Raw genomic sequence first — 451860 nt, forward strand, 5'->3', positions numbered from 1 at the left:
TGAATTTTAAGCTTCCAATATTTTACCTAGCTCTCTATAAACAGTACAAAAGGAAATAAACTGAAGCTTATTTAAACACCTGATGTTATTAAATATGTGTTTTAAAGCAACATTATCTGAACTGATATAATGGGCTGGATCTTTGCTACTGAGTTGGTTAGTTTGAGTTGGGAAATTTCCTGATTTGGTAGATCTGCCTGGGTTTATAGGGCCCTATTAGGCCTAATTTTTGCTCCGGGGAGATGGGGGTGGGATACAGTTGGGCCCGCTGGCCCTGGAAGCAGATCCTAGGTGGCCACAGGGGAAAGAGAGTGCCGAGGAAGGCTGGCTTAAAGCCTGCCTCGGTCCTGTGGAACTTTGTCCCAGTTGCTTTGAAGCTGCTGGGACCTCTAGTCCTCACTCTTTACACTCCTCCATGCCAACCCAATCCTCCCATACCACCTTATAGCTACACACTCATTATCCACCACGGGCAGACCACAGGAGCCATGTGAAGATGAAAAGAAAACTTTTAACAATCTAATGCAGCTCTCACTCTTGACAGTGAAAAAAATCTCCCATTCAAAGCTTTTACATCTGCTCTAATGGTTAATCTCTTATAAAACAAACTCCTATTCAGACCCCACATCAAAAACAGCTAATCTTTCAATGGCCTCTTTAAACTCTCAATCAAACTATAAACTCAAAACTCCCTGCTAAGATAACTATAGCTTTTGAAACTCAGCTAAGTGCTCATAATGACATAATAATAGCCCTTGGGAAATATCAACAAAGACCTCTATTGAAACTGCACAATCAGATTTTGTTTTCTAACCTATACCAAATGACCCATCAATCTAAGCAGTCAAGCAGAGGGTTTTTTAAAATCTCAGTCACCGATAAAGACTTTTTTAATGTTTAAAGAGTGGGGGATTTTAAAAACTTCAGATCATGACACTTATACAGACTTTATCTGAACTTCAAGAGCATTTACATCTACTCCTTCAATTTGTGACTCCCACACTGTTGGTTAAAGTCCTTGGACCAGCCAAAATGGGGCCTGTTTGAACTCAGCATGATGTTCAATTGGCCCTGCTGAGTTTGGGTTTTCCACCTGTGTGAATGACACCTCTTTCTCTTGCCTCCTGCCGGCAAAAATTGGATCTGTCAGAAATGGAGGCGGGATTTCTTCATTCACCCACCATTTTTAAAGTTTTGCAACTCTGCGAAAATCCAGCTATTATCATTTGTGAAAAAGTTCTTTCTGTTGAAGTTGCATGAAGAGTAAATTTCCTGATAGAGCATGTTGGAAAATCTGAGCAACAGTGCTGCAGGCTAGTCTCTGATCCACACTCCTTCTGAGTATGACTTTCTGCTAAGAGTGCCAGATTAGGGATTTTACTCAATACAAGCAGCATGCTGAGTGATTTCACCACATGATGTGGTTATATCAGCCTGCAGTTGTTTTGTTTCTTTATTTCAAAGCCTGTATATATGGGGGTCAGTTAGTTCAGTTGGCTGGATGGCTAGCATGTGAATCACATTAATGCCAACAGCATCGGTTTCAATCCCTGTTCTGGCTGAGGTAGACTCAGGGCCTGCCTCCTGTAGTAAAATCACCACCATAGACCTGCCTTTGGGCAGAGAGCTGAAGAAGAAAATTACTATGTATACTATCTGAACATCAAGTCAGCTTGTAGTGCAATCTTATTAGCTGTCTTTTTTGTTATTTTGAATATTCATAATTTTTCACATATAAAATCAAAGAAAAGAGAGGATTATCACCTTTCAAAACTTCAGGACAATTCAAAGCTTAACAGTTAACAGTTAACTAAGTACATTTAAAATGTATTCATTATTGTAGGCAAAAGCAGTAGGCAATTTGTGCACAGTAAGGTCCCATTGACAGCAATGAGATAACTGACTAGACATGTGTCCATGTTTTAGTTATGTTAACTGAGGAATAAATATTGATCAGGGCAAAACCATTGCTGTTCTTCAAACAATGCAATTGGATCCTTTATATACCCCAAGAGGGTGGACAGAGCCTTGGTTTAATGTCTCATTCAAAATTGTCACTTCCAACAAAGCAGCACTCCCTCAATACTACAGCACAGTCTCAGTTTAAATTATGTCTTTTCTGGAGTGGGGCTCAACCCCATGACCATCTGCCTCAGAGGTTGGAGTGCTACCAATGAGCCACGGCTGAGAATGACGAGATAAACAGATTTTTCCAAAGTATGTAGAAATGATTATTGATGATAGTGCCAGTGTGATTTGTATCTATCTACAATGTGCAAACTGATGAGAATCAAGTGACACAGTGTGGCTTGAACTGCATGGAGCCCTTCAGGCAAGACTATGTTCTATGTTTTAGTTTTTAGTGTGAAGCAGCGTGTGTTTGCAATGAAAAAAAATTGGTGGTAAGTGACATTTACAGACAAGCCTTATGTTTGAAAGATTTACTTTTGACTGTTTTCCTTCATTATTTTTACCTGATAGAAGTTACATGCCTAAGAAGGATGTAGCCATCTGTGAGCAAAGCTATCGAGTCAGACTGTCTGCATACACTGAGCTTGGTCTTGAAAATTGCACAGCACCTGGATTATGAAACTAACTTGCAGATACAGGATAACTAAATTTGTGCAGCAAACTTGCAGGAGGCTGTTCAGTAAGTAAGTTTGCAGCTGCCTTGCAGAAGTTGACATTAATTAATGTTTTTGCCTAATACTCACTGACTTCACACTTGGAAAACACCTGCAATTTTCCAGCACACTCCCTAATGAATTACTATATTTACAGCAAGATGCCAGCACTAGGAGCCTGCCAAAAAGGAAATGAAAAATTGTATGTGGAACAGTCTTTACAGGTCGCAGCTAACTTTTAAAGGGATGTGGCTACTCAATAGTTGCAATCCTTACAAAGGCTTTAAGTATATTTTCTTTTAAAAGCTATAGGAGCAAAAAATGTAGATTAAATAAATTGGGGAGATGAGAAGCAAAGTCTATGGGCAAATGATAAAACTCCTTGTTTGATGTGTTGGTAAAGTAGGGATTCTGCTATCTGAGGTGAGTTGTCGTGTATGCCCACAACAGTGCAGCATGTCTGAAAGGAGATGGCAGCTAAGTCAATACTGTGTACCATGCCAACACAACCTGGAAACGGACATGGAATATAACACACCTTGAAGAAGCTGCCAAGGTAAGGCTACTCAACAGACTATCATGTAGATAACTGAAGTATCCATGGAAGAAAGTGATGCCTGCCGATCTGTTCCACATTTAGTGTGAGCTTCAAATCAAATCCATCATAATTGTAAAGCTCTTTCATTGTTCATCACAGAATCACAGTGCAGAAGAGGCCCTTTGGGCCATCGAGTCTGTACTGACACTTGAGAAACACCTGACCTACCTAATCCCATTTACCAGCACTTGGCCCATAGCCTTGACGTGCCAAGTGCTCATCCAGGTACTTTTTAAAGGATGTGAGGCAACCTGTCTCCACCACCCTCCCTGGCCATCACCACCCTCTGGGCAAAAAAAGTTTTTCCTTACATCCCCGCCTCTTGCCTCCTCAGCTTGAACTTGTGTCCCCTCATAACTGACCCTTCAACTAAGGGGAACAGCTGCTCCCTGTCCACCCTGTCTGTACCCCTCATAATCTTGTACACCTCGATCAGATCACCCCCTCAGTCATCTCTGCTCCAACGAAAACAGCCCAAGTCTATCCAACCTCTCTTCATAACTTCATCATGCATGTTCACCCTTCATCAAGGTGTACATTCAAGCTGCAAATTACAATTGACATCCTTGACACACACTCACCTTCACATATATTGTTGTAAATATAACCTACTTGCATGATGCATGGCAACCTGCTGACACAGGAAATGGGTTGCAGAATGCCATCAATGTTTTCTCTATTTTGGGAAATGTAGTGCAGTGCTATGTGAGATTGGGTAGCCATGTCACGCTGTTGCTGCTTTCAGTCGGAAAGGTTTGAATTCTGGCCACATTTGCCTCATGTATTAGTCTATGTTTAATACATGTGCAGGCAGCATATTGCCTAATTAGGCGAGTCATCCATCTTGTTAGCCTGGATGAAGGTGGAGACAAGAAAAAAGTTCAGGCAGGAAGTGAGTGACTGGAATAGGCAATGTGTTCATTCAGCAGGTGGCACAGATCTCCAGCTAGCTCCACCCTGACCTGGAACCAATTACAGAACTATTGCTAAAGGTCATTCCCACGAAGGGTGCCAGGGTCTGATATACGGTTGGTGATACAATGTGTGTGGACAATCCAGCTTTGTTGCCTGTTGATCTCCTTAGCAAATCCTCTTTCATTTTATAGCAACTTGCTAATCACCACTGCACTCTTTGTTAGATGGCTTGCTGTGCCTTTTCTCGGCTGTACCTGCTCTGCTGAAGTCTTGGCAATGCTTTCAATTACAGTTGGCTTTCCTGTGAATCAGCAGGCAAGAAGCAGTTCTTTTAGGTTTCACATATACATTACATATTTTTACTTTCTCTTAAGAGTATTCAATTTTTTTAAGGTGGGGAAGTCCCTCAATCAAAGGCACTTGTGTCTGATTGAGGTACTGGACTTGGGAACAGGGGGGCCCCGCTCAGAGTCACCCTCCTGCCTTTGCTGCCGACCCCCTGCATCCCTCTTGCCTTGACTGCCATCCCACAAAACCTGTCCCCACCAACTTTACATACCAGTGGCCTGGGTCTTTCCACAATCCTGGGACTCCCGTGCATGTCCTTCTGGTAACAACCACAGCCTCCCCAATGGTGCTGCTGAGCACAAAAGCTGCCAGCCTTTGATTGGCTGGCTGCTCTCAGTAGGCAGGATTCCATCCCTAAGGTCTTGATTCCTGGACAAGACACGCCACTGATTTCGCCATGGGCATGTATTTTGATGGGTCTTCCTGAAATGAGGCAGCACAGGTCACTCACTGCTCTCCAGCTGGCAGACGAGACCCCTAGTGCCTCAACAAGATTCTGCCCATTGTCTTTTGGAAAAGTTACCTACAGATAATTAAGATGACCTATTTCCATCATTTAGCGATTTAGCGACTAGAGGGCACAAATTTCAGACCATCAGTAAAAGCATGATCTTCAGCAGAGTAGGACACGGAAGGATGAATTTTAACCCCCAAAAACCAGTGGATTGAGGTCAGATGAAATGTTAACATTTTTAAAATCTTAAACCGACTTCAACCCATTCACTTCCAGGTCTCATGGACATGGGAGAAAGGGAGGGCAGTCAATCCTAGGAGGTAGGTTAGTTATTTAAATATTTCAATGAGGCTTCCAGTCTCTGATTTAACCTGCTTTGCAATTTAACTCTGTACAGCTGAGTTTCCCAATCCTTAGGAAGCCTGGCAGCTGAAGGGAAGTAAGGATAGTTTCAGTGAGGAGGTAAGTATCTTTGCAGCAACTGCTTGTCAGCAAGGAGGAGCAGGATTGGTTCCTCCCAACCACTCAGCTCCACCAGCATCAGATTCCCCCCACCACCCCAATAAAGACCCCTGGGATTGAAGATCAGGCTGCTCCTGGGATGGGAGAGAGAGAGGAATTTGCAATGCTCTCGCATCCCAGATCTTCACCTATGTATTTGCTCTTGATCTGTTGCACAGATGCAATTTCCAGCTCTGATACCAAATTCCAGCTCTTGCTCCATTCATTCTGGTAGAGGTGATAGGCATGTTTTCTGTGTTTTTTTATTACTCAGGGTCATCCTAGCACTTCGCCCAAGGTTAACAAATCACTGCTCCTTAACAAGGAATCGAACCCAGGCCCCGACAATGAAAGCGCAGAATCCTAGCTACTGGGCCATCAGGGAAGGTGCGCCCTGGGATGGAAGACCCGAACCTCATCCCCTGGATTAGGAATTGGACGCGCACCCCTACTCCCCCACCTCTATGCTTCCAATAGAAGCTGAAACACCTGCACTGGGGTCCTCTCCCTCTGACTGGAAGGGATGCCTACCAATCAGGTTCTCCATTCAAAAATCAGCCTATCAGGGAGAAAACTTACACACTTAAATGTGGAAACCCATCCAAAACTCCATTTCCCCAGCCACATTCCCCTCTCCTCCGGCCCACACAAGTTGTCCCCTGTTAACGTTCAGGCCAGAATGTCCCACCAGAAACAGCAACAGATAGACAATCTAAGATTTTAAAAGAAGTGGACAATTATGTGAAGTAAATATATTTTAAAGGGACTGTGGAATGGAAGAATGCGATTGGGTAGATAACTTGCAGAGAACCAGTGAGTAGATGGGTCAAGTGGCTACATTCAATGCTGTAAAACTCTATTTAAAAAAAGATAAGAACCAGCTAAGTTAAATTTGCTCTCTCATTCTTTCTATTCCAACCTGAAATATCACTGGTTTTGCAAAGCTTAAAACTTTCACGAGCCAATAACTAGTTTGCTGCACAGACCTTTTCATGAGCAAAAAGATATAGGGAAAATTTTTGTGACTCCTGAATGTTTGAAGTAAGGCCTGTGATCTATCTTTGTTGGGGGAATGGAGGGGACCTCTTACAGACATGAGAAGCAGCTTTCTCTGTTTTGCCATAATGCCACAAACATCATAGTGGAAACATGAAGAAACTTTAATAATTCTCCTGTATTTTTCATATACATATTTCTAATACTGACATCTCTAGAGATTTCCTGCAAACAGCTTAGTGGAAGATCAAAAAAATTGCCTCACTTGAAGATTTGTCAAGATGAGGTGCCAAACTTGTAAGGGGTGTACATCAGAAGATGTAATAAAGCTAAGCAGTAGGATCCAAGTCCTGTAGATGATTCAGTAGTTTAATTTTTTTGGTTTATGGGGATTTTTGTGAAGTGTAACCCTTCACTTTGACTTACTTTGGAGTTTCAGGAACTCCATCTAAACAGCCTGTATGTATGAAATTCCATTTGATAGCAGAGTGCAAAGGTCAAGCAGCCATTTTTAAATGGTACTTGAGCCTACAAATTACTTCTGGCTGTATTAGTGGATGAGTTCTTTGGTTTGATAGATTGTATGCAGACAAATAGTGCAAAAAAGGATGCTAGAAGCAAGGCATAAACGTTTCTCTCATTGGAGGCAAAGGTAGGATGTTTTTAAAAATATATAATAAATTATGTTGCTACTTTGTTGGGATATCGCCTCAAAACAAACTGATTTTTAAAGAGAATAGGCTTATCCACAAGGGAAATCCATTCACAATTACATCATCTTACTCTCACTCTTAACCAAGAAGTTAATTGTGACAACTTAGAAATAAATTGCAGAGCACTCCGACCACAGGGCTGGTCAACAGACAAAAGTGAACGATGTAAGGACAGCCTCCACATTAGGTTTCGATTCTCATCAATTGTGTCTTTGATTTTTGAAGTAACATCATGTTTTATGTGCTGCATAAATGCTGCTGTGATGTGTAAAATTGGAAATCAAATTATTATACCAGAATGTTTGCTGGGCTGAACCAATCATTTAACTTTTCTCTTTAAATATAATGCAACATTTTTGAGACTGATGTGATATGCAATAGCATGGTTAAGATTAGAGAAAGCTCCTATTGAGGTTTGCCTATTCAGATACATTACCTTGTTACCTTTTGCAATTATCATAAATATAGATTAATACATCTAATACACATTTTCTTTCATGGCGTTGGACAAGTGCTTCCCTGGGGCCATTCTAGAACGTTTCAATGGGGAATTGTGAAAGCTCATACATTCTGAACAAGAACCATCACTTTTAAAATAATAACTGATTTGTAATTTGATAATCCAAACACCCTTCCCTTGTTTGTAAGTTGTATAAAATTGTGAAATGGATCTTTAATTATTTGAAGTGTTTGATCCGTTTCACCACCCCACGCCCATACAGAACAATGACTTTTATACACTTTTTTAAAAAATCTGAATTGGTTCAACCTTTATTTGTAACAGAAGCCAAATGAATGCGTGAGTGGGATGTGACTTGCCTGAAAAGTAGTTAAGTTTATTGGGTTTTTTTTTTGCCGAGAATGTATGCCAATCTCTGGCTATAGGAATGTTTTTCAGTATAGATATTTAAAGGAGGGGAAAGGTGTCTAATGATACAGTACCTTCGTATGACTGTAGTAATAGATATTTTTTGCTACTGAGCATGAGGCATTAATTAAAATGATACTGCCTTCTACCGTGGGTGATGAATTTGAGTATTATTTTAGGAATGCTGAATGATTAGAGTTAGCACATTGATTGTATCACTGGATTCCCAAATTTAAAATTATGCTTTGGATTTTTAAAAATGTTTCTGGTTTTTACAAAATGATTTTGAAAGCACTGTTCTTATTACACTGCTATTTGCATGTACTGATGCAAAGACATCTTTGAGCTTGGAAACTGGTCTGATATTGCAAAAACAATTTAAATGTATTTCTATTTAGCCTCAGTACCTAGGAGTTCCAGGCATTTTGTCCTGTAAAACATCTAGGCTACAATAAATGGCTGGAGGCCAAAGGATTTGTTCTTGGTTTCAATTTTGCATGACTTTTAATGCATGAAAGATATGTGTCTGATAATGTATCAATAAAAAATAATTTGCTTGGAGTTGGTATTCAGTGTGTTATGTTGTCAAGGTAACTGGATGAATTACAAGAAGTTGTGGTCCCAGCATCACTGCTTTGTTTAGCTTTTCAAAAGATCAATACACACAAGTGCATACACGCCAACTTACAAAATGCAGAAAAGCTGACTAACTGCTTCAGAAATCTCTTAAAGTGCTGACAACTCAAAAATCAATGCAAAACTGAAAAACAACCCAGTATAAAGGCCTAAAACCAAAGCTATTGTTTCAAGATTATTAAGTTAAATTCCTTATTATTACATTGTGCTGCAGGGTTTTTATTAGTGTTTTGGGATCACATTCTGCAATTCAGGTTTCAGTGAAAACTGAAACCAAACTGCCTCCCCATGACATACAGAAGCAGTTATAATAGGAATATAGTCAGACGAGACTTGTCGTGACATAAGGTCAGCTATATCCAATATTTTATTAATTATGTAATACCGAAAAGTGAAATACACAAAATAGCATCTTTGGAAAGTTGGAAGAAAGGTATGATTCTGTGAATATTACTATATTGCTTGACTAGATTGTGGGACAGCCTCCTAATTTTGACAGAAGTCCCAGATAATAGTGAGGAAGGTTTTGCATGTTTGATATGGCTGAGTAAGCTTTTGTCGTGTCTGAATCTAATGCAGAGGTTGGTAATCCATTTGCTTTTTTCTTATCATAATTTTAGTGGTTTGATCCAATTGATTGGCTTGCTAAGTCATTTCAGAGAGCAGTTAAGAGCCAATCACATTGCGGTGTATCTCTGTCAAATGTTCTTCTACACTCCTCATTGGAGCACTCCTTGGTGCTAACAAGCAGCACTTACTAAGCAATAACATGCTCAATGACGCTTAGTTTGGGTTCCGCCAGTTTGGGCCATTCAGCTCCTGACCTCATTGCAGCCTTGATCCAAACATGGACAAAACAGCTGAACCTGAAGAGATGAGGTGAGAGCGTCTGCCTTTGATATCAAGCATTTGACCGAGTGTGGCACCAACCAAAACTGAAGTCAATGGGAATCGGGGAAAACACTCCACTGGCCAATCACAGGCCAATCATTTCAGTCCTAGGATATTGTTGCAAGAGTTCCTCAGGGTAGTGTCCTAGGCCCAACCGCCTTCAGCTGTTGACTCAAAGACCTTCCCTCCATTGGAAGGTCAGACGTGGGATATTTGCTGATGTTTGCACGAGGTTCAGCACCATTCACAACTCCTCAGATAATGAAGCAGTATGTGTCCATAATCAGCAAAACAATATTCAGGCACCACACATGTGCCAGGCAATGACCATCTCCAACAAGAGATGGTCTAATCATCTCTCCTTGACATTCAATGACATTACTATCGCTGAATCCTGCACTATCAAACATCCTGGGGGTTACCATTGAGCAGAAACTGAACTGGACCAGTCATATAAAAGCTGTGGCTACAAGAGCAAGTCAGAGGCTGGGAATTCGGAGCAGAGTAACTCATCTCCTGATTCCTCAAAGCCTTTGCACCATCTACAAGGCACAATTCAAGAGTGTGTTGGAATATTGTCCACTTGCTTGGATGACTGCAACTCCAACAACACTCAAGAAGCTCAGCACCATCCAGGATGAGTAGTTCTCTTGGCACCCCATCCACTACCTTAAACATTCACTGCCTCCACCACCAACGTACAGTGGTGGCAATGTGTATCATCTACAAAATGCACTGCAACAACTCACCAAGGCTCCTTTGACAGCACTTTCTGAACCTGCAACATCTACAACCTAGAAGAACAAGGGCTTCAAATGCATGGGAGCACTGTTATTCGCCTGTTAATTATATTGTTTATGTTGGTAAGATACACAGATGAAGGGCATTGTTTAATTACGTACTTTGACTACATATAAATAGGGAACAGCTTGGACACTGGGGAAAGAGAGGTATGAGACTGAGCAAAGTCAATAAACTCTCTTAGTAAAGAAAAGCTTTGTGGCTTTGTTTTGACTTCACCATCCAGCTTGGATTCTCTTAACATTGGTAGCAGAGAATGTTTGGCCTAAAGGTGAGGATTGGAAATTAAGACTTATTTTCAGACAGAAGAGATTGTAATTAGAGTTATTTTGAAGAAGGATGGCTGAAACCAAGTGTAAAGTATCAGGGTGTGATTTCCCACCTTGTTGTTCTGTGAAGCTGAACCTTATGGCCAAAGGAAGAACGAAATGGATATGTGGTCACAGGTTACATCCATACCAAAGAAAAAGTAAGGTATGGCCTTGGTACTTTTGCTTCCCAAGAAAGGTAGGATCAGGTGCAAAGTATTTTTGGAGCTAGAGGTTCATGATTTGGACACAGAGGACAGTTTGGATAAACTCTTAAATTTTACGGACAAAATTTCTAAGCAAGATAATCTGTTACAAACATACGAACAAGGAACAGGAGTAGGCCATTTGGCCCTCCAGCCTGGTCAGCCATTTAATAAGATCATGGCTGATCTGATAGTAACTTCAAATCTGGATCCTGTCTACCCCCGATACCTATCATCCCCTTGCTTATCAAGAATCTATCCACCTCTGCCTTAAAAATATTCAAAGACTCCGCTTCCATCGCCTTTTCAGGAAGAGAGTTCCAAAGACTCATGACCCTCAGAGCAAAAATTTCACCTCATCTCTGTTTTAAATCAGTGACCCCTTAATTCTAAACAGTGAGCCACATCATATGAGGCATCGCCAGATTTTGATAAATTTAGAAGGCTGGACAGTAATTCCATAGTATTCATGGAATTTAACAGGTTATATACAAGATTGTGGAAATTCTGTTTGGAGATCTCTAAATCAGTGCTTGCTTTCAAATTGTTGGATTGTGCTGAAGTATCAAACTTCAGGCTCCTGATCTTGATGAGTTAGATTCTCAGGAGATATGTTTTTGGAACAGATGTCTGAAGCTTTAAAAATTTCTGGGGAAACATTTATTTCTAGCCACTTTCTTGGCACCAATGGAACATTCAGTGGTAACACAAAAGATGAGGATTCACTGCTGTCAGTGTTTAGATATGGGGTGCAAGCATCAATACAAAAGAGGAACCACAAACAAAAGAAGTAAGAATAGAGACCCTTTTGGTAGCTCTAACAGACAACAGGAATTAGATAACTATGACAGAAGAATGAACCCCAGGAATAACTGAGGAATGGTAAAAAGATGTTTCAGATGTGACTCAAAACGTCATTTGTTTGAAATGGAATGACAGGATTTTTGAAATGACAAATGACAAGGAAGGTTTGGAAGGGGAAGATGATACAGTTCAGTCAGAAAGAAACTTTAGCCTGGTAATGGGTATTCTAGTTGTGGACTTATTCAATTGTGCTGTATTAGACAGTGAGTACACATCCACAGTATGTGAGGTGGATTGGTTAAAGTGTTACCTGGATTCTCTAAATAGTAAAGACCAAAGTAAGGTTAAGGAATATGAAAGTTCTACTTACTTCAGGTTCAGGGTCAATATCAAGAGGCATCATGCACTTCACATTCACATATGTTGGAGAACAGGAACAGATTATGGCAGATAAAGAGCTGACTGAATATGGACAAAGTGATACTGAAGCACAGGATAAGGCTATTTATCCCAAAAGACAGCTACCAAAAGTTGGCATCAGAGAAACATATGTGCCTGTAGGGGCCAGTGAATGGAGGGATGCTACCATTATAGGGAGAACAGGAAAAACTATTGGCAAATACAAACATTGACTGCATATGCAAGATGAGGGACAGGAGGTAAGAACCACAGATTGGCAAAATGAGCTAAATATGTGGAAGGCAAAAAAACACAGTGCAAGTTCTGAAAGTGGACCAGGAAATGATCACAGCCCAAGGAAAAGATCACGGACTTGCGAAAAGGGCTCTGATTGTATGAAGGAGTGTTTGTGTCGCAGTAGTCCAAAAAGAGAGCAAGTAGAGGTCGTAGTTTGACAAAACAAGAATTGTTGAACAGACTAGGAATGTCACTAGAAGACCTTATGATCAAAAAGTTTTAGCGGCTACTAAAAAATTAGAAGATAAGTTGCTAAAGGATGCCAAATAAAAAGAGTTGGAAAGAATTTGGTGTATACACTGAAATGCCAGACAGGGGAAGGAAAGAAAGTCACCATAGTCCCAGAGGGCCATAGGCTGCTCTCTCATTAAAGAGATGACTGTAGTGAGTTTAACCTGAGGGTCACCACACCTCAGGCAAGGTTGAGAAAGCAAGGCCTTCAAGGATGACCTCAGCTGGTACAGGAATTGAACCTGCGCCGTTGGCATCACTCACCAACCATTCAGCCAACCCCTACCAGACATGGGGCAGCCAGCCTAATCACACAGTGGATATGAACAGAAAAGATAGTTTCTGGTAGCACACACCAGACTAAAGCCAGACTAGTAGCTCAAGGTTTTGGAGAGAGACTTTGTGATCAAGATGTCAGGTAGACTCACATCCCCCTGCAGGAAAAGTGAGCTTGAAGATTTTCTTAGCAACATATTCTTGGCAATTTAAATTGCTTGGAATAAAAGTTGCGTTTTTGCAGGGTGAGAAATTTCAAAGGGAAGTGTTTTTGAAATCACCTAAAGAAGCCGGCAGTATAGAAGGAAACTGGAAATTATATAAGTGTGTTTATGGGTTGAGTGATGCCTCAAGGGTATGGTATTTCTCAGTTAGGTCTGTCCTGTTGAAAGCAGGTTGTATTCAGCTAAAAGCAGACCCAGCCATGTTCTACTGATTTCGCAAGGAGAAATTAGCAGGCACCTTTATGAAGCATGTTGATGTTATTCTGTGGGGAGGTTCTGCACAATTTGAGCAGTGGGTGATAGATAAAATAAGGAAGGAGTTTAAGATTGGAAGTCAGGCTTCAGGGGCTTTTAAATATATAGGGCTAGACATTAAACAGAATAAGTTGAATCTGACCTCGAATCAACAGCTCACCACCACCTTCTCAAGGGCAATTAGGGATGGGCAATAAATGCTGGCCTAGCCAGTGACATCCACATCCTGTAAATTAATTTTTAAAAAACAGTTTTATTTAGAAAATGTCAATCGCATCCCAATAAATTGGACTAGATCCTCAAAAAAGAATGATCCTGCATCCAAGGAAGAAATAGACCAATTAAGAAGTTTGACTGGATAGTTGGACTGGTTGCGCACTCAGAATAGACCTCAGACTAGTTTTGACGTATTGGAACTGAGTACTATGATGAAACATGCAACAGTTGAGCAAGTTCTGAGAGCAAATAAAACATTAAGGGCAGCATTTAGCCGTCAGCGAGCCCACTCACCGACGCGTAAAATGATATGCAGTGAGGTCGGGAGGGCGGGCGTCCCGACATCACCGCTTGTCATTTAGATTTTCAGTTCGATGGGCACATAGCCAACTCAGCTGCACACTCGCCAAACTGTCAAAAGGCCTATTAAGGCCATTTAAAACCTAATTAACTCAATTTAATGATCTGCCCGTCCAACCTTAAGGTTGGCAGGCAGGCGAAGAGGCAAATAGTATGTTAATCATATTGGTTATACTGTTAAGATATACAGGTGAAGGGCATTGCGTAATTAAGTACTTCGATCACATATAAATAGGGACAGTTGGGATACTGGGGAGAGAGGAGAGGTATGACACTGAACAAAGTCCATAAACTCTCTTAGCAAAGAAAAGCTCTGTGTCTTGGTTTTGACTTCACTAACCAGCTTGGATTTTATTAACAAACACCACCACCTACAAGTTCCCTTCCAAGCCTTACACCATCCTGACTTGGAAATATATCACCATTTCTTCACTTTCACTGGGTCAAAGTGCTGGAACTCCTTTCCTAACAATACTGTGGGTGTCCCTATGGACTGTAGCGCGAATAAAAAAATAGATAAACCAGATTAGGTAGGACAGCAGGTTTCCTTTACTAAAGATCATTAGTGAACCATTTTTTTCCCCACAGCAATCCAATAGCTTAATGATCACCAATGAATTAGCTTTTTATTGCAGATTTGTTTAATTAATTAAATCCTAATTCATAAACCGCCACATTGCATTTGAATTTAGTCTCTAATTACGATCCTTAGCCAGGCCCAAGGTTAGGGATCAATAATGTTCTGTTTAAAGTAGACAAAGTTTGAGACGCTTACTGAGCAAATAAAGCCACAAGATTCCACAGGCCTGGAACAAACAAAAATAAACTTTATATAAGTTCAAAAAGATAAAACAATTTATAATATCTATCTTATACCCTAACATTCAGGTGAAGTATGAGGGTACATGTGAATTAACAGGTGAACTGTGGTTGACCACACCACACACTAGATGACAGATGTGACCAAAACAGATTCCATGGATTTCTCAACAACTCACCCAGATGTTTGTCACATTGTGAGCCAACCAATCTTACTGAAACATTGTCTTTATCACGAGGGTTTCCAATCCCCACATTGGAAGATTTCTCCTTGGAATTCTTTCCAAACGTCTGCTCCCACTTGAGTTTCAACAATGGCCCACCTTGCAGGGTTTCAGTCTTGCCTTCCGAGATTCCTTTCCCCTGGATCTCTAAGTGCATTTAAGCTTCGCCTTCCACTTCACTTTCAAATCAATGGCCGTGCCAAGCAGAACACCACTGCTCCAATGGTGTTTTCCCCAATGGCCCTCCTTACTTAAAGTTTGCTCCCTGCAGCTCTTTTCATGTGTTTTAACTTAACTGGGACCTCTGACTGTCCCTGTGACACTTGCAGGCTGACTCCCTGAAACTGACTGTGGCCGAACTGTTATTCACTTACCCTTGAACTGATTTGGTGACCTATCACAATACTCCAAGTGGGTCCCAGCCTTGTTACTAGACAGGAACCAATGTAACAAGCATTGGAACACCTTGTACCTTAAAATTTACAATCTTCATAGACTACTAATTTAGCACCCAAGGACACAGAATGAATTGATTTCATAACACTCTGGGTTATTACTCCATGCATCTGAACTATAATTCCAGAAACATAACCACTTTGCAACCTGCTGTCTCTGCTATGGTGCCTCATGTCCCTGGAGTCTCTGTTGTGGCCCCTCATATTCCTGGAGTCTGTTCCGTGTGTTACTAGTGTCTATGCTGTGTTCTCATTGCCCTGATGTTTGTAACTTGTGTTCTTCTGTTTTTGGGAGTCTGCAATGTGTGCTGTCATGTTCCTAGCGTCTTGTGTAGTGTGCTCTGATGTCCCTGGAGTCTGTGCTTTGTGGCCTCATGGAGTCTAGGTTGTACATCAATTAAATATATCTGACAAGGAAACTTACTGCTGATTATCACCTACTGCCCTATCCTCAACTGATGAATCAGTTCTCTTCCATGTTGAACAGCAAGGGCAAGGGCACAGAATGTACGTTGGTGGGGGTCTTCAATGTCTATCACGAAATGTGTCTTGACAGATAGCTCCTTTTCCAATAAAAAATTGATTTCTATTCAATTAGTTATATTTTCTTTTAGTGCTTTCATGAGCAATAATCCTGCTTCTTTTGACTTTGTGAGTTCTTAAACTCTATGGAATTCACCATGGAAGTAAAATTTACCTCCTCCTCCTTTAGGCACCATGCCCTAAGAGGGCGTTGACGACCATGGACTTTCATTGGATTGGTCCATGATTATGCTTGGCAAAGCAATGCAGTGATTTGTCATTGCTTTCTGCAGTATGGCTGACCAGGAAACTCTCTTGCTCTTACCGCTTGCCATCAGGCATATTGAAAGGATTTACAGGCTGATAATCAACCTGTTTGGCCACATTATGATTGCATTTTCCATGGCCATCAGGTCCTGAAGTGGGACTTGAACCCAGAGAATCTGGCCCAGAAGTAGAGATGCTACACACAAGATCTCCCATAAGATTTACTGACATTAAAGTTAAAAGTAGTGCTGAAAATATTGCCAATCTTGTGTTATCTGTGATCTTGTTGCCTTCACTTGTCTCAAGCAGCTTCAAAAGTCATTTCATTACGTAGCAGCTGCAAAGTTAAACAGCACCCTGGAGGAACTGTGGCAAAGGCAGACTCTAATTTACTGACAGGGCTCTATGGAATTAATAGATGTGGTGCTGGTAAGGTCAGCTGATCCTATTAAATCTACAGGGTAACCACAACTACAACAAAAGCCAAATGACCAGTGTGCCTGGCCAGGTGTTTCTACCACATTAAGCCTTGCCTCTTCTCCCAGCATGAATTCAATTTGACCCATTTTGGATAGCCAACTAATGGTGATTATAATTTAAGAAATATGAAAGCATATCAGGATTAAGGGGTCACTTAACGGTAGCTGCCCGTAACATGAGCATCCAGTTGCCAATGTAATAAGTAAAATGTGGTGAGAGACTTGAAAATAATACACAAATGTTCTGCATGGAATGCTGACTGTACATACGGGGGAAAATTAACCTGGATGCTATTGTAGATAAACCAGACTCTGCCTAATAACCATGCTTAGAGGATAATGCTATCTTCAGACTCCCGCTAAACTGCACTCTCTTGCCGTTGATTCCAACCCCTTCACAGGCACTAGGTCAAGCTGAACCAGACTGTGTAAAACCATGACCCAAAATTCCATATTATTTCTATTCTTGATACCAACTCTGATATGTTACTCATCTCTTGCGCGACCTCAGCCTCCCTACTCCAAAACTCTCATACATCCTTTTTCCTATCCAGACTCAACTACTCCAATACTTTCTCACACTCTACATGGTGGCCTATTTTCCACCCTCCATAAACTCAAACTTGTCCAAAGCTCTGCTATATGTATCTTGCCCCATATTAAGTTCCACTAGCCATCAGCTCCCCATTGTCACTGACCTAATTTGGCTCCCTCTCCCCCAATACCTTAAAGTTAAAATCATTGGGGATGAAATTTGTCTACACCAGCAGTGTAAAATGGGCTCATAATGAATCAGCAGGTGGATTTTTAGCCATGCCTGAACTTCCTCCCACTGAAGTTCACAGAATGCTAGTTCAAGGTGGGAATTCCAGAGAATAGGATCATGACCTGAAAAACTCAACCACCAATAGTGGGATGAAGAGAGGAAAGAAGCACAAAAGACTGGAGTTAGAGCAGCAAAGTGTGCAGTAGGAGGAGAGCAAAAAACTGGAGCCAGGCCATGGAACGATTTAAAGACAAAAACAGTGGGACACTTGTTTCCTAGTCTTACTGTTGCTTTTACTTAGTTTAAATTTTGAAATCTTGGCAATATTTTCCAAGTTAATGGAAACTAAAATCTGGCGTGCAAAAGAGATTAGGCTGCTGATTGGCTACAATCCAATTTCCTGATGCTGACACAGACTAATTTCATCCCTACTGTCTTTGTCTTTAAATCGTTCCATGGTCTGGCTCCGGTCTTTTGCTCTCCTACTGCACACTTTGCTACTCTAACTCCAGTCTTTTGTGCTTCTTGCCCTCTCTTCATCCCACTATTAGTGGCAGAGTTTTCCTGGTCATGATCCTATTCTCTGGAACTCCCATCTTGAACCTTTCTGCCCCTTCATTTCTCTATTTTCCTAAAACATCCTTAAAACTCATCTGTTTGAAGAAGCTTTGAGTCACACTTCCTATTTTATTTTCCTAACCTGGGGCTGGATTTTGTCTCCTGATGGAGGAGGGAATGGTGACAGGAAATCTGAAATCTTGAGATTTTTGACAGCAAAAACAAATTTCCTCTCCCTTCCCAACACCATGCTATTTTAGTGTGGCCTTCTTGCAGGTTGGGAAGGTCTTGGGTCACATCCCCACATGCACTCTTCTGTTGTTGAGGTCACAATTGATCATAAGAAATAGGGGCAGGAGTAGGCCATTAAGCCCTTGGAGCCTGCTCCGCCAATCATTCAGATTGTGGTTGATCTGACAGTGGCCTTAACTCCACTTTCCTGCCTGCTCCTCATAACTCCTAACTCCTTTGTTGATCAAAAATGTTGTTCTCGGTGGAAGAGAATTCCAAAGACTAATGACCTTCTGAGAAGAAATTCCTCCTCATCTCCATCTCAAATGGACCCTTTATTTTTAAACTGAACCCCTAGTTCTAGATTCCCCCACAAGAGGATACATCCTCCCAGCATCTACCCTGTCAAGCCCCCTCAGGACCTTAAATGTTTCAATAAGATCAGCTTTCATTCTTCTAAACTTCAATAAGTATAGACCCAATCTGCTCAACCTTTCCTCATAAAATAACCTTTTCATCTTAGGAATGAGCTTAGTGAATCTTCTCTGAATTACTTCCAATACAATTATATTCCTCCTTAAGTGACCAAAACTGTTCAAAAGACGCCAGGTGCAGTCTCACCAATGTTCTGTACAGTTGTAGCTAGATTTCCCTACTTTTACATTCCATCCCCCTTTCAACAAAGGCCAACATGCCATTTGCCTTCCTAATTATTTACTGTACCTGCATGCCAACTTTTTGTGATTCATGAAGGACCACCAGGTCCTTTTGTACTGCAGAATTCTGCAGTCTCTCTCCATTTAAATAACAGTGTGTTTTTCTATTCTTCCTGCCAAAGTGGACAAACTCACATTTTCTCACAATATACTCCATCAGCTAATTTTTGTCCACTCACTAAACCTATCAATTTGCATTCTCCTCACAGGTTGCCTTCCTACCTATCTTTGTATCATCAGCAAATTTGGCTACAATGCACTCTGTCCATTCATCCAATATAGATCGCAAATAGTTGAGCCCCCAGCACTGATCCCTGTGTCACTCCTAGTTATAGTATGCCAACCTGAAAATGACCCATTTATCTTGACTCCGTTGTGAGCCCTGTAGGAAATATTAATTTCCAAATCCACCCCCGCGCTCCGGCTATTTTCCTGTACTGCTGTCAGTTTTGGAAGCCATAGAAAAACCCGCCTCATTGGAGAGTGTTTGACCACTGTGGGAAGCCTGCTCACCAATGTCCTATACAGTTGTAGCAAGACTTCCCTGCTTTAATACTCCATCTCCCTTGCAATAAAGGCCAACATTCCATTTGCCTTCCTAATTATTTGCTGTACCTGCATGCTACGTTTTTGCGAATCATGTGCAAGGACACCCAGATCCCTCTGTAGGAAGAGTCAAGAACATTCTGACAGGTAAGTGTTAAATGTTTTGACAACTTCAAATGTCACTATTAGATGCTGTATCACAATATAGATGTGTTTTAACTGCAGTGGTTCATCAAAGGGCTCTGTCCTGAAAAGGTAAGTTGACCATTATGTTGACCAGCATAGTTTAAGTGTTGAGATGCATTAGAGTACTTTTCCCTTTTGCAATCTGTTCTTATGTATTCAAAACTGAAGAAAACACTGCATGGGATCTCAGTGTAATAATCTGAAATGATTTAAATGTCCAGAGTCCTTATTTTAAATTGAAAAACCTTTAGCAGGGTTAGAGAAAAAATGTAGCCATCTGCTATGTACTGCTTTGATTGACAGTTCATCTGGTGTAACTTAAAGGGCCATTTTTTCCCAGATAAATGGACGACATTGTTTACATTTGTTATTACTGCACTGCAAATTATGAATGCTTGGCTGAGATTCAAAATCTAATTGAACTACAGGGGGCTGTGTCCACATTATGATTGACAGGTTTAAGAGAGAATTAAAGGATTATCTGTCATTGATGTAGTAAGTGAATAACTGTTTTTATAACATTTAAGAGGATTGACCATTTAAGGGTTTTTTTTATTTGTTTGAATGGCTTTTATGACAGAGCTTTTTTCAGTATGAAGTGAGGTTGAATTACTCTATTAGATTGTTAATTTTTTTTTAATGTACATTTCAAAGACATCCTGAGGTCTTCCCATACTGGGTGAATGGCTATGGAGGAGGCATGTGTATGAGGAGGGCATACAAGTGGATGGAGGTGAGGGGTGAGGTTTAAGAGGGATAAGAACAACATTGGGAGTTGGTCTGCTGTCCCTGAGAACTGAGATGGACCTTCATTCAGTTCGTAATACTCAACCGCTCCCCACCCATATCTCTCAGAGACAAAAGTATGATGAGTTTGGGTGGCCTTTGGAGGTGGGTTCACATTTCGGTAGGCACAAAGAGGCCTGATTAACATTTACTCATCCCTACACGAAATCCACCCCTGGTGTCCGTTTTCCTTTTTGTCTACCTGTGAGTTGCCTTGCTGTGAACAAGTGGATATACCCTATATGATCGTTAGCACGAGGAAAGCACTGTCATGCGATCCTAAAATGCTCGTCATGACATACTCATCAATTTAAACAAATACATCAGTGCACTTTGGTTCATCAGTAATAGTTTGTAAATTAATTCTTTTGCTTCTTCTAGGCCATGTTAATCTGCATCAACAAAGCCAGATATAATATTGGTTGCCAAGAAAGCTATGCTGCCCCATAATTCTCAATTAATAAAGTTGTTTGGGTATGCATCCCTTCTGGGAGCAAATTCCCCCAAGATAAGTAGCTGGCAAACCAAGTAACACAATAAGTATGCAGTAAAATCAAGTGAAGAGGCGACTCATTGGAGTGCATATCCCCGCCACACTGTGTTAACTCAATATTTTACAATTACACTGTTCTCCCTTGAGACTTTTCCCTGTCTGGTTGATGCTCTGTAACTTCATTCATTCATGTATGCTCTGCTCGATGGTAGGTCCTTGGCTCATTGTCTGCTTATGCTTCATCCTGAGCCATTTTTTTGTCAATGGTGGTTTGCCATTGCATTCCACTCTCTGGGGCAGGGCAAGAAGACAGATCCCAAGTTTACCTCAGCTGGAACAGGAATCAAACCTCCAATGTTGGGGTTAATCTGATTCACACGCTAGCCGTCTAGCCAATTGAGCTAACCAGCTCTTTGCTTTGTAATGACAAAGCTTCAATTTCACGGAGGAGGCTTCAGGCCAATCCACATCAATCAAACTGCTCTGAAAACTCTGCTCACATTTTGATAGCTGTGACAAATTCCAACACCGCAGCTGAGACAATCCACAAAAACAACCCAAATATTATTTTTAAAAAGTCAATTCGCCCTATCTCCCAATGTTAAAGGATCCTTAAAAAAATTCCAGGATCTGGATCCACACCTTTGCCAAAAATTAATCGGCTCACCCGATCTGTATACCAAGTTTTGTTAAAATCGGTCCATTCGTTTTTGAGGTATATTGTTTATAAACTAACAAACAGGGGTGAAAACAATCTGTCCACATTCAGTGACAGTGGTAATTATATCATGTAGCAGTAAATAGATTCAGAAAACCATGTATTTCCTTGACAAAATGTTAATATTGTGATTGTTATTAGTAATAATGCCATCTGTGTTATTTTCACAGTTGAAAGGTTCAGAAGTCCAAGCGAGGCACCTTGTTGAATCAAGATGCATCTGAGCCAATACTCAGGAACATTTTAGTCAACTTCCTTGCTGGTTAGATTTATATAGCAGGAGTCACCTGGTGCAGGTATCAGTACTACTGTGAGATCATTGCTAAGATTTTAGAGTCCATTATTAAGGATGAGATTTCAGAATACTTGGAAGTGCATGGTAAAATTGGGCAAAGTCAGCATGGTTTCATTAAGGGGAGGTCATGCCTGACAAATCTGTTAGAATACTTTGAGGAGGTAACGAGTAGGTTAGATAAAGGAGAGCCAATGGATGTTATCTACTTGGACTTCCAGAAGGCCTTTGACAAGGTGCCGCACAGGAGGCTGCTCAGTAAGATAAGAGCCCATAGTGTTAGAGGCAAGGTACTAACATGGATAGAAGATTGGCTGTCTGGCAGGAGGCAGAGAGTGGGGATAAGGGGGTCCTTCTCAGGATGGCGGCCGGTGACCAGTGGAGTTCCGCAGGGGTCAGTGTTGGGACCACAACTTTTCACTTTATACATTAATGATCTAGATGAAGGAACTGAGGGCATCCTGGCTAAGTTTGCAGATGATACAAAGATAGGTGGAGGGACAGGTAGTATTGAGGAGGCGGCAAGGCTGCAGAAGGATTTGGACAGGTTAGGAGAATGGGCAAAGAAGTGGCAGATGGAATACAACGTGGGGAAGTGTGAGGTCATGCACTTTGATAGGAAGAATAGAGGCATAGACTATTTTCTAAATGGGGACAGAATTCAGAAATCTGGAGTGCAAAGGGACTTGGGAGTCCTAGTCCAAGATTCTCTTAAGGTTAACTTGCAGATTGAGTCAGTAGTTAGGAAGGCAAATATGCAATGTTGGCATTTATTTTGCGAGGACTAGAATATAAAAGCAGGATGTGCTGCTGATGCTTTGTAAGGCTCTGGTCAGACCATATTTAGAATATTGTGAGCAATTTTGGGCCCTGTATCTCAGGAAGGATGTGCTGGCCCTGGAGAGGGTCCAGAGGAGGTTCACAAGAACGATTCCAGGAATGAAAGGCTTAACATATGAGGAACGTTTGAGGACTCTGGGTCTATACTCGATGGAGTTTAGAAGGATGAGGGGGGATCTGATTGAAACTTACAGAATACTGAAAGGCCTGGATAGAGTGGAGGTGGGGAAGATGTTTCCATTAGTAGGAGAGACTAGGATCCGAGGGCACAGCCTCAGAATAAAGGGAAGATCTTTTAGAACAGAAATGAGGAGAAACTTCTTTAGCCAGAGTGGTGAATCTATGGATTGCCACAGAAGGCTGTGGAGGCCAGGTCATTGAGTGCATTTAAGACCGAGATAGATAGGTTCTTGATTGGTAAGGGGATCAAAGGTTACGGGGAGAAGGCGGGAGAATGGGTTTGAGAAACTTATCAGTCATAATTGAATGGTGGAGCAGACTCAATGGGCCGAATGGCCTAATTTCTGCTCCTATGTCTTATGGTCTTATTTTGTCACCAGAGAATTCTTCAGAGATGCTGAGTAATGGCACAGCTACTCAAAAGGCTTGTCTGATGTTTTGGAGGAAGTAGACCTCTCTGTAGGTGCTCAGAGCAGAGGATACCGCCTGTACATAATGCGTCTATCTCCAATGAAAAATTGTAAGAACTCTAGACCTTCTGCAAGTGTCCATGTCCCAAATTTTGAGTAGCGTGACTAACTTGGGGAAGGTATCTCTACGCTGGGGTCTGAATACTACAAGCTGTTGCACATGATAAAGCAGCCGCAAGGAGCATTTTATGTGCATTTCTTGAATGTTCATTGCAGCAATGAAAGCCTTGGGAGATAACTGTCCAGGATGCAATAAAAGGAGCTTAAATCAGTGAATTATTCTATGCTGTAGGAAACCTTGTGAATCCAAGACATCTGCATCTCCAGAAGAGGGGAATTTCACAGCCACCAGGAATACAGGTTAGGGAATAGACTTTAAGAAGGAGCACACTACAGTAATATGCACAAACATTAAGGTAATTTCACTCATACTGCATGGCACTTATTTCCACAATCTATCACAAAACTTATTTTCACATCAATATCTTTTTATGCCAAAGCCCTCTATCAATTTTAGCTTGCTACCATGGAAGCTCATACTGCTGCCATCTTTGCTCTGAGAACGGCTGTTGAAAGGGCCTTCCAGGATGTCACAGCAGTCCAACAATCTGCTCTTGAACAGATTCCTTGGATTGTTGAAGCACTACCCAAGGAGAATGGCTAGGATGGCCACTGCTGGAGATCACTGACACCAGACACCGTTGCGATGTGCAGGAGTGATGTCATTACATCCAGGGTGACATAATCTGTACAGATTCATTGTAGTTTAAGAGATAAAGGATGGGGGAGGGGTTGGAGAATGTGAACCAACTTGCTTTCTGTGTCCCAGTTGCTTTGAAGCTGTTGCAGAAGATGGGGAAAGAAATTAACACAGGCCCCCTGCTGTTGTTGCACTGACGTAAGTGTACTAAGGCACAAAATACCAGACATAAAGCCATCTGGTACCAGACAGTGACCAGACTGGTTAAACAGTGGACTGTCCAGTACAAAACCAGATGTCTGGTTCCATGATGTAAGAATCTGTAGTTTTCTCTCTGAATGACCATCTGCACTCCCACTCCTGCCAATCTGGCAGTGCCTTTGAAGTTGCTTGTCAGTCAACCAGTCCAGGCCAAGAAAGTACAGGTTGCAGCCCGGCCTTGTAGACACAAAACTGTCCAAACTTTCCCTCCAAGACCATTTGCAGTCCTCTTCATTGAAAGTGAGCAGCCTTCCACTAACCATGTTGTATCCACTCAGGAAGTACTTCATAGGAGCACTAGGACAGCTAAAGGTACATGGAAGAAGCACTAGGGGAATCCACAAGGATGATTTCTTGAATTTGTATGTAATATGGTATGATTTAATTTATAAATTTAGTTTGTAATGTGTACTTTGTGTTGGCTTTTATTTTTACATTGTGGAGAAGAGGGTGAAGTGATGGTCAGAGACAAAGAAAAGGTGAGTGTGGGACTGCTAGTGAATGGGGAATTCAGGTTGAAGTTACTGGTATCACTCAGGAATTATTTGTTCATGTTGAGCCTGGGCAGAGAAGAGCTGCCTGAATTTCAGGCTCCCTTCGTCTTCCTCCTGCTCTTCAGCAAAGACTGTTCCCTCATAATGGCAAGGTTGCACAGCATAGAGCATATCACAAGAAATCTTGAGACTAGCTCAACTGAGTACTACAGGGCTCCTCCAGAGAGGTCCAGGCAGTGGAATCATCATTTTGGGACACAGCAGCAGAGTTGTGTTCATCAAAATATGTAACCTTATGGCTTGGTATATCTCTCAAGCCAGATGACCAACCTCAGGTTCAATGAGGAGTTAGAAGAGCATGCCAGGAACAGCAGCAGGCAAACATAAAAATTCAGTGCCAACCTGGTGGAGCTACAACACAGGACATTAAGCATGCTAAACAATCTAACAACATGTGATACACATACAAAGGCGAACCCACAACCAAAGGATTAGGTCAAAATTCTGCAGTCGTGCCACATCCAATCATAAGGATGGTGGACAATTAAGCAACTAATAGGAAAAGTTTCCAAGTGAAAACCCCCATCCTCAACGAGGGTGGATCCTGACATAGGAGTACAAAAGACAAGGCTGAAACATTCACAACGATCTTCAGCCAGAAGTAGAGTGGACAAATCCATCTTGGCCTCCTCCTGAGATTCCCCACCACTACAGAAGCCAGACTTTAGGCAATTCAATTCACTCCCATTTGATATCAAATGGCTGAATGCACTGGTTACAGCAAAGGCTATGGGCTCTAACAAAATCCTGGATATAGTGAAGATGTGCTCCAGAACTAGCTCTGCCCCTAGCCAAGCTGTTCTAGCACAGCACAACACTGGCATCCATCCAGAAAAGTTGAAAATTGCTCAGGTTATGTCCTGTATGCAAAAAGCAGAACAAATCCAATCTGACCAATGACCACCACATCAGTGTACACTTGATCATCAGGAAGGTGTCGTTGATAGTGCAATCAAGGGCACTTACTCAGCAATAACTTGGTCACCAATGTTCAAATTTGGCTTCTGCCAGGACTACTTGGCTCCAGACCTCATTACATCCTTGGTCTAAACATGGACAAAAGAGTTGAATTCCAAATGACTTGAGAATGACTACCTGTGACACCGAGACAGCATCAAGGAGCCTGAGTAAAATTGAAGTCAATGGTTAGTAGCTCTCCCCTACTCCTTGACCTGTAAATTTTTGTTTGAAACATTTATCCAATCCCCTATCAAAAGTTATTGCAGTAAGTACTTGCTTTAATTCACCCCATTTTATGTTATTTGGTTTTATCATTTATTCTTTAGGTCTGTTTTCCGATTTGCATCGCCATTTTTGTTTTCACATCATTTGTGTGCATTGTTGGCATTGAAGTTGTCATCGTGCCTGTTGTGCATCACCATCGTTGTCAGCAGAGCAGTACTACAGTGCTCTCAGGAGGCTTGTCTGCAACTTCAGGAGCTGGCTTGGGGGATTCCCAGGTCTACTTTGCCAACCATCTTGCTCCCACCTCAATCCAAATGGCTGTTTCCATATCCAGATAACAAAGACAGGGGAAGAGACTCATTGGGGAGAAGCTCAGTGGGGTGCAGGGGCAGGGGGGGAAACTCACTTGGGGGGGGTGCAAGTCGCTGGGGAGTGGGGGGGGGTGAAGGGGACAAACCCGCTGGAGATTGGGGAGAGAAACTTACTGGGGTGTGGGGAGGGAGGGGAGAAGCTTGATGGGGTGCTGGGGCAAGGGGAGGAGAGGTTCACTGAAAAGCAGAGAGGAGACACTCTCTGGAAAGCAGAGAGGCTCGCTGGGGGGGGGGGGGTGGATGGGGAGACATATGCTGCTGGGAGGCAGGGGGAGAAACAAGCTGGGGAGTAACACGCCGGAGGAGTTGGGGGGGGGGGGGGGGGGGGGGGGGGGGGGGGGGGGGGGGGGGGGGGGGGGGGGGGGGGGGAGGGAGGGAACACGCTCGGGGAGGAAGAAACTTGCTGGGGGGAGCGAGAAAATCGGTGGGAGGTGGGCCAGAAACACATGGCGGGGAGGGAACTTTCTGGGGTGGGAGAAACACACTTTGGGGGGGCGGGGGGGGGAGGTGAGAAAGAAAGACAGGGGGGTGGGTGGTGTGGAGATGGGAGAAGAGAGAGAAAGTCGCGGGGGGGGGGGGGGGAGGGAAAGATGCCCGGGGGGCGGGGGGGGAAGAGAAGAGAGAGAAGATCGCTGGGGGAGGATATGTGTGGGTGGGAGAAGAGGGAAAAAGTCAGGGAGGGGGGAGGAACATGCTTGGCGGGGGGACATGTTGGGAGAGGGTGCGGGCAGAAACATGCCGGGGGGAGGGTGGGGGAAGAAGAAACATGCCGGGGGGGGGAGGGTGGGGGAAGAAGAAACATGCCGGGGGGGGAGGGTGGGGGAAGAAGAAACATGCCGGAGGGAGGGTGGGGGGACAGAAACACGCCGGGGGGGGGGGGGGGGGGGGAAGAAGAAGAAACATGCCGGGGGGAGGGGGGGGAAAGAAGAAACATGCCGGGGGGTGGGGGGGAAAGAAGAAACATGCCGGGGGGTGGAAAGAAGAAACATGCCGGGGGGTGGGGGAGAAGAAACATGCCGGGGGGTGGGGGGGGGGGGGGGGAAAGAAGAAACATGCCGGGGGGAGGGTGGGGGAAGAAGAAACATGCCGGGGGGGGAGGGTGGGGGAAGAAGAAACATGCCGGGGGGGGAGGGTGGGGGAAGAAGAAACATGCCGGGGGGTGGGGGGAAAGAAGAAACATGCCGGGGGAAGGGTGGGGGAAGAAGAAACATGCCGGGGGGTGGGGGGAAAGAAGAAACATGCCGGGGGGAGGGTGGGGGAAGAAGAAACATGCCGGGGGGGGAGGGTGGGGGAAGAAGAAACATGCCGGGGGGGGAGGGTGGGGGAAGAAGAAACATGCCGGGGGGTGGGGGGAAAGAAGAAACATGCCGGGGGAAGGGTGGGGGAAGAAGAAACATGCCGGGGGGGGAGGGTGGGGGAAGAAGAAACATGCCGGGGGGTGGGGGGAAAGAAGAAACATGCCGGGGGAAGGGTGGGGGAAGAAGAAACATGCCGGGGGGTGGGGGGAAAGAAGAAACATGCCGGAGGGAGGGTGGGGGGACAGAAACACGCCGGGGGGGGGGGGGGGGAAAGAAGAAACATGCCGGGGGGGGGGGGGGAGGGTGGGGGAAGAAGAAACATGCCGGGGGGTGGGGGAGAAGAAACATGCCGGGGGGGTGGGGAGAAGAAACATGCCGGGGGGTGGGGGGGGTGGAAAGAAGAAACATGCCGGGGGGTGGGGGGGGAAAGAAGAAACATGCCGGGGGTGGGAAAGAAGAAACATGCCGGGGGGTGGGGGGGGGGGAAGAAGAAACATGCCGGGGGGAGGGTGGGGGAAGAAGAAACATGCCGGGGGGGGAGGGTGGGGGAAGAAGAAACATGCCGGGGTGGGAGGGTGGGGGAAGAAGAAACATGCCGGGGGGTGGGGGGGAAAGAAGAAACATGCCGGGGGGTGGGGGAAAGAAGAAACATGCCGGGGGGTGGGGGTAAGAAGAAACATGCTGGGGGGTGGGGGTGGGGGAAGAAGAAACATGCCGGGGGGTGGGGGGAAAAGAAGAAACATGCCGGGGGGTGGGGGAAGAAGAAACATGCCGGGGGGTGGGGGAAGAAGAAACATGCCGGGGGGTGGGGGAAGAAGAAACATGCCGGGGGGTGGGGGAAGAAGAAACATGCCGGGGGGTGGGGGTGGGGGGAAGAAGAAACATGCCGGGGGGTGGGGGGGAAAGAAGAAACATGCCGGGGGGTGGGGGGGGGGGAAGAAGAAACATGCCGGGGGGGGGAGGGTGGGGGAAGAAGAAACATGCCGGGGGGTGGGGGGGAAAGAAGAAACATGCCGGGGGGTGGGGGGGGGGGGGAAGAAGAAACATGCTGGGGGGTGGGGGTGGGGGGAAGAAGAAACATGCCGGGGGGGGAGGGTGGGGGAAGAAGAAACATGCCGGGGGGTGGGGGGAAGAACATGCCGGGGGGCTGGGAAAGTAACTCTCTGCGGAACCTAACTCCAGTTTATACACTAAGTCGTTTGAAAAAAAAATCAGATTTGCTTAACGTTATTTTTCGCCAAGTCGCAGTTTGAAAGAAGGCGCCTGGGACGTTAAGCGAGGAATTATTGTATTGAATCGGTTCCACGATCTTTTTCAGGCAAGTGTATTCTGCGCCATAACAAGCTGTTCCCAAAAAATATGATTTCTTTCCCTCCCCCGTATCTCCCATAAAATCTATTCTGATCCCAAGGAAGATTATCTTCCCAGATGGATTCCAGCCGGATACCCCCCTCACAGTCCGGGAGCGGACAACCGCCACTCGTCACCTGACAGCGGCAGGCGGTTTGAAAGAAAACGGTCGCGCCACGCGCCGCCATTGGGAGCGGAGCGGAGGCTCGGGGGAGGGGGGGGGGGCGAGGAGGGGGAATAAATTACCTCCTCCTCTCAATCCAGCCACTGATTGGGAGCGGAGGCCCGGCGGGCAGGAGTAAATCTACCTCAACATCCTCCCACCCCACAGCCTCAGTCCAACCACCTCCAACGCTTTCTCCAGCCTCTCTTACCCGCCAATTACCGGCGTCTCGACGCCTGTTTCCGGCATATTTTATTTTGCGGGGCGGTGTCACCTTGCTTGAGTGTGCGCACGCGTGCGCAAAGGAGGTCGCGAGGGACGTGCGCGGGCATGGAGGAGGGTGGGCGGGCAGGCAGGCAGGCAGGCGTGCGTATCAGCTGCCTGCCGGGGAGGGGTGGAGGTGGGGCGCGCGCGCGTAACGCTGGCCTGATGGTGATGATGATGATGGTGGTGGTGGGAAAGAGCGCGCGCATGTATTAGGATGGGAGCGCGCGCGTGCGCGCGCGCCTGGAAGTGAGGGGAGCGAGCGACAGAGACGGACGGAGATTTGTTAGCTCGGGTTGATTGCCGCTCGGGTATTTTTTTTATTACACCCGCAGATATATTTATATACGCGAGAGGGTCACTTACCGTGCGGGGAATAGGATCCCAGCCGCTTCGGGGAAGGAGGCGCTGCTCCGGTGAGTGGGTTTTCTTTTTTATTTTGGAAGATGGTGCTTCCCCCCCCCCCCCCTCCATCTCCCTCCTTTTGAGGTTGGGAGTGAGTTCTGGAAGTGAAGTGGTGCCGGGCTGGAGAGGAGAGGAATGGAGATGGTGGTGGGGAAAGCAGGGGGGGGGGGTGGGGGGTAAGTGAGCCGCCTGTCTCCGGCCTGGAGGGAATGTGGGGAGCAGGGCAAAGAATGGGGCAACTTCCAACCATCGGGGAATCTGTCTGCAACACAACAAAATAAATTCCAAACCCCCCCCCCCAAAAAAAAACTAAAATATGCGCACGTTTTTTCTTTTTTTTAAAAAAAAATATATATAGCTGCGGGAGGTGGAGGGCAAAACAAAAAGCAACTTAACTTCCCAGAGTTTTCTAAGGTCTCGGTTCAACTTTGTTTCCTTTCTCGTTTTTTTTTCCCAAAAGCATTAATTTGTGTTTGAAATTCAACCCGTCCCTCTATTTCGTGATCCCAGTTCGATGCAGTTTGGGACAGATGTGTGTGTGTGTGTTTTTTATTTGAATCTGTAGTTTTCAGTGTGTTGTGTGCGTGAACCTTTGTCTAATTTTGTTTCTTTTTCCTTGTGTTTAAATTAGAAGCTGAAGCAAAAAGTTTGATCTCAGTTCAGCAGTGCTGTCTGTATGTGTGATAGGACATGTGTTGTGAATGTAATGCCCGGGGTTTGCCAATAAAGATGTTTTTTGTCTGCTTGTTTTAAATTCTGGTTGTTTGAGTTGAGATCAAATTTGCAAATTGAAGTCACCCATTTAAAGGGGGCAAAATGTTTGGGTATTGTTTTAAGTGTAACAACAGGGTTTGGGTCAAATCATGCCACTTGCACCCATGTTGTCATGACAAACATCATGTTATGGTTATGGCCACTTGTTCCATCGTACTAGCTGAAATGTTTAGCACAGTTTGGTGAGAGTTTCTTGGTTTTCCTTGGAGAGCAAATTATGCCAGACTTGACCAGGCTGTCTGTTGACAGAAAATTGACGGACTCCGTTATGGCTCCTGGTGGGTTTACCATGAGGAAGCACAGTTTGTGGCAAATATGCCTGAATGTCGCTGGCATGATAAGTTAGGGTAATGTATTTAAAGGTCAGAAAATTTGGTGGTACTGGAGAGATTGTGAAATTAATTCACCAGAGTTCTATTTGTGCAGTTTTGTAGAACAGTAGGTCAAACAGAAACGGGTCTAGAATAGAGCCCATGTAGATATCTGTATCAAGAAAATAATAAAATGGGGAAGAAGGTTTGCTCTGGACAACTCTTGCACAACTTGATGGTGATCAGAAATTGTTCCAGGTACCTCTGCAGGTTATCAATCTGCTCTTCTAGTTGGAGAGTGGGAGATTGTTTGGGAAGGAAATACATCTGAAAAATACAAGTTAATCTTATGAATTTTAATTTGTCAATTTCTTTTGTACTTGCCTTCTATGCTTTGGAAGAGAAATATTGATAAATTTCGATATTGCATCACAGTGATGTGTTATGTGGGATATTACACCAGTGTGAAGGACCCATGAGTCATTCTTGTGACTTTAGAATTGTCTTTTAGAATGAGCGATGTCCACAGGCGCAGGGTCAAAGCCTTGTTTACTTGTATAGGCTATCTTTTCAAATTGTTTTGGGATGAAGTTTGCTATTTTGTTAGTTTCTTCTGCTTACAATCAATGTCATTTTTTTGTTAACATCTTTTGGAAGTGAAAATATCTCAAAAGGATTTGCTATTAATTTATTGAGGAGGAAAGAATAACATTTCACTGAGAAATGTGCTGAATTTGGCAGACATCCTCATTAAACACATAAATAAGTAGTATTAAAGCACACTTTTTTATTCCATCATATTAGGTAAATATCTTGCCCCTATTTTAATGTCTCTATTCAGTTGGATCACTTAATGCTAAATAAACTGACTGCTTTACTGAGAGAACAATTTGAAGTTAGCTAGGTTTAATTAGTTGTGCTGAGTGAAGAATATTAATTCAAATATTCAGCGGTCTCCCGTTTGTGTGAGGTCACAGCATATAAATAAGCAAACAAAAGGCAGTATTGTAACATGAGTACGCATGTTCAACATTTTAAAACCCTTTCCAAATACTGTACTGTACAGTGATTTTGAACACTTTTAAGACCTTTTTCCTTGTTCATTGTATTCTTGCCCCTCTCTCCCCAAAGTATTTCCAAGTGGCAGAGTTATTACCTATACTTTCCATTCTTCAAATAGCTCATTGCACGATTTTAATGGAGCAGTAAGCTGGATAGGCCATTGATTTAATTTCTGGAAAACAAAACAACTGCAATTGTGAAATAAAAACAAGAAATGCTGCAAATATAGAGCAGAGCATGTCAACATCTGAAAACAGCAAAAGCACAATGAAGGTCATACGTCTAAAATGTCATAACTTGTATTTTTGCCTTACAGATGCTGGTTCACCTGCTGTATATTTCCAGTATAGTATTTTATTTTGATGTAGAGTCATACAGACTCAACATTAACTCTTTCTTCCTTTCCACGGATGCTGTCAGACCTGAGATTTTCCAGCAATTTTTGTTTTTGTTTCAGATTTCCAGCATCCGCAGCATTTTGCTTTTATTTGTTTTGATTTCTGGTATGTTCTCACACATGGTGAATGGCCACTGGGGTGTGATATCAGTTGGTTGCCAGTACCTGCTGATCTTTACCTTAGCAGAGAGCAAGGGAGGAGACCAAATATAGGTGGTCCTTGTGGTTAAAATGCATCCCTTTGTGTGGATTATCCTGTGCTTACTGTTATATACTAAGAAAAAGCAAACTGAAGGTTACAAAAGACACTCAATCTGACTTCGAGAAACTGCTATGCTATGTTGAATCCACAAGTTAGTTTTGTCTCCATTATAGCTCTGGAAACATCATAAATTGCTATCCAATAATTTTTCTTTACAATCGTTTCAAAATAATAAATAATTTGTTACTTAACTGTCAGATTAAGTTATAGTATTTTTCTTTTGTGCTTTGTTTGGACCACCTTCAGGCCAGGTATTTGTAAACAAAAGATTTGTACTACTTGGGTCCCTATGTCCATTGTGAGAATGGCTGGTGTTCAGAAAGATCAATGTTGTTCAATAATGTGGAAACAAGTATCATAGATTTAAGTTTCAAATGTTTTAAAGTGAATCACTGATGAGGACCCCTTTTAAAAGCTGGTTAATATGAATTATCGTTAACATCTTTTTGTCTCCTAATTGTTTCTCTTGAATATTCAGTTTAATCAAAGGGTGCTGATTATCTCATTGGAGACTGAGTGAGGGAGGGGAATTAACATCTGTAGAGAGGTATCCACTAAACAGTAGCCCTTCTGGTGTCATCTGTGATTTTAATTCATTCTCAAACTTTATGTCTACTGACCCCCCCACCCACTATCTGATCATGCCATCACGCTTATGCTTCAAGTTAAAACTTATATTTTTAAAAAGATGAAACAAAGCAAAATGTTACTTAATTGAAACAGATATGGTCTTCAACAATTCCAGCCCTGTATCAAAAATGGAAAGAAAATTATTTGTAAGAGCTGAGAGAGAGAGAGAGAGAAGCCTCTCAAGGTTGGTTAGCATTCTGATTGTTAATCCATGTCACAATGGAGTTATCATCTGAGTGTCATCTGCCAGCGAGTATTGCAGAAGAGATTTGTCCAGCAGCAGCCTTTGCTGGTTTGGCTTGTCATAGGTTCTTTTGGCAATCTCCACCTATCACTGGCCCTCTATCCAGCTCTACCTGTCCCACCCTCCTTAAACGACCTTATATTTCACCTCTTTCCTATTTTTCCTTAGTTCTGATGAAGAGTCATTCGGACTCAAAACATTAACATATTCCTCTCCACAGATGCTGTCAGACCTGCTGAGTTTTTGTTCTAGATTTCCAGCATCTGCGGTACTTTGCTTTTATCATAGGTTCACTTGATTGTGACTGGTCGTTACTAGGGTTCTGGCACTTGAATAAAATAGTTACTTTCAAAATGGAAGCTAATTTTTCAAATAAATTCCACTTTGAAAGTAAATGGAGAGATCTAGAAGGGGCAAAGCGTAATGTTTAATTCAATAACTGATTTGCTTTTAGTTAGAGTAAGGTATATTAGAAATAGTTTAAAAGCAGTTGAGAAAATGGAAAGAGTGGATGAATAGAAGTGAGGTGGCTTTTTTAAAATTTAAAGTTATTTTGATGGATTTTGTTGCCTAGAGTTGATATTAAAGTAACACAGCCTCATATGATAGCTGAAGCATTTACTTTAATATCAACTCTCATAAACTGAACCAGCTCAGTCTCTGTAATTGTGTTTCTTTCGGCATCATGGAAATAAATGGAAATCTTGTAGATAGTAATCATTAAAACCATTTTCTACTAATTTCTGCCAGTGACTTCCCTAATTTCTTTCAGGTGATAAATTGATTTAAAAATAATTTCTTCCAAATTGAAAAGAAATTCTTGAAATTTGCTCCATTTTTAACCAAAGATCAGGACCAGGGATGTTAAATTGCAATGGTGATGTCAGCATGCACATTACATGCAGCATGTGTCATGCTGATATCTTAGATGTGATGCATGTACATCTTTGGATCCAGCCAGTGTCTGGCAGGAAAAGAAATGAAGGCTGTGCAATTACATTTTTTTAAGTGAATCGAGTTCACTCTTTGGTACTGTAGCAGAGACTATTCATTAAGCTTCAATTAAATGTCAGATTTGTTTCAGATGGGTATGGAGCAAGGGCAGCATTGCACTGACAGCTACCACATGACAATATTCTGCATGTTGTCAATGAAAGGCGGCCTTGGGTCATACACCAAGGTATTATTTACTAAAGTAAGATCGCAACTGTTCTACATAATCCCCAACAATTTTAACTATCCCACCATCATATGGCTCAATAATAAATGTAGGTTCTTCAATTTTACTTTCAACTGAAACACTATTTAATGTTTAAGTAGAGTCTGATGGTGAGCCCTATCAAAGTAGTGAACTAATTAATTCTTGGTTTTCTTTTGGTTTAACTGTATTTTTATTGTCTTGTTTTGAGTTCTAGTGATGTTCAAAATATAAACTTTTTTCAGGTTTTCTCCGAATTTACTCAGATTTCTTAAGTTTCACATTTTTACCTCAAACATCTGTGTTTTTATTCACTAAAAATGAAAAAGCTTAGAAATAAAACAAGCTTTTAAGTTGGTGAGGAGAAGCTGATTTTTAAAGTTTAGAGTGTCTTATAAGGTGAAAAAGGGAAACTGGAATTGCTGTGAATCTTGGCATTAAGTGAAGATGAAACTTCCTGAAAAACTAGTTAACACCATTCATGTGGCAAATTCTCAGAATCATAGCAATTTGTTGTTATCCTGCTATTCTGGCAGAACAAAAATAGAACATGGCATGCTATCCATCTATTTTTGAAAAATAGTTTGGTTCAAGTAGCTCCAAGAGAGAATCCACTTCCTTGGACTCAGTGTCCAGTTGTAATGACAGTGTTTCTGAAAGCATGTAAGAAGCAGTTGGAAGAATTTCAGAGAAGAGTAACAAAGGTGATTCCAGATTTTGTCTGATGTAAGACATGGAAATTATCCTCTTTTCAGAGTAGCAGCGTAAGTTGGAAATTCAAAAGACTACATCACACTTACTGGTGTTTTATGTGAAAAATAGCGGTTCCTCATTGCATTGAGACTGCAGAAATACCAGAACATTAAGGAAGAATAATATGGTGCAATGTTTCATATCCAGTTTAAGTCTTAAATTCTCTCCAGTAATCTAGTAGTTTTACATGATATTGTATTCAATATGGGTGCAGATTTATTACTGAGGTCAGCAGAAACTTTTAAGCTGTAGAATCAAATACCTACCGGGAAAGAACCCAGTAATGTTTCTCCCTCTCTAAAAATTACTGTGTGATCATTGCACCTAACACTTGGTTCACAGATTGGATGCCTTTGATAATTAAGAATGAAGTGTATGCTTCCAAGTTGTTAGAGTAACTTGGGCTTCCCTTGTGTTCAGTGCACATCTTGCTGCCACTCTATACACAGGCTCACTAATACTAGTTACCTATTTTGGACTTTCCCAGTTTTCATGTTATTCCTCCCCTCACCTGGCTATGTCAGGTTTCATCTCCTCCTTTGTTGTCAAGTTACCTTCAAGTTTGCTCCTGTCTTATCTTCACCCTTCAGTTTTTTTTTTCTCTCCTTCCTTCTCAGGCACCAATCTTTCATGATTAAGCCCATGGCTTCCCTTGACATTCTCCAGTGGGCTTGTCATAGTAACCATCACTGCTATTTGGAACTACTGCAATTGTCCTATTCTGCACTTTAGTTTGTTGACCATATTGCCCAGTGGGCTCATCACGAGCCTGCTGACCTCTTCCGCCATTGCATCAAACCTTGTTGACAGTTGAACTTTCACCATTCCTCTTTCTATTTCCTTCAAATGTCTGCTCACTTGCAAATAAAGCCCTTGCGGTTATGACCTCATCTTAGGTGATGGTATTCACATCATGACATTGACAGAAGTATAGTATACATATAACAACTCTACTCCCACTCTACAAAACCCTTCCCACCTGGCTTTGTTTATCACTACCTGCCCTGCCTATAATTGCTGTCGTGGAGACATCCTCCTCTCCAATCCACACTGTGGTGTCTCAGCATACTGTCCTGGCACCTTCTCCTCCAAGCATCTTTTTCTTTTTCACTCATCATGTGTTCATTTTAAATTCTTGTGAATTATTTCTTCCCTAAGTTCCAAGCCAGAGTTCATGACAAAATGTTATTTGTCTTTTCCCTTAGCTGTACACTGACAAATTCCTTTATCCTCAATTTCAGTTTTCACCTCAGTTTTCCTAACCTTTTCCTAACCTTTCCACTAAGATCAGCACCTTTTCTGTCCTTTCTCACCTCAACTCCTTTACTTGACTTTCCATTTTTCATATCTTCTATGCATTAACAGCAACAACTTAGTATTTATAAAGCACAAACACAAAAATTGCTGGAAAAACTCTGCAGGCCTGACAGCATCTGTGGAGAGAAAGACAGCAACGTTTCGAGTATTTATATAGCACCTTTTAATGTAATGAAATGTCCCAAGGCGCTTCACAGGAGCATTATAAAACAAAGTATGACACTAAGCCAAATAAGGAGATATTAGAGAAGTGCAGATATCTTGGAGAGTTGTAGGGCTGGAGGAGATCTTAAAGTTGGGGAGAAGCAAGGCCATGGAGGGAATTGAAAATGAAGATGAGAATTTAAAATCAACGTGTTGCTTGACCAAGGTCACTGACGTTCAGCAGGCATGGGGTGTGATAGAGGAGTGGGACTTGCTTGTTAAGATACAGGCAACAGAATTTTGGAGGACCTCAGTTTTACAAAGGATAGAGTGTGGGAGACCAGCCAGGAGTGTTTTGGAGGATGGAGAGCATTAGATTAGATGTTTGGGGTAAATTGAATGTCTGGAAGTTTATTATCAAAGAAAAATTAGCAAAAGGCATTGCTTTTTGAAATAAAAACAGAAAATATGTTTGGCTAGTGGAAGAGAGTGATGGGGAAAAGACGGCTGATCAGATTGTCTCCACCTTAGTGACAAAGAAGTCCATGAACTTCTCGCGCTTAATGTTGTGCTTGATTTCTAACATGACTATCTATTTCCTTGTTTCCCTTGTTACCCACAGCCTTGAATATTCTTACACTTTTTCCATCTGTCTGTGGGTTGGGGGAGAGAATCATTTGCGATTCACCATTACCTCTGGTAACCCCCAGTGTTCTATCCTTGGCCCTCTTCTATTGTTCAAATACATGCTGCCCCTCGGAGACAACATTCAAAGGCACAGTGTTAGTTTCAGATTCTAGGAGAATCAAGAAGCTCCTCTAGATTCATTCAAACCTTAACTCAAACTCCTTACTTTTTTGACCTCCAGTAATTACATTAACATCTCTGCAGTCAATTTTTAAAAATTCATTCATGAGATGTGGGCTTCACTGGTTGGGTGAGCATTTATGGCCCACCCTTAGTTGCCCTTGAGAAGATGGTGGTGAGCTGCCTTCTTGAACCGCTGCAGTCCATGTGGTATACACCCAGGTGCTGTAAGGAAGGGAGTTCCAGGATTTTGACCCAGCGACAGTGAAGGAATGGCGATATATTTCCAAGTTAGGATGGTGAGTGACTTGGAGGGAAACTTCCAGGTAGTGGTGTTCCCATGTATCTGCTGCCCTTGTCCTTCTAGTTGGTAGTGGTTGTGGGTTTGAAAAGTGTTGTCTAAGGAGCCTTGGTGAATTCCTGCAATGCGTCTTGTAGATGGTACACACTGCTGCTACTGTGCATCAGTGATGGAGGGAGTGAATGGGGTGCCAATCGAGCAGACTGCTTTGCCCTGGATGGTGGTTAAGCTTCTTGAGTGTTGTGGAAGCTGCACTCATCCAGGCAAGTGGGGAGTATTCCGACACACTCCTAACTTGTGCCTTGTAGATTGCGGACAGGCTTTGGGGAGTCAGGAGGTGAGTTACTCATCGCAGGATTCCTAGCCTCTGACCTGCTCTTTTAGCCACAGTATTTATATGGCTAGTCCAGTTCAGTCTCTGGTCAGTGGTGACCCCCCCCAGGATGTTGATAGTGGGGGATTCAGTGATGGCAATGCCATTGAACATCAAGGTGCGATGGTTGGATTCTCTCTTGTTGGAGATGGTCATTGTCTGGCACTTGTTTGGCGTGAATGTTACTTGCCACTTGTCAGCCCAAGCCTGGAAATCATCCAGGCCATGCTGCATTTGAACATGGACTGTTGATCCTTTCCTTCATCTTCATTTAAAATACGCATTTATCCACCAAAATAATCACTGTCTCTCACCCCTGTAGAACAAAATTGGGTACTGTTGTGGTGTGCTTTTGATTCTTCATATTATCTACTGTGAGAAGAATGATACAAGTGGATCAATATCTGTGTCGTTTGAGTTGAATTGGTTGTTACAGGATCTGATTCCTTACACAGTAAGTTCTAGAAAATGTTTTTGTGTCTCATAGTCTGCAGAACAGGAATATGCGTAAGATCTTGAGTTGCTTACAACCTTTTTAGAACTAAATAATCATCATTTTACAGTGTGCTTGGAGTCCTGGAGAAAAACTTGGGATACAGCAATTCCAGTGAGAGGCTATGATTTCAAACAAAAAGGCCTAGTGAGCAACTAAGTGTTATTTACTGGTGAAAAATGACATGACATTTTCCTACTGTGTAGAAGCATACTTTAGAGAGGGGGTAGATTGAATGTCTGGGAGTATATTACCAAAGAAAAATGAGCAAAAAGCATTATTTTTTGAAATAAAAACAGAAAATGTGGATATACTCAGAATGCCTTGCAACAGCTGTAGAGAAGGAATCAGTTAAAGTTTCAGGTGTTGATATTCTGCAGTATTTTGCTTTTTATAAGTGTTGTTTTTCATTGTTTTAAGATGTTCCTTCCTCAGATAAATTAGCATTGTGCTGTTTTTAATATATGAATGGATATGTGGTTTTGATTTTGAAAGAATTTCTTCAGCAAAATCTCAGACAAAAAGATCTGAAGAAAATCAAATGAGAAAAGCAGAAGTAATCATCTTTGAGAGGATTCTTATACTCCAGCAAAATGATGTTTTAAATATATGAAATGATGTGTTTTTGTTTATTTGTTCATGGCATGTGGGCATCACTGGCTGGGCCAAAATTTATTGCCCATCCCTAATTGCTATTGAGAAGGTGGTGGTGTGCTGCCGCCTTGAACCGCTGCAGTCCATATTTTGTAGGAACACCCAGTGTTGTTAGGAAGGGAGCTCCAAGATTTTGACTCAGTGACAGTGAAGGAACAGTGGTGATATGGTTCCAAGTCAGGATGGTATGGTACATAGAGGGGACCATGCACGTGGCGGTGTCCCATGCATCTGCTGCCCATGTCCTAGGTGGTAGAGGTCGCTGGTTTGGAAGGTACTGTCTAAAGAGCCTTGGTGAGTTGCTGCAGGGCATCTTGTAGATTGTATACACTGCTGGCATTGTGCATTATCGATGGAGCGAGTGAATGTTGAAGATGGTAGATTGGGTGCCAACCAAGTGGGCTGCTTTGTCCTGGATGGTGTCAAGCTTCTTGAGTGTTGGTGGACCCACGTTTGTCCAGGCAAGTGAGGAGTATTCCATCACACTCCAGACTTGGACTTTGTAGATAGTGGACAGGCTTTGCGGAGTCAGGATGTGATATTTGTCACAGGATTCCTAGCCTCTGGCCTGCTGTTGTAGCTACAGTATTTACATGGCTGGTCCAGTTCAGTTTCTGGTCAATGATAATCCCCAGGATGTTGTTAGTGGAGGATGCAGCGATGGTAATGTCATTGAATGTTACGTGGTTTGATTCTCTCTTGGTGGAGATGATCATTGCTCAGCACTTGTGTGGCGCAAATGTTACTTGCCAGTTATCAACCCGAGCCTGAATATTTTCCAGGTCTTGCTGCGTATCGACACAGACTGCTTCAGCATCTGAAGAATTGCGAATGGTATTGAACAATGTGCAATCAACCAATGAGCATCCCCACTCCTGACCTGAGGAACGAGTGACCTCCAACAATCACAACCACCTTTCTTTGTGCCAAGTATTATTCCAACCAGTGGAGAGTTTTCCCTCTGATTCTCATTGACTCTAGTTTTGCTGGGGCTCCTTGATGACATGCTCCAAATACTGCCTTGATGTCAAGGGCAATCACTTACTTCGCCTCACCTGAGTTCAGCTCTTTTGTCCATGTTTGGACCAAGTCTATAAATGAGGTCAGGAGCTGAGTAGCCCTGGCAGAACCCAAATTGAGCATCAGTGAGCAGGTTATTGTTGAGTAAGCGCCACTTGATAGCACTGTTGATGGCCCGTTCCATCACTTTGATGATCGAGAGTAGACTGATGGAATGGTAATTGGCTGGATTGGATTTATCCTGCTTTTTGTGGACAAGACATACCTGGACAATTTTCCACATTGTGGGTAGATGCCAGTGTTGTAGCTATGCTGGAACAGCTTGGCTAGAGGTGCAGCAAGTTCTGGAGCACAAATATTCAGTACTGTTGCTGGAATATTGTCAGGACCCATAGCCTTTTCAGTATCCAGTGCCTTCAGCTGTCTCTTGGTATTACATGGAGTGAATTGAATTGGCTGGAGACTGGCATCTGTGATGCTGGGGACCTTAGGAGGAACACTTCTGGCTGGCTTGTTGCAAATGCTTCAACATTACCTTTTGCACTGATGTGCTGGGCTCCCACATCACTGAGGATGTGGATATTTGTGGAGTCTCCTCCACCTGTTAGTTGCTTAATTGTCCACCAGCATTCACGACTAAATGTGGCAGGACTGCAGAGTTTAGATCTGATCTGTTGGTTGTGGGATTATTTAGCTCTGTCGCTTTCCAGTCCAGCAGCTGGGTCCTTTAAGTCTCAACCAACTTGCTCAGAAGTGGTGCTACTGAGCCATTCTTGATGATGGGCATTCTGTACTCTTGCCACTCTCAGTGCTTCTTCCACTTGGTGTTTGACATGGAGAAGTGCTGATTCATCAGCTGAGAGGGGACAGTAGGTGGTAACCAGCAGGAGGTTTCCTTGCCCATGTTTGACCTGATGCCATGACACTTCATGGGGTCCAGACTCTATGTTGACTTCTGACTATATATGACTGTGCCATCACCTCTGGTGGGTCTTCATAACCAAGGATGGTGATGGTGGTGTCTGGGGCATTGTAAGGCATGATCCCATCAGTATGGCTATGTCAGGTTGTTGCTTGACTAGTTTGTGGGCCAACCTTCCTAATTTTGGCATAAGCCCCCAGATGCTTGTCAGGAGGACTTTGCAGGGTTGACAGGGCTGGGTGTGTTGTTGTCGGTTCCGGTGCCTAGGTCAATGCCGGGTGGTCCGTCTGGTTTTATTTCTTTTAGTCTTTGTAGCAGTTTGATACAACTGAGTGGCTTGCTAGGCCATTTCAGAGGGCAGTTAAGAGTCAACCGCATTGCAAATTTCCATCCTTAAAGGGCATTTCTTTTTCTGTTCACAAAAGCTTTATTGTGGCTGATTTACTTTCCAGAAATTTGGAATACGATTGTAACTAGATGTATCTTTTACTACAATTGGCAATAGTTTTGTGGTCACGGTTAGACCTATTCAGATGTATTAATTGAATTTGAATCCAACCAGCAGCTGTGGCCTGGGCCTCTGGATTACTAGTGCAGTGACATTACCACTATGCCCCCCTATCTCTCTGTCAGGGGACTGTATGGTATAATTGCCATTCAGAATAAAAACTCATTTAATTTTATACACTTTGCCTTCCACATCCTCAGTGTTCCAAAGCACTTTATTGCTGAAGATTTGAGTGTAATCACTTATGTTGATAAACATGGCAGCTATTTTGTGCACAGCCAAGTCCCACCGCTGAGATAAATGACCAATTAATCTGTTTTGGTAATGTTGGTTGAGGAATTAATGTTGGCCTGGATTGTCATATATCTCTTATACCACCCCCCCAAAAAAAAACAGGTAGCTGATATTTTGGTTCAGTATCTCATTTTTTAAAAATGGCATCTCCAACAATGCAGCATTTTCTCAGTACTGCACTGAAGTGTTATCTTAGATTATGTTCTCAAGTCCTGGAGTGGGATTTGAACTAACAGCCTCCTGATTCAGTAGAGTGCTATCATTCAGCTAAACTGACTGGTTAATCTAGAAGTGTGTTTAGTTCTGAACAACATCAAGAAACACACACTCAGCTTTGAGAATTTCTTAGTCTAAACAATGGATCCTAAGTGATACTTTTAAATTAATTATGCAGTGGTAATCTAAGAATAATGAATGTTTGTTCTTATTTACATAAAGCACTTGGAATACTTTCTCAGTCCATAAGATTCTCCAGCTGGGTCTGAGCAAGGTTATTTTTATATACTGTGTAACCTTGTTTATAAAACACAGAATTTCCCAGGAGTATGAAGATGATACAAAACAGAAACAGGGCATTTGGCCCAGCCAGTTGGTGTCAGCATTTACTGTCCATGGAAGCAAACAATGTTAATTGTATGTACCTGTCCTGTTGCCCTATCCCTTTATTCTCTTTGCCTTCATCCATCTATCCAATAATTTCTGCCTCAACCTTTCAATCCTGGAAGTGAATTTTAAAGGCTGTGTAAAGAAGTTTCTCTTGCTTTCTGTTCTAAATCTTGGTATTTATGGAGCCTTGTTCGAGACCCCTCAGCTACCAGCAACAGTCTGCTTCTATTTTACCTGTTCCATCCTTTCATAATTTTTATCATTTTGTCCTAAAGTTTATACTGTTCTAATTTTCAAAAAATCAAGCCTGTTTTTATTTTGGGTTTAATTGGACACTTTTTTTATTGGTGGAGGGGGGGGTGATACTGGGCACTACCGTACTACTTTCCATTGAGAGGTGACACCTGATATTTTTTTCAAAATTGGAAGTGCCACATTTCAGATGAAATGTTGGTTAGCATGCAGGTGCAGCAAGCAATTAGGAAGGCTAATGGTATGTTAGCCTTTATCGCAAGAGGATTTGAGTAAAGGAGTAGCAAAGTCTTGTTTTAATTGTATAGAACCTTGGTTAGACTGCACCTGGAGTACTGTGTGCAGTTTTGGTCCCCTTAACTTAGGAAGGATATTATTGCCATAGAGGGAGTGCAACAAAGGTTCACCAGACTTGTTCCCGGGATGGTGGGACTGTCATATGAAGAGCGGTTGGGTAAACTGGGCCTGTGTTCCCTAGAATTTTGAAGAGTGAGAGGTGATCTCATTGAAACGTGCAAATACTTGAAGGAATAGACAGGGTAGATGCAGGTAAGATGTTTCCCTTGATTGGGGAGTCTGTGCCTCCTGGTTCTAATTTCAAAATAAGGGGAAGCCACTTAGGACCAAGATGAGGAGAATTTTTTTTTTACTCGGAGGGGTGTGAATCTTTGGGATTATACTCCAGAGGGCTGTGGAAGCTCAGTCATTGAGTATGTTTAGAGCAGCGATTGGTATTTAGAAATCTGTCAATGACAAAGGGATGTGGGGATACTGTGGGGGGGACAAAGGCATTGAAGTGGATGATCAGCCATGATCGTATTGAATGGCGGAGCAGGCTTGATGTGCTGAATGGCCTACTCCTGCTCCTATGTTATATCAAAGTGCTATCTTCCCTTTTGGGTGAACGCAAGATATTCCATGGTACTACTTCAAAGAGCAGAGGAGTTCTCCTTGGTCCCTTGGTCAATAATTATCCCTCACTAAAGAAAAGAAAGACTTGCATTTATATAGTGCTTTGCATGACCACCAGATATCTTAAAGCACTTTTGAAGTGTAGTCACTATTGTAATGTAGGAAAACAGATTATTTGATCGTTAGAAAAACTCAGCAGGTCTGACAGTATCTGCGGAGAGGAACACAGTTAACATTTCGAGTCTGTATAACTCTTCATCAGAACTAAAGAAATATAGAAATGTGGTGAAATATAAGCTGGTTGAGGGGGGTGGGACAGATAGAGCTGGATAGAGGGCCAGTGATAGGTGGAGGCAAAGAAGAGATTGCCAAAGATGTCATAGACAAAAGGACAAAGGGGTGTTGACGGTGGTGATATTATCTAAGGAATGAGCTAATGGTGACATTAAGGGTAGAAAGGACAAGCAAGTGACAGATGGCCCTAGTGGGGGTGGGTTGGGGGGGAAGGGATCGAAATGGGCTAAAAGATGGAGATAAAGCAATAGATCGAAATACATTTAAAAATAGGTGGGAAAGGAAAATATATGTTAAAAATTATAAACTATTGAAAAAAGGGGGATCGGAAAGGGGGTGGGGATGGAGGAGAGGGTTCATGATCTGAAGTTGTTGAACTCAATGTTAAGTCCGGAAGGCTGTGGGGTGCCTAGTTGGAAGATGAGGTGTTGTTCCTCCAGTTTGTGTTGAGCTTCACTGGAATATTGCAGCAGGCCAAGGACGGACATGTGGGCTTGAGAGCAGGGTAGTTTGTTGTGCCATTTCAACACACCACCCTGTTCTCAAGCCCACATGTCCGTCCTTGGCCTGCTGCAATATTCCAGTGAAGCTCAACGCAAACTGGAGGAACAGCACCTCATCTTCCAACTAGGCATCCTACAGCCTTCCAGACTTAACATTGAGTTCAACAACTTCAGATCATGAACCCTCTCCTCCATCCCCACCCCCTTTCCGATCCCCCTTTTTTCAACAGTTTATGCTTTTTAACATATATTTTCCTTTCCCACCTATTTTTAAATGTATTTCGACCTATTGCTTTATCTCTACCCTTTAGCCCATTTCGATCCCTTCCTCCCACCCCACCCCCACCGGGGCCATCTGTCACTTGTCCTGCTTTCTACCCTTAATGTCACCATTAGCTCATTCCTTAGATAATATCAACCACCGTCAACACCCTTTTGTCTATGACATCTTTGGCAATCTCTTCTTTGCCGCCATCTATCACTGGCCCTCTATTCAGCTCTACCTTCCCCCCCCACCCCCCCCCCCAAAACCAGCTTATTTTTTACCACATTTCTATATTTCTTTAGTTCTGATGAAGAGTTATACGGACTCAATATTAACTGTGTTCCTCTCCACAGATGCTGTCAGACCTGCCCAGTTTTTTTAGCTATTTTTGTTTTTTGTTCAGATTTCCAGCATCCGCAGTATTTTGCTTTTATCTGATTGTTATCCCATTTCTGTTTGTGGGAACATGCTGTGTGCAAATTGATTACTGCTTTTTGCATTATAGCAGTGACTACCTTTCAAAAGTACTTCACAAGCATTTCATTGGCTGCAAAGTGTTTTGGGAAGCCCTGATGACATGAGAGGCACTATGTTAATTCAGGGTTTTTTCATCTTACCTTTTTCATTTGTGTCACTTTGTTATCCCTCTTGTTTAACCATCACCACCTATCCAAGGCAGTGTACAAACATGGCATCATACTGTTTCCAAACTCAGCTCAGGAGTGATATTCAAAGATTAGAATTGTATATCTATATAAATATTAAAATATTTCTGTATGCATCTACTGGTGGCTGAACAATGCATTGTGCCTGTTTTTACCCACTAAGCTGCATTGATGAGGTAAGTTCTGTGTTTGGTCCTTGTTCTTTAGCTTATTAATTTGAGAAAATAGTGGTGACAAGTATTCCTAGAGCAAGCAGGGAAAAATACATTCCCACTATATCTGTTATTTGCTGACTTATTTTGGAAAATTTGCATGTCTAGATGACAAACAAACATGAAATGTTGGATGAAGTACTGGCTGTGAAACAGTATACCTATGAGTCACTGCCTTAAAAATTATATACAATTATGGGCAGCTGGTGTGTGTGGGGAAAATAATAAATTGTGTTTGTCAGTGATTTCTTGAGTGACTTTAAGGCTGTGATATAAGTCATTCAGAAGGCTCTGAAGCGTTTTCAGGTTAGTTGTAGATTTGACGTCTTGAACCCCACAATTAGAAGACAGCCTTGCAATGACTTCAAGAAATCCATTGCTTTGTATTAAGACGATTATTTGGTTAAGTCATTCTCATTTTAGAAATCAGATTTTTTTTAAACCTCCCTTATGCTTCATACTGCCAAATGATTGAAAAATATCTTGGAGCAAGGTAGTTGAACCTAATCTAGTTGAGAAGAAATCAGCACTGTAGTGATGAGAAATGGGCTAGCATCATGAATGATTACAATGTATAATCTGTATAATGTTCAGCAATAATAGATAATGAATTGAAAATGTGTAATTCGTTGAATAAATTTCTAAAATATGTTAAACTAACTTGGTTCATTTGTATATTAATAATCTGGAATGTACTATCTGGAAGTGTGGTAGAGGCAGATTCAATCATTGCATTCAAACAGGAGTAGGGTCATTATCTGAAAAGGAAAAAAAAATGGAGGGCTGTGGGGAAAAGGTGGGGTGAGGGCGTATGGCACTGAGTGAATTGCTCTTGCGATTGCCAGCAGACATGATGGGCTGAATGGCTTCTTGTGCTTAAACCATTCTATGATTCTATAATTTGCTGTTTGATGTTTTTCTGTTTGTGTTTCTACAGCATACCAGTTTGGCAGTTCAGGTGTATTGCTTTCCATAAATTATATGTTGTTTTCCCAGAAAATATTCTCAACAATGTTTTCAATATGGTTTTGTTCAACATCTCAGACAATAAATTTCACTCTGCTTATTATGGGTTCCTAAGGAGCCATGTGTGTTGGTTTTCTAATGAGGTGCGTCTTGCTGTAATTGTGTGAGAGTCAAGAACCAAGACTCAGTATGCTAACAGACTAAATTTTATTACTGGCAGTTTACAGAGGATAGGGTATACCTGTAAACTTCTGAGGTACACAGTTTCTGTTCATTTTCTTCAGTTCCTTATTTTTGTTCTGCATACTGCATCGTTGCCAGAATCAGGAAATTTGATTTGTTTTCAGTTCTCTGCTTGTGAGTGATGATGCTGAACTAGTTTCATTCCTAAGAGTGAGAGGCCAGCTTCAGCATCACTTATTGATGAATGTCTGTCTACTTTTTGTGTCTCTAAACTGACAGGCTCAAGTCTGAGCTTTCTCAGTGTTTGTTTTTAACAGCAGAATTGCTAAAGTGATCAGATTGGGGGGGGAGTGGGGAGAGAGAAAATCAGTTCTCTTTCAGAGTATCTCATTTAAACAAAAGGAAGCTCAACTCCATAACCCTGTACAGCAGCTTCCTGTTGCCACCAGCGTTGGTGGGACTTGTGGGCCTTGGTCTTTGGTTGCCACTCGTTTCTGTGTTGAACTACATCCCCTGCTTGCTCCTGGGTTGCTCCACCTTAGCTCATGGATAACAAATGCAGTATACTATTGTAACTATATTTTCAAATTTAAATTCAATTTTTCCCTCTCCTCCCTCTGGCTCTGTTGAAAAAAAGAAAGTTGTGTATGTGTAGGGGAAGAACCTACTTTCAAGGACTCCTTGGTGTATTATATTATTGGCACTTTTAATGTACTGTTCATATTGTCTTGGCATTTGTTAATGATTACAGTCTGATGGTCTGTGTTTTGCTATGATTTAATTGTTGCAGTTTCTTTACAAAGAATAAATTCTATTTCTTGGTAAGGGGAATCCAGGAATGTTTCCTTCGCAGTATGCTGTCAAACACCTGTCTTGTGAGAATGTTGTATAAATGTTTTTTCTGTAAAACAAGCTGCACAGTAATCACACATGAAGTTGGATGCAAATTATTTTGTGAAAATTTGGTTGTGTCATGCACTAGAATTGTTTAATTGACTGTTAAGTGTGTAATTGTTTATGAATTACTGTGTAAATATATGTAAAATGGAATGTTAATGTGTTTGGGAGGGAAGTCAGTTTGGCTCAGCAATTTTTAAAAACATTATAAAATCGTGGGAAGGTACAGTATATTATATGTTAGGCCAAAAGCAGCTGCTGAATCAAAATACAAATGCCATGTCCCGTATAATTCCATAAGTGTATTGGGGGAGAGCAAGAATGGTTGTTCTGTTTAGACAGCTGAATGTTCGGCTATGTTCAGAGATTAATGAAAATGTAAATGATGTTGATGACACCTGTGTGCCTAATGTTCATCACAAGGTTTTCCCCCTCGATATATTTTATTTAATTGAGCCATTTGGTGACCACCTGATAGTTAAAATCCTTTCTAGGAACTAGATGGATAATGAAAACTAATTGGGGACATGGAGAAGGGTGAAAATTAGTTTGATAGATATTTGGCTGTGTGCCACAAGTTCTTGTCACCATTTTTTAAATCACTTGGCATTAATTACTTTGTTAGTGTCCTCTCTGCTATATTAAGTGATGAATCCTCAAGAGGGAGATTCGTTTCCTTTTTTAAAAGTCTGAGGTTTTATCCAAGTGACTTAGGGTATTACATGCTGAACGGAGACTCTGTGGTTTGAGTGATCAGTTTATAAGACGCACAGAACATTACAGTATAGAAAAGGAGCTAAATCTCCCTCTTCAGGATCTATCACCTGATTTAGTGGAGCAACACTAACAAAAATTAATCAATGCCAGAGTAGTAAAATAGCAAGAGGAACTCTAGATCTTCTACACTCCCAGTTATTTAGCAATTCTCCTTTAATTTTTTTTTCCATGTTATGAACTTCTAGTACCTCCTTGGGCAGTCCATTCCAAGCTATCATAATCCCCTATAAAATTGTTAAGTTTAACCTGTAAAGTTGCCCTGAAAAGATGGATTAATTGGTTTCTATTGTAAAGAGAAAAAAATCTCTTGTTGACTTTTTTAAATGGAAAACCAGGAAGACACATGCAACAATCGGAGGTATACGATTTGTGGCTCTCCACTTGTGAATGTTTCCAAAAGAGTTGGTGCAGTTGTAAATCATTATTATTGGTTATTGTCAAACTTTTTTTGATAACTGGAGGAAATATATCTCTGTTTTGTTTGAAAAATGTGAAATAAATTCCATTTTAGCATAATGGAATTTGCAGTTTTTCAGATTTAGTCCATATTTTACCAGCATGCTGGTAAGGTAAGCTCTGTTGCCACATTTCAAAATGAGGCTGATTCCAAGAGAGTCACTGTCGGCTAGAATGGAACAGTGGAAACATATCCTTCTTTTGAGTAGTTGACTGGTTTTGCCCAATTTGTTTTTGATGTGCTCTTTAAAGCATGCACACACAATCATTTTTCAATATCTCCTTTAGTGTGGTGGTTCTCTGAAGTGTAGAGGCGGAGGAGCAAACAAGCTTGACATGTCATTCCATAGAACCATCGAAAAGTTACAGCACAAAAGAAGGCCACTCGGCCCATCTTGCCATCTTGTCCATGCCAGCCCAAGGAAACCCAGGTGCCCTTTCTAACTGGATGCCGTGAGGCACCCATCCCCTCCTTCAGTTTTTATGACTTCAAAGACAGATGGTGCTGCGTAAGTTGTTTTGGGCGTGTTTGGAGGCCACAGGGACAAAAATAATGTTGACAACACTGAATTTGTTGTTTCAGGCAGGCAAAGACTCAATAGCAGATGAAAGTTATGAGTTGATCATTGTCCTCAACAGAAGCTGGCGATCACGGGGTTTTTATTTTTTGGGGGGATTATTCCTTCAATCACGGGTTTTCTACCATTGATACTGTCTTCAGATAAATTTGGATTTCCTAGGACTCTGCCAGTGGCTGCCTTATCTCATTGTTAAAGATTAAAATTCTCCCATTTTCCTAGCTATCATTCCTCACCAATCAATACTTGGTTGTTCATGTTTGTGAGATCTTTTTAACTGTATGTTAACTGGCCAATTTGCCTTTGTAATGGTCACTATTGCAAAACAGTTTATTTCAAATGAAATGGAGACATTTCTAAGATTTGAAAAGGTCCAATGTTAGTCTTTTTTATATTAGACTTTTGACTAGGAGTAGGCTTACATTTTATTCCAAGGCGACTTTACTGTTGGATGAGCTGCTTGCTCATGAGAGTGTGGGGGCAAATCTGTTATGTTCTTACTTCATCCGCACTCGCACACTCTCTTTCTCTACCCTACCCCCCCTCAGGAATTAGCTGGGAATTTGTCACTCTCTTAAGATGGTTTTCTGGAAATCAGGGCCCTATATGTGTGGAATAAACCCTTTATCTAATTTTAAAATCTGAATTAGGGCTAGCACATTGATATCTATTTATCAGTTCACCCAAAAATGGAGAACAGTGAGGTCCCTTAATTAGATAGAACAAGTCCTACTTTAGGGTGATGAGGGGTTGTAAGAAATGATCTAAAGCCATAGTGATTGCAATTCATTTACAGTAAAGAAGTAACCAATGAAGATGATTCTTAATCCACATAACCTTTCAATTTCCAGTTCACTTTAGGCCCAACAAACAGCCGCATAAGAGGACAGTGAAATGATGTGTGATCACCATATTACTCCAGCAGCTCTATAAGTTTACTGGTACATAGCACCTTTAACAAAGGAGGAATCTTAAGGCATTTCACAAGAACATAATTGGACAAAATTGACAGCCACAGAAGCCACTTTAGGGCAGATGATCAATAGCTTGGTCATAGAGGTAGGAATTGAAGAATATCTGAAAGGATGAGAGAGATGGAGGAATGTAGAATTCTTGGAGGGTTGTGGAGCAGGAAAGAGGTATGCAAGGGTAAGGCCATGAAGGCATTTGAAATAGGAGGATGAGAATTTTAAATTCAAAGCATTGGAGTACTTGGAGTCAGTGCAAGTCAGGGAGCAGAGAAATGATGGGAGATTTGCGCAAGTTAGGTTTCTGGTAGCTTAATCTTAACAAACATTAGTTACCGTCACTTCCTGGAGATCAACATCAGATTTCAAAGATGGTCTTTGAAGTTTTTTTTTATTGTTTCACGGGATGTGGGCATCTCTGGCTAGGCCACCATTTATTACCCATCCCTAATTGCCCTTGAGAAGGTGGTGGTGAGTTGCCTTCTTGAACCACTGCAGCCATGTAATGTAGGTACACCCAGAGTGCCGTTAAGAGGGAGTTCCAGGATTTTGACCCAGTGACAGTGAAGGAACGGTGGTATAGTTCCAAGTCAGGATGGTGAGTAGCTTGCAGGGCATTGTCCAGGTGGTGGTGTTCTCATGCATCTGCTGTCCTTGTAGCTCTAGGTGGTAACACTCATGGGTTTGGAAGGTGCTAAGGAGACTGGGTGAGTTGCTGCAGTGCATCTTGTCAATGATACGCACTGCTGCCATTGTGCACCGGTGGTGGAGGGAGTGGATGTTGAAGGTGTTGGAAGGGGTGCCAATCAAGTGGGCTGCTTTGTCCTGGATGGTGTCAAGCTTCTTGAGTGTTGTTGGAGTTGCACTCATCCAGGCAAGTGGAGAGCATTCCATCACACTCCTGATTTGCGTCACTCTCACCTCACCTCTGGAATTCAGCTCTTTTGTCCATCCTTGGAACAAGACTGCAGTGAGGTCTGGAGCCAAGTATTCCTCGCGGAAGGCAACCTAAGCACTGATGAACAGGTTATTGCTGAATAGGTGCCGTTTGATGACACTGTTAATGATTGCTTCCATCGTTTTGTTGATGATTGAGAGCAGACTAATGGGGAGATAACTTGTCCTGCTTTTTGTGGATAGGAAATACCTGAGCAATTTTCCCAAATTGCCGGGTAGATGTCACTGTTATAGCTGTACTGTAACACCTTTGTTACCGGCATGGCTAGTTCTGGAGCACGTCTTCAACACTGCAGCTGGGATTTGTCAGGGCCCAAGACCTTTGGTTTATCCAGTGCGTTAAGCCATTCTTGACATCACGTGGAGTGATTCAGATTAGCTGAAGAGTGGCGTATTTTGGAGTGTGCATGCAATTTGTTTTTTTTTAAGTGCCCAGTCCTTTTACATTTTTTTTTGCACTGCTACGTTGGTGGTAATTTAAAGGAACAGACTTGTGCATGACCTGGGCAGGAACTCTCCAGTTGCAGCTTAGAGGAAACATTGTTGGGGACCTCAGGAGGCCAAGATGGTTCATCCTGTTGGCACTTCTGGCTGAAGATAAGAACATAAGAAATAGGAGCAAGAGTAGGCCGTTCAGCCCCTTGATCCTGCTCTGCCATTCAACAAGGTCATGGCTGATCTACCTCAATTTCACCTTCCCACAATATCCCCATACCCCTTGATTCCCTTAGCATCCTAAAGTCTATCATTCTTAGTCTTGAATATACTTGACAACTAAACGTCTGCAGCGGTTTTGTATGGAGAATTCCAAAGATTCACAACCCTTTGAGTGAAGAAATTACTTTTATCTCAGTTCTAATTGGCTAACCCTTTATTCTGAGACTGTGACTCTGTTCCAAAACTCTAGCCTTGCTTTTGTACTCAGGCTGAGCTCCGCCATCATTTGAGGATGGGGATATGTTAGTTGTTCAATTGTCCACCACCTACTAGATATGGTAGGATTGCAGAGTTTTGATCTGATCTGTTGGATTATTTCTGTTGTTTAGCATACATGCATTCCTGTATTATAGTATCACCAGGTTGGCACCTTATTTTTAGGTATGCCTCGTGCTGCCGTTGTCATACTCTTCTACCTCATTGAACCAGAGTTGATCCCCTGGCTTGATAGCCACGAATCTCTCTACCAGTACTATGAGTAGTGTTGGAATACAATTCTGCTGCTGAAGACCCATAGTGCCTTATGGATGCCCAGTTTTGACCTACTTGATGATGATAGTACTACAACATGATTGAAGGTGGCTTCAGCATGAAGATGGGATTTCATCTCCACAAGGGTTGTGCAGTGGTCGCTCTTGCAATAGGCAGATTGGTGAGGGCATGGTCAAGTAGGTTTTTCCCTTGGCGTGCTCAGCTCCTGTCACAGGCCAAATTTGACAATTATACCCTAGTCTGTAGTGGAGCTATTAAGCCATTCTTGGTGATGGACAATTAAGTGCCCCACCCAGAGTACATTCTGTGCCCTAGTTGCCCTTGGTGCTTCTTCCAAGTGGTGTTCACTAGAGAGAAATACTGATTCATCAGCTGAGAGAGTGCAATAGATGGTAATCAGAATGTTTCCTTGCTTATTTTTCACCTGCTGTCATGAGACTTTGTGAGGTCTGAGTTCGGCACCACTCTTTCCTCACTGTTACACATGTAGGGTGTCTGTTTAAATAGGATGGCAAAGGAGAAGCCTGCAGCATTGGCTGAAAGTTATGATTTCATGAGTATGACTGTCAGGTTGCTTGACAACTACCCATGGTGGTTGACAGGGCCCTCAGCCGTGTCCGGCCCATCTCCCGCATATCCACCCTCACATCTTCCTCTCCCTCCCAGAACCATGATAGGGTCTCCCTTGTCTTCACTTATCACCCCATCAGCCTCCTCCGCCATTTCCGCCAACTCCAGCATGATGCCATTACCAAACACACACACACCCCCCCCCCCCCCCCCCCCCCCCCCAGTCCTCTGGGACACCCTGGTTCACTCCTCCATCACCTCCTACACCTCAACCCCCTCCCACTGCACCTTCCCATGCAACCGCAGAAGGTGCAACACCTGCCCCTTCACTTCCCCCCTCCTCACTGTCCAAGGGCCCAAACACTCCTTTCAAGTGAAGCAGCACTTCACTTGCGCTTCCCTCGATTTAGTCTACTGCATTCGCTGCTCCCAATGTGGTTTCCTCTACATTGGAGGGACCGAACGCAAACTGGGTGACCGCTTTGCAGAACACCTTTGGTCTGTCCACATGCATGACCCAGACCTCCCTGTCACTTGCCATTTCAACACACCACCTTGCTCTCATGCCCACATGTCCATTCTTGGTCTGCTGCAATGTTCCAGTGAAGCTCAACACAAACTGAAGGAACAGCACCTCATCTTCCGACTAGGCACTCTACAGCCTTCCGGACTTAATATTGTGTTCAGCAATTTCAGATCATGAGCTCTCTCTCCCATCCCCAACCCCTTTCCGATCCCTCTTTTTCCAATAATTTATAATTATTTTTACAATTTTCTTTTCTCTTCCCTCCTATTTTTAAATTTATTTCGATCCATTATTTCATCTCCACCTTTCAGCCCATTTCGATCCCGTCCCCCCACCCCACCAGCAGTGAGGCTATATGCCACTAGCTTGCTTCCTTTAATGTCTCCATTAGCACATCTTTTAGATAATATAATCATCCCTTTGTCCTTTCATCTATGACATCTTTGACAGTCTCTTCTTCGCCTCCACCTATCACTGGCCCCCTATCGAGCTCTTCTGTCCACCCCCCTCTACTAGCTTATATTTCATCTCATTTCTATATGTCTTAGTTCTGATGAAGGGTCATACAGACTCGAAACATCAACTGTATCTCTCTCCACAGATGCTGTCAGACCTGCTGAGTTTTTCCAGGTATTTTTGTTTTTGTGCTTGACTAGTCTGTTGGATTGCTATTCCCAATTTGGGCAAAAGTCCACAGGCATTAGTGAGGAGGACTTCACAGGATCACCAGACTGGGTGTGCCTTTGTTGTGTCTGAATTCATTGCCAGGTAATCCATTCAGCTCTTTCGTTGTCTTAGCATTTTGGTATAACTGAATGAATGGTTTGCTAGGCCATTTCAGAGACGAACTGAATCAACCACATTGCTGTGGATCTAGTGTCACATATTGACCAGACAGGGCAAGGACAGCAGATTTCTTTCCCTAAAGATCATTACTGAACAAAGTGAGTTTTTACCCTAGTCTGGTAGTTATGTAATTATTTCACCCCTTTCTTGGACTCACTCAAGTTCTGTCAAAGGGTCATGAGGACTCGAAACGTCAACTCTTTTCTTCTCCGCCGATGCTGCCAGACCTGCTGAGTTTTTCCAGGTAATTCTATTTTTGTTATGTAATTGGCATTACCGATATTCACTTTTTTTCTTTTCCAGAATTGAATTAAGTGAATTTAAATCCTCGGCTGCTGGTGGGATATGAATTCAGACCTTTGGATTATTAGCCCAGGCCTCAGGATTATTAATCCTTAAAAGCAGCGGACAGTTTTTAAAAACAACTTTAGGGACAATAAAAGGGATTTTGGAATTTATAACAACCAGGATGAAAAATGCTCAAGTGATGGTTAGCCGACCGCCCTTCATCTGTCAAAGGGTCATCAACCTGAAACATTAACCTAGTTTCTCTCTACGGATGCTGCGCGACCTAAGTATTTCCAGCATTTTCTGTTTTTTATTTCAGATTTCCTGCATCTACAGTATTTTGCTTTTAGCTTAATGGTTAGGTCAAATTGAAAACAATCTGCACAGATTTGGATTCCTTTCTGTGGGTGCAGCTTTGCAAATCAGGTTTACCAGAATGATACCAGTAATGAGGGGTCTGAGTAACAGGAGAAACTGAAGTAACTCAGTCTAGATTCTCTCAAATTAAGAACATTTGAGAATTGGGGGAGATTAGTTAGAAAATTAATGGATTGAGTAAACATAGATAATTTCCCAATCAACGGCATTGGCCACAATTGCAAGATGATCACTGGATATTTAAAGGAAAAGGTTAAAAGAAGCTCAAATGCTTCACTGCAATTGGGAATTGATTCAAAAAGGTGCTGCATAATTACTTATGGGGGAAAAGCAGGAAGTAGCACTGTGTAAACCCAATCCCCAAGAGAGACTTAAATTCAATCTGGTAAGAAAGGCAAAATGGACATCTGTGCTAAAGTTTCTATGGTTAACAGTAACTTCATAATGCAATGTATATTTTAAGTACTGCAGATGGACAACACAGATGATTATCTTTATCCTTATTTTGCACTTAATTATGGCTGGGAGCACTTGAATTCTCAAAATACAATTTTTAGAAACCCAATTAATAACAAAGATCTTGGACCCAAGCCAAGTGTAGTATTGCAGATTTCTGAAGAACAAGTCAATATTGACTGAATAGTTAACTGTTCCATATTGTGACTGTATTTTTATTTATAAAAGAATCCATATGCACTGAATAAGATTAGGATAAAAACAAAAAAACTGCGGATGCTGGAAATCCAAAACAAAAACAGAATTACCTGGAAAAACTCAGCAGGTCTGGCAGCATCGGCGGAGGGTCATGAGGACTCGAAACGTCAACTCTTTTCTTCTCCGCCGATGCTGCCAGACCTGCTGAGTTTTTCCAGGTAATTCTGTTTTTGAATAAGATTAGGAGCCTGCCAAGTCCAGTTGATTGTTTATGTAATTGAACATTTACCAAAGGATGAGGGTGCTGCCATGTCATGCCCAGAAGCTTCCTACCTGTAGCTTAGTAACAGGTACCTCGAAGGCTTGTCAGTACATCCTCACTTTTGGTTGCGTTCCTCAAAATCACGGTTTTAAGTGAAACATTGGTTCCTATGGGAGCCAATGTTAAAACTGTAGTTAGGTCCTGTAGGACCATTCTAATCAGAAAAAAAATTAAAACATTATACCCTCTAAGTTGCAATATTTTACATTTCTAAATTCCTACATTAGTAATAAAATTACTATTATATTTTTAAATTTATTTTAGTATATTAAAAGAAAAATGTAACTTTCTACTTGTGGTATCTCCTGTTCACTGCCGATCCTGCTTTCTGAACCTCCTGCTGCTCCCTGATCCTCCTGGTTGCTGCAGATACTCCCCAACCCTCCAAGTTGAGGCCTCTCCCCACTGCCTGACCTCCAGGTTGTGGCCTTGCCTCTCCCCAACCTGTTTTAAAATTTGGAGGTATTTGAGAAATAAATGCCTTATTTTATTAGATACTCATGGCACTTAAATTTTAGGAAAGGAAACTTCGATGCCTTTTAAGTTCTGAGCGGTAGCTCGCTGAAACACACTGTAAATCATTTTAGCTTGTCAGCTTTACTATTGTGTAAAGGAATTTATTGGAATAGGGTGTCTGGATATTAATACAGAACAGAAACAGCAGCAGTATCCCCTTCACCAACATATTGTATTTATAGAAAAGTTATTTATGTGGCACTGTGTTCTGGCTGCTGTGATGTCATATTGTTCATTTTTAATTGTTTAATGCTTTCCCACTCGGTGACCTTTCAAATCCAGCGCAAAGGCAGACTTGGGCCCAAATTTAAATCAGACCTAGCTTCTGCCCTCTTTCCCTCAGTCCAGCACTGCAACACCGCCACCCCCCCCCCCCCCCCCCCCCCCCCCCCCCCCAAATCCCAGCAACCCCCACCAAAAGTTATAACCTTCAGTGGGGCACAATGTTTGACTCTGATCTTATTTTCTGGTTTATGGTGTACATTCATATTTACTTCATGCTGGGCAATTGTTTTTCAAATTTAATTTCTATTGCTGAGCATCATACTATACTATATCGTTGTGCATTGATAGTGAGTCAGCATCCCAGAACTTATGAATTAATATCTCATCTTGGCAAGTTGTGAACTTGTAAAAAACCTAGCTGGTTTCTTTATGGAAGGAAAACTCCATCCTTACTTGTGACTTCAGTCTCACACAAAATCTTGACTTGGAATTTTCCCACAATTACTGGGCACTGCAAGACTTTACCTGCCTTATTAAGGATCAGCATCAAATCATCTTTTAGCACCACACACTGGCTCACCTAATTTAATTAGGTTGGTTGTTATACATTATTGATGCTCACCCTCTGGTGGGGGAGAGAGGGGTGGTTTGTGAAGAATACTTCTTGCATTTGTCATGGTGGGATTAACATTTAACATCTTAGAACCAAACGTTTCACTTATGTTGATATTAATTCTGATTACTGTATAAATTTAGCTATGTTGGGTTCACTTTTGCTTTTTAAAGAAATAGTTATGACACTCCAGAATTGGAGTAAAATTGAGTCCTCAATTGTGGTATTGCATTAAGGGAGGTGCTCTCCATCAGTTGGGGAGGCCTAGTGATTTAGGAGGAAGTTAAAGATCCTCCGGCACGACTTAAGGACAGAAATTCTGAAATCTTGATGACATGCCTTCCTCCATCATAACCAAAAATTGATTAACAAGTCATTCTACTTGCTGTTTTGCAATCTCATGTGCAGATTCACTGTAGAGTTTTTCACAAGTTAGTTCAAAGTGGGCCATAAGTAGAGCATTTTGAGGTGTTTCTAAGATGTGATAAAGTACTGTAAACACACTGGTCTTTCTTGTATTGTCTTTTTTGCAGTTCATGCTGAATATGACTTGGGCATCAATGTACAAAATAACCATTGGAAATTTACAATTTTACCTAAAAGCGAAAAACCATTAAGATTGTTTGCCATTTTTGTTTATAATATAGTTATAAAACTTTTGAATGGGAGAGCAGACTTTGTACTAAAAGTACATTTTGTTTTAAGGCCCTTTTGCAGCATGATTAATTGCAGCCTGGGTCCTGAAAGGGCAATGTTGAAGTTTCCATCCCTGTATCACGTTCACATTTCTGACTTCAAAGTCTTTCACTTATTGGAGGCCTATTGGATGCACTGAGGTTATATTTCTGACTGGTTTGAAAAAGTGGATCTCTGCTCCTTGTGGAACTAGTTAGGTTGGGGGATTTGCACCTGTAAGTACCATGAGAATTATGTTGGCAGCGGGCAGTACTCTAGTAAGGTATGAATCCTGTATAAATTTAACTGTTGGGTTCACTTTTACTTTTAAACAAATGGTTATTACACTCCAGAATTGGAATGCAAATCCAGTCCTGGACTGTGGTACTGCATCAACAGAGGTGCCTTTTATCATTTGGGGAGGCCCAATGATTTAGGAAGAAGTTAAAGTTCCCCTGTCTTCCTTCCATAGTAATTAGTGATATTTGCCCAACGACTATGCATATCTGCTCCAAAATAACCTGGTGTTCTTACATTTTGTAAGTTATTTTGCCATAATTTTGTAGACCTGATTTAGCTCTTCGCACCAGACATAATTAAATTTTAGCCATTTCAAATTAATTAGCTAAATTTTTATGTAAGTTTAATTGTTAGGCTGGTTTATTTTATATTTTGTGTTAATTTTCTGGAGTTAGAGTCCGTGGATCATATCTTTCATGCAATGTGGTGACCAGAACTGAATACAGTGCTTTGGTTGTGGCCAAGCTGATGTTTTATATGGATCTAGTATATCCTCCTGCTCTTCTATTCTATGCTTGGGCTATTATGTCTTCTTAACCATATGTTTATCTATATGTTTGGCTACCTTCAGGGATCTGTAGGTATCTACTCCAAGGTCCCCTGTTCCTCTGTACTTAGTATCCTATGATTTATTGTATGTTTCCTTGTCTTGTTTACCTTCTCCAAATGCATTACCACACAATCATTCAAAACCAGCTGCACTGGGCAGGACATGTCATTCATAAGCCTGACACTAAACTCCCAAAGCAACTGCCCTACTCTGAACTCCATTGCAGCAGGAGACTCCCAAGAGGACAGTGGTAATGCTTTAGGGATGTCCTCAAAGCATCTCTGAAGAGGTCAACCATCACTTTTAACTCGTGGAAGTCTTTGCCATTTTGGTTGGTCACAGGCCAAAGGTTCATTCGGGAAAGTTCCAAACACAGAAAAACTTCATCAGGAACACACAGAGGCATAGTCCAGCCATTGAAGAGAGAGCACAAAACTTCCAAACAATTCATCTACCTGACCATTCAAGCACCCCTTGCCCACACGTGGCAAGATAATGCATTGGACTTATCGGCCAATTCGGAACCCATTGGCGAACTCCAAACCCATCACACCAGAGTAGAAGTAAGCCATCCTTGATCCTGAGGGACTGCCGAAGAAGATGACCCCCCAGTTCTCTGGGTTGAATTCCATTTGCCACTTTTCTGCTAACCCGGCCTGTCCATTGATACCTTCCTGCAATCTACATCTTTCTTCCTTTCTATCAACCACATGGTCAGTTTTGTTTCACTTGCAAACTTCTTAATCATGTCCTGTAAGTTTAAATCATTGACACATACCATGAATAGCAAGGCATCTAGTACTGAACCTTGTGGAACCTCACTGAAAGCCACCTTTCAGTCACAGAACACCTGTCGCCTATTACTTTTGCTTCCTGCCACTGAGCCAATTAGAATCCAACTTGCTGCTTTTCCTTGGATCCATTGAGCATTCATTTTTCTGGCATGTGAGACCTTGTGAAAAGCTTTGATAAAATCATGCACACTACATAAAATGTCCTACCTTCATTGATCCTCCTTGTTACCTCCTCAGGAAAGTTCAGCCAAGGTGGTCAGACACAACCTTCCCTTAACAAATCCATGCCGACTGTCCCTAATACATACATGCCTTTCTAAATGATGATTTATACTATCCCTCAGACTTTTTTCTAATTTGTCCACCACTGAAGTTAGGCACACTGGCCTGTAATTACTCAATCTATCCCTTCCTCTCATTTTTAACAACAGTACAATGTTAGCAAACCTCCAGTCCTATAGCCCAGGAGGATTGGAAAACGATGGGCAAAGCCCCTTCTATCCCCCTCCCCACCTTCTTCCCTTGGCAGCCTGGGATACATTTCATCCAGGCCTGGCAATTTTCTGCTCTCAAAGATGCTAAACCTTTAATACATCCTTGCTCACTATGTTTTCCCCATCCTATATTTCTCACTTCTCCTCAACTACAATGGTCTTTGTGAAGACAGATGCAAAGTATTCATTGAGAGTCATGTGCACATCTTCTACCTCCACACATGTTATCATTTTGCAATATCCTACCCTGTACGCTGTTTGACATTCGAGAGGGCTCTAGATTTGGGAGTCTCGCCCTTTTCCTGAAACTGGCACTGGAAGTGCACTATTGAAGCACTAGAACCTTCCTAAATTAATTGCTAGTGCATCATTTCCAGGCAGTAGTCTCGTAATGGTTTTATGTTGTCCAAATCCATGCTACTTTCTGTACAGAAATCTGAGTGCAGATAAACTACTTAGAAATCAAATCCTTTGGAAACCTTGAGCAGGTTGTTCCAATGCATGTTAAATTTGAATTAAGGGAACAAACTAAGAATTTAGGTTTTATTAATCTGTAGGAGACCCTTTCTTACTGATGGAACATGGGGAAGACACAGGAATTTGGCTTTTCTGTTAGCTGCAATAATTACATTTCAAGTTTACTAATTGGTCAATTGGACAGACAGTTGCAACAGACAGGTTTGTCATATGTTACTAACAGTCTGTGCATTATTCATTGAGGCCAGCAAAAGGCATGGAAGTCTTCTGGATGGTTTCTTTAAAAGTGTTTGCATTTCTTGGTCTCTTGGCTCAATTCTGTGCAGACAAATACCGACCCAAGATTAATTCTGCTATGTTTTCCAAATTCTTTTGCTCTCTTTGCGTTACTTAAGTTTTTGACTTGCTTCATACTGTTGGAGGAAATATTTGTTCCTTTCACAACTTACAGTGAACTTTTTAAAGCACTTGTTGGGTCACTTTGTTTCAGTTCTAAGGCATAAAGCACATGTGGCCAATGTGTAACTCATGACTAAGTCAAAACATGTGGAGTTGGGCCAAATTGCAGAATGAATAGCAAACTGGCCACTTAAAAAATAAAAGCAGAGAATATGGATGACAGGTAGTTACTTAAATTGGCAAAAAAATAGGATATGGATTATCGCTGGGATTACGGCTCACTATTTACATAAATGATGTGGATTTGAGAATTAGAAGTACAATATTAAAATTTGCAGATGGCACCAATTTTTTTGGGGGGTGCTGAAGGGTGTGTATAGTATATACTGAGGAGAACTCTGACTAAATACAGGAAGACATTAACAAAGTTTACATGTATTTTAATATAGGTAAGTGAAGGTGTTGCATTTTGGTAGAAAGAATAAGGAGGCCAGCAACTCCTTGGAAAATGAGTCTGCAATAGAGGTACAAAGGTATCTCGGCACGGATACACGAATCTTTAAAAGTAGCAATGCAGGTTAACAAAGTTGTTAAAAAGTGCAATTTCTAAAGGAGTAGAGTTCAAAAGCAGAGAAGTTATGATGAACTTAAATGTGCTTTGCACAGTTCTGCTCTTTGTATTACAAAAAGGACATAGAAGCACTAGAACATTTTCAAAAATGTTTTATAAGGATGATGCTCGAGTCGAGAGGGTACAACTATCAGGAAAGATTAAACAGGCTCAAAAAAAAGATTGCGACCTGACTGAGGTCTTAATTATGAAGTGTTTGGGCAGGTTAGACATGGAGATGATGTTTCTACTTGTGAGGAGCCCAAAACCTGGAACTATAAATAAAGAGAGTCAGTAAAAAATCCTGTAAGGACTTCAGGAGAAACTTTGTTGCCCAGAAGGTGGCGAGAATGTAGACTTTGCTAGCATGTGGAACAGTTGAGGTGAAGCATAAATGCATATAAGGTTAAGTTGGCTAGATAAGTACATGAGGGAGAAAAGAATAGAAGGATATACTGAAGGTGAGATTAAGCATTGCAGGAGGTGGCTTATGTGGAGCATAAGCACTGGTGTAAGCGTTTTGGGCCGAATGGTTCCCTTTTGCGCTGCGGTGCATTCTACGTAATGCTTATAGAATCGTAGAATGATTATAGCACAAAGGGAGGCCATTCAGCCTGTTGGACTTGCTTTGACTCTGCAAATTCCATTCAGTTAGTCCCACTCTCCCGCCCTTTCCCTGTAGCCTTGCCAGTTTTTTTCCCTTCAGGTGCTTATCCAGTTCTCTTTTGAATTTGCCTCCATCACCCTTTTTCAAGCAGTGCATTTCAGATCATAATGAATTGCTACATAAAAAACATTTCCCTTAAATCACTTTTTAAAATCAATTTTACTCGTGTTCTCTGGTTCTTGACCGTCCTGCCAATGGCAAGTTTCTGTCTTCGCTACTCTACCTAGAAAACCCTCATGATTTTGAACCCCTCTGTCAAATCTTCTTTCGCCCTTCTCTTTAAGGAGAACAACCTTATCTCCGATATGTCTGCATTACTGAAGCCCATCATCCCTGGCACTATATTTTCATGAACCTATTTTGCACCCTGTCTAAAACCTTCACACCTTTCCTCAAGTTTGGTGCCCAGAATTGGACACACTGTTACAGATGAGGCTGAACCCATGTTTTGTAAATATTCTTCCTAACTTTCTTGCTTTAGCACTCCATATCTCAAATTCTAAAGCCCATATGACCTTATAATTTTCTCAACCTGCCCTGCCACCTTCAGTTTGTGCACATATGCCCTTGGGTGCCTGTTCCTGCACACTCTTTAGAATTGAACCCTTTGGTTTATATAGCCTCTTGTTCTTGGTACCAAAATGATTCACTTCACACATCTGTTATATTTCATCTACCACATGTTATTAATATATACAAACATAACACCTTTATTCAAGAAAGGTGAGAGACAGAAAGCAGGAAACTTTAGGCCAGTTAGCCTAATGTCTGTCATTGGGAAATTGCTAGAATTAATTATTAAGGAGGTTATAGCAGGATACTTAGAAAATCATAATGTGATCAGGCAGAGTCAGCATGGCTTTGTGAAACGGAAATTGTGTTTGACTAATTTATTAGAGTTTTTTGATGAAGTAGCAAGCAAAGTGGATGAAGGGGAATCTATAGAGGTGGCTTACTTGGATTTCCAAAAGGCATTTGATAAGGTGCCACGTCAAAGCTTACTACAAAAGAGCATGTGGTGCAGGAGGTAACATATTAATTTGGATAAATGTTAGCTAATGGGAAGTAGAGAGCAGGGAAAAAGTAGTCTTTTTTAGATTGGCAAGCTGTAACTAGTGGCATGCTATAGGGATCAGTGCTAGGGCCTCGACTATTCACAATCTATATCAATGACTTGGATGAAGGAACTAAATGTATGGTAGCTGAATTTGCCAATGACACCAAGGTAGTTAGGAAAGTAAATTGTCAAGAGGAGCTAAGAGAATCTGCAAAGGAATATAGATAGGTTAAGTGAGTGGGCAAAAATTTAGCAAATGGAGGATAATGTGGGAAAATTTGAACTTGTCCACTTTGGCAGGGGAATAGAAAAGCAGTGTACTGTATAAATGGAGAGAGATCGCAGTACTCTGGCACCGAAGCACTTGGGTGTCCTGGTACTAAGTCAGAAAAAGTTTGTCTGCTGGTACAGCAAGTGATTAGGAAGGCAAATGGAATGTTGGTGTTTATAGAATCATGGAAAAGTTATGGCATAGAAAGAGGCCATTCAGCCCATTGTATCTGCACTGGCTAAAAAGGAGAGGGAAAAAAAGAAACTAGCCATTCATTTTAATCCAGCTTTCCAGCACCGGGCCATAACCTTGCAGGTTACGGCACTTCAGGTGCAGATCCAGGTACCTTTTAAATGAGTTGAGCATTTCAGCCTCAACGTGCAATTCGGGCAGTGAATTCCAGATGCCCATCATCCTCCTAGATGAAAAACTTTTTCCTCGTCCTCTCTAATCCTTCTACCAGTCACCTTAGATCTATGCCCCCTGGTAATTGACACCTCAGCTAGGGGAAATAGGTCTTTCCAGTCTACCCTATCCAGGCCCCTCATAATTTTGTACACCTCAATTAGGTCACTTCTTAGCCACCTCCAAAGGAAAACAACCCAAGCCTATCCAATCTTTAAAGCTGCAATTTTCAAGCCCTGGCAACGTTCTTGTGAATCTCTTCTGCACCCTCTCGAGAATAATTATGTCCTTCCTGTAATGTGACCAGAACTGTACAAAAATTTCCAGTTGTGGCCTAATCAGTGTTTTATACAGTTCCAGTGTTTTATACAGTTCCAGCATCACACCTCTGCTTTTGTATTCAATACCTCATACAATAAAGGAAAGCATTCCATATGCTATCTTTATCAGTTTGTTCACCTGTCCTGCCACCTTCAAGGACCTGTGGACAGGCATTCCAAGGTGTCTCACTTCCTCTACCCCCCTCAATATACTTCCCTTTGACTATACCCTTGCTTTGTTTGCCCTCCCTAAATGCATTATCTCACACTTTTCCAGATTGAATTCCATTTGCCTTTTTCCAGCCACTCAGCCAAGCTATTGATGACAGCTGTCCTCTTCACTATCAAACACAAGACCAATTTTTGTGTCATCTGCAAATTTCCCAAACGTGCTTCCTACATTGAAGTCCAAATCATTAATATATACAACAAACCGAAAGGGCCCCAACACTTGAGCCTTGTGGAACGCCACTGGAAACTGCTTTCCATTTGCAAAAACATCGATCGACCTGTTTCCTGTTGCTGAGCCAATTGTGCATCTTATGGGATTTCACTTTTTTGATCAGACTACCATGTGGGACCTCATCAAATGCCTTACTAAACTCCACATAAACAACATCCACTGTACTACCCTCATCCACCTTCCTTGTTACTTCCTCAAAAAATTCTTTTTAGTTAGTAAGACAAGATCTTCCCCTAACAAAACCATGTCAACTATCCCTGATCAGTCTATGCCTTTCTAAGTGACAGTTTATCCTGTGTCTCAGAATTGATTCCAATAATTTGCCCACCACCGAAGTCGGACTGACCACCCTATAATTATCTGGCCTATCCCTCACACCCTTTTAAAATAATGGTACAATGCTCATTGACCTCCAATCCTCTGGTACCTTGCCTGTATCTAGTGAGGATTGGAAAATGACCCTCAGAGTATCCACTGTTTCCTCCCTGGCTCCCTTTAACAGCTGGGATACAATCCATTCAGCCCTGGTGATTAATCCACCTTCAAGGATGTCAGTCCCTCCAGTACTATTTCTGTCATTATGCTTATTGTATCTAAAATTTTGCATTCCTCCTCTTTAAATAGAATGCCTGCGTCATCTCTATCCTTAGTGAAGGCAGGCAAGGTACTCATTGAGAACCCTGCCCACATCTGCATCAACGCATAAGATACCATGTGCATCTCTGATAGGCTGTACCCTTTTCTTAGTTGTTCTCTTGTTGTTAATGTACTGGTAAAACATTTCTGGGTTTTCCTCTATTTTACTGCCAATATTTTCTCGTATCGTATTTAAGCTTGTTATGGACAAAGAAGTAGACAAGTTGCAAAAAATGTTTTGGATTGTGGGAGAGCGGATTTTAGTAAAATAAGGCAGGACCTGGCCAAGGTAGACTGGGAACAGCTACTTGTGGGAAAATCTACAGAAGAGCAGTGGGGGCTGTTCAAAAAGAAAATGGGGAGGGTACAGGCTCAACATTTTCCCTCTAGGGTGATGGGTGATAGGAAGGAGTAACAAGCCCAGAGAACCATGGATGACCAGAGATATTCAGGATACGATGAGAAGGAAAAGAGAGGCTTTTAGCAGGTACAAGAGGAGCAAATCAGTGGAGGCATTAGTGGAGTACATAAAGTCTAGGGTGGAGCTTAAGAGAGCAAAGAGGGGATATGAGAAAGCTCTGGCTGGTAAAAGTCAGGAAACCCCCAAGATATTCTATAAGCATATCAATGGGAAGAGGATAACCAGGGAAAGGGTAGGGCCCATTAGGGACCAAGGGGGCAATCTATGGGTGGTGCCAGAGGACATCGATAGAGTGCTGAGCGAATACATCACATCCGTTTTCAACCAGGAGAATGAGGATGAAGGTTTGGCACTCAGGGAGAGAGACTGTGAGGCTCTTGAACAAATTGATATAGGAAGTGACAAGGTATTGGAGGTGTTGGCAGGCTTAAAAGTGGATAAATCTCCAGGTCCGGATGATTTGTTTCCCAGACTGCTGAGGGAGGCAAGGGAGAATATCGCAGGGGCTCTGACCCAAATTTTTTAATTCCTCTCTGGCCACGGGGGAGGTGCCAGAGGACTGGAGAACAGCTAATGTGGTTCTGCTAATTAAGAAAGGTTGTAGAGATAAGCCAGGGAACTACAGACCAGTGAGTCTTATGTCAGTGGTAGGGAAACTATTGGAGAAAATTCTGAAGGAGAGAATCTGTCTCCACTTGGAGAGGCAAGGTTTGATCAGGGATAGTCAGCATGCCTTTGTCAGAGGGAGGTCATACTTAACAAATTTGATTGAATTTTTTGAGGAGGTGACCAGGTGTGTAGATGAGGGTAGTGCAGCTGATGTCATTTATATGGATTTCAGCAAAGCCTTTGACAAGGTCCCACATGGGATACTTATAAAGAAGGCAAATGCACATGGGATACAGGGTAATTTGGGGCTTAATAGCTAAGTAGCCAAGTGGTTATGGCACTGGGTTTATAACCCCCAGATCAAGAGTTCATTTTCCTAACGATCTCGTGGAGGTAATTGTGGATTCAGTTGGTTTCCTGGTACTGAGGAGAGAAGGTGTGTGGTGTTGGTGTTGCTGCTCCTCAGTGTTTCAACTGTTTCTGCTGCTGCCTTTGGGGTTGTTGCTTCTGCTGTGTGCTTCTGCTGCTGCTCCTCCAGTGCTGCTGCTGCTGCCTTGCCCCTGTGCTGCTAAAGGAGAGAGAGGGAGAGAAGAGAACAGTTGCTACTGTTGCTACAGGACAGGAAGGCCAGGAGGCCAGGACTGAGTTGGAAAACAACATCCTAGGTGGGTGTCTGAACTGTGTATTTTTGTTTAAGGTGGGGGCAATTAAGGACTGTGTTTTTGTAGGGGGAGGCAAGAAGACTGCCAGAGGAGTTGGGGAAGGAAGAGCGGGAGGGTGTGTGTGTGTGCTGAAACCATCTTTCTGCCACCCCTCCCCCCAACCCAGCCCTTTTCCCAGTAAGGCCAGCAATAGCTGGTGAAGACATCGCCTCCCCCTGCCTGAAGAACATCAGGCCCCCACCCACCGTCCATCCACCATCGAGGACACCCACCAGGACATTTACCTCTTTCCCTCCTGTGCCTCCCTGTCTTTTACTCCTCTCCCTCCTCTCCTCTCCTGCCTAAAAGAGGGGAGGTTGTTTCTACCTCTCTCCCCCACCCCCTTTCCTCCCTATATTTCTAAAAAAAAATAAAAAGAAAAAAACAAAATGGCCAATCCTTCCCGGGGTGGGCGTGGCTCTGGCCCTAAGGCCAATTCACCATCACCTGTGGCCGGGCCCTCGAGGGCTAATGTGGAGGCGGTTTTGTCACCGGTGGCAGGGCCTCAAAAAAAGAAAACTTATGCGGGGGTGGTTGCTTCTGCGGCTCCAGCTGCTCCCGCTGCCCTGTCACCTTTCCGCCTCCTGACCAGGGCCCTTGGGGTAAAGAGCTATGCTCACCCTGAAATGACAATAGAGGCCTGCGTAAAGGCTATGGCTGGGGTCGTCGGCCCCTCAGCCATTGTCGCGGCCTCTAAAATGTATGGGAAGGCCATATTCTTCTTGAGGTCCGAGCGGGCGGTGCACCTCGCCCTGCAAAAAGGACTCACTGTGGGCGGGACTTTTCTGGCGGTGGACCCCCTTGAGGCCACCGCCCAGAGAATTATTATTTCGAACATCCCGCCTTTTCTATCCAGTGAGCTCCTCCTCCCCCACCTTAATAAATTGGGGGAGGTCAGGTCGGGGGTTGCACCAATCCCGCTCGGCCTCAAAGACTCGGCCCTCCGCCATGTGTACTCCTTCCGGCGCCAGGTATTTGTCCGCTTGGCCCAGGAGGAGTGCCTGGAGGGGGCCTTCGTTATCAATTTTGAGGGGACCGCCTATCGGGTCTTCTGGACCGTGGAGGGCGTGCGGTGCCATGCTTGTAAGGAGGCAGGGCACGTGAGGAAGAACTGCCCCGCCTCCAAGGCTACGAGCCCCACCCAAGTGGCCACGGCTGGCACCGCCCCTCCTCCCCCCGCCACCACTCCATCTCCCTCCCCGCAAGGGGAAGCGACGCCGGCGGCCACTGCCATCTCGGCTGCCGGTGAGGCGGGGGGAGAGCCCCCACGCCGTAAGAAGGCGCAGAGGAAGACCCGCAACCTGGAGGCGGCCCCTGAAACGCCCCAAAACCCCCAAACACCTGCAAGCACCGGCTCGGGGGAAAAGACAACATCCGGCCCCGGCGTCGTGTCCGCGTGTGCTCCCGGGCCCGTGGGTGCTAAGGCGCCGAGTGCTGGGCCCGGCGTCGTCCCTGCGCGTGCTCCCGGGGCCGGCGGGGAAGGGACGCGGGACCCCGAGCCGGGGTATCTAACACCCAAAACCCAGAGGGTGGAGTGTCCGGGAGGGCTGGACAAGGAGGAGGGGGCCTCGGAAATGGAGGTTTCCCTAGCCCCCAGCCTGACCCGGAAGAGACGTCACGCTTCGGAGGAGGAGGTGGGTGATGCCCAAACTGAAGAAGTTGGGTGTGTCCCTTCCCCCGATGAAGAGGTGGTGGCGTCTCCACCAAGTAAAATCTCGCCCTGTCCTCTGGGGGAACTCAAAACCCCTGCACCGACTCCCACCACTATTACCCCTGTCAACCTGCTGCAGTCCCCTGAACAGGGCCCCTCGGGGGTGACTGAAGGCACCTCCCTTGAGGTGGTGCCCGACTCAGAGACCCTCGATACCCCCGAGGTACCTTCTGGCTCATCGGGGGACTGCAACTTTCAAAATTTAAAAAATGTCAACGGGTCATTGGGTGGCGGCGAAAAGGAAGGCCTTCCCGCTCCCTCCCAAACCTTAGCACCGGGCGTCCTAGTTTTAGGTCAGGAGCTTGTCCTGAGCTCCCCGGACGACCCGGTGCCGGGAGGAGAGCGGGCATCAGAACTGCCGCTGCCCTCTGACCCAAAACGTTTAGAGGAGACCAGAGAGGACCCCTCTGGCCTTGATCCTGGGGGTGGGATCGAGGTACAGGTGGGGCCAGCTGGCAGCTCCGAATCAGCCCCCGTACTCAATGCGGGGGAGGGGTCGGAAGCTGGAGGCGACGACCTGGAGGAGGACGGGGTGTCCGTGGTGAGCGCTGGAGATTACGCTGAGTCGCTCTCAAGCGAGGCGGTGGATCCCCTGGTGCCCTCCACTGACTCCCCCCTCATCCCCCCAAGGGAACTCCGGGACTTTTTGGCGAGTCATCGCGGTCGCCGAGACAGGGTTCAGTTGGCCTTGGACCGGTGGCATTCTTTTCCGCTGGTGTTCTGGTCCACTCGCGAGGCTCTCAAGTCTCCTGAGTTGGATAGGAACGCGCGGCGGAGGGTCCAAACGTTTCTCGCTGGGCTCCTGAAGGAGAGGAAGGACTAAAAAGTCCTCTTCTTTTTAATGACTTAAGGTGAAGGTTTGATGTACCTTTGACAATGAAGACGACTATAGCCAGCCTCAACATCCGCGGCAGCAGGGCCGCACAGCGCAGGTTCCAGAACTTCTCGGTCCTCAGGGACGGGAAGTACGCGTTGTGCTTCCTGCAAGAAACCCATACCGTTCCGGGAGACGAAGCCACGTGGCTCCTGGAGTGGCGAGGGGGGGTCTACATGAGTCACCTAGCCTCCAATTCTGGCGGGGTGGCTATCTTGTTGGCCCCGCATTTTCAGCCGGAGATCTTGGGGGTCAAGGAGCCAGTGCCAGGCCGGTTGCTGCACCTGACTGTGCGTCTGGGGGGGGCGGTGCTTCACTTTGTGAATGTGTATGCTCCTCTGGGCACGCAGCAGCAAGCGAGCTTCTTTGAAGAAGTGTCCACTCATCTCGGCTCCATCGACGCTGGCGAGTGCATCGTCCTCGGGGGGGATTTCAATTGCACCCTCGGGGTCCGGGACCGTCACGGTACCCCGCACTGCACGCGAGGTGTGAGTAAGTTGCGGGACCTGGTCAGGTCCTTCGACTTAGTGGACGTCTGGCGAAATCTCCATCCTGACTCCAGCGTGTTCACCTTTGTGTCACCTGGAGTCGGAGCGTCCAGACTCGACCGCCTTTACGTTTCGAAGGCGTACGTGTCCTGCGTTCCGGCTGCTTCTATACAGCAGGTTCCGTGCACGGACCACCGTCTGGTGTGGGCGGAGCTCACTTCGTTCTGCGCTCGGACGGGGTCCGCGTACTGGCATTTTAATAACCTGTTGTTGGAAGACCAGCGGTTCCTGGACTCGTTCCGTCGCTTCTGGACCGGCTGGAGAAGGAAGCGGGGAGGCTTCCCCTCCTTGAGGCTATGGTGGGACGTGGGCAAGACTCACGTCCGAGTTTTCTGTCAAGAGTACGCGAAGGGGTCGACAAAGAGACGCAAATCCAGGGTCGAGGAGTTGGAGAAGGAGGTGCTCGACCTGGAGGCACGTCTCCGTCAGCCCGACGCGGACCCGGCCCTGCGGTCGGTGTACGATGAGAAGAAGGGCGCGCTGCGGGACCTGCAACTGGTCGGGTCTCGGGGCGCGTTCGTGAGGTCGCGGATCTGTTTCCTTAAGGAGATGGACCGTGGCTCTCCCTTCTTCTACTCACTGGAAAAAAGGCACGGGGTCCGTAAGCAGCTCTTTACGCTGCTGGCCGACGACGGATCACTTGTCTCGGATCCGGAGGGCATCAGGGCCATTGCCCGAGATTACTACACTGCCCTGTTCTCTCCGGATCCGTCCAGTGAGGAAGCTTGCAGAGTTTTGTGGGAGGACCTGCCGCAGGTCGGCCCGGAGTGCGCCGGAAAGCTCGACTCCCCTATAAGTCTGGGGGAGCTGACCGGCGCACTCGACGGTCTTTCTAGGGGCAAAACCCCGGGACTAGACGGGCTGACCGTGGAGTTCTTCAGGGCGTTCTGGGACGTCTTGGGGAGCGACTTCGCGGGGGTCCTGGGGGAGAGCATTGCTACCGGGGAGATGCCCCTTTCGTGGCGCAGGGCCGTGATTGCCCTGCTACCGAAGAAGGGGGATCTCCGCCTTCTTAAAAACTGGCGCCCGGTCTCCCTCCTCAGCACGGACTACAAAATCTTCGCCCGAGCCATGTCTTCTCGGCTCGGCACCGTGCTGGACCACATGATCCACCCTGACCAGTCCTACACCGTCCCGGACCGAACCATTTATGATAACATCCATCTGGTCCGGGACATCATCCACCATTCCCAGAGGGCTGGTCTGTCGAGCGCCTTCCTGTCTCTCGATCAGGAGAAGGCGTTCGACAGGGTGGATCACGAATACTTACTCGGAACTCTGCGAGCTTTCGGGTTCGGGACGCATTTTGTCGCCCGGATCCGACTTCTGTACACTGCCGCGGAGTGTCTAGTGAAGGTTAACGGGTCCCTGACGGCGCCCCTTCGCTTTGGGAGAGGGGTACGTCAGGGCTGCCCCCTGTCTGGCCAGTTGTATTCTATTTGCGTGGAGCCTTTCCTGCGCCTCTTGCGGAGGAGGTTGTCGGGATTGGTTCTGCGCGGGCCGGGCATCGGGGTGGTCCTTTCGGCTTACGCCGATGACGTGCTCCTTATGTTTAGTGACCCGGCTGACCTGCGGAGGATGCGCGAGTGCCAGGAGGTCTACTCTGCCGCTTCTTCTGCCAGGATCAACTGGGGTAAGTGTTCTGGACTCCTGGTCGGTCAGTGGCAGATGGATCCCCTACCCGAGGAGCTCAGGCCTTTCACCTGGAGCAGGACCAGCCTCCTCTACCTGGGTGTCCATCTCTGCCCCGCTGAGGAATCCTGGCCGGCAAACTGGCAGGAACTGGAGACGAAAGTCACCGCTCGCCTGCGGCACTGGACAGGACTGCTCCGAGTGCTATCTTACCGGGGTCGAGTTCTGGTCATAAACCAGCTGATCGCCGGCATGTTGTGGTATCGGCTGGTCACTTTGACCCCTCCCCCGGACTTTGTCACAAGAATCCAGAGATTGTTAGTCGACTTCTTCTGGGACAAAAGATTGCACTGGGTCGCTGCCGAGGTTCTGAGTCTCCCGCTTAGGGAGGGTGGTCAGGCGCTAGTGTGCCTACGCACACAGGTGGCGACTTTCCGCCTTCAGACCCTGCAGCGATACCTCTACGTTGAGCCTCCTCCTAGATGGTGTGCCCTGATGACGTATTTCTTCCGTCAGGTGCACGGCCTGAATTATGATGTGCAGCTCCTGTTTATAGAACAGCTGGGCCTCGGTGGCTCCTTGCAGGCGTTGCCCGTCTTTTACCAGGACCTGATCAAAGTCTGGAAAGTGGTCGCCTCGCGACGCAGCTCTCCCCCGTCAGGAGTAGCGGCTATCGTCAGAGAGCCGCTGCTCAGGAATCCGCCCCTCCGTCCTTTTCAGTGGTTGGCGGAGAGGAGGGCTGTGGCCGCAGGGGTGACCAGGATCGGGGACGTGCTGGGTGGCGGAGGACTGGGCTGGATGCTCCCGCAGGAGTTGGCGCGACGCGCGTCTGTGAGTGTCCAGGTCGCAGCCGATGCCATCCAAGACCTGAGAACGGTCGTGCTCGGACCCGACGTTATTTTGGGTCTTGAGGTGGCCCAGGTGCGCGGTGGTCTTCCGTCTGAGCGTTCCCCTGTTCGGACGGAATTCCACATTGGCCCCAAGCCCCGAACCCTCCCTCGGGTGCTGGTGCCCCGCAATATGAGCCGCCTCGGGGACATGCCCTCTGTGCCTTTTGGCACAGCAAAGAGGGGCTTTTTGTATGGACTGCTGCTGCACACCTTCCATTTTCTCGCCCTTGTCCGTCGACCGGACACGCCCTGGCGTGCCTTGTTGCCGTCCGGCGGCGGAGGCCCTCGATGGGAGGCCCTCTACGGAGGTGTCCTCCCCCTTTCTATCGGGGACCTGGGTTGGAGGGTGTTGCATGCAGCAGTCCCTTATAATAAGAGGATGCATAGGTTCACGGACTCTCAGGACACATGCCCTTTTTGCGGTCTTGTGGAGTCCGTGGACCATGTATACATAGGGTGTTGTAGGCTGCACTCCCTTTTTAGTTATTTGAAAAACCTTTTATTGATGTTTTGTTTGCACTTCAGCCCCACGCTCCTGATCTATGGGCACCCGGTGCGGAAGGGGGTCGGGAAGGAGGAGGACCTCCTCGTGAACCTGCTCCTGGGCCTGGCCAAGTTGGCCATTAACAGGTCCAGGCAGCGGGCGATCGACGGGGGAGTCCCGCCCGATTGTTTGTCCCTCTTCCGCGGCTACGTTCGCTGCCGGATGTCCCTGGAGAAGGAGCACGCGGTGTCTGCTGGCACTCTCGAGGCCTTCCGTGCTCGGTGGGCACCGCGGGGACTGGGGTGTTTTGTTGACCCCTTTAATCACATTTTGATTTAAAGTTTGTAAGTTTCCTTTAAAACTTTGTTCTTGGTTTTACAGCTGACCTGAATTAGGGGCTGTGCCTGATTTTTCCCAATTTTGTTGATTTGGTTTTCATTTAAAAGATTATCAAGAGTTCATTTTTTTAACGATCTCGTGGAGGTAATTGTGGATTCAGTTGGTTTCCTGATACTGAGGAGAGAAGGTGTGTGGTGTTGGTGTTGCTGCTCCTCAGTGTTTCAACTGTTTCTGCTGCTGCCTTTGGGGTTGTTGCTTCTGCTGTGTGCTGCTGCTGCCCCTGCACTTGAGGGTGTTTGCTGCTGCTGCTGCCCCTGCACTTGAGGGTGTTTGCTGCTGCTGCTGGACCTGCACTTGAAGGTGTTTGCTGCTGCTGCTGGACCTGCCCGTGTGGAGCAAAAGGAGAGAGAGGGAGAGAAGAAGAACAGCTTCTGTTGCTACAGGACAGGAAGGCCAGGAGGCCAGGACTGTGTCTGAAAACAACATCCTAGGTGGGTGTCCAACATTATTGTTTGTGTAAGGTGGGGGCAATAAAGGACTGTGTTTTGTAGGGGGAGGAAAGAAGACTGCAGGAAGGTTTGGGGAAGGAAGAGAGGGGGGTGTGTGGTTAAAACCACCATTCTGCTACCCCCCCCGCCCCACCCAGCCCTTTCCCAGTAAGGCCAGCGGTGGCTGGTGAAGACATCGCCTCCCCCTGCAAGAAGATCATCACACCCCACCCAACATCCACCTTTCACTGGAGACACCCACCTGGACTCTTCCCTTTTCCCTCCTGTGCCTCCCTGTCCTTCACTCCTCTCCCTCCTCTCCTCTCCTGTACAAAAGGGGGAGGTTATTACTACCTCCCTCCCTAGGGAGGAACATTGTATATTTAATTAAAAAAAAAATATATATATTAAAAAATATATATAATTTAAAAAAAAAAATGGCCAATCCTTCCCAGGGTGGGCGTGGCTCTGGCCTTAAAGCCAGTTCAACATCTCCTGTGGCCGGGCCCTCGAGGGCTAATGTGGAGGCGGCTTTGTCACCGGTGGCAGGGCCTACAAAAAAGACTTATGCGGGGGTGGTTGCTTCTGCAGCTCCTGCTGCTCCCGCTGCCCTGTCGCCATTCCGTCTCCTCACCAGGGCCCTCGGGGTAAAATGCTACGCTCACCCTGAGATGACTATTGAGGCCTGCGTTAAGGCTATGGCTGGGGTTGTCGGCCCCTCAGCCATTGTCGCGGCCTCAAAGATGTATGGGAGGGCCATCTTTTTCTTGAGGTCCGAGCGGGCGGTGCAACTCGCCCTGCAGAAGGGGCTCACTGTGGGCGGGACTTTTCTGGCGGTGGATCCCCTTGAGGCCACCGCCCAGAAGATTGTTATTTCAAATGTCCCGCCATTTATACCATGTGGGCTCCTCCTCCCCCACCTTAATAAGCTGGGGGAGGTCAGGTCAGGGGTTGCACCAGTCCCGCTCGGCCTCAAAGACTCGGCCCTCCGCCACGTGTACTCCTTCCGGCGCCAAGTTTTCGTCCGCTTGGCCCGGGAGGAGTGCCTGGAGGGGGCCTTCTCAGTTAATTTTGAGGGGACCGCCTATCGGGTCTTCTGGACCGCGGAGGGTGTGCGGTGCCATGCCTGTAAGGAGGTGGGGCACGTAAGAAAGAACTGCCCCGCCTCCAAGGCCACGAGCCCCACCCAAGCGGCCGCGGCTGGCACCGCCCCTCCTCCCCCCGCCACCACTCCATCTCCCTCCCCGCAAGGAGAAGCGACCCCGGCAGCAGCTGCCATCTCGGCTGCCGGTGTGGCGGGGGGAGAGCCCCCGCGCCGTAAGAAGGCGCGGAGGAAGACCCGAAATTTGGAGGCGGCCCCTGAAACGCCCCAAACCCCCCAAACACATGGAAAAACCGGCTCGGGGGAAAAAACATCATCCGGCCCCGGCGTCATGTCCGCGTGTGCTCCCGGGTCCGTGGGCGCTAAGGCGCCAAGTGCTGGGCCCGGCGTCGTCCCTGCGCGTGCTCCCGGGGCCGGCGGGGAAAAGACGCGGGACCCCGAGCCGGGGAAACAAACATCAAAAACCCAGAGGGTGGAGTGTCCGGGAGGGCTGGACAAGGAGGAGGGGGCCTCGGAAATGGAGGTCTCCCTAGCCCCCAGCCTGACCCGGAAGAGACGTCACGCTTCGGAGGAGGAAGTGGGCGACGCCCAAACTGAAGAAGTTGGGCGTGTCCCTTCCCCTGATGAAGAGGTGGTGGCGTCTCCACCCAGTAAAACCTCGCCCTGCCCTCTGGGGGAACCCGAAACTCCTACCCCTACCACTGTTCCCCCTACCAGTCTGCTGCAGTCCCCTGAACAGGACCCCTCGGGGGTCACTGAGGGCACCTCCCTTGAGGTGGTGTCCATCTCCAGTGCACTTAACACCCCTGAGGTACCTTCTGGCTCGTCGGGGGACTGCAACTTTGAAAATTTAAAAAATATAAATGCGTCATTGGGTGGCGGCGAAAAGGAGGGCCTTCCCGCTCCCTCCCAAACCTTGACACCGGGCGTCCTATGTTTAGGTCAGGAGCTTGTCCTGAGCTCCCCGGACGACCCGGTGCCGGGAGGAGAGCGGGCATCAGAACTGCCGCTGCCCTCTGGCCCAAAAAGTTTAGAGGAGACCAGAGAGGACTCCTCTGGCCTTGATCCTGGGGGTGGGATCGAGGCACAGATAGAGCCAGCTGGCAGCTCCGACTCAGCCCCTATACTCAATGTGGGGGAGGGGTCGGAAGCTGGAGGCGACGACCCGGAGGAGGACGAGGTGTCGGTGGTGAGCGTTGGGGATTACGCGGAGTCGCTCTCAAGCGAGGCGGTGGATCCCCTGGTGCCCTCTACTGACTCCCCCCTCATCCCCCCAAGGGAACTCCGGGACTTTTTGTCGGGGCACCGCGGTCGCCGAGACAGGGTTCAGTTGGCCTTGGACCGGTGGCATTCGTTTCCGCTGGTGTTCTGGTCCACTCGCGAGGCTCTCAAGTCTCCCGAGTTGGATAGGAACGCGCGGCGGAGGGTCCAAACGTTTCTCGCTGGGCTCCTGAAGGAGAGGAAGGACTAAAAAGTCCTCTTCTTTTTAAATGACTTAAGGTGAAGGTTTGATGTACCTTTGACAATGAAGACCACTATAGCCAGCCTCAACATCCGCGGCAGCAGGGGCGCACAGCGCAGGTTCCAGAACCTCTCGGTCCTCAGGGACGGGAAGTATGCGCTGTGCTTCCTGCAAGAAACCCATACCGTTCCGGGAGACGAAGCCACGTGGCTCCTGGAATGGCGAGGGGGGGTCTACATGAGTCACATAGCCTCCAATTCTGGCGGGGTGGCTATCTTGTTGGCCCCGCATTTTCAGCCGGAGATCTTGGGGGTCAAGGAGCCGGTGCCAGGCCGGTTGCTGCACCTGACTGTGCGTCTGGGGGGGGCGGTGCTTCACTTTGTGAATGTGTACGCTCCCCTGGGCACGCAGCAGCAAGCGAGCTTCTTTGAAGAAGTGTCCACTCATCTTGGCTCCATCGACGCTGGCGAGTGCATCGTCCTCGGGGGGGATTTCAATTGCACCCTCGGGGTCCGGGACCGTCACGGTACCCCGCACTGCACGCGAGGTGTGAGTAAGTTGCGGGACCTGGTCAGGTCCTTCGACTTAGTGGACGTCTGGCGAAATCTCCATCCTGACTCCAGCGTGTTCACCTTTGTGTCACCTGGAGTCGGAGCGTCCAGACTCGACCGCCTTTACATTTCGAAGGCGTACGTGTCCTGCGTTCCGGCTGCTTCTATACAGCAGGTTCCGTGCACGGACCACCGTCTGGTGTGGGCGGAGCTCACTTCGTTCTGCGCTCGGACGGGGTCCGCGTACTGGCATTTTAATAACCTGTTGTTGGAAGACCAGCGGTTCCTGGACTCGTTCCGTCGCTTCTGGGCCGGCTGGAGAAGGAAGCGGGGAGGCTTCCCCTCCTTGAGGCTATGGTGGGACGTGGGCAAGACTCACGTCCGCGTTTTCTGTCAAGAGTACGCGAAGGGGTCGACAAAGAGACGCAAATCCAGGGTCGAGGAGTTGGAGAAGGAGGTGCTCGACCTGGAGGCACGTCTCCGTCAGCCCGACGCGGACCCGGCCCTGCGGTCGGTGTACGATGAGAGGAAGGGCGCGCTGCGGGACCTGCAACTGGTCGGGTCTCGGGGCGCGTTCGTGAGGTCGCGGATCTGTTTCCTTAAGGAGATGGACCGTGGCTCTCCCTTCTTCTACTCACTGGAAAAAAGGCACGGGGTCCATAAGCAGCTCTTTACGCTGCTGGCCGACGACGGATCCCTTGTCTCGGATCCGGAGGGCATCAGGGCCATTGCCCGAGATTACTACACTGCCCTGTTCTCTCCGGATCCGTCCAGTGAGGAAGCTTGCAGAGTTTTGTGGGAGGACCTGCCGCAGGTCGGCCCGGAGTGCGCCGGAAAGCTCGACTCCCCTATAAGTCTGGGGGAGCTGACCGGCGCACTCGACGGTCTTTCTAGGGGCAAAACCCCGGGACTAGACGGGCTGACCGTGGAGTTCTTCAGGGCGTTCTGGGACGTCTTGGGGAGCGACTTCGCGGGGGTCCTGGGGGAGAGCATTGCTACCGGGGAGATGCCCCTTTCGTGGCGCAGGGCCGTGATTGCCCTGCTGCCGAAGAAGGGGGATCTCCGCCTTCTTAAAAACTGGCGCCCGGTCTCCCTCCTCAGCACGGACTACAAAATCTTCGCCCGAGCCATGTCTTCTCGGCTCGGCACCGTGCTGGACCACATGATCCACCCTGACCAGTCCTACACCGTCCCGGACCGAACCATTTATGATAACATCCATCTGGTCCGGGACATCATCCACCATTCCCAGAGGGCTGGTCTGTCGAGCGCCTTCCTGTCTCTCGATCAGGAGAAGGCGTTCGACAGGGTGGATCACGAATACTTACTCGGAACTCTGCGAGCTTTCGGGTTCGGGACGCATTTTGTCGCCCGGATCCGACTTCTGTACACCGCCGCGGAGTGTCTAGTGAAGGTTAACGGGTCCCTGACGGCGCCCCTTCGCTTTGGGAGAGGGGTACGTCAGGGCTGCCCCCTGTCTGGCCAGTTGTATTCTATCTGCGTGGAGCCTTTCCTGCGCCTCTTGCGGAGGAGGTTGTCGGGATTGGTTCTGCGCGGGCCGGGCATCGGGGTGGTCCTTTCGGCTTACGCCGATGACGTGCTCCTTATGTTTAGTGACCCGGCTGACCTGCGGAGGATGCGCGAGTGCCAGGAGGTCTACTCTGCCGCTTCTTCTGCCAGGATCAACTGGGGTAAATGTTCTGGACTCCTGGTCGGTCAGTGGCAGATGGATCCCCTACCCGAGGAGCTCAGGCCTTTCACCTGGAGCAGGACCAGCCTCCTCTACCTGGGGGTCCATCTCTGCCCCGCTGAGGAATCCTGGCCGGCAAACTGGCAGGAACTGGAGACGAAAGTCACCGCTCGCCTGCGGCGCTGGACAGGACTGCTCCGAGTGCTATCTTACCGAGGTCGAGTTCTGGTCATAAACCAGCTGATCGCCGCCATGTTGTGGTATCGGCTGGTCACTTTGACCCCTCCCCCGGACTTTGTCACAAGAATCCAGAGATTGTTAGTCGACTTCTTCTGGGACAAAAGATTGCACTGGGTCGCTGCCGAGGTTCTGAGTCTCCCGCTTAGGGAGGGTGGTCAGGCGCTAGTGTGCCTACGCACACAGGTGGCGACTTTCCGCCTTCAGACCCTGCAGCGATACCTCTACGTCGAGCCTCCTCCTAGATGGTGTGCCCTGATGACGTATTTCCTCCGTCAGGTGCACGGCCTGAATTATGACGTGTAGCTCCTGTTTATAGAACAGCTGGGCCTCGGTGGCTCCTTGCAGGCGTTGCCTGTCTTTTACCAGGACCTGATCAAAGTCTGGAAAGTGGTCACCTCGCAACGCAGCTCTCCCCCGTCAGGAGTAGCGGCTATCGTCAGAGAGCCGCTGCTCAGGAATCCGCCCCTCCGTCCTTTTCAGTGGTTGGCGGAGAGGAGGGCTGTGGCCGCAGGGGTGACCAGAATCGGGGACGTGCTGGGTGGCGGAGGACTGGGCTGGATGCTCCCGCAGGAGTTGGCGCGACGCGCGTCTGTGAGTGTCCAGGTCGCAGCCGATGCCATCCAAGACCTGAGAACGGTCGTGCTCGGACCCGACGTTATTTTGGGTCTTGAGGCGGCCCAGGTGCGCGGTGGTCTTCCGTCTGAGCGTTCCCCTGTTCGGACGGAATTCCACATTGGCCCCAAGCCCCGAACCCTCCCTCGGGTGCTGGTGCCCCGCAATATGAGCCGCCTCGGGGACATGCCCTCTGTGCCTTTTGGCACGGCAAAGAGGAGCTTTTTGTACGGACTGCTGCTGCACACCTTCCATTTTCTCGCCCTTGTCCGTCGACCGGACACGCCCTGGCGTGCCTTGTTGCCGTCCGGCGGCGGAAGCCCCCGATGGGAGGCCCTCTACGGAGGTGTCCTCCCCCTTTCTATCGGAGACCTGGGTTGGAGGGTGTTGCATGCAGCAGTCCCTTATAATAAGAGGATGCATTGGTTCGCGGACTCTCAGGACACGTGCCCTTTTTACGGTCTTGTGGAGTCCGTGGACCATGTATACATAGGGTGTTGTAGGCTGCACTCCCTTTTTAGTTATTTGAAAAACCTTTTATTGATGTTTTGTTTGCACTTCAGCCCCACGCTCCTGATCTATGGGCACCCGGTGCGGAAGGGGGTCGGGAAGGAGGAGGACCTCCTCGTGAACCTGCTCCTGGGCCTGGCCAAGTTGGCCATTAACAGGTCCAGGCAGCGGGCGATCGACGGGGGAGTCCCGCCCGATTGTTTGTCCCTCTTCCGCGGCTACGTTCGCTGCCGGATGTCCCTGGAGAAGGAGCACGCGGTGTCTGCTGGCACTCTCGAGGCCTTCCGTGCTCGGTGGGCACCGCGGGGACTGGGGTGTTTTGTTGACCCCTTTAATCACATTTTGATTTAAAGTTTGTAAGTTTCCTTTAAAACTTTGTTCTTGCTTTTACAGCTGACCTGAATTAGGGGCTGTGCCTGATTTATCCCAATTTTGTTGATTTGGTTTTCATTTAAAAGATTATCAAGAGTTCATTTTTTTAACGATCTCGTGGAGGTAATTGTGGATTCAGTTGGTTTCCTGATACTGAGGAGAGAAGGTGTGTGGTGTTGGTGTTGCTGCTCCTCAGTGTTTCAACTGTTTCTTCTGCTGCCTTTGGGGTTGTTGCTTCTGCTGTGTGCTGCTGCTGCCCCTGCACTTGAGGGTGTTTGCTGCTGCTGCTGGACCTGCACTTGAGGGTGTTTGCTGCTGCTGCTGGACCTGCCCGTGTGGAGCAAAAGGAGAGAGAGGGAGAGAAGAAAAACAGCTTCTGTTGCTACAGGACAGGAAGGCCAGGAGGCCAGGACTGTGTCTAAAAACATCCTAGGTGGGTGTCCAACATTATTGTTTGTGTAAGGTGGGGGCAAGAAAGGACTGTGTTTTGTAGGGGGAGGAAAGAAGACTGCAGGAAGGTTTGGGGAAGGAAGAGAGGGGGGTGTGTGGTTAAAACCACCATTCTGCTATCCCCCCCACCCCACCCAGCCCTTTCCCAGTAAGGCCAGCGGTGGCTGGTGAAGACATCGCCTCCCCCTGCAAGAAGATCATCACACCCCACCCAACATCCACCTTTCACTGGAGACACCCACCTGGACTCTTCCCTTTTCCCTCCTGTGCCTCCCTGTCCTTCACTCCTCTCCCTCCTCTCCTCTCCTGTACAAAAGGGGGAGGTTATTACTACCTCCCTCCCTAGGGAGGAACATTGTATATTTAAAAAAAATATATATATATTAAAAAATATATATAATTTAAAAAAAAAATGGCCAATCCTTCCCAGGGTGGGCGTGGCTCTGGCCTTAAAGCCAGTTCAACATCTCCTGTGGCCGGGCCCTCGAGGGCTAATGTGGAGGCGGCTTTGTCACCGGTGGCAGGGCCTATAAAAAAGACTTATGCGGGGGTGGTTGCTTCTGCAGCTCCTGCTGCTCCCGCTGCCCTGTCGCCATTCCGTCTCCTCACCAGGGCCCTCGGGGTAAAATGCTACGCTCACCCTGAGATGACTATTGAGGCCTGCGTTAAGGCTATGGCTGGGGTTGTCGGCCCCTCAGCCATTGTCGCGGCCTCAAAGATGTATGGGAGGGCCATCTTTTTCTTGAGGTCCGAGCGGGCGGTGCAACTCGCCCTGCAGAAGGGGCTCACTGTGGGCGGGACTTTTCTGGCGGTGGATCCCCTTGAGGCCACCGCCCAGAAGATTGTTATTTCAAATGTCCCGCCATTTATACCATGTGGGCTCCTCCTCCCCCACCTTAATAAGCTGGGGGAGGTCAGGTCAGGGGTTGCACCAGTCCCGCTCGGCCTCAAAGACTCGGCCCTCCGCCACGTGTACTCCTTCCGGCGCCAAGTTTTCGTCCGCTTGGCCCGGGAGGAGTGCCTGGAGGGGGCCTTCTCAGTTAATTTTGAGGGGACCGCCTATCGGGTCTTCTGGACCGCGGAGGGTGTGCGGTGCCATGCCTGTAAGGAGGTGGGGCACGTAAGAAAGAACTGCCCCGCCTCCAAGGCCACGAGCCCCACCCAAGCGGCCGCGGCTGGCACCGCCCCTCCTCCCCCCGCCGCCACTCCATCTCCCTCCCCGCAAGGGGAAGCGACCCCGGCAGCAGCTGCCATCTCGGCTGCCGGTGAGGCGGGGGGAGAGCCCCCGCGCCGTAAGAAGGCGCGGAGGAAGACCCGAAATTTGGAGGCGGCCCCTGAAACGCCCCAAACCCCCCAAACACATGGAAAAACCGGCTCGGGGGAAAAAACATCATCCGGCCCCGGCGTCATGTCCGCGTGTGCTCCCGGGTCCGTGGGCGCTAAGGCGCCAAGTGCTGGGCCCGGCGTCGTCCCTGCGCGTGCTCCCGGGGCCGGTGGGGAAAAGACGCGGGACCCCGAGCCGGGGAAACAAACATCAAAAACCCAGAGGGTGGAGTGTCCGGGAGGGCTGGACAAGGAGGAGGGGGCCTCGGAAATGGAGGTCTCCCTAGCCCCCAGCCTGACCCGGAAGAGACGTCACGCTTCGGAGGAGGAAGTGGGCGACGCCCAAACTGAAGAAGTTGGGCGTGTCCCTTCCCCTGATGAAGAGGTGGTGGCGTCTCCACCCAGTAAAACCTCGCCCTGCCCTCTGGGGGAACCCGAAACTCCTACCCCTACCACTGTTCCCCCTACCAGTCTGCTGCAGTCCCCTGAACAGGACCCCTCGGGGGTCACTGAGGGCACCTCCCTTGAGGTGGTGTCCATCTCCAGTGCACTTAACACCCCTGAGGTACCTTCTGGCTCGTCGGGGGACTGCAACTTTGAAAATTTAAAAAATATAAATGCGTCATTGGGTGGCGGCAAAAAGGAGGGCCTTCCCGCTCCCTCCCAAACCTTGACACCGGGCGTCCTATGTTTAGGTCAGGAGCTTGTCCTGAGCTCCCCGGACGACCCGGTGCCGGGAGGAGAGCGGGCATCAGAACTGCCGCTGCCCTCTGGCCCAAAAAGTTTAGAGGAGACCAGAGAGGACTCCTCTGGCCTTGATCCTGGGGGTGGGATCGAGGCACAGATAGAGCCAGCTGGCAGCTCCGACTCAGCCCCTGTACTCAATGTGGGGGAGGGGTCGGAAGCTGGAGGCGACGACCCGGAGGAGGACGAGGTGTCGGTGGTGAGCGTTGGGGATTACGCGGAGTCGCTCTCAAGCGAGGCGGTGGATCCCCTGGTGCCCTCTACTGACTCCCCCCTCATCCCCCCAAGGGAACTCCGGGACTTTTTGTCGGGGCACCGCGGTCGCCGAGACAGGGTTCAGTTGGCCTTGGACCGGTGGCATTCGTTTCCGCTGGTGTTCTGGTCCACTCGCGAGGCTCAAGTCTCCCGAGTTGGATAGGAACGCGCGGCGGAGGGTCCAAACGTTTCTCGCTGGGCTCCTGAAGGAGAGGAAGGACTAAAAAGTCCTCTTCTTTTTAATGACTTAAGGTGAAGGTTTGATGTACCTTTGACAATGAAGACGACTATAGCCAGCCTCAACATCCGCGGCAGCAGGGCCGCACAGCGCAGGTTCCAGAACTTCTCTGTCCCCAGGGACGGGAAGTATGCGTTGTGCTTCCTGCAAGAAACCCATACCGTTCCGGGAGACGAAGCCACGTGGCTCCTGGAGTGGCGAGGGGGGGTCTACATGAGTCACCTAGCCTCCAATTCTGGCGGGGTGGCTATCTTGTTGGCCCCGCATTTTCAGCCGGAGATCTTGGGGGTCAAGGAGCCGGTGCCAGGCCGGTTGCTGCACCTGACTGTGCGTCTGGGGGGGGCGGTGCTTCACTTTGTGAATGTGTACGCTCCCCTGGGCACGCAGCAGCAAGCGAGCTTCTTTGAAGAAGTGTCCACTCATCTCGGCTCCATCGACGCTGGCGAGTGCATCGTCCTCGGGGGGGATTTCAGTTGCACCCTCGGGGTCCGGGACCGTCACGGTACCCCGCACTGCACGCGAGGTGTGAGTAAGTTGCGGGACCTGGTCAGGTCCTTCGACTTAGTGGACGTCTGGCGAAATCTCCATCCTGACTCCAGCGTGTTCACCTTTGTGTCACCTGGAGTCGGAGCGTCCAGACTCGACCGCCTTTACATTTCGAAGGCGTACGTGTCCTGCGTTCCGGCTGCTTCTATACAGCAGGTTCCGTGCACGGACCACCGTCTGGTGTGGGCGGAGCTCACTTCGTTCTGCGCTCGGACGGGGTCCGCGTACTGGCATTTTAATAACCTGTTGTTGGAAGACCAGCGGTTCCTGGACTCGTTCCGTCGCTTCTGGGCCGGCTGGAGAAGGAAGCGGGGAGGCTTCCCCTCCTTGAGGCTATGGTGGGACGTGGGCAAGACTCACGTCCGAGTTTTCTGTCAAGAGTACGCGAAGGGGTCGACAAAGAGACGCAAATCCAGGGTCGAGGAGTTGGAGAAGGAGGTGCTCGACCTGGAGGCACGTCTCCGTCAGCCCGACGCGGACCCGGCCCTGCGGTCGGTGTACGATGAGAGGAAGGGCGCGCTGCGGGACCTGCAACTGGTCGGGTCTCGGGGCGCGTTCGTGAGGTCGCGGATCTGTTTCCTTAAGGAGATGGACCGTGGCTCTCCCTTCTTCTACTCACTGGAAAAAAGGCACGGGGTCCGTAAGCAGCTCTTTACGCTGCTGGCCGACGACGGATCCCTTGTCTCGGATCCGGAGGGCATCAGGGCCATTGCCCGAGATTACTACACTGCCCTGTTCTCTCCGGATCCGTCCAGTGAGGAAGCTTGCAGAGTTTTGTGGGAGGACCTGCCGCAGGTCGGCCCGGAGTGCGCCGGAAAGCTCGACTCCCCTATAAGTCTGGGGGAGCTGACCGGCGCACTCGACGGTCTTTCTAGGGGCAAAACCCCGGGACTAGACGGGCTGACCGTGGAGTTCTTCAGGGCGTTCTGGGACGTCTTGGGGAGCGACTTCGCGGGGGTCCTGGGGGAGAGCATTGCTACCGGGGAGATGCCCCTTTCGTGGCGCAGGGCCGTGATTGCCCTGCTGCCGAAGAAGGGGGATCTCCGCCTTCTTAAAAACTGGCGCCCGGTCTCCCTCCTCAGCACGGACTACAAAATCTTCGCCCGAGCCATGTCTTCTCGGCTCGGCACCGTGCTGGACCACATGATCCACCCTGACCAGTCCTACACCGTCCCGGACCGAACCATTTATGATAACATCCATCTGGTCCGGGACATCATCCACCATTCCCAGAGGGCTGGTCTGTCGAGCGCCTTCCTGTCTCTCGATCAGGAGAAGGCGTTCGACAGGGTGGATCACGAATACTTACTCGGAACTCTGCGAGCTTTCGGGTTCGGGACGCATTTTGTCGCCCGGATCCGACTTCTGTACACCGCCGCGGAGTGTCTAGTGAAGGTTAACGGGTCCCTGACGGCGCCCCTTCGCTTTGGGAGAGGGGTACGTCAGGGCTGCCCCCTGTCTGGCCAGTTGTATTCTATCTGCGTGGAGCCTTTCCTGCGCCTCTTGCGGAGGAGGTTGTCGGGATTGGTTCTGCGCGGGCCGGGCATCGGGGTGGTCCTTTCGGCTTACGCCGATGACGTGCTCCTTATGTTTAGTGACCCGGCTGACCTGCGGAGGATGCGCGAGTGCCAGGAGGTCTACTCTGCTGCTTCTTCTGCCAGGATCAACTGGGGTAAATGTTCTGGACTCCTGGTCGGTCAGTGGCAGATGGATCCCCTACCTGAGGAGCTCAGGCCTTTCACCTGGAGCAGGACCAGCCTCCTCTACCTGGGGGTCCATCTCTGCCCCGCTGAGGAATCCTGGCCGGCAAACTGGCAGGAACTGGAGACGAAAGTCACCGCTCGCCTGCGGCGCTGGACAGGACTGCTCCGAGTGCTATCTTACCGAGGTCGAGTTCTGGTCATAAACCAGCTGATCGCCGCCATGTTGTGGTATCGGCTGGTCACTTTGACCCCTCCCCCGGACTTTGTCACAAGAATCCAGAGATTGTTAGTCGACTTCTTCTGGGACAAAAGATTGCACTGGGTCGCTGCCGAGGTTCTGAGTCTCCCGCTTAGGGAGGGTGGTCAGGCGCTAGTGTGCCTACGCACACAGGTGGCGACTTTCCGCCTTCAGACCCTGCAGCGATACCTCTACGTCGAGCCTCCTCCTAGATGGTGTGCCCTGATGACGTATTTCCTCCGTCAGGTGCACGGCCTGAATTATGACGTGCAGCTCCTGTTTATAGAACAGCTGGGCCTCGGTGGCTCCTTGCAGGCGTTGCCCGTCTTTTACCAGGACCTGATCAAAGTCTGGAAAGTGGTCACCTCGCAACCCAGCTCTCCCCCGTCAGGAGTAGCGGCTATCGTCAGAGAGCCGCTGCTCAGGAATCCGCCCCTCCGTCCTTTTCAGTGGTTGGCGGAGAGGAGGGCTGTGGCCGCAGGGGTGACCAGAATCGGGGACGTGCTGGGTGGCGGAGGACTGGGCTGGATGCTCCCGCAGGAGTTGGCGCGACGCGCGTCTGTGAGTGTCCAGGTCGCAGCCGATGCCATCCAAGACCTGAGAACGGTCGTGCTCGGACCCGACGTTATTTTGGGTCTTGAGGCAGCCCAGGTGCGCGGTGGTCTTCCGTCTGAGCGTTCCCCTGTTCGGACGGAATTCCACATTGGCCCCAAGCCCCGAACCCTCCCTCGGGTGCTGGTGCCCCGCAATATGAGCCGCCTCGGGGACATGCCCTCTGTGCCTTTTGGCACGGCAAAGAGGAGCTTTTTGTACGGACTGCTGCTGCACACCTTCCATTTTCTCGCCCTTGTCCGTCGACCGGACACGCCCTGGCGTGCCTTGTTGCCGTCCGGCGGCGGAAGCCCCCGATGGGAGGCCCTCTACGGAGGTGTCCTCCCCCTTTCTATCGGAGACCTGGGTTGGAGGGTGTTGCATGCAGCAGTCCCTTATAATAAGAGGATGCATTGGTTCGCGGACTCTCAGGACACGTGCCCTTTTTGCGGTCTTGTGGAGTCCGTGGACCATGTATACATAGGGTGTTGTAGGCTGCACTCCCTTTTTAGTTATTTGAAAAACCTTTTATTGATGTTTTGTTTGCACTTCAGCCCCACGCTCCTGATCTATGGGCACCCGGTGCGGAAGGGGGTCGGGAAGGAGGAGGACCTCCTCGTGAACCTGCTCCTGGGCCTGGCCAAGTTGGCCATTAACAGGTCCAGGCAGCGGGCGATCGACGGGGGAGTCCCGCCCGATTGTTTGTCCCTCTTCCGCGGCTACGTTCGCTGCCGGATGTCCCTGGAGAAGGAGCACGCGGTGTCTGCTGGCACTCTCGAGGCCTTCCGTGCTCGGTGGGCACCGCGGGGACTGGGGTGTTTTGTTGACCCCTTTAATCACATTTTGATTTAAAGTTTGTAAGTTTCCTTTAAAACTTTGTTCTTGGTTTTACAGCTGACCTGAATTAGGGGCTGTGCCTGATTTTTCCCAATTTTGTTGATTTGGTTTTCATTTAAAAGATTATCAAGAGTTCAAATCTCACAATGGGAAACAATGTGACTTCATCTGAAACAGATGGGAACGGGTTTGTACTCGAAAGAGTTACGAAACCAATTTTAGCAGCTTGGCCTAAATAGCCAAGTGGTTATGGTACTGGGTTTGTAACCCCCAGATCAAGAGTTCAAATCTCACAATGGCAAACTATGAAACAATGTAACTTCATCTGAAACAGATGGAAACAGGTTTACTCAAAAAGAGTATCAAGAGTTCAAATCTCACAATGGCAAACTATGAAACAATGTAACTTCATCTGAAACAGATGGAAACAGGTTTACTCAAAAAGAGTATCAAGAGTTCAAATCTCACAATGGCAAACTATGAAACAATGTAACTTCATCTGAAGCAGATGGAAACGGGTTTGTACTCAAGAGTTACAATCAGGAGGGGTTTAAAATAGGTTGGTGATTTGGTGGCGTACTATCACCTGCTTTGTGCTACTGACTAAAGCCAACTTCATCAAGAGTTCAAATCTCACAATGGCAAACTATGAAACAATGTAACTTCATCTGAAACAGATGGAAACGGGTTTGTACTCGAAAGAGCTACAGGGTAATTTGTTAAGGTAGATTCAAAATTGGCTTAGTTGTAGGCGACAGAGGGTGATGACAGAAGGCTACTTTAGTGACTGGAAGCCAGCGTCCAGTGGCATACCACAGGGATTGGTGCTGGGTCCCCTATTATTCGTCATTTATTTAAACGACATAGATGACTATGTGGGAGGTAGGATTAGTAAGTTTACGGATGACATAAAGATGACAATTAACAGTGAAGTTAAGTGTCTTGGGCTACAGGAAGATATAGACGGGATGGTCAAATGGGCAGATAAGTGGCAGATGGAATTTAACCCTGAAAAGTGTGAGGTGATACACTTTGGAAGGAGTAATTTGACAAGAAAGTATTCAATGAACGGCATGACACGAAGAAGTTCTGAGGAACAAAGGGACCTTGGCGTGTGTGTCCATAGATCTCTGAAGGCAGAGGGGCATGTTAGTGGAGTGGTGAAAAAGGCATTTGGGGCACTTGCCTTTATCAATCAAGGCATAGATTACAAAAGTAGGGAGATCATGTTGGAGTTGTATAGAACCTTGGTGAGGCCACAGCTGGAGTACTGTGTGCAGTTCTGGTCGCCACATTATAGGAAGGATATGATTGCACTGGAGGGGGCACAGAGGAGGTTCACCAGGATGTTGCCTGGGATGAAACATTTAAGTTATGAAGAGAGGTTGGATAGACTTGGGTTGTTTTCTAGGAGCAGAGAAGACTGAGGGGTGACCTGATCAAGGTGTACAAGATCATGAGGGGCATGGACAGGGTGAATAAGGAGCAGCTGTTCCCCTTAGTTGAAGGGCCAGTCACGAGGGGACAAAAGTTCAAGGTGGGGGGCAGGAGGTTATGGGGAGATGTGAGAAAAAACTTTTTTACCGAGTGTGGTGACGGTCTGGAATGTGCTGCCTGGGAGGGTGATGGAGGCGGGTTGCCTAGACCTTTAAAAAGTACCTGGGTGAGCACTTGGCACATCATAACATTCAAGGCTATAGTCCAAGTGCTGGTAAATGGGATTAGGTAGGTGGGTCAGGTGTTTCTCACGTGTCGGTGCAGACTCGATGGGCCGAAGTGCCTCTTCTGCCCTGTGTGATTCAGTGATCCTCTAATTTCCTTTTTTATCTTGCCCCTGTACTTTCTAAACTCCTCTAGGCTTTCTACAGTATTAAGCTTTTTGTGACTGACATAAGCTTTCGTTTTCTGCTTTCCCATACTCTGTGTGCTTCTGGATAACCAGGGGGTTGTAGATTTGGCAGCACCACCTTTTTTCTTTGTGGGAGCTTGTCTACACTGTGCCCATAGAATCTTGCTTTTGAATGCCTCCCACTGATTTGACACTGTTTTCCTGTCTAGCAGCTGTGTTCAGTCCACTTTCGCCAGTTCACTTCTCAGCTTTGTAAAATTTGTCTTCCCCCAATCTAGAACTTTTACTCCTGTTCTATATTTATTCTTTTCCATAATGATTCTAAATCTAACTGTATTAGGTTAACTATCTCCAAATGGTCCCCACTGCTACTTCCTCCACTTGCCCAGCTTCATTTTCCAAGACTGAATCTATAATTGCGCCCCTCTCATTTGGGTTGTTATGTGCTGGCTAAAAAAGTTCTCTTGAATGCAGTTCAAGAATTTTGTACCCTCCACACTTTTCATATCTGAGTTGATATTAGTGTAGTTGAAGTCTCCAACGATTACTGGCCTATTGTTTCTGTACTCAAATTTGCCTACATATTTGTTCTCTAACTCCTTTCCAATATTTGGGGGTCTATAGTACACTCCTAGTTGTGTGGCTGCCCCCTTTTTATTTCTGAGCTCATATGGCCTCATTTGATGCTTCATTTAGCACATCATCATTCCTTATGGCTATAATTGATTCTTCAACCGATAGTGCTACACCCCCACCTTTTTTATCCCCCTCTCTATCCTGCCTAAAAACTCTATATTCAGGGATGTTGAGCTGCCATTTTTGCCTCTCTTTAAGCCAAGTTTCCATTATAGCAATGATATCATGCTGCCATGTGTCTATCAGGGCCCTCAGCTCATCGGTTTTATTTGCTATTCTCCTTGCATTTACATATATATATTTTAACATTGCCAAATTCCCGTGCTGTGCATTTTTTAACTTGCGCTGCTTCTGTCTTTCAGAGTCACTCACAAATTTTCCATCTTTGTTCCCTGCTCTGAATTTGTCCTCAGGTTCCCAGCCCCCTGCCAATCTAGTTCAAATTCCCCACAACATGAGAAAATCTCCCTGCAAGGATATTCATCCCTGTCCTATTCAGGTGTAGACGCTTTGGCTGGTACAGGTCCCACCTTCCCAGAACCTTAGAGATCTGATGGCCTCCCTCATACGCCAGCTTTCCAGCCACCTGTTCAATCTCTCAATTCTCCCATTTCTATGCTCACTAGCATGTGGGACTGAAAGTAATCCTGACTTTTACTGCTTTAGAGGTCCTGCTTTTCAACCTCCTTCCTCGCTCCCTGAAATCTGCTTTCAGGACTTTATCCCCTTTCCTACCTAAGTCATTGGTACCAATGTGGACCATGACCTCTGACTGATGACCCTCCCCCAGAAGAATGTTCTGCAGCTGCTCTGACATCCTGGACCCTGGCACCACAGGGAGGCAACATACCGTCCTGGAGTCACGTCCATGGTCACAGAAACACCTGCCTGTTCCTCTAACTAACAAATCCCTGTCACTGCTGTTCTTTTCTCCCCCCCGGCCGCCCCCCTGTACAACAGAGCCACCTGTGGTGCCACAAACTTGGCTTTGACTGCATTCCTCCGAGGAACCAACATGGAAAATCGATTTGCAAGCAGGACCCCAGGGGACTTCTCCACTACTCTTGGTCTGCCTGGCGGTCACCCATTCCCTTTCTGTCTCCAGGCTCCTAAGCTGCAGTGTGACCATCTCTCTGAACATGCTATCCATGTAGCTCTCAGCTTCACGGATGTGCCACGCTGACTCCAGCTGCTGCTCAAGCTCTGAAACCCAGAGCACAAGTTTCTGCAGCTGGCGACACTTGCTGCGCATGTGGGTCACCAGTAGTGCTCACAACTTCCCACAGATTACAGAGATATTTGCACATTTGAAAATACTTCAATATGGCATATTCATTGCAAGGGGAATAGAATGTAAAAGTAGGCAAATTTTAATGCAGCGGTGCATGACCTTGGTGAAATCGCATCTTGAGCACTGTGTACAGTTTTGGTCGCCTTATCTCAAAAAGGATATAATTGTGTTAGAAGCAGTATTGAGACGGTTCACTTGACTCATTCCTGGGATGAAGAGCTTATTTTATGAGGAAAGGTTGAACAATTTGAGCCTATACCTATTGGGGTTTAGAAGAATGAGAGTTGTGATCTTGTTGAAATATATTAGATCTTGAGAGGTCTTGAAAGGGTGGATACTGGGAGGATGTATCCTCTTGAGGGGGAGACTAGAACTAGGGGACGTTGTTTAAGAATGAAGTCTCCCTTTTAAGATGGAGATGAGGAGAATTTTTTTCTGTATACTATATTCACTGCTTACAATGTGGCCTGGCTTTTACACTGGATCAAACAACCACACATTGGGTGACTACTTTGTGAAAGACTTCAATTTAATCTGCAAGCATGACCCCAAGCTACCAGTCACCTGTCATTTTAATTCTCCACCTTGCTGTCATGCTGACCCCTCTGCCCTTAGCTTACTTAAGTGTTCCAAATGAAGCTCAATGTAAGTTTGAGGAACAACAACTCACTTTGCAACATTCCAGACTCAACATTGAGTTTAACAATTTCAGAGCATAATCTCTGCCTCCATTTTGTTTACTTTTCTTTGTATGTTTCAATCTTGCCCTTATTCTTGCTTTAGCTTTTGGTTGGCAGTTCATTATTCTGCCATTCGCACTTGCTCTAAGAGCATCTTTTGTTTCTTTGTTTCCTTTTCTTGCCCTGTTATGATTCATTTTGGGCTTGCATGACTAACTCTTTTGTTATTTAATCTCTCCTGTCATCCACCCTATCGCAGTCCTTCCCTTTTGATACCTGCACCCCACCCCCCCAAGCTCTGATGTAGGGTCATCGACCTGAAACTTGACTCTGTTTCTCTCCACAGACGCTGCCAGACCTGATGAGTATTTTTAGCATTTTCTGTCTTTATTTCATTCATCACTGCTCCGTTTCCTGTCACTTAACCAATTTCATATCCATGCTACCATTGTTTCTTCTATTCCATGGAAGTCAACTTTGCTGGCAGCCCTATAGCATGGCACTTTGTATCAGGTGCTTTTTAACTTGATTTAGCGAATTTCAGCACTCAGAGCACTGCAATTGGTCTAAGTTAGCAGGAAGAGGTATCAACCTGCTGGCAGTTATGGGCATCACGCAAAGGCAGGTTCAGTCTTGCCTATGATACATGATTTCCCCCAGCACCATCTCTTCGGCACCCTTACATCACCGCCCCCCCCACCGCTCCCTGAAGCCTGCTGATGCATGGTGTGAATGCCACTGCCATCCATGTGCTATCACACCCTTCAGGATAGGAGGAAAGAAAATATGAAAGTTATTGATTCCAGTATCTTGCCCAAATAGCTATTCTTCTAACATAAAATTGCCTTTGTTTTGCTCTCTGGCTAATAATATTAGCCCTACATTACAGCAGTGACTATACTTCTGAAATGCCTCATTGGCTGTAAAGCATTTTAAGAGGTCCTGAAAGATGCCATATAAATGTAAGTCTTCCTTTCTAATGGGAAAGTGTGACTTGGATATCTCTGGGATGATGCGGACATGAAATAACCATCTGCAAGGCTGTTATTTCCCGACACCTGACTAATGCTTCAAAAGTGCTTTCTTTAACACTGATTTTGGCAAAATAAACTGATTAATTTAATGCTTGTAAGATTTGATTTGAGAAAAGTAAGCAAATTTTTTGGATACATTTGTATTCAGTCACACTAAATTTAGTTTTGATACTTTAGCTTTGCATGCAAAATAGAACTAATTGGAGGTCTTTTTTTTGCATTACGAATCCAAAGCACAATAGAATGTGTGTTTGTTATGTTTCCTTGAAAAGGAATAAAGTTTTTTTGAACAAGAAGTTTGACTGTATTGTGCTTTCAGTTCTTAATGCTGGTTTCTTGTGGAAACTACAGCATGCAGTGCTAAAATCCTATGGTGTTGTTTTCAGGCATAGGATTACTTTACAAACTCTGTTTAGGGAAGGGGGGCAGTGGAAGAGAGTCTGCGAGCTCAGGTTACGCTCTGCATTCCACAGTCTACTTCACTGTGTGTCTGGAGACTTGCTGGCTGTGCTTTAAACGTGTTGTTAATTTGACACTGCCCTGGTCTAACCCCTGTCTGAAGGGTGGGCAGGCAGTGAGGAAGGAACTGAAATATTTTATGCATTTTTTAAAAAAAGGACCTCTAACTCAAGGCTATTAGTATTTCTTATAGTTTTAATTTTATCTCAATGTTAAACATTTTGAATAGTTTTTAAAAAAAATTGGCTTTTTTGAATGTAAGAGGAGCTAGTATTGCTTAGTTTTATTTTGAAAAACTGAAGTATCAGCGTTTGCCTGTGATGTCCTTTACTCTGCCATCCTCCAGATACAGCCTGTTATCATAATTTATTAACTTTATCATGCACAATTTCAGTTCAGAAATTTTTAAAACTCGGAATATTGCACGAAATCCTACTTGACGTGCCTTTGAACTGTATTAAGTCTGACGGTCAAATATATTTTTTATTTATCAGATGTTTGCTTATTCAAACATACGAAAACGATGCACAAAAATTTATATATGGTGACAGAAGGGGTGTCTTGTGTTTGAATCAGATTTAAAATGTTGACGATGAATGAGAAACTGATGCAGCTAATGGCTGAATTTTTTCATTCTTTCCATTGAAACATACCTACCCCTATTCACAGAATCTAATCCTTTTTAGAAATATTTTATTCCATATTAGTTAAGATCCTAAAATCACAAGAATTGCTATTCCGTTTATTTATTAACCCCTTCCCCACTCCCACCACCCAGTCTAGTCTTGTGTTGGGTTCTGGGACTTTACCAGTAGGAAGCTGTGATTGCAAGCATTTTGACCTGAGAATGTTAATATTGGTGGTAAATGATAATATGTCTGTGTGGTATCATTGTTATCATTAGCCTAAAATTCATTTCCCTAGCCACGAGCAATTTTTGAAACTTGATTGAATTCGTAAGACTTGCTGCTGATTCATTAGTCCTAAAAAGAAGTTAGAAAAAAAAATTAACTTGGAAAATGTATGAAAAGCTCATGGGTCAACAATTCTACTGCTGGAGTAAGAGCAACAGATTTAGTAGTGGAATGTTGGGGAGCTGGTACATGGATGCTGGAAACAATCAACAGGCCAGACAGCATCTGTGGAGGGAACAAATGAGTCGACATTTTGGATATTTGCCCTTTGGTAGATCGTAAATTTAATGACGATGATCCAAATTAAACGGGAACCAGTATATAAGGGCCTTTCCCTTTTTCCTTACCCTAATGCTGCAGCAGATGACCTAGCCTTCATCAGTTTTTAAAAATATTCAATGAACTGCTTTTATACCAATGGAACCTACTTGATTAAAAGCAGAATGCTCATGCCTGTACTTGCGTAGAGTAGATGCTTATTTTATATTCTTTGCAACAAGTAATGATATCAATTGCACCTAGGTATGTTACAACACAGGTTTATTCTGCGTTTGCAATTTGCTACCTGTCGATTCCAGTTTGTACTTTTTTCCTCTTGCAAATGGCTGTCTTTTGGCTTCAGTCAAGAGGACAAGTCTGCTGAAACCTTGCACATTTCTTGTGTAGTTGCCTACATCAGTAAGATACAGTTGTTTAATGTTCAAAGTCTTGTATTCAGCAGTCATTGAAACATCAATAACTATTAGACCCTTTTTGAGCTGAATATATTATTGCCTGATTATGCTGCTTTTTTTTTGTGTGGCTGGACATTGACGCATTGCCATTGATTAATGCACATGGCACCTTGCAGATTTTCTGCAGCATATAAATTGAGTCTCAAAATTTGAATTTTTACCAGAATAGAATTAGGACACAATATTGAGGTATACTTTATACATAAACTGCACTTTTGCATATTGGGAAATTAGTGAATGTAGCAGCCAAACATATGTGCAATTAAAATAAACAGAAATATTTAGCTTTATTGATGAATCCGCTGTCATGTTCTTGCTAACTTTATTATTAAGCTTATATTTGCAAATCAATTGTCCTAACCCAAGGTGGAAATTTTAGTCCAGAGGAGATGTACATTCGTACAACTTAGTTTGTGCTGTACTGTGAGCTTTTTAAAATCAGAATGCTGACAGACAATAACCTTGAAAAATGAGCTTTCGCCTTTTTTTGTGGACTACAACCAGAAATATTTCCTATATTTGTGTAGCGATGACATCAGCTGGTGTTTTGAATGATGCACATTGCTCCAGAAATTCTATTAATGTTTCAAAAGAAAAGTTTGAAACCAGATTAAACTTTTGTTTGCTAAGAGAAGAATACACAGTGGCATCCATGAAGTTAATAGATTTTATTTCCACCGTTTCATCAAATGAGATTTAATTTTATTATCCAGGCAACTTCAAACTCTGGAGTTTAAAAATGTCACTTCAAACAGACTACTGAATGTTCTTGTTTATTTAAATTGAGAAACACCAATGCTCATAGTGCAGGACAAATTAAGATTAAAAAGAATAGAATTGAAAATAACTTCCTGAAATGGTGATTAAATGACAGTAAACTTGTGTTTTAATTACTTATAAAATGTAGATGGAAGGAATGATTAAAAGAAGTATTGCATTGCACAATTTTCTGTTCCTGGAAAAGAATGAGTTTAAACGACTATACAGTGAACTTTCATCTCAACAGTGCTGGCAGTATTTCAAACGAACAATTGCTGCAACAAAATGCAGAATAACTATATGTTGTTGAAATAAAAAGAAATGCGCAAAATTGGGGAGACCGAGTGTGGAATCATCAAAGTTAAGAAGGCTTTTGGCTGATTGAGAGACTGCCTTTTAGCACAAGACTCAGTGATTCAAAAATTGAACTGGGGGTATTTAGGTTGTATGCACTCAGATCCTGTAATCTGAAGGAAAGAGAGAGAACTTGTTTTTTTTCTTATCAAAGGGGTATTTAAGAATGGAGATTGGAATCATCAGTAAAAGTAGGACCTTGTAACATTCACCAAGAAGGCAGCTCACCACCACCTTCTCAAGGGTAATTAGGGATGGGCAATAAATGCTGGTCCAGCCAGTGAAGTCCACATCCCATGAATTAATTTTAAAAAGCCCTTCTCATCAAACATCCCTGTTCTTGCTGACCTACGTTGGGTTCCGACATGCCTTAAATTTAAAATTCTCAGCCTCGTGTTTAAAGCCCTTGATTTTGTCCCTCCTTATGACTGGAAGCAGCTATCCTTTATCCCTTCAAAACTTACAGTTTCCCAGAAGCAGGCCTCTTGGGGCCCTCACCACACTGGTGCCTTCAACTGTCTAGCTCCTGTATTTTTAAATTCCTTCCCTTAGCTCATCTGGCTCTCCCCCTCCCTGCCTTTTTAAAACCCCTCTTAAAATCCACCTTTTTGACTAAGCATATAGACACCTTTTTTTTTTATTCATTTGATGGAATGTGGGCATTTCTGGCTAGGCCAGCATTGATTGCCCATCCCTAATTGCCCTCGGGAAGGTGGTAGTGAGCTGCTGCCTTGAACTGCTGCAGTCCATGTGGTGTAGGTACACCCACAGTGCTGTTAGGGAGGGAGTTCCAGGATTTTGACCCAGCGACAGTGAAGGAACAGTGATCTGTTTCCAAGTCAGGATAGTGAATGGCCTGGAGGGGAACTTGTAGCTGGTGGTGTTCCCGGGTGTTTGCTGCCCTTGACCTTCCAGATGATAGCAGTCATGGGTTTGGAAAGTACTAAGGAGCATTAGGGAGTTGCTGCAGTGCACCTTGTAGATGGTGTACACTGCTGCTACTGTGTGTCCATGGCGAAGGGAATGAATGTGTAAGGTGGTGGTTGGCATGCCAATCAAGCGGGTGGCTTTGTCCTGGCTGGTGTCAAGTTGCTTGATTGTTGTTGGTGCTGCACTCATCCAGGCAAGTGGAGAGTATTCCATCACACTCCTGACTTGTGCCTTGTAGATGGTGAACAGGCTTCAGGGAGTAAGGAAGTGAATTACTCTCCGCAGGATTCCCAGCTTCTGACCTGTTGTAACCACAGTATTTATATGGATAGTCCAGTTCAGTTTCTGGTCAATGGTAACCCGCAGGATGTTGATAGAGGGGGATTCAGTAATGATAATGCCATTGAATGTGAAGAGGCGATGGTTAGATTCTCTCTTGTTGGAGATGGTCATTGCCTTCCACTTGTGTGACGTGAATGTTACTTGCCACTTATCAGCCCAAGTAATGGAATACACTCCACTTGCCTGGATGAATGCAACTCCAATAACTCTCGATGCTTGATAACATTCAAGACAAAGCAGTTCACTTGATCTGCACCCCATTCTTCAATATTCACTCTCTTCACTACTAATGCTCATTAGCAGGAATATCTACCATCTACAAGACACACTAGAAACTTGCCAAGGCCCCTTCGACAGCACCTTCCAAATCCGTGATCTCTACCACCTAGAAGGACAAGGGCAGCAGATGCATGGGAACACCACCACCTACAAGTTCACCTTGGACTTGCAACTATACCGCCATTCCCCCTTCACTATCGCTGGGTCAATACCCTAGAATTCCTTCCCTAACAGCAGTATGGGTGTACCTACACCACATGAACTGCAGCAGTTCAAGATGCCAACCCATCACATTTTCTGCAGGAGAACTGGGGTGGGAAATAAATACCGGCCTTGCCAGCAGTGTTCGCGTGCCAAGAATGAATATTTAAAAAAAAGCCTTGTTCTCACCTGACATCCAAAAACTTGCCAAGGAGAGTTGCACTTAACTGGACTATGGCGGCTCCTGTACCTGCCCTTTCAGTGGCATCAGGTGTCAGGCCAGTTGGACAAGCAGGAAGGATACGCAAATACCTGCATTGGAAAAAATTGGAGTTTTGATTTGCAGTGAAGACTAGATATGTAGTATTGTATAATTGTGCTTTTCACTCAGGTGGTGAGTAGATAGGATGTAATTTGAATTTGACAATAGCAGTATGCATTGGGAGCCATGAATAAATGATTTAGTCTTAAATGGACTGCATCTTAATTGATGAGACACCTTCTATGCAGAGCATTGTTCAAATGAAATCTGTAGCTACTTTTACAAGAAATTTTATTCATCCAGCATGAACTCAATGGGCCAGACACATTCTGTGGCTCTGTGACTGTTTTGAATGTTAAAAAAAAGTTATACAGTACCTAAACCATTTTGTTATTCACACATCAAAATCTGGATGCTTATTTTTCTGTGCTGAGGTGAGGAATATTAATACCAGAAGCTGGAACACTTTTCACCACTATTTTCAATTTCTTGCTGCCAATATTCCTCACCTTAACATTAGCATTAGGAGCTTTCAGTTCAGAGTGTAGTGTGGGTTGAAAGCAAGATAAAACTTCCAATACTGATCCAACATTGTACCTTAAGAAAAAACCTGAGAAAGTACTAGGAACAAAGTACTCCGCCGCAGGCTTCCCTTTAATCTGATCCTTGGAATATTTTGATTGTACCAGCGTGAATTTTGCCATGTCATACACAAGTGACTGAAATTCAATGCTGTTATGTAAGGTCTTATGCTTTGGATTTGTGCCCATTTGTTGATATTGGCCAAACTTTATTTGTTTGGACTTTTGTACTGCCATTATATTCAAAGCACTGGAACTGAAAATGTAAGTGGAGGGTGGAATAGGCCATTTATATTGGCTACTTCTATCAGGAGCACAGGGTTTCATGCTAAAAATCTTGGTAAGTTGCTTTCCAAGTGTTCAGACTACTATGTCAGTATATTCCCCAAAAGCAGATCTTTTCCTTGATCTGTACATTAAGTTCTGTGCTTTTCTATCACACTTGATAAAGGGGATCTTGTTTTCTGTCAAATGTTCATTTGATATGTGCAAAAAATACTTTGTTTAATTTTTTAGATGTTGAGTATCACTGAAGAAAGAGACATGCTGTTGAAGCTTTTTGTCTTGCACTCATCAGGACAGATTCGCAAGAATACCAATTGTAAAGGCAACAACAATTTATACTGCATGAGGGGAGAGTGCTGATTGCCATAGCAGAGTCCACTTGCCAACCAGTCAGCACTTTCCTCTCATGCAGTATAAATTGCTGTTTCCTTTACAATTGGTATTCTTATGGGTAGATGAGTTGTTTGGAGATTTGTGTGCTCCCTCCAATACCTCACCTTCGCCTCTGTGTATTCAGGCTGGCGACAAGAAGTTGAATGCTTAAGTGTTGAGTGGTCCACAACATTGCTCAGATATGAAAATTTGGCTGTAAGAAAACGGGAGTTCATTTTAAGTTATGCTACAAATGTGGCAGCCTTTTCTCTCGTAAGACAGTGGTTTGCACTGTGGTTGTTAACATACATAAGAATTGGGAGCAGAAGCAAGCCATTCAGCTGCTCGAGCCTACTCTGCCATTCAATAAAATCATGGCTGATCTGATTGTGGCTTCATCTCCACATCCCTGATTACCTTTGATTCCCTTATTCATTAATAATCTACCTACCTCTGCCTTAAAAATATTCATTGACCCTGCCTCTGCCACTGTCTGGGGAAGACAGTTTCAAAGATTCATAATCCTATGAGAGAGAGTTTCTTCTCATCTTTGTCTTAAATGGGAGACCGGTTATTTTTAAACTGTGTCCCCTAGTTCTAGTCCCTCCCAAAAGGAGAAACATCCTTTCAGCATCCACCCTGTCAAGGCCCCTCAGGATCTTATGTTTCATTATAATCACTTCTCATTCTTCTAAACTCCAATGGATGCAAGCCCAACCTTTCCTTGTAAGATTACCCCTCCCCCCAATCCCAGGTATTAGTCGAGTGAACCTTCTCTGAACTGCTTCAAATGCATTCATATCTTTTCTTAAATAAGGAGACCAAAACTCTGCACAGTACTCAGTGAGATGTGATCTCACCAACACCCTGTACAATTGTAGCAAAACATCCCTACTTTTATATTCCATTCCCCTTACAATGAATGACAACACCATTTGCCTTCCTAACCCTGTTTAGCATCACCTAGTGTGACTTGCTTAGGAGCTGCATTCTGGCATTGCAGTCTCTGCTACATTTGCTGCAGAGGAAGACCTGAGTAGGTGCACGATTCTCTGGCCTTTTCTTTGGGCCGCCTTCTCAGCCAGCTGAACTTTTCATTTCTGCCCACCTCTTTCAATGCCCTTCCAAACAGCCAGCCTCCAGAGGTCACAGCTGTCAGCGAGTTTCAGTTGCCTGTAACGATGTCCACCAGCGTCTTATCTCGCTTGCAGGTATCCCAGTAGAGGAGGTATGGACGCCCAGGAGGTTTGACCTAGTGGCCAGTTCAATATACAGAAGGTCTTTGGCTACTCGGCTGTCATTCATCCAATGAATGTCGCCAAGCCAGCGCAGACATGCCAGCTTAACAATGAGGTGTATGCTGATAGAATTAGCATGCTCCAGGACTCCTGAATTGATTACCTTGTCCTGCCAGGTGTTGCTGAGGAGGCTATATCTAAGATGGTGAAGATGAAATTCCTGCCAAGCATATGTTGTCCAGGTCTCACCACTGTTGCGAAGTTCACTGAGGACAAAGCTTGGTATCCTCGCAGTTTAGTGTTCCGTAGTCAGGTTGCTGTTGTTCCACACTTTCTTACTCGGCTAGGACATAACAGCTGCAGCTTTTGTGATGCGTGTGTTGATTTGAGCATCAAGTTACAGATTGTGGTGATAGTGCAGCCGAGTTATGTGAAGTTATCAACAACCTCCAGCGTCATATTGTCAGTGCTGATAGATGGTGGTATGGCAACATCCTGGACCATGACATTTGTTTTCCTGATGCTGCTGGTCCAACCAAGCTCTTTACTGGCGTGAAAGAGTCTGTCCGTTTACAACTGAAGCTGTTCCTTGGTATGGAATGCTAGTGTGGCATTGTCAGCTTAGAGTAACCCCCTGAGGACTTGGCACATCTTTGTTTTGGATCTCGGACGATCAGGGCTGAACAGCTTTCTGTCAATTCTGGTATGTAAGTAGACATTCTCTGTAGAAGCTTGAAGGTGCATGATAGCAGCAAAGTGAAGAATATGTCAAAGAGTCTGGGTGCCAGGACACAACCTTGTTTGAACCCACTGTAAATCTCAGTTCCGTTGTCCCACCATATCCATCGTATTGTCATAGAAAGAGATCACATTGAGCAGCTTACTGGGCAGCCAATTTTCTCCAGCAGCTTAATTCGACTGCTTCTGCTCACATGGTTGAATGCCTGAAAGCAATGTATAGAGGTCTCCTTTGTTTAATACATTTCTCTTGCAGCTGCCAAACTGAAAGATCATATTAATTGTAAATCTTCCAGTTCTGAAACTACAGTGAGATTCGGGGTAAATGGATCAGCCAGGATTTGCAGTCTGACAAGGGCAACATGGGCAAATACTTTTCCCATGAGTGAGGTGCCTTGACAGTTGTTATAATTGCTGAGGTCGCCCTTATTCTTGTACAGGATCACGATCTTTGCATTGCATGCATTCTGGGGCACCACCCCCCTCCCTGCAGCACAGACAGTGGAGTTCATGCAGATTCTCAGGAGTGCTGGTTTGCCTTGCTTATGAGTTCAGGTGGTTTAGCATTAGCACCTGGAGCTTTGCCCATGCAAGTCAATAGCTTTGCTAAGCTCTTCCACTGTGAGTTTAGTATGCAGCACTGCCATGAAAGGCAGGCTTTTTATGGTGTCGAGGGCTTTCTCAGTGAGTGTCCTCTGGAGTACAACTCAAGGTAGTGTCCAACCCATCTCTCCAATTGTTAATTGCAGTCAGTGATTACCTCCTCTGCATTTGTTTTCAATGAAGCTATTTTCTTTGCTGATGGACTTGTTGTCTTTGTCCCTTCGTACATGCCCCTAGCATTCACTTTGTTGAAGAACATCTGCATACTCTGGCAAAGTTGTAACCAGTCATTTTTGGCGCATTGCCTAACAATCTGTTGGACCTTACTTCAAGTTGCTCTCAGTGCATTCAGAGTCTTCTCACTTGCAACAAATGAGAGCGGACTGCTTGGCTACAATGGTAGGTTTCATCATAGTGATGTTAGCCTCAAACCAGACAAGCATTTTTCTACTTTTGCTTCCCATATGTTGAGTGCAGTATTGTAGATGGTGTCTCAAAGTATTTTGCATTTCACTTCTGCACTCTTAAGTGAGAATGCCAGAGAACACCTCAATCAAGTTGAGGAACTGTTGTTTATCTGGGTAGGCAGTATATCTACTGTTGATATGAGGGCGGCTAACGTTGATACGAGGGCAGCATTTCTGCTTTGAATGAATAAATTTCAAGGGTTGCATCCTAACCCTGGTGCATACCAGGCAGTGGTCTGTTTCACAGTCAGTGCTGCAGTAGCTGTGTATGTTGAGAATTTGCATTCATCTTTCCCAGGCCACGATGTCCAAGATAGGGGCACTGTGCTTCATGGTCCGCACCCACTCTTTCTTTGAAATCTCTCCCCCTGTAGGTAAAGCTGTTCTGACTGAGGGATTCTGCTGATAGCAGGGTTAAGCTCCTCATTGAGCTGGTCTTTCACCTCTAGTGGAGCACAATGTTAGAGCACAAATACTCATATGAGGTTAATTGGTCTGTTTGAGTTAAGAGGCAGATGGACAGAACTCATTCTGAACCATTTATGTGGGGTCCATCATTAAGAGTAGTGACTTCCTTACAGTGAAGTCAACAGCCTATTTACACATTTCCTTCTGAACTCCTTCCCTGCCAGATGACTATATAATGTTTTTTTTTTCAGTGATCCACTTTCCACGAGCCTCTTGTACTTCTCTTGGAGGGAAGCATTGTCGATGCTCAGCCTTTTAAGTTCCATATCAATCACAGCTGTCTTGTGTGTGTTATCAATCAGCAGCAAGTCATATCGTCCTGATGTTCCAGGTTGCCAGTAGAAGAATTTGTGTCTTCTTTCTTGTCTTTTGGTTTGTCCACTTGTTGAATGGAGACTTTAGGCTCCAAGCACCCATTAAAGCAGATGGACCGTGATGTGCCAGGACTTTATCAATCTGAGACTTGAGGTGGGCAGTGGCTGGTCAATGGGGCTTGTTGGTCCCTCACGCAGTTGGAGACAGCCCAAAGCACCTATTCTCTATGCCAATCAAGTTGGACTTATCTCTCATGACTGCCATTTTCCATGCCTGACAATGCAGCAAAACTAGAGTGCCTCTCCAGGGCGCAAGCCTGTGAAAAATTTATGAAGATTTTGGGCTGCCCAGAAGTTATAGTGCCCCTCTCAACCTCCCCAGTTGAGTCCAAAAAAATGCCAAATACTATTTGCCACCAACCTGGCTGCAGGAGTTCCAGGAAATATAATATATTTAAACATGAGCCTGCCTTTAGGATCCACTCCAGATATTTTGTCAGGGCTTACTCCCTTAGCCTTCAACTTCCTGAGGTATCCCTAAGATAGTGGAGCAATTTGCCCACAGCTGGGAGTTTGGTTCATGAGCGTCAGTGTGTGCACATGCTGGTGGGCCGGCACACTTCATGTCTAGGGGCCAAACCTCCTCAGAGTTCCTCTGAAGTTTCAGCCTAGGCTGCAAGGGACTCAGTTTTTGTGTGTCACCACGAGGAGGTACAGCTAAGGATGTGTTGATGGAGAGAGAGGCTGTGTACTGACAGGGAAAGACATACATATTTGGCTTCGCTTTTCACGCTGTTGTTAGCCAGTAGTGCAAGCTGAAAATGAGAAGCAAGCTAGCACACAGCAAAAATTGTGATAATTCTCTGCGCCCACACACTAGACACACCGCATCGACCTGTTGGACACATGATGCTACAGATATAATGCAAATTAGTAGGACAAGAAGAATTACTATTGAGAGACCTTGAGCTAGAAATGAAGCTGAATATAATGAGGCAATAACACATAATTTAGAAAATGGGAGAAAAGCTTGCTGGGTTATTATTGGGATGAGTCGACAATAGATTGAAAGACAGGAAAAAAGACAAGATGATGCAATGGAATGGGAGAGAAAAGTTAACAATCCCATTAATCTAAAACTATTGTTTTGGCTCACTTTTTGCTTTCAGGCTTTGGGTTTGAATCAAAGGAAAGAAAATTGCTTTCAGCTATGACATACCAAGTACATATTCTTCCTATTGAAGAACTGCCAATTTTATGCCAAGTTGGTGATCAGTTTGTAATCTAAGTCCATTTATTCGATGGAAATTGTCAGTTTAGAAATTGGCCTCAAAAAGGTACCTTTTAATTTTCAACTGTTTTGTTATTAGGCTTCCCACAGCTGCATCCAGCATCTTAACCTCCCCAGGCTAGCTGTGCGGGTTGACTTTGTCTCTTTAAGATGAAATCTCAACCAATAAGGATGCTTGGTGGGGAACCACTGCTGCAGATAGTACTGTATTATACTATTGATCTTTGGAACTACATGCCCAAACATGTGTCTGGAATATATTATTTAGCAGTGTTGATGAATTTGCAGGTTAAAAACATCATGGGATAAGTTGTTTCTTTTGAGTTCTGTGTACTGTACAATATATGTTTGTGGGAGTGGAATGCGGAAGGAAATTTACTTTTCGGGTAGCCATAAAAAATGCATTGTGTAGTGAATTTATTTGAATTAAATTTTACTGTGCCTCAGAGATTGGGCTATAAAGATGTAATGATTATAGTGTGCTGCTTCTGTCCAGCCCCTTGAATTATCATTTCAATCAAATTAACCAGGCAAGTAAAAACATTAAAGTATGAAATTTCACAGTTTTACAAATTAAAACAAGAATACTAAGGATATTATCTAGCTGAGTTCTAGGGAAATAATTCAGTTGAGAGAACTGAGCAGATCATAAGAGTTTTAAAATTACGGATATTCCAGTAATAATCTCGAAACCTAATGTTGAAACTAACTTTTCAGGTTAAGATAGCAATAAATAATCCAGCCTTGGATGATCCTTCACCAAAACCCGTTCTGCATGACCTGAATATTTCCAACATTTTCAGTTCTTATTTCAGATTTCCAGCGTCTGCAGTATTTTGCTTCTGTAAAACATATAGTCTGATATTTAAACCCAAAATTAGTATTTTTAAAATTCATTCACAGGCTATGGGTGTCTCTGACAAGGCCAGCATTTATTGCCCATCCTGATTGCCCCTGAAAAGGTGGCGATGAGCTACTTTCTTGAACCTCTGCAGTCGATGTGGTGAAGGTAATCCAAAAGTGCTGTTGGGTGGGGAGTTCCAGGATTTTGGTCCAGCAACAATAAAAGAACCATGATCAATTTCCAAGTCTGGATGTTGTGTGACTTGGAGGGGAACTTGCAGGCAATGGTGTTCTTGTTCCCATATGCTTTCTAGGGTGTAAGAGGTTGTGGATTTGGAAGATGATGCCAAAAAAGCCTTGGCAACTTTCTGCAGTGCATCTTGTAGATGGTACATACTTTAATCACAATGGTGGATGGGGTGCTTAATTGGTTGAATGTTTTTGAGCTTCTTGAGTTTTGTCGGAGTACTAATCTTACAGGCAAGAGGAGAGTATGTAACTACATTCCTGACTTGTATCTTGTCGATGTGGAGAGGCTTTGGGCATTTAGTTGGTAAGTCACTTGCATACCTAGCTTCTGACTTGCTCTTATGACCACAGTATTATGTAGCTAGTCTAGTTAAGTTTCTCGTCAATGGTGAAGACCAGGATGTTGATGGTGGGGATTCAGCAATGTGAATGCTGTTGAATATTAAATAGATCTGGTTGGACTCAGTCTTATTGGAGATGATCATTGCCTGGCACCTGTGTGGCATGAATGTTACTTGTTACTTATCAGCCCAAGCCTGAACATTGTCCAGGTCTTGCTGCATATGGACATGGACCACTTCAGTATCTGAGGTACTGTGAATGGTACTGAACATTGTGTAATCATCTGCGAGCATCCCCACTTCTGACCTTATGATGGAGTGAATGTCATTGATGAAACGGCTGAAGATGGTTGTTCCCAGGACACTGCCCTGAGGAACTCCTGCAGCGAGGTCCTGGGACTGAGGTTCATCATAACTTACTTGTTTTGCTTCTTTAGGCCTCTTTACAAAGCCCAGGAACCTATATGCATTTGAACCATTTTCTCAACCTATCCTTCCACCTTCAATGTTTTGTGCACATGTATCCCCTTGTTTCTTTGGTTCTGTACCGACTTTAGTATTGTACCCTTTGTTTATGTTGGCACTCTTCATTCTTCGTACCAAAATGTATCATTTCACACCACTGCATTAAATTTAATTTGCATGTGTTTGCCTCTGTCCTATTGGGGTCTATCCGTATCCTCCTCACCTTTTAAAATACTTCCAAGTTTTGTGTCATCTGCAGATTTTGAAATTGTGCCCTTACACCCAACTCTAAGTCATTAATATATTTCAAGAAAGGCAGTGATCCCTGAACTGACCCTGGGAAGCCCTTCTGTGTTGTTTCCTCCTATCCTAAAACCAATTGTTCGCCTATACTCTCTGTTTTTCTGTTACTCAACCAACTTTGTATCCATGCTGCTGCTGTCCTTATACCAGCCAATTTATTACATGGCCTTTTAGTTGCCCATGTATACTACATCAACCACATTACCTTCATCAACTCTCTCTGTTACTGCATCAAATAAATTAATCAAGTTAATTAAAAACAATTTGCTTTGAACAAACCTGTGTTGGCATTCCTGAATTAATCTTAACTTGCCCAAGTGATAATCTTTCTGCAGATTATCGTTTCTAAGCTTTTCCATCACAGAGTTTAAACAGACCAGCTTATAGTTGCTGGTTTTAACCTTTGACCCTTGTTCTAAAAAAGAGCATAATATTCACAATTCTCCAGTCCTCTTGCTCCACCCCTATATCTAAGGAAGATTGGCCAGTACCTCTGGAATTTCTTCCCTTCCGCCCCTCAGCAAATCTCATATGTCAGTCCCGCCATCCCAGGAATTAGTCAGGTAAACCTTCGTGCATCCAAAAAAAAACAGAAAATGCTGAAAAAATTCAGCAGGTCTAACAGCATCTTTGAAGAGAGAAACAGTAAAAGTTTTGAGTCCGTATGATTCTCCTTCAGAGTATAAGAGTGCATCCAATGCTGTCCCAGTGACTTATGAGCATTAAGTACAACCAGCCTTTCTAATCTCTCTCTATCAAATTTTATACCATTCAGTGCCTCAACTATCACTTCCTTCACTGACTTGGCAGCATTTTCTTCCTTGGTAAAGACGGATGCAAAGCACTCATTTAGTACCTCAATCATGCCCTCGGCTACCATGTATAGATCCTCATTTTGGTCCTATAAGTCCCTCCCTTCCTCTTACCACCCTTTTATTATTTATATGCCTGTAGATTCCTTTTTATGTTAGCTGCCTATCTTATCTCATACTCTGTCTTTGCCTCTCATATTTCCTTTTGCAATTGCCTTCAGACTTTCTATGTTCCTTCTTGTTCTCACTTGCATTATCAAGTTGACACCTGTTGCATGCGTCCTTTTTTTTTTGCTTCCTTTACATCATCCAGGGAGCTTTGGCTTTGCTTGTCCTACCTCTCCCCCTCATGGGAAATTACCTCAACTTTTTTTTTTAATTCACTGATGGGATGTGGGCATTGCTGGCTAGGCCAGCATTTATTGCCCATCCCCAATTGCCCTTGAGAAGGTGGTGGTGAGCTGCCTTCTTGAACCGCTGCAGTCCATGTGGTGTAGGTACACCCAAAGTGCTGTTAGGGAGGGAGTTCCAGGATTTTGACCCAGTGACAGTGAAGGAATGGTGATATATTTCCAAGTCTGGATGGTGAGTGGCTTGGAGGGGATCTTCTAGGTGGTGGTGTTGCCATATGTCTGCTGCTAGATGGTAGCGGTGGTGGGTTTGGAATGTTCTGTCCAAGGAGCAATGGTGAATTCCTGCAGTGCATCTTGTAGATGATATACGCTGTTGCCTCTGTGCATTGGTGCTGGAGGAAGTGAATGTTTGTGTATGGGGTGCCAGTCAGATAGGCTGCTTTGTTGAAACATAGAAACTAGGAGCAGGAATAGGCTATTCGGCCCTTCGAGCCTGCTCCGCCATTCATTATGATCATGGCTGATCATCCAACTCAATAGCCTGCTCCCACTTTCTCCCCATATCCTTTGATCCCTTTCACCCCAAGAGCTTTATCTAACTCCTTTTTGAAAGCATACAGTGTTTTGGTCTCAACTACTTTCTGTGGTAACGAATTCCACAGGCTCACCACTCTCTGGGTGAAGAAATTTTTCCTCATCTCAGTCCTAAATGGTCAACCCCATATCCTCAGACTGTGACCCGTGGTTCTGAACTCCCCCACCATCGGGAACATCCTTCCTGTATCTACCCTGTCTAGTCCTGTTAGAATTTTATAGGTTTCTATGAGACCCCCCCTCATTCTTCTGAACTCCAGTGAATATAATCCTAATCAACTCAATCTCTCCTCAGATGCCAGTCCCGCCATCCCATGAATCAGTCAGGTAAACCTTCGCTGCACTCCCTCTGTAGCAAATACATCCTTCCTCAGATAAGGAGACCAAAACTGCAGACAGTATTCCAGGTGTGGTCTCACCAAGGCCCTGTGCAATTGAAGCAAGACATCCCTGTTCCTGTACTCGAATCCTCTGACTATGAAGGCCAACATACCATTTACCTTCTTTACTGCCTGCTGCACCTGCATGCTTACCTTCAGCGACTGGTGTACAAGGACATCCAGGTCTCGTTGCACATTCCCCTCTCTCAATTTATAGCCATTCAGATAATCTGCCTTCCTGTTTTTGCTAGCAAAATGGATAACCTCACATTTATCCACATTATACTGCATCTGCCATGCATTTGCCCACTCATTCAGCTTGTCCAAATCACACTGAAGCATCTCTGCATCCTCCTCACGGCTCACCTTCCCACCCAGCTTTGTGAATAACTGGGGTCCCAGCAGTTGATCCCTGGGGCACCCCACTAGTCACTGCCTGCCATTCAGAAAAAGACCCATTTATTCCTACACTTTGTTTCCTGTCTGGCAACCAGTTTTCTATCCATTTTAGTACACTATCCCCAATCCCATGCACTTTAATTTTACACGCCAATCTCTTATGTGGGACTTTGTCGAAAGCCTTCTGAAAGTCCAAATAAGCCACATCCACTGGCTCCCCCTCATCAACTCTACTAGTTACATCCTTGAAAAATTCCAGTAGATTTGTCAAGCATGATTTCCCTTTCATAAATCCATGCTGACTCTGTCTGATTCTGCCACAGTTTTCCAAGCGCTCAGCTATTAAATCATTTTATAATGGACTCTAGAATTTTCCCCACTACCGGCGTCAGGCTGACTGGTCTATAATTCCCTGTTTTCTCTCTGCCTCCCTTTTTAAATAGTGGGGTTACATTAGCTACCCTCCAATCTGTAGGAACTGTTTCAGAGTCTATAGAATCTCAGAAGATGACCACCAATGCATCCACTATTTCTAGGGCCACTTCCTTAAGTACTCTGGGATGTAGATTATCAGACCACGGGGATTTATCGGCCTTCAATCCCATCAATATCCCCAACACCATTTCCCTACTAATGCTGATTTCTTTCAGTTCTTCCCTCTCACTAAACCCTGTGTTCCCCAACATTTCTGGTATGTTATTTGTGTCCTCCTTTGTGAAGACAGAAACAAAGTATATATTTAGTTGGTCAGCCATTTCTTTGTTCCCCATTATAAATTCCCCTGTTTCTGAGTGTAAGGGACCTACATTTGTCTTCACCAATCTTTTTCTATTCACATACCTATTGAAACTTTTACAGTAAGTATTTATGTTCCCTGCAAGCTTACTCTCGTACTCTACTTTCTCCTCCTTAATCAATCCCTTGGTCCTCCTTTTCTGAATTCTAAACTGCTCCCAATCCTCAGGTCTGTTTTTTTCTGGCCAATTTGTATGCCTCTTCCTTGCATCTAATATTATCTCTAATTTCCCTTGTAAGCCATGGTTTGGCCACCTTTCCTGTTTTACTTTTGCGCCAGATAGGAATAAACAATTGTTGCAGTTCACCCATGTGCTCTTTGAATGTTTGTCATTGCCTATCCACCGTCATCCCTTTAAGTAACATTTCCCAATCCATCATAGCCAATTCACAACTCATACCATCGTAGTTTCCTTTATTAAAATTCAGGACCCAAGTCTCAGAATCAACTCCATCTTGATGAAGAATTCTATCATATTATGGTCGCTCATCCCCAAGAGGCCTTGCACAACTAGATTGCCAATTATTTCTTTCTCATTACACAATACCCAGTCAAGGATGTTCTCTTGTTGGTTCCTCAATGTATTGGTCCAGAAAAACATCCCGTAAACACTCCAGGAAATCCTCCTCTATGGTATTGTTACTAGTTTGATTTGTCCTGGATAGTGTTGTTTGAGCTGCACTCACCCAGGAAGTGGGGAATATTCTGTCCCACTTCTCACTTGTGCCTTGTAGATGACAGACAGGCTTTGGGGAGTCAGGAGGTGAGTTACTCGCCGCAGGATTCCTAGCCTCTGACCTGCTCATGTAGCCACGGTATTTATGCGGATGACACAAAAATAGGTGGGAAGGCAAGTGGTGAGGATGACGCAAGGAGTCTACAGAGGGATTTAGACAGGTTAAGTGAGTGGGCAAAAACTTGGCAGATAGAATATAATGTGGGAAAATGTGAGGTTATGCACTTTGTCAAGAAAAATAGATGAGCTGAATATTATTTAAATGGAGAAAGACTGCAGAAGGCTGCAGCACAGAGGGATTTGGGAGTCCTTGTGCATGAATCCCAAAAAGCTAACATACGAGTTCTACAGGTAATGGAGAAGGCAAATGGAATGTTGGCCTTTATTTCAAAGAGAATGGAGTGTTAAAATAGGGAAGTCTTGCTAAAACTATACAAGGCACTAGTTAGACCACACCTAGAATACTGTGAACAGTTTTGGTCCCCTTATCTAAGGAAAGATATACTGGCGTTGGAGGCAGTCCAGAGAAGGTTTACTAGGTTGATCCTGGGTACGGAGGGATTTTCTTATGAGGAGAGGTTGAGTAGGTTGGGCCAGTACTCATTAGAGTTTAGAAGAATGAGAGGCGACCTTATTAAAACATATAAGATTCTTAGGGGGCTTGGCAGGGCAGATGCTGAGAGGTTGTTTCCCCTTGTGGGAGAGTCTAGGACCAGAAGCCATAATCTCAGAGTAAGGGGCCACCCATTTAAGACAGAGATAAGGAGGAATTTCTTCTCTCAGAGGGTAGTCAATCTCTGGAATTCTTTACCGCAGAGGGCTGTAGAGGCTGGGTCATTAAGTATATTCAAGGCTGAGATAGCTAGATTTTTAATAAGTAAGGGAATCAAGGCAGGAAAGTGGAGTTGAGGATTATCAGATCAGCTATGATCTCATTGAATGGCAGAGCAGACTCGATCGGCCGAATGGCCTACTTCTGCTTCTATGTCTTAGCATCTTATATGGTTAGTCCATTTCAGTTTCTGGTCAGTGATAACCTCCAGCATGTTGATAATGAGGGATTCAACGATGGTAATGCTATTGAATGTCAAGGGGTGACGGTTAGATTCTCTCTTATTGGAAATGATCATTGCCTGGTGTAAATGTTACTTGCCACTTTTCAGCCTCAGCCTGAATATTGTCCAGGTCTTGTTGCAATTGGACATGAATTTGTTCAGTACCTGAGGAGTCGCAAATGGTGCTAAACATTGTGCAATCATCAACGAACATCCCCACTTTTGACCTTAAGATGGAAGGGAAGGTCATTGATGAAGCAGCTGAAGATGGTTGGGTCTAGGACACTACCTTGAGGAACATAAAGTACATAAGAACTAGGAACAGGAGTAGGCAGTTCAGCCCTTCGAGCCTGCCCTGCCATTCATTTCGATCATGGCTGATCTAATTTTGGCCTCAACTCCAATTTCCCACCCTCTCCCCATAACCTTTCAACCCATTACTAATTAAAAATCTGCCCATCTCCTAAAATTTATTCAGCATCCTGGCATCCACTGCACTCTAAGGTAGTGAATTCCACAGATTCACGACCCTTTGAGAAAAGTACTTCCACCGTGTCTCTGATTTAAATCTGCCACTCCTTATCCTAAAACTTTGGCCTCTTGTTCTAGAATGCCCCAGAAGGGGAAACATCCCTCAATTAGATCTCCTCTCATCCTTCTAGCAAGTATAGGCCTGCAGCGATGTCCTGAGACTGAGATGATTGACCTCCAACAACCACAAGCATCTTCCTAGATATGACTCCAACCAGCGGAGAGTTTTCTCCCTGATTCCCATTGACTCCAGTTTTGCTAGGGCTCCTTGATGCCACACTTGGTCAAATGCTGTCTTGATGTCAAGGGCAGTCACTCTTGCCTCACACCTGGAGTTCAGCTCTTTTGTCCATGTTTGAGGCAAAGCTGTAATGAGGTCAGGAGCCGAGACCTTGGCGGAACCCAAACTGAGCGTCAGTGAGCTGATTATTGCTATGCAAGTGTTGTTTTATAGCACTGTTGATGACCCCTTCCATCACTTTACTGATGATGGAGAGCAGGTTGATGGGGCAGTACTTGGCAGGGTTGGATTTGTCTTGCTTTCTGTGTACAGGACATACCTGGGCAATTTTCCACATTGCCAGGTAGATGCCAGTGTTGTAGCTGTACTGGAACAGCTTGGCTAGGGGCATGGCAATTTCTGGAGTACAAGTCTTCACTACTATTGCCAGAATGTTGCCAGGGCCCATAGCCTTTGCAGTATCCAGTGTCTTCAACCGTTTCTTGATATCATGTGCAGCGATTCAAATTGGCTGAAGAATAGCATCTGTGATGCTGGGGACCTCCAAAGGAGGCCCAGATGGATCATCCACTCTGCACTTTTGGCTGAAGATGGTTGCAAATGCTTCAGCCTTGTCTTTTGCACTGATGTGCTGGGCTCCCCCTTCATTGAGGATTGGGACAGTTGTGGAGCTGCTTCCTGCAGTGAGTTGTTTAATTGTCCACCACCATTCACGACTGGATGTTGCAGGACTACAGAGCTTAGTTCTGATCCACTGGCTGTGAAATCGCTTAGCCTGTCTATCACTCACTGCTTATGCTGTTTGGCATGCAAGTAGTCCTGTGTTGTAGCTTCACCAGGTTGACATCTCATTTTTTGATATGCCTGGTGCTGCTCCTGGTATGCCCTCCTGCATGCTTTATTGAACCAGTGTTGATCCCCTGGCTCAATGGTAATGGTAGAGTGGGGGATATGTTGGACCTTGAGGTTACAGATTGTGATTGAGTACAATTTTGCTGCCAATGGACCACAGCGCCTTATTCTGAGTTGCTAGATCGCAATCTATCTCATTTAGCATGGTGATAGTGCCACACAACACGATGGGAGTGTTTCCTCGTGTGAAGACGGGACTTCGTCTCCACAAGGACTGTGTGGTGGTCACTTCTACGGATACTGTCATGGACAGATGTATCTGCAGCGGGCAGGTTGGTGAGGTTGTGGTCAAGTATGTCTTTCCCTCTTGTTGGTTCCATCGCCACCTGCCGCAGACCCAGTTTAGCAGCTATGTCCTTTAAGACTCAGCCAGCTCAGTCAGTAGCGGTGCTACCAAGCCACACTTTGTGATGGACATTGAAGTCCCCCATCCAGAGTACATTCTTCGCCCTTGCCACCCCCAGTGCTTCGTCCAAGTGATGTTCAACATGGAGAAGTACCGATTCATCAGCTGAGGGGGGCAGTGCGTGATAATCAGCAGAAAGTTTCCTTGCCATGAGGCTTCATGATGTTGAGGACTCCCAGGGCAACTCCCTCCTGACAGTAATGCACAGTGTTGCCATCTCTGCTGGGGCTGTCCTGTCAGTGGAACAGGACATACCCAGGGATGGTGCAGATGGTGCCTGGTACATTATCTGTAAGATATGATTCTGTGAGAATGACCATGTAAGGCTGTTGCTTGACTAGCCTGTGAGACTGCTCTCCCAATTTTGGCACTAACCCCCAGATGTTAGTCGACAGGATTGAGTCTGCTGTTGTCGTTTCTGGTGCCTGGGTTGATGTCCTGCGTCCGTTTCCATTCCTTTTGGACTTTTTAGCGGATTGATACAACTGAGTGGCTTGCTCTGCCATTTCAGAGGGCAGTTAAGAGTCAGCCACATTAATATCGATCTGAATATCGACTTGATAGAAGTTTACAAAATTATGAGTGGCATGGACAGAGTAGATAGTCAGAAGCTTTTTCCCAGGGTGGAAGAGTCAATTACTAGGGGACATAGATTTAAGGTGAGAGGAAAAAACTATAGAGGAGATGTGCGGGGCAAAATTTTTACACAGAGGATAGTGAGTGTCTGGAATGTGCTGCCAGAGGAGGTGGTGGAAGCAGGTACGATTGTGGTGTTTAAGAGGAAGCTTGACAAATACATGAATAGGATGGGAATAGAGGGATACGGACCCCGGAAGTGCAAAATGTTTTAGTTGACGGGCAATATGATCGACGCAGGCTTGGAGGGCCGAAGGGCCTGTTCCTGTGCTGTACTTTTCTTTGTTCTTTCTTTGTTCTTTGAAGTCAATGTAGACCAGACCCGGTAAGGACAGCAGATTTCCTTGCTTAAGGGGCATGAACCAGATGGGCTTTTACAACAATCGACAATGGTTTCATGGTCATCACGTTTTAACTCCAGATTTTTAATGAATAAAAATTTTACCATCTGCTGTGGTGGGATTCGTACCCGGGTCCCCCAGAGTATTACCCTGGCTCTCTGGAATACTAGTCCATCCACACTACCACTATGCCACCACCTCCCCTAACTGTACCCAAATCATCTCTTGTTTAAAGGCGACCATACCCCTACTGACACTTAATTCACTTGACCCACTTATAGAACAAGATCCAGCAATGTCTCCTTACTCGTTGGGCTGGAAATACACCAATCAAGAAAATTCTCCTGAACACACTTTAGAAGCTGTACCTACTTTTTGCCCTTTACATTATTATCCCAGTCTGTATAAGGATAAATTAAATCTCCCATTATCAGTAGTCTCTAGTTTTTGCACCCCTCTAATTTCCTTGCAAATTTCCTCCTGTGTTTCTTTCCCACTAATTTCTAAACCAGCGACCTCTACTGCCTTAAAGGAGAAGGGCATCAGATGCACGGGAACACCACCGCCTGCAAATTCCCCTCCCAGTTGCACAGCATCCTGGCTTGGAACTATCCTTCACTCTCGCTGGGTCAGAATCCTGGAACCCCCTTCCCGACAGTATTCTGAATGTTTCTACAACACGTGGACTGCAGCGGTTCAAAAGGCTGCACCCAGTAGTATAATGGTACACCTATTGTTTCTTTAAATGTGGTCATTAAGGAGGCCAGAAAAATATCAGATCCAAAGCCCAACAGAAATTGTTTGAAGGATGCCAGCAACTATTCAATTTGGGGCAAAGAAAAATGAGCTTGTGCACTCTCGCAAGAATACTTGAATATTTGATCAGAAGTGTGGAGACGCTTTCTAAATTGCTTTGAGGGTTGCTACTTTCGCATGTATTATTGGGTGTAGTTCAAGGTAAAGAATGGAAATTGGTGCCAGTCAGTTCACCGTATCTATTTGGAAATGTATAAAATCCCTTAGCGATTGTATGAAAGGATCAACAAATTTTCCATTCCTACCCCTACCCTTTGAATATGGTGAGACTGTTTGAATTTGTCATTCTTTTAATTTGCAAGTTTAAAATAAATTGTTAGACTGGTGGATGTGAAATGTGTGTTTCATCACTGGTAGCTTTACAATTTATCAGGCAAAAATCCAGTGGTTATTTAAGGGATGGGGAGGTGGTGCGTGGTCAGACAACAGTGCGATTGTGGATTTGATGACCAACTCTAGATTACACAGCATTTTTCCCCTTCATGAAGTAGTAGCTTGTACTTGGTTGCAGACCCATGGGTATTAACATCCCTCTGGTTCTTTTGTAGTTATTATTGTAAACCCAGCAAATTCTGGGATCAGCTAGGATGTGAGAGGCATAAGAGATCCTTTCTTATGTTGATTGTTATCTTATTTTCTCTTCAATGTCAGCCTTGGCACTGATGTTCACTGATGCCATCAAGTTTACTGTATTTTTAGAAGATTGTTAATTCAGTTTTAAATTTCCTTTTGTGTTCCATTTTAACTGATTTACAAAACATTAACTGTTATTGAAGACACCAAGAAAGAACTTCCACAATTGTAAATAAAGGACAACTCAATGCACGTTTTAAAGTGAAGTAACACTTGGTGCTGGTTTGGAGCTAATCCATATCTTAATTTCTTTCACCTTGTTCAGCTAAAATTTATGTTTTGTGACTAAAATGCTTTCATTATCTAAGCCAACAAGTTGTGAATTCAAGCTCCAGTAGACCTGTGGTTCTCAAACTGGTCTGCAAACCCCTAGGGTTTGTGGAGATTTTCCAAGGGGTCTACAGAATAAGATTTTTGAAGCACCTTGTGTGCAGATTGGCTGGCTTGTTAATGCAACAATCAAAAGTGTTTTATTAACTATAAAGTACTTTGGAAAATCATGAGGATATGAAAGGTGGAGAGTACTTTTTCTTCTTCCTTTACCTTCCAAGTTTTCCTCTTCACTTCTTTTTCCCTTCATGTTGTTTTGATTTTCCATGGCTGATAATATGTTTGGATGTATATTGGGTTAAAAGGGGAGAAGTATTTGTATTATGTAGGCCTCATTGGCCTGTTCTGTTTCATGTCCTGATTATAAGCTGTACAACTCCTGTTTTGATTGGCCTGTGTCCCATGGCTGTTTTAGTCATATATGCGACCATGCTGGTGTGTACTTTGGCACATTTTCCTGCAAGCAGGGAGAGCTGTGCAAACCTGAAAACTGCTGAAGTGCTAGTTGTCTAGGAATAGTAGATGTGATGGTATTAACAGGTCCAAAAGTGTTTTCTAGGTGACGAGGTCAGAAAATTGATTGTCAGGAAACTGGAGTTACAGTTGACAGGGTCTGTTTTATAACAGGGTTGAAGGACTGCTATTATGTTATTTTTAGATGGTTTAATTGCAAGTTTGTTGGTAAATTTGATGTGTGTATACCAACAGCAATTCAAAATGTTTTCACTGTCCTGTAAAACATGATGTTCATTGGATGGCATCAAATTTACTGTATTTTTAAAAGATTATGTAAATTCTGTTTTACATTTCCTTTTGTGTTCCATTTTAACTGATTTACAAAACATTAAATGTTATTGAAGTTTTGACACCAAGAAAGAATTTCCACAATTGTAAATAATGGGCAACTCAAGGCACATTTTAAAGTGAAGTAACACTTGGTGCTGGTTTAGGGCTAATCCATATCTTAATTTCTTTCTCCATGTTCTGATAAAATTTATGTTTTGTGACTAAAATTGCTAAACGTTTTCTGTAAAGATAGCCATATGCCGTTTCTGTCCAAGTTTGCATCAGGACTGTTCGAAATTAACATTGACAAGTATCCATGTGCAGAATTTGGAAAATGGTGCATTTTACCATTCATTTCTTTAAAAAAAATTCAATCATCTCACCATGATCAGAATTAGTTACTTATGTTAAAAGCCTGCAGGCTGTGAGAAAGGTATGTGTATCTTTCATTGAGTTGACTGGAAGGAACTGTCACTCTTTTAAAAAAAAAAAAATTGTGAAATTGATATACATCAGCTATATATCCTAACTGTATCTTAGTCACTATAAATTTTAACCGTTGCTGCTAAACAGACTGTTGACTAACAAGATTAAGTTGATTAACAATTGCTGAATTGAATTAAAGCTAAGACTCAAGGAAATCGTGTGCCTTTTCCTTAAGAAATTTACTGAAATTGGTTCCATTCAATTGAAGGAAACATTTTTGGCCAGCCATTGTAGAAAGGTTTTGCCTATCCTACTAAAGGTGTGCTTTTGGATGATGTTACCTGGGTACCTGAAGTATTTTAAAACTTTAATCTGTGGCCTTTTTCAGAAGCAAGGCTGAAAGGTATATCTGATTCTTGCAATCTCCTTTTTTCAGTTTATTTTTAGAACAGCATGCTTTATTGGTAAAAGAAAAGCCCTGTATTGGTCCAGTCTTCTGCCTGTCCTTGCATTGCTTTGTTTTAATTACTAGTGTTTTTTTTCACATTTCAAATGGCAATCACCTACACCAACACTGGTGGTACGCATTTTATACTCTGCATATAGGTCGACCCCCATTTTTAGAAGAATTTTGAGGTGTAAATGGTCAATGTCTACACTGCAATCTATGTATTTCCATGCCTGTGGGTAATTTGTAGGTGGCCTTAGTAGTGGATAGAATGTAGGATTAGAGGATCGGATTGGGGTTAAATAGGATGCCAAGATTCCAAGCATTGTAGTTCAGCCCAAGACAGTGGCCAGGGAGAGGGTTAGACTTACTCATAAGAGTATTGAGTTTGTGAGAAGTTCAAAAATCCATTTGTAACTTGGCGAATGCAGAGAAGAAATGAGTTTGGAAGGAGGAGGTCAGAGTTGGTTGTATTATTGATCATGACTGAGACAGTGGAGGGACCGTGGGTGATGTCAAAGCTGAGAGAACTGAGAATATAGATAGAAAAGTTTATGCGAAAGAAGAGGTTTGTGAAGACAGGAGGGATAGTGAAATCAGAAAAGAACGGAAAAGAAGAACTTAGATTTAGATGAAATCATCAAAGGTGAAGAGTTACAGTATAGAGGCCAAGAAGGAAAACAGGGGAGGATACCTTGTGGAGAAACTTAGGGTAGGGTTTTTATGCTCAATACACAGCCAGTAAAGAAGAGGTGGGACATGGTGAGGTGCTCAAAGGAGGAGTTGCCAGAGGAGTAGGGTGAAAGATCAAGTTGTGAATTGGTGATGAGGTCTGCACTGTCACAGTGCAGGTTTGCCTGGGGTGCACGGTGGAAATTACACTCGAGTGTAAAGGCTGCAAGTAAGGGGCAAATCTCATTACCCTCTGGCCAGGTTTCATTAAAAAGCCAGGTTGCAAATGCAGTCATCCACAATAAGATTATCCACTCACAAACAAGGCCCTTGTCACCTACAGACATTCTGGAAGGAAATGTAGAGCAGAGCACATTTGCGAGCAGTTCAGAGGGGCATGTTGGGTGGTCTGAGTGGACAGGTGGTCAATCTGGTTAGTTTTCAACGGGAAGATCAGTGAGAGAAATAATTTGAGCATTTGGGGTTTCTGCTTGTTAGCAATGGGTATCTTGAAGTGCCATTTGGAGAATGCCATGTTAGGCCCGGAGGGTACCTGTAGCTTATTTGACAGAAACTAACATTGCAAGCAATTGAAAATCCTAGACCTTCAGTTCTCATCAGTGTCCACTTCATCCCCCACCCCCCTTTCATGTAAGGAAATGTTATTAAGTACTATGTCAGTCATTAAGTACTATGGTGCAGCAAATCCTAGCCATAATATTGAACCATATGTTAATATAAGATGAGCCCTCCACTTTGACCAATAAGCTGGGCATAAACTCCTCTTGTATACAAGTAAGTGGCTTGATAAAACAAAATTGATTTTTGTAGCTGCAGAACACTGGTATGTTTTTACTGAATAATGGCTTACTCACAACACCAACAGTCAGGTTGCTTTCTGCCAAGAAATCAAGAGAGCTCTGCTTCTTTGCCAGTTAAACCTCACAGCAGGAAGAGAACTGAGGAGCTAGTTGATGCTCCATTACTAACATCAAAAATTGACTCTTGAAGGTTCCCAGATGGCCTGATGTGGCATAGATAGAAAATGAGAGAATAGATTTGAGAGAAGAAGAAAGATGGAGGAGCAAAGCATTTGTCATGAGTGTGGTTAAATTTCCCCAACTATAGTACTCAAAGACTGCTCTAACAATTTTTTTATGCAGAGAAGTTAAAGATTCAGCTACTGTAATGCAACAGTGTTCTGAGTTCTGTAATTATTTTCTGCTCTAAGGATGAGGGTGTGAGATGGTGTATTCGTAGCTTTAAATTAGCATGCTTTTCAGTATCATGTTAAGGCAGCTAAATGTGGTTGAGCATTGTATCCTCGACTTTACAAGTGAACAGCACTCATAATTAATTAAAATCAAGAATATACTCAACCAGCATCTATTCTTGTGGCTATGGTATATTTGGAGATAACTTAAGAAATAAGAGCAGGTGTAGGCCACTTGGGTCTGCTCTGCCATTCAGTAAGATCATGGCTGATCTGATTGTGGCCTAACTCCCCTTTCCTACCTGCATCTCCCATTACCCTTGACTCCTTGTAGATCAAAAATCAGCCTTGAATATATTCAATGACCCACTCTCCACTGACCTTTGGGGTAGAGATTCCAAAGATTAATGCCTCTTGAGAGAAGAAATTCCTTCTTATCTCTGTCTTAGGGGAGACCACTTATTTTGAAATTGTGTCCTAATTCTGTATTCCCCATAAAAGGAAACATCCTTTCAATATCTACCCTGTCAATCCCCTCAATCATGTATGTTTCAATAAGGTCACCTCTCTTTCAAACTGCAATGAGTATAGGACCAACTTGCTCAACCTTTCATCATAAGACAACCCTTCATCCCAGGAATCAACCTTAGGAACCTTCTCTGAACTGCTTCCAATGCAAGTATGTCACCCCTTAATTAAGGAGACCAAAACTATATGCAGTAGCCTAGGTGTGGTCTCACCAATGCCCTGTTCAATTGTAGCTTTGTAACTTTATATTTCATCACCCCTGCAATAAAGGTCAATATTCCATTTCCCTTCCTAATTACTTGCTGTATGTACATGCTAACATTTTGTGATTTGCTTGAGGATGTCCAGATCCCTATATACTGCAGCATTCTGTAGTTTCTCTCGATATAAATAATGTTTTTCTTTCCTTCCTATCAAAATGGATAACCTCATATTTTTGCACAATATATGCAATCTGACAAATTTTTGACCACCCACTTAACCTGTCTATATCCTCCCAACTCTTCACATTAGCTTTGCTACCCATCTTTATGTCATCAGCAAATTTGGCTACAACACTGTCCCTTCATTCAAATAATTAATATAGTTTGCCAGTAGTTAAGGCCCTTGGCATCTCACTAGTTACACAGTTAGCTAATTTGAAAATGACCCATTTATCCCAACTGTTTTTTGTTGGTTAGCCCAATCGTCTATCTAGGTTAATATGTTACCCAACAGTATGAACTCTTACACAAACAGAAAATGCTGGAAAAACTCAGCAGGTCTAACAGCATCCGTAGAGAGAGAAAAAAGAGTTAAAGTTTTGAGTCCTTATGACTATTCTTCAGAGCTCTGAAGCCTTTTGGAAATCCAAATACACTATATCTGCTGGTTCCCTTTTATCCAATCTGCTTGTTACACCCTAAAAGAACTCTAGTAAATTTGTCAAACATGATTTCCCTTTCACACAACCATGTTGACTCTGCTTGATTATGGTCTTCTAACTGTCCTGCTATTTTCTTAATCCACTTAATAGTGGATTCTAGCATTTTCTCAGTGACAGATGTTAGGCTAAGTGGCCAATAGGTTCCTGCTTTCTGTCCTTCCTTTCTTGAACAAGGGCATTACATTTCATTGGGACCTTTCCAGAATCTAGGAAATTTTGGAAGATTGCAACCCATGCATCCATCTGCAGCCACTTCTTTTAAGACCCTAGGATCCAGGCCATCAGGTCCAGGGGACTTGTCAAGCCTTCGTCCCATTAGTTTTCCCAGTACTTTTCTCTAGTGATCATGATTATTTTAAGTTCATCCCTCCCTTTTGCCCCTTGACGATTTTCTACAATTCTTTGAATGCTTTTTGTGTTTTCTAGGGTGAAGACATACAAAATACTTATTCAACGTCTCTGCCATTTCCTTGTTTTCCCATTGTTAATTCCCCAGTTTCATCCTCTAAGGAACTAACATTGACTTAGCTGCTCTCTTCCTTTTTACATACTTGTAGAAATTCTTATTGTCTGTTTTTATATTTGATGCTAGTTTAGTCTCTAATTTCTCCCACTTTTTAGTAATCCTTTGCTAGTTTCTAAAATTTTCCCAAAATCTTCTGCCTTCCACTAATCTTTGCAACATTATATGTCTTTTTCCAATTTGATACCATCCTTAACTTCCTCAGTTAGCCATGATGGTGCATTCTTCTCATAGAGTCTTTCTTTATCAATGGATATCTCTCCTTAAATGTCTGGCACTGCTTATTCACTGTCTTATTCACTGCCTCTTGAACCTTCAGCATCTGCTGAATAGGTTATCAAAGAAAATGACACCATTTACAGAGTATTTATATTGTAAATTTTTTGAGGCTAAATTGAAGAGATTAAGATTTATTTCATACAGAAATTAATTTGAACTGACCCCCTGATGAAAGCGTTTTGCTGTGTTTTCCAAACTCAGCAGTTTGAGCAAATTTTAATCTGGAAGTCTGCTAGTTAAATATGAATGGTTCATTTCTAAAGACAGCAGCAAGCTTTGCAGTTAACTTGTTTTTCATTTTGAGCCTGGCCATTTTATTTGCAGTTGAAATGTGCAGTTTTTGCCTGAGCTGCTGTAGTCAGCATGAGCCATGATCTCCTGGGTTTTGTGAATTTGATGGGGCCTGCACTTCTGGAATGTTCTCTTTCTGTTGCGATTAAGTCATGGCCCAAGTTCAAATAAGCATTGCAATTCTGATTTCAATAGAATCATAAGAGAGAATGAGAAGTTGCCTTTCCTCTCGTCAGAGCACCACAGATGGTCCCTTTTTTCACTCTTAGGGATGTGTGTGTGCGAGTAAGTGTGTTTGTGTGAAATTACTTGACGAAATAGTATGCATTGAAATGGGGCTATTCAGATATTTGGACTTCCTAATTAAAAAAAAACAAGTTTGGCCTAGGATTAGATGCTGTGTTGCAGATGGAAGCTCATGTAGAATATATGTATTGTACATTGGATCTTTCTGCAAATAACTTTTTCCCATCATTTTACTTTTCTAACACTGCATGTGCAATAAATTACTATTTATAATACATTAAAAATATGGTCCCTATTTTTATTTGTTATGGGAACTGGGGCATCCAGCATTTGTTGCCCATCCCTGATTGCTCTTGAGAAGGTGATGGTCAGCTACCACCATGAACCGATGCATCCCATTGGCGTAGGTGCACCCACAGTGCCATCCTGAAGGGAGTTCCAGGCTTTTGACCAAGCAACAGCGATTATAGTTCCGAGTCAGAATCGTGTGTAGCTTGGAGTGGAATTTGCAGCTGGTGAAATTACCATGTGTCTATTGCCCTTGTCCTCCCAGTTGATAGCAATTGCAGGTTTGGAAAGTACTGGCAAGTTGCTGCAGAGTACCTTTTACTGGCATTTGGTGCACACTACTGTTACCGTGTGCTGGTGATGGACGGAGTGAATGTTTAAGGTGGAGATTGGAGTGTCGATTAAGAGAGTTGCTTTGTCCAGGATGGTGTCAAACTTCCAAATGTTGCTGCTGCACTCATCCAGTGGAGAGTATTCCATCACACTTGTAGATGGTGAAAATGCTTTGGGGAGTCTGGAAGTAAGTACTCGCTATAAAATTCTCAGCCCCTGACCCTCTTGTGTAGGCACAGTATTTATATGGCTGGTGCAGTAAAGTTTCTAGTCAATGGTAACCCTCAGGATGTTGACGGTGGGGCAATGAGTGATAGTAATGGTGTTGAACATCAAGGTCAGATATTTAAATTTCTCTATTAGAAATGGTCATTGCCTAGCACTTGTAGGCCGCGAATGTCACTCAGCCTGAGCCTGAATGCTGTCAAGGTCTTAGTAAATGCAGATATGGACTGCTTCAATATCTGATGTGTTGCAAATGGTAGTGAATGTGCAAATATCAGCGAAAATCCTCAGTTCTGACCTTATGTTGACAGGAAGGTCATTGATGCAGCAGCTGAACATGTTTGGGCTGAGGACACTATCTTAGAAAATTCCTGCGGCAATATCCTGGGGCTGAGATGATCAGCTGGCAACAACCACAACAATTTGCTTCCACTGTTTCCACTTTCCATCTGAAAAGCCTTACTTCCTATTGTCCTTTTCTTTTGACCAACTTTTTTTTAATAAATTTACTATGTCACACTTCAAGTTACTGTCTCACTAATGATGACACTGTGGCACCTCCAGGTTTGCTGTTCAGTTTATATAGCAGAAAAACTTCTATGTTGCAACCAAGTCTACTTCCATGCTTCCCAAATCACTGTATTTTTTTCTATTTACTTTAATTTGATATTATAATTATCATAAAATGAGTAATAAATGTACAAATTTAAAGTGAGAACTGTGCCTTGGTCCAGTTAGTTTCTGACCATTTCATTTGATTTTTTGATTTGATATTTGGTCTTGACTTGCAGTGTGCAACACTATGGGAGATTCACTAATAACTGAGCTTCTGGTTAGAGTGCTTTGTCATATTAGAATGCAGAGCATAGTTATGTAACTTGGGTTGTAAATATAAAAAGTACAAGGAAATGATCTCGCAGAAGTTATCACAAGTCTTGTCCCGTAGACATTGGGTGCATGTTAGATTTGAACGTCATTGTTAAAATTTGAATTATATAATTAAATAGCAGTGGGGATCCTTGATGTACCTCCACAGAACTAAAAGTTCAGCATTCATTCATTATGTTGGGGTTTCAAAAGCATCACACCTGAAAGTGGGACCTCAGAGGCATCACAGCTCAACAATATTGCATCATAAGATGTCATATCCTAGGATGTATCACCACAAAACATTACACATTTGTAGGGCAAAAATTGGTGAGCACTTATTAAAGTTAGCACTCAAATTTTTGATCAATTGTGAATGAATCCAAAGCAGTTTGAATGTTTGTAAATGCAAACAGACAATAAATAAACAATAGAAAACTGAGCAGTTAAAATGTTGATTGTTATTTCCCCAAAGCTACCAATCCAAAACTGTTAATCGCATAAGGTTACATATCAGGAGGCAATTTGGCCATTGTGTCGTTGCAAGTTCTCGGCAAGAGCTACTCAGCTAGTCGCATTCCTCCACCCTTTCGATGTAGCCTTCCTAATATTTTGTCTTCAGGTGCTTATCCAATTCTCTTTGAAAGCCATGTTTGAATCTGCCTTCACCATGCTTTTGGGCATTCCAGAGCCTAACCTTTCACTTTGTCAAAACAAAGCAAATTTCCTCACGTTGCCATTGTATCTTTAGCCATTCACTTTATACAGGTATTGCTGAAAAAAGAGACATGTCTAAGCTTTTTCATCTTGCACTCATCAGGACACTCACAAGAATACCATTATAAGGGGAAAACAACAGTTTATGCTGTTTGTGAAGAGAGTGCAGGTTGGTTGGCAAGTGACATTGCCATGGCGAACGCACCAGTGATGGTGACTGGCAGTTAACTGCCAAACATTGTTTGAAATTTAAAACCAGGCAGCTTGATCCTGATTGTTCAAGGCATTGCCCTGAGGAATGAACCAGCGAATGGCTGTCACTTATTTTGTTTAGCTGAAACAGACGCAATGTATGTACGTGTTCTTTCTGTCTGCAAAGAACAGGGCCCTGTGTATTAATATGTGTAAATTCCAGTACATGCCACAAATATGCCACGCTGTGAGCCGGAATGACAATCTTAAATTGGTTGTCGGTATAATTCTTGGCACATTGAGGATTATTTAGTAAGTGTTGTCCAATTGCAGAATCACATCTAATGTTGGACACTGTTTTGAGTTTTGCAAGCACTGGTTGGTTAGGTACAGCTATAAAAAAAAAAACCCCACTAGAGCTATACCTTGAGTGCCCTACCATCCATTCTTAATTAGCACATTCGTTTAGATAATATCACCAACTTTAATTTTAACACCTATGTGTTCTATTGTACTATTGTCGTTGACATCTTTTGATGAGCTGCTTCTATCACTGCTTGTTTGTCCCTACAACCACACCCCCGCCCCCGCCCCCCCGCTCCACCTCTTTGTCTCTCTATCTCTCCGTCCCCCACACACACACCTTAAACCAGCTTATATTTCAACTCTTTCTTGGACTCGAACGCAAGTTCTGTCGAAGGGTCATGAGGACTCGAAACGTCAACTCTTTTCTTCTCCGCCGATGCTGCCAGACCTGCTGAGTTTTTCCAGGTAATTCTGTTTTTGTTTTACAGCCTATACCCTGCCCGTTGCAAACAGTGACTGGGACATGCTGTTGGATATGATCCACCAGTTTTTGGGATGTACGGCTTACATACCTAGCATCACACCGGCACTGAAATTCATATGCCATATTATTCATTTGTGTGATAGGCAGAACATCTATATGGCTTCATGACAGCATCCTGTTAGCGGTGCATACCACTCGTGTTGCTACTGCATAGTAGTAGCTTGAAACAGCTAGCTTTGCCTGTTGCTCAAATTTTTGAGATATCTTGCCTTCCAGGGTAATCTGAGGTAGATTGGGCACTTTCAGAGCCAAAAGCAACAGCCTTAGGCCCATTGATGAGTTTGCATGATATGACTAAATGATTTGAACAGGGTAGCCATTTTCCTGAAGGATGGCCTTTGATGCGCCCTATTTCAGCATCAAGCTTGAACAAATGGCTTGGGCCCTATTTACAAGGTTGCCAATAAGATTAATCTTAGTGTGGGGAACTGTAAGAATCCCAACATGTATAGTGACCAGTGAAAGTAGGCTTCCGGTAGACCAGCTTGATGCCGAAATAGGGCGCATCATAGAAATTCTGCAGGATAACTGCTACCCTGATCAGATCTTTGCAGACAGAAAGAAGATATATGTACGTTGCGCCTGTTTCAGCTAAATAAAATAAGTGATAACCATTTGCTGAGCCATTCCTCAGGGCAATACCTTGACCAATCCAGGTCAAGCTGGTTTAAATTTCAAACAATGCTTGGCAGTTAACTGTCAGCCACTATCACTGGTGCATTCTCCCTGGCAACACCACTTGCCAACCAATCTCTTCACATACAGTATAAATTGTTGTTTTCCCCTAATATTGGTATTCTTGTGAGTGTCCTGGTGAGTGCAAGATCAAAATCTTAGACATCTTTTTTTCAGCAATACTCCAGTTCTGTACTGCCAAACAACTGTTTACATACGTATGTTCTGGTTCTCGACTGTTCTGTCAATGGGAACAATTTCTCTCTATCTATATCTAGACGTCAAATGATTTTGAACACTATCAAATCTTCTCTCAACCTTCTCCTCTAAGGAGAATAACCCCAGCTTCTCCACATATTCAAAATCTTTCTTTTCCTCTTATATTTCCTTTTTCAATTTCCTTCTGAGCTTTTAATATTCACCCTGATTCTCAGTTGTTATCAAGCTGCCATCTATCATTGTAGACACCCTTTTCCTGCTTCATCCTATCCATCCTCTTAATTTTTTCATCTAGAGTTTTGGTTCTGTTTACCCGACCTTACCTTCTCGCAGATTTTACCTCGAATCTACCTGAGCCATCTCTTATTTTTTAAAGACAGCCCATTGTTCCTTTACAGTTTTGCCTGCCAATCTTTGATTCCAGTTTACCTGAGCCAAATCTGCTAAATTGGCCTTCCTCCAATTATGTATTTTTACTTTAGATTTCTCCTTGTCCTTTTCCATTGCTAACCTAAACCTTATGATACAATGCTGACCTACTGACACTTGATCCACTTGACCCACTTCATTTTCCAGAACCAGGTCCGGCAGTGTCTCCTTCCTCATTTGGACTGAAAGATATTGATCAAGAAAATTCCCCTGAACACACTTCTAGACACTTCCTTGTGCTTTACACTTTTACTATTGTAATTAATATTCAGATGATTGAAGTTGCCCTTTATTACTACTCAATAGTTTTTGCATCTCTGTAATTTCCCTGCAAATTTGCTTCTCTACATCTTTCCCACTAGTAGGTGGCCTATAGAATGTACCCAGTAGTAAAGGTACCTCTGGTTCTTAACTCTAACCCAATAGTTGTCCTTGATGCCTCTAGGTTGCTCTCTTTCTCTAGAACTGTAATATTCTCAGACATTGGGTGACGGGTTGCTCCTCTGCAGAGCATTAGTGAACCAGTTGGGATTTTGCAGCAATCTAGCAAATTTCATGCTCTCATTTTTGTGCTAACTTGTAAACTACCAGATTGATTGAACTTAGTTTCATAGTTTGATATGATGGGATTTGAACTCGACCTCTCAGTTGCTCATCCAATACTGAAACCACAAGGCCACTTTACCCATTTATTCCGCGTCAGAGAAGCATTGTTGTTGAACTGAGAAAATAGCAGGATAAGCTAGAGATTTGCACCACAGTTTATATCACAGTTCATTTCTAAGCAAAATAATTGGGCTTTATTTGATCGCTGATCATTCATCATCACTGAACTAACAATGACAAAATATACTGGAGCGCATGAATGTCTGGATTGCTGAAGGTTTAATCGCAACCGTGACAGTAAAGGGTGTGGTTCAAAGATGTATATAAAAAATTAACCAGAAAATTATTACTTTGCCGCTCGTGTGCATTTTATAGCATTTGGTTTAGAATGGTGGTACTTGAGGCCTATTGCTAATTTCTGTCCTTCCCCCTCTACCTTGGGGATCCAATTCAAGGAGACCAATGCAATGAGGAGAAAGTAGGATTTTTATTCCGTACATTAATGGAAGAAAATAATGCATGGTTTGATCACAGAAAGTGCTTTGCAGCTTGTTACCATTATTGGTTTGTAAATTTAAAAAATCTTCCTCTAACCATTTTAAGACCCAGGAGCATTTGCTGTTCCTTGAGCTTGTTTGTCTCCTGGCTTTGAAACAACAGTGTATTCCTAACAGAGCTGCAAAGTCATGAATAATTGCTCAAGCCATTTGCCCATACTTAATTTATATATACGTACAATGTACTAAATACAGCAGTTTGCAGAATCTCATTAGGGCTGCCACTGTAAAATTTATCCCACAGCACAAATATATTGGGGATCTGTAGTCCATGAGAACCTCCTCCCACTCTAATTGCCTTTTATAGTGTGCCCCCATGGCCCTCTACACAGCATTTCTTTGTGCCTTATGTATGCATTGAGTCTCCCCTTAAATGTGTCAGTGTTATTGGCTTCAGCCATTCATTTTTTTTTTATTCATTCATGGGATGTGGGCTTTGCTGGCTGGTCCAGAATTTATTGCCCCATCCCTAGTTGCCCTTGAGAAGGTGGTGGTGAGCTACCTTCTTGAACCGCTGCAGTCCGTGTGGTGTAGGCACAGCCACAGTGCTGTTAGGGGAAGGGAGTTCCAGGATTTTGACCCAACGACAGCGAACAAACATGGGTTACATTGATGTAAACATTTAGCCTGTGACAGATATGATTGGTGTTCCTTCAGCAACATTGGAGATTTCCCTGATGCATAAATCAGGCCTTTTCTTTGTAGAGGTAAAGCACATGGTTCAGTAACCTATATGTAGCAAAGGTTTGTAATGGACAGTAAGGATGCGTGATACTGTTTTTCTATCCCTGTAAGTTGCCACTTTGCTTTTGAGCAAAGGGATTTATGCATCTCATGAGATATGATGGTGCAGTTTGAAAAAATTCTGAAAAGTCACTTGCGAAACATTGGCTGGGAGGAAATTTACTGCTTGAAGCTGCAATGAAATTTAAGGGCGGTGAAATTTAATGCATATTACCTAACATGATGGACTTTGGATATGAAAGAGTGTAGCTTTGGTCTTTAGTATTTCATCTGAGAGAAACATAAGATCATAACATAAGATCATAAGAAACAGCCTACTGCAGTAAACCCTGTCTTTTGGGAGCTGTGGGGAGGCCAGGCTACAATGTTGGAGACTTATTAAATCACGCATGTGGCTCTCTGTAATGTCTGCATAAGTTCCCTATTGTCTGCACCACTGAGTAATCTACCTCAGAGTGATGGTAATGGGTTGTTGCAGATTTTGCTACCATGGGATTTTCCTCAGTTGTTAGTAAATATTTAACCTCTTAGTACAATTGCTTACTTTTGATATACCGCGTTTGAAAATGAGAGGAGTTGTTGGATTTTTTCTTTAAACAACAGCCGTTCAAAATTTGACATGAAATTGTGGAAGTATAGCAATGCAAGCGTTCTTATTGACTAACCTTTGATAAATCTAAAATCAATGTCCCTTTTAAAAATCAATTCTATATTTTACAGTGAAAGCTTTTTTAAAAAGGCTCTGTTTTACATCCTTTTCCCCTTCCATTGCACTACATTATTAAAATGTTAATTTGTTGATTGCTTCTTTTTTCCTGACATGCGTACCTTGTAATTACAGAACTCTCCAATGCTTCAGCAATTTTAGGGGGATAAGTTGTCTCCCCATTTCTGCTTGGTTATCCTTTGGCTGCCCGATGCTGTGAGCAACAAGAAAATGACATGGGAGCAATTGCCTCCATATGAAGGGCTTCAACTTTGCAGCACCCACAACAGAGTGACTCTGTTCAAAAGAAATCGAATGGGAAGGAAAATCAAATCTGCGTCCCATTATTCCGTGGCATCACTACTGTGACGTGTGCCACGATTGTAACTTTTTCAAATAAAAATCTATTATGCCCATTTGAGTATAAATGTGCCTTCCGTCCCTCCTTCCTTATTTCCAGACAAAAACAGGCCCAAAATTCACTGAGCTAAAAGATCATTTAATGGACTGCAGATGTTTCCTCCTGCATAGAGGTATAGAAGGAAAGGAATTGATCCTGCATGTAAAATTATTCAGTTCTCAAGCTAGCATAGAGTAATTTACTAGGGAGCTACAATTATACCAGCCAAAAAATTTTTAAAATGGATATTACTTTTCATTTTTTTATATATCTATCACAAGCTATTTAGCTTGGTAAGAAATTGCATGTCATATTCCAATTATGTGAATGGTACTCGCACAGGTTCTCATAGGTGGGATCTATCTTAAGTACCCATATCCATCAGTCGAAAGCAAATTGCTTAACCTTTTTGAACTCTATGTAAGTCTACTTGGGCTGATTATGGAAAGTTTGGAATTTTTGGTGGTATGCCCCCTGTGTCAGCTCGTATCGCTGAGGATAGCATTTTGGTCACCTCATTGTCAGACAAAGCCACACCAGGAACAATGGCCTTGGAAGAGTTTGATTGGGAGCCCTCTCCTAAACCATTAGCAAAGCATTCAGACAATCACCTGGGTACTCAACTGTGTGGAGACAAATCATTAGACGGAATCACTTAGACAGTTAGCTGAGAGAGGAGTTCCCAGCCGTGATCTAATCAAGTTACAACTGGAATACACTATCTGTGACTATATTTAGGTCACTGGGCGGTTGGAGAGGGAGGGAATTCCAGATTTTGGGGGCTAGGCAATTGAAGGCATAGCCCCCAATAGTGGAGCAATTATTATTGGGAATGTGCAAGAGGTCAGAATTAGAGGAGTGCAGATATCAGAGTGTTGTGGGACTGGAGGAGATAACAGATAAGGAGGGGCAAGCGTGTGAGAATTTTAAAGTTAAGACATTGCTTAACCTAGAGCCAATATAGGTCAGTGAGTACAGAGTGATGGGGGAATGGCACTCACTGGAAGTTGAGACACAGGCAGCAGTGTTGGATGACCTGAATTCTATGGAGCGTAGAATGTGGGAGGCTAGGCAGGAGTGTGTTGGAATAGTCAAGTCTAGAGGTAATAAAAATATGAATGAATGAATGAAAGCTAGCCCTCCTCACTAACATCTGGGGCTTTGTGCCAAAATTGGGAAAGCTGTCCCGTAAACTAGTCAAGCAACAGCCTGACATAATCATACTCACAAATCATACCTTGCAAACTATATCCCAGATACCACCATCATCCCTGGGTATGTCCTGTCCCACTGACTGGACAGGCACGCCAGAGGTGGTGGCAGTAATTATACAGTCAGGAAGGATTGTCCTGGGAGTCCTCAACATCAACTCTGGAGCCCATGAAGTCTCAGGAGATCAGGTCAAACATGGGCAAGGAAACTGCCTGCTGGCTACCACCCACCCTCAGCTGGTGGCTCAGTTCACCTCCATGTTGAACACCACTTGGAGGAAGCATTGGGGGTGGCAAGGGCACAGAACGTACTCTGGCTGTGGGACTTCAATGTCCAACACCAAGAGTGTCTTGGTAGCACCACTGCTGACGGAGCTGGCTGAGCCCTGAAGGACATAGCTGCCACACTGGGTCTGCAGCAAATGATGAAGAAACCAACATGAGGAAAAACCCTACTTCACCTAGTCTTCACCAATCTACCTGTCGCAGATATACCTGTCTATGGCAGTATTGGTAGGAGTGACTACCTCAGTTCTTATGGAGACAAAGTCCCGTCGTGACACTGAGGATACCCTCCATCGTGTTGTGTGGCACTACCACCATGCTAATTAGATAATTTTTAAATAGATCTAGCACCTCAACTGGGCATCCATGAGGCACTGTGGGCCATTAGCAACAACAGAATTGTATACAACCACAATCTGTAACCTCATGGCCTGGCTCACTCTACCATTACCATCAAGCCAGGACATCAACCTTGGTTCAATGATGAGTGCCGGAGGGCATGCCAGGACCAGCATCAGGCATACCTAAAAACGACGTGTGGAGCTGGGATCCCACAACCCACGGATCAGATCTAAGCTCTGCATTCCAGCCATATCCAGTCATGAATGGTGGTGGACAATTAAACAACTAACAGGAGGAGAGGAGACTCCACAAATAGCCCCATCCTGAATGATGGAGCCAGGACATCAGTGCTAAAAACAAGGCTGAAGCATTTGCAGCCATCTTCAGCCATAAATGCAGAGTGGATGATCCATCTCTGCCTCCTCATGATGTCCCCAACATCTTAGATTCCAGTCTTCAGCCAATTCAATTCACTCCACATGATATCAAGAAACGGCTGAAAGGACAGGTTAGTGCAAAGGTTAAGGGCCCTGAAAACATTCCAGCAATAGTACTGAAAACCTGTGCTCCAGAACTAGCCGCACCTGTGGCCAAGCTGTTCCAGTACAGCTACAACACTGGCATCTAACTAGCAATGTGGAAAATTGCCCAGGTCTGTCCTGTCCACAAAAAAACAGGACAAATCCAACACAACCAATTACTGTGCTATCAGTCTACTCTCGATCATCATTAGCAAAGTGATGAAAAGTGTCATTGCCAGCACTATCAAGCGGCACTTAGCAATAAGCTGCTCACAGACACTCAATTTGTTTTCAGACAAGGCACTCGGCTCCTGACCTCATTACACCCTTGGTCCAAACATGGGCGCAAAAAAGCTGAACTTGAGGTGAGGTGAGAATGACTGCCTTAGACATCAAGGCAGCATTTTAATCAAGTGTGGCATCGAAGAGCGCTAGCAAAACTGGAGTCAATGGGAATTGGGGAAAATTCTCCACTGCCACAAAGGAAGATTGTTGTGGTTGTTGGAGGTCAATCATCTAGGTCCTGGATATCACTGCAGGAGTTCCTCAGGGTAGTGTCCTAGGTCCAACCATCTTCAGCTACTTATTCAATGACCTTCCTTCCATCATAAGGTCAGAAGTGGGGATGTTTGCGCACAATGTTCAGTACCATTCGCAACTCCTCAGATACTGAAACAGTCCATGTCCATATGCAGCAATGCCTAAGCAATATTCAGGCTTGGGCTGATAAGTAGCAAGTAACATTCGCACCACACAAGTGCCAGGCAATGACTCTCTCCAACAAGGGAGAATCTAACCATCTCCCTTTGACATTAAATTGCATTTCCATCCTTAGATCCCCCACTATCAACATCCTGGGGGTTGTCATTAACCAGAAACTGAACTGAACCAGCTACATAAATACTATGCCTACAATAGCAGGTCAGAGGCTGGGAATTCTGGTAATTCACCACCTGACTCCCCAAAGCTTGTCCACTGTCAGTCAGGAGTGTGATGGAATACTCTCCAATAACCCGGATGGGTGCACCTCCAACAACACTCAAGAAACTTGGCACCATCCAGTACAAAGCACTCCACTTGTTTGGCACCCTATCCACCACCTTCAATATTCACTTCCTCCACCACCAATGCACAGTGGTAGCCAGATGTACTGTCTACGAGGTGCACCACAGCAACTCAGCACGACTCTTTTGACAGCACCTTCCAAACCTGTGACCTCTACCACCCAGAAGGACAAGGGCAGCGGATGCATGGGAACACCACCACCAAGCATGTTTCCTTCCAGGTCTCTCACCATTCTGATTTGGAATTATATCGCCGCCGTTCCTTCACTATCGCTGGGTTAAAATCCTGGAACTCCCTTCCTAACAGCACTGCGGGTGTTCCTACATATAACAGACTGCAGCGGTTCAAAAAGGCAGCTCGCCACCACCTTCTCGAGGGCAATTAGGGATGCGTAAAAGTGCTTGGCTTTCCAGAGACACCCACGTCCCAGGAACGAATAAAAGAAAGTTTCAGCAGTGAGAGATGGGAGAAGTTGGGTGATGTTACAGGAAATAGGCAACCTTGGTGATGGCACGAACATGTGGTCAGAAGTTCATCTTGGGCTCAAATGTGACAGGTTGCGAATAGACTGGCCTAACCTCAAACTGTTACCAGGTTGAAGGATGGAGCCGGTAGTTGGCCAATGGAGTTTGGAGCAGGGATAGAAAACAATGGCATCTAAATGGCAACCATAAACAATGTGGTCTAATTTACAAATAGTAAATGAAAATTGGCCTTCAGCCCTGGACCTTGCTTGTTGACTGCTGCAAGTCAATTTCTTGCTACAGTCTTCTCATTAAGCAGTGAGGCAGGCCTGCAATGCCAGGATAGCATGTGCATTGGATAGTAATCTAGATCTCTTGGAATATTACTAAATTGGTTTGGAAGTGTTCCTGAATTCTATTGTAGTGGATGTGCTGGTGAGAACGTGTGGTTAGGCAACACAGGTGATGTGCTGCATCAGAATTAGTTCTGCTCACTATGTCAAGGTATGATCCTGCTATATACTAGTTTCTAGATCAAAAAGTTATTGTCACAGCTTATCATTTATTTAATTAACAACATGGTAATCAATGCTGTCTGTTGTTCCATCATCCATCCACCCTCATAAATGGATTGTCTGTTCAGATATTGTTCAGAAAACTTCCAGGAATCAGAGATGGACTTGTTTGTCTAATATGATAAGCATCTAATCCTCTGTTTCTCTCTGAGGACTGAGGCTTTTTGTATTTAGTGGAATTACGTTAGCGGGTCTCCTTTTCCTGAAGTTTTTTGTATATGCTTCTGTTGATGTTACCAAAAGAGATGAGAAGTTTGAGTGAATGTTGGAATGGAATTGCCTTATTGGTCCTGAAAACCTTATGACATTGAGTAGTGGCTGATCAAGTTGGTCCTCCTAACTTGATGTTCTCTACATTCTAGAGTATTTCCAGCATTGTTCAACATTAGTTTAAAGCCTTGATCCATTAGAGTCCATGTTGCGACTAAATTAGCATTGCAGAGACCATTTGTTTTTTTGGATCATCAGGGAATCTTTCCATTGGTGTTCCATTTTCTGGAAGCTTTTTTCAAATGTGGCATTCATGTATAATGCACCATCATTTGAATCCTTTTAAATATGATTAAGACTGAAAGCTTTACTTCATTCAGTTGGTGAACTGCAAGCTTTAGTGTACTTGATTTTGAATTATGTCAGAGGTTTTTTGGAGACACCAGGAATCTTTTTAACTATGGTTACTTGCCAATTTGATCAGAGTCAAGAAATTGCTGCATCATTTATCCACCATACAAGTCAGAACTGGAATTGCATAGACAGTTACAGACAGGTTGAGTTCTCGGCACAACATCAGGAAATGTCAACAGTTACTTGCTATCTTTGTAAAGACTTTAGACAAATGTGAATAAACAGTGGATGGTTGACTGAATTCTATGCCGCTACCATCTTGTGGAGGTAAGCTTTAGACAGATTTAGGGTCATTCCATACTTTCGGTAGCTGCTTCCCTGATATCTTTCAATTAGTTGTGACTTGATAGCATACAGTAATCCTCACTTGCTCACTACACATTATTCTTGTTTAGATTTAGCTATAGCGCAGAATGACATTTTTGGCTGCACAGTCCTAGACAAGAGGCCTCCTCAGCCTAATTTTGTACTGTCATGGTATTGCCCTGTGGTATTAAGAATATGCATGGGGGTTGGGGGTGGGGGGGGTGGGTGGGGCAGGGTGGGTGTTGTGGTGGTGGTGATGAAGTCTATCTGTTAGGGCCTTTATCTTTCTTCCAAAGGCGTGCATTCTTTCACATGTCACAATCTTGCCTAACTGTCCCTCCAGAGGCAATTTTTTTTAGTGGGCTAATTGCTTTTTAGTTCACATCAAACAAGTAGTGCACTAGCATAGGTCTCAGAGGTAGGGTATAATTTGCTGCACTTCTTTTCTGCAACATTTTGATGGCATTTTCATGTATGATTAATGTGTTGTTTCTCTACAGCCTATTAAACTAGGCACTACTTATAGGGTGTGTAGAAGATAAGGATAAAGACCATATCCAATATTTAATATATTTTTGGAAATATCATTCACCTAACCAATACAATCATGATTACCAGGTAGTGGACCTAAGTACTCCTACCACTGCTCTGTAGCATGCTGGAGATCATTTCTCTGCTTCATGAACCTCAGAAAATCATATTGAATATTAGAACAAATGATTGTTAGTTGATTGATTTGCCAGTGACCTTCCCTCTCTCATAAGATCAAGTTTCATTCTGTTTACTTCACATCCCAGAACATAAAAAGTACTACTGTATTTTTTCACTTAAATCTAAATTTCCTAGAAACAGGGATGAAAGAATGATCCTTTAGTCTATTTTAGGTGATGTTGATGGAGGGATAATGTTGACCAACTCGTAAGGTAAACCTCAGTGCTCCTCTTCAGATTGAAAAATCTATGTGTGGGCTTTATTTTATGCCTATTTGACCAAGCAAATAAATCCTTATTATAATGTCTCATTCAAAAAATAGCACTTCCAACAATTCAACACTCAAATGGAACTGTACTGAAGCATCAGCCTGCTCTGTACTCTATTCTTGGATTGGGGCTCGAATCCATAACCTTCCGGTATGGAAGCAAAGGTCCTCTCACTGCACCAAACTAAAATTTATTTTAGAAATGCTTATAAAAAGTTTTTTGACAATGTCTGCCCTCTTTATGGCACCTGAAGCTTGGTTAGGAATTTTTACCTCGATCTTGGGTGATTTCTATTTGCTCTGAACAAATCCTGTGTCAGTGAAGAAGATGCAAACAGGAAGTTATTTTATCGGAGCAACATAAAAACTGCAGCAACCTAAGTTATGTAACAACCAAATAGAAAAGAACTGGAGAGTTGTCTTCATTTTGGTCCTATAAATCTACAATACCCAAAGTAAGCTATCCTCCCTGACAGCTGGGCAGGAAATTTATAAGTGGCAACTCTTTATAAAAAAATTTAAATTGTTAAATTAATTGAGTATTTTCTTTGGGGTGAATGGTTTGTGCTATGCAGAAGATGACTCATGTTTGTGTGAGGGCTTGAGGGGAATCTGAATAGTTTGTTGCTAAGTTTGCAACCCACAACGGAAGGAGTGAAAATATCCTTTTATAATAAGTAACTGAGAAAAAGAAGAAAGGCGTTTGGGGAAGCAGGCAGAATACTTTATCTTAAGCACTTACCTTGCCTCCAAGTGGAGCATAGCTATTACCTTTTCAGAATGTAATTACTTGGCAATAAGAGGTGCTAGGAAAAGAAAATTACATCTATTTCCATCTTAAGCAAGTGCTGTAAAGTATGAGGTAAATACTATTCCACATATTACATATGTGAGGCCCTGTGTGTTACAGTGTCAGTCAGTGTAATGCCAGTCATTAATTTAAGAATACCACCAAAAGATCAAAGTGAAAGTTTAGGAGATTTTTTAATGGGTATTCTGACAGAAGCAGTGATGGAAGAATACTTGATACCTTTTACAAGAGAAGAAAACTTAAAGGATTTGGGGTAAGAATAGATGGAGAGAGTTTGGTACCCTATTTCAGAGAGCTGGAGCAGGCATGTTGAACCAATAAGTGCTGGCCTTGCCAGTGACACTCCCGTTCCATTAACGATTTAAAAAAACAGCAGTGACTAAACTTCAAAAGTACTTCATTGGCTGTAAAGCCCTTTGTTTCAGGTCTAGTCTGTGAAAGGTGCTATATAAATATTTGTTCTTTCTCTCTTTACCTTTATCTATTTGGCTTTCTCTTTCTCACTTTTTATTTAGTTTAACATTTTTACAAGCAACATTTCTCTGCTGCACACTTGTTACACCTTTTCCATTCCTGCCAGTGGAATCTACAGTGATTTTTGAGTCAATTGGGTTGGCTGCTCTGTAACTGCCTGTTCCCGTCCTGGAAAGTAGTAGAGACAGGAATGTTACTATTGGCTGATGCTTCCTAGATGTATTACTCAGTTAAGGAAGTGTTAAACACTAAATGGTCAGGTGCAACAGTCAAGTAAAATAAACTAAAACATCGTGAAATGACCTCTGTGGTAAGAGTCTGTTTACAATTTACAAGTCATAATGGGACTTCAAAGCCTATGGAGACGGAAAAGAAGTATTCAGCAAACTAGATCTATATCAGCAATTAATGACAAGCTCAAACAAGATGAGTGATCTGGTGCTATTGTCAGTTCCTGTTTTGCTTGTTATGGCATTACAGCAGTAGTAAAATATGAATCTTTGCTTGCCAGTTCTTGAACGCTACACTTGTGCTCGTTTATGCATTGTGATAAAATAGCGAGTATCATGATGGTAACCTGATGAGTGGATTTTGTTTTGTCTGACTCACTGAAGAAGTCGAGAAGAACTTACACATGTAGTCATCGAGCGCCGTACAACAGCCATTAACTTAACTTACACAAAATAGTCATAGCTGCAACAAGATTTTCATTATATCACTTTCCATTTAGTGAACTTAGTCTAAATTGATTTTGTTTTTACACAAAATCACTGTAAGTTGGTGTATCATATCTTGAGAAACACATACCCTGCCTTGTTTATATTTCAGTTCTGACATATACTGTAATATAAACAGAGTATTAACATGAGAGGTCATCGACCAAAATGTTACCTCTGTTTCTCTTTCCACAGATGCTTCTAGACTTGATGAGTATTTCCAGCACTTTCTGTTTTTATTATTGTTAGAGTCCACACCACTACAGAAAAAAGCTTCTTTGGGGACTTATTACCTACTTTGTGATGGTGAATTGTGAATTCAGAAGAACATAAGAGATAGAGCAGGAGTAGGCCATTCAAGCTTGCTCCATGATTCAGTAAGGTCATGGCTAATCTTTTTCTCTCACTTTCACCTTGCTGCACTGTCCCCATATTCCTTAATTTGTCATGGTTTAAGACCAGTTTCAGTGACTTGGTTTTTCAGATGCAAATGAACTATACCTAAGATCTTTCTATAGATATTCCAGTGGATTTAAACATTGTAGTTTTCTTTTATAGTTTGAGAAGTATAATTCAGGATGCAGGAGTACACCCAGTTCTCTAATGTAAAGCAATTGCTGTCCATTTTCAAAGTTTAGCTAATTTTTTTTAAGCTAAGTCCAAAGTTTCCTCATGTTTCTTATAATTGTATCAAGAGTCCCCCACACACTCCGGTTCTTCTCAGGAAGTTTTGGAAATGTATTGCAACAGTTTTACATTTTTTACTTAAGTTATTCATTGTTGTGCAAAACCCTAATATTATAGAAGCTTACAGCACAGTGGGGAGACCTTTTTGGTCCATGTTTTATGATGATTCTTTGAAGCACTAATCTTACAGATCTGTTTTCTCTCCCTGTAACCCTTTATCCCAATATCCTTCATACATTTATTTGGTTATTTAAAAAATGCAATAGTCTCTACCTCAATGACTTGTGGTAAAGAATTCTAACTTTCTTTGCAAATAAGGTTTTTTTCTAACCTTTCCCCTCATTTGCAATTAAAATTTTAAATAGATATCTTGGGAACTTTTGACAGGAGGAGAAACAAAATACCTACCAACAGAAGTTTACATTTTAGCTTTCCAAATTGGAACTTGTGCCTGGTGGGAGCATTTTGAGCTGTGCAACACCAGAGTAGTTGCAGGTCCACCCAAATATAGTACTAAATCTCATGTTTATATAAAAAAAAAGTCGTCTTAACTTGACTGGATTTCAAGTGCAAGCATTTGGTTTTAACCTGTATGAATTCTCTGTGTTGTTTCTGCTAATGCAGTTCAATGTGCTGATCTACCTGGCTGACTTAAAGGTCACAGTTGTCTTGTATGTTGTGTGAACATTTTAAAATCATGCCAGTGAATTAATTTAATGACTTATTTGTTACTCTTCCTCTAAAAGCATAAAATGTAGCAGAGATGATCCATATTTATTAATTTCTTTATAGCTAATTGCTGAAGGAGGAGACCAGAAGTCAATCTTTACACAGTTTTAAGGTTTATTCACAAAGTGAGACATTACAAATGTATAGCGCCTAACTGTACAACCTACCACCAGTATCAATAAATATATCCTTTACTCTTTTGAGCAAATAATAATCAAATAAACAAATTACGTAAAGAACAACCCTTTAAAGGGATACTGTAATTAAAGCAAAAATCTACAACTAAAACTTGTGTGGCAACTTATTCAATTAAAATTTCGTTATGGGGACTGTTGACATACTCCAGCCCCTGCAGCACCCACTGGTTACGGAAGGCCTCAAACTTACTGGTAGGTACTGTGTGCCCTCTCTCCAGGGACACGGGGGCATGGGCACAACCACAGAAGAGAGGTAGACAGTCGGGTTGAATGATCTCCCTCACCTCCCACTGGCTGGTCCTGTTTATGGTCCCCTTGGCCAGGCCCAGAAGCAGGCCAACAAGGAAGTCCTCCAATCTGCCTGCCACGCTCTGCATTGGGTGGCCCAAAGATCAGAAGTGTGGGACTGAAGTACAGTCAAAACATGAGCAGCCTCCTAAAATATTGGAATAGGGGCTGCAACCATGTGCATTCAACATAAATGTGGATTCCTCAAGGCCACAGAAATTATAGTCTGTGAACCAACTTAAACTTCTTTTGCATGGGGCTGCTACACACAACAGCCTCCACACCAGGTCTCTGATGTAAGAAGGAGGACTCCCACTTAGAGAGCCCTTCACTGGGGGCCCCCCTGGCCACTTCCTGACAGCAGGACAGAATACCACGCTGTCTCTGGACGACTGACAAGGGTAAGGAAACGGAGGGTGTGCAGCAGCATCCTGTACAGGAAACCTCTTTCCCAGAGAGTGGAATGGCACGTAGGGGATTTCCCCGAGATGGCTCAGACTGTGGGACTGAAGTTCTTGAGGCAGGTTTTGGATCCCCAGGCTGATGGGAAGTTCTGTCCAAGTGTTGGTCATGCATTTCTGAGCTGCCTCCACACCATGAGTGCAGTTGGGGCCAAGCACCACATTTTTGAGACTCTGAATGGTTATGTGCACAAGCCATTATCCAATGAGTACCCCCCCACCTGCAGACACTAAACCTTAATTTATACAATTAACACATGAACATGTCTACCACTTTAAAGGTTACATTAGCTCCTTCAGTGGAGGAGACGACAAAGAAATTGAGGAGGAAGATCTAATTCTGACACCATGTTTACCGGAAATTTTATTGCTTTTTCTCAATAAAAGCACACAGTTAAATTTTTGATATAATATATTTGAGGCTAAAATTAGAGCTTAGTTTTAGCATAGGGTTGAAATTAGTCAGTTTTGCATCCATTTCCATTCATTCTAGCAGAACTTGGGTGCAACTACCTTTGCATAACTGCAGTTAAGCTTGGAACAAAAGAGTTTGCAATTCAGTATTGCTATATGTTGTTAATTTTTATGAACACCAGAGTCCAATTCTCAAGCCTCCTGTTTTGCTTTGTGTGATTTGTTGTGAGCTGATCTTGTAGCTCCAAGTTTATTTATGCGCATCCCTTTGAGAAATGCTATGTTGTATTTTATGTATCATAGCTAAAAATAGTTTACATTTTTCATTTCCTTAGTGTGCTATAAATATAGATCTGTTGCATAATTTCAAGGATAGAAATAACTAGTTTTGACTGGGGACAGGCAATGATGCATGGCAACAAGTACGTAGCTGTTATCTGTCCCTAGGAAGCATAGTCTGTCATTTAACTTGAGGTCATTACAAATCCATTGCAGCAATGCAGTGTTTACCATTCTGGACTGGCAAACCAAAGGTTAAGAGTTCAGGCACGTTGAATTTGATAAATTTTTCTTTTTTTTTTCATTCTTGGAGTTTGAGTGTCATTGGCAAGGCCAGCATTTATTGCCTATCCCCAATTGCTGTTGAGCAGGTTAGGTGAAGGTGAGCTGCCTTCTTGAACTACTGCAGTCATAAAACCAAACTGGTTTACTGATGTTCTTCAAAGGCGGGAACCTGTCACTTAAACCTTCAGACCCAATTAATGGAGTTGACGTTTAATGCTCTCCAAAGTGGCCTCATAAACCATACGGTGGCAAAAATAATTCTCAGGACAGTTAGTGATGGACAATAAATGCAGCCTTGCCCATATTGCCCACAGTCCAAGAACAAAATTTTAAAAACACAGGCTGCTGAAATAGTGCACCATTTCTAGCAGTGGTGGCTTTGTGGCTTCTAAATTACTGTGCATGAATTTTAACAGTCAATGTTGCAGTTGCCCAATAGGTCTTATCAGTATTTGAGAACATAATATTTCAGATATAAATCATTTTTTAAAAATCCAAATAGACCAATTTTTTCTGCCTTTCAGATTTCCAGCACTTGCAATATTTTTTCTGTCTTTAAATTATACTGATGCTGATCTTTCTGGGCTAGTTTCACTTGATTTTGTCAAGATTGCTGGTTGAAGTATTTCATGGTTCCAGAAACTGCTCCACCTCAATAGAAGGAAGAGGAATAGGCGAATTGACTCTTTACTCTTCCTACAATTATCGTACTCACTTAAACTAAAAGGCTCTTCTGTCTTGAGAGAAAGCATGGCAATAGAGATAACGTGACAAATAGAGATAACAGATATGGAGTTTAAGCATGATTCTTTGTTGGAGAGGGTGGGTATACAAAATGTTATCTTACATTTCCTGTAATTAAGGCAAATACTTGAACCTATAAAGCACTTTATAATTGCTTGTTTACTCCTGCCATCTGCCTCAATGTGTTGAGATGTTGACACCTTGCTAAGATGCAGTTCTACTGGTGTTGAATGTTCTCTGATACACCCACCTGTGGCTACTCATATACAAATTTCGGTAATGTTTCTTTGATTATGGTGACCTTTATGACTGAACTTGATTTCAGCTTATATTAACACTTCCAGCAGAAGTCGAGAAATGATCATCAGGAGTGGGAATATATTAAGTCTATTGTTGCCACTCCATATTCCCCTCCTCTAGCCCACCCCCCACTCCTGTACAAGGTAATTGAAGCCAATTGTAGTGTTTTGGATTTCCAGCATCCGCAGTTTTTTGTTTTTATCTTATGTAGTGTCCCTGCAGCTGTCCAAACTAGCATTAGCACAGACCTCTGACCTCAAGGCAGAAAGGGCAGAGGAAATGAAATCAAATTAGACAGTTCTAATTGGAGAACTAACAGCAACAATAGAGTCATCATCGCACAGAAGGAGGCCATTCGACCTAACAAATCTATGCCAGAGCAATCAAGTCAGTCTCATTTCCCCGCTCTATCCCTGGAGCCCTGCAAGTTTATTTACTTTAAGTGCCCACCCATTTCTTTTTCAAAACATCGATCGTCTCTGCTTCCACACACACAGGCAATGAATTCCAGGTCATTACCACACACTTATGTTTAAAAAAATTCTTCCTCTTATCTCCTTGCATCTCTTGACTAAAACCTTAAAATTATGTCCGTAGTCCTTGTACATCAGCTAATGGAAATGGTTTTCCCTCATCTACCTTATCTAAACCTGCCATAACATACATATTTATCAACTCTCCCCTCAATCTCCTTTGTTCCAAGGAGAACAACCCCAGCTTCTCCAACCTAATCTTACAGCTAAAATCCCTCACCCTGGAACCATTCTGATAAATCTCCTCTTCATCCTCTCCAAGACCCTTGCATCCATCCTAAAAGTGTAGTGACAAGAACTGGACGCAGTACTCCAGTTGTGGCTTAACCAGAGTTTTAAAGGTTTAGCATAATTTCCCTGCTTTTGTACTCAGTACCTCTATGAAGCCCAAGAGCCCATATGCTTTGCTAGCCATACTCAATAGTTTGCGATACATTCAAAGATCTATGTACATGTACCCATGCGCGTGCGCACACACACACACACACACACACACACACATGCACCGCCCCCCCCCCCCCCCCCGGTCCCTTTGTCCCTGCACACTCTTCAGAACTGCCACTAAGTCTATATTGATACCCACTATCCCTTAATCCCTTATCTGTATCAAATTTCATTTGCCACTTATCTGTCCACATTCTGCTAGCCTGTGTCCTGTTGCAGTCAATTTATATCATCCTGTTTGCACTCCTCCAAGTTTGATAGCATCGGCAAATTTTGAAATTTTACCTCGTACGCCAATATCCAAGTCATTGATTGATATAAAAAAAAAGGGGTCCTAGCACTGACTCTTGAGGAACACCCTACTATCCTCCTATCTGAAACATAACCAGTTGCCACGATTTGCTGTTTTCTTTCCTTGAGCCAATTTTTTATCCAAGCTGGCACCAACTCCACTCTTCCACGAGCCTCAATTTAATTAACTAGCCTTTTATGTGGTACTTTGTTAAATGCTTTCTTAAAATCCAAAATCCACTGCATTCCCTTCATCAGCCTTCTCTGTTACTTCATCAAAAAATTCACTTAATCATGCGCAATCTAACTTTTACAAATCCGTGCTGGCTCTCCCTAAGTAACTCGAACCACTCCAAGTGGCTGATGATTTTGTTTTACTTGGTTATTGTTTCTAAAACTTTACTCACCACTGATAGTTATTAAGACTGTTCCTACACCGTTTCTTGAATTAAGATGGCCACTTTGTCACTCTTCAATCCTCAGATAGCTCCCTTCACCCCTCTCCCCCCCCCTCATATTGAGGGAAGATTATGACAAGCCCTTGTGCTACCTCCATCTCCATTTCCTTTAATAAACTGGAATGCAAGCCATCTGGACCAGGTGACTTATCCACTCTAATAGGCAGCCTTTCCAATATGCCTGCCTTTCATTTTTCACCCCATCTGTTACTTCTACCAATATTTTCTGCACATACTCTTCGTTAGTAAACACTGAAAATACTCATTAAGTATTATAGCCTTGCCCTGCCCATCTAAAATTCTGTCACCTTCTTTGTCCCTATTAGAACCCACTCTGTCTCTTGCTACCTGCTTACTATCTACATGCCAGAAGAAGATTTTTGGATTCACTTTTGACTGCCATTTTATTCTCATTCTCTCTTTGCCTGTCATGTTTTCCTCTTCAGCTTATTGGTTCTCGCTTCAAAGATTCACCTGACATGCATCATACACTTTTTTTTTGTTTCATATTGTCTATTTCTCGTCATCCAAGGAGCCCTGGCTTTGGTTTCCCTACCTTTCACCCTTGTAATTCCAGAGCATGAAAACTAGGTGACTGAAGGTATGACCACCAGTGGTAGAGAATGTTGTGTTGTGGTGTAAATTCTATGATTCCTGCTATGTTGCTCAGTTTTCACTGAACGAATGTGCTAAGCTGCCAAGGAAGTGTGTGTGAATGGCTTATGCCTGAGGGACAAGATAATTGAATGCTTAATGGTACCTATTCTATAAATATTGATGACTTTTTAAAATTAGTCATTAAATTTGCAGTTTCGGGAACCTTCTGATCTCTTCATGAAGGTGAAAATGTATCTCCTTGGCCAAGTTCCACCATGTAGAAACAGACATCTGTAACTTCTTTTCTGCTGTTTACGCTTCTTTCCTATCTGCTTGACTGCCACTTAAGCAAAAAAGAATCCTTTATGTGCCAATAAAAATGAAAAGTATAATTCTCATCCAATTTGACCTTGTCCTGAATCTTAACTGAGATAATTTGAGTGTTAAGATTGTTGAAGGAAATAATCTAGTATTGAACAGTTAAAAATGCTCCTTTATTGTGCAAAAGAAATAGAACAAATTATTAACTTGGTGATCTTGCATCTGAAGTCTGGAGGTAGCACTCCTGCTACGGACCAGATTCAGACATTGCTGGCATCCCACTGGTTCCTGTGAGATAGCTGCCAGCTGCATAGATAGCTCTGTACTGAGTAATGGGTCTGGTGGGGTGTGCAAAAGGAGAGCAACTGGCAGAAAGATCAAGTGTTAATGTAAAATCTTTCAGAACCTCAGGATGTTCCAAAGTACTTCACAATCAAAACTGTTGTAATGTATGAAGCTCTCACTGTACACATAGCAAGATTCCAGCAACAATAGCAAGTTGATGACCAGATAATCTGTATTTTTATAGTGATGATGTTTGGGGAGATAGATATTGGTCAAGGTACTGGATAGAACTGCTCTGCTACTTCGAAATAGTAACATGAAAAATTTTACTTCAATCTGAGAAGGAAGATGGGTCTCTGTTTATTGTTCTGGTGAAGAGTCATACGGACTCGAAATGTTAACTGTATTCCTCTGCGAAGATGCTGTCAGACCTGCTGAGTTTTTCCAGGTATTTTTGTTTTTTTTTTGGATTTCCAGCATCCGCAGTTTTTTGCTTTTATCTCTGTTTATTGTCTTATCCGAAAGGTGACACCTTAAACGCTGCAACACACCATTGTTCCTGTAGTTGAGTGTCAGCCTAGGTTATCTGCTCAAGTCCCTGGAGTGAGCTTCAGTGAGAGCATCACATGCTACCTGAAACAGGCCTGTTAAAATGATAGCAGGCAGTGATGCGGGCTGGACCTGAAGGAAAACTCACTGCCTTTATTTTGTCCCATACTGTGCACTGATCTCACTAGGGGGTTAAAATTGTTCCTCTTGTGATTGGTAGGGATTAACATTACTGTGTGAACTGAAAACTGCCAAATTCACAACCATGCCTTTGCTGAGATTACTCCAGAGACCTGATAGTCTGTTACTGAGCAGTCCATTTGATCACATGCTTAACAACAGGCTAATAACATTGCTAGAAGGCATGGCAACATAGTTGTTATGTCATTGGATTAGTAATCTAGAGGCCTGGACTAATGATTCAGAGACTGGAGTTTAAATCCCACCACAGCAGCTGGTAAATTTAAATTGTTAACTTAATCAATCTGGAATAGAATGTCAGTAACAGTAATGGTGGCCATGAAACTACCAGTTTGTGGTTCACTGATGTCCTTTAGGGAAGGAAATCTGTTGTCCTTACTCGGTGTGGGCATATGTGACTCTGGACCCACAGCAATATGGCTGCCTTTTAATTGCTCTCTGCAATGGCCTAGCAAGACCCTTAGTTGTATTTAAGAAGGCAGCTCACCACCACCTTCTCAAGGACAATTTAGGATGGGAATCAAATGCTGACCTAGCTCTGACAACATCCCATGAATGGAATGCCAGCTGTGGCTTAGTGGGTGGCTCCCATGCCTCTGAGTCACAAGGTTTTGAGTTCAAGACCCACTCTGGGGCTGCACTTTGGAGGTGTCATTTTTTGGATCAGACATTAACCTGAATCACCATCTGCTTGCTTGGATTGATGTAAAAGATCCTGTTGGCACTATTTTGAAGAAGAGCATGGGTGTTATCCCCGTGTCCTGGCTAATATTAATCCCTCAATCAACGTCACAAAAACAAAATTATCTAGTCGTTTTCACATTGCTGTTTGCTGTGTGCAACTTGGCTGCTGTATTTCCTAATTACAACAGTGACTACACTTAAAAGTACTTCATTGGCTGTAAAGCACTTTGAGATGCTTTAGTCATGAAAAGCACCAAATAAATGCAAGTTTTTAAATAAATAAAAAATAACAAACAGAAGTAATTTCTAGAAAACAATACATGGACTGTTTGTGAAACATTGGACTAAGAATTTGAGCCTACAGATTTACTTCATATAGTTTTTGTTGGGTCTGTTTGAAAAGTTGGAAATCTAGAATGGTGAGAGGGTTTCTTGCAGCACTTAATGTCATTAATAGCTGGGATCCAGGCAGAGCACAGAGAATTCTGTGGCCAGGTACCAGAGAACCAAGCTGCATGTTGAACTGCAGTGGAGAACTGGAGCTGGCATAGTGGAGGTCAACAGTAAGAGCAGCAAGGTTGTCAGTGAAGCTGGACTGCAAAATGCTACCAAAAAATCATTTTGGTTTAATTGTAGGAAATTGATTGTGTATATTCTCAACAATTCATTACGTGCTCAAGAATTTAAGATCTCTAATTCACTCTCTAAAAGCTCTCCTACATTATCACTGATGACAGCTCTGATATGATGTAAGTGAAGCAGCACTGATGTCTCTGGAGAGCCACTTCCCAGGCTCCTTTGGAGCACTTGGAGCTGCCAGTTGAAATACTGTACAAATCTGACAGAAGGTTGACCTCAAAGGTAGTAATCTCTGGATTACTTCCGGTACCACGCACTAGTGAGTTTAGAAATTAGAGGTTGCAGATGAATGCGTGGCTGGAGAGGTGGTGCAAGAGGAAGGGCTTTAGATTTCTGGGACATTGGGACCATTTCCGGAGGCGGTGGGACCTGTACAAGGTGGACGGGTTGCACCTGAACCGGAATGGGACCACTAGCAAGGAGGTTTGCTAGTGCTGTTGGGGAGGGTTTAAACTAACTTGGCAAGGGGATGGGATCCTGAGATGAGGTTCAGCAGGGGGAGATGCACAGCCAAAATTAGAAGAGAGCAAGTAAGTCTGGAAGGCATAGAAATTATAGGCCAGTTAAGGCACAAGGGAGTTTGGTAAGGTTGGATCGTATTTATTTTAATGCAAGGAGTCTGACGAATAAGGTAGATGAGTTGAGAGCACAAATTAACTCATGGAAGTATGATGTCATTGCTGTCACAGGGACACGGTTGAGAGAGGGGCAGGATTGGCAGCTCAGTATTCCAGGATATAGGGTCTTCAGGCGAGACAAGGAAGGAGGTAAGAGAGAAGGGGGTATTGCAATATTGATCAACGAATCAATTACAGCAGTAAGGAGGGATGACATTGAGGCTCCTCAAATGAAGCCATATGGGTAGAACTTAAAAACAAAAAAGGAGCAATCACATTGCTGGAAGTGTACTATAGGCCCCCAAACAGTCAGAGAGAAATAGAAGAGCAGATGTGTAGGCAAATTTCAGAGAAGTATAAAAATAATAGGGTAGTAATAGTGGGGGATTTCAACTTCTCCAACATTAACTGGATTAGTCATAGTGTGATAGGTTTAGAGGGAATGGAATTCTTAAAATGCATCCTGGAGAGCTTCTTAAGCCAGTACATAGAAGGTCCTACAAGAGAGGAGACGGTCCAGGACTTAATTTTAGGGAATGAAGCCAGGCAAGTGGTAGAGGTATCAGTGGGAGAGCATTTTGCAGATAGTGATCATAACTCCCATTAGATTCAAGGTTGTTATGGAAAGGGACAAGGATGGCCCAGAAAACAGAGTTCTAAATTGGGGGAAGACTGATTTTAATAAGATCAGATATGATTTGGCCAGAATGGACTGGGAGCAGCTACTTTTGGATAAATCTGTGTCAGAGCAGTGGGATTTATTCAAGAAGAAAATAGGGAGAGTACAGGGCCATCATATTCCAGTAAAGACAAAGGGTGGGACCGACAAGTCCAGGGAATGCTAGATGTTGAGGGATATACAGGATTGAATAAAGAGAAAAAGGGAGGCTTATGACAGATACCAAGGGCTCAAAACAGCGGAAGCCCTAGAGGAGTATAGAATGTGTAGGGGGGAACTTAAAACAGGAAATTAGGAGAGCAAAAAGGGGGCATGAGAAAACATTGGCAGGTAAAATAAAGGAAAATGCACAGTTATTTTACAAGTACATTAAGAGGAAGAGGATAACTAGGGAAAGAGTAGGGCCCATTAAGGACCATAGTGGTAATTTGTGTGCGGAGCTGGAAGACATAGGGTTCTAAATGAATACTTTGTGTCAGTGTTCATAAGTGAGACGGGTGACGTGGGTATGGAAATCAGGCAGAAGGACTGTGATATAATTAAAGAAATTAGCATTGAAAGGTAGGAGGTTCTAAGTGGTCTGGCAAGCTTAAAAGTAGATAAATCTCCAGGCCCGGATGAAATGTATCCCAGGCTGTTGAGTGAGACAAGAGAGGAGATAGCAGGGGCGCTGGTAATAATTTTCAATACTTCCCTGGCTACAGGAGAGGTGCCAGAGGACTGGAGGACAGCCAATGTGGTACCGTTATTGAGGAAGGGATAAATCAGGGGACTACAGACCAGTCAGTCTAACCTCAGCGGTGGGGAAAACATGGGAAGCAATTCTGAGGGACAGAATTAATCTACACTTGGCGAGGCAGGGAATAATCAAGGACAGTCAATCAGCATGGTTTTGTTAAGGGGAGGTCATATCTGACCAATCTGATTTTCAAAGAGGTGACCAGGTGTGTAGATGAGAGCAATGCATTTGATGTAGTCTACTTGGACTTCAGCAAGGCTTTTGATAAGGCCCTGCATAGGAGACTGATAACAAATGTAAGAGCTCATGGGATCTAAGGCAAGTTGGCAAATTGGATCCAGAATTGGCTGAGTGGCAGGAAGCAGAGGGTGATGGTCGAGGGGTGTTTTTATGACTGGATGCCTGTGTCCAGTGGGGTTCCACAGGGATTGGTGTTGGTTCCCTTGCTGTTTGTGGTCAATATAAACAACTTAGACTTGAATGTAGGAGGGTTTATCAATAAGTTCGTGGATAACACGAAAATTGGTGGGGTGGTAAATAATGATGAGGATAGCCTTAGATTACAGGAGGATGTTGACGAGCTGGTCAGATGGGCTGATCAGTGGCAAATGGAATTTAATCCGGACAAGTGTGAAGTGATGCACTGGGGCAGGACAAACAAGGCACGGGAATACACGATGAATGGTAGGACCCTAGGAAGTATCGAGGATCAGAGGGACCTTGGTGTGCATATCCACTGGTCCCTTAAGGTAGCAGGACAGGTAAATAAGGTGGTAACGCATGCATATGGGATACTTGCCTTTATTAGTTGAGGTATAGAATATAAGAGTAGGGAGGTTATGCTGGAACTGTATAAAATGCAGGTTAGGCCACCGCTTGCGTGCAGTTCTGGAATCCGCATTATAGGAAGGATGTGATTGCACTAGAAAGAGTGCAGAGGAGTTTTACCAGGATGTTGCCTGGACTGGAGAGTTTTAGTTATGAGGAAAGATTGGATAGACTGGGGTTACTTTCCCTGGAGCAGAGGAGATTGATGGGGCACATGATTGAGGTATATAAAATTATGAAGGGCATAGATAGGGTAGATAGGAAGGAACTTTTCCCTTTTGTGGAGGGATCAATAACCAGGGGGCATAGATTTAAGGTAAGGGGCAGGAGGTTTAGAGGGGATGTGAGAAAGAATTTTTTCACTGAGTGTGGTGGGAATCTGGAACTCACTGCCTGAAAGGGTGGTAGAGGCAGAAACCCTCATAACATTTAAGGAGTATTTGGATGTGCGCTTGCGATGCCATGGCATACAAGGCAATGGGCCTAGTGCTGGAAAATGGGATTAGAATAGTTAGGTACTTGTTTGACCGGTGCAGACTCGATGGGCCGAAGGCCTCTATGACTCTAGGTTTACCACTGGTAGTGAGTGACCTACAGAAGCCATTGGGTTTCAGGTAGTTATGGGTCAATAATCTTGTTCTTCGTGGCATAAGCCACACAACTACAACTTATCATAATTTGTCATTAAGCTGGCAATCAGAGAGATCACAGGATGGCTGGTATAGGAATTGAAAAATATCACTTCTGCATTGTTAGAGCTTGTTGCATTAAAGTCAAGTGCTTTACTTCTGAATTCCCCATTGGATTTATTAGTGACTATTTCTATTTATGGTCCTTAGTCCTGGTCGCCCCCAAGTAGAAACATCTTTGTCTACCTATCAAGTGTTTCATAACCTTCGAGTTCCATTAGGTCACTCTTTTCAAGAGCCCCAGCCTGCCCAATCTTTCCTGACAGCATGATACAGAATTGAGGGGATCTCCCTAATAGTTTTTTGCACCTTCATCAGTGCTTCTATATCTGTTTTAGAATATGGAAACCAAAACTGTTCACAGTACACATGGCATGTTTAGACCTTGTGAGCATCTAAAAGCTATATAAAATGACCTATGAATGCTCGTGAAGTAGCAAATTTGAATCTGTTTAAAAGTTATTGATCTAATCTATAAATGATTTATGGGTTTCTTTGAAGTTTTTTTTCTCTGGTCTGATGACATTCTGTCTGCCATGGGGAGGGAATGGCCATCAGCGATTGTTGTCATTTGATATTGTCTTCAGTTTCAGGTTGCCACAGTTTCCCAAGATTTAGTATTTGTTGAAGTTTTATCCTTGTGAATGTGGTGGAAATTTACTGTTTGGAAATGAAGTGTAGGCAACGAGAAGGTGACCTTCAATTCACAATGGATTTCCTACTGCAAGTTTAGTGTTTCTAAAGCAGTGGTGTCTTTCTGTAGTTGATCACTGCAGCAATGTGCACTTGCCTTTCAAGGAAAGAAAACTCACTAGTGCTGTAATGTTCACATAGCTGTTATTCAGATTTATTTTGATTATAATAGGTAGCCGCATATATTGGACAGTTATGTAACACTAAATTTCAGTAGATTTTTTTTTGTTAGGTTACCTCCATCAGTTATTGCAATCAAACCTCAATCCATTCTGGCCCAGTGTTAATTGTATCAGGACTGAATAAATTGGTCCTATATTCTCTGGAGTTTAGAAGAATGAGAGGTGATCTTATTGAAACATTCAAGATTCTAAAGGGGCTTGATAGGGTAGGTGCCAAGGGATTGTTTCTGCTGGTCAGGGCATCTAATATACAGGCAGGATCTTGGCTAAGGGGCAAATCGTTTGGGACTGAGATGAGGAGAAATTACTTTATCCGACAGGTTATGAATCTTTGGAATTCTTTACCCCAACAGGTTGTGGATGCTCCATCGTTGAATGCATTTATGGCTGAGATAGACGGATTTTTAGTGTCTTTAGGAATCTGGAGAGGGTGGGTAAGCGGAGTTGAAGCCCAAGGTCAGCCATGATCGTATTGAATGGCGGAACAGGCTTGACGGGTTGTATGCTTTCCTCCTATTTCTTGTGCTGTTGTGTTGCTTAAAGGTCATTTTTATGGTTTAATCTGAAAAAAACATTAGGGGCAGGACTTTTAGGTCAGTGGGCGGGGGCAATCAGTAGGCCCGGGAGGGGGTCAGGAAAAGGACCACTGACTGTGATCGGCCCCCGAACACAATTTCACGCTGGCTGGCCAATTAACGGTGCAGGAGGGGCGCAGGAGGAGGGCAGGTGCTGATGTAAGCATGGCACAAGTGAGTACTGAATGAAAGCTCCCTGAAGGCAGGGAGCTGAAAACTTTAAAAACAATAAATAAAGTTTGTAAAATCAGGAAAAAAAAGTCCATGCATCACAATTAGTCACCTGAATGTATACATGATAAAAATGCTGTCCATAGATTTTTAATTCTTTAATATAATAACAGAAACCTCATCCCGCTCTTGGATGAGTTTTCATGAAAAATGCAAATTCCGTCTGGTCAATTCACCATTCGCCAACTGTAAGACTGAATGCATCATGAAAAATTAGAGATAATTATAACTTTAATTACCTTAATAGGCCTCTTAATTGTCGGCGGGCGCACTTCCAACTTTTACGCGTGCACGCTGACCAAAATAGCACGGGATGAAGTTGGGATGTTCACCCAACGTCATCCCACGCGATTTCGCATCCGATCGGATCGGGCACGCACCTGCATGTCCACCTAAAAATTTTGCCCTAGGAGCTAGTCTCTCCAACTTCTCCAATATTTTAAAAAATTTTAACCGAGGTGAAATCGTTGTTCGAAAGCAAGACTTTCTTTAAAAATGGAGGCACAGCCTATGAATTAGTGAAGTACCAATCTTGGCTGAGCTACTGGGAACACGACTTATAGAAGAAATATTTCCCAAAGGGAAAAGAATCCAGGCTGCACCTAGCCACCACCTGATTATCTGTTATTTCTGTTCTTACTGTCTCTATCCACCCAAGTTCTGTCTCTTTTCACACTTTCTCCTACTTAGGGATACATTAGAGACCCGCTCTTATTCATCTGAGCAACATTGCAGTATATCCAGCTAAAGAGGAAATGGAGGAGGAGGAAGTGGTGTCTCTTTTTTTTAAATATTTAAAGTTTAAGTTATTTTTCCTGTCTCCCTTTTTTGAAGTGGGACATCTGTTTCATGCAAAGCCCTTTCCACCTGTATGAAATCACTTACGTTTTGGAGTGAAAATCATTTTAGATTATTATGTGCACTCCTTTCAAACCTTTGTGCTGCATTAAGATTTCCATAATTCAATGAAGCAGGTACTCCAAAAATTTCATGGTGTACAATTCCTCTGCACCTAGAGAGATCACTTGCAGATGATTAATTGTATTCCAGGACTGATTTACAGTAAGGAAAGATGCAAATCATTTTTATTCTTTGTACGGAATATTGTAGTGTTTTGATAAATCCTCAACTTCATTCTTTTTTGTGATCATCTGTATCAAGGTTATGGAAAGCATTGGCAGCTGCAAGAACCTATTTCAAAGGGATGATTTGGAAAGGCAGCCTGATCAGGAATACACCTTCTGTTTAAATAGAAGTGGTATTTTAATGGGAGATCCCTAAAATTAGAACATGCTAAAGAAATTCTCTTGTCTGAATTAAGACAAGAAGAAACAAAAAGAGCAGTGCCTAAGAGTTGATTCTGTGATAGTTTGTGTGCTGACAATATCTTTATTTGATTATATACAGTAAGTAAAGGATAATTTGTGACAAGATGGTGTTGTGTTAATTTTTACTGGATTGATGTTGGACCCAAGTGTTATCTGCAACTTATTTGACCACAGCTTGTCAAAGCTTCTCAGAAAAATAAATATATAATCAAAAATTTAATAGGAATATTTAGCAACTGTTATCTTCAACCCATGCTGCTTTAAATTGCATCTTGGGAGTAGCTACAATTACTTTTAACAGTGTATGTTACATTGATATTTTCATTCAACACTGCACCTTCTGTTCCTCATTTTCAACAGTAGGAGACTAAGGGAGTGAATATTGGCCTATGAAATTAATGCCACAAAAAGATAGCTTGCAAATTTCTTTATATTTTGTTAGTATTTCTGAAGCAACAGAATTTTCATGTAACAGAAAGATGGAAACTTTATAAACAATTTATTTGCACGTTTGTGTACACATTCTTTGTAGTGTTTCTCAGTGAGTTGGAAATGTACTGTTTTATGACAATAAGTGAAGTATGTCCTGGAGACCTTGGTGTTTGCCTGGCGCCGTCTCAGATTGAGCAGCTTCTTGTCCATACGATATCTGATTTTGATGCCAGGTTCATCATCGTGGAAGGCTTCAGAGACCATGGCAGAAAAAAACATGCTGAAGAGGGTTGGCACTAGCATGCAGTCCTGCTTAATTCCATTAGCATCTTGCAATGGGTCAGTAGATTCACCATTGTCCAGGACACACGCGAGCATGCCTTCATGGAACTGTCAAAACATTGTAATGAATTTCTCAGGGCAACTGAATTCTCCATTACCTCCGAAAGGCCCTCACAGCTGACCCTGTCAAAGGCCCTCGTCCGGTCAGCAAACATGGTGTAGTGGTCCATGTTCTGTAATTGGCATTTCTCCTGGAGCTGTCTAACTACAAACATCATATCAATGATTCCTCGACCTTTTCTGAAGCCACACTGACTCTCTGGCAGCAAATCCTAGTTGAGATGTTGCTCTAAGCAATTCAGAAGGATTCTTGTGAAGATTTTGTCAGTGGTGGAGAGAAGTGAAATTTCTGATTGTTGCGAGGTTGGCGAGTTGCTTTCCACTTGTACAGGTGGACAGTGGAGGCATCTTTGTATTCTTGCAGGATGGTTCCTTGTTCCCACGTAGACTGAAGGAGTTCAGTGGGCTTCTTAACCAGGCATTGCCCTCTGGCCATATAGACCTCAGCTGGCATAGCATCCAGTCCCTGGAGATATGCTGTTAGCAGGAGTTTGATAACTTTCATCGTTTCTAAAAAAGTGGGAGGGTCAAGAGAATAGTCGATGGCTACACCATAGAAAGGAGGCCATTCAACCTGTCATGTCTTTACCGGCTCTCAGTGGTAGTAACTCACCTAGTCCGCTCCCTTGCCTTTTCCCTTGTGACCCTGCAAATTTTCTCTTCAGATAATACAATTCTCTTTTGAAGGCTTTATTGAATCTGCCTCTACCATACTCTCAGGTAGTGCATGCATTAAAGTTTTTCCTCATGTCACCGTTGCTTCTTTCTGCCTTTAAATCTGTGTTTTCTGGTTCCTGATGCTTACGCCAACAGGACTAGTTTCTCCCTTTGTGCTCTTCCAGAGCCCTCATGATTTTGAACACCTCTGTCAAATCTCCTTTTAATCTTCTCTTCTCCTGGGAGAAATGCCCAGCTTTTTCAATCTGTCAACATAACTGGTGTTCCTCATCCCTGAATCTTTCCTGCATTCTCTGTATTGCTTTCACATCCTTCCTAAAGTATGGTGCCAGAACCGGACACACTACTCCTGTTGAGGCCAAACCAGTGTTTTATACCAGTTCATTTCTAGCATTTTACTCTTATGCCCCTATTTATAAAACCTGTATGCTTTATTAATTGCTTTCTCAACCTCTCCTGCTATCTTCAATGATTTGTGCATATATACTTCCAGGTCCTCCTTCTCTTTCACTGCCTCACCTCATTCTTCCTACCAAAATGAATTGCTTCACACTTCACTGCATTAAATTTCATCTACCACTTGACTGCCCATTCCACCAGCCTGTCTGTCTTAAGTTTATTACTATCCTCCTCACCAGTTCAAAATAGTTCCAAGTTTTGTGTCATCTGCAAATTTTGAAATTGTGCCCTGTATACTCAGGTCAAGGTCATTAATATAGATCAAGAGCAGCCAGCACCCTAACACTGACCCCTAAGGAACTCCAGTATGTACCTTCCACCAGTCAGAGAAACAACCGTTCACAGCTACTCTCTTGTTTCCAGTCACTCAGCCAATTGCGTTTATATGCTGCTTCTATTCTTTTTATTCCATGAGCTCTAAATTTGCCACCAAGCCTATTATGTGGAGCTTTAAAGCCTTAAATAAAGAGTACTACAGTTGTCAATTTATTTAATGAAGTGCATGCCTTGTGTACTTAATATGTAGTCAATAAAATGTGCATTCTGAAACAGCTGTACAAGAAAGTGGGTACAGGCTAATGACTATCTCATTCCCCTAATACCACTCCCCTGCTTTCTCCCCTTAGCCCTGCACCTTCCTCCTTTTGGGATGATAATCCAATTCCCCCTCGAATACCTCAGTTGAAACCTGCCTTCACCACGCTCTCATACAGTGCATTCCAGATCATAAGCCCTCGCTGTGTGAAAATGTTTTTCATGTCACCATTGCTCCTTTTGCCAATTACTTTTTTAAAAAAAACCCCAATAAGATTTGAACACTCAGCCTCTGGTTTACAAAACGAATCATGTAAGCATGTAATATCATGTAAACATACCCCATTTATTGACATGATGATATGCTGGACATAGATGCATTTCACGTTATACTCCCTTGTCATATCTACTGTGTCAGAACCTGTACAAAAGGACTGTTTTGTTTTCTTCAGGTTTGGTAAAGATTCTTTTCTCCATGTGTTGCTTTTCCCATCTTCCAGAGCTAGACTGTGGAGCTTCTAATATTGTTGGATGGAGAAATATAGCTTAATGGTAATTTCTGGATTTTCTTTTTCGCTGGTTGAATTGGTCGTCACATAGGTAAACCTGTCTTTGGGCTAGATTGAATCGGGAAAATTGCTTGACATCAGAAAATCTTTTACAAATGGGTAATGTGCATATTGACTGAAACATTTGAGCCAGTACCAATTGTGCAAAGTAGTGATGTTATGACCTTGTGTCAAGAATCCCTACCAAAAGATGCCACAATTGGAACAGCATATTTACTGATCCCAGGAAGACCAGTCATAAAGTCGCAGTTTTAAAAAATCAGAAGCCAATACCTGAAAGTCAGTATAAAAGGCAGCAACTTGGCTCTCTCAGTAAAGCATTGAATGAACAATAGACATGCCAGATAGCAATAAAACCATGAAGGCAGGTAAACAGCAGTAGAACTGCAAAGCTGTTCTCAAAAAAAGGCACATGGCTTCTTTAGTTTCTGAATAGGTTCATTGAACAGAAGGAATAGGAGCAGGAATAGGTCATTTGGTTCCTCGAGCCTGTTCTGCTGAGTGGTCCCTTAACACTAACTGATTCCAGCTGAAAACAAAGAGGGTACTAAGTGGGTGCAATTTCTGTTAACTTTTTAAAGTGATCCAGCTCCACAAGGTGAGATAAACAACAGAAGTTTAACCTCCCTGGTTATTGGGTGCTGCCTTTGACTGGGGTCAGTCTTCCCTGTATTTTGTAGAGCCAGGGCAAAAGCGTATGTGGATCTACATTTACAACAAACCCTGTTTACATGGCTGTTTACACAACAGACTCCCTGCATGGAAGTTCAGCATGGAGCAATTTCATTTCAGTTTTTTTAATAAAAACCACAACAAGTGCTGAGCGCTTTCGCAGGTGTGCGCACAGCAGATTTCAGACGTCTAAACATTTGAAATACTCAACTGGTGAGGATTCCTCTTTTTTTCCAAGAGATGTTTATATTAGTAGTGGTTCCATTAAGGAAAATTGAGGGTATTTCTTTACCTAAGTACAGCCCTTGGACACTAGCTTAAAATAAAAATGTTCATGATATCCTGGCGGAGTCCTTGGATCCTTACACTAGCAAAAAGAGCAAAGATATAACAAGAATTTAAAAGCACAATCTGGTATATCTTGACATATGCACTGAAGAAACAGAAATAACCTGCAGAGAGAGAGAAAAACACTCCATTCTCATAGCTGTCTTTGGTTTTCAGGTGGGTATTAGAAATGTTGCATTCACCAGAGTGTCTTTGTCAGCCAGCTGGGCATGCTTTTGTTGGGAGAAAGAGAGTTGGCTAGATTTGATCTCCAGTATTGAGGGCCAAACCAGACAAAAGCAGTGCACAGACCTGTAATTACAGAAAATTAAGTTAACAAGAAGATGGCAGAAGACAAAGACATACTTGATATACTGCAATCCATTCTCTTGCAGATGGAAATGGAAATTGTTCAATTAACATTTCTCCAGTACAAGATGCTGCTACTTGCCAAATTTGCCTTGGGCTCGTGGCAGGTTAGGGCTTAAAAAAATGGCAGATATGAAACAAAAACACTCTCCAGAAAGCACCCGGAAAGGAAAAAGAAAATCACTTTGTCTGCAGGATTCCACTGACCATGATGGTTCTGGGTTCTACTACCTCCCCAGGAAAATTTTATAGTTTATACAGTAACATGTCTAGCGCCTCCTACAAGGAGGATCAGCAATACCACTTCAGAGATTGCTATAAGCATGCATATGCGGGCAACAGAAATTAGTCTTGGGGTGAAGTTACTCAGTAGCTAAGTCTTGCCTACAGGGCAGAATCAATGAAGCTGTCAGCCATTCCCAGCAACTTTAGAGTTCCAAAATTCCAATCAGCCTTAGCACTGCATTTATAGCTATCAAGAGTTGGCAGAAAAAATGTAGGCAAAGTGATAGTGGCATGCTGAAGTCAGGAAGGAAATTGAAACCTTAAAAGGACCCATATGGAATTGAAAAATGTGCATAAAGAGATGGGTATTAGATGACCAAGATTCTGGTTTTTCACTAAATGTCCTGACAGTTTTCTCCAAATTGTTCAAATGTCCTAGTTTTCAGCACCGCTGAGTTCCCTCCCCTGAACCTGCCCCTTGCGTTCCATTTATTGTCAAAAACCCCCCAAAAAGACCTTTTGCGCTGCTCCCTAGGAATTGAAATAGTGTCCATTCGTTGACCATTGTGCGGCTGTGCCAAGCGGTCCCAAATGCCCAGTAATCCTCCTCACCAGCATCCAGAGCCAGGAGGGAATCAGCTTCTGGATGAAAACAGAAGATTAATGATGGTGTCTGCCAACCACAAGCCACACTTGTAGAGGTAGTCAGATAGCGGCATGACTGAAGTAAACTACCAGTCAGTGCTGAGGAAGCTGGCAGGCAAGTTCGATTGAGTGGTGGCATGTTCAACCACACTTCACTGAAAGAACGTATGCTTTCCAGCTTATGGTTCTAGGTGCAAACAAAATCTTCCATACTTGAGATATGTTTGCTAGTTTAAAATGCAGCTTCTGGCTGAAGACCACTATTGTTAAAACCCAGTCTGCAAATGAAAATAAACTAAGCTTTTAAATGGAGATTGCACAGTAAAGCTAGAGTGGAATAGAGCATTCTAGCTGGGATCATGTGACAAATGAAGCCTTGGTTCAGTTTCTTTGGGGAAAAAAAACTAGGCAGAAATGTCACTGAAGCAAAAATCTGTGGTTTGCAACTGTAATTGGGTGCCTGAATAGGGTTGCCAACTCTGGCTGGATGTATTCCAGGAGATGTAATCACATGATCTACCTCCAACTGCCCCTCCCCCAGACTCTAGCCATTGGCTACCCAATGTGTCCATCATTGCAGAGCCTCGCCTTCCCAAGGCTATTCAGTGTGTACCAGTTTTGACTTTGAAAATCTGGTCACCTTAACATGCCAGAGGACTAATTGTTGAATATTTTACTAGGATAGATATTAACAATATCTCATTAAGTATAAAAGTATGTGTGCAGTGAGATTTTGATATTGAAGGAAAGATTCTGATGGAATTGAAAAACAATTTCCTCCCTAAAGCAAGTAAACCATACCCAGGGTACTTAAGAGACCAAGAAAGAGTTTTGGTGAAGTACTATTTGAGAGTCGACAGATTCTGAAGAGGTTTCAAAAATTGCAACAATGTCATACCATACAGTCTCATTCACCTGATCTCCATCATCAGGCATAACAGAAGAACGTCTATATGAAAATAGATGGTGGCCAGCACAGCTTTTCCTGATCAACTTCAACGTTGTTTAAGGGACTGGCATGTTAAGAGTGACTGGACAAAGCCATATGTATAAGAATTTCCAAAGGCTTTTGATATATTCAATGGAAGATTTATTTTTCAAAATAATGTCCATGGATATAAAGGATAAGACCTGGAGATGGGATTAGTAACATGAAGGCAAGAGAGTTGTCCCATTGGTTTATCTTAGCACCTTTCTTGTTTTTAATATACAATTATGTTGAACTGCATCCTGTATGACCAATGTGACATCATGATGAAAACATGATTGGGTTTGTTTTAGCTTCATTTCCTCAAAACTAATTGCACTTGACACTTCTTGCAATTATAAAATTTGCTCAATTTTCAAGGAAAAAAGGATACCCAGCAAGTTGGTTAATCTCTCCGAAACATGAGTCAAAATTTGAATAAGGTTGGATGTATGCGATTTATGAATCAAAAACTTAAAACTAAAACAGTCAAGTACCAGTTGAAAATATTGTACATTTGAAGTAGGACTGCTGTTGACATCTGATGAAGAGACAGGTTAATGTTTCCAGTAGAGATCCATTTGTGATGTGTTTGTAAAATGGTACAGTTTCCTCTAAATTTGAAGAATGGAATTCAGACCAGTGATCCCTAAAGCTGCACTGGTGATTATGGGAGGAAGAGAACGGTATGAGCAAACTAAGAACATTTTTATCCAGTCTTGCATCTCTTCAACATTAATTGATACAGACATTTGTATATGTACATAATACAACTTCTGCCCATAATTTCGCAGAGAGGGTTGTGAATCTTTGCAATTCTTTAACCCAGAGGGTTGTGGATGCTCCACAGTTGAGTATATGGATAGATGGATTTTTGATCTCTCAAGGTATCGAGAGATATGGGAGGTGGGCAGGAAAGTGGAGTTAAGGCAGAAGATCAACCGTGATTATTAATGAATGGCGGACCAGGCTTGAGGGACCATATGATCTACGCTTATTTCTTGTGTTAATTTTAACAAGTCATAGGAACATTGGAGCAGGAGTAGGAGCCTAGCAAGCCTCATCAGCCGTTCAATACAATTCATCCACTTCAATTCCTTTTTCCCCTACACTAACCCCATATCCCTTTATGTCAATGGTATATAGAAGTCTGTCAATCTCTGCTTTAAACATACTCAATGACTGAGCTTCCACAGCCCTCTGGGGTAGAGAATCCCAAAGATTCACAATCCTCTGAGTAAAAAAAATTCTCCTCATCTCAGTTCTAAGTGCCTTACCCCTTATTTTGAAATGGTGTGCCCTATTTCTAGACTCCCCAACCAGGAGAAACATCTTGCCTACATCTGCCCTGTCTATCTCTTTAAGTATATTGCAGGTTTCAATGAGATCACCTCTCATTCTTCAAAACTCTAGAGAACACAGGCCCAGTTTCCCCAGTCTCTCTTCATAGGACTGTCCTGCCATCCTAGGAACAAGTCTGGTGAACCTTTGTTGCACTCCTCCTATGGCAATTACATCCTTCTTAAGGTAAGGGGACCAAAACTGCACACAGTACTCCAAGGTTCTATACAATTGAAGCAAGACGTTGCTACTCCTGTACTCAAATCCTCTTATGATAAAGGCTAACATACCATTAGCCTTCCCAACTGCTCGCTGCACCTGTATGTTAGCTTTCAGTGACTTATTTACGAGGACACCCAGGTCCCTTTGCACATCTACACTTTCTAATCTCCTACGTATTTAAGAAATACGTTACATATCTGTTCCTCTGACCAAAGTGGAAAACCTCACTCTTTTCCACATTATATTCCACCTGCCATGTTCTTGCCTACTTGTCCAAATTCTCTTGAAGCCGCTTTGCATCTTCCTCTCAACACACATTCCCATCCAGCTTTGTGTCATCCATGTACTTGGAAATATTACATTTGGTCCCCACATCTAAATCATTGATATATATGCTGAACAGCTGGGACCCAAGTACTGATCTTTGCAGTACCCCACTAGTCACAGCCTTCCAACATGAGAATGACCTGCTTATTCCTAGTGTTTTCTGCCTGTTGCCAATGCTTAATCCATGCTAGTAAATTACGTCCTATCCCATGTGCTTTAATTTTTCTGACCAACCTCCTGCGGGAGAGTTCATGAAAAGCCTTCTGAAAATCAATGTCCATCAACTCCCCTTTATCAATATGATAAAAGCAAACTACTACGGATGCTGTAAATCTAAAACAAAAATAGCTGGAAAAACTCAACAGGTCTGACAGCATCTGCGGAGAGGAACACAGTTAACGTTTCGAGTCCAAATGGCTTCTGATGAAGAGACATTCGGACTCGAAACGTTAACTGTGTTCCTCTCCACAGATGCTGTCAGACCTGCTGAGTTTTTCCAGCTATTTTTGTTTTTGTCCCCTTTATCAATTCTGTTAGTTACATCCTCAAAAAACCCCAACAGGCTTGCCAAACATGATTTCCCATTCATAACTCCATGTTGATTATGCCCAAACAGATCATCATTATGAGTATCCCATTTATCACATTCTTTATAATAGATTCTGGCATTTTCCTACTACTGCTCCATGACATCTTGACTCTGACACCAGGGAGGCATCACACCATCTTGGAGTCACATTTACTGCCACAGAAAGGCCTGTTTGATCCCCTATCAAATCCCCTGTCACTATTGCTCTTCCACTCTTCTTCCTTCCTTCCTGTGCAGCTGAACTACCCAACCTGCCAAGGCCACCCATTCCCTCACTTTCCTAACCTGCAATGTGACCACCTCCCTAACAGTGCTATCCACACAGTTCTCAGCCTCGTGAATACACAATAATGACTCCAGCTGCTGCTTGAGTTCCGAAACCCAGAGCTCGGGCTTCTACAGCTGTTGACACTTCCTGCCTATATGTTCGTCCAGAACATATGACTTCCCATATACCGCAGAATGTACATTCCACTCAGCCAAGCTGTCCTGCCGTACCATAATTTTAAAAAAACTATTTATTACAATTAGAATAATTTACCAGTTATTCACCAGTCAGCTTCTTGCCCTACACTAAAGTAACAACCAGCTACTGGAGGATGAAAAGTAGAAAAAGGAGCACCTTCCTTCCCAAACTCACTCTCACACATATGCGCACACCCTGTGCACCCAAAGCAGCACTGAGAAAGGTCTGTGTTTATGCTTCCTGAAAAACAACTGATTCAAGCTTCTGAAAACTAGTTTAAGCTAGCTACCTAATTAACTAGCTGCAGCTGCTGTCACAGCTTGTATACCACTGCTTTAAGTCTGGAATAAAACTTGACTTCTCTTAAGAATTATTTTTAAACAATTGTTAAATTGAAGAAAAAACTAGACTTTAGATAGAAATTAACCCTTAAACTCTCTCACTTACCAGATCTCAGTGCAGTCACTTAATCAAAATGCCTATTTATAACAAAAAACTCTTTCTTTCTGCAGGTTTTATGAATTTTCTTCAGTTCATTTGGTTCTTAGGACTTCAGGCGTAGAAGATTACTTATGTTTGTGCTTCAAAGTCCAGTGTGGAATGTGCAAATCGCTCAATTTTTTTCTCACGTCAGGTAAGACTGACTGACTGTATCACATTTCGTAAGATCGTAAGAAATAGGAGGAGTAGGCCATTCAGCCCATTGAACCTGCTGCACTATTCAATAAGGTCATGGCTGATCTGATTGTGGCCTTATCTCCACTATCCTGCAACCCCCCCCCCCCCCCCCCGCCACCGCCAATAACCCTTAACTCCCTTGTCAATCAAAAATCTGTCTAATTGAGCCTTAAATATATTCAATGACCCAGCCTCCACTGTCTCTGGGGAAGAGAATTCCAAAGACTAACGACCCTCTGAGATAAATTCCTCTTCACCTGTGTCTTAAATGGGAGACCCCTTATATTTGAACTGTACCCGTTAGTTCTATATTCCCCCACGGGAAGAAACATCATCTCAACATCTACCCGTCTAAGCACCCCCCTCAGAATCCTATGTTTCAATAAGATCAGCTCTCATTCTTTAAACATCCACGAATATAGGCTCAATCTTTCCTCATAAGGTAAACCTCTCATCCCTGGAATCAGCCTAATGAACCTTCTCTGAACTCCTCCTGAAGCAAGCATATCCTTCCTTAAGTAAGGAGACCAAAACTGTACACAGTACTTTATGTACAGTCTCACCAATGCCCTGAATGATTGTAATAAGACTTCCCTACTTTTATACTTCATCCCCTTGGAATAAAGGTCGTTCCATTTGCCTTCCTAATTACTTGCTGTATCTGCATGCTAACTTTTTGTGATTCATGTACAAGGACACCCAGGTCCCTCTGTACTGTATTCTGCTGTCTTTCTCCTTTTTAAATAATACTTTGCTTTTTTATTCTTCCTGCCAAAGTGGAGAACCTCACATTTTCCCACATTATACTCTCATCTGCCACATTTCTGCCCACTCTCATTACCTATTTATATCCTTTTGTCGTCTCCTCACAACTTGCTTCCCTACCTATCTTTGTATCATCAGCAAATTTGGCTACAATACAATCTGTCCCTTCATCCAAGTCATCAATATAGATCGTAAATTGTTGAGGCCCCAGTACTGATCCCTGTGGCACTCCACTAATTAGTTTCCCAATCTGAAAATGACCCATTTATCCCGACAGTTGGTTTCCTGTTAATTAGCAAATCCTCCTGCCATGCTTATATATCACCCTCAACATCATATGCCTTTACCTTGTGCAGTAACCTTTGATGTGGCACTTTATCGAATGCCTTTTGGAAATCCCAATGCACTACATATAGTTCCCCTTTATCCACCTTGGTTGCTGCCAATTTTACTTGTAGTGGTTTGGAAAATGTTTAATACCAGCTGTTTTATTGTAGCATTTAATGCCTTTTGTACAATAAAGCGAAAGTGCTCTGCAATTTTTGGTTGATGTCTGCAATCCCAAGAAGTGACTTGCTTGACGGCCACTTTATGGACTCACACTATACTTATTTTCATGAATAGCTAATATACTATATAAGCACATAGAACTACTAATGAAAAGACAAAAATCTTAAACCACATGGTTTTTACTTGGCATTGATCAGGTGTTATGAATCTATTTTCTCAACTAGATTTGTCAAGAGCTATATTATCCAAGTGTTTGCACATACAAATAATTTAGAGTTTGGTTGTAGATCAGATATTGAAAATCATGTCATCACAAAGGATCCCTTTGATCTAACTTTGTTGCGCATGGCCTGTTTATTTCAATGCACAGTACCTTGATTTTTTTTTTGGACTGATGTGCCCCTTGGTATATTAAAAGGGATAACTTGGGCCTGCATGGTACCTGCATGATTGTTGCCTGGTTGCACACATGCACAGCTTATAGGGTCCATTGGTGAAAACTGAGCCATAACATCTTCTCCCCCCAAAAAGCAGAGGAGATGGTGGACATTTGCTTTCACAGAGCTGTAGCTCAGCTGTGTATTTCCAGCAATAATATTTTGTATGCAGCTTGACATCCAGTCTTTATCAGGAGTATTGAAACAGGACCATTCAGTAACAGCACTGAATTTTTTGCTTTGGAACAGAATGAAAAACCAAAAAGACACAGTCTGCTCTTATGGATCTATGTGGAACCTCTTTCTACTGAAAATGGCTGCATGAAGTTGGTATTTCAGACCTTCCACACAGATAGAAAAATTGTACAATATAAGGAAATTACAAGGTGAAAGTTTGGGACATGTAATGCCCATTCCAATATCAAATGCAAAAGTACACCTTAAAAAAATGTCTTTTCTCGATACTTGAACTTTGGGTGTGCTTTGTGTAGTGTAATCGGTAGAGTTGTTTTGTCTCAGCTACGAGAACTGGTAACGTGCAGGTGTTTCATTCAATAAGGTCATTCAGGTTTTTAAAAACTATTCTGTTGACAGCTCTCAAGGGATGATAGGTCAACAGAACGAAGAATCTATCCTATTGGATTGTTATGACACAGCCAGTGGTAAATCCTGAGCTGCTCAAATCCCAAAGGGAAACTTGAAACAACTGCCACAACTTGTTTTGCAATTTGTATAAATTTCGAGATGCCAGCCTTGAATTCAGTAGTAATAAGACCATCGAGTCTTATAGGTTTCTTACCAAACGAAATTAAATCTTTATTAATAGAAAAAATGATTTTAAATACATACATAGACCTACAAATTGCTACTATGATAACTTCTAAATCCCCTAATTAATCTAACTCCCAGTTACGCTTTCATTAAGGCAACAGTAAGACACAGATTTTAAAAGACCCAGGCAAAGAAACATGATAGCCTAAACAATCCAATTTGAAGTGAGTTTCCTTAACTTCAGTTGATTGTAGACAGTAGCTCGAGGCGCAGATGCTGAAGGCTTTTCACACTTGTTAGATCTTAAAATGCTTGCCTTTACACACAGCCTTCTCTCTTTATACATGTTTTTCCCTTTGAATTCAAATTTCCATTGTTTCATTATGTCTTTGGACTTTACCTCCCTGATAATAAAAAGTTATCATAGTACCAATTTTACCAGTAATCTTTGGGAAAAATAAACAAATTGTTTCTGAACTTCACCTGGCTAGGTGACACATTTCACCCCTCCTTTGAAAACAATCTAGCCTGGTTTATTTGAAAATGCAAATGTTCTTTTACACGTTACATTCTAAACTTCTACATATTAAGGCAACATATTTGAACTTTCCGATAACATTATTATATCATCCTGACATGGATACTGATGCATGCAGTAATAAAAATGTATCTGATGTCTTCTGCAATATTTTAAAGTCTCCAACCCATTAATATCAATTGAATGACGTGCATGTTAGAATCTAGGACCAACAACATCTTATAGCGCATTTTACAAAGTGTTTAAGGAGCATCATCATTAACAGCATTTTTGACATTCACACTGAACCACAGAAGTAGAAATTGGAACAGATGACCAAAAGCTTGGTCAAATTGATATCTTTTAACCTACTCCTTAAAACCTGAGAGAGAGAGAGAGGCTGAGGTTTGACGAGGGAATTCCAGAGTTTAGGGCCAAAGTAGCTGAAAACACGGCTGCCAATGTTAGAGTGATTAGAATCAAGGATGTTCTAGAGGCCAGAATTGGAGGAGTGCAGAAATCTTGAAGGTTTGTGGAGCAAGAGAAGGCGACACAGGTAGGAAGGAGCAAGATCATGCAGGGATTTGAAACCAAGGGATTGAGCTCAAGACAGAAAGCCACAAAAGCAGTTAATGGGTCCCGAAACTTAGTTTTAGAGGAGGGATAATTTACTCCTCAAATTAATAGGTTTCATAATATTAAATGTCAGAGGTTGAAGATTTATTAAGCATACAATAATTAAACTTACACTTAACAGCCAGTACTTATGACACAGACCTTCATCAAACTCTAAAGTCCTAACATCCACTTTTTAAATCTTTGAGTGGCAATTCGGATTTTTCTGCATTACCTAAAACAATTCCATAATGTTAATGAGCTTGTCCCTTAAAAAGTCTTTTCCTTTTAATTTTTTACCTTATCAATTGTTTCACTCCTGTTGCTATTCTATTAATGAAAATTTCCAATTAGAAATCTGCACCATTCCATTCCAATCTCCTTTGGAAAATTATGTTGTAATCCCTTCTGCAGAATTTATCAAATTAAAGATCTCAGAAATACATGCATTGGAATACTATTATGTTTATTGGCTAAACTTACTGCTGCCTTAATCTTCATATTAATTCAACACTTCAGTGACTATTGCATCTAAATTGACTTCTACGTCCTCGGTCAACAGGGTAAACAATAGGTTACTGGTACAACAATATGAAGAGAAATAAGTAGCAGTTTCACTGCAGAATTCAAGACTGTCTGATTAACCCTTTCCTGACTGAAGGAATGGACTGAATGTTGCAATAGGCTTCATAAGGACCATAGTCAGCTGAGATTATATGATAAGCACCATTAAAGTGCAGGCTTGCCTGTGACTGCAAGAATACTATAGCAGATGATCATATTGCAAAAATGATCCATGTTATTAGAAGCACTGAATTCAGTTTGAGTGAAGATGTTACTTGTCACCTTTTGTTGAAATGCATCCGAGAACAAAGCAATTTGCACTGCTTGAGGCTAATGAACGTCTTGACTCTGGTTATGAGCTCTCAGCCAGTCTGTCCAGATGTTGGACAAGGTCCTTTGTGTGTGTGCAGTTCTACCATTGCTTAATCTATCCCGAGTATAATCAGATATAGCAGATAGAGCAAAAACAGAAATTGGCATAATTGCATTGAATGGGATTCTGTAATAGAAATGAATCATAAAATTAAGGATATTGCACTGAAGATATTGGAAAATGCAATAAAGTGGACAGCAGTGAACAGCTATTTGGCTTATTTTTTTTTACTATTCAGGAATACAGTTCTGGTCCCAATTAATATTCATCAGTAGTGATTATTTTCAAAACTATCAATACAAAGAAAATCAGGGATGCTGTGTGCAATTTTGAATTGTTATGTGACTTTTGTTTGCAGGATGTGGCCGATGCTGCCAAGGCTACATTTATTGTCCACCCCTAATTGTTCATAGGATAAATTGAGCTGCTGCAGTCCTTGTGCTAATGGTGCTTCTACAGTGGTGTTAGGTAGGGAATTCCAGAATATTGACCCAGTCACAATGAAGGAACGGACAAACATGTCCAACCCAGGCCGGTGTATGACTTAGAGGAAAACTTGGAGATGGTGTTCTCACAACATTGCTGTTTCTTTCTTGTCCACGGTGATGGAGATTACAGGGGAGGAATGCTATAATGTTGGTGAATTGCTGGAGTGCAGCCTGTAGACCGTACACTGATTATGTGTGGATATTGATTTCAGAGAGACACATTATATACAATGTTTCATTGTACATTTGGATATCCTATTTTATGTTTAATTGGAACCGATAATCTATCAAATAATTGAATATCCCTAAATTAGACTGGTAATTGCTGTTCTGAATTTTGAATGTGCTGCTTTTCTGCCCCAATTCTTTTTTGCAACAGTCCTATCCACTGCTCTGCTCCTGGTGCTAAGGTTAGCTACCACAGACAAACTCCTGGCCCTATAATGGACAACCAAAAATGCTTCTTCTGACAATAACTTGAGCGTTCTATAGGTTGTCAGAGGATCACTTTAAGCAGTCCTTGCAAAGTTGTAGCTTCTAGTACATATATTAATACACAGAGCCCTGTTCTTTTCAGACAGAAGATCATGTACACACATTGCGCCTGTTGCAGCTAAACAAAGTAAGTGACAGCCATTCACTGGTTCATTCCTCAGGGCAGTGCCTTGACCAATCCAGAGTCAAGCTGCCTGGTTTAAAGATTAAACAATGCTTGTCAGTCACCGTTAACTGGTGCATTCTCCATGGCAATGCCTCTACCATTCAGACTCTATTTGCCAACCAACCAGCACTCTTTTCTCATACAATATAAAGTTATTGCTTCCCCTGACATTGGCTTTCTTGTGATTGTCCCAATGAGTACAAGATGAAAAGCTTTGACAAAATGTCTTTCTTCAGCAGTACTCAAGTTCTGTACTACCAAATGACCATTAGTTAACACATGGGTAGCAATTAATATTTTTAAGCTGTGAGAATTTAACTTTAACTTCACTAAAGGGGTTCAACATATTTTTGATCGTTAAATAATAGCAGTAATTTGCATCCGTTGCGGGTTTAGCTTTCAACCCAGTCCATTATTTCTTGAAATGTGCCTAATATACACATAACAAGTCCATGCAAAGGATTCTATTAAGTTTAAAAATTCAAAGTACTTTAAGAGCTGTTCAAACATCTCTCGAGGCTATCTTAGTAGTTTTCAGATGATGCTGAAAAGTGAGAGTAGGAAGTAATGCAAGCTTTTAGGAGATGACTGATGGTGATGTCAGGAAGGATTGCACGGACCATTTGAAGTGCAGTAGAGAATGGACTGGTGACTGAGAGTCTGGACAACTGAGTTTTGATTCAGAGGAAAATATTAAACTATAGAGTCGAGATAATTAGAAATGTTTGGAAGTGGTAGTATACTAGTTTAAAATGCATTAGTTTTTTAAAAAAAGAATGATGGATCTTTTAAAGTTCATGAACAATATGGAGACTAATGCATGTTTAGTTCTACTACCCAGTAGTATGCATGCAAATTGTCATGTATGTCACAGTTTGTTTTCTTCATGCAATGCCTCTTTGTAATGCAAATTACAGCCCAATGGATGCCAGATTTGGTTATTAGAAGCCAGTTGAATTTATCCATTCTTCCAGAAAGACATATAGTTGATACCTTGGTAATTATGGAACAGTTATTTTTAAATACTTATTGTTGAGATTACAAGCTGGTTGAAAACTGAAGGAGGCAAATATTTGCATTGAAAGTGGGTCCTGTTTCATATATTATACTTGTAGATAAAACTGGCCTTTTTAAACACATGTTCATACAAACAAAATAAATTCATTTTGGAGTCTTGTAGCAAATAGTTTTAATTTTTCTAAAGCTTCTTGGGAGTAAAACTAATGTATTGTGGAAACTGAGTTGTTTAAAATAAGCTACTTTGCCATAGTTATGTGCTGATCTATCCTGCAGTATTATTACATTAAGCTGTGCATTCTAATCAAAGTCCTTTGAATCCTTGCTGTTTGTCCACATCTAAACGTGCCTGAGTTGAAGCTACCAGGAAGTGAATGCTGTTGTGGAACCCCTATCTTGTTTGTCTGGAACTAAAAGACAGTGTTACAATTACCAGATTCTATTTGCTTGATGTTTGATGTTTTAGATTGCATCATGATCAGAATCTTGATTTGACCCTCTGTGTATAAAATTTGAATGTAGCAGCTTGAAATGTGACACATTTCGACGGAATGCAGGAAAGCTTGAAGGACTAGCACTTAAGGCATGTGAAGTATTTACTGAAAGGAATCCCTATAAATAAAGGTGTGGTGGGAAATGTTTAACTTGCACTATGTTTCATTGATAGATGATCAAATAATTTGAAATAAGAAACTTTGAATGAAATCCAGAATATTGCACCTTTTCAATTTATTGAGTATATTGTAAATGCAATTTATTGTATCCAAGCATTCAACAAATGCAGCCACTACAAAAAAAATCTGAGATATTAGACATTCTTGGTATTTCAAATGTGATTAGTTTGAGTTATGTGGTTGATGGGATTTTCTTTGAACAGGATAGAACTCTATTGAAGATGTCCTGTGCACAAGTGCTTCAGTTTTTAACTTAAGGTATGGACCCAACTATTAGAGAACATTCAGTTATTTACATAGCTTAAAACAGTCAGGGAAAACTGAAAGTTTCATCTTGAGATATGCAAATTAATGGGAATACTGATTGCATCTCACAAACAGCATACAAGACCTAAATGTTATGTGCCTAAGTGATCCTCAGGGAGTAAAAACCTGGAACTGCCTGTTCCCTGAAGAGGCATCTTATTGCAGTGTTGCCAACAGGGACTTCGAGCTCAACAAACTGGTGGTGATCGGGTCTTCATATTTGCCAGATAATACAAAATATTTGCAATATTAATGGAAGAAATGCACAATCTTTTGAAAATAGGTTTGAGGTTTTAAACAGTCAGACTGATATACTCACTGTCAAGGTTAGGAGAAGAGCTTCAAAAGGATTTTGCAATTCAACTGTTTCACAAAGAAAGTCTGCTGTATACACTCTCAGTGGTGACAAACTGTTAATTGAAGTAACAAAAACAGAAACAAAAATACCTGGAAAAACTTAGGTCTGGCAGCATCGGCGAAGAAGAGCACAGTTGACGTTTCGAGTCCTCATGACCCTTCGACAGAACTTCTCCGCCGATGCTGCCAGACCTGACTTTTTCCAGGTATTTCTGTTTCTGTTTTTGTTTTGGATTTCCAGCATCCGCAGTTCTTTGCTTTTATCTCTGTTAATTGAAGTATTGCGGTCTGACAGTGTGCTCCAGTTTATTTCAAAAAAACAAGTTTCTTCAAGATCAAACTGCCTACATTTTTTTGGAATTTATATATTAGGAAACACGGCGAGAAAGAATCGACAAATTTCTACATATTTGCTTCTACACTACAAATTTCTACATTTGCTTCTATTGCCTGCCATTTCCAAACAGTGTGTCCGCACATTTAATAGACCTTTTGCTTGTGGCTAACCTTCTCTAACCTTTCCTTTTACACCAGTAGCTCCCTATTCCTTTCAATTACCTGTTTCAACAGATCAATTAAGGTGAAGGCTGAATATATTTGAATGTGGCTGCAATGCCCCATCTTGCCAAAATTGTACATTTCATTCCTCATTGGCAGCCATGCAGCGCTGTTCCATACTCTTGCACCTCAACTGTTTTGCGAAAAAATGCCACCACCTTCCAGCTAAACAAAACCAAGATCTTAATTTAGCATCCCGTGTCACTAGATTCCCCAAGAAAATCTCAAGAACAATTGGCCTGCTGTCCATCCAAAGGCCAGCCCTGTCTCCACAGCGTTGCACAGAGTGGGTCTCGCAAATCAAAATATATTCTTCTTTAGAGGCATTCAGAGAACAGGGACAAAAAGTAACAACAGCGGATTATTTTTCTTGGTTCATTGAGCAGGTGGCCCTTCAGTTTCCAGGTCACAAGATACCCAACAACTGAATTATATTCTGCTAAACATAGTCACCTTATGACCAATACGTGACGCCTGTCTAACAGCAACATGGTTGATTCTTCCTTGCATAATTGGGGACAGATGACAAAGAACTTGCAAGTGACACCCATGCACATTCCCACCGCTGCAACCTTAACACAACTAGGTATTGTGTAGCTGTAAAAGTGAAGAGCGTCAATTTGCCACATATCTGTGGCTGACTCGTCATGTGTGGCGAGTGTATTAGACATAGGTTTTTTTTTCGTATTTGGGATAAACATAGGCTTTGGCAATGACATTTCCATTTCCCATCAGCAGCCATTGTTTTAGTTTCAGTGAATGAGATTTTAGAATTGTGGGATTTTTTGTGCTGTTGGCCTGAAGTTGTATTTTAGTCTCAATTTGCTTACCTGGACCACTCCTATTTCTATATGAACTAAAATTGTGCAAAAAAAAAAAAATAGTAGTCAGTTGGGTCTTTAAAAACAAATATCTGAAGTCATGCCTTACTGCTGATGTTGAAAAAATATTTTCCTTTTCAGAAAGTTATTTTGCTCTCGCCTGTCCCTTTTCAGAAAGTTATTTTGCTCTCTCCTGTCCCTTGTCAATCCAAGATAATGTTGCATAATTTTGAAGCTATCGCTGTATAAAACTCTAACTTTCACTTCAGGTATCTCCTCCTTGTCTTAGATTTTGTGTTTTCATGGAGAAGTTGATACTGCTGAGTTTTTCTTTTGAAGCAATGCATTGGCACTTGGATACTTCAGTACAAATGAAAACGATTCGGCACATTGGACAGAATTTTCTGCCTGTTGGGCAGGCAGGCCCGACCCAATCTCTGGCGGGCAGGGAGCCGATCCCCGCCAGCGAAGCGGGCCGCACAGCCATTTTACATGGGCGGGCCAATTAAGGCCCACCCAGCGTGACGTCCGGCAGAGGGCGAGGGGCATTCCCTAAAAACGAGAGTGCGCTCTTTTGCGCCTGCATATGAAAGAGCGCACATCTCCCTGAGGCTAAGTGCAGCCTCGGAGATCGCTTCCACTTTGAAAAATATTAGAAATAGGGGATAAAAAAAATTCCCTAACGTGTCCCCCTCGTGACAATGCCACATGAGACAGGACATGTTCATAATTTACAGAATAACTTTATTAAAATTTTTCAAAACCCTGCATGAAAGCTCATCCCGCCGCTGTTTTCTCTATTTGCTGTCAGGGCTCCTGGCCTGCCCGCCAACCTTAAGGTTGGATGGGCAGGTCCTTTAGTTGTTTAAATGATCTTGTCAATGACCTCAATTGGCCATTGACAGGTTGGTGGGCCCACAGCTGATTTTGCTGCGCCCCCACCTTCCTGAAAATTTAAATGGGGCGAGATGACGTCGGGGGTTCCACCCAACGTCATCCCGTATCATTTTACATGTCGGCAAGCGGACCCTGCCCCCTGCTCGCCGCGGCAAAATTCTGCCCATTATGTCTGTACCGGTGTGAGTTCCTCCTTGGAGTTTATCTAATAATACGAACATACGAATTAGGAGCAGGAGTAGACCACTTGGCCCCTTGAGCCTACTGCACCATTCAATAAGATCATGGCTGATCTGAGTGTAACCTCAACCCCATATTCCTGCCTACTCCCGATAACCTTTCAGCCCCTTGTTAACCAAGAATCTATCTAGCTCTGTCCTAAAAGCTTTCAAAGACTCCGCTCCAACCAACTTTTGAGGAAGAAAGTTCCAAAGACTCTCAACCCTCACCAGAGAAAAAATTTATCCTTATCTCTGTCTTAAATGAGTGACCCCCTAGTTCTAGATTCTCCCACAAGAGGAAACATCCTCTCCACATCCACCCTGTCAAGACCCCTCAGGGTCTTAAAGATGTCAATTAAGCCGCCTCTTACTCTAAATTTTAGTGGACACAAGCCTAACCTGTCCAGCCTTTCCTCATAAGACAACCCACCCACTCCTGGTATTACTCTAGTAAACCTTCTCTGAACTGCTTCTAACATATTTACATATTTTTAAAATAAGGAGACCAGTACAGTACACTACTTAAGATGTGGTCTCACCAATGCCTTGTACAATTGAAGCATAACATCCCTACTCCTGTAATCAATTACCCTCACAAATTATAACATTCTATTAGCTTTCCTAATAACTCTGTCCTACTGTGTAGTTACAATTAGGGGGCCTGTATACCACTCCCACAAGTGACTTCTTCCCTTTATCTTTCCTCATCTCAACCCAAACCGCTTCTACATTCTGGTTTCCTGAACTTAGGTCATCCCTCTCTCATGCCAATACCATCATTAATTAACAGAACCACCCCTCCACCTTTTCCTAACTTCTTGTCCTTCCTAATGTCACATACCCTTCAATATTTAGGTCCCAATCTTTGTCATTCTGTAGCCATGTCTCTGTAATGGCTATCAGATCGTACTTGTTTATTTCTATTTGAGCTATCAGTTCATCTGTTTGGTTTTGAATGCTACGTTCGTTTAGATACAGAGCCTTTAGTTTATCCTTTTATTATTTTTGTAGCATCTAGCCTTATCTGTGGATTTACTCTTAGATTTGTACTTTCTATCCCTTCCTGTCACAGTCTGTTAATCATTTCCCGTATTAATACCGGTCTCTCTTGCCTTGTCTCTGCTCTTTAATTTACCTCATCTAACCGGATTTGATCCCTAGGCCCCACCTCTTCTCCCACAGTTTAAAACCCTTTACTTCCCTGGTTAGGCAGCTCGTGAGGACACCAGCCCCAGCACAGTTCAGGTGTAGACCATCCCAACAGTACAGATCCCACTTTGCCCAATACTGGTGCTGGTACCCCACAAACCAGAACCCACTTCTCCCACACCAGTCTTTGAGCCATGCATTCATTTCTCCGATCTTATTTGTCATGTCATTTTGCATGTGGCTCGGGTAATAATCCAAAGATTATTACCTTTGAGGTTCTACTTCTTAATTTGGTGCTTAGCTCTTCATACTGACTGTGCATTGCCTCCTTCCTCAGCCTGCCTATGTCATTGGTACCTACAGGGGCCATGACCACTGCAAGCTCCCCCTCTCTTCCCTGCAAGCTGCTTCCCCGCCCTGAGCAGATGTCCCGAACCCTGGCACCGGGCAAGCAACAAAGCCACCTTGCTGTAGAGAACAGTGTCAATGCCCCTTACTATCCTGTCCCCTACTACCACTATATTCTTTTTTGCTCCCCCCACTTGGATGGCTTCCTATACCACATTGCCATGGTCAGTTTGCTCATCCACCCTACAGCCTCCACTCTCATCCAAACAAGCCAGGAGAATGTCAAATCTGTTGGACAATTGCAGAGGCTCACACTCCTACCCTTTCGGTCCCCTTATCTGCTTCATTTGCAGGCACACCCTCCTGTTCTTAGCCACTGACCAAACCAGAAGACCCTATCCTAAGTAGTGTGACTGTCTCCTGGTATAAAGCATCTAGATAATTTCCCCTCCCTGATCTGTCAGAGTCTGCAGCTCAGCTTCCAGCTTAGTGACTCTGAGCCGAAGTTCCTCAAGCCACAAACACTTACTGCAGACGGGTTTGCCCTGGATCAATTACAATGTTATCTTGGAGCTCCCACATGCTGCAGCCTTGACACATCACCTGTCCTGCCATCCGTAGTGTGTTTTAAGTAAATACTTAATTATTTTAATCATTTATTTATGTTGTTTTCTTATATATTTTATTAACTTTACCACCAAATTGTGTATTATTTTAGACCTTAGGGATAGAATAGAACTTGCCCACTAACCAGATAGTCACCAAACAGCTAGCTCCTTTCCCTGTAGTAGAGCAAGAACCAATTTCTATGGGGTGAGAAAGATAGAAAGAGGAAACAAACAACTCCTCCTCCCAACTCCCCTCTCGCCAAACTCCCAAGTCTTTACTCAATTAGTCAGCTGCACCCCCAATTGCCTTGGCTGCATTAAAGAATCCTGAATTTATGGTAAACTGAAGTGGGGCTACAGTAGCCAGATTCAACCAGCTAATTAACTATTCAGCTCCTACAGCTGAGAGTGAGTTTACCCTGTCTACACTGCAAGAAAGAACTTAGCCTGTTTACACAGTGCTTTCCAGTTACTGTGAATTACAGACTAGATTAGATTTTAAGAGCAAAATTCAAGAACAAAATTAGCACTTAAAACTCCCCTCTCACCAAATTCCAATCCTTCACTCAGTTCTTATGCCATACTCTAATATTTTCCTTAAATGTTTATCCAATTTCCTCTTAAATATCTTGATCAGTATAGCTTTGATGGCCACTTGTGGTCATGCATTCCATATTCTAATAACCCAATGCATAAAAAGGATTCTGCTGTCCTCTTCCTTTGATTTCAGTGCTGAACTTAAATTTGTATCCAATTCATGGTCTAGTAGAAATCTTTCTCTCTTTATTTTCTAACACTTTCGCTACATTTCCCTTTTAACCTTCTCTGCTGTAGTCAATATATCTTGATTTTTCAAATTTCTCCTCAATCTTCTCCTTTCATCACTGGTGGTATCTTAATTAATTTAAACTGCACTTTTCCCCAAGACTCCGATATTGTTTCTCTAATGGGGAACCCAGATCTGCACGTGTTTCTCTGAGGCCTAGGCAATGCCTTCTACAGGCTCATAACCCTGCTCTTATATTCACTTGGTTTAGAAAATCAAGAATATAATTTATTCTTTTATGGCCTTTTTCTCCTGTGGTTTTGTTTGTATTTGTACTTTGGCTCTCTCTTCTTGTACTTCCACTGTTTAGTGGATATTTCCATTCTATGTTCTTCTCCCAAAATGTACTATACTACAAAATGTATTAATCTGCTGATTTGCCTTTGTCACGCGTTTGCCATCCACCTAATATTTGTGTGGTCCCACGTTCTTCATTTTTGTCCTGTTTCCTAAATTTGGGAATTGTTGGTAAATTTGAGTATCTCACTGTGCCTGGACTGAAATTTCAACACAAATTCCTAGGGCACACCATTGGCAACATCTCGTTAATTTGAAAAATGGCCATTACTCTTGACTATTGCCTTTAGCTATACTTCTATTGAAGCTACCGCTTTACCTTTAATGCTATGGCCTTCATCTTTGCAACAAGTTTATTACTGTTATAGTTAATTATATACTTTTGAAAGTCCAGCTATACTTCATCCACTGTATTATTTATAGAACAAAGAACATAAGAACCGGAGTAAGCCATTCAACTCCTATAGTCTGTTTGCCATTGATCTGTACTGCAACTCCCTAATTCTTGATACACTTGTCCAACAAAAATGTATTGATCTCCATATTGGCAACTTTATATGGGATAGATTTCCAGGTTTTCACTATCCTGTATCCTATGAAAAAGCTATTCCTGATTTTACTCCTTCGTGTTTAGGTGGGAATCCTGACACCTAATGCACGAATGTCCGAAAATCATTCCTCTTCGAGTCTCTGAGCTATAATTTGTAAAATAGCAATCGCATAAGACAGAAAGGTGTCCAATTTCCCTTAGGTTTTTTATTGTGGGTAAAATTGGCAGCTGCTGTATACTAAAAATGATGTATTGGTGCAAGTCTGTATTTTTAAATTCTATAGATGCTGTTCATGTTCACACACTGCATTTTGATATGCAAATTAAGTGCAGTAAACCCCTCTGTTCAATATGCTTTAGGAGGGTTTTTAAAATTTTGCAACATTTCAACAGTTATGAGTTATGGGGTCTCAGCAGTCTGGGGAAAAGAAACAATGGTAATATGGCTTAAATCAACCAGCGGAAATGATGTATAATGTGGACTTTTGGACTATTGAGATGTATTTATTTGATGGGCACAGCTAGAGGGAAAGAGCAATAAGCTTCTTTCCGTTGAAGTCTAAAAAATATAAACTTATTTTTCCTGATGAGCATTTTTGAGCAGATTGGGTTCAGTAAGGTGAAGAGTCCTATTATTAGGAAGTTAGATCACTTGGCACTCAGGGCTAGATTTTCAACTTGCTGCCTACGCATAAAACTGGTGGTGGAGATTTTTTTCACCCCTGCTCCCACCTATTATTGAACCTAGTTTTATACCTTCCAGTAAAACCTATTCCATTGCCTACATTGGACAGTTCCACACCATGTCTACAACAACCAGTTGGAGAGCAAAACCAACTTTACTTTGCCAACTACTCTGCTTTAGCCCTATCCTCAAACAGCGTTTATTATGACAGTGATTTTTTTCTTCTTTCCACAATGCTAACATGAAGATGTTTTGGGCTGAGATTGTCAGTTTTATGTGGAATAAAGAATGTTTTATTCTGTGGTCTGATAACCACCCAAACTGCCTCTGTCACCTAAGCATTTTTGTGTTACATGTTATCTTTTGGCAAGAGCAGCAGTGACCTGTATGGCAAAGAATCCACATACCAATGTCCATTTAAGTTGTGCAGAGAGCTGCCAATTCTTGCCATTGTACAATAATCTTTGAGTAGCTTTTTTGTTCACCACAAGATTTCAGCAGCTAATGATTTGCTCAACTGCACCCTCACCTCCACCTTTGATGCCCCAGCCCACAATAAAACCATTTTATCTATCTCACACCTAGACATTTCCCCAGTATGGCCCTCACCTCCGCTCTCTCAAGTCCTAGGCACACCGACTTGAAAGGATATGGAGGACAATTGGTTTAGCTATCGACTGCCAAATCTGGCAGGACTACACAAAGCACTAGCTGGTCGTACTCTCATCTGCTAAAACTGCTCACTATTCCAGGATCATTCTGGAATGCAAAGATAATCCCTGGCTTCTATTCTCTACTGTAAGCCATCTTCTTAAATCTGTCCCCCCGCCGTCTCCTCCACCCTAACCTCCAACAATAAGTGTGAGGAGTTCATGGACTTCTTTGTAACTAAGTTCAAGACCATTGATCAGCTGCATCTTCCTTGTCCCTCCCTTCCACATTGTCCAATGGGCACACTTCCTCTAAAGATCTCTGAACTCTCATTTTTCTCCTATCTCCTCCTTGCCCGCTCTGAGCTCATCTTGTCCATGAGACCAACCTCCTACTCCCTTGTCCCAATTCTCATTAAACTGCTGACCATATGGCATCCCTTCCTGGTCACCCTAATAGCCGATATTGTAACAATTCTCTCTTTTCAGGTGTTCTCCCTCTGTCCTTTTAAATCTGTCATTAACACCCCTCCTCAAAAAAACCATTCCTTGACCTCCACCATTCTTGCAAATTAGCATCCCATCTCCAATCTTCCTCTCAGTCCTTGAAAGCGTTGTCACCTCCCAAATCCATTCCCATCTTTCCTGGAGCTCCACATTTAATTCCCTCCCATCAGGCTTTGCCCCGGCCACAGAACCAGAATATTTATGATCAAGGTCAGAAATGATATTCCATGTGACTATGACAAAGGTAAACTTTCCTTGTCCTTCTCGGCCTATCTGCAGCCTTTGATGGTTGACCACAACCACCTTCCTTCAATGCCTCTTCACTGTTGTCCATCTGGATGGGACTGTTCTCAACTGGTTCCATTCTTTTATGTTCATTTGTAGTAAGAGAACCACTTGCAATGTCTTCTCTTCTTGCTCCCGCACCATTGCCTCTACTGTCCCCCAAGGATCTATTCTTGGCCTACTCCAATTTCTTAACTACATTCTGCCCTTCATCATTCAAAAGCACTGCATTAGTTTTCACATGTAGGCTGATGACCTCAGCCGTTTCTCTCAGCAGCTCCACTGTTGCTAAATTATCAGACTACTTATTGGATGTACAGTACTGAATGAGCAGAAATTTCCTCCAGTTAAATATTGAGAACATTAAGCCATTGTTTTCAGTCCCACGCCAAACTCTGGTGCCTAGCTGTTGACTCCATCCCTCCCTCTGTCAACAGCCTGAGACTAAACAAGTTTGTTTGCAACCTTGGTGTTATATTTGACCCCAAGCTGAGCCTCTGACCCCACATTTGCGCCATCACCAAGACCACCTATTTCCACCTCTGTAATATCATCCGACTTCACCCTTGTCTCAGCTCATGTGCACTGAAACACTCACTTATGCCTTTGTTGCATCAAGACTTGACAATTCCAGCACACTCCTGCCTGTGCTCTCACATTCTACCTTCTACCTGTAAACTTGAGGTCGTCCAAAACTCTGACCATATCTTAACTCGTGCCAAGCCCTGTTCACTTAGCACGCCTGCGCTCACTGACCTACATTTGCTCCCAGTTAGGCAACACCGTGACTTTGAAATTCTCATCTTTGCTTTCAAGTGCCTCAATGACTTTGCCCTCTCTCTATTTCTGTAATCTCCTCCAGCCCCACAGCCCTGTGAAATATTTGCGGTCATCTAATTCTGCTTTCTTGAGCACGCCTGATTTTAATGGCTTCTTCATTGCTGGCTGAGCCTTCAATTGTCTGGACCCTAAGCTTTAGAGTTCCCTTCCTAAAGCTCTCCCCATTTCTACTTCACTTTCTTCCTTTAAGGCACTGCTTAAAGCCAATCTTATTGTTTAAGATGGGAGTTTTGGCCACCTGAATGTAGGTCTAGCCAAAAATTGGGATGAACTGGAACTCAGAAGTAAGCCCCTGTGACGAGCCAGTGCATGATTTGGCCCTGTTACCACCCCATTTTTAAAAGCAATGGGGCAACAGTGACCTACAATCCGCCTTCTGCCAAATTTTGAAAACTAAAAATATTTAATAGTTTTAAAGTGCTCTCTTTCATTGTTAGCAATATTTAAATCTTATTACTTTATAAAGTAATTGAAGAAAATAATTGGTCTCTAATTTCTATTCTGTTTTTGCAGGGTTAGTCCCCTTTGATCTCTCATTTCTCTACTAGTACCATATTAACTCTGAACAAAGTGCAGTCTGCTAAATCATTTGGTCAATGTAATTTGTAATGTGTACTTTCTTTACATTCAATTTAGTTTGAAAGTGAGTGTGTATTTTATAACCTATTCTGTTTTTGCTTGGTGACCCCTTTGATCTGCAATTTCTAGTGCTGTATTAACTTTGAACAGTGGGCTCTGCTCCATCAATAGTTTTTCAACTTGTTAACCCTTTACTGGCATTAACTTATTTATTTTATTTGGGAAAGCCTGACCTTGACACACACAGTTCTGTGTGATTTGTTTTTTTGTACAGCTTTTCTCAGAAAACTGGACTTTATATTTCCCTATATTGATAAATTAATTCTTGTTTCTTGATCTGAGTGTATTCCCAGACTCATATATGTGCAGCTTCATGCCCTTTCCATGTGTACATTTGGTTTCTACATGGAGTGGTAGCCTGCTTCGTCAGAGTGCGCAAGGATGTGGGGATTGCTTTAATAATTCCCAAAAAAAGACACAGTTCGTTTAGGGGAGCAAATACTGCTGAATGGAGGCCATGGTGATGTTATGGAAGGAGCAAAAATAAGGAGTCTCCCAAAACACTTTAAAGAGCTGCAGGATCCAGGGTCCTGGTTGATTGCTGCAGAATTGTATCTGTTGTGGAGAGTGAAATCCGAAAGGTTGGGAAATCTTAATCTGAAGGAGAAATTTTATATTAATGGGCACAATTGTAGTGGAGGTCTGCTTGTTAATCTCCTCTGTAACCCACTAAGTTGGCCGCATTTTCTAAGCTATGCTTGAGAAAACAATGATATCAATAGGAATTATGGCCTCCTGATTCAATCACTTTGTGAGTCAGCTGCTTGTTGTTTGTTCCAGCACTACCTTTTTAATTCCTTCACATAGACACTTAGGAGATTACGGTCGAGTTATCATTTGTCTTTGCTAGTTTATAACTGTAATAGAATGGAGTAATCACTGATAGGAATGTGTTCTACTCCCCCACATTGTGATGCTTAAACAATGATTATCCATCCCAATTCATCACTTCAGGTCTAGCTCCTGCGACTGATGTGTAATCATCCATCTCTGTCTCCCTGTCTCCCTCTCTCTCTCTCTCTCTCTCTCTCTGTGTGTGTGTCTCTCTTTTTCTCTCTCTCTCTCTCTCTGTCTCTGTCTCTCAATCCTGCTAAACTGTCTTCAGCAAGCTTAGGAGTTTGGTCTGAAGTCAAGAGAGCGTTACTATTTAAATATTGCTCTGTTGGAGGGGTACAGCACATTCATATTGGTTGTTAAGCTCTCGAGTGGACATTGGATATGAATAGGACCTGATTCTGCCACTCTCAAAGAGCCTCTTGATGTTGTTCAGGTTCATAGATACTTGGGATGCTGAATTTTGCCCAAGTGGGGTCACCATCTTCAGAAAAGGAGAGTGATGGGAGGCAAAATTATTTTGTGTGTATAAATGTATATATCATTCAGTTTCTTTCTGCACATTTGATTTCTTTGTAAAACTATTAATTTTATGTTTTCACCTTCCCATAGCACTCTTCATGAGGGTAGACTAAACTAATTCCACCTACTTATCAGTATTATAGGCAGCAGAAAAGAAACTGAATTTTTTAAAAGAAAGAATGTTTCACCAATACTGTTTTCATTAGGAATAATACTTCAGTTTATAACTGGCTTTTCTTTCCTTTCCGGCAGAGCTACCAGAAATTCTTATCGCTCATCTTTTAAAAAGCATACACATTAGTTTCTTTCTTTGATTCCTGTGGCAAAGATCCACCCAAAAATGTATATCCTACCTACAATTTTTTTAAATTTCGTGTGTACTTGTAATGGACTTTTTCATAGGACAAATGGAATTCCATGTGGGGAAGCGTGAAATCATCCTTAGATCTGAGAAAGAGAAATCGGAGTACTTTCGTAATGGACAGAGTTCTAGGAGCTGTGGAGAACCCAAGGGATTTTGGTGTCCATGTGCACAAGTCATTAAAAGATAATGTACAGGTACAAAAAGGGGATTGGAAATTAAAACTAATGCTTCAGTTCTGTGCAGGGCCTTAGTGAGGCTCAATTTGGAATGTAGAGTTTTGTTTTGGTCACCAAACCTTAGAAAAAGTTATATTGGCTCTGGAAGGGATCCTATACAGATTCACCTAAATGATGCCAAAGCTTCAAAGGTTAAAATATAAGGATAGGTTTCATAGGTGGCTTGTATTCTAATGTGTTTAAAGTTAAGGTGTAATCTAACTGATGTATTTAAAAAGCTGAAGCAATTTGATAGGGTAGATTGAAACCATTTCCTCTGGTGGAGGAATCCAGCAGAAGAGGAGACGATAAAACCAATGGAAGACCATTCAAGATTGGAACCAGGAAGCACCTTTTTATACAAATGGTAGTGGAAATCTGAAACATGATGCCCCAAAATACTGGATGCTGGATCAATTAAACAGCTCCTAGTCTCTGTTCATTACGAAAGTATTCTGATTTCACTTTCTAAGGTGGATGATTTCACACTTCCCCACATGGAATTCTATTTGTCCTGTGAAAAATTCCATTACAATTTTTTTTTTAAATTGTAGGTAGGATATACATTTTTGGGTGGATCTCTGCCACAGGAATCAAAGAAAGAAATAATGTGTATGCTTTTTAAAAGATGAGTGATAAGAATTTCTGGTAGCTCTGCCGGAAAGGAAAGAGAAGCCATTTATAAACTGAAGTATTATTCCTAATGAAAACAGTATTGGTGAAACATTCTTTTAAAAAAATCAGTTTCTTTTCTGCTGCATATAATACTGATAATTAGGTGGAATTGGTTTAGTCTACCCTCATGAAGAGTGCTATGAAAAAATATAAAATTAATAGTTTTACAAAGAAATCAAATGTGCAAAAAGAAACTGAATGATGTACACATTTATACACACAATAATTTTGCCTCCCATCCCTCCTTTTCTGAAGATGGTGACCCCACTTGGGCAAAATTCAGCATCCCAAGTATCTATGACCCTGAACAACAACGTCAAGGGGCAGAATCAGGTCCTGTTCGTATCCAATGTCCACACAAGAGCTTAACAGCAGCTGCTAGCAACAGCCAATAGGAATGTGCTGTACCCCTCCAGCATAGCAATATTTAAACAGTAACATTCCCTCTTGACTTCAGACCAGACTCCTAAGCTTGCTGAAGACAGTTTAGCAGAAATGAAAGAGCCACAAGGCTCTATGACATGCACATCAGTCGCCCCTAAAGCCAAAAATGTTGGACATTTCTATGCTAAGTGTTTAATATTTTGACACTGTCAAATCCAAAACTGGTCTGTTTTCAAAGCCTGTACTAATGCATGATCTTTGTATCTGAATGGATGAAATTAAAATTGCTTCAGTGAAGATCTTTACCTAAGCATCTATATTCCTAGAATTGGAATGATGCTAATGTCTGAAAATGATGTAAATAGGCAGGAAATGACATCATTTCAGGGGGGTGGGGAGGGATGGCAGTCGCAGAGTCATTGTGGCCGCCTGACTTAAACAAAAGCAGGCTTCATCCAGGAAATAATCACGTAAAAATGAAAGCCATCTGGAAAAGATTTTCAATGCAGACAGATGTGGGCAGCAGCATTGTGTATATTCCTGGCTCACACGTGCCTCAAAGACAGTAAATATCAACTTTTCAGGGACGGAGCTGAATTGTTTCCTCACTAGTCATATAGTTACCCAGTGAGAGAAGCTTTCAGAATTACATAATATCCATCTCTTGCCCTTATAAAACATCATTAGATCATGAGCAATACCACAGGGAATTGCTGGTAATACATTAAGCATAGTATGCCAGCACACATTTCACGTCAATTGTGTCACACTTCAATCATCACTTTTGAGGCACATATTCGGATTGGCTCCAGTAAGGAAAAGGTAACAAAAATCTGAAATTGAACCGAATTCAAAACCTTTTTGTCTGCAATTTTACCTTCTCACAAGCTCACCTGTAGCTTAAAATTAGGTGTCTACCAAAATAACACAATATTTCGTGACACCTGATTAAACTTAACCACAATTTTTTTGTCTTCGAGGCTTCAGCCTCTTTCAAAACCCTGGCATTGCACAATTCAGCTTTGTACTAGATTGACTGTCTTATTCAGTACCACCAAATATTCCTGTAAGCAGACCCATGACCTCTACTGCTCAGTATCTAGTCATGTGATACTGACTTGGGGGTTAAAACAGTGAAATCCATGCTGTGTGCTGTACACTGCAAGCTTACACACAGCTCTGCAGGCATTTTTCTTATTTTCCAGACAGCAGACTGATGAGTATTGTAGTTAGAGGAGGTCTTTTTTTCTTTACACACAATATGTGAATAAACAGAATTATGTTTACAATGAATTTCAGTCCATTTGACAACACGCTTACCACACTATTCCAGAAGGCAGACTACATTCTTCACTGGCTAGAAAATACCTGAAATAAATTGGTGCTAACATTAATGTGAGAATTTTTTCCTCCTGTCCCTGCCTTCCCCCGAGACTTGTCCAATTAGAAGCCAGGAAATGTGTACAAGAGACCAGAAACTTGTTGATTAAACTGGCTACATACTGCCCTCCTAGGTGTGGAGCCCTGACAGCTGCCAATCCCCTGCGTTCACATGAATGTTCCAATGTGTGAATGCTTAGTGGAATGTCTTAACAAACCACTATTGTCTCAAGCTTACATAATATGCAAGAAATATCATCTGGAGAGGCACTTCAACTGGATGTACTGGGTTTCAACTCTTGTGAGCTGATTTTAATTTAACAGCACCACTTTAACATAAATTACCTGAAATGCTTCCAGGTCAAATGGTTAAATATCCTGAAATTTGAAACCTGAGCTTGTCCATGATATTTTTTCTAAAGGTATTGCTCTCATTATATGAAGGGTGTTGCCAGCTCCATTTGTGCCTACAGTTACCAGGTTGCTGCAGTCTGAACACGTGCAGTGTCCCACATTTCCTATACATATTCATATTACAAGCTAACCTGGGAAAGTATTTCTTTTAGAATAAAATAGCCCTGCATGTATAAAACATTATAAGTTAGGAGGTTTCGAATTGTTCCTTAAGTGAAGATTCATTAAATTGATCCCGGGGGTGAGGGGGTTGCCCTTTGTGTTGAGATGCTGAGTAATTGGGCTTATATTCACTAGAGTTTAGAAGAATGAAAGGCAATCTCATTGAAACCTACAAAATTCTGAAGGGGCTTGATAGGCTAGACGCTGAGAGATTGTTTCTGCTGGTTGGGGAATCTGAAACATGAGGCCACCGTCTCAGGAGAAGGGGCCAATTGCTTAGGACTGAGATGAGGAGAAATTACTTCACTCAAAGGGTTGTGAATCTTTGGAATTCTCTACCTTAGAGGTTGTGGATGCTCCATCGTTGAATATGTTTAAGGCTGGGATAGACAGATTTTTGGGATCTCAGGGAATTTGGCCCATCATGTCTGCACCAGTTCTCCGAATGAGCAACTCACCTAGTACCATTCCCCTGTCTTCTCGCTGTAACCTTGCACATTCTTCCTTTTCAGATAACTGTCTAATTCCCTTCTGAATGCTTCAATTGAACCTGTCTCTACCACACTCTCAGGGAGAGCATTCCAAACTCCTGTGTGAAAAAGTCTCTCCTCATTATTATTTTTGCTTTTACTAATTACCTTAAATCTGTGCCCTCTTGTTCTTAATCCTTTCACAAGTGGGAACAGTTTCTCTTTATCTACTCTGTCCAGACACCTCATGATTTTGAATACCTCTATCAAATCTCCTTTTAACCTTCTTTTCTCCAAGGAAAACACTCCTAACTTCTCCAATCTTTCCACATAACTGAAGTTCCTCATCCCTGGAATTATTCTTGTGAATCTCTTCTGCACCCTCTCTAATGCCTTCACACCATTTCTAATGTGCAGCACCCAGGACTGGATGCAGTACTCCAACTGAGGCCAAACTAGTGATTTATACAAATTTAACATAACCTCCTTGCTCTTGTACTCTATGCTATATTAGTAAAGCACAGGATATCATACTTTCTATTAACTACTCCCTCAACCAAGTCACTTTCAGTGACTTATGCACATACACCCAGGTCCCTCTGCTCCTCCACCCCCTTTAAAGTTGTACCCTTTAATTTATATTGTCTCTCCATGTTCTTCCTACCAAAACGAATCATTTCACACTTCTCTGTATTGAACTTTATCTGCCACCCATCTGCCCGTTCCATTATCATGTCTATGTCCTTTTGAAGTTCTGCACTCTCCTCCTCACAGTTCACAATGCTCCCAAGTTTTGTATCATCTGCAGACTTTGAAATTGCACCCTGTACACCCAAGATCTATGTCATTAATATATATCAGGATAAAGGGCCCCAACACTGACTCCTGGGGAACTCCACTACAAACGTTCCTCCAGTCGGAAAAACATCCATAAACACTACCCTCTGTTTCCTGTTACTCAGCCAATTCCATATCCATGTTGCCACTGTCCCTTTTATTCCATGACCTATAACTTTGTTAACGTGTCTGTTGTGCGGTACTGTATCAAACTCCTTCTGGAAGTTCATGTATACCACATAAACAGCATTATCCTCATCACAACCCTCTGTGTTGCCTCCTCAAAAAAAAAACTCCAGCAAGGTAGTCAAACATGATTTTCCCTTAAATCCATGCTGGCTTTCGTTAACCCACATTTGTCCATGTGACTATTAATTTTTGTCCTGAATTATTGTTTCTAGAAGTTTCTCCACCACCGAAGTTAAACTAACTGGTTTATATTTGCTAGGCTTATCCTTACACCCACTTTTGAACAAGGGTGTAACATTTGCAATTCTGCAGTCCTCTGAAACCACCACTGCGTCTAAGGAAGACTGAAAAAATTATGACCAGTGTCTCTGCAATTTCCTGTCTTACTTCCCTCAGTCTCCTTGGATGCATTTCAATCTGTCCTGGTATCTTATCAACTTCAACTACAGATAACCTATCCGATGCCTCCACCTTTTCAATTTTAAACCCATCTAATGTCTGAATTAACCTCAATTTTTACCATGGTCTGGGTAGCATCTTCTTCCTTGGTAAAGACACATGCAAAGTATTTATTTAGTACTTCAGCTATGCCTTTCGCCTCCAAGCATAAATGCCCTTTTTGGTCCCTAGTTGGTCCTCCTTTTACCACCCTTTTGCTATATATGTGTATATATATATATATATATATATACACACACCTAAAAAAGACTTTGGGATTCCCTTTTTTATGATCTGTCAGTATCTTTTCATATTCCCTCTTTGCTTCTCTTTGAAGTCCAAGATCAGTTGTGATCATATTGAATGGCGGACCAGGCTCAATGGGCCGTGTGGTCTACTCCTGCTCTTATTTCTTGTGTTCTTGTGTTGTGTTCTTCAATTATAAAAATTATCAGAAGGCCACCTCTAAAACTGGATATCTCACCTTGCATCCTCCATGCTGTTGAGGTCATCTAAAACTCTGCCGTCCTTCTCCGGACTCATAGCATGTCCTGTGCTGGCCTACCTACACTAGCTCCCTGTCTGGTAATAACTCAATTTTAAAATTCTCATCTTTGTTTTCCAATCCCTGCATTGGCTCATCTCCCTCTATCTTTGTAAACTTCTACAACCCTCATCTCTATACTACCCCCAATTCTGCCTTTTTGCACCTCATTCCACTGGTGGTGGCTGTGCCTTCAGCTGTCTATGCCCTAAACTCTGGAATTCCCTCCCTAAATCTCTCTGCTTCTTGACCTCCATGAAATTATCACAGCCAGGTCCAATCCTGTTTGTGCCTGCTGTTCCCACAAACACTGTCTAATAGGGGTTACTAGATAACTGTCCTGGCTACAATCTGCAAATTCAGCAGAGGTTGGAAACTGAACCTGTGACTACTTTGGTGCAGTACTAAGCCAGGCGTACACATTGTGCATTTACCCATTCAACCATAGAAGCTCAAAATAAACGTTTTAATCACTGAGCAATGATGTTGGCAGTTGTATTTGCGTCAGATTTTGGCCACTTTCCCCATTGGCTGGGAGGAGAATAATGAGTGGAAAAATAAGCAGGGAAAGAATTTACAAATGACGCATTATGTGAGCAAAGGAATGTAATTGTTTTTTATTTAACAGTAGATATAGCCAGTGTACAAAACAAAAAAAACTTTTGTTTCCATTTAAAAACTTAATTTGTTGGAATTGGTAAATTCTAATCCTTTAACTTTTACATTCCTGAATAAATGATTTCAAAAGTTTTTTTATATACCATTTGATCTATTTGACCATTTTTTTTTTGTTAACGGAATGGCTGCTGTTTTTATTTGGGAGGGTGGAGAGAAGTGAAGACCTTTGCGAATCAAAAGCTCAAGAAGTTATAGCTTATTTCCAGCTACTGCCTTGACATTGACTGCAGAGTTTACTCAAAGACCATCTATAAATAGACTAGACCCTACAGTGTGTACCCATAACTGCAGTGATCAGTAATCATTCCAGATGTAGTATAAGTTTGTGGTTTGCTCCTTGTATCTGCCTGCCTGTCAGTGTCATAAATGGCATGTCTTGCAGTGGCATAATATGTTTAGTGATTGTTAACCTTTGGGGACAGTTTACAAATTGATGCTGTGAACTTGCTTGATTGTGTGATCTTCAAGTATTAACAGGGAAAGTGTTGAAATGTAAAACTCTGGCCATCTATGTACATGGACACTGTAGAATGTCAACACAGTAGTAGTGTTCACTTGAAGCATCCCTGAAGTTACAATATAATAGCTAAGCTCTCTATTTAATAATGTAAACTCAGCATTAATCTGATGGATCTGAAGGAGACTGCAATTGTAGCGTTAAAGTAGGGGAAGAGCAAACAGCCCAGTATGGTTTTCACACAAAAGTAGCATTAAATTGATATCGGGACAGCATGTTGAATTAATTGGTGTTTTCCAGCCATCCAGTAAGATCTGGCAGGTCTGATCTGGGCCTCAACTCCATTTTCCTGTCTGTTCCTCATAACCCTTGTTTCCCTTATGGTTCAAGAATCTGTCTATCTTAGCCTTGAATATATTCAATGACTCAGCCTCCACAGCTCTCTGGGATAGAAATTATTTGCTTTACCAAAGAGCTGAAAGTCTGCACAGCAGACTGAAATTTGTTGGGGAGACAAGTTCAAATGGCAGGTAAGGGGACCAGAGTTCCCAAGTACTAGTGCATCAGTTAGACTGTGGGTCAGTTTCTTGATGGATTTAATTACAGGGAAGTCTTGATTTTGCTGAACAACATTCTGAAATGCTTGTAATGATTAAGAAAGCTTGAAATGGAGAGGTATTGAGAAGGTTAAACATTACTTCTGGCCTTTGGAATTAAATTACTCTCTGGCTACAAACCCCATCTTGATGAAGAATCTGCATTAACCACATTTACCCTTAACAAAAGTCAGCATTGAACTAAAGCTGCACTCACTGCTGTACAATTTGATGTTTGCATTCACCAGGTTTTACCAAAAGGTGCTTCCCGTGAGACTAGTGCAATAATATGAGACATGGCTGCTTTGATATGTATGGCTTATTCAGGAGACGTTTCTGACCTTTAGTAGAAATATGTTTAAAAATTCTCAGTGCGATGTCATGCCATACATTTTAACTATAATTAGCAATCTTCCTAGTGACTAGATGTGAAACCTAATGTCCCATTTCTCTGGATGGTGGCAGTTAAAGGAGGGAGAGAGATTCTTTTTGCAGATTTTTTTAAATTTAAGTCAATTAACAGGTTTCATCTTTGTTGCAGCACCATATTCAATCCAGATTATAGCTGTTAAAATTGAATTTGGTTCCTCTGAGGTACTTTCCCATTTGTTAATGGCACTGTCAGTCAGTGATCACTTAAGTCATTCATTGTATACTTTGACAACTGTGACAAGCTTAATACTGCCCACATACATGGACCCAGGTACCATATCCTTCGCCCCCTCCTGTTTATCATCTATATGCTACCTCTCAGTGACATCATCCAAAAACACTATCACCACTTTCATCCCCTTCACTGTCTCTAAATTGTAAAACTGCTTGTCTGGCATCTGATACTGGATGAGCAGAAAATTCCTCCAAACAAATGAACCACTGTCTTCAGTCCCCACCACAATCTCCATTCCACAGCCACTGACTCCATCCCTCTCCCTAGCAACTGTATGAGGCTTAACCAGACTCTTTACAACCTTGATGTTATATTTGACCCCGAGATGAGCTTTCAGCCACATATCACTAAGAGTGCTTAGTTCCACCTCCGTAACATTGCCCACCACCAATTCTGCCTCAGCTCATTTGTTGCTGAAACCCACATCCGAGCTTTTGTTGCAACAACTTTATTGATAACACCTTTAACTAAAACGTCCCAAGATGTTTAGCAGGAATTTGATACCAAACCACATAAGATGGCATTGGGGTGGTTGACCAAAAGCTTTAACAAAGAGGTATGTTTTCAGGGACATCTTTAAAGAGCAAAGAGAGGAAGAGAGATGGAGAGGTTCAGGGAGGGAATTCTAAAATTTAGGGCCTTGATAGATAAAGACACTCCCACCAATGGTGGAGTGATTAAAATTGAGAATGCTCAAGAAGCCAAAATTGGAGGAGCGCAGATATCTTGGAGGATTGTCGGGATGGAGAAGATAGGGAGGGGCAAAACCATGGGAAGATTTGAAAACAAGGGTGGGAATTTTAAAATTGGCTCCTGAATAGGCAATTGCTCAATGTAGGTCAGCGAGCACAGGAGTGATGGATGAATGGGACTTGGTGCAAATTAGGATTTTTTTTTGAGTAGGGGTGATGGTGGCAGATTTGAAGAAGGGGAGGGGGGCAGCACCTGAGGAGAGAGACTATTAACTTCTCTTCCTAACTCCCATGTTACTGATATTGTTGAGTGGTCAGCAATGTTCCCTTTATTTTTTTCCATCCATGTGCAGAATGAGTTTTGTTATGTACACTTATATATCAAGGTAATGTATGGGTGTGCAATCAGCAGAAACAAAAAGCCTGTATATAATATCTATTTTTTAAAAGTTGCCATAGGCATGGAAGAAGAATATAATAATAAAACAAGGGATAATTAAAAGATGCACTCTGAAGAAGTTGATTTAATATGAAATCAGATTAAAACATTAACACTGCAAAATTTGCAGTAGCCTTTTTAAAATTCATTCATGGGATTTGGGTATTACTGGCTGGGACAGTATTTATTGCCCATGCCTAATTGCCCTTGAGAAGGTGGTGGTGAGCTGCCTTCTTGAACTGCTGCAACCCATGTGGTTTAGATACACCCATAATGCTGTTAGGGAGGGAGTTCCAGGATTTTGACCCAGTGACAGCGAAGGAACAGTGATATATTTCCAAGTCATGACGATGAGTGGCTTGGAAGGGATCTTCTAGGTGGTGCCTTTTAGAATTTTACATCTATCTATTCCTTTGAGACCGCAACACAGATCCTCGTGAGACACCACTAGTCACATCCAACCAATTAGAATACTTGCCGTTGACTACATTTAAGGCTGGATAGACAGATTTTTGGTTTCTCAGAAAATTAAGGGATATGGGGAGCAGGCAGGGAAATTGGAGTTCAAGTCCAAGATCACCCATGATTGCTTTGAATGGTGGAGCAGGCTCGATGCCCATGTGCTCTATACTCGTACTTATTTCTTACATTCCGACCATTATCCTTACTCTCTGTGCCTCTTTTCTGATTTCCCAATTAGGTCAATAATTTGTCTTTAATTCCATGAGCTACTTTGGCTAGCAGTCTCTTATGGCTATGCTTCATATTTTTGATCAATAATCAAAACTGCATCCTAAATCTGCCCATCGGAAAGTATTAGCTGCTTAATGAGACAAAAATAAATTGATCAACATCATCTCAGGCTGTGTTTTTATCTGGTCATGACTCATGATGAGCTGTGCCCACTGGCTTCATTTCTTGTGAGTTGCTTTGAGCCTTTCTGGTCTATTTGACTCCAGGTTGAGTTTTAGGCCATTGAGAGCTGCTGAATGGTGAGCATTCCTGAACCTTGCTCTTAATCTATAGCTGGCAGCTAGATGCTCCATGGTTCCCATCACTTTTGTTCGATTCAAGTCTGCCCTCCCCTCTCCTCACAGGCTAACTGACTACCAGGATATTTTCCCTGGTTTATCCACCCTCCCACAATTCTTGACCTGTGAATCTGGATAGGTCTCAGCCTCTGCAGCTCAGTCTATTGAGAGGTTCTGAGACCTTGTCTGGCACTCACTTTCTAGCCTTCTCACCTCAGGACATACCTGCTCCTCACTCCAGTTCAATCTTGCTGCTTGTCCAATCAAAGCTACATTTTTTTGCACTCTTGCTTCTCCTTCATTCAAATTCCCTCCACATGCAATGCTCCTCCAATCACAGCTTCATTTTTCCTGCTCTAGCTGCATGAGTTTTTGCAGATGGAGTTTAACACTCAGCCATGTCTCTCCCTGCTCGAGTCACTGTCGCACGCTGCTGTTTATTACAGTGCGCGGGACATTCCAAATAGCTGTGCAGTCGCATACACGCACAGCTTAGAGGGAACATTGGTGATCAGCAGCTTAATGGAAATAGGGTTGAGGGAGCAGAGGGTGGTTCACATGAACAAGCTGCATTCTGAGAGGACATGATGGGAAATGGGGGAGAAAATAGGGAAATATGCAAATTCAGAGGTAGGGCAGTTTGGCTCAGTGGGTTAGGGGAAATTAGACACTAGACTTGACTATTCCAAAGCACACCTGGCTGGCCTCCCACGTTTTCCCTTCCATAATCTTAAGGGCATCAATTACTCTGCTGCCCATGTCCTAACTCGCACCAATTTTAATTGATCCACCATTGGTGGCCATGTCTACAGCTGCCAAGACTGTGGAATTCCTAGAATCGGAGAAACGTAGAAGCACAAATAAAGGCCATTAGGTTCATCGAGTTCTTGCTAGCTCTCTATAAGAGCAATTCAGCCAGTCCTGCTCCCCTGTCCTTCCCCCATAACCCTGCAATTTTTATTTGTCTTCAGGTGCTTATCTAATTCTCTTTTGAAATCACAATTGAATCTGCTTCCACCATTCTCTCACAGTGTTCCTAACCACTAGGTGCATTAAAAAATGTTTTCTCGTCACCTTTTGGAGACTGCTTCTCTGTCCTCCTTTAAGACACTCATTAAAATCTACTTCTTTGACCAAACATTTGGTCACCTGTCCTAACATTTCCTTGTTTGTCTGTGTCGAATTTTGTTTAATAACACTCCTGTGATGCCCTGGGACATTTTACTGTGTTAAAGATGCTATATAAACTCAAGTTGTTGCATTACCTTAGATCCAGGACTTTGCTTGATTGTAATAGTCACTTCTTATTTTTTGCTTTGAAGGTATTCAGCACCTGTGATTAAACAGATTTCACAATTTTACAGCATTAAAGGACATCAGTCAACACATCAGCTTGTGTTGGTTGGCTGAAATAGCTATCGATTTAATTCAAATTCCCTGCTCTTTCCCTAAGTATAATTTAAAACTTTTATTTTTCAAATATTCATTTACTTCAGGTTTTATAGCTTTTATTATGAATTCTGCAATCATTGTTCCTTCTAAAGCAGCCCATGTACCCAATTTCCATACAAAGTTATTCAACCCTTTTCCTTTGTTCTCCTGGTGATTTCTAGAATCCCTCTAAACCAGCCAATGGAAATAATTTTCCCTCGTTAACTTATCAGAAGTCTTCGTTGTTTTGAATACCTCTTAGATATCCTCTTAAGCTTCTCTGTTACAATGAAAAGATTCCTATTTTCTCTTGTCCCTCCTCATAACCAAAGCCAATTTCAATGAGGTAAAGAAGGAACTATCCCTGATTTCATTTTGTGATTCTCTTCTGTAGTCTTTCTATGACCTTGGCATCTTTCCAAAAGTAAGGCACTCAGACTGGACACAACATTTAACTGTGGCCTAACCAATTATTCATATAAATTTAGCATAATGTATTTACACCTCTAACTAGCTCTATCTTTTCTTTATTCCTCTATTACTTTTATGTGTTTATATAAAATATTTGACTTTTTCCTATTTCTTACCGACCAGTCTGTCTTCTCACTCTTTCTAGCTTCTCCTCTGTATTGTTTATACTCTTGGTTTTCTTCTGTTATTATGCCTAGATTTATCATAGGCTTCCCTTTTCAAGTCTCATTTTGATTAGAATTTTTCTACTTCAAGGAACTCCATCCCTTTTATTTCTTGGAGAAATGTGCCCAGGTTTTACCCTAAATATCAACAGCTTGAATATTTCCTATTTGTCTTCTGACAATTAACTGTCATTTTCTTCTCATTTTATGATGGCTAATTTCCTTATTATTTCATTGAAATTGCCATGTATTAAATCTAATTCTGTTAATCACTTTCTTTCATGTTCTGCTATCTTGCATTACCTACTACCCATTTTTTCAGTGAAAAGCCTGCTGAACACATGTAAACCACATACACCATAAGTATGCACGGGACTATACTTATATATATATATATATATATATATATATATAAATGTATGAAAATGGAATATGTAGAGATCATTTGCAATCCTTCTGCAGAATTCCAGGGATATTTGAGGCCTTGACAAGACCACTGCATTCCAGTTGTGTAATAGTGATTCCAGTTAAAACAAGTTTTCAATACCTACTATTGATACTTACATAAAACTGGTATGGAGAGAATCCTTCAAAGTTCAGCAACACCATCTGTACAATCTTTTTCATCAGTGTACATGAACTGGCCAGTTTATGGACATTCTGTCTTAATCATGACAACTTCCTGCACTCACCAGAACTGTGCATGTGTTCCTGTTTTTCACATGCCCTAAGTTTCACCAGTAATTTTTATAACTTTTGAAATTCCTATTGCTTGACCCATTGCCATGTTGACTTTCTTCATCAGCTCTCAGTCACCCACCTCCATGGAACTGCTCAAATGATTATTCTTATCTATCTGAATGCAGCCAGAGCATGTCCAGCAATGGCTTATCTTCTCACTTTTATGCATTATCTCCATAGTCTCCCTGCTGTAAACACCTTGGGATGTTTTCTATATCAAAAAAAAATGCATGTTGTTATCTTTGTAGTATGAGCCATATATGCCGGGCAGGTACCAGGATCAATCCCTGGTGCATGCCCAGTTAGCTGCTCTCATTGGAGTGATACGTGACTGCTGCAACTGAAGTCAATATTCATGGATTGAATAAGGAAATTTAATAAAACAGCCAGGGTTCCTAGTTGTGACTGCTATCCTATAACCCTTGCTGTGAAGTACACAAATGGGTATGTGAGAACAGATTCACACTTCACATAAATCTCCCGGCCCTACAGTGAAGTAGCTTGTCAGCATGTCTAAAGAGGCCATCAATATAAGATGGTCACAGGAGAAGTGATATTTATGGGGAGGTGGTGGCGTAGTGGTAATGTCACTGGACTAGTAATCCAGAAGGCCCAGCTAATACACTAGGGATAAGGGTTCAAATCCCACCATGGCAGTTGGTGAAATTTAAATTCAATTCATAAAATCTAGAATTAAAAGCTAGTCTCCTTAATAGCGATCATGAAATCATGGTTGATTATTGTGAGAACCCCTCTTTAGGGAACAAAACCTGCATCCTTACCCTGGTCTGCTGACAAAACTCCAGATCCACAGCAATGTTGTTGATTCTTAACTGTCATACGGAGAGTCATACGGCCTCAAAACATTAACTGTGTTCCTCTCTGCAGATGCTGTCAGACGTGCTGAGTTTTTCCAGCTATTTTTGTTTTTGTTTCGGATTTCCAGCATCTGCAGTATTTTGCTTTTATCTTGGACTCTTAACTGTCCTCTGAAATGGCCTAGCAAGCCATTCAGCTGTAACAAACCGCTACAATGCCGACAGAAAGGAATGAAAGTGGACCGACTCTCCGGCATCAACCAAGGACCGGAAATGACAACGACAAACCCAGTCCTGTAAATCCTGCAAAGTCCTCCTTACTAACATCTGGGGGCTTGTGCCAAATTTTGGAGAGCCACAGCCTGATAGAGTCATACTCACTGAATCATATCTGACAGACAATGTCCCAGACACCATCATCAACATCCCTGGGTATGTCCTGTCCCACCAACAGAACAGATCCACAGGAGGTAGTGGCATAGTAGGAGGGAGTTGCCCTGGGAGTCCTCAACATTGACTCCAGACCCCATGGAGTGTCATGGCATCAAGTTAACCATGAGCAAAGAAACCTGCTCCTAATTAACACCTACCACACCCTTCCCTCAGCTGATGAATCAGCACTTCTCCATGTTGAACACCAATTGGAAGAAGCACTGAGGGTGACAAGGGCACAGAATGTACTCTGGCTGGGGGACTTCAATATCCATCACCAAGATTGACTAGGTAGCACCACTACTAGCTGAGCTGGCTGAGTCCTAAAGGACATAGCTGCTACACTGGGTCTGGCAAGAGGGGAAAAATCTACTTGACCTCATGCTCACTAATCTACCTATTGCAGATACATCTGTCCATTATAGCATTGGATCACCGCACAGTCCTAATAAAGGTCGATAGATTTTGAACATATCTAGCAACTCAAAACTGAGCAGCCATGGGATCTTGTCGGTCAGCAGCAGCAGAACTGTGTTCAACCACAATCTGTAACCTCATGGCCCAGAATTTCCCCTAGTCTACCATTACCATCAAGCCAGGGGATCAACCCTGGCTCAATGAAGAGGGCAGGCAGGCATACCCCACATTGAGGTGTTAACATGGTGAAGCCGCAACACCTGACGACTTGCGTGACAAACATCAGAAGTAGCATGCAATAGACAGAGCTAAACAAGTCCACAACGAATGGATCAGATCTCAGCTCTGCAGTCCTGCCACACCCAGTTGTGAATGGTGGCGGGCAATTAAACCACTAACAAGAGGAGAAGGCTCACAAATATCCCGACCCTCAAAATGATGGGAGAGCCCCGCATGTTAGTGCACAGGACCAAGATCGAAGCATTTGCAACCATCTTCAGCCTGAAGTGCTGAGTGGATGGTCCATTTCGGCCTCCTCCTGAGGTCCCCAGCATCGCACATGCCCGTCTTCAGCCAATTCGATTCACTCCCTGAGATATCAAGAACCAGCTGAATGCACTGGATACTGCAAAGGCTGTGGGCCCTGACAACATTCCGGCAATAGTACTGAAGAATTGTGTTCCAGCACTAGCCACGCCCTGAGCCAAGCTGTTCGAGTATAATTCCAACACTGGCATCTACCTGGAAATGTGGAAATTTGCCCTGGCATGTGTTGTCCACAAGAAGCAGGACAAATCCAACCTGACCAATCACCCCTTCAGCCTACTCTCAATCATCAGAAAAGGGGTGGAAAGTTGTCGACATTGCTATCAAGCAGCACTTACACAGCAATAATCTGCTCACTGATGCTCAGTTTGAGTTCCAACAAGGCTACTCAGCTTCCAACCTCAATATCATCTTAATCCAAACATGGACAAAGAAGTTAACTTGAGAGGTGAGTTGACATTAAGGCAGCATTTTCCTAAGTGTAACATCAAGGAGCCCTAGCAAAACTGAAGTCAATGGGAATCTGAGGAAAACTCTCCACTGGTTGGATTCATACCTAGCACAAAGGAACATTGCTGGAGTTCCTCAGGTAGTGCCCTAGGCCCTGTTATCTTCAGCTGCTTCATCAATGACCTTCCCTCCATGATGTCAGAAGTGGGGATGTTCACTGATGATTGCACAATGTTCAGCACCATTCACGATGACTCATACTGAAGCAGCAAGACCTGGACAGTGTTCAGGCTTGGGCTGATAAGTGGCAAGTAACATTCATGCCATACTACTGCCAGGCAATGACCATCTTCAACTAGAGGGAATTAAGCTATCTCCTCTTGACATTCACTGGTATTACCATCGCTGAATCCCCCACTATCAACATCCTAGGGGTCACCATTGACCAGAAACTGAACTGGACTAGCCATATAAATACTGTGGCTACAAGAGCTGGGAATTTGTGGAGAGAACTCAGCTCCTGACTCCCCAAAACCTGTCCACCATCTACAAGGCACAAGTCAAAAGTGTGTTGGAATATTGTCCACTTGCCTGGATGAGTGCAACTCCAACAACACTCAAGAAGCTTGACACCATCCAGGAGAAAGTATCCCACTTGATTGGCATCCCGTCCACCATCTTAAGCATTCACTCCCTCCACCACCAACACATAGTTGCAGCAGTGTGTAACATCTACAAAATGTACTGCAGCAACTCAGCAAAACTCTTTTGACAGCAGCTTCCAAACCCATGGCCTCTGCCACCTAGAAGGGCAAGGGCAGCAGATGCATTGAACCACCAGCACTTGCAAGCTCCCCTCCAAGCCACACACCATCCTGACTTGGAACTATATTGCTATTTCTTCACTCTTACTGGGTCAAAGTCCTGGAACTCCCATCCTAACAGCACTGTGGGTGTACCTATACCACATGGACTGCAGTGTTTCAAGAAGACAGCTCACCACCACCTTCTTAAGGGCAATTATGGGTGGGCAATAAATGCTGGCCTGCCAGCGACACCCACATCCCATATTTTTTTAATAAGATCCTGTAAGGAATTCAGAAGAAACTACTTTACCTAAGGAGTGCTGAGAATGTGGAACTCACTACCATAGGGAGTGGTGGAATAATACAGATGCATTTACGGAGAAGCTAGACAAGCTTTTGAAGAAGAAGGGAATAAAGCGTTGTCATGGTAGATATAGATGAGGAAAAATGGGAGGAGGTTGGAGTGGAGCACAAATGTCGGCATAAACTTGTTTGACCGAACTACCTGCTTCTGTGCCATATACCTTATGTAATCCTAGTAAGGATGTTTTCAGATTAATTTTAGAGGAGTGCTTGTGTCCTAAGTTCTTTGTATATAGGTCTAATGCAATGGGTCTAACTGCGTTATAAACTTGTTAGGACTCTGTATGAGTGGCTGCCAGGAAAATACAATAAACCATGCTGTTCTTAACAAATGCAATGCATTTGCAGCTCATTGCTCAATACCCCTGTGCCTGAACTCCATTGCACAAGTATACTTCAAAATGCAATATAAAAGCAGCTAAGCTCATGCATGTTGAGCAGCCATTTAGCAAAGTACTGTAGGGCTGCTGGCACCTGGGGAAAAATAAATAAGAATTTCATTGTCTCATCCGTCTTGTTTACAGTTGTTAATTTTCAGTTTATTGTGACTTGCACTGCAGAGAAGGGAGGAGAAAGCTGGCACCAATACTTGAATACCACAATTAATTTTGTCATCTTAACAGTTCCTTTTAAATGTGTTCTAATAACTAGTTAAAAATTATAAGCATGATCTCAGTTTGAGGCTGTTTTCTTCAAATTGTCTTTGGTATACAGGAGTGATGCTTGATTAATTAAGAAATATTGGTTAGATTGAACATTGTTCTCCTCATATACAATTTAAAGAAACAGACTTCATCACTGTTCCTGACTCACTCCAAAATTTCTGCTTTCTGAGCCAGGAACTCTATTGATGAGGCACATGACCTGTATCTGGCAAAAAACCTATTAATTCTTCAGGTTATAAACCTAATTTGTAAAGTTGATGTAAATTTTAATAGCATTCTGTTAGTCTTGTTTTATACTGAATGTTTGGCTCATTATAATTTATGCCTCTGTATTGTTAATTTTGTTATACTTTTTTGATATCCGTACACAAGGGTTATTCTGCTGGAGTTCATGCCCATGTGTTTCAAGTAACTCAGTACAGTAAATTCATAAGGTTAGCTCCAATTATCAGCAGCATGTATATAATGCCTTTATGTAGAAAACCACCCAAGAAAATGGGGAGAAAATGGAGGAATTGGAGTGAGGAGTTTGGAGTAACATTTTGGTGGGAAAGATGGAAGGATTTAGATAGGTAATTCCATTGTCTGGTGGAGATGGCTGAATTCTGTGCTGTTGATGGTGGGGGAGGTGGAGGGGTACACAAAAGTCTCGATTCAGAGGATCAGAATGTGAGGAGTCAACAGAGTTAGAGTGGATGATCAGGTCTGTAAAGCTAGAGAGTTTTTTGAAGTCAAACTAAATTCAACCTGTTGACTGACAGGGAACAAGTATAGGCCAGCAAAGGCTAAGGTAAGGAGTAGGTGGTACTTAGCACAAGACAGGATGTGGGCATTAGTATCTTGAACAAGTTAATGTTTCTGGAGAGGGAAGGATGGGAGGCAGTGAAGGAAGAACAGTGTACTTAGAACCATCTCACCTTCAGAACCATCTCACCTTCAAGACTTCTTAATTCACCACTGCATCCAAAAACGGTTTTCTGTGCTTTGAAAGCAGTGGTGTATTGTAAACAACAGCCTGCTTGTCCTTGGACTCCTGTATATTCAACCAAGCTTTCAGTCGCCTTTCCTACCTCTTGCACTATTGCTCAGCATCTGCTTTAATGTTCCCTTTCTTTTTTCTTCTATCTACGTAAAGTACATTGGGACATTTCCTACATTGAGGGCTTGATATATATATTCTATGCTTCAGATGCATAGCTCAGCACTGCACCTTGAACATTGCTGGCATGTATAGGCAAAAAATGTCTGTGACTAGAATGAGAATGTTGCAAACATGCCATTGTAACCGTTCTGCATGCACAGAGTTCAAGTTTCCTTAAGGTGAATTCGATATGATGGAAACAAAATTGTTTTACAAAATGGCTTCCATCAGAAGCGATTCCAAGATAAAGGAAAGGCATAAAATGAGAGATGGGTGCATCAACAATATCCTCTAACTGCATTCTAAAAATGCCTCGTACTATTAACCATGCCTCGTACAATAAACATGCTATCTGAACCATTCCTAACCAGATGGCTTGGTGCTGATATTCATTCAGCCATAGGTTCTTAAACAGTCAGTAAATTTACAAAAATATAGATTTTACTGACTGTTTCATCAAGATTAGAAAAATCAGGTGACCAGATTGCCATGGTGCTGCATCACTGTTGATCAACATTTTACAGCTCAGAGAAGGTTTACTAGACTAATACCTGGAAAGGGGTGGATTTTCTGATGAGGAAAGGTCGGACAGGCTAGGCTTGTATCCACTGCGTTTAGATGAGTAAGAGGCAACTTGATTGAAACATATAAGATCCTGAGGGGCCTTGACAGGGTGGATGTGGAGAGGATAAAAACAAAAAACTGCGGATGCTGGAAATCCAAAACAAAAACAGAATTACCTGGAAAAACTCAGTAGATCTGGCAGCATCAGCGGAGAAAAGAGTTAACGTTTCGAGTCCTCATGATGCTGTTGAAGGGTCATGAGGACTCAAAATGTCAACTCTTTTCTTCTCCGCCGATGCTGCCAGACCTGCTGAGTTTTTTCAGGTAATTCTGTTTTTGTTTTGGATGTGGAGAGGATGTTTCCTCTTGGGAGAATCTAGAACTAGGGGTCACTGTTTAAAAATAAGGGGTCACCCATTTAAGACAAAGATGAGGAGAAATTGTTTTCTCTAAGGTTCGTGAGTCTTTGGAACTCTTCCTCAAAAGGCAGTGGAAGTAGGGTCTGAATATTTTTAAGGCAGAGCTAGATAGATTCTTGATAAGCAAGGGGGTGAAAGGTTATTGGAGGCAGGTGAGAATGCGGAGTTGAGGTTACAATCAGTCAGCCATGACCTTATTGAATGGCAGAGCAGGCTCGAGGGGCTGAGTGGCCTACTCCATTCTTAATTCATATGTTCGTATGTATGTTATTCATCTGATTAAACAGCACAGCACATAACTGGAGGTCTACAACCCCCAAACATTGCTTTCTGATCTTTTAATAACATTAGGTGCCAGTGGTACCTTTTTGGAGGGCCAGTAGAAAAGAGCTGCTTGTTTTCAGTGTCTCCAATTTTCATTCCCCAGGCACACAAAAAGTAGGCTCTTTGGACTGTCAGAGTTATGGATATTGCCTTTTTCATATCACAGTATCATAGATTACGGGTGTGTCATGCGCCTGGTATTTTGCACAAATTAGAGAGAGATCTTTGGAAACAAAGAGGAGGAGAAAGTTGGCACACACATGGTGGGCTGAATGGGCTCCTTCTGTGCTGTAACCATTCTGTGGTTCCGTAAAGATGTCTATTATTTAAAATATGGTAGAGGTTTTGTGCTTCAACCCGTATTGGCTCCCAGTTCAGCAATGCCTTGATTTTAAAATAGTCACCCATGTTTTAAAATCCCTCCATGGGATCTCTATCTCTATAACCTCCTCCAGTCCTCCAACCTCTGAGATATCTGTGCTCCTCCAATTCTGGCCTCTTGAGCATCCCTGATTTTAGTCACTCCATTGACAGCTGTCCCTTTAGCTGCCAAGACCCTAAGCTCTGGAATTTCTTGCCTAAGTCTCTCTACCTCTCTCTCTTCCTTTATGACCAGTGTTTCCTCTAAGCTGCACAGCTGTGCAGCAAATTGAAAGTTCCCGTGCAGGCTGCACACAAGCCATCTGTTTTAAGATACCATGTATGCACAGTTGCATAAAAAAAATAAAGGGCCCTCACACTTAAATGAAAATTGTTCACTCTGAAGCACCTTGGGGATGTTTTACTACATAAAAGGCACTATATAAATTGTTGTTGCTCTTTAAGAGGGCCCTGTTTCATGAGAAATTATCCTATTTATATTGTAGGGTAGATTCCACAACAGCTGGAATAGCACTTTTAAAACAGCGCATTATCGCTTTATTGTTGACATCCATAAATTAATGGCTGGTGATAGCACCATTTGCGGTGGGAACTCCAGTGCTTCCAGAGCTACCAGCAAAAAACCACTCAGGATGAGTCTTGGAGCCTATAAAGGCTCCAACTGTGCCTTGGTGGTGGCTTTCCAAAGGTTAAAGCAGTATGATGCTGAGCAGCACAGCAGATTGTAGTATTAATTAATGTTTATAATAATAGTTTAATGAAAAAAAGGCTTAATTATCTCTCTGATTTCTACTTCACTCCGTGATCCGACCCCCCCCACCCCAAACAAAAACTTGCCTCTTGTTCTTGAGCACCTCAGCCTGTGAGGAAAGTTCAATTGATCTTTGTGGTGTCAGTGCCACTACTGATTTCACCGTTAGGTGTAGGGTAGGGATCTTTCCTCTCCTGTGCTGTCTCGTTCGGTGCTGTTGGTAATGATAAGGTTGAGGCTCGAAATCTGCTGTTTGGCAGGATCTTTGGGTGTGAATGTTTTTTGAGGCCATGAATTAAACAATGTAAAACCTGTTTTAAAGACGATTTGTTGAGAAAAGATACCAGATTATGGTTCAGAAATATTTTGTGAAAATTTATTACAGCAAAACAACAAATAAAACACAGATTCTATTCTCCCTACACTGAACTTCAGTTAATTGTTTAAGTAACCAAAACTTCAAAGCTAGTCTGTGTTCTGCCTCATTGCTTTTGTCAAAACTTGTTGACAGTAAACTAAAGTTCAACAAACTCTGGTCTGTTGTGAGTTTGTATTTTAATCAGAAAATGAACGCGGTACAGCACTGGCCGCATGCAGCTTTCAATGTGCAGACCAACGGTGAAGGAATGGAGGTATTTAAGCAGTGAAGATCTCAGCAGAGATTGCTTGCTGGGAGATGGCAATATTCTTATGCTAATCAAGAGCTGAATGTGTGGCAGAGCAGCCGAGCAAACAATAGCGCTGGAGCCAGAAAGTCTGTGCTGCAGTCTAGCAGTGCTTAAAAGGCATGTCAGCCTGGGCGCCTAGGGCAGCTTAGGAGGAGGGGCCTGCGGAAAGGGAGAACTTGCTCTCGACTCCTTCAGCCTTTTCACTGTAATGGGAGGTGGCAAAGAGCCAACAGTTTGAAAGGCTTGCTGCACACGATGAAAGGGGGGTAGAGACGCAGTCTAGGCATGCTTTCATTAGAAGGCCATTTGTTTAAAAAGGCTCCGATTACAGCTTTAAAAACATTGGTTTGGCTGCCAGACATCTTTCTTGGTATGTGCTTTTTACTTAACCAAAAAAGTGGTGTTTTGAAAGTCAGTCCCTGCCATGCTATATACTCAAGTTGTTGCTATGTTACTGTTTCTCATTGGAATCAGTCAGACTAGAAGTTAAATGGAAAAAGTGAATGAATTTGTTTCTCAATTTTACAAATAGATTTTTCACTGCATTGATATTAGGGAACAGTGGTTTTGCTTTTCAGAGCAAGTATTTGTGCATTTTGGCAGGAACCACTGATATTGATTCAGTTGAGGCAGTGAAGTCTTAAAATGTTCATTTTTTTTATTGAAAACATTAATAGCTGGGGGCCATCATCTTGGATTTGCATTTGGAATTTAGGAATTTTTTTTACCTGATGTTAGGGTAACCTGAGTTATTCTCTCCCTAATCAATTTCCCCAGTGATCTGCATTTAACGTCAAAAGCCATTGACTTGTAATATTCTGTTTGATAATCTACCTCAGGCAGGGGTTTGAGGAAATACTGATCAAAATGACGATCTAATAAAAATTTGGAAAATTGAACTCTTATTCCCCACAAGTTTTACTTCTGTAGCTTGTTGAACATACAGTGGAATTTTGATAAAATCATAATTATTGTGCTAGCTTGTTAAGAAGTTTTCCATTTCAAGTAAACAAGCAGACAGGTTGAATGATGCATGGAGACAAAGGAAATGTAATTTTGAAAATGGGGAAAATTTAATTGTCCTATCTATAACAGCAGACTCGGTTTATTTATATCTCTATCTCAGAGGATCTACAGAAGGTAACCATTGGGATAGGCTATTTTTGCAACACATGAACCCATCCAAATGTACCTATCCAAATAAAACACCAGCAGCATCAGGATGAAGCATTAGAGATGAGATATTTGGTGCACAGAGGAATGGGAGAGACGAGCAGTATTAAAATAACCCAGTTAATAGGAGGGATCGAGTGGGGGAAATATGAGGCAATCTATGTGTAAATGTCCAGAAAATGGTAAATAAGGTCGGTGAACTGCTGGCTCAAGTAGCCATATAGTCATGATATAATTGGAATACTGGAACCTTAGCTTAAACGAGAGGAGGAATGGGCTCTAAATAATCCTGTCTATAATGGATCCAGGAAAGTTTGGAACAGGGGAAACAAAGGAGTGGGTGGCGAATTGATCAAACATATGTTACAGCAGTAGAAAGGGATGATGTATTTGAGGGTTCAACATCAGAATCTATTTGCTTAGAGCGAAGACACAACAGAGGAACTGTTACACGACTAGATGTATACTATAAGTCACCAAATATTGGGAAGCAGATGGAGGAACAAATTAACAAACAAATAGTGAAAAGATGCAAGAACCGGGGAGGTAACTTCACTGGTCTAGTGATCCAGAAGCCCAGGTTAATTCTCTTGGGGCACAGGTTCAAATCCCATCATGGCAGCTGGTGGAATTTGAATTCAATTAATAAATCTGGAATTAAAAGCTAGTCTTAGTAATGGTAAGCATGAAACCATTGTTAATTGCCATTAAAAACCCATTTGGTTCCCAAATGCCCTTTAAGGAAGGAAATCTGCTGTCCTTACTGGTCTGGCTTACATGTGACTCCACGCCCACAACAATGTGGTTGACTCTTAAATGCTCTGAAATAACTGTGCCAGCCACTCAGTTGTATCAAACCGTTATGAAATCTAAAAGGAATGAAACCAGATAGACCACCTGGCATCGGAAATGGCAATGGCAAATCGAGCCCTGTCGATCGTTGCTAACTTCTGGGGGCTCGTGCCAAAATTAGGAGAGCTGCCCCAACAGCCTAACAGTCATATTCACCAAATCATACCTTACAGACAATGTCCCAATCACCACCCTTGAATATATCCTGTCCCACCGGCAGGACAGACCCACAAGAGGTGGCAGCACAGCGGTATAAACTTGGGAGGGCATTATCCTGGGAATCCTCAACGTCGACCCAGACCCCATGAAGTCTCATGGCATCAGGCCAAACATGAGCAAGGAAACCTCCTCCCGATTACCACCTATAACTCCCCCCACAGCCCTCCTTCAGTTGATGAATCAGTACTCCTCCATATTAAACACGAATTAGAAGAAGCAATGAGGGTTGTAAGGGCACAGAATGTACTCTGGGTGGACAGCTTCAATGTTCATCACCAAGAGTGGCCGTTGCACCACCACTGACTGAGGTGGCCGTGTCTTGAAGGACATAGCTGCTAGGCTGGGTCTGCGGCGAGTTGTGAGCGAACCAGCAAGAGGGAAAATCCTACTTGACCTTATTCTCACCAATCTACCTGTCACAGATGTATTTGTTCATGAAGGTATGGGTAGGCATGAGCACTGCACAGTCCTTCTGGAGACGAAGGCCTGCCTTCACATTGAGGATACCTTCCATTGTGTTGTGTAGTAATAAAACCATGCTACATTGGGTAGATTTTGAAGAGATCTAGTAGCTCATAACTGGGCACCCATGAGGTGCTGTGGGCCATCAGCAGCAAAATTGTATTCAACCACAATCTGTAATCTCATGGCCTGGCATATCCCCTACTCTACCATTACCATCAAGCCAAGAGGGCATGCAAGGGGCAGCACCAGGCATACCTTAAAATGAGGTGTCAACTTGGTGAAGCTACAACACAGGACTACTTGCGTACCAAAGCACGAAATCAGCATGCAATAGAGCTAAGTGATCCCACTACCAATGGATCAGATCTAACCTCTGCAGTCCTGCCACACCCAGTCATGGCGGTGGACAGTTAAACAACAAGCAGGCAGAGGAGGAGGCTCCATAAATATTCGCTTCATCAATACTGGGAGAGCCCAGCACATCAGTGTAAAAGATAAGGCTGAAGCATTTTCAGCCATCTTCAGTGGATGATCCATCTCAGCCTCTTCCGCTGGTCCCCAGTATCACAGATGCCAGTCTTCAGCCAATTCCGTTCACACCATGTGATATCACGAAATGGCTGAAGGCACTGGATTGTACAAAGGCTATGGGCCCTGACCACATTCCAGCAATAGAGCTGAAGACTTGACTGGATGTGGCATCAAGGAGCTCTAGCAAAACTGGAGTCATTGGGAATGAGGGAGAAAACTCTCCATTGGTTGGAGTCATCCCTAGCACAAAGGAAGATAGTTGTGATTGTTGGAGGTCAATCAGCTCAATTCCAGGACATCACTGCAGGAGTTCCTCAAGGTGGTGTGCTAGGCCCAACCATCTTCAGATCCTTCATCAGTGACCTACCTTCCATCATAAGGCCAGAACAGGGGGAGGTTCGCTGATGATTGTACAATGTTCAGCACCATTCGCGACTCCTCAGATACTGAAGCAGTCCATCCAAATGCAGCAAGATCTGGCCAATATCCAGGCTTGAGCTGAAAAGTGGCAAGTGACATTTGCACCACAAGCGCCAGGCAATGACCATCTCCAACAAGAGAGAACCCAACCATTCAATGGCATTACCATCACTGGATCCCTGACTATCAGTATCCTAGGGGGGTTACCATTGACCAGAAACTGAATGAGATTAGACATATAAATACTGTGGCTACAAGAGCAGGTCAGAGGCTAGGAATCCTGCGGCAAGTAACTCGCCTCCTAACTCCCCAAAGCCTATCCACCATCTCCAAGGCACAAGGCAGGAGTGTGATGGAATACTCTTGACTTGCCTGGATGAGTGCAGCACCAACAACACTCTAGAAGCTTGACACCATCCAGGTCAAAGCAGCCAGCTTGATTGGCACCTCATCCACAAACATTCATTCCACCACTGATGCAAGGTGGCATTGCAGGAACTTATCAAACTATTTTAGACAGCATCTTCCAAACCCACGACCACTACCATCAAGAAGGATAAGAGAAAAAGACACATGGGAACCACCACCTGGAAGTTCCCATCCAAACCACTCACCATCCTGACTTGGAAATATATCGCCATTCCTTCAATGTCACTGGGTCAAAACCCTGGAACTCTCTTCCTAACAGCACTGTGGGTGTACCTACACCACATGGCCTGCAGTGGTTCAAGAAGGCAGCTCACCACCACTTTCCCAAGAGCATTTAGGGATAGGCAATAAATGCTGGCCTAGCCAGGGACCCCCACATCCTATGAATGATTGTTTTAAAAAGCCAATCTTCTATCCACACTAATATGTTACCCCCTACACCATGAGCTTTTATTTTCCGCACCAACCTTTGATGTGGCACCCTATCAAATGCCTTCTGGAAATCCAAGTAAAGCACATCTATAGGCTCCCCTTTATCCACAACGATTTTAGTCCTTCATAGAACTCTAATAAATAGGTTAAATGTGATTTCCTTTTCACGAAAACATGCTGACTCTTCCAGATTACCCTGAGTTTCTCTAAGTGCCCAGCTATAACCTCCTTAATGATCGATTCTGATACCTTCCCCACTACGGGCCAATAGTTTCCTGTTTTCTGCCTCCCTCCCTTCTGAAATAGAAGGGTTATATTTGTTGCTTAACAGTTTGATGAAACTTTTCCAGAATCTAACAAATTTTGGCAAATTAACACCAATGCATCTACAACCTCATTAACCACCTCTAGGATAAAGTCCAACAGGACCCCGAAACTTGTCACCCAGCAGCTCCATCAGTTTGCTCAGTACCGCTTCCCTAGTGATTATAATTTCACCAATTTCCCCTCTCCCTTTCACCACCTGATTTACAGCTATTATTGGAATGTTTGTTGTATCCTCTATAGTGAAGACAGAAGCAAAATATTTGTTCATTTCATCTGCTATTTCCTTACTATCTAATATTAACTCCCCATTGTCACTCCCGGGAGGACCAACACTCACTTTACTTTTTTCTTTTTTAAATACCTGTCGAAACTCTTGCTATCCGTTTTTACATTTCTAGCTAGCATCCTCTCATACTCTAATTTCTTAATCCTGATTAACCTTTTACTCAATTTCTGCTATTCTTTATATTCTGACCAATCATTTGACTTGCCATTCATCTTTGAGCGATTATATACTTTTTCCTTAAGTTTGATCCTTTCCTTAACTACTTTAGTTAACCATGGAGGGAGTGTCACGCCCTTAGAATTTTTCTTTATAGTAGGAATACTTAATCTGAATATTCTGAAATATCCCCTTAATGGCATTTCCATTGCTGAATTCCCCCACTATCAACATCCTAGGGGTTACCATTGACCAGGAACTGAACTTGACCAGCCATATAAATACTGTGGCTACAAGAGCAGGTCAGAGGCTGGGAATTCTGCAGAAAGCAATTCACCTCCTAATTCCCCAAAGCCTGTCCACCATCTACAAGGCACAAGTCAGGAGTGTGATGAAATATTGTCCACTTATCTGGATGATTGCAGCTCCAACAACACTCGAGAAGCTTGACACCATCCAAGTCGAAGCAGCCCTCTTGATTGGCACCCCATCCACCTCTTTCAACGTTCACTCCCTCCACCACTGATGCACAGTGACAGCAGTGTATACCATCTACAAGATACACTGTTGCAACTCTCCAAGGCTCTTCAACAGCACCTTCCAAACCTGCAACCTCCACCACCCAGAAGGACGAGGGCAGCAAATGCATGGGAATGCCCCCACCTTCAAGTTCCTCTCCAAGCCACACACCATTCTGATTTGGAACTATTTTGCCATTCCTTCACTGTTGCTAGGTCAAAATCCTGGAACTCCCTTCCTACCGGCACTGTGAATGTTCCTACACCACATGGGCTGCAGCAGTTCAAGAAGGCAGCTCACCAGCACCTTCTCTTTAAAGGAATGATAATGAGGGACTTCTGTAGACTGAGAAATAACAGTTGAGAGGGCAGGAATTCCTCAACTGTGTCCAAGAGAACTTTCTTGATCAGTATACGACTAGCCCGATGAGGAAGGAAGCATTGCTGGATCGAGTTTTGGGAAATGAAATGGGCATGTTTCAGTTGGAGAGCTTTTGAGAAATAGTGATCACAATATCATTGGATTTAAGCAGCTATGGAAAAGGACAGGAAAAATAAAATGTGACAATATTAATTTGGAGGAATAGTAAGTTGAAAGGGATCTGGCCCAGGTAGCAAGGGATCTGGCCCAGGTAGCTAGGGATCAAAGATTGTCAGGTAAACCATGAATGAGCCTTTAAAGAGGAATTGATTTGGGGATAGATTATTTGTAATCCCACAAGGGTGTAAAGGGGATCCAAAGCTAGAGCTTCCTGGATGACTAAAGATCTAGAGATTAAAAAGAAATGGAGAAAAGAAGCTTGTGATAAATGTCAAATTCATAATTCATAACCAGGCTGAACATTAAATACAGGGCAGAACTGAAAAAGAAAACAAGGAGCAAAGAATGTCTAAGAATAGGTTAGCAGGTAACATAAATGAGAACTGAAAAGCCTTTTGTAAACATATAAATAGTAAAAGAGCTGTTTATAAACAGGATAAAGCTGATTCGACCCAGGATGGAGGCAGAGGGGACGACTGAATTACTAAATGACTATTCTGCATCTGTCTTTAATAGAAAAGAAGAATGTCAATATGACAGTAGAGGAGGTGGTAGTGGAGAAATTGCATGGGATAAACTGAGGAGGTGCTTAAAAGGTTGGCAGCATTCAAAGTAGAAAAGTCACCCAGGTGGGGTGCATCCTAGGTTACTGAGGGACACAAGGGTGAAAATAGCAAAGGCTCTAGCCACAGTCTTCTAATCCACTGTAGTCATGGGAGTGATGCCAGAGGACAGGAAGATTTCAAATGTTTACCTCTACAACCCACCTCCGATCTAAAAAGGGAGAGGGAAAAATCCAACAATTGCAGACCAACCAGCCTAAATAAAGTCTACATTGGGGAAACATTGACACATTAATCCAGGACAAAAATAATTAGCACTTAGGAAATTATGGGTTAATAAATGGAACCCCGCACAGATTTGTTAAAGGCAAAACATGCTTGACTTTATTGAATCTTTGAAGTAATGGAGAGGGTTGATGAGGGTAGTGCAGTTGATGTGCATCTGGCCAACCTTCAAAAGGGATCTGATAAAGTACCACATAATAGAATTGTAACCAGAATTGAAGCTCATGGGATAAAAAGGGCAGTGACTTAAGTGAATACGAAATTGACTATGGAACAGAAAGCAAAGAATTGTGGTAAGCATTTGTTGTTCAGACTGGAAGTGTGCAATGGTGTTGGTACTGGGACATGTCTATGACTAACCTGTACTTGGGTATACAAGGCATGATTTCAAAGCTTGCAGGTGACACAAATCTCGGAAATATAGTAGACGGTTAGGAGGATAAGACAGATTTCAGAAGGACATAGGCAGACTGGTAAAATGGACAGACAAATAATACATAACATTTATTGCTGCGAAGTGATTCATTTTTGTAAGAAGAATCAGAGGCATTATAAACTAAATGGTCCAATTTCAAGGGGGACGCAGGAGTGAAGAGATCTGGGGGTTTCTGTACACAAGTCTTTGAAGGTGGCAGGACAATTTGAAATGGCTGTTTACATATCAGTAGGCATTCCTGGATTTTTGCTTTATAAATTGAGCTATAGAGTACAAGAACAAGGAAGTTATGTTAAACCTTTATAAAATACTGGTTAGGCCCCCGCTGGAATATTGTATTCAATTCTGGGCACCACACTTTAGGAATGGCATCATGAAGACACTGCATGTGGGCAGACAAGATTTACTAGATTGGGACCAGGGATGAGAGACTTTAGTAATGTGAAGAGACGAGAAATTGGGGTTGTTCTTAGAGGAGAAAAAGGTAGGCAAAGAATTGATAAGCAGGGAATTAATAAAGATGCTTAAAATCTTGAATGGTTTAGGTAGACCAAATTAGCTGCCATGTCTGCTCTGACAGTAACCAGAAGAGACAGATTTAAGATAGTTGGCAAAAGAGTCAGAGACGACATGACAAAAGATATATTCACGCGGCCAGTTTTGATGATCTGGATACATTACCTGCAAGGGTGGAGGAGGCAGATTGAATAATAACTTTTTATAGGAAATTGGATAAATACTGGAAAAGGAAAAAAAATGCTAGGTTATGGGGAAAGAACAGGGGAATGAGACTAGCTTTCTGAGAGCCAGGGAAGTTACAGTAAGCTAAATGGCCTCTGTCTTTGCTATATTATGAAAAAGATTTTTTAAAATTGATTTTGGTTGCTTGTGATATATTATTTAATATCTTAAATATATCAGATACGCTTTCTGACATCGCCCAGCGTCACCTCCCCTGGTCCACCCACTGCCTTTGGTCTATCATGCTACTTGCCCAATGTATGGTAGTGTTGGCTGGATAAGCAGAAACTTCCTCCAATTAAATATTGGGGAAACAAACCGTCACAACAAAGGTCATTGCCACACATTCTATTTGCTGGTCACTGACCATCCCCCTCCCTGGCAACTTTAAGACCTTTTGCAACCTTGACGTCTTATTTGATACTGAAGTGAGCTCCCAATCTCATATCCTCGCCATCACCAAGATCACCTAGTTCCATCTCCATTACATCACCCATCTGCACTCTATTTCAGTTTATCTTCTGCTGAAATCCTCATCCATGCTTTTGTTACGTCTAGATTTACCTCTAGATCAACTATTCCAGTGGTCTCCTGGCCAACCTTGCACTCTTTGTAAACTTGAGTTAATCCAAAACTCTGCCTGTATCCAAACCAGCTCCAAGTTCACCCATCAACCCTTTGTTGTTTGACCTACATTGGCTCCCAGTCCAGCAGCACCTTGAATTTTTATATTAGTATGTTTGTTTAAAATCCCACAATAACCTTCCCTTCATTATCTCTGTAAGCAACTTCAGACCTCTATGCTCGTTCAATACTGGGCTCTTGTGAATCCCTAATTTTAATCACCCCACCATTGCTACCCATGCATTCAGCTACCTAAGCCTCGAGTTCTGTAATCTACTCCCTAAATCTCTCTATCTCCCCTCCTTTTAAGACACTGCTTTAAAACTTACCTCTTTGATCAAGTTTTTGATTGTTTGTCATAATATCTCATGCTGTTGTATCGAATTTTGACTGGTAATGCTCCTTTGAAAGGCAGTGTGATGTTTCACTGCATTGAAGGTGCTCCATTAATGCAGCTTGATGTTACGGAATATAAAAATAAATTTTTAAGAAACTTAATGTGATTTAAGGCCAAGAAATAATAGTGAGGCTTGCCCTTTAGGTTTTGAAATTCTGGTATATAATTCATGTTGTTATGAAAGCCATCTTTTTTCAAATCAGCAAATGGTTTTGGTTATGCCATTATCATGGCTATGAATATAGGAATCTTTTTTAATTACTTCTACAACTTTGAACCAGGTGCTGCCAACTCCCAAACAAGCCTCAACTTGATACCTCAGGCAAGCCCTGACACCACTCAATAATTGAGTGTCACTGAAGCAAAATCAATATTGATGTAACTGTTTTGGGTCTCTCATACACATGAACTTCTAATGCTGCGATTACTAATTGCTTCTATCTAGTCATCTATATCTTTTGACTCTGGCCCCAAGCTTTCTTTTTTGTCCCCTTTTACTGTAATTTCCTACTTCTCTCCCTTTCCCTGCTTCTTGACAATACCATGTCAATGCCATTTTTCTATTCCATTCATCCATTATTACTACTAGCAGAATTCCTATTGTGGTGGCATTCAAGGTTCTACTCTACTAGAGTTAGTGGTTGAAATAGGAACTATAACAATTTCTAAGAATAAGTTCACTAAATAGTGGAAGGAGAGGAAATAAAGGAAAGTGGGAGTGGGGCTAGTGTATAATGATAATACTACTCATTTGGAGGTCAAACACAGGCTAGTTACATTGAACCTGTTTCCATGTTCTAATCATTTATATATTCCTATACCACTAATCTCCTTACCTAGTCTGGCCTACATGTGACCCCAGACCCACAGCAATGTCTTAACTGCCTTCTGAAATGGCCTAGCAAGCTACTTAGTTGTACCAAACTGCTGCAGAAAAGTCCAAAAGGAGTGAAACTGGACAGGCCATCTAGCATTGACTTAGGCACAGGAAATGGCGCACCCAGCCCTCTTGACCCTGCAAAGTCCTCCTTACATGTTGAAGTTCTTGGTGAAGCATTGAGGGTGGCAAGAATGTACTCTGGGTTGGGACTAGAATGTACTCTGGGTTGGGACTTGATTGTCCATCACCAAAAGTGGCTCAGTAGCACCACTACTGACCAAAGTGGCCAAGTCCTAAAGGACATGTCTGCCAGGCTGGGCTTGTGGCAGTTGGTTTGGGAACTATAAAGAGGGAAAAACCCACTAGACTTGCCTTCACCATTCTACCTGTCGTGCATACATCTGTCCATGACACTTTTGGTAGGAATAACTACTGCATAGTCCTTGTGACGATGAAGTCCCATCTTCACGCTGAGGAACTCCATTATGTAGTGTGACATTACCACTGTACGAAATGGGATATATTCAGAACAGATCTAGCAGCTCAAATAAAAACAAAAGTACCTGGAAAAACTCAGCAGGTCTGACAGCATCTGCGGAGAGGGATACAGTTGATGTTTCAAGTCCGTATGACCCTTCATCAGAACTAAAAAATATGGAAATATAAGCTGGTAGAGGAGGGTGGGAGGGACAGGTAGAGCTCGATAGAGGGCCGGTGATACGTGGAGGCCAAGAAGAGACTGCCAAAGATGTTATAGACAAAAGGACAAAGGGGCGTTGACGGTGGTGATATTATCTAAAGGATGTGCTAAGGATAGCCCCCTATCGAGCTCTACCTGTCCCTCCCACCCCCCTCTACCAGCTTGGAGGGTTGGACAGACGGATTCTTTGGAGGTTTGTGCGCTGTCTCTGATGTCTCAACTTCAGGTCTGCATATTCCTGACAAAGTATCTCTGTGTTCGGTGCCTTCCCGAATTAACCTTCTCCATTTTGGTCAGTCAAAAGTCAGGGAGGATGTTTGACCACTTCAGGGATGGTTTGAGGACATCCCTAAAGTATTTGCATTGTCCTCCTGGGACTCTCCAACTGCAGCTGAGTTCCAAGTACAGCAGTTGTTTCGGGAATCAGGTATCAGGCTTATAAATTATTTGCCCTGTCGAGCTGGTTTTGCGTGATTAGCACCTCGATGCTGGGCATGTTGACTTGGGAGAGGATGCTGATTTTGGACCACCTTTCTTGCCACCAGATTTGTCTCTCATCCTTGCTCTCTACCACCCTCGACCTTGTTCTCAACCGTTATTCTGGTTTATCTCAAAGGCATTATCACTACTTACACCCTACACATTTCTCATCTCTGAGCATGAGTCAATATGATTTTTTGATCAAACTATTTCATTGAATAATCAGTGCAGTCTGCAGGATTAAGAGGATAGCTGCTGCTGTAAAATATTAAAAAAAAATGCAATATAGTTTTTTTCTCCCAAACATTTCTGCTAATACTGTGTTAGGATTAAGGATTGAACAAGCTGAGTAGAGGCAGTTGCTGTTAAAATACTTAGGAGAGTTGAGAAAACACATTATTTGTAGAATTGGATAAAGCAAGATTTTCTTTGCTTATAGGAGGCCAAAGATTCAATTACAGTGCTGCAAGAAGACTAGAGGTTTTAAACGCTGATGTGGGTTTTGAGAAAAGTTCACTAATGTAAAATGGAATTATCAGCAAGCAAGTGGATAGAGTTGTGTGATGGAAGAGTAGTTAGTGATATGAAGAAGGCACAAGAGGCAAGGAAAGCCCCTAACTTTTGGGAAAAGTGTGGAAGATGTACTGTTAGCTATACAGAGCAATTTGAGAGGAAATTAGAAACCCATGGAGATAAATCATATTCTGGTAACAGGTTGAGAGCTGTGTTACAGACTGGAGAGATGTTAATTTAAACACCATTAACTTCTCCTCCCACCGCCTGTCCATAAACAGAAAGGTGTTTTGATTTGTTTCTGACTTTATAAGTGGTGGTGTATTTTCCAACCCTTCGGTTTTGCTGCGATCTAATTTTCTATTAATAAGCCCACAGCAAACTCAAGATGGAATGAACTCAAAGGATTAAATTTGCACAAACTCAAAATGCAAAAGAGGGTTTGCAATATCTCCTCATGTTCAGTTAGGAAAGAAAGCAATGGAGAAAAGAAAGCTTTTAAGTACCAAGACCATAGAGAAAAGAAATATATTTTCACGTGGGTTCTAGAGTCCAGAATCAAAGTCCAATGAGGAATTCCTTCACAGAGGTCAATGGGTTGAAAACCAATGCTGGATAATTCATTTTTCTGGTGTTGTTGACTTCACATGGTGAAATAGTCATGCAGAGATGAATCAGTCTTATAGGCAATGGTATGGAATTTCCAGCAAAAGTAGTGTAGATGGGAGCCAGGTGTCCAACCTGGACCAGAGCTCCTTCGAAGTGGCCTGCTAGTCAGATGTTAAACAACAGACTCAGCTTTGCAGTTCAGCGAAACAATACAGCTGGTTCCACAAGCCAGAGGCCCATGTCACATGACTCCCACCTCTCCATACCATCTTTGATAAAGGATGTATCCCTCGTCTGGGTCCCCAAGATAGTTAAATGTCTCAACCATTAAGAATTGAAAGGAAGTTGCGGAGCCCCTTACCTTAGCAGACGAGCTAACCTGGATTATGAAATGCAGTTGGCCTTTGTATAGCTCTCTTTGAATTTGGCATGTGCAGTCCACAGGGGACCGTTAAGTTGCTCCCCAGAGATAACGATGTGTGAGTTTCCCCAGTACCGCCAGGTAGCTTCCTTTGTTCAGCGGTCACAGTTAGACATAGATTCAGCTGTATAAGGATCGTTGTTCAGTGTTTTAAATTTTAGAAATAGCCATGAGGATATCTATATACATTTTATAAAAATATACAGTGAGGTCTTAGTCCCTCACAGTGCATAGCGCCAGATCCCGTTGAAGACATGCAAGGAGATGGCAGCTGATTTGCTATTGTGCTCAAGATACATAGAGTACAGGTACATAGAGCAGATAACAGGATTAATAGTAGAATGCTGACAATCATGTATTAGGCCAGAAGTTCCAAGGTGGCAGTGGCAATGAACTGCAACTTTAGAAAATATCAATGTTAATACAGTCATTGTGTTAAGTAGGTTGAATAAAAGCAAACATCCTAAGAGAAGGAAAATTTAGACTAAGATTAAAGAGATGGCACAGGCCCAAGTTATGTTCAGAACGAGGTCAGAGCTTCCATCTTGGAAATGATGGGAGGGAAACAATCATAGGTCTTAGTGGATCGGAATGGTCTTGTTTGTAACAAACCTCCTTCAAATGGTTTACTCTGCCCATTAAAACTGACATCAACTGTTATCCCAAGTTGGTTAATAATTGGTGTCAGTTGTAGTAGCAAACAGAATAGAGTACTGAAGGAAGGTTCCTTATCATAATCCTGGATACAATATTGATTGTTGGCCGTTCAGAAGGCGAATATTCCAGCATTTACTGGTGCCTTTGGCAGGGATGGGCAATGCTTCACAGCTTGTGCTCTTGGCATCTAATCATATGTTAAATCATGACTGGAAGAAATACAAAGGCACAAAGATGCTATTTGTTTATTGAGGATCACCCCTCTAGCATCCCTAACTACTCACATTTATATTCATGTGCACTTTGAATTCCCATAATTTCTCTAACTCAACTATCTTCCCTTTCTGCTTATTTATCACCCTTCAACTAAAACACCAGAGTGGATGTTTGTTGATAAATATATTAACTAAACAAAAAAGGTATACAGTAATCTTTCACAGGGTGGGACGTTCTACTACATTAATGGCACTATATAATTGTAATTTGATAACCTGCAGGTTATCCTCCCAACTTATTTACCCTACCTTTTCTGTTGTATGGAAAGTGTCTTTTAAAAAAGCTCAAAAGGGAAGCCTCTAAACAATCCCGCATTTACTTTGTACAGTTATCCAAAGTTACTTTATTCAAATTTTCTGTTCATTTAAATTGCAATCCTGCAACATATGGTTTGTGATGTAAATGTACGGACGATTTGTTGCTCTGCATATTTTTAATTTCTTTATCAGTCCAAATTTCTTCCACAATTGAGGTGTGAAGGCAATGGTATGGAATTTCCAGCAAAAGTAATGTAGATGGGAGCCAGGTGTCCAACCTGGACCAGAGCTCCTTCGAAGTGGCCTGCTAGTCAGATATTAAACAGCAGACTCAGCTTTGCAGTTCAGCGAAACAATACAACTGGTTCCACAAGCCAGGGGCCCATGTCACATGACTCCCACCTCTCCACACTATCTTTGACCTCGTCTGGGTCCCCAAGATAGTTAAATGTCTCAACCATTAAGAATTGAAAGGAAGTTGCGGAGCCCCTTGTCTTAGCAGACGAGCAGAATCTGATGCTTTATTCTAATTCAACCCTATGATCAACATCAAATGGCCCAGGTGTAGCTGCACCAGCTCCCCCACCATCAAATGGCCCAGGTGTAGCTGCACCAGCTCCCCCACCTGAATCATTGAGCGAAGGTAGAGCAATTTGAAAATGCAGCTTGTCAAAAGTATTATCATTTGAGGAATCCTGCATGGTCATAAAATATGTGGAGGGGCACCCTGGAAAATTAAGATGTGGTACAGAGAGGCAACCATATCCCCACGACTCAAAAAAAAATGGGGGAAATCACCACTGATGGGAAGAAATTTTGTTGCCAAAAGAAGTAGATTTGCACCTCAGCTGGTGTGCTGCGGAGAGTTTCATCCAAGCATTAGCTTTCATCAATGAGAAAAGTCTTAAGGAGTTGGTTATTGTCATGGTTTGCACTTGCATGACTTGTGGGAGAAAAGAAACTTGCTGGTAATTGATAATTCAAATAGTTTTTGTGATACTTCACTACATATTTCACCAGCAGAAGCAACAAAAGGTGTGGATGACTGGTGCACTTTCTTTAGAGTTGCTGAATCGTTTTGACCAAAATATGCCATTGAAAGACAGGGGCGTCACCTTAATAGTTGACATCTGTGGGGTTTGCTTGAAGTACTTGTATATACATGTGAGAGAACTAATATTTTAAGCACAAGAGATGTTTGGTGTAAAATGTGGTTGCCATTTATGAAGCTGACCTACCATTGTTGTTGAATGTCCTGCTGGCACTCCATGTATCTACTCAGCAGGAGGGGGCGCTGAAAGCAGAACGTATTGCCAACTGCTTTCAGCACTGTAAGTGTATTCTATTCACAGAGGAAATAGTTGCACTGGATTCTTTACAGGCATAAACAGCGAATCTCTTAAGCACCTAAGTTCTCGATTTGCGACTGCTTGCAGACCTGAGTTTTGAATTTGTTGTCTGTGTTAAGGAGGATGCTGAATTGTTGATGCAATGCAGGAGGATGGTGCTGCTAGAAGTGAGAAAGAGGCCCAAATGTTGCAATGTGCAGAGGAACCAGCCGCCACCATGACCGTGGCATCCAATTATGTGCAATTGCTGAGGAAGTGGCTGCTAATTAAGGCTGATAGCTTGATGGAACTTTTCTCTGCAATAAATACAACAAACTGCCAATTTTGTGGATGGATGTGATATCACAGGAAGTAAGCTAAAATCCAGTATTACACAAAATGATTGAAGTTTGAGTTGCACAACTTGTGCACTGCTTTGGCTTTTATCATATGGATTTTTATGGTTGCTTTGATGTTTTATGGATTTTTTAATGTGCTGGTTCATGTAAAATTGCTTAATTTCCAAAACTCGATAATTAATTTTTTTCATGCAAAGAAGTTGGTCTTAAACTGCATATGTAAGGACATTTTTTCCTTCAGCCTGTACCTGTGCACAGGACAAGGCAAATGGAAAGAAAGACTTGCATTTATATAGCACTTTTCTCAACCACCAGACATCTCAAAGTGCTTTACAGCCAATGAAGTACCTTTTGAAGTGCAGTCAGTTACAATGCAGAAAAAGTGGCAGCCAATTTACACTCAACAAACTCCAAGAAACAGCAATGTGAAAATGACTAGATGATCTGTGTTTTTATTTTTTTTTTGAGGGATAAATATTGGCAAGGATAATGGGGGGTAAGTCCCCTGCTCCTTTTCTGGATTGTTACGATTCCTGTAGAAGCCAGTGATTAAAGAGAAATTCAAACTTCCAATTAAAAACTGAAAGAATGACACAAGTTTTGTGTTTTAAGATATATACTGTTACAAAAGACGAAAAGCTCTATTGACTAAACACTTGTAGGCAACTTATACTTTAAATCACAAAACGGAATATCCACTCCTCTTCTCACAACCGAAAAAATGTACTTCCCAGGTATACATTACATTGCCCTTTAAGCAGACATTCAGTTCTCCCAAAATCAGTCCAAAGTGATTCCTGGCTCTCAAGGGTTTACTCTTTTCCTTTCTCACTTTGGTAACTTCTAAACCCCAGACCTGTCCTTTATGGTGAGATTATTACTGGAGATTTCTCCCTCTAGCTAAAGCTAGCCAAATCTTACAGCCTCATTTTTAACTCACCACAAATTTTGTCTTTTCAATCCAAGCACAAGCTTCCACTTGCATTCCAAAATGGTGAACTGTAGAGACTTTCAGCTTCTAGCTGTTCTCCCTGTCTTTCCTGGACACTGGCAAACTAAACTGTCTGTCATATTCAGTGATATTTTAGGAAAGCCTGACACCTGACATCACAGTGGTTTCTATTGTACCCTTCCCATCTCAAAGCCCATCACCATAGTAATGTGCATCACATGGGCCTTGTATCCAGATAGAGATGGTGATTAGCTGTCTTTGAGAGCCTAACTACTTTTAACCTTGGAAGTAAATGGACAATTTAAAGCACAACTGCTTACAACCTGACATCCTCAACACTTTTCGGGACTTTGGAGACTCATAGTCTATCCACTGGTAGCACACAGGCTGCTTCCATTGTCTCCAAGTGTAAACACCTTGCACCTTCTTCCCAGTAAAACAATCTGGGCGTCTTTAATCTCTAACGTTCAAACCGTCAGGCTTGCTGTCAGGCAGACTTCAGAGCAAGTCACATGACCATCTTCCTTTTATTCTATTTTAAAGACCCAGTCTCAAAACAACAACATCATCTTATATACCTCATAATTGCAACAAAATAGTGCCATGGGATCTTATACATCCACCAGAGCAGACAGATAGGGCCTCAGTTTAATGTTTCATCTAACATATTGCATCTTCGACAATGTTTCCTCAGTGCTGCACTTGGAGTATCAGCTTTGATTTTGTGCTCAAGCTCTGGAGTGGGACTTGAACCCAGAACTTCATGATTCAAAGGTGAATGTGCTACTAAGTGAGCCACAGCTGATAGAGTGTAGAAGGAACAAGTGAAGAGATGGCAATCTTTTTCAATTTGTCTCAAGTCATGAAACTACGTTTAGTACAAATGGATTAAGCTTATGACTCAGCAGAAATGTGGATTGGTGTGTCTATTCTGAAATCCATGCTCATAGTAACCAATGTATAAGAACCAGCTATATTGCACAATGACCTCAACATTTTGATAAAAGCAAAATACTCTGGATGCTGGAAATCTGAAACAAAAACAGAAAATGTTGGAAAAACTCAGCAGGTCTAGCAGCATCTGTAGAGAGAGAGAAACATCTGTAGAGAGAGAGAAACAGAGTTAACATTTCGAGTCCATATGACCCTTCTTCGGAGCTGAAGAGAAGTGGAAATGTGATGAAATTTATACCGTTTAACGAGGGTGGGAAAGATGAAGCTGGATGGAAGGCCAGCGATAGGTGAGGACAAAGGAGGGATTGACAAAGATGTCACGAAATAAAGGACAAAGGGAGTGTTAATGGTAGTGGTTAGTGTTAAAAAAGGTACTAATAGTGGCAAAAGGTAAGAAAGCAGATTAAGAGTAGCATTGTATGAAAGAGCAAAATGGAACAAGTAACAAATGGCCCTGTAGGGGATGGGTTGGGGGGAGGAGCAGTGGTGAGGGGAAAAGGAATAGAAAATGGGATAAAAAAGGGGATAAAATCACAGATGAATAAATAAAAATAAGTGGATAAAAAATAAATGTAGAAAAAAGGGGATAAAAAAAGGGTGAGGATGGAGGAGAGAGTTCATGGTCTGACGTTGTTGAACTCAATGTTAAGTCCAGATGAGCACATGTTTCTATTCTCAGCAAATCGAACCAATCGAGAACTTTTTTCCCGACCTTCAGTTTTCCCCTTTCTGCTCCAGGAAGAAATGACTCACCTGGTTCAAAAGACACTGGCAACTGCAGACACTTGACTCATTGCCATTCATGTTTGAACCTGAAAAATGAGTATAGATAGACTGTTTCTTCAGGCAAAATATCCAAGTAGGGCTTGATTCTGTTCTCATTCCTATCGGTGGCCACTGGACAACAATCAGCAATCGGAGTTTCTCGACCTTTTTTACGTCTTCTTTGCCCAAGACCATAGGGGCCATTAACGCTGCAGTGTAGGCTCGAGGGGCTGTATGATCTATTCCTGCTCTATCTGAAATTGGCTAACTAACACAGACCTAGAATAGATTTTTCTGCCTTCCTGCTTTGAGTGGCTCAGTATGACACCCAGCTTTTTATTAGATGGCTCAGTGGGTAAGTTAAATGACAGGACTAGAATGACACATTAACTGTCTGCATATGCTGTCAATTTTACTATAGCAAAATAGTGAGCCAAGAATTGGTAGAATGGGATCTGGAACATTTTGCAAAAGAAGTTAACATTATTGGCTAAATCAGGAATCATTTTTATCTCAAACTACACTTGACCAACTCATGATCTTAGCAGAATATTGAGCATGTTTTAAAGCTGTACTGTGCCTCACTGCAGAATTACAAATGGAATAAAGTATAAAAACGCAGCCGTAACATGAAAAAATTAACCAAAATAATAATGTAGTTGAAAACCTTTTAATCAGACTAGTTTGAGTGAAAAACCTAACTTCATGCAGAATAATCCTGTCATTGGTTTAATATCAAAACGTTGCAACCTTCATTTCACCTGTGCCACCATAACCACCATTTAATCAAGGGGTCATGTTGCCCAGTTTGGATTTTAATAAACTGAGCTATGTGCATAGTGAATGCATATCTCCTTGTCGATATACAATGAGCTCTGCCCTGAGGAACTCAGTGGCACATCACTGCCCCACCTTTATCTGACTGTTGGAAACTTGCTTGCTACTTAAAGACTCACACTCTAAAATATTTAACTGTGGTGAAATTTCCCAACAAAAAAAGGTTCCAAATTGTGAATATCCAAAATGCTTCATTACAGCATACTGTTCCACAGTTTGATCTATTAGTTTGAGTCAGGGTTTGCGACAGTTGCCCAACTGTGGTTGTTATTACCTGCCAACAATGAAGCCTATGAGCAAACAGAAAGGAGGCAATATATCATCACCACCCATGGATAGAAATTACAATGTACAGGATTGAATTTCTCCACACTAGGTAATTATTCTCTTTCTGATTGAACTAGAAAACTTTTTAAAAATGAGGTAAGATTCCATGTTTTATTCTAAGAATGAAAGGTTGAATTGTTTTTGATGCCTGTGTAAAGCTGGTTTTTCAAAACGCAACAGCTATGGACAACTACAATTAACTTTAATATACTTGGCTATCAAAAGATTTTTTTTAAATTTTGAACGAACAGCTTAGTTTGCATAATTAGCAGGGCAACTTCACTGGGAGACATTGAAGCATCCTAGGTGAACAGTCACTAACACAGGATGCTTTGGTGCTCCTTTCACTCCATATAAAAGCACTCTGTCTCACAACACTGCACCAGTGTTCCATTCCAATAAGATCATCACTAGTCCCTTAAAATACAGAAAAAAACAGATTGGAAACTTAAAATTAAAACGCAAAAACTTCACTAAATTGATTATAAGAAGGAAAATTGCTCTTTTTAAAATCTTATATGCCAAAGCAACTTTGATTTTGTAGATCAGTGCATCATTTACAGCCTCCTTTTTATAGAAAACCAGTTTTGCAAAAGGACAGGATTCAACACAAAAGTTTAAACATGTATTACATTTCACCCATGGGACCTGAATATAAATGCAGCCAACTTCTTCTTTCAGCTTCTTCCATTTTAGTTGGGGTCAGCACAATGCTGGTTGCCCTTCTCCATCTCCTGTCAGTTACCCATTCTTCTTCCAATCATATTATGTTTAAGTCTCTCTCCACTGCATCCTTCCATCTGAATTAAATAGATTCTTGATTGACAAGGGATTCAAAAGATAGTGAGTAGACAAGAAAGTAGAGTTGGGGCCACGATAAGATCAGCCGTGATCTTGTCAAATGGCAGAGCAGGTTCAAGGGGCCGAATTTTTCTTTCATGGGACATGGGCATCGCTGGCTAGGCCACCATTTTCATTGCCAATCTCTAACTGCCCTTGTGAATGTGTTGGTAAGCCACCTTCTTGAACTGCTGCGGTCCATGTGGGTACACCCACAGTGCTGTTTGGAAGTGAGTTCCATGATTTTGAATCCAGCGACGATGAAGGAATTGCAATATAGTTCCATGTCTGATGTGTGGTTTAGAAGGGACCTTGCAGGCGGTGGTGTTCACATGCATTTACTGCCCTTGTCCCTCTTGGTGGTAGAGGTCGTGGGTTTGGAAGCTGCTGTTGAAGGAACCTTGGTGAGTTGCTGCAATGCATCTTGTAGATGATACACACTGCTGCCACTGGCATCGGTGGTGGAAGGAGTGAACGTTGGAGGTGGTGGACGCAGTGCCAGTCAAGCAGGCTGCTTTCCCCTGAATGATGTCGAGCTTTTTTGAGTGTTGATAGTGCTGAACTCATCCAGGAAAGTGGAGAGCATGCCATAAAATTCCTGACTTGTGCCTTTTTGATGGTGGACAGGCTTTGGGAAGCCAGGAGGTGAGTTACTTGCCACAGAATTCCCAGCCTCTGATCTGCTCTTGTAGCCACAGTATTTATATGGCTTGTCCAGTTCAGTTTCTGGTCAATGGTAACCCCCAGGATGTAGTTAATGGGGGATTCAGCAATGGTAACGCCATTGAATGTCAAGGGGAGATGGTTGGATTCACTCTTGTTGGAGATGGTCATTGCATGGCATTTGTGGCCAATTGCTCCTAATTTGTATGTTTGTACGTTGTATCCGAGTCTTAGGACTTCCTCTTTTCCTTCTGGCAGTCCCATCTCTATCACTCGCCTCACCACACCACATGTTGTCTTTCTCTCTCATCCATGTCTGCAGTGATTTTAGAAAGGATAATGAGTTGGAAACTACAGTGGAATGAGAAATATCTTCTCCAAGTTCTTTAGAGTATCAGAGAGGGGTGATGTGTGCATGTACTTTCAAAAGACCTTTGATAAGATATCATCTAATAGAATTTTTGAGCATGCAACTTGGAAATGTGGTAAATAGTGAGGAGAATAGTAACAAACCAGGAGGACATAGACAAAGTGGTGAAATGGGCAGACACAAGGTAGATGGAATTTAATGCAGTGAAGTGTAAAGTGATTCATTTTGATATGAAGAAATAATATTAACTAAATGGCACAATTTTAAAGGGGGTACAGGAACAAAGAGACCCAAGTTTTTGAAGGTGGCAGGAAAAGTAGAGAAATATCAGGAAAATTAGAGAAATATGTTTTTAAAAAGAACATATGGAATGTTTGGCTTTATTAATAGAGGAATAGAGTACAAAGCTAGGAAGTTCTCCTAAACCTTTATATAACACTGGTTCGGTCCTGCTGGAGCATTGTTTCAGTTCTGGACACCACACTTCAAGAAGAATGTCAAGGCCTTAGGATGCAGAGAAGATTTATTAGAACTCTACCAGGAAGGGAGATATTGTTTCATGGAGACATTAGAGAAACAGGTGTTCTCCTTTGAGCCGAGAAGATTAAGGGAAGTTTTGATGGAGGTGTTCAAAATACTGAAGGTTTTTAATACAGTAAGTAAGGAGAAACAGATTAATTGGATAGTTCTTTGAAAGTCCCAGCATGATACACTGCATGATTGTGCTGCATTATTTTAAAATTCTGTGAAAGTAATAACCTAGTAACTGTTTTGGCCCTTATTACTATTCCCTTTTCATTACATGTCCACCTAAAGCATTTAATAAATGTTTAATACTTTTTCTACTGCTGAAAAAAGAGACATGTTGCTCAAGCTTTCGTCTGGCACTCATCAGGACAAATGCAAGAGTGCCAATTCAAATGATCACAAAATTTATATCACATGTGAACTGGGGTGTTGACTGGTTGGAAAGTTGATTCTGATTCACCGAGACCTTGTCATGAAGAAAGCAATGGGGAATGGGCTCTCCAGCTTCTGCATCTTTCAAAAAAGATGCAAGGTTAGAACGGGTCCCTGTGTATGAATGTATGTTGCTTCTAGCAAGTGTAAATAAGCACCATTACTAACTTGACTGATTATCTTAAATTGGTTGTTGTTTTAGCTATTAGCGCACTCAGGATTGTTCATATTACAGTAGTACAAAGGGAAAATACAGAGGATGTTGGAAATCTGAAGTATAAACAGAAAATGCTGGATATACTTAGCTGCCCTTTCACTTCCTCCCTTCCCAAGTTCATAACCCCAAACACTCCCTCCAGGTGAGCAGTTATTTGCTTGTACTCCCTTCAATCTAGTATACTGTATTCATTGCTCAGAAAATGGCCTCCTCTACACTGGGGAAACAAAATGCAGATTAGATAATCGCATAGCTGAACAGCTCCATTCAATCCATAAGCATGATCTTGAACTTCTGGTCCCTTCCAATTTTAATTCCCACTCCCACTCTGACTTTTCTGTCCTCTGCCTCCTGTACTGTTCCAATGAAGCTCAATGTAGGCTTGAGGAACAGCAATTCATCTTTTGATTAGGTATTTTCCAACCTTCTGTACTCAACATTGAGTTTAACAATTTCAGATCATAACCACTGCTCCCATTTTTCTCCAGACAGTAGGTGCGGATACCATCTACATTGCCTCCAGATCCATTTTTGTTTCTTTACTTGTATCATCACCACCCTCTTTTGCACCACCATCCCTTTTGCCATTTACTCTCTCCTGCCTCCCACCCTATCACATAACTTTCCTATTGTTTTTTTATTCACCCAGACCCCACCATCCTTTCCGTGCATCTGTACATACTTAGATGTTACAGATGTAACAGGTTTTTCCAGCCTGAGGAAAGATACTGACCAGAAGCGTCAACTCTTTCTTTCTCCATAGATGCTGCATGACCCCTGAGTATTTGTAGCATTTTCCGTTTATAGTTATATTACAATAATTCTGCAGAAGTGAATCTGATTACAATGCTGTATTCTAAACATAGCAGGGCTTGTGGCTTTTACATTACTTGCTTGCCTAGACCATATCTGACATTGGAAAAGATCCACCATCTGAAATTTGAAGTTGTGTATTTGACTAACATTACCTGCATATTTGTTACAAAGTTTTGATCACAACTGTCATGTGTGTTATGATATAAAAGCAACAGTCGCTCATAACAGATTGTGCAAACACGTTGTGGGTTCATTTACTTATGAACAGATATACATGAATAAAAAGCTTGAGGCTTGCAGAGCTGTGTGTGTGTATTCTGCTCCAGGCTGACGTGAAACTGAGGCTGGATCACATGACACTTCCCTTAATGTGTACAACATCCCCCGCCTTTAGTAAGAGATAGCAACATCCCATCACTTTAAGGCATATTACTACAACAACTCCATCTTGAGAGCTGTAACTTAGGGACTTGCCATGATCTGCAATTGTAATTGAAAAACCAAGTTAAACTTTATGTACAGAATTTCTGTGTTAATTTTCTATAATACCATTGTTTTACAATTGAAAACTGAAGGATAGGAAGAGAATAATTGTGTATACAAATGCCTGTTTCTTGCATGCAGAAACAAAAATAGGCAATAGGTAGACCTGTGCTATAGGAATTTGGAGTGCCTGCCTCATGACAGAAGGAGTCTGACTGGAACAGCACAACCATATGTGTCAACATCTTGGAAATGGCCCAGCACCCTGTAGACTCGACTAGCTGACATGGGAATCTGTCACTGCCTTGGTTTGAGGCACTGACTTTGTTCTCCCCTCTTTGGGATTTTGTTGGCTGTTCCCTGCAGTAAGGAAGTCTTTTTGTTTCCTCATTATCTAAGAGTCATGGATGTGTGAAAACTAGGCCACAGGTCATGGGTTATTTCTCCTTGTGAAAATAAGATGTGACATGAACCTCCCCACTACGCCACTAATTTGTCATCCTCATGAATGCTGCTCAGAGCCACAATTAAAATAAAATACATGAAGACCCCAAAGAACAGACAAATCAAGTTATTAATGGTGGAAATGGCCACTGATGGTAATTGCAGCACATCCTTTAACAAATACCTTAGACATGTTTAGCCATTCAAGAATAATAGCGCCAGGCTGACAGGGGTTAGTAGGTCAAGCCCACAGAAACAAGAGGCCAAAGAAAGGCAATTGCAGTTTTCTATTCATCTTACCACAAATCCGCTTTGTGCTGCATTAACTGTTTAATTACAGACATTGTTTCTGTAGCCTTGTAGCATTTAATTATATTTCTTTCATATCTTTGTTTAAAAATACTGCAAAGGTGCAATGTATATTCAGGACACACCGCAAACACCACGGTCCATGTTATCATGATTACAAAACGTGATTGACGCAGGATTATCCCTTGTGCACGGGATTATTTAGAATGTGTCAAAATGATAAGGGCTCAAAATATTTGTTGCCTCTATGGGAGGATGGAAGCTATCCATACTGACTGGTACATGTGGTAGGGATTCAGTTAAAAATTTGAAGTGGGTATTGAGTCTGCTTTCTCCTTCCGCATTGTGAACCAATGCTCCAATTTAAAAACAGACAAAATTGTGCACTGATGGGTGTAGCCTTGTGTCGAGACTTGAATCTGGTTAATTACTGTTTGGTTCGCAGGACTCCAGTTGTCTGTTGGCTTTCAATTTACAGACAGTCTCATCACAAACACACAATCATCTTAGTGAATATCAAGTGGTGAATTGATTTGTTTGCTTCCCCTCTTCTCTTTTTAATGTCCTAAAAACATTTTCTCAAAATGTACAGCCAGTTTACCAAGAAATCTTATGTTTAAATCAAGATTCCAGTCACCTGTGATTTTAGACCAATATCTGCATACCTTGAAGAGCAAGGGTAAACATAGTACTCCTCCCAGGAATGAAAACGTGAGTACAAGTATCCCACTGTGACCCAGCTGCAGACGATTTTGTCTGAGTACTGCCAGGGGAGTGGAGAATGGCAGTCATACGTTCAAATTAACATGACCCCTTTTGCCAAGAGAATTTGAAAATTAGTGTATGTAGCATTTTAGTTTAACTGAACCATGTCTGCATGGCCTAGTCATTGCAAACCAACTCAAAAGCAAAATACTGAGGGTGCTGAAAATCTGAAATAAAAACAGACAATGCTGGACATACTCCACATGTTTGGCAGCATTTGTAGAGAGGGCAAACAGTTAACATTTCAGTTCAGTCTCCTTTCCTTTTCTTGTCAGGTGATCAATTTTAGCATGCATAGGTTTCGAAAAGTGAGCATTAGCTGGTTATTTGATTATAGATGATATCACAGCCAAGCTTGATTCTGATACTGACTCCATTCAGTATGCATGCTTCCAGAGGGAAAGATGCATGATAATGAAGAGTGGGAGACAGTGATTTTTTTTTGTTCTTTCCCCAGTTAGGAATGTTAAGCCCGTTTTTACCCCAGCTGAGCCCGTTAACTTGGTATGAACTAGGGATTGAACTTTGCTATAGTGATCAAGATGTTCTGATCTTGAGTTCATGATCATGTTGTCTCCTTCAAAATCTATGCCCTTCTTTCCTGCAGCTCCATGTTTGAATCTCCAAGCACAGGTTGCCACCCCTGCCAGAGCAGTGACACAGCCAGACACAAATGACATCCTCTGTGCATTAGTCCTACTTTTCCCCTTCTGCCTTTGACATGGTTGAGAACATAATTTACATCCATCATCTTTCCTCCTTTGTCCACCTCAATGCGTTTCCTCTGGCTTGGTTCCACTCTTGTGACTACTGCCTCTTAGAACCATATGTTAAGGATAGTACAAGAGCTAGCATGTATTAGGATTGGTTTTGAGCATTCTAACAGCACTAATTCATAATTTGGAAGTTGGGGGAGGGTGTTTGCATTGATATGATCCCTTTTATGACCTCAGGACATCCCGAAGCACTTTACTGTTTTACTTTTGAAATGTGTTCACTGTTGTAATGTAGGAAACGTGACAGCCAATACACACACAGACAATAATATGACAATGACAAGGTAACCTGTTTTTTTTAATAATGTTGATGGATAAATATTGGCCAAGGCATCCGCCACAACTCCCCTTCTTTTCAAATAGTGTCTTGGGATTTTATTTTACAACCACCTGAGAAGGCAAATTGGGCTTCGGTTTAACGTCACAAGTGAATAATGGTACAGCCCTACCCCAGAACTGCACTGAAATGCTGGCCTAGATTTTGTGCTCAAATATCCGGAGTAGGACTTGAACTCACAACCCTTATGACACAGAGATAAGAGTGTTACCTTAAACCATGAGGCCGTTAATCTGCTTGCGTATGACTTTGTTCACAAAGGCAAAGCAAAATGAGAGTACATACTACAGTTTAGTCACAGTGTAGATAATCTGGATGTACATGACTTTGAACAAATGCAAGGAGCTGAAGGGAAACAAAGCAAGAAGACTTAGAAATTGAAATTCAGAAGAAAATAAGTGTTGGATTTTCAGCTTCCGCTGGGCCTTGGAATGGAGGTAGGTAAGGCCAAAAATTAACCCTGCCAACCAGTGTACTGGTTTCCTGGCTCCATCCCACCTCGGGATCATTTTTGAGGAGGTGGGATCCGGGGTCAGCAGGACTACCCCCTGCACATGCAGTAGGTAGCCAATTAGGCTAATTAAGAGCCTATATAAAGCCAATTAAAGGAGGCCAACTGGATTTTTTCAGTTGACCTCCAGGTTCACACAAGTGGCAGGGACCAATTTAGGTGACTGGAGCGGAGCCCTTGAAAGCAGGTTGGGGACCAGGACTCCAGGTAGGCCTAGAAGCCACAGGGAGTCCTGTAGAGGGCCTTCCACAAGTCACAATGTTGGCCTGGCTGCCTCTATCTTGAACCTCCCCTTACTAACCTTGCATTGTAGCTTGCTGCTGTTTTCAAGTTGGAAGGTCTCTGATTGGCCTTCCTTCAAGAGCCCACTTGCTGTTCTTAATTGGACAGTGAACCAGCCCTCTGGGTCTGAATTGGCCACTCCAGTGAAAATCACAGGTGTGTGTTCCCCCGGGACAGGTTCAGGACCCAGAAACAATCCTGACCTCTGCTTCCCTTCCCAGAAGGAAATTCAGCTTTAAATCTTTGAAAGACTGTTTCTATCAATACAAGAATGTATCCTTAAGAGAAAAAAGTAATAAAAGCTCTGGACCAGCATCTCTAAAGAATGTTCTCAAAATAAACTTAAAAGCTGCATAGAAATGTTTTAGAAGGCATACTAGTTAAAGGAAACAAAAGCTAGCGAGGCCTAGGATTCATTCAAAAGTCACTTGGAGAATAATGACATATCATGTTTGCTATTAGATACGGGAATCCAGGCAATTTCTGTCTGTTCAATTATGGAAAGTGCTTAAATCGTAATAATCATCACTTAAATGTTATGTTTTTTTTCTGAAGGTGTTTTGAGGGCAATGTGCTGCCAATGCAGATTAAAGCGTTTTCCTTTAAGGGAGTTATATAAAGGCTGCAGATAATACCACAGAGTTTAACATTATTACTGATTCCGCTGTTCGTAAATTATATGGTAGATATTATCTCCCAAGCCATGCTTCCTGAAAATGTGATTTTATGTTTATTAGCTGATAAATGAACTCAACAGATGACAACAAATGTTAAATTAAAAAAAATAGTTGCCCAAAGTTGTAGGGTAGAATCCTTGTTCATTTGGGATTTTTTTTTTTGGTTTTGATCTCTCTATCTGAGGCTGGAGTTACAATGTACTGAGTGCAATCTCAGATAAGTGTGATACTGCCTCCCAACAATTTGAGTACATGCCAAAACCTTTTCAGGACAACAGGGACAAATATGTGGAGATTGAGGGGTGATTTAATAGAGGTGTTTAAATTATAAAGGGATGGACAGAATAGATATGAGCAAATTGTTTCCAAAACTAATTATAAAAGATAAAAAAAAATTTCTAAAGAAGATTATGATGCTGTGATTCATTACAGAAATAATGATTGAAGTGCAGATCACATCAACATTTAAGAATAGGTTAAATAGGTTAAAATTCATAAGATGGCAACCAAGTTGGGAGACTTCAGAAACTTTCTGTATAAAACTACCCAGAGGCCACCAGAGACTGTAACTGTATTGTGACAATTGACCTGACAAAATTGAATGGGATATGCTGATGCAAGCTACAATGGTAAATGTTAACAAAAACATGTCAGCAGTCATAACAACAAGATCTATAGTTTTTGGACAAGAGGTTCATGTCCTACACACTATTCTAAGTAATGTTGGTTTTTTTTTCATTGCACATTTTGGGACATTTTTCTATGTTAAAGCTGCTGTATAAGTACAAGTTACGGTTATTCCAGTGGAATCATTTCGTTTTTTTGCCAGAGATAATCTAGAGGTTATAATTATTCCTAGTAATTATAAAAAGTGCTACTAACATATAATTAGTGATGAGATCAATCTCTAGCAGGAATAAAATATCAAATTTATCCCAATGGTGCAAATGATTTTACAATTTGCACTTCATAAAGTATGTCATGTGTAACTTCCCTATCCACAGGAAGGAAGGGGACAATTATTGAGAGCCTTTGCTACCTTTTCTTTCCTTGTTTTTTCCCTTTCTCCAAAAAAATCTTTCCTAAGGGCCAACCAAGGCTTTGGCTGATGGTTCATGGAGAAGAGATGAAAAGAAATCTAAGGAGACAAAAAGAACATAGTTAATAATGCATTTTGTTTTAACAAGTTACATAGTAGCAATGTTGGGACACTGGTTCTTAATTGCAACACAGATTTTCAGTGTTGGTTCCAATGGTTGGTTCCAATGATATGTGCAGGACCCAATGGGCACTAGCTCTTGTTTAGATTAATTGTGGAACACTGCACTTTTATCAGTTAGTAAGTGATGGTTCACAACTGCATCCTTTAAGGAGGGCAGTATTGATTTATAGTCGTAGAATTAATTGTATTCCTATTGGCTCCAGATGCCAGGAACTAAATTTCTTCCACACAAAGTAGTGTGGAGGCTGGAAATCTGAAATAAAAACAGAGGATGCTGGATACAGTGGGTACAATTCCAAAGGGGGTGTAGTGCAGAGGAACCTGGAGGTATATGTGCGCAAATTGTTTAAGCTGGCAGGGAATTTTTTTAACAAGTAGTTAGTAAAGCATACAGTGTTCTGGACTTTATAAATAGGAGCATGGAGTACAAAATAAAGGAAGTTATGATAAACCTGTATATAACACTGGTCCAGCCTCAACCTGAGAATTGCACCCAGTTCTGGGCACTGCACTTTAGGAAGGGTGTCAAGGCGTGAGAGAGGGTGCAGAAAAGATTCATGAGATTGGTTCCAGGGATGAGGAACTTCAGTTACTTAGATTGGAGAAGTTGGGACTGTTTGCCTTGGAGAGTAGATTTGGTCAAGGTATTCAAACTCATGAGGGGTCTGTACAGAGTAGATAGGGAGAAACTGCTCTTGTTGGTAGAAGGATCGAGAACCAAAGGGCACAGATATAAGGTGATTTGCAAAAGAAACGATGGCAACATGAGGAAAACTTCTTTATGCAGGGAGTGACTAGGATCTGGAATGCACTGCCTGTGTGAGTGTGGTGGAGGCAGATTCAATCATGGCATTTAAAAGGGAATTGAATCATTAACTGAAAAGGAAAATTTTGCAGTGCTACAGGGATAACGGAGGAGAGTGGAACTAGGTGAGCTGCTCTTTCAGAAAGTCAGTACAGACACAGTGCGCCAAAGGGCCTCTTGTGCAGTAGCCATTCTATGATTCTAAATACTCAGGGTAGGCAGCATCTGTAGAGGGAAAAGCTGCACTAACATTTCAGGTCTGTGACCTTTCATCAGACCTGAAACATTAGCCCTTGTTTTTCTCTCCCCAGAGGCTGTCAGACCTGAGTATTTCCAGCATTTTTCTGTTTTTATTGAAACTAAGGGCGGGATTTTCCGGCCCAGCCCATCGTTGGGATCGTCTGGCCCCGCCAAAAGTCAATGGACTTTTGGCTGGCCCGTCGCATACACTGAGGTGGGTCCCGCCATGACAGAGGCCAGAAAATCCTGACCTAAAATTCTTCATTGCTGGTGCTTCAAGAAAATATCAGAGCAAATATAGGCATGCTGAGAATGAAGTGATGTATGGTTGCATTGAGTTCAAAATTAATTGGTTATTTGTGAATCCTTTCGGCATCTAATTGAATCCTTTTCTGAAATTAAAATTTGTAGGTTTTCTGTGCAGGTAATTAAAATTTGTCCATTTTGTTTGGGTGTTAATGCTTCTCATCCCCTTATTTGTCTTTCTTTCTTTCAGGATAGTCGACCATTGGACCAAGTAATAAAAGCCGTCATCTTCTTGTAGTCCTTTTTCCCTCCTGACCCCAATCCCAAACCATATACAGTCACACATATTTAATTGGAGTGGCTCAGGGAGCTAGAACAGCAACAGGAATGAGTGTGCATACAGCCGGTGTTCTTGGGGTCTATCTACTACTGATTCTGCAGATTCAAGGTAAGCTCAAATCTTTCCCCCTTGGTCCTAGATTTTCAGTGCTGCACCACCGGTAGCCATGTCTTCAGCCATCTGTTTCCTAAGCTCTGTAATTCCCTCCCTGAGCCTATCATACTCTCTATCTCTCTCTCCTCCTCTAAGCATTCTTTGAAGATACTTTTGGTTACCTGCCCTATTATCTCCTTACGTTATCTCAGTGTCAAATTTTGTAAGAAGGGCCTTGGGACATTTCACCACATTAAAGGTGCGATATAAATGTAAGTTGTTTTAAATGTTGGTATTTGAAACTTAAGGTTAATTTGTTGCAGAAAGTAGGAAACTAAATGTCTTTTTCCTCTTTGAGAGGAAGAAAACCTCACTTTTAGAAGGTGTGTTATTTTCGCTCTACTGTTTTCACTCTTGTCTCCGCTATATTTTTCAGCTGGGCTGGGATGGCGGGGGGGCAAAGTGGAAGTGCTGTGCAGGAGAGAAGGAAGATAGATGTGTAATACATGCACAAGGTTCATATTTACCTCCTCCTAATGTGTGGCATGAACTTCACTACACCAGACCCAGGTCTAAAATGTAAATGCCTTTTGAGGTTTGGCTTAACCCTTCACAACATACAAACTGCTGGTTTCTTGGCTTTCAGTCGCTGACTTCAAAAGCATGGATTTTTTTGCAGTCAATAGCTATGTTAATCATTCAGTACTGTACAGTATATTCAAGGCAGAGGTTGAGAGATTTTCATATGCTAAGGGATATGGCAATAGGGCAGGAAAGTGGAGTTAAGGTAGATGACCTCTCTCTTCACAGACCATGCCCTAAGAGGGTGTTGGCAACCATGACAACTGTTAATGTTGCTTTAAAGAGGTGGATCATCTTCACAGGTGGTACTTTCATTCAGTTTGTGAGGCCCTTTAAAAAGATCATTCTTTGTCTACCTTGATCTCTTTTAGCATCAATTGTTCCTACCAGCGTGAGCCTTCCTAAATCATGATTTCTTATTATGTGCTCATGAAATTCCAACTGTCTCTTCCTGACCTTGGTCAGCAGAGTTCTTTTGGTCTCAGATTTTACTAGCACCTTCATTGGTGGAGTGACTTGTCCAAGATTCATTGCCTCAAAAATCACAACTCTGCAGCCTCAATTCTTAGCAATACTGCAGCACTCCCACCTTCTCCCCCCCCACCCCGCCCTCCCAGCCCTGCTCATAAATATAGCGGAGACAAGAGTGAAAACAGTAGAGCGAAAATAACACACCTCCTAAAACTTAGATTTTTTCCTCTCAAAGAGGAAAAAGACATTTAGTTACCTACTTTTTGCAACACATTAACCTTAACTTTCAAAATCCAACATTTAAAACAACAACTTACATTTATATCGCACCTTTAATGTGGTGAAATGTCCCAAGGCGCTTCATACAAAATTCTTCTCTGTATTGCTTCACTGATCATCCAGCACCGGCTTCCCTATGTCAGAATTGGTGTGATGTCACGTTCCAGGATTCTCAGCTTTGTTTTCTTGGCTAATGTTAAATTGATCATAGTCTTTTTCGTTTTTTGAGATGCATTTTTGGCCATTCAAATCCTCCACCTTATTTCTTGGTCACAATTTCTATCCGATGTTAATGTACTTCCTAGGTAACACAATTTGCCTACCTATTTGACCTTTTCATCCTTCACTGTAATCTTACATTTTGGTATGATTTTCTTTTTGAACACTACTAGACATTTTGTTTTCTTACAATTTATGATCAGCCCTTTCTTCTCATTTTCATTCACAAAATCTTTTGCTGTTTCTCTTCAGAGTTGGCAATAAGAATGGCGTCATCAGTATATCTTATTAAGGTTGTAACCTCCAACTAAGCCAAGAAGGTCTTCAATCTCCAAAAATATTTTCACTATACAAACTGAATAAATCTGGAGAAAAAAACACCCCTGTCTGACCCCTCTTTTAATCTTCGAAAATAGTTTAGATCATTCTCCACCATCTTTGTGGCACATTTGCTATCAGAAAGGACTGTAGAGAAAAATTGATTATTGTAAGGCATTTGATAAGGTGAAACATGAAGAACTGGTGAGCGTGTTAGAGTCTCTTGACCTTGATGGCAAAGATGAGAGCAGTAAGAAATCTTTATTGGTAGAAGCTGAACGGCATTTATTGAATCCGTGCTACTTCAAGTTGTAAATGGTGCAGTTATGATTGAAGCAAATGTTACACTCAATGCATATTTTTGCATGTCTTACATTCATAAGTTTTGGTTTTAGTGTTTCTAAGAGTGCCTCTATGCCTTGTAAAATGTTAATCTTCATATACAGACTCCTCCTTGCATTATAAAAGTCTTGTGAGCAAAGCACCTGCCTTTTCAGCTGGGTTCGTACTTGGTCCCAGGGAGGTCCACTTGAAGGATAAATTTAAAAGATATTTGTAAAATTAAGACTCGTCTGATGACTGAACACAGTTAACAAATGAGCAAATGAGCCTTAAAATCCAGGTTTGATTCCTAGCATATTTGAGAAACAGATGGGGTAGTGTTAGGAACGCCACAATTAGAATCAGCACCCTTTGATTACAGAGAAGAAATAGGATCAGAAGTAGACCATATGGCCCCTTGAGCCTGCTCTAGCATTTAATACGATCATGGATGATCCTCAACCTGAACTCCACTTTCCCACTCGGTTCCCATGTCCCTAAAACCCTGAATTCCTGCTCTGATCACTATCTGCTAGACAAGGTGTTACTTGATTGTGATACCCACCAAAAAACAAAAGCTGTTGACTAGACGTCAAGTAAAGGTAAAGGTATTAAAGAATATGGAATCAAAGCAAGTAAGTTGAGATAGGGGGAGATGGTCGTAATGTCACTGGGCTAGTAACCCAGAGGCTCAGGCTAATGCCTTGAAGACACAGGTTCGAATCCCACCATGCCATTAATTTAAATTCAATAATAAAAAAAAAGCTGGAATTGAAAGCTAACTTCAGTAATGGTGACAAAGAAAATATCATCAATTGTAGTAGACACCCATCTTCAGTACTGTCCTTTAGAGAAGGAAATCTGCCGTCCTTATCCGTCCGGCCACAGATCCAGATCTAGAGCAATGTAGTTGACTCTTCTCTCTGGAATGGCCTAGTAAGTCAGTTCAAAGCAACAAGTGATGGCCTTGTCAGCAACACCCACAACCCATCAAAGAATAATGAAAAAAAAATCAGCCTATTAGCCTTGATCTAACCGAATGAGGAACAGGTTTGATGGGTTAAGTGGTCTATTCCTATTTAGAAAGTTGGCAATACAAGCAGAAAGAAAGGCAACGTACATGGGAAGTCTTGTTTTAAAAAGTGCCAACATTGTATGAGTAGATTAAACAAATATTTTTGACCGTGCAGCTCAAAAAGTATAATTCAGTTAAGATAGTCGTGTATCAGTTATTTTGCCAAATAAACTAGAATTGCATTGATGTCATCTGAGCGCCCGACACTCACTGTTTTGTCTTGCTTCTTTCAAGAATGGGGAGAAGAAACCTATTTATAACAAACCTGTCCAGGTGATCGCAAATCACAGTGAAAAAATAAATATTTGATTTTATGTCCATGTGAACCTATTAGTGCTGGAGAAAATTACCCTATTAATCACATCTCCATTAGCTGTCATTACTTAAATAAGAAGTAAACCAACATCAAAGTCCAGTGGACATTGGACTTTCAGTTTCTGTTGAAAATAAAACAAGCAGTGAAACACTACGGATGACCCAAAGATTTTTGCTGAATGCTGGCAATGATGCACTACACTGTTGGGTTTCTAACTACAGGAAGCTCATACAGGAAGTTGTTGTCTGATTGCTAGGGAATTTATTTCTCTCTATACACTGCTACTTCCTGAATGCAGCATACTCAACAGCTCTTGGAGACAATATAAGCAGTTTTATTACATCAATTTTCAAAAAACAGAACAAAACATTAATCACTTGCAGGAAACCAACATTTTTATGTAGTAATACCATGTGCAGTAATGTTAAATGGACTTATTGAAAACTAGCATGGTGCAGCACCTTAGAGGAACTGGACAAAACAGATTAGAAATCTGCTTTAGATCTATATTTTATGGCCAGAATTTTCAGGTCAGCGGGGCCCGCTCGCCAATGCGTAAAATGACGCGCAGTGACAACAGGCGTGCATCCCGACATCACCGCGCATCATTCAGATTTTCAGTTCAGCGGGTGCACACCCAAGTCGGCCATTTGAATAAATATCAATTAAAACAATAAAGTGAGTTGCCCGTCCAACCTTAAGTTGGCGGGCAAGCAAAGAGCCCAGACAGCCTTCGCATTTATCATGGAACCTCATCCATGGGCGGGATGAGGTTTCATGAAGGTATTTAAAGTTTGTAAAAAATTTTAATAACATTCATAGGCATGTCCCAGCTCATGTGACACTTTCATATGAGGGGACATGTCTTAAACGCTTTTTTCCTTCATTAAAATTTTCAGAACTTAAACTAATCTCCCCGAGACAGCTCTATATGCGAAAGGGCGCACTCCCCGACTCAGTCTCCTCCACCCGCCCGCAGAGGTAGCGCCCAGCCCGCCCGCCCACCCCCTCCCCCCACCCCCTCCCAGACAGGGAGAAAATTCTCCCATATGTTTACACCAACAAACTGATTTGAGAGAAACATTATAGAAACTAGTAGCCATTCAGCCCTTCGAGCCTGCTCCTCCATTTATTATGATCATGGCTGATCATCCAACTCAATAGCCTGCTCCTGCTTTCTTCCCATACCCTTTGATCCCTTTCACCCCAAGAGCTATATCTAACTCCTTCTTGAAAGCATACAATGTTTTGGTCTCAACTACTTTCTGTGGTATTCGCCCTTAGTCCTATGATAATTGTAACAGAATTTTTGTTTGGAGGGCACCATATTAAAATAAAATCTTCATTTAAATCATGCTCTGGACAAGGGGTAAGCGTCAGGTCACATTGATTATTCCTCTTGCACACCAAATCAAACCTAGGCAAATGCTCTCCTAACCTTCCATCTATCTCTAGTTTCTGTCCTGTTTTCCCTCATGTTCTCCTGGAGCTCATCTAGCCTATTAAGATGGCCTATTACTCCATTAGGGACCAGTTAGCTCAGTTGGCTAGATATGTGGTTCAGAATAACATCAACAGAGTGCGTTTGTTTCCTGTTCCAGCTGAGGTAAAATTGGCACCTACTTCCTCCCTCTGCCCCTGAAAGTAGAAGGCAATGGCAAACCACTACTAACAAAAACAGTCAAAAAGCAGACAATGAGCCATGGACCTGCCTTCAGGAATGATGTGATGACATTTGCTCCATTTACCTCATTCCTATTAATTTGCTACCCACCTAACTTCCCTTCCTGCCCACTTGCTGAGAATTTAAATGGTTTCCTCCCTTCATAACTGACTTTCAAAAGTAGTAATGGCATTCCTCCTCAAAAATCTCCCCTGTCCTTGTGAATTACCACTTCATCACCAAGCTTCCTTTCCCCGACACAATCCAGAGATGTGTTGATACAGCCCAAATCTATGCTCATCTTGCCTGTGATTTGCTATTTGAATTTCTCCACTCAGGTTTTTCACCCTGCTGCAGGTTATCAAATAGGCCCAACCAAAGTTACATATGGGGCAGAATTTTACGCTGATCGGATGGGCCCGTGCCCAACCCGATCCGGCGTGAAATCCCTTGAGATGACGTCGGGCGAGTGTTCCAGCGTCATCTCGTGCTGACAATTAAGAGGACAATTAATTGCCATTAATGGCGCAATTGTCTGCAATTTTTCGTCGCCCATTCTACCTTACAGTTGGCGGATGGTCAAATCAGCCAGGCAGCCTTTACATTTTTCATCAAACCTTATCCACGGGCAGGATGAGATTGCCATGATGAAATAAAATATAAATAAATTTCTGTGGACAGCATTTTCAGTAGCTAAATTTTCAGGTGATTTGTTACGATGCATGGACACTTTCTTTCAGCTTCTGAAACCTTTATTTTTGATTTTCAGGTCTTCAGCTCCCTGAGGCAGTTCTCTGCCTTTAGGGAGCTTTCTCTCAGCACTGGCTCATGCCTGATCTGGCTCTCAGCACCCGTCCTCTTCCTGCCCCCAACCAGCGTGAAATCGCAGTCGGTGGTCCCTTCCCCGCCCAATCCCAGGCCTGCCGATCTCGCCCGCCCACCGACCTAAAAATTCAGGCCATGGTGTCATTTCTAATGGATGAACTTTATCCCTACTTGATCTCTTTGTGTCATTTGAGACAGTCGACTGCAACACCTTTCCTCCATTCATTTCTGTGGGAATGCCCTTGCTTGACTTCACTGTTGTTCATTTGATTGCAGCCAGAGCTTCTCCAGCAGTGGGTTCTCTTCCTGACCTCTGGAATCTCCCAGAATTTTAACTTTAGCCTCTCCTCTTCCTCATCCACTTGGGTGGGGATAAGCTTCTACATATACACTGATGGTATGTAACTCTACTTCTCCACCACCTCTGCCTTTAAGTCGCCACTCCTTATGTGCTCTGGGACTATTTGATCAATGTCCAGACTTAGCTAAGCTACAGGTTTCTCCAGTTAAGTGTTGGGAAGGCAGATGCTGTCGTTTTCAGCCTGTTCCATCACCAATTCCAACTCCCTCGCTGGCCATTTTATCAGGTTGAACCACTGTTTTTCTATTTGACCCCAAGCTAAGCCTCCTAACCATAGTCTTTCCATCACAAAGGCCACCTATTTTAACCTCCTTAACACCACCTGTCTCAAACTACTTGTCTTTGCCACCTCCAGGCTCAACTAATCCAATGGCCTCCTGGCTGACATATAATTTCCACTCTACACAATCTTCAGCTTATTTTTATCCTATCCCTTACCAATTCCTGCTTGCCCATCACTCTTATTCACACTGACCTACACTGACTCCCAACACCTTAACTTTAAAATTCTCATCCTTGTGTTCAAACCCCTTCATGACCTCACCCCTCCTATATTTGTAACCCCCTTCAACCCTCCAAGCTCTTTCTCTGCTTGCCACCCCCCATCGTTCTAAAATTAATAGCTTCTTGCACAGATTCTTTTAAGCACAAAGTTTAGTAGCTAATCCCAAAAAGGTAATTTTATTGGTTCACTTAACTGGTCAGTGAATCACAATAATTTCACAAAGAGACCACATCTTTCACATTCAGTTCTCTTTTAAAAGAAAAACATGCTGACCTATACTGGTTCCCTATACTCGAAGCATCAAAGTTGATTTGTCAGCTACAAATCGCTCCACATTCCTATTTGCCCTTCCTCCAGTCTTACTTCCCTTGAGGTCCACTACCTCTGGCCTTATATCCTCTGTCCAATCTATCATTCTGCTCTATAGAATTCCATTCTTAGACCCCTGTGCCTTGCCACTCTCGCCAATTTTAAATGCATCCTTAATGGCCATCCCTTCAAATAAACCTTCGTCCACTTGACTTTTTGGACATAGCCTCAGTGTTGAGTGTGTAGTGTAAACTGTCTGAGTTTATCTTCCAATAATTTGTCATGCTTTTGTTCTTCTGAGTTCACTGCCCTCTGATCCTTCCTAAGTCTTCACTTCATGTAAACTCTCCAACCCAAATACATGGCCACCCCTGACCTCACCTTTCCCCAGAGTCTTGCTAGCCCCATTGTATGAATCATAGACAAGGCCATCTCTGATCACTTCCTTGTCTACCAACATCCCCCTTCCATGCCCCAAACCCCAGCCCCTTCTGTATCTGGCTTTGGAAAAAGCTATCCCTCAACTCACTTACATGTACTTTCAAATCCCAATTGTCTAACTTTTGGCCCTCCATTCAGCAGAACATTTCTGCAGCTACTGATGTACGCAACCACATTCTCACCTCCACCATTGCTGCTGTTATGGACAGGAGAGAGAGGCAAACTGAACACCTTTATTTTCCTCACTGTCTGTCTGTAAGCAGAGGTGTTTTAACATTTGATATAGGCTATGGCGCGTTTCCCCAATCCCTCTCTGACGTCAATTTTAAAGAGACTTGCAGCAAACTCTCTTTAGGATTAAATCAAGAGTACAGTTTATTCATACGTTCAGACCCGGGGGGATGGTCGCAACTTCATGTGCACACACAAATGCACAAAATGAAGATAGGTAAAAGAAGCTTTTACAACTATGAATAACTTAAAAGAAAAAGAACCACAGATATGGATATCAGTTCACATGATTGCGAGAGTCCAGAAAGTCAAGAGTCCAGTGAGGGTTCTTTCAAGTAGGCGTTACAGTTCAGGCAGGTTCATTTAGCTGGAAGCAGGAGTTGCAGAATTCCTTTAAAGTTGATGGTGACCTTGTGAGGTTAGTTATACAGAGACTTGATCTGCTCGGCAAGTGATGGCAGGAATCATCCAGAAAACCAGGCTTTGAGGATGCCTAAAATTAATGCAGACTTTTGGTCAGCCTGGAGTCCCATCTTGGTGTTTGCAGGCCAGAGATTAAACAGCAGACTGAGCTGCTAGTCTAGAAATGTAATAATAACTTTTCAAAGGGCCAGAAGCTTAGGTCATGTGATGTTGCCCATTGATGAGTCAGTGTCAGGTTAACAAGCAATTTCTGTACCTCTAGTCAAAATCCATTGTTCATCTAAGGAGATTAGTGCCTTTGTAGGTATAACGAGTTTTGATGGCTCTCCCTTTGCTATAGTACAGGCTAGGGAGACAAGTTGTCTAAATGTGTCCTCACAATGAGAGGCCTGAGATTCCACAAGGATGAGGATTGAGCTTTTGTCCTGTAACAGCTGTTGGAAGTTTCCAGAAACTGTAACCAACTTGTAAATCATGTGACCCGTAGCGGCCATCTTTTGGTTCAGCAAAGTCCATTTTTTAAAAAGGCAAAAAAAAAGTTTTATTTAAACAGTTTACGATCTCTTTCATGTCTTATGGATATGACAATGCCCACACATCCAATAAAACCATTACTCTTTCTGTCTCTCTCAATTCTCCGATGCAGCCCTCATCTTAAGCACAAGGGATGCGGTCTTGAAAAGTTATGACAGATAGCTGGCTTAGCCATCTACCAACAGATCTGGGTGGACTACAAAAGCACTACTGGATCCTGCTCTTAGCTACTGAAACTGCTCACTATCCCACCACCACTGGAATTCAAAGATAACACCTGGCTTTGTTTTTCAACTGCAAACCGTCTTTTTAAACCCCTTTCTCCTGTCTCCTCTATCCTTACCTCCAACAGTGTAAATGTGAGGAGCTCATGGACTTCTTTGTCACTAAGATCAAGACCATCTGATCAGATATCTCTGCCATGTCCCTCCTTTTCATTAGCCCACTAGGTAAACTTGCTCTAAACTTTCCCCCTACTCCAGCCATGAATTTACATCCTTCTCTGGTTTCTCTCCTATTTCCCTTGATTCTCTCTTCGAGCTTATGTTCTCCATGCTAACCATCTCCTGCTCCATCCATCCTATTCTCACTGAACAGCTGATCAACCATTTGCCCTCTTGGACCCCATGTTAGCTGATATTGTTAACAGTTCTCTCTCTTCAGGTGTTGCCCCTCTCTCATTAAATCTGATGGCATCACCCCTCTCCTCAGCAAAACCACCTCTTGACCCTATGGTCCTTGCAAACTATCAACCCTACTCCAGCCTCCCTGTCCTCCTCAGAGTTCTTGAACATATTGGCTACCAAATCTGTAACTCCATGTTTGAATCCCTGCAATCAAGCTTCTGTCTTGAGCTTGGGAAATAAACTCAGACAGTTAACACAACAGTAAACTCAAACAGTAACAAAACAGCTCTTAACAATGTCACAAATGATGTTTATGTAACTGTGACAAAGATAATCTGTCCCTCCTCATCCTTTTTGATCTGCCTGCAGACTTGGACACGGGTGACCACACCATCCTCCTCCAAGGCCCTCTCCAATGTCGTCCAGCTGGGTAGGATTACACTCCCCTGGTTCCGTTCTTATTTATTTAACCATAGCCAGAGTATCACTTGCAATGGCTTCTCTTCCCACTCCAAACTGTTAACTCTGGTGCTCCCTAAGAATCTCCCTTTGGCCCCTCCTACTTCTCACATACATGCTGCCCGTCGGCAACATCATCTGAAAGCACAGTGTTGGTTTTCATGTACACTGATGACATGCAACACTTGCCTCATCACCACTTCCCTCTACTCCTTCACTGTTGCTAAATTATCAGGCTGCTTATTCAACATCATGTACTGGATGAGCAGAAACTTCCTCTAGTTAAATATTAGGAAGATTGAAATCATTGTTTTTGGTCCTCATCCCACGCTCCTTTGCCTGGCTGCCGACTCTATCCCTCTACCAGGGAAAAGTCTGAGACTAAACCAGACTGCTCATAACCTCCATATCATATTTGACCCCGGTATGAATTTCTGATCTCATATTTACCCCATCACTAAGACCTCCATAACATCACTGGACTTGGTTCTTGCCTCAGCTCAACTGCTGCTGAAACCCCCATTCATCCTTTTGTTAGCTCTAGGCTTGATTATTTCAATACACTCCTGGTTGACCTCCCTCTTTCTCCCTTTCGTAAAATTGAGGCAATTAAAATCTTGCTGTCCGTGCCCTGACTCACAGCAAGTCCCGTTCACCTATCTCCCCTGTGCTTGCTGACCTACATTCACTCCTCATCAATCATTGTCTTAATTTTAAAATATTCCTCCTTGTTTTCGAATCCCTCCATTGCTTCATCCCTCCCTTACTCTGTAATCTCCTCCAGCGTCAGAACACTCTTGAGATATTTGTGCTCATCTAATACTGGCTCCTTGAGCACCCCCCAATTTTAATCATTAAACCATTATTGACCATGTCTTCAGGTACCTAGGCCCTAAGCTCTAGAATTCTTCTCCGCCTCCCTACTTTGCTTTCCTCCTTTGAGACGCTCCCTACCTCTTTGCCCAAGCTTTTGGTTATCTGACCTAATGTCTCTTTATGGCTTAGTTTCATGTTCTGTTCTATAACATTCCTGTGAAGTGCTTTGAGATGCTTTATTGCATTATAAGTGCTAAGAAAATATAAATTGGTGCAAAAGCATTTTAAGAGTTACAAATATATTAATTACTAATTTCTGATTAATTGGAGCCATGTAGCAAGGTTGAGTCTTCAGTTACATAGTGGGTGAAATGCAGGATTTTGAGCAGCTGTCAGACAGATGGTTGAAAGCCAATGATCCAGGCTGTTGGTGGCAGTGATCCAGAGGATGCAGTAGGGGGAAGCGTTCTGGGGTGATTGGTAGACAGAAATCCTAAGGCAATCTGCCTTAGCCTAATGCTTCATTTGCCTGCGCACTGAATGTAAGCTGTTTTCAGCTCATGGGTAATGTCAGTTCCTGGAGATTTTGGACAGGACCCATAGGAGCACTGTGATTATCAGCCTCCAGTAGCTTAACAATGGAGACAAGAACGTGCTTGTCCAATCTACCAGGTGTTTTTGTGGTTAGGATTCATTTCTGTGCTTTAGCTTTTAGCGGTTGCAGCAGAGTGGGGGCAAGCTGAGTAGCGAGGATGACCAGAGTGGAGTCAGTGTCCAGATGTAAAACGGTGAAGAAGCAAGACTTTTTGAATGCAGCAGCCATAAATTAGTGAGGTTTGAAGACAAAGGAGATGTTGGTAACTGAGGCTGTGGTGCTGTTAGCTGAGGCAGCATCCTACAAATGGAAATAGAATCAAAGATCAGAGTTGGCAGCAGAAAGGGATCAGAACTGAGGTGGGTGATGTCCCAGAGAGAGTAGGGGTAGTGGGGCCTGAGAGCAAAGATTAAGTAGAACTGAGAAGCAAACAAGAAGATTTGCATTCAGAAACTAACCTTTTTTTTAACTTCAAGAAAGATTGCTATTCCTTCTCTCTATCTTCACAAATTAGCAAACATTTTAGAATGTCCTCTGCCCCAAGAAGTAGAAGGCATTCTTATAATTACTATACAAGTTCACTTGCATTGCTTCAGTGTTTTTCAACCTGAAGCAGAGTTACAAAGCCAGATGCACAAACAATGCTAAACATTTAATGACCCAGAAAAATAGCTCTCAAAATGGGATTTTTATTCTGGCAAGGCAATCATAATTGGTGTGTCTATGTTGGGGCATAAGGACAGTAACAGTGGTGTTTCTCTGACAAATGAATGGAGCTAGTTGCCTGTTCTGCTGGAGTTCTACTGGTGCTATCCCCAAATGCATCTTTAGCTTTTTGGGCTGTCAAAAGTGATGGCAGGCAACCAAAAAGATAAGATAATTCTCTGATCAAGTTTGTGATCGTGTGCTTGACTGACCATGTGTGAACTAGCATGACAGGCTGTGATGGTAATAAAGGACCACTTGTACATTGTTAACATTGTGCTTCTGCTTGTTGAACAGGGATGTCTGCATAGTTGGTGCTTGCCAAATGATTGGGTTCAATGACTTTACTGAGGTGGTATCATTAGTAGGGCTAGATTTGCCTGTCAGGAGTTTAATTAAAAATGAGATATGCTGACAGTTCAGCCAAGTTACTCTGAGGGAAATACAATTTATTATTACAGTAAATATGTCATGCTAAAATTAATAGCTTCTTGTACAAATTCTGTGGGCATAAAGTTTAGTATCTGGCCCCATTTAAGCACTTTAATTGGCTCAGTTGTTAATGAATCACCATAATTTCACAATCCACACCTTTCACATTCAGTTCTCTTTTTAAAAATAAACATGCTATTTCCCATTTCAGATCAGTTTGTAACTTTGCATTTTTAATAATTTTGTCTTGCCCTCAATTTTGGGTGCTATAGATATGTTATAGTTGAAAAGCATATTTCTTCTGTGGCGAGGAGTAAGTTTGAGTGCAAGCGACAGTATAATGCTGTGGACTTGGGCATCATCCTGTGCCATAAAATACTTCTATATATATTTTGATTTGAATATCACACAAAACAGATCATTCCATTTGGATTTTTAAAATTGAAGCCACATTTGCTGTTTACATGAGATTTCCTTTTGTTTCTTTGTCTTGTGAGCTCATCGTTGTAGCAAGTATTCAGTTATGTCTGGAGACAAAGCTTGTTTATGGCAACCAAGTTGGCCTGGGAGACATTTGATAGCGTGCAGTGCTTTGTGATGCGGGAATGTCAGAAAGATATAATAATTTTCATAATGTTATTGGAATTTATTGTAAAGCAGAGCAATAGTGGGGTCTGTGCCTATGTCTGTGTATGTGACTTAATTGAATTAAAGGCAGCAGTTCTGAAAGCTTTGATCCATCAAGATAAGTTAAGTTTGAAATGTTAAGTAGGTGAACATGCGGAAGTTTTAGAATGCAAGTTGTAAAGGGAACATTTGCATTTTTAAATAAACCAGCCAGCTTGAACTCAGAAGAGGGGGGTGAAATGTTTCACGTAGAAAGGAGAAGTAAAGAACCAGTATGTTTATTTTCCCAAAGATTTACTGGTAAAATTCCATCCAGTACAGCTACAACACTGGCATCTACCCGGCTATGTGGAAAATTGCCCAGGTATGTCCTGTACACAAAAAACAGGACAAATCCAACCTGGCAGTTACCGCCCCATCAGTCTACTCTTGATCATCAGTAAAGCAATGGAAGGGGTCATCAACAGAGCTATCAAGTGGCACTTGCTTAGCAATAATCTGCTCACTTACGCCTAGTTTGAGTTCCGCCAGGGCCACTCAGCTCCTGACCTCATTACAGCCTTGGTTCAAACATGGACAAAAGAGCTGAACAAAAGAGGTGAGGTGAAAGTGACTGCCCTTGACATCAAGGCAGCATTTGACCGAGTGTGGAATCAAGGAGCCCTAGCAAAACTGGAGTCAGTGAGATTCAGGGTGGAAACTCTCCATTGTTTGGAGTCACACCTAGCAGAAAGGAAGATGGTTGTGGTTGTTGGAGGTCACTCATCTCAGCTCCAGGACATCACTGCAGGAGTTCCTCAGGGTAGTATCCTCAGCCCAACCATCTTCAACTGCTTCATCAATGACCTTCCATCAGAAGGTCAGAAGTGGGAATGTTCGCTGATGATTGCACAATGTTCAGCACTATTCGCGACGACTCAGATACTGAAGCAGTCCATGTCCAAATGCAGCAAGACCTGGACAATATGCGGGCTTGGGCTGACAAGTGGCAAGTAACATTTGTGCCACACAGGTGTTTGGCAATGACCATCTCCAACAAGAGAGAATCCAACCATCGCCCCTTAATGTTCAATGGCATTACCATCACTGAATTCCTCACTATCAACATCCTTGGGGTTACCATTGACAAGAAACTGAATTGGACTAGCCATATAAATACTGTGGCTACAAGAGCAGGTCAGAGGCTAGGAATCGTGCAACGAGTAAGTCATCTGCTGACTCCCCAAAGCTTGTCCATCATCTACAAGGCACAAGTCAGGAGTGTGATGGAATACTCCTCACTTGCCTGGATGAGTGCAGCTCCCACCACACTCAAGAAGCTTGACGCCATCCAGAACAAAGCAGCCCGCTTGATTAGCACCACATCCACAAACATTCACTCCCTCCACCACCTACACAGTGGCAGCAGTGTGTACCACCTACAAGGTGCACTGCAGGAATTCACTAAGGCCCTTTCGACAGCATCTTCCAAACCCACGACCACTACCATCTAGAAGGACAAGGGCAGCTGATAGATGGGGGCACACCACCTAGAAATTCCCCTCCAGGTCACTCACCATCCTCACTTGGAAATATATCGCCGTTCCTTCACTGTCGCTGGGTCAAAATCCTGGAACTCCCTTCCTAACAGCACTGTGGGTGTACCTACACCACATGGACTGCTGCGGTTCAAGAAGGCAGCTCACTACCACCTTCTCAAGGGCAAGTAGGGATGGGCAATAAATGCTGGCCTAGCCAGTGATGCCACATACCACGAATGAATAAGAAAGAATTGGTACTATGACAGACTTATTATTCGAGAGGTAAAGTCCAAAGGCATAGCAAAATAATGTATATTTGCATTCAAAGGGGAAATTTGTGTAAAAGGGATGAGGTTGTGTGCAGAAAAGAAGGAATTCTAAGATCTAACAAGTGTGAAAAGCCTCCAGCATCTAAGCCTCAAGCTACTGTCTGCAAAGAACTGAAGCTGAGAAAACTCAATTTGAATTCGACTATCCAGGGTGTGTACTTTGCCTGGGTCTGATTAAAATTTGTGTGTCTTACTGTTGCCTTAACTAAAGTGTAACTGGGAATTAGATTAACTAGGAGAGTTAGAAGTTATCATAGTAGTAATTTGTAGACCTATGTATGTGCTTCAAATCATTTCTTCTATTAATAAAGGTTTAATTTAGTTTTGTAAGAAGCCTATAAGATTCAGTGGCCTTATTACCACTGAATTCGAAGGCCACATCTCAAAATACATACAAATTGCAAATCATTGTGGCAGCTGCTTCAAGTTTCCCTCTGGGATTTGAGCAGCTCAGCATTTACCATCAGCTGTGCCATAACAGGAAACATACACCCAAGTGAGCTAACCTTGCACCATATTGCAAGGTCAGATCACTTAAGTACTTCTTAAGCATGTCATCTTGAACAATTTGCTGGTAAATTCCAAAACAATTTGTGAAAGGTTCACATTCAATGTATTTTCTTTAGTTTTTCTTTAATCCTTTTGAAGCACCAATTCCTTATGGGAGTTCAGTGACTGGGACATTGCTCAAATATTCAATTACACTTGTCTCACTGTCATCTTCCAAGTCAGAAGGTCATGGGTTCAAGTCACACTCCAGAGACTTAAACATGTAATCTAGGCTGCCACTCCAGTGCACTACTGCAGGATTGTTGCATTGTTGAAGGCATTGTCTTTAAGAGGAAAGATAAACTAAGACCCTGCCCTGTCTGCCCCTTCAGTTGGCCATTATACATCCAGGTATATGTAAAAGAAGAGCAGGGGTTCTCCCAGTTTCCTGACCAGCATTTATCTCTCATCTGACAGCTAAAACAAATGATCTGATACTTATTTCATTTCTGTGTTTGGCATGCTGCTCTGTGCAAATTGGGTGCTGCATTTTCTACCTAAACAGTGACTACACTCTGAAGTACTCCATTGGTTTTTGAAGGATTTGGGCCACTGACATCATGTAAGCTGTTACTTAAATGCAAGTCTTTCTTTAAATCACATTATGCACGGTCCCCCAGCTTAAATATACATATGGGCCAAAAGACACTGCTCGTGGTACTTTTCCAGTGCTTTGAGCTGCCTGCTGTAGGTTGTTCAAGTCTCCGAAGTTTATAGGAGCGCAGGAATCACTGCTGCCTAGTAAACCATGACCCTAGTCTCGTGTTTGGGATCCCTGTCGTCAAATACTCTTTTTCTCAGTCGGCCAAAGTGGCACATTGGAGGCAATGAATTTTGTCGTCTATGTCTGTTTTCATCGAGAGGTAGCACCCAAGATACAGAAAATGGTCCACATTTTCCAGGATTTTGCTTTTGATCAAGTAATAATTCATATTGATTACCAGGCTGATAGAAATAATAGCTTAAGCATTTTCAAAGCATTTACCTGCTGTGAAATATAACATTTTGGTCTGAACGTGGGGGGATTGTCTTGATCAGGTCTAGGTTTTTATATGGTTTATGACTAATTATGAATCTAAAACATGAGATATAATATGGTCATCCCAGAAATACCCATAGTAAAATCACATTTGGAGAATTATGTTTAGTTTGGGGCTGCAAGCTTTATGAAGCAAATTGAGGAAATGTGGAGTGTCACTAGGATGTTGCCTAATATGAGGGATACATATCTAAAGAAAGATTTGAAGAATTGATACGGTTTTCATTAATATAGGGGATTATGGGCACTGGGTAGTCGTTCAAAAGTTATGAATTAATTGGACAGACTGTTTCCAGTAACTGAGTCTAGAAGGCAGGGACATAGATATAAGATTAAATATGAGGTTTATGCCAAAAAGCAGGAGAAATTATTTTACATAGAGGATTGTGAAACAATGGTGTGCACAACTGGACTTTGTGATTGAAGTAGAGACCATTCAGACTTTTCTTAAAAGTTTGGATTTGTGCTAGAAGGAAAAGGAAATGGGACTAGATTAGGAATTTGGGATTAGTTCTGCAGCTTTATGGAGGATAAATGCTTGGGTTGAACAGACTGCTTTCCTGTTATAATTTCTAGGCAATGCTACAGTTTTTTCTCATTTTATGTTCACTTGTTCAGTTCCATATCACAGTGATGAAAACAGAAATTTCATGCTGCCTTTTAAATTTAAATTACCAGAGGAAGTTAAATGCAGTATTGATTTTTGCTGTCAATTTTACTCATTTCTATTTAGATATGTCCTTGCAATTAATTTGATTTGTAGTTTAACCTGTAAAACGTGATCATTGTGTTTTTCTCACTGTCAGAGATCTCAGGAGTGTATATCTGGCATTCTGAACATCTACCCAGCGTGTAAACTGAGTTCTGAAAATTCTTAACCCTATGTGATGCTAACCAATTCACTGTGTATGTAATGTTGGCAAGTTTTAGTTTATACAAGATAAGAGTGCTTTTGGAAACCATATTTTGGGTATGAACAAATTCTCTGGGATAAAGGCAAATTGTAACCAAACATTCAGAAAACTCTGTTGCTTTGTAAACAAAAAGTATACCAGATCATCTGATCAAGACAATACTGCTTAAAATTGTTTTCCTATGTAAAAGGATTGCCTGTTGCAAAGCTTTCTCTTGAGCAAAAACATTACGTTCAGGGCAATTTGCATCTCAGAAAATTCATTCAGTTCACCATCTTGACAGGGTCCTAACACATCACTATCATAAATTTGTAAACTTATAAATTAACAGTTCAGCAAATTTTATAATGTTAATTATCACTTGACCAATCCTTCACTCTTTCATAAGAGTGTCATATATAGATATAGATATGACTACACAGAGGATACAATATACATAAGTATGTAATTGAACGGTGGCTCTTTTCTATTTTGGTGCTGATCAGGAACTAGTAAAACAGCGCAGTGACAAGCCAAACTGAGAGTTTGGCATGAGCCCGGCCTTCGATACAATTGAGCCATCAGTGAAAACCTGTCAGTTTTGGCAGGTAATATGATACCTTTGACCTGTGCTGGTAACATATTTCTAATTAGAACGTTTATATCTTGAGAGGCCTAAGATTTTAGCCACAAACTTATATAGGTTTCTAAATAAATAGACCTTTACCTTTAAAGTAGCTTAGCTTTTTTAGTTTTTAATGTTTTTGTTGGAATTCTAGAGGATTTTTCAACATGTTCAGAAATTTAAAATCAAATCACAGTATGCTAGTTGAATGAGAAACAGCAACCGATGCTTAATAAAAAGAATTTACTAGCACAAAATGATCACAGACCTGCACCTGTGTCAAACCAGACTTGAAGCTTAAAGTGGCTGAATATTTTTTTGATAGCTTCTCCATGTATTCCAGTTGTTTGACCAATGCCATATCTGTCCCTAGTTGGTCCAAATCCATACAATAGGGATAATGGAAGCTTTCTTAAACCTCTCAGCAATGTGTCTAGTTTACCACATGACTAGACAATCTGATCTCCGCCAGACAACAGGAGATTCAAGCTCCAGCTCTTACTTCCCTGTTAGGAAGCAATTAAACTCATTAGCAGGTCATGGCAAGTGTGACACTGAGCCACATAAGGAGATATTAGATCAGACGACCAAAAAGCTTGGTCAAAGAGGTATGTTTTAAGAAATGTCCTACTGGAGGAAAGTGAGGTGGAGAGGCAGAGGAATTCCAGAGCTTTGGATCGAAACAACTGAAGGCACGGCCACCAATCATGGAGCAATTATAATTGGGAATACACAAGAGAAACTCGTCAAAACAATCAATATATAATTTTGAAATCATCTCATTCCAATATGGGCGATGATTCATTACATGAAAAGTGAATGCTGCCCTATTTCTGACCTTGACAAGATTTACAGCCAATTGCTATTTTAAAGTGCTCACCCAGTTACCATTTCCAAAATGGAGATGGATGCAACCACATTACCTCCAGTAATGTTTAGGAACATGGGAATTAGGAACAGGAGTAGGCCCTTCGAGCCTGCTCCACCGTTCTATTAAGATCGTGGCTGATCTGCTTGTGGTCTCAACTCCACTTTCCTGTCTGCTCCCCGTAACCCTTGACTCCATTGTCTATTAAAAATCTGTCTAACCCAGCCTTGAATAAATTCAATGACCTAGCCTCTACTGCTTTCTGGGGAAAGAGAATTCCACAGACCAACAACCCCCTGAGAGAAAGAAAAAATCCTCAGCTTTGTCTTAAAAGGAAGATGTCTTATTTTTAAACTGTGTGATTTAGAAGGCCTTCTCAAGGGCAAGTCAGGATGGCAACAAATGCTGGCCTTGCCACATTACATGCCACATTACATTAAAGAAAAAAAAATTTAGAAGGCCTGAGCTTTCTTGATCCCTGACTCTGGCTGAGAGCCCTACAGGAAGTGATGGTTCTGATTTAACAATGAAAGGAAGCATTTAATTCATAATTAACTTATCCCATGTCCTGCCTCTCAATAACCTAGAGAGTTATGACTGCACGTGCAGTTTTTAAACTTCATGCAGTAATTTCAGGAGCTTCAGAAAACAATGCTCTGAAATGCTTCATTGAATGGATGCATTTTACTGATATCTGTAAAGTTACTGATTGTGTGTGTCTGGTGCAGATATATAATATTTCAGAAGTTGTGAGATTGAAGGGTGTTAGTGGAGCAAAAAAACAATCGGCATACAGCAAGGCCAAATTAGTGACAAAGTTTGCATTTATTTTCCTTGCCTGTTTTAACACATCAAAAACTTTATGTAGCTTTTATAACAGGCAAATTTGAAGGAAATTAAGCTTTATTCCTCAAATAATATTGAACCCATCAGATTTAAATCCACCTTTTCAAATCAGGAGAAAACCATTCCAATTAGAGTTTCATATTGTATAACTTTTGTTTAAGTCATGGGGAAGAATTTTCTCCCCGTCGGGGGGGTTGAAGTTCAGGAGCGGGTGTGTGTGGGTGAACCTCCAATTGCCGCCGTTTTACATGGTTCGGCTAATTAAGGCCCACCTAGCGTGATGTCCGCCAGGAAGCGCTATGCGCTCCCTGTGCAAGCAGGGTGGGGGATTCCCTAAGCTGGGAGTGCACTCTTTTATGCATCCCTCTGTCACATGAGTTGGGACATGTCCATCACTTTCAAGTAAAATTTTATTAAATTTTTAAAAACCCACCCGTGGATGAGGTTTCATGCTTTCCCTGAAGCCCGCCAGGGCTCCCGGCTTGCCTGCCAACCTTAAGGTTGGACGGGTAGGCCCATTAACTAGTCTAATTACTTTTTAACTGGTCTCAATTGGCCGTTAACATGTCAGCAGGTGCACAGCTGATGCTGCTGCACCCCTGCCGACCTGAAAATTGAAGTGACGCGGGGTGACATCGGGAGTTCTGCCCGACATCATCCAGCGTCATTTTACGCATCGGTGAGCGGCCCCCCCACCCCACTCACCGATCTCAATATCCTGCCCACAGGGCCAGACTTTAGACAAAAGTTGTGTCTGTATACCTAGACCTGTGTTTACATGAGGACTGCTATCGCTTTTGCCAGAGTGAGAAGTTTTGATTCTGTTTAAGTCACTGATGAACAACTAACCAGAACTGAAATCGCCATCCAAGGTGGGGCTCAAAGCCATGGCCCTGGGATTAAGAGACCCATTATCTACCAGTTGAGTTGGCTGGGCTGTTCAACAGGTTGATGTGATGAATCAAATGTGTGGGTGAAGAGAGTTAGCATGCTTTCCGCTTTTGTGTGCTAGTTTGCTTCTCATTTTCAGCCTGCACCACTGACTAACAACAATTCCCCTCCAGGTCACTCACCATCCTCACTTGGAAATATATCGCCGTTCCTTCACTGTCGCTGGGTCAAAATCCTGGAACTCCCTTCCTAACAGCACTGTGGGTGTACCTACACCACATGGACTGCTGCGGTTCAAGAAGGCAGCTCACCACCACCTTCTCAAGGGCAAGTAGGGATGGGCAATTAATGCTGGCCTAGCCAGTGATGCCACATACCACGAATGAATAAGAAAGAATTGGTACTATGAGAGACTTATTATTCGAGAGGTAAAGTCCAAAGGCATAGCAAAATAATGTGTAAGTCTCTCCCTGTCAGTACGTAGCATCTCCATCAACACATCCTCAGCTGTGCCTCCGCCTGGTGACACACGGAAACTGGGTTCCTCACAGACCAGGCTCAAGCTTCAGAGGAACTCGAAGGAGGTTTGGCCCACAGACATGGAATGTGCAGGCCCACCGGCATGTGCATACACCCTGACACTCATGAACCAAACTCTCAGCTAAGGGCAAATAGCTCCACTGCCTTGTACCTTGAAGTTGAAGGCTAAGGGAGTAAACCCTGATAAAAATCTGGAGTGGATCCCGAAAGGGGACTGATGCCTAAATATGTTATCTTTCCCGCTACCCCGAAACGAAGCCAGTGCCAAATGTAGTGTCTTCCATTCCTTTGGACTCAACTGGGGTAGACAGTCAGGCCCTAACATTTGAACAGCCCAGGGTCTGCATAAATTTTGCCCAAGCTTGTGCCCTGGAGAAGGCACTTTAGTTTCGCTGCAGAGTGTTAACACAACACAGGAGACAGTAGTTACAAGTGATAAGCCCAATTCGATTGGCTTAAAGAACGGGTGCTACGGGCTGCCTCTGATGGTGGGAGGGACCATCATGTCCCACTGGTCTGCCACTGCCCGTCTCAAGTTAGTCAGCTCCTGCTTAGTAAGATGCTGACCCACCACAGTCCATCAGCTTCAATGGTGCTTGGGGCTGAGAGTCTCTGCTCAGCAAGTGGGCGGAGTCAATTGCACCAGGTGAACAAGCAATGAATGATGAGGAAGAGGTTGACAACTCATCTATTGGCAAGCTAGAATATCAGGACCATGTACATTGGCCTGACAGCTGACTTGCAGCTAATCGATAATGCGCGCAAGACAGCTGTGATTCACATGGAACTTGAATGGCTGAACATTGACATTACTTCTCTACAGGAGACCAGGCTTGCGGAGAATGGATCACTGAAAGGAAAACATTACACGTGCATCTGGCAGGGTAAGCGTTCAGAGAAAACGCTTAAGCAAGGTGTCGGTTTCACCTTAAGGAGCTTAGTACCCTTGTTGATGGAATCTCCCACAAATGGTTCAGAACGTGTTCACTCCATCTATTTCTCAACTCAAGCAGGGCCAGCTAACTTCATGAGTATCTGTGCTCCACTGCAGAGGCGAAAGATCAGTTTTGTGAGGAGCTTGACACTGCTATCAGCAGAATCCCTAAGTCAGACATCTTTATGTACTGGGGCATTTCAACACAGAAGTGGGCACAGACCATGAGGCATGGCCCTCCTGCTTCGACATCATGGCCTGAGAAAGATGAATGAGAACAGAAAGAGATTACTTGAGCCTTTCTGCTACCATGAGTTTTGTATAACTAACAGCTCCTTTCAGAACAAACCATGTGACATGGTGTCCTGGAGGCATCCAAGATCAGGGCATTGGCTCCAGTTAGATCTGATCATCACGAGACATGACTCTGAGAAACATTCTCAACACATGCAGCCACAAGAGCGCTGACTGATACAGATCACTCCCTGCCATGCACCAGTGTTAGGATGCAGTTCTTGAGGTTTTTTTCATTCAAAAGTAGAAAATCCATCCTCATATCAACGTCAGCTATACTGCCTACCCAGATAAAAGCCAACAGTTCCTCAACTCGATTGAATAGGCCCTTTCCGACATTCCCCCACACAGTGCAGAAGTGAAATGGAACATACTTCAAGCTACCGTTTATAATACCACACTCTCAACGTATGAGAAGCAAGAGTGGAGAAGCGCTGACTGGTTCAAGGCTAACATCGTTATGATGAACCTGTCATTAAACCTAAGCAGTCCACTCTCATTAATTACAAGAGACATTCAAGCTACAAGACTCTGAATGCACTAAGAGCTGCTTGAAGTAAAGTCCAACAGACTGCTAGGCAATGTGCCAATAATGATTGGTTACAACTTTGCCAGAGTATCCAGATACCCTTCAACACAGGGAATGCTAGGGACCTGTTTGAAAGGATCAAAAAGGCAACGGAGGTCAAACAGCAAATAAACGGATCCATTGAAAACAAAGACAGGGGAGGTCATCAATGACTGCAGTAAACATTTGGAGAGATGGGCGGAACCCTACCTTGAGTTGTATTCTAGGGAGAACACTTGTCAACAAGGAAGCTATAGATAGGAGGCAGTGGCATAGTGCTATAGTTATTGGACTACTATCCAGAGATACAGGGCAATGCACTGGGAACGAATCCCACCAGTTTAATGATGGCCATGAAACCATTGTTGATTATTGTAAAAACCCATCTGGTTTGCTTTTTTAGGGAAGGAAATATGCTGTCCTTACCTGGCCTACATGTGACTCCAGGTGCACAGCAATGTGGTTGACTTTTAAATGCCATCTGAAATGGCCTAGCAAGCCACTCAGTTCTCAAGGGCATTTAGGGATGGGCAATAAATGCTGGCCTAGCCAGTGATGCCTCCATCCCATAGAAAACCTGTCTGATGTGGCAGAGCTGGATATCAAACCCTCGTGGAGTAGCTTAGCAAAACTATTGACTTGCTCGTGCCAGGTGCTGATGCTATACCGCCTGAATTCATCAAGCATGGGAAACTGACACTCCTGTAGTATCTGCACGAACTTCTCTGTTACAGCTGGAGGAAGGAAGCAGTGCTCCCAGGACAAGCGTGATGCAAAAATTGTGACCCTGTACAAGAATAAGGGCAATCTCAGTGATTGCAACAACTATTGAGCATCATGGGAAAAATATTTATCCATGTTGCCCTTGTCAGACTGTAGACCCTGGCTGAACGCATCTACCCAGAATCCCAGTGTGGTTTCAGAACTGGAAGATTTACAATTGATATGATCTCTTCAATCTGGCAGCTGAAAGAGAAATGCCAAGAACAAAGGAGACCACAGTATATTGCCTTCATTGATCTCACCAAGGCATTCGACTTTGTGAGCAGAGGCAGTCTATTTAAGCTGCTGAAGAAATTTGGCTGCCCAGTGAAGTTGCTTAATGTGATCTCTTCTTTCTGTGGCCATACGATGGGTAAGGTCAGTTATGACGAGGAAACATCGGAACCCTTTGATGCCAAACATGGGCAGAGAGGTCAAACATGGTTGTGTTCTGGAACCAATGCTCTGGCATATTCTTCTCTTTGCTGCTGTCATATGCCATCAGGTCATCTCAGAAGGTGTCTACTTAGAACTGACGAAAAGCTGTTCAGCCTTGCTGACCTGAGATCCAAGGCAAAGGTGTGCCAAGTCCTCATCAGAGAGTTGCTCTAGTCTGATGATACTGCACTAGCATTCCATATCAAGGAATACCTGCAGCGGCAAATGGACTGACTCGCATCTGTAAAGAATTTGGTTTGACCATCAGGAAGACAAATGTCATAGTCTAGGATGTTGCCATACCGCCATCTATCAACAATGACAATGTGATGCTGGAGGATTTTGATAACTTCACATATCTGGGTACCACAATCACCAGCAATCTGTAACTTGAAGCTGAAATCAACACTTACATCACAAAAACTGCAGCTGTTATGTGCAAGCTGAGTAAATGTGTGTGGAACAACAACCTGATTTGAGAACGCCAAACTGCGAATCAACAAATCCTGTGTCCTCAGGGCATTCCTGTACAGTGGTGAGACCTGGACTCCATATGCTAGGCAGAAGAAAAGGCTGAACAGTTTTTGCTTTCACTGCCTCAGACGCAACTGGCAGGACAAGGTCACCATGACTCAGAGGTCCTGGAGCTTGCTAATTCCATCAGCATACAGTCATTGCTAAGCCAGCGACATCTGCACTAGCTCAGCAGCGCTCATTGGATGGATGACAGCCATATACGCAAAGACTTCCTGTATGGTGAATTAGCACTGGGTCACAACCTCCTGAGCATCCATGCCTCCACTACAAGGACACCTGTTATCACAATGTGAAGATGATGGACATTGGCACTGACAATGGGGAGACAATTGCTGACTGCTGAAACCTCTGGAGGCTAATTATTTGGAAGGGTGTTTGAAGAGGCAAACAGAAGCAAAAAGCTCAGCTGGCCAAGAAGAGGGCCTAGAGAAAAAGAGGCCAGCAAATCGTGCATCTTCTCTGCCCAGTGTCTTCCTCTTCAACAAATGCCGCAGAGACTGCCATGCCAGAGTGGGTCTTCTGAGCCACACCACACGACGCTTAACACAATGACTCAAACCAGTGAAAAAGGCTGACACCAATAACCAGATATCCTGTATTTAAATAAGTTCTGTTGCAATAAATGTACTAGTTTCACCGCAAATGTTTCATTGATCTTTGCTGGTATATATTTCAAAGGCTGTTTTGAACAGTTTGGAAAGCTAATTTTGAAGTCTTAAATTTTTCTTGAGCATGAGGACATTGAGTTGTGTTTAGAACTTAGAAAAAGGACAAATGCAAAGGAAGCAATTGAATGTCTTTTTATTCTTGCCACTTAGCTTTTCTATGTATTTATTCTCTGAATCACATTGACAGCATTCATTGCCCATCCCTAATTACCATGAGGTCAGTAAGAGTTAACCACATAATACGGATCAGAGTCATCTAGGCCAGAATGGAAGAAGAGGCATGCTCTGTATTGAGTCCTTTTTAAAATATTAATCTAGCAACTTCCAAGATCATTTTCTGCTGTAAACCCATAAAATTTTTGAATTTATTTCCCAACTTGCCAAGGATTTGAACTCTTGAAGTCTGGGTTGTTAGTCCAGTGGCTTATTTAGTGTATTGATAACAATGCACTAAAGGAAAATATGGCATCAGCCTGTACAGTCTGATGTTGTCCATCATGTTTCTTGTAAGCCACCCTAAACTGAAAGCCTGGTGACAGACCTCTGACACCAGTACTTGAACCTAGGATGTAAGTGGTAGCGTTACACAAGATGTAAATAGCATTGAGCCTTTTGTTTAATAAGAACAACTGTGTCCATTGTTTTAGCACCTTTAATCGAGTGAAAATAGCCCGATGCGACTGGCACATGTAGCAACAGGGAAGATTTTGTGAGCTACGTTCCTGACTGAAGGAGAAGCATGGTGGCAGTGTTAGGGGACGAAAAATTTAAGTGTATAATCTATGCTAACTGATCTAACCTTTTACAATATTACAATTCCCTAATAACCATTGTGATTCTTTCTCATGTAAAGGTCAAAATCCTGACAGCATGCTTATGGGAACAGGCATAAAGGCTAATGGTGCTACAGTAGCACCTGAAGATGCAGAACCAAGACTTCATTGTTACTGCTCTGGTCACTGTGCAACTGAAGAAGCGAACAATACATGCAAGTGAGTTACTGCACTGTCCATTACCTATGGGTGAAAAACACACTGATCAGTTTTCACACGTAAAGCTATGAAGTGAAACAGTAAGAGAGATGTATTTGTCATGAGAATTGTGCATTGTTCCTTTTAGATTTTCACCCTGTTGTTTCATTATTGATGTTTAGCCAGGACAGATTTAAAATATTGCTGTCCACCAACACTAAGTCCATTACTTACACATTTAGAAGTATGGTTGGAACATCTTCGCTCTTGCTTCAAGAGTAGTGAAAAGCTGCAGTGTTAATCAGGTGGAAAGAAAATTGGAGTAATTATGCTTTTATCTCATACGTACAATCCTAGTAGCCACACTTTTTAATGACTTGTGTAGCTCTGGTCTGTGGTTCCTTTGGTTCAGCTTTTACTGAACTGAAAATGTACCTCACAACTTCAATAAGTGGTTTTGAATGTTTCTGTTGTCACTTGCCAGGTTTTGATTTTTTATAGCATAGGGTTTTCAGTATTATGTGATAGTGTCTTCCCTTGTGGCAATGAGTTTCATTTTAGTAATGCAAAATGACATTTATTATTTTAACTTCAGACAACAGCAAATCTAGCTTATATCCTTAATTTTTGCTTAATGTGCTTTTGTTTTGGTTGTTGGGCTGCATATGATGTTGAGTCAGTGTTCATTTATAGCAGGCCAGTCATTGCAAGTATTATAGGGAGTATCTCCTATACAATGATAGCGATAAGGTCATCTGGATGCCACTGCTGCTATGTATTTTAAATGTTTTACTCTAGTAAAGAATGTTGGAGAACAAAGGCTTGGTTACACACCTCAAATTCATTCTAAATTTTCCCAGTAGAACATAGCCCACTTTGATCGTAACATCAGGGTATACACATCCTCTGTTCTAATCCTGGCCATCTTCCATTCCACCATCGGTGGTAGAGCTTTTAACTGTTCAAGCAGTAAAACTGTAATTATCTCACTAAGTTGCCCTTCTTGCTATGTCTGTTCTCACTTTTGAAATCTTTCTCAAAACTTTCCTGTTTAACCATGCCTTCATTGCCTCCCCTATTTTTTCTACTGCTTGATATTCATTCTCTGATTGGATGGTTGCTATGTTAGCAGCGCCATTTAAATGCAAATTTTTGTTAAGTTTAACAGTTGTAAGACTGGTGTAACTTTGCTTGCTAAAATTGCCATTCCATTCCCAAAGAATGATTAAAACCTTAACCAGTCTGTCCTATGTATTGTGCTATGGGTAATATAGGTGTGTCTGACGATTGTTGGTTTACTGGATCAGTTTACCTCTAGCTCCGTGCATGCGGTAAGGAGTCAAACCAACAGCAAGGGTTTCCACCTCTAGTATTATCAATTATCTTCAAACAGTTTGACTAATATCTCACATCAAGTAATTACTCTTTTCATTTTTTATAACACAGAACAAATGGAAACTGTTTTGCTATTATTGAAGAGGACGAAAATGGGGAAATTACTCATGGCTCTGGCTGCATGAGATTAGAAGGAGCAGATTTCCAGTGCAAGGTGAGGCCAATGTTGTAAAATAATGATCTTGATCACCAGTATTATAATATGGATTACTGTTGTATCTTAATTTTAGATATCATGAATAGCTGTGCTTTTCTTTATTTGTTCATGGGATTTGGGCATCACTGAGAAGGCCAACATTTATTTTTCATCCCCAATTGCCCTTGAGAAGGTGGTGAGGCACCTTCTTGAACCACTACAGTCCAGCTGGTGAAGTCATACCCACAGTGCTGAAAGGTAGGAAGTTCCAGGATTTTGACCCAGCAATGATGAAGGAACGGCAATATATTTCCATGTCAGGTTGATGTGTGACTTGGAGGGGAACTTGCAAGTCATCAAGTTCCCAAGCTGCTGCTGCCTTTCTTCTAGGTAGAAGAGGTCGCGGACTGGGAGGGGCTGTTGAAGAAGCCTTGGCAAGTTCCTGCAGATGGTACACACTACAGCCTCTGTGCGCCAGTGATGGAGCAAGTAAATGTTTAAGTTGATGGATGGGGTGCAAATCAAGTGGGCTACTTTATCCTTGGAGATCTTGAGCTTCTTAAATGTTGTTGAAGATGGAATTATCTTGGCAATGGAGAGTATTCCATCACACTTGTAGATGGAAGAAAGACTTTGGAGAGTTGAGAGGTGAGTCATTCATTGCTGAATACCAGCCTCTGACCTGCTGTTGTAGCCACAGTATTTATGTGGCTGATCCTGTTGAGCTTCTGGTCAGTGGTAACTCCAGGATGACGATGGTGGATAATTCAGCATTGTTAATGCCATTGAACACCAAGAGAAGGTGGTTAAACACTCTTGATGGAGATGGTCATTATTGGGCACTTTTGTGGCGCACATGTTACTTGCCACTTATCAGCTCAAGCCTGTATGTTGTACAGTTCTTGTCCAGGCCTGATAACTCAATTACATATCTGCAAGAAAATAGGTTTGTAGACCTTTCTATTTTCAGTTTTGCCTTTTTTTTAAGTTAATGCAAGATTGAAAATGTTCCACCTGTCCCATAATTTATGGAGCATGCATGTTTGTATTGAATTAGTATAACCGACACAGGTCATTATTTGGCCTCTTCATTGTTATTCACTCTACCTAAGTTGCTTTTTACCTTTCACAGTATTCGTAATTGAAAAGCATACCTATTATTCTCTGATGAAAGGTCATCAACCTGAAATGTTAACTCTGCTGTCCCCACAGATACTGCCAGACCTGTTGAGTATTTCCAGCATTTTCTGCTTTTATTTTTGATTATCCGTGAATTGGTACGTCACCCACAATATTGTACTAATCCATTCTTGTCACCCCAACTTCCCTTCAAATCTATAATCAACCTTTTGTATTTTGGCATGTCTAGAATAAGAAATTTACCAATTCATTAATGCAGATGGATGATCTGGAGACATGAGTTCAAATCCCACCACAGCAGCTGGGGTGTGTTTAAATTTAGTTAGCTAAATCAATCTGAAAAAGCAAGCTGGTATCAATAACGGTGACTATACAATTACAAGATTGTCAAAAAACACATCTGGTTCACTATGTCCTTTCAGGAAACAAATCTGCCAACCTTACTCCTTCTGGCCTGTACATGACTCCAGACCCTCAGCAATGTGGTTGTCTTTTAACTGCCCCTCTGAAATAGCCTGGCAAGTCTCTCAGTTCTTAAGAAGACAATTCACCACTGTCAGGATCTCCGTAGAGATCAATATCTTCTAAAAAGAGATTTGAACTTCCAGTTATTAACTGAAAGAATGTCACAAGATTTCACATTTTAAAACCTTTACTGTAACAAATGACTAAGAAGTACCATTGAATGAACACTATTTTATTTTTGTGGGCAACTTATACTTAACCTACAGAAAGTGATATTCTCCTTGCATATGATCAAGGAGCAGGAATAGGCCATTCGGCCCCTCGAGCCTACTTCACCATTTAATAAGATCATGCCTGATCTGATAACCTCAAATCTGCATTCCGCCTACCCCTGATAACCTATCACTCCCTTGCTTACCAAGAATGTATCCACCTCTGCCTTGAAAATATTCAAAGAATCTCCTTCCAGCACCTTTTCAGGAAGACAGTTTCAAAGACTCACGACTCTCCAAGAGAAAAAAATTCCCCTCATCTCCATTTTAAATGGGCAACCCCTTATCTTTAAACAGTGACCCCTAGTTCTAGATTCTCCCACAAGAGGAAACATCCTCTCCGCCCTGTCAAGACCCTTCAGATCTTATATGTTTCAATCCTTATATACTTCTCACCCATTTCACTCTTCAGTCAATTGCAATCCTTTTAGTAAACAATCCACAGTTGCTGCCAGCTTCCAATGGGTTTCCATATCCACTTTTTGCTGATTAGTAACCAAGTGATTGTCTCCAGGCACTTTCCCTCAGAAAGTTCCTTAATCCATCACCAGCCTGTTGCGATGATTCTTCTTCCCTCTGGCCATGCTAGGATAAATCTTCCAGAACCCTTGGATGGCTACAGAATGCATCTCTTCGACTAGAGACCGTCACCCTCCCACACTCAGCTGTGGTAGCCTTCTCTCTGCTGAGTATACAGAGCTGCTGCCTGTCTGTGATAGTCATTGAATTTGTAGGGAAGCTTGTAACCCCATCTCTGACATGGCTTCCTCTGCCCTCCTCTTGGTGTCAACGTGACTCACATTAACCTTCAATCCAGGTAGAACTGATGATTAGTTATTCTTGACCTCAGCTCTCTTTTTTATCTTATAAGTTTACAGCACAATTGTTTACATCCGATACCTACAGCATCTTTCTGGAACTTGGAGAGACTCGGAGTCTACTCATTTTGAACTCAGAGACTGCTGACATAGGCTCTAAGTGTAAATATCTTGCACCTTCTACTCAGTAAAATTACCTAAGCCTTCCTTTGGTCTCTAACAGTCAAAACCATCCAGCCTTACTGTCAGGCATGCTGCAGAGCAGGTCACATGATCCCTTTCATTTCACTCCAAATTTAAAGATACAGTTCCGAAACATAATAGCTTGAAAAACCTCATCATTGTAACATCGCCATCTTCTCAAGGACAACTAGAGGTGGGCAACAGATGTTGGCTTTGCCAGCAATGCCCAGATTCTATGAATGAATTAAAAAATTTTTAGCTAGCCCCCTTTGATATTATTAAAGCTTTGCTCTACAATTTGTTCAAGGCACAGAAGCAAAACCAGACTAAGATCCACTGCAGCAAACTGCTTAAATATAATTGCCTCAAAAACACACTCCCATAATTGGCTATTTACCTCTTCTGAATTGAACTCCTAAAATTCGCCAGGAGCTACACTCTGGTTCGTCCATTCATACCTATAAAGTATACTTTGACCTTGATAAAGTGACCTAAACCATTGGAACTCAATGAAAATTATCCAGTGGAGATCCTCTGAAAAAGAGAAAATGTATAAACCCATTATTTTAAAATGTTCTGCTCCTTCTTGTTCATCATGAACTTATCATCCACATGTAAAGTTAAGACCTCACATTCTGTACTCCTGCACAGGATTATCTCCCTTTGGATTGCACTGTGAATTAACTATTCCAATAGCAGGTGAAAACTGAGATGTAAAACAAAAGTTAATATTTTCTACTAGGCAAGAACAGGCCTTTTATGTAACTTTTTTGTTTATGGAATGTGGGCATCACTTGCAAGGCCAGCATATATTTCCATTACCTTAGTGCCCTTGAGATGTTGGTGGTGAGCTGCTTTCTTGAACTGCTGCATTCCATTTGGTGTAGGTGCACCCACAATGTTTATTAGGGAGGGAGTGCCAGGATCTTGAACCAGCGAAAGTGAGGTATTTTCAAGTCAAGATGGTGTGTAACTTTGAGGGACATTTGCCAATAGTGTTATTCCCATGTATCTGCTGCCTTTGTCCTTCTAGGTGATAGAGATCATGAGTATGGAAGGTGCTATTGAAGGAATTTGATGAGTTGCTGCAGTGCATCTTGTAGATGGTACACGTGCTGCCACTATGATAGTGGAAGGAGTGCTGATCAAGCAGAATGCTTTGTCCTCAGTCAATCTAGTTAAATCCTATTCCCAGCTGCTGTACAGGTGGCCTTCCTTATACTATGGTTCATATTTTCAAGCTTTTTGAGTTTTGATTTGCTAAGTAGAAAGAAATCTTTGAACATGTTCAGAAAACTATTTAGCACGTGAGTTCCAAAACTGTATGAATTGTAATGGTTTGAGAAACTTCCATATAATCTTTCATTGTGGCACAGACATAGAAGATAAATCTGTTTTGGAAGATTTGTTCTGAGTGCTAATAAAGTTATCCATTGTCAAAGCATTAATAGATATGCAAGGTTTGAATGAGTAATGAATATCTGCCTGCCAAATGGTTCTTTGTTTAGGTACTGCATTGTGTTTTTTAAACTTGAGTAACAGCTCTTTGGAGTGGGAAATGTATTGCAGACTTTTCTTAATAGCTTTAGTTTAGTTCCTGGAATTGACAGATATCAGTATTCAGCCATTTCAATTCACTCCAGGTGGTATCAAGAAACTGCTGAAGGCACTGGACGCAGCAAAGGCTATGGGCCCTGACAACAACCCAGTTGTTGTAATGAAAACTTGTGCTTCAGAACTAGCTGCACCCCTAGTCAAGCTGTGACAGTGCAGCACAAACACTGCACAATATGGAAAATTGCCAAGGTATGTCCCACCCACAAAAGGCAGGACAAATCCAATCCAACCAATTATTGTCCCATTAGCCTATTCTTAATCAACAACAAAGTATTGGATCATTTCATCGACAGCACTATCAAGTGGCACTTACTCAGCAAGAAACTGCTCACCAATGCTTAGTTTGGGTTCTGTCAGGGCCACTCAGCTCCATACCTCCTTACAACCTTGGTCCAAACATGGACAACAGCTGAATTCCAGAAGTGAGGTGAGAGTGAATACCCTTGAGTGATTCTCCAAAGCCTGTCTACTGTCTACCAGGCACAAGTCAGGAGTGTGATGAAATACCCTCCACTTCTTTTGATGAGTGCAGCTCCAACAACACTCGAGAAGCTTGGCATCACCTAGGACAAAGAAGCCTGCTTGATCAGAACTCTTCCACCATTTTAAAGATTCACTCCCTTTACTGCCTATGCCCATTGTCAATAGTATGTACTATCTAGAAGGTGCACTGCAGCAATTAGCCAATGCTCCTTCGACAGCACCTTCCAAGCCTATGATTTCTACTGCCAAGAAGAACAAGCCCAGCAGATGTAAGGGAACACTACCACCTGCAAGTCCTCCTCCAAGTCGCCTGCCTACCACATGCACACTACCCTGGCTTGGAACTATATCACCATTCATTCACTGTCACTGGGTCAAAATCCTGGAACTCCTTCCTACCTACACCATATGAATTGTAGCAGTTCAAGAAGGCAGCTCACCACCATCTTCTCAAGACAGTTAGGGATAGGCAATAAGTGTAGGCCTCTAATGCAGTCGGGGGCCGATTGCGGTCGGTGGTCCGTTCCTCGGCCGCTCCAGGCCGGCTGATCGCGGCTGCCCGCCAACCTGAAAGTTCTGCCTCATGTAATGCTCATTCAGAAAGGAGATTCTGCCCACACTACACCTGAGAAAAACAACATTACAATTACCAACAATACCTACTGAAAAATACCCCGCAAAGTTAGGCTACGTATGCAACTTGCATAAATGAATCAATCTTTAAAATAAATGCTGGAATGGAAACTATTTAAAAGAAACTCTGGTTATGTTGTCCATCCTTCTAAAATATGCATTTCACCATCTGCTTTTTCACAATTTACTTTTCAATATCTGCACTAATCAACCACATCGTAAGGAATTTCATATTGGACGCACTCAGCTGTCTACGAATTCAATAGTAATAAGACCACTGAGCCTTATAGGTTTTTAAAAAACTAGATTAAACATTTATTAATAAGAGAAATAAGCACATACATTTGTCTACAAATTACTACTATAATAACTTCTAAATCCCCTAATTAATCTAACTTCCAGTTACACCTCCATTAAAGCAACAGTAAGACAGATAGGGAAAAATTTTTATCTTGGCAGGCGGGCATGCGCCCAATCCGCTTGAGCATAAGTTGATGCACATTGACATCAGGTGAGCGTCCCGGTGTCAACACGCAGTCGCACGATATATCAGTCTGTGGGCGTGCACCGGAGTTGGCAGCACGCCCGCCAACAGTTATAAAACCTATGAAAGCCATTAGCGAAGTTATTAAAATAAATTTTTCGCTTCCCGTCCAACCTTACAGTTGGTGGGCAGGCAAAAAGGCCAAGCAGCCTTTGCACCTTTTAGGAAACTTCATCCATGGCCAGGATGAGGTTTCCTAAAGCAGATAAAAATAAAATAAAAGATTTAAAATTTAATTAATAACATGCCCCTGCTCATGAGGGGATATGTTTTATAACATTTTTAATTTTTTTTTTAAACTCTTCATCTGCCTGAGACAGAGCTGCTCTGTGCCTCATAGAGATTCTCAAGTGCGCATTCGCGCACATGCACCCCTGCTGAGTCTGTCCGATAAGGGCTCAATTCTGCCTATAGATTTTTAAAAACCCAGGCAAAGAAACATGATACCCTAAACAACCCAATTCAAAGTGATGAAAACAAAAATATATAGACCTGCTGAGTTTTTCCAGGTAATTTTGTTTTTGTTTCCAATTCAAAGTGAGTTTTCTTAACTCCACTTTGCTGTTTGCAGCAGCTTGAAGCGCAGATGCTGAAGGTTTTTCACACTTGTTAGATCTTAAAATGTCTACCCTTGCACACAGTCTTCACTCCTTTATACATATTTTCCCCTTTGAATACAAATTCCCATTGTTTCATTGTGCCTTTGGACTTTGCCTCACTGATCATAAAAATTTATCATAGTATCAATTTTGCCAGTAATCTTTGGGAAAAAATCAACACACTGTTTCTTAACTTCTACTGGTTAGGTGTAATGTTTCACTCCCTCTTTTGAATTCAAGCTAGTCTAGATTATTTAAAAATGCAAATATTCTTTTACACCTTACATTCCAAACTTTCCCCATGTTTATCTACTTAACATTTCAAACCTAGCTTATTTTCTTAAAATTCAACGCCTTTACACCAGCTGCCTTTAATCCAGTTAAGTCTCTCTCTCTCTCACACGCAGGCAGACACATATAGACACAGATACCATTATTTTACAATAAATTCCAATAACATTATTATATCTTCCTGTCAGGCTCTTAGTCCAGTAACAGCTTGAATTTAAAATTCTCATCCTTATTTTCAAAAACCTCCATATCTTTGTCCCTCCCTATCTCTATAAACACCCCCAGCACTATCCTTTGAGATCCTTTTGCTCCTCAAATTCTGGGCTCTTGCACATTCCATTCATCACAACACCATGAGTTTCTGTGACTTCAGTTGGGTCCACACTAAGCTCTGGAATTCCCTATAATTCTCTGCCTCTCTCTCCTCCTTTAAGATGCTTCTTCTAATCTACCTCTTTGACCAAGCTTATGGTTACTTCTCCTAATATCTCCTTTTGTGACTGTCAAATGTTGTTGTACTATGTTCCTGTGAAGTGTTGTTACTACATTAAACATAGTATATAAAAATATGTTGTTATTGTTCTTTTCAGCCATATTCTGTTTCACAATCCAATCTAACCATTTCACAGTTTTGTTTCCCACCTATCTATCCACTGCATACCAAAGTAGGAATTAGTTAATTTTCCCTTTGAACATCAACTACATTAGTATTTTCTGTTGACTGTCTGTATCCTAAATCATGAGCTATAAACATGAAGAAATTATATCCCTTGTTAAATTATACTCCGTTCTTCCCCAAGGCACAAAAAGACAGATTAAACTTTTTGAGCATTCATACAGTAGTTTTTACACACCCCATGACTTTACATGCTGTTTCTTCAGCTTACCCCTCTTGGCTGATTAAAAAAAAAGACACTCTAACCCTCTTATTGATATTCCCATAAGACATTAGAGTCTGATACCTGTCCACAGCTCAGCACTGGAACAAGTTCCAGGATCATTTTTTCTCATTTATATTTTTTTAATTTTTCTTCCTCATCAATTAGGATTAATAGGAATGGATCACTTTTCTACCTTTATGACTCATTTTCAAAAACAGGTGTTGGCAGTTTCAAACTCGGTACTGTGTGTTTCACAGAATGCAATCATTTCCAGGAACCAAGCTAAAGAGAAACTGCTTTTTTTTGTTCCCTGAAACACCCTGTAATGTTTCATTAGCCTGGTACTGTATCCTATTGGGGTTTAATTAGGAGGGCCCTGTCTGTATAAATATACTTTGCAAGCTGTGTATAAAGGTTTAAACCTCAAATTTTGTGTCATTAAGTTAAATGGCAATTACGCTGACAGATAATGTTCACTTCTTGCTGTGCAATCTCTTCTGGTTAATTTTTAAAGGCATCCACTTTGAATGGACTGGCTCTCACAACACAATAGAATCATAGAATTTTTACAGCAAAGAAGATGATCATTTGGCTGCCTTGCCTATGCTGGTTCTCTGCAAGAACAGTTTAGCTAGTCTCCTGCCTTTTCCCCATAGTCCTGCAATTTTTTCTCTTCAGATAACTATCCAATTCCCTTTCAAAGCCATTACTGAATCTGCCTCCATCACATTCTCAGGTAGTGCATTCCAGATACTAACCATTCACTGTTTAAAAAAAGAGTCACCTTAGTTTCTTTTGCCATTCACTTTAAATCGGTGTCCTCTGGTTCCCAAACCTTCTACCACTGGGGGATAAAAATCTGAAAATCACCCTACAGGTAGTTAAAACAATAACAGAAAATCATTTATGTTTTATTAAAATTATCATGCTAATCACATCATTCTAAAATATGGAGTTATTTTGAATAAATATATTCATCGAACTTTTTTCTTAGTTCACTTTTCCTCATCACTTGTACAATATCACATTGGAAACTAGGCAACAATAAGCAATTTTTTTCTACACATATTGGACCCATATGTTTTTGCTCTTTTAAACATGGAACAGTGGGTTCAACACAACCCTTTCATCTCTGAGAACCAAATTCATGGGATGAAAGTCTCCTCTACCTGCAGATGTGCTATGTGAAATTGGTTTGGGCAATGTCAACTCCAGAAGCCAAGGGCCCATAAGCACAAACTGCCCCAAGTTTACATCAGCTTTATTCTCCGTCTGACAATCTGAAAACATCTGATACGTAGAACGGGTACCCTAGATGCAAAGTGTTCCCTTCCTAATAACAATACATCCCTCATTTTGATGTACACAAAACTTACAAAAATGAAGCCTGGGACCATGTGCCAGAGTCCACCCCAAGCATATTCTCTCATGCTCATGTCCCATATTTTATGTCATGGTCATTTTATTTAAAGAATGCATATTGTCAGTACACTAGCAAACTTTGGACTTGATCAGCATGGAGAAAATTGAAGTAATGTACCAGCCTGCTCCAGAAAAGCCCCATCTCAAAACAGCTGTTCATATTCTTTCTTCAGTGTTTCCACTGATCTGTTTGAAGTTATGGTAGAAAGCGTAAGAACCCTGTGGAAATTCTACCCCTTTGTCTCTAATGTACATCAAGCAGCGAGGCAAACTTATTGGCAGTGGTAAATCCATTAAAGATAGCACATTAGTTTGTTTAACAGTGTGTATATATACAGAATATGATACGTAAAAATAAAGAATCGTTAGGATGTAGTATTTACACTATAAGATAAAATTTAAAAATAGTGGGTTACTGGCTATTTACTTGCATAACTAGGATGCAGCAAAGTTCAAATTAGCCTTTGATCACTTATGATTTAAAATGATATAACAAAGCCATAAACTTTCGTACATCCACCTGTCTTGCAATTTTGGCACATGTACTGTATTTGAATCGCAAATTATTGTCTGCCAGATGAAACATTCTTTTGTTGTTGAATGAAAACTCTGTTTTCTAGAGTTCCAGTGCCCCTGCACATTACATTGAAAATGGAATATTGCCCAATCCATTTAAAACAGAAGTTCTTATTCCCATGTTGCTCATCAGTTGAGATGTAACCAACATCTTCCTTGGGTCTACATATATACTTTGCTTCATACAGTGACACTGTTGAGTCCTCACTTGTTCTGCATCCTGAAAGCTTCCTTTGACATCACTAAATTTATAAAGCCTCAAATAATTTAAATAACATATAGTATGTTCATGGATCATTTTTCATATCTTTAGCTTTTGCTGGAGATGTATTCAAGCATTTATTTTAAGCAATTTCTTAAAGTTTAATTGATTTGTGATAATTTATAAAAAGGATAATTTTATTGAAAATACTTGAGTTCAAAAAATGAATACAAGCTGCTGTCTGAAACAAAATTTTTCAATAAAATTCATCCTTTTAGGTTTATATAAAATTAATTGATTGTTACGGAAGTATAAGTAGCAAAAGAAACATTTTTAATCATCTGGAAGATATCCTTGGCATACTTGCACATTAAATTCAAATTTATTTGATCCACGGCAGTTCTAAATGTAGGTACCATATTTTGAATGCTTAAATATGACCCTAAGCTTTGCATTTCTTGATCTTTATTCCAAAGCATTCTGACAAAGTACCCCTTCCTCTAATTCTCTGACCTCCACATCTGAAAATTGCAGTCTCTAGTTTTTTTAGGAATAATACAAGTCTGCTTTCTAAATAACCAACACAGCTAGCAAGATTGAGGGAGAATTATGTGATTCCGTTTTAGGGAGAGGAGGTATATTCCCTTCAATTGCCATCACATTTCAGCTGGATGATCTTTGCACTTAGCTCTGTAACCCGTGGGCAGAATTTTCCGTTTGTCGAATTTCTTAAAGACTGAAGTTAACCTGAAAAATGAAGAGGAAGCTTTTTTGGTGAAAATCTTGAATTCTTGAAAGATATAATGAAAATTAATATAAGTGGTGAATTCTTGGTTTTGAGCATAAAACGTAAACTAACTTCAGCTATTTACTGAGAAGGAAACTAGGTTTGGAAGCACATAAATCATTGATCTGGGACTTTATTTTTCCTCTGTAGGATTCAACAAAAGTAAGAAAACGGAGAACTATTGAATGCTGTAACACTGATTTCTGTAACAAGGATTTGCAGCCAACACTTACTCCAATTTCTAATTCAGGTAAGCTGTTGGTAGAGCTTGCAGTTTCTAGGTATCTGAACTCCTGTCTCTCAGTAAAAAAGACAGAAGTATGGTGTTTCAATTGGGAAAATATGTAAGGTTTCATATCCAACTTAGAATATTTTATTGATAACTTCCATTTGAAACTTGTGTCTCTCTTGCCTTAAGTTACTTTTAAGGTTCAGGGTTTTGGCAGTTTCAATTCGCCACCTGTTAGCTTGAAAAGTTGGCACACCTGCACTTGTGCAGTTTATTGGATTTGTTCTTAAAGCAGGATGATATCCGTGATTTATACCAGCTTTGTCATAGCCTGCACTCTAGCTGAAATATTTTGCAGATGAATTGCGTTGGCGCTCTGCTAATCTTTGCTGCTGTGAATCATGTTTGTTTTTCTGTGTTTGGGCTATTACAAGTGTGTGGACTGTGATGTCCTTGCAGCATTTTTCTGAAGCACTATGGCATAGACTTTGCAGTCGAGTGATAGGTAACACATGGCCAATGCTTATTTGAAAGATGATGTGGTCTGCAGTTAGTGCAGCATTTCTCTAATGGTTTATTCGTCTTTAATAGCTTGAAATTATATTGCTAATAAATTTTTGTACAGCAATTCATATAATACTAACCACCTGCCCATATCACTGCATGTGGAGAGTCAAAACCAAGAGTAGCCTTCAGGTGAAACAATGTTATAAATTGGGCTAATTATATCCAGTTTATGAAAGTAATTCAGCTTCACATTTAAAGCCATACTCTACATTTATTATATAATAATTTGATTTTATATTATTATTAACAGTTAACTTGCAAAACTTAACAGCAATTTGAGATAGCAGGGAAGTAGAGTTGGTTCAACTGTTGAAGTTTCTCTGCTTTATAGAATGAGGAACTGGCAAGTGCCAAAGTGAGACACTACAGCTCCACATTGGTAGGGTTGTGTAAATCAGGCAATAGAGGTTTATATAATTTTTAATTTTCTTAGCATGTACTGTAGAACAGTACCTGTACTGGAATTGTGATATTCAGCTGCTTCAGTAAAATCTGCAATATATCAAAAGTCTTGCATGTCAACTTGATGCATTATAAATTCCTACGTCCACATTTATAAGGGAAACTGCCTATGAATACATTTCCTTTCCAAATAAAAAGTGAGCATTATACTGGTTATTGATTTTACAAATAAAAGCTTCCTATTCCTTAACATATTCCTTAATAGGATTTATTTCTGCCTATGTTTCTAGCCTTTGATTTTAAGTATCACTGATTGTGATTAGTTTTCTGATCATAAGCCGTTATGCACATTTTTGTTGAATGTCCTTATCACCTGGAGCAGCTGTCTTGCAACTTGTGTCAAACTAACTCTGGTAAATCTATAGTGATGTCCATTTTGACATTACAAATGTGATTGCCATCAGAATGATTTTTTTTTGTACTTTTTAACATAAACCTTTCCTTTGCAAACAGGTGGACTATTTGAGGGTGATGTCCACCGATTAGGCCTGTTAATCTCGCTGATTGTCTGCATCTTTGTCCTGATTATAATCACAACTGCTTTCTACTTCAGGTAAGAGCTGATTAGAATATGCTTTAAATGAAAAATAATGTTGCACATGTTCCACTTGTTCTAGCTACTGGCAGTTTCTTAAATTGTTGCATTTTAAATGTTACACAAATATAAAATCTAGAGATATAGTTGATGTTCCTAGGGTTTTAGCCTTTTTGGGAAAAAATCCTCGGTCGAGGCAGTTGATTGCTTTTAGGAAAGAAACTGTCAATAAAGTTGTTATTATCACGAGTAGGAAATTAGATAGTTTAGTGTAATTGCTTTTATTCTGTAGCAGGTGGGACACCAAGGAAAGGGCAAGAAGCTACTATCCTTGTGAGGTGAACATTTCTTAAGTCATTTAGTGCAGGGTTTTCCCTAAGGGTATCCATGGGGCAACTGCCTAGGACATTAACGTCTCTGCTTGCAGCTTGGTGCTTCAAACTGGCCTGAAGTTGCAAGACCCGTGAATGATTCCCACAGCCAGCTTGGACACTACTTACTCCTGTTTGTGCCCAGAGGTTGAACAGCAACAAAAAATTGCATTTATGTAGCGTCTTTAACATAGTAAAATGTTCCAAGGTGCTTCACAGGACTGTTATCAAATAAAATTCGACACTGAGCCACAAAAGGAGATAGCTAAAAGTTTGACCAAAGAAGTAGGTTTTAAGGAGAATTTTAAAGGTGGAAAGAAAGTTAGAGAAGTCCAAACGTTTAGGAAGGGAATTCCAGAATTTAGTGCCTAGGCAGCTGAAAACAGTGCTGCCAATGGTGGAGAGATTAAAATTGAGATTATGTAAGAGTCCAGAATTAGAGGAGTGTAGTGACCTCAATGAGTTGTAAGGCTAGAACAGGTTATAGAAATAAAAAGTGGAGAGGTCATGGAAGGATTACGAAACAAGGATGAAAATTTTAAGGTTGAAGTATTGCCAGATCAGGAGCCAATGTAGGTCAGCAAGTGCAGAAATCGATAGATTTATGGAAATTAATGACATCAAGGGCTATGGTGAAAGTGCAGGAAAGTGGCATTGAGCTGGCTGATCAGCCATGATCTAATTAAATAACAGAGCAGGCTCGACAGGCTGAGTGATGCGTGAATGGGACCTTGTATGAGCTGGGAAGCAGGCAACAGAGTTTTGATGACCTCAAGTTTAATACAAATCTCCAGTCTCCCCTGTTCAGTGCCTGATTGATGTTAAATGGAGCCTGATTGATGTCCAATCTATCAAAGGACTAAAAATGTAGTCTGTATGAGGCCTTGGATTGAGCGGAGTAGTGGATCATCACACAGTCACAAATCTTCTTAAGAAACAGTGTCACCCAGTGATGATTAGCATATTGTATTTGTATATGTTTTCTATTCTAACATTAGCCTTATTCAATGACAGCACCCTCACTTCTAAGTCAAAAAGTCATATAGATTGGAGAAGTTAGGACTGTTTTCTTTAGAGAAAAGAAGATTGAGAGGAGATTTGATCGGGATATCCAAAGTCACGAGGGACCTGGACGGAGTAGATAAGGAGAAACCATTCCCACCCATGAAAGGATCGAGAACGAGAGAGCACAGATTTAAAGTAATTGTCAAAAGGAGCAAGAGCGATATGAAAATAAACTTTTTCACACAGCGAGTGGTTAGTGTCTGGAACGCACTCCCTTGACAGTGTGGTGGAGGCAGGTTCACTCAAGGTATTCAAGAGGGAATTAGATGATTATTTGAAAAGCAACAAACTGCAGGGTTGCGGTGAGAAGGCGGGGGATGGCACTAGGTGAAATGTTCATTCGGAGAGCCGGTGCAAACAGAGTGGGTGGAAAGGCCTCCTTCCGCACTGTAACAATTCTGTGAAAGCCGTGGGTTCAAGCTCTACTGCAATGCCTTGAACACCTAATGTAGGCTGGCACTTCAGTGCAGTTCTGAGGGAGCGCTGCATTGCCATAAATGCCTTCCTTTGGATGAGACATTAAAATGAGGTTTTGTCTGCCCTCTTGTATCCTTTATTTTTTCCCCAGTTTAAAGCCTCCTGCCCAGTTTGTGCCAATCCCAGGGGATGTAAGAGCTGTGCAACTTATAATGGCTCTCTTGTAATTGTATGTACTTCAATCTTGTTTCAAATATCTTGTTTCCTTTTTGTTGTTGCATTACAATGGAGGATGATGTTTATTTATAAGCAGTTATTCCATTCTTTATCTGAAAGCTGAACTTTGTTCTGTTGCCTGTGCATTGCTTTTTGTCTCCTTTTTTGGTTTCTGGTGTATTAAAAGTGAATGGCTAGCAAATGAATACCAATTTTTTAAAAAATCTTTTATTTAGGTACAAGGGACAGGCAGACAGGCGTCGCTATAACCGAGACCTTGAACAGGATGTGGCCTTCATTCCACCAGGCGAGTCACTGAAAGACTTGATTGACCAGTCACAGAGCTCAGGTAGTGGATCTGGGCTCCCTCTGTTGGTAAGAGCACTAATTACACAATTTCACATTTTAATTCGCTTGGACAATCACTAACTGGGTTGGTTCTTGGTAATTTGTAGCTTATCTGAATGACAATTTATTGCCCTTGTCAGCATTACAGACCTTGGATCCTACCTCTCGCAAAATAGCAGGGATCACACCCAGAATAGCTGAGTTGATAATTCAATATTTTATGTTTTTGTTTTATCCTGTTTAATAGATGGCTTTTCCCAGCGTATCTCATACCACTTCCAGACAAAAAGGTTTACTTCTAGGCCCTATTAATCCTATAGAATCATGGAGTGGTTACAGCACAGAAGGAGACCAATCGGCCCATTGAGTCCACATTGGCTCTCTGTGAGAGCAACTTGTTTAATCCCATTCTCCCATCTATTCCCCATAGCCCTGCAAGTTTTTTTTCTTCCTTAATTATCCCATTCTCTTTTGAAGGCCTCATTTGAATCTACCTCCTGCACACTCAGTGTATTCCAGATCCTATTCACTCACTGCATAAAAAAAGTGTTTTACTTATGTCGACGTTGGTTCTTTTGCCAGTCACGTTAAATCGATGGCCTCTGGTCTTTGATCCTCCTGCCAACTGGAGCATTCCTCCCTATCTACTCTGTTCAGAGCCCTCATGATTTTGAACACCTATATCAAATCTCTTAATCAAATTTTATCTTCCCCAAAGAGAAGAGGTCCAGCTTCGTCAATCTCTCCACATAACTAAAGTTCCTCATCCTGCCTTAGAATTCACATGAGGTTGCCTCAGCTCCTCACCCTTTCTTTTTACCTCCTCATTCCCTAGTTGGATAGGAACTTTCTCTTTTTAGCACTTCCCCACTCCCCTGCTGCATCTCCTCACTGTCAGCTGCAATTGGGAACCTACCTTCTAACCCAGGGTACAACAGGTAGTAACTCCCCTTATCCGATGCTATTTTTTTCCAAAAGAGAGAAACCAGCTGTCAGGTATTCTCCCAGTTTTCACAGAAGTATCTGAAGGAGCAGAGAACAAAAGTCCCAAAACTTAAGTTTATTATTTCCAATCCATTGTGAAGCTGTATATAGTTATAAAAAAGATAGATTCTAACTGCAGGAACCCACATTCAGAGGCCCTCAATTAGAAAAACTATATCAAGTCTCCCACTGATGATAGCACAAATTACAAAGGATTGTTATGGTATCAAAAACGGTTGAATATTACCCACTTTATGACATAATAAAGAATGAGGAAGACTATTCTTTCTTCATCAACCAGAAATTAGTTCTTAATTGATTCCAGGGTTTTTGCTTTCACTACTATATCTATCTAAATTACATTCTACACATTGATCACTTTGTGTGTAAAGAAAAGGCTCCCAATATCAGTTCTAAATTAACCTTTACTATTTGACCTATGGACCCTTGTCATCTTTGTTTTTGCAGCTAAATTTAATTTTCTTAATTTACCTCGACAATCTTGTATCTTTTCCCAAAATGAAAAATGCACAAGTTGCTTCAGATTTTCTTCTCGTAACTCAGATCTGTCAGACTAGGGATCAGCTTTATGACTGCCTCAGCAATGTTTGAATGTTTCCCCTAGAAAAACAGAATTTGCATTATATATCATGTTTCATACTCAGGCCAATGTGACAATTGTTTGCATAATCTTCAAGTTTTCATCTGATAATTTGAAATTAGATGAAGGAAAACTAATAGGTCAACTCCTAAAGGACTAAGTGGATCGCCAACTGCAAAAGAGTAAAGGGAAATGTGGGCTTAGAACACGACGAGGAGATGGTATCTCCAGAATGATGGATATTATTCATATTGGCATTCATTGCCAGACAATACACTGTGCCAAAAGCTAGGTTTAAAAGCAAATTAGACCTTAATATTATTATAGATTCATCAAACAATCCTCCTTATATTTTGTTTTCACTGGAATTTTATTTAAAAAGCAGTGCAATTTAGATCAAAGATTTTGACCTTCCATATTCGAGTTTCAAGTACATCGGACCACAGTAGCCCACTATTGGAGCAAGTCAGTACGCTGTTGGAACACAGTGGCGCATTATTAAAGAACACTGCCATGCTATTAAAGTGCTCTGGTCTGCTGTTAAAGCATATTGGAATTCTCTTAAAACATTGGCTCAAGTGAAATTTTTCCTGGTGTGTATTAGTGCCAACTACACACAGTAATATTGCAAGAATATAGAGGAAAGTTGTCTTTCAAAGGCACAATGAGTCTTTGTTTACATAACTGCCATCAAAAAATACTCAAACTAATAAGCTCCTGACTGCTCAGTAAAATGTTTAAGCATTTTTGTGTCATTCTTGAGGCAAATTAGCATGTGCTGCAGCTTTTGTGTTATGTGGTGATCCTCACTTAGACCAAAATTTGGGAGAACAAAGCAACAAGATTCTAGGTATCAGAAACTCAAGACCAAAAGAACAATGTAGGCAGTTGGGCTTTTTTTTTTCTTTTGATGCAAGCAGGCTTCATAATGATCATTTAGTCAAGTTTTCAAGATAAGAGCTTAACCAAGATTCTTTCACTACAGAACTGAATAATTAAGCTGTAACCAGTTCAAACGGTACTTGAGTTAAAAATTAAGTGGTTACTGGTAAAAGAGAAGGAAGTCAGATTCCTCAAAATGTTAACAGGGTTGTGGGATAAGCTACAGGAAGCGACCATTGATCAGAGATCATTAGCCCAATGGCTGCCTCCTGTGCTGTAACCATTCTATGATTCTCTAAATAGATTTGAGAAAAAAGTAGACATGCTTTTGAGGAGAGAGGGGATTAGGGAGTAGTGAGAAGTCTCATAATTGGGGTGTAATTATGAAAATTGGCCTTCCCCAACCCTAAAAATAGTTAAATTCTCACCTGTATGTTAATCTAGGTTATTTATATTTTGCGTTTTAGAGAAGTGTTAATTCCCCCCCCCTACACCATCACCACCTTTTGTTGGCTGAATGAACAGGCAGGAGATCTACTTTCAATCTTCTGCCAACCGTGCTCTTTTAGCCAACTTTAGAGCAGCCCTAGAGCAATTGTTAATTTCTGATTTTCCTTCCTTGTATGGAAGGGCTTGGCCTGGACACCATCCAGTGGCAGAGTTGAAATTAGAAACAGAACGTGTAACAAATTAGCAATATGAACTCTGATCCTAAAGTGCTATGGAGTCGCAGTGCCTCTCTTTGAAAAAGTTGAAGGAATAGATGGTCTTTTGAAGACTGAGGTGATTTAAAAGCAGAGACTTTTTCATTGATTTTAATCAGGAAGGGACAATGGTAGCCCCAGAAAGAGTATTTTAAAGAAAACTTTTTTTGCCAGGTCTAAAACAACTTGTGATTGTATAGCATCTTTATCATAACAAAAGGTTCTAAGACACTTGAATGTTAGTTCTCTGCCATATCAACGCTCCCATTTATGATAAATTGATGCATCTGGTAAATCTACCTTTTGTTGGCTGATATTAAGATGTGCAGGAATTGGTGTCCTTCCTATTTCTACATTTAGGTTAAGGCATTGAAGCCCTGTAATAACTCAGGTTTTCTTAAGATGGTAATTCTTGATGGAGAATGGCTTTGTGGATACCATCAGCCTCTGGTGCCCAAAGTGAGCAGTCTGTTTGTGTGTGGCAGTGACCGTTGGTGAACTGTACAACCATTGGAGTCACGTTTGAATTCGATTCTGTTTTTTGCTAACCTACAGACGTGTGCAGTCATGTCCACAATGTTTCTGCAGCTAGGCTATAGGATAGTGATAAGTAGCAAAATCCTGGTTATTTTCCTGTTTCCCAGCCCGGAGGCGCCGAGGCTAATTGTAGCACCACCACCCTACCTGAGATTAATTATTTCAGTACAGAGTTTGAACCTAGCATCATATTGCTTTGTTTGACTAAATGACACACCAAAATGAAAGTTTACTCTTGAAGCCATTAAGGAAACTGGCGTATCTATGTTTAATGGCGACTGACCAAAGACAAATCCACCTATACATCATTTGAATGGGTTTTCCTGACAAGAAGATCCTCATTGGCAAATCCTCAAGAGACTGTGCCTGTCATAGATAAACAGAAAGCATATTAAAATGAACAGAACTTAGTTATAAATTCTGAAAAAGCTTGATTACAAAATTGCTACATTTGGAGAAAGACCAATTTGTTTGCAGGTGCAGTCTCTGCAAGATCCATTTTGTGATGGATTATTAAGTATGAAGCTGCATGGTTTACATGCACTAAATGGAAAATGGGTCTTTCTGCAGCTGCAACATTTGATCTCTCTCAGCTGTTTGTGCTTTTTGCTGTTGAGCTGCAATCTCAGCTGTCACCGTCAGCTTTAGAAATGCAGGTATCACAAGTGTGCTATTCTGTTGAATTGGGATTGACAGAATGGATCCTTTCTCCTATGCCTGTGAATGAAAAAAAAGCTGTAGTTACTTCAAATGAGAAATGTCACATTATATTTCCCTATTTTACCATGTTGTCGAAGCTTTTCTTCTTGCACTCATCAGGACAGCACAAGAATGCCAAATTTCAAACGAACACAACAATTTAAACTGCAGGATAAAAGGGTGCTGATTTGTTGCCAAGTCGACTCTTATTGCCATGGAGAAAGCAATGAGGAACTATAGGCTCCCCAAGCTCCCGGGTAATTCAAAAAAGGTTCAAAGCTTGAACATATTCCTATTGTTTGCAGAGAACAGCTCCATGTACATTAATGCAGGTTGCTTCTACCAAGCGTAAATGAGCCACATTACGAGCTTGATTGATTATCCTACATTGGTTGTTAGTGTAGCAATTAGCGCACTCAGGATTGTTTAACAGGTGTTGCCTAATCATGGAATCACATCTAACAGACATTTTGTTTTGAGTATTGCAAGTGCAGGCTGGTTAAGTATGGTCTGTACTCTCTTACAAATAACCGAAGAAACTCTCTTATTTGTAAGAGAGTACAGACCATACTTAACCAGTCTGCACTTGCAATACTCAAAACAAAATGTCTGTTAGATGTGATTCCATGATTAGGCAACACCTGTTAAACAATCCTGAGTGCGCTAATTGCTACACTAACAACCAATGTAGGATAATCAATCAAGCTCATAATGTGGCTCATTTTCGCTTGGTAGAAGCGACCTGCATTAATGTACATATGGCCTGTGTTCCTGGTATCACACCTGCACTGAACTTCATACATGACGTTTTACGACCAAGTAATTAAGCAACTCGTGTCTTGCCAACCAATTAGGACCCTTTTCTCTTTAGTATAAATTGTTGTGAAAGTTTGAAAGTTGGCATTCTTGCATTTGTTCTGGTGAGAGAACGAACTCTTGCATTTGTTCTGGTGAGAGAACTATGAAAAGCCTCAGCAACATGTCTCTTTGCAGCAATATTCAAGTTCAGTTCTACCAAGCAAGTGTTTAAATCTGACCCTTTAGCATTGTTAAATCTAAGATGGCATTGAATCCTTGTTTCTAGGACAAATTGCTGCAGAAAACTATCCCAGACACAGTCAAGAAATCCAGTCTGCTTACCCCATTCGATAATGAGAGTTAATATCCCCCATTAAAATTACTTTGCCTTTGTTACAGGTTTGTCTGAGCTCTGCATTTATACAGTCTACCATCTCACAGCTGCTACTGGAGGCCTATACAAAACTTCCACAACAGTCCTAAACCCTTTTTTGTTTCATAGTTCTACCCATGAAGTTGCCAATGTCTGCTTACCTCCCATCATATTTTCTCTTATCATTGAAATGACTTCATCATGCATTTGTATAAAGAACACTTATTTGGGCTGTGCATCATAACCTGTGCTTTTGCTCTACTGTTTTACTCACATGTTTCTTATTTCTCTTTCCTGGTTTAATTATTTTACTTTTTTAATTTTCCTTTTCTCTATGGTGCCTAAAGCATAATTTTTAACTGTTACTCCACTATCTTTTTTTAAAAAAAAATTGTACTCTTTATTTTACTTTTTCCAGCTAAGCCACTCTTTTCCTTCTTCCCCATTCCGCCGTCCTCCCACTTATTAGTTTAAAGTAAAGCACTTGTGACTGCCCTATTCATTTCTTATGCTAGAACTCTGGTTCAAGCCCAGTTCACATGCAATCCATCCTGATCGTACTGTGTTCCCACCTATGCCAGTGTCCCATGCAATGAAATCCCTCTTTCCCACACCACTCCTTCAGTCATGCACTAACCTCCCTAATCTGCTTATCACTATTGCAAGTTTGTTTGTGGCTCAAGTAATAGTACATAGATGATGAGCCTTAGGACCGTGTTCTTTAATTTAGCTCCAAGTTCCTGGCACTGTCCAAGCAGGACTGCTTGCCTAAACTTCCATACTTAATTGATCCCAACATGAGTCCCAGCAATAGAATCTTCTGCTTCCTCTGCAATATCCTTTCAAGACACTTCAGGATATCCTTCAGGAAGGCAATATGCCATCTAGGATTCTCGATCCTGCTTACAAAGGATACTACCTGCCCCCTAATTATTGAATCCCCTACAACTACCACATTATCCTTCCCTTCCTTCTCTTCCTCTTCCCCTAAATGATTAACCATGCTAGATTATTTATATTCTGATTTTTTACAATTCATAAACAAAGTGAATCTAAGATTGCACACTGCTGTGTACTGAGCTCTGCTTGTATGCCCAGTGCTGCTGCTGCTTGTCAATATCTGGTACAGTCCTCATATTTTGCAGAGATTAACAAACCATTACTTTGAACATTATTTTGAATTCTTGACTTTTGCTAGTATGTTGGCAATAATAAACTCCTGTTTTCTTCCTCTCTTCCCCCCCCCCCACACCAATCCTCCATAGGTGCAACGTACAATTGCAAAACAGATTCAAATGGTTCGACTAGTGGGTAAAGGGCGCTATGGTGAGGTATGGATGGGGAAATGGCGTGGTGAGAAGGTGGCAGTAAAGGTGTTCCCTTCTGCGGAGGAAGCCAGCTGGTTCCGTGAGACTGAGATCTACCAGACAGTGCTGATGAGACACGAAAGTATACTAGGTGAGCTATACCAGTAATCTAATCAGTATACATCAGAAGCAGGTTAACATTATTGGAAAGCTAGAGAGGAGATTTGATCTATGTGCCATCATTTCTCACTGGCTGTCATGCTTTTCTGAGATTGTTATAGGAATTTGCTGCTCAGGTAAGAGTTGCTCTGCACTGAACGTGAAATGCTTGGTTTGTTTTCTTAAAGCATTTTCTTTCTTGCCATCACTCCTTCCACTTTGTTTCCTGCTATAATCTCCCATCATCTGTATACTTGATTTTCCTTACCTTATCACTTCCTGATACCGGCAAAGGAGACCAGCTTTTTAGTAATCACATCAAAGATGACCTGTCATGCTCAAGAATGAAATTGCTTTAATCAACAACAGTTACATCCTACTCTACCTATATCAGAAAAGTCATGGATCCATGATTTTGATAACGATCTTAAGAAGCATATAGGGTGGTTATGAGAACCTGTATCAGTTGTGCTGAACTTCTCTCTTCAACAGACCAAATCCTAGCACTGCTACCTCTTTCTACCAATTGTGATTAGGGTTCCAAACCCTCCCACTTTAGGTGGGAGTTTATCTGAATGGGCAATTGGTATCCTCAGTGTTGCTGCTGGCAACTTTGAAGGAGTGGTCCTGTATGCACGGCACCCCAGCCTTCGTGCTTTGCAAATGAGCTGTGTTGTCCGAGCCCTCCTGGTCTCGTTATGCAAAAACAGAGTGTCATTATCGGTTGTGAGGATGACAGCGTAGGGGCCAGTGTAAATCATCTGGAAACGCTTGTGTCTTGAGGGATCAATGGGGAGCAAGTAAGAGGGACTGAGAGCAACACAAACTCGGGAGAGAGAGTGGCACAAACTGATTTGATAGTGCCTGCTGGAATACGATGGCCTATGACCGTCAGCTTCAGCAGGCACAACAATGCCTCTAACCAGATGTGGAAGAAGGGTGGGATCATCTCATGCTGCTGCCAAGTGCACGGAAACGATCCAAGGCAATATTAATGTGTTTTAAATGTCTGTAATAGGTTCTGGTAATGGATACTTGTGTGGAGTTTGATCAGCAGAGAAGACTTTATTCATGACATGAATGTTCCTATTCATGTACAGTTATGAAATATTTGTTAAAACATTATAAGTAACTTTTTCCATTCCAGTTGATTTGCTGTTCTTGTTTAATAGCAGTATATTTACTCTTCTATCCTTTTTCTCCCCATTTCTAATTAGACATCTTTTTCCTCCTTTCCTCCTTTACTCTCAATGTACGGCAGCTTGCATTTACTCTTCAACTTGAATATGGTGACATACGCTTAGTTCTATCATGATATGTCAAGCGCTAAACTTTGTGTTTTTCCATTTTATTTTGAATAGGATTTATTGCTGCAGACATTGAAGGCAAAGGCTCGTCGACGTGGTTGTATCTCATTACAGATTACCATGAGAATGGCTCACTGTATGACTACCTGAAGTGCACTGTGCTTGATACCAAAGCCCTGCTGAAGTTGGCCTACTCTGCTGCTAGCGGACTCTGTCATCTCCACACAGAAATTTACGGCACGCAAGGCAAGCCTGCTATTGCACATCGTGATTTAAAAAGCAAAAACATCTTGGTGAAAAAGAATGGAACCTGTAGCATTGCTGACTTGGGCCTAACTGTGAAATTCAACAGGTAATGCATGACATCCTGAATCTAAAAGCAAATATTTTGTTAGTAGCGATTGTAACCTTGGGGACTGGGTTGAAATAATAAAGGTATTATTTTACATGAAGCCAAGATACACACCACATACACAATATCTTATAGCATACAAAGAATTATAAAATCATTCCCACCCAGCTCTTTTGTTGTGATTAAGCCCCACATTAGATCTGCATGCAGCATGTTTATCTTCCTGTAACCCTATTTTGAATGGTTAGAAGCACCCTTCTAAGCTCTGCATGATCCTCCTACTTAACTCCAAGTAAAACTCTGAAAATGTTGAATTTCCTGATAGCATTTTAAAATATTTTGAACTGTACACATTGATCCAAAACTCATGTATCCTGCACATCTATGGTACAGACATGAATGTCCTCCTAAGAGAGACATATTTAAAAGTGCAACCCTCTCTATATTTCAATATGCTGTCAGCCCAGAAGGTCAAGTCTGTGCTGGGGCTTGAACCCCATAGTCCTCTAACTTAGAGACAACAGTGCTACCAATTGAGTCAAGCTAACATTTAAGGGTGAAAATGACTGCTACTATTTATTCAGTGTTTTATCACACACTGTAGGAATTTTTCCAAGCCTAGTTGCTTTTGGGAGAATAACACACTTAAGTATGCCCACAAAAAATTTTGCCATGATTATAATAATTTATTCTTCCTCCCTGCATTTTTAACTCACATTTGCTGCAAGATGCTGATTTCTGTACATAGAGCTTCCTAGCAATTACTTGAATTTAGATGGTTATCTTTTACCTTGATACCCAAGTCTCTGTATACGTTCCTCCATTTCCCCTTATCTCAGGTTGCTATAGAACGTTTACACACAAGAGGTAAAAGTCACCATAACTGGCTACACTAACCATGGCTTTTGGCTTTCTAGTTAGTTCTTTGTTGTCCACATTAAAATGTCTAATAATATCTTTTGAATGGTCAGCTGCCAAGCCACCAAACCATGTAGAAAGGTGGGGTTCATCTTATTTTTGTGTATTTAGTTGAATTGGGATTAACCCCAAATTTCATCAGTTCTGTTCATGTATATATAGTTGCTAAGTTAACCTTTTATAAACTATTGACCCTAGAAGTCATCAGAGAATGCCCATTGGAATCTTATTTCATATAAGTTACCTGAAAACTGTACCCAGAGAGACCTTTCTTGGACCAGTATGTAGTTCTTAAGCCCACCATTCAAAGTTCCTCACAAGCAAATCTGTATTTTTGTTGTTGATTTTGTTTCGCAATCATTGAAGTGCGGGCCTCCATTTTTGATCAGCCATGTTTGATTTGGGCAGTTAGCTCCAAATGATTCTTGGGCTCCTTAGGGTTTCTTCCTAAGTTGTGAGAGTCCAGAACAAAGGGGATAATATTTAAATTAAGAGCTAGGCTGTTGAGAGGTGATGTCAGAAAGCACTTTCCTATTCGTAAGGTAGTGGAAAACAGGATACTAACTTTAATTTAAAATTTCAGAAGTGAGATTGATAAATTTTTGTTAGGCAGCATATTAAGTGTTATGAAACCAAGGTGAGTAAATGGAGTTAGATACAGAGCAGCCATGATATAATTGATTGACTCCGAGTGCTGAATGGCTGACTCCTGTTCCTATGTTTGTTTCCCAGTTTTATTTGAATCAGGAAATTTTTATTTCATTTTATATGACGCTGCACCATTCAGAGACAAACATGAGGTTTCAATGCGTAGGTGCTCGCTGAGGTCACTGTTTCTATGCTTAATGATACAGGAAGTTAGGGTAGTTGCTTTCATCCTTTATTCCAACTTAGATAGTTTGGTAACTGTACAATGAATAGCAAACTGTTAGTGGGATGCTACCATCTGGTTGGTTAAATGTCCCTGAAGTAGAGCTGGAGATCATATCATTTGTTGTGAAGTCAGGGCATTTCTTGGATTTCAATTCACAAATTTGTAGAACAACTTTATGGATTTACCAAACAATTCTGTTTAAATTTCTTTTTAATGCACAGGACTAGCCATTGGCAGAACTATTTTGACAGCAGGGGTTGGAGGACCTCAGCTAGGGTCCCATCCGAAATTTTTATTACTTTGGCACAGGTGCAGGAGTGATGATTGCCTGAATGAAGAGGAAAGATACATCTATTTACCTCAATGTCTCACATGTATAAACACGTCACAAGCCAAGGGCTGGCTAACACTAACTGTCTAGACCAGGGCTCCCTGAACTTTTTCCCACTGAAACTCCATTTTGAGGTTTGAAAATTGCATAACCCAAGTGTGAGCCAGGTGGAGAGTTAGAGCTGAGAGAGCAGGTGCAGGAGAGGGGTAGGAAAGCTGTGAGAGTGGGGAGCAAGAGCTGTGGGGATAGGGGGGTGGTGTTTAAAGTATTGGGTTTTTTAAATTAAATCAACTACCTTTTCATCGGCTTTTTTGGAGCAGGAATCAGGCCTCAAAGCTTAGTCAATTAGGCCATGCCCACCATTGAGGAAAAAAGAGCACTAGGATTTAAAGGGGCCTTGCAGCTGTTAGCACTCTGTTCGAGCTCCTGCGTTGGAGTTTGCAACCCCAAAATTGCATCTGGGGCCGTGACCCGCAGATTGGGAAGCCCTGGTCAAGAGTCTCACATGAAGCATGACCATTGGTGTAAGGTGAGTAAATCAATGGGCAGAATTTTCTGCCTGTTGGGTAGGTGGACATGACCCAATCTCCGGCGGGCGGGGAGCCGATCCCCGCCGGAGAAGCGGGCCACACTGCCATTTTACGTGGGCGGGCCAATTAAGGCCCTGGACGTGACATCCGGCGAGAGGCGCTATGCGCTTCCTGTCCAGGCGGGTGGATTCCCCAAAAGCGAGAGTGCACTCTTTCGCGCATGTGCACGCAAGAGCGCACATCTCCCTGAGGCAAAATGCAGCCTCAGGGAGATAGCTTCCACTTTGAAAAAGATTAAAAATAGAAAAAAAAAATTCCCTAACATGTCCCCCTCATGTGACATGTTCATAATTTACACTACAACTTTATTAAAATTTTTTAAACCTTGCATGAAACCTCATTCCGCCGGTGGATGAGGTTTCATGTTTTCTCTATTTGCCACCGGGGCTCCTGGCCTGCCCGCTAGCCTTAAGGTTAGACAGGCAGGTCCTTTAATTGTTTAAATGATCCTGTCAATGGCCACAATTGGCCATTGACAGGTAGGCGGGCCCACAGCTGATTTTGCTGCGCCCCCGCCTTCCTGAAAATTTAAATGAGGCGGGATGATGTCGGGGGTTCCGCCCAACGTCATCCCGTATCATTTTATGTGTCGGCGAGCGGACCCTGCCCCCTGCTCGCGGATGGCAAAATTCTACCCAATGTCTTGAAGAGAAATGGGGAATCGTTAGTTTGCCAAACATCAGAATTTCTTAATGAATTCAAGATATTTCCATTAGTTTTGAATGCTCCTTCCTAATTCCTGTTCATTGCCTTTTCTTCAAAGTGACACAAATGAGGTTGATATCCCACTGAACACACGAGTGGGCACCAAGCGATACATGGCACCTGAAGTACTAGATGAGAGCCTCAACAAGAACCAATTCCAGGCTTACTTGATGGCAGATATATACAGCTTTGGCCTAGTGATATGGGAGATGTCACGTCGTTGTCTTACAGGAGGTATTTTACAGATCAGATTTCAACATAATGAGAGATATTCAGATAGCACTTGCATTTCTCAGTTGAACTGATTTCATTCAGAACTTGAAATGTAACTGGAACTCCCATACCAAGGCAAATAATGAGCTGTTTTATGTTTGTGCAATGCATTATTCTGCTGCACAGTTAGATCTATACCCTTTCTTAAAGCCTTGATGTCAAATATACTTTGCCTCAGGTTAACCAGAGGTTAGTTTGGCAAGAGACTGTACAAATTGAAAAATGCTTAAAAGTATCAGGCTCCAGGTTAGAAGCAGCTGGCATTAAATGACTAGTTTGTTTTCCCTCTTTTAAGATTGTTATTTATCTGCAGCTGTATGTGTTATCTGATACATGATTGACAAAATGTATACTAATGCAACACTTTAATTTATATAATTATACATAAATACAGACAGAGATAAAGACAGATGGATGAGTTAAGATGCTCTGAATGCTCTCATCTGTATCTAGTTTGTGTCTTAAGAATAATATATTTTGGCATATATCTTGGGTGAAACTTAACAAGGTGCAGCACCTATAGGTTTCCCTTAAAATGTTTTGTTAGTTAAAGCACTTTGTCCAACCTCAACTCTCCTATATTCCATATAAAGACACTTACCTACATATGACAAATTCATGAACAGCCTTGATCATTGAGTTACTACTTTAATTATGTTGCACCACTTGTATTTTCTGTACACCTTTCCATGAGTTTGTTGTGATAGACTCTCTTGATTTTTTTCCCTGTTGTTGCCTCGTGCTTCTTCCTCCATTTTTTTCCATTTATGAATCCTCCCTTTTTTTACAGATGCTAATTCTTGTTGGAGTATAATCCCAAGGGTACTGGCTGCCTTATGATATCTCAGTGAATTAACCATTCTTCATGCATTAGTCTACACAGTGAGTCACAGTAGGCAATTTGACAGTGGAAGACATCACAATTTAGAGGAATCTTGTCTGCACCCCATTATCTACATAACCGCAGCCTCCAATATGGGCCACTGGATAACAATCAAGAACACAATTACTTTTGCAGTCCAGTAACCTTGAGTCACTGAGGCAAATCGTACCGCCATCCTGGTGCCCTGAGTTGGGATTAACTAACCTAATACAGAACAGCAATCAAACCTGGAACCTTGTGGTGTTCAGTGTATTTTACTGCATCAGGAAATTTTCCACTTCTGATTTTTAACTTGATTTTTCCCCCTACAGGCATTGTAGAGGACTACCAGTTACCATATTATGACATGGTACCAAATGACCCCTCCTATGAGGATATGAGGGAAGTGACTTGTGTTAAATGTCTTCGCCCAACAGTTTCCAACAGGTGGAACAGTGATGAGGTGAGGATTTGATGCTTCTTAATGTGACCTCTAAGGACACTGCAGCTCTTTTGACTGACTGTGCAAGTGACACTGTTAACAGCTGAAATACATCACTCAGTTCTTTGAATTGAGTTCCATGTTATCAAAGTTTGGTACGTAAATTGGATCCCTATATTTAAAAGCTAAAGATGTGCCGGGAGGGGAAATTTAATAAATCAGATTTTACAGATCAATGTTGATGAAATCTGAAATTCATATTAGATTTCTAGAGTTATAATAAAATAAAATTATCGTACACTTAGATTTCATGATCATTATGAGCTTGAACTTGCAAATAGCTTTTAAAGTAGAGAATAGATTATCATCTCAGAGGTGTAACTAATATCTTGGCAACAAGCCTGCCAATAAGCTGGCAAAGATCTAGCTTGTGTGTAGCTGAAGACCATTTTATCTTCTGGGCCTTGAAGACATTATATTCACCAATGTCTGGATGAGCTAATAGTTGAATGAGATCTTTCTGGGTATACAGTGAAGCCTGCTTCACCCCACCTACTGCACAGTGTTCAGGTGGAGTACTGATGACACTTCTTTTCTGTGAAAAGGAATAGCAGGTTTTTGTATCAGGTATGTATGCTGGCTTAGTCTAGATTTCATTTCATAGTTTGTTGCATCAGCTCAGATGTCAGAAGAAGAGAGATTTTATGGAAATAGCCTGTTCTTTCATTCAGTGAGATCATTCAATGATCTGTGACCTAACTCCATATACCTGGTCTTGCCCCCATGTCCTACCCATATCATTATTTAGGTTGATAACCTAGCTTAGGATGTCCAGTTGGCACTATAATATGGAGTAGATTACTGTCACATTGCATCAGGATGTCAGACAGATTTGCTCATTGATTGAACAGGGCTGGAATAGGCAGGGGCAAGAGTAAGTTCCACTTGAAGGGCGGCTGGATGAGTTATCTCATGTTGCTTTCCTGCACCACCTGCTGGCAAGTTAGACTGGCCCTGGCAGAAGCTGAAGAGGAAGGAGTCCGTAGCACCACAAAATCTAACAAAATAGAGCACACAATTAATTGGGAAGATTTGGGGGAAAATATAGTGAGCCTCAGTCAACTTGGAATTCCAAATTAACTGAGAATTTATATTTTTTTAATTGTTAAGGAAACATTTTTCTGAATGTTAGAACTGCAAGGAAAGCTTTTTGCAGTTTCTTCAAATCAGCCTCTGCTCTTCAATGTTATCTTTCCCTGACATGCTTGTTTTCACCCCTACAGTGTTTAAGAGCGGTCCTGAAGCTGATGTCAGAATGCTGGGCTCATAACCCTGCCTCCCGGTTGACAGCACTAAGAGTGAAGAAAACGCTTGCCAAAATGGTGGAATCACAAGATATCAAGATCTGATTGAGCCACTGAACAGCTGACATTATTGCCCAAAGAGGGTCAGGAACTTCTGGTGTGTAGATAGAGGGCTGGACATTCAGTCACCCCAATCTCTTCTACACGCCACACTAGATAGGCTGCTAATGATGACCTTTAGAATTCAGAACTATTTCATGTATGGCATAGTGTGGGATTAAGGACGTTGAATAATGAACCTCTATGCCATACTTCATAACAACAGCATCATGTGAAAAACAAGACTGTGTAAATTAATGCTGTTGGAATATTTTAAACTTCCTTGGGTTTCCTATGTGTCGCCGACTTTTTCATGCTCTGTTTGCGGCCTGTAGTGGAACGATGCTAGCTGGCACCATGGGAACTCTAGAAATGGTGTCTCACAGCCAGAAGAGATGGTGCTTTCTGTGAAAGCCTCAGTTCTGAATGAATTTGAAAAACTATTGCTAGGAGGTTAATAGTTGCTTTTCACCTGCTATCTGTAAATGGGGTCAGGTGAACAAATCTGCCTTTGCCTGTCTTCGTGAGCCACGAAGGCACCAGTTATTTCTTTACCCCACCCTCAAAATCTTGTTAAATTGGCTAGTTTTGGGCATTAGCAAGAACTTTGTGAATACTAGCTGCACAGAGTGAGCTTCTGCTGCACGCCAGGTATGAAATGCAGCGCTGAGATTTCGTCTCTTCAAGCCCAAATACTTTATGTTCACAGCTAGCTCCACTGCTCTGATTGCCTGTCGGCAATCAAGGGATTCATTCTCGTCTTCTGGAAACACAATGTTGCTGCCAAGGTTTATAGAACAGTATATTTTCTAGGAATTAGAGAAACCACCGTTCTCCTAGTCCTGTTAATTATGTGTCCCAGTTGTCCTTATCAGTACTTATGTATAACCTCTGGTTATAGACTGTCTTAATTTAAGTGTTTTTAATATTTGCTGTCCGAATATTCAATGAGTTCCATTTTAAGTCACAGGAAGCCTATTGCTCTGGGGCAAGAGAGCGAGTGAGAATATTTCTTAGTCAGTATGGCTAAACTCTCCACAGAAGGTCAGGCAGTGCAGAGGCTTCAGCCAGTACAGTGATAGTGGTGTGGTAAGTATCTGAAATGCAATTCTGTTAACTTCTCAGGAGGGTTGGGGTGGGAGGGTTACTGACCTTGTATTACAAGGATTCTTCCTATACAAATATAAAATGTTATTAATCATGAATACAACAGGCACAAGTGAAATGCTACATCTCTTAAGACTTTCAGCAGATGTAGTATGTGTTCTGCTACCATTCTTTAAATTTAGAGTGCCGGTATTGATTTGGTTTAAATTCCATTCCATCGAGTTATCACTAACTACAACGTAAGTGGTATTGGACGTGTTTATTCTCATGGGGGTGAAATATCACTGCCAAGGAATTGAAGCAATCTTGCCAATCCCCATAATCCACAAAGCTATTCCACTGATTCTTCACCCTCCTTAAAGCTCAATGTTGTTTCTCACACTAACAGTGACTGTCGGAAGGTGAGTGTCAGCTTCACTGTGTTCCAGGGAGAAACAAGAATCTGTGATGGTAATGCAAAATGCTGTTTATTGTAAGCTACATAATGCCAACTCTTGTGTATTTTATTTTATTTGAGTAATTCCAACCATCTTCATGAATGGATTGATTAATAATCCTGTAATAGTGGCTGTCTAACTTGGCCAGGCCAGATGCCACAGTTTTGTAAGATGTTATGTAACATAATGTTTATATCTTGTGTAGTACAGCTATGAAATGTTGCAAGCTTTTCCTGTAAATATGATAGCCAAAGTAGGGATTGAAGCTTGCCCCTGCCACCACCCACCGCATCCCTCCACCCCCCCACCCCCAACCTCCCCAACCGGGGAAGAATGAGGAAGATACAGTGTTGGCCCATTCATATGAATAGGATTGTTTTTGTTGCATACCACGTACAGTTGTAAACATCTGCACTTCTTGTTTGTCTTGTTTACTTTGAACATGAAAGGTACAGTGCCCATAAGCAAACTTGAATGTTTATCAGTGAGATGTGATTTTGTGACTCCTGCCCAATCAATACTACTGCATTACATATTGCATCATGCTAGCATGTGTTGGCCATGAATCCTGATACACTGCACTGGAGATGGTGAATTTCGGATCTTTTTCCCACAAATATCAAAGCCCCATGTGAAAGACAAATGAAACACCATGTCATCAGAACATTATACTTGGATGTTTGCAAATCTGCAGTCTCATCATTACGTTCCTTTTCCGTAATGTTCTTGTTGGATTGGAACAGCTTTTATCATTTTGAACTTGCTGCGGGGAATTTTCATCAAGAGTGTTGAATCTTCCTTTTAATTGCTATAGAATAATGAATGATCAGTGTAAAAATGGTGAATAATGCTGCCAATTCCTGCATTCATCCTGCCCCTTCTGATCATTCGTTATTTTAGTACATTGTATACAGGTAATCCTTTTTACTTATCCCCTTAAAACATCACCTGCCTCTCATTGAAGTATATTCAGTGGATAGAGGAGCAGGAGTTAGTACAGAGAACAACATTGTTGCAATGGAGGTGCAAAGAGGTTCTGTAAACCTGAAAGGGGGAGAAATTCAATGGCCTGTTCACATTTATTATGGATGCTCTGACCTATCAAAGGAAACCATGCAAGTCAGGGAGTTTGTTTTAAAGCAAGTGTTTTTAAGGATTGTGCCTTTTTTTCTCAAATCAGCCTGCCTTTTTTTATTTAAAAAAGAAAAAGGAGGGAGAGTTCCATCTGTCACCTGTCAGACCAGCGTCTCCCTATCAATGTGTCATTGTAGCATAGACAAAAATGTATGAATCAAAGTATTATGAAATCATTTAGTTAGCGTATTTGTACATAATAAATGGACAGACAACAAACGGTTAAAGCAGTAATGTTACTCGAATGCTTATGTCATTGCAAGTAAAATGATTACCATTAAACCAAGTGTACTGATTTATAAACCTATTTTGTACAGCATCTGGTAAAAGGTGCCTTATTAAGTTTACCACAGATTACTTTGCAAAAGGTACATCATGTACACAGATTATGTCCTGTATCTGACTTTTAAGTAAATAACATTATTTTAGTACACAATTGCACTGTTGGCTGTGTTTATTTGTTTTTCTTCCCTTGCTTGTTCTTTAGCTGGGGTCATGGCACACAGTGCTACGTGACTGCTGCAGGATCTGTAGTTATTAGTGGAGACCCAAAGGGTTTGCTGCAACACCCATAATATGACATGTAATTTGGTGGATTCAATAACATGAATTAAAATGTGTGCAAATTTTAAAAACCTGGGTAACAAAATAAGGATGAATGATGTTTTTTTTACACTGGCATATTTGCTAGCTCTCATTCCCCAGGCTGTTCTGTGCCCATGACTGGTCTGGTTTTGGAATTTTTGTTCTTACCTTTAAAAACTATTAAATATATAATTGAATCCTTGGAGAAAATCTTTCCCCTTTCAATTATACTGGTGATTCACCTCCATGAGCCAATTATGCTTTCTTCAGATACAGTCAACAAAGATTGCTCTTCATATGATGAAGACATTTAATCAATTGAACCTCAACTGTATACAATCTATTCAGATACATTATTGATTTTCTCTCAAAGAAATATCCTGCAAATTTTTTCTCTACGCTTCTAACAAAATATCAGGGAAAGAGTAGATTGATTTGGGAAAAATAACATGTTAAGTAGATACACAAGTCTATCACCTTTCTGACCACTCTTCATCTCTCGCCACCCCCATTATGGCCATTTTCTGTAATGTTCTCTGATTGTCACTCCCTAAACTCTTAGCTCCTCCATCTGCTTTCCACTTAACTGCTCTTACCTTTTCCATTCATTACAGTTTTTCTCCCCCTCTCCTGGTTGCTTTCCTCATCAAGGAAGCTTTTGATTTATGGTATAACTTTGCTAGTCCAAACTTCTAGTCACACTAGCTATCTGAGCTGCAGTTTAAATGAGAGGAAACCAGGTGAGCTGAACCTGATGTCCACTTTACTGTCGATGCCGGTGGAATTTCATAAACTTGGGTGGAAATTATGGAAACATTTTTCAACTGACTCTTCTGAAATGCAATGGAAGCATTTATTGGTTAATTGGAACATTTATGGACTAAATCCCTCCATGACAGCAACTGCTTTCCACCACAGACCATCAGTTTGAATCATTTTATCTTAATATGGTCACAGCAGAGGAGGCAGCCATTCAGCCTGTCGTTTCTGTACTGACTCTCTACAAGAGCAATTCACCACTTCCCCACCTTTTCCCTATAGCTCTGCAATGTTTTTCTCTTCAGATAATAATCCAATTCTCTTTTGAAAGCCATGGTTGAACCTGCCCCCCTCGCACTCTCAGGTAATGCATTCAAAATCCCTAACCATTTGCTGCGTAAAAAAAGGTCTTTCCTCATGTCGCTGTTGCTTCTTTGCCAATTGGCTTAAATCAGTGCCCTCTGGTTCTCAATGCTTCCAGCATTGGGAACAGTTTCTCCTTATCTACTCTGTCCAGACACCTCATGATTTTGAATACCTCAATCAGACCCTCTTCTCAACCTTCTCCTAGGAGAACAGCCCAACTTCTCCTATGTATCTAAATAACTGAAATTACTCATCCCTGGAAACATTCTTATGAATCTTTTCTACACTCTCTAATTTCCTCACATCCTTCCCAAAGTGTGGTGCCCAGAACTGGACACAATACTTTGGTTGAGGTGGAACCAATATTTTACGCAAATTTATCATAACTTCCTTGCTTTGAGATTCTATTTTTTTAATTCATTTTACGGGGTGTGGACTTCATGGATTCTCCCGGAGTCATGGGTTTGGAAGGTGCTGCCTAAGGAGCCTTGGTGAGTTTCTGCAGTACATTTTGTCGATGGTACACACTGCTGTCAATGTGCGTCAGTGGTGGAGGGAGTAAATGTTTGTGGAAGGGGTGCCAATCAAGTGGGCTGCTTTGTCCTGAATGGTGTCAAGCTTCTTGAGTCTTGTTGGAGCTGTACTCAGCCAGGTAAGTGAAGAGTACTCCACTACACTACTAACTTGTGCCTTATAGATGGTGGGCAGCCTTTGGGAGTCAGGAGGAGAGTTACTTGCTGCAGGATTCCTAGCCTCTGACCTCTTGTAGCCACAGCATTTATATGGCTAGTCCAGTCCAGTTCAGTTTCTGGTGAATGATAGCCCCTCGGATGTTGATAGTGATGGTAATGCCATTGAATGTCATGGGGTGATGGTTAGATTCTCACTTATTGGAGATGGTCATTGCCTGGCATTTGTGTGGCACGAATTTTACTTGCCACTTGTCCGCCTGAGCCTGGATATTGTCCAGGTCTTTCTGCATTTGGACATGGACCGCTTCAGTATCTGAGGAGTTGCGAGTGGGGCGGAACATGGTGCAATCATCACCACTTCTGACCTTATGGTGGAAGAAAGGTCATTGATGAAGCAGCTGAAGATGGTGGGGCCTAGGACACCACCCTGAGGAACTCCTGCAGCGATGTCCTGCAACTGAGATGATTGACCTCCAACAATCAAAACCATCTTCCTTTGTACAAGGTATGACTCCAACCAGTGGAGAGTTTTCCCCTGATTCCCATTGAATCCAGTTTTTTGCTGGGGCTCCTTGATGCTACACTCGGTCAAATGCTGCCTTGATGTCAAGGGCAGTCATGCTCACCTCACCTCTGGAGTTCAGCTCTTTTGTCCATGTTTGAACAAAGGTTGTAATGAGGTCAGGAGTTGAGTGACCCTGGCAGAACCCAAACTAAGCAAGTGCCGCTTGATAGCACTGTTGATGGCCCCTTCCATCACTTTACTGATGATGGAGAGTAGACTAATGGGGCGGTAGTTGGCCATATGTGTATGCAGATCCCGTATGCTTTTTTAACTGCGCTCTTAACCATCACCTGTGCCCTGCCACCTTCAATGATTTGTGCACACATACACCCAGGTCCCTCTGCTCTTTCACTCCCTGTTGGATTGTATCCTTTTATTTTATATTGCCTCTCACCCTGTTTCCTACAAAAATGAATTGCTTCACACTTGTCCGCCCATTCCACAAACCTGTCCATGTTCTTTTGAAGTTTTAACACTATCCTCCTCTCAGTTCACAGTACTTCCAAGTTTCGTGTCATCCACAAGTTTTGAAATTGTGCCCTGTACACTCACATCTAGGTCATTAATGTATAACAAGAAAAGCAGGGGTCCTAACATTGACCCCTAGGGAACCCCACTATAAACCTTCAGCCGGTCTGAGAAACAACTATTCACCACTACTCTCTCATTTCACTCAGCCAACTTTGTATCCATTTTGCTATTATTCCTTTTAGTCCATGAGCTCTAACTTTGTTCACAAGCCTGTTGTGTGGCACTTTATCAAATGTCTTTTGGAAGTCCATGTACACCACACCATTACCTTCATCAATCCTCTCTGTTACCTCTTTGAAAAACCTCAAGCAATTTAGATAAATGCAGTTTTCATTTAACAAATCCATTTGTCCAAGTGACTTATTAAATCTATCCGGAATTATGGTTTCTAAAAGCTTCCTAACTACCAAGGTTAAACTGACAGGCCTGTAGTTTATCTTTACATCCTTATTGAACATTTGCAATTCTCCAGTCCTCTGGTATCATCCCTGAATCTAATGAGGATTGGAAAATTATGGCCAGTTCCTCCACCCTTTCTTCCCTCCGTATCCTTGGATGCATCTCTTATGGTTATGGTGACTTATCAACTTTAATTGCAGATAGCCTATCTAATACCTCCACTTCATCAATTTTGATCCCATCAAGTGTCTCAGCTACCTCCTCTTACACCATGACTTGGTCAGCATCATCTTTAGTAAAGACTGATACAAAGCACTAATTTAGTACTTTAGCCATGCCCTTGCCTCCATGCGTAAATCCCCTTTTAGATCCACAATTGGCCCCACCCTCTTACTATTTATATGCCAATAGAAGACTTTTGGGTTCCCTTTTATTTGGCTGCCAGTCTCTTCTCATACTTTCTCTTTGTTTCTCTTTTTTGTCTTTTCAATTCCTCTCTGAATCTTATATATTGAGCCTGATCACTCTTTCATGTTGACTTTAAAATAAACTGACTGGTGTAGAATCTGGTGCTTTGTCCACATGTAAAGCAGAACTAACCATGCATTCCCTATTTGGCTCTTGATCCACCATCCTTTCTCATTCAGTCAAGGATCTGCTCCTGAGATTGGTACCACTTGCTAAGTCTGGGTCAGTAGCAATCCAATTTCCTCATCAGAAAGAGAGCATGAATGAGCTGTGATAATCTATCATAAAACAACAGAAAAAGATCATCCAGTCAATCAAGTTCCCCAAGCAACCCATCCAGGGTATTGCCCTTCACACAATTGGCTCACCTTCCACTCGTGCAAACTCCTGGGAGTGGTAAGGATAAAACTGAGGTGAGGGTAAAATTCTACATAGTGGAGTGGGGAACTCAGAAAAGGTCAACACATGGATGGACCCGGCCTATAGTTATTTTCTTAGTTGGGAAGCATATTAAGAATTTCCCAGTTGAGTTTTAAAAATATACAGCTAGGCTTTTGTTAGAATTAACATCCTGCTAAATGAATAGGGAAACAAATGGGTGCAACGATCCTATTTGGAGCTGGTTTGCAGTGTCCACAAGTACAAAATAACAGGCAGAATTTTACGGCCCCATTTTGGCGGGGACGGGGGCCACTATAAACCCCATTGACTTCAGCGGGAATGTAAAATCCCACTGTCATAAAATTCTGCCCAGTGGGTTCTGATGAAAGGTCATCATTAACTCTGTTTTCCTCTCCACAGATGCTGCTTGATCTGAGTATTTCCAGCACGTTATTACCAAGTAAGACCAGTAGGAGGTTACACAATGAGATTTGCCCACTTTTAGACCAAGGGTTTTGGAAATGGAAGCTCAGCTAAATTATTGTGCCCTTTTTGTGCAGTGATGGACTAAGTTAAAAATAAAGAGCCTGTTGGTGCAGTAATGATGTGCTAATATCATACTTAGTATAAATATTAAACGAGTTCAAAATTTATTACTCTGTCCCAAAAGGGATGCATCTTTATGTAATTTCTGAATCAAATGTAATGCATCTACAGGCACGTGAATAAACAGAACCACGAGCTACCAGGAAAATAGGAAGCAGGAGTGGGCCATTCAGCCCTTTGAGTCTGCAAAACCTAGGGGAACTCTTTATGGTGAGTGAGCATAGTGCAACAATGTAAAGGAAGATGATCAGCAAAGGTCTTGTTCCTGAATGGAAACCTCCAACAGTGAATTTGTTAATATAGTCTGATGTTTCTTCTCTTTTCAGGTCTGGTAATGAAACCTTAAAATGTTTTAAATAACAGAAATCCACCAAATGTTGTCTCCGGCGGGGTCTGTTGAATTACAACCCCTTGTGTCACCTCTACCCACACATGCTGTCCTTTACTGAGCTGGAGGATGGCATAGCCCCAAACCAGGCTGTTGTGCTGATGTCTTTTCCTGCTGTTATGCAATGTGATTGTGTGGTTGCCATCAACCGAAAGATAACTAAGACCAGATCCGTGGCCAAACTCCACGGTCACCACGAACACATAGATGCCTTTGAATGGAGCTTTAAAGTAACCTTTTTCCATTGAATAACCATCTCCATAGTTCAGGAAGATCTGGTCAAACTTCAAAATCATGTTAGTTCCTGAATTGTTGGAAAGTCCCACATAAAACGCAACCTGGAATTCTAGACAAAAATTAAGCAAAAGAGATCAAAAGTTAAGCAACTGATTACTTTTTTTGTGTTATTGGTTGAAGGATAATTACTGGTCAGGATGTCAGGAGAACTCAGCTTTTTAAATTGTGCAGTGCAGTAGTACAGACTGCAGCAATTCAATAAGGTGGCTTATTACCACCTTCTCAGGGAAAATAGGTATGGGCAATGAACACTGGCCTTGCTAGCCACACCCACATCCTGAGAATTTTTATTTCTTTTAAAAAGTAAATTCGCCACAAAGTTCAAAAAGAAATTTGGATGTAGTTATCAGCAACAACCCAGGCATCATATCAGGATAACACTAGGGCAACTGCATCCCAGTCAAACTTCTCTTAATTTCTGGGAACTGCTACCCAAGGTGGATCAGCTGTTCCACAGACTGGATGAGCAACAGCCTGACTTGATTGTACTTGCATAATCATATCAGTGGGCATTCTCTACTCCTACCTCAACGACAAGATAGACCCACAAGAGGGGGGAAAACATTCAAGTATGAGAGCTCTTAGGAATCACCAGCATTGCCTGGAGACCATAAATCTTATAGCTTCAGGGCAAAGAAACTTTTGCTGATTGCCCCCTAATCCTCCCAGGGCCCCACAACTAATCAATTAGAATTGCTCCCTGTTTAACTTCATTCTGCAGTTCCCAGAAATTAAGAGAAATTTGACTGGGATGCGCCTGGAAGCTGTGAGGAAAACAAGAGCAGAGAATGCACTTTGGATGTAGAAATTTGCATGTCTACCACCAAGAGTGGCTTAATAGTACTACCCTTGAGTCCTGAAGGCACTTCTGCGTGGAAAAATGTCCCAAGGCACTTCAGAAACATAAAGATTCAAACAGATGCCAAAACAAAGAAGCATAGAGGGTTGGGTGACCGAAAGCTTGTTCAAAGAGGTAGGTCTTAAGCAGGGCCTTAAAGGAGGAGAGGGAGACTGAGGGGTTAAGGAGAGGGAGTTCTCTAGCATGGGTCTAAGGTGGCTGACAGCTAGCTGTCAAGGTGGGCAACAAGAACACGCAAAATTCCAGAGAGAGAGGAACAGGGAAGTTGGATAGATTGTACAGCTACAGTGGTTAAACACAATAAGGCTGACATGGTCATGAAGGAATTTAAATATAGGGGTGAAAATATTAATATGGGCAGCAGAGCCTGGGTTAAGCTGAAGTTTATGGAGGTTAGAAGATGGGAGGCCAGCCAGGAGAGCATTGGAATAATCGAGTATGGAGGTGGCAAAGATTGGATGAGGGTTTCAACAGCCGGTGGTCCACCTGGAAAAGGAGGAGTGGTGCTGGAGAAGGAAGGTGCAGTTCATCATGTCAAAGGCTGCAGAGGGTTTGAAGAGGAATAATGCACATTAATCATATTTTTGTACAACTGCTGAAAGGTGCACTTACCCTGTGCATTTGGGATGCTACTTTGGCTGACTGCAATTGAAGCATTTCCATAAATCTCCAGGTGTTTGCTGCCATGGTGGCTTTGCCTGTGCTGTTTTTTCATTCGCTTGGAGCCAAAGCTACCTCGTCCAACACGGAATGTCCCATTAGAAAGGTTGTGCACACTACCTGTGAGCTTCTGAAACACAGAGATGTGACTGTCAAGGAACTGTTTTAAAGATGACACATCTGACTGCACAGTCTCCACTGATTTTGTAAACAGTTCCTTTATTTGTTCCAAGCTCTGATTGTAGTAAGGATCTTCATTATTACAATGGGATTCCAGTTTAATTACTTTCAAATTCAACATTTCAATGTCTTTTTTAATGTTTGATATTTCATTGGAATCATACTTTGAATCGTCCATTTGTTCCTTTTCCAGTGCCTCAAAGTTTGCTTCCATGTGTTCAAGGAAAAGGTGGTCTCTATCGTCTATTTCTGATGAGTTGTCCTTCAAGACATTTTCTCCATAATCCAAACCACTTGATTCCCTAATTTTATCATTTGACCTGCCCTCTTCAAGCACCTGCACCCTTTTGTTGATGTTTTCCAAAATTATTTTATGGGTAACAAGGTCATTCTCTGTCTCATTAAGGTTTTGATATAAAGCACTAATGGATAGCTTTTGGAGCTCTGTTGCACCGTCAGATGTGATCTCCAATATGTCCTGCCCCGTCACACTCTGCAGAATGACTGTGTGCCTTAAAGCATCTTCCAAAAGGGAACTGAAGGAACTATTGAGGTATTTGATGTGAGAATCCATGGTAGCATCCAATTTTTTCAAATGCTTAATTTCTCTCATAATCATTGTGGAATTCTTCTGAAGTGTTGTGATGTCTTCAGTTAAAGTGTTGATTTCTTCTTGCTGCAAGAACAAGAGATTCTGGACATCTTGATGTCTTTGTTGAGAAGACCTGAACAAATCTTGAACAGAATAATTTAGATTAATTCGTAAGTCTAGCTCCTGCTGCTTAACATCATTCAGATCAAAGTACATTTTGTCCATGAAGGTACTGGCATTCCTTAGGTTATCAACAACCAAACCATAATCCACAATTAACTTTTGACAGCCGCAAACCTGGTCATCTGCCATTCTATATAACTTTTGTTTCAGTTCTTTCACATCACCGTCAAGGTTGTAAAGACGTTCCTCGTGACTTGAACTTTGATGGTTAAAGGAAACATTCAGTCTTAAAATGTTCTCTGTGAAACTCATGTTGGTTTCATTCAGTTTTTGATTCATATCTGTCTTCAGGCCAGCCACCAGTTGTGCACAATTTGACTCCTGCCTCTTCAACTGTTGCTGGAAATCAGAAATTGCTTTTGATGCAGGATGAAATAATCCACAGATTCTATTTAAGTGCGTAAAATTCCTTGAATGAACCTCAACAGTTTCCCTAAGTTGGTCAAAGTCCTGTTTTGACATTCCTTTGACTTGGTGGACAGTTTTTGAGTCGCATGATGAACATGATTTTGAGCCGTTGAGCTCGATAATCTTTGCTAGACGATCATTTAAAGTGTCGACTTCTTGCCATAGTCTGTCTTGTTCTTTCATCATCTCAGCTGTTGTGTTTTCTAGAAGATGCGATTTCATCTGAATCATCTTCTGACTGCGCTTAACTTTTAGATCTGTCTCTGTTTTAATCATGGTTAGATTGTGGTCAAGGTTAACCTTCTGGGCGTGCAATTCATAATTTAGCTTATGTTGTTGATCATTCAATATGTCCTCAACCTTCTGCAGCTGCTCGATGTTCTCATCAAGTTTCGATTGTAACTTAGTGCTGATTTCCTCCAGTTCCCTTTGAGGTATTCGCTGTTTTGAGAGCTCATTAATATTCTTCCTGTTGACTTCTATATCTTGTGATAAGTTGAGGACCATATCAGACAGGTGCTGCAGGCTTTTGTTAAAGGTTGTCCACAAGGAATGAAGGTGCTGTCTCAAGTAATTTTCAACATGAGGCTTTAATATATCCTGAAGCGCTGGAAATTCTGTAAAACCAAAAAAATGTTTCATGTGATGGTGAGTGTAAGAAATTTTAGCTGACCATGTTACAATTCTGTACAACTTTCAACAACAGCCATGATTTGAATTTTTACAAAGCCACCTGTGGAAAGAAACAGCTCAGAGCATAAGGAGGAGTGATGAATGCCAAGGCAAACCAAATACAACAGCAAAGTCATTTAAGGAACCTTTAAGTTTGACAACAAGGTGGTTTGGCTGAGGAACAGAGTTCCAGGATGGTGAAGCTAGACTGAGCAGTGCCACAAAGGGTGCAGAATGGAATATGCTGCCAGGGAATTTCAGATAAGGGAATTGGGGTGAGTTTGTGAGATTTAAAAATGAAGACAAGAGTCTTGTAGTCATTGGTCTGGAGTACAGCAGGGACAGAGATGATGGAAGTGTGAAACTTGCGAAAGGCAGAACTCCAGAGACACGGTTCCTAGAAGTGGAGTTTGTGAAAGATGGATAAAGAAAGTTGGTAAGGGTGGCATCTGAAATGTAAACAAGCGTAATGAAGTTGGGCTTCAACTCCATTTTCCTGCCCATTCCCTATTTCCTTTGATTCCCCAAAAATCTGTCTATCCCAGCCTTAAATGTATCTTACAATGGAGCATCCACAACCCTCTGGGGTAGAGAATTCCCAAGATTCACAACCTTCTGAGTGAAGTAATTTCTCTGCATCTCAATCCTAAATGACACCCCTTATCCTGAGACTGTCCTCATGTTTTAGATTCCCCAACCAGCAGAAACAATTTCCCAGCGTCTATCCTACCAAGCCCTCTATGAGTTTTGTAGGTTTCAATGAGATCGCCTCTCATTCTTCTATGCTCAAGAGAATATAAACCCAATTTACTCAGCCTCTCGTCATAGGATAACCTCTTCATTTTAGGTACCAATTTAGTGAACATTCGTTGTACCGCCTACAATGCGAGTACATCCTTTCAGTTCAGGTTTGAAGTTGCGGGATTGATTTCAGGTAAGACTTTGCAACTTTCAAATGGAAATTTATCCCCTTTGTTCTTGGATTCTCCTGCCCCTCACAACAGCTGTAGCATAAGAGGAAGTGATTTGATCAATGAGTCTCTCTTGGTGTTCTGAAAATAGCCACCAGGAGGTGCAGGAGAGTATGCAGGAGGTGCTGGGTATGTCTCCCTTGCTGGTTTTCAGTTAATTTTGATAATTGCAGTGTCCACGGAGTGTCTTTAGGTGTCACTGTTCTCAAGGACAAAATCTAGCGGTCAAAGCTGACAATAATATCCTTTGTGGAACATAACCTCATCCTTGCACGCTTGCAGTGAATTTGCACTCTCTGAATGTGTCAGCAACGTAGAATCTAACAGCACAGAAGGAGACCTTTGGGACTGTTGTGTCTGTGCCGGCTCTTTGGAAGATGTTCAATTTAATCCCTAATCCTCATAAATCTGCAGATTAGTCCCCTTGAGGTACAAGTCTTTTTGAAGTACCCATGGAAGCTGATTCCACCACCCTTTCCTGTTCCAAAGGTCGCTAACTCTGAAATTAGAGATACCTTTGAGCAGTTACTTGGTTCTATACTTTGAAAACATAAACTAATAGCCCTGGGCCCTATCTACCTCAAACATGTGTTCTTATTTTAAAGACCTCAATCAAATGTCCGCACTTGTGAAGTAAAAGTCTCAGCTTTCTAGGCTGATTGTGGTAACTTGTCTGTGCTTAAACGAGATGCCCACCTCATGCCTGTGTCTGACCCTTTACCAGGATCTCCATTACCCACCACGAGGGGACTAAAATGGAACTAATATTACTCCCTGAGCCCAGCTTCCCCACCGCTCTCCACACATAACCCCCTAGTCCCACCCTCTCCCACTGTTTCCGCACCCTAACTGGTGTCAGTAAAAGTGACCCTAAAGCTGTTGGATTGTCGTTAAAAACCCAATTCACTTTTGGGGTGGGAATCAGCTATCCTTACCCTGTACTTGACTCTAGACTCTCTATCTCTCGGCTGCACTGTCATGTAGTCGAGCAAGCCACTCTGTTAAGCTGTCTCAGGACACTACAAATAGCAGTTCCAAAAATCGCTAAGTCTGAAATTAGAGGTACCTTTGAGCAGTTACTTGGTTCTATACTTTGAAAACATATACTTGTAGCTCTGGGCCCTATCTAGCTCAAACATGTGTTCTTATTTTAAAGACCTCAATCAAATGTCCGCCACGACCACCACCTCAGGGAAGGTAGGGATAGACAACAAATGCCAGCCTTCCCAGCAACTCCCAGATCTGCAGAATTAATATTTTAAAATCTCCAACTGCCTATGAGCAGGAAAGAGGTCCAGTAACAGTTGCTGATGGAGGGGGCTCCTTAACACAGGCTCAGAGCATGTAGTTACCAGAGACCAAGGCTGGACTGTACCTGTTCTGTTTTCCTTGTTTTCCATTGAGGGATTAATTTTCGTCAGGTTATTCAGTAGTTCTTGGAAGGCTTGTGTGGAGGCAGTGGTAACAGAAACATCGTCCTGTAGATGATGCAGCTTCGATTCTGAGCCCTGCAGGTCATCAATTGATGTAACAGGTTCTCCTGCAGCAAAAAGCACCATAGATGAGTACACGCAACCATTGCAGGCAGAACACAGTAACCACTTGCTGTTGAATCTCTACAAAGTCCTATAAAGACAAAATGCTGCAGATGCTGCAAATAATCAGCAAGTCGGGCAGGAACTGTGGAGAGAGAAGCAGAACTAACTTTTCAGGCCTGTGACCTTTCACCTGTTCTTTAGGTAACTGTTTCTCTCTCCACATACTGCCTGACCTGTTGAGTATTTTCAGTATTTCCTGTTTATACTCCAAAAAAAATTTGATAAGTAAATGTAATACAGGAATTGCCCAGGTGAAAGAAAGCCTATGGTCCTGTTTCAAAGAATGAGAGGTGAAACAATATTCTTACAGGGCGTGGCAGAATAGATGTGGCTGGTGAGTCTGGAACTGGAGGAGACAGTCTCAGAATAAGGGGTAGGCCATTTAAGATTGAGATAAAGAGGAATTTCTCTGCTCAGAGGATGGTGAACCTTTGGAATTCTCTACCCCAGAGGGCTGTGGAAGCTCAATCACTGAGCATGTGCAAAACAGAAATTGAGAGATTCCTGGAGACTAATGACAGCAAGGGATATGGAGATAGTGCAGGGAAAGTGGTGTTGAATGATCAGCCATTATCTAATTGAATGGTGGAACTGGCTCAAAGAGCCGATTGGCCTACTCCTGCTCCTATGTTCCTGTGTGCATTCACCTTCTACTATTCTGGTAGTTGCATGGAGTTGTTGACTAATCACAGCACAATTTCCATTAATGAGTCTACAACAGACCCAGGCATGAGATGAGGGAACAAACTCCCAGTGGTGGAGAGCTTTGAGAACCATAGGTCCCAAGTTACCTTTGCCTGCCCAAGCATGTTACATCAACATTGTGTGATGTCTCAAATTGCTCAGGTACTGTATCCCAAAACGATATTTTCTGAAAATCTATCTAATATTCAGCTAATTAATCAGTGCTATCTGCTTCTGCTATCTCCCTAGGGACACATTCCAAAGAATAGTTCTGAAATTAACCCTTTTGTGGAATAAGCCAAATGGAGCAAGAAGTCCCAAGGATCGATTGCTGGTTGGACTGAGTTATTTGATCTTATCCCAGTCTTGTCATTTGAGTGCAACAACTGCTCTTAGCATTGTTGGGATTAATGCGGGAATATCAGCCAAAGCTCCATTCCAGCTCAGAATTCCAGGAATGTATGCGAGTGTGTGTGCATGTGCATCAGGGGATAGCAGGATCTGGTTTGATTACAATGCACTCCACAGTCAAATAGCTTGTATCGACTTGGGTGACCTGTTGGACAGGAGGCCAAACACTAGAGCAAGTGTTTGTAGACCTGTACCCAACAGAGGTCAGCACTTTGTGGGAGAGAAAGCAAGCTGAAAACAGAAGAATATGGAAGACAGAATATCCCTGTTACCTTGTCGTGATGAGAGGAGAGTTACCATAGCAACAGTATTTGTGCTGATCAGAACTCTCAGAGGAACCAGAACAAATACTGAATAAAGTGCAGCTCACAAACCTCAAAGGATCAATAAGAAACTAGGATAGAGGATTTACCTGCTAAGTGATTGTATATTCCCTCCCCACATCATCACCTCTAGGCCAAACTATTACCACCAAACAAGTAGACAGATTCTTGCTAGGCCTAATAAGAAGGAATACTGGATGTACAGTGAGTTCTTTAGATGCGGACACTTGGCAGTGGTTACCTTTAGTCCCCACCTCCCTGTCCCTCATCTGAATGGGTTCACATATACATGAAACACTCTTACAAATGATGTGTGGAACAAGCCCCCATTTGATGATGCAATGATTAATTCGATTAAATATTAGGAAATTAATGGAATGAATATTTGGGAACAAACTAGAAAAAGTACCTGAATGAAAATAATCCAACAAACAACAGCTGAGGTTATTTCAAAAGAGAAATCATCAAAGGTGGTTTACATGACACCTGAAGTTAATAAATTGAAGCCAAAAACAAAGCAGATGTAGGGTTATAAAAGACTTGAGATAAGCTACCACACAAAAGGTTTTTTTTTACAAGGTGAAGGCCATTATATCAAGGGTAAATGTAAGAGTGTGTTGATTACAGAATGGTATGTCTTAAAGAAGTCTTTGTAGCCTTCAGTAGCTCAACTAAGTCTTTATTAACTATTAGAACTATTTACACATGTACAGAAAAGGGTAAAGGCTTGGAGCTATGTCCATGTTTAGGTCTTTACACATCTCTTCAACACCACACTAACCGCTGGGTTTGGGTCATGTGCCTTCTTACATCACTGTGTGGACGGTACTGTACTCAGTCCCACATTAACCCTGTATGTGCCAGATCTTTACACTACAGTAAGTAGATGTTGGTAATGAATAATAAAGGCAATGGTTACATGGGGAGCTAGGTCACAATGAGTTAGGGATGTCAATTTCGATTCGATGTATTCCTTAAGGTTTCATCACATGACCTACACCACATGGACTGCAGCAGTTCAAGAAGGCAGCTCACCACCATCTTCTCAAGGTCAATTATGGATGGGCAATAAATGCTGGCCTAGTCAGCGACACCCACATCTCGTAAATGAATTTTAAAAAAGCACCATTCATCACCAGTATTTCTGCACCAATTGAAAAGTGAAGAGACTTCATTACTCAAGAAAATAATTATTGACTGTCCTGCAAACAGCCTGAATTATCACCAATGTTTTTACAACTGATTAATGAAGAAAACACCTTTTTAGAGCCTCTGATTTTTCTCCAGGATGACTGGCAGGAATGTCCTCCAGCTGAATTTTAACTTCTGGAGACATCAAGACAATCCTGGAGCAGTGATTAAGGTGTTAACAATTGATGCATATTTGGTTAGAGTGGGTCTCCCCATCATGTTACTAGGAACCAGTAAGTCCCGGAAAATTGCTGCTCCCGGTTTCTGTTTTTTAACAGCCAGAAGGTGCTTTCAGGTGCAGAAGGTGCTGCCCAGACCCTACACTGCTCAGACCCCTGCCCAGTTCCTTATTTCATCAACCTCAAGGTTGATGAGGTCGAGGTTGAAAGGCTGACTGAGTACAACTCTCACGGAGCAGCTGCTCGGCATCAAGTTGAACCAGGGCATCTGGAGCCGGAACCATTTCAGTGGTTCCGAAATAACCAACAAGTACAAGAAAGAAAAGCCATAAGATTTCCTGAAAATTGCAGAGGATTTCATGGGATCAATGCAGGAGCTTCCTGAATAGAGGGATAGAGGGGAGTGCAGGCTTCCTGCCTGAGAGCTGATTTATATTGTGTTCTGTCAGTGACCAAGCAGCCTGTGTAGCCGCACCTGTCTCCCGAGGTTGCAAGCTACACAATAAGGATTACTCCAGGGACACTTCTTGGAACTGGCAATGAGCCTTGTTTTCTTGCCTCTCCGTTAAAGGGAGGCTCCTTCAGTTCAATGTAACAATTCAGCTGTACTCCCTGGGCAGTTGTGTTTAGAATCCATTTGTAAATAGTTTCGGCTTGTCCATTGCTTATGCTGACAAACTGATCTTAAAATTAGAGCCAAGACATTTAGGGATGGAGAGTCAGCGAGTTTTTTTTTCACACAAAGGGTACTGGATATCTGAAATTCTCTCTCCCAAAAATGCTGTAGATGCTGGTCAGGTGTCAACTGAAATTTTCAAGACTGCGATCAATAATATTAGGTAAAGTTATCAAGGGATCTGGAACAGAGGCAGCTAAGTAGATTCTAGGGTGTACATCAGCCATGAGCTGACTCGAGGGGCTGAATGGACTACTTTTTAAAAATTCATTCATGGGATGTGGCATCACTGGCTGGGCCAGCATTTATTGCCCATCCCTAAGTGCCCTTGAGAAGGTGGTGGTGAGCTGCCTTCTTGAACCACTGCAGTCCATGTGAAGTAGGTACATCCACAGTGCTGTTAGGAAGGGTGTTCCAGGATTTTGACCCAGCGACAGTGAAAAATATATTTCCAAATCTCCTTCCTCACTTAACTCACCAACGCGGAAGTGGAGGGCTGCACTCCCTTTTGATAGGAGAGTGGATGGATTCAGAGGTCACCTGCTCAAGTTACTCCCAAATCATTAAAATTAGACCCAGGATTATTGGGAATTCACAACAACCTCTACACCTGATTCTCTGAACCTCACTCCAGCCAAGTGACACCACATTCCAAGGACAGAGCCACTCAAAATTTACACTTGGGAATGTGAACTCAGAATCAGATTCCTGACAACTCTCTGAGCAAAGTGGAGTATATCTAATAATGTTCCAACTTCATTTGGCTTTGGGTCATTTATGAATATAATCAGACAGGTTAATTCCCAAATATGTTATTGGAATCTGAGAGCAGAGGATTGAAGACAGCCTAGCATTTAAATTGAGATTTTTTTTAATGCAGTGAGTTGTTGTGATCTGGAATGTGCTGTCTAAAAAGGCAGTGGAAGCAGATTCAGTAGTAACTTTCAAAGGAGAATTAGATAAAGAGGGCAAAGTTGCAAGACTAGGTAGCAATGGCGGGAGAGTGAGTTTAATTTGAAAGCCTTTGTCTGTGGCCTGCTGCTGCCACATTCTCACTCCTGAGCACTGGCCAGGGAGTGAATTTGGCTGGGTATTGTGTGGGAGCTTTATTTAAATGCCATTAATATCGCCCAGGTCTCCATATCCCCAAACTCTTTCGGTCCACAGCCAGCTTTTAAAGTCAAGGCCTATGATTCGGTGAACATAGGGCTAAGGATTAGTAAGAGACACAGGCTTCAAAATGGGACAACGCTTCAGGCCAGCTCCAGCATTATGATACAGCAAGGCTGGAAATGAGGGCAAAGTCTCAATGCAACAGGGTGGACTTCAGTGAGCACAGAGGTAGCTGCTAACTGGGGTCCAAAATGTTTCCTTTTCAAGCGTGTTTGGAAACAGGACAGCAAATGTGTAGTTTTGAATGATCAAAGTTGCTCTTCAGCCACTCCACTGGCTTTCCCAGTTCAAAGAAGGACAGAGGCTCTACTTGCAGAGTATCTACAAACATAAGCAATCTTGGCTAATCTGAAAAGTTGCCCATTGTTATTTAATCAGGTGAAGAAGTGGGATTTTTGGAATTTGCCCTCATAGCGATGAGGAATGTTAGCAATGGGGAATGGAACACTTTGCTATTCTTTCCACGTAGTGTTGACATGAAGCAGGCCCCACATCGCTGCAGCATAGATCAGATGCAAAGTCCCACTCCCTCCACTTTGCCCCATTTAGTGCACTCAAGTTAAATATAGCATAAGGGTGAAATTCCCTCCACTCTCCCTTGGTGATGGGATAAGTTTTATGATCCTGGTACTGTTGCCACAGAGCTTCACGGGACAATCACAGATCAGGACACCCATTCAAACCATTTGTCGGAACACCTCGCAGTCCATGAATCAGACAGATCTGTATTGCCTACAAAAGTCTCTGCTATGAGATATAACGTAATGATGTATCTTAAATCCAACCTTCGAAGAATAGCCCCTTCAGTTACAATTTTGGGGTTACACCAGTTATATATCTCTCATGTTTGAGGCACAAATCATTCCCGGACATCAACCCTCACTCGCAATCAAACAAACCTTATACGTAAAATATTTGATATTGTCACATTGTACAGAGTCAGGCACAATCCCCGTTTGTGGAATTTACGTGAGCGTTTTCATGTTACCCCAGCCTTCGAATAGAGGAAGCATAAACATTGCACCAGACTGTACAACTGATGCTGTGAATTATGACTGAAGTTTGTTAAACATAAAAATCAAAGAATAGCAGAATGGGAATGCACCGTCTGGATTCAAACTTTGACCCCAATTTAAAAGGGCAGCGTCCAACTGCACTGGACTGTTGTTTAAAATGGATAAAATTGATCCACGCCTTTGAGGCCTATGAAAAGGCTTATTGAAGCCATTTCCCTTTGATAATCTGCACTTTTTTTTCCCATTCTTTCAAAATGCGATGTGAGCATCGCTGGCAAAACCAGCTCACCCCTAGTTGCCCTTGAGAAGGTACATTCTTGAATCGCTGCAGTCCTTGAAGTGTAGGCACATCCACAGTACTATTAGGAAGGGAGTTCCAGGATTTTGACCCAGCGGCAATGAAGGAACAGCAATATATTTTCAAGTCAGGATGATGTTGGTTTGGAGGGGAACTTGCAGGTGGTGATGTTCCCATGTTTCTGCTGCCCTTGTGCTTCGAGGTGGTAGAGGTAATGGGTTTGGAGGGTGCTGTTGAAGGAGCCTTGACGAGTTGCTGCAGTGCAACTTGTAGATGGTACACACTGCTGCCACTGTGCACTGGTAGTGGAGGGAGTGAGTGTTTAAATTGATGGAAGGGGTGCTGATCAAGCAGGCTGTTTTGTCTTGGATGGTGTCAAGCTTCTTGAGTGTTGTGGGAGCTGCACTCATGCAGGCCAGTGGAGAGTATTCCATTACACTCCTGACTTGTGCCCTGTAGATGGTGGACAGGCTTTGGGGAGTCAAGAGGTGAGTTACTCACCACAAGATTCCTAGCCTCTGACCCACACTTGTAGCCACAGTATTTATATGGCTTGTCCAGTTCAGTTTCTGGTCAATGGTAACCCCCAGGATGTTGAATAGTTAAATGGACAGTTTAGGGAATGTCCTTGTCTAGGACAGTAAGTGGTAATTTGCTGCTTCTTTTTGAGGCCAATCCTGGTCATTTCAGGGAGGTGTGTGTTTTGGGGAGGTTGATGCGGTGAGGGGGGGCGGGGTGTGTGTGTGTGTGGTTGGAGGGGCTATCAGGTGTATGTCCCTCGTTAATTCATAAATTAACAAAACAAGCCCAGTTGCAGACAACTTTTTAAAAAAACTATAATGTAACTTACTTGGGTTTATGAGTTCTTCGATCACTTGCTCTCCTCCCAGGGCCTGTTTCAGGGAGGCTGGTGCAGTCAGCTCCTCAGGAACTAGGGAAAACACAACAGTTAAAACCATTCCAATTCTTCCCATTCTACCGTGTGTTCCACGTGAAACCGTCCCATAATTCAGGAGCACTCGAGGACGGTTGAGATTGTTTTTTCCGCTATGGGTGCTCCTTATATCAAGTGTGTTGAAGACAAGTCTCAAATGCAAGTTTGCTGCCTGCATCCAATGCTCCACAGACATGGTGAGAGGTTATACCGAGCATACATTTAGGAATTGGTGTGTTAGGGGGACATTTATAGAGAAGGAGACAATCGAAGCAAGGAGTCAGGATTGAGAGCCAAAAACTCAATCAGCCTTTGGAAAGCAGCAAAAAGGAGAAGCATTGACAGTGTAAGAAACCAAAAGTCAGGCAACTATTAGAGCAGCACTGTGTCCCATTCCCTGTCTGCCAGTTGCTGAGATGCTGGTGAGAATGGTGGCTCCTCTGCCACATCACATTGCTTAGCAATGCAAGTAGCCTGCATTTTTTCTTCATTCTTTCATGGGATGTGGGTGTCACTGGCAAGGTCAGCATTTGTTGCCCATCCCTAATTGTCCTTGAACTGAGTGGCTTACCAGGCCATTTCAGACAGCAGTTAAGAGTCAACCACATTGCTATGGGTGTCCAGTTACATGTAGACCAGACCGGGTAAGGATGGCAGATTTTCTTCCCTAAAGAGGCATTAATGAACCAGATGGGTTTTTACAACAATCGGTAGTGTCATGGTTACTGAGACTAGCTTTCAACTCCAGATTTTATGAATTGAATTTTAAATCCCACCAGATGCCGTAGTGGGTTTTGAACCCTTGCCCCCACTGAAGATTAGCTTGGGCTTCTAGTCCAGTGACATTACCCCTACACCACCATCTCCCTCATGAGTGCTGCCTATCTCGATGGGAATGGGTGAGGGCAGATCACAAATCATGATCTGCCCCACACCCAAAAAAAAGGGCCTCAGCAACATTTTAGCCCTTGGAGCCACCACTACTCCCACAGTGCGATGTCTCAGTAATTCTAGTAATCTGTTGGAGGACAGATTGTTGAATTGCTCCTTTGAACTTTGGACCAGTGTAATGCTCTGGGGACATGGGTTCAAATCCCACCACAGCAAATTACTGCTTGTTGTAAAAACCCATCTGGTTCACTAATGTCATTGAGGGAAGCAAATCTACCAGCTTTGCACCCACGAGACTGGCACTAAGGAAATGCGCGGGTGTGAATAGTTACTTTCTGTTGTAATAATTAGATGCGTTGTTGGATAAAGATGTTAATGAAAAGGTTTTCGTGGGTGGGTTTTATTGTAGGATAGTGGCCGAGGGGAAGCTGTGATGGGCCATCTCTCATGAACAGGGAAGGGGGGATTTTTTATTTTATATTCGTTCATGGGATGTGGATGTCGCTGGCTAGGCTGGGATTTATTGCCCATTCCTAATTGCCCTTGTTCAGAGGGCATTTAAGAGTCGACTACATTACTGTGGGTGTGGAGTCATACGTAGGCCAGACCAGGAAGGATGGCAGATTTCCTTCCCTAAAGTGAACCCGATGGGTTTTTTTTTAACTAACAATCGGCAATTTTGATTCATCAGACTTTTAATTCCAGATTTTTACTGAATTCAAAACTCACCATCTGCTATGGTGGGATTTCCCCAGAGCACCGGGGAATACTAGTCACTGACAATACCATTGTGGTCACCGCCTCCCCATAAAGAGATATAGTGGAGACATGGCAACAAAGAGAAGCGGTTTTATGGAAACTGGAGTTTGAGCACTCGGTCTCTGACAGCCCGTCCGGAGTGAAGGGATCCAGGATGCATCCTCCCAACCTCCTGCTCTCGAGGTGGCCTCGTGATTCCTGATGGCAGTGACTGCAATGGAGGCAGTGATGGCAATGTTATGGAAGTCGCAGCAGACCACCACAAACTTGGCTACTTGCTCCATGGTGAACTGGAGGACTGTCCCTGAGTGGTCCAGACATCAGCAGTGCTGCTGAACCCAATGTTCCTGACAAGCTCTGTAGCTCTCATTATACATATATTGTTTTTGTGTGGTCAGGTGATTGGGGGGGGGCGGTGCTGGTGGTAGGGTATAGGGCCTTTATCCCTGAACAGCCAGCCTCTGGTTCTCTGTCGAAACCTGAAAATGGTGGGAACAGCAGACTGAATGTGAATTGAAGGCATCATGGCTGCTGCCAAGACATTGGCCATTCATTAACATGAAGTATTATGCAGGGTTACACACCAACTGTCCATTGGGAAAATGGTAACACCCTGTGATTCCTGTACCTCTCCCTGTTGTCATGGAAATGCCATAGAGGCATGCGTCTGCAGTCAATGATGCTCTGAGCCATCGTAAATCCCACTACCTTGGCAAAATCATGCTCACTCTCATTGTTTTCTTCCTAGTAGGTAGAAATACAATGTATTCAGCTCTCCTGGAATAGAGGGCCTCCATCAGCTTCTAGCCGGACAGTACACTGGGAGATGTCTCCTGTTTGGAAATATCCAGATGCATAAAAGTTCAAAGCTACCATGAAATTTATGGCCACTAACAGCACTGTCCTCACCCTGGGTATGAGACTTCAGGCCTGGTGAAGGAGCTGCCACAGTTCATTGACCATCTCCTTGTTGAATCGAAGTTACCTCAGGCATTGTTACTAGGAGATAGGAAAAGTGCTCTCACTGGGTAGAGCCTTCTGTGCAGAGCCCTTCTCCACCTCCCTCTTCATAGTTTACCCTCTCAACAACCTTTGCTCCATTTGCTGATTGTTGTGTATTGCACTGAGAAAAGATTAACGTGTGGATTCACAGCAGGCAGCCATTATTGAACAAACTTTATTTATACCTCCCCAACAGAAGGGGCAGCAGAGAAGGCAGTATAACAAAATGTTCTGTTCTTGCAATATACTACACTCCCTCCCCACTTCAAAAAAACTTACGCATTAAATCTAAAATGGTACGTGAACATAATTTTCCACAAGACAATATGACTAATCCAACATCACGAATACCTGAAATTTAACAGGTTGATTTGCATACTTGTTTTTTTTAACTCTAATCACTACCAAAACACATATATAACTGAAATTACCAGAATAATCTTCATCAAAAAAAATTGTTTTCCTTAAAACCAGAATGTGTTTAACAAAAATATCATAATTTCACATGTCTCTAAGATTGAGTTCTAAATTCACGCCATACTCAGTGAGGAGAGAGTTTCTTTAATTCAAGAATGTAAGCTGCAACAGTTTCACTTGGCAACTGCTTCCTTTCACGTAACATAACTGCCAGCAATTTCATTCTTAGTCATGTCATAATATGAGTCCAGAACCTCATTAATTTCAGTATATTCCATAGTAATGGGGTCTCATGAGCAACACTGGTTTGACACTACGTCAAAAGCGTCTGGACCCATCATGATGAGGAAGACATTTATTTTATCCTCATTTCCTATTTTATTCACTTTCAGCCAAATGTGAAACATTCATTCATAACTACATCAGTTTTCTTTGTTAGGGTTAAATTTCCTCATTGTCCCTAAATACACCATCAGTGTCATTTTTGCAATTATGTACCCTGCTGTACCTTAACATGATTTGCACGTACAGAGCAACCTTTTGAATCATTCAAACTCCCTCAAAATCAACTTTAGGAGTTTCAAAACTTGGGTCACATTATTCTTCTGTCCTTAACTTCTCAAACGAAATATAAAAAGAAAATTCCATCCCAGCCTCAGCCCATCTTTCTGCTGTGTATTGCACTGAGAAAAAGTTAACGTGGATTCATAGCGAGCAGCCATTATTGAACTAACTTTATTTATACCTCCCCAACAGAGGGGGCAGTATAACAAAATGCTCAGCTCTTGCAACATAGTCATGTTGCAGTTCCAGAGGCACTGAAACCAGAGTCCCCATACCTCGTCCAGAATTGGGTCATCGTCATCAAATCCTGTTTCCTCCCCAAATGTATGGGGCAAGTCTCCAGAGCCCCTTAAGTTTCTGAAACTTACACCAGCTCAAATGTCTTTCGGGTTGTATCATGAGCCTAATTGTCCTCATGATGTCAGTTGCAAGGTTGTATGGCGCCTCACTAAAAGGTCTGGAGGCTTGTGTTGTTGAACGTGAAACATTTATTGTTAACATACATTTATATGCCTCCAGGGTATAGCCCTGACTAGGTGCTATCTTCTTATGATTTCTCTCAGTCTCTCTCTACACACAGTCTACCATCATGTGACTCTCTACATCATACTGTGGGTGGTACTGTTTCCCCAGTCTTTCATTAACCTTTACTAACCTGAATACCCTTATGCTACAATGTCTTCTCTAAACAAGGCACCACAGCCTTTTCATCCTCTTCACAAACACTGAATATTACACCCGTCACATCTCTCACAGTGGGCCACAAATGGCAAATATTGTCTCCCGTTACCCTGGGTGCGGAAGCCATTTGTTGAATTCCATTTGCAATGTACTCAGAAACCCCGACTCTGCCATTTACCTGTGTGTTCACACCTGGATCCTATGTATCCAGGACAGCATTTCCACTCCAAGGAGGTCACAATCATCTGCTTCACCTTGTATAAAGGTCTAAGAGCCAGCTGGTACCTGAACAACAATAGCAACAACTTGCATTTGTATAGCATCTTTAACGTGGTAAAAGCTGCCAATGCACTTGACAAAAACGCAATCAAAAATATTTGACACAGAGTCACATAACAAGATATTCGAGGAAATGACTAAAAGCTCGTTCAAAAAGGTACTTTTTAAGGAGTGTCTTAAAGGAGAGAGGCAGAAAGGTGTAGGGAGGGATCCCAGAGCTTAGGATTCAGGAATTTGAATGCACAACAGCCATTGGTGGAGCAATTAAAATCAAAAATGCTCAATAGCCCAGAATTGGAGGAGCGTAGATATTTCTAAAATTTATAAGGCTGGGGGAGGTTACAGAGATAGGGGCAAAAGAACTTGTTATGAAGATGTGCTTCTATCAAATATTGATTTTTAATTCATTTGCTGGAAACAGGAATTGGATTTTTGAAAGGCTGCTTTTTTTAAAAAAAACTTAAGTGATTTCAACCTACATCAAGATGGCCGACACTAACTTACATTACTATATGTTTCACTTCCAACCCTAAAGACAGGACTCAGCAAGTCTGCAAAACTCACCAAAGACTCCTGCCGATGCTGCCAGACTTGCTGAGTTTTCCAAGGTATTTCTGTTTTTGTCACCAAAGACAATGTCTCTTCCCCACCCACCCCCAGCTGTAAAAGATCTCCCTTCCTATCCTATTGACAAGGTTTCTATGGAAATGACCTACAAAATTCAACAGCTGAAGATGAACAATTAAAAGGTTAATCGCTTGGACAGAACACCTTGATTTTTAAGACAGCTCTAATAATTGGAATCTACAATTATGTTTGAATTACCGATAGTTGAAGAGACATCACATGACCAGCCCAAGTCTTTTGTGTGGTTTTGGGCACATGGGTTTCTCAACAGGATGCAACTAGTAGTTGAGTTAAGTGGAGCTCCTGCCTCTCTCTTTCTCTCTCTCTGTTACAAGCTTGGACCTGAAATGTTTATTGTTAACACACAACTATATACATATCTCCAAGGTATAGCACTGACTAGGTGCTATTTTCATGTTGACTTCTCTCAGACTCTCTCTAAACACAGTCTACCATCCTGTGACTCTCTACATCACATTGTGTGTAGTACTGTTTCCCCAGTCTCTCGTTAACCCTCACTAACCTGAATACTCTTAATATACAATGTCTTTTCTAATAAGACACCTGTTGCACCGCAACTTTTTCACTCCTCTTCACAATCGCTGAATATTACACCCATCACATCTTCCATCTCTCACAAGTTCACAGTTCATAGCTTGGCATATCTGCAAGGCTGAATTCGACTGTTTTGCTTTCAGTGCAGAGATGGTTTAAAGCTGTAGCTGGTCCCTTTGTTACCCTGGAGACACCGCTGTGGAGTTGAATTCTTTCTTTATGTAATCTCTGTCTACTGCAGAATCCAGCATGAGTATGTATGTGCGGAAGTTGGAGTGTATTTTTATTATTTTTACCTCGAGCGGTTAGCATAATAAAACTAACCTCTTTCTTTGTTAAGCTAGCATCTCCCCCCTGTCTATTAATTTGACTTCACCTCCATTCTGCAGTAGACAGAGATCACTTGAAGAAAGAATTCAACTCCACTGCAGTCTCTCCAGGAAGACAAAGAGACCAGCTACAGCTTTAAACCATCTCTGCACTGAAAACAAAACAGCCAGATTCAGCTGGCAGGTACGCCAAGCTACGAACTGTGAACTTCTTTAATTTCTCACAGACTATAATTTGGCCAAATCCATCCTCCCCTACTCTGTAACCTGTACTTGGGGGTGAACTTTGAGCGTAGGGTTTAGTCGTCTTTTTGTGGTGTTGGTTGTCTTTTTGTACCAGGGCCAAACTGCAAAGTATGATGCTTAATCTTGTCTGGAAATGTCAAGATGTGATTGATAAATAATGTGGTTAAACAGGCTGTGATTAAGGGCTGAAGTGGTTAAGCATTTGACAATCTTAAACATGGGTCTATCTGACAGCTAATGCTGAAATAGCAATTACAGGGTAATATGGCTTATATGTGTTGAAGTTTAAGGGACAAGTCATTATGTTGGGTAGCAAATTATTTGTATCAATGCTTTGGAAAAGTAAATGATGGTTACATATCTTGCAAAATGTTTAGAATTTGTTGTACTAGGAAATGCTTTGAAATACAATGCAGAATTGTGACCTTTGGAATATTTTTGCGAGGAATTGAGAGAGTATGCGGACTGAAATGTAAAGAGATTATGACATCAGACTAAGCCAATCATGTAAGAGAGATTGGGATATGCCCAAATTGGGTGGCCCACCAGAAAAGAGGATACTAGAGACATCAGTGCACACGGAATCAAAGACCATCAGTCAACAGATTACTTGAAGAGACGGTGCCACAGCTGGGAGGCAAGAGCCAGTGATGAGGAAGACACAGCTGTATAGTGCTCCCTATGTTAAATACCGCATAGTTTAACCTGTGTTGCCTAATAAATCTATTGTCTCTGATGATCATAGTATGTACCTGTGCGGTCCTCAATCAGTCACCAACAAGTCTCAATACGAATCTAACACGAGTATGTATGTGAGGAAGTTGGAGTGTATTTTTATTATTTTTACCCCGAACAGTCAGCATAACAAAAACTAACCTCTTCTTCCTTAACCGAGGTTTCCCACCCACTGTGATTGACAGGGCCCTCAACCATGTCCAACCCCATCTCCCGAGCCTTTGCCCTCCTCACACCTTCCCCTCCCTCCCAGAACCATGATAGGTCCCCCTTGTCCTCACTTTTCACCCCACCAGCCTCTGCATTCACAGGATCATCCTCCACCATTTCCGCCAACTCCAGCATGATGCCACCACCAAACACATCTTCCCTTCACCACCCCCCCCACCCTGTCAGCATTCCATAGAGACCGTTCCCTCCGGGACACCCTGCTCCATCCCTCCATCATCCCCAACACCTCAACCCCCTCCCACAGCAACTTCCCATGCAATCGCAGAAGGTGCAACTCCTGCCCCTTTACTTCCCCCCTCCTCACCATCTAAGGGCCCAAATATTCCTTTCAGGTGAAGCAGCACGTCACTTTCACCTCCTTCAACTTAGTCCACTGCATCCACTGCTCCCAATGCGGTCTCCTCTACATTGGAGAGACCAAACACTGGAGGAACAGCACCTCCTCTTGCGATTAGGCACTTTACAGCCTTCCGGACTTAGCATTGAGTTCAACAACTTCAGACCATGAACTCGCTCCACCATCCCCACCCCTTTCTGATCCACGCCCCTTTTTTTTGTATTCATTTTTTTTTATTTGTATTTTTTTTTCCCACTTATTATCATTATTATTTTATAAATTTATTTCCATTTTATTCATTATTTTATCCCCAGTTTTTTGTCTTTTGGGTCTTTTTTCTCACCACCATCCCCTCCCCTTACCTCTGTAAGGTTAATTAGCTTTCTGATGATATCAGCAAAGGTGCCAGAAGAGGTGAAGGGCCTGAGACTGAACAATGGTCACAAAGTTCAGGTTCAATGGTGGGAACAAGTCAAATGCAGATTTTGGAACTCTTGTATTAAACACACTCACTTGTCTTTTTCCACACCGTCAACCTTGAAAAATATAATCTTCAAATCTGTCAACGGCATCCTCCAAAGTTCCTGACTCTTAGCCCACTACCTGCCTGGACGTCTTCATCAACATTACCGTGTCTTCCACCCCTGGAGAAGCCAGGCCACCTCAATAGACTCAAGCCTTTCACTCGAGAATGTCTAGTAATAGATTTGCTGCACAAAGTGTAACATCTTGGTCGGTACTTACACTCCGTTTTGGCAGTTAACCATCCCATTCATGCAGGGCTCCGTGGTCCTTTGGGCATATCGCTCAACCCCACATGAAACCACGACAGTGGACAATTTGGATTTCACAAAGGCACACCAGTTCCTAAAGCAAGGGGAGAAAAAGAAGTTTCAAGACTGTAACTCTGGGGTATATTTACAGAAGTGAAGGTTCCTGTACCTTTTAAAATGTAATAATGGTTCCTGAATACTAAGATCAGTAAACAAAAACTAAGTTTTATTTACTACTTCAACAGAGTCGGAGGAGCTGAGATTCTAAAAGCTACAAAACAAAAGATGGATATAAAATAGGTAATCTTATCAATGACTGGTTCCTCCAAGTGTGCACAAGAGATAACTAAGAGGTAATAAACTAAGGAGAATTAATGACTTATATAAAATGACATATAAATCTCCAAGTACAAAGTGAGACAAGAATGTGAGTTGTGTAGCAATTGGTGGTGGTCCCAAGGTAGAATACTGGGCAGGTATGGTGAGAGTAAAAACAGAGCCATTTTCAAAGACAGTGGACCCCAGCAGACACAGCCATTTACAAGCCCATCAGTATTACTTCAACCCCTGCCAATAGTGGAACTGATTATCAAGAGTAGACTTAAGGGTAAGAAGGGAGTCAAAGGTTATAAGGGGTAAGTAGATTGGGAGTTGGGGCCACAATCAGATTAGCCATGATCTATTGAATGGCAGAGCAGGCCCAAGGGGCCGAATGGCCTACTCCTGCTCTGAATTCGTATGTTCACAAGTTAAATGAATGGCAATCAGCGCAGATTCAGAAAGGGTCTTCAGCAAACGTCCTTGACTTTTTCTTTGAGACGTGGCCTCTCAAGTGAACAGTGAAAAATCCCTGTGTGCCCAGATTTCCGAAAAATATTTATCAACATTCCTCGTAAAGGTCTGTTGTGGGAATTTAGGATAAATCTTGGAAAGACATTAGAAAGTGTTTGAGGGGAGAAAGAAATGGGTACAGGTTAAATGAGTTATGTCACAAAGTGGAGCGATTGCTGGATGGGTTCTCCTGGGGATTGGTTTTGAGAACACCACTTTTGGATTTACAGCAGTGGCCTGGATTCAGAAACCCAAGCAAAACTAGTCAAGTTTTGGGATGATACAAAACCAGGGGAGACAGCTGCTTCTGTAGAGACAAAACAAGTTGGGAAAAATTTACGTGCAGATAGCAAGTTAAATGTAATATGAAATACTGATCATAGGAAGAAAAATTGGGCAATATATGAATGTACCTGAATATTAATAATGAATTCGAAACAGACATAGTGTTAGGAGACTAAACATTTAATATGTCCTGTACCACGGCACAAAAACACTCAATCAGTCTAAAAGAATGTTAAACTATGTAGCCAAGCTGTAAGTTAGGGTTGCCAACATTCCAGTCTTGTCCTGCAGGCTCCAGGGATTAAAGAGTAACCTCCAAGATACTGCGGTGGGCAACTCTAGAAGAAAATCATAGTGGTGTTAAAAAGAGTATATTTTTCATTTATTTTAGAATTCTGTTTATTCATTATATTAAAAAAACTACCTGATCCGTCTGGTCTAAACAATTGTAAAGTGTTTTCCGGTTTATAACTATCTCTTTACCAGGGATAGTGAGTCTGTGGGATAACAGCACGCCTGACATCTGGTTCAGTGTAGATTAATAATATTGCATTATATCTCTCATGTTAGTTATTGTTACAGCCAGTCCCAGGGTGAGGTTCCCCCAATTTGTTATGAGCCTGGACAAGGTACCCCAAATTATTATGCTCCCGGGTGAGGTGGGATGAACTGGCTCCCTTTCTTTATTGAACCCCCTTGGTTCCTCATAACAAAGGTTAATTTAAAAAGGATCCCCTTCCCTTGTGGGTACGTTTTCCCAGTCCAAATGTATTCATGTTTTAAAAGGAGCCAATTTAACCAGGCTGTCTTGAGTCAAAGAAAGAATGAACTATTAGTTACCAAAAGCAAGGAAAAATAATAAAATCACAACACACACACAAGCAGATTAGAAAATGAGAAATTGAGCCCAAAAATAAAAGTTAAGAAAAGATAGATGAATCAGCCCTTTGGCTTGTCCATGAGGACTAGATGACGAAACGTTGCAGCCACTAAGTTGGGTGATTCCAGTGGCGCTGCCTTTGACAGTTGAGCAGTTGGTTTCGGAGATTCTTGATTCTGCAGGTTAGCTGAAAGGAGCTGCCCTGTTTCCTTTTCGACTGTGGCTTTGCTGACTTGTGACTTGCTTCCAGCAATCAGAGAGAGACAGGACCTTTTTACCTGCAAGCGCAGGGATGCCCAATTGGTGTTCTTCAGCTGTGACCTTCACAGCGCACACATCACCAGAACAGAATACTGGACTAGCATGCAAAACTAGGGGTGCAGTTGGCTTTTTAAAACCCCTTTCCTTGTGTATTCCAGGAAGGGAATAAACAAACATGTCTTTTGCCCAAATCTGTTTTCTTTTCAACTCAGTTCATGTTCACAGTCTGGGATATAACTCAACAGGAAGTGGTTTTGGCTGAGATGGTAATAATTTCCATTATTTCTGAAACCACAGGATATTACAGTTCAGTTTGCATTGTATCTTTTCCTTTAAAGTGCCTCTGTCTGAAGTAGGCTGTGTCTCAGCTTTTAGGTGTGACATTCCATTCTCTCTGAACTAGTTGTTCAAGAAATTCACATGGGAATTTTCCAGCAAAGTGGTTACCTTCCAGTCTCAGCCAACTCTTACTTGTGTGTCCTTTTTTAAAAAACACACGTCTTACTTAAAAGTTCAATATGTCCATAAGTAATTCAGGAATAGGATCCATGGTCATGACACTTCTCCACAGGACGAATGAAATGAAATTCATTCTCATTTCATTACAAAAGGAGAAAAAAATAAATAAATATAAAACAACAAACTCACTCATACATACATTCATTCTCCTGGCCTTGGTTAATATTATCTCTTCAGTTCTAACCGGGTCTCTTTCAGTTCCAGACAGGGTGTCTGTGATCACATCTGATTTCCCGGCAATGTTGGTGATTTTAGGTAGTCCGGTCGGAGAAGCAAACTTCTGATAGCATTCTGTGTCTTAGATTTTCCCACAAAAGTTAATGGATTGTGGTCAGTATAGACGGCGGTCTCTCTCTATCCATTTCGGACATATATCTCAAAGTGTATGAGGGCCAGTGTAAACCGAGAGTTTCCTTCTCTACTGTGAAGTACCATTTCTGATGCTTGTTTAGTTTTCTGGAGAAGTACCCGATTGGTCTCTCTATCCCTGCTTCATCCTCCTGGTGGAGGACAGCCCCTACCCTGATGTCACTTGTATTGATAGCTACTTTAAATGCCTGATTAAAGTTCGGAGCTGCAAGCACAGGCTCGCCTATTAAAAAGGCCTTCAGCTTTTTGAAAGCTGTCTGGCATTTCCCAGTCCATTCTACTTTTACTTTTTTCTGTAGTGGGTCTGTTAGTGGGGCGGCTACTGTGCTAAAGTTTGGGACGAACTTGTGGTAGAGTCCACACATTCCCAAGAACCTCATGATTCCCCATTTTGTTGTGGGAATGGGGAGCTATGCTATTGCTACCTTTGCAGCCCTGAGCAGTACTTGACCTTGACCCACTACATGTCCTAGATAGCTCACTTGAACCTGAACAACCTCGTAGTTTGTGAGATTGGTCACTAGGTCAGCTGACTGTACTCTTTGGAAGAGGGCTTCCAGTTGCTCTACGTCGCTTTCCCAGGTGATCGCTGTACCATAGGAGATCGTCCAGGTACATGACACAATTGGATAAACCCCCAACTACCTGGTTCACCAACCTTTGAAAGGTGGCTGGGGCATTTCAGAGTCCAAATGGCCCGACACTGGTATAACCCACCTGGAGTTACAAAGGTGGAGATTTCCTTCACAGAGGCAGTCGAGGGAACCTGCCCGTATCCCTTGAGTAAATCTATCTTCGTGATGTAGGCTGCTTTACCTACCCTTCCTATGCAGACTTCCAGCCGGGGTGTCAAGTAGGAGTTGGCTCGGGTCACTGCATTAACTTTTCGGTAGTCAATGCAGAATCTTGTGGAGCCATCTGACTTGGGCACAACTGGGAAGCTCCAACTATTGCTGCTCTATTAGTTGGTGCTCCAGCATGTAGTTTATCTCCTCCCGGTCCTGGGACAGCTTCTCTGGGCCTAGACGATAGGGCTGTTGTCTTATGGGAGGGGCCTCTTCCACATCCACATCACCTGGGGCTAGGGTGGTGCAGCCTGGCTTGTCCCTGCACAAGCCTCTAAATGCAGTGAGCTGCCTCGTCAGGTCTCTCGCTGTTCTGTAATTAAGCGGGTGAATAGGGAGTCTAAGTTCTCTAGGATTTCTATGTTGGTTAGCCGGGTAATAGAGGGTTCAATGTGGGTCTCACCCACGTCTCCCTCCAATCCATCCCCACTGTTACCCCCCTCCTCCAGGCTGGTGGTAATGGGACAGAGGTTCTCCTTGCTTGTCCCCTTCTCGGCTGCGATATCACTTTATCACATTGACGTGACATAGCCTCTGCCTTTTCCTCCTATCTGAGGTCTCAGTTAGGTAGTTTACTTCCCAGAGCTGCTTTGCTACTCTGCATGTGCCACTGAACTGGGTCTGTAAGGGTGAAGAGTCACACGGACTCAAAACGTTGACTGTATTCCACTCCGCAGATGCTGTCGGACCTGCTGAGTTTTTCCAGCTATTTTTCTTTTTGTTTCGGGTTTCCAGCATCCGCAGTATTTTGCTTTTATCTGTAAGGGTTCACCTGGTATTGGTAGGAGAACTAAGACATAGGGCGGAATCTTCCCAGGTTTGCACTAAGTGTGGTAGCGGTGAGTAAAATGGCATTTTACCTGCTGGCCGTGATAGTGGGCTTTCACACCATATTGTCCCAAACTCGCCGCATCACTTATACGTTTCTGGAAAGCATGCTGGTTCCAAGGCGGGTGGGGTCTCATTCACCCTCCACATCATCACCTCGCCGCTTCATCACACCAGGCACCGCATTTACAGTACAGCCGCGCTCAGTGCTTCCAGCCCAGGACTGCAGGAAAGAAGACATAGCCCCAAAAGGCAGGAAGACTGCAGCCCTTGAATGCCTTTTGGATGCGCTGGGGGCCACCGTGATATCCTCTACCGCCGCCCCCCCACCCCGGCTCTGGCTGTAAGGGGGGGGCAGTTACACTACCACTCCAGCTTGGTAGCCGATGGACCAAAGGACATTTTGGGCGTGTGAGAGACATTTTTTTGCACCTCCTCAAAGTGGTGTTCCAGACTCAACCTTTTAATGGTTTACACAAACAGATTGCAGCAACAAATCACAGCAATTGTGTTCTCAACCTTGAACCTTGCATCACACCCTCCTCTGTCTTTCATATCTTTCCAGTGATTGCAGCTCTGTTTACAGGCCTATGCTAGGCTTTGCAGCTCTGGTTACAGGCCTACGCTAGGCTTTGCAGCTCTGTTTACAGGCTTACGCTAGGCTTTGCAGCTCTGTTTACAGGCCTACGCTAGGCTTTGCAGCTCTGTTTACAGGCCTACGCTAGGCTTTGCAGCTCTGTTTACAGGCGTACGCTAGGCTTTGTTCTGTCTGGCAGCCTCTGAAGCTCATAAACTTACCATTCCCACGACAATGTCTTCCTGCCCTGTCTCATTATTTGACCCCATGGACTTACATTGATTTCTTTTTTTTTGACTTATCTATTCCCATTTCCAACATTTTAGTAGATTTATTTCAGGTTTATATATTGTCCCACATCTGGAAATAGGGATCAGTCCCAGTAATTGGGCAGCAGAATTGGCACCTCGGATTGGATGTATTCCTAGAGATTTTATCACAATTCCCAACTGCCTCACCCAGTTACCATTTATCTGTCTCCAAAACCTTTATTACCAATAAACCAGAAGTGTTCAAAGGTTATTTTATTTAATGTCCCTATGAATATTCTCACATCCGAGTCCAGGAGATTAAGCTTTCATTCCAGGCAGCGTCTGGACCAACCTGGAGGGTTGGCAGCACTTGTTGTGTTAGCCATGGCTCAGTTGGTAACGCTCTCACCTCTGAATCATAAAGTTCTTGGTTCAAATCCCAAAGCAGGCCACGAGTACAAAAAAAATACAAAGCTGACACTCCAATGGAGTACTGAGGGAGTGCTGCACTGTTGGAGGCACCATCTCATGGATGAGACATTAAACCAAGGCCTCCATCTGCCCGCTTGGGTGGATATAAAAGACCTTGTGCCACTATTTTGAAGAAAAGTTAACCCCACTGCCCAATATTTATCCCTCAATCAACATCACAAAAAACAGATTGGCACATAACATTTGAGCTCTGAGGTGTTGTACTTGGTGGGGCACCCCCCAAAGATGCCCTGGGGGAACCCCATGGAGTCCCCTCGTAAGGTTTGCATGACAATTGCCCAGGAAGTTCAAACTTCTGTTTGGAAACTGCCCTACCATGGGAACCAAATGAAAGTACGATATAAATCATAAACTTCGGATGGTTCCGACTGTCATGCAGCGATAGTTACCTAGGAAAAGTTAGAAGAATTAAAACTTATGGGTAGCTATAAGTACTGACACACTTTGCCCAGCCACCCCACCCCCCACCCCCCATGGGACTTCCCCAACCCCTTCGACCCTCCACCCAGACTACCCACTACCATTGACTAGCCTCTGACCAACCCACCCCCCCCACTCCCAGGGACCCGGCAACTACCTCTCTATGAGACCCCCCAACTGCCCTCCCCACTGTTCAACTATCCCAAACCCCAAACTACCTTCCGTTAGGCTACCCCCACAATTAACTCACTCCCACCCTGACTAAGCCCCCATGGCACTCCCCAACTGCCCACACCATACCCAACTATACCCCTAACTACCCTCCCCCTGACTATCACCCTGACTAACTCCCCTCCTCCCTTTGATCACCCTCCCCTAAACTCCCACTGACCGCCCAAGCCCCCTATTGGTCGCTGCCCTGACCACTTGACCCTCCCCACTGACCATTCCCCAACTGACCACCCGACCTTCTGATTACCTGACATTCCCTCCGCTGACCACCTAAGCCCCCACTACCACCCAACCAACACCCCACCCCCAACAATGACCACTGCCCTGAACCCCTGAACCCCACCCCCATTGACCACTCGACCCCACTGACCAGCCAACACTCCCTCACTGACCACCTGACCTGACTAATGACCGCCCAACCCACCCTAACCTCCCCCCACGACCTTCCCCACCCCCGAAATCTGCCCATTCACCTTATACAACTACCTTCACCCTGGCTTCTCAAAGTGTCTGGACCTTTAAACCTAACTGCTTTACGGCAGCTAGTGCTGTAAAAAAGGTGCGTGTCTTCCTTACCTCTGATCTAAAAGCCCAAAATAAGTGACATTTAAACAATGAAATGAGTTTAAATTGATGTGAACATAGTGAAGGAAATCTCCACACTGACCCAGCTCAGGATGTTGCGCCACACATAGTGGTTACGCTCAGGAATTCAGTGCTGGAAGCAGCTCTGAAAGAGGGCAGAGGCTTTTTTTTGTCTGTTTTTTTCATTATTTCAGCATCTATCTATTTTTGCTTTTCAGGGTTTACTGTTTGTTACTGGGAAACGTATATGGAATGTGTGGTGAGAAACATGGCCAGCCTGGTGTTGCCAGCAAAAGGCCCGATTGTGATGGGAACACTCACAGGACTGGAAAATCGCACGAGAACAGATCAGGAGTGGAACTCAAAGTACAAATTCCAGCACTGCCCGGTATCCCGGAGCCTCAGAATCCTGTGCTGTTCCTTTAGAATGAAGATGGGGATTGGTCTTCAAGTGTCCCAATCTCCATATTTCACAGTTAGGGTGTTAATAGATGAACAAAGGCCTACCTGGGAAGGCAACAGGTTGCCACAGATCACACCTCCCAGAGTTTACTGCATCCCCTAACAAGCCCACTGACAAAGTTCTCCCTACTTTTGAAAAAGGACGCAAGAATTAGGAGCAAGAGTAGGCCATTCAGCCCCTCGAGCCTGCTCCGCTGTTCAATAATATCATGGCTGATGTGATTGTGGCCTTAACTTCACTTACCTGTCTGCCCACCGCACCCCCACCCACCCCCCCTTCCATGACCCTTGACTCCCATCGTTCATCAAAAATCTGTCTAATTCAGCCCTGAATATATACAATACAAGAATGCAGAATTGTTGTGTGTCTTAGATTCATAGGGCAGGGTTTTCTCACAGGCTTCGGGAATCTGTCGTCACAGCCAAATGGAGGCAGCGGGACCAGCAGAGTAATTTTCCAGCAGGCAGTCTCCTGATTGGCCAGCTCCAGTCTCCGCCACCCAATTAAACACATAGATACAGCCAGCCCAATCAGAGGGCAAGCAGCTCTGAAGCCTCAGCAGCCCCACAAAGAGAGGTGGGTGCTGCTGAGATAGGCCGGCGACTGTGAGGACTCCTCAAAATGGACAAATTTAAAATGAGGCGGGCCAAGCCGCCAGGCCCCTCCGGACAGTCCATTGGCCTTCCCTTCCCGTGTCACCCCCTCCAGCGTCTTTGGGACTCGGAGCCGATGACTCTCCAGATAGCCGCAGGGAAGCTGCCTCCATGAAGCTGGTGGTCTCCCCAAACGACAGGGGTGGGGGGGATACCCCTGGGGGGGATACTCCACCCTGGAAAATCACCCCCTAATAGGGTCATTTATTATTTAAATTGACTGCCTCTTTTCTTTAGGCCGCTTGCCGATCCATGTCTTCTCCCGCTCCTGGGAAAAATCTCACCAGTGGGACTGCACCTAGAAGCCTCCCCGCCACTGTGCCCCACCCCCCCCCCCCAAACCCCAATACGGTTTCCCACCATTTTCCAACACCTCCTGCCTCCCAGCCAGTCACCCCTAGGCCTGGAAAATCCTGGCCATGGAATCATAGAATGGTTACAACACCGAAGGAGGCCATTCAGCCCATCGAGTCCATGCTGGCTCTCTGCAAAGCAACACAGTCTGTTCCACTCCCCTGCCATTTTTCCCTGTAGTCTTGCAATTTTTTTTGCCCTTCGGCTATCTATCCAATTCCCTTTTCAATGCCCCGGCTGTATCTTCATCACAGTCTCAGGCAGTGCATCCCAGAACCTATAAATTCACAATTCCATGGGAAAGTGTTGACTATACCGAGGGGAGAGAACGTAACAGGCTCGAGATCAGATTGGAGGCAGTTACAGAGCTCTACCATCTGCTGTACAGTTACTTGTGGGCAATCTACATCATGGGCATTGCCAGTGACGGTCACGATCACCACTGCTACATCCTGCCAACACCTCCTCCCATGCTGGCATAGGGACAATTTGACAACTTTAGGAGCCGCCAGTATCTCTCCTCTCACATCAATGGGAGCTGGTGGCCTGGAACAGTCTGGTAGCTGGTTCAGTAATGCTTAACCACAGAAAAAGTCACAAGTGGTTGGAACCACTGCATATCCTGAGATCTCACGGGAAATTCCAGATTCCATAGCTCTGAATGACACTATTTAAGACTCATGTGCACTGTCCCTTTAACACATTATGGGTGACAAGTGGGCATGCACCCTCCCCCTCTTACAGAAGCCAAAGACATACTGACACTAATTCTTTATATGAGAGTCTTGTTTGTGAGTCACAATAATGATGGGTGCCACAGCCCTGCTCAATCCTTAGGCTCAACACACACGCATATACATTACCATAGGCACACGCATCTATATACACATGGGCACACTCACACAAATGAACATATGCTCACAGATACACATATATATTTTATATATATATATACATATATATGTATACATACAGACATGCACACTCGCATGTACATATACACATGGACACACACACATGCATATAGACACACGCTCCAGCAGGACTCTGTGCAACAGTCAGGAGCAGGGACTTCGCTGATTTAGGTCTCACTACTGCCACCCAATCTGAGATCTAGCTCAGCACAGATAAAGCACTGAAGCCCGTCCTGTTCCTATGGCAATGGTCTGACATCGAGCAAATGATCAATGAGAGAAAGGGCTAATGTTTCTTCCACACTTTAAGAACTTTAAGATTCTGCCCCATTATCCAATCACTAACCTCTGTGGCTGGTCTGGTGATTGTTCACTTACACTGAGCACACCGAAGAGGGTTAGCAACCAGTTGTTCAACATTAAGGGCATTTTGTTAAACACAATTCATTTCTGCAAGAATATCTTACAAGTATTATTAGGAATTGTACGAAATTGGAGGATATCAGATTCTGTTTCACTTGCCTTCCTGGTGGTGGTTTTAAGGGTGCTCGCACCCTGGTAACTGCAGCCTGCATTAGCCTCTTGGAAGAATCGGAGGTGGTAGTTCGGACATAGGAGAATGGTTTATTGGTTCCCTGGACCACCTCATAGCCCCAGCCACCCAGCGTATCATCAGCATGGCCCTCAACACTTTCAAAGCCTTGGAAGCGCTGGGTCCCTCGATGCCTGCCTGATTCAACCTCGTCTCCAAAGAAATCCTTGTGACTGTTGTCCGCACCGTCGGGATTCTCCAGGCGTTCCTTCAGCCAGACCAGCCTCAGGCATAGGAAAATGACAAGAAAGCGGAAGGTCATTTTTCCCTCGGTTCAAACAAACCAATTCCTTCCCTGCTGAATGCAGTGAGAATCACGGATGGATTCCTGTTGCCCTGTGAAAACCTCAAACAAAGGAGGAGTAAAAAGTAAACTTCTCAACCCTCCCAGTCTGCGTGGGAAATGTCGAAAGGCGAGGGGCAGTGCAGCCTCCGCGTTCCTGTGAAGGTTTGGAGTTGGCACTGAGATTGTACAATGGATCATAAGGAAACAGCTCACTCGCCGATTCCTAGCTTTACCAAAGGACAGGAACAAGGTGGAAGAGTCTTATCGGCAGTCTCAGCACAGGAAAAGGAAGCCTCCAATAGTGAAAAATAATAAATAGAAGCATTATTTTGAAAATGTGTTGCAGCTCAAATGGGCAGGCAGGCAACTTTAAACGTCTCCTCGATTCCAGGCAAACAACACTCAGATTGGTGGGTCTTTGTATTATTTTTAACCCTGCCCCCACCAATGTTTTAAAAAATTGATCTCAGAATCTGGCGTTGGTTGGAAAGGCAACAATTACTTGTCCAAGTGTTGTTGGGCCTCCTTAGTATTGTAAGGCGCTTATTACTGACTGACCGGCTGGGCCGTTTGGGCACATCTCGATGCTTTGAGAATCAACCACTTAATTGTGGGACTGAAGTTACATGTAGCCCAGGCTGGGTTAGCAGGTTCCCTTCATCAAAGGGCATTAGTCAGTCAACCAGTTAGCTTGGAAAACATTCCAGAAGCTTATCATTTTCTGGCATTAACCCAAAATGCAACAGATTTATTGCAGAAAGTCCTGAGATTGCATTGATGCAGAAATTACTCCCCCATTTTATACCACTTTCTGCACTGACAAAAGGAATTTTCATCCAAATGTCCTTTGAATCTCAGTTTCCTACACAAGACAACATCCAATCCACCCAATTGTAAGTGTTAGACCATCCTGAAGAGGAGTAATACTCTCATTGCCAAAGGCAATCAAGCAAAATTTCACACTGAGTTACCCAGCCATTACCAGGGGAGATGGTGGTGTAGTGGTAATTTTACTGGTCTAATAATCCAGAAACCCTGGTTAATGTTCTGGAGACATGGGGCGGAATTTCCACCCCCCCCCCGTCCCCCCAGTCAGGGGGAGAAGTTCAGGAGCGGGCGCGTGGAGGCGTGCCTCCGATTGGTGCCCCCAATTGGGGGCGTGTCGCCATTTTACCTGGGCAGGCCAATTAAGGCCCGTCCAGCGTGATGTCCGCAAGGAAGCGCATACAGCGGGGGAATGCCTGAGCCGAGAGTGCGCTCTTTCATACATGCGCGTGAAGAAGCGCACTCATCTCCCTGAGGCTAAGTGCTGCCTCAGGGAGATCGGCTCCACAATAAAAAATCTTAAAAACAGAGAAAAAAAATTTCCTTAACACGTCCCCTCATGTGATACTCACATGAGTTAGGACATGTCCATCACATTTAAATACACCATTATTAAATTTTTAAAAACCTGCATGAAACCTCATCCCGCCTGTGGATGAGGGTTTGATGCTTTTTCCAATGCCCGCCAGGGCTCCCGGCTTACCTGCCAACCTCAAGGTTGGACGGGCAGGTCCACTAATTACGTTAATTACTTTGTCAATGGCCTCATTGGCAGTTGACAGGTCGGCGGGTGCACAGCTGATTCAACTGAGCCCCCGCCGACCTGAAAATTGAAATGAGGCAGGGTGGCATTGGGAATTCCACCCAACATCATCCCAAGTCATTTTGCGTGTTGGCGAGCGCGCCCCACCCTCTGCCATGGGTTTAAATCCCACCGTGGCCGCTGCTGGAATATTAATCTGGAATTATGAAAAATGCTAGTCTCAGTAATGGCGACCGTGAAGCTATCATTGATTGTTGTAAAAACCCATCTGGCTCACTAGTGTGGCAGCAGTGTGTACCATCTACAAAGATGCACTGCAGCAACTCAGTAAGGCCCCTTTGACAGCACCTTCCAACCATGCGACCTCCACTTAGAAGGGCAAGGGCAGCAGATACATTGGAACACCACCAACTGCAAGTTCCCCTCCAAGCCACTCACCATCCTGACTTGGAAATAACTGTCGCTGGGTCAAAATCCTGGAACTCCCTAACAGCACTGTGGCTGTACCTACGCCACGGACTGCAGCGGTTCAAGAAGGCACCAACAGCTTCTCAAGGGCAATAAGGGATTAGCCAGCGAAGCCCACATCCCCGTGAAAGAATTTTTAAAATGCCCTTTAGGGAAGGAAATCTGCCATCCTTACATGTGACTCTAGAACCACAGCAATGTGGTTGACTCCTAAATGCCCTCTGAAATGGCCTGGCAAGCCACTCAGTTCAAGGCAATTAGGGATGGGCAACAAATGCTGGCTTTGCCAGTGATGTCCACATCCCAAGAAAGAATAAAAGAAAATTCTTGTGCCACCCAGGAGCCAAAGACCCTGTAGACTGATCACCAGGGTCTGCACCCATTCCTATAATCCTCAATACCATTCTATGCCAGATAATTTCCCAGTTTATTTTTGAAAGATTTGATCAATAACTATAGTTTTGTCCCTCTCTTGTGCCTAAGGAAAGAGCATTTTGGAAAGACTGAAGATCATTGAACGAGAGGGGGATTAACCAGTCACCATGGTCCATGTCGGAGCAATAATGTAGAGAAGTGGAGGCTGCAAAATGAGTTCAGGAGATTATGAAGCAGGTTTAGGAGCAGCACTTCAAAGCTGGTATTCCCTGGGTTATTGCCCCAGCCTCGTGCTAGAATAGAGAATAATAGAACAACCAGGGAACTCAACCATGGTTAAAGGAGTGGCGTCAAGAAGAGCTTTTCCATTAATGAGGCATTGGCACCCATTCTGAGAAAGTTATTCCGCAAGAATGTGTGACGTCTGAACAGGTAGGGAGCTAATGAACTGACAAAACCAATAAATAGGGAAGTAACACGTCTTTCAAACTGGGAGAGAAAGGACCAAGGGAGAAATCAAAGCAGAAAGATCAAGTAGAAAAGGAAGAAATGAAAGCAACAAATTAATAGTTAATAAAATAACAAAAAAGAGAGAGGCTGAAGGAGAAAGTTTCAGCCTCGTTTAACTATGCTGCACCGTCGGCTGGAGGGAAGAGATAAGGAGAGATTCTGAATATCTCTGGAGATCTTCAGTGAAAAGCAAACACCAGTACCAGGTTCCAATGGAAACGGGTAGTGAGGAGAATGTTAATTTTGGAATGCTAGATGGTGTTTTTTTTTGTTGTAGCATTGAGTTCCGCACTGTTGGCAGGATGTTCGCAGCTTTAGACAGGTCCAGAGTAGATCCACTCAGAAATAAAATCAGGAAATGCTGGAAAAACGTAGGGAACCTGGCAGCATCTGTGCAGCATCAGATCTGAAGAAGAGTCATATGGGCTTGAAAGGTTAACTCGCTTTCTCTCTCCACAGATGCTGCCAGACCTGCTGAGTTTTTCCAGCATTTTCTGTTTCTGCTTCCATTTCAGATTTCCAGCATCCGCAGTGTTTTGCTTTTATTTTATTAACCTATAGAACCAGACATTCACAGACCCGATAAGCTGAGGCTGTCATTATTAGGAGGTTAGAGCATGTTTTGACACAGGGGCTTAAAATCATGAAGGGATCAGACAGAGTAAACTGCGTCCAGTGATTGAAGATTTGAGAAAATAGGGATGAACAAGATTAAAAATGAGAGACTTAAGGAAGAGGGTGGAAGAAACTATTTAACACAGAGGGTTGTGAGGCTGTGGAATGTACCATTAGAATGAGTGATTGAGTTAAAGCATGTTAACATTGAAGAATAGGTGAGGTAAGTGGTGGATGGAAAGGACGATAAAAGGGAATTGTGTGCAGGATAAGTGCATGAGCTTTGGGCCACTACACATGTGAAGGGCAAACATTAAAATGGACTGAAATAAAAACAGATAATGCTGGAAATACTTAGCAGGTCAGGCAACATCTAGAGTTAACATTTCAGGTTGATGACCTTTCATCAGAACTGGGAAAGTTAGAAATGGAGCAGGTTTTGAGCAAGGGGTGGGTGGGACAGGACACATCCTTTGTTTCTTTGTTTCTTTCTTGCCCCATCACCCTTCCCTTTGGCCCTAGAAGACTGACTTGTTCTGTCATTCAATCTCTCCTGTCTTCCACCCTATCATAGACCTTCCTTTCTCCTTGCTGAGATCGAACAGACCCCAGTTTGACTTTTGCAAGGCCCTTAATCCATAGTGTGGGAGTCACGCATTATGGATTAGATGTAAGCACTCTTGAAGGGCGGATAAGGTTGACTTAACTGTTATAATCTGAAGTTATTTAAATCCCCAGCCCTTTAAAGATGAAAAAAGTAGGCTGTCAGTGAGAGTTAAAAAAAAATCTCTGTTCTAGCAGTTTCAATAGTTGTTTGTCAAAGTTTTCCTAAGGGGACTTTATGAATGCCTGGCTGATTTCCAAAAGCTACAATTATCTCAGTAGAGTTTCTGAGTTCACAGTTTGATTGGCACGTTAAAGAGACTATTAAAGGATTGGCTGTTTAGCAGTACAGAGTTTGGGTATTGCTGAGAAAGCTTTTCATTTTGCACTCATCAAGACACTTCGCAAGAATACCAGTATAAGGGGAAAACGACAATTTATGCTGCATGAGTATATGATTCCACGATTGGGCAAAGTTTGCTAAATAATCTTCAGTATGCTAAGAATTATGCTAACAACCAATTTAAGATTGTCAGTCAGGCTTGCAATGTGGCACATTTGTGTGTACTGAAAGCTATATATATTAATACACAGGGCCCTGTTCTTTGTAGACAGAAAAAACATATACACACTTTGCGCCTGTTTCAGCCAAACAAAATAAGTGATAGCCATTCGCTGACTTATTCCTCAGGGCCTTATCAATCAGGGTCAAGCTGCCTGGTTTAAATTTTAGTAATACTTGGCAGTTAATTGTCAGTCACCATCACTGGTGCATTCTCAATGGCAACACCTCTACCAATCAGTATCCACTTGGCAACCAATCAGCACTCTTTTCTCATACAGTATAAATTGTTGTTTCCCCCTTATATTGGTATTCTTATGAAGTGTCCTGATGAGTGCAATACAAAAAACTTTGATATCTTTTTCTCAGCATTAAACGATTAGCTGTATTTGATGTGGGGTATGAATAGACATTTGTTTTTATAAGGGATTAAACACTTGAGATTTACCAAAAATGCTTTGAATGGGCTTTCATGCATGAGAGTTTTTTAAACTATCAAGGGAAATCTGTATTAGATTTTTAGAATGTTATTTATATTTCATCTTCACATGGCTCCTGAGTTCTGCCCAGGGTGGGTGAGTTGGAATGAGGGTATAAAGGACCATGGAGGATAGGTGGGGGAGGCATGAGTTGGCATGGGCAGTATAAGGAGCCATGGGGGGGGGAGCGGTGGGTGCGGGTGAAACGGTGTGAGGGATGAGAGATGGAGGAATTAAAATCTTATAACACAACTGGGATAAAGCCCCAGAAAACCAAGGTGGGCCTTCTAACCATTCTGCCCTGACACTCCATCCACCCCCATGGCCACCTACATTCTGTTTCCAGGGTTTCCACACCTGCATCCTCGGATTGAAGATCGCAGCATTCGGGGGCCTTTTTCTGAGGAAATTTCCTGACTCCAGATACCTGTTTCGGTGACAAAAATCCAGGGCCAGTAACTCTGCAGCGCTCCCTCAGTACTGCATTGAGGTGTCAGCCTCAATCATGTGCTCAAGTCCTGGAGTGGGACTTGAACCCACATTCTTCTGACTCAAGCACAGAGCTAATTTTGATGTTCTGTTTGGTAGCTCCACTGTTCAGCTGGGTAGAACTTATTTTAAATCAACTTATGTCAAGAGCCTGGAGCGGGTGCAGAAGAGATTTATTGGAATTGTCTCAGGGTGAATAGTTCATGTGAATAGAAACTGGGATTATTTCCCTCAGAGCAGAGAAGGTTAAGGTGAGAATTTAATATGTGTTTAAAATTATGAGAGGGTTTGGTGGAGTAGACTAAGAAACTGTTTCCACTGGCGGGCAGGCTGGTAGCCAAAGGACACAGGCTTAAGAATAATTGGCAAAATAATCAAAGGGATTGATTTTACAGAGCAAGCCGTTATAATCTGGAATGCACTGCCTGAAAACTGAGTGGTGGCAACTGATTCAAAAATAACTTTCTAAAGGGAATTGGAAACTTACATAAAAAAGGAAAAAAACCTCAGGGAAAGAAATGGGAGTGGGACTAATTGGATAGATCTTTCAAAGAGCTGGCATGGGCATAATGGGCCTAACTAGACTCCTTCTGTTCCGTGTTATTCTATGATTATGTTTTGAGGTTTCAGTCTTCAGCAGGTCGGCCGCCCCATTCCTGTGTTCAATCGGTCCCTAAATTCTCATCCTTGTTTTCAAATCCTTCCATGGCCTCATTCCCTCCCTCCCTATCTCTATTACCTCCTCTAGTTCCACACAATATGTGCACTCATCCAATTCTGGACTCTTGCGCATCACCAGTTTATTTCCTCCTCCATTGGTAGCAGCTATCTGCCTGGGCCCTAGCCTTTGGAATTCCCTCCCTAAAATCTCTCTAACTTGCTCTCCTCCTTTACGATGCTCCTTAAAACTTACTCTTTGCCCAAGGTTTTTGGTTGGCTGTCCCGGTTTAATAACACTCTTGAGAAAGGCCTTGAGGTGCTCTATTACGTTAAAGGCGCTATGCAAATTCAAGTTGCCGTTGATACTAAATCCAGACTGCCTTTAAGCATTTAACAGTTCAGTAAACTCAGAGCAGTGAACTCACAGCTCACCAAACTTTTCAGTTCCCCCATCCTTATTTTTGGCAAGAGCACAGTGATGTGGAGAGGCCCTAAGCATCTGTGCAGGCCCTCACTGAACAATGACAGTCAGCTCTGGAGGCACCAAGCTCTCTCCAGCAACAATGTGCATTTTGAGTTGGAACACTAGAGGGGGACAGATACCAAGGAAACAGGAATGCATTTGTAAGGAAGGGCATTGATTTTTAATTGCCTCTGAGCCAACAGTTCATGGCGTTGGGGATGAGCTGGGGGTGGGGGAGGGGTGTAAGGTTGGTTGGTAAAGCTTCTACAACGTTTGCACAACAGTAACCTCTCCAGTTTGGAAGTCTGTTGGTCAGAAACACCATTTGGCCGGAATTTTTTTGCGCCGACTGAAGCAACTCGGTGGACTTGCTACCATAGCAAACAAATCGACAAATAGTGGATGTGATGGCCTCGTGGGGTTCCCACTTAGTTCTGGCAGGGTGGCTGAGTTTATTACATGACACGGTTCACCCGTCACTGTTTGTAGTTTTTTTGCCTTAAAACCAATGGTTGTCTTCAACGTCTGGGCTGTAAACAGTCGCAGTGGTTCCACTGCATTTTAATAAAACTTGCCATTCCGGTGACAGATTTGACATGAAACCTGTAGGGTCCCGGCCTTCAGCGTATTGACAGAGTGATCCCTGGTCAGCAGCAGTAGTGTCAAGAGGAATAAAAGCTGAGCTGATACATTAGCTGCATGACTGCTGACAATTGGCATCTATGTACTGGCAAATTGATTGAAAAATTGGCTTTATTTTTGCTGGGTGCGTAAGGGGTTTAACAGTGTGTCAGGATCCTGCCAGGTGTGTACAGGGTCAGACAGACCCAAATCGTCTAAGAAATAAAGTCCACAGCACTCAGCCTGATGACACTTAGGGGAGGATTTTTCAGCTGGTGTGTGAGGGAGGGCCCGACACGCCAGAAATTAAAATGAGGCGCGATGACATCAGGCAGTCCCGCGATATTTCGTTCGGCGGGCGCGCGCTGGAGTCGGCTGCGCCCCCACCAATATGTAAACTCCCTTCAAGGGAGTAACCGCTGTAATTGTTAACGCTGCCCGTCCAACCTTAAGCCAAAGCGGCCTTTGTGTTTTTTTAGGAAACCTCATCCATGAGCGGGAAGAGGCTTCCTAAAGCTTTTATTAAATAAATGAAAAAACTTTTCCAACATATAAAAACGTGTCCCATCTCATGTTTAATTAAATTTTTAAACCATTTACTTAATAATTTAAATACCGATTCAATCTCCTGGAGGCACGATTGAGGCCTTATTTGCGCGCATGCTTTCCCCAGCTCTGGGCCTGTTGGTAGTGCTGATTCTGAGGCCTATGTTACACTGTAACCTCACACTGGGTTCTCCCAGTATTAGAGTCACTGCATCCCCTCTCCCCCCCGCCCACATCACCCTCCAGTCTGTTTGCAGCAAGTGCTTGTTGAATATAGCTTGTCTGTTTTGAATCCTCAACAGGGCATCTAAAAAAAGTGCATCAAAACATTTAAGCTTTATTGCTGTTTTGTCACTATTTTGCCTTCGGGGGCAGGATTTTACGTCTCAGGGGTGGGCCCGACCTGATTGGGTGTAAAATAGCGCGTGATGACGTCAGGTGAGCGACCTGATGTCATTGCTCACTCGCGCGATATTTCAGTCGGCAGGCACACGAGAGAGTCGGCAGCACGTCCGCTGACGATTAAGAGGCCTATTGAGGCCATTAACCAATTGATTTAAAGCTATTTTTCGCTGCCCGTCCAACTTTACAGTTGGTGGGCGGGTGAATCGACCAGGCGGCCTTCGGATTTTTTTAGGAAACCTCATCCACAGGCGGGATGAGGTTTCCAACATTAATTTTTTTAAAATGCCCTGACAGAATTTTTACTATATCCTTGTTCATGTGAGTGAATCCTACGTGGGGAATTGTTTTGCACCTTCTCAAAAGGCTTTATTTCTGACTTTAAAATTCTTCAGCTCCCTGAGGTAGCAGGGAGCTTTCAGTGCACACACACACACGTGCCCCACACACACGTGCAAACCTTTGCGCTCTCCTTCCTCCCGCCAACGCCCCCACCCCAGCAGTGCCAAACCCACCCGACGACCCGAAAATCCTCCCCAGGTAAATATTTATATCCAGAGTGTTTTCCGGTTCACACATTCATGGTTAGGCATTCTAGCATCACCCAGGTAATTCTGAAATCTAGATATGTCTAGCATTCTGGACTGGAATGTCCATGAGAAATTTGTCTTGTCCTGAACACAGTAGGGACAAATCTCCTTTGGAGATAGTTTCAGCTATCTGGCCTTACAAAGTTGCGATATAAAAAGTAAACTTCCAATCTTCTATCAGAGAACCTCGCTCCCCAGCCACAGAATTGGTAGCCTAGAATAAACTACATGTGAGTTTATGACCAGTTAAGCATGGCCAATGACTGAATTTCCAATTGACGCTTCCAATGATGAAGTTCCCTAGCGGGAATGTGATGTTGGAGAGTTCATCCTACACCCTTTATCGTCCTGGTTTCAGCCGTTGTCTTCAGTCCCCACCACTAACTCCATACTCTACTACCTCACTGCCTGACCACTACCTGAGGTTAAATCAGTCTGCAATCTTGTCATTCCATTTGATCCTAGACTGAGTGTCCAATTCCACATCCTCCCCCTGATATTTACACACTGCGCAATTGATCTGACCCTGTGTTTACACAGAGAATGTGCAAATGCATAGTGCAGGGCATAGACTATGTCAAATATGGTAATGTTAAGAAACAGCTGAATGCACTGGATAAAGCAAAGGCCACAGATTCTGACATTCCAGCTGCAGCGTTGAAGACTTGTGCTCCAGGACTTGCTGCACTCCTAGCCGGGCTGTTCCAGTACAGCTACAACATTGTCATCTGCCTGACAATGTGGGAAATTTTCCATGTATGCCCTGTCCACAAAAAGCAGGACAAATCCAACCTGGACAATTACCACCCCATGAAAGGAAGATAGTTGCGGTTTTTCAATCATCTCAGTCCCGGGATATTGATGCAGGAGTTCCTCAGGGTAGTGTCCTAGACTCAACCATCTTCAGCAGCTTCATCAATGACCTTCCTTCCATTATAAGGTCAGAAGCGGGGATGATCGCTAATGATTGCACAATGTTCAACACCATCCACAACTCCACAGATACTGAAACAGTCCATGTCCAAATACAGTAAGACCTGGACAATATTCAGGCTGATAAGTGGCAAGTAACATCTGTGCCACACAAGTGTCAGGCAATGACCATCTTCAACAAGAGAGATTCTAACCATCGCCCCTTGATGTTCAATGGCATTACCATCACTGAATCCCCCACTATCCATTTCCTGGGGGTTACCATTGACCAAAAACTGAACTGGATTAGCCGTATAAATACTGTGACTACAAGAGCAGGTCAGAGGCTGGGAATTCTATGGTGAGTAACTCACCTCCTGACTCCCCAAAGCCTGTCCACCATCTATAAGGCACAAGTCAGGAGTGTGATGGGATACTCTCCACTTGCCTGGATGATTGCAATTCCAAGAACACTCAAGAAGCTTGACACCATCGAAGGAAAAACAACCCGCTTGACTGGCACCCTGTCCACCACCTTAAACATTCACTCTCTCCACCACCAATGCACAGTAGCAGCAGTGTGTACCATCTACAAGATGCACTGCAGCATCTCACCAAGGCTCCTTCAATAGCACCTTCCAAATCTGCAACCTCTACCACCTGGAGGACAAGGGCAGCAGATGCATGGGAACTCCACAAGCTGCAAGTGCCCCTCCACGTCACATAGCATCCTGACTTGGAACTTTATCGCTGTTCCTTCACTATTGATGGGTCAAGTTCATGGAACTTGCTTCCTAACAGCACCTGAGTGGGTGTACCTACACCACATGGACTGCAGCGGTTCAAGAAGGCAGCTAGCCACACCTTCTCAAGGGCTGTTAGGGTTGGGCAATAAACGCTGGCCTAGCCAGGGACACCCACGTCCCATGAATGAATAAAAAAAAAAATCAGTCTACTCTCAGTCTTTGGCCAAATGATGGAAGGGATCATCGACAGTGCTATCAAGCGGCACTTTCACAGCGATAACCTGCTCACTGACGATCAGTTTGGTTCCACCAGGACCATTGGGTTCCCGACCTCATTACAACCTTGGTCCAACAAAGGTCAAAAGTGCTGAATTCAAGAGGTGAGGTGAGAGCGTCTGCCTTTGACATCAAGACAGCATTTGACTGAGTGTGGCATCAAGGAGCCCTAGGAAACTGAGGTCAGTGAGAGTCAGAAGGAAAACTCTCCACTGGTTGGAGTCATACCTCACCACCACCTTCTCAAGGGTACCTGAGGATGGACAATAAACGCTGGCCTTGCCAACAACACCCACACCCCAAGAATGAATCATTAAAGAAAGCGCCACCTCTATCTTGGACTGGCAAAGGGGATGCGGCCAGTCCCTATCCATCGGCCCATGAAAGAAGTGATGCCAAATTTCAGGGAGGGAGTGTGCTGACGGAGTAAATGCAACTCCCACGCACTCATCTGAAATTAGAGTGTTGTGAGCTCCTTTCAGGGTGCCACCAAAACTACACGGCCCACGCTTCCTGTTGGGCCTATCAGCCAATGGTACTTCTCACCGCTCATTTGCACCCATTGCATCTCTTATCCTGGCCTCTCACCTTCCTTCATCCACCTACATTCCCTTACCCAGGGCAGCGTTTAACTGGATTTGCCAGCAGGACAGGGTTGACTGGGAAATTGCAGTTTTATCCTTTTGTGGGAATGTGGGCATCCCTGGCAAGGTCAGCATTTGTTGCCCATCCCTAACTACCCTTGAGCTAAGCAGGTTCTTAGGCCATTTCAGAGGGAAGGGAAGTTAACAGTCAACCACATTGCTTTGGGTCCATGCGTAAAATGTAGGCCAGACCAGGTGAGGACAACAGATTTCCTTCCCTAAAGGGCATTAGTGAACCAGATGGGTTTTTAACAACAATTAGTGATAAATTCATAGTCACCACTGAGATTCCATTTACAGCTGCCATGGTGGGATTTGAAACCATGTTCACTGAAGCATGAGCTTAGGTTTGCTGGATTAATAGTCCAGTGTCATTACCACTACACCACTGTAGTATAGTGCCAAAGTAGGCTAGTTGGGCTATTGTGAAGTGTTGACATTACTGTGGGTCGCTTGCTGTGATGTGGTGGTGTGTTCCCCTGATCAGAACAGTGGATTTCTCTGGCTACTGGACTTTCTGGGGTCCCAGACTGGATTCTCTGTGGTGTCGAGTAGGTCAATGGTCTGGGCTCTGCTGGGTGTATTTCCTGGGGTAAGGTATCGGGCTGGTTCTGTGAATTGTCAACGTTGGCCACACGATAAATTATTCTGGACTGAACTCCAATCAAAGTCACCAAAGGACTGAAATCACATCATTCTTTAGTAAACTCAAATTGTGCCAGTCGTAAAGCTAACATTCCAGTCAATGCACATCCTGATGTCAAGTAATCACCTAGAGAGCTTGCTGCAGATAAACAGGATATCTAGAATGTACCCCAGAGGAACACAAATATTGCATTTTTGGCTTTAAAGGCACTGTTTCATGTGGCTGGCAACTGACTGAAGGTTTGGATGGAATGCAGTGGCCATTAATCAACCAGCCATTTCCCATTTGTTACAGAGCAGGGCTAGGATCTGCTATTCATTGATTGCACCCGATGTTTCACTAAGAAGCACAAGTTCTGCTCGCTGACAACCTCCTGTCCTGTGAATTATTGAGGAGGCTTAATGGGGGAAGGTAGAGTTTTCTTTCCCCCCCCCCCCCATGTGAATATTTAGTTAATGCAGTTACAGCATTTATTGTTTATTGATTTCCAGTGACATACAAAGTGCTGGCTGTACAACTTAGTCTCAGGAAATAGTCTACAGGGAGGTGCTGCAGAATCCCAGAGTTTAAGAAGCTGAGAACAGCATGTAGACCAGGAACCACCGGGGATGTGAATAAGGCAGCTTACTGCAGAATACTGACTTCATCCGAGGTCAAATCATGTTACATTAAATGGTACTGGACTTGTAACCCCAAGATCAAGAGTTCAAATCTCACAATGGCAAACTATGAAACAATGTAACTTCATCTGAAACAGATGGAAATGTGTTTGTACTCGAAAGAGTTACACTGTCACCAGGGCTTGGCCTAAATAGCCAAGTGGTTATGGTACTGGGTTTGTAACCCCAAGATCAAGAATTCAAATCTCACAATGGCAAACTATGAAGCAATGTAACTTCATCTGAAACAGATAGAAATGTGTTTGTACTCAAAAGAGTTACATTAAAGGTTACAAGAGATCATCAGCCTGAAACATTCAGTTACAAGCAAGGTGTGCTTACTGCAAAAACACATACAGTTCCTGCAATAATATTCTGCTCTAGACAAAGAACCGCATGGGATGGATCGAGGGGTGAGCCATGAACGAGAGGCCATTTTTCATCCAGGCTTTGATCTGGCATCCATTTCTAAAATGTAAACCAGATTGCAAAAATGTTTTTGTTTAAAATTAAAGTTATTATGGAGAAGGGCAGCAGATAGAGGGGAACACCACCACCCACAAGTTCCCCTCCAGGCCACTTACCATCCTGCTTTGGAAATATATCGGCCGTTCCTTCACTGTCGCTGGGTCAAAATCCCGGAACTCCCTCCCTAACAGCACAGTGGGTGTAGCTACACCACATGGACAGTGGCGGTTCAAGAAAGCAGCTTCTCAAGGGCAAATAAGGATGGGCAATAAATGCTGGCCTAGCCAGCGAAGTCCACATCCCTTGAATGAATAAAAAAAACATCGAATTTACAGCACTAAAACAGGCCATTCAGCCCAGCTGGAGTATACGGACCTCCTCCCAGCCCCTCTTCATCTCAACCTATCAGTATATCCTTCTATTCCTTTCTCCCTCATGTATTTATCCAGCTTTTCCTTAAATGCATCCATGCTTTTCGCTTCAACCACTCCTCGTGGTAGTGAGTTCCACTTTCTCACCACTCTCTGAGTAAAGAAGTTTCTCCTGAATTTTTAAATTGGATTTACTAATAACTATCTCATGTTACTGGCCCCTTCTTCATGTTTATCCTATTAAACTCCATTCATAGTTTTAAATTCTTCTATTAGCTTACTCCTCAGTCTTCTCTGTTCAAAAAGAGTCGGAGCCCATTCAATCTTTCCTCAGAGTTCCTCTCAGTTTTGCTAACAGTTTTGTATTTTGTACTTCCCCAGTGCCTCTGTATCCTTTTTTTAAAATGTGGGGACCAGAACTGTTCACATTACTCAAGTGTGATCTAACCAAAATTCTGCACAAGTGCAACATATTTCTCTGCTTTTCAATCCTATCCCTCTGGAAACAAACCCTAGTGTTATATTTGTATATCTTATGGCTTTGAGATTTTGCAATGCTAGTGTAAATCAGCCTGCGTTATGTGCTATGGTGGGGCTCAAACTCTGAGTCGAAGCAGAGAGGGCCACCAACTGAGCCGAGCTATACCCATGTATGTGCGGCACCTGCTAAGTATAATGTACCAGACTATAACCCAAAGAAAAAAAAGACTTGCATTTATATAGCACCTGAGGGAACAACAGCAAACTCAAAACACTTCTTGAAAAACATCAGAAACTATAACAGCTGAGTAAGACCCCCAAGAAACCTCTATTTTGGCTCAAGATGTGGTCCACAGACCTGGATTTTTGCTACCCAAGCAGGTGCACAGTCAGGAAATTTCTGGACTATAAAGGGCCAAGGAGGAGGGTAGAGGGACATGGGTTGGCATGGAGGGTACAAGGGGCCATTGGGGGTGGGTGGAGGAACATGGTTTGGCATAGATTGGCATGGACAGTACGAGGAGCCATTGGAGGTCGGTGAGGACATGGGTTGAATTGAGTAGGCATGCATGAGGCTTGGGGAGTGGGTGGAAGGGGTGAGGGAGTGTAAGGGGTGAGGGCTAGAGAGTATAATAGTGAACAGAACTGGGATGAAGTCCCACAGAGAACCGAGGCAGCCCTTCTAACAAGCAGCTCCTTTGGGCACCTCTGTTCTGTGTGCAGGGAGTGTGTACAGACTCCAACCTGCCCTCATTCCCCAGAGCAAAAATCACGTCACTTGGGGCACTTCCTCCAGAGGCGTGAAATTTTCCAACTCCAGCTAACTGTCTCTAAGATGGAAATCCAGCCTGTAGTGAATAATTAATCAGAAGCATACAGAGAAAGTTGTAAATCTAATTAAACTAGAGTTAAGTCAAGTAAAGCAAATTCATTGTGAAAATAATTTTTTTTGTCAAATAGTGTTTTTGAGTATAATTATTTTGTCTGAATATTTGTGTTTCATATTTGTGTGACTAAAATTGTTGATTAAAATAATTGCTTGAATGAAGGTAATGAAGTGAGTCGTTGAGTGAAATCTGTTGGATATAAGAAACCCTTCAAATAAATTACTTCACAAAAATATTTTTGTGCTCTGATTTTCAGTTTTAATATTTACCTCATTCAGGTCACATGGAGTAAGGTGAATATCTCAGCTAATCACTTCATAAAAACATTTTCATTATCTTATTTCTTAAATCTTATTTTTAACTTATACCCCTTTATTTTCCAGCTCTAGGATGGAGATTTCAACTTGTATTGAATACAGCCAACATTGGAGTCTGGTATATCGCCAGTCAGTTTTAATTAGCTAGACAAATTTACCATCTGGATTCACACTTGAATGTATTTGTAGTTGCCACCCCTGTTGTACCTGATAGTGCCGTACCCTTCAACTCTAATTGAGACCTTCTGACATTAAGCAGCAGCTCTGCAGACAACAACTCCCACACAACAAGAGACAACCTACACAACACCACCCAAGCTCTAACCTTTCAACACTGGAGTGGTGTGACAGCAACTATCAGACCACCTGCACCTATCATACAAGATTTTCACTGTACGTGTGGTAGTTATTACAACGCTGGAGCTACGACAACCACAGAATAATGATCATAGTTGTCATGACTACCATGTCTGTTGCAGTTGCCTATCACCCTTGGCATGAACCCTAATCAATTCCACTGGACCCTATAAAGCTCTAAGTTTTACTTTAACTAGAAATAATCATATAAAAGTGAAATATTGCATAAAAATAAGGACAAAATGTATGATTTTAAAATTGAAACTGAATTATGAATGGGAAATTAAATACCAAGACATAGCAGGCCTCTGCAGCACAACTTCTCGGTAGTCAAGACATAGGGTTGAGCTGGTTACTCTCAACTCTGAGTCAGCGGGTCATGGGCTCAGGCATCACTGAGCACCATATCTAGGCTGACACTTCAGTGCACTATGCTGATGGAGTGCTGCACTGTTGCAGGTGCCTTATTCTGGATGAGATGTTAAACCAAGTCTGCTCTTTCAGGTGGAAGTAAAAGATTTCATGTCATTATTGGAAGAGCAGTGGGTTTCCCACCATTGTCTTGGCCAATGTTTATCGCTCAACCAACAGCGCTCAAATAGGTTATCTGGTCATTAGCTCATTGCTGTTTGTAGGAGCTTGCTGTGTACAAATTGGTTGCCACATTTCCTGCATCACAAGAGTGATTTCACTTCAGAAGTACTTCACAAGAACGCGTTAGGAAATATAGGTAGTTTAAGTAGGTTATATTGGTATTCATAGGTGTTAGGAATGAGTTTTAGCTTTAAAGTTTAAATTTGATTTATATTTCTGCATCTGTGTGTTAAGAAAGGTCAAATTGAGTTTTAGTTTCACTTTAAAGAGGTGCCTGCATTTCTAATGAGTTTTACAACTCCTAAAGCAAAGCTAAGCAAACAAGGGTGGAAGAATTGGGCTGTTGCCTAGCAACAGGGGTCCAGAGAGGCGGGTCTCTCCCACATACACACACAGAAGAAGAGAAACATCAGTTTGATTTGGAAGCTGCAGAGTTCAGTTGGTTCTGAAAGTTGCTGCCAGGAGAGACTGGAGCAAAAGGGACAGATAGCCAGTCCCAAGCTAAAGAAAATCCCCAAAATCCAGGAGAATAGAAAAAGGGGAAGTCCAAAGAAGACCTTCTAGTCAAAGGAAGACAAGGTACCTGCAAAAGGTCCTGTTAAGTAAAGTTAAGAGTGAGGGGCAGAAAAAGGCTCCAAGCTTCAAGTTTAAAGCTTCAAGCTGCAGAAAGCAGATTTAAAGCAAGAACAGCTTGCAAGCGACAAGAAGGTCCAAACAGACAACTGAAGGTCTGTAACTCTTTGCTATGGGCATGTGAAACAGTAATGGTACACTGTTTACAGCTGAGTTGATGAGTGAGAGTGCATGGAAGACAGCTTGAATGCATGTGGTGACCCAGGGAAGAGGAACATCAGAAGGAAAGTTTGAAACCCTGGAGGTGAACCCTTACAGAAGGTGTCTGAGAGAAAACATCGGTTTGAGAGAAGATTGGAAACCCTCATGTGAAAGAAGGAATTCAGGGAGACTGGCTGGTTCACGGTGTGACAAGCATCTGGGGGGAGTTGAAGGGAGATCCATAGCATCTGGTTAAGGTGGCATCTGTCACTTGGTTTCAGAGTGTGGTGTGTCTGACCACAGGGTGCCTTTGGTTTACATGGACTGTGTACTTACTGTGATCATAAGGGTATAAGATAGCTTTTGTAACTTCTGTTACACTTAAAAATATGTATACATCTGTAAAGGTATAGTTGTGGGTGAAGGAGTATTGTGATATAGTTCATCTTATTTTGTTTAATAAATATTTTTATTCTTTTGTTAAAAGTTCATTAGCGGACTCCTGTGACTCTGTTCAGTAGCTACTCTCCACGTATCTAAACAAACAAACAAAAGTTAGGATCTATCAAGCTGGGTTCCACTCTGGGATCAGGCTTGTCCAAGGATAGCCTCAGCTTGGATCCTACCAAACGCAAGGGATATGAGCAGACCATAAGGCCCAATGAGCCTGTTCTGCCATTCAATATGATCATGGCTGATCTTGGGCTTCGACTCCACTTTCCTGCCCACTCCCCATATCCCTTGATTCCCTGAGAGACCAAAAATATGTCAATCCCGGAGCATCCACAACCCCCTGGGGTAGAGAATTTCAAAGATCCACAAGTCTTTGAGTGAAGACATGTCTCCTCATCTCAGTCCTAAATGATCAGCCCCTTATCCTGTGGCTGTGCCCCCGTGTTTTAGATTTCCCAACCTGGGGAACCAACCCTCAGTGTTGACCTCATGAAGCCTTATCGAAATCTTGTAAGCTTCAATGAGATCCCCTCTCATTCTTCTGAACTCCAGAGAATATAAGCCCAATTTACTCAGCTTCTCATCATAGCACAACCCTTTCATCCCAGGGACCAATCTGACAAACCTTTGCTGCACTGCCTCCAATGCAAGTATATCCTTCCTTAAATATGGTGCCCAAAACTGCAGTTTTCCAGGTGTAGTCTCACCAAATCCCTGTACAATTGAAGCAAGGCTTCTTTAGTCCTGTACTCCAGCCCCCTTTCAATAAAGGCCAACACACCATTTGCCTTCCTAATTGCTTGCTGTCCCTGCAGGCTAACTTTGAGTTCCTTGTACGAGCATACACAGGTCTCTCTGAATAACAACACTGACAAGTTTCATGCCTTTTAAAAAAATATTCTGTTTTTCATTCTTATGACCAAAGTGAACAACCTCACACTTCCCCATATTATGCTCTATCTGCCATCTTGGTGCCCACAACTCTTCTATATTCTCTTTGCAGCCTCACTGTGTCCACCTTACAACTTACATTCCCACCTAGCTTTGCATTGTCAGCAAACTTAGATACATTGCTCTCTGCCTCTTAGTCTTCATGGCTGTCGCACTCTTTGTAATGCCCTAAAATCATGAAAGACACTATATAGAAAGCAAGTTTTGCTTTTCTAACCTAAAAGTTGGTTCACTGCATCATTGACATCACTGCAACATTGAATGAGACTGCCTGGTTACAGAGAGAGAATTGGTGGAGGATAGCTCTGGCAATGACATCTTCTGCAGCAACCAGGCTAATGAAGCATTACATACTGCTGGTTTAGATTTGCAATTCACACTTAGATCACTGTGAAATTGGATAGTCTGCCACTGAAACAGAAGTGTTTTATCACGAGCACTTGTACCTATGCACAAAAGGTGGTGACAAATGACATAAAGGAAGAGTTTTATATTGACCCAGATATATAGGTACAGTAAGTTCTAGACCAGTAAGGTTGCAAGTTCAAACCCCTCAAAGGCAAGTTGAAAAACTTGAAAAACTGGATTCAATAAATCTAGTAATTAGTCGACTGACATCAGAATCATGATCATAAAAGCTGCCAGTTAGTAGCAAAAACCCAATTTGTTCATTAATGTCCTTCATGATTATATGATTTGCTTTGCGGGAGGTTGAATAGTCAAACACAAGAAATATCATGAATTTATACAGCACTTTTCATAATCTCAGGACATCACAAAGTGTTTTACAGCCAATGAAGTACTATTTGAAGTCTAGTCACTCTTTTAACATAGGGAAATATGGCAGTCAATTTGCACACAGCAAGGTTTCACAAAGAGCAATGGCCAGATAATCTGTTTCAGTGACAATTGGTTGAGGGATAAATATTGGCCATGGCAGCTCCAACAGTGCAACACTGCCTTAGTAATGCATTAAAAATCCTGGGGTGAATTTCTCAGAGGGATCTCCATCACATGACTTCACTGGTAGAGCCATAGTAACCCCAGGAAATAAGCATAAACAGCAGATGGTCAGCAGAACTCCTGCCACAATTCAGCCCCCTTTTGTCTCCCTACACATCCTATCTACAGGACCTAAATTTCCCAGTGTCGCATTTTCTCACACTTCTTTTTTCCATTATAAAATTTCATGTTCACTTCAGGGAATGAACACTGATATCCCTGCATGTGACGTGCTTGCGATAATTGTCCTCTGAAGTGGGCTAGCATGCCACTCAGTTGTACAATTATTAATTTCAAGAAGAAACCCACCATAACCTTTTCAGAAAAACCATGGGTGTCCTTTTCAAGATAACACAAGATGGGCAATAAATGTACTCATGTCCTGAGAATAAGTTTGTTTTTACAAATGACTGCTCCAATACTAGAAGCAGATAAATTGATCACTTTAGCAACTGATTGAAAGGGGTTCCAATATATGGAGTGTCACTGAACCAAATGATTGGCAGGAAAGTCAAGTGATCTCCTAGTAGCAAAATGCACCAAGCACAAACTGGTCAGCACCAAGACAGCCATCTAATAGCCAGACAAGCACAAGACATCTTGGATACAGCCTTGATCCAAGAACTGGCATTTGATTAGTTACGTCCATGGTGGGAAATGTGATCTGCAGGATTCAAATATTATTAAAGATAAATACAAAGTAGAACATAAAGCACATACCAGTGTTAGGCTTCACCTCATTGGCACATTTATGCAATTAATAAGGCTTACTGTACATAAACTTATTGATGAAATGTCTTAATTTGAATGTATTATTGGGATGATTCATGAATTTTTGTTTATTTTTTTAAGAAAGTCTTAAAGTTGGCACCCATTTCAATGCCAAATACAGTAATATGAACTTAAGAAATAATTATAGCTAGGACACATTTGAACATTTGGGCTCCAGCAAGTCTAGCTTAACAGTAAATAGAAGCTAAAGCTACAAAGCTGATTGGCTAGAAGAATGGTCTGAGGGCAGGACCTCCAGTTAAAGGGTACAAATTAAGGTTAGATTGTTGTGGGGAAACTAGGAAAGCTCTTCTCACTGGTCAAGAGTTATAAATATTGAGTTAGAAGTTGTTAGTTGTGTTGATTCAGGTGCACATGCTTGGGCTAAATGTTGCAAAGCTATCTGTAAAAAGGGTATAAAAATAGGTGTGCAGCACTGAGGTTTTTGCACTTGCCAAGGGTTAGCATTTGACATAGGACAATTCCTATGGGGCATTTGTTGGAAGAGAGAGTTAAGAGTAGGGCACTTGCAAGAAAGTTAACATTTACATAGGACGTTGACAGTCAACGGGTAATTATCACTGGATGAGGGGTTGCTGTAAGAATCTAGTATTATGTTTAGTTAGTGGCTAAAGTAATTTCACAGGTTGAGGGGTTGCCGTAAGAAGCCAGTATAATGCCAGGGCTAAAGTAATTGCCTTAAGAAAGAGAAAGAGGGAGAGACAACATGCAGCAGGCAGCTGTAAAATGTGTAGCTTCAGCAGTTAAGGTGGACTGAGAAGTTATGGGTTGAAAAAGGATCCACAAGAGTTGAATTCTTGAAGCTGCAAAGGGATTTGTATATATGTTAGAGTTAAATTGGCTAAGCTAAAGTCTCAAAGGGCATCATGAGTCAAGAGACCATTTTCAAGGAATCAGGAAGAAGAGATCCCAGAAGTCCCGGGATCTGTGGGAAAGACAGAATGTCACAGGTTGAACATATGTATCGTGCCATGCCTTGACTGCTGAAATGTTAATTATAGGAACATAGGAGCAGGAGGAGGCCATTCGGCCTCTCTAGCCTGCTCCACCATTTAACTAGGTCATGGCTGATCTTCTATCTCAACGCCATCTTCCCACACTATCCCTATATCTCTTAATGTCATTAAAGTATAAACCAATATAGTCCAATAAAATGCTTTCTAAATTAGTGATTAATCCTTTTTGCCAATAAGGTTTTTCCTCAACGAGAATTTTCTTGCTCTGGAGTTTAGTGTAGCATCTGAATCTCTACACCAGAATACACTGCCATAATTCCAACCACAGTGGGCACAGAATTGCTTTGAAGCCTACTGGATATTTAAGATGAGAAGAAGCCAAAGCAGTTAAATACCAGGCAGGAGCTGTGTGTCACCATCACTACAGAACCCACCTCCATTGTACCACATGCTGATGCTGAGGGTGAGTGGGAGCCTTTGCCTGCTGCAGAATATGAGTTCACTCCGGATACACACACCCCTCGCCAAGCAGCAGAACCAGGAGTGGTTTGATGACAATGGCAACCTGTTGGGAACATTACCTGGAGGAAAAGAGGGCACACAGCGCCAACTCTGATCCGAACTCTGCTGGAAGGAAGAGCAAAAACATTACTACGCTGCCTCATGTTAGGGTTGCACTAAATGAATGATCATTAGCGGGGACGAAAACATAAGCTGATGAAATCCAATTCCAAGGCAGACCAGAGTGAGAGAGCACTTCCATCATATTTCAGGTGATAGCCTCAGGTACATACTGCACTTTGAGCACAGACACTGCCGCTCACCTCACTGCAATACAAGCATCCTGAACCCTTGGCAGATGCACTTTGAACTACTGATGCTCAATGGTGTCACACAGTGGCCACAATGATAGGGATCAAATTTCTACCATTATGCTGACTAGCATTGCCATTAAGGCAATGGCGACTGTTATAACTGCAGGGCCAGACACTTGCAGAGATTTAAAACCAAAACAGAATTACCTGGAAAAACTCAACAGGTCTGGCAGCATTGGCGGAGAAGAAAAGAGTTGACGTTTCGAGTCATCATGACCCTTCGACAGAACTTGAGTTCGAGTCCAAGAAAGAGTTGAAATATAAGCTGGTTTAAGGTGTGGTGGGGGGGTGGGGGGGGGGAGAGAGAGAGAGAGAGAGAGAGAGACAGAGAAGTGGAGGGGGATGTGGTTGTAGGGACAAGCAAGCAGTGAAAGAAGCAGATCATCAAAAGATGTCAACAACAATAGAACAAAAGAACACATAGGTGTTAAAGTTGGTGATATTATCTAAACGAATGCGCTAATTAAGAATGGATGGTAGGGCACTCAAGGTATAGCTCTAGTGGGGGTGGGGAGAGCATAAAAGATTCTAAGATATTTAAAAATAATGGAAATAGGTGGGAAAAGAAAAATCTATATAATTTATTGGAAAAAAAAGGAAGGGGGAAACCGAAAGGGGGTGGGGATGGGGGAGGGAGCTCACGACCTAAAGTTGTTGAATTCAATATTCAGTCCGGAAGGCTGTAAAGTGCCTAGACAGAAGATGAGGTGTTGTTCCTCCAGTTTGCGTTGGGCTTCACTGGAACAATGCAGCAAGCCAAGGACAGACATGTGGGCAAGAGAGCAGGGTGGAGTGTTAAAATGGCAAGTGACAGGGAGGTTTGGGTCATTCTTGCGGACAGACCCCAGGTGTTCTGCAAAGCGGTAGCCCAGTTTACGTTTGGTCTCTCGAATGTAGAGGAGACCACATTGAGAGCAACGAATGCAGTAGACTAAGTTGGGGGAAATGCAAGTGAAATGCTGCTTCACTTGAAAGGAGTGTTTGGGCCCTTGGACGGTGAGGAGAGAGGAAGTGAAGGGGCAGGTGTTGCATCTTTTGCGTGGGCATGGGGTGGTGCCATAGGAGGGGGTTGAGGAGTAGGGGGTGATGGACGAGTGGACCAGGGTGTCCCGAAGGGAGCGATCTCTACGGAATGACAATAGGGGGGGGTGAAGGGAAGATGTGTTTGGTGGTGGCATCATGCTGGAGTTGGCGGAAATGGTGGAGAATGATCCTTTGAATGCGGAGGCTGGTGGGGTGATAAGTGAGGACAAGGGGAACCCTATCATGTTTCTGGGAGGGAGGAGAAGGCGTGAGGACGGATGCGCAGGAGATGGGCCGGACACGGTTGAGGGCCCTGTCAACGACCGTGGGTGGAAAACCTCGGTTAAGGAAGAAGGAGGACATGTCAGAGGAACTGTTTTTGAAGGTGGCATCATCGGAACAGATGTGACAGAGGCGAAGGAACTGAGAGAATGGGATGGAGTCCTTACAGGAAGCGGGGCGTGAGGAGCTGTAGTCGAGGTAGCTGAGATTTGTTAGTTGTTGTTGTGGAGTTCTCTTTGACAAGCTCCACAAAACCCCTGTGAAGAGACGGCAGCATTCGACAAAACCTAAGGAATTGGGGTTTTTTTCTGCACTAAAAGTGCTATGGAAAGGCAAGGTACTGCTTATCAGCAAAAGACAACATCATGACAGCAGTAACTTTCACAGAATTTCACTCCCTGGGAAAATGGGAGTGCTCCTGAATACTCATTTGAAAATGTCAATGGCTCTGGTCTTAATGTTCTTAATCAAAGAAATTACAGTAATTGGCTCTTATGACTCAGCAAATTCAAATGAACAGAAGGATCTCTGCATGATCAAACCTAATTAGTTTGAGATTCTGTTCAAACAGTATATATATCGCCCCACCCCCTCATAAGCGCACACCTTCAACCCCCAATACTGGAGCTGCAAGCAATTCACAAAATCTTTTGTTGGCATGTCAAGCTTAGTCTTAAAAGATTTTTTTTAATTAGTTTACTCTTGTGATGTGGGTGTCACCAATCAGGCTGCTTTTCTTTATAAATATGTGCATCCTGAAGACTTTCAAATAAGGATCACCATCTTTGAGGGTGAACAAGTGCTGCCACATTCCCTGTTGTCCCTGTATGTATCAACCACTGCAAGAACTGTACTTAACACGTCTCCTCGAGCTACTCCAGAGACTGAGCCTGTGCCAGGTATTCTTGCCTTTTGGTTCCTAGATGTTGTTAATAATCACAATTTAAGTCTGTAAAGATCAAAAACTTTTTACATTTAATTTTGTCATGCTGTCTGGTTCAAAAGAAGGAACTGATTGAACTGATTGTGTACACATCACTTCAGTCTTGAATGAAATGTGGTCCCCTGGAAGATTTACACATAATTCATTAGTTCCTAGCTAAGTAGTTCCTAGCCAATTACAGATATTTACAGATAATACAACAATATAAATCAGCCCTCTGTAACCATCCTTCTTACTTTATAAACATTATGTACTGGCCCTATTTCAAGCACTGCACGGTGCAGAGTGAATCTGCAAGTGTAAAGCCCTGGGAAAATGGGATGGTGAAAGGGACAGTTGCATGGTTTTCAATTTTAGCACAATGAAAATGAATGAAGGAAGAAGCAAGATGTAACAGTAAAGGGTTAACTCTAATAAGAGATACTGTGCAAAAGAAGCTATATTACAATGATGTCACTCACTGAGAGAGGATGTCTGAGTAGCATCTCAGAGGGCAGCTCTAGCTACATCTTGGTCCTATCTAATCTTTGTACATAGTTAGCATGTAAAGAAATGCTTTTTGAACAATGACTATTGCCTCCAACGTGATCTCTTCTAGAATGAGAAGCGGCCAAATCCCAAGACAAACCAATGATAACAGAATAACTATCATGGAAACATTTATTACCAAACATGTTAATTGCTGTACTTATTGTAACCTCCTTGGCTATTACCGCTTATTGTGTTTCTTCAAATGAGAATGATTAAACAGTCAAGAGATGCTCAGGCAGCAATTTCCAAGTTTGAAGAATCAATACTGTACCTGATAAATTGTGCATCCTCAAGCACAGCAACATCAGCAGAGAATTCATTCATTCGCTTCAACACATCATGTGTAATTCATCAAACTATAGTTCCTTCACATCTTCACAAGTCTCATCAGCGGCTTCCCTCTCAATCTTTCTGCCTCCACCATTAGTCTTTCTTCATTTGTTGACAATGTTAACCCCACAATTGGCCTTAATCCCAAATGGAACACTTTCATCTCCTGCAAGAATCTTAATTTCCTTTTCTATGCCAAGCACTTCTTTCCACCTCAACAGTTCTTTTCTCCGTGAACTCTAAGTCCCAGTCCAATCATCAACACAAGTCCCATATGTGTCAAAGCTCCAATACCTCTAACACATTCTGAGGACTCAAGAAAACAAAAACTCATTGTCAACAGGTGATGCCCTTTTATCTGTAACATCCAACGCCTCTCCCTCTTGGGGTAAATTGACAACCACATTTGTCTACAGAACAGTTCAAGAAATCCACTGTTTTTGAGGCATTGTTTACAGATTAGATTAGTTATATACAAATGTAAGCCTTTGTTTCTCTTGCTACCTTCCTCATACCTTTCCTTGGTTCTATTTTACTGACATAGATCGCACCTCACTGAACCCTTTTTTTGCCTTCCTGCGCACTCTTGTCCCCTCCCTGTTTTCCAAGTTGCAATTAAGACCCATCACACTGTTTCATATTCTAACTCACTCTTGCCCAAGCTTTGAAATCTGTGGAAATGAAGAAGAGTGATAGGCAGAAAAATTTTGTTATGTTACGAGATATAGAACAATGTAGTAATCAAATGCAGATTATTTCTCTATAACTCAGTAATACAAAGGACTCTGTCCCTGAACATGGGCATCTTCATTTAACAAGACTAAGATCACCAGTATCAAATTTAGACCCAACTCCTGCCAATGCTGCACCCCTCCAACCCCCCCCACCCCCGCCCCCCTCCCCAAGACCAATATGTCCTTCCCAGGGTGTGCTGACCAGAGCTGCTCATAGTACTCCAGGTGTGCTCTCACCAGTGTTATGATCTCTGTGGAGATCAACAAACCAAAAGAATTGAATTTACCGAATGATCCCAGCAAGAAAACCAGTGGACAAGATTTCACTTTTGTAGCTTTTACTTTAACAAACAAACAAAAATCAACTTAAGTTAAGCATGAATTAACAGGCAAATTGTGCTCAGTATAACCTATAAATTAAACATTAAATAGCAGATACAACAAAAATAGAACTCACGGATCTACTGGACAGTCCACTCAGCATGTATGGCACCAATTGCAGCCACAAAGTCCTTCAAAACTCTGAAGTTCCTCAGGTAAAATTCCAGCTCCTTTTCTTTGAGAATTGAGCCAGCAATTCTTATCTAACAACAGCTCCCAACCAATCTGAGTTCCACATGCATAGTCTTCACCAAAGTTGCACACTTTTGCAAAACCCCCACAGCTCTGCTCATGACAGTCTTGTTGGCACGGATCCACCAGAATCACCTTTAACTGAACCTTCAGTAATAGCCCCGTGAACTGTGTGGCTGGTTCTGCTCAATTAGTTCCTTTCAAAATAACTGAAGCAGTGGCCATAACCTTTTCTCCTCTTGTCTCCGCTCCCAAATCCAGCTTTCAGGTTCACCTTTACTCAATTGTGCCACAACCCCTCTCGAACCTGGTCACGTGGGCGAGTATTCACGCCACACCACAGGCATATGGGCCCATTCTCGTGCCATGCCCTGGGTCACGGGATTGGTCCTGGCCTGATCACCTGATCTCCCAAATACATTGCCTCCCCCCCCCGACAGGAAACCCATTCTGCCCGGCAAGTCGCGTCATGCCCTGGGACAGGGACTAGAACCAGCTGCTGCTGCTGCTGCTACCTCTGTCCAAGCTCCAGCTATTCGGCCCATCCTGTGCATGCACCACGGCTGCCTGCAGCCAGCTGGCTGACTCAGCCCACAATGGCACAGGACACCAACTCAGCAGGGCTTTGTATGGCTGACACATGACTTCTACCCCCAGGCATTTTAGTCCTCGAAATATAAAAGACAAAATTCCACCAGCCTTTTCGATTATTTTCTGTACATGTTTATGACGTTTTAATGATCTATGTAGCTGGACCTCCTCTGCTTCTAGCTTTTCACCATTTAGAGAGTACCCTGTTCTATCCTTTCTTCATCTAATTGTGGATGACCTCACATTTGGCTCCACTGAAATCCATTTGCTGCAGTTTTGCCCATTTATTTCATCTTTTAATAGCTTGTTGAGATTTTATGCTTCTTTCTTCACTGCTTACAGTGCCGCCTATCTTTGCGGTCATCAGAAAATCTGGATATGTGGTTTCCTACCTCATCTTCTAAGTTGTTAATAAATACAGTGAATAGTGGAGACCCCAGCACAGATTCTTATGCCAGTTACTGTATCTCCCTGGTCATGTGGTGTCCTCGGTTGTCCATTGTGGCTCTCCACACATCTCTACCTTTAGCAGTATTTCCATGATACCCTGATATCACAATGGGGCAAGTACACGAGAAGGGCCCCAAGAAGTCCAGGGATTGAGCCAGTGCGGTCGGTACCATTAAGTACCACACTCCTAAACATTTGAGCTAAGTGGCCCAACTGCTGAGTACCGGCCCACTCTCCCTATTCTCTGCCTCCTGCAGCTCAGCCAATTTCCTAACCAGGTCAAAAGTTTGCTTTCAATTCCATGCGCTTTCACTTTAGCTAAACAGTCTCTTATGAGGGATGAATGAGGACATTACAATCAGTGTTGACTCCATATGTGACAACCCTCCAATACTGCCCTGCAGGCTCCAGGAGTTAACAGAACTAATCTCCAGGACACTGCTGTGATCAACCCAGGAGCAAAATCTTCAGCACAATAAAAATTGTGAGGTTTTTTAAACAAAATATTTGAACACTTTACCTATTGGTAATAAACAGCATTTGAGATGGGATGATTTCTGACTGTCAGTCAGTGGTCAGGTAATGAAGTATCTATTCGCTTTCCGATTTATATACGAAGATATAGGGCGACCAATAACAGGAGTGTGGGAGCAGGGCTGTTGGTAGCCAGAGGTTATCTGATGGAATTGGGCATCAACGCAATGTCCACTACAACTGAATAACCTGCAAATACTCACTAAGTATGAGGAGGTCAGCAGGTGGTTCTTTGGCTATGGAACAGTAATGATGATGATAATGGAACCTTCCACTGAATTGAGAAATGAGTTTCAGTTATTATGGCTGATGGGAGGAAAGCAGAATTACGATTACACATACATGGCCATGGGTATTACATAGAGTCTATGGAACTTAGCAGGTATACATCAGCTGATGAAAATTAACATTGCAATAATTGCACTATCCACTGTTACATTCATCTATCCATACAGCACTTATATATCGAGGGTAGTGTCCTGATGCATCCAATTCCCCAGGCTAGTGTCTTAGGTCTTCCATCTTCGGCTGCTTACTCAATGATCATTTCTCCATCATTAGGTCAGAAGTGGGGATGTTTGCTGATGATTGCACAACGGTCAGTACCATTCACAACTCCTGAGATACCGAAGACGTCCATGCCCATATATAGCAAGGCCTGGACAACATTCAGGCTTGGGCTGATAAGAGGCAAGTAATATTCATGTTACACAAATGCCTGGCAATGACCGTCTCCAACAAGGGAGAATCCAACCATCTCCTCTTGACATTCAGTGGCATTACCATCACTGAATCACCCACTATCAAAATCTTGGGAGCTACCATTGACCAGAAACTGAACTGGATCAGCCATATAGATACTTTTTTTTAGCCACTCATGGAATGTAGACATTGCTGGCCAGGCCATTATTTATTGCCCATCCCTAGTTGCCCTTGAGAAGGTGGTGGTAAGCTGCCTTCTTGAACCGCTGCAGTCCATGTGGTGTAGGTACACCCACAGTGCTGTTAGGGAGGGAGTTCTAGGATTTTGACCCAGCAACAGTGAAGGAACGGCGATATATTTCCAAGTCAGGATGGTGAGTGGCTTGGAGGGAACTTCCAGGTGGTGTCTGCTGCCCTTATCCTTCTAGATGACAGCAGTTGTGGGCTTGCAAGGTGCTGTGTAAGGAGCCTTGGTGAGTTCCTGCAGTGCATCTTGTAGATGGTACCACTGCTGCTACTGTGCATCAGTGCTGGAGGGAGTGAATATTTGTAGATGGGGTGCCAAACAAGCAAGCTGTTTTGTCCTGGATGGTATTAAGCTTCTTAAATGTTGGTGGAATTGCACTTATCCGGGCAAGTGGAGAGTATTCCATTACACTTCTGGCTTGTGCCTTGTAGATGGTGGACAGGCATTAGGGAGTCAGAAGGTGAGTTACTCGCCTACCCTCTGACCTGATCTTGTAGCCACAGTATTTATATGGCTAGTCCAGTTCAGCTCCTGGATGTTGATAGTAGGGGATTCAGCAACGGTAATGCCATTGAACATAAAGGGACGATTGTTAAATTCTCTCTTGCTGGAGGTGGTCATTGCTTGGCACTTGTGTGGCATGAATGTTACTTGCCACTTTTCAGCCCAAGCCTGGATATTGTCCTGGTCTTGCTGTATTTGGACATGGACTGCTTCAGTATCTGAGGAGTCGCGAATGGTGTTGAACATTGTGCAATCATCAGCGAACATCCCCACTTCTGCCCTTATGATGGGAGGAAGGTCATTGATGAAGCAGCTGAAGATGGTTGGGCCTAGGACACTACCCTGAGGAACTCCTGCAGTGATGTCCTGCAGCTCAGATGACTGACCCCCAACAACCACAACCCTCTTCCTTTGTGCCAGGTAAGACTCCAATCAGTGGAAGGATTTCCCCCGATTCCCATTGACTCCAGTTTTGCCAGGGCTCCTTGATGCCACACTCGGTCAAATGCTGCCTTGATGTCAAAGGCAGTCACTCTCACCTCATCTCTGGAGTTCAGCTCTTTAGAACATGTTTGAACCAAGGCTGTAATGAAGTCAGTAGTTGACTGACCCTGGCGGAACCCAAACTGGGCGTCAATGAGCAGATTTTTGCTAAGCAAGTGCTGCTTGATAGCACTGTTGATGACTCCTTCCATTACTTTACTGATGATTGAGAGTGGACTGATGGGGCGGTAATTGGTCGGGTTGGATTTGTCCTGCTTTTTGTGTACAGGACATACCTGGGCAATTTTCCACATTGTCGGGTAGACACCAGTGTTGTAGCTGTACTGGAACAGCTTGGCCAGGGATGCAACACGTTCTGGAGCTCAAGTCTTCAGTACTATTGCCAGAACCATAGCCCTTGCAGTATCCAGTGCCTTCAGCCATTTCTTGATATCACGGGGAGTGAATTGAATTGGCTGAAAACTGGCATCTGTGATGCTGGGGACTTCTGGAGGGGGCCAAGATGGATCATCCACTCGGCACTTCTGGCTGAAGATTGTTGCAAATGCTTCAGCCTTATCTATTACACTGATGTGCTGGGCTCCCCCATCATTGAGGGTGGGGATATTTGTGCAGCCTCCTCCTCCAGTGAGTTGTTTAATTGTCCACCACCATTCACAACTGGGTGTGGCAGGACTGCAGAGCTTAGGTCTGATCTGTTGGTTGTGGGATCACTTAACTCTGTCTGTCACATGTTGCTTATGCTGTTGGGCACACAAGTAGCCCTGTGTTATATCTTCACCAGGGTGACACCTCATTTTTAGGTACGCCTGGTGCTGCTCCTGACATGCCCTCCTTCATTCTTCATTGAACCAGGGTTGATCCCCTGGCTTGATGGTAGTGGTAGAGTGGGGGATATACCAAGCCTTGAGGATACAGATTGTGTTTGAGTACAATTCTGCTGCTGATAATCCACAGCACCTCATGGCTGACCAGTCTTGAGTTGCTAGATTTGTTCGAAGTCTATCCCATTTTGCATGGTGGTAATGCCACACATCACAATGGAGGGTATCCTCAATGTAAAGACTGAACTTCGGCTCCACAAGGGCTGTGTGATGGTCACTCCTACCGATGCTGTCTTGGGCAGATGCATCTGCAGCAAGCAGATTGGTGAGGATGAGGTCAAGTATGTTTTTGGCTCTTGTTGGTTCCCTCACCAACTGCTGCAGACCCAGTCTAGCAGATATGTCCTTTAGGACTCAGCCAGCTCGATCACTAGTTGTGCTACCAAGCCACTCTTGGTGATGGACATTGAAGTCCTCCACCCTTCTGTGCCCTTGCCATCCTCCGTGCTTCTTCTAAGTGGTATTCAACATCAGCTGAGTGGGGCCAGGCAGTGTGGAGGGGGGTGGGGTGGTGTGGGTACATGGTGATCAGCAGGAGGTTTCCTTGCCCATGTTTGGCCTGATGCCATGAGACTTCATGGGGTCCGCAGTAGATGTTGAGAATTCCAAGGGAAACTTCCTCCCAACTGCATCCCATTGTGCCACCACCTCTGCTGGCTCTGTCTTGCCGGTGGGACAGAACATACCCAGGGATGGTGATAGTGGTGTCTGGGACATTGTCAGTGAGGTATGATTCCATGAGTGTGACTTTGTCAGGCTGTTGCTTGACTAGCCTGTGGGACAGCTCTCCCAATTTTGGCACAAGCCCCCAGATGTTAGTAAGGGTTAGCAGGGCTGAGCCAACACATTGCTGTGGGTCTGGAGTCACATGCAGGCCAGACCAGTTCAGGGCAACAGAATTCCTCTCCTAAAGATCGTTAGTGAACCAGATGGGTTTTTACATTAATCGACAATGGTTTCTTGGTCATCATTAGACCATCTGCTGTGGTGTGATTCGAACCCCGGTTCCCAGGGCATTACCCTGAGTCTCTGGTCCAGTGACAATACCACTATGCCACTGCCTCCCCCTGTGGCTACATGAGCAAGTGGGAGGCTGGGAATTCTATGCAGAGTAATTCGCCTCCTGACTCCCCAAAGCCTGTCCACCATCTACAAGGCACAAATCAGGAGTGTGATGGAATACTCTCCATTTGCCTGGATGAGTGCAGTTCCAACAACACTCAAGATGCCCGACACTATCTAGTACAAAACAGCCCACTTGATCGGCACCCCGTCCACCACCTTTATCATTCACTCCATCCACCACCAATGCACAGTGGCAGCAGTGTGTACCATCTACAAGATGCATTGCAGCAACTCACCAAGGCTCCTTCAACAGCACCTTCCATACCCACGACCTTTGCCATCTAAAAAGACAAGAGCAGCAGATGCATGAGAACACCACCACCTGCAAGTTCCCCTCCAGTCACTCACCATCCTGACTTGGAAATATATCGCTGTTTTTTCACTGTCACTGGGTCAAAATCCTGGAACTTGCTTCCTAACAGCACTGAGGGTGTACCTACACTACATGGGCTGCAGCGGTTCAAGAAGGCAGCTCACCACCACCTTCTCAGGGGCAATTAGGGATGGGCAATAAATGCTGGTCCAGCCAGCGACACCCTCATCCCATGAAAGAATTCTTAAAATTTGTGTCTGATGTGTCATTATGTTCTATTTAGAAAGCTTGGAACATTCTCACATCTCATTTCTCCAGGGCACCACAGAGTGAATTTTGCAGGATGAGACATCTTGCTTAAACAAAACAAGATTTGAGAACCAAAGACACCAGATTGGACTCTGAAATCAATTGTCCATCAAGGGTCTGTGCAGATTATAAGATTTAACCTATCCTTTCCAATCCCCTTTATTGTACAGGTTCAGGTATAAAATATGTTGTTTACAGTTTTACAAAAAGCATATGGGTGTCTGACAAAATTAACAAGTTTTGTGATTCCACGTATCTGTTACACTGTAGAGAACGACATAAAACGGAGTTCTAATTTCTTAACTGAAATGTTCAAATCTGGAATTAGCCTTTTGCCCTGATTCATCAACCCACATCAGAATGTGAAACCTAATTTTTCCGAAATGTTTTAGAATCATAGAAGGATATAGCACAGAAGGAGGCCATTTGGCCCATTGTGGCTGTGCCAGCTCTTTGAAAGAGCTATCCAATTAGTCCCACCCTCCTGCAATTTCCCCACAGCCCTGTAAGTACTTTCCTTTCGATAGTTATTGTTGAATCTACTTCCACCATCCTTTCAGGCTTTGCCTTGCATGTCACAGCAGCTAGCTGCACACAAACATGTTTTCTTATGTTATCTCTGGTCCAAGTCAGGGTCATTAATATATACCACAAAGAGCCGTGGATCTATTACCAACATCTGGAATCTCCACTCTTTAATGAATATTAACTCATAAATAGTGCAATGCATTTTCAAGGACATTGCAACAAGGGCTGGGGCCAATCAGAGTTAGCAGAGCAGTCAAGTGCCCAAGGGTCTTAGTGTTAGGTGATTAATTATTGATTGACTGCCAGTGAAGTTAGGTCAAAATAGCTGACACTATTTACTCCAATCTGTCGTGTAGACTCATAACACAGTGTCCTCTCGCTCAGCAGATTTTTTTGTGCTCAAATTTGGTATAATCTCATCTCCTATTCATTGTTTGCCTCCTTTCCTAATCTGTTTGACTCTGGCCCTTCAACCCGATTTTTTCAATTACATCTGAATTAGGAACAGGAGTAGGCCATTTGGCCCCTCAAGCCTGCGCCGCCATTCAATAAGATCGGGGCTGATCTGATTTTAGCCTCATATCCCTGCCTACCCCGGATAACCTTTCACCCCTTTTTTAAAAAACGCTTTCATGCCACCCCCATCCACTCCCATGTCTTATCTGTTCAATTTGAACTCTTCCTTACCCATCCCCACACAATCTTCCAGATTAATGTTTCATCGGTAGAAACCTGAAAAATTCTTTATGGGTGGGTGTTGAATGGAAAATGGGTCCTGATGTGAGAGGTTGTTCATCTCTTGTGGTGGGGGGGGGGGTGCGTTATGCAACGTTCACTTCATTCGCTCGGTTACTTCATCAAAGGCCCTAGATTCTCCCGGTTAACGAGGAAGTGTTGAGGCCAATCTGAATGCTAAAAAAAAACTAAGGGCAGAATCTTCCAGTTGGCGTGCAGAGGGGTGGGCCTGACATGCCAACGGGTAAAATGACGTGTGATGATGTCGGGCGTGCATCCTGACATCATCGCGATATTTCGTTTGGCGGGCACGTGCCACAGTTGACCTGCCGAAATGTTAACGGCCTATTAAGGCCATTAAGGGATTAATTAAAGTGCGTAAGAACGCTGCCCATCCAACCTTAAGGTTGGCGGAGGGGCCGGCGAGAAGCCCAAGCGGCCTGCGCGTTTTTCAGGAGACCTCATCCACGGGCGGGGTGAGGTTTCCTGAAGCTTTTATAAAATAAATAATTAAAATTTCCCACCCTTAAAAACATGTCCCAACTCATGTGGCACTGTCACATGAGGGAACACGTTTAAATAAATTTTTACATCATTTATTGAACTGTTTCATTATTTATTCAACCTCCCTGAGACAGCTCTGTGCCTCAGGGAGACGGCTGCTCTCTTTTCGAACTCTCCCTCCTCCCCCCGCCCGCACAGCGCTACCGGCCGTGCGTTACGCTGGGCAGGCCTTAATTAGCCCACCCACGTAAAATGACGGCATGCAGCCAATCACGGGCGGTGATCGGCTCCGCGCCCACCCCCACCCCCACCCCTGCCCAGCCTATCCGCCATAGGAAAAATCTAGGCCTATGGGAAGCACTGATCACAAAATTAGCGATTTAATAAAGGCAAGAGAGAGGGATTGGGGTTGAGAGATTCGAGGCTAAAGTTGAGCAATGGATCAACAAGTTTATTTTTTGTATCCTGAAGTATCACAAGGACTTTGGGAAAATCTCCCTGATATGGAAGCTATATTCAAATTTTGGTTAGCACTTGCAGTGTTAAGGATAGGGTTACCAACCCTCCAGGACTGGCCTGGAGCCTCCAGGGATTGAAAATCAATCACCGGGACACTGCTGTGTGCAATCCTGGAGAAAAATAATTGGGACATTAAAAAAAGACAATTTTTTGACATTTTATTTGAATATTTCTCTTTACCAATATTGAAAATTGGGGGGAAAAGGGCTGTTTGGTTGACAGTCAAGCATCATCCAATTGGGTAATGAGTCTTTTTGCTTTCCAATTGGCGTAGGAGGGCAGTACATCACAAGGATGGACGTGTTGGCCGACTAATGGCTGGAGTGTGGGGGCAGGTCATGGGATGAAAGCTCCAGGAATCACATTTGGCAACCCTAGTTAAGGACTACTGAAGGTGAAGGAGGTGTTGGGCCCAAAAGAGGGAACAGAAGTTCTTGAAGGCCATTTTAGTAATGGAGGAGAAAAAAAACATCCCTAGGGAACTTCCAGGGGAACAGAAAAAGGCTTTGAGAATAAGCCTTTAAATTAAAGCAAAGATGACCTGGTTTGGAAGCACATTAGACAGACATGAAAATAACTTTGATGAGGGGCAGCATGATCGTAACTTGTTTTAAAAGTGCATGGCCCCACACATTTGTATTGGAGAGCCCAAGACAACATAAATGAATCACCAAAGTGTTGAAGAACAAAGATCCTGAGGTGTGTAACAGGATTCAAGATCACAGGTGGAATGGCCATATTGAAACCACACTTTTTTTATTCATGGGATGTGGGCATTGCTGGCTAAGCCAGTATTTGATGCCTATCCCTAATTGCCATTGAGAACTGAGTGGCTTGGTAGAGCATTTAAGAGTCAACAGGCTTCCTTCTCTAAAGGAAACATCGGTGAACCAGATGGGTTGTTACAACAATGGTTTTCTGGTCCTTATTAAAATTTGAATTCCAGGTTTTATTTTTTAATTCACCTCAAATTTCACCATTTACCATGGTGGCATTTGGACCTGGGTCCCCAGGACATTACCCTGTGTCTCTGGATTATTAGCCCATTGACTACACCACTGCCTCCCCTTGACAAGCTTAGCTAGGTTTGCACTTTTAAATTAGTGGGCAGGTTAATAATAATTAACAGTTCCTATGAATTTTTATTATTTATTTATTGTTATATATTTATTAGATTTTTATTATTTATTTATTATTCATCAATTATTAACCATTCCTATGAATTTACTAGCAGTGGGGCAGTACTTTGGAAGGACAAAGAACTGAACCGTGAGGTAGAGAGGACTCAAATATATTTCCAAGGAGAAGGGAAGATGGATTGGACTACAGAATCATAAAAATTTACAGCATAGAAGAAACTCATTCATCCCACTGAATCTTTGGCAGCACAGTCCAAATCTCAATCCATTGCCCCCATATCCTGGGTTATCTACAGCAAATGCGTATACCTACTCTTCTGTTAAAAGATGCAGTGGGCTCAGCCTCAACTGTATGCAACAGAGGTTCAAGTGAAGGCACAAGACAGGAATACAGAACTTCACCTTGTAAGGGCCACTGATATTATAAAGATTTAAGGATATTCGAGTGAGATGTCTTATTGGAGGACCAAGAGTGACATATCTGACGAATTTAGCTGGGATGAATCACATTTTGTGTCACTGAAAAGGTCATTGTTCTCATCAAAAAATTGAGGAATTGTAGAATGTGATGCCCAAGCACAGAATAAAATTCCTAGAATCCCATCTAATAAACCTGACTTATCCAGCTAATGCAAAACTCAAAATGTTTGAAAGAATAGAGTAATGCAGCTTTAACAAAATCTATGAAATTAGGAGTTGGATTGGGAAAGTGAGCCAACAAAGTCATCTTCCTTCAGGGTAGCTGTAGAAATGCACCATCTGGATGGAGTGGGGTGGAAAGGAGAACTCATTGATGCTCTAAGAGATTACTTTGGCAGAATTTCAGAGGGAGCAGCTGCTGGAGCAGCAATCAGACGAGGAGTTGACATTTCCTTTCAATAGAGTTGCACTCCGCAGCTCCAATGGAGGAATTACAGAGGATAGGAAGCTGGATTATTAGTAAAGATGTTGTCATCAATTTACAGGATACTGGCTCGGAGGAGTTACTGGAAAGTGGGAGGGAGCTGGATTCACATCAACGTGAGGAACAGTCGTGAATACAAGATGCTTCAGTGGTGTTAATTCAGCTTCATTGGACATGGAATCTATGTTAAAACACATTCCCACATTGGTATTTTTGTACATTATTGAAAGAAAATTTACTTAAAACACATCAGAGAGCATAAAATGTTAAAATCAACATTCATTTTTAACCAGTTTTCAAGTGATGGTAAAGGCTAGGCTCATTATTGAGATTCAGGACATGGTGGAACAATGGCTCAATGTTCATACAACTGAATGCACACCCTCAATATTCTGCGCAGCCAGTAAAGTACTTTTTGACATGGAGTAGCAGATTTAATGGAGAGAAATGAGGCCACCTATTTGTGCACAGCAAAATCCCACAAACACTTATGAGGTAAATGGCCAGTTAATTTGTTTCTGTTGGGGTTGGTTGAAGGATAAATATTTGTTAGGACACCAGAAGAGCTCCCTGTTCTCCTTTCAGTCATGCCATAGAATCTTTTGCATCCACTCGAAAGGCCAGTCAACACCGCTGTCTTGTCCAAACGATGGCATCTTTGACAAAGCAGCACTTCTTCAGTACTAGGTTACTTTTTTTTTATTCGTTCATGGAAAGTGGGCGCCGCTGGCTAGGCCAACAGTTTTTGCCCATCCCTAATTGCCCTTGGTCAGAGGGCATTTAAGAGACAACCACATTGCTATGGGTCTGGAGTCACACCTAGGCCAGGCCAGGTAAGGAGAGCAGATTTCCTTCCCGAAAGGACATTAGTGAACCAGATGGGTTTTTATGACAATCGACAAAAGGTTGTTTGCTCAAGCCTGAGAGTGTTGAACCCACAACTTTCTGACTCGGGGCGAGGGCGTGACCACTGAGCCAATGCTGACAGGGCATTCCACTCAATGACAGACAGACATTCAGGCCAACGTATTCGCTGAGTCGGTCTCTTGGATCCAAACAGCTGGTTTTGGAGAAACCTCGAGGTAGATCTCCAGCCTATTCTCTTGGCTGGGGGAAGGTGTGTGACTCTGGAACAAGATGGGGCAATAAAACAAAGGACAGAAAACCAAAGGAAAAGGTGAGATTACAGTCTCCCCTAAGTTGCCGTACAAAGCGCGACACATAATGTTCTCAATGTTTACTTCAGTACTACATAATAAAACCAAGCAAGTTATCTTAGAATCTTGGAAAGTTTATGGCACAGAAAGAGGTCACTTGGCCCATCGTGTCTGCACTGGCCAAAAACAAGCTACCCAGCCTAACCCTGGTTTCCAGCATTTGGTCCATGGCCCTGCAGGTTATGGCACTTGAGGTGCTTACACAGGCACCCTTTAATTGAGTTAGACAAGCAAACAGAGTGCTCTGTCCATGCCCACAGACTTTCTTTAAATGTTCACTTTTGAACATAGCAAACAGTGCTTGTTTGTTCAAAATCTGAATCTAGCTACTGGGCCCAATAAGGTAGAGGAAAAAGTAAGTGATCTAACCAAGATTTACATAATAAAGTGGACATTATGAGAATATTAACAAGCATCAAAATTACAAGAGTTTTGTCTCCTCCCCACTACCACAAAGTCATGGACACGTGGAACAGTTTTCTACCCTTTGCTTAGGTTGTGTACCTGGCTAGAAACAGGATTGAGGATCACAGTGTTAATTGAGATGGAGATGATTGAATGCTGTAAAGGGTATGATGGTTCCTGAGCTACCAGAATCATGGGAAATTTCATGTAGACTTTGTCTACAATGCAATGGTAGATGGATACTGTGGAGTTCTTGATTTACCTTTTGGGAGGAGGTAGGCGGGTGGAGAAAGATTGCATTAGCACAAGAGATCAAATAGTTTGGGTAGATTCTGTTATATCGTATATGAACCCTGGAGGGTGTGCGATTGGGGACACTTGTTTATACAGTCCTTAAGGTGGTGGTTGAAACGTTGCAGGCCTGAGGGATTTTCTCTTGACTCACTGGAGACAATGGAGATTGGAGGTTTCTGGATGTTTGAGACAAAATTGTGCCCAAAATTTGTAATGAAGAAATATAATTATTCTTTTTATTTTTTCCACATTATGGGCAATATTGTCAAGGCTAGCATTTATTGTGTATCACCAATCACCCAAGCTGGCATTGATCCTATGCATGGAACTGCTTCAGCCCTTGTGGTGATGGTATAAGGTAGGTTATTCCAGAATATTGACCCAGTGATGGTGAAGGAATAGTGGTCAGTGTTCCCATGTATCGTGGACGGGTAGAGATGTGGGATAATTTCCCCACTTTTCTCACATTTCGTCTGACTGCAACAAGGTGTACTTTAGTGAAGGAGTGTTTTAATCCCCTTGAGTGCTGTCACTTTACAGGACAGACACGGACAGGCTTTCCTGTAATTATAAGTCGAAAGGAAGGATAAATGTTTATTTTTCACAACTCCTGAAATGTAAATGTGACAAACACTTTGCAAACACAGACACTCTCACAAGGAAAGTTGATTTCTAAAGATGTAACATGCACTGAGATCACTAACAGAGCAAAAAGGGAACAGGTCACTCGTTTATACAGTCCTTAAGGTGGTGGTTGAAGTGTTGCAGACCTGATGGATTTTCTCTTGACTCACTGGAGACAATGGATTGGAGGTTTCTGGCTGTTTGAGACAAAATTGTGCCCAATCTTTGTAATGAAAAAATATAATCATGCAGGTAAAAAGAAATAAGCCCCTCTTCTCTGCCTAAGCTGAGTTTTGAGGTAGGGTCCTCCCTTGTGTTAGATGGGAGATGGTTTCCCTCTAGACTTCGTATCTCAGACTAGCTTGTTGAGCAGCCCTTGTGGGTTAATTTGGTATTGGTTCTCTCTAGCCAGTTTCAGTCATGTGATGTCAGTCTCAACGTATCCTATTGTCCATACAATGGGTTGAAGCTGATGTAATTATCACACAATTTTGGTATTCTAGTTATGATTATCATCCTGGATGATTTTATTCAAAATTCCATCTTCGGGGGCTGGCAGTCATTGTCATTTTAAATCTCTCCATTGAAATGGTGAGGGGTAATCAATCTGCACCTGGGCACACTATTTGCATTTTAAATAATTTGCCAGAGATATGTTCAGACAGGTGTATCTCTGCCTGTTCAGAAACCACAGAAGAAGTCATCTAACTCTGCAGAGTCCATTTTGTGAAGGTACAGTGTCAATATTCCATGTTGCTTTTTAAAAGTAAAGTGTCCAACTCCCAATCAGCTGGACATGATCATAACAACATGCCATTGCTGCTCTTATACTTGCTGGTGGTTAAAGGGGAGGGAAGCGCTGTTGCTGCAACATTGATGGCTTTCTGCAGTTCATCCTATAAATCATCCATACTGCAGCCACAGTGCATCAGTGATATAGGGGATCGATGAGCCTGGTAGCAGAGGCACCTATCAAGCAGATTGCTTTGTCCTGGATGTTTTCAGTGTTGTTACAGCCGCACCATCCAGACAAGAAGAGTATATGCTATCACACAGCTGATTTTAGCTTTGTAGATGGTTAGGAGACTTTGTCTTCAAGGTAATGAAGTGAGGCCCCTGTTACATTATGGTGATATATAATTATACTATTACAGGTGGGCACCATGTTTCATGGATGCCCAGTTTTGGATTGGTAGATGGACTTTAGTCTATCCCATGTAGCATAGCGTTACCACCATGCTGCACAATGACAATGTCTTCAAGATGGAGATGATGTTTTTGTATTTATAAACACTGTGATGGTCATTTCTTTCTTTGCTATCATGTACAAGTGTGCCTGCAAAAGGTAGGTTGGTGAAGATGAGGTCAATTAGGTCACTTCTTTGGGTTGGTACTCTTACCACCTGAAGCAGGGCCAGTCAACTATCTCCTTTAGCCAGTTTGGTCAATGCCGGTGCTACCAAACCATAGGTAGTGTTGTACATTGAAGCCCCCCCATTGAAGTACATTCTGTGCCTTTGCTTTCCTCAGCTTCCTCCAAATAATGTTCAACATGTAGGAGCACTGATCTACAATGAGTGACAGGCAATGTTCAGTAGGAGGGTTCCTTCACCTTGTTTGACCTGAATACTTCATGTAGTCCAGAAACAACACTGAGGATTCCCAAAGCTAATCCCACCCATGACATACTACTGTCCTCCCATCTAGGAATGGTGATGGAAGAGTTTGTGATGTTGACATAGAAATATCATTAGGTGAGTGTTGACTATGTCAGGCTCTTGCTTGACTAGTTTGTGGGACAGCTGTCCCAAATTATCCATCAGCCTCCAGATGCTACATAGAAGGACTCTGGCCCAGGATTGCCTCAGTATTTTCATTGCAGACAGGCTATTCCAGTTTTAAGTTTCAGAGATCGTCTACAGCTATCTTGCTCACTGGGCATTAAGAGGCAACAATGTAGTGGAACTAGAGACACGTGCACCAAGCCACTGACACGATGAGCAGCAAAGTCTCTCGCGATACCCTATACGAAGCTGTCCATGAGTCCTCCAGAGATCCCAGCAGAAGCATCACAAGCTCCTGGAGACTGTGGAGCTGCAGATCAGTCTGAAGAACTATGACCCTCAGAAGGACAAGTGTTTCTCTGGCACTGTCAGGCTAAAACGTGTCCCTCAGCCTAAGTTTTCCATATGCGTGCTTGGAGACCAGCAACACTGTGATGAGGAAGAGCTGCTGACCTCCTTCGCATGGACATTGAAGCTCTGAAGAAGCTGAGCAAAAACAAGAAGATGGTCAAGAAGCTTGCAAAGAAGTATGATGCTTTCCTTGTCTCGAAGTCCCTTATTAAGCAGATTCCTTGTATTCTGGGTCCAGGTCTGAATGAGGCTGGCAAATTCCCCTCCCTCCTCACTCACAATAAGGACATGCTAACCAAAGTGGATGAAGTCAAATCGGCCATTAAGTTCCAGATGAAAAAGGTGTTGTGCTTGGCAGTTGCAGTGGGCCACATTAAAATGACTGAAGAGGAACTGGTCTACAGCATTCATTTGGTCATCAACTTCCTGGTTTCACTGCTGAAGAAGAACTGGCAGAAGGTGCGTGCCCTACGCAGCAAGAGCAACATGGGCAAGCCTCAGTGCCACTACTCAGTGCTCTGTGCTGTTGTATATTTTAAATAAAATGTTTTACAGCAAAAAAAAGACTGGGTAGGGGATGTCAGATTCTCTTTGCTGAAAGACATTACTGAACTTGTTGCTATTGGAGCATCATAACCATTACAATACCTGCTGTACTTTTTATGTTATTGCCCTGCAGGAGAATAAACTGGCTTAACATCACTTATTTAATTAAAAACAGTGGTCTTGTCTATTTGGAGTGTAGGACAAAGGAGTGAATTATAACAATGACACCAGCTAATAAGACATTGATTTAATCTGAGGTACAGTTCCATAGATACAGACTGCCCTCCAGTAATCCAGTTAAGTGTCTGGGTGTCTATGAGTAGCGTTGAATAATGCTGATGCACATTTGGAAATGACAGGCACTGTCACCTCATCATCTGTTGTAGTTTTCACTTCAGTTGGAACTTTTGGCAAGGTCCAGAAAATACTGTGTGTAGTGAATCAAGGCCCAGGATTGTGGACCAGACAATGAGATCAGCCATCTCAAAGTCACCCACTGTATCCTCCTAAACCATCAATACTCAAAAGCAAAGGATCTTTCTCCAATAGTCTTGGCAATGGATCATTTACCCTCTGAAATAACTTGTTCCAAAAATTCTTCAGAGTCATGAAGAGAAGTGCACATTTAAGAAGTCATACAAACTAAATGTAATCAAGTATAAACCTTTGTTGATGTCACAGGGTCATGGTGGCACTTCCTTATAGATTATGGATTCCACCAAGTAGTTCAGGGAGTGGTGAACCTAACATTAGGTTTTCTTTAGTTTTCTCCCAGTCGTCTCCGACAGGTACTGATACATTCTGAGTGCAGTTTGATGAACACTGCCTGCTCTGCAGCACAAGCTAAGTGGCCGTTCTTTGTGAGCTTAGGCAGTGAATGTAGGCGGGTGTAGGATGAGGCGGCATTACCTCAGAGCACAGTCACAGCCTCACCCAACATCCAAACATATATACCTTTCAGCAGACCAGGCTGTATAGCAAGAAGGAGCAGGAATCCTAGTTAATCCTCACTTCCCCACTAAGGGGTACCAAGACCCATGGTGGTACTCCTAACAAAAGAAAACACATATTTGCATTTAATATTGCGTCTTGCACAATCTTGGGATGCCCCAAACTGCTGTACAATCAACGAAGTGCTTTTGAAATCTAGACACTGTAAGCATGAGCGAGATCTGTTAACGCAGTACAGACTAGGGACCTTCTGAGTTCTACCTAGGAAGGGGCCGGGATTCGAGGAATAAGCAGTGCATCTCACCGAGCACCTGCTCTGCAAGCAATCCACTTTTTTTTGTGACCTTTTTTCAACCCCAGTTAATAAATCTCTCTCATTTGAAAGTAATGTCATTGATTCGTCACCACGTTCAATTCTGTTCAATAGCTGCGAGTTCTCTCGGTATGACCTTGCAAATGTTGCAATTCAATCTTGGAGGTGAGGAGGGAGGTTTTTTATTGGATTTCACCGACATGCTCCAGCGATGTGGTGACGTCAACACACTGTCACTTCTCCATCAGTGCAAGGTTCATGAATTCTCCATACAGATACAAGAAGTAATGCTTCCAACCTGTGCCTGTAGTGTGCTGAGACCTGATGTGATGGTACAGTAAAAAATCAATAGTAATAAGCAGATACTTACAAGGGGACTTGGCTGCTGTGATTGTTTTAAAAACAATCCTGCATTTCTTTCACATTAGCACCATCGAATTGCTTAAAAGCTTCAGATTAAATTGAAGGGCCAATGCATCTTGACATCTGATACTAACTGTGGTGCGAGCAGATGGCAATTATTAAACATACACTGTAACAGGTTTTACACAAAACACTGACAGAACACAAACAAATGGAGCTCTCCCACAATGCATTTATCAAGCTTCCACTCAATGTGGATGGTGCAGGATGATCATGTGTTAAACACAACACATAGACTTCACAAACTAAAGTGTGTATGTGCAGAATAACACACGACAGCTCCATAGGAACAGGAGTAGACCATTCAGCCCTCGAGCTCATTCAACCATTCAATAAGATTTCAGCTAATCTGTAAACATATTCTATCCACCTGCCTTGGCTCTAGGGTTGCCAACTGTGATTAAATGTATTCCTGGAGGTTTCATCACACGAATTGCTCCCCGTTTCCAGCCATTGGTCAGCCAACACATCCACCCTTCTGACGTACTGCCCTCCTACGCCAACTGGGAAGCAAAAAGACACATTACCCAATTCGATGATGCTTGACTGTCAGCCAAACAGCCTTTTATTACCCCCCTTTTCAACATATTTATATCTGGTAAAGAGAAATGTTCAAATAAAATGGTATTAAAAAACCCAATCTCTTTTAATGTCCCAATGATTTTTCTTCAGGGATTGCACTCAGCAGTGTCCTGGAGATTGATCTTCAATTCCTGGAGACTCTAGGTCAATCCTGGAGGATTGGCAACCCTATTTGGCTCATTATATCTTGGCTAGTAAAAATCTGCCGATTTCAGATTTAAAATGATTAATTGAACTACCATCTGATGTTTTATGTGGTAGAGAGTTCCACATCTCTGCACCTCTTTATGTGAAGAAGTGTTTTCTAACTTCTTTCCTGAATGACTTGGTTCTGATTTTAAGGCTACAATATGTCCCCTTGTCCTAGACTCCCCCGCCAGTGCAAATAAATTACTTCAAATTCCTAAAAGTTCAATCAAATTATCCCTCAATCATTTATAATTCAGGGAACACAAGCCTATTTTATGTACTCTCCCCACATAATCTATCCCTTGGAGTATTGGGCGCTATTTAATCCAGGCGACGGGGTCTTGCCCACCAGCTGAAGAGCAGACGAGAGACCTGTGTTGCCTACTTTTGGGAAGGCCCACTGGATTACGGGGCAATCAGGCACTTCACTGGGCAGCGGTGGGCCTTTCCCCAGGATCAAGGACTCTGGATCAGAAATCCCGGCCTCCCGATAGCTGCTGGCCAATCAGAGGCTGGCACCTGTGCATTGCTTGCCAGTGCCAACCGCAGAGGCAGTGGCTCCTCTCACAATGCCCTCACCCTCACCCGACGATTGCCGAGGGACCCAGGCCACAAGTGAGTGATGGTAGTAGGGAGGTTCTGGGGTGGGAGTCACACAGGAGGATGGGGAGGGGGGTTGGCATTAAGGGCAGGGGGGGTTTAGCACTGGCGGGGGAGGGCCCTCCTTCCCGATGCTGGGTCGCCAATCAGCTACTTAAGTGCCTTTGAATGAGGGACCCCACCCGGAAGCTTGCAAGCAACCATGACAGGGTTTTGGTTTTTGGGCTCCCTGCATGGCTTGACTCCAACCACCACTGGGTGAACACCAGCAATGCCCACTTAAGGGCCTCAATTGGTATCAGGGTGGGAAAGCCACTCATGAGCCTGATATGGAGTCAGCTTTCCAATTGCTCCCAGGGTAGGGCCTCCAATGTGGGAAGTTGCCAGCATACAGCCCATGTTCTTTTGCCTTGATGGATTATCCCTGATGTGCATTCCTGATATCTGTTCTAGAAACAGGAATGAACGTAACAAATACCCAGAAGGACAAAAATCAGTAAAAGCTGGGAAATAAGAATACAATCCAAACTGGTCTTGTATACCTTAAAATGAAACACCAGTAAAACTGGGAAATAAGAGTACTGGTTAGAACTGTTTTTTTCTTTCTGGGTATTACAATATTGAATACTAGAAAAACGAAATGACATTTTTAATGATCTTTCTCTTACACCATTCATGAGTTTAAACCCTGGTTATTGACCTTGTTTTAGACTATTCTTTGACTCTCCAAACTGCATTCCCCAAAAATGTTTATTTTGGTGCCTGGAAATATGCCCAGAAAAACACAGATGGAAAGTAGAGGCCCTGATTTTATAATAACCCACCCAAGAGATAATTAAACTCTAAGCCTCTAGGGCACGTTCGCTAGTTAAGACACACAGAGGCACCATCAATATTTGCCACAGAATTTCCAGACCTTAATAGTGTCCCTTCTTAAATCTTCCTTTCTCAAATGAAGTTAAGTTCACATCCAACTTCTCCATCTTTGCTAATAGGCTCTGCTTCCTCATACATAAAGACTACAGTTCCTGTTTGTCACTGCTCCACTTGACATTGATTCATTAAATCCATCTTTCACTCTTATTTGATTCATTAGTCCGGACATCTTTGAACACTGTTGATTTCCCCAATTCTTATTATCTGGTGCCATAGTACCAATGAATATTTTTCTTCAAACATTATAAAATTTGCGCAGTGCAGGGAGAATTAAGCAACAGGTTAACTCTGGTTGGATTAATTGGAAGAATTGCAGTGTAGTTTCAACACTGAAACTAAAAGCAGAATGTACAAGACAATTGTGGGACTGCCCTTGTTTTATAGTGCAGAAGCTTGGGCAACTTCAAGGAAAGAGGATACTAATGAGTTGCAGAGGCTGAGACGGATGTGAGGAATAACGAGAAAGGACAAAATCAGGAACCAGCACATCAGGGCATCAGTGAAGATTAAAATCATAGAGTCATAGAGTTTCACAGCACGAAAAGAGGCCCTTCAGCCCATCATGTCTGCACCAGTCATCAAGTCCCAATCTATTCTAATCCTGTTTTCCAGCATTTGGCCCGTAGCCCTGTATGCTATGGCATTTCAAGCGCTCATCTAAACACTTCTTAAATGTTGTGAGGGTTCCTGCCTCTACCACCCTTACAGGAACACAGTTCCAGACACCACCACCCTCTGGGTGAAAAAACTTTTCCTCATATCCCCTCTAAACCTCCTGTCCCTTAAATCTACACCCCCTGGTTTTTGACCTCTCCACTAAAGGGAAAAGTTTCTTCCTAACTACCCTATCTATGCCCCTCATAATTTTGTACACCTCAATCAGGCCCCCAGTCAATTTTCTCTGCTCTAAGGAAAATAACCCTAGTCTATCTAGTCCCTGTTCATAGGTGACAGTGCAGATGAGGTCATTCATCCATTTCCTGCATCATACGACGGTCCTCCCATACATGCAGTTGGCACTCACCACCCTGGCGATCTCCTTTCATGCAGGGGTGGTGAGAAGAGTGGGCCTCTTTTTCCCATCCCTCAGGTAAAGGACATCCGTCCTGTCCTCCACTGCGTTCAAAAGTGTGTCCAACAAGAGATCGCTGAACCTCAGAGCCAGTGCAATCACATCCTTCTAATAGTGTGGCGATCAGAATTGCACACAGTACTCCAGATGTGGCCTAACTAACACTTTATACGGCTCCATCATAACCTCCCTGCTATTGTATTCAATACCTCAGCTAATAAATGCAAGTATCCCATATGCCTTCTTAACCACCTTATCTACCTACCCTATTGCCTTCAAGGGCCCATGTACATGCTCACCAAGGTCCCTCTGATCCTCTGTACTTTCTAAGATCCTACCATTCATCGTGTACCCCCTTGCCTTGTTAGTCCTCCCAGAATGCATCACCTCACACTTTTCAGGATTAAATTCCATTTGCCACTGTTCTGCCCATCTGACCAGCCCGTCTATATTGTCCTGTAGTCTAAGGCTTTCCTCCTTGCTATTTACCAGACCACCAATTTTCACGTCATCTGCGAACTTACTGATCATACCTCCTACCTAGATCATTAATGTACACTACAAACAGCAAGAGACCCAGCACCACAGGACACAGGCCTCCAGTCACAAAAACAACCTTCGACCATCACCCTGTCTCCTGCCTCTAAGCCAATTTTGGATCCAATTTACCAAATTGCCCTGGATCCCATGGGCTCTTATGGCTGAGACGGATGTGTGGAATAATAACCATTCTCCCATGCGGGGTTTGTTCAAAAGCCTTACTGAAGTCCATGTAGACTACATCAACTGTGTTACCCTCATCTACACACCTAGTCACCTCCTCGAAAAATTCAATCAAATTTGCTAGACATGATCTCTCTCCAACAAAGCCATTCTGACTATTCTTGATTAATCCTTGCCTCTTCATTGGAGATTAATTCTGTCCCTCAGAATTTTTTCCAAAAGTTTCCCTGCCACTGATGTTAGACTCACTGGCCTATAGTTCCCTGGTTTATCCCCAGCACCTTTCTTGAATAATATTGTGGGAGCTCCGAGGAAAGTAGCTGAAAAGGGATTGAAATGTTATGATCATCAATTGCGAAGAGAGAGAGGGAATGTGGTGAGACGAGTGTTGGAGATGGGACTGCCAGTAAGAAGAGACGAGGAAGGCCTAAGACCAGACGGAAGGATGTGATGGCAAGAGGCTTAAACGCAGCAGGACTGGAAGAAGAATGGGTGACTGTCAAGAGATGGAGAAGGGTGATCAACCAGCATTGTAGCGACCGCAAGTAAAATGGGAGAAACTGAAAGAGGAGAAAGAGGGCAGAGAACAAATCCGCAGGGAATTCAGTTCTTCAATGTCTCCCAGACAGAGCACATTGCACAGAGCCAGAAATCCCAAAGTAACAATGCACAGAAAGACTCAAATCCCAAAGCAAAAATGCACAGAAAGACTCAAATCCCAAAGGGACAATGCACAGGGAGATCCAAATCGCACAGTGCCAATGCAAGGAGAGACTCAAATCCCAAAGTGACAATGCACAGAGAGACACAAATCCCAAAGCAACCAAGGTTAACTCCCAAGGATTTTTGGAAATTTGAAATCCCAAGCCATTATCCAGGCAAAATCAAATCCCACATTAATGGTGGGCTTGCCAAACTCAGTAAATTACTCCAGGATTGTCTGATAAAATCCAAATCTTTCTTCACTTCTCATACATGCCTTAGTGTTTTGTGAACACCAGTTTGATTGGCTATAACGAAAAATAAAATTATAATCCACCTTAAAGGTATTAATTTTAAAACTGTTTTTTAGAAGTTGCTTGAGATGGTTTATGCTCATCAACAAACAAATTCAATTTGAAAAATTGTTTAAGATGAATGCCAGTGATTATAATTTTATTTTTAGTTGTGCCAGGTCAAACTGGCATTCCCAGGAGTATTGAAAACCATCTGCTGCCTAGTGATCTTGTAACTCTTTTGAGTACAAACCGGTTTCCATCTGTTTCAGATGAAGTTATATTGTTTCACAGTTTGCCATTGTGAGATTTGAAATCTTGATCTTGGGGTTACAAACCCAGTACCATAACCACTTGGCTATTTAGGCCAAGCCCCCTAGTGACCTTGTACATTGACAGATGTGAGAAGCAAGTTATCATGTTGCCCAAGTAGGCAGAATCTTGCAGCAACGTGCCCGTGAGTGGCTGGACAATGTGGGGAGGCAAAGAGGTCCCCAGGTCTTGGGGGAAGGAGGGAGTGTCTAACTGACACTTGTCGGTGGTGGGTACGAGGTGGTTGAAGAAGTTGGCCTCAGCTCCCCTCCCCCCACAGGGATAGCAATGGGGAACAGTCAGGAGGGTAAGTCTCTTCCTGTCTGCTTTCATCACAATTCCCAACACCCGGAGCAGCACAGAAAGCAGCTGAGGAATAGGCGTGTTCTCCTGCCATGCCAGAGGATCAGGTTGAGGGAACAAATTAATTGTCAGAACGTGAATTAACTGAGGCAGCAAAACTAAAAGTGCATATTTTTTCTAAACTTTAAGATATTGTCTGCAATAGGGTAGCCATATTAATAATACTCCTTAAACACCTGGAAAAAAAAGCCAATCCATCTCAGTAGCTGAGTCATGGTCTCCATATTGTTTTAGCACAGAATGCAGAATTTATGTTGCAGTTAACTTTTCATGTGCCCGCATTCTAACGATGGAGCTACATCTGGAAATATGCATATGTCTTTTGTCATATAAGGGAGGTTTTTTTAAAAAAGCATACAGTGCTGTCTGTGAAACCACCCCAGCTGTGGCACTCTGCAGTATTTGAGAATGATAGCTTCAGATGTCTTTGCAGCTCTGGGCTGCAGTGATTTTTAGCCAATGCTCTTGATTCCTTGGAACCCATCCAGAAAAGACATTCAGTCCATCGGTCTCCCTCCAGATCAATGTCATTAATATTGCAGCAGCTGATATTCATAGGCACTGCGTGCAGCAGTAGCAAGGCACATCATAAATAGGACTGGCGAGGCTGAGGGCTTCATTCATTGCAGACAGATAGAGAGAGAGACTGGTCATAGCAACGGGTGCAAAGAAAAGCTATTTAAGGCTGGTGCTGAGGAGTTGCAGCAGCTTAGAGTGAGCTGAAAGGAGTGCTCAGCAGAAAGGACTCATACACTAAACAGTCCAATCCTTACACCATGGACGTTCTGAGGAAAGGTTTCTCATTTGCCAAGGAGGGAGTGGTGGCTGCGGCAGAGAAAACCAAACAGGGCGTACAAGATGCTGCAGAGAGGACGAAAGAAGGGGTTATGTATGTAGGTAAGGAAATCACAATTACGCACCTGCAGCTTGGGGGAAATGTTATCCAGAAACCATTCGCAGGATATTTCGGTGTTTTTTTTTCCCCCCTCTGATGTTGATTCTTTTTCTTAATCAGCTAGGGGAGGGACCGTGTTGTTGCAGGTCTATGTGTGAAGTGAGAACAGGTTGAATCCTGAAGTCCAGTTACACAAAGAGCAGAAGGGGTGAAGCTACTCTGTCCCACCAATTAAAATACTCCGAGACGGTGTGGTTCTCACTGGAATTTAGATTCATTTTGGTACTTAACCGTAGGAAAGATTTTCAAAGCCGATATTCAACTCATTGCAATAGAGGAAAAGGCTTCCCCTCCAACTCTAATAAGTTTTGCAGAATGTGAAAGGTGCATTTTTTTTCTGACTTGGAGTATTTTTTTTGCAAACCCCCCCCCCAAAAAAAAACTGTAACTGCATCCTGTGAGTTAGCTCTGCACAGGGCTGCTGTGTCTTGCCAGCAACCCTCGTTGGAGATAGACACCTTTGGGACAATCTCTACCAAATTGTGTTCATTTGAATGATGCCAAACCCCCCCTCATCTCAGCTCTGTTTCCAGGTTTGAATTGCTCCTCTCTCTGGTCCTAAGGTCAGAAATGGTGCAATATGGCTGTGCTGGGAGGGGGAGAGGGTGGGGAGGGAGGGGGATATTAGGCAAGGGCTGGTTGTTGTGCGGAAATACTGTAACCACAAGGATAGCACAAAGTTAAAACTCGTCTTCAGGACCGGGAGCAGTGAGATTATAGCTGGGTTTTCCCAGCCCTGTTTTGTTGTGGGGGATCAGACTCAGCCAGAGGTAGGGCTGAAAGCTATGTATTCTGCTGAAGGGAGGAATTCAGCAAAGGGTTGGAAATAGTTGGGGGGCGGGGGGGGGGAGAATGGGATTTTTTTTTTTAAATGTTCCACCCGCACAGGATGGAAGAGCCATACAGCCGCACGTCTTGTTACACAAAGGGGCCATGAAACAGCACAAACCTTAATGTTCAGTCATGAGGAGAGCGCCCCAGTTACCTTAACGCATTTTAACATGAATCTTAATCTGCAGAGACCTGGCACATGTTGGCACCTTTAATCTGAGGAGGAACCTGAGGGTTATTGGTTACTGGTAAGTGAAATCTTCACAAACCTACGGTAAGAATGATAACTGAGTGAGATATGGTTAAAGGTGAGTGTGCTGTTAGTATCAGTTTGGTGAGACAGTGAGTTAGTGACCATACTGCAGTAGGACACGAGTTTACTCAACTGCTTGCACTTTGGGCCACACTGCTCGTCTCGGCCACACTATTTAAAAGGATTTGCAAGCTGGGACAGCAGGGGGGAAAGCTTCCTCACCGAGAGGGAGTTTCCTCAAGCCTGTTCCTTGTATCTCAAGAGGCAGCCAGCTCAGGGCTGCCCATTAATGGGGAAACAGGTCCTCCTCCACTCACCTGTTGAGGACGAGAATGAAGCAAAGGAAGTGGGAAATGGGGGAGCTGTCAGCAAATGGCGGGGGGGGGGGGGGTGTGTGAGGGGGTTAATTCAATTTAATCCTTGGCAACCAGAAATCACAGAATTTTAACAGCGCAGAAGGAGGCCGTTCGGCCCATCGTGTCTGCACAGGCTTTCCAAATGAGCATTATGACCTAGTGCCATCCCTTTCCCCTGTACCCTTGCACATTGTTTCTATTCAAATAATCATCTACTGCCCTCTTGAATGCCTCGATTGAACCTGCCTGCGCCACACTTCCAGGGGGTGCATTCCCAGATCCGAGTTACCAGAGTTACTGTCAAGCCACCATTAAACCCTGGGAAGAAGCCAGCATTAAAATCAAAGCTACTCCAAACAAACAGCAAATCACTAATGTCTTTGTGCAGATCACAGAGAAGCTGGTCCATTAGACATCAGGGATTCACAAGAGGCCAGAGAGGAGGGGAGAATTCTCTGAGCTGGAGGTGGTTACAGAGAGAGAAAGAGAGAGAGAGAGGCCATGGAGGGGATTTGAACATCAGGATTAGAATTTTAGAATCAAGTTGTTTATGGACTGGGAGCTAATGTAGATCAACAAGATTTTTTTTTGAACAATATACTTTATTCATAAAATATCTGGAAGAACATTACAAAACAATTCTAAATCACCAATACAAAAAGTACAATCAGATTCAACTTTTACACATGGATCACAAGGTGCTTCAATACCATCAATGAATATTACAGTCATTTCAATATGGTCATTACAGACAGTGCAATGGTATTGGAGTTATCAACATACATCATGTTGCACTGTGAGGTGCTTCACTACAATTATAATACAATTAGTATTCAATGCATACATTCATTGTGAGCCGTACAGCTCGAGGGGTCTATACCTTTCCCAGCCCCTTGGTGCACTATGGCCAAAAGGTCTTAGACAGCAACCTTTCAACAAGCACAGGGGTAGCTGTAATTAAATGCAACATGTATTGTGGTAGTTGCACGGATCAAGGAACTCCTGTTTCAGTCTGTGGTCTGTGATACACAAGAGTGTTCAAGTGGCCTTTCAACACTCAATGTGTAGGCTCACCAGAGGGCTGCTCACAGCCCACGGAGCCTCATTCAGCACGAGTCAATGCATACAGGATGAACAGGCTGGTAAAACTGCAACCTGCTCCCCAGATGAATCAGTAAGTAAATTCACAGGCAGGTGTGGTACTGAATCACACAAATCAGAAAGCTCTCGAGTCCAACTCTTGGTCCCAGGCCAGGCACTGATCAGGGTTAATTATATTTATATCTAGCTCCCTTTGCCTAAATTGAAATTTAAATCCAAGCTTTAACCCTGAGATTTCTCTGAGCTTTAGAGATTAACCTGTGTTCCCTGGGCAAGCCACTTTTGCATATTTACAGCCCAAACGATTAACTTAAAGAAATAAAGAAAATAAAATATCAGGAGTAGTTTTAATACTTAACAACAGTACTCGCAACTTAAAAAAATGCGTTAAACCAACTTGAAAACCTTAAAATCTGCCCTATCTGCCCACTTCCCATTTGACTTTGGCCCCTAGCTACTGTAATCTTATTTCTCCTAATTGCAACCAATTAAAATATTTAAAACTTTTTTTACTTTCTGTCCTCCTCCCTTCCCGGTGGCTTCCAGCACCCCTTTTGGAGATGGGAGCAAGGAAAAAGATGAGAATCATTGGTTCCCAATGCTAGCGCTAAAGCCAGAAGAGAAAAGATTGACAGGTTTAAGTCATGCCACATCAAGGGCATAATGTGTTTGTCCTGTTAAAGCAGGAATGGGGCAGTGTCTTTGTTGGTGCCTTTAGAGGTGGTGAACCTGCCACAGCTAAGGATTAAATGGGTACCTCCATGTGCCAGCCTAGCTGTTGGGCTTGACTCAAAAAAGGAATTGAGCATTAGTATTACAAGGTTCTTCATAATTGTGCCACCCAAGATAAGAAAATTGGGCAGTAGAAGCAAGAGCAATGGATTTTATTATTGAACCATCATACCAGGTCACAGTAAAAATATCCCAAAGACCCACCCTCATTCAGAAAAGGTGTTCTGGTTGGTTGCAACCAGGGGAGTCCACATCAAACACACACTAGAATCTGTACATTTATACAGTGTCACTCCAGCTAGATCCCCATCAAGTGGTGGACAATGACACGGCACCTTAGCTTCTCGGAATAAAAGCACCGGTGAGTCTGGTGCTAGGGTATACACCAACAAAAGTCAAACTTTGATTGTAGATGTGTGCTATCAGAAGAGTGGAGCAGTTTGGGGGTTCAGGTTACAATGGGGGGAAAAAAGCCACTGCCTCTTTTCATTATTAAAGAGGCGTACCCCTGTTTGAAACTGTATATTTGGATGTCAAATGAACACAGGATTGAGCGTGTCTATGAAGCCCTTCACAGTTGAATAGGGCACCACCTCCAGGTGAAATACTGTCCCTTGCTTATAGAGTGTGAATATTACCAGACCAACTGTTCCATCTTGTTAAACGGCAATACCTTCACTAGAGCATAGGGAGAAAACTGAAATAATATTCAAGATGTGTGATAACCCCACAGTGGCCCCTCCCTCAACAGTTGCTCAAATTGCACCATTGTAACTTCTTTTTGTTTCCCCAAATAGGCACCAAAACAAAGGAAGGAGTTGTACAAAGTGTGAACACAGGTAACAGATAAACTCCTTAACAAATGGTGATAACTGGAACAGCCATTTCCTTGCAACCCTCTACTGCATTATTAAGATTTATTTCACATTTCATTGGCAGTGACTGAGAAAACCAAGGAGCAGGCCAACGTGGTTGGAGGGGCCATGGTAGCCGGAGTCAACACGGTGGCCAACAAGACAGTGGAAGGAGTGGAGAATGTTGCAGCAGCCAGCGGGGTTGTTAAATTGGTGAGAATGAGCTTGTGTGTAGTGGAAACAGTCTCGAGGTCTCTATGCCCTGTATTCTGGGCACACTTTAGCTCTACCTGTTTGACTGGGGTTTCTTACTGCTTTATGTATTCTTTAATAAACTGCAATCTGTGAGTGGGCATCACTGGCAAGACTGGCATTTATTGCCTATCCCTAGTTACCCTGTGATGGTGATGGCTGGACTGTTTTCCCAAATTGCCATATCACAGTTTGATACCACTTAGTGGCTTGCTAGACCGATTCAGAGGACAGTTAAGAATCAATCATGTTGGGACTGGAATCAATCACCTTACTTAGAGGCCAAGGCAGGTAAGGGTGTCAAGAATCCCTTCTCCAAAGCGCATTAGTGAACCAGTTTGGTTTTTATGACATTCTGTTAGTTTCATGGGACTTTTTACTGGTAGCACTTTTTTAGTTCTAGAAAATTCTCAAATTCTCAGTCATGGTGGGACTTGAACTCATATTCTCTGGATTATGTACCCAGCAACATAACCCCTAACACAACCAAAAGAACAAACCAGGGTACAGTGGGCTAAAGCACCAATATACAGTGTGGCAAAGTGAAGGACCCTTCGTGCCACCACACCCAAATAAACTCACTGAATTCCCAATCTCAGCCTTGTCGCTGGGAGGACAGTATAGAGGCCGTAGAGGGAGGGGAGATATTAAGAGCAAGATAGCAGTGTGGTCGACCCATTGTATTGCTGCTTTTTAAAAATTTACTCTTTCATGGGACTTGGACGTGACAGCCAACATTTATTGCCCATCTCTAATTGCTCTTGAACTGAGTGGCTTGCTGGACCATTTCAGAGGGCAGTTAAGAATCAGCTACGTCGCTGTGGGTCTGGAGTCACGCATAGGCCAGACCAGATGGCAGATTTCCTTCCCTAAAAGGCATTAGTAAACCAGATGTTTTTGCCACAATCAATGATAGTTTCGTGGTCACCATTACTGAGACTAGCTTTTCAATTCCAGATTTAATAACTGAACTCAAATTCCACCAGCTTGCTGCAGTGATGGGATTTGAATCCATGTCCCCAGAGCATTGACCTGGGGTTCTGGATTGCTGGTCCAGTGACTCCACTATGGCACCATCTCCCCTATTTGGTGGAAGAAGGCTATTGGCAGAGAAAGAGAGATAGGAGAGATTTCAGCCTCATTAAATGGGAAAAAAGGACACAATCGTTTTTGCTCCTGTTTTTGTACTTTGGATGGCTTTAAGCATCGAAGCTCTGTGTCTGCACTGTGACATCAGCCCTTAAATCTAACCCAACGAGTGGCAATGAAAGCCCCCTTGTTTTTGCTGGCGAACTATCGCGATGTAGTTTCCAGTGATCAAAGGTCTGTAATCCAAAACTGTGGCTGGGGTTTAGGAAGATGGAAGGTGGGAGCCTCAGGGCTGGACAGGCTGAAAAATTCAACAACGTGAAGAGCAGAACTGCTACAATGGAGAAACTCTAATTGTTTACCATCAGAACAATAAAAGAGGAGCCCCACCTGGTAAATGATCAGGGAGAACCCTTGAGAGGTTAAATTGGTCTTGGGCGATAGTGAATCACCCGTGTGTTTTACATCCCGCCCGAAAGTTAGTCAGGGTGTGAAACAAGTGACCAGTTTCTGTATTGCTGCTTCTGCACTATGCCCACAACCCAATTTCACCCCAGAGAGTAAATGTATTTAATTCCTACACATCACCAAGCCAGGAAGGAACACAAGGGCTTGAAGAGGGCGGTAACAAAACAATAGCAAAATAAGAGACTTCAGGTGTGAGGTGAAGCTGGAAAAGCTATAAGGCTCCTTTATGTAGAACCGAGCTAGCTAAGAGGATTGTTAGCGGTGTTCAGGTAAGGTAAATTGGTCAGTGAGTCAGTAACAAGAGAGCATAAAAAATTAGAAGAGGGAAGAGAGCAAATGGCAGGAAATTGGGACAATGTGGATAGCCCTTCAAGAGAGCTGTTACAGGCGCAGTGGTGCTCACTGACCGATTTACCTTACCTGAACACTGCCAACAGTCCTCTTAACCAGCTCGGTTCTACATAAAGGAGCCCTATAGCGTCTCCAGCTTCACCTCACATCCGAAGTCTCTAATTTTGTGCTGTAAAATTCTATGGTGATACCATTTGTCACCTTATTTAGCTGACCTTTATGCTGATTCAATAAGTCCAAAAATTTGATACCACTCCTGAAGAGATTTACTATCCAGCGCTCAGTGAGTGTGGCTCAGGGATAGACTACCACACTGGGAGTGCTGATTTTCCATCTGGATCAGTGAATTTGCCCAGTCATGTTTTGCCAAAGTTTCTGCCCGAGCAGTCAGTCACTTTCCAGATTCAAAATCTGTTTATCGAGCAAACTTTCAATATGAAGGAGAAAGATATCAACATTTTTTTTAATAAAATATAAAAATGAATTTTCTTCCATTTATTTTTCCTAATTAAATTATGGGGGTATTAACTATTGGGCCCATTAAGCTTCTTGATCAATTCTAATCAATTATATAAATTTCAGAGCTTGTACTATGAGTGGAATCTTGTGGAGACAACGGGGGTCTCTACCGCTGGCTGGAGTGCTGGCGAGACCCCTGCAACACCTTTTTCAGGAGGCCGAGCGCATCTTATGCCACTCAAGCAATTAATAGACCAGTGATGGGCCCTCCCCAGGATCAAGGACCCAGGGTGTGGGAACCCCAGCCGCTAAGGGCTACTGACCAATCAGAAGCTGGCTGTTCATCTGTACTCAGCAGCGCCACTGGGAAGGCAGAGGCTGCTTCCAGTACTACACCCAATACCGAAGATCGAGGAGGGACCCAAGCCTGGGTATGTGTTGTTAGGAAAGGGTCACGGGGTGGGCATTGCAGGAGTGGGGGGAGCTGGCAGCAAAGGCAAGAGGCTGTTTCTCAGCAGACCCTCTTCATCTCGATGCCAGGTCCCTCGAATGAAAGAGGGACCCTCCCACTCCCAGGAGCCCAAGGTTTGCTTGTCGTGCTCCCGCATGGCAAGTCTCCTGAAAGCCATTGGGTTAACCAATAGCAGTGGGATGAAGTCCTTAACTGGATATTAATTGCCCACTTAAGGGCCTCAAAGAGAGGTGGGGCAGGAAGGATGTCCATAGGCCTTCCCACCCTGGACTTAATTGGGATGGAGGCAGGAAAATGGACCCCGCCCACCACCCTCTCACCTGATCGAACACTGCCATCAAATTCGCCATAGGGGAGGGCACAAGATTCCACCCTTCTATCTTCCTATGCATCCAAATGTCTTCTGCCCAGTTATGGCATTGGCAAAGGCTGGTGGCTGCAGAATTTATTCTGCTGCTAAACCCACTTGTCTCTACCAGTTCTGGTTAATAAGTTGGCACACCATGCACGGAGACAAAGGGGCAATTCACCCACCTATTGTTAAGCCCGATTCCCATAGAGAAATAGGCTTGAGCTGGCAGGTTCATCGCCCACTGTGGAACTGAATGTACACACAGAGACCAGACTTTGCCCTGCAGCTTGCTCTGATCAATGAGGTGCCATTTGGATTATCAGAAGTGGAACATGGGAACGAAAGAAGGCCATTTAGACCCTCTGGGATAGGATTCTTTTTTATGCTTTCATGTGATGTTGGCATCGCTGGTGAGGCCAGCATTTGTTGCCCATTCCTAATTGCCCTTGAACTGAGTGGCTTGCTAGGCCATTTCAGAGGGCATTTAAGAGGCCAGGTCAGGTAAGGATGGCAGATTTTCCTTCCCTAAAGGGCATTAGTGAACCAGATGGGCTTTTACAACAATTGATGATAGTTTCATGGTTACCATTACTAAGACTAGCTTTATATTCCTGAATTTAAATTCCACTAGCTGCCATAGCAGGATTTGAACCTGTGTCCCCAGAGTACTAGGCTGCTCCACTAGATTGACTAATCCAGTGACATCACCTCTACACCACCACCTCCCCCTAAAATAATGAGGAATAACCAGCTCAGGTGCCCACTTCTGCTGCCCAGTGACACACTGTTGGAAAGTTACAGGCCAGGAGAGGCTTGGGTTTGGCTTTGTAGGATGTCCAGCCTGCTGTCTCCAAATGCAAAGGTCCTGGCATGAAGACTGACTTGAGGGAGGCTTCAGGTGAGGAGAGGGATGGGAAAGTGTCAATTTAAAAAAAGAACAATGAATCAGCCCTTTTCCTGGTTACTTACAGGTTTGTTTGGATGGTGTTTGATTGACAGGGAGCTGTTTTATCCATGGCAGGTGAAGCAAATAACCCAATAGTACAGGCGACAGTGCTCACTACCATGCCGAAAAGTAGCTACTAAATCCAGGTATGAGCTCCATTCGTTTACACGCTAACTGATTATCAGACAATGCACCACCCCACGTACAACACACTGTCCAACAAGATCATGACTGCCCCACCATCCAGAGGCATCCTGCGACCACACCCCACTCTGGACTACACCCTACTCTGCCCCCCCCGCCGACATCAATGGTATTTACTGTTGCCTTTAGTAGTTCACTGACAGAATCACAAGTGCTGTTTTAGAGTTGAGAATGTGTATATAAGTAATGGCTATTTTAAAAGTACAGAGGCTCCCTGCTTCGTATCTGTGTGTGTTGTGGGGGTTGTAGGTAGCGGTGTGGGGGCTGGTGTCAAGGGGGGACTGTTGCTGTTTAATTCAGCCAGTGTTTGTAGTCCTTGTGCCCACCCTCCCAGCTCATCCAGGCTTCTCCTCGAGATGTCCTTGACAATGCTTGCATCCTCTGCATTATTTAACAAGCCCCCATTCTGCGGGTGTGACACTTTTGGGAAAGTTTTACTGCAATGCAGATGCGAAAGTCACGTGAGAGGAGTGCACTGGTCTGCCTCTCCCCTCCATGTACATCCTCTGTGTGTCTTTGATGAAGTAGGGTTTTTAGGGAACTGCCAGTGGCTGACTGGGGAGTGAAATATGCTGCGTGATGTCTGCTGTCTGAATGGGTTACTCTGAGCACTGGAATAACTGATGCACTCAGTTCTTAAAATAGCCAAGATCGAACTTGGTCACATGAGGCTGAGCTGCAGAGCTCGGAGCAGCTGCTCTGGGTTAGGTTGTGAATTCTTTGTACTCCTTCATTCCTGAAACGTCACAGTTCTGAAGCCAGCTGATGTGATACCGGTACAACCAAAGCAAGCTCGGTGCTGCCGTGATAAAATGTCAACGCTGGAATTGTGGGTCAGAGTGGTGGAAAACACTTCTGTCCCCTTTCCATTCCTGAGCAATCAGAGGATGCTGCAGTAAGATGGTCAGCACTGGTCAGGGCCTGCAGAGCTCTGCTTACTCAACGTATCCTAAGAAATTATATTTTGTTGTGTATCGCTCATGGCTCAGGGTTGCTAACTGTGATTAAATGTATTCCTTGAGGTTTCATCATGTGACCTGCCCCCACACTCCAGCCACTAGTCGGCCAACACCTGCATCCTTGTGACATATTCCCTTCCTATGCCAATTGGAAAGCAAAAAAGACTCAAAAAAGATGATGCTTCCCTGTCAGCCAAACAGCCTATATTCTCCTTTTTCAATATTTGATAAAGAGAAATATTCAAAGAAAATGACACAAAGCCATCTTTGTTAATGTCCTGTTAACTGTGCTCCTCTCTACAGATGCTGCCAGATCTGCTGAGTTTTTCCAGGTATTTTTGTTTTTGTTTTGTTAAAGTCCCGATGATTTTCTCCAGGATTGCCCACAGCACTGTCCTGGAGATTGATCTTCAATTCCTGGAGTCTCCAGGCCAACCTGGAGGTTTGGCAACTCAACTGAACTGTGATTGGTGACTTACCAACCAACCAGCACTCTCTTCGCATGCAGTATAAATTGTTGTTCCTTTTACTGTTGGTTTATCTGTCCTGATGAGTGCAAGACGAAAAGCGTCGACAGCATGTCTCAATACTTAAGCTCTGCACGACCAAACAACTATTTATCCAAACATTACTTTATTGATGAAAATCTGGGAAACTCTGTGGAGAATGTGTTCTGTCCTTTGAGCTGAAACTCTAAGTTCATTTTTGTTTTGTTTTGCAACTTTGGCCCAGAATTTGCTGGCACGAAGCTTCGTGCTGGGAACACTGCCAGTTAGATTTCTTCTCTCACCCTTCAGCTCCAATTATTTTTGCCTTGAAAATTGCTAGAATTGTGAGCTGATAATGACACAGTGAGCACAACGGGGCATCTGGGACCTTGGTGAATGACGGGACCAACAGTCTATCTCCTTAACCAAGGAGATTTAAGAATTGAGGAAGAGAGAGGGGATTGGCAGGGAAGGAAATGGGTGAGTTAGAGTCAAAACAGATAAAGAAAAGAGAAAAGAAGGGGGAAGAAAAGAGAGAGAAAGGAAAAGTAATAAAAACATTAAAAATGTTTTATAAAACCTCGATGAACAATCTATTAGCTGAAAGAAAAGACTCCACCGCTACTGGGCCTCCAAAGTTATGTGTCTTTGCAGAAACATAAACATTCCCAGAAGGAAAAAGACAGTTCCACATTTTCAAATCCCAGTAAAAATCACTAATACTAGCATCAGTAATACTGGAGTTCTTATTCAGGCAAGTTTTATTGGTACCCTTCACTTCCAAATTTTATTGGTTTTTCCTTTTGGGAAGGTCATTAATTACCAGCCCTAACTTGTTGTAGTGAGTGCAGTTCATATTTATGGTGCAAATCTTGCAATTTCTTGAAATTCACAGGGAACTTGCAATCCTTTTTTGATGAGCCTAACAGTCGAGCGGCCGTTCACAATTCAGGTTGTATCTCTTCCTCACCACAATTTTGCTGAATGTTTTGCAACGTGCACATTAAACTTCTTGGCACTTTCCCAATGATTTCTGGGCCAATGTGTGCATCTTCAATCAGCCACAAGTGGCTAACAGGGGTTCTGGAAACGGCACAAGAGCAAATAAGTAATAATTTTTTACTAGACAGCGGCTAAACCACAGTGTGCTGTGTGTTCTTTTGGACACTCCATTATAGAAAAAATGCATTAATGCCAAAGACAAGGATAAATCTACAAGGAATGATGCTAAAGATTGCAAGCTATAGTTATGAGAAGAGATTTGAGAGGCTGCTTTCCCTAGCCATTCAGCCCATCATTTCTGTGCTGGCTGTTATAAGCTGCTATTTAATTCGTCCCATTTCCCTACACTTTCCTCATTGTCCTGCGTATTTTTCCATTCAAGTATTTACCGAATTCCCTTTTGAAAGTTACTACTGATTCTGTTTTATCTGCCCTCTTACACAGCGTATTCCAGATCATAACACTGTAGTGGGAAGAAAATTGTGCCCATCTCCTCTCTGGTTCCTTTGACAATTCCATAAAATTTGTGATGCTTGGTTTCTGAAACTCTGTGGATTCTCTGGCTCTGGCTGAAGGATGTAGAAGTTGAGGCCATAGTCTCAGGACGAATTGGCAGCGGGCCATCCAGGACTGAGACGAGGAGAATTTTCATCACTCAGGAAGTTGTGAGCTTTGGAATTCTCGACCCCAGAGAGCAGTGGATGCTCAGTCGATGAGTACGTTCGAGACTGAGATCGATAGATCTCAAAGAAATCAAGGGATATGGGGATGGGTGAGAAAGTGGAGTTGATGTAGAAGTTCATATCTTACTCAGTGGGAGGGGGGCAGGCTCAAGGTGCTGAATTGCCTACTCCTGGCCCTTAAATTCTTACACCAGGACCATTTCCTCAAGCAGAGTAGACAGGTGATTTTTTTTGGTAACAATTACGTAATATTTTGACACAGTGACTGAGGAGAAACTATGGGCAGCATATTATGGGGTCGGGGGATCACACCCCCACCCCGGAAGCAAAATCTCTATGGAGCCAACCCGCTCCATGCCAGCTTGCCCCACAGCCATAATGTGCTGCGGACGAGATGAATAGAGGCCGAGTTGGATTTCCGCCCGTGGGGGGAGGAGAGAGGAAGTTCTGCCCTCAGGATCTGCCGGGCAGTCGGATTGGCCGGCAGCTTTAGCACCAAGAGCGCATTAGTGGGCGCTGCCGAGAATGCAAGAGGGCCCAATGGATCCTGGAGCCAGCCAAGTCCAGGGTCTTGGACAAGGAGGGTTTGGCAGTTTAGGGAGGTGGGGGGGGGGAGGGAAGAGGGTGGCAGAAGAGTGGAGGGGGGTAGGGTGGTGCGTTTTAAAGAGCAGGTGTGTAGGAAGAAAGAGGGCACTCTAACTTAGGAGGCCACCCTGCTTGATGCGCAAAAAACCCCCTCCCCCAAAGACAGTGCCCCCACTTCCTTCCCATCCTTTGAAAAAGTTTTTTTAAAAAGCGGCCTGCCCACTCTCGCCTGTCTACCCACGCCAACCGTTTTGTAGTGTGGGCAGCATATTATCGGGGTCGATTGGCTTGTTAATAAGCTCTATTGACCCCTAATTATTTATTTAACTATGGCAAGCGAGCTGCCGATTTCGGCTCCCGCCCACCTTCTGTTTTACGGGAATGAGCTCAGGGATGGGGCAGCAAGGTGGTGGCATGGGCACCCACCTATTTTACATGCCCCCGCCGCAAGGGCACCTAAGATGCAGCCCTATATCTCTGGTTGGGAAGCCAGCGACAAGGAATCATCAATGTTATTTTGTCAATCAGAGCGAGGAGGAAGGTTAACAGAAACTTATTTACACAGAGTGTGGTCGAAGCGTGGAATGCTTTGCCACCAGAGGCAGGGACCATTGCGTCTCCGAAGGAAAATTGGAGAAATATTTGAAGCAGCAGAGCACACACAGCGATGGGGAGAGAGGAAAAGTGGGATTCATTTGAAATGTTTGCGCATGGAGCCGAGACAGACATAACGGGCCAAACAGGTCCCATTTTGTATGGAATTCTCCAAGAACCCAAAGGAAACCTCCCAAGAGAACGAGTTATTGTTTCCTAATGTCATATTACTTAGTGACTTATTTTGTCCAAATCAGGTTGAGGAATATTAACGTTAAGGAATGGAAAATCTTCCCCTCTGCTCAAGCCAGCACCAGCATCAAATCCTCCCAAATCAACCTCGGCATGGTTTAATCAGAGGGCAAGGCTCCTATACTCTGTGTTAGCAATGTTGTTTATCCCCAGTCAGAGAAAATCAGTCCCAACTGTGCCAAAAAGCATATCTCCCCATGGTCTCTCTCAGTGAGATTGCTCATTGTGGCCTCATGCCCTGTGAGAAATGGGTTACGAATGCAAACCTCATTCCTAGTAAAGAAGGAATTGAGAACTTGCCATTTATTTGAAGCTCTTAGAATGAATCAAAGAGACTCGCATTCATTATTTTGAAGTGCACTTATCATTGCTTGCAGCAAATGTGGCAGCCGCATTTCATATGGCGCAGTCCGACAAACATGAATGAGATGTTAATCTATTTTTGGTGAGTTTGATTAAAGGAAGAACCTTGATAGGGTTCTTTACACCCAGCAAAGCAAAGATGCCTTCAACCTGATTCAAACCCACTGCTGGGATGCAACAGCAATTAACAAATCCACTGTACCTCCGAGTTGCTCTCCAGTTATACGCTGATACCGACTCATCCCGTTCTCATTAGCCCTTCTCTATTACAAATCCAATAAGGCAGGTATTGTCCAATTTAATCTTAAAGGTGATTCATGTGTTGCACCTACAGGATATCGCTATGACATTAAAAGTCTTGAATTTGTCAATCTTTCTGAGGCTTTATAATATTTTTAGCTTTCAGGATCCAGTCATATTGGGAAGTCCCCAGGTGAGTGTGTTAAGCTAATTTCTTTCCTAGCGTAAGGACCTGACAATTTGTATGGCTGTGTCTTGCTAGGATGAATTTGGTAGAGAAATTCCTGCTGAACAGGTGACTGAGGGAGAACAGACCTTGAAGGAGCCACTGGCGGAAGCAACAGAGGCCACTGAAGAGGTAGAGTGTGGTCTATGAAGAAGACTTTGATCACCCTTTTCTTCCCCTCCTTTCTTAAGTTTCTAAACATTCCATTTTCCTTTAAGTGGCTCCATAATCCAACACTTTATTCTTTGCAACCCAACCCTTGTTTGTTGACTTGTGAACCTTTCCATTTCTTAGTTCATTGATAGATTTGTACAGTATGGTGCTGTCAATTATCCATGTAAAAATGGTAAATTTTGCATCTCAAGGTAACCAGGCTGAAGAGGGTGTTTCAAAGATGATAGCTTTACAGAAGCATCAGGCAATGGAATATTCCATGAAAATGAAACTAGAAGCTATCAACAGTATCAACACCTCACCCCCCCCTCAAAAGCCACTAGATTTCTCTGACTAAATCCACCAATTTGTTGTTTTCTGTGATACAGTATTTCCTTCTCAGCAGAAGTTAAGGATGGTGCCAAATTGAAAGAAAAATGTACAATGCTGTAAGTATTAGTGGTAGGTTGGGAAGATTTTAGAAACCAGCAATGGATATCTAAAAATAATAAAGAGGGAGAAATTAGCAAGAATGAATGGACAGAAAAAGCTCCTACATGTATCTAAAATGGAAAAAATGAGCTAAATTGAGCATTGGTCCCTTAGAGGATGAAACTGAGGAATTAATACTGGGAAACAAGGAAATGGTAGAGTCTTTGAACAAGTATTTTGTATTTGTCTTCACAGTGGAAGACACAAAAAGCACACCAGGAATAGTAGGAAAGCAGATGGCAAAAGGGAGGGAGGAACTTAAAACAATCACGATCGCTAAAGAAGAGGTACCAGGAATATGAATGGGACTAAAGGCTGACAAGTCCCCTGGGCCAGTTGGCCTGTGTCCTAGGTTCTTAAAAAAGTGACTGCAGAAATAGTGGATTGGTTGTAATCTTCTAAAATTCCCTAGATTCTGGAAAGGTCCCAGTGGATTGGAAAACTACAGGTGTAACACCACTATTCAAGAAAGGAGGGAGACAGAAAGCAGGAAAATGTAGGCTAGTTAGCCATACAGCTGTCATTGGGAAAATGCTAGAATCAATTATTGAGGAGGTAGCAGTAGGCCGGGAGGTCTTGTGGCCCAGTGGTAGTGTCCCTACCTCTGGGTCAGAAGCTCCAGGTTCAAGTCCCACTTCAGGACTCAATGGCCACGAAAGGTATATTCGTAACGTGACCAAACAGGTTGATTATCCACCTGTAAATCCTTCCAATATAGCTGATGGCAAGTGGTAAGAGCGGGAGTGTTTCCTGATCAGCCATGCTGCAGAAGGCAATGCCAAACCACTGCAGTATTTTGCCAAGCATAATCATGGACCAATCCAGTGGAAGTCCATGGTCACCATTGCCCTCTTAGGGCATGGTACCTGAAGGAGGAGGAGTAGTAGGCCACTTAGAAAATCACCACATAATCAGGCAGAGTCAACATGGTTTTGTGAAAAGGAAATTGTGTTTGACAAATTTACTAGAATTCTTTGAAGATGTAATAAGCAGAATGGATAAAGGGGAAGCAATAGATATAGTGTATTTGGATTTCTAAAAGGCATTTGATAAGGTGCCACATGAAAGGTTACTACACAAGATAAGAGCTCATGGTGTTGGGGTGATATACTAGCATGGATAGAGGATTGGCTTACTAACAGGAAAGGGAGTCAGAACAAATTCATGTTGGCAAGCTGTAATTAATAGAGTGCCGCAGGGATCAGTCCAGGGCCTCAACTATATACAATCTATATTAAAGGCTTGATGATGGGACCAAATGTATGCCAGCCAAATTTGCTAATGATACAAAGATAGGTAGGAAAGCAAGTTATGAGGAGGATACAAAGAATTTGAGGAGGGATATAGATAGGTTAAGTGAATGGCAAAAATTTGGCAGGTGGGGGAAAATGTGAGGTTGTCCACTTTAGCAGGAAGAACAGAAAAGCAGAATATTATTTAAATAGAATGCTGCAGTACAGAGGGATCTGGGTGTCCTTGTACATGAATCACAAAATGTTAGCGTGCAGGTGCAGCAAGTAATTAGGAAGGCAAATGGAATGGCCTTTAATGCAAGGGGGACGGAGTATAAAAGTGAGGAAGTCTTGCTACAGCTATTCAGGGCATTGGTGAGTCCACACTGGAGTGCTGTGTACAGTTTTGGTCTCCTCACTTAAGGTTGGATGTACTTGCATTGGAAACAGTTCAGAGAAAATTCACTTGGCTGATTCCTGGGATGAAGGGTTTGTCGTGTGAGGAAAGGTTGAGTGGGTTGGACCTATTTTCATTGGAATTTAGAAGAATGAGAGGTGATCTTATTGAAACATTAAAGATTCTGAGGGGGGCTTGACAGGGTGGATGTTTAGAGGATATTTCCCGTTATGGGGGAATCTAGAATTAGGGGACACAGTTTAAAAATAAGTGGTCTCCCATTCAAAACAGAGAGGAAGAAGAAGTCTTTGGAATTCTCTTCCACAGACAGCAGAGGAGGCTGGCTCATTGAATATATTCAAGGCTGAATTCGACAGATTTTTGATCTACAATTGAGTCAAGGATTATGGGGGGACAGGCAAGAAAGTAGAATTAAGGCCACAATCAGATCAGCCATGATCTTATTGAATGGCAGAACAGGCTTAATGGGCTGAATGGCCCACTCCTGTGCCTTTCTAATGTTCATGAAAGTCAGGCCGTTGCAGAGGTTAATATATGTGAAATAAAATAATGATGAGACCACTGTAGCTGTAAATTCATATTGCCTCTTAACCATTCGTGCAGCAGCTCTGTCGTGATGAAGTCCAACTTTCCCACCAGTAATTTACATAAATGGCAATCTGGCCAGGCTGTATAATGCACAGCAAAGAATATAGTTTGCTGAGAGGTGTTCCTTTAGCTGGAGCTGATGAGTGTTGGGAATTGTCTTACCTCCTCAGTAAAGGAATTAACAATATTGCAAGCAGTCTGGATCCTTCTGCACTCTGGCCTGTCCTTACCTGGCTAATCTGTGCAGAAGGAGATACACTAAACTGGATGCCAATGTTTGCTCTGAATTTCGCTTGAGGTTATCCACCTGGTTTGATTGTCAGTTAACATCTGGCACACCCTATTCAAATAACAGTCCACATAATTGTGATCAGTTGATAGTAGAAAAACTCAGCAGGTCGGGCAGCATCTGTGGAGAGAGAAACAGAGTTGATGTTTTGAGTCCATATGACTCTGAGGAAGTCATACGGACTCGAAACGTTAACACTCTTTCTCTCTTCACAGATGCTGCCCAACCTGCTGAGATTTTCCAGCATTTTCTGTTTTTATTTCTGTTTGTCTCTTCGGTTGGTTCAAACTTTATTCCCATCTGGATCAAGGAAGCAGAAGAATAATTTTCAAGTGGATAAAATAAAATTAAGATAGAACGAGAAGATTATTAGAAAATCTAATTTAAGAGCACATTCGCTATAGTTTTTTCTGATTGTTACCTTAAAGAATTCTTCATCAGCTTATGAAGATGAACCAGTATTCAACTGCACCTCTGGAAAAACATTTTATCTTTTGGTCTTTTAATCCTATGCTTAATTTTCTGTTCTATCTTTCCATGATAACCTCTTTCTGTCCGCCATCTGTTAATTTTATCTTTGACCTAATCATGAACTTTTGCCTTTCAAGTTTCAATTGTAAATCTCATTGCCGTGGGAACATTTTCTCACTGTTTGACTCAAATCCAACCTTTCCTCCTCCCCCCCCAGGTTCCTTCACCGTTGTGTATTTGCCTGTCGACTTTATATCTCTGCCCCACTGGTTTATTCAGGCACTAAATTGGCACCTCTATTGTAATATTGCAGTGTGTAGATGCCTGCAGGATTCTGAATACAGGCACAGTGAGAGGGCATAACAACATGACTTGTTGCATCTTCCCACTTTGTGTGAAAGTGTTAGTAATGGGGTGCTCTTGGTCTATTCCTGTTGTCAGCATGTTTTGCACTTATGGTGTTGAACCTCATGCACAGATCACCAGCAATGGTTTATGTAGACCCTAGAGATTATGGACTTGTAGTCCCATGTTGAGCGCAAACTCCTTCAGTAAAACCATTAAACTCTATGCGCTGAGCTGCCAAGGATTGAAAATCTTTGAAAAATCACCTCAAGTGTTCTATGGGCACACACTCCAATATATCACAACATTAAACATGTCCATCCACAAGATGGCCTATTTAACAAGTTGTTTTTCTCTGCCTCCCTACAGACTGGAAAATGAGGAGCCATCGATTTCTCAGAAGATTCTGGGAGCACTTCCCCTCTCCCCTAAACGTTCACACCAGTGTTGCCATAAAGAATCGAGGACCACAGGTGTCAAGCCCCTAATAGCTAACTATAAAGAAGGGGAATTGTCCAAATCCCTTTCATTTCCAGTCACCTCCCTACTCTCATTCCATGTGTCCCCCTCAGTCACCAATTTAACACAGTCCCTTAAACAACCAACTTTGAGCTGCTATTCGTTTCATCACATCCACCCTGTAGTCAGTCGCCTGTCTATCATCACTCACCTTCATAACAGCACTTCTGTGTATCCATAGTCTGCTTTTAGTCACCGAATTACATTGACAGTTGCAACTTGTGATAAGTGCAGTGCATGCTGCCCAAATGGCTTTGTGTGTTAGCATTTAAATGTTCTGAGCACATGCAGGTTTTATAATAAATATCCAAATTAAAATAAACTTTAATGGAGCACTGCATCATCTCTTTATATTTATTAATCTTTATCATTAATGTCAACCCTGTAAGATTTGAGGCTGACAATTTATTGATCAGTCAAGCTTGCTAAAATCATTTTTATTCTATCAACCTTTGAACTGTCTAGTTTACTGGTGATGAATGGGAGGTGTTTTTTTCTCTCTCCTATCTTGACACCCAGGCATGGCATAGAACATGCCACTCCACATTGTCAGTATAATGCTCTCAGCACAAACATGGTTTGGGATGTAGACTAAGGGTGGTATTTAAAGCAGGTGATGGGAGTATCGCCCGCCAGTTGGAGAGCCAAAGAGAGTCCAGCATTGCTTCCTTTGTGGAAGGCCCACTGGAATTAAGTTCCCATCGGGCACTAAAATAGCCAGAGGCGGGCTTTCTCCAGAATCAAGGACCCGGGGTGGGGGTGGGGGGGCGGTGGCGGAAGTCCCAACCCCTGCACCCGAGAGCTGCCGGCCAATCAGAGGTAGGCAGCACCAATGGAAGCAGTGGCAGCTGCCAACAAAGAACCAACCAGATGCCCAGGATCAGTGCGGGTCTCAGGCCACAGGTGAGCGGGATAGGAGTTGTGGGGTGGGGGTTGTGGGAGAGGGGCAGAAGGTTGGGGGGGGGGGGGTGGTGGGGGTGGAGGGGGAGTGGTCAGCCCAGAGATAAGAGGCAGAGACTGAGCTCTCAGCATGATACAGAAACTGGAATCCACAGAGAAGTGTACAGCACCAGGAAAAGCCATGCTTAATAGAGATATGATCTCATTGAAAGGCAGAATAGGCTCAAGAGCGTGAATGGTCTATTCCTGTTTCTATATTCCTATGAATGCCAAAACACATCTTATATTTACAGATTTAAAAACCACAGAGGAAAACACCTCCCCTGAACAGTGTTTTTGGGAATAAAATCCTTTTATTATTAATAAAAACTCATCTATGTCTGCTCGTGTACCATTCATATATTTTCATGTGGAACTGACCTAAGCTCGGTAGAAATAGATTGAAAAATATAAGATTCTCCCTGCCTTTTTTTGAGAATGTTGCAGATAAAATATACACATCCTATGGTATAGTCAACTTTGGCTTTGAGAAAGCATTTGATAAAGTTCCACATGAAAGGCTTCTAATTAATCTAAAATTCACAGGAAACCAGGGTCGAATCTAGAACTGGTTAAGAAACCAAGCACTCATGAGGTTCAAGTTTGTGGATGATACAAAAATAGGCAGGAAGGCAAGTGGTGAGGATGACACAAAGAGTTTACATAGAGATATAGACGGGTTAAGTGAGTGGGCAAAAACTTGGCAGATGGAATATAATGTGGAAAAATGTGAGATTATGCACTTTGGCAGGAAGAATAGAGGAGCTGAATATTATTTAAAGGGAGGAAGACTGCAGAAAGCAGCAGCACAGAGGGATTTTGGAGTCCTCATGCATGAATCCCAAAAAACTAAGATACAAGTTGAGCCAGTAATAGGGAAGATAAATGGAATGTTGGCCTTTATTTCAAAGAGAATGGAGTATAAAAATAGGGAAGTCTTGCTAAAACTATACAAGGCACGAGTTAGACCAACCTAGAATACTGTGAACAGTTTTGGTCCCCTTATCTAATGAAAGATATACTGATGTTAGAGGCAGTCCAGAGAAGTTTCCCTAGCTTGATCCTGGGTATGGAGGGATTTTCCTATGAGGAGAGGTTGAATAGGTTGGGCCTGTGCTCATTGGAGTTTAGAAGAATGAGAGGCGACCTTATTGAAATATATAAGATTCTTAGAGGTCTGGACAGGTTAGTTGCTGAAAGATTGTTTCCCCTTGTGGGACAGTCTAGGACCAGAGGGCATAATCTCAGAGTAAGAGGTCTCTCATTTAAGACAGGGATAAGGAGGAATCCCTTCTCTTAGAGGGTAGTTAATCTGTGGAATTCTTTACGACAGACGGTTGTAGAGGCTGGGCCGTTAAGTATATTCAAGGCTGAGTTTGACAGATTTTTAATCAGTAAGGGAATCAAATGTTATGGGGAAAAGGCAGGAAAGTGAAGTTGAGGATTATCAGATCAGCCATGATCTCATTGAATGGCGGAGCAGACTCGATGGGCCGAATGGCCTACTTCTGCTCCTACGCCTTATGGTCAAAGTCAGACTGATGAATGATATTGAAAATGGGAGACCTGTGCCCTTCAGTTGGTCATTTGTTGCAGAAAGTGCAGTGCTGTTCTTGCAGGCTGCTTTGACTGACTTGATGATAAAAGTTCATCACTGAACCTTCCCGATAAAATCTTAAAAGATGTTCATCTTTTTTGTTGCTTTTTGTACTGTAGCCAGGGGAGCAGTACTACTTCCAGGAGCTTCGTCCTCCGATTAGTTATTTAACTCTCCATCACCATTCACACCTGGATGTAGCCAGAATGCAGAGCTTTGATCTGATCTGTTTGTCGTGGGATTGCTTATTTCTGTCTATCGCATAAGATAAAAGCAAAATACTGCAGATGCTTTTGTTTCGGTTTTTGTTTCTGTCTATCGCATGCTGCTTCTGCTTTGTGGTGTGCATGTAGCCCATGTTGTAGCTTCACCAGGTTTGCACTTAATTTTTAGGTGTGCCTGGTGGTGCTCATGGCATGCCCTCCTCGCTGAACCAGGGTTGATCCCCTGGCTTGATGGTAATGTTAGAGTGAGGGATATATCAGGCCAGGAGGTTACGGATTGTGATTGTCTACAATTCTGCTGCTGATGGCCCACAGTGCCTCATGGGTGCTGAGTTTTGAGTTGCTAGACCTGTTTGAAAGCCAACCCATTTAGCACAGTGCTAGTGGTACACAACACAATGGAAGGTATTCTCAGTGTGAAGACAGAACTTCATCTTCACAAGGACTGTGCAGTGTCCATTCTTACCTGCTCAGCGCATAGAGTGTGAGGGTGAGGTCATGAAGGATTTTTCCTCTTCTTGGTTCCCTCACCAGCTGCCACAGGCCCAGTCTGGCAACTACTTCCTTTAGAACTCGCCAGTTCAGTCAGTAGTCGTGCCACCAAGCCATTCTGGGTGATGAGCATTAAAGTCTCCCACCCAGAGTAAATTCTGTGCCCTTGCCCCTCCCAACATGGAGGCCCAACCATCTTCAGCTGTTTAATCAATGACCTTCCTTCCATCATAAGGTCAGAAGTAGGGCTATTCGCTGATGATTGCACAATGTTCAGCACCATTTGCAACTCCTCAGATACTGAAGCAGTCCATGTCTAAATGCAGCAAGACCTGGACAATATCCAGGCTTGGGCTGACAACTGGCAAGTAACATTCGCACACACAAGTGTCAGGCAATGACCACCTCCAACAAGTGAGAATCCAGCCATTGTCCCCTGATGTTCAATGGCATTACCATCACTGAATCCCCCACTATCAATATCCTGGGGGTTACCATTGACCAGAAACTGAACTGGACCACAGATATAAATACTGTGGCAACAAGAGCAGGTCAGAGGCTAGGAATCCTGTGGTGAGTGACTCACCTCTTGACGCCCCAAAGCCTGTCCACCATCTACAAGGCATAAGTCAGGAGTGTGATGGAAAACTCCCCACTTGCCTGGAGGAGTGCAGCTCCCACAACACTCAAAAAGCTTGACACCATCCAGGACAAAGCAGCCCAATTGTTTGGCACCCCATCCATAAACATTCACTCCCTCCAACCACTGACGCACAGTAGTAGCAGTGTGTATCATCTACAAGATACACTGCAGGAATTCACCAAGGCTCCTTCAACAGCACATTCCAAACCCATGACCACCACAATCTAGAAGGACAAGGGCAGCAGACAGATGGGAACACCACCACCTGGAAGTTCCCCTCCAAGCCACTCACCACCCTGACTTGGAAATATATTGGCCATTCCTTCACTGTCGCTGGGTCAAAATCCTGGAACACCCTTCCTAACAGCACTGTGGGTGTACTTACACCACAAGAACGCAGCAGTTCAAGAAGACAGCTCACCACCACCTTTTCAAGGACAACTAGGGATGGGCAATAAATGCTGGCCCAGCCAGTGAAGCCCATATCCCATGAATCAATAAAAAAAAGTATTGATTCATCAACTGAGGAGGGGTGTGACAGGTTGTAATCAGCAGGAGGTTTTCTTGTCCCTATTTAACCTGATGTCGTGAGAGTTCATAGGATCCGGAGATAATGTTGAGGACTCCCAGGGCAACTCTCTCCTGACTGTATATCACTATGCTGCCACCTCTGCTGGATCTGTTCTGGTTGGATAGGACATGGTGGGATGGTGATAGAGGTTGCTGTGACATTGGCTGTATGCTTTGATTATGGTGACTATCACTATCTAAGGTTGTTGCTTGACAAGTCTTTGGGATAGCATTCCCAATTTTAGCACAAGCCCCCAGATAGAGGGCTGACTGGAAAGAGTGTGTGGTCGTTTCCAGTGCCTGATGTTGGGTGGTCTGTCCAGTTTTCTTCTCAACTTTTCCATAGCAGTTTGGTACAAGTAAGTGGCCTGAATCTTACATCCATCGGGCAGGCGCGGTCGGCAGGCCCAGAATCGGACACGGAATGCGCTTCCTCCTGTGATTGGCCCCCGAACACAGCTTCCCACTGGCCGACCAATTAGCAGCCAGCCAGCCTAAAATGCATGCTGACAAAGATTCAGCGCTGCCAAGGGGGGGCAGGAAGAGTGGGGGGGCGAGGGGTGAGCACCAACAAAAGTGAGGATGTGGGTGGGCACTTCTAGCTCGCCCCCTGAAAGCATTCAGCTGCTGCGGAGCTGCCTCAGGGAGCTGCAGACCTGGGCAGATTAAATTGAGAAGAAAAAAATGCAACAAACTAGCGCACTCAAGCACCCGGCAGCAGAATTCAAAAAGCATCTGTCCCCAGATATAATTTTTTATTATATTTCTCTCCGGACATTTCATCCCGCCCCTGGATCGTGGTTTCAGCAAAAATGTAAAGGCCGCCTGGCCAATTGGCACGTCCGCCGATCGATTTCAATTGACTCCTTGATGGGCTTAACTGTCGGCGGGCGAGCTTCTGACTGTCACGCACACCCGCCGAGTGAAATATCGCGCGAGTGCGCAATGACGTCAGGACGCACACCCAACGTCTTCTCACGCAATTTCACATGCTGTTGGGTCTGGCGCGTGCCTGCACAACCAGGGTAAAATTCTGGCCGGTGTCATGCTAGGCCATTTCAGAGCACAGCTAAGAGTCAACCGCATCATGTGGGCCCCGAGTCACATGTAGGCCGCACCAGGTAAGGACGGTAGATTTCCTTCCCTAAAGGACATTAATGATCCAGGTGGGTTTTTATGATAATCTAATAACTTCATGATCACCATTACTGACTCCAGCTTTTTTTAAATTCCAAATTTATTAATTGACTGAATCCAAACTCAGTCCTAAATGATCAATTCCTTATTCCTGAGGCTGTGTTCTAGATTCTCCAGCCAGGGGAAACAACCTCTCAATATCTACCTTGTCAAGCCCCTTTTTAGAGTCATAGAGTCTTGTTTCAATGAGATCGCCTCTGATTCTTCTAAACTCCAGAGAATATAGACCCACATCACTCAGCCTCTCATCACAGGACAACCCTCTCATCCCAGTGAACGTTTCCTCTACTGCCTTCAAGACAATTATATCCTTCCTTACATATGGAAACCAAAATTGCACACATAATTCCAGGTGTGATCTCACCAAAGCCCTATACAATTGCAGCATGACTTCCTCACTCTTGTACTCCAAACCCCCTGCAACAAAGGCCAATATGCCATCTGCCTTCCTAATAACGGAGGGAGTTCAAGGATTTTGACCCAACAACGATGAATGAATGGCGATTTAGTCGCAAGTCAGCATGGTATGTGACTTGGAGGGGGAATTAGAGGTGGAGGTGCTCGCACCCACCTGCTGCCTTTGTAGAGATCATAGGGCGGGGAGGTGCTGCTAAAAGGTCTTGGTGAATTTCTACAAGGCATCTTGTAGATGGAACACACTGCAGCCATGGTGAGCTGGTGGTGGAGGGAGTGAATGTTGAAGGTGGTAGATGAGGTGCAAATCAAGCGGGCTCCTTTGTCCTGGATGGTGTCAAGCTTCTTTAGCATTGTTGGAGCTGCGCTCATCCAGCCAAGTGGGGATTATTCCATCACACTCCTGACTTGTGCCTTGTAGATGGTGGACAGGCTTTGGGGATTCTGGAGGTGAGTTACTCACTGCAGAATTCCCAGCCTCTGACCTGCTCTTGTAGCCCCATATTTATGCGGCTGATCCAGTTCAGTTTCTGGTCAGTGATGACCTAAGAATATTGACGGTGAATGTTGATCACCGCAATTTTGTTCTGAGCCATTTGCATGGGTCTGGGTACGTTACTGCCGTGGTCTACCACCTAACTTGGGGACTTACATTGAGGGATAAGGAAATGGGCCAACAGCTCCAGCCAAAAGGCCTTTTGGGGGGGGTGGAAAATTAAAGTCATCTTGTGCAAACTCATGTCTTTGCACAACTGATAGTTCCCTCTCAGACACTTCATGTTACAGGAGGGTCCCTGGACATGCTGCCCATCCAGGTTTCTTTGAGGTTCCTCCATTGAGGTGCTCAGTAGGCCAACAAAACCAGGGGTGGGGTGTTGGAGGTGTCAGAAGGAGAGAGGCTTGGAATGCCCCTTCCCTCCTTATTCATATTCTTACAGCATTGGGGAGAGCCCCATTGTGCCTGGTCTCCATCCCATTAAAATCCCTCAGGGGTAGAGATTAGATGTTACATTTTCATTTCGTCTTTGCTGTATCTAGGAGTTGGGTATTCCTCAGGTGTAATGAAGAGAAAAATGTCTCTCCCTTTGTCCTCATAGATCACCGCTACTCCAACTGCCCAATGTTATAGCTCTCCCCCCCCACCCCACCCCCCCCCCCCCCCTCCCAAACACACACACACACACACACAATATCTGATCTCCCATTGCTCGTCATCCTGCCCTTTTTATTTAGCACAGAGCTGCCCTGGCATTGCTGACTGCCCTCTGTCGATGAGAGACTGAGATCAGAGTGGGAGACTGGGGAGGCTGTTGCTACTCACCCACTTTCCATTGTTCATTGGATCCTCTGGCAAGCTGCTGGCTGCCTGGTGTCACCTGCTGAATTCCTGGGGCTTCAGGTCAGGGTGATAGTTCCCTGCGTTGTGGCTGTTGGGTTTAGACCCAATGAGCATTGACTGAATTCAAAGAGCCACCTCAGATGAAAGCAGGCAGCGAGGAGCATGAGGAAGAGCACGTATTTGGCAGAATGTCCACCCCAATCTGAGGGAGGTGGCCCATTGATGAGTCCCTTCCCTGGAAACACTGGGGATGAAGCAAAAGCAGCTAACAGGGCAAAAGCACTCTGCCAGGAAATGTGGCCTGGAAATTTTTTTCTCATTCATTCATGGGATGTGGGTATCACTGGCTAGGCCAACGTTTTTGCCCATCCCTAATTGCCCTTGTTCAGAGGGCATTTAAGAGCCAACCACACTGAGATATTTTAAATCTCCTCTACCACTCCCTTGGCAAAACACATACACACAGACACACAAACACAAACCCACACAAACATGGACCCCTATATGTGCAGACACACACACACAAACCCACATAAGTGCAGACACACGCACACACACAAACCCACATTTGTGCATACACATTCACACATATGCAAGCACACACAAACCCCAAAATGTGTAGGCACATACATACATATGTGCAAACACACACACATGTGCAGACACACATACACAATAATACATGTGCAGACACACATATATGCCAACGTACATGCACACCTGCAGACATATGCAGATACCCACAGACATACACACACATACAGCCATACACACACTGTGTATGTGCCATTACACACGCTATATACACACACAGACGCATATGCAGGCACGTGTGCAGACACACATGTACATGTACACTTACACAAACACACACAAATTGTGGCATAGTTGAAGGGAGGAATCACAAAGATACAAATAAATAAGTGAAACAGAATTGAGAGAAATTGCTTTAAAATACAGAGGTCAAATCAAACATTTTTAAAAACTGAGCAGAAAGCAGAATGGCAATTAATTTATTGAGATATTTTATTCGGTTAAATGGACTAATTCCTTGTACAAATTTGAGAGATGTAGTTCAACTGTAATAATTTACACCTGCTTCATGTTGCTGATGACAGGTCATTTTCCTAAACCAGGTATGTTTTTGCCGGCTTTATTAACGACTTCAACCCCTTTTTTCTTCAGAACTTCAGCACCCTCATCAATAGCTGAAAGAACAAAATCGTACTATAAATAAAGTACACCAGTCCAATATTATGAAGCCTTTGTGAACATTATTGCCTGTGGCACTGAATAGTACAGTTGACAGTAAAGAAGAGAGCTGTACGGCTTTCAGGAAGATATCAATGGACCGGTCAGTTGAGTGGCAAATGGAATTCAATCCACTGAAGTGTGAGGAATGCATTTCAAGGGGGCAAACAAGGAAAGGGAGTTCACAGTAACTGGTAGGATAATGAAGTGCAGAGGAACAGAGGGACTTGGGAGTGAATGCCCACAGACCCTGAAGGTAGCAGCACAGGCGGGGTAAGGTAAAATGGCATATGGGATATTTCCTTTATTATCCGAGGCATAGTATACAAGAGCAGGGAGATTATGCTAGGACTGAATAAACACTAGTTAGGTCACAGCTACAGTACTGCTCACTGCATTACAGAAAGGATGTGATTGCACTGGAGAAGGTATGGAGCAAATTTGCAAGGAATTCTCCAGGAATGCAGAGTTTTAGCTATGAAGAAAAATTAGATAGGCTGGAGTTGTTTTCTTGGGAAGAGGAGATTTATTTGAGATGTGTAAACTTACAAAAGGTCTGAATGGAGTAGATATGAGGATCTATTTCCTTAGGGGTTTTTAATAACCAGAGGATGTTGATTTTAATTGGTAGAGGAGGTAGAGGGGAGTTGAGGAGAAATCCTTTTACCCAGAGGGTGGTGGAGGTCTGAAAGAGTGGTAGAGGTAGAAACCCACAACACATTTAAAAAATATTCAGATTTGTACTAAACTGTCATAACCTACAAGGTGATGAGTCAAGAGCTGGAAAGGGGGTGCTGGGGTTAGACTGGATTGGTCTTTTTCAGCCAGCGCAGATACCAAATGCCCGTCTTCTGGGTTTTCCATGTTTCTGTGTTTAGATGGTGCCTGGTGTAAGAAAACTGTGAGTAGCAGTGGAGATTGGGCTAAGAATTTTCCATCATTTTCATCCAGAGGCAAAGGGAGGAATGGTTAAACTGTACCTTTCTCTACAGCCTGCTGTACTTGACTTGCACCCTTCTGAGTTGCACTTTGTGCTTCCTTTGCTGGGGACAGAAAGATGACATTCAGCAACTCAGGTAAAGGAGACATATTCTGACACAATATACCCCACTCCCTCCACTGTAATACTCCAATATACCCACTCCCTCCACTGTAACGTTCCAATATACCCCACTCCCTCCACTGTAACACTTCAATATACCCACTCCCACTACTGTAACACTCCAATATACCCCACTTCCTCCACTATAAAACTCCAATATATCCCACTCCCACCACTGTAACACACCAATATACCCCACTGTAACACCCCAATATACCCCACTGTAACACCCCAATATACCCCACCACCTCCACTCCAATGCTCCAGTATACCCCACTCCGTGCATTGTAGCGCTCCAATATACCCCACTCCCATCACAGTAACATTCCAATATACTGCACACCTTCCACACTAACACACCAATATACCGCACAACTTTCACTCTAACAGTCCAATATAATCTACAGGCCTGAATCTGAAGTCAGTGGAGAGTAGGAAATAAAACTGGCTTTCCTTCCAATCTCATGTGCTTTCCACTCAATGAGTTAAGTTAAGATAATCCCCTGATATCCCCCATACCCTTATCTCTAATACTCTGATGTACCCCAAGCACCTGTTGCTAATACTCTGAAAAAACCCCACACCTAATGTGTCTCTAATACTCTGATATAATCCATATCCCTGTCTCAAATACTCTGATATAATCCATACCCCTGTCTCTAATACTCTGAAATGCCCCACACCCTGTCTCTAATATTCTGATATAATCCACACCTGTCTCTTGTACTCTGATATACCCAACAGCCTGTCTCTAATACTCTGATAACCTCCGTACTACTGTCTCTAATACTCTGATATACCCCACAGCCTGAATCTAATATTCTGATATAATCCACACCCCTGTCTCGGTTACTCTGATATACCCCACACCCCTATCTATAATACTCTGATATATCCCACATCCTGTTTCTAATACTCCGATATACCTCACACCCCTATCTATAATACTCCGATATACCCCACACCCCTGTCCATCTCTAGAACACTAAGAACACTGTAACATTTCATTATATATCAATGCCCTCGCTGTAACACGCACCTCTCTATAATTCCCACAATGCAACACTTTCTGATCAACCCCTGACCGTAACATTATTTGATTCCACGTGCCTCACTGTTATATAACATATCCGTCACTGAAACATTGTTATATCTCACAATGTAACAGCCTGGTGTATTCCACATGCATCAGTGTAACATTCTGATTGATAGTCGTTGCAATTCATAGTAATTTAGGCCCATGTAAACACATTGCCTCTGACCCAGTACCTCAACAGCCAGACTTCAATATCCCCCGGAGTTTTTGGCCAACCCTCAATAGAGTGCAGACTGGACATGGTCAATGTGGCCACCTGACCTACAAGTGGCGCCTCAAGACCTCGCCTGCCTGTGACTGCGGACACGCTGATCAAACCACGGAGCACGCAATAACATCTAGCTCCCGACCCAAGCCTGGGGGCAATATCCTGGAGTTACACTTGCTCTCCAGCAGGGCATTGGACTGGTTAGGGAGCTTGACATTAAAACTATGATGACCGCTTCTGCTCCTGAAGCCTTACAAAAGAGGAGTCCAATAATTTGGATGAAGCAATGCAAATTACTCAGGAAAGTGGCCATTTAGTGTAAAAAAAGAATTCAAGTATCAAATACGTAGAATATAGTAAAGCGTTTAGACTTGAAATTGATCAGAAATACTCTCAGTTTTACCTGTACTTGCCCTGTGACACTCCCTAATGCATCTGCCAGCATAATACTCTAATAATTAAGCCCCTAATATCACAGGTCCATGCCCAACCAATATATCCGAAAAACCATTCTCTGTATAATGATCCCTCCACTAGAACACACCCTGTATGGGGTTCAGAATGGTTCAGAATGGATCTGGACGAACAAAATATGCAGAAGCTAGCAGAAGCACTGTATCAGATTATCAAAACAAAAATGGCTTTCTGTAAAAACACAATAGATTTTTCACTTGAGTCACAAATGTTGGTGGCATTTCACTTCTTCTCAATCCTCTCATCCGTTTGTCACTTTGGACATAACAGTTTCACTCAATCGCCACGCTTAACTGAGACTGGCAAACTCAACATGCGCCAGGGATCAAACTTGGCATCCTTCTGGTGTAAAATTCAATTATCGATCAGGCAAAGTCAATCGTGGAGCTAAACTTTTACTTCTGAACAGCCTAATTACCTTTGTCTTCTGCTGCACTGGTTGCATCGGCCATAGCCTGGTTAATCTGATTGCCAAACCCAGACATTTCTTCAACTCAAAGAAAGAGACGTTGGTGGTAAAAGGAAAGAGTAACAATGGAGACAACTATTGCAGAAGTAGATTTAGTTGTGTCAGGGTTGTGTGCTGAGCATTTATAGCAAGGTGAAGCTCCGCCCAGGGAGTTCTGTGTTGCAGGAGCTGCCAGTTCTTATTGGAGATACCTTGAGGCCAAATATTCAGCAACGAGAGGTGTTGGTGCAAGGAGGGGAGGAGCTGGACAGAAAATGACAGAATTAAACAAATCGATCCCGAAGGATAGGGAGGGGCAAAACAGAGAATGTCGGTTTTAGTTTGCAAGGGAATAGAGATGGGAAATGGCTCACGAGAAAATGATGCAGGGCGTTTTTACAATAAATCTGACCATAGGAACAGTGCTGCCTGTCTCACCTTTGACTAGCAGCAAATACCATTCACCCCAATTAGGAAAGAGGTTGAAGTTGCACTTGGAGCAGTCAGAAGTGAGCACACATTTGCCTCCAGTATCCAAACTGGGTTCACACCATGTACTGACCCCTTCATTTTAGCTTCCAGCTCCACTCCTAGCATACACCTTATAGTCTCTTAATTAAACATTGACTGAGTGTCCAAGGGACTCTTTAGGAATCTTAGGGCTGGGGTGCAATGTGCTGCCAATTACTTTAAGCTTGGCATTCCATCAAGAAGAGGGCACATTTGGGGACATCCCCGCCTGGAGTCAGAAAGCTGTGAATCAATGTGATTTTGAGGTCTCCCAGTCCAACCAGTGGATGTGATGCCAGGACACAAAATCATGCCACACCTGGCAACAAATTTCTCAATCTCTCAGCCAACAACAAGAGCAAAGCTGCAAGTTCGATCCGGGGCTAGCACTCCTTACAGGGCCAGGCGCCCAAACTGCAGGCAATATTATTTGTAAGGACTCCAGCTGTGGCAAAGTGCCTGGAAATACTGTGGAGTGCTTTTGGAGGTGTTGTGGTGAAGTTACTGGATTTGCCAGAGTGCTGCAGCTTCCTCATACAGAGGCCAGAGTGTCTGGTGACCTGTCCATACAAAGGGGGGGGAACAGGTATGGGGGCAGCAGTGCCTGTGCTTCTGGGTCTGCAACACGACAGGGGGATGGAGCAGAGGCTGCGGAGAGGACAAAGTTTGCGCAATGCTCTCTGCCTTGGAGCTGGACTCCTCCATCCTCCTTGTCAGGAAGCTGTCTAGCAGGCCTGCCAAGGCGCCCAATATATCGATACCACTATTCTCGTATGACAAGAAAAACTCATAATGGGATGTCAAGTTTACCTATCCATTCAATGGCCTCTTGAGCTGTCGAGTGGAGAAATGAAGTGCCTCCCGCAATAGATTTTAGTGGGCATGTGACGTGCCCCATTGTCTGGGACTCATGGTCACAATCACACTTCAGGTTAACCCCCATCTCCCAAAGTAAACAGACAGGTGCAGCAAGCAATAAGGAAGGCAAATGGTATGTTGGCCTTCATTGCAAGACAATTCGAGTTCAGAAATAGGGATGTCTTACTGCAGTATACAGGGCCTTGGTGAGATCACACCTGGAATTTTGGCCTGCCTATCTAAGAAAGGATATACTTGCCATAGACGGAGTGCAGCGAATGTTTACTAGGCTGATACCGGGGATGACAGGACTGTCAAATGAGGAGAGATTGGTTCGACTGGGCCTGTATTCACTAGAGTTTAGAAGAATGAGAGGGGATCTGATTGAAACATATAAAATTCTAACAGGGCTAACAAACTAGATGCAGGGAGGATGATTCCCCTGGTTGGGAGTCTCAGGATATGGGGCAGGCTATTTAGGATTGGGATGAGGAAAAAATTTCTTCACTCAGAGTGTTGTCAACCTGTGGAATTCTCTACCACACAAGGCAGTGGAGGTCGGGTCACTGAGTATATTCAAAGAAGAAATTGCTAATTTTTTGGATATTAGGGGCATCAGGGGGTATGGAGAGAAAGCGGAAATATGGTGTTGAGATAGAGGATCGGCCATGATTATATTGAATGGTGGAGCAGGCTGAAAGGGCCAAATGGCCTTCTCCCAGTTTCTATGTTTCCACGATGGAACATGTGACTGCACTATCCATGCTATCTGTGGATTCAGTCTCCGTCCACTGTCTCCAAGAGAGGTTGAAGCCAAGACCCTCTGATATTGGGCCAGTGATATTTTCTAATGCTGCATGTGTTCACCTGGTTGACAGTAGTTACGTGAATATTAGCTGCTGTTTGCCAGCGTGGTCTGTGCAGTTCTAGTGTTCACCTGGTTTGTTTTTCAAATCTTTGTGGCTGGGAATGTCAGCGTTGCTCATCACTGCTTCCATCTCACAAACCACGATGATACCGCAGTGAATGACAGGTGAGGTAACGTGAGACAGCGCTAGCAGTTACTGAGTCGGAGTGGACTTACGTATTCTTGACAACATCTTCCTGGCAGTATTTAGCTGTACCATCCTCTTCAGTGTGCCTCCTGTTGGAACTGGGTGAGTTGCTCATTCAGAGAGCTGGCGCAGACACAATGGGCCAAATGGCCTCCTCCTGTGTCGTAACAATTCTGTGATTCTGTGAAGTGGCATTTGATTTGATTGCTATCGCATTTGCTAACTCTTAACCATCATATTAGGCCTTGTTTCACCAAGTGTTTCTCAGAGAATGAACGGATAAGCGCACATTTTTTTTTAATTCATTCACGGGATGTGGGTATCGCTGGCTGGGCCAGCATTTATTGCCCATCTCTAATTGCCCTTGAGAAGGTGGTGGTGAGCTGCCTTCTTGAACCACTGCAGTCCATGTGGTGTAGGTATACCCACAGTGTTGTTAGGGAAGGGAGTTCCAGCATTTTGACCCAGCGACAGTGAAGGAATGGCTGATATATTTCCAAGTCAGGATGGTCAACAGGATGGAGGGGAACTTCCAGGTGGTGGGGTTCCCATGTGTCTGCTGCCCTTGACCTTCTAGATGGTAGTGGTTGTGGGTTTGGAAGGTGCTGTCTTAGGAGCCTTGGTGAGTTCCTGCAGTGCAGCTTATAGATGGTACACACTGTTGCCACTGTGCATCAGTGGTGGAGGTTGTGAATGTTTGTGGATGGGGTGCCAATCAAGCGGGCTGCTTTGTTCTGGATGGTGTCAAATGTCTTGAGTGTTGTTGGTGCTGCACATGAGGGCACAATGAAGGATACAAAATCCTGTTTGGACAAGGGGGCCATGTTGTTAAACCTTTGGATTACACCACTGTATAATTAAAGATTGGGTGGTCCCTGAAGTCCTCTGGACATAAGATGCTCAGCAGTCACCAACCACAATCTAATCATAGGTGAATTAATCACCTTCTTGGCACTGGACAAACACTGGTTCACAATCAGTAAGTCCTTTCCCCCCATGAAGCAGCCTTACTGTCTGATTATAGAATCCCTGCTTGCCCTGTTGTAAACTAATCGTTAGAAACTAATCGGTGTGATTGACCAATAACCCCACTGTCATTGTATCATGCAACTTTTGGCTTGGCCTAAATAGCCAAGTGATTATGGTACTGGGTTTGTAATCCTAAGATCAAGAGTTCAAATCTCACAATGGCAAACTATGAAACAATGTAACTTCATCTGAAACAGATGGAAACGGGTTTGTACTCAAAAGAGTTACCAGGATGGTAGGAGGCAGTTTGATACAAGAACATAAGAAATAGAAGCAGGAGTAGGTGCTTGGGCCCCTCAGGCCTGCTATACCATTCACTAAGATCATGGGTCATGTTTTACATCAGCTCAGAACTGACGTTGAAAGGTCACAGAGCTGAAACGGAATTTTATGGTCCCGTCACAGCAGGAGCAGGGCTGTAAAACGCAGCAAGCCGTTCAAAACTCAATTGATTTTGGCATGAGCAGAAAATCCCGCCGGGGAGGGGCTGTAAAATTCCACCCACTAACTCTGTTTTTCTTCCTGCAGATGCTGTCAGTCCTGCTGCGCATTTCCAGCATTTTCTGTTTTTATTTCAGATTTTCAGCATCTGCAGTATTTTACTTTTGCATCAATCCATTGAAATTTTGTTGCAGCCCCTCTAAAGCAAATATATCGTTCCTTAGTTAAGGAGACCAGAAGTGTACATAGTACTCTGCTTGTGGTCTCAACAAAGCCCCATATAATTTCAGCATTTCTTAGACTTCAATCCCTTTGCAATAAAGACTACCTTTATTTGCCTACCTAACTTACTTGCTGTACCCGCATGTTAACTCTCTGTGCTTCGTGTAAAGGGATACTATCTAAATCCCTCTAAACACCAATGTTTACTAATCCAGCTCTGAAGAAGAGTCATATTGGACTCAAAACGTTAACTCTGCTTCTCTCTTCGCAGTTCTGCCAGACCTACTGAGTTTTTCTGTTTTATTTCAGATTTCTAGCATCCAGAGTATTTTGCTTTTATTTACTAATCCCTCACTTTTAAAACCATTCTGCTTTTCTATTCTTATGATCAAAGAGGGTAATTTCATATTTCACAATATGCTTCATCTTCCACCTCATGCCCAAGCACTTAACATGTCATATCTCAATGAAAATTACAGAATTCTTATGAGGCTAGAAAGGGTAGATACAGAAAGAATGTTTCCTGGCTGGGGCCAGGGTTGGGGGTTGAGGGGGGAGGAGTGGGGGGATGGGGCATCTAGAACCAGGGGACTCAGTCTCAAAATAAGGGACAGGCCATTTAGGACTGAATGAAGAGGAATTTCTTCACTCAGAGGGTGGTGAATCTTTGGAATTCTCTACCCCAGAGAGCTGTGGAAGCTAAATCATTGAGCGTGTTCAAGACAGAGATCGATAGATTCTACATACTAATGACATCAAGGGATCTGGGGTTGGGGGTTGGGGGTGTGGGTAGTGCAGGAAAATGATGTTGAGGTAGATGATCAGCCATGAGCTAGTCAAATGACAGAGTAGGTTCGAGGGGCTGAATGGCCTACTGCTACTCCTATGCTCCTATGTTCCTAAACCTTTGCAACATCTTTGCATTCTCCTCATGAATTACTTTCCCACCTGGTTTTGCATTGTTAGCATTGGATCCATTACAATTGATTCCCTCATCTAAATCATTGCTATAGATTGTAAATGACTGAGGCCCCTATACTTACCATGTGGCAGTCCATTAGTACCTGCAAACTGAAAATGACTTCTTGATTCCTACTCTCTGATTTCTCTCTGTTAACTCAGTCCATGTAGATACATAATCCCAAATCCCATGAGCCTTAAATCTTGTATGAGACCTTATTAAATCCCTTCTGAAAATTCAAATGTAGAAAATTCACTGATTTCCTCTTTATCTACTTTGTCAGTTACTCCCTGAAAAACGCTAACAGATTTGTCAAACATGAATTCCCTTTCATAAACCTATGTTCACTCTGCTTAATCATATTAGAATTTTCTAAGTGCCTGTTAACAAATTCCTAATAATAGATTCTAGCATTTTCTCAACTACTGATGCCATAACTGGCCTAAAATCCCCTATTTTCTCTCTCCCCCTTTTCTTGAACAATGGGGTTACATTTACTTACTTCTAATTCTCAGGGGCTGTTCTAGAATCTAGTGTTACTGATAGGAGGGGGTTTAATTAAACAGCCCTGATTTCTCTTCTCACCACCTGTCCATAAACAGAAAAGTGATTTTGATTTTTGATTCCCCCTTTATAAGCAGTGGTATATTTCTGAACCCTTCAGCTGATCCAATTCTCTATTAATAACCCCACAGCAAACTCAAGACAGGATAAACTAAAAGGGTTAGTTTATCTGCACTCACTGAAATGCGAGAGGAGTGTAGCAATGTGGCCCCCTTTTAATTCATACAATAAAGGTGAGATAGAGAAAGAAAGGGTTTACACAGCAAAGACCACAGAGAAAAGAATTATTGTTTCACTTGAGTCCAGAGTTCAGAATCAAACTCCAATGATGTATTCGTTCACAGAGGTTGGCAGGTTGAAGACTGATGCTGGATAATTCACTCTGCCAGTAGAGATGACTTCCACGATGGGATAGGCGCATGATATAGAAGTTCAGAAGTCCCCGTAGAAACAGGGTACATGGGGAGCCAGGCATTCACCTAGACCACGCCCTTGTTCTGAGCTGCTGATTGCTAAATGGAAGATGGCAGACTACTTGGCAGAACAGCAAGACAACATAACTAGTTGTCCCAGCTTGGGGGTGGGGGGTGGGGCGTAACATGTGACTCCTGCCTCTCCAGGTTGGCTTTGACAAGGATGTATATTCCTTCGTCTGGATTCTTGGGAATGTTAGTGTTTCAACCATTCGGAATTTCAAAGGAGGTTACAGGGTCCTTTGTCCTGGCAGACTAATGGTCCCCATTGGCCAGGCCTGACTTTGGAAATGTAGATGGCCTTTATATAATTCCTTTTGAAGGTTGTTTCTGCTGCTCATAGAGTCATTAGCATCTCTTCAGAGATAATGAGGTGTCAGCTTCTCTGACTGCCAGAAAGTTCCTTTTGTTTGAAAGTCATGGTGAGCCACGGCTTCAGTCATTTTAAAATCTTTGTCCAGTTTTTCAAATTTTATAAATGATCCAAGAGGATGGACATAGATATTTTATTAAAATATTGGGTCTTAGCTTCACCACACTAGGGAATTCTGGAAGATCAAAACTCGAATCACAGAAGTGTTACAGCACAGAAGGAGGCCATTCAGCCCATCATGTCTGTGTCCGTTCTCTGAATGAGCATTCACTATCTCTGCAGTCACCTCTTTAAAAATCGTAGGCTGCAGGCCATCAGATCCAGAGGATTTGTTGGGCTTTACTTGCAGTTATTTCTCCAATACCTTTTATTTTCTAGTTTTAATCACATTAAATCTCTCACTTTTATTAGAACCTTGGTTCCCTGTTATTTCCAGAAATGAATCTTGGTCTTTTCTCATTTGGTAATTCCTACATTCCTGTCTAAAGCACTAGGGCAGCAGGATAACTCCAATCACCACATTTCATCATGGCTTCTCCCCTACCCTTTGACCTCTCTGGCACCTTACCCTTAGTCATCAATTCCTTCACTTATGGTCCTATATCCATCGTAACACACTACTCTCGCCATCAAACTGCTTAATCAACCCCTCAACTCTGCATACAATGATCCGATTTCCATTAAATGAATCCATCTTCCCCTCTTGTCAGCTACTTGGTCCAGCATTCTTTTCTGCTCCCTCAAGCCAGAATTTGAGTGTGTGTGGTTATCTATCACCAGATCTGACTTGGTCACAATGAGATTATTCAGTATTACTCTCCTTGCCCAAACACTCTGATCAATTCAAAGATCTTCCTAGAATACAGGGACAGCTGTGATTTCCTCTTTTTGTTATCTACGGCTTTTAGATCTCCCACTACAAGGCCCTCCACCCACTTGTGAAGAGCTCAGGAATTGTTTTGTAATCAAGATCAAAGGCATTTGCACAGGTACATCTGTTGCTTCCTTCCCTGCTCCCAGCCTTTCATCTGCCTCCAGTAACTCTCACCCTGAAACATTATCTTTCTGCTGTTCCTCTGCCCTATTCAACTCCAGCTGGTCCATGTCACCTAAACCCTGTTCTATAATCACCTCTTTGCACAACTCTAGATCATTTAATCCCCCTTCCTGCTCCCAAGCTTATTGGTGTCATCAATGGATCCTTTTCCTCAGGTGCTGACCTTTTCACCTTCAAAATAGCATCAGCCCCTCCTCAAAAAGCCCTACCTACCTATCTTCATCTTTTCTCAGTCTTTCATTGGCTCTGAACTGCCACCTCAGTAATATCGCCTGCCTCCTTTTCTGCACCAGCTCATCTGCTGCTGAAACCCTGTTACTATTCTCATCCTTGTTTTCACATTTCTCCAAAGCCTCAACCCTCCTTATCTCTATAAACTCCTCCAGCTCACAACCCTCCGAAATCTCTGTGCTTCTTCAGTACCAGCCTTTCATGCATCCCCGATTTTCATTGCTTCTCCACTGCCGGCTGTGCCTTTTGCTGTCTAGATCCTGAGCTCATGAATTCCCTCTCTAAACCTTACTGGCACACTCCTTCTTTAAGATGCTCCTAAAAACCTACCTCCCTGACCAAGCTTTTGGTCACCCATCCTAATAAGTCATATATTAAATTTTGCTTGATAATGTTTCTGCCTGGGTTGTTTTACTTTGCTAAAGATGCTATATAAATGTGACTTGTGGTTGTTGTTGCCATTGTTTCCCAGTTGGGTGCCCATCTCTCCTGTAATTGTCAGCTCAAGTCCCTGAATCTGCTTCCACCCTTCTCAAGGCCCAATTAAATCTTCTAGAAATGAGACTGTAGTACATTAACCATCCTGAACCTTCCCGCAGTGTTTGGTATGTTTGACTGCACCATTCTCCTCCAATGCATCTCCTTCATCATCCAGCTCCATAGGACTGCTCTTGCGTTGTTCTATCCAGACTTAGCCACTGTATCGTTAACAATGATTCCTCATCCTTTCCCATCAGCATTCCTTCCAGGCTTCCAAAGATCTGCTCTTTCTTCCCTCACCTTCTTTATCTAAATGCCCCCCTGGTGAAATCAAATACAACCACGGGGTCATTTTACACACATCATATGCAACTCTGCTTCTCCACTAGCTCTCTTGACCGTACAACTGTTACATTTGTCTGAGTTCAAACCCTGGGAGAGTCACAACTTCCCACAGTTCAACATCAGGGAGACCAAAGGAATTACAGCCACTGACTTCATTCTTTCCTTGGCTACCCTGAGGCTGGGTTAGACAGTTCAAATTCTTAAGTCGAGCTTCAAATCACACATCCTACCTATCGTTGAGGTCACTTACTTCCATTTTCATAATATTGTCTCACCCTATCCCGACATTTGCCTTATCCATGCCTTTTCGCTCCCAGAATTGACTATTCCAGTGTTTGACTTGTTGGCTTCCCATCCTCTGGTAGCTCCTAACAGCACTGTGGGTGTACCTACACCACATGGACTGCAGCGGTTCAAGAAGGCAGCTCACCACCGCTTTCTCAAGGGCAACTAGGGATGGGTAATAGATGCTGGCCCAGCCAGTGAAGCTCACATCCCTTGAATGAATAAAAAAAAAGCTCATCCAAAACTCCTGTATTTGTATTATGTCCTGTAGTAAGTCTTATTCATCCATTCCCCATCTTCACTGATCAATATTGGTTCCTCACCTCCCAATGAAGTAAATTTACAATCCTTGTCTTCATCTATAAATCTCTCCTTTATCTCATACTACCTTACAACAACCATCTCCACTAGTCCTATGTCTTGTCCCAAACACTCCCTTCCTCTGGCTCTAGGCACCTTTGTATCTTTCCCTCTCTTTCCATAGGTGGAAGAGCTTCAGCCACATGGACCTTAGCCTCTAAAACTACCCATATAAATGCCATAAACAGACTTATCAGCAGAGTTAGAACTCATGGAATAAGTGGGATAGTGGTATACAAAGTTGGCTGAGTGAGAGGAAACAGAAAGTAGTGGTGAACTTTTCTTCAGACAGGAGGATGGTACAAGTGGGTTCCCCAGGGCTTGGTAAGAGAACCATTGACTTTTTTTGATACATGTTAATGACCTAGATTTAGGTGTGCTGGAGACAATTTCAAAATCTGCAGATGACACAAAACATGGAAGTATTGTGAATTATGAGGGGGACATAGAGGAATAGGCGGACCCTTGAAGATGAAATTTAATGCAGGGAAGTGTGAAATGATACATTTTGGCAGGAAGAATAAGGAGAGGCAATATATAAACTAAAAGACAATTCCAAAAGGGGTGCAGGAGTAGAGGGTCAGATATGCACAAATTGTTGAAGGTGGTAGGGCAGATTGGGGAAGCAGTTATAAGGTGTATAGGATCCTGGGTTTTATAAATAGAGCCATAGAATACAAAATCAAGGAAGTTATGGTGAACCTTTATAAAACTAGTGTTCACATTGGTACCAACGACATGGATAGGACTAGAAAGGAGGTTCTGCTGAAAGAATTTACCTCCAAGGTAATAATCTCAGGATTACTACCTGAGCCACGAGCACAGCCCTGCAATTATTTTTCTCTTCAGATAATTATCCAATTCATTTTTGAAAGCCACAAATGAATCTGTCTCCACTACACTTTCAGGCAGTGAATTCCAGATGCTAACCACTGCCTGTGTATAAAGGTTTTTCCTCATGTTGTCTTTTGCCATTCATGCTAAATCAGTGTCCTCTGGTTCTCGACCCTCATGCCAGAGGGATCAGTTGCTCCCTATCTACTCTGCCTGGACCCCTCATGATTTTGAACACCTCTGTCAAATCGCCTCTCAACCTTTATCTCGAAGGAGAACAGCCCTAGCTTTTCCAATCTATCCGCACAACCGAAGATCCTCATCCCTGGAATTATTCTTGTAAATCTTTTCTATACCCTCTCTAAAGCCTTCAATCCTTCCTAAACTGTGGTACACAGAACTGGACACAATACTCCAATTGAGGAATTAGTGGATATGCTCTTGTAGAGAATACATTGGGTAGATACAAAAGGCCAAATGGCCTCCTTCTGTGTTATAACCATTTTATGATTCTATAAGTAATACTGTTGTGATCTTCTTTAATGTCCCATCTGAAAGGCAGGGGGACTTCTGACAATGTAGGATTCTCTCAGTAGCACTCAGGCTATGTGCTGAAGTCCCAGAATGCACTTTGAACCCTTAACAAAAACAGAATTACCTGGAAAAACTCAGCAAGTCTGGCAGCATCGGCGGAGAAGAAAAGAGTTGACGTTTCGAGTCCTCATGACCCTTCAACAGAACCCTTAACCTTTTACTTCAGAGGTCAGAGTGCTACCAACTGAATCAAGCTGAACATAAGACAAGTGTTGGATAAAATTGAACATATTACCCAGTTCAGATGTCAGCCTGAATTGGTGTTCACGTTGGTACCAACAACACTGATAGGACTAGAAAGGAGGTTCTGCTGAAAGAATGTGAACAGTTAGGAGCTAAATTAAAAAGCAGAACCTCCAAGTAATAATCTCAGGATTACTGCAAGAAGATCTCTGACAGCCTTGAGCTACTCAGGGATACGTTTGCCTATGTGCAGAACAGCCTGGATCAGGAGAAGGCCTTTGACAGAATATCGCACACCTACAGGATGGATGTACTCTCCAAAATGGGGTTTGGGGATGGAATCCGCAATTGGATCCTATTACCTTACACTAACATCAGTAGCGCAGTCTCAATCAATGAGTGGGAATCAGATAGCTTTCCTATTAAATCTGGAGTCAGGCAGGGCTGCCCTCTCTCCACTGTCCCGATTGTGTGTTGCATAGAACCTTTTGTTGAGTCCGTCAGGATGGATCTAGGCATAAGAGGAGTGATGATCCCAGGCAGTGGAGGCACTCAGGTCAAAGCCTCCCTGTACATGGACCATGTCGCCATCTTCTGCTTGGATCCGCTGTTGGTGCGCAGACTGATCCACATTTGTGACCAGTTCAAACTGGCCTTGGGAGCCAAGGTAAATTGTGGGAAGAGTGAAGCCATGTTCTTTGGGAACTGGGCTGACCGATCCTTTGTCCCCTTCACTGTCAGGGCTGACAGCCTGAAGGTGCTGGGGATATGGTTCGGAGGGACCGGGGCATGCGTTAGAAACTGGAAGGAGTGGGTGTCTATGGTGCAAAGAAAAGTGGGCATGTGGGAGCGACACTCCATCTCCATTGCGGTTAAGAACCTGGTCATAAGGTGTGAGGCACTCTCGTTGTTGCTGTACGTGGCGCAGGTCTGGCCCATTCCAGACTCCTGCGTGATGGCGATCACCTGAGCCATCTTTTGCTTTATCTGGAGGTCGAAAATGGATCGTGTCCGTAGGGATGCGATGTAAAAGCCTCTAGATAAGGGGGGAATAAACGTGCCCAACATCGCTCTCATACTGATGGCCACCTTTGTGTGCGGCTGCATCAAGCTGTGTGTAGACCCTCGGTACGCAAACACCAAGTGTCACTACATGCTGAGGTTCTACCTGTCCCCGGTGTTGTGAAGGATGGGTCTGGCCACGCTGCCGCGGAACGCTCCAAGTAGTTGGACCGTGCCATACCACCTGTCCCTAGTGGAAAAATTTATGCAGAGAAACACCTTTGACCACAAGTCCATCAGGCAGTTGTCGGCACGTAACGTCTTAAAGGCCCTGAGGGAAAAGGAGAGGGTGGATCCTGTGGGATGGTTCCCTGAGCAGACTGGCAAAGTCATTTGGCAGAATGCCTCATCGCCAGAACTTTCCAACAAGCACCAAGACGTAGCTTGGCTGTTGGTGAGAAAGGCCCTCCCCGTCAGATCCTTCCTACACGCCAGGAGTCTCACCCCCTCTGCACGTTGCCCTCGTAGTGGCTGTGGTGGGGACGAGACCGTTGTTCACCTCCTTGTGGATTGTGCCTTTGCAAAGAAGGTCTGGAGAGAGATGCAATGGTTTCTGTTGAGGTTCATCCTGAGCAGTTCTGTGACACAGGACTCTGTGCTCTATGGGCTGTTGCCAGGGACACACCGAGACAAACATCAACTGTAGCTGGAGGATCATCAACTCGGTAAAAGACGCTCTTTGGTCTGCCCCAAACTTGTTGGTCTTCCAGTGCAAAGAGCTGTCCCCGACTGAGTGTTGCAGACTGGCACATTCCAAGGTCCAGGACTACGTGCTGAGGGACGCACTAAAGCCTGGGGCAGCCGCTGCAAAGGCGCAATGGGGAAATGTCGCTGTCTAAGACCTTTCTGCCACAGTGCACCGAGGGGCTGGGAATTGTATAGACCCCTCGGGCTGTATGATTCACAATGAATGTATGCATTGAGTACTAATTGTATTATAATTGTACTGAAGCACCTCAGAGTGCAACATGATGTATGTTGATAACTCCAATACCATTGTCTGATTGTCTGTAATGACCATATTGAAATGATTGTAATATTCATTGATTGTATTGAAGCACCTTGTGATCCATGTGTAAAAGTTGAATCTGATTGTACTTTTTGTGATGGTGATTTAGAAATGTTTTGTAATGTTCTCCCAGATATTTAATGAATAAACTATTTTTTCCAAAAAAAACTCTCAGGATTACTACCTGAGCTACGAGCAAACTGGCATAGGGTACATAAAGACAAGGGGTTAAATGGGTTGCTTAAAGATTGGTGTGGGAGGAATGGGTTTCAGTTCATGGGGCATTGGCAGTACTGGGGTAGAAGGGAACTGTTCTGGTGGGCTTCACTTGAACCATGCTGGGACCAGTGCCCTGGCAAATGGAATAACTAGGGCTATGGACAGGGCTTTAGACTAAATAAAGGGGAGGGGAGTGTTTCGGAGAGGGGATCTGTAGACATACAAAACAAAAGGATATGTCAGCATTGCAGGGCAGCTACTTAGGTAATGATACCCAGAGTGTGACAGGAAGGGACGGAGTGTACAAACATAAAAAAGCAGCAGCAAATAGGATCAAAGGGGGGGAAAATGGTAAAAAGGTAAAATTAATGGCTTCTTACTTACATGCACATAGTATTCAGAACAAAATAAATGAATTAATGACACAAATAGAAGTTAATGGATATGATCTTACAGCCATTAAGGAGACATGGTTACAAGGAGATCAAAGCTGGGAACTAAATATTCAGGGGTATGTGACTTTTCGAAAGGACAGGCAGGAAGGAAAGGGTGGTGGGGTAGCTTTGTTAGTATGAGATGGAATAAATACGATAGCAAGAAAGGATCCATATGGGTGAGGTAAGAAATAACAAGGGGAAGAAGACACTGGTGGGAGTAGCCTATAGGCCCCCGAACAGTAGTTATGCTGTCTGACAGAGAATAAATCAGGAGATAATAAAGGCATGTAAAAAAGGCAGAATATTAATCAAGGGTGATTTGAATCTTCATGTAGATTGGGAAAATCAAATTGGCACAGGTAGCCACAAGCAACAATTCATAGAGTGTATTTGGGATCAGGCTATTTTGGATCTGGTAATGTATAATGAAGCAGGTTTAATAAGTGATCTCAGAGTAAAAGATCCCCTAGGAAACAGTGACTATAACATGGTGGAATTTAGCATTCAGTTTGAGAGTGAGACTTATGTTAGAAACAATTGTGCTAAACTTAAGTAAGGGTAATTACAAAGGAATAAGGGCAGAGTTGGCTGGAGTGGACTGGGAAAGGAGTTTAGCAGAAAAGACAGTTGATGAACAATGGCAAACATCTAAGAAAATAGTTCATGACTCACAACAAAGTGAGGAAGAAGGATTCCAGGAAGGGGATAAACCAACCATGGTTAACCAAGGAAGTTAAGGATAATATCAAATTGAAAGAAAAAACATACAATGTGGCAAAGGTTAGTGGCAAGTCAGAGGATTGGGAAAGTTTTAAAAACCAACAAAAGATGACCAAAGAAATAATGAAGGAGACAATAAACTTTGAGGGTAAACTAACAAGTTATATAAAAATGGACAGTAAAAGCTTCTTTAAAAATATAAAAAGGAAGAGAGAGGCCAAAGTGAACATAGGGCCCTTAGAGAATGAGGTTGAGGTAATAATAAAGGCGGAACCAGGAAATGGCGGAGGTGTTGAATAATTACATTACATCAGTGTTCACGGTAGAAGATACTAATAGCATTCCAAAAATACTAAATAATCAAGGAGCAAAAGATGGGGGGGATAAAATAAATAACTATCACTAGAGAAAAAATACTAGGGAAACTAATGGAGCTAAAGGCCGATAAGTTCCCTGGACCTGATAGGTTGCATCCTAGGATATTAAAGGAAGTGGCTACAGAGATAGTGGATGCACTGGTGGTAATCTTCCAAGAATCCTCAGATTCTGGAAAAGTCCCAGAGGATTGGAAAACTGACAATGTAACACCCTTATTCAAAAAGGGAGGGAGACAAAAAACAGGTAACTATAAGCTAGTTAGCTTAACATCTGTCATTAGGAAAATGTTAGAGTCTATTATAAAGGATGTAATAGCAGAGCATTTAGAAATACATGATATAATCAAGCAGAGTCAGCAAGGCATCATGAAGGAGAAATCATACCTGACAAATTTATTAGAATTCTTTGAGGAGGTAACAAGCAGAAAAAGGGGAACCAGTAGATGTAATATACTTGGATTTCCAAAAGGCGTTCAATAGGGTACCGCACATAAGGCTACTTAATAAGATAAGAGCCCATGGCGGTATATTAGCATGGATAGAAGACTGGCTAACTAATAGAAGACAGAAAGTTAGGTTAAAGGGGCATTTTTAGGATGGCAACCTGTAACTAGTGGAGTGCCACAGGGATCAGCACTGAGGTCTCAGTTATTGACAATATATATTAATGATTTGGATGAGGGAAGTGAATGTACTATCGCTAAGTTTGTGGATGACACAAAAATAGATGGGAAGGCAAGTGGTGAGGATGACACAAAGAGCCTATAGAGGGACATAGACAGGTTAAGTAGGTGGACAAAAACTTGGCAGATGGAATAGTGTGGGAAAATGTGAGGATATGCACTTTGGCAGGAAAAATAGAGGAGCTGAATATCACTTAAATGGAGTAAACTGCAGCACAGAGGGATTTGGGGGTCCTCGTGCATGAATCACAAAAAGCTAGATTACAAGTTCAGCAGGTAATAGGGAAGGCAAATGAAATGTCGGCCTTTATTTCAAAGGGAATGGAGTATAAAAATAGGGAAGTCTTGCTAAAACTATACAAGGCACTAGTTAGACTACACCTAGATTACTGTGAACAGTTTTGGTCGCCTTGGATATACTGGCATTGGAGGCAGTCCAGAGAAGGTTCATTTGGTTGATCCTGGGTATAAAAAGATTTTCTTATGAGAAGAGGTTGAGTAGGTTGGGCCTGTACTCATTGGAGTTTAGAAGAATGAGAGGTGACCTTATTGAAACATGTGAGACTCTTACGGGGCTTGACAGGGTAGATGCTGAGAGGTTGTTTCCCCTTGTGGGAGAGTCGAGGACCAGAGAGCATAATCTCAGAGGGGTTGGTCAGTTAAAACAGAGATGAGGAGGAATTTCTTCTCTCAGTGGGTAGTCAATCTGTGGAATTCTTTACCGCTGAGGGCTGTATAGGCTGGGTTGTTATGTATATTCAAGGCTGAGATAGATAGATTTTTAATCAGTAAGGGAATCAAGGGTTATGGAGAAAAAGCAGGACAGTGGAAATGATGATTATCAGATCAGACATGATCTCATTGAATGGTGAAGCACTCTTGATGGGCCGAATGTCCTACTTCAGCTCCTACATCTTATGGTCTTATAAGGGAAGATCATTTGTGTTCTTGGTAAAAGCTCCAGAAAGGAACAAGTTCTTCCAAAACAAAAACAGAATTACCTGGAAAAACTCAGCAGGTCTGGCAGCATCGGCGGAGAAGAAAAGAGTTGACGTTTCGAGTCCTCATGACCCTTCGACAGAACTTGAGTTCAAGTACAAGAAAGAGTTGAAATCCGCCGATACTGCCAGACCTGCTGAGTTTTTCCAGGTAATTCTGTTTTTGTTTTGGATTTCCAGCATCCGCAGTTTTTTTGTTTTTATAACAAGTTCTTCCACGTCATTGACCTCCTAAGGCAAGTATAATCAAAGGAGAAAAAAACTTTCCACATTGCCACTATTTTGGAATAAAATTGGAAAGTGTTGGATATACTCAGCAGGTCAGGCAGCATCTGTGGAGAGAGAAACAGAGTTCATGCTTCAGAGCTGCAAGTTGTTTTTAAGCATAGACAGAGCCAAGAAAAAGTGGGGCGGGGTGAAGGAAGAACAAAAGGGAGAGGTCTGTGATTGGATGGAGGGAAGAAGAGATTAAATAACAAATTGGTTGATGGTGCAGGGAAAAGAGAATGGTAATGGGATGTAAGAGAAGGTGCAAATCATTACAGCAGAATAGCATGGTGAGGAGGAGGCACAGAAAATGTGGCAAGGAGGACATGGTTTCCATGGCTTAAAAATGTAGTTAGATCCAGGGCTGGACCATACCCTGCTGGCCATGTACCAGTATGTGATCTGTTGTGATGGTGTTGGTTACATAATCTGTCTGTTAAGGAAGACTTTGTAGTCTTCTGTATGTTGATATCAAGTCCTTGTTAACTACTTGTAACTATATACATATATACAGTAAAGGATACAGCATGGAGCTATCTCCATGTCCTAGATCTTAACATGTCTCTGCCCAACACCACAATGACCCTAGCTCTGGGTCATGTCTCTTCTTAAATCACTGTGTGGGCAGTACTGTACTCAGTCCCGCATTAATCCTGTATGTACCAGATCCTTATACTACAGGATCCTACTTTGGAATTGGAGTTTTCAGTAAGGCACGTGTCTATGAATCTTTTACACATCAAGTATCTTCAACTTCTCACTAAAACAAAGCATTTTTTTTAACTTAAGCAGCATTTTAAATGAATTGGAAGACCTTCAGGGCAATTGAAAAAACTCTTTTCTGCACCACAGCAGATCAGCAAGACCTTTTGGCTGCGCCACCCAAACTCATGACCTCGGCCATCTAGAAGGAAAAGGACAACAGCTGCATAGGAACACCATCATCTCCAAGTCATAAACCTTCCCATCTTGGACATGTATCACCATTCCTTTGTCATCGCCAGGTCAAAATCAGGGCACTCCCTACCCAACAGTTTTGCAGGAGTACCTTCATCACAAGGACTGCAGCAGTTTGGGAGTGAAGTTCATCATCACCTTCTTAAGGGCAATTAGGGATGAGCAATACCAGACATGGGAGTGGTGCTCAAGAATGTGATAAGAATTATGAGAGAAAATAGTTGCGTCCCCTATCATTCTCTTAAGCTCTAATTAAATGGTGTTCAACTCCATAGGTTGGTTCCCAGTTTGAAGCAGCAGGAAACAACTTGTTAGGGCCAGTATTTGGCCCTCATGCTAAGTGAGCATCTGCAAACAGTAATTCTGCTAACAGGGAGTTTCCCAAAGTATAGACAGGTGAAGCAACTTTGCGATGTAGTAATCATGTCAAACTGGTTCCATTGAAGTTTTTTTTTACTTATAGCCTAAAAACAAGGCTTGGGAAACAGCTTCTGTTTCACTCGGGAATACTGGGCAGGAGTGATGGGGAGCAGTCATTGTTGGATTTGGGGGGGGAATGGGGGGTGCATCCAGTATTGCACCACAGAAGGAGCACATAACTAATTGTTGGAAAGCATGAATGTATGTTGCTAAAAATAACTCCATGTTCCAATCTTGCAATGCTTTGCTTACGTTAACAGAATGTGTGATATTGACCGTGAATGCAATAATTGCATTTATATAGCACTTTGACCTGAAACATAACACAAAGGGTTTTACAGAGTGGAGAGAGAAAACATGGATAATAGCTGTAGAAGGATCTGATACCTAAAGGGTTAACATTGGACTGAGTACAGTACAGCTCATACAGGTAATATAAGAAGGCACATAACCTAGAGCTAAGGTAGTCCAGAGATGGTAGCAACATGTAAGGACCTAGTATGGCATCCTTTCCTACGCTCTACTGCGAATATGTACATAGTCCAGTAATGTTAATAAAAGCTCCCTTGTAACTTCAACAAGACTGCTTCACAGTGTCCAAGCAGTGTACATCACAGGTAGTGACAACAGAACAGATCAATAGCGATAAAGGAACAGGTGCTGAACGATGTCAGAGTAATTCGAGAGTTGGCTATAAATGTTTTATGGCCAGAAACTTATCTGTGTCGGGCAGGGGTGGTCGCGGAGCCGATCACTGTCCGCGATTGCCGGCGAGCCGCCATTTTACATGGGCGGGCCAATTAAGGCTCATCCAGCGTGACGCACGGTTGGTAGCGTTCAGTGCTACCTATGTGGGCAGGGGGAGGTGGGAGAGTCACACATGCACGCGCCCGCCCTCACACGCCAACGGCAATATTTAGGCCTATGTTTTTGGATCGCTTTGTCTGGTGAACGCTCGCTGCGCCCTTGATATTAACACATTAGTTGGTGCTTGAAACAATACAGATAGAGAGACCGATTAACTGAACAAACACTGGTAGTTTATTCAAACTAAGAACAAAGCACAAACGCCATCACCTCCAGCTCTAGACTTCCAGCTACCCAAGGAGCCCCTGCTGTGTAGCGATTGGTCAATACAGTCAAATGGTCAACTAAGTACATTCTCTTAAAGGTACATAGCACTCCACCTTATCACAAAAAGCTTGGGTTGTTTGGATTTTGAGAAGGTCTTTGAAGATGGAGAGGGGTGAAAAAGTGGAAGGGTTTAGGAAGGGTGTTTCACGGAGTGGGGCTATGGCAGCTGAAAGGCTGACTGCCAATGGTGGGACAAAGGAAGGTTTACAAAGAAGACCAGAGCGTCAGAGGGCGTGAGAAGGATGCATTGCTAGAAGAACTTAAAAGAAAATGTGGGTTAATGCCATGGAAGGGTTGAAGATTAGGACAAGGCTTTTAAATTCAATGGGGTAGAAATTGGCCCTGGGCAGCAGTACCATATCAGCCATCTGTTATATACCTTGTCACATATTCAGATCTACTGCAGTCAATGGAACTGAATATCAGAGAGGATGTACAACAGGCAGCCAATGCAACAATACCTAATACTAGAATTGCCAACCCTCCAGGATTGGCCTGGAGTCTCCAGAAATTGAAGATCAATCTCCAGGACACTGCTGTGTGCAACCTGGGGAAAAATCATCGGGATATTAAAAAGATAGTCTTTATTTTAATTTTCTTTGAACATTTCTCTTTGCTAGATATAAAAATATTGAAAATAGGGAAATGAGACTGTTTGGCTGACAGTCAAGCATCATCCAATTGGGTAATGAGTCTTTTTGCTTTCCAATTGGCGTAGGAAGGCAGTACGTCACAAGGATGGATGTTTTGGCCAACTAATGGCTGGAGCGTGGGAACAGGTCATGGGATGAAACCTCCTGGAGTACACTTAATTACAGTTGGCAACCCTACCTAAGACCAATTTCTATTGCAATTTTTCGTAAAAGAGAGAGCTAATGTGGTTCAGAGAGAATGAGAGAAGTAAGATAGGGGTTGATGAGTTTTAAGCACTCCCATCACTGCAGCTTTCTCTCAGTACTGCACTGGATTGGCAGTCTGGATTTTGTGCTCAAGTCTCTGGAGTGGGTTCTAACACACAACCTTCTGACTGAGAGGTGCTCGCAAAGAACTGAGCCACAATTGAGACTGCCTTGTGAACTCCTCCATGTTACTCATTAGTATTTGCAATGCATTATGCATCAACAGAAGTAACTCAGACAATTATTTGTGGATATTTATATTTATATATGTTTACATTTATATGAACAGTCTCAAAAGTGCGAAACCCCTAGGCATGACAGCAGAGGGCAGGAACTGTAGTAATGGTCTCCACTGGCACGTTGCACCTATGCATGGTCACTGCCCTGTATGACCTACTTAACCTCACCTGGCTACATTCTCTGGGATGTGAGTAACTGTACTGGAGTTTTGCAGAGGTGTGATTGTAAAGTGCTGTAACAACAGCCTTTTCTTCCATTCAAAATTCTGCCTCAGATGTCTGTTGATTAATAAGACATTATTGAAGTTGTTTGCGCGCCTATGTGGGAACTTGCAAAGGCCACCTCCAATACTCTCTAAGGCTGTTGCTTTCAGGGTGATCTCAAAGTGATCAAGGGACTGGAAAGGTTTTGAACGTCTTGTGGACACAATGGGTAGCGTCCCTCCATCTGGGCCAGAAGCTCCAGGTTCATGTCCCCATTTGAAGACTTGATGGCCATGAGAGGTGTACTTATAACGTGGCCAAACAGGTTGATTATCAGCCTGTAAATCCTTCCTGATGCCTATTGGTAAGAGCAGGAGAGTTTCCTGGTGCCATACCTCAGAAGGCAACGGCAAATGGCTGCAGTACTTTGCCAAGCATAATCATGGACCAATCCAATGGAAGTCCATGGTCACTAATGCTCTCTTATGCATGGTACCTGAAGGAGGAAAAGGAAATGTTTTGGGACATACCAGTGTAAATCTATTCTAGTTGATTATGCACCATCTTAACCAGCACTTGAAGCAAGGACAGCTTCATTGGGCAAATTGCATGCACATTCTATGGATGGACCCCCTTCAAAAGTCATTATTCTGTATAACGAGTTGAGATAAACACATAGGCCTGGATTTTTCGGAGGGCAAGGTTTCCCTTCCCGCTATCTGAAGAGTCAGCGGGGAACATATCCCCACCAACACCGAGTGCTCCACAGCCATTTCACACTCGAATGAGCGTTAAGTGGCTGCAGGCAGGACTTCCGCCCCTTATTCGGGAGGAAGTCCTGCCTTAGAGGGATGCCGGCCAATCTGAATGGCCGGCAGCTCTACAGTCCCTGCAGCGACAAGAACTGCAGTGGCCTGGAGAGGAAGCGCACCAACATATCTAAGTGCCAGAATCGGGTAAGGGGTCCTAGGGCCGGGAGGATAGGAAAGGCCGGGGCAGGGGTGTGCAAGGGGGGCAATTGGGGTATCAGGGAAAGGGAGGTCCAGCAGCCACTGGGCCTTAAGCCCGCAGTCAGAAGGGGGCTTCTGTTGGAGGTGTTCCCCCCACCCCCCGCCCCTCCCCATTCCCGCTCCTATGCCCGTTCTTTATCGGGCGCCCCCCCATGCCTGGTAAATCCTCCCGCTGGCCTAAAAATTGAGGCTGGCCGGGAAATGGCCCATTAGTGGCCAATTATTGGCTACTTAAGGAGGGCCTCAGTTGGGGTAAGGGTGGGCTTCCTGTCCGAGGCCTTGCCCACCCCAGCGTAAAATCGCTGTGTGGTAACGGCAGATGGAAACCCGGAGGGAATCCTGTCCCTTCAACTTCATGCTTCCCCCGCAAACTCCGCCCCCTCCCTCCCCCCTCACCCCTGCCCTGCCTAAAAACCCAATGGTGGGGGAGCATCAGGTTCTGGCCATAGTAATCCCAAACTGAGGAAGGATTCCAAGTGGTGCCATTCTTGGGTTGCCTCTGTTGTGCCAGAAATAAATAGGGACAACCTCTTCGTTCTAGTTTAGTCTTTTCAAATGGGAAAAGAGTTTAGTGGAAAGGACTTCATTACATAACTAAGATAAATGCGAAATACTGGGGATGCTAGAAATCTGACAGCCTTCCGGACTTAACATTGAGTTTAACAACTTCAGATCATGAACTCTCTCCTCCATCCCCACCCCCTTTTTGATCCCCTTTTTAAAAAATATTTATTTTTAAAATTTTATATATATTTTTTCCCACCTATTTCTATTATGTTTTATAAGTTATTTCCATTCATTGTTTTATCCCCACCTTTTAGCTTATTTTGATTTTTTTCTCTCACACCGTCCCCTCCCCCTGCCCCTGCCCCACACCCATTAGGGCCATCAGTCACTTGCTTATCCTGCTTTCTACTCTTAATGTCACCATCAGCACTTCCTTTATTCAGTATCACCACCATCAACACCCTTTGACCTTTTGTTTATCACATCTTTTGCAATCTCTCCTTTGCCTTCACCTATCGCTGGCCCTCTATCCAGCTTCACCTGTCCTACCCCCTCAAACAGTATATATTTCACCACATTTCTACTTCTCTTTAGTTCTGAAGAAGAGTCACACAGACTCAAAACGTTAACTCTGTCTTTCTCTCCACAGATGCTGTCAGACCTGCTGAGTTTTTCCAGCAATTTTTGTTTTTGTTTCATTAAATAACTACCCATGGCAGGTGCATGATGATATTAATGATTTAACTTTATAGACATTTACTTTTTTTGCCTTATAACCTTCCATCTTCATGAGTGGTAGATGTCACCAATGACCTTTCCAAAGATTTGTTTCCATGGCAACTGCACAAGGCACTTCTGTAAGGAAATCTGTACCTCCTCCCCCTCATCCCTTCTCATCTCTGGTTTTTCTTTGCCTCAGTGGTTATGTTATTTGATAAGACTTCTACAGTAATGTGTGGCCTGGGCTCAGCTGCTTTTCTCCGCTATACAATAATGAGGTCAAGCCCTTTCTATTTATGTAGACCATTGGCCCTGTGCTGAGGATTCCCAATGGATCTCACATCGATTGATCTCTGAAACTCTGACTCTGACATGCTGCTGTTCCTGTAAAAAGGGAATAGTGTTGGGGACCCACTTGAACAGTGCCTTCAGATTGACACATTTGTGGGCAGATATTGGTTGGTTTGAGGAGGTTGTGTGATGCAGTGGGTAGCAAATCTATCTCTGAACCAGGAGCACTGGGTTCAAGGGCCACTTTGTGACTCAATGGTCAAGGAAGGTGTGTTCATAATGTGGCCAAACAGATTGAGTAACAACCTACAAATCCTTCCAATGTATACCAATGGCAGGTATTAATAGCAAGAGAGGTTCCTGGCCAGCTATGTGATGGAAAGAAAATTGGAGCCTACCATCACTCTTCATAGCTCTGGGACTACAACATGCATGTAAACGCATGCAGGGCAGTTAGCTTAACATCTGTTGTATTGAAAGTGCTGGAATCTATTATTAAGAAAGTTATAGAGGAGCACTTAGAAAATCTCAGTGCAATCAGCCAGAGTCAACATGGTTTTGTGAAAGGGAGATCATGTTTGACTAATTTATTGGAGTTCTTTGAGGAAGTGACAAGCAACATGGATAAAAGGGGAACCTTTGGATGTGCTGCACTTAGATTTCCAGAAGGCATTTGACAAAGTGCCACATCAAAGGCTACTACACAAAATAAGAACTCATGGTGTAGGGGGTAACATATTAGCATGGGTACAGGAATGGTTAGCCAACAGGTGCCAGAGAGTAGGGATAAACCGGTCATTTTCAGGTTGGCACGATGTGACGTGTTGAGCGCCATAGGGATCAGTGTTGGGACCTAAACTACTTACAATTTATATCGATGACTTGGATGAAGGGACTGAATGTGTAGTTGTTAAACTTGCTGATGATACAAAGATAGGTAGGAATTAAGTTGTGAAGGGGACATAAGGGGTCTACAAAGGGATTGAGATGGTTAAGTGAGTGGGCAAAAATTTGGCAGATGGAGTATAAGTTGGGAAAATGTGAACTTGTCCACTTTGGTAAGAAGAATAGAAAAGCAGCACGTTATCTAAATGGAGAGAGATTGCAGAACTCTGAGGTACAGAAGGATCTGGATGTTCTGGTACATGAATCACAAAAAATTAGCCTGCAGATACAGCAAGTGATTAGGAAATCAAATGGAATGTTATTGTTTATTGCAAGGGGAATGGTATATAAAAGTAGGGATGTTTTGCTACCATTGTATAGGGCATTGGTGAGACCATGTCTGGAGTATGGTGTACAGTTTTGGTCTCCTTATTTAAGAAAGGATATGAATGTGTTAGAAGCAGTTCAGAGAAAGTTCACTAACTGATAGCTTGGAAAGGGGGCGGGGGTGGGGGTGTTATGTTATGAGGAAGGGCTGGACAAGTTGGGCCTGTGTCCATTGGAGTTTAGAAGATTGAGAGGTGATCTTATTGAAATGTATAGGATCCTGAGGGGACTTGACAGGGTGGATGATAAAAGGGTGTTTCCCCTTGTGGGAGAGACTAGAACTAGGGGACATTGTTTAAAAATAAGGGTTCATTTAAGATGGATTTGAGAAGAAATTTTTTTCTCTCAGAGGGTCGTGAATCCTTTGAAATCTGTCCCCTAGACAGCAGTGGAGGCAGAGTAATTGAATATTTTTAAGGCAGACGTAGTTGACTAAAAGTGGAGTCAAAGGTTATTGAGGTTAGGCGGAATGTATAGTTGAGGCCACAATCAGATCAGCCATGAATGGCAGAGCAAGTTTGAGGGTCTGAATGGCCTACACCGGTGCTTAATTTGTATATTTGCAACTACATGCTGCTGCTGTCACAGCAACATGAAAACACCTTGGGCGGCGATGGGGGGGGGCCTTAGCTGACTGGATGGCTATTGTGGATCAGATTGGTGCCAACAGTGTGGGGTTCAATCCCCTTTCTGGCTGGGGTGGGGTCGGGACCTGCCTCTTGCCCTACCCGGGGTGGAGAATGTGGTGCTGTGGGTCAGACCCGCCTTTGGGTAGAGAACTGAAGAAGAGGAGTTAACGTTTCCAGTCCGTATGATTCTTCTTCAGATCTCTGAAGAAGAGTCATATAGACTCGAAACATTAACACTGTTTCTCTCTCCACAATTGCTGCCAGACCTGCTGAGCTTTTCCAGTATTTTCTGTTTTTGTTTCAGATTTCCAGCATCCACAGTATTTTGCATTTATACTTATAAAGAAGATTGGTTGATGCCTCAGATACCCTCTGTTGTAAACAGACTGTTGCCACCTAATTTCCTTGGCTTCTCTTCCTTGTTTTTCCTCCTCCCTTCAATGAAGAGTCTCCTTTGGAGGGAAGTGAGTGCTGAAGAAAATCCTCCCCATTGCTTGCATTTCACAGGCAGTAAAAATGAATGAGCGGTACACTTTGAAGAGATCTCTTCTCACTTCACCCTGATCATTGCACTTCAAAACTATTGCTCAGTTGGAATATAGTGACTTGTTCTCATAACTGCCTGCTTGTTTCTTAGTGACCCCCGACATCAATAATTAAGAAGTCCTGCTTCTTTTAGAGTTACAATGTGTAGCCGATACAAAACCTTCTGTTTCTCCTTGAAGAGCATGGGCTGCCTGTGAGGTGCGTTTTTATGGGATTTCCTTGTAGGTATTTGGATGTTCAAGGCCAAACACAGGGGTGAAGTGGTGGAAAACGAAAGCCTGGTTTATAATAGAAGAACCACCCAAAATCCATAAAGCATGTACAAACAAAGCGATCAGTGTGCCCGTCTGTAAATGCTGTATTCTTGTTATAAAAACAAAGTGCTGGAAAATCTCAGCAGGTCTGGTAGCATCTGTGCAGAGAGAAACAGAGTTAAAGCTTCGAGTCTGATGTGACTCTTCTTCGGCACTGAAGAGGGGTAGAAATTTGATGGGTTTTATGCTGTTGTAAAAGTCGGGAGGGTCAGGTGGAGCAAAAGGGAAGGTCAGGGATAGGTTAGAAGGCGGGGGAAGTTTAAATGACAAAGATGTCCTGGACCAAAAGGCAAAGGGCATGGTAATGGCTGCTACAAAAGAAACAAAGCATTGGTCCAGAGTAAGTGTTAATGGCAGAACAAAGGATAGCTCTGTGTGAAAACAAAAACATCAAAAACAAGATAGCGACTGGCACCTGGCAAAAACGAAGATGAGATGCTGTTCCTCAGGCTAGCATTGGCTTCACTGGAACATTGCAGCAGGCCAAGGACAGAAACATGAGCAGGAGAGCAATAAGAAGAGTCGTATTGGGCTCAAAATGTTAACTCTGTTTCTCCCTTCACAGATGCTGCTAGACCTGCTGAGTTTTTCCAGCATTTGTTTTTAACTCAGATTTCCAGCATCCATGGTAATTTGCTTTTATTTTAGTGCTTAATTAATTAGTGCTAATTACTGCTCTTCTCTCTGACGGGATTTCTGTTTGTCTCTTTTGCCCTGTTCACCTTCATTGCTTTCCATTTCCCTCCTGGTGTTTGATAAGGTGTTTACCAAAACTCGCTTTCATAGCCACATCTCCTTCCTCAGTGACTGTCTCTGGCACCAACTTACTCCATGTGGATTCCAACTGAAGCCCTATCCTTCATGTTTTAAATCTAGCCAGGATTACAGGACTACAAGACATACAGCGTTCCTCGGACTGATGGTTACATCGCATCCCGAGATCCACGCTCAACATCCTGCACCACCAGAAGCGCACACTTGACCGCTCTCTCTCTCCAGCAGCATTGACTCATCCAATCTCAAAGAGCTGTCATAGTCCCAAATTTAATTTTATTCTTCATCTCACACAATGCCTTAATAAGAAACTTTTTCTTTCTTTCAGGTGTTTAGGAACGCAAGCTTGAACAACTTATTGGTACTGACGCTCCTTTGGATTCTTCCTCCCCTTCCCCTCCCTTTGACCCCATCCCTTCTTCTTGCCGTGCATTCATTATATCATCTGACCTTCCCACCTCTGACATTGAAAGCTCAGTTCTCAGCAAAGCTTATGCCCGCACCTCAGTGAATTTCTGGCTTAGTACAATGTTGACCTCTTCTTCCCTCTCCTTCACCTCACGCTCACCTTTTTGGGAAGGTTTTCTCCCCCCTTCCGCTCAACAGACCCTTTCACCCACCTCCAGTATTCTCTCTCCACCTGGATCTCAACCTCTGACCTCTTACTTGCTCTTGATCTTTTGAGAATTGTCGGCATGACATCAGCCACCTTAATTTCTCTCCTCCCCTCACTCACTCTAACCTGCCTCTTTCTGAACTTGCTGCACGCTGTTCTCTGAGGTTTAACTCTGACATTGTTATCAAATCTGCTGTCAAGGGTGGCGCTGCTGTTGTCAGGCTTAATGACCTCCATGTTGCAGAGGCTGAGCATCAACTCTCAGCCACTTCTCCCCATTCCCCTCCAATCCTGGCCCATGACCCCACCACCGAACATCAAGCCATGGTTTCTAGGATTGTCACTGACCTCATCTCCTCTGGAGATCTTCCCTCCAGTTTCCTACCTCATAGTTCCCCAACCCTGAACAGTCTCTTCTATCTCCCTCCCAAAATCCACAAACAGGGCTGTCCTGGTAGACCCATTATTTCAGACTGTTCTTGTCCCACGGCACTCTTACCTTGACTCTAATTTTTTCTTCCCTTGTCCAGTCTCTTCCCACCTACATTCATGATTATCTTGATGGTCTACATCATTTCAACAACTTTCAGTTTCCTGGCCCTAACTGCCTCCTCTTCACTATGGACATCCAATCTATCTACACTTTGATCCCCTACCAAGGTGATCTGAGGGGTCTCCGTTTCTTCTTTATCAGAGGTCCAAACAGTCCTCATCCACCACCACCCTCCTTCACCTGGCTGAACTTGATGTCTCATTGAACAATTTCTTCTTCGTCACTGATGATGCCACTTTCCAAAGCAGTTCCTCTGATATGTCTTCCTTCTTCCTTAACCGAGGTTTTCCACCCATGGAGTTTGACAGGGCCTTCAACCGTGTCCGGCCCATCTCCCGTGCATCCGCCCTCACACCTTCCTCTCCCTCCCAGAAACATGATAGGATCTCCCTTGTCCTCACTTATCACCCCACCAGACTCTGCATTCAAAGGATCATCCTCCACCATTTCTGCCAACTCCAGCATGATGCCACCACCAAACAAATCTTCCCTTCGCCCCCCTCTGGCAGCATCCTGCAGGGATTGCTCCCTCCGGGACACCTTGGTCCACTCCTACATCACCCCCTACACCTCAACCCCCTCCCACGGCACCTTCCCATGCAACTGCAGAAAGTGCAACACCTGCCCTTTTACCTCCCCCCTCCTCACCGTCCAAGGACCCAAACACTCCTTTCAAGTGAAGCAGCACTTCACTTGCACTTCCCTCAACTTAGTCTACTGCATTCGCTGCTCCCAATGTGGTCTCCTCTACACTGGAGACACCAAATGCAGACTGGGTGACCGTTTTGCGGAACACCTTCGGTCTGTCCGCAAGCATGACCCAAACCTCCCTGTCGCTTGTCATTTCAACACTCCACCCTGCTCTCATGCCCTCTCACTCCACCTTATGTCTGTCCTTGGTCTGCTGCAATGTTCCATTGAAGCTCAACGCAAACTGGAGGAACAGCGCCTTATCTTCCAACTAGGCACGTTACAGCCTTCCGGACTGAATATTGAGTTCAACAACTTCAGATCATGAACTGTCCCGTCCATCCCCACCTCCTTTCTGATACCCCCTTTTCCCAATAATTTATATTTTTTAAATCTACTTTTCTTTTCCCATCTATTTCTATTATTTTAAAATGTATTTCCATTCATTGTTTCATCTCCACCTTTTAGCCTATTTCGAACCCTTCCCCCCACCCCACCCCCACTAGGGCTATCTGTTACTTGCTCGTCCTGCTTTCTACCCTTAATGTTACCATTAGCACATTTCTTAGATAATATCACCACCGTCAACACCCCTTTGTCCTTCTGTCTATGACATCTTTGGCAATCTCTCCTTTGCCTCCACCTATCACTGGCCCTCTACCCAGCTCTACCTGTCCCACCCCCCTCAACCAGCTTATATTTCACCTCATTTCTACAGTCCCTCAGTTTTGATGAAGAGTCATACAGACTCGAACCGTTAACGGTGTTCCTCTCTGCAGATGCTGTCAGACCTGCTGAGTTTTTCCAGCTATTTTTATTTTTGTTCCAGATTTCCAGCACCCGCAGTATTTTGCTTTTATCTTCTCTAATTTGTCTCACTTCCTCCAAGTGAAAGGTGTTGCTATGGGTGCCTGGGCCTCAGTTATGCCTGTCTTTTTTTGTGGTATGTGAAGCATTCTTTGTTCTAGTCTTACTCAGGCCCCTCACCCTAACTCTTTCTCTGGTACATTGATGACTGTATCAATGCCACTTACTGCTCTCATCTGGAACTGGAAAACTTAATCTATTTTGCTTCCAATTTTCATCCTTCTCTCACCTTCACTTGGTCCATCTCCGACATTTCCTTTCCTTCCTTGACTTCTTTGTCTCCATCCCTGGAGATAGACTGTCTACAAATATTCATTATAAGCCCATTGATTCCCACAACTACTTTGACTACATCTCCACGCACCCTGCTTCCTGTAAGGACTCCATTCCATTCTCCCAGTTCCTCCACCTCCATCACATCCGTTCTGATGATGCTACCTTCCACAACAGTACTTCCAATATGTTTTCTTTTTTTTTCAACTGAGGATTCCCCTCCACTGTGGTGGACAAGGCCCTCACCATATCGGACCCTTTTCCTACACTTCTGCCCTCTCCCCTTCCCCTCGCCACCAGAAACATAATAGGGTTCCCCATTCTCATTCTTTACTCTACTAGCCTCCAAGCACATATTCCCCTCCCCTGTCAGCATTCCGAAGGGACCTTTCCCTCTAAGACACCCTGGTCCACTCCTCTATCACACCAAACTCCTCATCCCCTTTGCGTGGCACCTTCCCATGCAATTGCAGGAGGTGTAACATGTGCCCATTTACATCCTATCTCCTCATAGTTCAAGGCACCAAACACTCCTTCCAGGTGAAGCAGTAATTTACTTGTACTTATTTACTGCTCACAGTGCCGTCTCCTCTACACCGGGGAGACCGAACACAGACTGGGTGACTGCTATGCTGAACACTTCTGCTCAGCCTCACCATCTTGCTCTTATGCTCAGGTTTCTGTCCTCAGCTATGCTGCAATGTTCCAGTGAAGTCCAACACAAGCTTGAGGAACAGCACCTCATCTTCCTATGGGTACTTCACTTCTGGACACAACATTAAGTTAAACAACTTCAGACCATGGAACTTGACCTCCATTTTACTTTGTTTTTTCCAAGTGCCAGTCTGTATCTTGTTTTTTCATGTCTTTGCTTTCACACAGAGCTGTCCTTTACTGTGCCATCAACACTTACTCTGGACCAATGCTTTGTTTCTTTACTATAACCATTACCACTCCCTTTGCCTTTTGTCCCATGACAACTTTGTCATTTAGGGCTAGATTTTCAAGGAGTTGGAGAGACTGGAGGTCCTTCAAAAATTGTGGTCGAAACCAGATTTCGGGAGTCCCGACACCATTCCCAGGGTTTGCTATTTTCACCAGGCCTTTTAAGCACATTGGCTGGTTCCAGTCATTCCTATCCTAGCAGGATTTATTGCAGGGGGTGGGTGGGGGTTGAGCCAGAGAGGTGGGGAGAGATTGGCATGGCCTAGTCCTGCACAATTTTCATGAAGTCAGGCCAGCCTTTCAAATAGTCATGGTTCACAGCACCTCAAAGGTGAACCATAGCCTGCATGGGGGAACTTTTTGAAAGGTTCAAAAGGTCCACCTCATTCTCCCTATGCCAAAGGATGCCCTCACCCACCTATGGCCCTTCATGCCCCCACACCAAGGTATGCCCCTCACCCACACCCCATGGTCCCTCATGCCAAGGTGTGCCACTTGGCCCCCATGGCTCCTCATACCCTCCATGTGAAGCTATGGCACTCCATGTCCATTAATGCACTATACACTGTATAGAACCAATAAATGCTATACTGATAGTAGGATGTTTAAACAAAATCCATTTAAAAACCACTCATTGATAACTTCCCACTTTGTTTAAAAAAAAGCTCCTTTTTTATTACAGGCCAATAAAAGTGTCAATCCTCCAACCTTTAAAATAGCAATTGCAGAAACTGCAAGCATTTGAAACCTCTATTTTATAGAAACATTGTGAAATTGCTAGCATAGATCAGAGTCAAAACTGTCAATCAAGCAATGTTTTCTCTGGGGCTCAGCTGTTTTGATGGGCTAAAGGTTTCTGACCTCTCAGCCAAGCCTCACTATGTATTCTTGGCTGAGGGCCGAAACATTCATTTGAGTACCAAAACACCAGGGCCCTAGGCAAAACATTGCCTGATTGACAGCTCTGGATTGCTGATCTATGCTGTCAATTACAGAATGCCTATTTATACAAGATAGGGGTTTCAAGTGCTTGCAGTTTCTACTATCCATACTTTAAAAATGTCAATCATCTAGACCCTTCATTGACCTGTAGTAAATAGGTAGGTTTTTTTTTAAAAAGTGGGGTGTTATCAATGAATGAAAAACCTTTTCTGACACATCCTACTATAGGGTTCCTTGGTTTTATTGTGTATAGTGGGTGAATGGGCATGGAAGCACCATAGCTTGCCATGGGGAGGCCATAGGCATTGGTTGGGAGCATACCTTGGCATGGGAGCATGAAGGACCATAGGGGGTGGGTGGGGGAGTAAGAGGGGTGAAGACTGGAGGGCCTGTTTTTATTATAACTGGATTGAGGTCCCACAGCATTGAGGTGGGCCTTTTAACCAGCCTCCAAACATTCTCCCAGGTCAGCTGGCCTGACTGCACGCTGAGCTCCCTCCTCCCCTAGACCGGAATGAAAACCCCATCCTCCTGGTACTTTCTCCTGAGGTGGGTGGACCAAGTTGGGAATTTTCCGAATCCTGTTAAGAGGATGGAAATCCAGCCCTTAATCCCTCCCATCCTCTAATTTCCCTTTTGTTCTACCTGACCCCTGACTACACCCCCCACTCCACCAGCATAAAACCCATCATATTTCTATCTTACTTGCAGTCATATTGGGCTCAAAACACTTCTCATTTCAGAGCTCCAACATCCGCAGCATTTTGCTTTTATTTGAATGCAGTATTCTTATTAGCTATTTTACTATTTTATTTTTAATGCTTACCTTCTTGTGAAGAAAGTGGTGTCACTGAAATGTATATAAACCTTTGAACCTTGCTGGTTTGCTCACAAAACGTATTGGATTATAGCTGTTCATTGGTACTGTAGGAATGGATTCTACACCACTGAATTTATTGCGTCACCTAACAATGTAACATTTGGGGATTTTAGAGTTTGAGGTGAGCTTGGCCTGTTTATCAAAGCCCTTGTTGACTTGACCTATTCATAGTCCAGAGACTTCAAAGCCAGTTCTAACATGCTCAACCTCTGTTGCAGCTGAGGTCTGCTTTAGCCATTTAAGAAACACGAGGGTGGGGAGTAAAAATAGAAAAACAGTGGAAATACACAGTTCTGGCAGCATCTGTGGAGAGAAAAACAGAGTTAACGTTTCAGGTCAATGACCTTTCACCAGAACCTGAAAAGGTGAGAGGGGTAATAGGTTTTAAAGCAAGCAGAGGTACAGAAAGGAGGTAGGGGGCAGGTGTGGAAAGAACAAAATGGAAGGCCTGTGATAGGGTGTAAGGCAGGAGAGATTAAATGACAAAAGGGATGATGCAGTGAAGCAAAAAGGGGTGATAGCACAGTAAAGAAACAGAGGATGTGCCTGTGAGAGGTGTTGATTGGAATGCAGAATTATTACTAACATTTAGCCTCAACAATGATGACCATCAAACTATCGTCTTTGGAACAGCGTAGGAGACCAAGGTCAAAGTTGGAGCAGGGCATAAACTGACAGGTGGCCAGAAGCTTGGGAGTCATGCTTGCAAGTTGAAT

General features: G+C 43.0%; 3 protein-coding genes, 1 long non-coding RNA gene and 1 pseudogene across 8 annotated transcripts; 3 read left to right on the forward strand and 2 right to left on the reverse strand.

Annotated features, from left to right (window-relative positions):
• The first annotated feature begins 29868 nt into the window (after positions 1 to 29868).
• bmpr1aa (bone morphogenetic protein receptor, type IAa) lies at positions 29869 to 299877 on the forward strand. 5 transcript variants are annotated; one of them, XM_041176181.1, is made up of 14 exons: positions 29869 to 30031; positions 165856 to 165977; positions 167983 to 168119; positions 238421 to 238618; positions 264891 to 265029; positions 266455 to 266557; positions 277603 to 277702; positions 279164 to 279263; positions 281551 to 281689; positions 288506 to 288698; positions 290068 to 290365; positions 293842 to 294017; positions 295251 to 295381; positions 296644 to 299877. In XM_041176181.1, the coding sequence occupies exons 4-14, from the start codon at positions 238558 to 238560 to the stop codon at positions 296767 to 296769; spliced, it is 1566 nt and encodes a 521-aa protein (XP_041032115.1). In that variant the 5' UTR covers positions 29869 to 30031; positions 165856 to 165977; positions 167983 to 168119; positions 238421 to 238557; the 3' UTR covers positions 296770 to 299877. The 5 variants fall into 5 exon arrangements, with proteins under 5 accessions (XP_041032115.1, XP_041032118.1, XP_041032116.1 ...); XM_041176184.1 differs by having other exon boundaries at positions 167983 to 168059; XM_041176182.1 differs by lacking the exon at positions 167983 to 168119.
• Positions 299878 to 304829: 4952 nt separating this feature from the next.
• On the reverse strand, positions 304830 to 337767 carry mmrn2a (multimerin 2a). Its single transcript, XM_041176480.1, has 7 exons — positions 337193 to 337767; positions 326884 to 327006; positions 322979 to 323085; positions 318403 to 318483; positions 311379 to 311543; positions 306950 to 308977; positions 304830 to 305527 (listed from the first exon to the last, which is right to left on the reverse strand). Exons 1-7 carry the CDS (start codon positions 337522 to 337524, stop codon positions 305136 to 305138), a joined length of 3228 nt encoding a protein of 1075 aa, XP_041032414.1. The 5' UTR covers positions 337525 to 337767; the 3' UTR covers positions 304830 to 305135.
• Positions 337768 to 379123: 41356 nt separating this feature from the next.
• Positions 379124 to 379805, forward strand: LOC121270726 (annotated as a pseudogene).
• An 8041-nt stretch (positions 379806 to 387846) lies between these two features.
• Positions 387847 to 407179, forward strand: sncga (synuclein, gamma a). Its single transcript, XM_041176404.1, has 5 exons — positions 387847 to 388164; positions 392293 to 392334; positions 392435 to 392562; positions 402371 to 402466; positions 406692 to 407179. Exons 1-5 carry the CDS (start codon positions 388044 to 388046, stop codon positions 406701 to 406703), a joined length of 399 nt encoding a protein of 132 aa, XP_041032338.1. The 5' UTR covers positions 387847 to 388043; the 3' UTR covers positions 406704 to 407179.
• An 8079-nt stretch (positions 407180 to 415258) lies between these two features.
• LOC121270900 lies at positions 415259 to 418965 on the reverse strand. The gene is made up of 3 exons (XR_005941631.1): positions 418806 to 418965; positions 416488 to 416550; positions 415259 to 415464 (listed from the first exon to the last, which is right to left on the reverse strand). It is a non-coding gene; the product is annotated as an uncharacterized LOC121270900 (long non-coding RNA).
• Between the last annotated feature and the right edge of the window lie 32895 nt (positions 418966 to 451860).

Source organism: Carcharodon carcharias, chromosome 28 (genome assembly GCF_017639515.1).
Source record: "Carcharodon carcharias isolate sCarCar2 chromosome 28, sCarCar2.pri, whole genome shotgun sequence".
In the NCBI taxonomy this organism is placed as follows: domain Eukaryota; kingdom Metazoa; phylum Chordata; class Chondrichthyes; order Lamniformes; family Lamnidae; genus Carcharodon; species Carcharodon carcharias.

Bases quoted from the DNA above. Each gene is read 5' to 3' on its own strand.
- mmrn2a (XM_041176480.1), bottom strand. From the start codon at position 337,524: ATGACCTTCCGCTTTCTTGTCATTTTCCTATGCCTGAGGCTGGTCTGG. The intron at 311,544-318,402 runs GTAAGTTACATT...TTTTTGCTGCAG, and splicing joins CGAAGAACTCATAAACCCAA to GAGAACCTGTTACATCAATT. The intron at 305,528-306,949 runs GTAAGTGCACCT...ATTTTTGTCTAG, and splicing joins TAGCATCCCAAATGCACAGG to AATTCCAGGTTGCGTTTTAT.
- sncga (XM_041176404.1), top strand. From the start codon at position 388,044: ATGGACGTTCTGAGGAAAGGTTTCTCATTTGCCAAGGAGGGAGTGGTG. The intron at 392,335-392,434 runs GTAACAGATAAA...TTTCATTGGCAG, and splicing joins TGTACAAAGTGTGAACACAG to TGACTGAGAAAACCAAGGAG. The intron at 392,563-402,370 runs GTGAGAATGAGC...GTGTCTTGCTAG, and splicing joins CCAGCGGGGTTGTTAAATTG to GATGAATTTGGTAGAGAAAT.
- bmpr1aa (XM_041176181.1), top strand. From the start codon at position 238,558: ATGAGTGTGCATACAGCCGGTGTTCTTGGGGTCTATCTACTACTGATT. The intron at 266,558-277,602 runs GTGAGGCCAATG...TTTCCTCTGTAG, and splicing joins GAGCAGATTTCCAGTGCAAG to GATTCAACAAAAGTAAGAAA. The intron at 295,382-296,643 runs GTGAGGATTTGA...TCACCCCTACAG, and splicing joins ACAGGTGGAACAGTGATGAG to TGTTTAAGAGCGGTCCTGAA.